Here is a 549,349-nt window from a genome sequence, read left to right on the forward strand (position 1 = left end):
ACCCACAAAAATTTTCCATCAGCTTTTTCAAGTCACCAAAATGTTTTGGAATTCAATTTCAGTTCAACCCAAACCAAACAAAAAATAATCAGAACTGGCAGCAAACTGGAAAAAATAAAGTTATTCACCCAGCTCTAAGTATAGCACAAATCTCAATGTTACTGCAGGTTTCCTTGTTTGATTTAGTCTTTTTAAGCTACATGATTCTCAGTGACCCCTTTATATATCCCTCCTTTCCTGAAGACGGATATCTTTGTTATTGGTAAAATAATCTGGTAAAACTGTTACCAATAACCTAAACATGTTGCCATTAAAAATAAAAAACAAAACCTTGTGCAGTATTTAGGTATTTGTTTGCAGGCTTTGTCAACAGAATTCTTCAGTCTCTACAATATTTGTATGTTTAAATCAATCATAATTATTTTTAGATTCTTTAAGTATTAACACATAGTTGAACTAGCTATTAGAGAGACTTCAACCTTTTTGTTGACAGCAGGTTTGGACTTGCACTTGTTGGCAGAAGCCCATTGATTACCTCAGAACATCAATCAATGATGCAGTTTAATGACTTTGGGGCTCTTTTCAGGGGAGAATTTCACTAATGGTTAGTACATAAAAACTCCTAAACATGTACCACCACAAAATTAAGTACAGGAACAATGAGTGGGCGCAGCATTAACACATTTGAGAGCCATAATTATACAGGCAATCTTTCCACTGTCAGCAATTACAGTGAAAGTAGAACAAAGTAAAAAGCTTTTCCAAGCAACTACAAATCTGTCAAAATAAACTTTCCAGCAACTGGCAGAGAGCTGTAAACAAAGCTTGGTTAAATGCAACACTGAAAGAAAAAAAAATAAAGTTTACACAGTTAACATGTGTGAACTAGGAAACGACAGATTTACAAGTTAATGACTAATTTATTCATCAGTAAACTTCAGGTGAGTGATTTGGAATCTTGATTTACACAATGTATGAACAGTTAGCTTTTATATGAAAACGTGAAGTGTAACACTTGCTTACACACAGCTGAGAAAATAGCAGTGATTTAGAGAGCTCTCCATATCAACTGTAACCTTAAACTGTATTCAGGAAAATATTTGTATATCCATAATACAGTAAGGGACATGTGCAAAATGGGGACCACCAAAAGTTACCAGCAACTTAGACACAAGTGTAAGATTACTTTTTCATGCTGTGATAGTACATGTGTTTAACTTCTCACTGGAAACAACTCTAATAATAAATGTGACACCCTTATATTTAAAATGTATCTAGAAAAAAAACAAGGAAACAAAATGATGAACAATTAAGATTTCTTGTGGGCAAACTAGTAGTATAGTAATAGAGTTTTCAAATTTGCACCCCACAGATTTTCTTGGATGTGTGAATATTTTAGAACCACAATTTTAAAAGTATGTCATTGATACAGTACACAGTTCCAAGAAAGGGGTACTTTATTCAATCAGACATGCTAGTATAAAGTAGCATTTACATTAACAAATGAATTGGCAGTTTGACTTTTAAAACTTTGGTTTATACTGGAGCTGGAAGGGGTTTTTTTTTTAAATGAAAGTGGCTTGATTTGGAAACAAATGTTGTTTTGGTTCTTTTAAAAATAAAAACTGAGGAATGTTTCTCCCAGGATGACCTTTAAGGGGGAGACAGCTCCAGCCTCCCTAGTGATCCACTTAGCTTTCCACTTCAAGGGAGAAAAGTCACATGACAGGCAGGTCATGTGGCTAAATCAGGCAGAGATAAAATAGAAGCCTGGAGAGCCACAGTAGAGATTCCAGGTAGGATGCCCTGGAAGTCACTGTTCAGTAGAGAGCTGGGGGGAGAACACACACCAAGTAGCCCAGAAGAGGCTGAAAGTAGAAACTAGACAGAGCCCAGATGACAGGTTGAGGAGTGTCAGAAGCATGAAGAGAAAGAAGACAGATGCTCAGGAAGAAGAAGCTGTGCCCAGCTTGAGTTTGAGGGTGGAAGACTTGGATACTCCAGAAAAAGAAAAAAAAGTCTCCCTAAGGACTAAGGTAGAGGGCCAACTCCTGAAAATGCCCAAACCAGGCTGACGGTCAGGAGATCCAACGTGAGAGAGGGGAAACAGACAGTAGCTAGCCCAAAGTCAGAGCAGATAAGTGTTGCTACTACAACATTAGACCAAGATATTTGTTTGTCAAAGAAAGAAGGGGGGGGGGGAGAGAAAGAAAGAAAAACTTCCAAGAAACAGAGTTTCTTGGAAAAATTTTCACAGATAATACCACTGTGACCAGCTCTAGTTTTACATACAGATAAATATGAGCATGGGATGTAATTTCCTTTCATAAATGTGTCAATCTATGCTTTATGTACAAAACCAAAACAGAATGTTTCATGCAACACATTGGCCTGTAAGTCTGATCTCCATATTGGGAAGGAAAAAAAAAAAAAAACCACCCACCACACACATACCTGGAATCATTGGTAGGAGATAACATAGAACAGTTAGTCCTGTTGACACAATGAGTTCTATTAGTGCTCACTGAAAAATTGGGCTCAGAGACCTTTACAGATCATCAAGAGACTGAATGCATGGAACAAAGATGACACCCTAGATAATGCAGGGAAAATTGGCCATTGGATCAATTTTGGCCTCTAGATCAAGGCCCCCAATAAGTTTTATTAAAATACAATCATTCAAACTGCAACATTTCTCCCAGTCTATAACTCCCATGATATAAAGTAATCATATGCCCTGAGGCACCCACAATGGGCTAGATTTACAAAGTGATGTAGGGGTCTAACTGCCACTTCAGTACTTAAGCCCAAAATGTAGGCTTCACTAGCATTTACAAAACTCCCACACACCTGCCCTATAACCAGGGAGGTGCTTAAGTTTCCATCATTGAAGCCCCTGAGGCACCTAACTTTCAGCAGCTGTGCATGCCCACAGCCACTTTCGTCTCACCACCACCCAGTAGCTAAGCCTCAGCAGGATTTACGAACTAGCCATTTCCCTGCCTATCTTGCCTTTGGGAACCAATCCTGATCCCCACTCAAAATGGCACAAGGGTTGAGAAGAGATGGCTCAACACTGCAGCACCTAACTCCCTTTTGAATCGTGACAGGGAGAAGCAGCTGCAAAGTCATACCATTGAGGGAAATATTTTGGGGTCGGGAGTGGGACACTGCGCACAACAGTAGGTTCCTCTCCTGATTGTCCTTAGCACACCTGTTCCCAGAGCTCTGAAAAAGTTATCGAAAGGAGGCCAGAATGATAACTACAGGGAACCACCAAAGATGCATCAGCAAATTGCTTAATCATTCCCAGCCAAACCTTCTAGTGTGGACACCCATGGCTGGCCCATGCCAGCCAACTCATGCTCACAGGGCTCTGGCAGAACTGTTTCATTGCTGTGTAGATTTCCAGGCTCGGGGTATGTCTACACTACGGGATTATTCCGATTTTACAGAAACCGGTTTTTTAAAAACAGATTGTATAAAGTCGAGTGCACGCGGCCACACTAAGCACATTAATTCAGTGGTGTGCGTCCATGTACCGAGGCTAGTGTCGATTTCCAGAGCGTTGCACTGTGGGTAGCTATCCCATAGTTCCTGCAGTCTCCCCTGCCCATTGGAATTATGGGTTGAGATCCCAGTGCCTGATGAGGCAAAAAACATTGTCGCGGGTGGTTCTGGGTACAGCCTCACCCCTTCGTCCATGCAAGTAGCAGACAACTGTTTCGCGCCTTTTTTCCTGGATGAACTGTGCAGGCACCATAGCACGGCAATCATGGACCCTGCTCAGCTCAAGACAGCAGTCATGGACGTTGTAAACACCTCACGCATTCTCGTGCAGTCTATGCTGAACCAGGACTTGCAAAACCAGGCGAGGAGGCGGCGGCTACGGCAGCGAGGCAACGAGAGTGATGAGGACATGGACACAGAATTCTCTCAAACCACGGGCCCCTGCACTTTGTAGATCATGCTGGTAATGGGGCAGGTTCTAGCCATAGAACGCAGATTTTGGGCCCGGGAAACAAGCACAGACTGGTGGGACCGCATAGTGTTGCAGGTGTGGGACGATTCCCAGTGGCTGCGAAACTTTCACATGCATAAGGGCACTTTCATGGAACTTTGTGACTTGCTTTCCCCTGCCCTGAAACGCCATAATACCAAGATGAGAGCAGCCCTCACAGTTGAGAAGCGAGTGGCGATAGCCCTGTGGAAGCTTGCAACGCCAGACAGCTACCGGTCAGTCGGGAATCAATTTGGAGTGGGCAAATCTACTTTGGGGGCTGCTGTGATGCAAGTAGCCAAAGCAATCACTGAGCTGCTGCTACGAAAAGTTGTGACTCTGGGAAATGTGCAGGGCATAGTGGATGGCTTTGCTGCACTGGGATTCCCTAACTGTGGTGGGGCAATAGATGGAACCCATATCCCTATCTTGGCACCGGAGCACGAGGGCAGCCAATACATAAACCGCAAGCAGTACTTTTCCATGGTGCTGCAAACACTGGTGGATCACAAGGCACGTTTCACCAACATCCACGTGGGATGGCTGGGAAGGGTTCATGACACTCGCATCTTCAGGAACACTACTGTTTAAACGGCTGCAGCAAGGAAATTACTTTCCAGACCAAAAATTAACAGTTGGGGATGTTGAAATGCCTGTAGTTATCCTGGGGGACCCAGCCTACCCCTTGATGCCATGGCTCATGAAGCCATACACAGGCAGCCTGGACAGTAGTCAGGAGTTGTTCAACCACAGGCTGAGCAAGTGCAGAATGGTGGTAGAATGTGCATTCGGCCATTTAAAGGCGCACTGGCACACATTACTGACTCACTCAGACCTCAGCCAAACCAATGTCCCCTTTGTTATTGCTGCTTGCTGTGCGCTCCACAATCTCAGAGTAAGGGGAAGACTTTTATGGCGGGGTGGGAGGCTGAGGCAAATCACCTGGCCGCTGATTACGTGCAGCCAGACACCAGGGCGATTAGAAGAGCACACCAGGAAGCGCTGCGCATCAGAGAGGCTTTGAAAACCAGTTTCATCACGGGCCAGGGTACGGTGTGACTGTTGTGTTTGTTTCTCCTTGATGAACCCCCAACCTCGATTGACTCATTCCCTGTAAGCCACCCACCCTCCCCCTTCGATTACTGCTTGCTTCCTAAGGAAATAAAGTCACTCTCGTTTAAAAACCATGTATTCTTTATTAATTAATTATAAAAAGAGGGGGAGAACTGACAAGGTAGCCCAGGTGTGGTTTGGGAGGAGGATAGGAGGGAAAGAAAAGGCCACTAAAAAAAATTTCAAAATAATGACAGCCTTTTGATTGTTTCCACTGGGGTGGAATGGGTGGGTGCACGGAGCCTCCCCCCACACGTTCTTAGTCGTCTGGTGGGTGAGGAGGCTAAGGAACATGGTGAGGGGGGGAGGATGGTTATACAGGGGCTGCAGCGGCACTCTGTGATCCTGCTGCCGTTCCTGAAGCTCCACCAGATGCCGGAGCATGTCAGTTTGATCACGCAGCAGCCCCAGCGTTGCATCATGCCTCCTCTGATCTTCCTGCCACCACCTCTCATCTCGAGCGTCTCTCCTCTCCTCACGTTCACTGGCATCTTTCCTGTACTTTGATACCACGTCTTTCCACTCATTCAGATGAGCTCTTTCATTGCGGGTCACTTCCATGATTTCCGAGAACATTTCGTCTCCTGTCTTTTTTTCCGCCGCCTTATCTGAGATAGCCTTCGGGACGGAGGAGGGAGACCTGAAAAATTTGCAGCTGCAGGAGGGAGGGAAAAAAGGGAGAGAAGTATTCAAAAAGATACATTTTACAGAACAATGGTTATACTCTTTCATGGTGAACAACACTATTCACCTTACATAGCACATGTGATCTCACTACAAGGTCGCATTTTGCATCTTAATATTGAGTGCCTGCGGCTTTGGTGTTAGAGATCACAGACGCAGAGCCGGGCATCAGAATTCGGCTTGCACGTGGCCATGGTAAGCCATTGTCTTTCGTCTCCTGCAGCCTTCATCTATCCAGCGCCCTCCTTTCCCAAATAGCAAGCAAAGCCCGTTGCGTGCTTCTTCTTTCCTGTTAACATGCAGCACCAGAACCGGCCCATCCAATTCTCTGGGATGATCGCTTTACCCCTCCCCCCACCGCGTGGCTGGTAGCAGGGAAGATACCAGCTAGCCAAACGCGAAAAAGCTCAGCACCAATCACCCTCCACCCACTGCCCTGCTTGGCTAAATGCAGGGAAGGATTTCTTTTAAGCCACAGGCAAACAGATCAACCATCTCTGTCCCCTTAATTAAATTCCTGTATTTCAACCAGGTTACCATGAACGATATCACTCTCCTGAGGATAACACGGAGAGATAAAGAACAGATGTTGCTTGAATGCCAGCAAACACCAGGACCATACGCAGCTAGGCTTTGTCCTGGTGTTTGCCCAGCCCAGAAACCTTCTGCAAAGGCTTTTGGAGTACCTCCAGGAGAGCTTCATGGAGATGTCCCTGGAGGATTTCTGCTCCATCCCCAAACATGTTAACAGACTTTTCCAGTAACTGTACTGGCTGCGAATGCATCCCAAGTCCTCAAGGCAAATTAATCATTTAAAAACGCTTGCTTTTAAACCATGTTTTATACTTACAAAGGTACACTCACCCCCATGGCTTCATTGTCTGGGATAGTGGCTTGGGAAGGCTGGGAGAGTACTTCTGTCAGGCTGAGAAAAAGCTCCTGGCTGTTGGGGAGAACGGAGTGCTGTGTGCTCTCTGCAAGCTCGTTCTCCTCTTCCTCATCTTCCCCGTCCGCAGAATCCTCAGGCAAGGCTAAGATTACCCCCACCTCAGAATCCACGGAAAGGGGTGGGGTAGTGGTGGCGGACCCCCCTAGAATTGCATGCAGCTCAGCATAGAAGCGGCATGTTTTCGGCCCTGCCCCAGACCTTCCATTTGCTTCTTTGGTTTTCTGGTAGGCTTGTCTGAGCTCCTTAACTTTCACACGGCACTGTACTGAGTCCCTGGTGTGGCCTCTCTCCATCATGGCCTTGGAAAATTTTTCAAATGTTTTTTCATTTCGTCTTTTGGAACGGAGTTCTGTTAGCATGGAATCCTCTCCCGATATAGCGATCAGATCCAGTACTTCCCATGCGGTCCATGCTGGAGCTCTTTTTCGATTCTCAGACTGCATAGTTACCTGTGCTGATGAGCTCTGTGTGGTCACCTGTGCTGATCAGCTCTCCACGCTGGGCAAACAGGAAATGAAATTCAAAAGTTCACGGGGCTTTTCCTGTCTACCTGGCCAGTGCATCCGACTCCAGATTGCTGTCCAGAGCGGTCCCAATGGTGCACTGTGGGATAGCTCCCAGAGCCAATACCGTCGAATTGCAGCCACAGTAACCCTATTCCAAAATGGCAATACCGATTTGGGCACTACTCCCCTCATCGGGGAAGAGTAAAGATATCAGTATTAAGAGCCCTTTATATCGATATAAAGGGCTTCGTTGTGTGGACGGGTGCAGGGTTAATTCGGTTTAATGCTGCTAAATTCGGTATAAACCCGTAGTGTAGGCCTCAGGCTGGAGCCGGAGCTCTGGGATGCTCTGAGGTGGGAGGGTTTGAGAGCCCTGACTCCAGCCCACACCCAGAAGTATAAACAGCAACAAAACAGCCCCATAACCCAAGCCAGCCGGCATGGGCCAGCTGTGGGTTTTTCTTTGCTGCATACACATTCCCATGGAGAACCATTCCACTTAACCATGATAAGACATCCTTAAGAGACATAAAAATCCAGTTTTCCAATTAGTGAGCATTATCCTCCCTACATAAACATGGGTAATGGCACACAATCAGGTGGTGATTCAATAGCTAGCCCTGAAAGAAGACAATTTTGCTACTTTTTTATTAACTGCCCTTTGGAATTTGTTTGCCCTACCAGTTTTACCTTAATACTTTACATCCGAGTGGGACTAAGGTGAAAAACAGCAAGACCACACCTATGCCTCATCAACCACAAGCCTTCTGTATTTGAATCAGTAAGTTAGCCCATTGCTCCCACCCAAACCCTTCCCAGTTGAATAATCAAACGTGTGGAAAATTCAGCCTTTCATCCCTGGCAAATACTGTTAACTGGAACTCATTGGATATAAAATTGTCTTGGTAGAAGAGGAGAGCAAGCAGTGCTTAATTTGTACCAGGGCTGAGTCCCAGCACCTCTAGGCTTGGCAGTTCATAACCCCAGCACCTCTGGGCTTGCGACGTCAGTTATGGACATAAACAGATTGCTTGAGCACAGGCACCTCTTTCATTACAAATTAAGCACTGCCAGCAAGTATCTGTGATTACATTTAATGTCTTATCCCTACAGAACTTTTCTGCGAGGAACTCCACGTACTGTGCAAACACTAAAGTTTGCAACTTCCTTTTGGATTAAATAGGCATCATTATACTATTATACAGATAAGTAAAGTGAGAACCAGATTAATTTAAAATCACACTATAGGTGGCAGGAGAGCCAAGACTAGAAACCCAAAGTCCCAACTCCTTATCTCATCTTCTAAATAATAGTGCTGGGCCCAAGTGATGTTCCTCTCACTATAGGCCCAGTCCCACAGCCCTAACTTGTTTATCTTCCATTCTTTTTGCATGATATGAGCAATGACTTGGAAGACATAATGTGAAGCAAGGTATGCATCTTCTCAAGTAATATGAAATTGAAATAATTGGCCAATATCAAAAAGGAAAGAGCTGGCTCCATGGTGATGGGGGTGAGGAAAGGAAAACAAATGGCAAAAGCAGGTTGAAATTTTATAGAACAAATTATGAGGGGAGAAAAGGTGAAATGAGGTTTGATTTGGAGATTTTTCCCCCCCTTTTGGGAGGGGGGGGTTCTAAAAAGACAGATTTATGTGTTTTCACTGGATTGCAGTTGCAGATATGGCACATTTTATAAATAAAAATGTTATGCTGAAAGATGCTAATGGCTGCCATTACGGGAATCTCTGATCCAAGGACCATCACAGACCTCATTAAAAACAAGGGTTTGCCAAGCACACACAGGCTCATCACAAGGATCAATCAAATCCCATTAAGAGTAAAAACAAGAGTGTGTATTTTGGAGAGGGGGTAGCCCCAGTCACTAGACTAAAACACCTGGTAGGTCAGAGCTAAGCTGTGTGAACTCAGGAGTTTCTCTTGGCTGCAGAAGCAGGGGCTAGGATATTGATAACTGCCTACGTGTGTTGGAAGAGAAAGCAAAGAGAAGAGTTGTGAACACATGAAAGCAAGCAAAGAAACAGTTCTTTGAGCTCACTGAAGTGTCAGACATGGGGATTTCTGAGCAATGAAACTGCATGCTGTTCATTTCCACCATAGTCAAGGAAACAGAATTTTGTGCATGTATTTTTGTAATTAAAACAAGAGTACACCAAAAATATAGCTGACTTACATCACCAGTTTCTCATGTTAACCAAAACAATCCTGCAAGGCTCTGAATTTTAAGCTAACCACTCAGGCCAAAGGGCAACACTATTATGCCTTAATAATCACAAGCTATAAGCCACTAACCAGGGAGAGGATTTGAGGTAATAGGGAATAAATATAGTTCAAACCACCAGCACAATATCTGGAACCAAATTAAGTTAGCAAACAAAATGCTGATTTGTAAATAAAACCCCAAGTCAGAACATTACCGAGTAAGGCACTGCATAAAGAACTAATGCAAAACTCTGGGTATTATGAAAGGAAAGATATTGAAGAACGGATGGACCAGAATCTGGTCCCAATCTTTATACCTCCACTGAAGTCAATGGAGCTATGATAAATTACACCACCTGAGAATTCCCAGTCAAAATATCTACTGAAAAAGGGCAAAAATGTGATTCAGTTTGAAGTAATCTGGAGAAAATCCCACAGAAATCTGTGTTAATCACTGGTGTGAGTTCATCAGACATTAGGTGAAAGTAGCAGAGTGGTGTAACTTGCCTCAGTATCAGTAAAGACATTCCCTGAGGTCAGTTGAATTACTGTAGATTTACACTAGTTATAATAGAGCAGAACTTAGTACCAGAAGCATGGAAGGAGGAGAAGGGGATGGAGTGGGAAAGTTAACAAAAAAGAGAGAAAAACCCTTTCCCAAAACTAGCTGATGTTCCACCCTCACCAATTCCAGGGCCAGATGGATTTCAATAAAAGTTATAGTCTTACCCCAGGGCTTGAATGTGGTCCTCAAAGTAATTTACACTGATTTGTTAAACTACTTACACTAATTAGCTAACCAGCTGATACACAACATAAAATTTACACCATTTTCATCATCATTAAATTTGGCCTTGGGTTTCTAGGGTGATATCAGATGTTATGAAAATTAGATTTATATTCACTAGGAGAGAGGAAAATAAGTGGTGTATATAATTTTGAAGGACATAGTGAAGGGAAATAAGCTCATTAACAAGATATTTAGTTTCAATGTACGGGTCAAGTACTAAGGGAAATTGTAGAAAAATGTCTTTATGTAGAGCAATTAATGTGTGAAGTAAATTATCAAAGACATGGAGGAATCTGTTCACAGCTGCCACTTCTAAGTGCCTGCTTTATCAAACAGTAGATGAGTACCAATGCTACAAAGATACCACGCAGATATTGAGTGGGATTTTCAAAAGAGCTCAGTGGTGGCCTATATTCCCTTGAGAGGAAGGGCAGTCCAGTGGTTAGGGCCCTAACCCAGAACCCATGAAACCCTGATTTAACCCTGCTCTGCCACAGACTTCTTGTGTGACCTTGGGTGAGTCACAGTCTCTCTGTGTGGCCTTCAGATTCTACAGTAATGGGGGCCATATAGATAGAAGTCTGGTAAAACTCCTGTGACTTCAATGGGAGTGGAGGTAGGACAATACCAGATGTTTTAGAAAAATCCCACCCATTATATTTAGATACATCTATTATTCTTACAGCACATTATGCATACACAGCACTTTATAAAAAACAGAGTTTAAACACATGCCTACCTCAATAATTACTGCTTAAATTGGACAGATGCAACACAAACCATTTAAGGATAAGACAGGAGGATGGGAGCAAACAGAGCTGTAGTCAATCAACAATGGAAGGCTAGACAAAAGAAATAGACCTTAAAAAAAATTGAATGTTGAGGTCCCAACTTCTTTTACAGGAACTTGTGTCATATAGTTGTCTTCTTTTCTGAGGTTTTATTATTCCGCTATAGTTAAATGAATGTATTCTCAGATTTTCCTTGTACATTATTTTGCATTTTGTCTCTCATCTACCTCCCTTCACAGTTTCAAAGACAGTAATTGCTACATAACACACACATGACACACAGATAGAGAAATGCATTATTTTATGATTACAGATTGCAGCACACTCAGTATGAGCTCTCAGATATACAGGTTCCCATCTCCAGCAAACATGTTTTATTTATGTAAGTGGATTCCATTAAGTAACAGATGTAGAAACTTACCAGCATTTCTTACAATTTTCTGTGGAGTATTTTAAGAATAAACATTTCATTGACATTTAATTCACAGACTAAATTGCAGGTTATACGTCCTGAAGGCTTATTTAGTCAGGGTATCCTTGTAAGAAAATTCTTATCTGACTAGTCATCCATCAAAAGTTATTTTTCTATTTTACCAACCTGTGTGTGTGTCATACACCCATTGAAAAATCATGTGTGGGAGGGAGGTGTCTGCTTGTCTTTGGTCTGGTCAACCAGTAACCAGCTCATATGATGTTTGTGCAGATTTCTTTCAGAAAGGCAAGTACTTCCCCATCTTGCCTAAGTGAAAGTTTCCTTATAGCCAGAGAGGACATTAAAGTCATTCAGCATTGACAAAATTAAGTTGATAGTGAATTTTATTGACTCTCACCATCTCTCCTTTTAGCAGAAGGAATTATTGGATTTTCTCACAACATCATGAGAAGGGGACAACAATTTTTAAGCCAGCCCTGAAAAGGTAAAAGAGTACAATCATCAAAACACGTGCTATCCAGCTGCATAGATGTGAAAACGTAGCAATGTGTCAGGCAAAATTCACATGAGAACACCCTATGTATGTAGGAAGGACCCTCCGCTGGTTTAATGCAGTTTTGAGCCTCAATACAATTACAAAATAGACAAAATAAACACCCTGACCTAGGGCATGGCTACACTTGCAGATGTTGAAAGCTTTGAGTTAAACCAGCCTTCGTAGAGCGCAGTAGGGAAAGTGCTGTAGTCTGTCCACACCGACAGCTTCAAGCGCACTGGCATGGCCACATTAGCAGCTCTTGCAATGGCCACAGAGCACAGAGCATTGAGTAGCTATCCCAGCATGCAAGTGGCTGCAACGTGCTTTTCAAATGGGGAGGGGGGGGTGCGGTGGAGTGTGACAGGGAATGTGTTGTGTGTATGTGGGGGCAGAGAGTGGGTTTTTGGGGGGCTGAGAGCATGTCAGCATGCTGTCTTGTAAGTTTAGACAGCAGCAGACCTCCACCTCCCCCCACCACCACCCACACACAGCATTCCACAGTAACGGTTGTTTTGTCTCAGAGCAGATAAGCAGACGGCTGTCAAACGGAGCTTTCAAAGGGCATATCCAAAACAATGACAAGAGTGGCCACTTGACTTAAGGGGATTCTGGGACATTTCCAGAGGCTGATCAGAGCACAGTAATGCAACACCTCATTCACACTGACACTGGGGTGCTCCAGCAGGGGCGCATCAAACGTTATTCTACTCGCCGAGGTGGAGTACCAGCAGCGCTGTAGCCGTGGAGTCAGAGCGCTCTACGTGCCTTGCCAGTGTGGACAGGGAGTGAGCTAGTGCGCCAGGAGCTGCTTTATTGCGCTGTAACTCGCAAGTGTAGCCAAGCCCCTAGTTTATCTACTCCCTACTCCTTTCCATTTTCTGTGCTACTCCAGCATTTCTCACTTTTGGTTTTATTCTCTAAAGTAGAGTTAAAGTCTAGAAATACATCATCACTACAAATGTCAAAGCTGAACTCTGATGATAGCTCCCTAGGCTAATTTATTTTATAGGTTCTTGGAGGGACCTCCTTAGAGCAGTCATATAGAGTGATAAGGAATTATGCCATTCCATAAAGGCAAAGCAATGACCTAAGTTAATTGGTTCATATTGTAAAAGAACTAGACCCTTATCAGACAAATTGGAATGAAGCCTTTGACAGAATGTCATCTGGTCATCCTCAGAAGGACTTAATTACCTGAACTGGTAAATTCTCATTCTGCTCATTAAGTGAACTCAATACAATTCAATTTCAATGTTATTAGATCACATATGACGTGTTTTGGAATTTAAAAACATGCCAAACCATACACAATCTAAATCAGCAACATCCATACCTCCTGGTAAACTCACATCTCTGTTTATTATAAATAAATAAAGAAGACTTAATTAGGCCCAGAAAGGTTAGGTTGCCAATAGCTAAAGGGAAGTTGTGGGCAGTAGAGGTTGCCAAGAATCACAGATCAAGCAATGCAAGTTTGTACCTCCCCAAATTAAATCCTTGTCCTTCATTTGTTAGAGTATTTTCCCCACTTATTACTTACATGTGGGCACTGATAAAGTTGAGAGTCAGTTACATCTGTCTAAATGAAACATCTGGAAGTTTGGGGGTTGTTTTGAAAAACTAGTATAGTCTTAGTGGGGACAAAAATATTTTACATCTTTACCACTTGCTGCTAAATGTATGTATCAAACTAACTTCTGTATGCCTTACCGTCGTTTTTCTATCACACACGTTGAATGAGAAGACAATGTAAATTTCATTCCCAGTATAGATTATGAAGGCCTCATCCAAAACCTGTTGAAGTCAATAGCAATATTTTGCCTTAATTTAGAAAGGCTTGGCTGTTAATAACCACATTTAGGAATTAAGCTATGTAAGAGACATCATCTTGAAAAGTTTTCCATTATTGTATGTAGATTCTCTCATTCTTCTTTTCAAATTACTCTGGAAGGAATTGCTGGAGATGGTGTAGGGCAGCAGTTCTCAAACTTTAGCAATCCAAGAACCCCCATTTTGATTTTAAAAATTTTGTGGCCCCCCAAGCCAGCTTCTAATTTTCCCCAGGGGTGCTCAACCCCTGCTCAGCCCCAGACCCTGCCCCCACTCCACCCCTTCCCCTCCTCTTCCCACCCCCTCCCACCCAATGCCTCCTGCATGCCGTGGAACAGCAGTTCTTCGGCATGCAGGAGGCACTAGGAGGGAGGGAGGAAGAGTAGATCAGTGGGGCCAGCAGCCCCAAACATGACTCGCGGACCCCCTCGAGTACCCTCACTGACCCCAGTTTGAGAACTGCTGATGTAGGGAACTATTGGCTTTATATGTATAAGGAATTTTCTTCTAGTAAAACACAAAGAATTTGACATATATGTCTCTAAGATTGTATCAATTAAGTTGAATACATGGTTAAAGGAAGAGCTCAGGAAATCACCTCTCTTTCCCCGTAACCTTGCTATGAATTGTATGAATAGAATACAAAGGCTTATGGGGTAGGGACGTATTCAAGAGAAGCAGAGGCTTGTGAATCATTCAGAACACTCATTTTTAACCAATTCCACAAGTGTCATTTACAGGTGCCTTTTCTATTTTTTGTATCTATACAAAATGTCCTGTCCTCCAAAGGCAGTTAATACAAGATGTTATGCAATTTAACAAAGAAAAAAATATCAGATAAGGGGCCAAATTCTGACATGGTGAAAGCTGATTCCAATGAAAGTCATACTTTCTTATTCTAGGGCAGAAACCAACTGCATTTCCAGTTCCTAAGATCTCAAAATCTAAGCACAGTCAAAAATAAAACAAGGAACAAGGTTTACAGCTAGGAAGTTGAGAGGACAAGGTGGGCAGAGATGATCCCAGGAATCAAAATTCAGCTCTGGTGTACAAACGCCTCGAAGTTCAGGAAGTTTTGAATCTAGAGTTTAGGTTTGGCCCAGTCTGAAGAAAGTTGTTTATGTTCCAGCCCATTTCTAAATGCAAGGCAATAGGGTAAAGAAGGTTTAACAGAAGAAGTGGGATTTAAGGGGGTATTTGAAGGAAGGTTTGTCCCAAGTACAGGGGCTGCATGGTAAAAGGTGCAAAGCTGAGAGTGGTAGGATAAGACAAAGAGCCAAACTGTTACATTTAGCCACTGACCAGAGAAGGTGCCAGTGTAAAGTCTCAACACACCAAAAAGAGTTCAGAGGAATCCCTTCCCAAGCAGCCTAGCTGGTTTGCACAGGCTGCACCATCCTTTAATAATCTATCATGTTAATGCAGTCAGACTGGCAGAACTGTTTGTTCTGGAGTCTGAAAGGGTTTGGAAATTATAGGTAATTGGCCAGGGGTTAATGTTGCAAATATCCTCTTACTAGACCACAGTGAAACCTGAAAAACACCCATCAGTGGTGAATCTGAACTGTTGATTAGCAGAGTTCTTTGTTAGAATCTGAACATGAAAGTTCTGCGATTCTGCTAATTCTATTATCTAGCCTTTGAAGAGAGAGTCTGCAATTATTTGCTGGATGAAAAAAAAAAGCAGCAACACTATAATATTTCCATAAAATTATGTGAGCAATTGCCATAATATTGTTGACGTGTCAGACTCTGAAATTACATATTCACTAAAATATGACTAAAAACAAAGTGTGTATTTTACTTCAAAAATCAAATAGCTAATTTATCTAATTTCATATGATGAAAACCATGTCCCTGTCAAGTTAATGGGAACTTTTACATTGACTTCAGTGGGGCCAGGATTTTACCTGTAGTGTCTAAAACACTTCACAGAACTATTAAAGATGACCTGCAGAGGAGGACAGCCTGAAGAGTTTCTGTTGCTCTTTACCCAAGAAAGTGTTTATAATAAAAAATGAAAGCTTGTTTTCATGGTTTCCTGGCAAGTCTGTGGGGAACCGGTAGGAAGACAACAGAAAAGCCATGCAAATGAGTCCTGATTGAAGGGGGAAAGTGGTTTATAAACAACAGTGTACGTTTAACACCAATTTAACTCAAATGTCAGATGTCTTTCTCAAATATTGAACACATTCCGCCCTTCAGTGAAGAGCTGAGAAAGCTACCATTCCACATCTGAGGGCTAGAGAGTCTTCCAGCAACACTGGACTTTACATGCTAGGTTTCATGTTTTCAGAGTATTTTTAGTATTATTTTCTTCCCCCTCAAAACACTCTGACTTCTCCTTGCATTATTTCTCTGTGCTTAGTGGCATTTGTTGCTTCTATCAGTTTAGTGACATCTGTGAATTTCATTAACATTCTGCGTACTCCCTTTTTCAGATCATTAATTATATATGTGTTAAGACTGATCTTATCACTGGTCAGCTGGCACCTTCCCTGATAAAACTGCATTGCCATTCATCATTACCCATACTTTTATAGGTCCGTCATCCAGTTTGGACTCCTACTGAAGCTTAGCCCCACTATAATCCAAATATATTACATGATATATGATCCCTCCATCCACAAATGGTTTTAGGTTTACAATAATTAAAGGATTGGTCCCTAATGTTATCATTCTAAAAAGAGCAAACAAAACTATCTTGTGAGATTTGCTTTTCATAAACACTTTCCATCTATTGCTCATGGTTCTGTTAGCCTCTAGATGTTGAGAAATCTGTCAATATTTGTTCCTTTTTATAAAACAAATACTAAAGATTATATACTAAAATAAGATACTGTAGCATTTCTGCTAAAGGTTTTTCCTGCACATATAGCCATTTGTTTGATTAGATTTAATGTGTTGTCTTTTTGATCATGAATAAAGATGTACACACCCAAAGTCCAGAGGAACACAAGTGGACCAATATAACCCCTGGTATAACAGCTAGTGGCTCCGGTAGAATTACATCAGGGATACATTTGGTCTATTTGTTGCTTTGAAATTTGATATTGCATAAAATGACAATTTAATAGGTTTTGTATCTTATGAAAAACAGAAAAATATCAAAGTATGTGTGTCTTGTTATTCCTCAAGTGGACACAATTGCACAACAGTGTGTACCTTTGGTCATACACACTGCTTTAAAGGTCATCCAAAATTCAACACAATTAAAAAAATTAGTTAAATTAATTTAATGTCAGCGATAGGTGCTAGATCCCGAAAACTGAAGTCCTCTATTATCCACAGAGCAGGAGTAGCAGTGTGGAGAAGCTGGCAGCAGCTGCACCACCAGTATGCCTCTACCAGACCTGCAGCACAAAAACGTAGCTAAGCCTCCATCTTCATTCAATCACTGTCCAACAAGGGTGGCAATTCTTTGGTGTTGTATGGACAGCAGGTCAACATGAACTAGAAATGCACAGCATCAAAAAACTCATTACCAACATGGAAAGGATCCATCTCTCTTTCTCAAGTACTTCTATGACCTCTATTGCTATAGCACAGTGGTCCCCAACTTTTTTGTGGCTAGTAGCACATTCATGTTTTCAGAAGAGTGTGGCGGGCGCCAACAATTATTCACATACAGGGCCGGCTCCAGGCACCAGTGGAGCAAGCACGTGCCTGGGGCAGCACATGCTACGGGGCGGCATTCTGTCCATTCTGCAGTCAGAGCAGGTTTTTTTTGTTTTTGTTTTTTGGCGCCAGTTCTGGGCAGTGCAGAGAGAAGCTGGAGAGAAGCTGGGAGGACAGAGAACACTGGCACCCCGCAGCCTGCAGCCCCAGAGTACTCCGTCCCCAGCAGGCGCGGGGCTGCGGCTTCTCTCCAGCTTAAGCCGCGGCCCCGCGCCTGCCAGGGACCGAGAACACCGGTGCCTGCAGTCTGCGGCCCAGGAGTTCTCTGTCCCCGGCAGGCGCAGGGCTGCGGCTTCTCTCCAGCTTAAGCTGCGGCCCCGCGCCTGCTAGGGACAGAGAACACCGGCGCCCGCAGTCTGCAGCCCCGGAGAAGCCAGAGAGAAGCCACAGCCCCGTGCCTGCCAGGGACCGAGAACACTGGCGCCCACAGCCTGTAGCCCTGGAGCTCTCTGTCCCCAGCAGGTGTGGAGCTGTGGCTTCTCTCCCCTGCTGGGCACTAGGCAGGCACATATAAATGCCCCGGCGGGCACCACATTGGGGACCACTGCTATAGCATCTGACCAAGTGTGACATACCAACATACAGTCCAGACCAGTGTGGGGCTGTCACCTCTTCCCTGCAACTCTTGCCCTTACAATATCCTGCTGATAGTAGCTTCCATCTGGGCTGCTCACGAACAACCTTCCAGCACACAAGCCAAACCTGGGTTATATAGTCTGCTCTCACCAAATGATCCCAACACACCCCCAGGCTCAGATTTCCCCCAGAAGTACATGTCCTGTATTGCCCAACCCTCTCCTAGATAAAATATTTGTACTAAGTCTGCTATTCATTTAAGAGAATAATATGCCCTCTTAACTCAAATAGTTAACACCATACAGGGGTATCTTATAACTTCACAGTCAACGTTGTCACACACATTTTACCAGGACAATAATGACCAGCAAATTAGGAGTTTTCAAATGATACCTTTCAAGGCATAATTTGCACAAACATTCTTACAGGAGTATGCAGGGTATGAACACTGGGATATATTCAGTCACACCAAATGACGTAGAAGTAAAAGACTTTGTAGCACACATTTTTTTTTTTTTGGTTACCTGAACATTACAGTCACTCGAAGCAGGCACAGTTTGAAATATCTTGGTTTTCCCATTTCTGCCACAAGATCTTGGTCTTAGCTTCTCACCCTAAAGTTCTCCCTTCTTAGCTGAATTCAAACTCAATTTTGCTTACAGCTGCCTTGGTCCTTTCTGGCCTAGTGATACCCCCTGGGTTTTCACCAAGACCCACAGCATAGTAGCCTAGCTGTGAAAGTTTTTGCAAGAGGCATTCCTCCTGAGGGCTGCCAGACCCTAACTACTCAGCATTTCTATGCTCATTCTGTGGATAAGATCTTGTCTACATGGGACAATTGCACTGGTACATCAGATTTTTTAACTTAAATTAGTGCACACCACTATATGGACATGCTTTTTGTTTAGCTTAATCCTGTTCTCAAATTAATTATTTTTAGCCCCCATGCTCAAAAAAGAGCTAAACCAAAATAAAAGTACCCACACAGGAGTTTACTAATTGGTTAAAATCATACAAAAGGTTGAAACCAGTTCAATTTTCTCATGTAGACAAGCCCTTATATTGGGGGTGGAGGGGAGGAAGAGTTGAAAGGGGGAAGACACTGAAAAAAAGTACATGTGCTCCCAGACTCCTGGCATATTTTTTTTTAAAAGTCTCATCAAAAAGAAATTGCTCCTATCAAGGCTCCCTTATCTCTCTCTCTCACTTCAAAGCCCCTTTCTATCTCAGAACTTTCCTCCCCACTTTCATCCTCCATGAATCCCACCACCATCTCCCCCTTCCTGAACCTTCAGTGTTACTATCTCTTATTTCCTTTCCCCAGTGCTCTGTCCCCAATATTACCTTGAAGAGAGCAGGGGTTCTTTGTTACTCCTCTTGCTTTTAGTTGGAGTATGATTATCCATAGAATTTACTGATAATAAGATCAATCCTGCATAATTTAAACAAAGCTTTTATGGATTTCAGAGGCTATTTTGCCTGAGCAAGGCATTCAAATTCAGGATTAAAGCTGAGCTATTGAGCATATAATGCAAACTTGTAATTTCAGAGGTTCTCTTGACTCCTAATGAATAGTTCATTTTTTCAGCAATGGATCTGTTTGATTTCTGAGGACTGTTTCTTGTCAAAGACCCTGCAATCATGGGGGTTGGATTAATGACAGTACTATGCTGGTTTAGGCTCTGATTCAGCAAAGCAATTAAGCATACTCTTAACATTAAGCACATGTGCAGCACCTGACTGAATAGTCTTTTTGAACTCAATGACAATGCACACATTAGACAAGAAGGATTTAGTCCTAAACATACTGGCAACTCACAGAGAAGGCAAATAGTTTAATTGGGACAGAACTGCTTAAAATATATTTTCAGGAGAGAGCAACTAGAAAGTTCTTTTGCCACCAGATGTGACTGCAAAAGACAAAAACAGACAGACTTTCATGCACATCTGTATTTGTAAAAGCACAAATTAAATTACAGAGGAAGCTGACATACATGGCTTAATTGCACCTTCTATTATTGCTGCTATTCAGAGGCTGTGATTTTTTTTCCTCTCCCCCTGTAGTAGCATTGCCAAGAACTGTGCCCACTCACATTGGGTGTACTTATTAACTGAAAAGCCATATGCCAAGCTTTGGTATATATTTCTCTGAGAATAGTCAAGCTGGGGCTGGTTCTTGGCTAATTGCCTTACTGGCTGTGAAGCTCATTCAGCCAAATCATTTAGTATGCTCAGCTTCCTTACAACCTGATCTTATTGAGCCACTTTGTCCCTGCTGATGTGCTTACCCTTTTAGTATTAACTAATTTTTTTCATTGCAACACTCCTGAGAATAAATTCCTACAGGAAGTCCTCATTACCTACCTCACCCCATGTTCAGAGCAAAAATCATACCAACTTGGAGAGGGAAAGGGGAAGAGAAGAGAATCATGTTCTAATTACCTGTGAGCAGTCCCTGAAGCAATTTGCCCAAATCTCTCCCACTTTGATAAGCTACACCACCTGGGTCCTGAGCAGAATCTATTTATCAAAAATATACTCAAACAGAAAGGGTGAAGCATATCACCTCTTCCCATCTATAAATTGGATATTGGAAGGGACAATAAGATGACAGATCTCACAGAGGAACTAAGGTTCATGCATGGTTTGGATAAGATCAAGCATTTCAAAAACAATGTTTGTTGGTTTCTTTGTTACAGTTTTCCATACACATTTCTTTTTTAGTGCCCAGTCTCCTACTCCCATCCATACCTAAGACACACAATCTTTAGCACAGTATTTGGAGGAGTTTTCATCTCTATTCAGAGGGTCAAACCCAAGTTTGTATAGAGAGGGTTGGAAAGTAGATTCAAATATACAGGCAGGAGTTTAAAAGATGTAAGATGTTTTTCCACCAGCAGGAAAATAAATCTTCATAAGATTTTCCAATTGCTTTGTTCCTTTAGAATTTGAAGTACTTACATTTCTCCCCCCCCCTCTCTCTCTCTCTATATATATATAGACACACACACACACACACACACAGAGATGTTACCAAAAATAAAATCATTTACAGACACATGAGTAAACCCACAGAGTTCATTCATAAACCTTTGAAGGGTCAGAGCTATAATTTGCACAAGAGGGAGCTTGTGCTGTGCAAAAAAGAGAGTAAAGAATGAAGACAGCATAAAGCACCCAGTGTGACAAGTGGTCTGTATCAGCTCATTTCCTCTGTATGTTTCAATATGAAAATTAACACTGAAATGCACTCTGAGCTGGGAAACAGAAGAATAGAAGTAAAAGGGCTCCTCTCTATGTCAGTTCAACTATCCAGCTAAATGTAGGGAATGTATATTTTATAAAAGGTTCTCCTGTATATGTTAGCTACTTTGTCTATTTAAATATTCACAGTATTTACAAGTTGCAACTGGTATAGGTAATAGTTCACCAATAATTTCATTTCTCCCCCATCCACCCTGGTTTTAATTGTTATTCTAAGGCATCATTTTTCTATTTCCAGTGTTAAGCAATATGTTTGAAGTAATGAATTATTGCAATTTTATTACTTAAATTAGAAGCAGTAATTGCTAAATCATGTTTCAGAATACTGGAATTGTCAGCAACATATTTTAAGTTGAGTAACAAAACATTACATGCCATTACTTACAAAATCTTCACTCTAATACTACATTATGTCTTCATAACATTACTTTTGCTTATCTCTTACCCCATGAGAATGTTACAGTCTTGAAGATGGGATAATCTCTCTTCACAATTAATGAGTTTTTGGAATGGATGAAACTTGAGGGGGAGCGGAAGGAAGTTTGTAGGTTTTACAATAACTAATTCAGATTGTGAGGAAAAATGAGTTTAAATTATAGGCAAAGGCAATTCAGTTTTAAAAATATTTATCAAGCTTAAAAGGGACATCTGTTCAGAGATAGCATTTGTTATACAGCACCAGATAACACCTATACCCAGCCCCTGATTGGGGTGCTTCCTCTACCACAACATAAGTACTAGTAATAAGAGATCGGACACCCCCTCCACCCTCAACAAGAGCTAGTACAAGTGAGCCATCTGTTCACAGTTTATCATTAGCATTTCTCTCTTCCTCCTCTGACTTTTTCTTCAGTGTCTCTCTCTATTCATTTCTTACCGTGTCTCTGCCCATTTTTCATCTTATTCCTTCACTGGAGATTTTTCTTCTGTCAGCTTGTTTTCCCGAAGAGCCTTTCAGTACCAACTGGCAGAGGATCCATTGTTCTGTAACTCCTGTCAGGCCTGATAAGCTCACTACATCTAACACATTGCAGTTGTAGTGTTTATCTGTGAAGTCTGTTGTGTGAAGTATCAGATGAAATCTGGTGACACACTAGTCATTAATATAATTTTGTGAGGTATGTTCAGCTGGTGTGTAAAGAGTTTTCCCTGTGTGTGCTGGAAATATGTTCCTAAAAAGATGTTTTGGAGGCAGAGATGATAAACAAGTTTGTCTAGACAAAGGAATGTGGTTTTGCCTTTTTGCCTGTCTCTCTAAGTTAAATTGATTGATGCCAGAGACAATGGGCAGTTCATTTGCGGTAAAGAGTTCTCAGGAGGCTGAGGAAACACCGTGGCATCAGCACACTGGAGGATCCCTGCCGTCTGAACCCTCTGTGGTCATCCTGACTCTTAAGACAGAGACAGTACACTTTGGGGAATATAAGGAGAAACAAAAGCGGGCATCACATTAGCCATCATTTAAGGGACAAAGAGGCCAGTGCTCTCTATCTTTGAATGGTGAATCCCCTCCTATGTAGGTAGGTGACACTGAAAAGTTACCTTAGGTAAGAAACTTCTTAAACAAGCATTGTAATGTGTTGAATTAAATTTTAGTCACTACAAAGTAGGATTATACTTTTTTGTGCCTAACCATTTTTGTGTTTCTGTTATCTATGCTTAGCATCACTTAAATCCCGATTCTTTATTAATAAATGTAGTCATCTTTTATTATAAATTCACCTCAGTGATATTATATTAGAGTGAGGTGAGCATCCTCAGCTGAGCCAGCAGGCTGATGTGTATTCTGTCTCTTTGGAGACAGCAGACCTGTATTTCTGTGGGCATCCAGTGTCAGCTGGTTGCTGCAGGGAGACACTTCTAGAGAACTGAAGTGTACCCAGGGTCAAACTGCAGGGCAACATTAGGAGGACTGGTGGAATCCTAAAGAGTTTGTTTGGCTGGCTAACACACTGGGTGGCAGGGAGCTGCCATACATTATAGCACTAATAAATCCCTCTTTTGCAAAGGCAGAAAGATAACAGGTTGACTTACAGTTCTGGATGCCCCAAGAAAGCATCACAAGGTGGAATTCACAAGAGCAATTGCAGTGCGCAACACTACAGTGTTTTAGATGACCTGCTGCCTAGTGGAATTCACAACCCTGAGTCAGGCACTCAAGCTGCCTATACAATGCCTGGAGAGAGTTAAGCACCTACTAACAGGATTCACAGAAGTCAGCATGCTCAGTGGGGAGCTGTCTAAACTAGGCAGTAGGAAATGCTGAAGAGACAGGGTATGGCCTAAGCTCCATCTCTCAAAGGAGTTAGGCACCTAAATCCAAATCAAAGGAAGGTGCCTCTGTTCATGAGCCATAAACCCTCTCCTGCAGTTAGGCACCTAAGCTAGGTCAGCCCTTTCTCAAGGAAAAAAATGAGGAGAAGCCACCAGCCTATAATTTTTAGCCTAGCCATTAGAACAGCTGTGGGAGACCTGGATTCAAACCCCCTTTGCCTGATGTGGCACTAGCATTTGAACTTGGTTCTCCCAAATGAATGCTGTAACCACTGGGCTATGGGGTATTCTCAGGTAGGCCTCTCCTGTTGGAGCTGTTCAACTTCATATAAATAATTAAAGAGTCATTGGAGGAAGGGGACTTGAACATCAATCTCCTGCCCACTCAGGGGAGTGCCTGCCACCACTAGGTTATGTTTTTGTCATGCTCTCTGACCAGCACCATGACCATGCATCTTTCATGTGGATGTAGACATGGTCTGAGCACATCTTTTGGATCAGACCCTGAAGGGACGATAGGTGGGGAAATGCCTTGTTCATGAATCCCACTGGGGCTTAGGCCTGAGTTAGGTGCTAAGCTGCTGAGCAGTGTCAGAACTTAGGCTGTGTGCGCATGCCTATTGCCTAGCTGCTGAAGTTTAAGTGGCTTGAGGACTTTTAACAGTAAAAACTTACGCAGCTAAGAAATTTAGGGGCCGACAAGTGATTTTGTGAGTATCAGTGGTAAGAGCTGGACTTACATGCCTAACTGCAACTTTAGGTACCTAAGTGCCCCTTGTGAATCCCACACTAAGTGGGCTGTGAAGCCATGAGGTTTGTGACATGCTGGCAGTCCTCAGGTGGGTTTTGAATTATGCAAAACAAGTTTGTCCTCCTCTAGTTTGGAACATGCTTGGCTCTAAAATCTGGTCAGTTGAAAACACATATGGCCCACCTCCTCACACATCATGGTACGAATAGGTGAGAATGTCAACTTCAATTAAAAAAAAAAAAGTATAGCCATTGTGCCTGCAGAGAAAGCTTTGGGGGTGGGGAGGAGTGCCTGTAATAGTTCAGAACCAAGGCAGCAGGTAAGAAGAATACAGCACTTATTTTTAAAAGTCTCATTATTTTAAGCCAATCTCATAATTTTTGAATATCTGGGTTTGACCATACCATTTGCATATAAAATGGCAGAGACTATGTCACGATATACCTGAAAAGATACTCTACTGTGATAAGTGAATACATGCTCCCTTTGTCACGGGCAGGCAAGAGGGCCAAAGAAGTGGTTGTGGGCAGGACCTTCTGATGCATGGCAGCCAAAGTTCCACAACAATAAGGCTATTTCCTGCAGATATCAGACCCTTCTCAATCCTCTCAGTGCCTCTGCTACCAGTAGCTAGCACCCTGCCTGGTACACGCCCATGCCTCCTATACAGTAATAGAAATGTAGGGTTGAAAGGGAGCTTGAGAGGCCATCTGGTCCATCCTCCTGCACTGAGGCAGGGCAAGTATACCCATGAGGCTTTAAAAACCACAAAGGGGGATTTTCTGCTGCCCATTGCAGGATAACTGCTACTCTAGCATCAGTTAGCCCTTGGAGAGGGGAGAAGCTGTTCTCCACCCCATGCTATATATTCCTATGTGGCATGTAGTGGCTCCATTATTTAAATGACACTAAGAAGTCTGTGGCAGCGACAGATTACTTTCCGAGCAGTCATCTTTCCCCTTCATGCGCCTCCAGCCACAGACACCCATTTGTAGGAAAGGGGACCTAGTACCCTTGAACATTAGCAGGATCAATGTATACACAACGAATTATAACTATTTGCTTTTAGGGACTGACCACAGACTTCTTACAAAGGCAAAATTGTCATTGACATCAGTGTAAAATTTGCCTAAAAGAGGAATATAGGAGGAGCAAGGCTTTCAGTGAGAAAATTAATAATTTCTTTATTTAGAAGATGGAGCAAATAAGTACCATGTGAATTTAGCTGAGTGCCAATATATGCCAAGGCAAGATTTCATAGAAGGTCCCATTAGACTTTCAGCAGGTGCACCTGTGCTATTTCGTTGACTTCAGTGGGACAGTATGGATAAATGATTAATTTGGCCCCAGGACTAATCATTAATTTTATCATATATAAGACAGTGTAAGTTAAAAGTTGGATTACACCAAAAGTATACCACATAGGATACCACTAAGTACTTACTGAAAACCTATAAAATACAGACAGTCTCAACCACAGGGCCTGTGGATGCTTTTTTAAATAGTTCTGAAACCTGCAATATACTGATTGCTAACTCTGTTGTGAGGACAGAAGAAATCAGTACTCTTCAGGGAAGTTTGTCCTATTAACTGGGTGTCACAACACTTTTATTAAAGTTGTTGATTTATGGAAAATGTTAATGTACAAGAGAGCCCTTGAAAATAGGTGAATTATTACAAGAGGTGAAGATTGATTGGTAGAGCAGGTTGAATTCCCAAGTCCTCCATCACCTTTTCCTTGCTACCCTATAAATAGTCGCTGGCTCCTTTGTCGTTAAATGTCGTGCTTGTTGCTGCCCTTTGGAACTCATGCTCAGTTACAGTTGCTGTTTCTGAACTTATTTTTCAAAGTGTATGAAATCAGACTTGGGTAAAATCAAAGTAATATCAAAGGACACTAAAGAAGAGGAAAAATGGGAATACAATGGGCTATTGAAATTGGCATGGGGGAGGAAGAAGGGGGGATTTGAGACACAAAAGAGGAAAGTGAAGGGGAGAAAATGGCCTCAGGAGAGGAAGCAAATTATACATCAGGAAGAAAAGTTCCATGTAAGAAAAAATGACCTCTTAGAGCAGAAAATAGGCATTGACAGGTTGCTGTGTGAGGAAGAGTAAAATCACAGTGTAGTGGTTATTTTGTTTTGCCCCTTCTGGTGGCAGAAACAAAAAAAGTCAGCAAAATTATCAACTTCTGATATTTGCAACTTTCTCCGGAGAGTAACACAGACGATGTGCCCAAGGCTATTTCCTGGATACGTCCTGTCACAGAAACTGCTCATCCACTACTCAATCACCATCTCCAAACCAAACATTCCTTGTAACACAGCTGATTGAGAGTCCAAGTAACTCTGCCTGTCCAAGTCATCCAAGCAAGCCAAACTATAAAAAAAAGTCAAAAGAACAAAAAGCAAAGTTCCACCATAATCATCCAGTCTCCACCATATATTGCAGCTTCGCCTTGTAAGTGTACAACATGGGCTAAATGATATATGACTAGAATCGGGTCCTGGTTTCATTTTTACCAGGCTATCCTAAATATGTTATGGTGGGGTTGGGTGAAAACTTGTTGAAGCTGGCGAGTGTAATAGCCATCCTTTATTCAGAATAAATGTAAAATGCAGTTAAGTTGTTTGTGGAGTAAGATAGTTAAAACAATAGAAGCCATCACCCGAATCACACACAACAGAGACTGAATGCACATGCAAAAGGCTGGGTGGTGTTTTGGTGTGGCAGTGTGTGTTGAGGGGCGTATGTACATATGTGTACGCACAGAGAGATTCAGTAAAAAGCCAAGGCCAGACAGAAAAGCACTTGTAGCATGACCCTGAGAGAAAACTAAGAGGCAGTTTTGGGGTAAACTACTGGATGGAAAAGGGAGCTGAAATATTGAAAGAGAAAACTGTCTTCTGTTTGATTCCTACTCCATTCAGGCAAACAGGACTTTGAACATTCTTTGGAAATGAACAGAATTGCATCAAAGAAATACTTGACTCTATCATCAATTTCTTGGTCTAACAGAAACAACCTGCAAGGCCCCTATTACAGGGTGACTGGCCTTTTTCAATGAAGCAGGCCCAGCTTCCCCATGCTAGAACATTTGTTCCCAGTTTCACCAGTTAAGGGGTGGGAGGGAGGCTGTACCTGGGGCTACAAAGAGCTAGGGTGTCAGTAAGGAAGGGGAGCAGGAGTGTTCACTAGGAGAGGCTACTGGAGTAATCTAAATGGGGTGTTGGTGGTAGCAACATGTTGGAAGCAAAAGGGCCTCCAGGAGAAAGCTCTGGGAAGCAGTTCTCAATTAAAAGAGCACAGAGGAATCTTGCCATAGGCCTTGAAACAAGAGGGACTGCAAGGCAAAGAGAAAGGTCCCCAGTGAGCTGTAGCCTAGGGTGGACTGAGAAACTGTTTTGTTGTTTTTCCTTATGTTTGGGAAATAAAACTGTCTGAGATGAAATGCTGGATGTGACAGTGGGTCCTTCATGGGCTGGGAACAAGCCAGCACTTTACAGCCCTGAATACTGACTAACTGCTTGGGACAAAAGGGTTGTCAATATTTTGCAGCCATATAATGCTTCATTTCTACAATACCTTATACAACTTAATACAAGAAGCAGTAGGTTGGTATGTGAATTATTACTCCAAAATGAATAGCTGTATTTTACAAATAAAGCGTTCAGCATTCTCTCTCTCAGACAAAGCGTCCTGTGGAATCTCAAATACTTGAGTAAGGACTGCAGCCGGGGGTCTAGCTCTGTAACATACTACTGCAGGAGGAATCTCAAGTACATGGGACAGGGCAGGCCAGGAGAATGAAGAAGTGTGGCCAGGGCAGACCAACACCCCTGCTCTGCAGTGGCCATGTAACAGACCTAGTAGTTCAGCTCCCCTAGCCAGGGCCGGCACACAACATTTTGGCACCTGAGGCAGGGAGCTCAAATGATGCCCCCAGGCTCCTTCACATGGGCCAAAACTTTGAAAGGTCTCAATTCTGCCTTCTTCCTGTTCTTCTACTCCTCATGATACTGCTCTGCTACCTACCCCAATAAAGGAGAACTAACAACTTAAAACGCCTTGTTCAAAAATTGTAAGTAACACTTAACTTTCAAACGCCTGAACAGCAAATGTAACTTTTCTTGCCTGCATAGTAAACACTGGCATTTTTATCTGTTTGAATAATCAAAGTGGTACTTTCCATGCCTTCTTGGTTGCAAAGATTTGAACTGCTTCCTGCTGAAGGTCCACAGTCTGGGCCAGCTCATGCTCTATTGAGATGGTTGCAAGGCTGACCGGCCTTTCCTGTGTCATTGTGGAGCATAGATGTGTTTTTATTAACTTCAGCTTGGAGAAGCTGCGTTCTCCACTGGCAACTGTTACAGGAAGTGTTAGAAATATGCGCAGAGCAGCAAAAGCATTTGGAAAGAGGGTGGTCACCTTATTGGTGCACATATATTCCAGAACAGCCTTTGGAGTTGATCCTGCTGAAATGTATCTTGAAAAGGCTTTCAGTTCATCACCTAAATCACTCGCATCAATATCGTGCATGTGATTCTGTGGCAACACTGTATTTAGTGCCCTGAATTGCTGGTGTAGGTCTTCTTCAGGTATAGTGAGGAGTTTTGGAATATCATACAACATCCCAAATATATGGCTGTGTTCCTTAGCTGCATGAAACGTTCTTCAACTGACTGTATTGCACAATCTAGCACCTGACTAAAGAATTCAACTTTGAATTGTTGTTTGGGGTCTCTTAAGGGATTATCCCATGCCTCGTAATCAAAATGTCGTCTTCTTCGGTGACTCTTGTATTCTTGAATGTGTGGGGAAATAGCTTCAGTGTTAAGTTCCTCTGCCAACTTCTGTGCACTCTTCAGAATGTTTTGAAATCCCTCATCTGACCGGTAAGACTGTAGGTGTGACTTTGCTTTGTCCAGTTGTTCCATTGCTCCAGATATATCAAGGTCAACACCTTGGAGTCTCTCTTGCTTACAATATTTATTTCAAACAGTATGTCATGCCACAACACTAAGCCACACAGAAATTTGAAGTTCTGTATGTTTCTGGTGATTCCATTTCCCTCTGCCACTGTTCTCCCACAAACAGTTTCTGTCATAGCATTATCCTCCATAATGGCAACTATGGCATCATCTACCTTCCCAATTTGGTGTTTGATTGGCTTCATCGCCTCCACTTGACTTTCCCATCGTGTGGCGCTCAGTGGTTTCAGTGTGAGAGAGGATGTTCCCAAATAGTGCTTCAAAATTTGCCATCGACGAGTTGATGCAGAGAAAAATACATAGATGCCTTGAATTACATTAAAAAATTCAGCAGCCTCACTAGAAGCTGATGCTGCATCACTGACCACCAAGTTCAGTGAATTAGAACTGCATGGGACAAAAAAACTCGAGGGTTTAACTCGCGGATCTGTGTCTGCACTCCTGTCATACCAGCTCCTGTAGTATCATAAATGTCAATAAATTCTAGAAAATGCTCTCTGATAGTCACCATTGCAGGGACATTTTCACTAGGTTCTGTTGTTGTTACAAAACGCACCATTAAAGTCATTTGTTCTGTATGGCTGATGTCAGGTGTGCAGTCCAGAATCACAGAGTAATATCTTGCTGACTTCAGATCTGCCACAATCTTCTGTTTTACTTTTGTTGCCAGTAACTGTATGATCTCATTTTGAATTGTTTGTTTTTCCAAGGTAGTCACCACCACATTTCTTGGGTGGTGACTCTTCTTAGATGCTCCTGAAGTACAGCATCAAACTCAGCCATCAGCTCCCCAATTTTAAGGACATTTCCACTGTTTGGCACATCTAGCTGATCTGAAGTGCCACACAGTGCTAGATTTTGGGTAGCAAGCATTCTCACAATGGCAATGAGCCTTTTCAGAACATTTTGCGAGTAAAGAGACTCTGATGCAATCTTCTCTTGATGCTGATCATCTATGGTGGTCTTTAACCTTAGTCTCATCTCGAGCTCTTTCCACCTATGGAATGCTCTCTGGTGATTTGTTGCCTTCTCATGGCATGCCTGATTTCTAGTCAGATTTTTTCAGTCCTTTGTTCCTGTAGAATCCAATGTGGCTGGAACATTAGACTGGAAGAGTTTGCAACAAAAACAGTATGCAGCATTCTGGGTTTTTGAGTACATAAGCCATGGCCTCTCCACTTTGTCACCATTGGGGATTTCACTCCAGTAATATGTTGGATGGAAACTTCTATTTTCATTGTCTTTGGGGAACATGAAGCTTTTCACTTGCTGTGGCCCATGCAGTACAATGAAGTCCCTCAGGCTGCTGCTCAAGTGGGTCCACAGCCCTGGATCATCTAGACTTAAGGAACTAAACTCAGCAGCAGCTATTTCTTGCGCCTCCACCACACTCTTCTCTGATCTACACTTTTCTTCAGGAATGGGCATATTTACATCTATTTGAGATGGAGATATGGATGCTGGCAGTAGCTGCCAGGTCACCTGCACTCTGACTAACTGGAAGATCAGGCATCTCCTCACCACTCACATCCTCACTGGGGCCAGAAGGCTCACCGTGAACATTTATGTCTGTGTATCTGAGGAGAGCTCCTTCCTGCTTAGATAGAAAAGCTTCCTTTGCTTTCTTTCTTTTTCTGAATGCTGCCCCAGAGGGGCATTTTCTTCTTTCACTCATGACTGCTGCTCTGGGCCAGCTATAGTGGCTCTCAACACTCAATTGAAGGTGACAAATAAGCTGGCTGGTAGCAGGGCTTGAGTGAGGGAAGATATCAGCGTTTTAAAGGCCTAACTGGCTCCTACTACTTCAACTGACGGCCTGTTCTCCTCAAGTGGATTCAGGGAAGCAGCAGGAAACAGGAAGCTCCCTGAGAAGCTGGTGTTAATCAGTCCAGGCTCCTGGGAGTGCTAGAAAGGTACATAAGAGGCTCCTCCTCCTCTCTCTCCCTGCAGTTCCTGCTGCTTTCTGTTATTCCCTCTCACCTTTTCTCCTGCCTGCCTGTTATGTCTCTTGTGCCCTCCTTCCTCCAGCACAGCATTCCACCATCTCTGCATCTAGAGCAGAGAAAATACGTATGCACCAGCAGCAGACACAATTTTCTACACTCTGAGTCCTAGTGGTGCCCCCCGCCCCCAGTGTCTGGCACCTGAGGTGGTGCCTCAGTTCGCCTCATGGTAAGACGAGCCCTGCCCCTAGCCTGTACCTGAGGAGATTCCAGCCCTTCACCCTTGTGCCATAGCAGGAATGAAGCAGGCACCTTCTCACAAGCTGAGGATTGGGTGGGAGGAGGGGGATGTGCAGAAGAGGTGAAAAAGGTTAAAAAACAAAGTACATTCCTGCAAGCCAATAAAATGAGAGGACATTAATAATTTCCACTTCAAACTTCAACAGTTTTAACTAACTTTTGTTGAAATGTAGGGGTTTTATTTTCTCCATTTGTATATCCTATAGTTAGTACATTCCTCATATGGTGAACATTACCATGGTGCTACACTGGTGAGAATAGTGTGTTTCATGGGCACTGTAGCGCTGCCTTTGATTTAAAGCACTAGTAAGCTTTACTGTTACCCTATATTCACCAATAGGAGGGAGGCTCTGTTCCTGTTACCAGCACAGTGCTAATGATTTAGCATTGATGATCCTGGCAGCATGGCCTCAGTGTCTAATAATTCCCAGCAGGAAAAGTTAATTGAACAATCTCCTGGCCGAGGCAAGGTTTGGTTTTCCTTTCTTCAAAGTCTTCACTTGCTTGAGGTATTTTGGGCACATTCTGGGAATAACTAAAGGCAAAATTGCTCCCATTTCAAATAGACATTTCGTTTCTGTTTAAGAAGAACTTTAAATTAGGCTGCAAGATTATCAAGCTTAAGTAAAAGCAGGAGTTAGAAAGGGCATTTTTCCTAAAGCTTGATTAGGAAAGTCTTGGGTGCTCTGCAGAGTATTCAACCAGACTAAAATGATTACTCAAAGACAACCTCACTTCACTAAGAAGTAGAAAAGAACTGACAGTGAAAAAAATTATACATTAAAACTCACACAGATCTCATTAATATTGGCGTAACTTATTTATTACTGTTTTTGTTGTATCCTTTATTTCTCATTGGTTCACAGCAGATATTATCAATAATTCTACACAGCAACAGATTGGCACCCATATAAATGCTATTTAAGCAATGATCCAAAACTAGCACTATGCATATATATGTCTATAATGTTTGCCAACTGAGGTAATGATAATTTAGTGGTGTATTGTTCTTGTATATTATACTGTAGTAGATGGTTTCCATTAATAGTAACATTTGTTCTATGGGGGTTCACAGGCAATAATTCATTGGTTTTTCTTATGAATTTTCCAGCAGCAACTTTGATGACTATACTGAGGAAATGTATGTGTGAGAACTCATTGGACACATATTACAACCTTTTTAATACACAACCAGGGCAAATATGTTTACAAAATACAATCTGGGATGCCTAACAGCCTTGTCTTCTAGCCAAAGCATAATATGGGGACTCAAGAGTTGTGCAAGTACTTTCCCACCTCTGCAAGTGACTTACTTTGTGGTGTTAGGAAGTCAGTTAGGCCCCAATTTAAAAAAAATGCCCTCTACTTTGGGGTGCCAATGGTAGAGAGTCAGGAGCAGTGGAAGCTGGACATTGCTCAGCATTGCCAAAAATTAGGTCCCAATTACCTACATTTGGTCTCAAAATTTGATGTAAACAAAATTTGGCTTAGCACTACTCTATGCCTCAATTTTCCCCAGTACATAAATTGGAGATAATCCCTCTAAGTGATGTTGCAAGGCTTAATTAAATATAAATAAGGTTGGCAGAATTTGATTTCTATTAATTTTGATGGATATCAACGTTTATTTTTAAGCCTTCTTTTCTATTTTTATCCATTTAAATTTTCAGTTGTAGGAAATTATTAGGCGGGTCAGACAATTGTGATTACACTTGATGTTGTAATTCAAATATTTAAAGCTTTATAACTGTTAAAACACAAATTGTCAACATATACTAAGTAAATATATTTAAATCAGACTAATAAGTTCTCAAGTATTATCTTTCTTATGTTGCTTATCTGTAAATTTTAATTATCATTGATAGTAATATTTTTTCCTTGGCTTGTAGTGAATTCAACATTTTACCAATATTTAGTGATAGTCTAATTCTTACAAGCCTAAATATGACGTACATACGGTGCCCATCTATAAAAAGAAGAATAAGGACAACCCAGGGAATTACAGACCAGTCATCTTAACTTCAGTACTGGAAAGATAATGGAGCAAATAATGAAGCAATCTGTTTGCAAACACCTAGAAGATAATAAGGTGATAAGTAACAACATGGATTTGTCAAGAACAAATTGTGTCAAACCAACCTAATAGCTTTTTTTGACAGGATGGGGCAGGGGGAAGAGAAGCTGTAGATGTGGTATCTTGACTTTAGTAAGGCTTTTGATACTTTCTCTCATGAACTTCTCATAAACAAACTAGGGAAATACAACCTAGATGGGTGCATAACTGGTTGGAAAATCATTCCCAGAGAGTAGTTATCAATGGTTCACAGTCAAGCTGGAAGGGCGTATCAAGTGGGGTCCCGCAGGGATCAGTTCTGGGTCCGGTTCTGTTCAATATCTTCATCAATGATTTAGATAATGAGATAGAGAGTACACTTATAAATTTTGTGGACGATACCAAGCTGGGAGGGGTTGCAAGTTCTTTGGAGGATAGGATTAAAATTCAAAATGATCTGGACAAACTGGAAAAATGGTCTGAAGAAAATAGGATGAAATTCAATACGGACAAATGCAAAGTACTCCACTTAGGAAGGAACAATCAATCAGTTATGCACATACAAAATGGGAAATCACTGCCTAGGAAGGAGTACTTCAGAAAATCAGGATCATAAACTAAATATGAGCCAACAGTGTAACACTGTTTGAAAAAAAAAATCATTCTGGGATGTATTAACAGAAGTGTTGTAAGCAAGCCACAAGAAGTAATTCTTCTGGTCTACTCCATGCTGCTTAGGCCTCAACAGGGGTATTCTGTCCAGTTCTGGACACCACATTTCAGGAAAGATGTGAACAAATTGGAGAAATTCCAGAGAAGAGCAACAAAAGTGATTAAAGGTCTAGAAAACATGACCAATGAGGAAAGATTGAAAAAATTGGGTTAATTTAGTCTGGAGAAGAGAAGACTTGGAGGGGACATGATAACAGTTTTCAATAGGGAACCAGATGTCCTGATTTTATAGGAACTGTTTCGATATTTGGGGATTTGTCTTATATAGGTGCCAATTACCCTCCACCCCCTGCCCCAATTTTTCACACTTCCTTTCTGGTCACCCTAGTTTTCAAATACATAAAAGGAGGAAGGAGAGGGAGAAGAATTATTCTCCTTAACCTCTGAGGATAGAACACGAAGCAATGGGCTTAAATTGTAGAAAGGGCAGTTTAGGTTGGACATTAGGAAAAACTTCCTAACTGTCAGGGTGGTTAAGCACTGGAATAAATTGCCTAGAGAGGTTGTGGAATCTCCATCGCTGGAGATTTTTAAGAGCAGGTTAGACAAACCAGTCAGGGATGGTCTTGATAATACTTAGTTCTGCATTGTGTGCTGGGGACTGAACTAGATGATCTCTCGAGATCCCTTCCAGTCCTACAATTTTATGATTCTACTATAAGACCTTTGAGGCATAAGAGCCCCTAACCAAACAGCTAATTATCACAGGTTTGTGGTTTGTGTTTATTTTAGACATTGAGTCTGAATAAAAACAGAAAATCATGTGACAAGAATATGTAGGTATATTTATGTAAATAGCTCTGATTTATTCCTTGTCTGCTAGCAGACTTTTTGTTTTATCATGAAGTAAGTTACATCTTAGGTTAAAGCAATGTTTCAGATCTCTGTATCTGTAAGATTTCTGGATTTAGAAGAAGCAAATTGTTCACTTTTTTCCCAGAAAGAACAAACAATAGTGTAAAAATACAGCTCATAATTAACCTGTGAAACTTACATCCACTAAAATAATTGAAGGCAACAGTTTAGTAGGATTCAAAACATCATTAGACATTTGTATGGATAATGAAAATATCCAGTTACGTTACAGAGGATGAAAACATATTTTTAAATTTTAAGATGGGATAAAAGCCTCATGCTTTGAGTCATAAGCCAATCACTGATTGATAGGGAGTTGGCAGAAAATTTCTCCCATGGGCAGTTTAGTCCATGACTGTCCAGTGTTGGCTTTCATGCAATTTCTGATGAAGGTATAATGCACGCTCACACACACCAACACCCACACACCCTATTCTAACTCAATAGGTGGGTTAAGCCCTCTATTCTCCTTTTGCATGGATAATTGAATGCACTAAGTCTCTAAACACCCAACTCATTTTTAAAATCCTCCTCCTCCTGAGCAAAATAATATGTACATAGGCAGCTATTTTCTGTTTGCATTTACATCATTTCTGCATTTTCCCCTGCTGTGGTATATTTCATGCTCTGGTTCAAGTTAGGATATTTCAAGGCAAAGAAATAGTTTCGCATATATTTGATCACAAGTCCGGAGAAAACATTTGAAGTAGCTGTAGAGATATCATGTATGTAAAACAATATGTGCACTACAATGAAGCCCACTATGAAATTTAAGACAAAATAGCACCATAGTCTAGCACTGGGCTCTCAGTCCTTGTGGCGACTGTGACTACCTTTACTGACCACTTTCTCCCCCCTTCATTTCGGTGCAGAGAACTTTGAAAAAATGAGCCTTTTAGGCCAATGCAGAGATATCTGCCTGAATCAATAGCTTTAAGAGGTCTCATCTGCCCTGTTCATCTCAAATCAAAGCTCTGTCAACTCTGCAGTTAGAGTTTGGCATTCTCCACACCCACTCGAAACCATGCAATAGAAAACTTTTGCCAGGGAGTATGCTATTTTGTTGTAGCCAGTTGCCCAACCTTTTGTTTTCCATATCTGGTTCCTGCCAGCGTGTGTCCATAGGTCTCTTACTCTCCAGCTTTCCCCACAACACTTAGTTGACTTGTAGAGCATGTTCCTCACAGCTAAGTAATAGGGTAGTGATGACCATCCTGTCTTACCTTGTGTTTTCTCTTCCATCTGTCACTCATGGCCTGATTTTCCTCTCTCTGGACTCAGACAGAAACATGTACCAGAGTGCTTGTCAAAAGAGTTGTCACAGTAGCCAAAAGATTCTGGGGAATGCATATAGCCATTAAAAGGAAGGAGTACTGTGCCACGTGAAGACCAACTATCCATCTTCACAAAAGAAGCCTATTAATTTTTTCGAGCAAAAGCTTATAGATTTACAAAAAAGTCAGGAGACTGTTTCATTAAATGGCAATATTATAAACAAGATAGTTCTCCAAGAGTTATACTCTGAGTCTGTTGCATTCTGGGGGGCAATTCAGACCAGTGAGGGATTGTGCCACCACTTGCCTTGTAATCCTGAGCGCTTTAAATGCTCTAGTGCTGCAGCTCCCTGCCTGGGATGCTCAGAGTTAGCCAGAAGGATGTACTCTGTGGCCGTATGTTGTGCAACCCTGATTCAGTACTCGGACATCAGCAGTTTGCTTTCTGCAGCAATGCGGTCACTCCCTGGTTTCCACCATGTTTGATTACACACATCTGGCAAAATGACCCCAACACCCCCAAGTACAAATTTCCCCAAAACAATGTGCTCTGCAATGTCCAGCCCTTTCCTGGATCATTCAGAGGAATGATAAGGTTGGTTTGTGCCTCTAAAGAGACAAAATGCCCAGCTTATCACTGTAACTGGAGTTAACAATCACGTCAATTCAAAACACAGCAGATGGCTGATTTAGATTAAAAGAAAAACAAATTTATTAACACAAGTTGATGGGATTTTAAGTGACACCAAGTAGCAGGAATAAAGTTAGAAAGGGTTACAAACAAACGTAAAAGAAATACAATTATGTTGACTAAGACCTAACAAAACTACAGTCCTGGTTCAAGGTAAGAGTATTACCACACTTCCTTCAAGGAAGATGGCTGATCACCCTCTTAACAGCATCTCCCACAAAATCCTGTTCCTTTCTCAGGTGAAAGATAGAGGCAAAGAACTCCACATGTATTAATGGTCCAGGGAACATCTGAAATGGATTCTTCTGAAGGTTAAGCCCCAAAGTAAAGTTCATTCAAGCTGTGAGGAAGGAGACATGGAGTCTGCTGGTCAAGGAAATTCCTGCTGGTTTCTCCCCCCACTGGTGTTTGCTAGAATGCAAGCGGATCTGTTCCTGCCCTCTCCGATGCAGTGAATCAACTCTGATGACACCTGGCTGGAGGTGTCAGCTTGTCCTTTGTCTCGGAGAAACTGGTTTACTCACTCCCAACACTTGTCTGGTAGACACATTTTCACATTCCCTTGGATGTTTACCATACATACACCACTGAAGAATATTAATTATCAATAACTGGGGAAACAGATTGCACCCTATGCCTTGGCTGTGGTTAATATTATGTTGGGATCTGCAGGTCCTAGTCCAGTTAAAACAAAAAACAAAAAAAAAACAAGTTCCCTTCTCTGGTGATGTAGTCAGCCAGCAAATTCACATTATTGCTGCAGATGTTAAGCTATGGGCACTCACTCAATGGTGGCAGTTCGTCTTGCACACCGAAGTTCATTGGTTTTCATATGGCAACATTTGAGAATCAGTTGTTTTTAGCTCACAAAAGGGGTAAAGATTTTCCTACTGAACGTGGTTCTGTTCTTACTTCATTTATCAATATTGGCTTGTTCTGAATGCTTCTTTCCAGAAAACGTTATGAATATCCTCACTCTGACTTATAGGATTGACCAATTGCTGAATTTACACTACTGCAATTGTCTCACCACTTCACCAATGGTTGCTGTGGGTGGCAGCAGTGTACAGCGTAGTGACAGCTGAAGCTAGATGAATAATGCAAATGATATTTGATGAGCAGTCATTTAAGCGTTCAGACATTAGCCAAGATGGCTTTGGGGGAATCCTTGGGGAGCAGAGTTTTACCAACATGAGCTATGTACAGAAGGTTCCAAGAAAGTTTCTAGAGGCTCCTTATAATTATTGCCTAGATATCACAGTGATGGGTGCTCTAAGAACACCTGCATGGATGTATTTCCATGGGGGCATTCCCTATCCCATTGGCTTTCTGGCTAGTTTCTGATTAAATAGGGAGGGAATTTCTGGGGCAGTCTTGGTATGGAAGAAGTAGAAATTGAGAATGACTGATATAGGTGAGAAATTCTGCTTCCTTGCAGAATCCTTCCTAAAAAGAATTTAGCTAGCAGTATACGGACTACTAATGCTTGAAATCAGAAACTGAAAAGTGGGACATTCCCATTAGTCAGAGATCTAAGTGATGTGGAGTAGACAGTATAAGAAGGGTGGGTAGTCTACACAGAGCTGGGTGCATAATGTTTTTGTTTTACAGTGCAATAAAAAAATAATTCTGTGATTTAGCATTTCTTTAAACTATATTGATGGAGATGAAGTGTGTTTCACTGCTCTTCATGTTTCTTCTACTTCTTGTTACCATGCAACAAGCCCTGTTATACTATTACCAAAATACTGTTGCTCAGCTTACTTGTGTCCATAATGAGTATTTTATATTTGGTATAAATTGGTTATGATGGTCTTTAAACACATTGTGGTCTGAAGTTAAAGAAAAGAATGTAGAAATCTCTCTCACTTGCTTTTGTTAGGGCTGCTGTGGACATTTGAAGGTCACCGATATCGAGCGCCTTCATTTAATGTTACAACTATTCTCCAGTTTTCCCCACCCCTTTGTGCCATGCCTTGCCCTTTCTTCTAGCATACATAGCTTCCTTTGTGTCCTTTGTTAGTGCTGTTCTGTGTTGCCGACTCTTTAGAAGGCAGTGCAATCAATATCCTTCCTCAGGAGTTCAAACACTTAGGCCATGTCTACTCTACCACTTTTATCGGTATAACTTATGTTGCTCAGGGGTGTGTGAAAAAAACAAAACCCACACACACCTGAGCAATATAAGTTACTCCGATAGATGCGCAGGCGTGGGTAGTGCTATGTCAGCAAGAGAGCTTCTCCCCCTGACATAGCTACTGCCGCTCCTGGAGGTGGTTTTATTATGTCGATGGTAGAGCTCTCTCCCAGCAGCATAGAGCAGCTATGTGTTGCTGTAAACTCACTACTGTAGACATGGCCTTGCTTTACTTTTATGATATACTTAATCTTCAACGGGTCTGGAGTCACAGGCACTGACTTTCCAAAGCGCCGGGTGTTTCTTGACCCCTGGATCTGCTCCAGGTCCCTCCCCCACTCTACCCCTTCCTCCAAGGCCCGACCCCCACCCACCTCTTCCCACCCCCTTGCCTCTTCTCACCCACTTCCACCTCCTCCCTGAAGTTCCTCCCCACTTCTCTCCCAGCCTCCTGCACACCGCAAAACAACTAATCGCAGCGGGCGGGAGGTGCAGAGGTGGGGGGAGGTAGGCACTGATCCATGGGGCCCGCCGGTGGGAGAAGCTGATAGGGGGCTGCTGGTGGGTGCTCAGCACCCACCATTTTTTCCCTGTGGGTGCTCCAGCCCCAGACCCCCCATGGAGTCAGTGCCTAGGTCTGGAGTGGAGTACTGAAGTTTTTCCAGAGCATGTCTCACTGTGTCATCTAACTACAAAAAGATCAATAGGTCTGAGACCTACATACAGTTGCAAAATAGCTACTTGGGATACTCTGTCCAGAAATTACTTAAATGCCTGTGGGAAATGTGAATTTAGGAATAGGCAGAAAACTGTCACTCCTGAAAGTTTTTACCATGCTAACGTTTAAAGAAATTCAAATAGTTTTTGTAGCTCTTTGCACTCATTCTGGTCCCACTGGGCTGTCTTCAAGATCTAGACATGCAAAATATACCACGGCAATCACCAAGTCCACTGGTCTTGTTCAAACTGTTACCTTGTATTCCTCCACCCTCACCTAGGTTCCTGTGCAACCTTTTAGAGAATGGTTCATCTCAAAAATCTCATTTTTTATATCATCAGATAGAGGGAAAGGGGCAAAGAAGAGCAGAGATTAATCCATTTATTATCAAAGGGATCTAGCAAACTTCAAATCTTTTGGACCCTCTAACACTTCCCCTAATGAAATTACCTGAAAGAAAGCATTGGACTAGTGGTGGTCAGAACATTTTTGATAACATGTTCTTTTAAATCAAAATATGCATTTTTGTCAAAGTCAGAACATTTACTAGAAACACACTGATTTCAATGAAGTTTTCAATAGGAATGTTACTGAGGTTCAGAGTGGGCTCACTGAGATCCCCAAATCAAATATCCGACCTTTGCAATCAAAAAATGGCTAATTCAACACAAATCCATTTCCTGGAAATACTCAAAAGGTTTTGTTTTCATTCCAACATGGAACCAAAATTTAAGGTTTCAGAATTTAAGTTGCTGCAAAGCAGGATGAGCACTCACAAGCAAAAGTAAAAATGTAGTTCTGGCATGAGGATGTAGGCTGCTATGACAGAACCTTTGAGATGACACATAACCTGTAGCAGCTTGACACTATTTTCAACACTAATTTCTTTTTCCACTTCTTATCTTTGATATATTACTGCTTATTACATGTGCACTGAACAGTACTGTTCGTTTCTGTGGCAGCTTATGAATAGCCAAGTTGAAGAAGGATATAGATTCAAGAATGAAAGACTCTTTAAAGTATATAGGATGGAAGGAAATGTAGTCCAATGGTTATAGTATGGGACTGGGGAATCAGGATTCTACCACTGACTTGTTATGAGACACAGAGCAACTCACTTAACCTCTTTGCCTAAACTTCCCCAGTATTAAAATGGGAATAATACCTACCTCATAAAGGTAACTTGAAGATTAACTGACATTTTCAAAGCACATTGAGATGCTAGAATAAAAGGCACTGTACACAGTTAGTGCATGGTACAGTAATATTTGATGTTGCTCAGGTGACAGGAATGATTTATTTACTTTCCATACAAGGAAAAACAAACAGTAAGATTCATAACCTTAAGGAGTGGAATCTGCTCCCCCTCCTCTTTTTTTCCCCCTTCCCCATCCAAATGGAATATATTCTTTTCCCTAATCTTGGGGTATTACAAAGATCATCTGTGCAGTTCTGCACTATCATGTAACCTTTTCATAAATTCCATTCACTGCCATACCATACCACCATGTTAGTTCTGGGACATTCATCTTGAAAGACTGTTTGAAAGATGCATGACACATTGTCTGTAAGACTCATGTGTGATCTGCAGAGAGCAGAAGGGTGACAGGTTCGTATCATTGCTAGCCATCAAGCAGTAGATTTTATGACAATAGTAGATCAGGCACAATTTATATGCCCATTAGTTCATCCACAGTATTGAAATCAGATATTTTTGGGGGCGGGGGAGGGAATAAAAGTGTGTGTGTGTGTGCGCACACATCTCTCTCTCTCGCTCGCTCTCTCTCTCTTCAGAATTGGAACAGCTGCAGGAATTTAACTGATTTCCTCAGAGACACTGACACGCTCTCTCTCGCTTTTATTTTTAAATGGCTCTCTCTAAAAGCCAACTTTTTTCCTGCTGTGTCCCCAGAAATCAAGGCTCTGGTACCTGCTAAGATCACCACAAACTGAACTTGCTAAAACTATTTTTTTAAAAAATGGGAGCAACTGTAATTATACATCTCTCATTATAATGGCTCCTCAGTCCATCTCCACTGTTATGCTCCTCCTTTTTTGCTTTCCCATTCTATAAGAACAAAGGGGAAACTCAATGACATTTAAAGCCTGTACATTTAAAACAAATAAAAGGAAATACTTCTCTCATAACATGAATGGTGTGTGGAATTTATTGCCACAAGCGGTTGTGGATTTTTAGAGAGGGCTAGGTAATTATGGCCAATAATAAAACATGTAGTTGTGCAAGCTAAAATAGAATTAATCATATCTCATGCTTCAGGATAACAGTTTATTGCCCCAAGGGTCAAAAATTATTTTTTTTCCTGTCCGCAGCATTGCATAACTGCCCTGTTTCCCCTTTCTATGAAGCATCAATTAATGGCTACTGCTAGAGGCAGGATATCTGCATTTAAAGGACCAATGCTCTGATGTAGTATGGCACATGTACTGATCCTTCCTTGACCCAAAAGGAGAAGTTATGGAAGGAATATTCAGTGACTGGATAAGGATGGTAAACAGACATATGTGAAACTTTATAACAAACTTTAATCTTTTTCTCTCTGAATTCATGTACAAAAACCTTAAGGCTTCAAAGGGTTTCTATATTAATTTTATATTAAAAAGTATAAAAAAAATAAAATGAATACAAACTATAAAACCCTAAAAGTAGTTTTAATTCCCTAAAAGTAAATTTGAAAGGAACTCCTTTTAGGGCTAGATTATGTCTCCTAAATCCTGAGATATTGTGGGTGGGGTGAGAAGAGTGTGTGTGGCCAGCCTCAGTAGCTGTGGCAATCCCAGGTATTTTGGCTGGGGATGCCAGGGTGTGACCACACTGAGAATGCCACACTCAGGGCAGACTTCAAGAAATAGGGCAGACCATCCCCAAATATGGTGTTTATTCTATAATTAGATTCACCAAGACAGCTTCTGCAGTACTACTCTGGTTAACCAGAAGCCAAACAGTCCCCTGGAGGCATTCCAGCCCTTGGCTCCCATCCAGACAACCAAAATCTAATATAGTGAGCGGTTACTGAAAACCCATTTCACCATATGTGAGATTCTTACTGATCCCGAAGGATCAGACACTTACCCCCAGATCAATATGAATCTCAGATCTTACCCAAATATCACGCTATCAGCCATTACTAAACTAACTGAAGTTTTATTCAATTAAAAAAAAAAAGGAGGCATAAATGGTTAATAGACTGTATACATACAAATGATCGCAAAGTCCTTATATCAGGGTTGTAGAAGTGATGGAATAGACTACTGGCTTGTAAAGTCTCTCTGGTAATTTCCAAAAGATCGGAAGGTCCTCAGTCCATAGTTCAAGATGCTCCTTTTTGCAGGAGCAGCGCCAGGGTTTCTGGCACCCTAGGCAGAATTCGGGGGGCGGCATTTTGTGTGCTCCCCACGGAGGGCGCGGGAGCTTCCGGTTCCACTCCCATCGTGACGCCGAAGAAGGACCCTCCACCGAAATGCCACAGGCGACAGCGGCAGTCATTGAGCTGCTCAGTTGCCTGCCACTGTTTTCCGTGGCACGTCGGCAGAAGGTCCTTCTTCGGCAGCACAACAGGAGCGGAACCGGAAGCTCCCGTGCGCCTCGTGGGGAGCGCACAAAATGCCGCCCCCCGAATCCTGGCGCCCTAGGCGACCGCCTAGGGTCACCTAATGGAAGCGCCGGCCCTGCCTTTTTGTTGTAAATCCACCATCCCCAGAATTAGAGCAAGAAAGATGCAAAATTGAGTTCTCTCAGAGGTCTTTTATATCCTTTGCCATGTGCCTGAAAATTTACTGTCCCATACAAAGCCTACAGCCTCGGTGTATGGAAAATTACTAGCCCAAGATGGCGTCTAGGGTCACATGAGCATATCACATGTCCTTACATGGTTTGCTGAACAACTGGGGGTGGCCATTGGCTCCTTGCTCTCTGAGGCATCCTCAAGAAGAGCTATCTGGGTGGGATGAGTTTCTTCAATGGCCCACTGTGACAGTGGAGTATCCTTGATGGGCCATGAATACATAGATCACAACTATCTGGAAGGTGTCACCCAGGAATACGAACACAGGTTTAAGATACAAGTACATAGCCAATATTCATAACTTCAGATACAAAGATGATACATGCATATAAACAGGATAATAATACTCATCAAATCCTAACGTTTCCAGTGACACCTTCCGTGATACACAATATCCATAAATCTTATACAAAGTGGAACAGTGGTAACAACAGTGATATAAATGGTCACCTGTTTTATACACAGCATCACACAACGGCAGCAGAATGTGATACTAGGCAGGTTGGAGAGGGAACATGTTTAGGAATGGCCGTTACACTTTTTCTTTAGAGGTACAGCATGTTCCCCACCACACACACACACACACACACCCTTGCTGGCCTTTCTGTTTCAAAGATGAGCGGTACGGGATTACAATGTGGTTAAAGTTAGAGAAGTGTGCACCTTCTTACTCAAGAGTTTCACCCCTGCATTTACCCCCCACCCCCACACACACCCTTAGTATTTCCATTTGTTCTAGTTACAAATAATAGGCCAGTTCCTCACCTGGTATAAATTGCCATAGCTACATTCACTCCAGTGATGCTATGCTAATTGGCACCCTTAGAGCTAGCCCAGTGTTTTCACTTAAAAAAAAATCTAAGCCAATACATCTATGGGACACTGTACATTCAGGGGGTCTGGAACAATTTTTATAGTGGGGGTGCTGAGAACTATTGAACCAAACTGTAAACCCTGTATATAATGGAAACCACTTCAAGACGGGGTGTGGCAGCACACCCAGCACCCATGTGTATATTGCACAGAAACATTTGGTAGTTAGTCTATCAACATCATTGTGCTCGTCTTCCCTCTGCTACCCCTTCCATCTCTTGTTATGACTATTTTTGTTGAATTTTGACTCAATTTATATTGTAAACTTTTCACAATGCTTATTCTCTGTTCGTCCAGCACCTAGTACCATAGGCATTGACTCCAGGGCTGGAGCACCCACAGAAAAAAAGTGAGTAGATGCTTAGCACCCACCGGCAGCCCAGCTCCCCTCCCACCCACCTCTCCCCGGTTGCCCCACGGATCAACTCCCCCCCTCTCCCCTCCCAGGGCCTCCTGCTGCAATCAGCTGTTTCGTGGCATGCAGAAAGCACTGGGGGAGGGAGAAGGGGAGGAACAAGGATGGGCATGCTCAGGGGAGGGGTGGAATTGGGCAGGAAGATGTGGGGCAGGGATAGGGCTTTTGGGGAATGGGTCAGGTGGGGGCAGGGCAGGGGGCAGAGTGGGAGGTTGAGCACCCCCGGGACCCAGAGGAAGCTGGCGGCCTGTGCCTAGTACAGAGGGGGCCCATATCTCATTCCCATAGTACCCAGTAGCTCCAAATAATTGTTACTGATACACCAAGCTAGAGTTAACTATTGTCATCATCATTGCAAAAATCTCTAATAAAAACTTCGACCTAAAATTTCAAATCCTGGGATGAGATTGAATGGCTAATAGGAAGGAAACAGTCTTTACTTGCATGCATACCAAATCCACTGGAAGTCAATGGAAAGACTCCAGATGAGTTAAATGGGCTTCAGATCAGGCCCAAAACAAACTTGATCAGAAACCCACTGCTACACAAAACATAGAACCTTCAGCTAAATGCCCCCCCCACACACACACACACACATATATACTGAAAAGTAGAACAGCATGAGCTTTCTTGTGTGTTAGGAAGCCAGGCATTCATTAAAAGATCTTCCTTCTGGACTTGTTAAACTTGGCTGATTGGGAGCTCTTGGGATTTATTTTCATCCATGCTGTGCTCTGATTGTAAGCACAGTTCTTCCTCCTTTGTTTTTATTTCATGCAGGTTTAAAAGGAGTTAATTGATATGGCCATCTTCTTCCCAGGTAGAAGATCTGTAAACTAAGACACAATCATACAAAAGTGGAGGTTTAAGAGGCTACACAGTCCAAACAGACCGACCACTCATGTGGGCTTGAAGTCTTGGATTCTAGTTCCATCTCTACCCAGCCTTCTTTAGACCCTAGGCATATCTTTTAGATTAGAAAGATATCAGGGCATGTCTGACACAAATAGGGCTATTTCCTGCAATGTCCTTAAAAACCCTTAATGGATTAGGTTTAGGTATCTTTGGAGTCTGTTGTATGGAATGAAAGGTTATATATTATTCTGGGATTGGACATAATCTCTTTAAGGGGGAACATGTGGCCAATCCTTGGGAAATGTTGTGAGCATCAAATGACTTTTAAGCAATGTGCCAGACGAGAAGGAACTTTTGGGATAGACAAAATTAAAACGGTTTCTGAGGAAATACCTGGTGGGAGGTGAATGCAACTTCTTACTTCCAGGCCCAGCCTTTTGAAGCTACACTCTGCGGAATGTACCCGTTGTCTGCTGATTACCTGTTCCCAGAATCTGAAGATTAAAGGCCCAAGATGTATAAAGGAGACACTGACTCTTTCATGATGTTCTTGTTCTGAACTGAGGCCATTATGAGCTTGTAATCACAGAAAATCCCCTTTGTGGGGTTTGAAGGACTCACCACTGACCAAGCCCTTGTTGGAGTCGGGGTCATTTCTGGTAAGCTTATGACCATCTGTGTAGGTTCTTTTATTGTTTTCTCTAATACTTTTTACTTTAAGGATAAATGTGCTTGTTTAGAAAGCTGTGTAGTAACTTATAACTGCTGGCAATTAAGCTGTTCACAGCCTTCAAAAAGAAAGAACAAAGCACATGCTCTGACTGGTTCAGGAACTCTGGTTGCTGGGGTCTGACAGTGTAGGCAGGGAACTGTGCAGTCTGGAAAACCCCGGTCAGGAAGGAAAGAAATGCAGGTCTTTGCTCAAGAAGGGTGATGGCTGAGGAGCCAAAAGCCTAAAAGTGGGCATCCTTGGTGGACCACAGAGTGGGAAAATAGGGGTGCAGCTGCCCAGAACTGTGACAGTCTAGATTACAGTTGCTGCAGTGTCATCATAGTCAATGGAGTTTCTGTTGATGTAGCTAATCCATTTCTCTTAGAGGCAGTATTGAGGTCAACTGAAGAGTTCTTCCATTGATGTAGCCGCATCTACACTGGGGGTTAGGTCAATCTAACTATGGCACTCAGGGCACAAAATTTATCACATCCCTGAGCGACGTAGCTAGGTCAATCTAATTTTTAAGTGCAGACTAGACCTCAGTCTGTTCTAATGGTATACCAGTGTGTTCTCAACCAGCAATCCGGGGCCCACTGGGGGGCCACAAACAGGTTTCAGGGGGTCCACCAAAATAAACCAGAGTGGGGCCAGCATTAGACTTACTGGGACCCAGGGCAGAAAGCCGAAGACCGAGCCCCACCGCCTGGGGCTGAAGCCGAAGCCTGAGCAACATAGCTTTGTGAGGCCCCGGGCAATTGTCCTGCTTGCTATCTGTTAATGCTGGTCCTAGCTTTTAATCTACTGGATATGCAGAAAAAAGTTGTTGTGGCAGAGGTGGGCTGTGGATTTTTTATAGCATGATGGGGAGGCCTCAGAAAGAAAAAGGTTGATAGCAGATAGTGAAATAAATCAGCAACAGAAAAGGTCCAAAGTAGTAGTTCGCTGCAAATTAAACAGCACAGATAACAGAAAATTTGAATTCAAAGTTTGTCCCTCCCCGATTGTGGTTACTTTGTAAACAGAAGTCCATGTCAAATCTTGTCCTATTTTAATCTATATTTAATTATCAGGCTTTAAATTACTGCTAATGAGAAAAATTCACACAGCACTTGGTAACTAAGGAGCTCATGATATGTTCCAATGGGTCTTTCCCATTACCTCTGTGGTTTAAAAAAAAAAAAAATTAACATGCACATGTGACCTCCCAAAATAGACCAAATCCTCATGTGCTGAAATCATCCCATCCATAGAGAATAATGCCACTCACAATACATGAAAGCTGCTGTTAATTGTTAACAATTGCCGGCTGTATGGACGCTTTTATCCCTTTTGTGTACCTGACTGTCTCAACCAAAAAGCTGTCTGGGACTGCTGAGATTCCACTGAGAATGTCCATAAAAACAATCCTATCACCTGCAAATACATTAATGCCTTAGCCCTTCCATCTAAGCTATCAAAGATCTACATCTCACTGTGGACAATCAAGACAGATTGGTCAGGATGTAACTTTCAATAGGGGGATTAGCAGTTTGCTCACTCCAATCATTTCATTGTAAAGGAGAAAGTCTGACTTTTACAGACTGCAAGAGGCTAAAGGGCTGTATTGTCAGTGTGTTTTCCAATTTAACTCTTGACTTGTTTTCAAGAATGTCCCTTTCCTTCGCCTGCTGCAATGCGATACTGAATTGTGACCTCCTTAAAGAACAATGAAGAAAAATATGGGCCCCACATTCTGAATGTGGAGCTCAGGAGTCACAACCCTGGCAGGCGATAGAAGAGGGAAGACTGGGCAGAGAGAGTTTTAAGCCTTCTTTGTTTATCCCAGATTCTGAGCCTGCCTCATCATCCTCCATTAGTGAAAGTAATGCTTGGGACTGCTCTTGCTCTGGTTTTGAACAGCCTCCCATCAGCAGCCACCCTACCGGAATAGTCAGAGCAGAGAGCTCCACCTCTTTTCCCAGGACTGCTCTCTCCAGGCCATATCTGACACACCCAACAGAGGTGGTGAGATGATGGCTGCATAGGATATTACCCACTATCTGGAGAAGAATTCCTTCCTGGGATGGATCTAGTCACTTTCCAGCCTCATTACATAACAGGAGCATCATAAAAGGGTCCAGAACACAGCCTAGAATCAGGTCTGTAACTTATCTAGAGAAAATAGATAAGGGCCAGATTCTGATACAGTACATTACACCAGTGCAAATCTCATAACTCCACTAAAATCAATGGCGTTGCACTGGATCTGCACAGGTATTAGTGATCAGAATTTAATCTAGGAAGAATTAATTAAAAATAATACTATATTACATAAGAGCAGTAGTAACTGAACTAGAAACACCTCCTCAATTACAACTGATAAAAGACAATTGGTGCCTTTTTATGGAGAAGCATTTCTAGAATTAGAAGTTTTTTCATGTCCAAGACCTGAATATGAATAATTTCCCTTTAACTATTGGTGATGCCATTTGGAAAACTGGTTAATGAATTTGTACTGCAGTCTTTATTCTGGCTTGGGTGAGATCATTTAATATCAGTCAAAACCAGCAGGTACTATGAAGGAGACAGGTTTGAAATGCAAATTCAAGAGGCATATAAAATTATCTCCTTTCAAATTGATACACAGAATATACTATGATGTACTACAATCATTAGCCTGACTAGTGCACAGATGTATACTTAGGGCCATATCTTCTCCACTACTTTTAGACCCTGAAGAATGAAAGGCATGGAAATACTGGTAAAAAAAAAGCACAGTAAGCCTATAAGAAAAGAAAAGAATCCTAAGTAGCACCATACCTTCAAGTTATGGAAGCACTGTATAGCTGAGGCTAAGACAAGCAGCTTGGGGCTGGGAACAGAGTATGTAGGGACACAACCAGAGGAAAGCCATTCTCTGGGACATCATTCTCTGGCAAATTCTTCAGGTAACATCCACATTAATTAATGCTGTCAATTGCCTTGCGTATTCCCACTCTGTGCTTTCAAGCCCTCTACCCCAGAGAAGAAAGGAGCTGTACTACTATTGCCACTGTGACAGTTTTCACTAGATCTTGGGTATTTATGAGTATAGGTCAACTATAGATAGGGACAAAGATTCACCCTCTGTTAGTATCTGCCTACTCATGAAAGTCGTGATCAGATATTTAGAATAATTATATACATGTAGTCAAGTACATCCATTTCTAACAGAAACGGTCATATCCCTATTACCTCAATTTAACTATCATTGTTTAAATAGGATCTTGAGGCCTGCCACAGAATCATAGAAATGTAGGACTAGAAATGTAGAAGGGATCTTGATAGGTCATCTAGTCCAGTCTCCTGCTCTGAGGCAGGACTAAATATTATGAAGACCATAACAGACAGCTGTTTGTCTCATCTGCTCTTAAAAACCTCCAATGACAGAGATTCCACAACCTCCCTAGGAAATTTGCTCCAATGCTTAAATACTCTTACAGTTAAGAAGTTTGCCCCAATGTCTAACCTAAATCTCCATTGCTGCAACTTAAGCCCATTGCTTCTTGTCCTGTCCTCAATGGATAATGAGAATAATTTACTACCCTCATCTTTATAACATTATTTTACATACTTGAAGACTGTTACGGTGTCCCCATTCTGTCTTCTCTTCTCCAGACTAAACAAACCCAATTTTTTCAATCTTTTCTCATAGGCCATTTAGTCATTTTTGTTGCTCCCCTATGGACTTTCTCCAATTTGTCCACATATTTCCAGAAATGTGATGCCCAGAACTGGACACAATACTCCAGTTGAGGCCCTAGCTGAGTGGAAGAATTACTTTTTGTGTCTTGCTTACAACTATCCTGCTAATACATTCCAGAATGATGTTTGCTTTTTGCACATTACATTGTTGACTCATATTTAGTCTGTGATCTGTTATAACCCACAGATCCTTTTCTGCAGTACTATCTCTTAGGCAGTCATTTCCCATTTTGTATTCGTGCAATTGATTATTCCTTCCTAAGTGCACTACTTTGCATTTGTCCTTACTGAATTTCATTCTATTTAATTCAGACCATTTCTCCAATTTGCCAAGATCGGTTTGAATTCAAATTCCGTCCTCCAAAGCACTTACGACCCCCCTCAGCTTGGTATCATCTGCAAACTCTATAAGTGTACTCTTTCAGCCATTATCCAAATCATTTATGAAGATATTGAATAGAACCGAATCCCTGAGAGATTCTTGTGGGAGCCCACTTGATATGCCCTTTCAGCTTGTCTGTGAATCATTGATACTGATTCTGAGTACGGTTTTCCAACCATTTGTGCACCCATTTTATAGAAGAATTGTCTAGGCCGGGGTTGGCAACCTACGGCACGCAAGCTGATTTTTAGTGACACTTTATTTCCAGCTTTCCAGTATCCAGAAGGCTATTACCCTGTCAAAGAAGGATATTAGATTAGTTTGACATGGTTTGTTCTTGACAAATCCATACTGGCTGTTACTTATCACGTTATTACCTTCTAGGAGCTTACAAATTGATTCTTTAATGTTTGCTCCAAAACATTTTCCATTTTGTTCACTGATGCTAACAGTTTTCATGCTGGAAAAAATTGACTTCTGGTGTTCTGCAGTATCAACCTGAGTAACAAAATCAGTTTTGTACAATTAATATTTGTATTGTAAGAGATGCTAGAAGTTCCTTGCTTGAAAAGTTTAACAGATAAATTTAATATCAAGATGGAGCACATGGACATGAACAATGGGAGGGAAATGGAGCATGATTGCAACAAAACTGTAGTTACATAGGCCCAGATCCACAAAGGTATTTAGGCTCCTAATTTCAATTGAAATCAATGGAAGTTAGGAGCCTAAATACCTTTATGGATAGGAGTGATATGCTAGCTATGTACACAGATTGATGGTTAAGAATCATATGTTAAATTAAGAATAGATTATTATTTGTATTTACTGGTTATTTTATTATGATGTATTGGAGACAGCACATCTAAAGTTCCATAGCAGCTGCCATTTTCTTAATGAAAATGTGTATGTGTTGCTACATTACAAAGATTTATATTCACTTTAATTGGATTTAAGTCTTCATTTAAATAATGCTCTTAGTTTACCTAGTAGGATGAGATCCCTACCGTAGACATCTGAATGACTATGGATTACATAATTGACATGCTGACTAGTCACAGCATTTTATCTCCAGCCAAAAGGACATGATATACTGCTTACTTCTTGACTACCAACATTGACATACAGGGACTGGGAATACATAAAACCACTATTCCTCATGATGAGCAATTTGACTTCTGTCAAACCAAGAATAACCTCATTGTTTCTGGAACAGGAAAACGGCATCTATTCTGCTGCCATACGTAACTTCTTGGATGGTGGTGGGTATGTGTGTGTATATATTATATATATAAAATCAGTACACAAGAAATAAATGAGTACAGGTGCTTCTAAACTTTGAGAAAATCCATTTTGCCTAGTTTCAAACTCATTCAGAATGGACTTACAAAGCCTGACAAAGCTGTTATTGGATTCATATTCTGTTTAGGAAACAAGGAAGCAGACTGCTGTCAGAGAAAATAACCCCAATGGAAGAGTGAAGAATAGAGGAGGAACTGAGCCGTACAAAAGATGCAATATTGGTGTCAAGAGAAGAGAAAAAAAGCTAATAAAAGCCAAAGACAGTATATGTTTCAATACTATAAGTACTGTTGGGCACCCCTAAAATCATCTTAGCTTTTTGGGAGGCCCTCCCATTATACCTAAATCATGGCACAGATTCTCCTTGAACTAGAGGAAAAGGGTAACACGTTGACCTTAAGTTAGATTACACTTGGATGAGGCAGGGGAAAACTGAGTTACAATTACAGGATTGGGGAGGAGGGAATCTAAGATATTAATTTTACATATTCAAAAAATAATCATAGTTTGTTCTTGTATGGCACTTCTATCTGTAGATCTCAAATCACTTTAAAAAGGAAGCATGTATCATTATCTCTGTTTTACAATAGGAAAACTGAGGCACAGGCAGGTGAAATGACTTGCCCAGTGTCACACAACAAGCCAGTGGCAGAGTTGGGAATAGAGACAAAGTTTCCTGGCTTCTAGTCCAATGTGCTATTTACTGGGCTACATTACCTTTCAAATATATTTAAATATCTGAATAGTTCAAGTGGTTGCAAGCCTCAAATTCAATGAGGATCAGCCATCCCCATTCACATATAACATAAGCAAAAGTCCAAGGGAAATACCTTAATGGCATAATGCGAAGATATATATTCTGCATTGCAGAGGTTAAAAACATTCATAATCCACAAATCTATATATACACACACACTGCACAGAGGATCTAAATAAGAAGCCACTAATGCATCCATTTTACAAATAGCTTGTCCTGTATAAATACAATTATAATCATTTTACCTTCCCGCCCCTCCCCTCCTTTCACTGCAATGAGTTTCAAGTATCACTTTGGCAGACAATGCTATCACCACTCTAGTCCATAATACAAATGAGAACAGTAAAAATATTTCATTCCCTTAGATACAATCAGAATAGAGGGGCAGATTCACTTTGCCCAGTAAAAATTGCTATCAGGACAATGAATTAACAGAGATTGATTCTCCCGCACCACCCCCCACACACTAACTGTGCATCATCTTTGTAGTCCAGATGCACTTTATACTTGCAACAATTTAAAGCAAGAGGATAAATTCCTGATGTACAGTTAGTGTTTAACAAAGCAGCCTATAGTGAAAATAAAACAGATTTTCCACCCATGTTACAATCTAGAGTAGGAAATAAAATTATATGCATCCTCCAATCAATTTAAAATAGCTGAAATATAGTGATTACATGTGCCAGCACCACATCACCTGATTTATTTGTGTTAACTGCTGGCATACCACAGAGGGTTTGATCTAAACCCCACTGAAGTTGATAGGACACTTTTTGCCAACTTCAATGGGGTTTGGATCAAGCCTTAAGAGTTTGGGCTCTGAGTTTGGGCTCTGAGTTTGGGCAAGGTAGTCATGAAAAATGGCTACCTTGACCTGCAAAAATAAGAAAAATAAAAAATAATCTTACAGTGTAAGGAACAAAAGACAGTGAAAGCTGCTGCTGTCTCTTAAGACAGCCTGCAAATAAACTCCTGAGAACTCATATGCTAGTCTCAGCTCCTATGCCACTATTGTGCAAATGTTAAATGCCAAGGTTTTGTCTCTGAAAAGCTGGGCTACTAGTCAATAAGACAATTGCACTGCAGAATAATCAATTCCTTCCAGGAGATTCAGATACTTTGATTTCTATTGAAGTCAGTTTTTAAGCTGTCTCATGCCCTTAAAAGTTTCCTGATGATGTTTTTAAAATATTACTCATTTTACAAAATGTCCCTTAAATCCTATTTCCTCACTGAAATAAATTGGCAATGCATTGCCAAAGCCACAGGGATGTAGTAGTAGTAGTAATAGTCTAGACAGCAGAATAGACAGAAATCGTTCCAAGTCCACCTCATCACTCAAGAGCTCATCTGTAAAATTTATGAGGCAGTGATAAAGTGAATTTTAACAGACTATGGTAGATAATATTGCAATTATTGAGATATATCCCTTTAAAAAATTATGAGTTGCTGTAAATTCTATATAGATCCAGATACTTTCATAGCAAATCAGCTCTAACAGTTTCCACTTTCGACATTATCACTTTCAAGGCTTTTGTATCTATAAATTAACCTTAACATATTGTATTCGTAACACCTAAACTGGTGAATTAAACCTCAATGGCAGCACTATAATAAAGACCCACAGTCCCAGGTCTTTATTTTTCTTATCAGCAGACAGGAAATTATATAAATTAATATGAAACATTGCAGATCGCACTGTGGGAGGACTGACACTTTAAGGGTACTTAGTGATCTCTGGTTTGGCCAAAATGTCTTTGCCTATGCACAAAAAATAATATTGATATAACTTCAGGCAACCCTTTTATATAGGAGCTGTTAGGGCTTCTGTGCATGTACAGTGCTGCAGCGACGCAAATGCACCAGTCAGGGGCAACAGATTCTTCCTAAAATTGGGGGGGCCCATAGGGCCCCATAAGCAGCCATGCCCCTGCCCCTCCTCTTCCCCTTGAGGACCCACCCCCTGACCAGAAGCCAGAGCTGGGCCGGGGAGCCCAGGCCCCTCTACCTGCCCAGGGTGTCCTCCCCTCCCCCAAGAGCAGCCCCCGGCTTGTGTTCCCACCCCCCAGACCTCCCACCCAGGGCAGGTGGAGAGTGACTCCCCACAGCTGCCTACACAGCTCTTACCCCAATCCAGCTCTGGCTTCTGACCGTGGCTGGGGGTGGGGCTTTGGGGGCCAAAGAACCACAGCCGGGTAGTGGTAAGAGCTGCCGGGCAGCTGTGGGGAGTCACAGAGCCTCCATCTGCCCTGGGCGGAGGGTCCAGGGGGAAGGGACACAGGCCAGGGGCTGCTCTCGGGCCCCCTAACCCCAGGCAGGTGGAGGGTCCGTGGCTCCCCACAGCTTCCCGGGTCGCTCTTCCCCAGCCCAGGCTCCAGCTCCAGCCTGGCCAGGGGGTGGGAAGAGGAGGGGCAGGGGGACAGGCACATTCACTTTCAAAAGTGGGAGGGCCATGGCCGCTTGGCCCCGCTATTCCAGCACCCCTAGCACCAGAGCAGCTGCACTACCATAACCCTTAGTGAAGGCACAACCTATATTAACAAGGGAGCTCCTCCGATTGGCATAGGTACTCCATGTCCCTGAGAGGCAGTAGCAAGGTCAACAGGAAAAGCCCTCCCATCAACATAGTGCTGTCTACACTGGGAGTTAGTTCGTTATAACCGCACCACTCAGGGGTGTGGATTTGTTTTTCACACCCCTGAGCTATTGTTGTTATACTGACATAAGTTGCTAGTTTAGACCAGATCTAAGTGTAAGGAATTGTTCATTCGAAGGGGAGTAAAGTACCTTTTACTTTTTTGCTTAGGCTTGGACAGTCTTCCTCCTTATAGGAACAATAGCAGTATTGTCAACCTCAAGAGATCAAAAATCATGAGTTGGACAAGAGGCAATGCATGGGGGCGTTATGTGGGGTCATGTCCCCCCCAGGGCCAGATTTAGGGGCAGGCAACCGCCTGGGATTTCGGTCTTGGGGGGCACTGGGCTTGGGGTGCTGTTTTTGTTGTTAGTGACAAAAGGGAAAATAGAATGTTTGAAGTAAAACGTTGCAGGTATTCTGTATGTGGATTCATTTTTCACTAACCTCCTAGAATATTCTGAACCTCTGCAGACTCTCATGGAACCTTCCAGACTTTGAGAACTACATTTTCCTCAAACCTCCTAGAATGTCAGCTATGCTCTGAGAATATAAAGGATGGGAAGTCGCCAATCAGTCCTGTATGACAGGGATAAATCATGCAAAGTCATGAAATGGGTTACAAATGCAATAAAAAATAAGTTATCCAAAAGTTTAACAAATGGAGGGATGACAAAGACACTCCTCACCTGGGGCACCATTTGGTCTAGGGCCCTGCGCCCCATCCCTGCCTCCAGTCTGTGGCTCACATAGACTGAGCATGCTCAGTAACATCTGCTGAACCCGCTACCCTCCCTCTGCCCCTCGACTATCGACAGATATAGGTCATCTCTGAGGTGAGGCGTGGGGAGGCATGCGGGGTCAAGTGCCCCACCCCCCGATCGGCTTTCCAAAGGCAGGGAGGGAGAGGGGCTCAGTCCTTCTCTCCCTACACCTGCCCCGCAGCACATTTGGCTGCTTTCCCTGACAGCCCAGGTAGGAAGCAAGACAGAGCCACTTCTGCCTGACAGAGCGGCCGAACGTGCCAGGGAGGGGAGACAGGGAGAAAATGATAGAGCCCTCCCCCCGGTAATGTGGGGCAAGGAGAGCGCAGCAGCCCAGGCAGGGTGCAGGACAGAGGCAGTCACTAGGCAGAGGAGACACATGGGGCCATCACATGTCCTCCCCTTTAGATTGTACCCCCCCCCATACACACACACTATAGGGAGGCACAAGTCATCTTAGAAAATAGTTTAAGAACTAGTGATCTAATTAATACATCATTATCCCCACTTGCACATAGAACTTATAATTCTTTTTCTGATTGATAAGTTACAGATTTACATATTAGAGAATTTACATTAACTCCTGCTTTTTTAATTTAGTTGAACAGGGTTCAGAGGAATATGTCATGAAAGAGTGCCAGACAAAAATGAGCTGTATATTGTATGCAAAGGCAGAAAAAAATATGCTCTGTCGTTACTTATGAATAAACTCATATGTTATGTAGCACTGCAATAAAGGGATAGATGACAATCGTAAGTATAAAACGTTAGCTAATGGGCAACGAGCCAGTAACCAGCTTCCTTAAGGAGCACAATGTTATGTAATTTCCCATCATTCAATAATTCAAACAAATGTTAAGCATTTGTAATATTCTAAAAATGACCCTATATAATAAATGTTTCCATCATTCATAAGCAAAAATATCACCTTGAAAAAAAAGGTACAGCAGCAGAGACACTGGGAAAGGTGGATGGGGAGGAGGATGTGGCACATTCAGAGGTTCAGAGGGATGCGGGGGAAGGAGGACGGGGGAAAGTGTCAGGGAATTGTTTTAGCCTTTTGGAAGACACTTCCCTGAAACTCTCCCCCGTCCTCCTTCCCCGCCATTCCTCTGAATCTCTGAATGTGCCACGTCCTCCTCCCCATCCACCTTTCCCAGTGTCTCTGCTGCTCCTAACAATCCCACTCCATGTCCTGTCCAGCCCCTGAACCACAGACAGCCAAGTTGCCTGTGGGCCTGGCTTCAGTCTCATTGACAACAGTAAGGTATGGCAGCCAACTTTATTAAATGCAGCTTCACTTTCACATGCAGACAGGCTGTAGAGAAATGGTGGCCATCTTGCTGGCTTCAGCCCCATTGACAGTAATAGGAGAGGGTAAATTGGTGAGCTGGCAGCCTTTCATCATGCTTTCACTAGACTGGTTTTAAAAAAGCCACCCCAAAAATTGCAAAAGTTGGCAATACTGGACTAGGCAAGTTTCATACTTCACCTGATCAGTCAAGTGCTTGCAGAAATCTATCCTATCCCCACTCCAGCTGGAAACTTACTATGAGGCTATAAGTGCTTCAGAGCTATTGTACACCTTCTTGAGAGCAGCACATTTTGCCTTCCTGATACTGCTAATGTCATGACAAGGTTGCTGAAGGGCTTTTATAATCTACCCTGGTCTGCATAGATAACTTATTCCCTCCCTTCCCACCAGCCTGACTCAGGCTTAGAAAATAAGTAAATAACATCACAGCTGCTTAATTTTACTGTGTACTTATTATTACTGGTGAACACTCCAGTCCAGTGCAATTCCCCAAAGCTCCTCTCTGCTAAAGAGCTATGAGGTCATTACCTCAGAAGAGCTTTGTAACATTCCCCATTTTGGTTTGTGCTGCTTACAATCTGAACCTAACTAGCAACTAATGGTCACTGTTGCTCTACAGTAATGCAGCCAGAACAGGCCATTTAGACAGAACAGTTTTAAAGGAGATTCAGTCAAATGTCAAACAAAACAAAAGCCAAAAACACTGTGTCCAGAAATCAACATCCTTACTTCACAGACTAAGCTAAACAGAAAGAATAGGGCAGAACTAGCACCATGATCCTCTAGTGCAATAAACCATATTCTTGTGTGGTGTTTTAAGCTGCAAGTGTGGCAGAGACAAGTATCTCTCTATATTCAATAGCTAAGAGGCTTGCAATATTTATATTTTGGCATGCTATCTATATTCTTCCTAAAAGAATTAACTGAATGAGCGCTGAAAAGTTTCCATGCTTATACTCATTTTTCTCCAAAACTTTTGAGGCCTTCTCTTTGTTTCTCTCTCTCCTCCTAGCTCAAATAGGCCCTTCAACAAGATAACCTTTTGCCTTTCCAGACCCCACAGTTACTTTCTTTCTTTCACACCCACCAACCAATATCTTCACAAAATAAAATAATGCCCTACCTTTTCAGAAGTGCTGTATAAGCAAGACTCCCTCTTAAAGCTATTTAATTCATTCTACCCAGGTGTAAAGGAGGTTCTGGTTAATTTACATTGTCTAATTTACGTGCAGCTGAGCTGGCAATAGATAATCACCTGGTTATCAAACTGTGATAAATGCTACCTGCGAATCTGCTTCTGGTGAAATCTACATTCAAAACATCATAGTAACTACCAGTGCAGAGGTGGATCAGAGTAGCCTGACCTCTGTTTTACAGTATCGAGGTACTTGAAATTCACCATATGGATTAAGTCCAGCTTTCGATTAATAATGTTTGAGAACCATCTGACACTCCCATGCACTCTTGAGAAACTCCATTTGACATCCCAGAGGATTTTTATCATCATTTTCTTATGTTTGATTTTATTTTATGAAGAAATCAGGAATATCCAGGTTGCCTGTAACTTTAAGATTGACAAATCCTCACTTCATTTGCACAAATGATTAATCATTAGCAAACAAACTTGTTAATTAAGACTGCTAATTAAAAGATGTTAACATCAAAGCTACACCTGCTTTCTAAACTAATTTCTGTTAAAGTATAAATATTTTATCTATAGTGGATGAGAAAATAGAATGTCACCAATGTTTAATCTGTACTGTTCATTACAGCCTAATATTAACCTTTAGAAAACCAGGAATACACCCTGGCATTCAGAATGAATCACTGCTCAGAGCAACACCTAAGCCAATTAAAAATGGAGTGAATGTACTTCAGTGAAGAACAAATCACTATCCATAAAGATGATGATGATGATTATTTATGATGATTATTATAGCATTGTGGGAGCAATACTAAAGCTAATGCTAAGATGACACTTTTGTTGTAAGAGCTTGTTAGTAAGTGCTTTTAACTTTTTTTTTTAATTGCCCTTTAGATTGAAATTTGTGTCATGTTTGTTTTCAGCCTAAAGGCGAAGTTTTGTAAAAGTACTTGGTACAAAATGTGGCCATTTTTGAGCTATCCAAGAAATATGTTCCTGCTGTTCATGTGGTTAAATAATTCAAACATATCTAATTTTTAAAACTTCAGGAGAGTAGATGTTAAAAATGAAGAAGTTCCTCTGATATGTTTAAAGGTATAGATTTTTATTGTAAACAAATTCTTTATGATGGTTTTATAAACAGATAACAAATATACAGGTTTTTGCTCTGGACAAGTAGGATAAACCAGTCAAAAGGAATACCTTGTAAATGACACGTTTATGTTTTATGCAGTGTTGTTGTAGGCATGATGGTCCTTCTTCAGGTCTGGGAAATGTACTAAGAGTGTCACCATGCATACTGTTTTATGCATATCCACATATACACACTCCCTCTATATAAAAATATGTCAACATTTAAATAAACAAGTATTCAAACATATTATTATGAGCTGACAAATCTAACCAAAACTTCCTCCAAAATAATCAGTGAAATTGAAAAAGCAAATACTACAAAACAATAGATATTTTACTTAATAGAAAATAGAGTTACTAATGGAAACTTACGAGTGACTTAGAGACTAACACATTTATTTGGGCATAAGCTTTCGTGGGCTACAACCCACTTCATCAGATGCATGGAGTGGAACATACAGGAGCAGCACATGAAATACACAGCACATGAAAAGATGGGCGTTACCTTACCAAGTAGTCAAACTGTCTGTAGGTAACACAATTAAATCACCTTTTTGCTTTCCTTGTGCCCTGGCTAGGGTATCACCCTGATCAGACAGAGTTGCTACAACCTTTTCCAACCACACATTAGCAACTGGCAAACTACAAGCACTTACCAAGTAGGATACCAAGGGAGGAAAAATCCCTACTTTTGTAGTGATAATGAGAGTGGCCCATTTCAAGCAGTCGACAAGAAGGTGTGAGTAACAGTAGGGGGAAATTGGTATGGGGGAAATTAGGTTTTGTAATGAACACCACTCCCAGTCTTTATTCAGGCCTAATTTGATGGTGTCCAGTTTGCAAATTAATTCCAGTTTTGCAGTTGAACGAGTCCCTGATGGTGTGGCAGTTTTTTGAGTTGGTTGAGGGGTGTACACACCAATAATGTACCTGAGATGCTCTTCTCTTCTCTCTCTCTCACTCCCCCCCCCCCCCCAGCTGCTTTTCTTCCCTAGAACTGGAGAGGTGTTAACAGGTCACTTCACCTTGGATGGTCCCTTGAAATATGTGTTAACTACCTAGTCTAAACCAGGGTTTCTCAACCTGTGAATTGGGACCCAAAATTGGGTCACCAGAATATTTCAAAGGGTCACGTAGTGGCTCCTGTCCCGCAGGGCACATCTCCTTGCTCCAGGCACTGTAACTTCTGGGTTCCCTGTGCCACTCAGGTTTGGCCCAGCTGTCATAATGACAGGAGTCCAGGTAGGCCAAATTTGAGTGAGTGGCACTGCAACCCCATGAGCCAGCTCACAACTCTACTTGGACAAATTTGGTCCAGTCAGGGAGGCGGGACCAAACCTATGGGGTGCTGCAACCCCAGAGATTGCAATGCCCAGAGCAAAGAGCCAAACCCAGCCAGTCCCACAGCACAGGAACCACTGCTGGAGTGAGTCCCGGGCAGGATGGAGCCGATCAAAACCATTCCAGGGCCTCCACCCCCGGACTATTTTCTGGGTTGCGAAAGACCATAAACATTTACAAATGGGTCCTGAGCCCCAAAAGATTGAGAACCACTGTTTTAAACTATCTGTTCCAATTTGTATTTTGCTGTGATGCTCTGAGCCCATTTCCCAGACCTTAGGAAGAGCTCTGTGTAAGCTCAAAAGCTTGTCTCCCTCACCACCAGAAATTGGTCCAGTAAAAGGTATTACCTGACCCACCTTGTCTCTGTGAAAACCTTACAATAATAGAGAAAAACATAGCAAAAGACACTTGCTGTCATTAAATACAAATGAGGCAGGCCTCTCAGAACTTTTCATTGTCTTCTCTTACTAAGATAGGACAGTGAAAAAGGCCTTAGGGTAGTTTTCTGAAGTAAAAAATGGACATATTTTGATTTCCCAGATCTGTAGAAGTGATAATAATATGAAATTTGGAGGGGAAATTCTATCCTACACAGAGCTAGTGTAGACATTTTCATACATAGTGATTTAGTTTTGTAGGAATTGTGTGAGAGAAAGAAAAGAAATTGGGCTTGGTGCCGTTGGGGTGAGGGTTTTGGCTGGGGGTGTGGGGATGGGCGGGCTTGGGGGTGAGCCAAGGGGTTTGGAGCATGGGAGGGGGCTCTGGGCTGGGGCAGGGGGTTAGGGTGCGGGTGAGGGCGCTGGCTGGGGGTGCAGGCTCTGGGGTGGGGCTGGGGATGAGGCTTTGGGGTGTAAGAGGGTGCTCTGGGCTGGCACCGAGGGGTTTGGAGGGCAGGAGAGGGATCAGGGCAGGGGTTGGGGCACGGGAGGGGGCCAGGGGTGCAGGTCCCATCCACAGGTGCCACCTCCGCAGCTCCCATTGGCCACAGTTTCCAGCCAATGGGAGCTGTGGAACTGGCGCTTAGGGCAGGGGCAGCGTGAGGAACCCCCTGGCTACCCCTATGCCTAGGAGCTGGAAAGGAGACATGCTGCTGCTTCTGGGAACTGCGCAAAGCCGCTGCAGGCAGGGAACCTGCCTTAGCCCTGCTGTGCTGCCGACCAGACTCTTAATGGCCTGGTCAGCAGTGCTGACCGGAGCCACCAAGCTCCCTTTTCGACCAGGTGTTCCAGTTGAAATCCGGACAACTGGCAACCCTAGCTTCAGCACTCATCTTTAACTTCAGCAGTTTCCTGATTCAGAGTACTTGATTTCTCATCATTCATATTACATTAGTGCTAGATTTTATCTATATGTATGAAGACGGACACATATGTAAATGAGAACTGTAGTAGACAACTATTACATCAGACTGAAAAAGACTAGACTAGATTAAAATGCCAGAGATTACATTCTTAAAAAGACATTACTGCCCACTATATATCATCTTTTAAACACAAAAGGACAATAGCTTTTATTATAGTTTTTATTAAACCCATTAAAAATGATCAATCTTCTCTTCATCCCTTCCTTTCTACTAGCCTCCATTGTTGCCTCCCTGCCTGTTCATTTAAATGGTGGTCTACTAAGCACTTGCTGATGGCCTGCAGAAAGTTGACTGGTCAGCTGGTGCTTTTCCTCTGTTTGCAGCTGCTAAGTCACATTCAAAGACAGCTTAACATACTCTGACCTTTTCTACTTTTGATCTCCCATGTAACAATCACTATAGTTGTTAGAGGGATCTTATTGGGGTGGCAGTGGGGGGGAGATGGTCTGCATGATCAGAAATAGGAGGGAATGTATCCATAAGACAATTGCTCTAAGATGTGATCCATGTTATGAAAAAAGATTAGGGGTCTTGCCTTCCTTCTATTTAATCTTTGTCTAGATGTTTTATTAATACCAGTCATAGTGACCCACGGCAGAGTTTACTACACATGTTAAAAGTTTTTTCCATATTTTAATGTTCCCAAATTATTCAGTTAGGCTGTCTCTATTTGTGACACTGCTTTCCATTTCTTCTTGCCTCGGGCATATTCCTTCTGTCAGACTCACATGGGTATATAACTCTAGCACATTAAGCACTAGAAGCTGTAAATGCCACAGCACAAACGCATTCAACATAGGGTAATCCTACTGTTCCCATTGTAATTAGTAATTAATGTAAGTACAAAGACAAGGTGTAAATATGATAGATACATCAAAAGCAAAGTCAGAGTGCTATATCGGTTTTATTACCCACTGAAGAAATCAGACATTAAGGTTAAAGAAACTAGAATATTGCTCAAGATGTCAAGACCCTGGTGGGCCTTCAGATAATACCATATATCAGAGTTACCATAAAACCAGTTCTACAGCCAGTGAAAAGCAATGGCAGGATTCAGACACTGATAATTTTGCCAGATACAAGGCCAGGTGCTGTCCTAGCACAAAGTGCTGCAAGCCAGGATTCAAACGAATAGACAGAAGCTTTTGCAGCATCTGCTCACACTATGCATGACTATAGCAAGCAATATCAGTATTTGCTTTGATAAGCACTAATATTTAGTAGAAAGGTTTTAAAGATAGAGCACCCACAGTCACATCAGGCTCCTTCTTAGCTCTGTGTTTACCAAGTAAAATTTGTTTCTTCCCATCAACCATAAAATAATTGCATCCATTAAAAACTGAAGGTGTGCATTTTACTTTAATACTTTCAAATACTATGGAAGAATTATTAATTGTAGCTGCTTTACTATTTTCAGCCATTGTGTATAAACAGAGGACCAAATTTATCAGTATGTAAGCTGGCATGATTACTCTCAAGTGGAGTTACACCTGCTTATACCAGGACTGAATTTGGATAAAAAAATTGAGCAAATATGCAAATACACTTGATGTCTGTAAATATTTGCTTTCAAGTGTTATCCTTAGACAGAGACTAGGTCAGAGTTTTCTCTTTTAGGGTTAAATCATGGAAGTACGCACACAGTTATTCAAGGGAATAGTCACGTTCACTTCAATTAGACTTCTCATTTGAGTAACGTTAATGTGTGTAAGCATTCACACTGTTAGACCGACTACAACAGCTGAGATTAGGGATGTCTTGTTTGTAGTGACATACATATTGTAAAGTGACAATTTATTAAATGATGCACAGAAGTCCTATACAGTGCTCTGTGCATCATTTTAATCATAAAACAATATCTGATTTTTTATTCATATAAATCTCCTTATTTCTTTTACCCTGATCTTAGATCAGTAAGTATTTTTTAATGTCTTAAAGACAGAAACAATTAATTCAGTGGCCACTTCTATTTCAGTTTCATAATCACAGAAGAGAACTGATAATGCAAGGAGATGACTGTCTGTCATGGTGTCTGGAAATCTTTTTTCTACTTTCTCTGTGAGCTGTCAGTTACTAATAATGACACTGACACTGCTGTTGAGCAGGGGCACAATTTGAGATATAGGGTGAAATTGCCTACTTTGTGATTTATAAATTCATAGCAACCATAGGTACAACAAATTCCATCAAGCACAGAGCAGTGAAATTCCTCCTCCATCCCTCAAGTGTTATGTGAAATGGTTTCCAGTCTCTGAGGGATTAAATCTCTAAATGATCACCAAGTTCATGTGCCGCAATAAGGGGAAGTGGCACATGAAAGTATGAGTTTTGAGAAAAAGGCAATATGGCAGAGGATATGGTAAGGATACTATATTGTATCAATATACATACACCAATATGGTATCCTCCCCCACACTCCCCTCCACCCCACCAGGGGCGGCTCTAGCAATTTCGCTGCCCCAAGCAGGGCGGCACGCCGCGGGGGGCGCTCTGGCGCTCTGGCGGTCGCTGGTCCCGCGGCTCCAGTGGACCTCCTGCAGACGTGCCTGTGGAGGGTCCGCTGGTCCCGAGGCTCCGGTGGAGCATCCGCAGGCATGCCTGCTGGAGGTCCACCGGAGCCGCGGGACCAGCGGACCCTCCGCAGGCACGTCTGCAGGAGGTCCAGCGGAACCACCTGCCGCCCTCCCGGCAACCGGTGGAGCGCCCCCCGTGGCATGCCGCCCCAAGCACGCACTTGGCGTGCTGGGCCTGGAGCAGGCCCTGCACCCCCCACACATCCCTGGATACAATATGGTATCCTCCAACAGAGACTGGCTGTAGGATAGTGCTGTTAGGCACACAATTAAAAATATTGATGGTGTCTGCAAATAAAGCAAATCCTTGCAATAGCAAACCTGTCAGGAAAAGAAACTGTTTCCCCCATTGGCAAGAAACGTAGAAGGATATAAAAACCATTGTGACAACCTGGTTCATGGGAAATGCCATGTACCACTTCTCATTCCAAGGAATCCTTATGCACTTCACAAACTCTATACATAAATACCCCTGCAAGAGTGCACTCACCTCTAAGGTAGAAGTTAGCAGCTACTTAACTTTATCATGCAGGATAACAATAAGGGACCGGGAAAATTTTGGCCAAGAACATGAGACAAAAATCCATACTTGAAGTGCCATGGGATTTTTGAAGTGTCCTTCAAGGCTAAGAGAGAGATTGTTGTTGTTGGTAGAAGAGAAAGTTATAAACAGGTGAAGAGTTCAAAAATTATTTCTAAATATCTAAGAAATAGCAGTTGAATAGGGAAATTGTCACATTTTCCCTCTACTCTTTAGATTATAGCACTGGGAGATTTTTACCTTAGGTTGGGGTCGAACTAGATTAAATTTACAGTTAATAATCTCACTCTTTTTTGGGTCATGTGTCACCACAAATCTTGTTTGAAGACTAATTGACTTGCAATAAGGAACTTCCTAAGGAATGAATAGGTCACTCATTCCTGGTGTAATTCCACTGAAGCCATTTCAGGTTTGAATCTGAGATCACAGCTCAAAATTATCTTGAATGATTTAGAATCAAACACTAAATATAAACAGCCCAAAATTTGAGTTCAGATTCAAATGCAGATTTCAAAAGTTCAACTTCAGGATAGTTCAAATCCAGAGTTTTGTGTCCTACCATCATAGGGGCTGAAGGTAAGGGCAAACCTTTTCACTGAGTTTTGGTTTATATCACTTTGCCGGTACTCATTTGAACCAAAGCCAGGAGATTCTGTTGTGATAATGGGACCTACAAAGTGCCCTAATTGTGAACTCAGCTGTAAGAAGTGTAAGTTTGTAAGATGTCAAAATAATTTATTGATTTCGATGGCACTATTACAATTTCCACCAGCTGTGAATCTGTCCTGCAAAGTTCAGAGCCAGATATATAGTTAAGATCCAGGGCTTTAGTTCCACCACATTTTATGTCCAAAGTCACTTACTTTGTTTGTTCTTATATAATATAAATAAACCTATGTGTGAAAACATTTATAGTGGTATATGTGATTAAAATGTTATCTGTAATAGTAGACTATCGCCAAGAGATTGTAAAGTCACAAGTCAGAAGTACAGGTCTGAAGATCAAATGAATATTAACACACAACTGACATGTAATATAGGAAAATGGGAAAATAGAGCAAGGATGACTTCTGCATGAGTGTAAAATATAAACTCTAAGATGAAGCTTTGTTACTAACACAGGTCTTGAAGAATCAGGTCTTAACTTTTTACAAGTGCACAGTACACTCTTGGCTGAGTTTTACATGCAACATGGCAGCAAGATCAGGCTCTCTAACTGCTTTGTATTGTGTAGTGTGAAAAGCAATTCTCCCCAAATCATCTAAAGGGCAAAGTAATAACCAAAAATGCTTGGACACTCTCTTCATAAAATAATTCAGTCCTTAGAAAACAGTCTGCCATAGAATTTTTTTAAAACCAATAGCTCCATGTCTTGAAAGGTTAATAGTGATACTTAGTAGCTAGATAGCACACTTTCATTGGTAGGTCTCAAACTTTACAAAGATAAGTGGCATTATTTCCTTGTTTTATAGATGGCAAAACCAAAAGATAGGTCACAGTGACTTAATGGCAAAGTCAGCAATAGAATTCCTGATGCAGTCAGAATAGAGAGAATAGTTATTGAGCCCTGCAATATTAAGCTACTGGTAATATAATAAAAAGAGTTCCAAAACAACTGGAGAATAAGAAATTTGCTATTAATGGCACCAGTCGGAAAGTCACATAAGCATTCCTCAGGCAGTTTCTTGAACTTGTGGCACTCTGCCAGACAATAAGGCATACATCCCGATTTTACTTTTTCAACTCCAAGAAAAACCAGCAATTCAAAAATATACTGCCACCTTAGTGCCCATCCCTGCTCTCCTGGGGCCTGCTAGAAACCAAGACAGTCCCCACTATGAGCCTCAGGACTCAGCAACCTCAGGACTGCTCTAAATGATGGTTGGCTACCCAAAGCACTAAAGAGCTTGGCAGCTGGGAGATCACAGAGGAATTGATACACTCTGGTCATACTCCCTTTCACCCATATATGACCTCTATGCTAGGGACCAGGATGGGAGTGGCAGAGGAGCTATATACTACTCAGGGAATCTTTGCCTCTGAGTTAATCTTTCACTAGCTAGTTCAGCTGTGGCTACCTTGCACTGCCTAAATGGCACACAGCAGCTGTAGGAGAGCCAAACATCTGACCCAAGGCATAAAGAAAAGAGATACATGTGTGAATTGGATCCCTGGAGACACAGAGAATAGTCTGTTTACTGTCCCCAATTCTTTTGATTGCAAGTATCTCCAAGCAAGAAGAGGGCACTTGGCATGCTGGGGCCTGGAGCCACCCTTGCACATAAAACCAACTGGGCAAATACACTGAGGCATGAGCAAAAGATTGCCCTGCTCTTAACAGTGGCAGGCACAGAAGCCCTAACTGTATACAATGCATTCCATACAGAAGGTGGTGGGAAATGAGAGGAAAGCTTTGCAGAAATAATTAAAATGTTTGAGGATCTTTGAGTCCCTAGGGAAAAAATATTACTTATGAGAGGTGTATAGATACAGGATGAGAACGTAGAATTAAGAAGATACAAGAGTTTGACGAGACTTCAAACTAAAGTCAGTCCTGTGAATAAGGAATATCAAAAGACTCTTATTAAAGACCAAAATTGCCCTCGGTGTAACAATAAAAAAGTCCATAAGAGGTTAATCAGGGAGAGATCTGACACTAGAAAGGGCAATATGTATATGCCAAGCAGCAAAACAAACAAATAAAAAGCCTAGTAAAAGGCACAGCACACGTGACTGTGCATAGTATAGCTACATCAGCAAGGGGAAAGTTCACAGAAATTAAATTGGCCAAGGAAAGAAACATAATACTTAGTCCTGCCATGAGTGCAGGGGACTGGACTAGATGACCTCTCGAGGTCCCTTCCAGTTCTGTGATTCTATGGAGCGCAGGAAATCGTGCCAGCAATGTGGCAACCAGCATGGGTATAAGAACTGTCCAGCATTCAAGCAAATATATAGAAACTGTAATAAACCCAATCATTATGCTCAGAAGTGCAGAGAAAGCCAGAAAGTGCATGTTTTAAGCACAGAAAGAATTCCTCAAATGCAGAGGAAGAGCTGTGCTTAAACACTAGAATGAAGGAGGCTGAAAACTCAGAAGATTTGCCTAAAATGTGCACGAATGGCACCTATATGACATACAAGATAGATATTGGTGCACAAGTAAATGTAATAGCAGAAATTGAAAGAGCTGTAAGGAGGATATAAAAGTGGAAGAGTCAAAAGTGTGTATGAAAGACTATGATGGAGGAACAATTCCAGTGTTGGAACAGTACACACTGACACTTTGGTACAATGGGAAAACAATAAAACAGTTTGTCATGGTGCACAGAAGCAAGCAACCTGTCTTGAGCCTACACACAGGTGAGGCTCTTGGTCTTAAGAGACTGTATACTGTGGGAGACAACATAGAAATATTAATACCATCAGAAAATGAGTCCCTCCCAGTAACATACAAGATACAGTTAGGAGAATATGCAGAATCTATAGTACATGCTACACAAAAAGATCCACACCCCCTAGAAGCTGGAAGAAGAGCGGCTAAAGATGACCACGAATGGTATCATTCAGAGACTAGAAGAACGAATAGATTAGGTTCACTTCTTAGTAATTGCAGAGAAAAAAGGAAGGAGAATATAGCTCCTGTCATCTCTATAGCATCCTGTCATATAGACCCTAAGGAGCTGAACAAAAACATAAAAACAGAACTCTTGCGCTTGCCCACAAGAAGTGAACTGTTGCCTGAGATGACAGGAGCCAAATTCTTCAGTGGCTTGATTTTTGGCAGATCCCACTGGACACGGAGAGCTGTTGGGCAGATACTGCTTCCTAAGACTGCTTTTAGGAATATGTTTGGCTCCAGAAGTATTTCACCATACAATGATCCAGATTCTAGAGGGTCCAGCAGGCATGAAACTGTACATTGATGACATAATTTTAGGTAGCACTAGCACTGAACATCAGGAATGATTAAGGAGAGTATTGTTTGCACTGTTGTTGTAGCCGTGTTGCTGCCAGGATATTAGAGAGGCAAGGTGGGTGAGGTAATATCTTTTATTGAACCAACTTCTGTTGGTGAAAGAGAAGAGCTTTCAAGCTATACAGAGCTCTTCTTCAGGTCTCGGAAAGGTATTTAGTGGTGACACTCTGAGTACAAGGTGGAACTGCTCTGACCACACGCCCTTAATTGTCACCTACCACTCCACACTGGAACCCATATGGGGAATCATTAAACAATTACAATCCATACCTGATGGGGACCATATCCCAAAATAAATCTTTTCCAAACGACTATTAGTTTAGGCCCTCAAACAACCCCCAACTTCTCCAACCTCATCATCAGATGCAAACTTCCCACAGACTACGACACCATAGACACCAATTCAAAGTGGTATCAGACCTTCCCAGAAGAGATGCAAAACTTGCAGACATATCTTCACTGCTACGATGATCAATGCCCCCCACAACACATCTTTCAGGATTCCTGGGTCCTACACATGCCTATCACAACAACATATGGTGACATCCTCTAGTTCATTAATGCCCCAACAACAAAATAAGTGGGTGAAACCAGACAATCACTATGCTCTCAAATGAACTCACACAGCAAACTGATAGAAGACAAAAACATTGTATTGCCTCTGGGTGAACATTTTTTGCAAAACAATCACAGTCCTCATCCTCAAAGGAAACCTGGACAACACCTTCTAAAGACAAACCTGGGAGCTTAAATTCATAACTTTGCAAGACACTAAAAATCATGATCTCAATAAAGACACTGGATTTATAGCTTTTTTTTTTTTTTTACAATAATCTGTAATCCAACTAACCACCCTTTTTTGTCCTACGGATGGAGAGGTGTTAATGGGCCACTTCACCTTGAATGATCTCTTAGCATATGTTTGCAGTGTTGTTGTAGCTGTGTGGGTCCCTGGATATTAGTGACACAAGCTGGGAAGAAGACCAAGACCTGAAGAAGAGCTCCGTCTAAGTTCAAAAGCTTGTCTCTCTCACCAACAGAAGTTGGTCTAATAGAAGATATTACCTCCTGAGAGAGGCAAGGTGGGGGAGAGTTCCAGAAATTGCAGGAGCTAATATAACCTTAGACTGAATACAGTCAAATGTCAATTTCAAACAACAGAAATAATATAGTTGGGAAAGAGACCAATCTTGAAGGGAATCTTGCTCGAGGAGTCAAGCAGTATTGATCATGCTAAGACTTGAAGATAAAAAGGAAATTCAAAGGCTGCTAGGCATGTTGACTTATGTCTGCAAAATCATATCTAACTATACAGCTCACGCAACCCACCTAAGATATCTCCTCCACTGTCACTGAACAGGCATGGATGCCAGAGCATGAAAGAGTTCAATGACTTAAAGCTTATTCTGACATCTCCACAGATGCATCAAAAGGAGGGCTGGGAGCAGTACCATTATAGTGTCCTGGAACTGATTGGTTGCCAGTTTCATATGCATCTAGGGCTATGACAGCTGCAGAGATGATATATGCACAAATTGAAAAAGGCACTAGATCTGGCAAATGGATGTACAAGACTTCACAACTTTCTCTATGGTCATAGGTTTAATGCAGAAACTGATTGATTGCAAAACCCAAAAAGGGACTTGGAGAAGCACCTCAAAGGATACAGTGACTACTTTTGAAAATACAGAAGAATGTTGTGACCCTGGAGTTCCAACCTGACTATCACTAAGTAATGACACACTCTCAAGAGCATATGAGCATATGCTCAGCCTGACAATACACAGCCTGAATGAGCAGCAAATGTACATGTGAATATGATAAAAATGTCATGTGTTATATTACTAGGCATATGGGAGGAATTGGAGACAGCTAAAAAGGGAATGCTGCAAGCAGTGATACATGTGATAAATAAAGGAAGGGGAAAAAAACTAACACTTCCCACCTGCATATTCCCACTTTTTTTAAAAAGAAGTTTCGATAACCTCAAGAATACTGTTGAAAGGAACATAGATCAGTGTTCTTACAGTGATGAGAGGGAAAACAGTGGAATGAATACATGAAGGGCACTTGGGAATGACAAAAACAAACAGGAGAGCTAGAGAAGTTGTCTTCTGGCCACAGATGAAGAATGACATTGAAGAAATGGTGAGCAGGTATGAAACATGTCAGAAGTACAGAGATTCCCAGCTCTGACTCTGTGACTGACCATGAGACTGAATAGTCTCTCTTACATACAAGGATTTATGTAAAGATGGTTTGCAGTACAGTAGATTGGGAAGATAGCTGGAACTTCAGCCCTGATCAAGATATGTTAATGTTGAGTTAGAGAGACCTGCAGAGTTGTTAAATCTGTTATTGTATTTGTAATAGTTTGTTAGATTCACTTAATAGTGTTTTAGTTTAGTAAATAAATTTAGAAAGGGATCTAAAAAGGCAAGATGTGCTATAGAGCAAGTCCTCCAGAAAATGTAGAGATGCCACATTTCTTGTACACTCTAGATGCAGTCTCTGGTTTCCTATGACACATCCTCCTGAAGACAGAAATAAAGAAGCCCAGAACAGGGCAGTCCTAGACCACAGCTACACAGAACAGTAGGAAGTTGTTACCTCATTTCTGTACATAATTCCTGTTCACAATAAATGGTTTATACTGACACTGTTATGCTTATCAGTAAGACACTACATGAGGTAACACTCAGGTTATAACTCAAGTTAACTTTGCAGTGAACGTAAGGTCTGAGTATTTGCTGCTTGAGGTGCTCTGTATCTGAGGTGTTCTATAGCTGATAGCTTTTGGTTATTTCCCAAACGCCTATGAAGGATACCTCCATAACCAGTTTATATACTTTATGTTGTTGTCAGACATCACCAGTGTGGTGCTCTGCTCTGTCCAACGTTGATAATAGTCGACGTTGTGCGTGTGTGTTCTCCCTGTGTATTGTCCCAGCCCTGCACAGATAGCTGGCACTGCAGATCTTGAGCGAACCTCCCAATGACCACAGACTCCGATAAGGTACAAAGGCACCCAGCCGGGTTTATTGCCAAACGAAACACAGTCTCTAGCTCCCCAGATCAGATGTCAACCGTTCTGCTAGTACATATGTGCTCCCTGACAATGGACCGGCTCAGTCAGTGGCAGGATTTACCACTGTCCCCTAGGCCAGACAAAGCCAACTCTTCAGGGATGCATTCTTATACACAGGTACGAACAAGTTACACATCACTCCTGACGTATTGAGGTACAACCCCTCTATGTAGTAAGGTGCCGCCTCTCACCTTGCACATGTTGGTTCGAACAAAACAACTCTATCCATCATATTACCCTTTTGCCCCTGTCTTTAGGATGGGTCCACCTGTTCTTTGTTATCTGTGTGTCATGTGCAAGTATAGGAGTGTTCTGGTATCATCCTGGCATATGTTTATATCTCTAGTGTAGGTATGTGTATTTTTGCAACATCAGCCCTTTCTTTGCAAACTTCTGTGAGCAGGGCCTGCCTCTGGCTCACAGTTTAACTTTGCTTTATGTTAACAAAGTCTTGACCATTACTTTAGTTCAGGCCTTAGGCCTCATACCGGGCCTCTGATAGAAGGGTTTATGTTTCAGGGCCTCATTTTACTACCATCTTACTACATATGTTGCTGTTGAAATGGCCTGTGAAGTACCGGTTACAACCTTATCCCACTTTGTCCTTCTAATCATGTAAAAATATCATGAATAGCAAGAGTGAGAGCAACATGGAGTATCTGAATTGAAGATATGAAACTAGACAAAAAGAAATATAGTTAAGTATAACAATATTCTTGTAAATGACATGTAACTGTCTCAAGAGTTCAATAATTCATTAAGAACTGACTGAGTCTTTGATCAGAACTAATGCAAACCCTAGTGAGACATTCTACAAGAGTTATAGGCATTTTGAACTACAGGCCTGTTTTAAATGAGTTAACTTATTGCTAGCATTTGAAACAACTGTCATTTTCTGGTGACACATATATTCAGAGTATTCTATTCAGGTGTAAAATAAGTGAAACATAAGTCACAGAGGTAACTGCTTTAAACAGTTCATTAAAAAGAAAAGACTAAAAGACTAAAAATTGAAAACTAAATAATAATTAGACAGAACAAAAGTGCTATACCTTTCTAAAACATGGATCGTTCTTATATAGTTTTTACAGAGCATGTTCAGCAAAATCATTTTGCTCACTGCTTTGTTTAACTTACTATTGAAATCAAACCAAAATAATTGTTTTCTTCACACTTAGCTCACAATAATTGGCGATATCTCAGTTAACTCTATATCTTCCATTAAAGGAACAGGAGGTCATGTGGTCAAAGAACATGACTACAAGTCAGGATACTTAGGTTAGCATAGCAGCTGCATTAGGAGTATCTGAAAGGTTGAAGTGATACCACACATCTGAAGGCAGAACGTGACCAGAATGATTTGTTATAGACCAACTCTAGTAACAGTTGAGTCAATTTTTAAAAAACATATAAAAATATATAGGCCCGTATACCTAAAATTAACTGAAGAACATGGTTTTTCAATTAAATTATCCAGTAATGTAAGCAATATAGGCACATCAGAACAGATTAGTTTCAGAAACTGTAATCAGACTGATAATACTGACCTGCAGTATTTTTATACATCTTTGCAAGGGAAGTGATTGTATAAACCCAGTGAAAAATTAGATTATTCAATGTAAAATAAACAGTCCCTGTCTACAATAAGAAATCATTTTACAGTCAAATACTAATCAAACCAAACAATCAAGGAGAAATGGCCTGAAGTATCTATCTCTTCTGTAACATTATTAAAGTTGCTAATTTGAGAACCTAGAAGAACAGAATACCAAATACACCAGATTATTAGGCATATACAAACAAACTCTACTCTGAGATAAGTGGTGAAAAGAGCAAAGCTATCATCATAGAAGTAGTACATTTAAAAAACTAACAACTGCTTGATTGAACCAAAACCACCTGGAAAGCTTATGTAACTAAGGAGGCAGCTTATTAATTTTCAGCAACAATTAGTTTGTTCTCTTTTCCTCTTGTTTTTAATTTTTCTCACTTTCTCTTTCTTTTTGAAGGTGCAAACAAGACACTGTTTGCTATACAACACCAGAGGTTTACACTCTCTGTGGCAATCCTGTGCCTGAGCACCAAATCACGCAAAGTTCCTGGGGGATGGTGAAAACTCTCATTAAACCCTACAGGAACTGATTAAAGATATGGCATTATCAAACAATTTGCATTTAGAGGCAAGTTAATCACAGCCCTAGGAGCTGTTTCTTTTTCTAGTTATGGGGCTTGCATTTTGGTTCTTTTGGGAGGGGAACTGGTTATTTATTGTTTTTATTATGCTCGAGTGCTGACAAATGCCAAGCCCTAGACTTCTCCATGTCCCAGTGCTACAGTGCAGGAGACTGCCCCCCGCAATGGGGAATTACAGAACAGCACTTCAGTGTGCACTGTTTTTCACATCGCTGTAGTCCAAACTGTGGGGCAGACACAAGCCTTAAGGTGTTTTTCAGCACAAGGAAAGTAGAGAACAGAGAGAATGTCACTTGTTGGAGCTATGAGAGAGAAAATAAAATGGAACCTTGTACAGTAGCTTTGGTTCTATCTAGGGCTGTCAAGCGATTAAAAAAAGTAATCATTATTAATTGCATGATTAAAAAAATTAATCGCACAATCACGCTGTTAACAGAATACCATTTATTTAAATATTTGTGGATGTTTTCTACATTTTCAAATATATTGATTTCAATTACAACACAGAATACAAAGTATACAGTGCTCACTTTATATTTATTTTTATTACAAATATTAGCACTGTAAAAAACAAAAGAAATAGCATTTTTCAATTCACCTAATACACGTATTGTAGTGCAATCTCTTTATCATGAAAGTTGAACTTGCAAATGTAGAATTGTGTACAAAAAACCTGCATTCAAAAATAAAACAATGTAAAACTTTAGAGCTTACAAGTCCACTCAGGCCTACTTCTTGTTCAGCCAATTGCTAAGAGAAACAAGTTTGTTTACATTTACGGGAGATAATGCTGCCCACTTCTTAATTACAATGTGACCTGAAAGTGAGACCAGGCATTCACATGGCACTGTTGTAGCTGGCATTGCAAAATATTTACATGCCACATGCGCTAAAGATTCATATGTCCCTTCATGTTTCAACCACCATTCCAGAGGACATGTGTCCATGCTGATGACAACGGGTTCTGCTCAATAACGATCCAAAGCAGTGCGGACTGATGCATGTTCGTTTTTATCATCTGAGTCAGCTGCCACCAGCAGAAGGTTGATTTTCTTTTTTGGTGGTTTGGGTTCTGTAGTTTCCACATCAGAGTGTTGCTCTTTTAAGACTTCTGAAAGCATGCTCCACACTTCAACCCTCTCAGATTTTGGAAGACACTTCAGATTCTAAAATCTTGGGTCAAGTGCTGTAGCTATCTTTAGAAATTTCACTTGGCATCTTCTTTGCATTTTGTCAAATTTGCAGTGGAAGTGTTGAACTGGGTCATCATCTGAGACTGCTATAATGTGAAATATATGGCAGAATGCAGGTAAAACAGAGCAAGAGACATTTTTAAGACCTTCTTGTGAAGTGTGGGTAACAAGCGTTGATTATTCTTTGAAAGAAGTGCAGTTTCCAATTAAATCAGGAGACTTTTGCCTGTCCAACCTCAGGCTTTACTATATAATCCTCAATCTTGAGGCAAGCAACATAATGGCTGACCCCCTGATACTCCAGCTCTCCAGCCTGGCTGTATATGTACATCGCACCAGAATCAGTGCTAACCTCAGATTTCTACTTTTTCCCTAAGGAGAAATCTGTTACAATTTTGGCTACCAGGAAAGCCTGATGTGTGGTTGCTTCTGAGTTTAATTGTCATCCCTTATTGCATCTGCAGACTTTAATTTGGGATAATGCCAAAATTCCAATTCACACAGACCAGCTTTATTGCCTGATTGAATTAAAAAAGGGATTTTGAGCATACACCACATAATTGTATGCCTTAGGGAGAAAGTCTCACTAGATCCAAAGAAGAGATGGCAATATCTTCAGCTTAAACATGCTCTGCAACACCAATTTGGTCTCGATGCCTTAGCAGCACTGGACCCCCTGGGGCTTTCTGAAAGAGTTACACTGTCTACTAGGCCATTTTCTGGTCTGTATTCAAACCTAATCAGGCACATTGGCATTCATCAGTGACAGTGTCAGAAAGAATTGGGAACATGAGCTGTCAGTTCCCCTTATCAACATTCAGTGGAGTCAGATTTGTTCCAACATACAACATTGCTAGATAGATTTAGGATTAAGATGGATCCAAAAGAAGAGTTTTTGGAGGATGCATTAGACTCCAGGGAGAGACTTTTCAGGTCTGGAGCAGCCAGGTCTGGCAAATTCTGGTGCTGCAATACAGCAAGTGCTAACTCATACCATATGCTTTGAGATTGTCCTGTGATCAGTCCTTTCTGGACAGAGGTAAACATTCAGGCCAATGTCTTTCTCTGTGCCAAGGTGGAACTGCAGGCTCTCCATGCCAGTCTAGGCTTAACTAGTCTGTCTTGGAAATTGAAATCCTTTGAAAAACTATGGTTGGGTAGAGTGCCAGTCATAACCAAACATCTAATTCTATAATGGTGGAAATAAGTGTGTCCACCTATCAAGGAATGGTGCTCTGACTTGAGGAGCCTGGAGGCAATGGAAAAAATAATGTTTTGCAACAGAAACAACCAAGATTAGTTTATAGATATATGTCCCCACTTGGGGAATTATTGGAATAGTCAGTTATATTCCCCATTGGATAATCTTTTTGGTTGTACCCACCCAGGAAATTAGACTCCCTCCCATCCCCTCAACCCATCACCCTTGTTCTCTCCCTCCCTCCATCATGCCCCTCCTATCCTCTTTTACTTACCTTTCACACTTTTCTTTGGTTCTCTTTTTATTCCTAACATGCCTTTTTCTCTTTTACGTCTTTCTTTTTTTGAAAAGGAATAATTCTGGAGCTTATTTTATGATCTTACGTTACAAAGAACCCAAAACTTGGGCTGAAAAACAAAATGACCATTATGATATAATTGTGCTGGCAAATCTCTTTAACCAGTCAAAAATTATCTTTGTTTTACTATTCTTTCCCCTTCATATTGAAGAAGGTTTGTCTGACCTATTGTGTTGTGAAATCTAATATTGGCTCTCTGCTCCAGGTTAGATAACTTTCTTCTCTGTTATTTATGTCAGTTGTGTTAAAACTGACAAGAATATATATATACATATACACACACATATATTTTAAATCCTTATTATCTTATTTACCAATGTGTGTTTTAGTAAAGGAAAATGCAGCTAATGGGCCTCCATGAAGCTAGCCAGCAACATTATCAGAGCATGTTCATGGGGAAATTGTATTAGCTACAAAATAATTAGCATTTTAGCCTCTCTAAGAAACAGAATGCTGTTTTACTTTTAGAGTCTCAAATCTTAAAGTATGATTACAGCACCTCCGTGTGTACTCAAGCATGAACACTTCACTAGCAATTAACTCACATTAATGAGAGAGTGAATGTTGCCCAGACATTACAGATATTTTGCCTTTATTTTGGGACTTATACCATCTTCTCTCCTCCCCTAAACCTCTCCCAACAAAAAAATCCCTACTATCCTCTCAAAAACTGGCAGATGGAACTCAATTTCAGATCTCATTTAAATGAAGGCAGTTGCCAGCACCACACTGGTTTCCCAGTAATGTGCAGTGGCATCAGCATCTGGTATAACCTTCAATTTCAGTCTGGGCAATGTGACTCCTCAGTCACTGGACGTGACTAAGATCTTGAGAATAATTTATTATGTCATCTCAGGACACACAATACAGTGAGCACAGGAAATGGAGAACAAGATAAAGTGAGAATCTGTCATAGAAAGTGAGAGGGACAGAGGACATAAAGTGACTTAATGGTGTAGCAAACAAAACTATCATCTGGCAAACTCCACCTAAAGGACTAACCAATGGGTGACAGTGTAGAGGGACTATGTGGGGCTAGATTCACAAACACTGAGTGTTGCACCTCCTAACTTCTTGTCACCCTGCTGCCTAGTGGAATTCACAGCTTTAAGCTAGGTGCCCAGGCTCCCCCTACAAATCATGGGGAGAGTTAGGTGCCTAAGAAATGGATTCCCAGGAGCCAGAAAGCTGAGCAAGGAGCCATCTAGTTATATCCAGGAGTAACATGCAGAGGAAAGGGGTGAGGATGAGGACCATATCCACAAAGATACTTAGGCTCCTAACTCCTACTGATCTGCGCCTTTGACACCTGACCAACAAGCCAAAGGCAGATGCCTATTTCAACTCAGGATTCTCAACCAGAAACCCTCTCCTGGAGTTAGGCACCTAAACCCAGTCAGCCCTTTCTCACCAAGAACCAGAGAGATGTTCCCCATTGTAGCCAATAGTCCAGCAGTTAAGACACTTATGTGGGTTAGAAGAAGTACTTCATTATTGCTCACATATTCAGGGTCTAATTGTTCAGCATGTGTGGTGTTGGGAAGAAATCCCCCCCTCTCCTCCCAATCAAATGGGCAGTAACCCACAGGGATTACTGATGCACACCCTGTTGTGCCTTATTGCTTTATTGGTCAAAGGGTCTGAGGCTCCATTCACTTACTTCCTATATTACAGCAGTGTAACCCTCTAGAAGTCAGTGACATTACAGCAGTGTAAGTGAGAAGAGGATCAACACCAACATCTTGGCTTCCTTTTGAAGATGTAACGTGCAATGTAAATGTTAAATATTGTTATAGGTCTCAATTAAAACTATAACTAAAAAATTATCATTTATGTGTAATAATGCTGACTAACAACTGAATCACTTTTCAGCCAGCTCAGGTACTCTACTCCACATATGAATCCGTAAATACAGACAAAAAAGAATTTATTTTATTCTTCATATAAATTGTCCAGTAAAGAATGAATTTGACAGAGGAAGCATTCTCACTTTCCAGTATCTGTGTCTAATTTGTAGTTAAGTCTCTGTGAGGAATGTATTTCAATAAAAGGTTTCTCTCTGAATTTGTTCAAACCATTTTTCTGTTCCAAGTGATTCCTCAATAGGTTTAAGAATAGCATGAACAAAACAAAGACTGAACAAAAGAGTTTGAATCCATCCATTCTAATAACACCGATGACAGGATGCTATTTATTTGACTTCTTTCTTGACTATCCTGTGCATGATCAGGGAACATTCTGACAATTTGGAAGAAGAAGAAGAAGAGGAAAGGTTTGCCAAGCGGAAGAGAAAAATGCCGGGAAGAGTCCAGAGGCAAAATGGTGGAGTGAGTTATTTAGGATTAGGTCCTAGTTACAAATCCTTACTCACAGATTTAAAATGGACTACTCATATAGGGAAGGGTTTAAGAGATCAGGTTCCAGAAGCCCTTTGCTTGTACAAACTAAGCTGTGCATCCTTCAGATCTCACTGCACACACTTTCTTGCCAGTATCTATTTTTTGGGGGGTGATGTGTTATGAAGCTCTTCTGAGACTACTCCAAAAGCAAGCTATCCTAGGAGCATACTGCAAGCTGGCCCTAGTCTCTGTTAGGGCACTTGTGAACATCAGGGGTGTTGAGAAGATTTAGAATATTGTGGTTTAGGACAAGATATCTGAGAGTATCACTTCCTCCCACTCAGCATACCAGGTGCAGATAAAGAGTGTGAAGCTCCAATACAATAAGGTCCAGGATGCCAATAGCCACTCTGGTGCCAGGAAGAAACTTTGCTCCTATTATGATTAACTTGCCCACATTGTCAGCATTCTGATCTCTCCAGAGATACTGTCCCAAACTGACTTTTGAGGCTCCCAAAAATTCTTCTAAAATCAGGACTACAGCAAAGTGTTTGAAAGACATAAGCATGAGCAGGGACAGAGGGTAAATTTTTTAAGAGGGACATGGGTACTTTTCAAAATTTTACCCTCAGCCTTTCCCAAGTGAAGTGATGAATATAAATTTGATGTTATAACAGAGATCTCTGGAGAACAATACAATCCATACTCTTTTAAATAATAATTCACCACAACCCCAAATTCTATTTAAAGATATGAAGCGCTCTGTGTAGGCTCTAAAGCTTGTCTCTTTCACCTTACCCACCTTGTCTCTCTCTTTAAAAATATAATGCAAGTGTCACCAAAACCCAGGGCTGGCTCCAGCTTTTTTGCTGCCCCAAGCGGCGAAGAAAAAAAAAAAAAAGCCACGATCGGCGGCATTTCAGCCGCTGCTCTACCGCGGGCAATTCAGCGGCCAGTCCTTCCCTCCAAAAGGGACTGAGGGACCCGCCACCGAATTGCTGCTGAAGACCCGGATGTGCCACCCTCTTCCATGGGTCACCCCAAGCACCAGTTTGCTGCGCTGGTGCCTGGAGCCGGCCCTGCCAGAACCAGTCAGACAGCTTTTCCACCTGAAGAACAATGACTAAGTTCACAAGCCAACAGCATTTGCCCCAACATTTCATATCAACCAGTCTGGTGATGTCTGACTAAACAGAGGATCATTTTTCCCAAACCTTTTGAACAGAATTTTAAGATCGGTAAAGGCATTAGCCAGTATGAGATATGCAAGAGACACACAGACTAGCAAAAGCACCACTGCCTGTTTTGAATTAGTCACTTTGACATGGGCTCATTCCTCCTTCAGGTTGGGTAAGAGTGCTAAAATTCAGGCATACTCAAACCAGATCAACTCTCCATTGACATTGTTACTGTTAACCATTTCCCATAGTGGAAATAGTGCATTTGAGGACTTCAATGTGGATGCCACATCAGTCTTCACCATGATTCATTGACTTTTCGTATATCCCCCCCTGCTCTTTAGTAGTGGTGTTTTTTCAGTGTTTGTTACAACTATATTGTGTCTAAACTACATATTCAGTAATATACATCTGGTGTTTTGTTTGAGGCTTTTTATGATTTCCCAGTGCTGTGATTTTGTATTTGAAATCTCACCAAAATTAACAGTGGCCTTAAAAAAAAAAAAACCAGAGCCTTTCTGAGACTCCATCTGCCCGTTTTAATCTTCTTTCTGCCAAGGATTACACCCAAGCCTGACTATATCTCAACAATGAAGCTTCATTGTACTGTGCATGCATATTCTAGCAGCTACTAAGTCCCTTAGGGCTAACCCAAACTAAACAGCTAGGGACTCCTTGCTTATGCTTAGGCCATATCTACACTACAAAATTGTGTTGACCTAATTTACATCAGCATGCAGCCACTGCAGTTATTACATTGCTTGTGTGTACGCACACTTGGCTCCTAGTGTCAGTGGTGCACATCCTCACCAGGAGCACTTGCATTGCAATGTAAGTAACACTGTGTCGACCTAATTACATGGACCATGACTCTATGCTCTCGGGGAGGTGGTCTTCCTAAAACAGCATGGAGGGGCACTTACATCAGCTGGAGAGCACTGGGAGTGTGGTTCCCAGTGCTGGTGCACTATCTACATTGGTGCTTTACAGCGCTGAAACTTGCTGTGCTCAGGATGGTGTTTTTTCACACCTGAGTGAGAAAGTTGCAGTGCTGTAACTTGCCAGTATAGACAAGCCCTGAGATCCCATTTGTGCACCCGTGGGAGACACTGTATGGGTGTGATATGAAAACAAAGGCCTAGCTAGTCAGAATGTGACTTTAAAAATGAAGTGTCCACAGACATACTTTACTATTTATAATGTGTTATGAGGTCCTTGGGATGAAGGCACAAGTATACACTCTTATTTTCTCTGTTGCTATGCCACACTATGAATGTATATATGGTATTTCTAATGTATCTGACACTGTATGATGGGGCATACCCTGCTTCCATTGACATCAATGGCAAAATTTCTCTCAATTTCAATGGGAATAGTATTTATAATGCTCTTCCTCTTCTGAGTAATGTTCAAATTCCTCATATTTTGAAAATGTAAGCAATGAAAATATAAAAATACACCCATAAGCCCCACTTACAGTTATAAAACATCCTACAAAGGTGTACTATCGCTGTTAAATAGTCTATGGCTCACCAAACCAAAGAGTGCTGCTATAGCATTGAGTGATTCATCTTATAGTGTCTTATCTAACAGAGCTAGAGACATTTCTGGATGCTTCATTCTCATCAGAATCTAACCCTGCAGCTAATCAAGACGTCCTAACTCAAACTTGATTGTTCTCTGTAGGGTATCACAACCCTACAAACGTTCATTTTCCTCATTTTGAGGGCATTCAGTCTTAATCAAGCATCACAGTTTGCAGGAATTGGGATATCAATTGTCCATTGTAAATAGTAGATTGCTGAACTGCACTTAGCATCTGCAATGTTTAAACCAAGGAGATTCAGCGAACTAACATAGCTCTCCTAAATTAAAGAAAATATTAATATTGTTTCCTTGTTTTAACTAGTACAAATCTAGACATAATTAACCCATCAAGTTCAGAAGAAATGTAATCTTGGGTTTCTGGGCTCTTAGAAATTCCCACACAGAATTTAGGATTTGTATTGTTGAGTTGTTCTATTGTTAATTGCATTTGTTTAAATACAAAAAGGTACATGAAGATAGCTGAAGTAGTAAGACATATTACAATTGGGAAAAAGTACTTTCATGACCCTGCAGCTCTTGAACCTGGGTCTACAGAGCTCTGAAGTAACTTCCCTGCTCCTACTCAACACCTAGCTACAAACTAACTGAGCTGGAGAGACCAGAACTCCTGAAGTTACATCTGGGTGGGCTTCCCTGAGCCTGACAGGATGAACACCATGAACTCTAGTGTTTAAACCCAAAGAGAGCCACAGGAAGTTGTCTGAACAGCCGGACTTTGCCTGAGACCTTGCCTTCTTGCTTGACTCCTGAACCCTGCTTTCCTTACTGGTTCCTGATCCTTGCCCCTAGTCTCTGACTGACTCCAGCTCTGACTCCCAACTCTGACTCCTGCTCCAACCACTAGACCTAGCTTATGTCTTGGCCCTAAGAAGTACAGAGAAGTGCAACAAAAATGACTACGGGCATAGAACAGCTTCCATATGAGGCATGGGCAGTAGGTACCACAGGCCAGGGGAGGCTAAGCCTCCCCAAATAGCCCAATATGGCCCTGTCCATGCTCCATTCCCAGGTACCCTTCTGCTTCCCACTCTTCCCCCTACCTGGGGCCAGGGTGGCTTATGGGTGGGACTTGGGGTGGCTGAGGCCAGTGCTCATGCCACCTGGTGCTCCAAGGCTCTGGCCATGCTGCCTGCCCGGTGCTCTGGGGCTGGGGCCACGCCACCCGCCCAGCACACCAGTACTGGTGGCACACGGGCGGCAGGACGGTGGCTGTAGGGGGGCCCTCTGGGCTCCAGTGGGGGAGGGGCCTCAGGCAGAAGGGTTGGGACCCGGGGCTACCGTCTCCCAATGGGGGGTTCACATGCCACCCATGATAGGAGGAGAAATTGAAAACAGTGGAACTTCTCAGCTTAGAAAAGAGATGACTAAGAAGGGATATGAATGACATGTAGAAAGTGAATAAGGAAATGTTATTTACCTCTTCACGTAACACAAGAACAAGGGTCACCCACTGAAATTAATAGGCAGCAGGTTTAAAATAAACATAAGGAAGTACTTCTTCACCAAACGCAAAGTCAACCTGTGGAATCTGCTGCCAGAAGTTGTTGTGAATGCCAAAAGTATAACTGGGTTCAAAACAGAATTAGATGAGTTCATTGAAGATTGGTCCTTCAATGTCCATTAGCCAAGATGGTCAGGGATGTAATCTCATGCTCTGGGTTTCCTTAAACCTCTGACTGCTAGAAGCTGGCACTGGAAAACAGGAATGGATCACTTGATAATTGCCCTGTTATGTTTATTCCCTTTGAAACATATGGCACTGGCCACTATTGGAAGACAGGATACTGGGTTAGATGGACAATTGGTCTGACGCAGTATGGCAGTTCTTATGAAACAATGTCACAAAAGCAATGGTTGGTATTGTAAATCAGTCCTATTGTCCTTAGACTTCCCAGCACATATGGTCCTTGATCCAAAGGAATCCAAATTCATATTGGAAGAACAGAGGATGAGAGCTCAGTTCTAGTTAAAGGTATGTGTGTACACAGGATCACGTGTGCCATGTTACTATCCGTTATGCATGTTTATGTAAGTTTGTGTGTGCAAACATTGGATTTTTCAAAAGCATCTCCGTAAATTTGCAATACCAATGCTTTAATTTGCTTCATGTAAACATTGTGGTCTTATATTCACATTTATCTGCATATACGTTAGTTTTGTTCATCTGTAATCTGGTTAACATTGGGCCAATCCTGCTCCCAGTGACACCCTTGTAATACTATTGAAGTCAATGCATCAAAGAGACTTCCAGCAAGACCCTGATTTAGTGAGATGCTAATAAGAGCTCAGTTCAACTCCTTGCAGAAGGCATGTAACACTTTGAAACACTGGGTCCCTAAGTAGTAGAAAATTGAACTATCATGTAGAAATTAGAGATCTCAACCAGAGCAAAAGCCACCCTGGATCTACTACTTACTGATAGAGAGTAACTGAGCAAGAATAATAGGGACACAGTACATGTAGCCAGAAGTATTGCTAGCCTGTTGGGGATCCTAAGCAGGAATATTTTTCCCCCACCATACACACACATATAACACATGCTAAAAAAGCCCTAAGAAATTACTTAGTCTCCTTATGCCTAACCCCGGCTCTGCATGTGGTTGGCCATAAACTACTTGTGTTTAGCATGTAAGAAATGGCTTCACAGATTGTAGCCACAAAACAAAACAACATCACTTTTGAGTTGTGACATGGGAGATTTTAACCAAACATGATTTTTTTCCTCAGAAAATTCAAGGAACTGGGATTATACTGGAAGCAGTCTAAGTACCTAAGTGTTAGCAAGTGAGTGCTATAATATATAGAAATGCAATGGGAATATATAACCTGATTGATTTTCTGGTTATGTAACTTTTCTTTAAAATTGGCAATTATTTTTAGGAGGAAATGTTTTAGTCTTCAGTTTTCCCCTCAACAAGAACATCATGCAACTTTCTTTTACAAAGCACACATCCCCTTTTTTTAGCACTTCCTACATTTCTAAATTTTCCACTAGTGAATACACACTGAATGTCTTTCATGCTGATTAAAAAATTTCCTTCCAAAGCAATTCTATGGAAATCAGAAGAAAATTCAAGGATTTTGGAAATTAAGGTTAGAAATCAAAATGGAATTCAAGTCCCAAAACCATGGCTGGAAATCTAAAAATCTTTTCTGAGAAATCTCTAACCACTTACCTGTGCAGTGTTCATAAATCTATTTCTCTAGGTATTTATGACTCCCATCACTATAGTTGCTTCAGGCCACACAAGTATTTAAAAATCAGAAATAACATCAGCAAATGTATTCTTCCTTCCTAGCCTGCAGGTGAAATAGTTATTCGTTTATAGGGGTGTTTGTTTGCTTATTTGGGTGCAGTGGTGTGGGCGCATGAAGGACTTATTGAGGGGAAGCTAAGTCAAAGAAATGAATATTGCATTTATTTCTGGAGTGGAGAGGTTTGTGGTCCTTTTGATCTCTTGTTGTGGCAGTAAATTCTATCATCCCTAGGTCAAGCTCCTTGCAACCTTCCCTGTTGCTCAGAGGTTTCATTGCTGTAACAGAACGTAGTTGTGGGAAATCAGAGTTGTGAAAATAGAGTTCAGTTTCTCAGGAACATAGGGCCAACTCCATAGACAGCTTTGAATATCAAGAGACTTGACTTTATTATGTATTTACTGGGGATCCAATGCATGGAGTGAAGAATAGAGGTGAAGAGTTCTCTGTACTTGCATGTTTTCAACCACTTGCAATGGGAAAACAGTTGCCATAGATGCTACTAAATGTATATAGATGGCTGGTTTCTATTTTCTTTTAACCTTTCAATAGTTTTGTGTATTATGTCTGGAGATAAAAATGCATCTCAGATTAAAATGAATGGTCTAGATCAGGGGTTCTCAGACTTTTGTACTGGTGACCCCTTTCATACAGCAAGCCTCTGAGTGTGACCCCCCTTATACATTAAACTATTTTATATATTTAACACCATTATAAATGCTGGAGACAAAGCAGGGTTTGGGGTGGAAGCTGACAGCTCACAACCCCCATGTAATAACCTCGCAACCCCCTAAGGGGTCCCGAGCCCCAGTTTGAGAACCCTTGGTCTAGATGACAGATGAGATTCAGCCATTTGCAACTGTATATTTACTCTCAATAGCAGACTTTCGGGTAATATTTTAATTGTTCAATAGCATAGGTGATGACTTCCCCTCTGCCCAGTGAGTGCTTGACCCCCCTGGCCTCACCCCTGCACCACCTCTTCCTGCCCCTGCACCGCCCTCACCCCACCCCCATTTTACCCCTTCCCAAAAGTCCCCGCCCCACCCTGCCTTTTCCCACCTCAGCCCTGCCCCTTTCCTGTCCCCACTCCCTGCCCCTGCCTCTTCTCTGCCTCCTCCCCTGAGTGCGCCACATCCCCGCTCCTCCCCCTCCCTCCCAGAACATCCTAAGTGCTGCCAAACAGCTGTTAGGTGGAGGGGGGTGGGAAGCGCTGGGAGGGAGGGGGAGGCGCAGGGACGTGGCATGCTCGGGGGAGGGAGAGAAGGAGGCGAGGAGGGGGGAGCTTGGCTGCCGGTGGGTGCAGAGCACCAGCTAATTTTTCCCCATGGGTGCTCCAGCCCCAGAGCACCCACAGAGTCGGTGCCTATGCTCAATAGTAAATCATGGCATCAGCAAAGAAATGCATATTTTGACTTGCTACTGAGTTAGACATATGCTGTGTACACTGTGTAACATCTCTTACTAAGCAAATTACTTGGTATTTGTAACTGCATCATGCCACACATTCTCTAGTCTTGCAAGCAGACCTTCTAATCAAGTCAATGAACTTCAGAAATATTCTCAGATCACAAAAAGGCTTGTCTACCTGGTACCACAGTCCACGCTAGCTGGGCTGTAAATTCTAATATGCACCTGCGTGTCATGCCCTAACTGGCCTGTCTGAACCTGCTGGTGCACACCAAAAGGTCCCTAGTGCACATGTATGTAGTCCCATTTCAAACAGCACTACGTTAGCACACACTAGGAAGCGGTTAGTGAGTGCCAGCAGGATCCATGTGCCGTAGTTAGCGCATGACATGCTGTTCACATTAGAATTCACCTCCCTCGTAGTCTGTGGATTTAAGGCACCATGTAGACAAGCTGAAAGTGGTCTTGCAGGACGAGACAGATCTCGGAAAATGGCTTGCAGGGTGGCGAAGTAGGGATTGTTTTCAGTCATGTGGAGAAACTATATGCAAATAGAGCATATTTCCATCCAACTGGAACAGAAATTACAGTGTCCTTTGGACCGTGGTTGGCTGGTTAGTGACGTCTGCCCATACTCAGTGTGCGCAGGTCGGACACAGCCACCGCCAAAAGAAACAAGAAAATCCCTCTTCCCATTAAGTTAAATTAGTTTGTTTTTTTTTTAAATGGGGTCACTGTACCTGAGAATTACAGGTAGGGCCCTACCAAATTCTCGGCCATGAAAAAAGCATCACAGACCCTGAAACCTGCTCTTTGGCGTGCTTTTACCCTGTACTATACAGATTTCACAGGGGAGACCAGCATTGCTCAAATTGGGGGTCCTGACTCAAAAGGGAGTTGCTGGGAGGTCACAAGGTTTTTTAGGGGGATTATGTTATTGCCACCCTTACTTCTGTGTTTGACTTCTGGGTGGCCGGAGAGTGGCAGCTGCTGGTTGGGCGCCCAGCTCTGAAGGCAATGCCCCGCCAGCAGCAGTGCAGAAGTCAGGATGGCAATACCATACCATGCCACCCTTACTTCTGCGCTGCTGCCTTCAGAGCTGGGTGGCCGGAGAGTGGCGACTGCTGACTGAGGGCCCAGCTCTGCAGACAGCAGCACAGAAGTAAAGGTGGCAATATCACACCCTGCTATCCTTCCTTCTGAGCTGCTGCTGGCAGTGGCTCTGCCTTCAGAGCTGGGCTCCCGGTCAGCAGTAGCCATTCTCCAGCTGTCCAGCTCTGAAGGCAGTACTACTGTCAGCAGCAGCACAGAAGTAAGGGTAGCAGTATAGCAACCCCCCCTACAATAATCTTGCAATGCCCCACCCACCCACCCAACTCCTTTTTGGGTCAGGACCCCTACAATTACAACACTGTGAAATTTCAGATTTAAATAGCTGAAATCGTTAAATTTATGATTTAAAAAATCCTATGACCGTGAAATTGACCAAAATGGACCGTGAATTTGGTAGGGCCCTAATCCTAGGGCTTCTCTCCAGCTAATCGTCTCCATCTCCCATAACAAAGTGTAAAAGGGGAAGGGAGAAGAAGGGATAGGGATGGAAAGAACAGAAGTTGGGGCAAGTAGCAATTTAACCTGCTCTCTTCCTCTATGACTCCAGCTGCACTTTGGCCAATCAGACTCACTGTCTAATGTAACTTGACCCCTAACTTAGAATTGAAAATGACTGTTAAATGACAAATTTATTGCTTAAGTAGTGTGTAGGGGAAAAGGAGGTGAGCAGGAGATGGAGTCCAAATAGTACAGGTAATCAAAAAGAGAGTTTTTGAAAGTTTATATAACTATTCTGGATAGCAAAGAAAAAGGTGTCTATAATCTCCCTCCACTCCCTTATCCCTCCACTATCAACCATATTTTTAGTGGGACACCATGTTGCATAGCCCTCCAAACTGAAGTTTAAAAGGTTTAAGAAAAATAAATGTAAAATTAACAAACCATACTGTAGTAGTAATAAGCCATTCCAGCATACCCATTAGTAGGCGATAGGTGCACTTCTCAGTTAGCTGAAGGCAGTTAACTCTCTTCCTTTTGCCTCACAATACACCTGAGCTGTGCACTAACTAATGCATACCCTGTTGTGGCTTATTGCTATAATAGAGCTGTCCCCAAAATAACTATTCTGAGCTAATCAAAACCACTATTAGAGAAGAAGCACACTGATTTAAGACCTCCAGTAATGGCAGAAATGGCAGCTATCCCGAGGCACTGACAGGACAATGTCACCAGCTGAGACACACTGATTAACATGCCTGCTCCAGCTGGCTTCCTATGAAGGTCACATTCCCGCTGAGGAATAGAAGGGATGTTTTAGAGGACGCTTGCAAGCCTTGTACGGATTACATTTACAAGGCAGGTGCTGCTGCTCCATTCCATTTTCTGCATATATACTTATCGGAACAGAGATGAAATTGCATCACATTATAAAATAGCGGTGACTTTCTTTTGGCAGCATTTATTTACTTACTTTTTGGGGAGGGGATAAAAGGGTTTAATTTAAAGAGTGGAAGTTGTGGTTTGGAACATCAGGGGATCACTTGGGTCAGGAGCAGTGGAAACTGATGCCCTAAATAAGTGGTAAGTCTCTAATTGCCAGGAATCCCTTTACACAGTACTTTCTCGCTCTTCTCCCAACTTTTCCCATCTTCCTCCCATTCAGATTTCTGCAGCAAGAAACCTGCCTACATGAGAGCTTTCATGGGGGTGACTGAGGTGCACTAAAGATAGTTTTGTGAAGTATGTAAGATCTTGTCTTCATTATCAAAAACATCTGTGTTCTTAACACAAGTTTCTTAACTGGCCAGCAACAACAATTTTTGGTTGTGACGACAAGGCCAATGGGAAAGAAAAGATTTCTGCTCATCCATTTCCTACCTCAGCCAGCCACTGATGGTCATCCAGGGTAACATTTTCAGATGCACCTAAATGACTTAGGATCCCATTTCCAATTTTCAAGAGACTTTGGGGCAGATTTTCAAAGGTATTTGGGTTCCTAAAGCTGCAGATAAGCACCTACTGGGGTTTTCAAGGGATGTCTTCTTCCACTCATCCCAAAGTGTCATAGACAGGACTGCCATGGAAGTAGGGGAAAGAGAGCTAGAGGTGCGCCAGATGCATAGCCAGTGGGACTGTGCTCTGCAAGATCACACAGGCCAGGTCCCATTTCAAGATGTGTCTGCTTATTGTGGTTTGGGAGTGGAAGAGAGAAGTCAGTGGGCCACACCCACTACTCCTCATGGCCATCCATAGCTACTGTTAATGTCCATGTGCTTGATTACATAAAAGGGTTGTCCTGCTGGGACTGAAGGCTCCATCTGTCATCCCTACAACCTTTTTCCACATAGAGCTAAGTCTTTAGATGCAAGCTTTGCTTTGTTCCCAAGGAGTGGCCCTAAGACATTATTAGAATAATTTAAATTCTCAACTACCACATTGTATGGGGATTTATTTGCACTGTATTCTCTTTGCTTAGAATATAAAACTGACTGGTTGCCTCAAAATAGAATCACTTGATCTTATAATACTGACAGCGTAGGACAAGGAAGACCTATTTTGAATGGATGAAAACAGAAAATTCTCATCCAATTTCCAATAAACATACACAAAAATACTAAAAAATGAATTGGTATAACATCGTTTCTTTTCTTTGCAGCTTTTGAAGACAACTGGATGCTCACATTGTACAGTTAATTACCAAAATGCAAATCAAAACATGTAAAAATGTTTGCTTGAAGCAGAAAAATATTTGAAAGGCACATTACAGTGCCTTGAGAGAAACAAAATAAACAATCACAGATTAGTTCATTTATTTACCATTTTTTCAGTGTAGTATCACCTTCATTGTTTTCAGGATTCAATTCTTTATGCTGACTATTTTAGCATATTTACTGCTAAAGTACCAGACAGTCTCTATGCAAAAGAATAAATGGACACAAATTGACATCAGGAATCATAACATTCAAAAACCAGCAGGAGAACACTTCAGTCTCCCTGGTCACTCAATAACAGACCTAAAGGTGGCAATTCTTCAACAAAAAAACTTCAGAAACAGACTCCAATGTGAAACTGCAGAACTGGAATTAATTTGCAAACTGGACACCATCAGATTAGGCCTGAATAAAGACTGGGAGTGGTTGGGTCATTACAAAACCTAAACCTAATTTCCCCCATAGTAATTTTCCCCTACTGTTACTCACATCTTCTTGTCAACTGTTTGAAATGGGCCACTCATTACCACTACAAAAGTGATTTTTCCTCCCTTGGTATCCTACTGTTAATTGAATTGTCTTGTTAGACTGAGCTCACACTTGGTAAGGCAACTCCAATCTTTTCATGTATTTATATCTGCTCCTGTATTTTCCACTCCATGCATCTGATGAAGTGGGTTCTAGCCCATGAAAGCTTAAGCCCAAATAAATTTGTTAGTCTCTAAGGTGCCACAAAGACTCCTCATTGTTTTTCCATTATAAAGTTTACTCTAATCAGGTTGAGCCACATAGTCCTTTGTGGTTCATCCATGCCACTAGCATTGCTAGTTCGGCCAGTGGGTAGATATAGACTCCAGCATGCCCTCTCTCCCTACATACTGCACCCTCACCTTTCCTCAGATCATCTATGTCCTGAAGGCCCTACAGCTCACTCTTCTGTTTCCTCCTGCCATGCTGAGGTTGGGGCATCTGACTTTGGTGCAATAAGGCCAACAACCAGTCCTTGGAAGACTCCACTAGAAACACACCCCTTCAATGAGGATTCCTCATTTACAATTACATTTTGAGGCCTATCAGTTAGCCAGTTTTTAATCCATTAATATGTACTATGTTAATTTAATATCATTCTAGTTTTTTAATCCAAATGTCATGCAGTACCAAGTCAAATGCCTTACAGAAGTCCAAGTTTACTACATGAGCACTTTATCAACCAAACTTATAATCTCATCAAAAAAAGATATCAGGTTAGTTTGACAGGATCTGTTTTCCATAAACCTGTGTTGATTGGCATAATATTATCCTTTTTTAATTATTTATTAATCAAGTCCCATATCAGTCGCTACATTATCTTGCCTGGGAGGCTCAATGTCAGACTGACAGGCCCGTGTAACAGGGCCTCCTCAGTCCTACTTCTGTTGCAGTTGACACACCATGCAGAGACCCTTGTGCCAGTTGAACATCCTGTGCAGTTTATTTTTAATTGAATCCCCCCACCTTCACAGCATACCTAGTATCTTTGCTCGCTCTCACTGCCTGCTTTCCCCTTTTCACTTCCTTCCTGTGCCTATTTGTGGGCTCTGGCTAATGGCTTAATTAGCCTTTCTGCCCTGCCCCACCCACAAATTAGACAGGTCTGCCTCCTCAGCTCCAATCAAGCATAGCAGATTGGAGCTGCTGTAAACAGAGCGCTGACTCAGGCTTTCCTACCTAGCACTCTGTCACAGCCCATAATTGCCCAAGTTATCCCATTACACTTTTTGAATATTGGCACATTAGGTTTCTTCCAGTATTCCAAGCCTTATTGAAAATCAACATTAACAGTCCAGTGATTTCCTCAAATAGCTCTTTTTAACATAGTCTTGGATGCAAGTTATCAGGACCTCCTCTTTTAAAAATGTCTAACTTTAGTAACTACTGTTTTACATTCTCCCAAGATACTATCGGACTGGAAAGAGTCATCATCATATGATCCGATTGCATAATCCGCCCCTCCCCTCAGAACAGAAATATTTATTGAAATTCTCCCTTTACTGCATTATTACTGATAATTCTACCATTTCCATCCAGTAGTGGACCAATACCATTGCTAGGACTCTTTGTGTTCTAATATACTTATTCCTAATATACAAAAAGCCTCCTCCTTATTGTCCTTAATTTTGATGGCCATAGATTTCAAATTGGGTTCCTTTGCTTCCCTTATCAATTTCTACAATTCCTAGCTTCTGATTTATATTTGTTACTATTGACTTCCCCTTTCTTTCATTTGTTCTATTTTATTTGTAGCTGGTTTTACTTCCCCTCTAAACCAGGTTGGCTTTTTAACCAGCATGGCCTTCTTCCTCAATCTTGTGGGATTGCAGCTTTCTGCATCTAGTAAAATGTTCTTAAACGATTTCCAATTCTCATTCACATTTTTTCTGATTAAATTCTTCCTCATGGCTGATTTGGTTTATAGATGTTTTCAGCTTTGTCAAATTGGCCTTTTAAAGCACCATATATTATATATTACATTATTAGATTTTATTCTGTTTGCATATAATAAATGTGATCAAGTTCCTAAGCTACAACTAATTTTTAGTTCTGTGATCAGTTCTTCTTTAACTATCAAAATGAGGTCGAATATAGAATTCCACCATGTTTGAAGCAACACTTTTTGAGTTAGGAAATTGTCATTTATATATTTAGAGATTGTAAGGATGTTTTAATATTTGCAGCATGAGATCTCCAGCATATGTAACTCAAATTGAAGTCCCCCGGGCTTTTTTCCCCTACACCTTATAGATGCTTAAGGAACTGGTCATCCTGTTCCCTAGTGTGATTTGGTGGTCTATAACAGACACCAGCTCACATGAGCTGACTTTCTAATGTGCCAGGGGGTGTTTGATGCCCAGCTCTGCCCCAGCCTCACTTCACCCCTTCCTCCAAGGCCATGCCCCCCGCTCCACCTCTGCCCCGCAGCATGTCAGGGCCTCGCTCCTCCCGCTCCCTCCCAAAGCCTCGAAATAGCTGACTGCAGTGGGCAGGAGGTGTGGGGAGACAGGGGGAGGCGCTGATCAGCAGGGCCTGCCACTGGGCTGCAAACACTGAGGGAGAGGGAGTGAGTTGATGGGGGCTGCTGGTGGGTGGTCAGCACCTACTATTTTTTCTCTGTGGGTACTCCAGCCCTGGAGCACCCATGGAGTCAGTGCCTATGCACCAGCTAATTCCTCATCTTGTGCTTCATCTATTAGAACACTGATCCATAAATATTCAAGATGTTCTTCCAAATTGTCAGTGACTCAGAAACAGATAATTCCACTTTTGACAGAGTACCACTCCCCCCTCCTCTTTTGTCACTCAGTCCTCACAAAATAAGTTATAACCATTGATTTTAACATTCTAATCATGAAAATCATCCTAGCAGGTTTCAGTAATACCAACTAGATTAAATTTATACTAATAAATGAGCAATTTCCAATTCCTCCTCTTTGTTATCCAGGCTCCTAGCATTGGTGTACAGGCAATTAAAATTTTTCTTCACTTCATGTCCTGGGGTTCCTTGATTAGATTTTGTTCTCAAAATTTCAATTTTGTGCTAAATGAGTGCTCATATCTTCCCTCTTTTTACCTTCCCTTTTAGTTATTATTTTAATGCCCTCTAGCCCACCTCTCCTGAAGGAAATTGCTCCCCTTCTACTGAGATAGAGGCTATCCAAACTATAGTCAAACCCTCTCCCCCTCATACAAGGCAGATCAATGTTCCACAAAACCCAAACCCTACATCATTTACCTAGCCAGAGGTTCACTTCCAGAATCTTCTGCCTTCCTTCACTCACAGGACAGGAAGGATCTCCAAGATGACACAATACTGAGTTTACAATGGTGCCAATGGCACCGGGCTCACACTCAGAAAGGGCTCCGCCCCAAGGCCCTGCCCCTGCACCTCAGCTTATTCTCCCCAAGGCCTTGTCAGCCACTCCTCTCCGCCGCCTCCTCTGTTTCTCCCACTTACTCCTCTCCGCCCCCTGCCACCCACGTGAGTGGCAGGCAGGGTCTCAGGGGGTGGGGGAAGGGAGGGAAGAGGCTGAGTGTGGGGTGGAGCCTTAGGGCAAGCACAGGTGGAATGGAAGGCAGGGCCATGGTCCAGAAAGTGGGTCCACAAAAGATTCTGCTTCAGCATGCTTCTGAGATCCCTGAAGTCATCCATGCATACAAGACAATTTTTTAACAGTGGGAATAATTAACCGTTGGAACAACCTACCAAGGGCTGTGGTAGATTCTCCATCACTGACAATTTTAAAATCAAGATTGTAGAGTAGATCTTTAAAAAAAACATCCAAATTATTTTGGGGGAAATTCCATGGCCTGGGTTACACAGCAGGTCAGACTAGATGATCCCAATGGTCCTTTCTGGCCTTGGAATCTGTGAATATATAAATACAGTGCTTCGGGGAGCAATGTGGAGCCCTGGTAGGCAGGGAGCCTGCATTAGCCCCACTGCACCACCAACTGGGAGCCACCGAGGTAAGCACTGCCTGGCTGAAGCCCACACCCCAAACCTCCTACCCCAGGTCGGAACCCACTCCTGCACCCGACCTCCCTCCCAGACCCCAAACCCCCATGTGCACCCCAATGCCCTGCCCCAGGTCAGAACTCCCTCCCCACATTCCAACCCCAGCCCTGAACCCCCTCTCACACCCACTCTCTCCCAGAGACTGTACCCCAAAGCTCCTCCCACACCCCAACCCCTTGCCCCAGCCTTGAGCCTGCTCCAGCACTCCAAACCCCTTGGCCTTAGCCTGGAGCCCTCTCCTGAATCCCAAACCCCTCATCCCCAGCCCCACCCCAGAGCCTGCACCCCTAGGTGGAGCCCTCACCCCTCCTGCACCCCAACCACTTGCCCCAGGCCAGAGCCCCCTCCTGCACCCTGAACCCCTAATTTCTGGACCCACCCCAGAGCCAAGGGCAGGGGTGACCAACCTGTGGCTCTGGAGCCAGATGCAGCTCTTCAGAAGTTAGTATGTGGCTCCTTGTACAGGCACCAACTCTGGATCTGGAGCTACAGTTGCCAACTTTACAATGTGCAAGGGGATGCTCACTGCTCAACCCTGGCTCTGCCATGGGCCCTGCCCCTCCACCCCTTCCCACCCCATCCCCATAGCCTGCCACGCCCTCGCTCCTCCACCTCCCTCCCCCAGAACCTTCTGCACGCCACGAAACAGCTGATCAGGAAGTGCAGGGAGGGACAGGGAAGCGCTGATCAGCGGGGCTGCTAGTGGGCGGGAGGCACTGGGAGCAGGGGGGCTGCTGATGTATTACTGTGGCTCTTTGGCAATGTACAGTGGTAAATTCTGGCTCCTTCTCAGTCTCAGGTTGGCCACCCCTGGCCTAGAGGAAACCTTGAGCCTCTATGCCCCCCCACAGGCATGTGTGTGGCTCGTGACTGATTATTTCTGTGGATCAGTGGCCCCTGCTAGAAAAAGGGTTCCTCACCCCTGTTGCAAAGCTTACTAAAAATCAAGTGTACTTGCAAAATGCAAAAGAACAGAGAAAATAATTGCCTTTTAAAAAAATAGAGAGAGAGGATCTTTGAACTATAAAAGAAAATAGTTTGAATAGAGGTCACTTAATGAACATAACCAATGTTAACTATGGTGGAAGTAAAGAAAGTTTAAGACAGATGGGTAACAGCAAAAATACTGGGGTCCTGACTTTGATTTAAACCATTCTTAGCAAAAGTAATAATTAATAGGTTTTCTATAGCTTTAACATTTTCAGGCTAACATCCTCTTTGTTCAACTTTCCTTGAACAATTAAAATGTGTCACACTATTATTAATGAACACAGGTGGTTTTCAGTAAGAAATATTCTCCTGAAAGGATACAGTCCTTGCAGACAATGCTACTGAAAGAATTGCAGCTATGCAACATAATGTTTGTTTTAAGTGGAGGAGAACTGGTATCATACCTTAAAAAAAAAAAATCTTTCAGAAGAAGAAAAGAAACCTTTATTCCAAGATGATGCGTCATCTGATTAATAAAGAAATTAAAAGCATTTTCAACAATAGCACCAATTTCTATATTACTGCATGTGATATATTAAATAAATAAGTGCATGAATCTGTGGGAGACAAGTTACTTTTTGTAACATATGTAAATCACTGTATAAAAGCACATTCTTTTTGCTTTCAGCTTTCCCTGGCAATAACATATTTTGCAGTATCTTATCTCCCATGTAGTCAATACTGAAAAACAAAAGAAATTACCTAGCACTTACCTTAGAAAGCATTGACTCTAAAACTAGATTGCATGTTATAGTCAAAAGCAGGGGTAGGCAACCTATGGCACGGGTGCCGAAGGCAGCACGCAAGCTGATTTTCAGTGGCACTCACACTGCCCAGGTCCTGGACACCGGTCCAAGGGGCTCTGCATTATAGTTTAATTTTAAATGAAACTTCTTAAACATTTTAAAAGCCTTATTTACTTTACATACAACAATAGTTTAGTTATATATTATAGACTTATAGAAAGAGACCTTCTAAAAATGTTAAAATGTATTACTGGCACGCGAAACCTTAAATTAGAGTGAATAAATGAAGACTCGGCACACCACTTCTGAAAGGTTGCCGATCCCTGGTCTAAAGCAACTAAAACATGTAAACAGAATAAATATAAATGTCTTGCAGAAAAGAGAAGTAGAAAGTAACCTAAGCAGGATTTGGTGTATTGACACAGGATAGGAACATGGTATGTCCAAAGGGAGAGAAAGTATAGACATTTATGTCTTACAAAGGAATTATAACTAAGGCTCCGTGTTGGTCATGGATTCTGTGACTTTCCATGACTTCTGCAGCTGCTGGTGTGCCTGGTCCGTAATCTCTGACAGTGAGATGAACTCAGCACTGACTATTCTGATGCCATAGGGGAAGTATGATGGATCCCATGAGCTCAGGCTCCCCAAAGACGGCAAGGAAGCACGGGTTTGGGATGAATTCTGTTGAGTAGCTTTGATACGGAGGCACTTGGCTCCAAAGGATTTTTTCCTGGTGGAGGTCATCTTGGTAGCAAGAGAAGTAAAAGTGCATAATGCTTCAGCACCAACTGTCTCAGCATTGTTTGGTTATTTGCTCTGAGTGCTCTTTTGTCAGGTGTCCCAGAGTTCCACCTTGTTTGCTGTCTCGTTCAGTTTCTACAGTGGACTGTTAAGAGGTAAAGATTAATGAACCCCCGGCTTTCCATCAGATGAGTAAGTCAACAAGGCTGTTTTGTTCACCACAGCTCTTGAAGCCATCTAGCTTTCAGCAGTCTCTAGAAAAGCAAACTACTCAAATATAAAAGGTGTTGATAAGCTGGACCATGGATGATTATAGTGCCACTGACAAGTTACATGAGCAGACGCACACAGACAGAATAGTGTAGTGGAACAAAATGCACTCTAAATCCATCACCTACTGCACATATAGCAATAGAGAGAAATGTTTACAGCCTGGCCTGCAGCTGCAAAATCACACCTGGCAGAGTTATTCTACATAATGAACCAGCTTTTCAACCTTTTCTAGACTCACTTAATTTGTACATTTAAGAGATTAGAATAAAACATTAAACTTTCAGTGAGTATATCCTACTGCTTTGAGACCATTTACCAAAAAATGACTTTAAACTAACTCTAAGATTTGACTGTGACTGCTTTAAACTAACCTGTTTGAATCTTCCTGAAGCTTTCTTTCATTAATCATGTGGAAATAGGATTTAAAAGAACACTGTTATATGTAAAAAAAGCATATAAATGTGTACCCTCATAACCAAAATATTCACAGCTCCGAACCTGTCCACATTACAAGCATTGTGTCAAAAGAAAAGGGCTTCAGATTTCCTCATAACAAACAAGTCCATTAAGCAGATACTATACGTAAGCTGGCAAAAATCATTGCAGTGCTTCTTCACCATAGTATTAAAGTTTTTACTATAATGTTCATTTATCCTCTAAATAGGTCAAACTTAACTAGGTCATCAGGTGTTAATATGTAAGATTAACATTTCTTGGACACTAAAAGAGATTGTATATGCATGAAGCAACCTACTGAGGAGCAATCATGCTGCCCAGCAAAGTAATAAAACATTGGCAATTTCAAATTATATCTTAAAATTTTTGCTACTGCTTACTGTAGACTTCTGAGATTAATTCAAATGAAAAATGAGAATTGCAGTGCATATTTCAAATAGTATCAGGCAGACACTATTATGCTGCTAATGACATAACGAAGAAAAGCATTTTTAATAACCCAGGAAGTGGCAATAGTTATGCTACTCTTGAGAGATCTGCTAGAGAGTTTTTCTTTTTCATGAAAACTCATAGTATGAGCAGCTAAAACCTTAGCTTGGCTACCTCCACCCCCATTATTTTAATCCTGTAATGTATATTACATGTATTACTGCGAAGACATGCATTTATAAAATGTCTTAATTCTAAACACTGAAAAATTTACTAGACAAATCAATTCTGCACCTATTTTCTGTCACCTAAAAATCTGCAACTAAGATTTGGATCACAAAGGTTTGCATGTCCTCTCTAAAAGGAAGATTATTTTTGGTCTCTGATTCCTTATGTGCATCTCTGACCCTGAAAAGGATTGATCATGTCACAATGCTATAGAGACTAGGGGTTGTCACACTGTCTCGAGAGGCTCACGAGCAAGAATACCAACCTTAGGGCAGACTTAAGAAGCAGGCCACAAATCCAAAAATGGTTGAGACTTCTACACTTAGATTTCACCAACCAAGTAAAAAATATGAACCTCTCAGGCACCATACAGCGTTAATATGGAGTCACAGACAGTCCCCTAGGGAATTGCACTCTATCTTGCCACTCAGGCAAGCTTGACTATGATAGATGGCCACTTTATACCAAAGATCACAAAATATTCACGTTACTCCCAGTCCCAAAGGACAAGTCACAAGTCAATTTGCACCTTACATCTCACAGCAAAGACAATGCTTGTAGCCAATCCTATAGTATAAAGATTAACTAGGAAAAAAGAAAAAAGTTTTTTACAAGGTTAAAGCAGATAAGCATATACATACAAATGAAGTACAGTCAGGTTTCAGAAGGTAATAGCAGCTTCTATAATAAGCAGACTCTGTATATCCTCTAGGGCTAACTCGGACAAAAACAGGAAACTTCTTGCATATACTTGATGTCCATATTATGGCTGGACAACTCTTGGTATTAGCTGAGCTGCTGCTGCTTTCTTTTAAAAGCCTAAATTAACCTTGCTGCTATGACTGGGCATCTGAGATATCCAAGGTAACAGGGAGTCTCTCTTTTGCTTCTTGCATTCCATTTTACCCAGGGAAATCTTGAAGGCCAGTATGATTGCTAATTCCTAAGCAGAAGCACTCATCTGTCTCCTATCTCCAACTGAATGGCTGATGGATTCTTGGATACAAATCACTTGGATGGAGATGGAAGACAGTGGGCTAGCCAATTAACCTAATGCACAGCAGGCTAGCAGTACACTGCAGAAGCCAGAGCTGGTACTGATTTCTTTCCCCAGTCCCTTTAGCCAAAGCTCCCTGAAACTTCATTGCAGTTGTTTAACTTCTTTCTCTATAGTACAAGGGTTCACTTGAGTTTCTGCAGTAATCAGCCTTCTTTACTTCTCCTAAAGGTATATTGAGGTCAGTGTGTTGTGCTGTGCTGCAGGGGTAGCTGCAGACTAGTATGCATGCTGGAAATTGTCTAGGCCTCAGATTTACTCTGATCTTTTAAATCCAGGATATTTAGACAGAGTAGCGATGCTGCTCCACCAAATAAGACAGAACTGCAGTCTGTGATCCAACCAGGCTCGTGTTTACAATTTCAGAGACTATCAAACAGATTCAGCGGTGTTGTTTCCATTTGCTCTGTACAAGAAACTATGTGATCATCTGCCCTGGTGCAGAAAATCAAGAATCTTAACTCACTTGTAACATTACTATAATGAGGAAAGTTCCCAAATGATTTGCAGAAGTATCCATTTCATAGATGGAAGACTAAGACATAGGGACAAATTCAGCACTAGACTCCAGTTACATCAGTAGAGTTGCACCAACTCCCACATAGACTTAATTTGTCTAATTATGTCAATTCTGCTATTACACCAATGAAATCAACTCCAGGCTTAACTGAGGGTTGCACAGATGTGATGGAGAAAAGCTCATCCAATGAGGGAGGTGACGGGAATCCTTAATAGTTCAATTAATGAATACATCTGAAGGCACATTTGCAAACCAACTGAGTATTATACAAATAGGAATTTTAGTTAAAAATGTAAAATATTTATTAACAAGTTCTTGGATCTTAAACTATTTTCTGTTTAATGTAAAAAAAGTAAACATTGCATTTGACTAAAGCTATTTGTACATATGTAGGGTTTACAGCATGAAAAGATCTGAATTCAGTATCAATATCTGTTTAATATACTAGAAAAAGGAATTGGTTCATCTTTAATATACTAAACATGCATACCCTTATATGTAAACAATACATACATTTTAAAAAGTGTAGTCAACTTTAAGTGATCATTGTGATTTGTTTACATTTGGTTAAGTCCAAATTGAACTGCTGATTTGCACATTTTACAGCATGTTAATTTTTTAAATTACACAAATTAACTTGTAATCTGGAAATGAATTTTTTTTTATACTTTTACAAGAGTTTTACTCTAATCAACTTTACAAGCATTTTAATTACAGAATACAACCAATATACATCTTAAAATATCCATACACTTCAAATATGCATGTGAAGCAAAATAAGTAAAAAATGAAATTCCAACACTTATGCCATTGTAGTTTAACTGTTTGGTAGACTCCTGATCCTTTTAAGAGATTAAGAAAAATATTGTAAGAAGCTGAGCAGTTACATACATTACAAAGATGCAAAAAGCTATAAAAATAACTCCTGCAGTTCTTCAGTGAGGTACCCTACTGCAAATACTGGAAACGGATGTTATGTATTAATTTACCATGTAAAAAGAGTAGGTAATATTTTCTATACTTTAATGGCACAAAGTGGAGAAGTTTCCACACATTCTTAGTGAAACTTTTTTTTTGTATATACAGTAGTTGTAGCATATAGTTGCATTACTCCAAAGTAAAAACACTATCAGGTGATTTAGGCACAAGTTTTAGGTTGTTTACAAAACGAGGAGGGGATAGTTTATAAAAACTAGTATGAAATGAAATATTTTGATTTAAAAAAAAATCTAATGAAATATTTAAATAAATTGTCCTCTGCAGTGTTATAAACAAGTATTGCGCAAATGCTGGCAAACCAGAGTATAAAACTGACTAGACTAACAAAAGTTAATCTAGTTCTCACTGCCTAGGCCAAGTACAAGTTAAATAGCATGTACAGTGAAAAAAAAGTTAGTGGCCTTTATTATTAGCAACACTGTACATTTTAAATAAATGGTTAAATTCATAAGTGTCATGTTTATCTGTACTCTGTAGTATAGCTGGAAGTGCAGATAAGACTCCTTTATACAGTAATAGCAATCAAAATGTCATCCCCTGGGTTTAAAACATTTTCAATTCGTAAATACTTCTTGTTTTAAGACAAATTCACATTTGCCTATAAACATATGGCATTTTCCCCTCCCCTGACTCTTAATGCAACTCAAGCAAATACCCTATAAATATAAACCCAAAGATTCATCTATAAATCTGAAACATACAGTGAATGGCAGACATTTCTATTTGAGATGTGAAATGTCATTCCACAGTGTTGTAAAAAAAGCAGACTGGACAATTTATAGTAGTTTCTATGTGCATCTTGACCTGTTGAAGATCACCGAGCCAGCATAGGATTCAAATGAGGCACCACACTATGGTGAGAGCTGCCACAATGCCATTCAGTATTGCCATACTATAGCCCATGTGGAAGGAATGCCCCGTCAGTCTCCTGGAGAGAAAAAACAGAACACTAATTAATACAAACAAAACCAGTAAGAAACAAAAAACAGTAAGAATAAGAACTCACAAGTAAGTTACCCAAGGTATATAGAGACCTTTATGGTTCTAAAAGCAGTAACTATTTAAGAGGATTGGAAAGTGACATTTAGGTCTTCAATTCAAGACAGGCTTAGGATAACTGATGATCACACACCATCTGATGGCTTTTCAAGGGGTTAGGACTATCAGAAGCAAGTTAGATTGTGTTGGACTCCTAGTGAATTTCTGCCCATATTCACAAAAACCTTATCACTAGCATCTTTGCTTACCTCTCTGCTCAGACTACAGAGAACTGACTGGGCATGAAGACTGAAATAACGCTAATTTTAAGACGCGAATATCCTGGTGCGTGCGTGTGTGTGTGTGGGGAGGATCGGGGGGGGACATTGTTAACTAAAGTGTCCCTAGGCAATAACAGAAGACAAAACTGGGATAAGCAAAATTTTATCTAAATTGATAGACATTCTAGGATTTCCAAGAGGCATCAGCAGAATAAGAATTCACCAAAACCATCTTTGCCAAAGAACAGCTTACACATCGCTGGCAGTATTGTTCAGCCTATCATACAAGTCCCATCTAAAGCTCAACCAAAGGAGGGGAAGAAAATGTGCATTAAACCACGTCACAAAATATTGACTAAAACAGAAGTCTATAAAACCCTCCCCCCCACACTTTTCTGGCCAGCAGTAGTATGCTTATTACTACAAACAGGTAGCTCTGAAAGCACTGGATCTTTCTAATTTACAAAATAAAGTTAAGCAAGCTTTGTATAATATAACCAGAACTATATTCTCCACAATGTTGTGGCTGCAGATTCTGCCACAAAAATCTAAGCTTTTATTTATAATATGCTGTTATCTTTTATGGTTCTGAAGCTAGCCTTCCATATGTAAAACCGTGCAGTGCTAACTGAGTCTACAGATTGAAACAGTAGCTTCGAAGTATGAACGGCCCTGCGTCTCAATGTAACACACACACAGAAACTTGATGATAATGTAATGTGACAATGATTTAACAGATGATCATTTTACCAGTTACATCCAGCTATTCCTCACTGTGGGACTGGGTGAAAGGCAGGGCCGCCCAGAGGATTCCGGGGGCCCGGGGTCTTCGGCGGCGGGGGGCCCTTCCGTTCCGGGACCCGCCGCCGAAGTACCCCGAAGACCCGCGGCGGGGGCCCCCCGCTGCCGAATTACCGCTGAAGCGGGACCTGCCGCCGAAGCGCTGCCCGGTCTTCGGCGGTAATTTGGCGGAGGGGGGCCCCGCCGCGGGTCTCGGGCACTTCGCGGCGGGTCCCGAACGGAAGGGCCGCCGCCGAATTACCGCCGAAGACCGAGCTGAACTTCGGCGGCGGGTCCCGCTCAGTCTTCGGCGGTAATTCGCCAGCAGGGGGTCCTTCCGCCCCGGAGCGGAAGGACCCCCCCGCCGGTGAAGACCGGGAGCAGAAGAAGCTCCTGCGCCTGGCCCCGCAAGAGTTTTCCGGGCCCCCCGGAGCGAGTGAAGGACCCGCTCCAGGGGCCCCGAAAAACTCTGGTGGGGGCCCCTGTGGGGCTCGGGGCCTGGGGCAAATTGCCCCTCTTGCCCCCCCCTCTGGGCGGCCCTGGTGAAAGGTAACAGTCAGTAGTTGTTTGTAGTTAAAGGCTGCTAGGATGGAAATTAATGGTTTACCATCAACCATGGTCACTCTGGCTGGTGCAGCAGCTCTCAACAGACTGATAGTGTTTGATGACAACCACACCCCTCCCCAAAACCCCACTCATTACAGTCACTTCTTATCCCTTATCGGGTGCCAACAAATGCAAAAGCTCCCTACCAGGGTGCACAAGCCTTTAGCTTTTCCTCTGGCAGACAATATGCAGTATAAGTTATCAAGACAATTCTATGGCACAATAAAAATTTGAGCAGAGAATAAATTGAAACATTCCAAAACAGATCAGCAACACAAGGAATATAGCCCACATTGTATTATTCTTTCCCACAGATAGTCAAGAACTCTGAATTTTGAAGCTGTTGCAGAAATCTCAACATGCCTCAGAAAACAAGCAGCCTTGGTGCAGAATTTAGGTCCAGCATGCTAGAGAGTAGCATGGAATAATTAAAATATAAAACAATTTATTTTAGAACTTGTAAATGCTAAAGTATGTTTTAAGTGTCGTACTAAAGTCTTTGCAAAGTACTAATATAACACAAGTGACAGTTCTACCTTAACTGCAGAAAATGTGTATCTGTGTCAGGGTCAAATCTAGGTGAAGTATCCAGAATTAGAATACACATCTCAAACTATATTACTTTCCTTTTCTAATTGAACTAAGTCACAGATCTACCTGCAACTGATCATATTTTCTGAAGGTTTTATTTCAGGAAAACTTGATTTTGTCTCCTTAATAGTTTAACCTTGCCAAGTGCACTGTAAAAAGGAAGCTATCAAATACTTTGCAAAGTTCCTCTACAGTGCAATACAAAACAAAAGATGCAAGGATGATAAATTATGACTATGTTAAGAATTCTGAAGTTGCACAGTAACTGAAAGGCATGAATTAAGGTTGCATGCACAGGTTTAACACTGTCCACCCCTGCACTTGCATTTACAATACAGTCTACTTACACAATGTATTTTGTGTGGCGCACATGGAGCAAAGCTCAGCAGCTCATCTCGGTCACTGCAATTTATTTATAAATGTACTCATGATTAGGAGGCTGGTTGCACCTCTGTCCCCTTTCTGTTCTTTCAGAACACCTGTCTCAGGTCTCAAGCCTCTTGCCCTTATCTGCCTCAGGATGGAATCTTACAGTTCTACTCAGACTGGGATTTGGGTGCACTGTTCTTGTACAACCACCCCCCATTACCAGGCAGGTCCACCTCTGTTTGAGCACCTACTTGATTTTTTGGCAATCTGTGACCAGCAATACTGACCACCAACATCCTTAAAATAAAGTGTTTTTACTTAGCAGTTGAAAGAAATCATTAGAGAAAACAAGAATAAATACAGGCCAAAGAGACTGACTAGTCCAGTGGTTAGGGCACTCACCTGGGAGGCTCAGGTTCCAGTCCCTGCTCCAGTTACCAGTTTGTTTGTTTTTTAAATTAACAGTGGAATAGTGCCAATGGGACCCAACCCAAACTTACAACCTAGAATTACCCAATGGCCCAGTGATTAAGGTACTTACCTAGGAAGACCTGGATTTAAGTCCCTGCTCCAAATCAAGCAGAACTGGGATTTGAACGCAGGTCTCCCACATACCGGGCCAGTGCCCTAACCACTGGGCTACTGGCTATAAGGGAACTGGAACAACCACCATCACCTCCTGTTTTTCTTGAGAAAGAGCTTTTCTAGCTTAGGCATCTACCTCCAGAAGAGGATTCACAGCATGAATTCCAAGCTGATAAGTGCCTAGGGAACCCCAGAGTTAGGTGCTTAACTTCCTTTGAGGCAGGGGACTTAGGCCCCATCCCTCTCTTTGGCACTTCCTACTGCCTAGCTTAGGCAGCTCCACACTCAGCATGGTGGTTTTTGTCAATCTTTCTTAGATGCCTATCTCCCCATATGTTGTATGAAGCCTGGGCACCCAACTCAAGGCTGTGAGTTCCACAAGCTGGCAGGACAACCAAGCAGCCTAGGAATTTGGCTTTAAGTTTTCATCAGAAAGTTCCTAGCTCTCATAGTTCCAGAGATGAACTGAATGCAAGCCCATACTATATAGGGGTGTCGTCTTAAATCTACAAACAATGCCCCTGCTACTGCTCACCGCTTGCCCATTCTTCAGTGAAAACTGACCACAGAGACTTTCCTAATGCTTATGAAGTTCCACTTATTACAGTTAAAAAAAAAAATTCAACCCTGACAACCATCAGAACAATTTTCACTCTACACCCCAAATGAAGACATAGATAGAAGAAAGGTAGCAGTGACCGCTCCCCCGCTCATGCAGCTGCTGGGAAGTCTCAAATGTAGACACCTACTAGTAAATGAATATTGGAAACTAAGCCCTATGTGGGGACCACGAACTGCATCCTAATACAAGTCCCAGCATGCTCTATTTGCAAGCAACCTGGAATGGTGAGGGGTAAGCATGGACAGAGGAGGTTGTAGTCAATTAGTTCGCTGTATCACTCACATATTATGTCATATGTACTCAATGTGTGATGAACAGATACAAGTAGGATAGGACTATAGGAGTAGAAGATAGACAAGTATTTAGGAGTGATGAGTGTGTATTGGGTATATACCGTATATACTCATTCATAAGCCGGACGCTTGAGGTAAACAAACCATCTTGGCCCATCAGCGGCTTATCCTGATGGCCCGGGAGCCAAAGTTTGCTGAACCCTGAATTATAGGGTCAGTTTACGAATGGGTTATAAAAATTTTCCATTTTTACTTATCCATCTTGGGGAGGTCGGCTTATAAACAAACCAGCTTATGATCGAGTATATACAGTAAGTAAAGCAAGACTGTAATGCAAAGCCAACAGGCTAAAGTCTGTAAGATTTTAGCTTAGCCACACTAGGCCTCAAGCTTAAGGAAACTTGACATGAGTGGGTTACCTAAGACTAACCCTATGCCAATAAAACCACATGATCACTGTAAAGGATGGGCCAATAGGTGATGTTATGGAAAATAAGTCACAATGTACCTGTCCACACTGCAAGGCACCTGATTGTGACATCAGGGAAAGTTCTGTTCTGACCACAGGTTACTCTGGAAACTGGTTGACATAAGCAGGGCACCTCAGAATTTATGGCGTGTAGAAGTACAGATGAGGAAAAGGAAGGTGGAACCCTCATGCATATGCATAAGGTATTAGGCATGGTCAGAACAAGATAAGAGATTCCCTGGTTGAGCTAAAGTAGGAAGACCCCAGCAGGAACCACCCCTTGATTGATGACAACCTGTTGAGAGACCCACTAGACTAATATCTTTGGGTATGTGAGTATGCTTACAGCACTGGCTATTGCTTGGGCTCTCTCTGGTTATGTGGGGTGTGCGTAAGTAAAACTTAATACAAACAAGATTTTCTTTTACTTGTAACAGTGTTTGTCGTCACTATTTGTTCTTTGTGTCCTCCACAGTATCTCCCAATCTAAGAGAACAGTAAAGGTTAACTTTCACCGTATTTATCTGAAATCTGTAGCACCATAGGAGTTGTGCTGACTCCTTAGGGACATTATAGTTTAACCCAGGACTACCCAGTCAATTTTAAATAGAGGCTACAGGCCCTCAACCCTGTTTAGTCCTCTGATATTTAGGCATCTGGCAAAAAAAAAATTGCCCCATGTATGAGGGTGTGTGCAGACAGAGGCAAGGGAGTGGACAAATAAGCGTGTCTATGTAAGACAGTGACATTGATAGACAAGTTGGAGAAGTGGGTGAAGAGAAAGATTTATTTTCGTGGGAAGAGATGCAGCATACATGCTGCATGGCATCATTGAAGTTAATCCGAGGATACTGTTCTGTACTAATGACTTCAAAACATCTACATCCAAATAATTGGCAGAGCCCTCACCTTTGCTGGTGTTGGCGCAGAGAAACTTCAGTGGTGGAGCCTTATTCACTGCGGTGAAGCGAGTGCCGTTATCACACACCCAGGCTGAGGTCAGATGAAATAAAAGAGTGCATGTTTAGATGCCCCAGACCCCGTTGCTGCTACTTTCACATGCTTCCCTCTATTCCCATTAAGTCTCCTCCTGTGCCCTGGAGATAAACTGGAGGGATTAAAGCATAAAACCCACTGGATGCAAGAACAGTGATTTTGGAAAGGTTGTACTCTTCTCCCCTTCAAGTTTTTGGAAGGTCAGGGTCACTTCTTAGGCTGTCCCTTTTCTTCTCTCCCCACAAGGGTAGCAGTGGGCCCCCATAGACACATATCCTGGAAATATGTTCAACATGCAGGTGCTCAATTCCCTTCTCTGTCTGAGACAAGGCAGCACAGAGGAAAAAATGCTGAATGTATGACTGGTGCTCTGGTCCCCATATTGTCCATATGGTGACTGAAACACAACAAGAAGCAGAGTGCTGAACTTCTAGCAGGACTTCCATGAATGTGTAACTGCATTTTTGAGCCATGCTAATACAACAGTAGCTCATCACAGGCAAGGAATGATTATTTAAAAGTGGATGGACTAGAGTACATACTGCTCCTTACAATGCAAAAGGAGGTGCATTACAAAAAGCTTTTCTTCACATTTAAGTATTTAAATCAAAAGTTGAGAACAAGTGTGCAAACATAGCTTCAATTTTTAAGTTTTGACATATTTTTGCATCAGACCAAACTTTCTAAAACATCTTCCATTGTGTAATAAGCAATGCTGCATTATTGTTGAACAGTGCCAAATTCAAGCAGGTGTACCAATAACACTTGTCCAACTGATTTAATTTCCCATGTGACACCATATGGATTGGCAATCTGGTCTGCACACTTGAATACGAGGGAAAAATACCAGACAAAAAAGCTCCGAGGTAATACAAAAGTAAGTTTTTCCTCTATTCAATAACTAGTGGTAGAAATAGTAGATATTTAAATCAAAAGATTAAAGCAGATATTAAGCCAAACATATTCATATTGAACAGAAATACTTGAGAAAGTGAACATATGGAAGAGTGCTTACTTGTCTTAAATTGATTACAGAAAATAACATTTTCCATTTAGCTATTATTTCACTCGGCAGGCAATTCCCCAGTGCAATTAAACATCATTTTGAGGACATCACATTTTACTGATGGCATCTTCAGCAACTTCAACACAATGCTCTTTTCAGATATAGAACAACAACATTTTTCCGTATGTGGAAACATTTTCCCAAGCTTCTAATTCTGTGCTATGTTTGCAGTGATTTAGGAGTCTAATCCCAGTGACTTTCAGTTAGGTTTAGGAATGTAGGTCACTTATGAAAATGGGATGTAGTTAGTTTGAAAAATTTACCTTAAAAACTTTTTTCAAGGTGAAGTCTTTCCTTGCAGCATCTATCCTTATCCCATTACAATCTGTAAGACAATATTTTGCCACTGTCATCTAAATGTACCCATGACATTCCTGTAACAGTCTTTCAATCAGATCTTCAAAAGTCATCTTAATTCAGGAGCAGTCTTTGTCACAGACACCCAGGAAATGGCAAAGATCAAACATCCCATTAGCTTTTCTCACTGCAATAGGTAAAGTTTCATGTAATGTGGCACATTTGATCTTGAAAAAGTGAGAATATTTGCAACAATCTTGAAATGAGTACAAATCTTTTCCATTTTACTACTTAATTCTTCTACAGTATAATTAAACATTGTCATGACACCTGTTTTCTACCACTTTAACTTTAGGCACGTGTATCAGACAGATTTGTACATCTGAGGCTGACAAATCACTAGACACCTACTACTCATTCGTAGGATAGCAGCTATTCGTCTAAATTTACTACAGTTAGGGTATGGCTACACTTGAGAGTTACAGCGCAGGTCGTACAGCTGTGTAGGGAAAGCACTGGTGTGTGGCCAAACTCACAGCTACCAGCGCTTCAGTGTGGCCACATTTGCAGCATTTGCAGCGCTGTTGGGAGTGATGCATTATGGGCAGCTATCCCAGCGTTCAAGTGGCAGCAACATGCTTTTCAAAAGAGGGGGGTGGGGTGCAGTGTGATAGGGACCGGGGGAGAGAGAGAGAGAGAGAGAGAGAGAGAGGATTTTTGGAGCTGACACTGTGTATCAGCTCCCTGCCTTGCAAAATCAGAAAATTTTCCTGACCCCTTACTCTTAATTGCAAACAGCCTGCAGACCAGATAAGCAGCTGCTCCAACGGACTCCCTTTCTCTCCCTCCCCCCCGCTGTTTCTCTCGTCAAGCAAACACTCTTCCCCATGCCTGCCTCATTCACAGCAAGGTAGTGGGTTTATCTCATTTGATTGTTCAGTCAGTTACAGATTGATCACGGCAAACAGGAGCTGTGTTTGTTTTTTAGATAAACAGCTCCCGGAACCCCACAACAAAACAAAGAGAGGCAGCATAACAAAACAAAGGGAGTAATTTAGTTAAAAGCATTCTGGGATATATCCTTATACCCTGGAGGCCAACAGCAGCACTGGTGTGTGGCCACACTTTACGACCAGCGCTGCAGCACCAGCGCTGCAATGCTTATACCCCAAGCAGACCCAGGTGTACGGCCAGCGCTGCAGCCAGGGAGTTGCAGCACTGGATGTGCCCTGCAGATGTGGACAGTTACTAATTGCAGCGCTGGAAAGCCTCCACCAGCGCTGCAAATCTCAAGTGTAGCCATACACTGAGAATGAGAACCAAACCTCTGCAAATTCAACAAGAAAGTCTGAAAGGATGGAACGGCTTTTTATCTAACCATATTATCAAATGCCCAGCCTACCTTCCAGAAGTTACTAGATTCTAGCAAACCAAGCTGTCTAACACTTCATAACTTCACCAACTCACTTTTAGCCACTCCCCTTATCTTCTAGGCAGCTGTGTAACTTTAACATAGTAAAACGTTTGATTGTCTCAGCTTCCTTTTAATCTCTTAGAATACTTAGTTTTCATGCACACAGATTAAAACTAGAGCCCAGTGATTCTAATATCAAAGAGCTTTCAAACAGGATATGTTCACATACATACTTTAGTATCAAAAATTCAAAAAGCAGAAACATTACCAGGCTGTCTTTTCAGTGAAAAGGGAAAAGTTTTCCCAGTCTGGTGTATGAACCTGACCAAAGCTATCTCAACTCCAAAAAGAACAGACACTGAGAGTAGCAGAATTCTTCATATTTAAAAATGATTGGTACCCTTCCTTTGTTAAATAAGGTATTAATAAGATCTCTTAAGTGTCAGGCACACCTCATGTTTTAAAGAACTAAGATGGGCAACAGCATGGTGTCCCTGCCAGCAGGTATATGGGATCTTGGGGAACAATTACCACACGGGTGGGGTGCAAAATAAACTTTATTAAGAAAATACAAAAACAGGGAAAATTCAATAGTGAGGGGTATGGGGTGTTAAGGTAGACAATTGGGCAGGGGTTTCTTTTTTGGTAAACAGTAAGGGGGTTTCAATAGTGGGGTACAACACAGTAGGATACAATACAGTGGGTAATCAGTTAACACTGAGGTATGAATGTAACAGGTAGCTAGCGATTTCTATGTAAAAAGGTGTGTCACAGCAGCATATAACCAACTAACAGTTATGGATAAAATGTGTTAAATAACAAACAATTCCAGGTAAAAATGTGTCACAGTGGTGTAAATGTAGAATGTGAGGGGTACCAGAAAGGAAGAAAGTAACCAATGGGGTTTTATGCTAGAGATTTAAACTTAGTGAGACAGAGCAAACAGGTTGCAAGCTTAAGCAGCAGAGAGAGTGTAACAAGGTAGAAAGACACACAGAAGCTGGGGTGGGGTGTCTGTTTGCAGTGTGAAGACAGACAATTACAATTATACGGAACACAGCAAAATCTTATCTATGAGCTAACTTAACCAAGACTACACAAATTAAAACACAATGCAACAATTCTCTAAGCCTAACTTACAAAGTATAATGCTAAACTTAACTTAATGGGTACACCTTATGCTAAGGATAGTTCCAGAGGGCTGAGTGGTGTGTGTCCAGGACACAGCTCCAAAGCAGGGGGGGGGGGGGGGTAACTGCAGCAGTGGATAGAGCTGAAAACAGTCCAAGGCAAAGCCCACAGGAGCAGAACTTAGCAGCAGCAGCAAACTTATTTTCAGTGGCAGAGTGCCACGGGGTTTAAGAGAGAGGTTTTAAAACGCAGACCAAGGTTTAGCTTGAGTCTGTGTGCTGAGGAGACAGAGCCAGCAGCCAGGATAGGGGGGTGGGTAAGAGAGGTTTTAGGACACAGACCAAGGTTTAGCTTGAGTCTGTGTGCTGGGGAGACAGAGCCAGCAGCCAGGATAATAAAATAAAAGTATAGAAACTTTCACAGAGGGATTCTTACCATCCCACAAGGCAGCAGCAGCAGGGGCAGAAGCAGGCACAGCAGCAGCAGCAGCAGCAGAGGATGCAGAGAGGGCTCAATTCGTTCACAATAATCAGGAGATCTCCAGGCAAAATTCGTTGTTGGGGGGGGGGTGTTCAAAAACAGGGGTACGCTCAAAAATAAAACGAGAGCGGAGAAAGGAACCCCAGAACCCCTGGTTGATCAGACCAGGCAGCAATGCAAGAACCTTTCTGAAGTCTGTTAAAAAATGTCTGTTTTTAAAGGCAAACCCTGGCAACTTCCCGCCAGTAACTCTGATTGGTTCCCCTTCTCACAGGGAGGAGAGCAAGCAGGGAAAAACTGCAGGTAGCCACAGAGACATGTTTGGACTAGTCCTGAGCCCAGAGGTATGACTCATGCCCAGGATCTTAAAAACACAATAGTCTTGCAGCTCTGGATAGAGCCTACCCTACACCAAGCCCAGGTTTTAACAAGGTGATAACAGGACTAACCCTTTGAACAGGGCAGTGGTCCCACTTAGCATAAGTGGCCATCCCTTTGAGAAGGGCAATGGCTTTTGTTAAACAACTTAGGGGGCCCTCCCTTTGAGAAGGGCAGAGGCCCTGGTAAACGACTTAACAGCCAGGGAGGGGCGGCCACAGGAGGAAAACAAGAACAAAATGGAGTAAGGGGACAGCTTTAAGAAACAAAATGGAGCTGTAACAGACACATGGAAACCAAAAACATCCTTATAAAAAAAACCAGCTGAGAGATTGAAAGCCCAGGACTAGCACATTACAAAGATCCAGAAGACTAGTCTAGAGCTGATCTAACTTAGATGTCAAAGCTCACAAAAGCAATTACCTGAAGGAACTAATACAACAAAGTATTTTTTAATGTTAAAGTAGTTCCTCGTCACATCTATTTGGGAGTATAACTTTTGGCCTTGATCACAGCTTTTGTTTACACACAGAAAACCCATGCAAGATAAGAATCTAAGCAGCTTCTCATCTCTTCAATGTGAACTCTAGTTGCTTCAAACTGTGCATATGACCCTCAAAGCGCATGGCCTCCCAGCACAAGGTAACAAGAAAACTAATTTCAACTGAACATGCAAGTGTTAGGTTTCAGAGAAAACCCAGTTAGTGGATTCATATCATGATGCACTGAGAAATCAAGAGAATGTACTCCAAAGGGAAATCAGAATCCATACCAATGCTGTATTAGTCTTGTAGAAATAGCATACAACCTATCCAGCAATTAATTTCTCCTCCTGAAAGAGACATTCTATGTTTAGACAGTAATCAAGCTGAATTGCAGAAGTTATTGCAGAATTTATCCTTTAGGTTTTTTTAAACGTTTCCCTCATACTAGATATGTTAATCAGACCAGCGGTTCTCAAACTGTGAGTCACGACCCCATTTTAACAGGGTCGCGAGGGCTGGCTTAGACTTGCTGGGGCCCAGGGCCAAAGCCAAATCTAAAGCCTGAGAAGGCTTCCGCCCTGGGCAGTGGGGCTCAGGTTACAGGCCTTCTGCCTGGGGCTGAAGCCCTTGGGCTTCAGCTTTGGCCTGGGGTGGTGGGGGTAGGGGTAGGGCTTTGCCCCACCCCCCAGGGTGGTGAGGCTTTGGCCCCCCTGCTGGGGGCAGCAGGGCTCAGGCTTTGGTGCCCCAACCTGGAGTCATGTAGTAATTTTTGTTGTCAAAAGGGGGTCATGCTGCAATGAACTTTGAGAACCCCCGAACTAGACTAGTTTAAAAGGACTTTTCTAAAAAAGCGGGGGGGGGGGGGGGTGCAGCAGAAACCTTGTAGTGTTGGTTCCTTTCATTCCACAATGAGTTTTTCCTTTGACATAAGTAAAATGTCCACAAATCATCTTTAATTTCTTTTCCTACTACTATTCTTGATTAAGAGTGTGGCTCTAGTGCAGGGGTCGGCAACCTTTACTATCAAAAGAGCCATTTTGCCCCCTCTTCCACTAAAGAAAAATAGTCTGGAGCCGCAAAACATAACACTGCTTATAAACTTTTAAAAGTTTTAATCTTTTTTTTAATTTTACTTGTTTCAACAACAGAATACAACAAACAGAAGTGCAGTGTGCATGTGTAGGCCTACTTTGAAATAAATTAAACACTGAACTATGCAGGCCTTTTTGAGTCCTTCCCGTATTTGTGTAAAATTAAAATAAAATGTAGCCCACTTTAATATAAAAAAAACATAGTTGCAGCTTAGCAGTTTTAAAAAAGTAAACATAAAATTAGGAACGTTTTTTGACAAGTCCATTTCAGTGTGCTCTCATCCTCTTCGGGTTTCATTCCATTTGTGCTCTTTAGCGAGAGTGGCCTTCTGACGGGCGACTTCTTCGAGATCCGCTGTCAGGCTTTTGAACTTGGACACCAATAAGTCTTTATCCGCTATGTCGGCCAGTTCAATTTCAAGATCGGGCTGACTTATCCCTGTGAATGCGGATATGTTCAGCAGGGATGGGTCGATGTCCAGCGGTGTGACAGGGAAGGACAGAGTGTTTTTTTCCTTTCTGAACTTGCTGAATCTTTCTCCAAATGCAGCTTGCATTGCCATAATTGCACGGTGTAAATAATCACAATTTATGTGCTTGTTCTCTTCTTTGAACTCTCTCAGGGAGGGGAAGTGAGAGAGCGTACCTCTCTGTACATCTCCGGCAAACACTGTCATCTTGCGCTCAGACGCCAGAACATCCTCCAGCAACTGCAGGGCCGTGCTTCCCTTTCCCTGGAGATTTTTATTCAGCGTGTTTAAGTGACTTGTCATATCCACAATGAAATAAAACTTTTCCAGCCAATTGAGGTCTTCCAGTTCAGGATAGCTGAGGCCTTTGCTTTCCAAGAAGGTTTTCACATGTTTCAGACAAGCAGCGAAGCGTTTCAGCACGTCTCCCCTTGACAGCCACCGAACTCTGTTGTGCAGCAGGAGATCCAAATATGCGCTCTCGACTTCATCTAACCATGAACAAAACTGTCGGCGGTTTAACCCATTTGCAATTATTTTGTTCACTATCTTAATAATGAGGTTCATCACTTCCACACATTCAGGGGGGAATGTTTGAGCGCACAGTGCTTCTTGGTGCAAGATGCAGTGAAACATCATCAGCTCTCGATCCAGCGACTTTTGAAGTAAATTCACAAAGCCCTTCTGTGCTCCTCTCATACTGGGTGCACCATCAGTAGACACTGACACCAGGTGAGTGGTGTTTATTCCTTTGGCTTTTAGACAACTCAAAACAGCCTCACAAATGTCCTGTCCCCGCGTTTGGCCCTTTAGCAGTATGAGTTCAATCAGTTCTTCCCATCAGAGTTCACATATCTGCATAACAGTGCTGTCTGCTCAATATCGTTTACATCACTTGACTCATCACAGGCAATTGAATATGCTTGAGCTGAATTGATGTAATCAATTTGCTTACTGGTGATGTTTGTTGCCATTTTAATGGTCCTGTCCTTGACGGTCTTTGCAGAGAGAGGCATTTCTTTAATTTTCTGAATAATTTCCTGTTTGTTTTTGAATTCGGAGAATAGATGCTCTGATATTTTTATGAACGATTCTTTCATGTATTCTCCATCTGTGAACGGCTTCCCCCTCCTTACGATCTCATGAGCTGCCACAAAACTAGCAGCTGTAGTTGAGTTTGGAGAGTTGATCCACTTCTTGAAAGTATGTTTGCTCTGCTCAACTTTCCGTAGTAGTTCCGAAATCGCTCTCTTTTGCCCATCTTCAGTTGGGTACTTTGAGAAAATGCTGAGTGCTTGTTTTGAAAATGTCTTTCAACGTTACATTTTTTGTTGTTTGCTAATTTCTCGCCACATATCAAGCACACAGGTAAGCCAGCGTCGTTGGCAGTGAAGGCAAAGGAATCTGTCCATGCAGAATTAAACTCTATTTTCTTCTGAGATTTTTCTTTTTTGGGATGTATTCATGGTTAGCTTACCGCGGGGGTTGCACACTCAAGAAGCTTCCTGCAGGTAAAGGCGAGGGCTATAGATGTGGATGTGAGGCATATTTTAATGGACAAATTATAAAACTTTTTAAAAATTCAATGTTAAAGTATCACCTCGAACTCCAAGATAACTGTGCAACAAAATAAACAAAAATAAAATAATATATAAATAAAAATTAAATTAATAAATAACCGTTATTCTTTTTTTTTTTTTTTTCTTTTGTCAAGGCCGAAGGGAGCCACAACAAGGAGGCTGAAGAGCCGCATGTGGCTCCGGAGCCGCGGGTTGCAGACCCCTGCTCTAGTGTCTTGTCAATTGCTCTGGCCTTTTTATTCTTGCTCTTTCATCCTAAGCGTCATTATTTGTACTTTCAATCATATTTCAGCCAAGCCAAGCTTAAAAATTCTCACATACAGAAGATGTAAAATAAAATACCACTATTGTTTTTTTTTTTTTAAAACAAAACCCATCATTTCTGTCACCTCCTGCGTCTAAAGGCTTCAAAGCTTTATAAAACATTTTTTCATGGTATTAAACTAGATACAATTTGCTTCTTTGATTTAGCATGGTTCTCTTGAGGTTAATCCACCATGACTATTTCCCTTTTGTTTTCAACAATCCCCTGTGCATCCAGATCTCCCACTGAGCCGCTCGCACCCAGACTGCCCCACACAGAAACCTCTCACCCCACACCTGGATCCACCCACACTAAGCCCCTCCCACCTGACCGCCTGCCCAGCCGCACCCAGTGCAGAACCCCCGGGAGGTTTCTGGGGCAGATCCTTCCCTTGCACTGTGTCAGGATCAAGTGCAGCCTCACTGCCAAGTCCCTGTACTGGGGAAGGTGGGGGCTTCAGGATCATCTCCTACTTCAATGCAGTCAGTGGCCTGTGCTCCCCACTGCCATGCTGGAGTCACATTTGACAAAATAAATTTGCAGAATTTTAAAATATTGTGTGCATAATTTTGGGTGTATAGTTTTTAATTTTTTTGGCACAGACTTTCTTCAGGAGTAACTCCTGTGTGCAAGCAGCCAAAATTTCTCCCAGCATTAATGGTAACAGCTTCAGAACTGCTGGCTCCAAGGAGCAAAATTCTAAATTTTTCCAAAAGCATCTATTAATTTCAGATGCTTCCATTTTTCATTACCCCACCTAAGACACCAAGGGCCTGATTTTCCAGATGTGATGAGCACCAATGGTTTCAATAGATTTTGCTGGAAGTTATGGATGTTTAGCAACACTGCAAACAGGGCCCTGTGTGTCTCAAGTCGAACATTCAGAGGTATCTGTAGCAGGGTAGTTACCCTGCTCCTGCCCTGAAGGGCTTAAAACAGCCCAGGAGAGGGCTGTGGCAGGGGCAAGAAGCCTGGGCTGATTGGGGAAAGTAGGCTCAGCTGGGGCCAAGCCCTAATCAGGCCCAGCTGGCCCCTATAAGAGGCAGTGAGCCAGACCCCCAGGCAGTCTCCCTCTGCCTGTAGAGGGAGAAGGGCCTGGCTGCAGGGAGCAAAACACAGGATACCTGCGTGGGTCAGGGCTGGGGAAAGGCAGAGGAGCTGGGGAGCTCCTGCCTAGAAAGCCCCAAGCTGTGGCCTAACATAAAGCCAAGAGGTACTGGGGTTGCAGGGGGCAGCCCAGGGGTAGGCAAAGGCAGCAGGTCCAAACCCCTTTGCCTATGATGAGTGGCTGATACTGCAGTCTGCCCCAGTGAACAGGGGCTAGATGGAGACTCAGCAGTAGCCAAAACTGAGGCAAAGTGGGGCTAGTGGGTTGGGGGTCCCCCATGGAGCAGAGACCCAGATTGGTGGGGTACTGCTAGGGGGCAGCACCCCAGTTAAAAGGGCACTGGGGTCCAGGGAGGGACACGGGGGCCAAGAGGACAGGCGGATCACCAGTCTGCAGAGGGCGCTCCTGGCTGGAAAAAGAGCTAATTCCCTGAGAGACCAGCAGTAGGCGCCGCAGAGGTGAGTCCGCACGTCTACACATCCAAGTGTATTAATTAAAAATTTAGGCTTAACTCAGCATGTAAAAGTTTCTGGTGCTCAAAAACAAACATGTTTTTGTTATAACAACCCCCCTCTTTAGTTCTATTATAACCAGCCATATGGCATCTGTTCATTAATTCATACCTTGAAGAACCCTATTCCATGCAGAGGTGGCTCTCTAGAACTATAAAAGGAACATTTAATATTGTATTCATTCTCAATTTCACAGTGCTTTAGAAAAAAACTGTTTTATTCGTTTATATGGAAGACATGGGCCCAAAGAGTCAATGGTGTTAATATAACTCAGTTACTGTCCAACATTAAACAGTTTTAAACAAGGTTCAGTATAGAGAGAGACCTCAACCTGCTTAGCACCATGGCAAACATACCATTAAACATCCTTTTAACCTTCAATAACTGTTCTCTCTGTCTTAAAGCATTTGAAATGTAAAGTATAATAATAAGGCTTTCATTTTAACAACACCCCTTGTTCTCTCCTTTCCTTATAGCTAGTGAGTTTTTTAAAAGGAAAAAAACCCTTGGTTTACAGTCTCAGACAGTAATAACTGTCATTTTTGGGGATGAGAAGTTAGTTGTGACAGGCTGAAGCTGTCCTCACTGCTGCTGTTTCCTAAGAAGACCAACACACCACAGGAAAGAGAAAAGAACAGCAAAGACAGAAAAAGCTTCTGTCTCTGGTGCTGATTCTCACTTGCAACCTCACTGCCAGAAAAAACACAGGCCAAGCACACATCTATCAGCCACTCCGAGAGATGACAAATCCATAAGGATTTGACTGTTTAGGGCACTGCTTTTAGCAGTTTTTTCTGGTCACAGGCACACAACAGTGTTGTAAAATATACCATCTTGGCTGGCTAAGCCAGACTCTTATTAGAAAGAAGGGAAAGGAGAGGGATAGGAAAGAATAAGGTAGGGAAGGAAAAGGACATGTGTGGGAAGGAAGGAGACAGTCTCACATCCCAGATGGTGGCTGGGATTCAGCTTGAGCAAGCAGAAGTGGTGATGTCATCTGGGGGACTTTCTGGCCCAGTCTTATCAGGACATCTCTTAGGATCAGAATGACAAAGGCCTGGGGTCCCAGAAGATGGTGGGGGTGGCAGCCATCATAATAAAGCTTTTCGCCAAAAAATCTCTTTAAGGACCCTGTAATGGGGTGCCACTCACCTCCTGCAAGCACCCTCTGGTTTGACTGCATGTGCCTGCATTTCCTCTCTGCCTTGTGGTGAGTCTTCAGCAACCCAGCCCTCCAGCCAAGTCACACACAGTCTGTATGTGAGCTAAAAATCAAACCCCTTCTGGGATACAAATCCAACCAGGCCTATCTCAAAGCCCTAAGTAATGTCTCTACCTGTAGCCCTATCCGTAGGCTCACTCCTCAATCAATCCAGCAGGGCCTTTCGCAGTATCCTGGTCCAAACTGTCTGTCAGCCCCTTTCAGGCTCCCTCAAATTGTCCCTGCTCTTCAAGTAGTCCTGGCCCTGGTGTGGGGACATGTCCCCCAAGGCTCCCTCCATGGAGATTCTTCACTTCTCTGGGCCTTTCTGGCCCCAGCTCTTCAGCTGGGCCACTAAAAGAGTTCAGTTCCGCTTCTGGGCTGTATCAAAGTCCAGGTCGCTTTCCCCCAGCCTACGGACCCTATAGATAGAAGCCGTCCGCCGTGTCCCTTTAACTATGCCGCGTTGCTGCTACAGTTCCCTGGGCCACTTCCCCAGCTCACTTTTCACCCTTACCTCAGGGCCTTGTCCTGGCTGAGTCCCAGGAGCCAGCCTGAAACTCCTTCCTGTCCCATCCTCCCACTCCTGGTCTCTGCCAGGACTGCTCTGTCTGAGGTCCTGTGGCTCCCTCAGCCAACCAGGCACACCATCCACACTCCTTCAGCTCCAGCAAGGAACTGATCTCTGCTCTGCACTGCAGTTCCTTTTATATGGGCCTGCTGGGCCACTCCCTACAGACCATCTCTGATTTGGCTGCATCCCATGCCACAACTCTAGGCCACTTGGAGGAGGCTGCCCTCTTCTGGGGCATGGTGTGGCGGGGCCTCAGGGCCTAGTCCACTCCATCACAGACCCCAAAAGGGAGTGATGGGTGGTGGAATAGCTTGTCCTCTCACTGGTTGTCCACCAATTATGCCTAGTTTCTGACATACCAATTTCAGTTCACTGATTTCTGGTCTCATCATGTTCTTGTTTATAAGGCAAAATCTTAACAATCCTTGAATTATATCAGTAGACCTTTTTGTTTGGGCTAATTTAGTCTCTTTTGCACATTATCCCATCAACGTTGGTTATAGGTTATTTTAAGTTCATAAAATATTACTCTCTTGTTTTTACACAGTTGAGCTCACAGTCTGGGTACATCTGTAGGCCCAATTATTGCAACAAACAAAGTACTTTGGACCCTAAACAGCTTTTTTCAGTGTAGATAAAAATATTTAAAACCATCATAATTAAGGAGTGATATTTAATAGTATTTTGCTAGGATTAAAACGTATTAAAAACAGAACTCTAAAATACACCATTAAAGAGGTTTTTCCAACCAGGTGCTCTTGGTTTAGACTGAATTTCAAGGTGAATACACCCTGAAGCTCCATAGAGGAGATGCTTAATATCCTTCTGGTATGGAAGCTATTTTGTGTGCAAGCACCCACCCTGCTGGCCAGATTACAAAATGCATTGCTTTATCTGCCATTTTTTGAAATTGTGAAATTTATGTGACTATAAGGTTGTAAAGTTCAGTCCAATTTAAAAAAAAAAAAAAAAGAGTAACTTGCCATCAAGATTTTTATTTTTACTTATATAAATAAAAATAAAAAAATTTGGATGGCAAGTTACTCTTTTTTACAGATTACCGTGGAAACATTTAAAATGTTTATCTATAAAATGAATTTTAAATATATTGCCAAACTGTAAAAAAGTTTTAAACCAAACACGCAAATGAAGTTAACTCTAATCTAACTAGCTTAATGTTCCATAGTAATAAGAAAACCAGTTTTACCATTCCTTCCCGCCCCTACCCCCTGGTTCTGTGTTTAAAAGCATAGATCAGGGGGTCCCTAATGCGGTGCCGCGAGGGCATCTAAATGCACCTGTGTCCTGGCCGGCGGCGACGCCTCTGGATGATGCTGCTTGCTGCCAACAAGTGATGTCATCCAGAGGCATCGCCGCTGAATTTCGGTGGCATTTCGGCGGATGCTCAACCGCCACCACTGTCCTTCATCTGGCGCCTGCCAGACGAAAAAGGTTGGGGACCACTGGCATAGATGTGCATGTTTTGGTGCTTTCATTATGGAAAGTAAGCTACTAGTATATTTACCCTTTCAAAACAAATAAGTCAATTAATATACAAAAAGGTGAAAAGCTATACTGAGAATTAAATAGAATTTCAAAACTGGAAACTTTATGACCCAACATGAATATACAAAATACTGTCCAGGTATTCTATTATAGGGGCAGTTCATTTTATAAAGCATAAAAGACATGCTATATTAACAAGGCAGTCTTAGTCTGATATTTTAACATTAAAAATGAGCGAACATTTGCCTAGCATCCCTTCTTGATACACAGAATTTTTTTGTGTGAGTGATGTTTAGAGTAGCAGTTAAACAAGTATCTTTGTATTCTTATGAAAATGCATCTTAACATTTTTTCCCCATTATTGGCAAAAGATTAAACAGCGAAGGAATTTTTATCTGACAACTTATTTCACTGAAAATTTTTGTAAGTCAATTCACACACAAATATATATATATATATATATAAATAAAATGCTGACACACACCAGTTCCAATACTTGTCAATTTCAAAAGATAAGTTATAATTGGATACAGGTACTACACTTGCCACGAAGCTCCTCTACTAATTTTTGTGGGGTTAGTCATATTTTCCTATTTTAAAATGAATCTTACATATTGCTGCATAAAAGACCCAACTAATAAAAACCAGAGAAATTATTTTCTATAATTTCATTCGGATAAAACTCAGATTTCAGTTGTAACCATAGTCAAAAGTTTTCAGAAATAAGTGTGAATTTAAGTTCATTATCTCCATTTAAACAAAGTCAAAACTTAAACATTAAATATTCTCACTTGAAATACTGTATTTCCATATTTAAAATATAAACCAGTTTACTTGGTTGTTCGCTATTCTATTTCTGCATATTAGAGTTTATTTCAAGAAAACTTTCTAATTAAACAATTTAAAGGAATTTTGAAGCTCTTGATTTGCAGCTGTGGCCTCAGCTTCTTGGTTTTAGACAGGATTTATGCACCAATATCATTAATGGAAGTCATTTTGTTGTCAGAGGATCAACAACAAAAACCAAGGGAGTACTCCTGCCTCAAACCAGGAAACTTGAGGCAAGGTTGGGCATCAATTTACAGGCTAGTTTTAAAACCTCAGTTTACTAGACATTATTTAAACAGTCAAACTGTTTTGGAAAGGTCCAGAATCATTCTAATCTTAATACACTAATTCTAGATGAGAATTGCTTATTTTATTGCTGCTTAAATTGCTACTAACAAAAATTAGAAATACTAGATTAAGAAACTGGACTAGGAAGTAACTGAAGCAACTGTAAAACCTCTTTTTAAACTAAGTTCATCACAAGAGAAGCCACAATCAGAAATGTCTATTTACTTTGCTATATTGTCACAGAAGAGCTCAAAGTTGAGATTCAACTATCTTAAAGTACGTATGTGAAAGGTCACAGTTCCAGTTTTAGAAACCTTTATTTGTAGTAACCAAGTTTATTTCCAAATGCTTATAAAGTTATGAAAGTACAACCCAACTTCAAGTTTATTTTTGACTTAAAAAAACAAACTTAATCACATGAGACTCATATTCTAGTCATAAAGTCACCTCTCACATTTTATGTTACACTTGAGGACTAGCTGTATGCTACAGTAATACCTCAAATTTTGTCCCAAGTGTAAAAACAAAAAATAAATAAAAAGAGCCACATTCATAGATTATTAGGGTTGGGAGGGACCTCAGGAGATCATCTAGTCCAACCCCCTGCTCAAAGCAGGACCAATCCCCAGAAAGATTTTTGCCCCTGATCCCTAAATGGCCCCCTCGAGGATTGAACTCACAATCCTGGGTTTAGCAGGCCAATGCTCAAACCACTGAGCTATCCCTCCCCCTGGATATGCAAGTCTCTTAAAATACTAAAAATTGTCTAATGTGTGGTTAGTTTGGTGTAGTCTGTTTAATAACCCTGCTTCATTACAGAAATCTTTAATTCTCCTCTACCAGAGTACTATATCAACTTGCTTTATCATATCAATGGAGACTGCTTCACTTGATGTAAAGAGGTGTATTAAAAACAAAACAGATTTCAGCAGACTACTCCCCATATAGGTAGTCAAAACAGCTACAACTGGAGGTAACAGTACCCTCCTTTGACAGGCAAGACCAGCCTGTCCAATTTTAATTAAACTGGATGTATATTTTTTAAAATCTCTATTATTGGTACCCTAAGGACTGTAATGCTTAATCTATCATCTAGTATTCACTAAGGGCAAGTCTACACTACAAAATTAAGCCAACCGACATTATGCTGACATGAATCAATTTAACATGTCCACACTATGTTCCTTGTGTCATTGGTGCATGTCCTCACCAGAAGCGCTTGCACCGATTTAACTGCCAGTTCCTGTGTCTTCCAGATCAGTTAAGGCACAATAAGAGAGCAACATGAAACATGAGTACAGCCACTGCTCATATTGTATCTATTGTGTCTTGTGACTAGTTAGGCTGCCAGTCCAGTCCTTGCAATTATTAAAAAAAAAAAAAAAGTAAGTACTTACTTGAATCGTGCAGGTGAAAGTGGAGTCGGAGGAAACATTCCTGGTTCAAAGGAATCAAAATAAGTCACCGTCCAAGAAAAGCTGCAGCATGAGAGCCCTGTCATCAAGGCTAGAACAAACAGACCCCAAAATCCTTCACAGGGGATAAAGAAAAGTTGCTATAAGTACAACACTAAATTTCAGAAGTTTTTCTACAGAACACAGCTTCGCATTATAGCACAAATGTTCTACATCCTTGAAACAAAATAGTACATTTATAGTTCTTTTTATCTTAACCAGATACCCTTTAGAGAGACAAGGTGGGTGAGGTAACATCTTTTATAGGACCAACTTCTGTTGCTGTGAGAGAGACAAGCTTTTGAGCTTACACACAGCTCTTCACCTGAAGAAGAGTCATAGACTTTAAGGCCAGAAGGGACCATTATGCTAGTCTATCTAGTCTGACTTCCTGCACAGCACAGGCCACAGAATCTCACCCACCCACTCCTGCAACAAACCCCTAACTTATGAGCTGCTGAAGTCCTCAAATCATGTTTTAAAGACTTCAAGGTGCAGAGAATCCTCCAGCAAGTGACCCATGCCCCATGCTGCAGAAGAAGGCAAAAAAAACCCAGGGCCTCTGCCAATCTGCCCTGGAGGAAAATTCCTTCCTGACCCCAAATATGGCAATCGGATAAACCCTGAGCATGTGGGCAAGACTCACCAGCTGGATACCCAGAAAAGAATTCTCTGTAGTAACTCGGATCCCACCCCATCTAAAAGCCCATCACAGACCATTGGGCATATTTACTGCTAATAGTCAAAGATCAATTCATTGCCAAAATTAAGCTATTCCATCATACCATCCCCTCCATAAACTTATCAAGCTTAATCTTGAAGTCAGATATGTCTTTTGCCTCCACTGCTCCCCTTGGAAGTCTGTTCCAGAACTTCACTCCTCTGATGGTTAGAAACCTTCATCTAATTTCAAGTCTAAACTTCCTGATGGCCAGTTTATATCCATTTGTTCTTGTGTCCACATTGCTACTGAGCTTAAATAATTCCTCTCCCTCCCTAGTATTTATCTCTCTGATATATTTATTTAGAGAGAGCAAGTATCTCTCTCTCTCCCTGCCTTCTTTTGGTTAGGCTAAACAAGCTGAGCTCTTTGAGCCTCCTTTCATAACTTGGATCATCCTAGTAGCCTTTCTCTGTACCTGTTCAGTTTGAATTCATCCTTCTTAAACATGGGAGACCAGAAATGCACAAAGTATTCCAGATGAGGTCTCACCAGTGCCTTCTATAACGGTACTAACACCTCCTTATCTCTACTGGAAATACCTCGCCTGATGCATCCCAAGACCGCATTAGCTTTTTTCATGGCCATATCACATTGGCAGCTCATAGTCATCCTGTGATCAACCAATACTCTGAGGTCCTTCTCCTCCTCTGTTACTCTCAACTGATGGGTCCCCAGCTTATAACAAAAATTCTTGTTATTAATCCCTAAATGCATGACCTTGCACTTTTCACTATTAAATTTCAGTTACTCCAGTTTACAAGGTCATCCAGATCTTCCTGTAGGATATCCCGGTCCTTCTCTGTATTGGCAATACCTCCCAGCTTTGTGTCATCCGCAAACTTTATTAGCACACTCCCACTTTTTGTGCCAAGGTCAGTAATAAAAAGATTAAATAAGATAGGGATCGGTTTTGGGACCAGAGGGACTCCACTAGTAACCTCCCTCCAGCCTGACAGTTCACCTTTCAGTATGACCCGCTGTAGTCTCCCCTTTAACCAGTTCCTTATCCACCTTTCAATTTTCATACTGATCCCCATCTTTTCCAATTTAACTAATAATTCCCCATCTGGAACCATATCAAATGCCTTACTGAAATCGAGGTAAATTAGATCCACTGTCTTCTTTATCTAAAAAAATCTGTTACCTTCTGAAAGAAGATCAGGTTGGTTTGGCACCATCTACCTTTTCTGTGTAAGCTCAAAAGCATCTCTCTCACACCAAACGAAGTTGGCCCAATAAAAGATATTACCTCACCCACTTGTCTCTCTAATATCTTGGGACCAACATGGCTATAACACCTCTCCATATACCATTTGATTGTTATCTATATTTCTGTGTACCAATAAAAAAAAAACTGAGCAGAAACCGTTGCAAAAGTGAAAGTTAAGCAATTTAAACTCAGTCTAAAAACATAGAGCAATTTTAGATTATCTCCAGGCTTTAGACCCAGGGAGAGCACCGAGACTCTTGCTACAAAAGGGTTTCAGCCCCTGTGCTCCCCCTCTAGTTAAAGCCCTGAGCCCCGGCGCCCTCCCCAAGCTGAAACCCTGAGCGGAGCTGTGGGTGGCTGCAGCCCCAAGCCCCAGCACTCCTCCTATGTCTAAAGCCCTGCCACACAGGAGCATCAGGGCTCAGAAGCCCCAAACCCCACTCCCTGCCCAGCGCCCTGACTGCTTCCACACCTTGCAGCTGCAACCCCCACCCTTCCCCCAGTTGAAGCGTGTAACATCTTGTTCAGAGTTACGAATAACCTCCATTCCCAAGGTATCCGTAACTCTGAGGTTCTACCGTATGGCCATTCTTATGTTATGTTTAGGGCCCTACCAAATTCACGGACCATGAAATCTGGTCTTTTGTGTGCTTTTACCGTATACTACAGATTTCACAGGGGAGACCAGCATTTCTCAAATTGGGGATCCCTGACCCTAAAGGAAGTTGCTGGGGGGGAGGGGTTTGTCACAAAGTTATTTTAGGGCATGGCCACCCCTTACTTCTGTGCTGTCTTCAGAGCCCGGTGGCCGGAGAGTAGTGGCAGCTAACTGAGGGCCTAGCTCTGCAGGCAACAGCGCATAAATAAGGGTAACAGTACCACAACACCCACCCCCAATAACCCTGCAACTCCCCCCGCAATGCTTTTTGGGTCAGGACCCCAACAATTACAACACAGTGAAATTTCAGGTTTAAACTGCTGAAGTCATGAAATTCAAAAATTTTTGAAATCCTGTGGCCATGAAATTGACCAAAATGGACCTTGAATTTGGTAGGGCCCTAGTTATGTTCTTAAGAATAAAGGACACAGTACATGCATAAACTGTATATTGTTTTTGGCTAGTTATGACATTAAATTCTCAAATTCCTCTCTCTTTTTTACCACCAACATTTTTAAAGTAAGACAACATAACTTCCTCTGAGGAAAATAGCTACCAAATGTGAAAGAGCCAGTTGTGTGTTTGCAAAGAACAAAATAAAACAGACGGCTTTTTCATGGTTAGATTTCAGCCTTGGGGAATTAAAAACAAACAAAACAAAAAAAAAACCCAACTCCCCCTCCATCTATGAGATAATGAATGTAAAATAATTTCTTCCATATTCCAATTTTTACAAATAATAAATGCAGAGAAGTATGTGCTTAACATAAAAGTTCCTTGTGAGCTCTACATGGATTGGGTTCTGGCTATAGGAGGCACTCTCCATCACCTGCTACTGGGGCAGTTATCGTCAGAAGAAGTAATCAAGTAGACATGCCCTAGCAATAAACGAAACGAGTCACAAGCTCCCCCTTGTTGTCTAAAGAACCCGCGTGTTTACTCAATAAGGCTGTTATTTAAGACAAGGTGTTTTTTAGCCTCCTTTGAACTCCAGAAGCACTGAACCATATGAATGCATACCTAGTAAGCCAGTTTCTATACCATCTTCATTCTTCTCTTTCTCAGAGCGCAAATCTACAGAGAGAGGAATCAGTTATGAAGCGTTTTCCAACAGCAATTTCAGAAAACACCAGCAGGTGCTCACTGTGCCGCATCTACCCAGCAAGGAGATGGACATCACCGCTGGTTCTCCCAGTAGTTGTCCTTAAAGAGGGCTGCAGAGAGACAGCAGTTACTAGTATGCAAAGCTACACTCCTGCCTCTCTGCCAGGCCCGCGCCCTGCACCCCGGCAGCCGCAGGGCTGGGCTCGGACTGGCGGGACCGGGGTTTAATCCCCACCTCACCGAAACGGCCCCCTCCGTGGCCGGGGGAGAGAGACATCATCACCTTTGAGCACGAGGCACGCGATGGCCAGGAGGAAGGCGAGGGCGGAGACGGCCAGGAGGCAGCACAGCATCGAGCAGGCCCGGGCCGGCCAACGTTTCCCCCCCGGCGGAGCCGTCAACACGCCATTCCGCTTGTGGGGCAGCGGCGGCACCGGGGCCACGCCCTGGGACCCAGAGATACCGCTCGCTGCCGCCTCCTCCTCCTCCTCCTGCAGCAGCTCGGCCTGCAGACTCCGAGCCACCACTCCGCCCCCCAACCAGGGCGTCCCGGGGGTCGCCCCCCGCCTGCCGAACCGGCCCAGCCGCCCGCTGTCGCCCACAGCCAGGGACATGGCGGAGCCTGGAACCCGCCCGCCGGCCGGCGCGAAACACGGGCCACAGGCTCAGTCAGCCCGAGGCGGGGTTGCCAAAGTTGACTCCTACACCTCTTGCGTCACCAGGCACCTACCAACCAGACTGCCCGGAGGGGCGGCTAGGAGAGACGAGCAGGAACCGCTGACCCGGAACAGACTAGAAAAGACTGAACGCGGCACGTACCAACTCATGTCGACGAAGGGGAAGACAAGATAAGGTCTGTAACGAGGCACCTACCAACTCGCCCCCGAGGGGTGGTGGAGGCCCGCGCACGAGTATCATTGAGAGGAGACTAAGGGAAGCGCGCTTCTCGCCCCCCTCCTTAGGCGTCAGTAGTTCCTTCTAGCTTCCTTAGCCCCGCCTGCGTCGCCCACGTGACCCCTTTCCCAGCATTCCCTCCACTCGTGCCCCCCGCCGCAGTTTCTTCCCCCTCGCGAGCTCCGGAGGCCAGCGCGAGCAACCCTCGCGCGTCCTCTCCCCCGGTGAGCGACGGCCCCCAGCGCGCTCGACGGCCCTTTCTTCCCCCTTCCTCCAGCCGTGCGCGTTCCCTCGTCTGGCGCGACCCCCCTCGCGCGCCCGATTCCGGCGCGACTCCTTTCTCCCCCGCTCCCCGCGGCGCTGGGCCTCTTTAGGCGCCCGATCCCGGCCAGGGTCCCCTGGTTCCTGCCTGCCGGGCGCCGCTAACGGTTTCGTGTACGGCTTCCGGGGGAGACTCCGCGCGTCCATCCGTGTGCCGGGCTGGGCCGGGGGTCGCGATGTCGGGCGGGGACTCGGCGGCTGCTGCGGCCTCCCCTCAGCCGCTCCCCTTCTCCTTGCCGAAGCCCCCTCCCCTCATGCAGCTGACGCCGGGGGACGCCGTCCGCCCCGTTGCCTCCGCTGCGGACCAATCGCCGAAGAGTTCCCGGTTGGGAGGCCGCCCGGATTGGCCGGGAGGGAAGCCTGTCAGCCTCCTGGCCCCGCTGCTCCCGCCCCGCGGTGAGCCCGAGCCTCTGATGCCCTTTGGCCCCTCGTCGCGGCAGCAGCTTAGAGGGAGGCTTCTTGGCAGGTGTGGCGGGGGGAGCCTCCTGAACCCCTCGATGAGGCCGGGCGGAGTGGATAGAGGATCCCTCATGGTAAGTGAAGGGTTAAACGCTGCAGAGGGGAGGGGGCGGGGACCTGCCTGGCAGCGTGGGGGGTGGGGAAATGGCTCCCGGCTGCATCCTGGCGGGGGCACCTCTGTGGGCGTGTAACACCATGGGAACAGCCCTGCTCCCTTTCCTGGGAGCCTGGGCTAAAGCCTGAAGGGAACCTAGAGCAATAAGAGCCTGGTGGCATCCTCTCAGGCCTTTCTTAGAAGCCCCTTCAAGGGAGTTATAGGGTCAGACACAATAGGACTAGTGCAGCCTGAGCCATGCACATGGGGACACTAATGCTTCTCTAATGGCTCCTATTGGAGTTGGAGAGAGAGGGGTCCTCTGTCCCTTTGTGGGGCTGACTTGTTCTCCCACTAAGCTCCTCTTAGACTGTACGCTCTTTGGGGCAGGGACTCTAGCCCTTTCTTTTGTGAAAAATGCCACATGCCCTTCTGGGGCGGTCTGAGGCAGAGTTCTGAATGTAGTTTGCTTGCCTGCATTTCTGCCTTGAGGGCCCAGGATTAAGAGTCCATGGAGAATGTTTGTTTCTATAGTCAGCACTGCAAAGAGAGCTGGTCTATGTGAGATCCCTAGGAGAGCGTGGCAAATGCAGTGTTATTGCTGGGATGACATGTTCTCATCACAATGAAACTGAGAGAAGGGCATGTAGGTCCGGGGGCAACTGGTTGGTAGTTACACCTGGGAGAAAAAAGGGAGGAAAATGGCCTGAGATCAGAAAGGATAACTGTTCTTGCCTATCTAGGGGTGTGAGGGAACTGGGCAGACTTTGTCTCTCCACCCATTGATTATTTGTATAACATCTGGAGTTAAAGAAATGAGTAAGTTGCTGTTTCTACTACGAGATCTAAATTTGCTCAGGAGTTTAAAAAGTACTTTGTGTTACTTCCTAAATGTGCAGTTTATCAATATGTGCTTTACTACTAACCTAAAATTTTCAAGTTAATCTCTCTCAATTTTATTATCCTGGTGGGATAATAATATTACATATATTCCAGCACAATAAGTATGATAAGCAGAGAAAAGTACAATTATATTTTACAATACCAGTTGATGTTATATTGTTAGCTAAGCTAATGTTGGTATATTGAAATAGGAAGACTTTTGCAGGATAGTCACAGTGGTGTGATTTTTAACTTATCTAAATCATTTTTCAGTATTTTAAAACCTTTCATATTTCCATAAACCATAGCTTTCCACATTCAAGAGGCTCTGCAAGGATCCATTGAAATTCAAGTACAAAAATAATGGCAAAGCCGTCTGGTTATTCTTTCAATTTAACCAGGGTCTTCGATATTATTGAAGGAAGGAATCACAATGGAGATATGTCTCTCTTTATTTGTTTTATATAACTAAAAAGTGATTTAAAAAGTTACCTTCCACTGACAAAATACTGAAAATTACTGTTTTAATTATTAGGTGTCACTTCTGCTTTAAAGCCAAAATAACTATGGTGGATCAGTACAAGATCAATCTTTTAAAATGTATTTCTGTGATAAGATGGAGAAAATTTAATCACTGACCATATTCTGATCTGTACAGATATGCCATTTCTGTGTCTATTCTACTTTCTTTTAAGATTTTGAGTTGATCAGTTGTTTACTTGTTACTTTGACATCTTTTGATGAACATGCTAATAATTTGATGAATAAATCACTATGGAGGAAAGTGGCCTGTACAAAGTGAACTTCCATACTGTTTCACATTCTTGTAGATCACAATTCTCTCATCACCTGTGTCTCCTAGTGCCAGTAGTATTACCTTGCTAAGTACAGATTCAGCAGTAGGTTACTTTTTCACTAATTTTTAGTGGTGATAATCTTCCTTTAGAACTATTGTTTATTCTAAAAAGAGAAGTGTTTTTGGCCATAAAAAGTTTAATGTATGATATAGATTTTTGTAGAAAAGATATAGAGAGAATTTACTGGAGCTAATCTACAAGCAGCAGCATTGACATGACAGTAAATGTCAATGTAGAAAGGAAAAGATCTGTTTCTTTTTTCCCTGCCTGTATATACTTCCATTAAGCGTAGTCAGATGGAATGGCATATGAAAATGTTTGCATCTGTAGGTGTATTGGGCCTTTGTGTTGTATCTATGCATTGAGGGACTTTTCCAGGTTTTTTTTCTCTGTATTCTATTGGAATTTTTAAGTAAATTCACTAACTTATATATATGAACAATTTCTGTCAATCTTTAGTTGTCCACTCTTCTAGACTGTGGTCTGTTTTAGAGCTATGTCATGAATGTTTAAGCATTTTGATGTAGTTAATTTTCTCTGTATTTTCCTTCATCAGAAGATAAGACAGATAAATGACCAAATTCCTTCTGTAATGGCATGTTTATCATGCACCTATTCTTTGTTATTACATTTCTACAGTTTGTGCTTTGATGTTAATATCTTCGTTTATTAACATTGTTTTTCAGATGGGGCACCCAGGCATGCCGCATTATCCACCTATGGGAATGCACCCGATGGGCCAGAGACCACCGAATATGCCACCAGTTCCACATGGAATGATGCCTCAGATGATGCCTCCAATGGGAGGACCACCAATGGGGCAGGTAAGGCAGCTTATCTGTGTTGTCCACCCACTACCCCCACCCCTCCAACAATGATTTGAGAATTCTAAAGACAGGTAAGTCTCCCAGAGTTGCTTGGAAATAATGTTAATAGTCATTAAAATGTAGTGTTTCTATAGCATCATCCATTGGTAATGCAGAAACTACATTTGTAACAAAAATAATGAAATTATCTTGTGATTTTAAAATGAAAAGATCTGGTACTTGAATTCATAACTTTTGTTATTGTTAGGTTAGACAGTATTCTGTAAGTCTTTCAGGACAAATATGTTGCATCTAGCAGTGTGCAGTTCTAAAAACCAAAAATCCTGAAAACAAATAAAAACCTCCCCTTTAATTCTAGAAAGAGACTGTAGTGTGATAATGTTGAAGCTGGAAGATTTCTGTTTCTTTGACTCTGTACTAAGAAAGTCTTATAACCTGTAATTTTCTTCTATCCCTGGAGATGGAAGGAAGAAATGTAAAATTCTTTGGTGCTATTTTACACTTCTGTAACATACTGTTATTTTTGCCCTGTTGTCAACATGTCTTGAAAAATAAACTTAGCCGCTCACTGGCAAGTATAAAATGTTGTTGGCAAGTAAAGGTGCCTGAACTAAACATTTGTATAATTGTAAGCTTTCTATTTTTAACAATGAAAGGTCCTGTCCCTTATTAAGTAAGTTCTGAATTTGAAATGAGGCAGTTCCTTTTCTGAATATGCAGAAATCTCTAGTGTTGCTTCTGGTGATCCTAAACAAAAGCAGAGTCAAAATGACAAGACCAAGGGGTGGGAAGGTGGGGGGACGCCCTTCCTGCGACCATTGTGAGGAAGCCAAAGCACGTTCAAAATTACAAGACGCCTACTAGAAGGAAGCCAGTAAGAAAGATGGAGCCTCCTGCGAAAGGTCCAGGGACAGCGCCATGGTAGGAATTTCATCACCTCCCTTCCGAGAGTATTGGGGCAACCCCTGAATCTTAATGCCTGGAGGGTGGCTCACCTACCCTATTAGTAGATGTAGGCCTGAAGGGTGTCTGGTACATTTTTCATGCTGCAATACACAGTATGACAGTCTGTTATATTGGATACATACCTGCTGCAAAGGGTAATGCAGTTTAAAAAGACAAAGGCAGATGGAGATGGGGTGATACAATGTGAAAACAAAGTGATTAGGTTGCTCATAGGCACGTCTTACCAATTATGAGCATTTTTTAAAATAATAAACACACTAGTCAATCTCCTTGTCGTCTCTTACCCAGACGTTTTCAGACAGAGTCCCATTGCCCTTGTGTCCCCTTCATCCATCATCTTTCCCCTTCTGTCCATGTAATGAGCAGTTCCCACATAGTGTAATAAATGAAAAAAGTAAGTAGATAACTTAGTCAGCAAGTTTCTCGCAGACACTTTGGAAGAAAAGGCTCTTGAGGGGATGGGGAAGGGAAAGTAAATGAGGAGAGGTTAGAGGTTTAATGACTATATGGCCAATGAGAATGGACCAGTAGGCAGGTATTCTGACTCTAAATCTACTAGACTGCAAAATGTCAGTCTATTGGCCCATCTCCTTGGATGCTAGGACCATTCCCCTAGCAAATACAGGTGGTTCTACTTATCTCTGAAGCATTCTGGGAGGGGACAGTCTGGAGGTTTGTAATCTTGATTCTCAGGTGCCTTGTTGGGACAAGGCTGTTGCTATTCTTCGCGTCTTTGAGTGCCACTCTAGGACTGCTGCCCTACTTAATCACAAGAAAATCTCCTGGGGCTGAAAATAATTGGTCTTTTTTGCAACCTTAAATCTGCAAAGGCTATGGGCCTGAGAATAACTGCAGTATTATCTAAAAAAAACTACGGTTTTTCTAGCTACAGAGAGAGTCTTCAGAGCAATAAGGAATGCTTGAGATTCCTGTAAGTACTTGTGCAAGGGCTTCTAGGAAACTTCACATGTTCGGATCCCACTTAGTTGGAAGTAGCAGTGGGGCAAGAGTGCTTTCTTCTCCTGCTTCTACAGGATGACGAGGAATAGGAGGGCCGCCTTCCAACTTTTCCTTTCTTCCTCACCCTCCCAAGAAAACCTTGTGGATTGAGGGTGGAGCAGTAGCCCTACCAAATATCTCTCTCTCCACACAAGATGCAAGATGAGGGGAGTGGTAATCTGATGCTCCCTGAAGATACAGGGGGATGGGGTCACTTGGCCAGCCTGCCAAAGTCTATAAAGGTAATGGGGGATGACTGAAACGTAAAGGGGTTGACTTCCCAAGGCCTCTTTGGGGACCGAGTGACCACAATTTCATCAGCTGAATATGATCAGATTAGCATAGCACTACTATTTGTGCTTTTTGCCACATTTATTTATGGCTTATCAGTTCTTAATAGTGAGAACTAGTGGAAAACTGGGAAAAGTGCAAAATATGAAGGAAATCTTTTAAGAAAATGTTTAAACCACTTTATAGTGCATCAGTTGGTCACTAACAAGTAACTTATCTATATAAATTTGCTGTGGTTACTGCCTCTTCAAAATAGTCTAAGCATATACTCCCAGACAAAAAATATCTTATCAAAGTAAAAGGTATGGGTCTTTGTTTCATCAGACAGTACATAGATCTGGACTCAAATTTTAACAAATTGTAATAGCCAGTCCACATTACCATGTTCAAATTGTTTTAAGGGAAGTAGTGTGGTTTAAAAGTAGCTTACACGGTTTGCATTCATGTTACATGTTTTTTTAGATGTTTATAACCGTTCAAGAACTGGCTGAGAACTCTTCGCTCTTGCTGCTTAACTCTTTAATATCACTATTCATCTTGAAAGATCTTGGCAAACATTAATTCTTATAACAGTATTGTGAGGCAGTTACCTCAAGTATTACTCCTGCTAGCCGACAAAGGAAAGAAGGCGGCATCAAAGTTAAGAGAGTTGTGGAAGATCACAGAGGGGACCAATCTTAGAGTCTGAATTAACATTTGTGATACTTAACTGATTTTGTTGTTTGATGGCTCCCAGATTTTCTGAGAAATCTTTCCTTCTGTGTTCCCTGTTCTAGCCTAGGATTCTTATTACAACAGGGCACAGCATTATCAATAGATTACTCATCTCGTCATTTGTTGTTGATTCTCATGTAATCCAAATAATGCTGTCTACAATAAATGTCTTAGCTTTCTTCTAATATTTCAAGCTAAGTTGAAATGTATGCTCATCTTCCCTTTAAATTGGGGGGGGTCTGTTGGAGTGGATTTGTGGAAAATCTAGCTATTTCCTAACTTAATATTGTTGCTAGTTTTATGTAGACTTGTACAAACTTCTGTTACACTTTCTTGTGTCCTGGGGGATTATTAAACTTGTTTATCAAACAGAATAAGTAGCTAGAGACTGGTACACTATCATAAAAAGTTCATACTTGGTGCTATATATTTTCTCAAGTACACTCTACAATAACATTTTAATTGTAGATGCCTGGAATGATGCAGTCAATGATGCCTGGAATGATGATGTCTCATATGTCCCAAGCTCATATGCAGCCTACTGTACCGGTAATCTTTAAAACCTGTCTTTTTCACTTTTTAAACTACCTTACACTATGTGAACATTATTACCAGCATTTCATAAAGTCTAGTCAAGCTTTTGAACTTGTATAAAATGATGATAAAAATGTCCTCCTTTGTGTATAAAATTCTGTGAGGAAGAGATGAGTATTTGAATAAAGCTTCAGAAGACTCACACAAAAGCAGCCACTTGCACCTTAATGGAGGAGTGATCTGTATTTAATCTAATTACTTCCTTAACATGCAAAATATTCTCTCTACCCAGATTTCAATACTGCATGTAACTATTGATTTTTTTATAAGCCAAGCACGTTCTCTTTGTACATCTATTGTAACTTTAAAAAAAAAAAAAAGGTGTTTAGCTCTCATCATGATTTCCACATTAATAGTACACAGCAAAATAGTGAAACAATTTTAATTCATTAAATCTCGTAAAAGATTTCTTTCATATTAAGTTGATTACGGATTTCTAAGATGGATTGCTCATTATAAACTTTGGAGGAATTTAAGAGAGATCTGGTATGCTAAAATTCAATCCAATTTTAAATATATGAAAATATGATTTCAGTAGGTTTTTGGAGCTCTGACAAATACTTTCATACTAAAAATGATCAGGAATAATAAAATATCAGTTAAGTACAACTTTCAAATGGTATGGTGTTTAAGGATATTTTTAAGTATATGTTTTTTCAGAATCTAAACACTACAATATTCTCTCTTTTAATTAAGATAACTATTTCATTTTCATGCTATATGGTGGTAATGAAAGATTGACAGCTGGGTCTTGCTTACATGCTTTGCCATATTTGGGACAGGAGGGAATTTTTCCCTAGGTCATTTTGGCAGGCCCATGGGTGTTTTGCTTTTCTCTCAAGCAAGGGGTCACTTACTAGGGTTATCTGGGTATGTTGTACTAAATCAGTTTGCTGCAGTAGCAGGGGCTTAGGGGGGCATTGATTCACTCTGGTCTCTCCTGTTGTCTGCCTATTGCCCACAATAGTTTAGTCTCCTGAGAGCAGTAATATTTTATCCTAATTCTGGTTGTTGGGCTTAGCAATGGGGTGGATGGGTGGTGTTTAGTGGCCTGTGATACACAGACAGTCAGACTAGATGATCTGGTGGTCCTGCCTGGCCTTAAACGGACTCTCCAATATGATCTGCTTTGTAGTTGTCATGCTTTCCATAAGCTTCATAACTCTTTATGAAATCCGTTCTCTGTAGTGTGCCTTATCTAAATACAAAGCCTGATTCAAAGTTTACTGAAGCCTATGTGGTTCTTTTGTTGACTTCAGTGCACTTGGAGTCTATGCTGTATGCAGGTATTTTTGCAAAACACCTATATACATGTCTTTGTACAGGGTCTTACAACAACAGTCATTATTATGAGGTGCAATACAGCAAGAGCTTTTTTTTCTATATAACTAATTGGTACCGATTGAGGCCATCACTTTTTGGGATTCTTTCAGGCACCCATATTCACTATTCAGAAGAAATGAGGTAGTGAAAGAAGTTTTACTCAGAAAAATAAAAAACAGCATCAAAGCAACATAGCATCACTTTAGATCAGCTGGTGTTGGCAGTTTGATTGGATAAAAAAAATTACAGCTGGAAGTCTTTTTCCTAGTACAGATAAATTGAGCTTGAATGTAGTCCTTCTGAAATTTGGAGTCTGGAAATCAGTTGAGTACTCACTGTCTGTGTTGGGATATCCTTAGAGTGCTTACTTACCTGGGCAGCAAATTAAATAGAGCTTTAGATAGTGCCTTTTAATATATATAGTTAGTACAATTTTCAAAGGTGCCTAAGTTGCATAGGGACCTTAGTCACATTGATAGTAAAAGGGACTTTCACTTTATGTCACTTAGGTACTTTTGACATTTTCCCCCAGTGCATTAAGCAAGATCATTTACCCTCAGAGTAAGCATTTGGGTAACCTTGAACTTGATTGCACCAGTATGGGTGTTTCTATTGGATCTACCTTGCTAATCTGTATTATTTAGATGTTCAATTATCTCTTGTGCAGTCTGCCTGAAAAAAATCAAGTAACTGAAGGATTGGGTCCAATAAAATGATAAACTTGTGTATCTGTTAAAGCTTTACATTAAAAGATAGAAGTCAAGAAATTCTTAAATCCTTTTAATCCTCTCCTTCCCCCCTTTGTATTTGAGATTTGTACTAACTGTGTAAAAGAGTGCCAATCAAGGCTCTGGATATCCAGGACAATCTATTAAAAGTATAGCAGACTCTGCTGTTGGAGTATAATAATTAATAGAAATAATAATCAGTGGTAGATTTAGTGAATCAATTGTTAAATCCATTTTTCTCTTAGTACTAAGTTGACAAAAAAATTGTGAGATAAATTAAGTGATTGCACTAAGCATAGTGGTGATGTTGCAGTATGTCCTTATTGACCTAAATCTGAAAAAGTTTATTCAGACATGTACCCAAGGCCCATCTCTTTTCAGTGGGTGAAAGCTGATCTATTGCTATTTGAATCAATGAAGGTTTAAAGTATTACACAGGTGGTGGTATCAGTCACAAACACACTCTCGTGTGTTATTTCAGCATTGGAATTAGTTGATCATCTTCACTGTATATTCTGGATGAGTAGTCTATTTGCATGCTGAAGGACTGTTGTTTGTGAGGTTGGCAAGAGATTCATTAAAATGAATTGGTGAATGTATGGCTCTTTCAGAAAAGTAGCTTGTTATCCTAAATTACTTTCGTATAGAGCTGGAATTCCCATGATTATTGTTGTATGGGGGAGACGGGGGACTGGGAGATGGAGACCCGCATTTAAGCTGAGGAAGCATTTTGCTGCTGGAAAAACTTGAACAAGTTGCTTCTTTGAATTGATCATTACGATATTTAGTAACGTATTTAATATATTGTTAGTGTTTTAAAATAACATGTTGGTTGTTTCTACAGCCAGGAGTAAACAGTATGGACACACAAGTAGGTATGTATACACAATCATTAAATTTTTAAAATCTTTTAATAGACTTGGTTAAATCTCAAAAAAATGAAGCTTAAGTTTACAACAATGTAAATGAACCTTTATCCAGTTTCCCTTTTATGTATATAAACTCTTTATTAAGTTTAGTTTATAGTGATGCTTTACCTTTCCTAATGACTTTTTCAGAAATGAAAAAAATTTCATGGAAAGAAAACAAAAGGATAATTTTTATATGCCTTAAAACCTTATTTTGTGTCTTGTTAGTTTTCTTTAACATTTTTATATTTTTAATTATTTTACACACTTCAGAAATACAAACTTGAGACTCGTATCCTGTTCTAGATTTATTTTATTTTTTCTCCTTCAAGTATTCTGTCATTATGGATCTCTACTCTTGAGATGCCCAGCCCATCTGTATTCTCCTGCAATACCAAACATTCAGACCAAGAGGGTATTTCAGGAACTCATACCTCCTTCCCATATTCTTCAGGTTGTCCCATATCTAATTTGGTGTACATTCTCCAGTAAAAAGGTTCTTTCCAACCATGCATGAATAGCACTTTCTTGGGAGCTGAATTGAACTTACTGCTCATGAAACTAATGGAATCGCCAATCGATTATCTAGAGCAAATATTTGTATAAGCTATTCCTTGAAGATTGGATTGCCAGTGCCTAGAATGTCATTATAAAGAGTCTAAGAGCCATAAGGATAACCTGTCTCTTCACTAAAATGGTGTTTAGTTCTGGTGGAACTAATGCTATTAAATTACCTGTGTTTTCCCCAGATCTGCACTCAGTAAATGGCATAACTTAGGTGTTAAGAGGCCCTTATTTAATACTAGGATATAATTATGGTCTCTCTGAATCTTCTGGACTATTTGTAATTTCTGATAAATCAAGAGAGATTATTTCTGTTTAATGGATTGAAGAACGCATGCAGGTCTGTGATCTTGCAGAAGTTTCAGTGCTTGAAGGTATAGAGGTTCATTACACCAGGTCTAAAATAGTGTATGGGTCAGTGTAGACGTGCGGACTCACCCCTGCAGCGCCGCCTACTGGTTGTCGTAGGGAATTAGCTCTTTTTCCAACCAGGAGCGCCCTCTGCAGGCCGGTGATCCGCCTGTCCTCTTGGCCCGTGTCCTTCCCTGGATCCTGGTGCCCTTTTAAGTGGGGTGCTGCCCCCTGGCAGTATCCCACCAGTCTGGGTCTCCCCTTCCTGGGCAACCCCAACCCACTTTGCCTCAGTTTTGGCTACTGCCCAGTCTCCATCTAGCCGTCGTTCACTGGAGCAGACTGCAGTATCAGCCACTCATCATAGGCAAAGGGGTTTGGACCTGCTGCCTTTGCCTACCCCTGGGCTGCCCCCTGCAACCCCGGTACCTCTTGGCCTTATGCTAGGCCGCAGCCTGGGGCTTTCTAGGCAGGAGCTCCCCAGCCCCTCTGCCTTTCCCCAGCCCTGCTCCACTCAGGTACCCTGTGTCTAGCTCCCTGCAGCCAGGCCCTTCTCCCTCTACAGCCAGAGGGAGACTCCCTGGGCTTCTGGCTCACTGCCTCTTATAGGGGACAGCTAGGCCTGATTGGGACCTGGCCCCAGCTGAGCCTGCTTTCCCCCAAGCAGCCCAGGCTACTTGCCCCATCCACAGCCCTCTCCTGGGCTGTTTTAAGCCTTGAAGGGCAGGAGCGGGTAACCACCCCGCTACAGTCAGCCATTCCCAAACATTATTAGATCATGTACAAAAATTAGTTCTTAAAAAAGGATGTTGGAAGTGCCAGATGCAAATTTCTTCTTCGGGCATATTTATTTTAGGTCTGAATAGACTTAATTTAAATATTTATGGACTCACAGTAAAATAAAATTTGAGTCTGGTGGAGATCTGCCTGGGGGAAATTGGAAAATAAGGGTGTTTGGCTGGAGGAGTCCCACTGGAACCTTAGAGAATGTGAGGTTTAGAATTAGTTGAGAATTCGTCAATAAATCTATTTAATCAGAAAGTGCTACTTTGTCAAAAGTTCTTTCACTTTTCTGCAAGAACTTATAAGTTTCAATAAAACTTTCACTGGGAAGGTTACTCAGGTCCAGGATGGAATATCGGGGGGACGGACCCACGATAGCTTTGGTTCTCAAACTGTGAGAAAGTGGGTTGCTACCCTGTTTTAATGGGGTCTCCAGGACTGGCTCAGACTTGTTAGGGCTGAGGCCCAGGCCAGTGCCCGAGCCCCATCACCCAGGACCCGAGCCCAAGGGCTCCAGCCCTGGGTGGCAGGACTCAGGTTACGGGCCCCCTGCCTGGGGCTGAAGCCCTTGGGCTTTGGCCCTCCTCCCCACCTAGGATGGTGGGGCTTGGGCTTTGGCCCTGCCACCCAGGGCAGCTGGGCTCAGGCTTCGGTCCCCTCTCCTGGGATCATGTAATAATTTTTGTCTTCAGAAGAGGGGCACGGTGCAATGAAGTTTGAGAACCCCTGCCCTGGCCAGCACCCAGGGTAATAGCTGGTAAGGGAGCTGAGGCCTACCCCGTCTCTGCCCCATCTGGAGGAGGAGGGAATGTATGGGGAGCTGGATGGGGTGTCTGTCTGTCTGTCTGTCATTAACTATAAAGAACATAGTAAAATGACAGATATCAGTGAGGATAGATGTAGCATTAAACAATTTTGCCAAAAATACTGATGGTATTGCCACTATGAGAGGAAATCAACAATTGCATACTACCTGAACAAATCACAGAAGTATTTCAAAAGAGAGGCTTATCTCATAAAATGTAGTGCTTTATTTCAACCTGTGTCAACATAACCACAGTTGCTTGATAAGAGCAATTGGATGTTGTCCGTAGAATTTTAGAAATGTAGGAGCGGAAAGGACTTTGATAAGTCATCTAGTCCAGTCGCCTGCACTGAGGCAGGACTAAGTATTGTTGGAACCTGTCTAACAGGTGTTTGTCTAACCTGGTCTTAGAAACCTCCAATGATGGAGATTCCACATCCTCCCTAGGTAATTTGTTCCAGTGCTTAACTGCCCTTACAGATAGGAATTTTTTCCTAATGTCTAATCTAAATCTTCCTTGCTGCAATTTACTTGTCCTATCAGTAGTGTATTTAAAAATACATGACAACCTTTTTTCTTCATTTCTACTTTCTGTGATTCAGTTACTTTAGTTATTTTGCTTGTGATTTCATATTTCGAATGAAAGATACTGTATCTGCACACGCAGCAAAGAATCCTGTGGCACCTTATAGACTAACAGACGTTTTGCAGCATGAGCTTTTGTGGGTGAATACCCACTTCTTCGGATGTATCTGCACAGTTTATCTTGCATATTCGTGTAACAGAGCAAAGATTCACAATATTCTGTTTATTTTTCTTTTTTTATTTCAATCTTGGGGTTTGAAAGATGTGATCATCAGCTTCATTGTAGAAAAAAATGTTTTTGGTACCAATTCACTATAAAAATTAGTCTTAAGTAGCCACTATTTAACAGCTATTTTTCAGTTTCACAAACCACGCATGTGGTCACTTTAGTGTCACACTTTTTGTTAACTGATGATAAGATATGACCTTTGTGGTTAAAATGTGCTTTTATAAAAACAAAATTCATGAAAACTGGCTTCCATATCTGTCTAAAGAGGCTGCATTCATATAGTGTTGTTCTGTATTAAAACTGTAAAAAATAAAAATAAAAGAAGTGCTATTTTTGGTAACAATTTTGCATCATTTCTTTGGGGCACATAATTCCTTGGGGAGTCCCCATCCAGGTTCCAGCCCCACTCCATGATCTTGATCTGAAGACTCTTACCTTTCTTCCCCTTGTTTCGGGCCCTCTTCCTCCCCCCTTTCTGGGGCTATGTTATGATTCAGGCAGGCTTCCACAGTCTACCAGCTGTTCTGGTTCCCATCCCAAGGAGCCTCTTTCCTAACTTGATGCTCCCCTGTAGTTCTCCTTTCAAGGCTGCCTCCCCTCTCTCCTCCTGGGAGTCACCTACCAGCTAGGTTTTATCATGTTAAGGAGGTAGCTACCTGATTAACATCTGGCCCCATTTCCCAGCTGATCGGCTGCTCCCTTGAATAACTATTTCCTTAAAGGTACTATGTCAAGGAACAGGGTTTGGCTGGCCCTGGGTACCACTACGCCTTAAAAGGGGAAGGCAACTGTGTGACCATATACAACTTCCAACAAACTCACGTAGCATTCTGGTACATGTACTACAGTATTGGAATTTTGGGGATCAATAGTGCTTATGCTTGAAGGAGAAAGAGAGGCTATTTGACCATAATTGTTTTTTATGTAGATTCACACTCCTGACTCTCCCTGTCCTCTTTGGAGTCTTTAATTCAAATTCTGAGGGCATGGCTCAAGAAAACATTTAAGCACACGCTTGTATCCGAGTGACTTAAATGGAAATTAAGCACATGCTTAAATGCTGCCATGAATAGAGTTGTTTTGCTGAACTGGGACCTGCAAAATGAAAAATAGATTGTGTTTGTGAGTCATGGCTCGTTATAAGCCCAAACAACGGGTGCTGCAAGAATGTGTGTAGCCCCAACAGACATCTTGGCAAAAGAGTTCTAGTTGGATGCCTCTGGGTGCCCATTGCAAGGATTAATCTATCCTGATAATCTTCTTGAACTGGAGTTATGGGTAGGTCATCTTTCTTTTAGCTTTTATCAAATCTTTTATTTACAGTAAGTCATTTCTTAAGTTATAAAAGGCCAGAGAGGAAAAAATAAAATTTGGAAGTGTTTCTAGAACACTAGTGTTTCTCATTCTGTTTTTTGTTTTTTTGTGTTTTTAAATAGGCACTACGCCTCCTGGAACACAGGTGAGTAAAAACCAAGGCTTCAGAAACTTAATAGAAGTACAATGACTATAAGTCCAAGTATGGACATTTAAAGGAAATCTTTATTTGATTTCCCTCCCTCCCCCAATGTTATTTTTATTCTCTAACTTGCATGTTACTTATGCACTCATTATAAATCAGTTTACATGCTTAAGGGTCAATATTTTTTTCTATTAGACTACCAGTCTTTGACTAGTGTTTGAAAACTTGAATTGCCCCCAAAGTATTTGTACTAGTTTGTCAACCAAACGCTCTTGCCATTCAATATTTAGACCTGAATGCCAGGTGTGTTGAGCTGTCTTTGCTCCCATGGAGTTTTCTGATTAGAACAGAAGAACGGTCATACTGGATCAGACCAAAGGTCCATCTAGCCCAGTATCCTGTCTTCTGACAGTGGCCAATGCCAGGTGCCCCAGAGGGAATGAACAGGTAATCATCCAGTGATCCATCCCCTGTCGCCCATTCCTAGCTTCTGGCAAACAGAGGCCAAGGACACCATCCCTGCCCATCCTGGCTAATAGCCATCGATTGACCTATCCTCCATTAACTTATCTAGTTCTTTTTTGAACCTGGTTATAGTCTTGGCCTTCACAACATCCTCTGGCAAAGAGTTCCACAGGTTGACTGTGTGTTGCGTGAAAAATACTTCCTTTTGTTCTTTTTAAACCTGCTGCATGTTAATTTCATTTGGTGACCCCTAGTTCTTGTGTTATGAGGAGTAAATAACACTTCCTTATTTACTTTCTCCACACCAGTCATGATTTTATAGACCTCAATCATATCCCCCCTTAGTCATCTCTTTTCTAAGCTGAAAAGTCCCAGTTTTACTAATTTCTCTTGGACTTTTAGGAGAGTGTTTTTCTAGTTCTTCTAGTTCTCAAGACAGCAATCATTAAAATATATAAAAAACAAAGGAAAATAAGATTGCGATAAAAATAATATAATATTTTTAGGTCTTGGAAAATTGTAATGATTTTTAAACTCTGGTATCTTGTGAATTTTGAGGACTGAAATACAGACTCAACCGTAGCCAGTTATGCTTTTGCAAAGCTGGGTAGCATTTTGAGATATGGAACCTTAAAACAGGCACACAGTTCCTTAGCGTAGTGTAGTATTTTTGTGCTCGTGAAGACTGGAAATTACTCCTTATTTTTAAATCCCCAAATATCCTGTTGATTTAGTTAAATTTAAAAAGGAGAAATTTTCACGTCTGTTTAGTGTTCATGAAACTTTTGTATTGTTAGCTCTGAAGTGTGTGGTCTGTATCAACAGAACAGTATAGCACAGTGTAGTCTTCACAGTGCCCTGACACAAACATGTTCAGAATGAGAGAGCACTTCAGGTTTCATCACTATATTCAGTCCTGGTAACTCAGCTGAGATTAGCAACAAGGATCTTCATTAGTGCCAATTATTATAATGGTTTGGCATTAGAAAACGTTTTTCTAATGAGTGGTCAGAGTCTACTAATCCGGAAGGCCCGTGTACCAGTCCATCAGTGTTTCTAGTCCTAACTGGCTCTTTGATCTTAAAGTGTGTGGGTCAGCTAACTCATAACAATCTATTTTGCAATATTGAATTAAACTGTTTTTTTTTCCATGCGCTAATAAAAATAAAAATGTTAATATTTGTATCTCTGATACTATTTCTTCTCCATGCAAAATCTTCAGAAGGTATTTGGACCCTACATTTTTCTTGACATTTTGAGTAATTCCTGTTCCCATGTTCAGGAGAAGTTACCACACAGTACAATAACTTAATACGAGCAAATATTGGTGTGGAGGGTGGGAAATCTGATACCTCATGGATAGAGCCCTTCCAAATTCACGGCAATGGAAAAATGCATCACGGTCCGTGAAATCTGGTCTCCCCCGTGAAATCTGCTATTTTGTGTGCTTTTACCCTATACTATACAGATTTCACAGGGGAGACCAGCGTTTCTCAAATTGGAGTCCTTACCCAAAAGGGATTTGTGGGGTGGGAGGGGGGTGTCACAAGGTTATTTTAGGGAGATTGTGGTATTGCCACCCTTACTTCTGCACTGCCTTCAAAACTGGACAGCTGGAGAGCGGTGGATGTTGGTCGGGCACCCAGCTGTGAAGGCAGTACCCCGCTGCCAGCAGCAGCACAGAAGTAAGGGTATCAGTACCGCAACCCCCCCCCCCCCCAAAAAAAAACCCTCCTTTTTGCGTCAGGACCCCTACAATTACAACCCTGTGAGATTTCAGATTTAAATAGCTAAAATCATGAAATTTATTATTTTAAAAATCCTATGACTGTGGAATTGACCAACATGGACTGTGAATTTGGTAGGACCACCACTGCTATAAACAAATATCTGTACACCAGTGGATTCAGCCTTTTCAGCAGGATTAGTGTGGCACCAGTTCATAACTTAATATAACAATTCCCAGTCTTGGATCATTGTAACTTTCAGTCCTTAGTGATGTACATAGGTGTCACCTAGGAAGTAATTTGAAACTTTGAACTTATTTCATGTAGCACGCTAAACTGCCACTGTATGGAAATGATTTTCAGTCATTATCAACTTAAGTTGCATTTTAAGTTGCATTTAAAAGTGACCTAGACATCCTGTGTGTGTGCGCATGTATGTCAATCAGTCATTGCCTTCTTGGAGTAGTATTGTGTTGTAAGTTTTCCTTGTTGATTCTTCATTCTACTTTAAAATCATTTACTGTAAACAGGAAATTTGTAAATCTGAATCAGTTTTAGGTTGTTGTTTTTAGGTTTTTTATTATTATTATTATTGGCTACTGTTCTATGTTTAAAAATTCGTATTGGATATATTTAAAATATGTTGATTTTTTTTTAATTTAAACAAAAGAACTCAATACACTTCGTTTTTTTCCCCCTTCAGATCACACATCAAATAGTTTGCGCAGCCCAGCAAACCACCACAACCAACAGTTCTATAAATGAAGATCCTTCTAAACAGGTTTCATGAGTTTCTACTTGTATTTAACTTTACTAGAGTTTTTTTTTATAGCATTCCATAATCACATTTTATTGCTTCTCATTGATGGTTTGTTTTATTTTTCCTAGAAGTCTATGTGGACTGAACATAAATCACCAGATGGAAGAACTTATTATTATAATACTGAAACAAAACAGTCTACATGGGAGAAGCCAGATGATCTCAAAACACCTGCTGAGGTAAACCAAGTTAATTGAAAGATATGGAACAAGTGACTTAAAATGAGTTCAGTGTACTGTCCAAGAGACATGCATTAGAATTTTCATTTCAATGTAATTTACAACTGTAAACACTCCCACTCCAAAAAAAAACAAATTTTATTAATTCTAGATAACTGTCTATAACTGAGTTGGATGGATTCTTCAATATACTCATTGATGTGCTTTTGAGCTCACAATGTGACATCAGGTTTACATTTTGCTGCTTTTCTTCAGGAAATATTTTCATTGTATGCATTGCAATATGTTTTAAGTTGATTTTAGGCTTATTTTAGGGTTGTTCTTAGGATATTTTAGTAGTTTTGAAACATTATAATAAGATTTTTAACAAACGTTTTTGCTCTCCGTTAGCAATTGTTATCTAAATGCCCTTGGAAAGAGTACAAATCTGACTCTGGAAAGCCTTATTACTACAATTCCCAAACTAAAGAATCACGCTGGGCAAAACCCAAAGAGCTTGAAGATCTTGAAGGTAACAGTAATGGAAACTAAGCATTTTGTGTATAATGTAAATGTTATTTCTACATGAATTATGGCACTGTTAGTTTAGTGTAGGAATAGTTCTTCCTATTAAAAATTAAATACTGAAATAAAAAAGAGATTTTGGAGCTTTGCACCAATAATATAAAATTATAACTGAACAGAACTGGTCTGTCTTATTTTGACATTGATCAGAGTCTCAAAGATTAAACTTAATTCAATGTCATCCCATTCAGTGGATTTGAAATAAAAATGGTGTTAGCTATCTTAGTTGAAAATCAAAATTATGCATGAAGCTGTGTTTGTAAATGGTGTTGATGATCTGTTTTCCCAACTGCCCCCGCCAACCATTGCTTCAATATATTATTGTTGGGAAAAGCTAATTTATCAAAGTCAAAACCAACATACCTCCCAAAGTGCATGTGTGTAAAGCTTTATTTTGAGATTATCTGGGAGATGTTGGGGGGAGAAAACCACCAACATCTTTTATTTGCATAAGATCATATTATGATACACACACAAATATAAATCTAGGTCTCATTTGGATTTCTTCTTGCTGTTCCACAAAGGTAACATCATAGTTTGTTCTGGTGGAGTGTAATGCTACATTAAGTGTTTACTTTGGATGGGGTATGGTCAGTATTCTTGGTAAAATAATTTTAAGGAAGCTAAGGTAATAGAATAGTACAAATGGGGAGAGTTGGGGGTGAGGGTGGGAGGAATTCCAAAACTTAGAGAAGCAGCACTAGTAATTAAAAACTAGATAGAAAAAGATTACTGAAACGGAAAGATGCAGTTGAGTAAATCCTATTTGTCTGTATTGAAAGTAGCATTGTTGCCTGATGAAACTGAAAATATTTACTTCAATTTGAACAAAAAAGAAAAAGTAGTAGTTGCAGAAGGCTGTTCAGTAAGATTTTCTGTGTTTTGGTGGTTCTAGAATTTCATTTTAATCAATCTATCTTTTAAATTATTGAAACAAGAATACTAACATCATAAATATCAACAATAAAAGAATAGCTTGATCTATTTTTGTATACCAGACCAATTTCTTTAAAAATTATATATATATATATTTATATAAAATAAATATAATATCAGTAAGTTTTCTTTTCCAAACATAAGTGTCTTGTGAACAGTTGCATTTTGAATAAACATTTTCTTCTTTTGCCCCTATAGCGATGATTAAAGCTGAAGAAAACAGGTATGTTTCTAAAAATACTTTTTTTATTAAATTGATAGTATCAGTGACTATTTTTTTCTTAAATTGAAATAACTCTGACCTCTTGAAATAAACTTCTATCTTGCTTTCAATCTCTAAAGTGTTTTAATACTTGATTACCAAAGTATATTTTCATTATTTAATTTTAGAAGTGCTTTTAATTTAAAAATATTTGAACTTCAGTCCCTGTATTTCTGTTAAGCTGTACAGTTCTTAAAAAAACAAAAAACAACTCCCCACTTTTGAAATTGTTTTAGATCTTCTTTTTTGTGAGATATAATACTTTTTGTAAGGTAGGCCTAAAACTCTCAGTGATGTCCTTAGAACTGTATTTAAAGTGTAATATTTTCCTTTAAGGTTAATTGAACTTACATGACTATAAAACTCTTATTTTGATTTTCTTATTTCATGTATTCAGCAGTAAACCAGAAGAATCAACTCCAACGTCTTCTGCTCCAGCTGTTGCAACAGAAATTACAGATACCGTTACTGCCACAGCTGCCGCTGCCGCCACCACCACCGCCGCCACCACTACCACCAGCGATGTTGAAACTGCCGTGGCTGCTACTGCAGCCACTGCCATTCCTGCTGTAGCAGCAGCTCCTGAAGCTGAAGCTTCTACAGTAGCTGCTGTTGTAGAAAATGAAAGTACAGTAACTACAACAGCTGAGGAACAAGTGCAGCAAACTACTACTACTACCACCACCACCACTGCCGCTACCACAACCATTGTCACCCCTGTTGTACAAGAGCAGAATGCAGAAGTTGTCACTACCACTGTAGAGGAAACTTCTAAACAGGAGGCTTCAGTGGAGTAAGTAAAATCCAATAATTTGGCTTGGACTTCAGCTCCTTAATCCGAGGCCTTTTAGTGTTGAGAGTTGTGGGATTGTAGTTATATTGGAGGTGGCTAAACTTCTTGTTCAGATTTTTTTCAAAAGAAAAAAGAGAATGGAGCAAAGCTAGCGGAGAGAAACAGTTAAGAAAAAAACACCAGGGAAGAAGGCATTTTAAATTATTTTTTAAAAGCCTCCTCATATCTTTCTCATGTCCTCCATTTATTTGCCAAATTTAATTGGGTATTGTTGGGACCCATGACTTTTTGAATTTTATTTTAGAAAGATAAAGAAATGTTAGATTGCCACTCTGAAAAGTGAATTAGACTCTTTCTTTTAAGTATTTGAGAATTTTAGCAGGCAGCATCACCCTGAAACATCTAGTTGCTTGTCTGTAATTTAGAATCTACATTTTTTAAAATACAAAACGAAGAAAAAACATGTAACCCACTCTGAGTAGGCTGTTGTCCCCAACTAAAAAATCCAAATCAAATAAACCCACCAAAGTTGGTATCATACCTTCCCAACTTACTGCAACTACTCTACACCTTCCATCCCTCACCAAAAGCCTGTAAAAACAGACAAGTTTTGTAGTGTACTTTGAAGGTCAGTAGTTTTAGGCAAGGTTAGGAGTAATTGCAAAGTCAAGACTCTTTCACAATTAATGCCCTATTTTCCTCTCTCTCTCCCTCTCCCTCTCACTTAAATCAAGGGGGAGATAATTTGAGCAGGCATTTGATTGCAATAGTGGCACCACTATTGCAAAGAGAGAGGTATTTTTAAAATGACTTGTTCAGATAGTCTGTTTCTCAGTTTTTCCCCCATAACGTGTATCATTTTATTTTAGACTAGCAAATTATTATTTTTATATGAAGTATCAATTTCCATCTTATTAAATTATATATTTGAAAAATATTTCTCAAGAAATGTCTGTTAATTGGACATCTCTTAAATTGATAATGACTCTTTTTTAGATTTAACTGAAAAATGGTGTATTTACCTAAAGTATGTAATATTTTGTCTTTAATCCTTAGTGTTGCTCCCAAAAAAGAGGAAGAGGACACCCAGCCAGTTAAAAAAACGTATACATGGAATACGAAAGAAGAAGCAAAGCAAGCATTTAAAGAATTGTTGAAAGAAAAGGTTTTTTAAATTGAGTCAACTACTCTTTAAACTCTTCTGAATTATTTGCCTGAGAAATTACTGATTTATTTTTTAAAAAGGTTGACTTTTTCATACTGGAGTAAACAAGGAAAAAAAATGTTATAGAGGAAGTGTACTTGTTTAGGCAATTGTCTTATATGTTGCCTATGCTTTTTAAAAATATATTTGTGTGTAGTCAGGGGGCTCACAGCTCTTCTCCTTCCTATGTTTTTCCCTAGTATAATGCAATTTTAAACTCATGATTTTGTCCAAAATCTAGAAATTTTAACTGCCATATGAAGATATGGCAGAAAATTATAAAGATGCCAACTGACAAAGGCAAAACCTGTCACTATGTTTAACAGCAAATGTTTGAACAAGAGTGACTTTCACATTAAAATACATTTATCGTCAACAAAAATCCATTTCCTTTTTCCTTCATCTTACTACAATTACTAAAGCCACGTGTGTTTAGACAGGTTCTCTTTTACGATCCATCCTTTGTGAAGTCATAATTCTGTTATATTCCACATTGTTATTGAAATTACAGTAAATGTTATAAACGCATTATTACTTCACTGCAGGATCAAAAATATGGAGCCTTTGACATGCTTTCTGAATTTCCTACCATTGTTCAAAAGGTGGAGGATGTGGTGAGAGAAGAATGATGCTAATGCTCAATTTCCCTCTGTCTATTTATTGATGGATGCTTTCTGTAGTGTGCCCGACACTCTAGTGTCCAAATGGAGTAGAAGAGTGCCTGAAAGAGAATCAAACCGTAGAAATAGTGATGATGATCCTACAAGTGCCCTGTATCTCTCTCTCACTGACTAACTTATGAAAACATCACCTTTATTTTTACTAACATACTGTACATAGTTATTATGAAATGGGAATAGTGTATCTTTGTACAGCTCTCCTGTTAACATCAGTGAGAAGTCTGCTGTGCCTCACCAAACATATGAAATACGTCAATCTAGTCTAACAGTATTTCCAAAGAAGCCATATCACCATAGTATGTTGGTACCTAATCTAGTGGTTACATTATTGATTTAATGTCTTCACAGCGTGTACCATCCAATGCCTCATGGGAGCAAGCTATGAAAATGATCATTAATGATCCTAGATACAGGTACTGCTTCCTCTCTTCTCTTTAATCTACTTTGTCACAGACATAATGTGTATATATTTTGCCCTCATCAGTGTCATATTTGAGCACTGAAATAGGATTTGATCAAATACCGACAGTTCCTACACCAAGCCAATTTTTTTTTTTTTTGAGTCTGATCTCTTATTAAAGTAGCAAAATACCTTGGGAGCTGAATATGTTCACCAATGAACAATGGAATGGTACATGGTCTTAAAGCAAAGATGTATTAGCAGTCGTAACTAGAGTTAAACTAATAGATGGTCTTTACATTTTTAAAAATCTTCCCTGAAATAGGGGTTTATGTTTGTTATAATGGAGATGCTGAGAACTTTTTGGGCCATATTTTCAAAAGAGCTCATTGCTCTAATTGGGAGCTGTTGGGTGCTGAACAGACTTGAAAATTTGGATCTATATTTAATGTCCAAAATGCAGCCTGAAAGTAAGATCTCTTATGAGGCTATTTGGTAGCATGTTATAAGAAAAGTTACTTTGACTTAATAGACTTTATTTAAAAACATGAAAGCAGATACAATAGCCTGAGTATTAATTTAGTTCTGTAATGTAGGCTTCACTTTGTTTCACCACACTTCTATTAACATTAGTGTGTTTGTATTTTATTCTGTGTGTAAATAAATTTGCATTATTACTTCTATTTTCTAATTCCCATTTTGTGTACTTAAAGTCTTGTTTTTCTTGCTGTTCAGTGCATTGGCAAAGTTGAGTGAAAAAAAGCAAGCCTTTAATGCTTACAAGGTCCAGACGGAGAAAGAAGAAAAAGAAGAAGCAAGATCAAAATACAAAGAAGCTAAAGAATCCTTTCAACGTTTCCTTGAAAACCATGACAAGATGACATCTACAACAAGATACAAGTAAGATCAACTTAATGTACCACAATGACCCATCACCGTTTCAAGTTCAATCTTAAATTTACTTGGCTTGGTCTCTGGTGAACATGAACCTTTTGTATAACGTTTCATCTTTGAAAGATCTAAAGGCTTGTCTACACTTAAAGCACTACAGTGAAGACGCTACCTACGCTTCTCCTGTCAGCACAGGTAATCCACCTCCCCATGAGGTGGTAGCTAGGTCAATAGGAGAATTTTCCTGTTGACCTAGCACTGTCTACACCGGTGGTTAGGTTTGTTTAACTGTGTCATTCAGGAGTGGATTTTTTGCATCCCGAGTGACATAGTTATACCGACCTAATTATCTGTTGTAGGACCAGGTCTTTAGACTACAGTATGATGGGGCATAAGTGGAGCTGATAGCATTTGAGTTCAAGTATCTAGAAATGAAGGTAGTACGTTATACCATATTTTTATTTAAAAATAAACACAATCTTTCCTATAAAATAAATTTTAATCTTCCTGTTTCCCAGTATGGTGCTGTTGTGTTAAAATTCATTTTTTGTTCAAGAAAACCGTAGAATACTTAGAGCACGTCTGCACAACCACTTGTGCAACACTCCAGCAGGCCACACAGTAACTGTCCATGCGGACCTTGCTACTGCATTCTAAAAGTTCCCTAGTGCACACTGACATGCAGTGCTCACTTTTAGTGCACAGCAGTAGGGTCCATACGGACACTTAGAGCACGGCATGCGTTAGCACTGTAGATTTATACCCCATTTTGCCACTCAGTAAGCTTTGGTGCAGAAATGCCCTTAATGACCTTACCCATATCACCTGGCTGATAACTGGAATGAGCCAGACAAGTTACAGTTCTTTTCTCACAATAATGAAAGAAATATATAATAGGAATAAAACTGAGGTTAGTTGCATTGTTTTTTAACTACTTGGCAGTGCCATGTAAGAATTAATGTCATTACTATCAGTATAAAAAGATAGCATTACAGAAATTAAAGAAAAGGAGTACTTGTGGCACCTTAGAGACTAACAAATTTTTTCAGCATACATTTTCATGGGCAACAGCTCACTTCTTTGGATACATAGAAATTAAAGGGTTATGTCAAAGGAGAACCGTTATTTTTCTGACCTACAACCGTAAGAGTTCAGAGTGGGAAAAATTCTTTGTCATATATAAATTGTAAAACTAATCTGAAAATAGTTCCTGATCCCAGTTACCATTGCTGGTATTCCTGATGCTACAAATGATGATGTTTCATGAGCAGTAAGTTCAGTGCAGAAGGTTGCAAACAACTTTCTTTATGCTGGTTTGTTGCAGAATATTTTAGTATTTCATTTTTAAAATAATATGTAGATCACTGACAAACTGCTGTCTTATAAACAGATCCTTTGTAAGGGTTGTTCCCCATTAAATGAATTGATTCTATAATCCCAGTTAGTTTGTTTTTGTAGACCACTTTGAAGTTATCAGCAAAAGATTTAGAGCAGATTAATGGATTTTTTTTTCAGATGGAGCTAATTTTTGTGTCGTTAGCCTTTACAGTGTTCCTTTTAACAATGAAAGCAATAAACTTTAGCTTTGATTCAAAATTTAAATTGTAGTCTTACCTCATGCATTCTGAGATGCAGAGGGTTGTCAGTATAGGAGGCCCTGGTTGTGAACTTACTTCTTCTGGTATACTGTCAGATCGAGAGATTTAGCCATTTTGACATGATACAAGGCTAAATACTGTTTGTTTTTTTTAAGCCAACCCTTTGCCTAATCCAAAGCATTGTCTTTATTTTTTCTTAAGATCAACTTTGTTTATAAAGCTTCTTTTCCTACACGATGCTCCTTAGATGTCACAACTACCTATTATTAAAATATATAAATTTGCATTTTAGAAAAAGGACCTGCATGCTATCCTGTGATTCTCCACCAATACAATGTTGTATTGGTGGAGAATCACAGGATAGCATGAAACCTGTTGTCACCCTTAATGTTTTTAATCTTTGATTTATTCTTTTTTAGTGTTCTAATTCACCCTGTCCGTAAAGCTGCTGTTTGAACTCTATTAATTTGTATGTTGTCTGAGATTAACGATTTTTGCATGAAGATAGAGTGCACAGTTGTATTTTTGCAACAGTAAGAGTGCTTACTTGCATTTTTTTTCTTAAAGTAAATATCCATGTAGGCAAAGCAAAAAACTGGTGCTGGTCCTTTTTCTAAAATGCAAAAGCGGAAACCAGCAGACAGAGTTTAAGGAGGTGGGGGTGGAAAACTATTTCTACTCACCTCTTCTGAGTGGGTAGCCTTACTTGGTAAACTTCCGCATTATTTTCTGAGGCATTTTCAGCTAAGCATTATTATCTGATAGTACTCACATCCTAATCATTGCTGGTAACCTTTTTCTAGCCTATGAATTAGTCTTATTTTTTGTGACAGTAGTTATGAACATGAATTTATTCTTATCTCTTCAGCAAAGAAAGCTGTGTGTTGGTATTCCTTTTCCAGTTGATTTTATGGGTTGATATGTGAATCTTGGTTTAGTATTCACATAAAACAGTTGGCACCAGGATCAATGTGTGGAGTACGGTTTTTATAAAGCATTTTAGAGTGCAAAGCAAAATCATTGCTGAATCCTATGGCACTATTAACTTGTTCTAATTAAACACTTACTTCAATCCCAAAGGCTTTCTTTACTTCTGACTTTTTACTTAGGTGAACATATTTGCTTGAGCAGTAAATAAAAGTTAGTAGACCACTAAAAAACTTGAAAGTCTTCCAGTGGTGTGGGTGTTACACTGGCTTGTTTCACTAGGAATTGTAAGAATAAAAATACAAAATCTAACTCCACCACCCCTCACTCTGTTGCGCCATGTTGTTAATAGGAACAATTAAAATCTGAGAAATAGATGTCTCAAATTTTGGAGCCTTTTCAGGACTTTGTGTTCTGAAGATTCTAAGTGTGTGTATGTTAAAAGTAGTTTCTAGCTCTGCTAGTTGTGAAGATAGTGGGATTTGGTTAAGTGTAAAAATGTGTACTTTACACAGGAGCATAGTACCAAAAGAGATCAGTACTCATCCTGTTTATTCCCATGTACTGATAACTTTGAAGCCAAAATACGTATTTTAAGGCTAGAAGGCACCCTTGGAGTCTCTAATCTGACCTCCTGTTTATTATGAATTAAAATTGAATTGAAATGGTGTGTGTGTGTGTGTGTGTGTGAGAGAGAGAGAGAGACTAGTAAGATTCTAAATGTAATTGGGATTTGTATATTGTGCCTGTCAGTCTTTTAGGCTTCTAATCAATATTACCATATAACCCCCTGCCGCGCCCCCCCCCCCCCCATCCCAAAAAAAACCAAACCCCTCAACTAACTAGTCATCCACATTTTAGCTTCTTTCAGTGCTGCCACACACTGCTACTGGTAAAACAGGTGACTCTTGTATTCAGTTCTGAGGGTCACCAAATCCAGGCTGTAGCAGACCAAGGCCTGGTGTGCATATAAAGTTGCAGTAGTTTAACTAAAGGTGCAGTGTTGTATCAATTGAGTTAAAACAGTGCAACTTTTCTGTATGGCTAGTCTCTTATATCGTTTTAAATATGGCTTACATCTGTTTAACAGGGGCACTCTTAATCAATGTAAGTGTCAACCACAAAGTTGCACCAGTTTAACTTTATCTGGAAGTCAATAATTGGGAGCCATTGCAAGTGATGTAGCATGTTACATGTACATGTAGCATGTAGGTGTTAAGGGCTGCACCTGGGTGCCCAAACAGAGTCATACAGGGTCAAGCCATTACCACTAGCTCCAGATCATTTTACAGCAAGCCCCCCGCCCCCGTATTTAAAAAGGGTTCTAGAGGTGATCCTGGCAATTACAGACTGGTAAGTCTAACGTCAGTACCGGGCAAATTAGTTGAAACAATAGTAAGGAATAAAATTGTCAGACACAGAAAAGAACATAAATTTGGGGGCAAAAGTCAACATGGTTCTGTTAAGGGAAATCATGTCTTATTAATCTATTGGAGTTCTTTGAATGGATCAACAAACGTGGACAGCGGGATCCAGTGGACAGTGTACTTAGATTTCCAGAAAGCCTTTGACAAGGTCCCTCACTGAAGGCTGTAACATAAATTAAGTTGTCATGGGATAAGAGGAAAGGTCCTTTAATGAACTGAAAACTGGTTAAAAGACAGGGAACAAAGGGTAGGAATAAATGGTAAATTCTCAGAATGGAGAGGGGTGACTAGTGGTGTTCCCCAAGGGTCAGTCCTAGGACCAATCCTAATCAACTTACTCATAAATGATCTGGAGAAAGGGGTAAACAGTGAGGTGGCAAAGTTTGCAGATAATACTAAACTGCTCAAGATAGTTAAGACCAAAGCAGACTGTGAAGAACTTCAAAAAGATCTCACAAAACTAAGTGATTGGGCAACAAAATGGAAATGAAATTTAATGTGGATAAATGTAAAGTAATGCACATTGGAAAAAATAACCGCAACTATACATACAATATGATAGGGACTAATTTAGCTACAACTAATCAGGAAAAAGATCTTGGAGTCATCGTAGGAAGTAAATAAACCTGTTTGGAGTAATATGTACCACTTGACCCAAAGAGAGACTTTCACCTAAATGTTTCCAGCCAAAATGTGAAGCTTTGTGTAGAGACTACCACCGCTACATTTAAATCAGTATGTGCCAATAAGTGAGTTTATGTATCTCATTTTGGTGGATTTTTTTTATATACAGAAAAGCTGAACAAATGTTTGGTGAGATGGAGGTCTGGAATGCAATATCAGAACGTGATCGTCTTGAAATTTATGAAGATGTCTTGTTCTTTCTGTCTAAAAAAGAAAAGGTAATTATTTTTCTTCTAGTTTTCAAGATTTATCTCAGAGAAAACAATTTAACCTGAACTTATTGAAGAAAGTAAAGAATTTGGTAGATTGTTTTGAGTCTAACTTTTCTCTTGCCAGTGACTTAAGAAACCCCATCTAGAACTGTTTTTCATTGTACAGTATGTAATTATCACTTCCCTGAAATAGGCTTGCTGACTGAAAGTCTAACAACTTCATTTTCCCACAAAGAACAATCTGTTCAATGTGGATATTGCATAAATTTATATAATGGCTTTTGTTCAAAAGTGCTTTATCATACTCTATACTACATATTGAAAGAAATTATGGGCCAGAGCCTCATCTGGTATAAATCTGCATGTTTCCATTTACATAGCTGAAAATCTGATTTTATATATATATAGTATGTAGCACCTGTTCAACTGTGCATACTAACCCTGCACAACATTTTAAGGCACAAACTGAAGAACAACGTATGTAGTATAAAAGTGTAAGGAGAATTTAGATAGAAATTTCCCTAAAATAGCATTGGTCTGTAACTCCAGGGTTAAGGTCCGTATTCTTGCAAAAAAATTATCAGGCTTTTTGCTGATTATATGTGATGAGAAGCTAAGTTTTAGGTTTCCTCTGCAAAGCAGCTCCTCCCCCAACACAGTAAGCCCCATGGTTCTGCACTGATTCTTTACACTCTTACAGTATGTCTACACAGCAGCTGCAAGATACCCATTTCCTAACCCTGCTCAAGGTAGCGTGCTAAGTATAGCAACATAGCCACCGTGGCTCAGGCTAGCCACCCAAGTATGTACCGCAGTGATCAGGTGGGATTGTATTCAGGCAGCTAGACCGAGCTGCTGCTTGTGCTGTCATGTCCACACTGCTGTTTTTAGCATGTTAGCTCGAGTAGAGCTAACGAATTTATTTCAACCTGAGCTGGGAATTCACTGCCCAGCTGCTGTGTAAATATACACTTAGGACAGTGGTCCCCAAACTTTTGAGGGTTGTGCCCCCTCTTATCCCATCCCTCCGCCCCTGGCCCCCCCCCCCCCGAGTTGGGGCTGTGGATCGGGGGCTGGGGCAGGGGTGGCGTGGACAGGGGTAAGGGGTCCAAGGCTGGGGGTGGGCCCAGGAGTGGGGCTGGAGATGGAGCTGCAGCCAGTGGCCAAGGCTGGGGGCAGGAGAGAGCAGAGACGCAGCTTGGCCCTGGTGGGGGTCAGCAGCTGGGCCCATGGCCAGGTGTGGCTCTGCTTCTGGGCTGGGAATGGAGTCGAAGCCAGGGGCTGAGAGAACGGGCAGGGCTTGGAGTGGAGCTGTAGCTGGGCTTTGGTGGGGGGGCTGGCAGCCAGGCGGCAGCCAGATGTGGAACCAGAATGTGGGAGGGGGCGGGGCCAGAACAGATCTGGGGCCACAGCAGGGCTGGGTGGTGCTCCCTTCCCACCTCCTGGATGTTCCTCAACGCTCCCCCAGAGGGATGTGCCCCACAGTTTGGGGACCTCTGCCTTAGGGTCTGTCTACATAGCTCAAGTAAGCTAGGCCACATGAGCTAACTTGGGTTAAAATAGTAATGAAAACACAGCGATTTGGCTTTTAACTCATCAAATTCAATCTCAAATTCCCCATAGGCTTTAATTTGAGCTGCTAATCTGAATTTTAAAAGCAGCGTTGCTATGTTTTCGCTGCTATTTTAACCTGAGTTAGCTGTTGCGGGTTAGCTAACCTGAGATAAGAACATTTTGTGTGTGTGCATCCATCCCTACCTTAAAGAAGCGTGCCTCCACTGTATCATCAGTAGTCTTGAAGGTCTGGTGTCTCTAGCCCAGAGGCAGTCTGCATGGTAGAGCTGCCATGGACCCTAGAAGCCCAGGCAGCTGCTGATTGAAATTGATGTGAATCTTGCCAATTTCACTGCTGCCATTCATTGAATCAGAAAAAAGGGCAAATTTTGAAATACTGAAATTTCCTGTGAAACTGAGTTTTGGCCAGCTCTAAATGTGATAAAATTATGGACAAGGTGGTATGGCCATGGATTCAAGTGACTTTAAAATCTATATAGATTATTTACTGTTTGTGTGTCCAAAATCTGTCATTTTCTTTGTATATAATCAGAGGGTGATACTTGATCTTATCTTATGTGGTACTTTAGGAAAATTAATGCATGGCTGATTGATTGATTTTGCTCTGACTACTCACTTTAGGAGCAAGCCAAGCAGTTACGAAAGAGGAATTGGGAGGCTTTGAAAAACATATTGGACAACATGGCTAATGTAACATACTCTACCACATGGTCGGAGGCCCAACAGTATCTGATGGACAATCCTACATTTGCGGAGGATGAAGAACTTCAGAGTAAGAGGCTGAGGGGAAGTGGGAATCTTTTGAAGAGGACATGGAACTGGTTTAGTGATGATTATAAATAGTTCGTGTTTTTTTTTGGCGGGTTGGCCAATTCAGCGACTGCTAAATAATGCCAGCTGCCAGCAACTTATGTGAAATCCTAGAATCATAGGACTGGAAGGGACCTCAGGAGGTCATCTAGTCCATTCCCCTGTACTCGTGGCAGGACTAAGTATTATCTAGACCATTCCTGACAGGTGTTTGTCTAACTTGCTCTTAAAAATCTCCAATGATGGAGATTCCACAACCTCCCTAGGCACTTTATTCCAGTTCTTAACCACCCTGACAGGAAGTTTTTCCTAATGTCCAAACTAAACCTCCCTTGCTGCAATTTAAGCCCATTGCTTCTTGTCCTATCCTCAGAGGTTAAGAAGAACAACTTTTCTCCCTCCGCCTTGTAACAACCTTTTATGTACTTGAAAACTGTTATCATGTCCCCTCTGTCTTCTCTTTTCTAGACTAAGCAAACCCATTTTTCCATCTTCCCTCATAGGTCATGTTTTCTAGACCTTTAATCATTTTTGTTGCTCTTCTCTGGACTTTCCCCAATTTGTCCGCATTTTTCCTGAAAGGTGGCATCCAGAACTGGACACACTACTCCAGTTGAGGCCTAATCAGCACGGAGTAGAGCAGAAGAATTACGTCTCATGTCTTGCTTACAATACTCCTGCTAATACATCCAAGAATGATGTTTGCTTTTTTTGCAACAATGTTACACTGTTGACTCATTTGGTTTATGGTCCACTATGACCCCCAGATCCCTTTCCGCAGTACTCCTTCCTAGGCCGTCATTTCACATTTTGTAGATGTGCAACTGATTGTTCCTTCCTAACTGGAGTACTTTGCATTTGTCCTTACTGAATTTCATCCTATTTACTTCAGACCATTTCTCCAGTTTGTCCAGATCATTTTGAATTTTAATCCTATCCTCCAAAGCGCTTGCACCCCCTCCCAGCTTGGTATTGTCCACAAACTTTATAAGTGTACTTGCTATACTATTCTCTAAATCACTGATGAAGATATTGAATCAAACCAGACTCAGAACTGATCCCTGTGGGACCCCACTCATTATGCCCTTCCAGCATGACTGTGAACCACTGATAACTACTCTCTTGGAACGGTCTTCCAACCAGTTTTGCACCTACCTGATAGTAGCTCCATCTAGGTTGTATTTTCCTGGTTTGTTTATGAGAAGGTCATGTGAGACAATATCGAAAGCTTTACTAAAGTCAAGATACAGTACGTCTACCGCTTCCCCCTATCCACAAGTCTTGTTACCTTGTACGAAAGCTATCAGGTTGGTTTGACACGATTTGTTCTTAACAAATCCATGCTGACTATTACTTATTATCTTCTAGATCAGGGGTCCCCACTGTGGTGCCTGCGGGCGTCATGGCTCCTGCTGGGTCATCTAAGTGCACCCGCGTACTGTCCAGTGGACGAGCATCCGCCGAAATGCCGCCGGCAAGCTGCGTCATCCAGAGGCATCGCTGCTGAAATGCTGCTGATTTTCAGCGGTATTTCAGTGGTGACCCCTCTGGATGATACTGCTTGTCGGCGGAATTTCGGCGGATGCTCGTCCACCGCCACAGTCCTCCGTGGCTTGTCTTCTGGTGTCCGCCAAACGAAAAAGGTTGGGGACCACTGTTCTAGATGTTTGCAAATTGATTGCTTAATTATTTGCTCCATTATCTTTCTGGGTACAGAAGTTAAGATGACTGGTCTGTAATTCCCTGGGTTGTCTTTATTTCCCTTTTTATAGATTGGCACTATATGTGCCCTTTTCCAGTCTTCTGGAATCTCACCTGTCTTCCATGCCTTTTCAAATAAAATTGCTAATGGCTTAGATATCTCCTCAGTCAGCTCCTTGAGTATTCTAGGATGCATTTCATCAGGCCCTGGTGATTTCTGTTCAGTTCAGATAGTGGTTTGGGAAGTGGACACCTAATGTTATGAATAATCTTTTTTGTAATCTCAGTAGAAAGGCACTGGAGACCAAATCATCCTCTTCCCTGCTAGGTTGTTCTCCGTTCTGGGATTTGGAGCTGTAGTTGACAATGAATACCAAGTATAGCAGCCACGTGCTATACCTTGCCTTCAAGTAGACCAGGGTGAGATCATGTCTTATGTCTTTCTAGAAAGTGTGGTCTGTGCCTCATTCTCCAACTCCTAGTGCAGACACAATATAAAGTGTAGGAAGGTAATTTACTGTCCACGACAAAGCAAATTCTGGCCTCCTTATGAAGACTGAGTTGGTCCCATATTAGAGAGACAACGTGGGTGAGGTAATATCTTTTATTGGACCAACTTCTGTTGGTGAGAGAGACAAGCTTTTGAGCCACCCGGATCTCTTCTTTAGGTCTTCTTTGTGGCTTGGAAGCTTGTCTCTCTCACAAACGGAAGTTGGTCCAATAAAAGACATTACCTCACCCACTTTGTGTCTCTCATATCCTGTGACCGACATGGCTACAACTACAGTTGTCCAGTATTCACAGATCATGGTTCTGTGAATTTATAGACTTATTTGACAAATATCCCTTATGCAGCCTTTCCTGTTTCATGGCTGTCTTTGGACATGTGGGCAATAGCACAAGTGCTATTCTCCTCCGCCCAGTGTTCTTTATGGAAGTCCTGTATTTGTTAATGACTAGGATCCTTCAATATGAGACCAATTCTTCTGTGAGCTTCTATCTTTCGTCACTACTGGATAATGCCCTCCCATTATTACACTTTAGTGATGAATGAGGAGAGAAGCTGCTAACAGAAAATTATCAGGTAAGAAATTTCCCAGTCGGAAACCTTTTCTTTTCTCCTTTCTAGATATGGATAAAGAAGATGCACTGATTTGTTTTGAAGAACACATCAGGGCTTTGGAAAAAGAAGAGGAAGAAGAAAAACAAAAGAGTTTGCTTAGGGAAAGGCGACGACAACGTAAAAATAGAGAATCTTTTCAGGTTGGTGAAACTTTTTAAACTTTAAAATCTAACAGCCTTCAAATATTCCAGACACTTTCATACTGTTGGTTTTTTTTTGTTTTTTTTTTAAAGTAAGGGCACTAGGTTTTTTTGGCCTGTCTAAAATATACTGATAATTACGTATTCCCCTGTGTAGTAAGTCAGTTTCCCCATATAGCAATGAAAGGAGTGACACATTTTAATAAGTAGGAAAATGTAATTGGAATGTCAGAAGAGGGGATAAGGGACCGCCGGGGCAGGTGTTGTGCCTGAAATTATTTTTTAAATTGTGTTTTAACAAATGATTAGGTTTCAATTTAATAGTGTTTCTTTCAGTCGTTATAACCTGAAGTATGCAAAAGCACGTTTTCAAATATGTGAAAGTGGACACTTTTATTCCATCTATTTTGCAGTTATTTTTGGATGAATTACATGAACATGGACAGTTACATTCAATGTCCTCCTGGATGGAGTTGTATCCAACCATAAGTTCTGACATCAGATTTACTAACATGCTTGGTCAGCCTGGTAAGACTACTTCCTCTTCCAACAATGTAGAAAGTGATACAGGTACAGAGACTATAGATTTGGGGCAAAATAGAAGTGTGATGTTTATTTTCTAATTGATTTTTTAAAAAGTGCAGCTCTTTGGTTAGAGCTAGCTTTTGACTTCTCTAGTTTTTTCATTAGGATCAACTGCACTTGATCTTTTCAAGTTTTATGTTGAAGATTTGAAAGCACGTTACCATGATGAAAAGAAGATAATAAAAGACATCTTAAAGGTGAGGAAAAATGTGCTTTCCTTAATAAGAGGAACCAATATATCATTCAAATTTATTAAACTAATAATGTAACTCTTTGACTCTGGGAGTTGGGATTTCACGTTGCGCTAATGCAGTGTGCATTAGCGCTAACGTGAGAGTTCCTGACCTACCTGGTGCCAAGGAGGTAACTCTCTTGCAGGATAAAGGATTTCTGGTTGAAGTGAATACTACCTTTGAAGACTTTGTTACGGTCATCAGTTCAACTAAAAGAGCTACCACTTTAGATGCTGGAAATATCAAACTGGCTTTCAATAGTGTAAGTTTTAACATTCTCATATGTTCATATTAAGAAAATTGATTTAAAAAATTTGTTTTATCAGGGCTTGCCTACACTACCTTTTAAGTCGATGTATCTTACATCACTCAGGGGTCTGAAAAAGCCAGCCCCCTGCGTGATATAAGTTAAAGCAACCACAACCCATGCTATGTCGGTGGAAGACACTCTCCCACTGACATAGCTTCTGCCTCTAGTTGAGATGGAGTAATTGTGCAGACGGGAGAGCACTCTCCCATCAGCATAGCGTGTCTTCACCAGACATGCTACAACAGTGCATATAGTGCAGTAAAGTAGACTTACCCTCAGAAACTGAAATATTATTTTCTTTACATCATTTTTAGGTGTATTTTATGAGTACTTCAATAAATATAGTGTGTAAAATATGCTGCTGATTAAGGGTGTGTTTCTTGATATTGCCAGATTTGAGAATTCAGATTGGAGAGGCAGAGTTCTTGTTCAAAATCTAAAGAACCCATCCTAAAGTACAACTGTAGAGTAGGGATTCAACAATGTCTTGCAGTTGTAAGCTGATGCTTCCTAATGAATTTACATTCAATATTGGCAAGTTGTAATAATCATTCTCTATTATGTCGGATATGGACTTCATTTGAGACGTTGAGAAAAGAACAAATATAAATTTTAAGGTTGACCAATGGAGCAGATAATGTAAATAGGCACAAACAAAATGGTAAAAAATACCAAAGTTGAAATATCTTGAGGCAAAAGTTTAGACAAAACTACATGCTACCTAATTATCAGTCTTCATTACTTATGTGGATGTTACTGTCACTTGAATGATTTCACGACTTACTTTCTGTAGTTGCTGGAAAAGGCAGAAGCCCGTGAACGTGAGCGGGAGAAAGAAGAGGCTCGCAAAATGAAGCGGAAAGAGTCTGCATTCAAGAGCATGTTAAAACAAGCTACGCCCCCAATTGAATTGGATGCTGTCTGGGAAGATGTACGTATTGTCACTTTTCACCTTCTCAAAAATATTGTTTGTTAGTGGTGTAGTTTGCATGCAGGTATTTTATGAATAAACTGTCATATCTCGTAGGCTCCAGCTCAGTGTTATTCCTATCAGTATAACTTACACACATGAAAATAGTTTTTTCCCATCTTTTAAAAGAACTTCCACTGAATTGAGGTAATTAATTTATTTTTCAGTACTATTTTTAACAGGAAATGATTATTCTAAAAATATAGTTCCCAGGTGTGAAAGGCAAGCAGTTCACCATAAGTACTTAAAAATCCTATAGTGTTGGTGCTACTTATACAAAAAAGTTGCAGATCATTATGTAGCTCTTTTTCATTTTCATAAGATATTTCTGGCAGGAAAGTTCTTTTGTGTAGATCTGTTTTTAATAGCAGGTGTTCACTTTACTCTTTATTTAACTGATTATTCTGCATCATAGGTTACATTCTGGTAAAGTCCAACATCTATTTTAACCATAATTACATGGATAGTATTCATGCTCTTTTATAAAAATTTGTAAATATTGTCATGAAAAACATTAAAATATTTGAGAGATTTATACAGTGCCCAAAGTTTTGAAGTTAAAATTTAGGAGAAGTGTAAGTACAGTTGGGTGAAACACTTTGGATCAAATGGTGACATCTTGTATTATTTCCTCCAATATCTTAATACTTTAGGTTCATAGATACTCATTCAACTCAGACATCACATACTTTTAATATACACTTCTTTTATTATTAAATGGTTAGTAAAATTCCTCAAATATATACAAGTAGCAGCTAGGCTGTAAATGTAATTTGTAATAAATGCCATGGAAAGTGTCTTCAAAGAATATACTCTGGGTCATATTTAAAGTTTCATTGCTCTTCAATTTTAGAATATGTTTTGAATCAAAACACCAAAGTAATTGATCTTAGATGTTGGCTAAAGGAACAACTCCCTTGAAACCAATGTGAACTGCACGCACATGATCAATGATAGAACTTGGCCTGATACGTTGATAGGAGCACAAAAATTGTCTAAAAATTTCCAACAATTTTGCCCTCTTGCATCTCAAGCAGCAGAGTAGATTTTGACAAGTCTTTAACTGAGAATTAGTTGTACAAATTCACTCCAAGCTGTACTTAGCATTCAGTTACTTTATTTAATCAACTTCTAATAATTTTTAGTGCATACATGGATGCAACATCTGGGTAAATCATAAGAAAACAAGCATCAGTTGTGTAGCTAAGTGTGAAGAACCATTGCAATAATATATTGCTTTTTCCCTGCATTTCCTTTGCCATTGCTGCTCTATCATCAATATATCTGTCTCTTTATATGAAGTTTGTTTTCCTTCACATCTTGTTCATGAAATGATATCACAATCTGCTGTATGATAAGTGTTTCATGCTAATAGTGGTGTGTCAAATGATTGCTCGTCAATTTGTTGACTACAATGACAAGGCTAAAAGAAGAGAGCTGCTGTTTCACACACTTAGGCCTGGTCTATACTACACGTTTAAACCGAATTTAGCAGCGTTAAACCGATTTAACCCTGCAGCCGTCCACACAACGAGGCCCTTTATATCGATATAAAGGGCTCTTTAAACGGATTTCTGTACTCCTCCCCAGCGAGAGGAGTAGCGCTGAAATTGGTATTGCCATGTCGGATTAGGGTTAGTGTGGCCGCAAATCGACGGTATTGGCCTCCGGGTGGTATCCCACAGTGCACCATTGTGACTGCTCTGGAAAGCAATCTGAACTCAGATGCACTGGCCAGGTAGACAGGAAAAGCCCTGCGAACCTTTGAATTTAATTTCCTGTTTGCCCAGCGTGGAGCTCTGATCAGCACGGATGGCGATGCAGTCCCAAATCCAAAAAGAGCTCCAGCGTGGACCATACGGGAGATACTGGATCTGATCGCTGTATGGGGAGACAAATCTGTTCTATCAGAGCTCCATTACAGAAGATGAAATGACAAAGCATTTGAAAAAATCTCCAGGCTATGATAGACAGAGGCCACAGCACAGTGCTGTGTGACAAGCGTAACGGAAAGCCAAGGAATCAAATGGACGCTCATGGAGGGAGGGAGGGGGGTACTGAGGACTCCAGCTATCCCACAGTCCCTGCAGTCTCCAAAAAGTATTTGCATTCTTGGCTGAGCTCCCAAGCCATGGAAAAAGGGCGCGAAATGATTGTCTGCCGTTGCTTTCACGGAAGAAGGATTGAGTGACGACATTTACCCAGAATCACCCGCGACACTGTTTTTTGCATTGGGATCTCAACCCAGAATGCCAATGGGCGGGGGAGACCGCGGGAACTATGGGATAGCTACCCACAGTGCAACGCTCCGGGAATCGACGCTAGCCTCGGTACATGGGTGCACACCGCCGAATTAATGTGCTTAGTGTGGCCACGTGCACTTGACTTTATACAATCTGTTTTACAAAACCGTTTTTTGTAAAATCGGAATAATCCCGTAGTGTAGACATACCCTTAGAATGATTGGAAAGAAAATGTAGGAAAAATGCATTGATTGTTTGATGGAGGTGTTTAGCTGAATTTTTCTGTTTATTTGAGTGTGTGAGCGAGCTTAAGTTTAAGTGGGGTAAAAGCACTACTTATTTTAAGCATAACAGAAGTGAACTGTTAAAGATTTTCACTGATAGTCATTAAAAAAATGAGTGACTCTAAACCTTATGGAAGAAATATAGGTACATCTGAATATGACAATCTCAATCTTTGGACATTTGGAAGTGTGGGACACATTGTATACATGAACTTGTTGGGGTGAGGGGTTAATTCACCTTGTAGCAGTAAAATGTGTTTTTCCATTTATGAAATCATTTTTGTTTTACTTTTGTTAAACTTATATGTGTGTCTGTCTTTCTGTAGTAGTATTTCACTCTGTTATTCCTTTTCATATAGATCAGAGATAGATTTGTGAAGGAACCAGCATTTGAAGACATCACTCTAGAATCTGAAAGAAAAAGAATCTTTAAAGACTTTATACATGTACTAGAGGTAATTTTTTCAATTTGTTTTTTTCATAGCAATTTTGTAGCAGTTTTTTTTTAAGAAAAAAACTTTCCAAAACTGTACTGAACTGTCTTATTTTGTGACACAAGTATTAAAGCCTCAGTCTGAAAGTAGTGAAGTGTATTATGGTTAATTTATTTTCATGTGTTTTATTTTTTTTATTTGTGATTGAGCTGTATTCATCTAACTTCCCTTTTCATATACCTCATTCTACAATAGTTACCTTTTGGGCTAAAATTTTCTTAACTGTGTAGAGATGAATGTTTTTTAGCAAGTTTGATTTTTTGAAGGGATTATAACTCAATCTGTCTCAAGCTACAGATGGTTTATCAGGCTGATGTAGTTTAAGGAGTAAACTGCATCTTGTTTTATTAAAATTTGATTTGGTGTTTTGTTTTTGTGTGTTAGAGATTTTAAAAACGAATTTTGAAACTTCAAATTTGACATAAAATAGGTCTTAATGAGCAGTACATACTTTGTCAAATTTGGGGGGAGGGCATTAAAATTAGTAATGTTTAATAAATGCAAGACTAAACATACATAATGGAAAACTGAAGCTGTTAGCATCACACTTTGAAGATGGATGCAAAGTGATTTCTGACTCTTTTTTTAATGCTTGATTTTTACAGCTTAGTGCATTAATGGCAGTTTCTTTAAATTTAATTTGTAAAAAATGTAATCTTGCATATTAAGAAAGGTTACAAACAGTAAGATTTTAGATGTTACATTCTTTTAACAAATTGATGTCAGTGAACATGAGTCTCTCTTTTGGACTGGTGCTAAGAAATTGGTCAACTTTTATCGGATTCTTTAAAACAATTATAATGTTTGGATTATCTTATACCACAGCACGAGTGTCAACATCATCATTCAAAGAATAAGAAACATTCTAAAAAGTCTAAAAAGCATCACAGAAAACGGTCTCGCTCCCGTTCGGTAAGACCCTTCTTAGAATAATACGTGAAAGCTACATTTACAACACATTGTCTTGCAAGGTTAATATTGAACTCAAAATGTTCTGTTTAAAGGGCTCAGAGTCTGATGATGATGATAGCCATTCAAAGAAGAAGAGGCAACGCTCAGAATCTAGATCAGTTTCTGATCGTTCTTCTAGTGCAGAATCTGGTAAGATATTTTCCCCTCTCCTCTGTTAAAACAAGCCTCGTCATGATGATGTTGGGTCTTAATGTTTTATTGATACTTACTTTTCCATGTATTTTAGAGAGAAGTTACAAGAAGTCAAAAAAACACAAGAAGAAAAATAAAAAGAGGAGACACAAGTCTGTAAGTACAGCTTTTTATTACGGCAGTCAAGCGATTAAAAAATTAATTGCACGATTAATTGTGCTGTTAAGCAATAATAGAATACCATGTATTTAAATATTTTTGGATGTTTTCTCCATTTTCAAATTGATTTCAGTTACAACACAGAATATACAATGCTCACTTTGTTTATTTTTTATTACAAATATTTGCATTGTAAAAAACAAAAGAAATAGTATTTTTCAATTCACTTAATACAAGTACTGTAGTGCAATCAATGTAAAACTTTAGAGTCTACACGTGCACTCAGTCCTACTTCAGTCAATCGCTCAGACAAACAAGGTTGGTTACAATTTGCAAGAGAGAATGCTGCCTGCTTCTTGTTTACAGTGTCACCTAAAAGTGAGAACAGGCACTGTTTGTGTGACACTGTTGTAGCCAGGGTTGCAAGATATTTATGCATCTAAAGATTCATATGTCCCTTCATGCTTCAACCAACATTCCAGAGGACATGCATCCATGGTGATGATGGGTTCTGCTTGATAACGATCCAAAACAGAGCAGACTGATGCATGTTCATTTTCATCATCGGAGTAAGATACCACCACCAGAATGTTGATTTTCTCTTCTGGTTGTTAGGGTTTTGTAGTTTCCATATCTTAAGACTTCTGAAAGCATGCTCCACATCTTGTCCTTCTCAGATTTTGGACGGCACTTCAGATTCTTAAACCTTGGATTAAGTGCTGTAGCTATTTTTAGAAATCTTACATTAGTACCTTCTTTGCATTTTGTCAAATCTGCTGTGAAATTTTTCTTAAAACAAACAGCATGAGTTGGGTCATCATCCAAGACTGCTATAACATGAAATATATGGAAGAATGCAGGTAAAACAACCGGAGACATAAAATTCTCCACCAAGGAGTTCAGTCACAAATTTAATTAACTCATTATTTTTTTAACGAGCGTCATCAGCATGGAAGCATGTCCCCTGGAATGGTGGCTGAAGCATGAAGGGGCATACGAATGTTTAGCATATTTGGCATGTAAATACCTTGCAACCCCGGCTACAAAAGTGCCATGTAAATGCCTGTTCTCACTTTTGGGTGATGTAAATAAAAAGTTGGCAGCAGTATCTTCCTTAAATATAAACAAATTTGTTTATCTTAGCGATTGGCTGAACAAGAAGTAGGACTGAGTGAACTTGTATGCTCTAAAGTTTTACATTATTTTTGTGTGCAGTTATGTTAAAAAAAATCTACATTTGTAAGTTACACTTTCACAATTAAGCAATTGCACTGCAGCACCTGTATGAGGTGAAGTGAAAAATACTGTTTCTTTTGTTTTATCATTTTTACAGTGCAAATATTTGTAATAAAAAATAATATAAAGTCAGGACTGTACACTTTGTATTCTGTGTTGTAATAGAAATCAATATATTTGAAAATGTAGAAGAACATCCAAAATATTTAGTAATTTCAATTGGTATTCTATTGTTTAACAGTGCGATTAATCGTGATTAATTTTTTTTGAGTTAATCGTGTGAGTTAACTGCAGTTAATCGACAGCCCTACTTTTTATTCTAGAGCTAGCCAATGAATACACTTAATGCTCTTCCTTTTCACTTAATCTTTGAGGGTACTTGTAATCAGCCCTATTGCCTTATTAGATCATTACATGAAACCAGAGAGATGAGGAGTACTGGTAGCTTAACAATAACTTCCTGTTCTCCACACATACGCTTTCAAGAACCATTTCTGAGGGCTCAGTTCTGAGTATTATAAGGCCTTGCTTATGAGGTCTAAAGTTGCTTATAAGGGTAAATCTTGCTAGAGTGATTGCCCCCATGGCCACCCTCAGGACTGTCGTCATGGCAGCCATAGGAGCACTCAGAGATGGGAGTCCTTTTTTGCTCTTGCCTCATGCCAGGGATCATTCCCTCCTGTCTGTCCGTGTTCCAGATCTATTTTGGGAGCTCAGATACAATGCTGATTGGAGCAGTATAAGAACTCAAATAGAATAAATGACAACATAGGCAGGGGCGGCTCTAGAAATTCCGCTGCCCCAAGCAGGGCGGCGCGCCGCACCGCTCGCACTGCCCTTCCCCGGTCCCGCGGCCGGGGCAAAAGTGCCTGTGGACGGTCCCGTGGTCCCGCGGCTCCGGTGGAGCATCCGTAGGCATGCCTGCGGGAGCTGCTTCCGAGCTGCGGGACCAGCGCACCTGCTGCAGTCATGCCTGGGGGAGCTCAAGCGGCGCCGCGGGAAGAGGGGACCCTCCGCAGTCATGCCTGCAGCAGGTCCGCTCCTCCCGGGGCTCTGGTGGACCTCCCGCAGGCATGAGTGCGGAAGGTCCGCCGGAGCCAAATACCGCCCTGCCAGAACAATGCCGCCGCACGCGCCTGCTTGGCGCGCTGGGGTCTGGAGCCGGCCCTGAACATAGGTTATGTTATCTTTTTCTTTGTAAGATTCAGGACTGGTGAGTGTCTGTTGGCATGGGGAAGGGAAGTGGTTTGGGTTTACTGATAAATTATGGTGGTCACATTGCCACATAAACACCAGGGTACTTTTATGTTTGTTTTTGTATTTTCTGAAGTTGTAAAATTTAGCTGTACTCTTTTGAGAGTGGTAGCCCTCTCACAAGAAGCCCTCATATGGGGTAGACACTGTTGAGTGTGGCATACAATTCTGGTGATTCAACAACAGTCAGACTGTTATGTGTTAGCTGCCAAAGGAGGACCAGTGGTCAGTGTGAAAGCAATGTTGCTTTAACATTTTAGTTGTATTTATTTATTTAGATTTAAATAATAAATGTTCCTATCCAAGACTGTAGGCACCCTAGTGTAATTACTCTTGGTGTTTTGTGGTAGTAATATTCAGGTAGGACCTCTGCCAGCAGCTAGCTATAGAGATGTGGCTTTCCAGCCATTCTCCATTCCAGGAAATACACCATCAATCCTTTGCAAAAGCCATATTGAATAGATGACTTCTGCATAAATACCTAATTGTTCAGGAAGCATCTAGTAGAGTGTTGTGTGGGTCCTGCAGGACCCGCAGGATCCCAGTCCCACTGCAGGGCTCTAGCGTTTAGTGTGACCTAATCCCTCATATGTATGATTAAAAAGCAGAAGAGTAGAGTAAGTTCTCCTCCGCCCATTTTAGTTGTCGCTATGTTTCAAGTTGAAGTCAGCCTACCTGTCTTTCTTTTTAAATCATTTGTGTATGCATTTGTCTGTGTATTGGCTTTCTTCTGCCATGTTCGTGGTATTTGGTTAGTTAGTTCTAAACAAGAACTTGTTAAATAAGCCAGTTTGCTTATATGTAACCCAATAATGGAGCTTTGCAGAGTTTAATTGTACTGAGATGTGGATACACTCACTGTGCACATTATACAACGTTAATAAAATAAATATTTGGAAGCTTTAAGAATTTTTCCCATTTGTTCATTTTATTTACACAGGATTCACCAGAATCTGATACTGAACGAGAAAAGGATAAAAAAGAAAAAGAGAGAGAGAGAGAGAATGAAAAGGATAGACCTAGACAAAGATCGGAATCAAAGCATAAATCTCCTCCTAAAAAACGTCCTGGAAAAGATTCTGTAAGTTTTCTTGGTTCCATTTTGTTTAATGTCTGTGAGGTTTTTTATTTTATTTTGGCTAAATACAATATAGTAGCTTTACAGATCCACATAAAAATATACAACTAATTAAAGAGTAGCTTGCTAATTTATAAGCTAAGGATTTATTGTGACGGGTTGGATCAGAAACCCCCTTGAGACTACCTCTTTCCCGGGAATGAAAACAGGCTCAGATCAGATGTGGATTGGTGTCTCCAAGTTCATTGTTAGCTTAAGTGTTTTTTGATTGGGCACTTACTGAGAATAGTCTTTTCTCAGGAAGCTGACCAACTGCATCACAGAGGCTACTTAAAATTAAACAAGTACATAGCCAATACTCATAACTTGGAATACAAAAATGATACATGCATACAAATAGTATGAATATATTCAGTAGATCATAACCTTAGCAGAGATATGTTACATGGCATATCTGGCATAAAACATATTCCAGTTATGTCATATTTACTTTCATAAGCATATTTCCATAAAGCATTAGGGGTGCAACATCACATTTATTTACAGTGATTTTTATCTGTAGATGGACCCAATGTTCCAAGAAGATTTAAAATTGTTATTAGTGTATGTTTTGGGATCTGTGTAGCTTAGTAATTCTGCATGTGGTTTTGTGTAGATGTCATATTTTCATTTTAAAGCTGTATTTTAATGATTATTTATGGTGCAAAAAAAAAAAAAAACCCCACCCAAAACTGAAAGTGAAGTACACTGTTTAAGGAAAGTAGTGGAACATTTTAGGTTTTGGGCCATAGTCCACATGGCGCTCATGCTACGATTGTATTCATATTTAAACAATATGGGATTTTTAGTCTAGAATGGGGTAGAACACTTATTTTTGTCAAGGTCCAAATTTCTAGGTCAAGGTATAGTCAAGGTCGAGGCTCCAGAGAAAATAATTAAAAACAAAAAAAACTACGATAAATAAATAAATAAAGATTTTGAGGTCCCTTCAAAAGGATTTGGTGGTCCAGACTTGGCCCGCCATCCACCTATTGACTACCCTGGTCTAGAACACAACAAAGACTAGATTTGATGGAGCAATCTTTCATCTCTGGGTGTAGCTGCCCTTTTCCCCACTGGTGGAGCTGCACTGGAGCTAGACCAGTGGTGGAAGAAAGTGCTAATGGAGCTAAGTGGTTCTTGGGCTTTTTGAAGGCAAATAATATTGTTGAGAGCACTTGCAGGGTCCACATTTTATTATAGCATCCATTCAGAGTAACTTGTATTTTGGAGAATATATAGACTGGATTTTCTAAAGAGACTAAGGGAATTAGGTAACTGAATGAGAAATTCTCTCAGGCTCAGCACTGTTGGCTCCCATAAGAGAGCATCTTGTAATGCTGTCAATGAGGTGTGTAGGTTGCAACTGTACCCTGTTGTTCAGTCCTTTCACAGACAGAAGTCTCTCAGAACTCCTTCTCTATGGGGAGAAGGGTGAGTACATAGTAATTCATTAGGATATAAGTCCTCCCAGAACAATCCATTTTGGCACCTAACTCTCTTAGGCTCCTCAGAAAATCCCAACCATACATCCTATGGGGTGGGAGACGTATTATGTTGGGAGCACTGACCCAAGAGTAGCTAATCTGTCAGGCTCTGTCTACATTAGGCTTTTTTGCTCAAAATTGCCCACTCTTGTTACTACTGGTAGACCAATGGTGGATGCATTAGTGTAGATAGGGCTCCAGACAGGTGCTGGTGTTCGCAGTAGAGCTGTGTGAATAACTGATTGTGGTGGTGTGTGGTTTGTTTGTTTGTTTGAGGGGGAGATTTCTGGGAAATAACTTTTTTTCCTTCAATTTTTGACAAATCAAAAAATTGGGGGGGGAATCATTTTGGGTGAAATAAAACATTTTATCTTAAAATTGAAATTTTTTATTTTGATTTTGACAATTTTAAAGGGTCATTTATTTAATAAAATTAAAGGCAATTTTTAAATGAAAAATTGCTTTGAACTAAAAAATCAGAACGTGTTTCAAACATGTCGAAATAAAAATGTTTCTATTTGTTTTGGAAACTGTTTGTTTCAGTAAAAAAAAAATTGAAACAGACATCAATTTGGAAGATGTTTTAGTGTTGCTGAATCTGCATTTTTTTTGGAGAAAACTATGGCCCACGTCTAGTACTCAACACTATGTTGTGTAGACCTGGTCAGAGCAGGCGTAGACAACATGGTGCTTAAAACACAAGCTGTCACCTAGAACATTGTCTACTCCAATGCTTTCACTGTTGCTACCAGTATTGGTAGCAGTGATGGAAAAATTTGTGACAAGAAATCTAGTGTTAGACCCTCCTTGGGATGCTTATCTTCTGAGAACAGTTGCACACAAGTATATTGCATATTGCACTGAGGGATGTAAGATTAGAATTTAACAAATGTTTTCATGTTATATTGCTTCACTTGTCAGTTCCTTTAAATATGGAATGTATTCCCTTGAGTTTTTGGCTATACAGTAACTCCTCACGTAATGTTGTAGTTATGTTCCTGAAAAATGCAACTTTAAGTGAAACAATGTTAAACTAATCCAGTTTTCCCAGAAGATTTAATGTAAATGTGGGGGGTTAGATTCCAAGGAAATTTTGGGGGGGCAGACAAAAGACATTATATACTGCACAGTACTGTGGTGGGGAGGTGCCCCTGGGGCTAAGGGCTGGGGGTGCAGGGTCTGGGAGGGAGTTAGGGTGTGGGAGGCCGCTCAGGGTGGGGGTATGGTAGGAGGCTCAAGGCTGGGGCAGGCAGGAGGTGCAAAGCACTTACCTGGGGCAGTTCCTGTTTGGTGCAGGTGGCTCTGCGCAGCGCGGCACCACCCCCATGGCTGCAATTCTGGGAACTTGCCCCCCCGGCAGGCAGGGCCACCCGGAACACAGGGCCCTGGGCTAAGGGGGCTCTAGAGTGCTGCCCCTGCTCCTCCTGAGTCCTCCAGCCCGGGCTCGCAGGGCCGTGTTCCGAAAGGGGCTTTAGCGCTGCAGGCCAGGAGCCCCTTAGCCCAGGGCCCTGCAGCCCCTAAAGCCCCTGCGTTCCAGGTGGCCCTGCCTGCCAGGGGAAGGGGCAGCTTCCCCGCTTGCTCCCTCCCTCCCAGAAAGTCCTAAGCGCCGCCAAACAACTGTTTGGCAGCAGGGGAAGTGCTGGGAGGAAGGGAGTGGGAGAGGGAGAGGGAGGAGGCGGAGAAGAGGAACTTGTGCAATGCTCCCTTGTAATCAGCCAAATGACGTTATAAGAACATACATAAGAACGGCCAGACTGGGTCAGACCAAAGGTCCATCCAGCCCAGTATCCTGTCTACCGCCAGTGGCCAATGCCAGGTGCCCCAGAGGGAGTGAACCTAACAGGCAATGATCAAGTGATCTCTCTCCTGCCGTCCATCTCCATCCTCTGACAAACAGAGTCTAGGGACACCATTCCTTACCCATCCTGGCTAATAGCCATTAATGGACTTAACCTCCATGAAGTTATCCAGTTCTCTTTTAAATGCTGTTATAGTCCTAGCCTTCACAACTTCCTTTTATTTGTTTTAAACCTGCTGCCCAACAATTTATGTTCTTCTATGTTTTGTCTAACAATTTTATTCTTTACTATTGTTTCAACTCATTTGCCTGGTACTGACGTTAGACTTACCGGTCTGTAATTGCCGGGATCACCTCTAGAGCCCTTTTTAAATATTGGCGTTACATTAGCTATCTTCCAGTCATTGAGTACAGAAGCTGATTCAAAGGACAGGTTACAAACCCTAGTTAATAGTTCCACAACGTCACATGTGAGTTCTTTCAGAACTCTTGGGTGAATGCCATCTGGTCCTGGTGACATGTTAATGTTGAGTTTATCAATTAATTCCAAAACCTCCTCTAGTGACACTTCAGTCTGTGACAGTTCCTCAGATTTGTCACCTATAAAAGCCAGCTCAGGTTTGGGAATCTCCCTAACATCCTCAGCAATGAAGACTGAAGCAAAGAATTCATTTAGTTTCTCCACAATTACTTTATCACTTTAAGCACTCCTTTTGTATCGATCATCCAGGGCCTCACTGGTTGTTTAGCAGGCTTCCTGCTTCTGATGTACTTAAACATTTTGTTGTTACCTTTGGAGTTTTTGACTAGCTGTTCTTCAAACTCCTCTTTGGCTTTTCTTATTACATTTTGACACTTAATTTGGCAGTATTTATGCTCCTTCTTTATTTACCTCACTAGGATTTGACTTCCACTTTTTAAAAGATGCCTTTTTATCTCTCACTGCTTCTTTTACATGGTTGTTAAGCCACGGTGGCTCTTTTTTAGTTCTTTTACTGTGTTTCTTAATTTGGGTTATACATTTAAGTTGGGCCTCTATTATGGTTATAAGGGAGCACTGCACAACTTTAAACGAGTATGTTCCCTAATGGAGCAGCGATGTAACTTCAAAACAACGTTAAGCGGGAAGATGTTAAGTGAGGAGTTACTGTATTTCCTAATGAAGGCCAGAAAGCGGTATTGGAACACATGCAGTAGCTGCTGTGGGTGAATTACAGTGTGTGCTTGTCATAATCATTACATTTCTTTGCAGGGTAATTGGGATACATCTGGGAGTGAACTGAGTGAAGGGGAATTAGAAAAACAGAGAAGAACCCTCTTGGAACAACTGGATGAAGATCAATAAGAACTTTATTTATACCAAATACATTTACAGTAGGATTAAATAAAAGAAACTGATGTCTAATTCAGGACACGAGTTCTGATATTCTGAGTTCCATTGCTGAAATAACAGTGGGTTTTAATGATACTGCATAAAAAAATGCATTCAAGTAATATCATTATGGGGCCTGGCATCAAATCTAGAAAAAACAGGGGAAATTCAAGTTAAAGTTGAAGTTCTGTTCTTGACTGGCTAGGAAGCATATATATTCTGTACACCCTAGAGCCCTTTGATGAATGGAAGTTGTTTCACTTCTGACTCTGGGTCCTGCCTAGTCTGGCCAGGGAAAGTATTAGCACCTTTCTAGCAATCCATGTCTTAAACAGTTCTTTCTGGAAAGGTGCTAAACCTGCTTTTACAGGCCAGTGGAGACCAGCTAAATTTCCTTTTTGGAAAGATTCAAAATGTAGTTTCTTGTGGTTTAATTGTCTGTGTGTTTGTTTTTTATTTTTCTGGCAGGAGGAGGGAAATGGAGAGGGAATAATGAATCCATTTCTTGATTTATTGTAGTACAGAGAAGCACCAGAAACAGAAATTGCTTTTTTTGTGCACTACATTACTGGCCAAACTTATGGTTTTGATAATTTGTATTAAACAAAAAATGTGACTTCCTGGCTGAGACTTTCTATGTCAAGTTTCATCTTGGAGTGAATTTTTATGGTAAAGTTTTAAACCCTTACAAATAGGTGTTTATGATGGAAATCTGCTAGGCCTTTCATTACAGTGGCACTAAAGGGCGCTGCTGTAAAATAGCCACCATTTTTATTAAAGTAAAACCTGACATATATATTAAAATGGCTGAGGGCATTATTTCAGCATTTATCTTGATAAGAAAATTTAACATAAAATCAAATGGTAAATTAATTTCAATATCTTGCCTTAAGGACCTGCTGAAGAATGTACCACCAAATTTTAAATAGCAGTTGCAATATTAATGTAGAAAATCAATGTTATTCTAAACCTTTTCTTTAAAAAACAAAAAAAATAGTATTATTTTTAAAAATTCAGCTTTTTTTCCCCCCCTACCCCTTTTGGTAGCCTCTGACCAGTTTTGCTTTGAGGAAAAGTTCTACTTTCCCTATTCAGTGACAAGTATTGACTACTGTGGTACACATTCTGAAACCTTTCTGATTTGAATATTTTTGTACATTTTTATCAATTATTAAATTTTGTCCTCTAGCGTGTACTGGTATTTATTTCTAGTTTTAAATACTCTGTACAGCTCTGATAGAAATAACCGCTATCTATGATTGATGGAATAAGCAACGTGTTCACTCAATTTTTATTTTGAAGACTGTGCACAGAGTTTAGTTTCCTTTTCAGTGTATTACTCCCTTTTTCTAATACATATGACAAATGTTACCAGTACATTAATGCCTAAAGCCCATTTAAGATCAAAGCCTAGAACTGCAGCATTCACACAGAATATTTTCAGTAGGATGGGTAAATGAGTCACACTTCTTAAGGCTGCTCTTTGAGACTGAAACTTTTCAATTGAAAGAAAATATTTGTTAGAGACATATTTGGTCTGTTATATTCAGAAGGAAATGACAGGTTTTTGTATTTAAGAATATTCAGCATACACATCTAACATAACAAATGCTAGTCATCCATCACTACGTAACATACCTGTGAATCACTCCTTACTGAAGAAATACCTTATACGACTTTTGCCAAGGTAGGGTTTGAGGTAAAGAATTCTAATAAATTGTATTTTATATATCATAAAATGTTTCATGCTAAATATCCAAAAAACTGCAAATGAACTAAAATGTTGGCAGTGGGACTGTTCCATATTTCTGCACCATGCCCAGCAACTATCCCAAGTGTGGAAAGTTGCAGGTTAGTCTGTGTGTCAGGAATTGAGCGCTGATCATGGGTATATGGCTATATAAAATCAGTTAGATTTTAAATATATATATTTTGCTTACCTTGTAAAATTCACTTTCCCATGTTTCTATTTTAAAAAAGCAAATACATTGGTATTGTAACAATTAGGTTAACTATATTGAAAAACAAAACCAAACACACAATTTGGGGGTGATAGTACGCTGTACACAATTCATCATGTCTAATATTTGATTTTACATTGAGAGAGATTTGAGGAAATGTTTAAAGGTAGCAGATTAGTTTAGAATTTTTGACAGGTAATATTGGTTTTAAAACACATTAGAATTTATGTAAAATACTTTTATTGCCTAGCATAATTTACATGAAGAAACGTGTTTCTAAGTAAATATTACTTTTAAAAGGTTTGTCTTTATTTTTCCATTAAAAATAAAAAATGTAACTATAAATTATTGTAATGGAATGTATCTCTTTTGTATTTCTCAATCAGATCTTGGAAAAACCATCCCAATAGGAAATACAATCTCATTTAAATCTGTTTTAGCAAGACATAGCTTGTTTTCTAATCCTGAGGGGAAAAGTATTTTTCTCCTCCCATCTCCCTCCCTCCCTCAGAAAAAGTTTTGCAGCCTCATGTTTTTCAATGGATGAGACTGCTCCTTCCTTGTGTGATAGGAAGTGTTCTGCCCGTGGGTATTTCTTTGTGCTCATAAACAGCAACAACAAAATTCAGTCTTAGCCTTTTTCCTTCTCAAAAGGCATCACAATCCCTTGATTTCAGATTCTGTAGTTGTCTTGAAATTAAAGGGATTACTGGCAAAATAAATTTAGTTTTCCTTTTATTAATAATGCTATTGATTACTAAAAGAATGTTTAAAAATCTAATCAGTGTTTTGCTATTTGTCTCTTTTGCACAATGCTCAGGTTGGACTGAAAGTTAGCTTTTCTGTTTGTCGTCAGTTTCACTTGAATCCCAAGCACTAGCTTTAATGCTTTGGTGCTTGGGTTGCATATTCTGCAGGGCATCTTGAATCCACCCTTCTCCCCATTGTTTTGTTTTGTTTTGTATTTGTTAAACCTTTTTCAAAAATTTAAATCTAAGGTTTGGTTACAAGATTTGTTCTCTTAAATTTGAGCTTCGCCATATTTTATTAAATTGTGTTATCACTTACGCTGCTTACTACATTTATGGCATAATTTATTCACCACCAGGGTAAGACTTATGAAAATTAGTGACTGATAAGTAAAAATTTAAGGTAGTTTTTTTGTTTATGGTACACCTATATTGAAAAGTAGAAGTGCTCATAAACTAACCATATTGTGATTATATTTCCCAGAATAGTGATGTGTCCTTAATATAATCTCATTTCCTTGCTTTAGAGTACAGTTTTTGTACTTGTTGGCTTAAAAACTGGAGGGATAGCTCAATGGTTTGAGCATTGGCCTGCTAAACCCAGGGTTGTGAGTTCAATCCTTGAGGGGGCCACTTAGGGGTCTGGGGATTGGTCCTGCTTTGATCAGGGTTTTGAACTAGATATTCTATGATTCTATAAAGCAGTACAACCCCGTACCATGAGGCAGTTAGATTGGAAATAAGTTATGTAGCTAGAAGGACTTTATACTAGTTTATCTACAAGCATACTAGAGAATTGTACTGCTTTACTATATAGTAGATTCTATACCGGCAACCATTCAGAAGGGATGTGCCGAGTCTTCATTTATTCACTCTAATTTAAGGTTTCACATGTCAGTAATATATTTTAATGTTTTTAGAAGGTCTCTTTCTATAAGTCTAATATATAACTAAACTATTGTATGTAAAGTAGATAAGGTTTTTTAAATGTTTAAGAAGCTTCATTTAAAATTAAATTAAAATGCAGAGGCCCCTGGACCGGTGGCCAGGACCTGGGCAGTGAGAGTGTCACTGAAAATCAGCCTTTGGCATGTGTGCCATAGGTTGTCTACCCCTGTTCTATACCTATAGAGTAGGGTACAAAATCTGTGTAGATCAGACTAAAGACAAATACTGCCTTAGTCACGCTCTTTTTACTTTAAATATATATATTTTTTTAAACTGTTACATTTAAAATCTACAGCATTTGGGATCTCTTTGTTGCAAGCCAAAGACTGTATATTTTTTGTAAATTAAAAATGGAGGACATGGGCTAAGAGTTTGTACAGGTCTGTCTCATCTTACGCTGGGGTTACATTCTGCAGTCAGCACGTAAAGCAAAAAATCACATAGTCAAAATTACATTCAGTGTAATGGTGGGCGGAATCACCCGCACTACAGAAACAGTATTTCAATTATTTTTCTCCTTTTTTTTTTGCCAACTGCATAAAGCTGAAAACGCGCATGGTAAATGTGCCTAAGATGCGACAGACCTGTAAATGTTAAATGATATGGAGGGATTTTGTACACTATTACCCTTACTCAGAGATTCTGTGTTTTCAGAGGAAAATGTTGTATGAAAAGTACTCTAGGAACTTCCTCCTTTGTTCATTGATCTTGGGACTGTTAGAGTAGAAACTTTTCTGTGATTATTGTAATGCCAGAACCAGGAAAAGCGGCTAGATTTAGCAGATTTAACTGAATAGTTTACTGGTGGATTTTACTTCTGCATAAAGCATGAGTTTTTTTGAACAGGATATTGAAGAAGTAGTTACTGAGAGTCTCCGGTGGCAAAATGCAGGTCTTGTGACTTCATATTACCTCCACTCCCTGTTTAAAAAAAAAAGTGGTCTCTGCTCATCATATTTGCAGTTGCTACAACAGAGGAGATAAGGGTTTTTTAAAGCCTTGAAAGGACCCAAGAACTTTGTTTTCTTCCAAGGTCCTAAGAAACTGTTGCGTGGTAGAAGAAATTGGCAAAACATGCTCTCTTGTGAAAAGGAGTTCTAAGGTGAAGAGCACAAAGAAAATGGTCTTAATTCCTTCCTGGTGTAAGTACGCTGACTTGAATGGAGAAAATTCACCATGTTTGAGGTTTCTAATGAGTGCCTGGCCTCCACCTGAGTTAACTTTATATTTCCTATGTTTAATAACATTAGTATGGAATTGGTACCAATCATGGCTTCACAGAGTGGGGTGCTGTGTGGGAGAGTCCTTTCCATTTTTTGCCATCACTATTGTTTGGGAAGCTAGGTTAAGCAGGCTTTGTTGTGCAGTGTTTCTTGTCAAAACAAAAATACAGAATCATAGGATGAGAAACCTTAGGTTTTGCAGAAAGTCGTGGCACAGGGCAGAAGCTGGTGAGAACTTGGAATTTGTGTCCCCTCTCCCCCAGTCTCTGTTGATAAACTGCAGATATGTGACAGTTATTTCTGTAAGAATAAGTTGTTCCTTCATCGTACTTATGATCCATTTGCTAGCAAGCTCTGCATAAAAGAGTAGTATAAACACACCAAAGAAAAAGAACCATGGATTACTGTATAGTAGTGTAAATAGTTTATTTGATCATATGCCATGAACAGACCAGAAAAGTAACATGAACTGCTTTTATAAAACACTTCTAATATTGCTAAGAAGCAGGTCTATTACTAGAAAAACATCAAAGAGAACATGCCAATATTACAGTCCACTTGCATGGTAATATTATTTGCTGTCTAGAGTTAAGTTATAAAATGCTTTTGAGCTTACGAGTTTGACCCATTTGACTAATACATGTACTTAAATTACGTTGCCAAATGATTTTTTCTTAGATTAAAACTCTTTTGTCACTGTCAGTGAAGAAAGAGGCAATCTTGGCATGTTCTCTTTTGCATGTCAAGTACAGGTTGCTGTAAATGAGACAATAGGTGGCAGTTTTAATGTAAACTTTCTGTAAATAGGGAAGCGGAAGTCAATGTGGTAACTTTGAGCCCCAAACTGTCCATTTTTAGTTAAATATAAAAAACAAAACTATAAGTTAAAATAACATTCAGATTGTATAGCACAGGCTGATGCATTTTTTTAAACAATATTTACAATATTACCCAGAGACTAAAGTGGGAATTAAAGAGAAGTGTAAAAACCATAAAAAACTGCACCAATTTTGTAGCAAAATATCTGTACATTTAAAAACAGATTCATGTAACTACACATTATTCAAGGAAAAATGGGACCTTCACCAGTGGTTCACATAAAGCACAACATAAAAGAAAAGAAATTCAGTGGTTAAATACTATACAATAAATTTTACAATTAACATACTGATGCAATGCTACCAGGAACGGTAAGCCACAAGCAAAATGTATCTTCTCGAAAGTACAAATTTAGCATCAGTCCAGTTCTTGACTTTGGAATAGATCAAGTGCCCTGCCATTGTAGGATAAAATAAAATTCCATTATAACAATAAATTGATCTGCACCAGTAGCACTGTGTTTATATTTAAAATATTGCCAAGCCTAATAAAATAAGCTCAATTTTAAAGTGTAAAATGCAGTATATAAAATAAGAATTTAGAAGTTGGGATGCATTTGAACAACAAATGTTCCTTTGTATTAAGTGATCAGAACTCGATTGTCAAAGGAAAAACATAGTTACTGGGTTACCATTCTTGCTCAATGCAGGTGCAAGTTTAAAGCTTATAGATGGGGTATTAAAATCCTCTCTCAGCAGGGCACAAGATTATTTCACTGAGTTAATAACTGAACCATAATGGTCCTCAGAAATCCTAATACTGATTAATGAGATGTTAATATCTTAGTCCTAATTAATAAATACACTTTGTTATTCAAAAGCTGCCTCTATCTGAAGAACATAGTAAATGAGTCTTATACAACGTTCTTGTTTCAAAGATCTTTGCAATGCATTCATACCCTCACTGCTTATCCCACATTGCACACTGGCATATAAAAAGCAGAATCAGAACATGAAGAATAGTTCATGTTCATTTGATATAAACTGTGTGTTCACTGAATTATGTCTAACACATCTTATTTGTATTAGTCTGGGGTTTGTGTATGGCTGAAAGGTACAGGTCATTTTGTAATTACTTCCCCCTTGCACATGGTAAGCCCTTAAATATATATATATATTAAAAAAGCTAATAAGTGCAGTTGAAGCTCAAGGTTAATTCCTTAGCAGATAGGACAGGAATGCATTGAAAAGCTTAAGTCCACAGCAGATTGCATCCAAGTATTACTTATTTACAACCTGTCAGGAAATCAAGAAGGGCCACTGAAGACCAATCACTAAATTTCATGTAACAAAAAAAATCACGTATTTTACATTTTGGTTAAAAATACTGAATAATGTGTTGGCGTAAAAAGATACCCAATCAAATCAAGTCCTATTGCTTTGATTAATTTGAGCAGGTACTTCAATTTTAGGCACTTGTTAGCTATGGTTGAGTAGAGAGCCCATTACTTTTACGTTCCTATGCATTTTCTATGTCTTTTTGAGCCCTTTAGAAGGTAATTTTACTGTATTCAAGGCTATAATTAAATGGTAGCACATATAGTTCACATGGACAAGGTATCATTCAAGCACACGCTCTACTTTTCACATGCAAATCTCCAGCTCACATGGTTATTTCAGCACCATTTACAGAGCGCAAGTTCTGATCATCAAAGCGTCGCCTAACGCTTCTCCTTACCGCATCGGCTCGTCTGTATGGCTGGTTTCTAAGATCTGCAAAAAGGAAATAAGATATCAGAAACAGGTAAATTAACAGGTCATTGGTTTAGAAAAGAAAAAGTCCTTCTGGCAGCCAATCAAAGCAGCTTGTGTAGAAAGAGTAAAGGGCCTTTAAACCCATTGAGAATTAAACAAATATGATTTGTCCTTATTAATAAACACCAAAAAAGGTAATACTGGTGGTATTCTTGTCTAAATAGATTCATGCTGTCAAGTTTGAAGTTTTTCTTCTGATTGGCTGGAGATTATAACTTTATATTTAATAAAGTCATTGTGAAAGGCAACATCAATTGGAATCAATAGAGCTGAAGTAGATTTTTTTTTAGATGTAATCACTGGAATCATTGCAATTGGATCAGTAATTTTTTTTTCCTGAAAGGGGCTGGAAGCTGAATAAAAACTCAAAGTAGGATAATGTTTAAAATTGTTCTTTCCAAAGCAAGAATGATTTTATGCCTTCTATATAGCTATCTTTGGGGGGGGGGCATGGAAAAAGTGGATACTAGACAATTACTATATGGTAAAAATTTAAAGGTTCTATTGTGTTCCATTGCTACTAGTCTGATGAGGATCCAAAAATACTTTCCCCCTTGGCTGCAGCCACACAATGATGACTTCATGCTTGCATGACCAGCTAAATCTCCACCCATTCCCCGTGAAGTCAGAAATTACAACAGGGATAAATTTGGGTCATAATCTATCTAATGGGGCATAGGACACTGCTAACTATTTTGGGCAAATTTGGAGGGGCCAAATTTTTGGGCCAAAATGGAAAAAAGGGCCAGGGAATGAGGGCACCAGTCACAGTAAGCACTCCTGGTTCTAATACGTCAATTTCTGGGGCCTGGACTGGATGACCTCTCCAGGTCCCTTCCAGCCCTATGAGTCAATCATCTTTTATAGTTTGATAAAGGCCACTTCATTTTATATGAAAACGTCTGGCATTTTTTCCATCTGTCCCCTATTGCTCAATCAGAATGCTGGAGGTATAGCCCTCTCTTTTGCTAACAGTTCAGCCAGGGCGAGGAAACAGGGCTTTCACCCTCCCCTAATGGCAATAAGGGGAGAGGTGTGGGAGCCCACTATACCTAGCAAGAAAGCTGGAGTGTCCCAACTCCAGGGAACGTCTAACACCAAAAAGCCTTGAAAGCCGTCCCCTATTTTAATTCCTCTGCATTTGGTGAAGCCATTACTGTATCTAGAGCTTTAGTTACCCCCAAAGCTTGCAGATCCTCAGTAGGGAGGAGAGAAAGAAACCCAGAATCAGGAGTCAAGCTGCACATGGAAGTCAGTTACTGAACATGATGCTCCCCTAGGAGCAGCAATCGAGTGCATCCTAGCCCATGTTCTACCGTGCCATATAACACAAGTGTGAAAATAAATGGCTCAGGGACACCGCCATTCTTAAATCTTGTGTGTCTTTAGACTCTCACCAGTATTACATTTAGTCATATTTATCAGCAATTGGTCTGGCATATAGAGAGAGGAGGAAGCTAAGTAAAAAGTGATGCTTGCCAGCTCTGTGTATCCTCCACCACCGGTGTGCTAGAAGAAATCCTTACCCTCGAGTGAACATTTGGAAATTTAGTGATATTATTCTTCTTTAGGGCTAAACAGAAAAAAACAAACACAAAATGATGGTTAAATAAAAAATGGGATGGAAAAAGAAGAGCAACTCAATGCAGTGTTCAAAAATCCCAGGCATGTTAGCCAATAGAGCAAGAAGAAGAAACGAGGCCAAGGCTACAAGAGGAGGTTAGAAACAGGAAGGAAAGGACAAGATGGCCATCCTCGTCTCTCGCTAATAAAATTCCAAGCTGCTTTGAAGATTGGCTCCAGGAAGACAATACAGCAATTAACTTGAAAGAGAAAATAACTATTGAGCTGATTATAGTTTGCAATCTTAAGAAGCTCTCATAAAAATACATTGCAAAAGTAAGAAATGAAACGCTGTTGTCTTTGATTAAGAACCAATAACAAAGACAACAGTGTTAATAGATACATGCTGTGTTAAACACACCCTTTGTACAGTTTACACCACAAGATGTAAATATATCCAGTTACATGCCAATATTTCTCAGTAATAGTTGTGATTGCTGTAGAATTTTGAGAACAAAATTAAGTTTCTCCAATTCCTTCCCCTGTACCCATACTTAGATAGTCTCTTCATCCAATCCTCTGAAGTTGGCACTGACCAAACAGGAATCCAGCATAAAATGCTCCAATGAATTCTAAGACTTCATTTAATACAGCTTTGCCATGACTAGACCCAGAAGTCCAAGTCTGCAACCAGTGTTCACAATGGCCACGACACTACAAAGTGTGTCCCCAGTTTCCCCCTCACAGGCGGAATCGTGGATTTTTTTTTCCAGCTTTACTGATAGCCAATCCATGTAGCCACCCTCTGTGATCTGTTTCTGTTTGTTCAATAGGCATTTCCAATCATGTTTAAGTTGGCATGGAACTGAAAAATAAATTAAATGTGGATGTGATAGAATGAGAGAGGATTTTGTACATTTTATTCCTTACACATGCAGACAAACATGCAAGTGCTGGTTAAAATGGCTGAAAAAAATTAGTGAGCGCTCCCCAGATCATGTATATAATCACAAGTAACTACTGCAAGCCAGGAAGCAAAGCCCATGAAAGTCAACCTCAGCTCATGCACACTGCAATTCTGCTTCCCAACAGAGCAGTCTACTTTAGTGCATGCATACTACATAAGCCACTTCACATAGAAGGGGATTTCTAGAACCCAGAAGAGATGCCATAGAAAAAGCAGGTGAACTGTCACATTGATGATTGCATTTGACCCACTAACCCTCCTGTAAACTCTAGAATCTGATTTGCAACAAAGCTGCTTTTCTATACGTAGCATTCTGTGACTTCCATCACTTGCTGTTCTATGACATTTGTCATGTAGCTCAGTGGTGGCTTTGAAATGTGAGGATAGCCAAAAGTGTCATGCACAAGGTTGATGGGATATAATAAAAGACAACCGAAATACAAGAACGTGCAATGACGTGATGACATAAAATACAACTGCAAGTAGACACCAGACATTCCTATCCATTTAACATTCATGTGGCCCTGCCTGAGATCCATACAAATGGAGAAATGTCAAAAACCTACAGCAACCTTTTAAGAGCATCAGGTGTGAAAGAGTAATAGTTTAGTAATGGAATTCCTCAGTGAGAACAGGTTCGCAGAAAAACCGAGAGCCACGCTTGGCAGTTCGAGCGGTAAAGGGCACTGTCTTCAACACTGCATGGAAAATAACAGCCAAACATGACAAACACAGTGAGAAGCAAAGATCTGTTGCATTAGTACATTGTTAGTGCTTTGTTAAGACATCCTGGGATGGTTTTACATGTTCTAATCAGTTATTTAATCACAATAGGATGCACTAAGCTGGGTTTCTTTGGGGACAAAAATTCCAAATAGGCTCCAAATAACCACTTTAAATTTCACAGTTTTCACTGGTGATAAAAATCTAATCCAGAGAGGAGTGTGCCATCATTGGTGGTGGCTACAGATCATTAAGGTTCATAGATTTTGGTCAAGTAAAGCTTTTCTCTGGGTCTAAAGTGACACCATCAATTTAAAAATAACATGTCTGATAATTGTTTATCCACTTTTGCTATAAACACTTTGATATCCCTTTGCATATGGTTATCTTCACAGTCTCTCACATGGTCAATTTCTCCCTTTGAGTAGGTTTAAAACTCTATTTTTGAATGGGAAAATGTGATTTGTAAAATTACAAACACTGGCAGTGGGACCTTGGGGAGGTGTAGAATGTGTGACAGCTTCAACTCATTGCAAATGACTAGCTATTACACTGACTGTGTCCTTTCAATAAAGGCCTAAAACGTAATGTTGATGTACACTGTCTTGAAAGCTGTAGTGAAGAAGTTCCAACCCAGCACTCAACCAGGACAGAAATGCCTTCAGCTTCCTTTTATGCCCTAAGTGGCAAAATTGCTTCTTTCTCCCTCGGGAAAACCTTGTGAAAAAGACAGTAATGCAAAATATGGTCAAGGAAATCTAGCCCAAAGATTTTTTTTCTTAAGCGTTGGTACAAGTGAAATGGATGACCACTAAAATCATCAACCTGTTAAGATTTTGCCCCTTCCGCTACAGGGATGCGGCATATGCATCAAAATAAAAATAAATTACCAGATCATCTATGTAAATTGAAAGGACACTAAACAAAAACCAACTTTGCTATAACAGGAATCTTTTGCTCAGTGTCCTGATCACCTCTGGCTATTATTACAAATTACACCCAGCCACTATTGTATTCAATTCTAATTTGTGGCAAGTGCAAAGTATTAGTCTACCTTAATTGGAAAGCAGTAAAACCATGACAAGCCAGGGGTATAAATCATTCAGGTATGACCAAATGATTTGTTCTGAGCTGTGTATTAACATGGGGTAATTACTGTTAGTACTTTTTAATGAAACTGCAAGCTCTTAAATAATGTTAAACATCAGTCATTCTGTTTGTGGAAACATTTGCAAGGAAAGGTTTGCATGGCATGCAGAGACTGCAGTACTGTCTGCCAGGGTATTGAACTCTCTATTGCTTAGCAAAAGGACTAAGTTTGTCATGACAACATGCTGAAAGAAAAACTTGTGAAATAAGCAAAGGGTATCTGATACCTATGGATATGGAAAATGCGCAGAAAGTGGGCACATTAAAGTTGGTTATGGGGTCTGGTTTGTTACACACCAGTGGCAAGGATTTGTATACTTCAGTCACAGCACTGGAAACAGCTTTCTAAACTATATTTGAACCATACCTGTTAAGACGTTTGTAAAGCTCAACAATAGTTCAGGTGACATTTATATACAGCCACAATTTGATGATGTCTGTGAACCAGCCACTGAGGCTTGTGAACAAAGCTCCTTTACCTGTTATAATGTCTTCAATTGCTCCATCTTTCCCCTCATACACATGTCTGTTATCCTTGACTTGTCGTCGGCGTAGCTCTGCAATTAGCTCTTGCTGCTGTCTCTTTGTTTTATGTGAAGGAGACTGAAAGGAAATGGGAGTAAAGATCAGTAAGGAGTAGCCCCCAATAGGGCATTGTTGCATTCCTCTTTTCCTCTTCTCAAATGTGCAAGACACCAAATACCATCTTATTCAATTTCAAATATTAATAGTTGGGTCTCATTCCAATTTTATAGATAGGGAAACCAAGGCAGAGAGGTTAGGTGATTTGTCTAAACCCACAAAGGAAGTCAAAACTGGTGAATGTTTTTTCTAGCAGCTAAATCTGTCCATTCCCCTTGCTTAATTTCACTCTCCACCTCTTCTACCATTTATTTAATCCTGTAAAGTATTAGAGGATTGAGAACTGTGCTATTTCCTCCAGCATCAGAAAGGGAAAACATGACTGGAGATAAGGGTACTGGAGACCTGGAAGAGAAAGAAATGCAAGCAGAAGCAACCCGTTACAAAATGGCTACTTTAGGGCTGTAGCTGTTTCCATTTCCTAAATTTAAAGGGCCAGTCCCAGAAAGGCATGCTGGGAAAAAGGTTCCTATAAAATGGCATCCTTAGGCTGGGCCTGCAAGTATATTATAGGGATAGTTTCTCTGACAGGGCATGCGTTGGGTGGGCCTACCACCAGGATATTATAGGCATAGTTTCTCTGTAGGCATATTACATGTTAGTTTGTAAATATAAGAGTTAACAGAAATGCTGTGTACAGAATATAGACAAAGCCCTAGGAAAATGCATTATAAAGCTAAGGCACAAAGCTGCTGTTGGTAGGGGCATGGAGTAGATGCTTTATTCCAACCTAATTTCTCAGAGCCTGTTACTGAAATGAAGGGCTGATGAGAAGACAGGAAAGGGGGAACAATTGTATCAGGGCAATGAGCTTGGAGGGGTGTTCCTAATATGTCCATAACATCTGTGTAAATAAAGTGTGATGGGTGAGGGTGGGACCCAGTGAACATGGTGTGCCAGAACCCCAAATTTCTCTCGTCGGGCCTGCCGAGATGTGCACACTAGGTAAATTCAGAATTATACTCTTCTACTGGAATTTTTCCTATTATAGGATTGGCTGGTAAAGATAAAAAACGCTGCCTATTTTTAAACCCTTTTTGTAAAAACAAAATTCACAACATATGCTGAGTGTTAGAATTATGAAATTCTTATCCTGAGCTGAGAATTATGAATGGCACCAAAAGCCCTGCTCTAACCCTCAGGGGGGTTTATCTGTATATCCTCTCAAACATCACTAGAGGGCAGAAAGGATTGTTCCTTACCTTAGATACAAAATATTCAAGTAATATTGTCCCAAAGTCCTCTGTTTCATACCTTTTGGTCCTGTTGCTCCATCAATGCTTCTTGCTCCAGAAGTTTTTCCATGAGTGCCTGTTCCTGCTTCTTTCTCAACTCATTCTCCTCTTCTGCTTGCTGTTTAGCATAAAGACCAAGAAACCACATTAGAGCTGCAAACAACGACAAATGAAGGGACTCTGAGATTTTTTGTTGTTTTTTTTAACACGAGAATCATCTCTTACTGCAAAAATGAGTTAGCGACTATAATTGTCTCCATTGAAGACCAGAGGGGGCACTTTCAGGGCACTGCATAGATATTCAGCTGCCTGATTCACATTAATGTTAAGGCGGTGGAGCTAGATTCCCACACGAAGACTGACCAGCGAGCCTGGGGCTGTTCAATCTTATTGCTATGGTGCTCTGTCCTGGTTTCTGTAAAATCCTGAGACAATTACTTGCCCTGCCCTTTGCTGGCTTACTTTACGTTCCATAGCACTGCTGTGCAGTGCTCTTTCACAGGTCATTCTGGGGTCTGTAGTCTCAGGAGGTTACACCTTTGAATTGAAGGGAGCTGTGAGCTGTATTGTAGAAAGCTACAGGCCACATTTAGCAGCCTTGCCATATTCAGAAGCGGAATAAGCAGCGAAATGTACATCTGCTTACCTTGTAGGCTTTCACAAATCGGACAAAGACTGGGAAAAAGACGGATGGGGGCGTTGTCTTGGGATTCTCCCCAAAATATTTCACAGCATCATCAAAGGCATCCTGTAAGAAGCACATTTTTCACTCAACTTTGCATCTTAAAAATGAGCTATTGCCCATTTACAGAATGTTGTAAAGGGATGTAGTCTCAGCCTCCCTTTGCGTGTGTGAAATCTGTACCTGCAAGATTTGCATCTGCATTTGTGTATCCACAAAATGAACTGTGGGTGTAAAGGTGAGAGATCTTTGCACCTCGCACTATGTACTGTGTGCGCACACACATTAAGTTGGGCAAAAGTGCTCAGCTTTGCAACTGTAATTCATTTGTAGGCAGAAAATTTCAGAGTCAAATGTGCCTGCAAAAAGGCTGGAAAGGTTTGTCAGAGGAAAAATAGCAAAACGTTACCAAAGTGTTTAGAGAACAGTGACAAGATTGATTAGGAGGCTAGGAGGATGGACTTCAAGGAAATATAAGCAAATATGCATCGCTTGGCTAGATGACTACAGAGAGGAAAGTAGGTGATAACCTCAATATTATGTCATCACTTCAGTGAGCACTGGTAAAGATGGGAGAGGAACTCAAGTAACCCTGAATCTCCTCAGCCATGCCACAGTTTGCTGAAGGTTCTATTCTCTTGAACAGTCAGGAATTCCTGCATTTCCAGATTCTTCTTGCTTGGTCTCTACATCACCTTGTCAGGGACTGGGATTAAAAAGAATACCTGGGCTATTTTTGCATCATCCTGCAGTTTCTTTAGTTTTCCTTCATTGTTATGAATAAATTCCTTCAGCATTGTATTGTGATCGTGCATGGTGTATTCTCGCTTTGTCAGGTCCAGGCCTCGCTGGAGCTCCTTGACATCCAACAGGACATTTTCAAGGGACACTAAGAAATAAACAAATGCTGAAGTGTTTTTGTAGAGAGAGTGACACAAACACTCTACTATAGGCTTAAATCCAAACAGTCTTAACTCCTTAATGAGAAGTGTTTCATAAATCCAGGCCATAACACAGGATCTCAGAGTTGGTAACTTGGTAAATATTAAGCCACAGATTACCCTGTATAATTAGAAATTGCTCATCAGTATTTTGACTTGTCTTAGCTTGGGATAAAAATTCATAAATGCTTTGGTGCATTTCCATGGTAGCACCGAAAATAACTGACTGTTAAGTTAAGTCATTCTTGTACAGGGTCAGTTTCATCCATACAAGCACGCAGCATATACAGAGCACCCATTAATGCACAGAACACAGCACTTAGTTTTCTCCTCCCTGTGTTTAAAATGGATTCCTAAAATCTACTAAAGGCTAACGAGTTGTTGTTTAAATATCAGAATCCTGCCGCAAGCACAAGACATTGAGAAAATCAGTTTACTTACTTAAGAATGTGTTTACCCCTAAAATGATAATAATCTCCAAAATTCACATTGCACCTGTGTGCTTATTAATAGTGTTTAACTAAGACAACCTCATGTTGACCAGTAATACAGGTGTATGTTCTTTTAAAAAAACAAAACCCAACACTTGGACATTATTGAAAAGGGGACGGTAATTTAAACTGTTCATTTGGGATTACAGTTGTGTAACTGATGCTGAATAGCTTCTTCAACAAACATAGACTCTTTTCCTACTTAAGTGATATCCACAAGCAGATCACAATCGGTGTCCTGAAATGTATTTGTTATTCACATTTTCTTAAACTCTATACTGATCTTGAAAAATTCTCTGCAAGTATTCAGTATTCACACTGGTAGGTTACATTGCATCTGTTTGCTGGCTGGATGTCACACCAGCACTTCTGGGAAGAGTGCAAAGTTTGGCGTCTGTGAATACTCACTCTCACAGCTCTGAAACTCACTTTCTGTGACCATGTGGACCAGTAAAACTTGGTCATTTGCATGTTCATAGAAAGAGAACAGAAAAGGTTTACAAGCATGGGGAAAACATGAATATTTGTAGAATATATGACACTAGTTGCCCACTCTATTTGTGATGCAGTGCGGGGATGCCACTTCCATTATCCCTATTCAAATGAAAGAAGAGGATGCACGTGAACTATTGCCCGCAACAAAATACATTAAAAGTATTTAACAATTAAGTGTGGCATCTATATCAAAAGTAGCTTGAATGCACAAGTAGTCTTAGAGCCACAAACTGGGAAAGTCTAATTTGCACAGTGGCTGCTTTAAAAGTTATCATACAAAGAGCCTTGTGTACAGATCTGGTGCTGGTCCCATGCTTTTCCTTTGCTTTCATACATCTGCAAGTATATTCAGATCAAATCCTTTACAACTGACATCCAGTGGCATTATTGAGTCCTTGATAGCTAGCTCCATTGACTGATTCCTTGGTATCCTCCTATGAGGGCAGACCTCAAGGTCTCAGACATCAGATGCCATTGCGGAACGCTAATACTAATACTAATGTTGATCTGTAGTCTTTTAACTCTGTATTGTTTTAACAGTGCAAATTCTAATCCAAACAACTGGTGCTTTGCTAAGTGAATAGCTGCTGCTGTTTCTTAGATGACTTGTTTTAAAGTATTAAGATTGTAAGCTCTGTGGGGTAAGGCCTATTTTTTTGTTCATACGGTACCTAGCACAATGGCGTCTTGGTCCATGACTGGGGCACCTCTAGGTGTTATCACAAGTATAAAAACATCAAATATAATAGTTCTGTGACATGAACGTATCCTCCACATTCATATTTATCCAACCTTTATCTGGAACCCTAAATTTGATGTCATCTCCCAAAAAGTGGCTTCATTACAGGCCAAACTGCCCTACAAATTAAACTTCCGAACTTTCTCTTGAACAGCTCATGGGGATAGGAGGATTAAAATACATCAGAACCTGGTTCACATACTAACAAGGGCAACACTGATCACAGTACCTGCAGCAGCTTTCTCCACATAATGAAGTTCATTGTAAAAGAGGGACACTTGGTGATACTTCTCTTTCACAACATTGGATATATAGTGCAACAGCGTTTGTTTTCTGTCCGTTGACTTTGTGTCTAACAGCTGCAAGCAAAAGGCAAGGAAACTGTTGGATGAAGGTGTGGTAAAGGCCAGGCTAGAAATTATCTGTTGACTGAACTGATACTTTATTAGTTGGGGAAGCACAAAGAAAAATCATTAAGGAATGCTGAGAAAGTAGGTCTACAAATTAGAGGCATATCTTTTGAGACTAACATGGGAGAAAGCCCTCAGCTAAGTAGGTTCCCAAACCAAATTGTTCTTACTATACAATATAATCATATTTTAAAAGAGAGTTGGCATCCACTATGCATCTACTGATTGGCTATTGCCCACGTGTTCACTCTGAGCTGTCTTCCTCCCGTTGTTTTAAAAGCTGGGTGGGACTTGCCAAACATTAGTTCTCTTGAAAGATGAGAGAGGGGTAGTACTAGCTAAAGCCAGGCAGAATGCAGGCTGATGCTGTTAGAACTTTCCCCATACAGCTCTGCTAATGCACATCCAACCTGACCTGCTATATTGTCTGTTGTCTTGGGCAGTGACTGATACTTGTCCCAGTATCTGAGCTGGAGTTGTGATGGGTTAGCAGCCAATCTCATGGCACATATGACTGAAGACATTTAAACCTCTATCTCCATTATGCCATGACAGCACCTGAACCCCTTCTATTTTTATTTCACCCATCTATCCCATCCCATCACCACCCTTCTTCCACCGGGCCAGAAACCATCTAAGCACAGGTCCTCCAATTAATTAATTAATTACTTGTCTCTCTCACCAACAGAAGTTGGTCCAATAAAAGATATTACTTCCCCCATCTTGTCTCTCAACTGAATGGCATGCATGGTCCATTGCAAGGCTGTCATTAACATTGTTTTATGAACTGGCTGGAGGTGAAGAACGGAGTAGCAGGCACCCTCCCCACCAAAGCTAGCTTCCAGCCAAGATGTCGTTCTTCTACTCACCAGATCTAAACTCTGTAGTTTAAACCCATAAACTGCTCCTCTCTTACTGCTGTTCATATAGTTACCAAGAGCCAAGATTATCTGCCAAAGTGAGAGGAAAGAGGTAACAGTCAATACATATATCTTTGAAGGGTGAGTTTTTAACGTAAGCAGGTAGGCATATTCCAGTATGCATGGAGGAATAGCATTGATTATCTCATTAAAGTACACGTGTATAAATAAAATTGTACTTACCTCCAGTATTTTCTTGAGCTTTTGGGATGACTTTATTGAGACAGATGCTGCTATTACTGCATGGAGTTGCTAAAAGCAAATAATGAGAAGAGGTGTAGTTAACACATGTAAAACCTTAAATGTAAGGTAAAAGTCAGCACTCAAATTCTACTATTGGATCTGCACGATGGGGATCTTGACATGAATATTCTCCTTCCCCTTTGTGTATGGATTTCAAGTTGTTCACATACTCTGCAGGCTTAATGTAGAGTAAAATAAAATGCAAGCATGGTTCTACAGTGCCATGCTCTTCAAGACAATGAAAGATGTATTAAATTATGTGGAACAAGCCTCACGGAGTCACCAGTATCGATAGCATGAACATCATTAATTCGTCTTCAGTTTCAGCTAATGATTCAAACAATAGATTTCTATATTCAAACCACTTTTAAATACTTAAAAGCGTAAAATAAAAAGAAGCATTATGAACATTTTGGGACACAGACTGTCAACTAAGCTGTGTCTGTAAAATCTGAGCATGTATTTGCATACAGAGATGTGGAGTTTGCAGACACCAATGCACAAAATTTGCAGGCATATCTTAGATGACAATCTTTAAAAATTAGAACTATAACCTATTAAATGCAATAGTCACTCTCTTCTGTGCTATGAATGGAAATGCTATAAATCATTTCTAGTGGGTTACTTAAAAAGCTTTGATGTCATCAATTTGGGGCGGGGGGGCAGTGGTCCTATCCGAGGACACTGGGCACCACTGCAATAACAAATTATAGTCATAGCTAGAAAATTGTTTGGTTAGATTTGGTTTTATTTCTTTCTCCTTTCCTCTCAAGAGCTGCAATGATTCATCATGATATTCAAAAATTCCATCTATCTTTAACATATCTCTGCTGAATCTGCATAGGGTTTATGATACCCACACAACTCCATGATACTTGGCTCCACAGAGCTAGACTCCTGAAAATCATTGTAGATGTCCTGTTTAGAGCCCATGAGCAAGGCCCAAGCCAGGAGTTCTCAAACGGGGGATTGGGACCCCTCAGGGGGTCACGAGGTTACTAACATGGGGAGTCGTGAGCTGTCAGCCCCCACCCCAGATGTCGCTTTGCATCCAGCATTTATAATGATGTTAAATACGTTAAAAAGTGTTTTTAATTTATAAGGGGGGTCGCACTCAGAGGTTTGCTATGTGAAAGGGGTCACTAGTACAAAAGTTTGAGAATCACTGGCCTAAACTCAACTGTGGTTACTATAGTCGAATTCCTAAACCTATGATAGATATAGAGCTAATTGAAAAACATGAAACATTTTTTTTGGTGAACATTTTGATTGAGATTTTTTTCCTCTTTTCTCTTTGAAAGTATTTTCCAAGGAAAATTTTCTGATCAGCTATACCTAGATGGCGAAGTAAAACAGAAAGAAGGTTTGTTCTGTCTAAGTATCTTAAAAAGTGGTGCAGAGTGTTGGAATGAGTTCCACTTGTGAAGCCCTAATGTCTGCACATCTTAGAATTAATTCAACGCTAATTTATTTTTTAACATTGCTCTATCGCTTGTGGCTCACTCACCGGTGTCAGCATTTGGATGCTTTCTGCGAAGTTGCCGATGAAGGCCATGATGGTCATCTTCTGCATCAGTCTCTCAATCTTACTGAACTGCATCATGAACCGATCTTCATCAGTCAGGTTCTCGAGAGGTTTCCTCTCCCGCTCATAGAGCCGTAACACTTTCACTTCGTTCTCAGTGGGCAAGAATCGCATCAAACATTCAACAAAATCTACTGGCAATGTCTTCAGGTCAAATCTATATCGTAACAACACAGAAAGCTTGGTGTTATAAGAAGGACCCACCAAATATGACAGGCCTGTCTGCTTTGGCAAAGCAAACCAAACAGCAGCAACCTGCCTTCCCCAAGATCCCTATTCAAATATGCTAACGCTTTCGAGTCTAACTTGGGAAAAGTGCAGTAATAAATGAGTACTCTAGCCTAACAAAATGTTGGCTTTGACAGGCAAGTAATCATCTCCAATATGTTCCAAAGACTAAAGAAAGTGAACTGGAATGTATCTTAGGGTACATCTACACTGGAATAAAAGACGCGGGGCACAGCTGTGCCTGGTCCGGGTCAGCTGACGCAAGCTTGTGGGGCTCTGGCTGTGGGGCTAGATGTCTGGGCTTGGGCTGGAGCCCAGACTCTGGGACTCTTCGCCCCACATTGCAGGGTCCCAGAGTTCAGGCTCCAGCCCGAGCCTGAATAGCTATACAGCAGTTTTACAGTCCTGTAGCCCAAGACCTGGATCAGCTGCAAGTGTTTAATTCCTGTGTAGACATACCCATGAAGTGCATGAGGAATCTTAAGAAGCAGACATGAAATTACATTCCTTCATTAAGATTGGTAGTACTCATTTTTGCATTTGGCATGGTATCTAATCATTACATAAACAACACCATCTAAATTGTATTCAGTGCATGTGAATTAAATTCAGACATTATGGCAAAAACTAAACTTTTCACCTATTTTTAATATTTACCATACTTGTCTCAGGATTGCTTTTAATTTACAGTAATTATAGGAAATGCAGCATAATAGGAGTCAAATGTGAATTACGCTGATGGCATTCTTTTAAGAACTATTAATTAGGTTTTTAAAAAAAAATTCCAAGATAATTTGCACTGACTTGCAGAGTGATATCATCATGACACAAAATTGCAAGTTAACACATCTAGGGGGAATGCAATCACTCATAATGGTTCATCCTTATTCTTGGATCTTTTGCAGCTGCAAAAAACTTTTGTATTATCTGCCAGTTCAAAACCAGATTTCTATGTATGCCGATTACCAAAAAGCAGAGTAAATCTTAGCTATGATTGCTCCATCCACAAGTTTTGCACTTACACCTGAATAGCTTTGCATATCTCATCTGCAGTCTTTCCAGCTTTTCTTAAAGTGATGGCAAGATTTTTGGCCCTGTTTGCTTCCAATAATGTGACTTTGTTTGACCCTTTTTGAGTTATCTTTTGTTTGCTTGAAGTAAGATCAATGGCTGGACCTTGAGCTTTTGTCTTGAATATTTCTTCAAATTCATCCACATTTAAATCCTAAAAAGAGAGAAATCCGCCCACAAAATTTTTTTTTTAAATTGCACTTGTCCAAAGTTTTCTCAGAATTCCATAGAAAGACTTTGACTGATATGTAGGTATATGCCACACTGTGTTGATATATGCACATCCACCCTGGCAGACAATAGTCTGCAGTAATGGTCCAAAATATAACATTATGATAGTGTTATAGCATGTGATTTTGTGAAATTAAGGTCAAAAGATTTTTCAGCTTTTTACTCATCCTTCCACCAGCTGTAGCCTCGTGTATACTATTCAAAAGCTTAGTGCTCAACCCTACTACATTGATGCTCCAACTCTCCCTCAACTGCACTCAGCAATCTGCGGGAGCCTGCATCCCATAAATGGCATCAGCATGTTTATACTGGGAAAATGCCATCAACCATCTTGATTAATTTGTTTCAAACAAAGACGTGAACTTTTATAGTCAGTCTGGCCCAGATTCTCAGCTGGGGTAAACTGAAAGTCATTTTATGCCTTTTTAGTGAGGATCTCAAGCAGCTGAAATTATTCTTATTTAACAACCCAAACAATAACTTTCAGAAATAATTCCTACGATGATCTGCCTTTGCAAAGCTGTACATTCACTTACACTGCACATAGTACTGGGAAGCGAAACACAATATGCAGTATTCATACCTCCAGGATCCTTTCATCATCAATTTCATTGAAGACTGTCCCATTAATTTGATTGGGTTTGAGCGCTACCCAGTTAAAGACAGGCATGCGGAACTTTGTCTTGATTGGCTTCTTGATTTTCACAGCTAAAGACATCAAAGAGAATGAAATTACAAATGCCAGAAGAATTGGGAAACATCTGGAGCAACCCAGACACAGTTTTTTGCAGATGGCATTTCAGCACTGGAGGAAGAACTGGTAAGGGCTAAGTAAACACTTTTAAAAGCCTGAAAAGATTATGCTGCCATGATAGACAAACAGCAGAGAGCGCTTTTATCCAGCTATTCAGCTGTTTTATACCCGGCGTTCACAGACCTTTAGTGAAAGCTTGAGATTAAGAATATTTCACAAAAGCAAATGTGTTACTCTAATATAATGTGTTCTTAATATTGTTCTGGCCTGGTTTAGAAACCAAAATAATTTTTAACCAGTATAGAAAATGGATAAAATGGTATGTGACTTTAGTTCTGTTCTGCCATCCCATTTCTGGATGTAACATCCGAACAGGTCATGTGAGGTGCTGAACACCCTCAAGTCCCACTGATGTTAATGCAGATTGTGCACTCGCAGCACCTTGCAGTCCTGGGCTGCTGACGTGTGATGTTACTCCGTCCTTACTACCTAACTTTTAATAATCAGTGCTGTAGATAAAGTTGTTCAAGCTGACATCAAGGCAGCGGCACTATGACTAACGCTAGAGGTGCTAGCTGAAGACCTACATCCTTTTGATTAAACAGAGAGGGGATTGTAGATGAGGATTCAGCTAGAAGTGAGTCCTCTGTCTAGCAGAGGATTCAATCAGTGGTGTGTGACAAGGGAAAGAGAAGCCCTTTTACAAAGATATTGTTACAAGGGAACATTGCCTGTTGGGAAGGGATTCTACTGTTTCACACAAGCCTGAGTTTGTCTGTATTTTAAAGCACATAAAAGCCAGTCTCCAATTTTAGCACAATTACATCTGGGGGTAACAAATGCTTTTGCCTTCAGATTGTGCAGCACCAGTAAATCTTTTAAAGTAACTTTGAAGGGATGCTATAGAAGATGGGACCAATTAATCCTCCTTAGTCAATGAGCACAGAACAAGAAGTGATAGGCTAAAGTTGGAGCTGGGAAAATGTAGGTTAATTGCTAGGAAAAACTTTATAACCCTAAGAATAATTAGGCAGTGGAACAAGCTACCAAGGGAGCTTCTATCACTGGAGATATCTAAGGTTAGACAGGCATCTACGGATAGCAACTCTAAACATTAATAAGAGACAATATAGAGGTATGGACTAGGTGACTCACTGCAGGTCCTTCTAATCCCAAACATCCCATGGTACAGATAATTGGGTTAATTAAGCCATATAAGAGAAGTGTCAAATTGCCAATAAAAAACAACAGTGAAACCCCAGTATTTCTACATGATCTAAAGTAGATGGCTACTTTGGTAAGTTGCTTTTCATTGTTTCTGAGATTTAGAGGCCCAGCCAATTACTAGGAGTTTGTGATGGTCATTAAGGTTTGTTCATTAATGTGGTTAAGTTATTTTCAAATGTGGAGTGAATGATTAAATTCTTTCCAGGCTACAGTCAGAAAGAGAGGAACCCTGCTTCTTATTCCCCCAGTGCTGGAAAAAGCCATTTAACCTGTAGAACTGTCATCTGGTCTATTGAAACAAATTGAGATAATATAGCAACAGAAGTCCAGACCATCTCCAGCAGTGTCCTATATGTAATATTTCAAGTACAGGTAGTCTCAAAGTGTAAAATTCTGATCCAGATGCAAACTTTCCCAAAGTTCAGGGTTGTTCAAATATGGAGCTTTGTTCTGAATACATCTCTTCTTCCAAGACAGATGTACTAGTTTCCCTCTACATCCCCTGACGCACACCATAGCACATCTAGACAATTGTGCAATGCTATATGAGCAGCAGATTTCTTCCCAGTCCCACCCACATGGTCAGGTTACACCCTGAACGATAACATTTGAGCATGGGAGATAAAAAGGAATCAGTTTGCCCTTCTTCAATACTTTTCCATGTATTGTTTTCCAGGACAGAGACCATCTTTTTCAGGGTTCACTCTCCTCTTGTGCTTTAGAGCTGGGCAAATGCTGAAAACATTTTTCTCTTATTCATTTCTCTCATTTTCCCTGATTCAAATTTTTAGAAGAATTCATTTCTTCTGTGTCTGTGTCCCTTTTGCGTTCATTTTCCATGGACATTCTAAGGAACGAGCTTACTGGCAGGAATAGTTGTAGCAACACTGAATTTTAAGTGGACACCAAAGAGCATTCACAAAATAAAATGTGAATTTGTAAATTTGAGTATTTAAGCAAGCCTGAAATTAAAATAACAAATAGAAGGAGGTCACAGCACAAAAGGGACAGAAAGGAAATGAGTGCAAATACTTAGCAAGAACCTACAGAAAAGCTTGATTGGCCCATCTTACCCGGAAGCAGAAAAAACAAAGAGAAAAAAAATTAGTGATGGTTAGAATAGTATAATTTATCAATTCACAAATTCCCAATACATCATGCTAATGTGATCACAGGACATTGTCTGAATAAGCAGTAGGAGAAATGTTCCCTTCTATGTAGGCATTTTATCAAGATTTGACACTTTCATCTTCCTTGGCTCAGTGGAGTTCCTTAAGAACAAATACTAGAGAATAGTCCTCTATACTACAATGGCCCCAAAATACTTCAGGAACATTATGCACCTCTACCTCGATATAACGCTGTCCTCAGGAGCCAAAAAATCTTACCCCGTTATAGGTGAAGCCACGTTATATTGAACTTGATTTGATCCGCCAGAACGCGTAGCCCCACCCCCAACCCCACTGCTTTAGCACGTTATATCCGAATTCCTGTTATATCGGGTGTTATATTAGGATAGAGGTGTAGTAAACTGCAGTATAGGAGAACTGTGCTGCCGGCTCCTACAATTCTCTTTTTAAATAAGAGGTACAAATCAACCTCATGGCCCACTCATATACAATGCACAGAGACATTGACTTGGAAACACAGACTAAGCTAACTGTAAATTCCAGCTGGCTGTGAATTAATCAGTATGTGAGGATGGCATCAGTATCCATTTCAAGCAGCTTTCAAAATCTAGTTCAGGTTATTTTCCTTCCTAGAACCGACTGGTTCACAGACTTAGGGAGTCCACCTACATCACACTGGTGTGCAATATACTTACTCACATGTAAATACCAGATGTAAATCCTATCTCAGTCATTTTCTACCCACCAACTAGCTCTGTAATTTTCTGTAGTTCAACACCCTCAGCACTCGCTACAGGATTTAAATCTGGCACCAGAAATCAGAAAAGCATTTCAAGTAAACCCTGTGATGAGATTCCTGAGAATTGCAGAGGACCCTAGGTATAGCCTTTTCTTCTCATTAATGAGCTTTGCTCAGGGAACTGAGTGGATTTTAATGGGCCACACTGCAGCATGAGGCATATAATATTCCTCCAAATCACACTTGACTCAAAGGAAACGATATTAATTGTAGTAAGACAATACACAGAAATGGAGCAGGCTAACTGAGCACCAGATTTACAGGGAGGTCTATGACTAATGACAAAATCAAGCCAACAGTTGTAGATTGAAAAAGGAAAAGGACAGAGAGGAGGTCAGCCAGGCAGGCAAGATGACATTATAATGCCATTCCAAAACCCCAAATCAGAATCCCTCTTCTGCTTAGCTCACTCTTTCTATCAGCACAGGACCGAGTTTGAATACTGGACGAGTTTCAGGAAGAGAAGGGTGAAAGGAAACCACATACTGTAGCCCCTTACACATTATTAGCCCAAGAAGATGTGGTGCCAAAGGAATATTACAATAGCGCACATGCTTTGAAATCAGAATACTATTTTTATAAGCCTGCCAGGAGAAGCCTAATCAGTAATCTCAGCTATATGCGTGTTACTTTTTTAAACATACCACTAGTTCCATGGTGACTCTGCTTCTCAGAGTTTTCCTCCTTCAGAGGAAAAAAAAGATCAAAGCGTGGAAATACTTAATCAGTTTTAAAAATATATTAATCAGAACTCCTCGGCTTCTCTCTTTCTACAATTATAGTGTGCTCTCATGATCTCTTGGGGGGGCTGATACCAAGTAGTACTCACTTGCTGGGTGAGGTACTCGGTATAAGTCAAATAGGGCATCAAAATAATATAATTAGATCTGGTCAAGGACTTTCTTTTCCCAGAAAAAATTGCGACAAAACCAAAAAAGTTTTCATTTTTGTTCAAACTTTCTTCAAAAATGTTCAGGTTTTCATTGGAAAAACAAACCTGAAACATTTTGGGGTTTTGGCAACCATTATTATATATTTTATTTAGTTTTTTAATTTTAACAAAAAATATGATTGAATTCTGAAGAAAATCTTCAAGATTTTGACAAAAACAATTTTTTTGAAAAATTTGTGTTATTGAAAAAAGCCATTTTCTGTAAAAGAAAACAATGTTTTGACCTGCTCTAATTATAATATGAGAAAGGACCAGCAGCAGGGAATCCTTCATAAAATACTCTAGCAATTTTATACACTCTAACTATTCCAAGTGGTGGATAGAATGTCAGAGATCAGTATGGGGGTGTCTCTGTGTTTTATCATCATCAGGGAATGCTCTTAATTTGATTTTTTTTTTAATTTACTAATTAAAAAACAGTTACTTTCTGACGGAGCTCCTTCTAAACAGCACGGCTGGATTTTTTTGTAACTAGTTTGAAGAATGCACTGGTGGGGCATGCACATCAGTTTCACTGTTTTACCTGCTAATCCTGAGTTGAAAATCACGGTGGGGGAGGCTGTTCCTGGCAGAGGGGGTGCTGATGGTGGTGGGGGGGGAGGCAGCGGAGGAGCTGGGGCTGTCTCTGCAGCTGGACCAGGAAGAGGGGGAGGTGGTGGTGGAGGCGGAGGTGGAGGTGGCATAGGTGCTGCCACCGGACCGTTTTGCACTACAAAGGAAGGGAAAAGACCTGGTTGCATCTGAAAGCATTAATCAGAACAAAACAAACACCCACCTAAGAATTACCTATGAGAGAATTAAAAGCCACAAAAGATTGTGTCTCTGGGCTAGATTTCTCAGCGGATGCAAACTGAAGCTGGTAGCTTCACTGACTTCAACAGACCTATGCTGATGTAAAGCAGCTGATGATCTGGCCCCTGGTTACTATACATACCAGTGTATGCATCTCATTAAAAAGAATGAAACAAAACCATCTGCTCTCATCAGAGCAGACTTTGTTTTCTGCATCTGGGTTCAAACACTTTGGGTTTGTCGAGTTGGATCCATGAATATTCACTGTCGTGACTATGTTTGTTGTGTGACAATGACCCTAAGTTACACCCTCAATGGAGCTTAAAGCAGCGTGAAACCAGTGAGAGTGAGAGCAGGCACAGTGAGCTGCACCATCAACTTCCAACCTCACACCTGCCGCTGGAGTCGTACTATTTCTCACCTGTCTCGGATGTTGGTGGTAATGGTGGCAATGGGGGTGGAGGTGGTGGCAATGGTACTGAAGGCGTAGCGCCAGTCACTGGTCCCACACATGTGCCAGCTGTAGCTTCTGACCCTGATGGCAGTGTCCCAGAGGCCACAGCAACAGGAAGAATAGAGATGTCACCATCACCTTTCTTCTGAATTTTAATGGTCCCTTGCTTTTCCAGTTCATGGATTTTTTTCTCCAGGGTTGACTGCCGCTGGATGGCTTCCTCTTTTTCTTTGACCATTTTTCTCAACGTGTGAACCTGGGTATTTGCATCTTTGTAAATTTCCTGCAGAATTGTCCAAAAGTAAAGAATTTACTTGCATTCAAACGACAGCATAGAGCCGAGCTAGAAATAGAATGACAGCATGGCACTGGATTGCTCCCTGTGCTCAGTGATAAAGCATTCTGATGAGAGCGATACTGCTTCATTTGCCCGAAAGAGGGTTCATTTTGCGTTTCCCCCCCATGTTAGCACTAAGAATGTGTACATGAATGAGCTGTATAAGGAATCTCAACTCTGAGTACTAGGATAGAATTTGTGGGCATCAGTGCTAAAATATCTCCCAGGTAGACTACTAGGATTATGTTCATCCTAAATAAGTAGTGCGGTATGATGATCATGTGTCAGCCGAACTGTGGCCTTCCCTTCCTTGCTCCATGTCCAGTTGCTAGCTGCCTGGCCTGCCTATGAGCACATGTTGGACACTCGGTAGAAGCAGGAACAGAGCTGTGCCTTCTCCTGGTCTCTCCCCTTTGCCTTGCCTCGGAGTAGTGGCTGTGTTCTCAGAAGGCTAGTGGGGACCTATGCTTGAGGCTCATATTCCGGGGACAGGGATTGTATTCCCTAGTGTCCAGGGCATATGGGACCAATGGCCCATAGCAGTATGTAGGTAGCTGCACACAATACCATGGCCGAAAACCTCTAAGGGCCTCTGAAGCCCTGATTCTGTCCTTCTAGCTGCCTGCCTGATACGGGTGTAGTTCTCTACACCAGCGGTTCTTGAACTGTGGGTTGGGACCCCAGAGTGGGTCGTGACTCGTTTTAATGGGGTTGCCAGAGGTGGCGTTAGACTTGCTGGGGGCTCAGGACTGAAGTCAAAATCTGAGCCCCACTACTCAGGGCTGAAGCCCTCAAGCTTTGGCACCCCCCAGGATGGCAGGGCTTGGGCTGTGGCCCCTCAGCGGGGTGGGGGGGATTGGGCTTCGGTCCCCCTTCCCAGGATCATGTAGTAATTGTTCTTGTCAGAAGGGGGTCATGGTATAATGAAGTTTGAGAAACCTGCTCTACACCAATGATATAACTGTTTCCATATGACCTAATGTACTTCAGACAGAAAAAAAACAGAGACTAAAGACTTCATAAAAATCAACAAAATGAGACAAAGATATAACAGAGAAAAATATTTAATAGTGATGTAACTTGCCTATTGCCATTTCTTTAGCAAGACCCGAACAACCCTCTGTGGAAATTATATGTCACATCTGCAGCTAGTGTAAATTGGTGTAGCTCCATTCTCTATATAAATATAATTCTCTCTATGAGATCTATGGATGTAAAGTCCTGCAAAGCACCTAAGATAATGTAGCTTTGGCTAGATACATACTATGGAGAAAGAAAGTCTTGTCCCCTGAAGATGCTGACAGTGTTTGCCTGAAACACACCAGCTTGTTAGCTAGTCTTGATCTTGCTGTGCAAAGGCTAATGAGCTCTGCTGAGTCGCTGAAATAGATAGCTTGTTATCCTGCCTAGATAAAAGAGAGATGCTAATTTCGTGCTAGAGAGAGAATCTAGTGTGTGAGCTGAGCAGTCAGGAGTTAAGTAAGCCTAGAAGCAGCCAGCCTGTGGAGAAGTTTTGGGCTGAAGTTTCTATTTTATTAAATTATCTTTTATATGATTAATGTCTGTGCTAATGAAGCCATACCCCAGGAAGGGAGTGAGTTTGGACTCTACACAGTGCGTGTACTGTATTTGACAGCACACGAGCAAGGCACCTGCTCAAACGCCACTGCTGCCATGCATCTAAATTTTTTGAAGGCTTTAATTCAGCCTCTAATTTTCACCCACAATCAACTGTCTGCAAAACTATAGGTAGAATTAAATGCAGACATGAATGATAATGTTCAGACATCTACATGTCTGATTTGGCCAGGCAATCAGAGAGTTAAATGTCCAACCTCAGTTCTTTGCACCCACAAGTAAATCCGCAGGCCATCGATTATGGGTGCAATGTTAGAGGCCATTAAAAAAAGTTCAATCCATAAAGTCTGAACCATGTGGAAGCATCACGATTCACTGTCACACTCCCATTTCAAACAATGAATTCCACACTAAATACAAAATGAAATGGAGATCTTTCTCCTGAATGTGACATCTGTCTGTAATGTCATCATCACACTTACTCGAACAACATCCAGTTCTTTGTTTCTCTGCATAAGCTGCTTTTCCAGTTCCACAATCTTCGCCATAGCTTCATTCTCTGTGTCTTGCAGTTTTTCCGATAACTGTAATAGAAAAAAAGATCTTGATGGTAACAGATTTCTCAAACAACAATATCAGTATCACTAACTGGAAAAATGGTACCTGGTAAGCGATTGACATTGGGCCAAAGCCTGAAGTTCTTATTCAGTAAAGCTCCTATTGAAATCAATGGAAATTTTGACTGAGTAAGGACTTCATTATTTTGTCAATGGGGCATGAACTGCATTGTTGATGGTCCTGTTAAATCTGAACATCATTTGCTAAATCTGATCAGCAGCCAACCCAATGGGACTGCAGTTACTGAGTCTGTTCAAGAAGAGAATATCCTACAAAGAAAGCAAGACTTCCGGGCCACTTTGAAAAAACAGTTAGGAAGTCATCACTTTACTTATAAGCTGAGTAAGTCTGATCTGGAAATCACTGAGACAAAAAATCATGGAATCACACAATGCCATTTTTGCAAAGTCACTTTGCAAAGTAGAATCTGCATCGCTAGGGCCCATGTTTATGTCTTTCAATGACTGTCAGGTCAGATTTGCTCATTTCACAAATAAAAATGTTTTGTTGTTGTTTTTTGTAAATTGCCAATCCTACAAACTTAATTTGGATCTGAAAGCCAAACTGTAATTCTGACTGAACTGGGGTGTGTTGTAAATGGTAATGTGCAATTTTCTTCTGCATCTCTGCAAACTTTGAGGTAAAGATTCTGCAATTGGAACAAACATAATTAACAATTCTGTTAAAGCATGAACTTGGGAATTTCAAGTCTTCACTTGCATAGCCAAATAGATTTTGTAGTGCAAACAGAAATAAAAGGCAGAAAAAAACTTGTTTTAGTAACTAAAGTAGCCAATTATGTCTCTAAACACTCATAGTTAGCAGATCTATTAAATAAGAACACACCGTTTTTACCAAGGCATTTTTCTGAGCAAAATACCTCTTTAAGGGAGAGGATATTATAGTCAGTTCTAACTGCTCTTGAGAAAGAACGTACTTGTTCTACGTCAAGCCAATGTTCAAAATTTGGAGTAAAGTTATGACAGGAATGAAAAAAATGACTTGGGGGTTATTTTTTAAGTCAGGAAAACACTTATTTTTAAAACAGGGAAGTCATATTTTCAAGACTAGAATAATTGATACCAAAAATGTCTGGCATGGAAAAACTAAAAGCAAACAGTGCATCTCAGAGTGATGCTACACTTCAGTCCTCATTACTGAGCCATGTGGAACACACCTGAGCCTTTACCTCTTGAGGCCCTAGCAGTTTGTTTTATGAAGTCCAAGTGCATATCTGTTCTCTATCCATCTACTTTCGGCATCAGACACAGTCCTACTGCTCAGAGATTTAAAATCATCCCAAATGCATGCTTCCTCAGTCTGTTTCTGCTTTACACATACTTAGTGTATGTGTTGGAAGTCGCACAGAACTCCAACTGTACTTTTATGGTATGGAATATTTATCTGCTCTATTTATTTGTACCGTATTGCTAAGGAATCTGCAATTTATATGTAAATTAGTTTTTTCTGTCCATAACTCTATACAGACTCAGGCTGCCAAGTGATTCCATCTGGAACTGTAATTCAACTGAAACTAAGAACTCTGGAACTGTTGGAATCCATAAGCTCCAGCCCACAAAGCTAGGACCATATATGCTTGATCAGTGATGAGGTTCCCAGCAAGGACAACAGGAACTATATGCATGTGAAGCAGAACCAGTATGGGTCCCCCAAATAGGAACCAAGTAAGTCTGATCAGTCAGATTCTCTGGTTATGGCTACATCTGGAGCTGGGGGTGTGATTCTCAGCCTGATTCTCATACTTGAGCTAGCTTTCTATGAGCTAGCATGCTAAAAAATAGTACTGTAGCATGGGCAGCAGCAAGTGGCAGCATGAGCTATCCTGCCTGAGGACATACCCATGGGGTGGCTAGCCTGTGCTGCTGCTCGCCTCTGAATATACTGCTGCAGCTACCTACTGGTTTTGGCATACTAGCTTGATGAGAGCTAGCCTGAAATGTCCATTCAGTCTGTGAATCATAGAAATGTAGAACTGAAAGGGAACTTGAAAAGTCATCTAGTCTAGTCCCCTGCACTGAGGTAAGACTAAGAATTACCTAGACCATCCCTGACAGATGTTTGTCTAACCAGTTCTTAAAAACCTCCAATGACAGTGATTCCGCTGTCTCCCTAGGTAATTTGTTCCAGTGCTTAACTACCCTGACAGTTAGAAAGTTTTTCCGAATGTCTAACCTAAAACTTCCTTGCTGCAATCAGTGACTTCCAGATCAAAGTACTAAGTAAGAACTTTATCAATCAACATGTACCAGTTGTGTACATATGATCAGTGCTTAAGCAGTGGATTTTTCAAGATGCACAGTGACCTGTGTGCACATACTGGGAAGGAAAGATGATTTTATGGTTAACTCTGACGATCTGGGTTCAGTTTCTAGCTCTAATCCAGACTCACTGTGTGACACTGGGCAAATCACGTAATCTCCCTTTGTCTCAGTTTGCCACATATAAAATGGGGATAATACTTTCCTAGCTCACAGGCAGGAGGGTAAATTCACAATATTTGTGAGGTGTTCAGATGCTACAGAGATGGGGCCATATAAATACTTAGAGAGAGACAAACAGACATAACACATATTGGACCCAAATTACTAATCAGTGCAATTCTATTCTATTTAGACTCTTGTACCACAACAATCACTGTGGTATCTGAGAACCTGGTGCTTTTCCCCATCCCTGGCTATGGTCAAGTAAAACAAGAGAATCAATTACTCAAAAGTATAGGAGGAACCCTTTTCTCACTGAATCTGTAAATGGCCTAGGAGCAAAGCCACCAATTAGCTAATGAGTGGAGACTATGAGGCTAAAATACATTCTTGTGTGTCTTGTTTTTCATTACAAGTTCCTTGTGCAACAATAAAAACACATGGTTGTTGTTGAGGAGTAGCCACCACTACTTGATGTCATTTCATTGTTAACATGAATGATTCTAAATTGAATCCAGAGTCAGTTCTAAGTACGAAGAGAAGCAGCAGCCTCCGCCAAGTCCACACTGACTCAAGGTTGGAGGCCTCCCCACAAGAATGGCAGTAGGGGAGACTTATCTCTCAAAAATGAAGGAAACATAAAGTGTAGTTTTCCCTATTGAGGACCTACCACACTTAGCAGCACCTGGATTTCCATAATCGGCTGCACAAGAACCCATTCCTGAGATGTTCTTTCCTGACATTTTTCAAGATTTGTTCAGATCTAGATGCCAAAAACCTGCTTAATCAATCATCAGGAAAACAGCCAAAATGTTACACAGAGTCTCCTGACACCCAGAGGCTCTACCTCTGGCTAAGCCTGTGCTTGCAGCAAGCCCACCAATATAAAGCATTAACAGCTTAGACTTAACCAGGTCAAAGGTAATTTCAACTTTGCACTAACATGAGAAATATTTTCTTCCAGTTCTTCAACTCTTTCCAAGGCTGCGTTCTTGGTTTCGGCATCTTCAAGCAAAGCTCCCACATCAAACACATTGTCCAAGTAAGCTTGAATCTGCACCTGCAGTTTGTCACTTTCTGTGTGTTTCAGCTTCTGAAAGTCCAAAGTAAAAGAAGCGTAATGAAATGCATTCAGCAGCATGCAATGACAAGGCCACAAATACTGAATGGATGCAAATACGTTGCAATCAAGTTAGGCCCCATTTTCATATTTCAGAGAAGTGCTTAACTTTTTAAACATCACTGAGAGTTATAAATAATACATGGTGTCAAAGTTAAAATCAAGACTCACAATTTGTCAGACCACTCTGTTTTTATTAGCAAAGCGCTCCGCCAATAACATTCAGATAATGTGAGTGGCCATGCAAGACACACAAACTTATTTATTATACAGATAAAGAGCGGAAATAAACAAACAAACAAGGGGAAAAAAAAAAAAATTCACCTGGGGCATAGCATGCATATCCTACTTCCTTACCACTCTGTTTTTATTAGCAAAGCGCTCCGCCAATAACATTCAGATAATGTGAGTCTTGATTTTAACTTTGACAATGGCAAAATATAAGGAGGCCCGCAAAAGTTCAGAACTTTAAAATTAAGCAGTAGTTTTTTCTGTAGTAATATTAGCATTTTCTTTAATGGTAGGAGTTTGAGATCTTAACATCTGAATGACTATTGACAGCACATAAGCAAGAGCAAGACACAGACAAGAGTACCAAGCAGAATGTGAAGACTCACTGATGTGCCATGTAAATCTGTGACAAACATCTACGTATATACTGTGGCCCACACTGTGCTATTCAGGAACAGGCTCACCCTGGGGTCGGTGTGGAGCCATGCCTCACCACTGCAGTGGAGAGTTCTGGGGGAGAGGTGCTGTGCTCAGGGAGACAAAAAATACCTCCTGGAACTCCCCAGCATACAGGCAGGTGCAGCCAGTTCTGCCAACTGGCACAAAAGGAGAGGAGGAGCTCTGCCTCCTTCCCACCCACTCTGGGCTGGCTAGTGCCCCACGAGGCAGTAAGACAGTAATCATTGCACTCAGGTAAATAAAGGGAATTCAACTGTGCCTGACCCCTGAATAAGATGAGGGAAAGGCTCCATGTGCCTTCTGCCTTGTGTACCTGTGCAGAGGCTCTGTATCTGTTCTCTATTGTTCTGCCTGTGTTTGAGATGAGTCCACATGATTTGAAATGTTAACCTTTGAGCTGAATAGGCATAGGTCAGGAAGAGATTGTGATGAAATATCTTTTTAGATGAACTACAGTTTTTGTGCTGGCAGAAGATCATCATCAGTATAGAAAGGAGTGCTCAGTGTCAATGTGTACATATTCCTAACAGAGAACAAAAAGTAGCTCTGTCTCTGTTATCACTGAGCAGAGCCAAAAACCAGCAGGAACAGACGAACTCCTAAGCAACAAAAATACTGTTTTCCATGTAAATGTTCCTAATAATAAAACACTGTGGGGAGAGAGAAATACATGGGGATAGGGGAGAAATGTGATATAAAAGCAGCATTCTCTTTAAATAGAACATTTCCAGAAGGTGCCAGTAAATCTCTAAAGTCAGTGGCTGGGGAACTTCTAGTCACCATTCAGTAGGAAAATGTGTTATTTTTTAATCTTAGGACCACAGCATTCAATCATTTGTAGATATACTATCCTATGCTGTGTTTGCTCAACAAATTCTCCCCACCTTACCTAGTAACCAATGCCCTGATTCAGCAGGGTGCCTAACTCACATGCTTAAATGTCGGATATGTGCTTAAGTACCTTGCTCAATTGGGCCCCAAAGAACAGAACCAGACCAATTCATTGATGTTACGAGGGATGTATTTGGTCCATTATGGCCAGCTGTGAGGCTCAACTTTGGAACAAACTTAGGTTTGGGGAAATGAATATTACAAGATGAGGGTCAAATTTTCATCCATGCTCCATGAGCAGGTTTACATCAATGGTTCCAGTTTAGCAGAGACAATTGCTACAGTTTTAGTAAAATATGTATAATCTCCTTACTCTGTCCCCTCCAAAGCTCTCCTGGTTCAATGGACTTCAGTGGAGTTAAAAGGCTTGTCCCTATTTTTTTCCCCAATATCCCTTTTATAGATTTCCATTTCAGATATGTCTCCCACTGCACATAACAGGAGTTCTGTACCTGGAAGCAGGGGAGAAGATACCCCTTACTTGCTAGGTAAGAAGTATCACTGAACCCTCAGAGCCACTAACATTATTAGCTCCTAGAGAAGATAAATGACTAGGGGAGTTAGGCAGACTTACTGACTCTTTCAGTGTAAGGGCGATGCTGTTGTGGATAAAGAAATATAAAGAGAAGAGGGGAATGAAATAATCAAGGTAGCTTGAACAATGTAAGGTAGTTCTGCGGACAACAGACATCATGCTTCCAAGTGCGTGTCTGAGGTTACTACTTCTTTTTGCTTCAATTTGTCATTTTTACCAAGTGATCATTTACTCATTGCTTTGCCCTACTCATGGTTTTCATGCCTGCTGCCCAGAGGATGGTGTTTCTGGAGCCAAGAAGGTAGTCATGTACCATGAGTCCCATTGCTGAGCATGGGGGCAGGACAGAGCAAAGCTCTCAGAAGCTGTCATTGGCTTTACTTTGCTGCTTTGAGGCTACTAGCAGAAAACAGTTTAGCTGCCAAAATGTCTTAAATGAGCCCAGCCCTCTCAGCAGAGAGGTCATTATATTAGATTCAGGTTCCGGCTCCCTTGGAACAAAGATCACTATGCTGGACGTGTGTGCTGTGTACGGTTTCATTCACCTTACTTGGAACAGCAACTGATTGCACATTTTGATCAAAAAAATACAGAGCAAGGACCAAATTCACTCGAGGATATGTGCTCAGCTTGGAGCAGGGCCCCCAGTATCAGAACGTCTACCTGGGAGGCTGCAGCAGCACAAAATGCTTTCAACATCCCCCAAGACACCGGCGAGCAGCCCTCACAACTCCGGAAGTGAGCTGTGCTGGCCAATTAAGGCAGTGGGGGATGGCGTGAGGCAATGAATCCACGCTATTGCTTTTGCAGTTAGGGCTTCTCTGGAGCCTATAACATTGTCAAGCTGCCCTCCTAAAATGGAGTCCAGAAGGGAGGTTAGAGGTCTACCATCTGGGATGGAGTGGCCCTTGCTGGCAAGGAGAGGCACAATCTGCAATCCTCTGCACTAGCAGAGAGCCCAATTGTTATTCAAGCCATGCAGAGGCTGGCACTGTACAAATATGTTAATCCATTTGGGATATAATGACCAATTCTGGTCAGAGTAAAACCAGGCCATACTCACATCCAAATATTCGTCCAGGCCTAATTTCGTAAATTCATACTGGAGATGAACTCTGAAATTCATGTCCTCTACTGAATGGACTACAATGTTGATGAACTGCATACATGCCACCTGTAGGGAACAATCATCACAGACTGAAAATTTAACAAGAAATAGCGGTGCATCCTTTGTTTTGTACAGAATGCGAGGATTTGCCACACTGCATAAGAGTATTTAAAGACGATTCTCCTCCCTCCTACCCAGGGATAATAGCTCATGGTTCAGATAGAGAAGGAAAAAATCTGCTACAAACCTGGCCAATTGAACAGCAGATGGTGTGTGCAAAGGCAGCATGCCTTTGTGACATCACAAAAAGCACAAGATTTGGGGCCTGATCCTAAATCCAGCAAAGTCAAAGGAAGGACTCCCACTGACTTCAGCGGGGATTGGTTCAGGCCCTCTGTTTTGACAAACCTTACTACAGATGTTATGATTGTTTAATGTCATATTTACCATATATGGAAACTCTCTGATTTTCTTCTAAGAGTTTAAAGTAGTGGATCCTGGCTTAAAAGGTGTTTGTTTATCCTGATGAGTGGAAATGTGGGATTCCAAAAGTTCAGGAATGTCTGTAGAGCCCAGCTTTGTTTATTGTGCCCTTTACCTTGTCCACGGAAATAAAATGTTTTCCAGGCAATCGTTAGATTTCCATCTGACTACAGAAGTAATTTAATTAGCTCTTGAGAAGAAAACAACACCATTTTTCAAATGAAGGCCACAATTCTTTCCTTTAATAATGATACGTGCATTTTGTTTTGCAACTTGCTGGCACTGTTAAATTAGACAACAGGACCGGGCATTTTAAATGGAAGGTGCCTTGTTGTCCTTGGAGATTTCAAAATCCAAAATTTAGTAACTAATGTTAAGATTCATATTACTTAGCATACAAATTAACACAGACACAATGAAAGAAACAAACTCTCCAAAGCAAAGTCATCTGAAGCCATCACTACAACCACTCCATAACAGATGAGACAGGGTGGTGCTGAGGCTGATGGCGGAAGGATAGCTGCAAAATGCAGGGTGTCAAGTTATATCACCCAACTGAGCTTGCCCGTTCATTTTATATAGATCTAGCTTTCAGTAGCGATAGTTGCTGGGCCATATTCTGCCCTGAGGTACATGTTCCCAGCTCCCATTTAATTCAGTGGGAGTTGCACCTGCTTATCTGACCACAGAATTTGCCAGATTCGTCTCAGTTATTTTTATAAATGTCTTTGTATAGTTGTTACCTTTAAGCAGTAAAATCGAGTACTGATATACATGTTTGATAGATTTTTCAGTTAATAGGCTACACTATCTATTTTTTTCAGTTACACAGATATTATAGTATAAATAAAACAATACTGTATATGTGTTTAAAAACAGTCAGTCAATCTGTTTAGGACTAACCTGAAAGAAGATAAATCCCATGAAGCATGACTTACATACAGCCAAGAGTTCAAGAACAATCTTGGGGTCAATCAACATTTTGCAGGAAGAAGTAAGCAAACAGGAGGACTATGCTTTGAATTACCACCTACCAGAACACAATAAAAAGAATGCCAGCTAATTCCACTTACTGGCTGTTTTTGTAGAGACCGCCTCCAGGTGGTCAAAGAGTTGCTAATACAACATCTTGGGCACATAGCAAACTGATTAACCAACAGTTAAACAAAACTTGTGTCAAATGATTTTGTGTGTGTGTGTGTGTGTGTGTGTGTGTGTGTGTGTGTGTGTGTGTGTGTGTGTGTGTGTGTGTGTGTGTGTGTGCGTAATATCCATACTGCATGTTTCATTTAAATATTCTGTTTCCAGAAAATATTGTTTAGGTCCCCAACAATGCAAATACAGTTGTGGTTAAGTGTAGGGATATGCCTGAATGACAACCACCTCCTCCCCCGAGTTCAAAGACCCTTTGCTTTTGGCAGGTATGTGCAAGGGGCGGTGTGGGGGGGAGGCGTGTGTGTACAGGAGAGGGGGACAGTGGACATCCAAATCCAAATATTTCAGCTTGGACCCATTTCTAATTGGAAAGCGCTCCCTTAACATGGCTAGAAAAATAACTTCATGATGTGAATCTTTATAGTACAATATATTCTTCTCAAGTGTCCATAATCAAATACTCTTTTTTTCCTGGTACCACTACTGGCCCTAAACTGCTGAGCAATGGCACACTGGAGGGTAATTTCACAGAGGGCCAAACCCTCTCATTTTAACATGATCTGTTACACTCTCTTCTTTTGTTTAATAAATTCTTGCAACAATAGAGGCAAATCCTGAGTTCCTTTCTCAGGCCCTAATCCTGCAAACACTTATACACATGAGTAAAGAGTTTACTAGATCAAAGTAACTGAATGTAAGAATTATTTTTAAAATTAAACAGTAATGAGTTACTGACAACAGTAACAAACCTCTCTGAAACATCTCTTTTATGTTACTCTTTCCTCTTTTCACATTAACACCCTCTTATTTCCCTCCATCCCCATGTCAGGATATAGTTAACAGAAAATCCTTTTTGTTATCTTCTCCGGTTGACATCAAGCTGAAGTCAAGTAGCTGCAGAAATATCTTTGTTTATGTTCAGCTATAATTTGAATTATTACTCAAATTTTAACGATGCCTCCTGGAGTCCTGATTTTTTGGCATAATTTTTTATCATCCTGCCATAACTGACTTTGGCACATGTTACAAACCCAAATGCTCACACAATATAGGTGGTTCAGCAATCCAACATCCAAGAACTGTCCACATTGGCTCTATCTTTATGGTCTAGCTTTCCCCCACAACCCTGAAGCATATTTGTCATAGGTTGTTTTTAACAGCATGTGGATATAGTCAGAACCAGATGGTGACAGAAGCATCCAATCTGTCAAACCATTTGTCATTAATTTTCTGTCTTTCTGCTGCAGGCCTGTCAAGTATTTAATCACTTAGAAAAAGTAGGTGGAAGCAACCCAAGGACACAGATTTTATTAGTAATGGGCCAGCTCTTGACAATCCTTACTCAGAGCCATGTTGTTCCATTTCAATCAGATTTCAGCATTGACTTCAATGATGAGCTCTAAAAATGCAATGGTTCAATCAGGCCCTTTACTCTGGGGGGCATGGATCAGCATTCACATAACATGCCCTGTCAGTACCCAGAGACAACTGGCCCCACTTTCAGAGAGCACAGAGGGATGGTGCGAGGAGGGATAGGTAGGCATCAACAGGACCTAAATAAGAGCTTCATGATTTGGTCCATAATGCACAGTCAGTTACATAGGGGCATAACTATATACAGCATCTAACATAATACAGAAAAGACACACTCTACCCTTAGAGCAGGCTATCTAATAAGTGTAAGCTTGGAAGGATTTGATTATTATTGGCAAATCCCAATAAACGTCAATTTCACTATATAGGCTCAAACAAATAAAACAAATTCCATTGATAATCATTGAAATTTATAGATAGGCAAAGTAAGGAAAATGCTGCTTGAGAAATTATTAGCAATTGATTTAAGGGTATTTACTTTGTATATTTTGACATGTGACATTGACAATTTGTGTTTTAATAGTTATAAAGCTTTAACTTTTTGAATCTCAAAATCTACTGTCATTAAATAATTATCATCTGACCCCTCCATTGTCTCACCACCCCGTATCTTCCTGCAACTGTGAAAATTTTAAATCAATAAAAACTGAAAAAATCCTTAAAGCCCATAAATTTGCACAACTGTGAAAATTTCAAGTTACAAAAATCTTTAAAAAAGCTTAAAAATAAACATTGATATTATCTGTTGAAATTATGAAAAAATAAAAATTGAATTCTGCCAAGCCTGGAGATATGTAAATAGAGGTTAGTTTTTCGATATAGTTGGATACTTCCTGGTGGCCTGTGGAGAGCTGGCTGACCACATGGTTCTCTCTTCTTGTTTCCAGCTGCTAAATTGCAGTAAAAGAGGCTAAAAATACACTGAATACTACCCACATATTACTTTTCCACGTAAGCAATTGCTGGAGTCGTTACAGGGATATTATACAATCACGGACAGGTAGGGATATTGCCTTTGTGATTGTCCATAAGACAAATCTTTCTATTAAGTTGAAGCCAAAAATGCAACAAAGTTTGAAAATACTTAATCTATATGGTGCCTACCACAATGGAGCTCTGGTCCCACCCTGGAGCTCCAGGTGCCACCGCAATGCTACTAACAAAGAGCAAGAACAAGATTGTATGGAGTTCAATAAGCCTAGTATAGTTATTTTAGATTTTGTAAAGCTTTTGTTTCAACATGAGAAAGTAGCCACAGAATTTTGTTTACTGCACAAGCCCAAAGACCGCAGTTTAAACATTCTTTACTGGGTGTCATGTTCTGTTGTTTTTTAAGAGCTCACGTATCAAAAGAAGCAGATGGTTTATTGGATTGGTAATTAGACATTTTGTTTTTACTTCTCCATCATGGGTTTGAGTTTGGCCCAAGTTTGCAGGGGCTGAAAATCATTGCCATGGGACTGCAGTTGAAAACCTACATGAAACGCCATGGTGGTCTTAATCTAATTCCTAATGGACAGAAGTTCACATTACAAAACCCATCAACACAACTGGCAGAAAGTGCCATCCTTGTTGGAAGTCTTAGCAGAAAGGCCAAATCTTGAATGGGCACAGATGGAACTATCCTCTCACCCCAAGAGGTGGTCAAAATTGAGGCCCATCGGCATGGGCAGCATTCTGAAGCTTGCAGTGGTGATGCCTGTGTTGTGCCTGTTCTGTGAATAAATAGAGGGCGTTGATTCCAGGGCTCTCAAGTTGACACCTTTAGGAAACACTAAAATTGACTTATGGTACATTTTTCAGACCTAAGTTAAGGCTCAGTTCATAACAAATTCATTATGTTCACCATTTAAACTCATTCATCATGTCATGATTAACCAGAGCTTGCAATGCAAGATCTGGAGTTTGGTGTGTATGGGTGCCAATGTACTCTTCTGCTATGTTTCTATTTCCTTCCCTATTTCAGGGGAAGTGGAGTCTGTGAAAATGCACAAGCAAATTGAGGAACCAATAGTGGTAAAAACTAGTGTTATATTTATCTACAGATAAGGAAGGACAACAGCTGCAATGAGTCTTGGCCATACTTCCCTGTCATATGATGTGATGTGAAGGGTGTTTGAGGATGTTGGCATATGTATACTATGCACATCTTGAGATTTCAGATATTTACTATTCTCCCACTCAGAGTGCACAGTACTACAAACAAGTCCTCCAATTGTGCCGGCCAATGATCACATACTATGATATTATAGTATCAGACACTTTCACAAAAGCCTTTCCACTACATCAAAAGTGCCCACATTTTCTATTACCAAGGACCATATTGGCAACTGACAATTGGCCCAAAGGTAGACATTAAACTGGATAAAAGGGAGCACAATGTAGCAAACTTCATTTTTGATGTGTAGATGGCCCTTCTTACTGATTGCCAGCTTTATTCTTAAATATATGGCGTTAAAGTAGCATCTAAAGGCCCCATCTGTGATCAGGGCCGCACCATGATAAACACTATACACATGGTAAACAACTGTCCCTCCTGTAAGAGTTTACAATCTGAACAGACAAGACAGATAAAGGACAGAAGGGGAGACACAGGCACAGGGAGCCTCACAGCACATCACTGGTGTAGCTGGGTCTAGAATACCAGTTTCCAAGTTCCAGACTGATGCTCTATTGAGTGGTCCACACATATAGCCCATAAGTACAGTAGCTAATAACAACACATCCTGAGAGTATCAGTAGCAAAATTTGAGCAAAATAAAGAATGGAAGCTATGTAAGTTTGAAGATACTCAATACGTAACTAACAGAAAAAATGTACGTAAGCCTCAAAGGAGTATTGGGGAACAGGAAGGGACATAAAGAGGAAAGTTTAAGTTTACTAATGACAATAAGACTTACCATGAAGTCTATATTGTTGTCTTCATTTCGGAAGTGTTCCATCAGCTTCTCAAAGCGCTGTTTCTCTCCACAAACCTGCAAAGGAATCACAGTGTACAGTAACTCCTCACTTAAAGTCGTCCCGGTTAACGTTGTTTCGTTGTTACATTGGTGATCAATTAGGGAACATGCTCGTTTAAAGTTGTGTAATGCGCCTGCTTTGTCTACTGCTTGCAGGAAGAGCTGGTGGGGCAGCTAGCTGGTGGGGGCTAGGAACCAGGGTGGACCAGCAGCCCCCCTATTAGCTCCACCTATCAGCTTCCCACTCCCCTAAGTTCCCTGTGCAGCAGCTGCCCAGCAGGCTAGCGATTGCAGCTGTCCCTCCCCACACTGCCATGTGCTGCTCCTGCCCTCTGCCTTGGAGTTGCTCCCCAGACTCCTGGCCACAAGAAACTAATTTCCAGGAGTCTCTTCTCCTCAAAAAGCAGTTCAAATGAGACAGACAAGATGATAACTCACCTAGAGAGAGACTTAAGCGCCTTTCACTACCAGATGGGGGAGCACTGATTCATAGCCCCATAGAATCATAGAAAATTAGGGTTGGAAGAGACCTCAGGAGGTCTTCTAGTCCAACCTACTGCTCAAAGCAGGACCAACACCAACTAAATCATCCCAGCCAGGGCTTTGTCAAGCCGGGCCTTAAAAACTTCTAAGGATGGAGATTCCAGCACCTCCCCATAACGCATTCCAGTGCTTCACCACCCTCCTAGTGAAACAGTGTTTCCTAATATCCAACCTAGACCTCTACCACTGCAACTTGAGACCATTGCTCCTTGTTCTGTCATCTGCCACCACTGAGAGCAGCAGAACTCCATCCTCTTTGGAACCCTCCTTCAGGCACTTGAAGGCTGCTATCGAATCCTCCCTCACTCTGCAGACTAAACAAGCCCAGTTCCCTCAGCCTCTCCTTGTAAGTCATGTGCTCCAGCCCCCCAACTCTCCTTCTAATAAAGTGCTTGAAGCTCAATTTCACTGGATCTGACTACAATAGGGCCAATCCTGCCTCCTCCCCTGTGAGGTCAGGGGGCCCTTGGCAGAAGAACTAGTGCATTTCTGCTGCACATGGGGAAATCGTGGGGAAGAATTGGGCAAGGCCACACAGGGCTCCCCTGCATGGCACAGAAATGTGCCTCTGTGGAAAGAGTCAGAAAGGTGTAAGAGGCAGATAGGTCTTGTACGGGCACTGGCACTAGGGTAAATTTAAATTAAATCAAATAGGTGAGCTGCAACAACAGCTCACAGGCAGCGAGCACAGAAGCTCCCTTACTCCCCACAAATACCCTTTGAGGCCAATGAGATTGCTTGCTGGAGTAAGGGTTTGTGCTTGTGTCTTTCTTTGCAGGATCAGGACCTAAAGTTGGAGGGGGATCACGGTGCAGCAGTCACAAAAGTTCCAATGTTAGTATGAATACCAGAGATTAGGAACCACTGCCGTTAAGCACTGCACTAAATACCACAGTGGGTCAAATTCATTCCCAGTGTAACAGCACAGATTCAGATCAAGAACAGAAAAGAACAAAATAACAATGGTTTAAAAGAATTTGAGATTCTCAGGGGAAACCAGTAAAATTAATGTGGTTAAATACCCTAACAAATCAATACATAACAGTACACATGAATACATAATCTAGCTAGCTGTTGCCATTTATTCCAGAAAAAGAAAAAAATCCATAGATCTATTTGCTTGCACATGGAAAACAACTTGAAGAATTATTTATTATCAAAGGTAATTGTTTCCAGTCAACAGCCATATGTCTTATGCTCTCCAGCACATTTCTATTTTTCAGATATGTTTGCTTACATATGTCAATGCTTTTAAGAGGCTAAACTGTGATATATAATCACTGTATTCACTAAAACTTGATTTTACACTAATACTGCAGCTCATAGCCTCTGGGCCACATTTTTAAAGGGGACTTGGCTTGGTTGCTCATTTCTGCACCTGTAAATCATTTATGCCTCCCACAAAATATAATGTATGTGCACAAATGGCATCTAGCTAGCTCATTTGCAAGTGAAAATATCATTTGCACACACAGATTCTGTGCTATTTATATAGGCACCATCTATTCTGTGCATATAAAATAGCAGTTCCAGGCACAGATTTAGAGGCCGTAGTTGGACATATGTCCCTACAGTACATCTACTGGCACCCATCACTATGAAACTTCTTGTACTGGAGAATTATAAATGTTTTTAGGCCAAATTCTGCTGTCAGATATGGGTGTAGGCTCCTTCTAATGAAGTCAATGTCAGCCCAGCATACACCTGAAGCCAGGGAGAGAAATTTCCTGCTTAGACCTTGAGCTCATTTCTGCTGCCCTTCAATTCAATGGCAAACTCCCAGTGATGTCAGCAAGAACAAGAATTGGCCCATTATGTTTTCATACAAAGAATGTGTCTTTATCAGGGCAGTGTATATCTGAGTGAATTGATACTCACACCTTTATTAGTACTGCATCAAATTATGCTCTCGATTGTGCCTGCCTCAGAAAGAGGTTCCTAGGACAGGTATGGAATATGTGGCCAGTGGGATTATAACTGGAAAAGCTATGCTGATGGGGAAGGACCCGAGAGAGCAGCATAGAGGGGCTAGCCCTCAGCAGGACTGGAACTTCCCTTTTTTTTGTGGATTCTCAGGATCTGTGAGGATTAAAGGCCACACCCTTTGTCTTCCCAAATCCTAGTCCTAAAGGGAGACCTAGCTGGAAACTCTGGGAGGCACTGTTGGCAACTCTCCTGGTTTTATCAATAGTCTCAGGATATTTGGTGTTTTTCTTAAAGTCCCAGCTCCTGGATTCCTGTGAGTCTCAGATTTCATTAAAAAGGGAGGGGAAAAAAAGAAGTTTCTAGGCCCAGGTTGTGAAGAAAAGCTCAAAAATGGGACCCGAGTGCAAGCTAAGGCTGAAAAACCAGACGGCAAAAAAAACAAACATAAAAAAACCCAACCAAATTGTGTTTTTGAAAATCTCACGATTTCTTGGGGCCTGACCCATGATTTTTGAATGTTCATGTGTGGGGTTGTTAGTACTGGCAAGGTTAACTTCTCTGAAGCTAAATTCTCAGCCTTTCCTGGGCTCTCTGTCACCACCGTCTCCCAGATTTCTCACCAGGAGGGATGATATGACCATATGCCAGTTTTAAGTTACCTATTCTACCCTTCCTGGGTCATTTTTCTTGTTAAAAAGTAAACTCTGAATCAAGGACCATTTTTTTGGATGCACAGTGCCTAGCACAATGAGACCCTGGTCTTGATTTGGACTTCAGGGTGCTAGTGTAATATCAATATTAAATAGTAATAGCAAGTTATAAACCTCTGAAAAGGAAGTTTATAATGAAAATGCTAGATGGTCCTTAGTGTAACAGCTCCAACAGTGCTGTTATCACCATGGTTAATTAACAGATTACTTTTTATCCCCTTTGGCTTAACATATGTTATTCAGTTTGGCAGGCAAAAATATTATTATAAGAGCCTTCATACAATAAAGAGACATGCAGTGTAAGTTCTGAAGAAGAGTTCCGTGTAAGCTTAAAAGTTTGTCTCTCTTGCCAAGAGAAGTTGGTCCTATAAAGATATTACCTCACCCACCCTGTCTCTATATTAAAGAGACATGTAATCGAGCTTGATGGCTGAGACATAAGCACCTACATTTACAAGTCTTGGTCTCCCCATTTAAGGAGGGCATGGCTTCCCATGGATCACACTCGCAGATAATAGCAAAGTTGGTCTTTGGTTACTTTCAAGTTTGCTGTGGGTAGTTCAGGGACTCCTTGCTGTGCGCAGTTGCAAAAAGAAGTGATCAACTTCACAGCACCATCTGAAGCAGAAATTAAATCCTCCTGACATCGGAGTGCTAATCTCAGACAGGAGCTAAGAGCACCAACAGCTGCCTGTGGAGTCCGCTGTTAATCTTCACAAAATGAACCATTTCCTTCCAGCTTCTCAGGACTTCTCATTATTAGTGAGGAACAAAACTCATCCACGTATGGTCTCCTTCCTTCAATGCTCACAATAGTTTCCAGAAGCAGAAAGATGGTATCAACCTGTGGTATACTCAAGCCTTGAAAGAGACACCGTTGACTAGTGGAAGCAAGCGTAACTCTTGCTTGCTCAGAGTGGCACTCTGTCCCCCTGTAGTAGTGGCTACCCCCCCTCCTAAAGATTATTGAGCCTGCTATAGCCTTGCCTAAGAAATGTATCTTTTTAGCTCATGCAGTAGAGGCTTATGCATTAAGCTCCAAAGGTCCCAGGTTTGATCCCCACAGCCGAAGCCCCTATGTGGGTCAGCATTAAACAAGAAACTGCTGCTTCCAAAACCTGTGACTAGTTTAATATGTGGCATGCAATCTTTCTATGCCTCAGTTTCCCTACCTCTAAAATGTCAATAACAACACATTAATTCACCTTACAAGGATATTGTGAGAATTAAAGGGCTTTAGAGTTGAATAGTTATATATAAGTGTTAGTGGAGTCATATATATGTCACCAGTCCATATAAGAGAACTAGTAGTGTTTATACACTTTCTTCTTAGTCAAATCTGGACTAATGCCCCTGCATTGTTAGTGGGCAAAATGCTACTGGAGGTTGTTTTTCTGTTGACACGTAAATCCCAGGCCCTATCATTAAAAATCTGGCATTTTTCAGAGAAAAATTATCACTGACTTAGTGGCAGCTAAAATCAAATGGTTAATTACATTCTGCCCATCTACACTGTCCTATAGTTTTGATGGAATAAAGATTTCTCCATTCCCCATCCTAAATTGTAGTGTCGTGTTACTCTAGTATTTAAAAAATGGCAGCTTTCATTCTAGATATGGCTGCATTTGGTTAGTAGCTGAAATGATCCTAGCGTGTCAGTGTCTGTAATGAGTTTCACACACTCTGTTTAAGATTTGGAGACCATTGAATAACAGGCTGTGACAGGGTGTTGGGAAAAGGGTTGCAGATTCAGCCCTCTGTCATGCCCACTCCTCATTAGAGAAACAAATTAGAGCGGGCTGGAGGTAACCTGGCCCTAACTGGGGAGGCGGAGACAGCTGCTGCCTAATTAGCCTGGGGTTGCATAAAAGCCTCAGGGGAAGGAAGCCAGGGGAGAGCAGGGGAAAGGAAAAAGGCAGGGAATGGAAGCAGGGTGATAGCGCTGTCTTCCTGCAGATGGTGAAGGGTTACTTGTACTTGATGAAATAGTAGTGGGAACAAACCTGAGAATAAAGTGCACCACTGGTTACTAAACCCAGGGTCTCTGAGTGACTTTGTGAACCTAGCAGAGGCAGAAGCCTAGGGGGCCCTGCCACGCTCTGCTTCATGGGCGCAGTATAAATCTGAGCTGGTATTTGTTATGTCCGATCTTCCCTCCAGACCCACCACTGCTGCACTGGTTATAAGAAATCACCCAAGAAGTAAGTTAGGGGCAGGTGGCAATAGTTGGTATTCAGTACATTTATAATTATTTTTGTCTTAGATTATAAGCTCCTTGGGGTAGGGACTGTGTCTTTGTGTGTCTTTGTACAGTGTCTAGCACAATGGGGCCATTTCCCTAATATATATATATATATATATATATATATATATATATATATATATATATATATATATATATATATATATATATATATATATTTGTTTTGGTGATGCCAAATATATATATATTTATTTGTTGGCATCACCAAAACAAAAATAATATATAAAGGTAGGAGGCTGAAAGCGGAAGGGAGCCATAGGGGACGGAGGCTGGGATGAGGAAGGTTCTTAGGGACACAGAGGAAGTCCAGGGAGAGAGTAAGCCCTGAGATCCTGTCCTGGAGTAAGGATTCTAGCACGAGACTAGGAGGGGGTGAAGTAGCAATGGGAAGCAGAATGGTCTCCAGCGGTAAACACAGAAACAGACAAATGGTAAGAGAGAGGCTGTGTAGGAAGGAGCCCAGGGAAACAACAACAGGGATGCGGACGGAGGAGACCTGGACTGCCAGTTATACAGTCCCTAGGCCAGAACCCAGTGTTGCGGACCTGCCCAGGATCCCCTGCCAGCCACTGCTATCGTGGCACAGAGGCCCAAGTTGGGGCTGAACACTGTCCAGAGAAGGCATTTGGACAGTGGTCCTGTTGGACTTTGTATCCCCGGAAGGGGAGAACTAAATGGTGACCTGGCCAGTGGGCCAACTTGCCAAAAGAGAGACTATTGCAGAGTGAGCAGAAAGGGGCACCTCAGGCTGCTTTCCCAGACCTAGTCATGAGGAGGCGTTCTAGTGGTCAGTGGGAAATCTCTTACCATGCCTCCCCACATACGTTTCTTGCCTTCTGTTCTGATTGTATATGATATACACAATATGATACATGTCTTGTTACCATTGTGTACAATTAATGCACTGGATTATTATTTGGACATTTGTGGTCAGATCCTGATGTCAATGAGGTCTTTGACACTGGATCTGCCTGTACGAGTATAGAGCTGGGACACTGATTAAGATGGACTAATTAGCTGGATAACGCCATTTAGAGAGAGAGAGAGACCTTATCCTGTAACATGTAACCACTAGGCCTCTATGTGGGCTCAACTGACCCCTGGCACACCAAACATTGTAGGATTGGTGCCTAAGTTCCATCTCGTACATGTTATATTTATTTCTTTTTAAATGCATCCAGCTAAACTCTAAGCACATGTACAATAAAATAAACAAACACATTACAAAGCAAATTACACTAATTAAAAAAATAGACTTCACTCTTCAGTCAATCAAGTCAACCCAACCATCAACACCACACATACCAAACAGACTGCATTATACAATATATACCATGGAAGTAATGATAGAGCATTTAAAGCATAACATATTTTGAACATTGATACATCGATGGAAGGAATATGTTATGCCTGAAGAAGAACAGGACTAATAATTAAAGCCAAAGACCCAATGAGACATAGTTGAGATGGACTGAATAGAAACAAGCACTAATGGATAGAACTAGTCTATTTGATGATTCTTTCATATTTGAATCAAGCCAGTCCACAGCTGTCATAAGTAGTGGGAGAAACACACATAAGGCTGACGTAGATGGGCTTTATAGTGGAGAGGAAACCTCTCAAGATGGGATTGAAAGAATTGACATGTTTAGAAAGTGATTGGTGTAGCTGTTATGCTTTACTTTCTGACGTCAAAAAGCTGAGAGGAGATTTTTCTACAGAAACAATTTTCAAAAAGTCTTTCTGCAAAACAATGAAGTGTCTTGCTGGGAGATGAAAGCACAAGTGTTCATTGTGACACCCCACAATAGTGTGCTGACTGCTAGAACATCAATTGCTCCAGGGTGTTTCTCATTGAAATCAAGGGAGAATGTGCAAGTTCCTGCTTCCACCCAGAAATGCTTTGCTTTGCAGTGGGTGACACAGGAGATGGGGAGAGAGCATTGGTCACATCGATAAAGAAACTATTAGCATAAGTGCTACAAAGCCAAAATCCAGACTCAAATATGAAATGCTCAGAAGTGCACTCAGAAAAGGAAGGCAACTTAAAGAATAAATGACATGTAATGCCCATCATGACAAGACTCTCCCGGATGCTTCACAATCATATATCAAATATTTTAAAACAATGGACCAAATCCTTGCACTGCAACAAACTGGATCCAAAGTACCTCCACAGAGACACAAAGGAAGTGCTAATATGTGCCAATATCCTATCTAGCTCTGGGCTACCCCACTTCCTCCACGCAGATTATTCCTGCCAGAATCAGGAATAATTTGTGTTTATGGCACACACAGAGCTCATTGTCTGGTCTGGTCTACTTACAGCCCTGTCCTGGAGTGCCCTACCATGGATCTAGCAGAATAGATTCTTAGTAAATTTGGAGGAATGCTAGATTGAGGGCATAAAAATTCTGCCTCGTGTTCTGCTTTGGCCCACGTCTCTTCTGGAACATGCACCTAGACAACAGCAAAATACAAAAGACGACAAAAGATGTAACATTCTAAAGATGCTGACATCTAGAATTAGCTCTCCCAGGAAGAGCCAAACAGAATACCCAAATCTGTCTGTCAGAATTAATTAAACCTGCTCAGATATGAGCGGATGTAAGTCAGTGGGAGTTTCTCTATTGACTTGAACGGGAGTTGGATCAGATCTACTGTTGTATATTAAGATTCCAAGCCTTTTTACTACTGTAGTAAATGGGATAAATGGTTCATTTATTTTCTGACATAAATCTTGCTGTGCTCTGGAGACAACTCTGAAACGGTCATCATTCAGAGAAGTAATAGAAGAAAATTCAGGCTCACCCAAACTGTAGATTCTAAGCAAACAAGTATCTCTGATGCCATTTCAGAAAAACTGGAACTGATTTAAATATAAAAATTTTATATTATCAGCATTTATATGGAAATAAACATAGTAGTGCACAAGATCCTCCAGTGATAAAATAATCCCAGAACAATCAAGGATTGAGTTCTGGGAGACTTCACATGAACGATTCCACACTGATGATGGACAAATGCTGACATAAACAAATGGTAACTATTTACGATTAGTTAATTAAATCAGGAAACAGCCTATTGTCTACCAGCCTAACAGTCAACTGATGAAGATAGTAAACAAATGCCACTGGCCCAGTGGAGCAGTGCAGCAGACGTGAAAACGGTTGGGGGAGAAACAAAAAAAACACAACTGTGGCTGCCAGTGGTTACTTACAGATATCTCACCCTGTCATCAGGTGAGAAAGTGCTGGGAATATGCATGTTACAAGAGGCAGTGAACTGACTTTAATCTTTGATGATAAAATGTATCATCTCAGAGCAAAATTGTAGCTAAAGTCTAGAGCCTAAAGACGCAGATGTACAAGATATGATGAAACCAAACCCAAATGCATAAAATCATATGTAGCCATTTATATCTAAATACATTTCCAGCATCTGTCATCCACACTGGAAGTATGACTAAGACCAAGAAAACTGATCTTACTTTTATCATCATTATTCAACACAAGAAGAAAGACTAAAGAGGTTACCACAGTTATAAAAAAACCCTTTGTCTACATTAAGATGGTGAAAAAGACATTTTAGGCTGTATCAGCCTGTCATTCCAGAAGAACAATGTGTTTTGTTTTGTTTTTGGAAAGCCACCCACTATGGATTCTTTCTTTAAAGAGGACTAGAAATATGCTAATGAGGTATTCATTTCATAGATATATCACAAGTGTATAATAAAATCCTACATAAAACCAGTAAGATCTCTTATGGGAAGTTTGATGAAGATGATGTCCACATCACAGGTCATATAGTTCAGTGTTTCTCAGTCTTTTTGATACCTTCCTATACTGTGTCGGGGAGATCTCAGGGACTGGCGCCAGTCCACAGACCGGTCATTGGGAAACACTGATATAGTTCACATCCAGACCACCCAAAAGGAAAGTTCAAATAACGCAATATGACTGATATGTTGTTCCTGTTCTTGTTACATTTGTATTTAGGCAAGCTCTGGAAAGAGTACCTGAGCAGAGAGTTAGAGACAAAGAGATACTGTCATGTGATACTTTCAGCAAATTAGTGTTGCCAGATGTTTTTATGGACAGCATGTGAGAGATGAAATGAAAATCTGTTCTTCTAGAAGCAGGGTCTCCTCCTACTCAGACAATATCCAATTACGCAGAGAAACATCTAACTTTATTGAAGAATGTGCTCATCTCTCAACTTAGCAGCAAGAAGATACAGTGTGATACATGTGAATAGTGTGATACGGGTACTCATTATTTCAATGTTTGGAGACAGTTTGTTGGCCAGTGGTATAAAGTGCATATTATGAAAGACAGCTACTGGACCACTATCTTCAACATCTGGGGTATTTTTGTTTGTAAGGCTGAAAAAGTTTGCCCTGCCCAGATACAAAGACTGACTCCCAGCAATATATTTATTTATTTATGGAGCTGTATGCCATGAAAAGTACATGATTATAAGTATTTCTGGGGGACTGAGCTCTGTGTCTGGGCACGACAATAACAGATATAGATATTACAAATATATAAATTTAAAGGAAAGATAATAACTGATATAGATATTATAAGCAAGAAATGCCACTGCTACCAGGAAGTGACCTTTGATGTTCTCAAAAATCCATGGAGAATATGTCTGAAATCTCTCAAAGTATTTTGAGCTTGAAGCTATAAATGCTGATACCAGTTGACTAAAGCCAGAAGATGAATTTTTCTGAAGGCTAACCTTGGAAAATATAAACCTTAGCAAAGGTTTTGCAATTACAGAATTTTTCTAGCAGTACAGATGTTGAAATGACTAGCATATCATGTGCTTCTCCAAGGTTATTTTAAACGGCTTCCTCTTCCCCTTTCCTTAAGACATCGATAAGCTTTCAAGTTCTATAACAGTCACTGACTTTATACAAGCAGAAGCAGCAGCACAACGAATATGTATATTTCACAGCATATACTGTATGAACTGGTGCTACCGATTATGGATATGATAATGATAAATATGCTGATGTACAAGCAACACAAAAATTTAAAGAGACACTTTTCTAAATGTTTATTTCTTTCCGTGCTTCTCTGTCCTGACTCCACAATGCTTTCTTTTTCTTCTTCTTACAATAGTCTACTGTGGTCAGGAGGTCCTGCTGTAACACCCTCTTAAAGAAATACTCTGTTTTGACTCATTGGGCTGACATTCTTGCAGTTTGTTGGAGAACAAAAGATCAATTCTCTTTCAAGTTATTGGTTAAGTAAATAGTTACTAAAAACTTACTAGGTTAAAATACCTTTTACCTTTTTATGGAGAGGACTAAGCTGTACTTCAAAAAGAACAAATCTATTTCTAAACACGTACAGACATTATTTATAATACTATATTATTGTAACAACCAAGAGGAATAATTCAGACACACTGTTTGCTATAAATGTAGCTCATGATTTAAGTATAGACATTTGAATCTAAATAAAGCCTTGCAAGAGTTTGAGGCTAAACAATATTCTCTCACTCCACTGAAGTGAAAACTAGTGAAAGCTAACCAATGAGGGTTCAAGTGCCTTTCCACTGCTTTTTGAGTTCACTACATAAAACATTCAAATTACTCTTGGCATGATTAGCACAACTAATGATCAGACTATAATCAGTGGGGTTTCAAGTCTTTTTACTTGTGAAACATTTAAATCTGAGTGATAGGTATATAAACCAATTAAATTGATGATAAAATGACCAAGAATTACATGTGTCACCTGATGACTCTATCATTTCACTCTTTTACTAGTTTTACTAGCACACAGAGAGGGCCTGCTTCTTCCCTCAGGGACTCAATTCCTCTTTGATTCTTCAGTGGAGTTATTCCTGATTTACACGTGTGTACATGACAGAAAAGTCAGTCCCGCTGTTGAAATAACCAGAAAACCATGTGCTTCCCAAAATTTATTTTCTGTTTCTTTCTTCAAACATATCTGACCTTCCCCCATCCCCTTTCAATTTATCTTAATCCCAGTTTCTTCTTTCACATTATTTCCTCTTTCCTCACCTTTTCCAGAAACAAACCTGGTCGGCTGCTTGAAGGGGCTAGTTAAACAAAGCACATAAATATATGTTTACTTTTAAGCACTTGTTTAAGTCCATCCCATCCAGAAAAGCACTTAAGCATATGCTGAGCTACAAGCCACTGGATTCAATGTGATTTAAGCACATGCTATATGCTTAATATGTTTAAACATATGTTAATAATATACTTAAGGGCTTTGCTGAATCAGAACCCAAATAAGGAAAAAGTGTTGTTTACTGGTCAGAGCAGAAGACTGGGAGCTAGAACTACTGGATTCTATTTCCATTTTTGTATGAGAGTGGTCAAATCAGTTAACCTTTCTTTTCCTCAATCTATATCTATGGCAATACTGTCATAAGTCATCAAATAGTTTTGTGAGGCTTATTTAAATATGGCAGAGACTTGTGGTCCATATTCAATTTTATTTAGTTTTTACTCAGGAAAATTCTCATATCCTATAAGGGGTGTTTAACTGACTAAAATCTGAGTAAGGATTCCTGGATTTTACATTATACCATTATAAAGCTTACAAAGTGCTTTGAAATCGTTGGGTGAAAGACTCTCTAAGTATCACATATTATTTTAGATCTCCATTAGAGTCAGGAAAATAATGTTTGCAAAAAATGCTGAAGTTGTTTTCTTTTTGTAGGATTGAAAATTGTTTTATTATTTTTGTGAAACTTTTAATAATATTTTAATCTTTTTTTAAAATAAAAACTGTTATTGAAATTATTTATTTACTGGACACCAGGTTTTTGGTTAATGAAAAATTTCTCTAACCATTTCCAGTGTTGATTAAAAACCTACAAAAAATACTTCATTTCAAAAAGAGTCAATGTTTTGACAAAAAAATGTTTAATTCAAAAAATTTCAGCAAGTTTCATCGTGGCCAGAATTTTTTGTGGATTCTTTTTTGGAATCTGCTCTATGGCAGCCAAATCACTGAACCTCTGTCTTCCCACTTCGCCTATCTATATAGGTTTTACTAATTTACCTCACAAGGATATTCGGAAGCTTCATTCATGGGTGCACAGTGTTGAGACTGAGGCCTTGTTGAAAAGTACTATTTGTTGCACAGTAAAGAATTTGTTTTCTGTAACAGGTACTTACATCAATCATCAGCGGTCGTCCTGCTTGCCTGATATCAAAGTAGAACTACCGACCTACGCTACCAGAGCAGCAAATAAAATGTGCTGTCACTTAACAAGCCACCAACATCACATGATTTAGACTTAGCCTTCCTATGTATTCCTCTTCTCAAAACAGTGAACAGACACCAGGATTCTACCTAGATTGTACTAAAGCCACACTAATAGAAAAGAAGCTTAACTCCCATTTTTACCGTGTGTCCATACTGGTTTAATAATGGAAGTGGAAGACACATAAGATGAGGAATGTGATTCTTAGTTTGGTTCATTAGTTTTATAAGATGAGGGCAGGACATAGTTACACCCTCAGCTAGGCTTTAACGCCCTGCATAGATCCTACTAACGACGCCAAAATTGTTTAAAATATTCCTCACCATTATTTTTGTGAGAGACCTTCATCTTTGCTACCTCAAACACATTTTTATGGCATCCTGCCTACATCAAAGGAAAGCCCTGAAGATTATTAGACGAGGATGAATTCAGCAGCTGCGCTGATGCAACAAATGACTACTGGTAAAGGAATGGCATAGGAATGAGAGGCATTAATGTAGAAAACTCTATACAAATATACAATGCTTTCCAGGCCTTAATCTGTCAAGTGCTTCTTAAATAGCAAGCCCATTTGCAAATTTACTTTATATATCAGAGAAAGATATGAAGCCTGAACCTTTAAGAAGTTATGACAACATATTTTCTGATAGCATTAGGGATGCTTCAACTTGACAGAAAAGGGCTGCAGAGGCTCAGGCACTGATTTTTACTCAGGGGAGGATTAACATGCCATTTATAGCACAGGAAATCTCCAAGTAAAACTTTCTTGTTTTACAGCCAACCAGACAAAGGAAAGCCCAGACTTATACACTGTGCACTACTGTCAGAAACAGACAGGTATGTTAGCAAGTTTGTACAAGGATCATGTGCACAACCATCATGTGAAACAGGTGACTATTAACACTTAGCACCAGAGAGAGAAATTCTAATGATCTCCTTAGATCCTCCTTGCTAGGACTCAGGAACTTGTGTGTTATAATCCCACTTTGTTCCCCACTTCCTTGGTGGAAAAGTTATTTAATCACTCTGCTCAGCTGCCCCAGCTGTAAAATGGGTGTGCATAAGGATGCTGTGAGAATTAATCAGTTGAGGCTAGATCCTGGTCCTATTGATGCCAAAGGGCTTTAGATCAGGGCCTTGCATGTAAGTAAAACAGTGTAACACACACTTTAGGAGTTGTTGTTGTTATTAATTATTATTATTATTATTAATAATAATAATAATTAAACAAAGAAATTTAGCTCCACTCACAGCTCAGACCAGTGAACAAACCTAATTCAAAGCCTCAAGAGTTGAAATGAAGTGTCAAGATTTTGAGGACTCAGTTTGAGCTACTCTGACCTTTAGAACCTTGGTACTTTCCAGTCTGCTAGGCAAATGGTTGTTTCCAACAGAGAAATGATCTGAGAAGTTCTCATAAGTTCTAGAAAAGTTCTCATACAGGACTGGCTTAAAACTCTGTATTATGGGTCCATCTCTAATCTATATCCATATCTGTATATGCAATATGTCTGTAGTTTACAAAGACTTAAAAATGTTACAATCTGATGGGAGAGTTCTGCTTTATAATAATTTTAATTCTTTGGCAACTTTAGACACATGCAAACTTTATAATCATATCATATCTGTGTACAAACAATGCATGCTACAGGTATGTAAAAATATATACATATAGATACACACAGAATACCTTAGCAAAGTAATTAATCTTTGCTATATTACTATAAATGCAAATCTCAACACAATCTTAAGTATGGCTCCTAAAAAAATGACAAATTTATAATCTTGGGGGGAATCCTTCAGACTCCATGTATTCAGGGCCAAATTCTCTGGCTCACTCTACTCCCGCGGTACGTACAAAGGGAGCAGAAAGCAGCTGGGTCTTGCCTGCTGAGAATTCCCCTCACCCTAGGAAGTTCCCAGTGGGTGTAAAGCAGAGAATCTGTGCTCCTAGTGTTTTGTTTTTTCTATAATTGTCTGATTTTTACTCAAATATTGGTATTTTCAAAAATGTTATAAGACATAAAAACGGCCACATTGTCCTGTGCACACTCTGGTAATGTTGCAGAGAATGAACAAACCCTAATTTGAGAGCTAGGCTGATGCCATCACTGAGGCCAGTGCATGAAGGTGATTCACCGTGAGCAGGTGCCCACCCATGTTCATGTCCAACTCATTAGGAACAGATTCATGGAAAATTGCTGTATGCAGTAAAAAGGTACAACTGTCTGAAACATTACATGAGAGAGAAACGGTGGGTGAGATCATATCTTTTATTGGACCAACGTCTGTCCAGGCTTGCTTCTTTCACCATCCAATAAAAGGTATTACCTCACCCACCATGTCTTTCAAATATAACATTACACATGCTAATAGGGGTAGAAAAAGTTCTGGTCATGTGCTGCCTTTCTGAGAGAAAAGTTGAGCAAAGCAGAGAGGTTCTGGCACCCACCCTGCAAACGAGAGGACATACACTAGAAAAGAATAGAACTTGGGTTTATAGAGCACCTTTCATACCCAAGGGATTCACTTTGCAAAGGTATGAGTTAGATACTGATACTGCAGTGATTGTGCAGCCAAACACAGAAGTCATTATAACTTCAGAAACAGCTTATGCCCGACCTTGGAATTGGTTTCTTTTGAAAGATGGAATTCTGGCTAAGACAACTATGTTATCCCATACTCCCTCTGGGGGAAAAAATAGTATCTTGGTGTCTTTAATTTCCACTAGGACAGCCCCTAGGGACTTGCGTTTAATAGCCCATACAAAGGACAGCACTGCCAACAACGCACAAAACCCAGTTTTGTAGCGTCAACACTGGGTACAAGCTTAAAAATCTTCCTAGAAGTGAGAATGCTCCCACATGAGCCATACCCTCAGCAGAACTTCACTAACATCTGCTTAAGAAAAAATCAGTTCAACAAGTTTTTTTTGCTGGGCTTGTATTCTTTCTGTGTCTACTTTGCTGATTTAAGAACACCCTGTGATAATGGAATGCTCCACTGTGGGCAAGTTAGCCTCTGCACCATCCAGTCAAATGTCTCCAATATTCTTGGATCCTTACAACACAAAACTGGTATGTCTACACTACATGATTACTCCAATTTTACAGAATTTGATTTTTGACAACAGATTGTATAAAGTTGAGTGCATGCGGCCACACTAAGCACATTAATTCGGCGGTGTGCGTCCATAGTACCGAGGCTAGTGTCGACTTCCGGAGTGTTGCACTATGGGTAGCTATCCCATAGTTCCCGCAGTCTCCCCCGCCCATTGGAATTCTGGGTTGAGATCCCAATGCCTGATGGGGCAAAAAATATTGTTGCAGGTGGTTCTGGGTACATGTCGTCAGCCCCCAGCCATGAAAGCAATGGCAGACAACCGTTTCATGCCTTTTTTCCTGGGTTACCTGTGCAGATGCCATACCACGGCAAGCATGGAGCCCGCACAGCTGACCATCACCATAAGTCTCCTGGGTGCTGGTAGATGTGGGACTGCATTGCTACACAGCAGCAGCTCATTGCCTTTTGGCAGCAGATGGTGCATTAGGACTGACAGCCATCATCATCATACAGAGATGGGGGTGACTCAGCCAGGTCATTTCCCATCTTCTGCCGAGCACCCAGGAGATAATGAGGGCTAGCAGTCATAATACAGCATCTTCTGGCGAGCAGCCAGGAGATGACAATGGCTTGCAGTCTTAATGCAGCATCTTCTGCTAAGCACCCAGGAGATGACGATGACTAGCAGTCATACTGCACCGTCTGCTGCCAGCCTAAGATGTAAAAGATAGATGGAGTGGATCAAAACAAGAAATAGACCAGATTTGTTTTGTATTAATTTGCTCCCCCCTCCCTCCGTGAAATCAACAGCCTGCTAAACCCAGGCTTTTGAGTTCAATCCTTTAGGGGGCATTCTGTGTGACAGTTGTTTGTGTTTCTCCTTGATGTAAAGCCTCCACCTTTGTGGATTTTAATTCCCTGTAAGCCATGTTGTCAGTCGCCCCTCCCTCCGTCAGAGCAACGTCAGACAATCGTTTCGCGCCTTTTTTCGGTGCAAACGCTATACCACGGCAAGCATGGAGCTCACTCAGCTCAACGCAGCAGTCATGAACATTGCAAACATCACATGCATTATGATGCAGTTTATGCAGAACCAGACTCTGGAAAACCAGGCGAGGAGGAGGCAACAGCAGCGCGGCAACAAGAGTGATGGGGACATGGACACAGAATTCTCTCAAAGTGCGGGCCCTGGCGCTTTGGAGATCATGCTGGTAACGGGGCAGGTTCATGCCGTGAAATGCCGATTCTGGGCCCGGGAAACAAGCACAGACTGGTGGGACCGCATAGTGTTGCAGGTCTAGGATGATTCCCAGTGGCTGCGAAACTTTCACATGCGTAAGGGCACTTTCATGGAACTTTGTGACTTGCTTTCCCCTGCCCTGAAGCGCCAGAATACCAAAATGAGAGCAGCCCTCACAGCGGGTGGCGATAGCCCTGTGGAAGCTTGCAACGCCAGACAGCTACCGGTCAGTCGGGAATCAATTTGGAGTGGGCAAATCTACTGTGGGGGCTGCTGTGATGCAAGTAGCCAAAGCAATCACTGAGCTGCTGCTACCAAAGGTAGTGACTCTGGAAACTGTGCAGGTCATAGTAGATGGCTTTGCTGCAATGGGATTCCCTAAATGTGGTGCGACGATAGATGGAACCCATATCCCTATCTTGGCACTGGAGCACCAGGGCACCCAGTACATAAACCACAAGGGGTACTTTTCAATGGTGCTGCAAGCACTGGTGGATTACAAGGGACGTTTCACCAACATCAACGTGGGATGGCCAGGAAGGGTTCATGACGCTCGCCTCTTCAGGAACACTAGTCTGTTTAAACGGCTGCAGAAAGGGATTTACTTCCCAGACCAGAAAATAACAGTTGGGGATGTTGACATGCCTATAGTTATCCTTGGGGACCCAGCCTACCCCTTAATGCCATGGCTCATGAAGCCATATACAGGCAGTCTGGACAGTAGTCAGGAGCTGTTCAACTATAGGCTGAGCAAGTGCAGAATGGTGGTAGAATGTGCATTTGGACGTTTAAAGGGTCGCTGGCGCACATTACTGACTCGCTCAGACCTCAGCCAAACCAATGTCCCCATTGTTATTGCTGCTTGCTATGTGTTCCACAATCCCTGTGAGAGTAAGGGGCAGACGTTTATGGCAGGGTGGGAGGTTGAGGCAAATCGCCTGGCCACTGATTATGCACAGCCAGACACCAGGGTGATTAGAAGAGCACACGAGGAAGCACTGCGCGTCAGAGAAACTTTGAAAACCAGTTTCATGACTGGCCAGGCTATGGTGTGACAGTTCTGTTTGTTTCTCCTTGATGAAAACCCGCCCCCTTGGTTGACTCATTCCCTGTAAGACACCCGCTCTCCCCCTTTGATCACAGCTTGCTTGTAAAGGAAATAAAGTCACTATCATTTAAAAACCATGTATTCTTTATTAATTGATTATAAAAATAGGGAGAGAACTGACAAGGTAGCCCGGGTTGGGTGTGGGAGGAGAGAAGGAAAAGGCCACTTCAAAACTTGTTGAATGACAACCTTCTGTTGCATGGGCTGTCCACTGGGGTGGAGTGGCAGGGAGCATGGAGCCTCCCCCACCGCGTTCTTGGGCGTCTGGGTGAGGAGGCTACGGAACTTGGGGAGGGGGGAGGGCGGTTATACAGGGGCTGCAGCGGCACTCTGTGATCCTGCTGCCGTTCCTGAAGCTCCACCAGATGCCGGAGCATGTCCGTTTGATCCCGTAGTAGCCCCAGCATTGCATCCTGCCTCCTCTGATCTTCCTGCCGCCACCTCTCATCATGATCGTCCCTCTTGTCCTCATGTTCGTCCCTCCTGTCCTCACATTCATTGGCCGCTTTCCTATACTGTGATACAGTGTCCTTCCACTCATTCAGATGAGCTCTTTCATTGCGGGTCGACTGCATGATCTCAGAGAACATTTCATCGTGTGTGCGTTTTTTTTCACCGCCTTATCTGAGATAGCCTTCAGGACGGAAGAGGGAGGCTTGAAAAATTTGCAGCTGTGGGAGGGAAAAAAGGGAGAGAAGTATTTAAAAGGTATGTTTTACAGAACAATGGGTATACTCTTTCATGGTGAACAACACTATTCACATTACATAGCACGTGATTTCGGTACAAAGTCGCATTTTGCATCTTAATATTGAGTGCCTGCGGCTTTGGTGTTAGAGATCACAGACACAGGGCCGGGCCTCAGAATTCGGCTTGCATGTGGCCATGGTAAGCCATTGTCTTTCGGCTTCTGCAGCCTTCATATATCCAGCGCCCTCCTTTCCCAAATAGCAAGGAAAGCCCGTTGAGTGCTGATTCTTTCCTGTTAATGTGCAGCACCAGAACTGCCCCCATCCAATTCTCTGGGATGATCGCTTTACCCCTCCCCCCACCATGTGGCTGGTATCATGGAAGATCGCTGCTAGCCACCCTCCCCCCCACCGCGTGGCTGGTAGCAGGGAAGATCCCAGCTAGCCAAACGCGAAAAAGCTCAGCGCCAATCACCCCCCCCCCCGCTTGGCTAAATGCAGGGAAGGATTTTTTTAAGCCACAGGCAAACAGCCCAGCCAGCTCTGTCCCCTTAATTAAATTCCTGTATTTCAACCAGGTTACCATGAACGATATCACTCTCCTGAGGATAACACAGTGAGATAAAGAACAGATGTTGCTTGAATGCCAGCAAACACCAGGACCATACGCAGCTAGGCTTTTTGTCATGCAATGATACCAGATTACTTGCTACATGCATGGCGTGGTCAAGCGTCCTACCATGGAGGACGGAATAAGGCTGCCTTGCCCAGAAACCTTCTGCAAAGGCTTTTAGAGTACCTCCAGGAGAGCTTCATGGAGATGTCCCTGGAGGATTTCCGCTCCATCCCCAGACATGTTAACAGACTTTTCCAGTAACTTTACTGGCCGCGAATGCATCCCAAGTCCTCAGGGCAAATTAATCATTAAAAAACGCTTGCTTTTAAACCATGTTTTATATTTACAAAGGTACACTCACCAGAGGTCCCTTCCATGGCTTCATTGTCTGGGATAGTGGCTTGGGAAGGCTGGGAGGGTAATTCCGTCAGGGTGAGAAAAAGCTCCTGGCTGTTGGGGAGAACGGAGTGCTGTGTGCTCTCTGCAAGCTCGTGCTCCTCTTCCTCCTCCTCATCTTCCCTGTCTGCAGAATCCTCAGGCATGGCTGAGATTACCACTCCCACCTCGGAATCCACGGACGGGGTGGGGTAGTGGTGGCAGCCTCCCCTAGAATTGCATGCAGCTCAGCGTAGAAGCGGCATGTCTGTGGCTCTGCCCCGGAGCGTCCATTTGGTTCTTTGGTTTTCTGGTACACTTGTCTGAGCTCCTTAACTTTCACGCAACACTGTACTGAGTCCCTATTGTGGCCTCTCTCCATCGTGCCCTTGGAGATTTTTTCAAATGTTTTGGTATTTCGTCTTTTGGAACGTAGTTCTGCTAGCACAGAATCCTCTCCCCATCAGATCCAGTACCTCCCGTACGGTCCACGCTGGAGCTCTTTTTTGATTCTCGGACTGCATGGTTACTTCTGCTGATGAGCTCTGCATGGTCACCTGTGTTGATCAGCTCTCCACACTGGGCAAACAGGAAATGAAATTCAAAAGTTCACGGGGCTTTTCCTGTCTACCTGGACAGTGCATCTGAGTTCAGCTTGCTGTCCAGAGCGGTCCCAATGGTGCACTGTGGGATAGCTCCCAGAGGCCAATACCATCGAATTGTGTCCACATTAATCCTAATTCGAACCGGCAATGTCAATTTCAGCACTACTTCCCTCGTCGGGGAGGAGTACAGAAATCAATTTTAAGAGCCCTTTATGTCAAAGTAAATGGCTTCCTTGTGTGGACAGGTGCAGGGTTAATTCGATTTAACGCTGCTAAATTCGACCTAAACTTGTAGTGTAGACCAGGCCTTAGTAAAAAAATAAATGCATGATAATATAGTTATAATGCACTGTAGAAACATGAACTAACTGATGCAGGTAACAATGAGTTGGTAAATATCTGACTTCTCTATCCCCAAGCAACATGGGACCTACTCGTGCTCACGCTGAAGTCAATGAGAATTTTGCCTTGAGCATAAATGGGTCCAGGAAGAGGCTCCTTGTGATGACAAGGTTCTATTACCCATACTTGACATGAAAATTCTTCTAAAATACACCAATAGCAATGGATTCACTGATAACAACAGGCCAAATCCCAACAAGTGCTGCACACTTAGGAATTAGTCCTGTCCCCACTTAGTTCAATGGGAGTAGGATCAGACACCTGCTGAGCATGGGAAGCTCCCATTGAAGTGAATGGGGGTTACCAGTGCTCAGCACTTATCAGGTTGGACTCAATGGTAGGCTTGAGAAAGAACATACAGAAAGATGAAATCCGTGCACTGAAATCCATGCACCTGGACCCTATCCTACTGACACAATTCAACCATATACACTTCTATAATATTCAGATTTCAATTGACTGCTCCTTTAAGTCACAATTATGCAAAGAGCTGAGAACCCCCAAATCCCACTGACCTCTGATGCTTTGGCTGACTTTTACTGTGATAGAGTAGCAGCAGTGCTTTTGTGAGCAGAAATGGTGAACCTCAAACTTTTTGGCAGCAATGTTCAATGTGGCTAATGGCAAAGTTTGGATGCTTTTTTGAAACATTCAATCTTCTTGAGTCTTCCAAACTGGGCAAAGAATCTCATGAGAACAGGATTTCATCAGAGATTTCAAGTGCCTCCAACTGGACTAAAGTACTGCAAGAACACCCTCTCTTTCCAGTATTCTGATACTTCCACTTCCAGGAAGAACCAGGAAGGTCAGAGGTGTACAAAAAAACCCGTATCTAAACTGTTTCAAAACTCAAAGTTCCATTTAGGCTTCGTTTCAATTCGGGGTGACGGCATAGATTGGCCCTTATTTCCCATCTTTCATTCCTCTCTGTGAAGGGGAAACTTGCTCAGAGTCAATTCCTGGTGTATCAGCGAGATTTCAGTGTTAGAGAGAACCATAAACAATCAAAAAGAAAACATCTAGAGTCCTTTGCTATGCAGAAAGGGAGTACAAATATTTTTATGTGGTATGTAATAAAGAGACTTGACAGAAGCTGAAAGAAAAAACTGAAAATACTCAGTGGGATTATCCATTAAATATTATAAAACACATTTCCTAACAACAAAAACCACCTACAATGTCAGATTCAAAAGGAAGTCCAAAACACAGCTATCCATCAAGGCACATAAACAGCTTCTTGGCTAGGCCAATTTTTAGTTTAAACTGATATAATGGAAAATGTGAGAAAAATGAGACTGCATGCCTTTGGAGACCTTTTTGAATACTGGAATTACTCTGCACAATAGAGCTTGGCTGTAATGAATTCCCTATAAAAAGCCACTCCACTTACAAATCTATAGGTACCTGAGGTCACAGGCTATTCTACATAACCACCAAGGATCAAAGTTATTCTTTGGAAACCCACCAGATAAAGGAAAGCCAGTGTGCATACACCTAACAGAGAAGTAAAATTTCCCAAGACAGATTTTACTGCATTGAAAAATAAAAGATTTTCAAAAAATTCATGGCTCTAATCTGGATTGGAGTGTTTACCTTTTTCACCAGCATCCCACTCCACACTTCCTGGTTGAAAACCCAGTTGTCTTAATACCAATTGTTCTGCCAATAGGCAAAGTGGTTTGTTTGTTTTTCAGCCTGTGAAAAACACCCTTACCTCAGTGAAGAAATTTGACTCAAGATTTTTTTACATTCAGCAAGAAAATATACAAGTTTTTATACATTCTTTTGCACAGATCAAGCAAAACATCATGGGCTTCTGACAAGGATTAAGTGCAGCAAAACACTTACAATTTGATCCATCCTCTATCTGGGGACTATATCCAACTCTGGCATGCGGATGGGCTTGATGAGCTAAAAGGTCTTCTCCAGTTCCATCTTCTATCATCCCATTAATTTGAAGATGGCATTGCCAGTGAAGGCAGGCTAGGCAGCAATGAATGAAGAGGGAGTTTGGAGGATGGTAACAAATCTAACAGATAGCAAGAACAGCTTTGCGAAAGAAATCACCCTGTGTCTGCCACTGGATTGGGTAATGGAAGGATAAGTTCCAAGATAGGCAACACCTTGTACTCTAAGGCTCTGAAGACTTTGAAGTTTTTGTGGAGACAGAGAGAAAGTAAATAAAAGTAAGTGTATGGGGATCTAACTACACATTTTACCACCTTGGTCATGATGTTTAAGGACCTGAGTGTCTTAGATCTTCAAAAAGTATTAGAAGGAGCCAAGCCATGAAATCAACACTATAAGACCCTCAAAGGTCTTCAGTTCTAGCCATCATCATTGCTTATCACTCCAAACCACAACCCAGACTTCTTGTTATCACTTCAGTTCTAGTGCATCCTGCCATTAGCATTCACTGGAACAGAATCTAATATTCAAGTTTAGAAAGACTTCATTCATACGCTACATTGTGCAACTAAGTCATAAGAAATGTTACTGTGAAATGCAGCTCTGAATTTTTCCTCTGTGTCACAGCAATTATTTACTGTTACTAAAACCAATTCTCAATACTGGAAAATGAGGAGGACTATCTGCAAGTGGATGAATACAGGTGTCATGGTAAGGATGAGAATTCCTAACCTAGCCAACACTTGAGTACATCATTCAAACAGCATTTTCCTCCCATACGCTGCAAACAAAACAAGCAGCAGGCTGGAAACGGCAAAAGGAAAAGTAAATAGCTAACAAAATGCCCCTGGCTGTTCTGTTACATGTGGGACAGTAGCTCTAATTTATTTGACATAAATATAGTAAAATACAGTCAAGCAACAGATGCAGATAGAAAGTCTTCCTTAGAGAGAGAAAGAGAGGGCCCTGAAATACATGCTGGAGCTGCTTTCATTAAGAAAAGGGTAAGTAACCTCTGCTCACTCCAGGATGTAAACCAAAACCAAGGAGCAATTTCCACTGTTACCCAATGTACTTGTAATCCTTCTATCCCAGGATGTTTTAGAGGCTGGATTAGAGTAGATTACACTCCAAGAGCTGCTGGAATCAAACCCAAGTCCCTCGTAAATAAAACTAGACAGACTTTCAAATGCGAAGTTAATAAAGTGCAGCACAATTTTCTTCTGACATACAATGGCCAAACAATATTGGGACAGTTATGAAACTGATTTTATAGTGCAGAGAAGAGGCAGAGAATGGTGCAAAAGGCCACCTTGTCCAGAAAGAGACAGGAGATGGACTCTTCAAACCATATTCAGGTTCTCTTTCATCTATATCTTAGTTTTACTCCTCCTGAAAATGGATTAGATGAATTTAAGAACCCTGACACAGGAATTAATTCTCCTCACCTCTATAATGGAATGAAGGAAACGTTCAAGACCCAGAATTGGACAAGCTCTTTAAGAAAACCTCTATCCCAGAGGACTGCAATAAAAATGGCTACTACCAAATAGCTTCTAGGCTGTGGAATGCAACTCATCAAATGGGCACATGAACTGCAACAGAATAACTGCTAATTGGTTACACTCAACTACCAGCTTTTGGTCAAAAATACTGAGAATGACAATTGTACAAAAAGCAGACTATTAAAAGTGGAGACTGATGAGAAGGGTGGAGATACTGATGGTTCCTCACTATACAGAGATTTCTGTGTGGCCTCAGCCTTGCCTATCTTTTCTTTTTCTTTTTTCTTTATTTTTCACAAGACTTTTGGCAAAATGAAACTCAGACAAAGAAATTTAACAGATGCAACATTCACCTGCTTGAATGTACAACCCGCCCCCACAACTTGGAATACCTATGATTAGAGCAATTGATTGAAGCATACTCTTCTGCTCTCCAACAAACATATCCAGGACAGAGCTCCCTATTTCTCCATCAATTCTAAATTATATTTTCCTGCTTGGTTTCCATTCCCATTTGGGTGCCTGAGATTCATAGATATTTTTTCCTTCAGGGATATCCTACATTCAGGTTTGGTACCCCCTCACTATTCTAGTTTGCAACAGATTGGCTTTAGTATACCCACATGGCTCCATTTCAGAAATGATCAGTTATGACATTGCTTTAATTATTCTGCAGAAAACAAATAAGCCCTTGAGCTGAGTCTGAAACTCTAAGCATATCAAGTCCCCTGTCTACACTGGGAAACTGCCTGGGTACAAGAACCAATATTGCAAAGGATTTCAGGTGCGATCATTGGACAAAAATAATTTTTCTCAGCCAGGTTTTTAAAAAAAGAAATAGAAAAGAAAAAAAAAGTTATGCCTCAGTCACACTGCCTGGCCCTAGCCAGAAAAGCCATATTATTTAAAACATTTTCAAAATGGAGTCTTGAAAACTGTTTCAGATTACCAGCACTGTCCCTGCACAGTCAAAGCCTAAAGGCCAAATTCTGCATGTCAGCATAAACTTGAAAACAAGTTTATTGAAAGCACTGATGTGCCTCCTGACTAGCACAGGTGTGAATGAGAGGAGAATTTAGTCTGAAATGTATTGTTCTCTCTACTGACTTACTTATAGAGTGAGTTTCAGACTGAAGTTAGGTTTCTTTTGAAGCTAGTTTATGGCATGCAAGTAAAATGGCAGAGATCTAGCTTGACAAGGTCTAATCTGTCTTCCTTTTTTATACTGTGTCTGATGAAAGAACCATAATGAAACTGTGGCAGAATTACAACATATAGTTAAAGACGCCATGCAAATATTATTATGCTCACAGTATTTTAAATTAGAGCTATACTGCTATAAATCTGCCATTAAGTATTTTACATGTCAGTGACTCAGAGATCTGTAATATGACTGGCTAAAAAAATTAAGAGCATAAAGCCCTGAAATCATTACTGGAAACTAATTCTTGAACCAGAACAAACTGGAAAACAGAACACGAAATAAATATGAGAATCAAACAAATAGAAAAATAATTAGAAACAGAATTTATGGACATAAAATCACTCTTTGCACTATAACTCCAATGATAACATCCAGACAGCTCCCTTACTACAGAACAACTTGATCAAACAGAATATGATACAAGTAAATAAACAACAAAATACAAACTGATTGGACTATAAAAGTCTTTCAAAACTAGCTGCAAGAGAAACATAAAACAGCAACAAAAAGTTCTATTAAAAGAATTATAATAGACAGTAAAAGTAACTTTTGACTTATTTGTGACACATAATGACTATAATAAGCTATAGAGAGGTGATTACAAAGGTTCACAGGCTTGTTTGATAAGTGATATGCATTATGTAGTGACTTGCCAAACTAGTCTGTAATTCCTAACAATTACCTCCCTCCTACAATACTTCTGTATATAGTATTTTAAACTGGAATAATGATGCTGTATTTAGCACTCAGTCAGCGCTTTTTGTATTTAAAGCCCTTCACAAACATTATCCAGTTATTCCTCACAACATTCTCATTATGTTCATTTGTATTATTCATTTCCTTTTACAAAGGGGAAAACTATGTCAGAGATGTTAAGTGACTTGCCCAAAGCCACAAATGAACGAGTGAAACAGCTGGATTAAAACTCCAATACTCAGTTCTGTGCATACACAACAGGAGCACGATTCTTTTTCAATCTGTGGATAGAGTGCCTGATTTCAATGTACCAATTTTCCATTGTTTCACTGCAATTGACAGGCACAGGGGTATACCCACAGTTATCTATAGGCACAAATAATGTCATTTATATCTATAATTACCTGACATACAAGTGCAATCATGGATGCAGACATGTACATGACATCAAATACATTCATATGTAGTTCTAGGTACAAAACCATGCCCACAATTATTTGTTCTTGCAAGACTGAGGGTGCAGTAGAGGCAAGGTGGAGATCACTTTCAAAATTATGCTCAGATCTGTAATTACAGCTGTCCAGCAACTATAGGTATGCTAAAGTTGCATAATAATAGGTGTAATTTTACATCAGAATTCTAGCTGGGCAAATTCCCAAAGTGCAAAGAAATTTTTTTTTAATTTTATTTTTATTTGAGGGGCGGGGGGACAACTTCCATCAGTGTGGTTGAAAGCAGAATTTTGCTATCAGACTATGTGCTAAAGGTAGTAAAGATAAAACTACTAGTGACTACAGCGGGAGCAAAGTTAGCCTAACAGAGCACTTTTGAAAATCCCACCTTAAGTACTATAGCTAAGAGAGCCATGTATTAATTGAGATGAAATTGCAAGTAAGATTGTTGTGAATCAGACATTTATTTTTGCTGACGTTTGTAAAGGGTCACAGTTAACTGGCCCAACATATACATTTTACCTAGCTAAAGAAACAAAGCACCAGAAATAAAAATGCTTCCCACTGTTTATATGGTTAGAGAGGAGTAAGGCATTATGAGGTGGAAATGGATGGCAAGCTACTAGGAAGCCAGCTAGTGGCTTATGGCATCCTTTCAGAAATAGCGGAGTTCCCTGCATTAGAATTTAGTTCAATGTGTGTTTGCTTATCACAGCAGAACAACCAAATGACTGAGCTTACACCTGCTTTCTGGGTTGGACAATTGAAAAAAAATTTTTTTTTAATCTCAGCAGCAGTGGTGGGTTTAATAAAAAACAAAGCAAACCCCCCCCCCCACACACACACACATTTGTTTACAATCTTGTTGGTATTCATCGAATTCTAACAATTTTAGGACAGATCAAACTTGGTGAATCAACTATTTTCTCTTTATTGATGAACCCAAACTTATATATCTCCCAAAACCCAGGAAGAAAACCTTGCTTTGCTTTAGTCAATGGGAGTTTTGCCATTGCCTTCAAGAGGGTCAGGATTCCACCCCAAGGTTTGATTTTGCAATCCCTCCATATGTGAAATTCCATTGATGGCAAAAGTAGTTTTGCACTCAGAGAACTTTGGAAATGGCCCTATAAAGTGGAAGAGCAATTTAGAAACAAAAACTGTGTTTGGTTCATATGAGAATCTATAAAAGTGATCCTAAGCTGCATATCACCTCCCACCTCTTGCACCACTGTGGCTACACTTCTATTTTTAGCATGGTTGCTAGATGAGAGCTAACACAGGTATGTCTCCTCAAGCTGGAAATCACACCTCCAGCTCCAATGTAGACAAACCGTTAGTCAAGAGTGCACAGAACTACTGCATGCCAGCTATTTCAGTTCTGCAAATCAACCTGAACATTTGTGTTTTATATCCCAGCTCATATCATTTTCATTTGAATTTTTATGCCATTTCAAAATTTGAATTTAGTAATACTGAATTCAATACTATACTTTGTCACATCTAATTAAAATGAATGAAATAGTCTCATATCTTGCTATGTCATACTTGATAGCCAATATGAATGTGGGTAAGGACAGCCTGAGGAAAACTGAGTGTAAACAGACTGAACATACAGGAGGTAACATTATGTTAAGAGTTTTTGAGAATTTTTAGCTTTCATTCTGAAGAGTCAGATTCTTCTGAAATGACTACAATCCTGATATTGATTAACACTCCTATTGACTTCAAGGGAGTTCCACAAGCAGAAGAATGGAAAGTCTGGTTATGTTTAGAGATGTGCTCAAAATTTGAATCTGAATCCAATTCCTTCCTGAAACTCTGGAGACATTCAAATCTGCACCCAAAATCTGCCACATGGGTTTATCTCTGCTTGTATATTAAGAGTCATATAATAAAAACAAACACTTTAAATTTAGGTGTGAAATGTGGAAAACAGAAGCACTTCATCAAAGCAACACCTGATTCTGGTCTCACTAATTGCAGCCTGAACGAGGATTAACTCCACTGGAGCTGAATGGAGTAGAACTGGTGTCAGATCAGAATCAGGCCCTAACCCTCTGTTTATGTCACTGCATCTCAAAGTAGTTTGTGGAACATCAGCCACTCTCCATACCTCAGGACATTAAGATAAACCATGAAGATCCAATAGACCATATCAAAGCTATATGTATGCGCACCAATCTCTGATGAAGCAGAATAACCTACCTCCTTAAAGTTATCGAATGCAGATAAAATAATTTCGTGCCCTCCTCTGACAAGACAAACGGCTGCTAACAGTTCTAAAACAAGGGCTTTTGTTCTGTTAAAAAAGAAAGAAAACACAAGAATTAATGATAATAAAGTGATGATTCAGCTACTACCTCATTTGCAAGATGGATGTGATGACTGAATACAATTATTTGCCCTCAGTATCTTCTTACTCTTTAAGTGCTTTGAGAGCCTGATTCTGCAAGGTGCCGAGAACCTGCTGCAATATTCTGAGCATCTTCAGATCCAGAGTACTTGGCACTCCATAATGCACATGAGTGGTTTTATATATATATTTAAAGGGGAATCGCTTTACAAAATTTATGCACATCATGAACAGCAATTATTGGTCAGCTATTTTCACCATAATGCAGCATATTTCCCCTAAAAGTTCAACATTAAAGGAATGTGCCTTTGATTCCAATGTATGACTCTCCTAGATACAACTGTGAAAAATCCTCCGTTACAATTATTTTATTTATACTACAGTATAACAAGAGGTGCCAATCGTCACTGAATTATGCGACATTTTAGCATGTTTTCCCCTCTTTAGTGTGAAATTCTGAGCAAGTTGGATAGCGGCCAAGCTCACACAAAGACAATTCCCTTTAATCCATAAGAAGAAAAAGAACTCATCTAAAATGTTGCTGATAGAAAAGCATGCAACAAACTCCAAGTGCCTGTAACGTAATGGAACTCATCATACTCCTTGCATTGCACAGTTAAGGCAAGGGCACTAGTATGGCCTTGTCCGGAAGAACGACTGTCAGGCACTAAAATCACAAAGACATATAAGGAATTAAGCACAGGCTTAGGTGCTTTCTTGAATCAGGGCCTTAGACGGAGATGCTATTTTGCTTTTAAACTGTTACAGTAAGAGCTGGACGCAGATAAAATGACAATCCTGAATGGATTTTTATATTTTTAAATCAGATTCTAATTGCCAGTTTTTTCCCTGCCACACAAAAAACCACAGGAGGATCAAAGCTCTGCTAGTAGGTTCAAAGAGTTTTTGTAATAGAATATCATTCATGTCCTCCCCTTCAAGTAGAGAGATTCATACTGATTATGGATAGGAAGGGGCAAGGCCCACAAACTCGCAGATCCCCATGACCCATCTGGTGTGCAGAGGGATCATAAGGATCCTGAATTTCTCCAAGCTGGTTGCAGCAGCCATCTCTCCCCTGGCTGCAAAGTCTGCCACTGGTATCAAGTATCAGAGGGGGAGCCGTGTTAGTGTGGATTTGTAAAAAGCAACGAAGAGTCCTGTGGCACCTTACAGACTAACAGACGTATTGGAGCATGAGCTTTCGTGCGTCTGATGAAGTGGGTATTCACCCACGAAAGCTTATGCTCCAATACATCTGTTAGTCCAGAAGGTGCCACAGGACTCTTTGTTGCCGTTGGTATGTGCATCCTACACCACTTCCATCAGGGCTGGCAGGCAGGAGGGACAATTAATGTTGCTTTGCTCGCATCCATTTGGGCACAAGAGGAACATGCTGAAATTATGTCTGTTTCCTGACTCCACCCTTCAATTAGCCCACTAATTTCTGTGGCGCTCCAGCGGCACAGTGTGTATGGTTATGGTTCTTGGTGATATGGAGGATATAGCATAGAGCCGCTGCTTCCCTCTTTCCACAGAACAGCCGCCCTCACTCATTCAGCTCACAAGCCAGGCCCCCAAAATCATGAGAGTGGCTTAAATATCATGAGATTTTAAACCATAATACATTTTGGTTTCTTCACATTTGCCTTCTGGTTTATGAACCTTTGGGGTTCTTAGCTTTATTAAAAAATGAAAGCTGAGATTCTTAAATAATCTCCTAACTACTGGAGATGGAGCTTTAAAAAACCCCACTAAATATCCCATGACTTATAATATTGTGAGACTTGGCAACACCGTATTCACACTCTCCCACAAGTCTGACTAAAGGAAGTCATGCCCCAACTTCCACCAGAACAACATGATTTCAGATGTTTGCATTCTAAAGAGGAGCACTGCAGAAAGCCTGTGGTGATATGGTCACAGTCTTCCTCACTTTCTGTAGTTTTATCTTTCACTGTATGCGCAAGACTGTTTCTCATGTTTGGGTTCAACCAACATTCAATTATTTCTCAGGGTCCTGAGATCGGGAAATTCTGGGGATTCAACCTTTAGCTTGGCAACTCCCAGCAGAGCAAAAGTGTGTGGAGAGTGAGAGAGAAGTAAGCATGCAACGAGGAACATTATTGTTATTGTTTATTATAGTAGTGCCTAGGGCCCAAGAACAAATGAAGCCACTTTGTACAGGCACGGTACAAACACAGAATAAGAGACAGTCCCTGCTCTGAAGAGCTTACAAGCTAAGGAACTTCCACTGTAATAAGCAATAACATTGCTCTCGCTAGCTCTCTTAAAGAACCTGTGCTGGGTTCTAAAACAGTTGGGTGTCTAAGGGTTTGTCTGTATTATAAACCTTGGGTGAAATCCTGGATCCATTGAATTCAATGGCTAATCTTCCATTGAGTTTAACAGAGCCAGGATTTCACCCCTTTTCCTATAATATCTAAATCAATTTAAAATCAATTTAGTCACACCAGTCCAAACCCCTAATACAGACCCATGCGATAAATTACAGTAACTATAGGCTTAAGTGAACCCGGTTTCAGTGTAATTTTAAATAGTTTAAGTGTATCTACATTACAGGTCGCATCATTGCATCTAAATTGATTTAGTTATTCTGGTGCAAAAATCTTGTGCATAGGCAAGTTTGAAAAGTGTCTCTAAAAGCCATCAAGTGCAGTATATTCTGTATTTACCTAGGTCCTAAACTCCTGACATCTTACCTGGGATTCTTGTTGTTCAGGCTTAGTGCAATTTCATTAACAGCATGTGGATGTGACATGACCATATTGAATCCATACTGAAATGGGAAGGGGAAATACCGTTTCAGTTTTGAGACTGCAATTATTATTTCAAAAATTCCAGTAAATTACATATCTATGACCAATTCTGGCAACCCTTCATGGCTTTGTACGCCAAACAAAAATTTGTCAAGTTTACAGTATCAGTCAGCACATTTACATTTAATATTGTACATACCAACTGTTCTTCTACCAGCAGTGTGGAAAGTACTTTTGGTTTGGCTGTGAGTCATCTGACAAACACAGACTTTAATAACCTTCTGGAATGCCACTGCCAGCCCCTCATCCTTTTCTTTTTTCTATTCCCCCCCCCTCTCATTTTGGACCTTTTGGTCAGTCAAGGGTGTCATTTACCCTCAAAGAAGAGTTTCTAGTCCAATACAGAATAGTATGTGTTCTAATACACACATATTTATAATTCTATATAACAACTGTTTATAATATTTGTAAGACTATCACTGTTTGTGTTTTAAATATGCAGAAAACCATAACTGAATTAAGAAAAACATTCAAATATTATAACAATAGATCATTTTATCCATGCTTTTTTCATTAGAGATGTGTGGTGCTATGCTGATTTACACCAGCTGAGGATCTGGTGAATAGGCTTAAATTCTGCTCTCAATTTCATGGATCTAAACCTGGGGTAAAGCCACTGATTTCCAATACTTTCAGCAAATTCCTTTGACTATGGTATAACCAGGAGCAGAATTTACCCTATACACTGGTGCCAGAAACACTTCTCAGACATGTCCAGTCATTACAGAGTTCTGGGACACAATCCGTAACCAGATACCACAAACTGTTGGATATTTATTACCAAAGGATCCTTTGGTAATTCTCCTGGAGCTCCTGGTGGAAGTGGTCACACACAAGGAAATGCAGAATTTATGTCTCTCCTACTAGTAACTGCTAGACCAGGGGTAGGAAACCTATGGCACATGTGCCAAAGGCGGCACACGAGCTGATTTTCAGTGGCACTCACACTGCCTGGGTCCTGGCCACCAGTCCGGGGGGCTCTGCATTTTAATTTAATTTTAAATGAAGCTTCTTAAACATTTTAAAAACCTTATTTACTTTACATACAACAATAGTTTAGTTATATATTATGGACTTATAGAAAGAGACCTTTTAAAAATGTTAAAATGTATTACTGGCACGCAAAACCTTAAATCAGAGTGAATAAATGAAGACTCGGCACACCACTTCTGAAAAGTTGCTGACCCCTGTGCTAGACTACTGATAGTCTCTCACTGAAAAAAGAAAAACAGTCCAACTGTAGAGGGTTGGTTAAAAAACATAGGAGTTTGTGGTGATGGAAAAATTTATGCACCAATTATGTACAGAGCAACATAAAAGACAAATAGATACTTAGATATTTAGCTATCATTTATTCAATACTCAAAGTACATTCACCTGCAAAAAAAAACCCAGCCCCTCTATCCATTTTTTTTTAATATTAACTTTTGATAGACATGCCTGGTCTGTTAAATATGTGTAAACAGAAATGACATGTCATAGGTATTGTAATGATACTCGCACTGTAGGTAGTGGAAACATGGAAATACCCTGTTAAATAGAGATCTGATTACTATATTTCTGTATGTCTCTTGTAAACAACAGCTCACTATTGTAACAACTGTGTTGTTTCTGATATTTCCATGGCAAAGGTTTGCAAACTTGTTAATACTTCCTAAATAAATAAATGGTTAAAAATAATACTTCACGAGTGGTACAAGGCAAAACAAACAATGTTTTTGAGAAGCTTTTTTTGGAAGTATGTAACAGTTAACAGTAATTGTTACAGAGAAAATTCAGAGTGTCTGAAACCACAAGAATGTGCTGTGTGACCACAACTTCACAGTGACAATACAGAGAAATTCTGAAATGTAGTTTCATTTTGCTCTAGTTTACTCTTTCCCATGCAGCTTTATTATTATTGCTTTGCAGTAAGCACATAGAGTGAAATCTGATATCTGCCATTTGCATAACATTCTAACTGTTCTGTACAATTCCCATTAAACTTCACACATATCAAGTCTACAGATTGAGCTGAATTCTGATCTCAGTTGCAGGAGTGCAGCTCCCACTGAGTTAATGAAAATTGCCTCCATGTAAGTGAGAACAGAATTTGACCTATAATAGACTGAATATAAATATAGCAAATATACTGTATAATGACAGGTAAGAAATTAAGCTTTCACATCTGCTTTACTTTTAAAAATGATTATGCCTAGCTTCTTCTTCCACCTCCTGAAAGTAAAAGAGTTATTTTGTCAAAAATCATTGAAATGCAAGTACCTGGTAATTCATTATGGCACGTAAACACATGATGCAGACATGAACATCGTCTTTTTTACTCACTAATCTTGAATTTTTTAGTGTTCTTCTGCTCGGCAAGGTATTATATCTGCAAATAAAAGAGCAACTTATATTAGTCACAGGACAACTTCTGTAGGTAGTAAAAGTATGGAAGCAGCTGTATGTCTCCACCATTTATGAAAATATGAAAATTCCCTAGTTCTACTGCGTATGCAAGCATCCGATATCCAACTAGACAGTAAACACAAGACACAAGAACAAAAAAGAAGCATCTTCTTTACACTTCAAGCCTCACGTCATATTCTGCTTATGCCACATTGTGCTAGGTTTGCACAAACATAATCCCAATCCCATGGGCCTCAGTGGGACTCCTCAGGAAGGGAAGCACACTTTAGAAGAGGAAAGATCAGGCTTCTCGCTGAGAACTCTTTCTGCTCCAGTATTCCTGGTTTCATTAAGTGTCCGTTCTGCATTTGTTGAGGTGACTACAGGCAGTAAGAAAGCAGCCCTATCTGAAGCAGTAAGTGAAACAATGAAGCCATTAGTTCAGCAGCTATTCTTTGTTCTTGGATATTTTGGCTCTCTCTGGATCTTGGCATTCTGGCATTAGTCACTGTCAGAATGATCTGTTAATCACCACTGTGCTAACTTCAGGCCTGGCGAAACCAGTCAGTCAAAACAAAGCCTGTAAACTGCCAGTCCCTTCTTTTCCAAACAACGCAACCACTGCCATTGCCAATCATGTCACTCACCTAAAGACAGGTAGCTGCATCTTTGATGGAAATATAACAAGAGAGAAATAGTTGTCCATAAAGGGAAAGGTTTCAGATTTGTTCCACGCATTCTACACTGGTCTAAAATCTTCTCTTTATAACATGTGAGCAATCAGATGGATGTCTATGAGTCCAAACATACGTAACAAACAGAATTTGACCTTATAGCTATAATTTTCACTGCTGTGTTACCTAGCGATCAGATTCTATTTAAAAATTATGTCTGGCTCTCATGCTGAACAAGATGAAGTTTCTGAAAGTCCTCTAAAAGTATTTGGGGGGAAAACCAGCTTTCTAGAGCCTTCCCCAAAACAGAAGCATGTGTTATTTTTATTAGAACCTGATCCTTGTAAACCAACTTAAATCCTATTAGGTGAGTCAATGGAACAAATAAAAAGGGAACACTTTAAATCTGCCATTTCCATGGACCATTACTGAAACACAAATTTCATTTCTTCATGAGACATCACGTTGTAGACAAAAGCAAAACTGAAGAGCCATGCATAAGAAAATAAGAGATCAATGTACAAGAACAATACAGTTACATTCTTACACTCTTAGTGAATTTAGAAATTGAATAAATAATGAGAAAATTGTAATTATCACCATGCTAATCTTTTGAAATGAACTACCAACAGCATAATGATCTAGATATGCACTGTAGATTAATGTCTAGTATAAGCCAAGTTTCGTCCCTCAAATTCAGAGGGTCTGATTGCCCCATGGATTGCCAGGAAACCTGTGCAAAAGGAATGGAAGAGGTTTTGCAACATTGTGTGCTCTCTCATGCAGCCATGCACCTGGACTCTGCATGCAAGGTGCTATGGGATGTGGGTGCTGTCTGGTAGAAAGGAGGCACGGTGTTGGAAAAATCCTATAGCACATGCTGAACCAATGTTAAAATAGATCCATAAAGAAGGCCTTAGACACTACTGTAATCCTACAGACCTGAATGGTACTACTGATTTACACCAGTGTAAGTGAGAGCAAAAGCAAGCCCAAAGAGTGAAAATTCAAGCAATTTCCAGAAGCTAAATTAGGGGTTTCAGCTATCTAGAGGGACAAACAGGAGACATGACAGGACTACTCAGTTTCAGTGAGGCAAGTAGCAGCCTATGTTACCATACACAAATACATCCTAAAGACATGGAGGAGAAGCATAGTACTGCAAGATACAGATTGTGTCAGATGTGCATTGACAGCCTCTTGGAGTTGGAATTGTATGTCAGCTGGCAGACTGTGAGGGTGGGAATAGCTGTTGACCTCAGGTACTGGCAGCTAGTTATATAATGGTGTATATTTGCACATCAGCTGTGGATGCCACATCAATATCTAAGTCCATATGACATTTAGACTTACTGAGTTTGGTGCACTCACTCTTGTGTCTTAATCTGGCAGCTGGACTGTGACAGTAATCTGGAGGAGCAGTGTTTTCTGTGCACACCATGTATTCCACCTCCTGTGGAATCTGGATTTTTTGCTCCATCCATGTTGTAGCAACACTCCTCCATGCTAAATGGCCATGTTGCTCTCAGCTGCTCATGGTCATATGATGACATGGTCATATGATGACACGGTCATGTGATTATATTCTGTATTCCTATATCCAGTGCTGCTGAGAGAGTTGCTTCCTGTAGATGTACAACAACAAATTTTGTGGCAGTAAGATCATCCTCTTATCTTAGCATTTGGTCAGGGTGCGCACAGCAGACCACACCCACTGCTGGCTATTAACATGGTTGACTTCGTATATCTGGACCGGTTAGTGTAATCTGAGAGTGAAAGGATGCTACAACACACATAAGCATGTTTCTACATGGTCTGGTTCTACATTCCCTGCACACGCATGAGTTTAATAGGCATGTAGGGTGTTCAAGAAGTTCAGAGTTGAGCTCCCAGATTTTCACCCATTTTCATGCATCTCTTTTTCTCCATTCCTGTCTTCGCAGTAAACTGGCTGTTTGAGCCCAATATTTATTACATTTGTTGTCTTCAAACTATCAAACTCAGATCCCCAAATGTAGGAACAGAGTCTAAAAATCAATGAAGAGATAGCGGCAGTGATTTAAATAACATTAATGCCACTAAAATACACAATGAGCAGTTCCATTTGAGAAAAAAGACATTCATAGATAAAACATGGCCAGTTCACTAGTTGCTATCATTTGTAAAAAGAAGCCTTCCTCAAACACATGCAGGCATCTTCACATTTGGCACTGCAGTTTTCACAATTTAGCCCACAGACAGTTTTTGGTTTTTATGCTTAAATAAAAAGGGAGAAAGGGAAAAACAGCGATCCAGATTTTGGTATCAGTCAATCTAGTTTCAATATATAATCATAACTTTTAAAATTAAGAGCCATCTCTCTCTAACCACAGCCTGAATGGAATTACAAACACACTTCTGTGATGTCTAATGATGACTGGTACTTTTTAAAACAATAACCATGTGGCCAGCCCAAGGAAAGTCATATGTAATATGTTTAGCCTATAACTTAAATTCTCTCTGTCTCTCGGGATTGTGGCAGTTTCTGAGAGTGAGGCTGTGCATGGCATGTGCTGTGTACACTAGCTGGGTTTCTGTTAGTCTGTGCTTTTTTTGTTACTTGCTGTTTATTTTAGGAGTGTGGTTGGTTCCCCCTCCTTTTCCTTGGGAAGTGGGTTTTTTTTTCCCATGGGGTCCACTTCAGATAGATTTAGCAGTTTGACACCTAAGCATGGGGTTTTGTATGTGCCTGCTGTCTCTTGCACTGTGTTGTTTACTTGTTTACTCCTGCTTTTTCCAATGTTCCCCCATTTCCTTCACAATGAGACACTAGTGTATGATCTATCCTGTTATGGGAAGTAGTTTCTGCTACTAGGATGGAAGAAGCCAGAGGTGAGGCATGTTATGTCATTCTGGCACCAGGTTTATGTGGTTCCAAATAACCCTGAACACTCCTTGAACCTGATTTAAAAGCACCACACAGATGGGGCAGATTATACAGTGTTTGCTACCTCTGAAAGTATGAAATATTTCCTTGGTGGTGAAATATTTCATTTGAAGGGTTCCTGCCGAGGCACTGCTGGCTCAGGGGTCCATGGTAAGAAAGTGGGACCCCAGGATAATGGGAAGGGGACTAGGGGATCAAAGGACCAGCAGAAAACAGAGCCTGCATCTGCACTGCCAGATTCTATCACCTCCTCCTCACCATAGGTGGTCTGCCATTGTCTAGGGAGCAACCCTCACAGTGGAACCTCTGCTGTGACCCCATCACTTGCGCCTGGACAGAAACGAGTCCTGGAGGTTGAGGAGCACCTCCCAGCATAGGGAGAAGAGAGAGATTGTAGAGATGTGGGTGAAGAACAGACCAACGAGATGGATTTAGGCGTGACTCCTTCTAACAGGGCCTAAGACTTTGGAAGCCCCTGAGCTGCTGACAGTGCCTGAGGATGGAACTGTGTCCTCTCAGAAGGATAGCATTGCACTAGGTGGTAGCTCCATGCCTGGAACTCCCTGTGGGGTACTTTTTCCCTGGCATGGTGAGTCCTCAAGCCCCTGATCCTGCATGCTGCAATGATGATGCTGGGTCCCCACCTGAAGCTGTACTGCCTACCCTTCTTGGGAAAACAGACATGCCAGCTGCTCCCACTGAATCTCCCTCCTTCATGAATGATGAGACTGTTATAGTAGAGGTTCAACATTCATCTGAACAGGTGGAGTCTGAGGGAGATGAAGAGGATGATGATGATCTCTCTGACTTCTTACTGGTTCCTGATGTCTCAGCCAGGGCGGGTACAGCGTGAAGGAGATTAGTGACTTTTTGGACAGCACTAAAGGGAAGCCAGGAGTTGAGGTCCAGGGCTATTTCTATGTCTTACAGTGCTTTGCTCATTCAGCTGCCCTTGTCTTGAGAGAGACCTCAGTTGATCGTAGGAAAAATTTCCAAATCAAAATGTTGCTGAGCAAAGTGCAGAAGCTTGTGGATTGTTCAAGATATATAGGCCTCCCCATGGCTCATCTTGTTCAATGTACTTCCAGTTTCTATTGTTTCTTTCTGCTGCTTGACTTTCTGCTTTTAGTCTTCATGGTGCTGCTCAACTTTGGCTCTCTAAATACACTGGTCTACAATTTTTGAGAAGTCGTCTGCTTCAGAGATAAAATGTGCTATTTATTATGTATTTTGATGTGCTGAATTCAAATATGACAATTAAAACAACTGATTGGCTACTGTTTCTAAGTTATGTAAGTTTTTACATTTTATGTCTATGTATATTGTGTAGATAGTAGAGTTTTAATCATAAATTGTAAACCTAGGTCTTTTCATGTGTTTATGGTTGTTTTACATGATAATATTTCACCTGTCCTGTTTATGTAACACTTTAAAAAATCAGCAAAAGGGTTATATAAATAAAATTTATTATGAAACAAAAGGCAAAAAACTATTATGTACATAGTTTAGTCCTATTCATGTCTACTCGGCGCTTCTTGGCTTGTCTCTTGTATTCATTAAATGGAGCATCTCTTGTCACTGTCCAGCAATAGTCTGCAAGCATTGATGGGCTCCATTTGCCCTGATAGCGTTTCTCCATTGTTGCAATGTCCTGGTGAAATCGCTCGCCGTGCTCGTCGCTCACTGCTCCGCAGTTTGGTGGAAAAAAATCTAGATGAGAGTGCAAAAAATGTATCTTTAGTGACATGTTGCAACCAAGGCTTTTGTATGCCTTGAGGAGGTTTTCCACCAACAACCTGTAGTTGTCTGCCTTGTTGTTTCCAAGAAAATTTATTGCCACTAACTGGAAGGCTTTCCATGCCGTCTTTTCCTTGCCACGCAGTGCATGGTCAAATGCATCATCTCGAAGAAGTTCACGAATCTGAGGACCAACAAAGACACCTTCCTTTATCTTAGCTTCACTTAACCTTGGAAATTTTCCATGGAGGTACTTGAAAGCTGCTTGTGTTTTGTCAATGGCCTTGACAAAGTTCTTCATCAGACCCAGCTTGATGTGTAAGGGTGGTAACAAAATCTTCCTTGATTCAACAAGTGGTGGATGCTGACCACTTTTCCTCCCAGGCTCCAATGACTGTCGGAGTGGCCAATCTTTCTTGATGTAGTGGGAATCTCTTGCACGACTATCCCATTCGCAGAGAAAACAGCAGTACTTTGTGTATCCAGTCTGCAGACCAAGCAAGAGAGCAACAACCTTCAAATCGCCACAAAGCTGCCACTGATATTGGTCATAGTTTATGCACCTCAAAAGTTGTTTCATGTTGTCATAGGTTTCCTTCATATGGACTGCATGACCAACTGGAATTGATGGCAAAACATTGCCATTATGCAGTAAAACAGCTTTAAGACTCGTCTTCGATGAATCAATGAACAGTCTCCACTCATCTGGATCGTGAACGATGTTGAGGGCTGCCATCACACCATCGATTTTGTTGCAGGCTACAAGATCACCTTCCATAAAGAAGAATAGGACAAGATCCTTTTGACGGTCATGGAACATGGAAACCCTAACATCCTTGCCACGCAGTGCATGGTCAAATGCATCATCTCCTGGAATCTCACCTGCCAGGAGATTCCACTGCTGTAGTCTGGAGCCCAACAGCTCTGCCTTACTCTTGGGTAGTTCCAAATCCCTGACAAGGTCATTCAGTTCACCTTGTGTTGAGGTGTGGTTCAGAGGAGGAGGATGGGAGAAAATGTGACATTGATGGTTCGGGACCAGAAGTTTCATCCTCTTCCTCTTCCTTGTCTGACTCAAGTGAGAATGATTCTGGTGCATCAGGAACCGGCAGTCCTTCTCCGTGGGGTACTGGGCATATAGCTGATGGAATGTTTGGATAATGCACAGTCCACTTTTTCTTCTTTGACACACCTTTCCCAACTGGAGGCACCATGAAGAAGTAACAATTGCTGGTATGATCTGTTGGCGCTCTCCAAATCATTGGCACTGCAAAAGGCATAGATTTCCTTTTCCTGTTCAACCACTGGCGAAGATTTGTTGCACAAGTGTTGCAGCATATGTGTGGGGCCCACCTCTTGTCCTGATCTCCAATTTTGCAGCCAAAATAAAGGTGATAGGCTTTCTTAACCATAGTGGTTATACTGCGCTTTTGTGATGCAAAAGTCACTTCACCACAAACATAGCAGAAGTTATCTGCACTGTTCACACAAGTACGAGGCATCTCTGCTCACTTTGGCTAAACAGAAATGTGTCCCTTTGCAAAATCAAACACTGACAAATAAGAGAGCATGACACTGTATGATTTCTAGAGCTGATATAGGGCAATTTGTTCAGCAGAGTGATGTAAGCTTCGTTATGATTGCATCATCCATGACTTCTAGGAATAACATGATGCAATTCATAACATGTATGGCGCAATACCAGCTTCAGATTGCATCATGCATTGTTTTGCCTAAAAAGCAAGTACTGTCCAAACCTAGTAATAGATTTATCCATAGATCCAGTCAAAGATGTATTTTAGTCATTTCTGGTTTAAATTGAGATCCCTTCCCTTTATAACTCACTTTTCCTCCGCTATTCCCAAGTCAAGGGTCGTATATACTGACCCAATAGCATAACTTGAAAACTAGAGCCAATCAACAATTTTAAGCATCATTTTCGTTCTCAGTGACCCAGAATTAGTAAAGTTTGACTACATTTATTTCAGAAGCCTTTTGGCTGTAGAGCAGTGATATTAACAGATGCCAGGATGGTCATAAAAGAACACAACTCTTTGAATTTCTCAGACAAAAACAGGCTGATGATGTCCTTTTGCAAGAAGTGCCCTGAGACCCTGACAATCAAGGGAACTGGTTGAAGGAATGGGAAGTGAAAGCTTTCTCAAACTACAGCTCCAATGTCACTGCTGGGGTAGCTGTTCTTTTTTTCCAGGGTGCAGGGGCACTGAACCTTTCTGTGAAGGAGATTGTGCACAGCTGGTTCCTCCAGGTGGAGACATGTATTGTCACTATTTTTAAAAATCTTTTTACTCTGAGGTGAGATTGTGTCCTTTCTGCAAACACTTGCCCATGCTGCTTGGCTGTGACCCTGATACTATTATTGTCCTGGGAGGGAATTTCAGTTTCACTGTAGATTATGTTTTAGACATGAACCATGAGGAGCCACACCCTCAGTCAGCCAGGGAACTGTATTGTCTCCAGCAGACCTTTGGGCTAGTAGACGTTTGGAAGTTCTCTCACCCCATTGTTAGGCAGTATTCTTAGCTGAAGGCTACTCCAAGTCAAGTCTCAGGGGCTAGATTGGATCACTTCTATAACATGAAGGCCAGTGTGAATATATTTGTTTGGTCTTCCATGTCTCCCACTCACTTGTCTGATCACAGTATGTCTCGGTCAGTGTGTCTCTCCCTCTTCCTGCCTGTGATTACCACTACCGCTTTAATACCAAATTATTACAGGACTTGAATTTCAACAATTGCAGTGACACCTCTGGGGTTAAGGTGCTGGGGGTCTTTTTGGGATCTGAACAATATATGCTAAGGAAGCGGGTGGGGATTAAGGAGACGGTGCAAGGGCATTTGCAGAAATGGTGCTGGCTCCTTCCTGGACTCTCTATTTTGGAGGTGGCTTTTGACTGCCAATAATCTTGTGGTCTCAATCTTGAGGAACCGGCTAGTGTGTCTGGACCCCCTCCACCTGAGACTTCTGGGCCAGATTCAGAGGCTTATTAACCATTTTTTAATAGTTACCCCTGGTTGCACCCTGATTTGCTGTTCCTGCCAAGACGAAGGGGGCTAGAGGCTCACTGATTTAGTCAGCAGGGAGGCAGTCCTTCACCTGCAGTCTGTTCAGCAGTTGCTATATTCTGACTCCCCGCAAGCCTGGAAATCCCTTGTCATCTCTCTTCTCTGTTTGGCTGTGGGGATGGGCTTTGACACTCACTACTTTTGTTGGCACCTGGTCAATCACAGAGGCTATATTTGCCTCCATTCTACAATGATCTTTTAATAAGCTGGCTACTTCTGCAAAGCATGCAATCAGAAAAGGCATTTTCCAATTTATGGCTCTTGGAAGAGCCACTGTTTTTAACCCATATTTTCCCGCTGAAGTTCTCTCCAGGAGCCTATTTATGGCTTTTACCCAGGATGGGTTGACCAAGCTGTCCCATGCGGTTGTTCCTAATTGGACAATCTGGAAGTCACCGACAGCTCTTGCTGTTCAGACAACAATCTGGTCTGTACATTTTTTTGATAAGGTCCTGGTTGAATTCCAGGTGTGTGCTCCCTCAGCAGGCTGCTCGGTATTTGCAGAAAGTTTTTGCAGGGACTGTTCTTCCAACGGGAATCCTGTGTTCCCCTCACTAGTTGTCTCCCTTCTGTGGATGAGATCCTAGTGCAACCAGGTAGATTGTTTTCCTGGAAGGGTTTGGTAAATGTTCCTTTTGTAACCATGACCAAGAGGCAGCTCTATGGCATGTGTGTCAAGGTGTGGCAGCATTGTGCCACCCTCTCTAATGTCCCTGATGCAGCTTGGGGGATGTCTCTGTCCCCAGCTTAGAGGATGCTGCATGAACCTCCTCTTCCTAAGCACTCCAGTGACTTGCAGTGGAGCATCCTGCATAGCATCATAGCAACCAGTTGTTTTGTGCACCATATTACCCCTGAGGTGTCTGCGCAGTGCCCCATCTGTTCGGCTTCAGACACAGTATTTCATTTTCTCCTACACTGCCCCTGTTCGATTTCTCTTTTTGTTTTTTTGCAACAGCTTTCTAGCAGTTTGGGACGGGGTTTCTCCAAGGTCCTGTTTGTTCTCAGAGTGAGATACAGGGCTCTCATTCAGCCAATTTCCTGCCTGACTAACTTCTTGCTGGGTCAAGCAAAACTAGCCTTTGAAATATCACCAAGACAGAATGGCCAGTGTAGAGCAGTGTGATGTGCTAGAGCTGTTCCATGCACTGATTGTGGCCTGGCTGCAGATTGACTTGTAATCTGGACACTTTGGGGTTGACTTGGTGTATTAACAATATTTGAGTGAACCAGGTGATGATGATGCTTTACTGATTCTTGTTTAATGTTTGCTTAAGATGTGTTTTGCTTTATTTTATTAATATCTTTGTGTATGTGGTGTAATTTAACATTCTTGAAGTTTTTAATGTGACTTTATGTGACTCAAGGTGTTTTTCATGTAATGTCAGTCTTTCTCTCTTCCTTCTTGTATTCTGCTTCTTCACTGCAATAACTCAAGTAAATTATTAATTTTTGATAGATAGAAGTCTGCATTGCTACTGTCCACTGAAAATTCAAAGACCAAAAAATCACAAAGTTCCTAAGCTCTGAGTATTCTTCATTTACTAATATTTTTCATCCTCAGTATCATTTCAGTAAATGGAGTTGAAATGTCACCCATTCATTTCTTTAATAAGAACTAGTCTCTCTAAATCTGAAATAAAACCTAGTTATTCTGGAAACTGGTTTAGTTACTAACTTTTACAGGTACTCCCAATAGTCAAATGATCCAGAATATCCACACCAGGCATTTTCTCACCTTTCTTTATTGTGGTCGTGCAAAATCAGTAGAAGGTCACAGGCAACTTTTTATGAAGCCTAGATATATTTATGTAGCTAGAAATGGTTTGCAAGCCAACAACTTTGTTTCGATTTAAATGGTAACCCTCAACATTTATAAGTTTAAATGAAGATAAAGGCAAAACTAATGACCAAAAGGTTTCCATTTGTCACAGACCACTAGGCCTGATCTTACTTTTGTGCACAATACCATACTTATACAGTAAAGAGTCCGAGCTCCTTGATGAGGGGCAGTCAAATTCTTACAGTCACTCTGAGCTAATCACTAACTTTTAGCCAATGTGGTGAGTGGGAGGGCTAACTTCTCATTTTTCCCTAGGATAGCAGTTTCTTTTTGGCTGCTCTGGGAAACAGACATATATTCCGTTGCTCCAGCTCTGCATTTTCTCCTTGATGCGCTAGGCTGTTTGAACACACTCAGCTATGACCTTTTCTCTTAACCCACCTCAGACCATCTACTTGTTCTTGGCTACTCAAGACCTCTTGCTTCCTCCTACTAGGTCAAAGTCAATCAATCTTTCTCAGCCACTTCAGGCTACCAGCTTCTCCTTCTGCACTTGTCAGAGTCACTCCATTTCACTGATTGGGACACCAAGTTTTAACCTAATTAAAGAAATTCATACCACTGCAAGTAACAGCATGGAAAGGTGCTCCAGTATTGCCAACCCCAAACGTTCAAAACTCATACAGCAGGTCCCCCAAAATCATGAGATTGGCTTAAAATGTTGAGTTTTTTTAAAAGAACATTTTGAGCTGTTTTTAATGGCCCTCTGGTTTTTGAGCCTTTAGTGAGGGGTCATATTTTCAAATTTTTCTGCTCAACCATGAGGACCAAAACTTTTTTTTAAGTGAAAGATGAGGTTCTCACAAAATCACATGACTCCAAGAGCCAGAACTTTCAGAAAAACACCAAATAATACCAAATTTGTGATAAAATTGCAAAAGTTGGCATCACTGGTGCTCTCATCCCAACTAATGCTAAATTTTCCATTCATAAATATAAAATATTGTACAGAACACCTAATTCAGAAAAGTATTACAATTCTCTGAGTTAGTTTTTAAATATTACACATTTGGTTCCACTTGTCTGTACAGCTGTTGCATACAGAGACAAAATAGTACACTAATTTTGTGTAGCCAGTTCTTTGCATTATCCTCTGTATAGTGTGCTCAGAGCAGAGGGTTTGGGCTTATAACTGCCTTAATTCTGCCCTGCCCATCTTCTTCCTTCAGTTACAGTAGGGATCAGGGAAATTAAAGGGAAATGGGTGCCAGGGATAGACGCTCTCCAAAGTACACAGAGTCTGAATGAAGTCTGCAGTTAATTTTGTTTGAAAATTCCATGAGCTTCCCAGTGTCATATGCAGCCTTTTAGGAAGGAAAAAAGCTTTTGGAAGGAAAAAATCATGCTTTTGTTGTAGAACTGCCACATGCGTTCCAATGGAAAGCCATACAAGCAAAGTCTTTCTTCAATTAATACGGATGAAATAAAATCACTAAGCCAGCTTTGTGTCATGGCAAATTGTATCAGGAATTGCCTTTTAGAATTCACTGTGCTAGGGGGTTACCACATCCTACCTTGTTGTCTCAGAAATTTCCATGGCTGCATCCGTTGTGCTATTAGAAGAGTAAGAAATGGCAGCTTTAGTGAGCAATGAGTGTCAAGTGATAAGCTATGGAGAGCTAAGCAAAGTTCTATTGCTTGGTCAGAGCTGTGCACTTTTGGTTCTCAGGGGCTTGTGTAAACTTTTTAATTGCTTTCAATTCACATGAGTTTACAGGCCCTGAGTTTTGAGCTAAAAGGAACCCAAAAACATAAATAGCTCCAGTTCTCTCAAAACTGGATGCAGGTTTGATAGAAACAAGCCCCAAGTTCACTTGAAAAGTTGTAAGCATTTAACTAACCCAGGGGTGGGCAAACTATGGCCCACGGAACCCTCCTGCCCAGCCCCCTGAGCTCCTGCCCTGGGAGGCTCTCCTCCGGTTCCTCCCCTACTGTTCCCTCTCCTCCACAGCCTCAGCGCACCCCACCACCGGCGCAATCTCTGTGCGGCGGGGCTGCAAGCTCCTGGGGCAGCGCAGCTGCAGAGCCCGGCCTGGCCCGGTGATCTGTGCTGTGCAGCGTAGCTGTAGCACCGCCAGCCACCGGTGCTCCAGGCAGTGCGGTAAGGGGGCAGGGAGCAGGGGGGATTGGATAAGGGCAGGGGAGTTCGGAGGGCTGTGGGGGGTGGATAGGGGTTGGGGCAGTCACGGGGCGGAGAACTGGGGGGTTGAATGGGGCCAGGGGTCCCGGAGGGCCAGTCAGGAAGGAGGGAGGGGTTGGATGGGGCAGCAGGGGGCAGTAAGAGTCAGGGGTTCCGGGGTCAGTCAGGGGACAGGGAGAAGGGGTGGCTGGATGGGGCAGGAGTCCCGGGGGGGCCATCAGGAATGGGAGGAGGGGTTTGATGGGGCGGCAGAGGGCAGTCAGGGGTGGGGGTTCTGGGGGTGGTCAGAGAACAGTGTGGGTTGGATGGGACAGGAGTACGGGGGGGGCTGTCAGGGGGCGAGAAGCGGGGGGGAGGGAAATGGGGGGGGGCAGCCACGCCCCCTCCCCTAACCGGCCCGCCATACAATTTCCGAAACCTGATGCAGCCCTCAGGCCAAAAAGTTTGCCCACCCCTGAGCTAACCTATACTGAGTTTCAAGGCCTGAATTCAGACGGGTGACTTTTAGCAGGAGTTGGGGGCACTCAGCACTTTACAGGATGAGACCTAAAGTTTATCATGTAATATGAAATCAGGCAACTTTTGTGTGGTTTCAGTTGTCATAATGAAAGTTTCATACATTAAAACTGGAGCTATCTTGCTTACTCCTTTCTGTCTGCAACCCCAGAGCAATGAGAGCTTTGATGTGTCAACACCATAACGGTCTCTACTCTTGGTCTGCTTTGCATTGCTGGTTGTTTTAATAAGCAGACACCATCTGTAAAGGGCACCTGGCCCTATACACTAACATATTAAGGGGTTAATTCACTACATCTACCCACCATTTAGCACTGATTGCATGGTTTTCTATAGACTATTTGAGTAAACAATTGTGACTATGTTCAGAAACTGCCAGTGCTGAACACTTAGGCAGTTTTTCCTTCCATTCTCAAAGTGGGAAATTCACTGTTTGCCCAAATAAGGAACTCAAGCTATCTAAAGTGTAATATAAATTGATTATATGCTAGTTAGGGGTCAGAACTATGCTGAACAGGAATTGAAAGCAATGCACAGCTCTGTGTGGCACAAAGGTCATCAGTGTGACTAGATACTTCCCTTTTGGAGCCCCCATTTGAACATGAATTGGGAAATTAAAAACAGCTGTCTTTATTCATTAAAGTACATATATTTGTTAAAAATGGAGAAAAAGCTGCAACATAATGTTCCAAATTACTTGTAGTTATGTAGAGATCTTTTCTGTAATTCTCTCACATCTGTTTCAAGGCGCTAAAGAAAGTGATTTACGTTTTGGATGTTAATAATCAAACCTACTGTTATCTATATTATACCATTTTTAGGAAAAAGTCTTCAAAATCCAGTGCATCTTTTCCTTCATTTCCAAAATTCCTGTAAATATCTATAGATTTTTTTGTCAGATGTAACAGATGGACACAACACTCCTTACACTAATAAAAGATGACCTGGAGAACAAAGGCAGGATCCAGAATTTCAGGCTGCCTGGAGTGCCAGAAGAAATGGAGTCTGGGGAGTGAGAATATTTTGAAGTTCAGTAGCTCCTGGGATTACTCTGGGCCCCCACTGCCTACAGATTATATAAATATGATATTCACCCAGAGATTACCTGAAAAGAAATCTGCTCAGTCTGAGAAATCTCCTGACCCACGCTCCTAACTACTTATGTGCCTTTCCAGATGCCTACTCAACTCCTTACATTAGTGAGCACATTTAAGAAGCTGGATCTTAAAGCATCTACATTCAATTTGTAATCTTATATATTAATCTCTTCTGAAGAAGCAGAAGCAACAACTGTAGGCAATGGGTATGAACATATCTTTACTGCATCTGGCAAACCTGCAGCTAAACAGAACCAGCAGATGTTTGTTCTAAGATTCCCCTCTAGAAGAAAATCCTTTTTCAGCTAGTCAAAAAGGTGACAGAAAATTTATCTAGTCCACCTCTCTGCCAAAAGATAGTGAGCTATCCAATTCCATGGACTCTGATATAGACTAGGGGGTTTACTCCAGCATCACTCTTCGTGTTTTTGCTCTGTGCTTTGGGTTTCCACTTGGGGCAATATCCCTGCCTCTCCCCTCCTCTCCCATCACCTTCCACACCATGAATCACTGTTAAACATTCTATATTCATTACACTCACAGAACTTTCATTGAATTTAGTGGCTACTCGGGGTGAGGAACAAGTACAGAATATGCAATAGAAAGCTGCAGTGCAGAGAAGGTATTCATACTGCAGACTGGAGAATGGAATTTTGCCCTTGATTCCCATATGCTCCCTATATCAAATGCTACTTGTCTCAAAGAGAGTTAAGTGACAGACTGGTGACGGCTTTAGCATGTGGACATCTTTACTTTGATTCTATGCACTGGAATCAGTATTTTTTTTTTAATTTAGTGACAACCGTAATACTGCCCTATGGTATTTGTTTCCTTCCTAGCGTTAGAATATATTGGCAGTAGCTCAGACCCCTCACTTAGAACTGAGCCAAACTTGGGTGGATGAGGTTATGCCCTAAGCTCCTATTGCTTTATTTTCATTCCTTGTTTCCAAATGTTAGGCTGATGTGAACATTCAGATGATTGTTGGTTTTGATTTCCTCTCTGCTGCACGTCAAAAATTATGTCATTGATAGTATATTTACTCTAGTAATTAAACTCATATGGTTCCTCTTTTATTACCTTTGCCCCTCTTTTAAAGAAAACCTATAAAAAGTTGTTTCTGAAGAAGAAAAAAAGGGACCCTCGCCATGTGTATGCTCCTGTAGTTTATAATAGTTTCGACAGTTAGACATTCAAAGGGGGGGGTGTCATCTGTGGCTGGGCTACTTTGTTTTTATACTTGTGCTGATGTCTGCTGTGTGAATGTATGACCCAATATTTCCAAATTTGTTACACTGCATCCATATGGAAAAAGCCAGTTTGAGGGAAAGGAAAATCGTTGCTGATTATACATTACAGACAAGGTTCCCCAGTCTCATCTAGTCCTCATCTAGATTTAATAACAGACCACTTCAGAACTAGTGCAACCATTTCTTTACTTTTATTGAATTTACTAAGAATGTGTTAATGAGTTTAGTTCCTGTGAAAGGTGCTGAGCTGACACCTTCAGAGACTGGAGAGCTCTATTTTGCCATAGATGTGGTACAGCACAGATCCCCACATCTGTCATCTAGCCAGCCTGGAGACCTTAGCGGTTGAGAGACTAGTTCAGTCTCCATGCCCATGCTTCTCCAGTAACACTGCTAAGAAGAGCTGCCAAGGGAGCTCATTGCTCAGCACTTTGCAGGATTGAACCCTAAGCAGTCAAACTGACAAGCAAGTCTAACATTTACAAGCCATTCATGCAGCTTCTACAGAGTCTTAATGGACATCTATAAAACACCTGTGCAACAAACTAATGTATATAAAGTGAATGATGGCCCCAGTACAGCAAAGTATTTAAAGACATGCCTAACACACTGACTTCAGTGGGACTACTTATGTGCTTAAAATTAGGCATGTGCTTAAGTGCCTTGGTGAATGAGGCCTATTGCACTGTATTGTTATTCAGCTTTCCCAGTCCCACCTATCTAGATTAAGGTTGTATACTGTCACCCATGACCATGAGGGTCTTCATGTAAAATCAATAATAATAAAGCAAGTCCCTAGTGGACTTCATGGAGTCACTGCACTTCTCTATTTCTGGGGTCAAAACTCTGCTTGGGGTAGAATTTTGTTTTGTTGTTTTGGGGGGGTAGCGATTTAGGGATAGAAGCGGGTGTCAATGTTGTGTCATTCTGATGTTGGCAAGACTCTGGATTCACCTGATTCCCTCTGGTTCCATAACTAGATCCCCTTGACTGATAGATAATGAACTTGCACTCTACAAAAGGCAGGGAAGGACGCGCCCAAAAAGGAGAGGCTTAGAAAATATTTTAAAATGGTAGCACCCACAAGCATTGAAATAACTGAGGCCTATCAGCATCTCCACTCTAGCTAGGCCATAAACATTTGCTCCTGTTGAAATAGAATGTATGTTATTCTTGATCCAAGAACAACTCCCTCCCCCCCCCATATACCATTTTTAAACAAGGAAAAGAACTCTTCCAGTTGTTTCAAAGTTGCAGATGTACAGGCCCATGAATAGGGATTGTGTTAAATTTGGAGACTAAATTAAATCATCAGAACATGAGATACAGGGATTTTAGTCCTGTTCTAAATGCAAATTTGAATAAATACTGATTCTGAGGGAACCTTATCACCTCCAAAATATATACATATGCATACATACAAAAATAAAATATATTCAGGATATAGTCAACTCCTGACGTTCTTACTTCTTTTTAACTCAGGAAAGTTTCCATAGATTCCTATGATAGAAATGAAGTTTGAGTACAACCCAAGTAAAGACCTCAGTATTTGACCTATTCAGAATACACAGAATACATAATGGAGAAGGGTGCTCAAGAATTTGTATTGGCTTAAATTTGAAATGAGAGCATGACTCTCAAGTGGGAGTAATGCTGTCATCCCAGTTAAGTGACAATAAAATCCCTAAAGCACCACTCTCTATCATATATTTCAGTTAAGCCACATACATTTCTTATTCTGCCCCCATTTTTGTGTTTGCTGTCCCCAGTCTTGCTACGCTCTTTCCTCTTTAAAATATACTAGTTGCTATGGAAACAGTTATGAGACTGGAATTAGGCAGAATTTGACTAAGAGCTGCAGAAAGTCAATTAAAGTCACAACTTGAAAAGTGATGGATAATCTTGACCATGCATAAGACAGGACAAACAAATGGACAGAAAGACAAGGGCAACATTATCAACTATTAGCGATTTACAGTAGGGATAAATTTAGCCTATACCAGTGGAGGGCAGAATTTGATCCTACACTTACTTCACAACGTTGTTTGGTTTTTATTTCAGATTCATTATATTTTAACTAAACATAACTACAACCCAGCCATTAGGACAATCCAGGACCCCATGGGAATGTCTATACTGCAATAAAAGACCTGCGGCATGGCTGCAGCTGGCCCACGTCAGCTGACTTGGACTCACAGGGCTCGGGCTGCAGTTCAGACTCTGAGACCCTGCAAGCGGGAAGGGTCTCACAGCCAGGGGCTCCAGCCCAAGTCCAAATGCCTACACTGAAATTTTATAGCCTCGCAGCCTAAGTTCTGAGAGCCTGAGTCAGCTGACCCAGGCCCTGAGACTCAGTGCCGCAGGTTTTTTACCACAGTGTAGACATACCCTAACAGCTTCAGCTAAGCTTTGAAGACCTATACAAGTTAAACATGGTTAAGAATAATTCAAGCCCTTGGAACAGGTGTAATCCAAGATGTCTGCCATCTTACAGAAATAATAATAAAAATGATTGTAAAGAAATTGACATAAGTCAGGTGCTGCTGATTTGCACAGCAAAAGGTCCGTTTCAGAAAAAAAAAATTCTAATTAAAAAGGCTTTGAAAGTTAATTTCCCTAAAATGCAGCTTTCCTGTAAAAAAGATGCATCTTTTAGGATGAAGCGCCCGGAATACAGCAACTGGAGAGGGGCTTTGGGATCCTACTTGGTTACAGTCCTACAGTGTTTTCAGATGCACCTGAAATAAGTTTTTATTACTTATCATTACGTGGCCAAATCCTGAAGTCCTCAATCAGATAAAACTCTCCTTAGGTCCAAGTACAAATAAGTCAGAATTTGAGGAGTTGTTCTTACTATTACTATTAATAACACTAAATTATGCAATACTATAAACATCAACTATGGCTTTGCGGTGTATATATAAATCTTATCAAACTATTCACATGAAAACAACTGTTTGTTTCAAAATACAATTTTCAACTTTATTTTTTCTTTTTACAACCCACTCTGCAGAACCAAACTACACTTTGAAATACATGTTATGAATTATAATGTGATAACTGCACATTTCGGAAGCTGGGAACCCCCACTTTTGGCATAGTGCCTCACCTAAGACATGTGGTTATCATATTATAAAACATGAGCAGCAGTTAAATACCCTGCTACCATGTACTACGCAGCTCTCCTGGGTGTAACCTTACACCTGTGACTTACGAGATTTTCCGGCTTGAAGCCTCACCAGCAGAGTGTAAACTGAAGCCGCTCCAGAGACAGTTGGGTGAAAAGCAGCTCTGGCGGCGTTTGAACTGAAGTTGTTCAGGCAGAGAAACCGATCTGATGGCATTTTGAAAGATGGATGAGAGTGGATGAGGAAAAGGTAAGGAATGAAGGATAGGAGGAGGAGGTTTGGAAAAGGGAGAAGAGGAGAAAGGAAAGATGCAAAGGAGGAGGAGGTGATATGAAAAAGAAGAGGAGGAGGAGGAAAGAGGAGATACATGAAAGAGGAAAGAAGGATGGAAGGAAACGAGAGGAAAGGAAGAGAAAAAATGTAAGCAGCATGTAATGCACACCTGAATTATGCATTCCTGGTATACTAGTCACACACACCTCCCAGTGACAAAGAACAGGACTAGAATCCACCTAAAATAACATTCTTGAATGATAAATACCGGACTCTGAATTAAATGCCTATACTAAAATCCTTTTGCAGTCCACAAGTAGCATAAGGGGGTGTGTCATATTGGCCTTCTCAGGGGTACCAGGTACAGTGACAGAACTTTTTAGAGGAGATTAAAATGACCCACTCTAATAATTCAGTGCATCAATGGGAATAAAAAAGATTTCTCCTGTGCTACATTTTCAGGAAAACCCTGTCCCCTGGGCCAACTTGATTTCACTTCATTTTACAATTCTATGTATTCTCAGCAAGGGTGTGTCCAGCACCAAGTCTCCACTTTTTTCCTTTTAGCCTTTTGAAATCCTTGAATTAAATCTTCTAGACTTCAGATCCATTCCAACTGCTGCTGTAGCTTGAAGTGCATCCATGTATCCCCTGATCTGTGACTAAGAAAGCCCAACCTAGCAGTACTTGGCAAATCAAATGTGAACTTCAAGTGGAAGATCTAGAATAAAATACTAAATACTTGGTGGTCCCAAGTTTCTTTATCCTCTCAATAGCTGATATTAACCAGAAATATCCTAAAGAGGCCAAACAACTGAAAACCACAGACCATTAAATTCCATCTGCCATATTGAATTGCTGACACAACTGACTATATATTGGTACCCTAAAGTTGCTGTTTATTATGTTGAGTAACATTAAAAAGTAGTCACGTAGCACGAACATATATAAAATAGTCCCCATCTATGCTTTCTTCAGCAGTTATCCCGTCAGATATCACAAACTAAATAGGGTGAATATGTGTTCAATTCCTGAATAGGAGACCTCAAAGTAAAATTCAGAGTACTGCCAGAGGTGATGGTGGAATTGCTACAGGGCAATGGTCTTCCCTTCGATACAGTGCTCCTGCATGATGTTCAGGGGGCAATGTGCTGTTGGAGATACTGCATTTTGGATGAGATGTTAGATATGAAGGCCTGGCCACTTGCGGTCATTAAAGACCCCTTGGCACTGTCTGCAAGAGAAGAGATTGCAGCCAGTGTGCTAGCTACATTCTAATTTGAATAATTACATTATTCAATTGCTTCAATTACTCTGCCACTGAAAATGGACAATATATTCCTCTCTTAATCCTCTCAACTGTTGCATAGAGTTGCTGTGTGCTGTTAAGTTACTGCTTCATTCCACCTGAAAGTTGGTTGCATTTCAGTGCAAACTGTTTTGTTCCCTACGTATGTTGAATCTGTACAGGGCTTAGGGATGAAAGGTGTTATACAAATGCAAATTATTATTATTATAACTTTAAAACCAACATGATCCTCCTCAATCATGCGCCCACATTTCTAATGGCCTTACCGTAGAGTAGAATGCCTGCCAGAGCGGGAAATGCTATTGCCAACTGGCGAGGGTAAGTTACTTCCTCTATGCAGGTCTTCAATGGAACGGCTCCAAGGTTTGGATTTATCCATTGAGTTTTCCACGTTGTTCTCCAAGCTTTCAAAGTCAAAACTGAAAGGAAATAGAAATTCTAATGTAGGCTTACACAAAAAAAGATCTACATAGCTTTTTTCCTTCCTGTTAAACATCTGCAGATTTACCAAGTCCCAACAGATTACAAGAAAAAAGAAAAAAAGCAATGCAAAACAATTTCCCTTCAGCTGGAACACAGTGCTAGATTCAAGTACATTTTGCAGCAAATTTGGAACTTGACAAAAGGAGAAATGAGCAACACAGGGATATAATTTAAGAAGAATCAAAAAGCCATGAATGAATCTTATTTCAGTGTAAAAAAATAAAACATTGACTGATTTGCTGATGAATAACAGCCTTGGAGAGTGGAGGGGGAAGCTCAAAGCTGTCTTAATTTTATTTTAATAAATCAATACATAGTGTGGCTATTAATTTAATTTCATCCATCAATAGTGACTGAGCATTTATACTGGTTTGTTAGCCAAGGCTAATCTTGAACCATATGTAATACATTACTGAAATCATTATAGATTTTCTTGATTTTTGACTCCTTACCCACTTTGTTGCATTTAAAGCAAGAGTTGGTTGTTCTTCTTACTTTTTTTGAGATTATTGCTTACGTTTACCACGTTAGAGAGAAAAAAAAAACTCTGGCAAGTTAACTTGCTTCCACTTATACAATTTTAGGAACGAAATCTTTAAAACAAGCTGTGTGCAGTTTTTCCAGTGTTAGTAATATTTTAAAATATATAATTTTCCTTCATTAATTTTATTATAATTCCACCAAAGTCTCATTTCTTTTCAATGGTAATACACCCCCACCTCGATATAATGCGACCCGATACAACACAAATTTGGATATAATGCGGTAAAGCAGTGCTCCGGGGGAGAGGGGCTGCACACTCCGGCGCATCAAAGCAAGTCCAATATAACGCGGTTTCACCTATAACGCGGTAAGATTTTTTGGCTCCCGAGGACAGCCTTATATTAAGGTAGAGGTGTATATATCTGCATGTATTCAATCTAAAAATAAAACTTTGGCTCCACTTAGCTAGAGTTTGCATGTACAACACAGTGTAAAGCGCTATCTTTTCTTAACACATTCATTTCATATAAGAAGTTATATGTACAATGGAATTAGGGTTGGCATATTTTTTACCATTTTGACAGAGATCAATTCTAAGGATTTTTTTCTATTTTTATTTATTTAAATTTTCCTATTTGCACAAAATTATGAGTTTTAAGCATTTTAAAGCAATATTTTATCTATTTAAATTTTCACAGTTGCAGGAAAATAGAAGGGGAGGTCAGAAAATTATTATTTTATGACATTGGACATTGATATTCAAAAACTTAAAGCTTTATAACTGTAAATGCACAAATTCACTACATCCCATGACAAAATACACAAAGTAAATATCCTTAAATCAAACTCTAATAAGTTCTCAAGCAGCAATTTTATCACTTTGCCTATTTGTAAATGCAGATTCTTACTTATGGATTTTTTTGTTGGTTTATGTGCATACAACAAAATCGAGACTTACCAACACTTACCGTCAAAAATCGAATCCTTCCAAGCCTAAATATAGTGAAGTTAAACCCTGTGAGTATGTGAGAACATATCCTCAGTTGTTTAAATTACCTCCATTTCAGTCAATGATTTGCACTGGCCCATAATAATTTTTTTCAACTTTGCATTGTTTTAATACAGAATAAATAACAATATATTTGGAAGTGTTGTCTAGTGGTAAGGTCAGACAACTGGGAACCAGGGCTCCTTTTTTATTCCTAGTTTTGCCATTGACTTCCTATGTGGTCTTTTAATAGATATTCTCTTTCTTGAAATCTACCTATCCATAAAAGTGATCTGATTATACCTATCCAGCTTTACCAGAGTATTGTGAGAATTAGTTAATGTGAGTACCCTATATACTCGATTATAAGCCGACCCCCCACCAAGATGGACAAGTAAAAATGGAAAATTTTTATAATCCATTCATGAGCCAACCCTATAATTCAGGGGTCAGCAAACTTTGGCTCCAGGGACATCAGGATAAGCCGCTGGGGGGCCAAGATGGTTTGTTTACCTCGAGCGTCCGCAGGCATGGAGGTAAATCTAAGTAAACAAAGTGTCCCGGCACCAGCTGCTTACCGTGATGGACCAGGACAGCAACTGGTGGGGACATTTCTGGGGGGGAGAAGCTGGGAGTCAGGGGAGTAACCCCTGTGACCACCCCCCACATGACCCCACCCCTAGCCTGGGACCCCCACACTCTCCTCATCCCATCCCTTCCCACCTTATCTGTGGAGGGCCAGGGGCAGGCTGGGCAGCGCATCCACAGAGTGCTCCAGCGGGCCAGACTGGGCGGCGCGGCCACAGCATGTTCCAGCGGACTGGGCGGCGTGGCCACAGCCTGCTCTGGGGGGCGGGGCCAAGTGGCACGGCTGCAGCCTGCCAGCCCCGGAGCTCCAGCTGCTTCAGAGGCTGGGGGGAGAGCAGCATGGCAAGAAGCGGAGAGACTCTGGCCCTGCCTCTTCCTTTCTGGCTCTGCTGGCCGTGCTGCCTCTCCTTGCTTCCCCTCTCGGGGGGAGGGCCTGTGTCCCATCTCTTCCTCTCTATACCCGTTCATAAGCCGACCCCCTTCTCTGGTGCTTCCCTTTTTTACTAAAAAAAAATTGGCTTATGAACGAGTATATACGGTATTTTGCTTTGAACTTCGTAGGAATTATTTTATCATAATACAACATGGCTGAAAAAATAGTCTGGGTGTACTTAGTTCAACTTTGCCTATATAAAGTTATTGATTAATATTTAAGAATATAATGTCCATTACATGATCTTATGATATTTGAGGGAAGGAACACAAACCGTGGAATCTAAAAGAAGCTTTTGGAAAGGAAGGCAAAAAATTGGCCATTTTTCTTAGGCCATTATCTGGATGTAATGCTAAATTTATTCATTCTTTACTGTACTTTGTTCCACTTAGAGGAGATCAAGCTAAAACAGATATAACTAATCTTTAAAAAAAACTGCTCTGACCAGTGGTGGATTAGCCACTGGGCCTGTGCCTGGGGCCCCCACTAATTGGGGGCCCCCCAGAAAAATGAGCACCCTGGGTGGGGTTGGGACATGGTGGGATTGCCCTGCTCTGCCCGCCCAGCACTCCTGCCAGGAAGCAGGGGAAGACCCCTCACCCCGGGAACGTGGTGGGGGGTGTGGCGAAGGCCGGAGGGACTGCAGGCGGAAGGGGTGGGGAGGGACCCCTACTTGCTCTGGCCCATGGCCACACAAACCCCTAATCCACCTTTGGCTTGGACAGCATAAATATATAAGCAAAGTTTTTTGTTTTCCTTCTCTCTGCAATATACTCTGATCTACCATTTGGGATGTAATTTTGCCATTTGCTCTGGTTCTAAGGAACCTACATAATTTTGTGCCAAGCTACTGCAATGGAAACAACTTTACAGGAATAGCACAGCATCCGACTAGATATTACTCTCTGCCAGTCTATCTATATTGCACTATGTTGTTTTGTTTTGCGAACCCTGGTGAACAAAAGCCATGTTTTACTTACGTGACTGCATACTGTGCAAATGACAAATATTCCACCAGAACATCCAGGCCTTTGTTTTCTTCATTCAAAAACTCCCTGACCCATCTGTTAGAAAAATCATTAGAGATCAGTGCATTTGATTGTTCAGTGCAGGGGCATGTCTGACGAAATTCTTGTTTCAGTCAATCTACAAAAACATCCATTGTGTGAAAAGAAATATATTGAGCAAAAGCTTTTCATTTCTCACTCAAGAACCAAGGGTTCACAAATATACTTTTATGTGTGGAAACAAACACCTCCGCAGCACCACAAATAAGAAAACATTCTCTACCATTAATATCTATACCACGCACACTTTGCACTACTCAGAAAAACCTACACAGATATATTGCTGTTCTTTTTCTTTTTAATAAAGAAACCTGGTTCTGGTAAGTGCTGCCCATTTCCCCATAATAATTAAGTTCCTGTTGAAAGGTCCAGTATAATTTGGAGTAGTTAGTAGACATGTACCATGACGACACTACCAATGTAGCTGAAGCTTCCTTCCAAACCCACATTCATCTCCTTTCTGGCACAGCAAGCTGCACAAACCACAGAACCAGCCAATACTAGAGCAACTTTTATGGGCTTCTTGAAATGCAACAGTCATATGAATTGGCTTCATTTTTTCCATGTACAGGCATTTAGTGATCTTTCAAGAAGTTATAGGCAACAAAAAAGCTAAGGAATAATAACATCAAAGATGTACTTCATACCTCTTTAAAAATAAGTTTTCCTTCTCATACTACTATGATCAATTTTTTTAAAAAAAAGCTTTAACCTGTTAAAGTAAATTCAAGCCCCTAAAGCAGAGCCGTGCAAAATATTTACAATAAAATCTGAAATCCTGCAAAGCCTAACTGGTTATTATTGGAAAAGTGAAAAATTCAGGGCTAGTTTGCCAAGGTTTGAGAATCTGGACCCAGTTTTGAGCAAACCCAAGGAGTAGACAATGGGTGGAGATTTGGCTTCATCCACCATACCTCCTCAATCCACCAACCAGCATAACAAAGTATGTATCAGTAGCAGATTATTTACCCCTGGAATAAATTGAGAGCCAGAGAGTGAATTATGACAGAGTTACAATTCCCTCCCTGGTTTGCTCTTGGGGCAGTGCATTTGTGTGATGCCCTTCACTCAGGGGAGACTGTAAATTTACAATCTAGCCTTGAGTTATTCTTTAGGCCTTATGTTTTAGAGCACACTGTTTACATTGTAGAATAAACATCTTGATATGTATATTACTCCTGGGGGCATTCTGCACCAAAAGATTTAAAATTCAGCACACAATATTTTAAAATTCGGCAAAATTCTGCACATTTTATTTGTCAAAATAACACTATATAATCACGCCAGTTTCAAGTATTTTGGTAATTTATTTCAAAATACCTGTCAGCAAGTATGTCTATAACAATACAGACACACAAAAATTCCCTCGGGAGTAGAGAGTTAAAGAAACCCCTCTGACAACCCAGTTCCTGTTTCTCTGCCCTTTCTCTCCTCCTCCCCGCCCCCCACCCAGAGCCCAGCTGGGGGGCCAAACACCCACAACCTCCTCCAGAGCCCAGCCCCAGGGCCCCCCCCCAGCCCAGCTGTGGGGCCCCCTGGCCCAGATACTCGCACCCCTCCACCCAGAGCCCAGAAACAGGGCCCCCCACGTCCCGATACCCACAGCCCCCCCTCCCCCAGCCAAGCCATGGGTGCCTCCCCTAGCCCAGACACCTATCCACTCCCCCCAGAGCCCAGGGATCCAGAGGGAGAAACTCAGGCTTGCATGGAGATTCCTGTGCGCCACCCCCTCCTTCCCTCAGGGCATGCTGGGAACTGCAGCGGCCAGCGGCCCCTAGTGGTGGCTAGCAGCACTGCAGCCCATATCTGTGGGGGAAAGGAAATTCTACGTGCATGTTCTGAATTGCGCAGTGGCGCAGAATTCCCCCAGGAGTAGTATATGATATAGATTTTGCCACACATATCTTTCATCCAGTTGACTGAAGGAAAAACATGCATTTTGGAAATTGTACTGATTTTTTAAGACTATTATTTACAAAATATGCCATAATGGTTCCTTTTGGAAATCTGTGATATGTCATAAATTTGTATTTGAGATGACACAGCCTGGATGCTTTTGGACTCTAGTGGGAAATTATTTATTCTGGGAAAGGGGAGAAATAAAGCAGGAAGCAGCAAGGACTCAGGAGATGGAGTGCGCTTAGATGTTTGCCACATATCAAGAGTGTTCAGGTGTTTCAAAATGGTGCTATATATGGATCTAAGATGGAAAACTATTATAAAACACGCAGTTCACACTGTATTGGCATCTATATATTCATTCAAGTACTAAGATGTTGTTACTAAGATTCTTAGTTACACCCGTTTAAATATGGAGCAGCTCCACTGAGGACACTTAATTTTCTGCAGTACTTTACTTCTATTAGCATAAAGAGTTCTCTCTTTCACCTCTCCATGGAACCCAGAGTGATTTCATTTTCTCTGCAGCTACTTGGCAGCTCCCAATCCCAAAGTTGTCAGCGGATATGGCTGCATTTCCCACAGATTTATGTTACCTTTTAAAGCAACTCTCAGCCCTTGGGACCCCTCCCAGCACCCATGTTCTATACTTAAGGAGCTCTTAGCATAGCTATAGTCAGAAACGATTATCTTCCAAAAGAAGTGTCATCATTCAGCCAATAGTGAGGCCATGGCCAGCCAACACTAGCATTAAGAGTCAAACAATCAAAAGCGGCTTTTATAATTCTTCTCTTCCCCTGGGCTGATCGGCGTTTACCTCAGGAAAAATGGAAGTGTCATTCTGTAAAACAGACTTTCCTTAATGATGACACTTATTGAACTTTGTCATCCAAGATAAAGTTGTCTTGTAGTGATGATGTGATATGTGTGTAATATCCCAAGAGACTTTGGGATAGTATCAGTGTTCTGTAGGCCCTGCTTAAGGGATTCAGAACAGCCCAGATGAAAACTGAGCACTCCATTAAACTGAGAGAGGTGCCATGCCAACCCCCCACTGCTATTAATTACAACAGAAAGGACACTTCTCTTAACTCCCATCCCAAATTGTTTACAATTAACCATAAAAAACTATGCAAAAACAAACAAACTATTTTATCCAGGCAGAAAATAAGACTTACTACACTTCTCCCACCACAGAGCTACCTCATACTTCTACCAAAACACCAAAAGGCTGTCGCTCTCGGCAGTGCTGATGTCTGGATTCAATTCTATGAACAACCACATGGAAACAACTCCTTCACATTTTCAAATCTTGTAAGAAGGAACATGTCAAGAATTTCCACACAAAAACATAGGCTATGCATTATGATACTCCTTGTCTCTTACAGTATGCCAGAGAAGCACAGAGGATTATTATATATTAATTTCCAATAGCATCTATAATATGCTCAAAACCTAGTGACCCCAAAAAGACCCCAAAGAAGCTTACAATCTTGTACAGGAGGGAAAGGGGAAACTGTCACCTTTAGAAGGATTTTCTTCTAAAGAACCCCTTTATCTCGTAAAGTCAGCCTTGGGTGGGTTACTTATTTTAAACTGTGTGGCAACAGCCACACATCACCACTCTGATGTTATAAAAAAACGGCACACATTTTAGCCGTAGTCAGACATGGACTTTAATGGGAGTTGAAAGGCTAACTCTGGTGCAAGTCTCCAAAAATTCAAGAGTGAGCTGATGTGCTGAAAACCTCCACTGAAAATTCCATGGAAAAAAAATTGTCCACAGCATTTTGTAGCTTGTACTTTAGCTGCTGACAAACTACTACGATTGCTTACAGATTGCATTGGCTTACTCTGGCAGATTCATCCTGAAATTTTGAAACCCTGCCAACATGGTATTAGAAATGATGGTCTCACTTCAGTATTTGATGGTCAATTTCACTTCATTTCTGCAATGTTTCAGAAAGTCTTTTGACATTTTGTGGAAATCCCGGACATGCACTATCCTACTGTATTTCATCACAGCTGGTTGCCAACTGCAGTTTTGGCTCTTAAGGAGTGGAATCTTGATTTTAATCCACCATAATCTGAGGCTGTTACTTGCTCCCATATTTAGTCTCTGGGATTTAGCAGCACACCACAACATACCATGGAACAGACATACAGCTCTCATGTAGCTAAGCCAACAACTATTCCAGGCCCATGTAAGGAAAGAGGCCCATTGGAAAGACATCACAAAGACTGTGCTCACAATGTTTGCTGAAACTACTGCCATCACCCCGGGACAGAGGTTCCTCAAACAGATTAGTACCAGCTCTTTGTCGCATCAGCCTAAGTAATCTTTAGTGAACAAACACCTCAAAATTTATTTTTAAAATATTGAGTGATTTCCCACTGTCCAAGACTTAGCTGGCAGTCCAAGGACTCCCTGACAGTGCTGTAGGTGCAGAAATTCTGTCCATGCAGACAGTTCAATGTCTATTTTACTCTGCCTGATCTCTCTGGTAATGTACATTGTTTATAAGTATGAAGCAGCTGTGACATTGTTATGAGGCAAAGGGACTTACAGAAATAATTTGTGGAGTGCAACCAGCTTTTAGGGCCACTAGCTTTATCAAATCCAGAGTCAAAATCAGTTACTTTCTAGGACCTCTGTGCCAAAGAAGCTAGCAGACAGAGTTTTCTGTTGAAGTAAACCCGCTGTGATTAAGAAAACAGCTGTTCTTTTGCATCAGTCAATCTGATAACAACTATTCCTTTCCTTGTTTCATCAAGATATAATCGCCAAGTGCAGAAATCTTCCTAAGGAGCCTATTTTAGGTGCATACGTACTGGAACCATTTAACAAACTTTAAAGAAATTGTATTTTGGTCTGACATGCTAATACTGAATAATGCTTCTACTCCATCAGTTTCAGAGTCTGGTTCTGAGTATAGGTTGGCAAAGTTGATATGAATAAGCATTTGAAATGACATGTGGAATTAAAAAAGTGTATTCTCCAAAATTCATTTTCATATTAATATTTGAAGAAAGATTTGTGCTTGTGAAAGTAAAACACTGATAGCATTAGCAAGCAGTAAGGCATTATGCAAACATGGCATGCGGAAGTTTCAAAAACATCTCATTGCTCCTCTGCAAAACTACTACTATTCCAGACCTGAGGTTTCTTGAGCAGAAGCTATAAATCAGGGGGTGGGATGGGGTGGGGGAAATGGCTGACTAAACTGCAGACCCTGTCAGTCTCATTTCTCTTCTGATTTACCCCAGGGCCTGATACAGCTCTTAAAGAAATCAATGGCAGTCTTCCCACTGACTTCAAAGGCAATTGGATTGGGCCCACAGTGAGCAGATTAAAAGTGAGCCTTCAAGGATGACCAGCTAACATGTTAATGTACTGCACAGCCCAAATCCCAGCCTTCTAATCTTTAGTGACTGATACATTAGGACATCTCATTCCTTAAAGAGCACGGAGATATTTGCCCAAAGCTAGCAGTCAGTAGACATAAAGACCCAAATCCTGGGATTATTAATAGCTCTTACCCAATATGATTTGTTCTTAAAGAAATTTCCAGTTCTCGTAGTACTTGCGTAGATTCTTGGACTCGTCTTCTGAATTTCTGTAATTCAGTTGGAGGAAAAAATACTTAAGAAACATATTTGGACTCATATCATGCTATTAAAAAATGCCAAAATTCCATAGGAGACAGAATGTGTTAAATATTAAAATATAGTGAGAACATTTCCAAATCCTAAGAAATGAAAGTCTGTTAATCAGACTAGCAACTAAAAGACACTTGGAAAGATAACTCCTGCTTTCAATTAGTAGTTTCAGCATTTGAAAGTGTGGAAGGGAAAAGGAGAATTAAAATTCTGTAAAGGTGTATATATATTTCTTTACAATACAATTTCTATTTTAGCACCAAATATTTCACAGACAGTTCCAGCATAGGGACCTGATTTTCTGCAATGGCCAATAATTTTGCACTTGCAATCTTGTCTCCACAACACAAGAGTTGTTGGCATTTAAATCACTTGTTTGTAAGTGCAAACAAATAACCAGATATCTCAGTACTACCATCTGTGTGCTGTGATTATTTGTAGGTGCAAAATTAGAAGCTGGAATGAGGCTCAGATCAAATGCAAATATCAGTGAACTACTGGGTTGCAATACAGTACAGAACACTCTAATAATCTTGCTTTATCAGTGCAGTTCCACCAGTAGCAACAAGAGCGGGAATGCATGAACCCAAGAAATTCAGAGTTCAAGCCGACTCTATCCTTATCCTCAAGGTGAATGAAGAGCAGTTTGAATTGTATAACACTGGTCTGTGTTACACTGAATGTGGTTTTTGGCCTTTAATCTCTTTGGGGATTTTTCTTGTGAGAGAGGAAATGTTCCTGTATGTTTCTTACTATATCACCGAATGCTGATTGCTGATCAGATTGAGGCCATGTCTACACTACGGGCACTACCGTGGCACAGCAACGGTGCCATAGCTATGCTGCCAAAGCACCATAGTGTAGATTCTTCTTACAAAATCAAAAGGGGGTTTCCTGTCACTGCAGGGACTCCACTTCCCTCGATATAGCTGTGTCGTGATGTAAAAACACATCTCTTTTCTGTTTGCAATGAAGACAAAGCCTTAGTCTAGTGTTGCAGTGGTGATGGGAAAGCTGGGACGGGGGAGAGACAGAGGTGGGACGAATGTTCCACAACTGCCTCTTGCATGGTCATTCTCCTCCAACAGTGTTGCTGTTTGCAACCTGGAGCAGGGAAAATTAAGTGTTCTGTAATTTATAAGATTATAAGAAGCCACCAGACTGTGATTTGTTTAGCAATATATAATTTAAACATGACTAACCTAAGTGTCTGAAAATGCAGCTCACATGGAAAAATAGCTATTTTTCCAGGAGGAGACTTTGCATACCCAGCTACAACCCCAAATGAATATTATACAGCAGTGTTTGGAACTACCTCCTCCTGACCATACAAGCATTTAAGATCGAAAATGCTGACACAACCTTAATTACAGCAATAATTATGGTAATATGAATAGTCCCCCAACCATCAGTCCAGGGAGCCCAATTGTAAATCTTTCCCCTTTGCAGTCTGGACTGACTAGTTATATAAAATAAAACAAAAGAGAGAAACTTGATTAAGTTATTTTTAGGTAACACTGATTTTGTCATAATGGGGGAGTCTGACATCGCACTAGGACAAAAAAGGTTTTAATGTGCCCATGGACTGGCCAGAGAGCAAACCAAACACTACATGAATCTGAAAAATCCTCCAGGAAAAAACAAAGCCCCTGTTTATCATTTGGTTTATTTTTTTTCCTTTCTCTTTTTACTATAATCAGCTGCAGACAAATTTAAAGTCAAGAATGGCATTTCCTTCTCGTCACTTCCCACAACAAGGGAGGCATTGTGTCAGAATATACTTTTATTGCAGCCTTGAAGACATGAGCTAATGAAGGCCAACAGGAAAAAATGATACCTAGTGTATGCCCCATTGTATTTCTTCAATAACATAGGCCCACATCAACTGCAGTATGTGGTTGGTCCTGGGCTTGGAGCATTGTGGCAGGATATGTATTTTACCACAAGGCACCAATTAAGCTAATTGTGTTGCAACACAAAGCAGTGATTGTTTAAGCTGGAAGAAGGAGAACCAGTCATTGATAGGAGCTATGCTCTGGTTACCTTTTTTAAAGAAAGAAAAAAGCTGTTAAAAACATCAACACAGAATATGAGCAAACAGCTGAGGTAAATAAATACCAGTGATTTGAAATGTATTTGAAAGCAAATGGGATGAGGCCCCTTGTGAATGTACTACCATCTTCAAAACCTCAGAGACTAAACTCTTTTTATCCACAGGATAGCCAGCAAACTTCCCCAACTGAGTTGCCAATGTGCCTCCATCTGACCCCAGAAAGATCAGGATAGGACTAAGTAACAGTGTTCACCTAAAACACTCCTTCTGTTAGCAGGAATACGGGACCTCGGCTGACATAATGAGGCAGGTGGTTCATTACCCTACCCAGCTGTAAAGGAGGTGGGAACAGTTCTCTAAAGAAAAGCGGATCAAGGGCTGATAGTTGGTGGGCTGTTTTAGGCAAACACTGGTAGTCCATCTCAAACACAGGGCTGGTCTACACATAAAACTTCACATCCCTGAGAGATGCAGTTAAGTCGACCTATGTCCAGGTGTAGATACCACTAGATTGATGGAAGAATTCTTCTGACAACCTAGCTATTCGAGGAGGTGGATTAAGTAAAATGACAGAAAAACCCCTTCTGTCACTGTAGCAAGCGTCCACATGACTGCAGCTCTACTGCTATGCCACTGTAGTGTTAATAGCGTAGACATATCCATCTAGGTCTCGAGTTCATTTCAAGTCTGCTGTTTACTCTCCATTCCCATTCACCCCTTGACCTCTTTGATGAGATTGTCAAGAAAGGGTCAACTAGTGCCAAAGGTAGTAGTTTTTGTTATGCGGACGAACAGCCACTAGGAACTGCACTGAGAACACAACATTCCTTTCATATAGCTGAGAAAAGAGCTATCAGATGGTAACAGTTTTCATTTTCCACCAGCAATGGCTGGAATTGAAGTAGGAACCATGAGGTACAAGGTTCTGTAATCCATTAATAACCTGGGCTATTTGCTGCATCCACAAGTCATTAAATCTATCTTTCCTTATGCCAAATGTTTCTTTTATTTGTAACACCTATTTAGCTCTTTGCCTACTGAACTGTGAAAACTACAATGCTCTAACAATTTCTCTTTGATTCTGTCTGTTTTGTTAGGACTGGAATCTGGGAGACTTTTGTAAGTTTGGTCTACACCTAAAACTTAGGCCGACATGGCTACGTCACTCACGGCCATGAAAAATATCATGCCCTGTACAACACAGTTAGGTTGACCTAACCCACACTGTAGACACAGCCAGGTCAATTTTTCCGTGGCCCTAACTACCACCTGTTAGTGAGGTGGATTGCCTACATCAGTGGAAAAACCCGTTCCAACAATGTAAGAAGTGTCTGCACTACAGCAGCACAGCTACAATGGCATAGCTGTGCCGCTGTAGTAGAGACATGGACTTCAAGATTTTTACAAGGCCTTTCACACACAGGGAGGAACTCATATCAAGGATAATTCTGCCTATTAGTGCAGAAGTGAAAGCATACTAAAGGACACAGAATACTTCTTACCTTCCTGGTTACTGCTGGATCGAGATAGCCCTTTAATTTCTGGATATATGTATGTGGAGGATTCTTCACTTGAAATCTTTCCTGCAGAGAGCACATAATCATCAGACATTCAAGCAGTGACTCACTGTATATTATATATTATGAATTTCAGCTGCATATATCTGAAACTGTAAGATAAACCTCACTTGCCTGAAAGCTCTGGAAGAATTAAGTATACAAGAGATGGTTGTATAGGTTTGTTTAAAAGATGTCACCACACGGGCTGGCACACATTTTACAATTTGGAACAACATTAAAAACATAACGGACAGGCCAAGACGGTTTCCTTTATGGAAGAACCCACATTTTTACAGTTATTCGTATTTCAAGAAACGGGAAATGGGGGTTGTTAACTTTATAGGTGATTTTTTAAAATTATAAATTAGTTTGCAAGTTCTTCCAGGCAGGGACCACATCTTTGTGTGTGTTTACACAAGGCCTATCAAAAGGGGGAGGAGGGAGGAGCGCTAACTGTAACAGTGACACTTCTCATACCACAATCTGTTCAGATGTCCTAAACTGACTGAAACTTATACCGTACAAAATACCACCCATAGGCAAACATTCTCCTGTCATAGGGTATAGATCATTCACAAAACTATAGGGGGAAGAGGCTGAAGTAGCGAGTACCTGGAAAAAAAATTAGACACAGCATTTGCCTAATATTGACTCCTTTTAAAAAGGCTTTTGAGAGGATGTCAAGCTAAAGTTAACAGCCCTCATTAAAGTTGTCAAGAGTATTCTGGATAATCACTACTCACACTCACATACTTTCAGTCTGATGTTGGCATCTTTGCACAGGATCATTGGTGTTTACACTAACTGTAAAGTACATGTAAGGGTGACGAGCACAAATCAAAGAGCTACCAGGGTACAGCACTGGTGGGCTCTGTTACCTGGGATTTTTTATACTTCTTACACTTCCCCTACTCCTACCCTGGACCTCTCTTGCATTTTCTGCACCGTCTTGGACATTTGGAAGAACCTTTCTATCTGCACCCATGAGAAATTTCACTTTCACTCCTTAGGATGCCAATGCTCTTATTCTCCTTGAGAAATCAGTTTTTTCAGTAGAATTTACCTTACAGTGTGTATGTGAATGAGTGTGTGCATCTTCACTGAGCAAAGAGCTGGGTAATAACACGAAATTATGACCCGCGGAGGAAGGAAGCAGATTAGTTGTGATTATGTCCTATCAGTTCTTTTCCTTAATTTCCAGTTGAATAAAGGACAGCTTTACATTCCAGCTTTAGTATTTCATATGGACAAGAACCATGACTATATCTTGTAACACTGTTGGCTTTCTTACCTCCTGTGGACTGAAAAATGATTTTTAAAAGTTTCCCTTTCATTTTCAGACTGATTACATAATTACACAGTGTTGTAATGTCTACAGGACTTTACAATGCTTACACATAACACTGAAGTGTTTGTTTATCCTACATCAATATGCATTAAATCCACAATGTCCATAATACCACATGCTACTTTCTATGTCAACACAAATCCTGCACACTAATATGTTTACCACACACAGGAACTAACTTTTTCTACTACTATCTGCCAACACTGTTTGAATGTTGAATGTATTGATAACTGAGGAGAGTTCTGCTTGAAGAGAGCTGAAAGCTCTGTCGTTTTCCTTAAAACAATGATTCACAATCACATCAGACTTTTAATTTCTATTTATTCCCTTCTGGTCTATAGTCCAATCCACCTGCCTATCCTCTTGATATCAATTCCTAAATTATCTAGGCTTTTACATAGGTACAACATTTCCATCCCCATTATCAGGTCAGCTCTGTGAATTTCTATTCTATATTGATATTATTCCACTTAAAAGATCAGCTATGATTGCAGCTGTCATAGGTTTGGTAGCTAAAGTCCACCTAAGAGCTGAACGAACTGCGCAGGGCCTGGATCAGCTATGCAATAATTACATGCCCTCTAACACCTGACTCAGCTTCTGTCCCACCACGACTAAGAGATGGAGAGCCAACAGATATGACTCTCCATTGAAAATTCCATTTCTCCATTACAATTGTATAAACTCTCATTAAGGGCCTGATTGAACCTCCCAGCACAGGACCACAGAGAGGGAAGCTACAGAATGTTTTATGGCTCAGGAAGACACAATGCCTTCTAGTTGTTCACTGAAGTGCAGGTGGAGCATGCTCCCTGAACCATCTCTTGGGAGAATAGCCAACTGGTTAAATGTGCCCTACAGTGTGGAAGGGGACTCAGGCTTTCCTCTGCCTGTACATGACTCGTGAGCCAGAGTGACTTGTGCCCCAGGGTGTGCTAGCAGGGAGCAGTGTCTTAACCAGGAATTGCAACGGCACCAGGCCTCTCTCCAGGGGACTACAAAGGGTATGTCTACACTGCAATTAAAAACCCATGAGGACTCGGGCTCATGGGTCTCGGGCTAAGGGGCTGTTTAACTGTGGTGTAGACATTCAAGGCTTGGGCTGGAGCCCGGGCTCTGGGACCCTGCAATGATGGAGGGCCCCAGAGCTTGGGCTCCAGCCCAAACCCCAATGTCTACACATCAGTTTTTAGCTCTGCAGCCTAAGCTCTGCGAGCCTGAGTAAGCTAACCCGGACCAGCCACGGACGTACCACAGGGCTTTCATCCCCATGCAGATGTACCTAAAGATGGTTCTCTGAGACATTCCTGGCGAGATCACTTGTGCAAGAGGGAGGCACAACAGGGGAACTCCAATAGTGGATCAGACCAGTGGTCCCTCCAGTCCAGTTGCATATCTCTGGCTAGCCAGGTCCAAATGTTAGGTGCAAAAAGGAAGATATAAAAAATCTTGCAGTGGACATTTGTTCCCTTCCTCTCCTCTGTAGCTGATTCTAATGAGAGAGTACATATTTTTGTTAGCAGAAGTTGTAAGTCACTTCATTCTTAAGCTCCTGCAGAAGTTTTGAGTATATACCACTCACTCCTAATAACTTGTTGCTCTCTAATATAATAAGGTCTCATCAGCACTTTCTCTTTTAACATCTCAATCACAGACAGTCCTCATCTTTATTACTCAAAAAAGAGTAGGAGCCCAAAGCCTGGTCTACACTAGAAAAGGTTTGCCTATGTAGCTATTGTTGTCAAACCTATTAGTGTAGATGCAGTAGTAGCAAAAAGTGCTCTTGCTGGTATAGTGTATGCCAGTTCTCTGAGCACAATGGGCTATATGGCAAAGGACTTTTATGCTAGTATAACTGCATCTACAATAGAGCTTTTGTTTGGTATAGAAATGCCATGAACAAAATCACACACTTACCCAACATAACTATACTGGCACTAGGCCTGGCCTAATTCTCTGCTGGTGTAACTCCATTAATTTCAATTCCATTGACTTCAATGGGGTTATGTCAGCAGAGAATTTAACCATAGGTCTGAAAGAAAGTCTCTCCTGAAGATATTGAACTGAATTAGAGCCAAATTCCTATCACTTAAAGACTGAATTATAATCTTTTCTTGAATCAACTCCTGTGTATTACACTTGAGTAAGATGAAAATAGCCTCTCTTCATGTGTGATTTAGAACCAGCTGTCCAAGAAGCAATCCGAACCTTGTCCCACTGTTACATTTGACCATTTTGTTTGTGGGTAGATGAAGTCACTCATTATCACTGGTTTATTAGACTTAATTGCTTCTTTGATCTCCCTCAATACTATTGTTTTCCTGTTCTGGAAGCTAGTAGTCAAATGCTGCTTTATAGTTTCATTTTTATGCACTGGATTTTGTATCAGTATAAATCTACTATATGGGCTTTCCCGCACAGATTGTTTATTTTCTGTTAGATTCTGCAGAATCTGTTAAGTGTTATGCATGTTTTAATCTAGCCTTCCAGTATAGTTACTATAGCCAGGTAGCAGAGTATTGATTTATCATTCCACCATGCTTCAGAAATGTCTATTATGTCATTCCTCTATTCCTATTATGTAGAATGTTTCCCTATAGGTCACCAATTATTGCTTTGGTGGTTCTCATGTTGGTTTATTAACTTTTATTACAGTTGGGTCGTAGCCCTGTTTTCATTTATTTAACTTCCTAATCTAACACACTTTCACTTGCATGGAATTTACTTCTGTGATCTCAACCTATCCATCCTCAAGTTCAGCTCTAATACAGAGTAATACCTATGTATGGCAAAAATTCCTAGCAGATGGCTGTTCAACTTGAGGGCTCCTCAGCACCTGTCAGCTTTCTCCCAGCTCTTTGTTTAAATACTTCCTCCAAAGGAAGGCTATTCCTTAAAATATCTAGCTCAGATTTTTATATCTGAGCTAGAAACTGGCTTTTGCTTCACTTAAACTACAGTTCAACTCTTCTGTACAGACTCTCTCTTCTCCCAAAAGTTCCCCAGGCCAGTACACTGAAACAATCTGGCCCTAAGTCTCTGTGCTCATTTTCAAGGATAGTTTTGGGTTATAACTGCATTTAGTCTAGTGGGTTTTTACTGTTTTATAGGTTATGGGCTGGACAGTGACTTCCCCTCTATGGTACACAAGGAGGAAACGGGGCTCTCCTTAGTGGGCACCTGCACAAGGGGCTGTCAAATTCTTTGATCCTTGTGCTCTGACACACAAAGCTAGGGTTGTCTAGCTGGTTTGATAAGGTGAAGATACAGGAAGGCTGCTCAGAGCAGGAGAAGCTGCAGAAGGGAAGGCTCTTGTACCCATGGGGAAAGATTGTGCGAAAGAGCAGAAAGGCGGCCAGTATTAAATGAGCAGAAGGAGCTGAGAGAGACAAGAGAAACATGGAAGAATTTAAAAGAAAAGAACAATTTTCATTTGATTCCAGTATGATTATTTATTATTATTATTTCTCAAAGACTTTAGGGTTAGAAGAAACCATCATGATCATCTAGTCTGACCTCCCTTCACATTGGCCACAGAACTTCACCCACCCACTCCTATAATAGGTCCATAACTCTGACTGCGTTACTGAAGTCCTCACATTTTTATTTAAAGACTTCAAATTACAGAGACTCCACCATTTACTCCAGTTCAAACCAGCAAGCAATCCATGCCCCACACTGCAGAGGAAGGCGAAAAACCCCCAGGGACTCTGCCAATCTGACCTGGGGGAAAATTCTTTCCCAACCACAAATACGATGATCAGTTAACCCAGTGGTTCAGACTTTTGTACTGGTGACCCCTTTCACGTACCAAGCCTCTGAGTGAGACCTCACTTATAAATGAAAAAACATTTTTAAATATATTTAACACTATTATAAATGCTGGCGGCAAAGTGGGGTTTGGGGTGGAGGCTGATAGCTCGCAACGCCCCCGGTAAAAACCTCATGACCCGCTCAGGAGTCCTGACCCCCAGTTTGAGAACCCGAGTTAGACCATGTTAGCAAGGCAAGACCCACCAGCCAGACACCTGGGAAAGAATTAGCTGTAGTAGCAACTCGGAGCCCTTTCCATCTAGTGATTCATCTCCAGCCATTGGAGATAACTTCTAATAGCAGTCGCAGATGGGCCATATTCCACTGTAGGCAACCTCATCATATCATCCCCTCAGTAAATGTATCAAGTTCAGTCTCTAAAACAATTAGGTTTTTTGTCCCCGCTACTTCCCTGGGAAGGCTGTTTCAGAACTTCACTCCTCCGATGGTTAAAAACCTCCATCTAATTTCAAACCTAAACTTGTTGATGGCCAGTTTATATTCATTTGTTCTTGTAGCAACACTGCCCCTTAACTTAAATAGCTCCTCTCCCTTCCTGGTGCTTGTCCTGCTGATGTATTTATAGAGAGCAATCATATCTCCCCATAGCCTTTGTTTTGTTAGGCTAAACAAGCCAAGCTACTTAAGTCTCTTTTCAAGGAAGTTCTCCATTTCTCTGATCATCCTAGTAACCCTTCTCTGCACCTGTTCCAGTCTGAATTCATCTTCCTTAAACATGGGAGACCAGAATTGCACACAGTATTCCAGAGGAGGTCTCACCATTGCCTTGTATAATGGCACTAGCATTCCCCAGTCTCTACTGGAAATACCTCACCTGATGCATCCTAGGATTACATTAGACTTTTTCACGGCCACACCACATTGGCAGTTCATAGTCATCCTGTGATCGATCAATTCATCTAGGTCTTTCTCCTCCTCTGTCACTTCCAAGTGAACAGATAAGCTAGAATTCAATTAGCAAATTCCATTTTTGTGCCTTTGACTAATTTTGATTGATCTGATTTTGCCTGATTATTTCCCCACTTCACTGACATGCTGATATATTCTAATGGTGAAAAATGCTCATCTCAATGTGAAATATATTTCTGATGGAAAAGCTGCAATGGGAGGGGAATGCAAAGCTTTACAGCATTTTCCCAATGCATAGGATAATTTGGTTAATCTTCTAGGGAACCACTGGATGAATCATAAATCTGGCAGCCAGAATCCATGACATGCTATATCTAATTACACACTGATATAACAAAAATATTGTTTGTTATGCCTGTTCCATAGTCAGACAGACATCTTATTCTATAAAACTGCTGGGAAATTTACATTCTTCTGTGGGGAATATGCTGTATTCAGACCTGTTAAGAGCAGTACCGAACATTCTGATACTTGAATCTTGGAGGAATTTTAAACTACTTTCTCTTAGTTTGAGAAAATGTTTTTAACTTGGTGAAAGGAGAGGAATCAGGAACTGGATCAGGATGAAAATGGACAGTAGAGAGGGAGTTAGGACTCAATAGAAGGGGATCTGAAGTTTGGGGCTATATTTTGGGGGCATTCCTGTTTTGTCTGAATGGGACTGCCCATTCTAAAGCTAATGCAACAAGATGGTACTGAAAGGTGCAATGGAGGGTATGTTTCTTTCATAACAAAGTCCTTCTCAGCACCCAAATCAAGGGCAGCAATGGTTTTAACAACACAGCTGTCAGGTCAGGTGACCTAAATAGGCCGTACCTTGAATTTGGGGTTTTCTGTATGAACAATGAAGGCTTGCAGGTGGAACACCTGTGTGCACTTCCTTATCCCCACCTCCTTGTAAACTAACACAAGCTGCACATTCCATATCTAGGTGCTTGGTCACAAGCAAGCCTACAGTGTTAGCACACAAAACCCAGAGCATTCTGACTTCATCATCTATTTGCTCTGATTTGGGCCTTGTTCAGTGGCTGAGGGTCTCTTCCACATCAGCAGGATATCCGGAAAGTAAATGTGTTAGCTTCTGACCCTTGACCATGCTCTTTTAATTAAAGAACAAAGACATACCAAGACAAAGGGCTTTATTCAGAGCTGGTATAAGACGGTACAGTTCCACTGACTTCAACAGAGTTGCACCTGTTTACACTAGCTCTGAAACTGGCCAGTAGAGTGTCATGGAATTAAGTATTTGAAACTTCAACGTTTCTTCGTTAGAATTGTCTGTCTCTGTGTGTAGTATACAATTACCTAGGGAATTGCTTAATTGTAGTTAAATTGCTGCTAATTGGAGCTGCTACCAGTATGTTGCGAAAGGCATTAAAGTAGACAGATGCAAGGAGTTAAGAGTATGTTTCCACATGATGTGCAGAGGCTTAGTCATGCAGCCTCCTCTAGTGTTAATGGAAGTCATCTGTAAAGCTATGAACCATGCAGAATACATATCCCCAACAACTGACTGTAAAGAAACAGAGATCTCACAGATATAGCTGAACTAGAGGAAGCCCTCATGGAAGTAGGAACACATTGTGTCCTAAGATGTTATGAAGAGCACATTTTTATAAAATGAAAAATAAAATAAAATAAATGTATAAAATAAACTACTTTGAACAGCAAGATGTTAACTAATAATTGGGATATATTCACTGTATCATTATTTTTGTGTGCTCTTTACAGAGTGTGACTGGGTGGGATCACATTTACAGTAGGCCCCTTTTATGTAACTCTGACAATAGGGACTTAAAGTAAGAGTAAAAGTAATTAAAAATTTAAAATAATGTACACCCACATCAACTCATGCTAACGCCCCCTTACCTTAACGGAGCAATGTAAAGGGGCCTTAATATAAATAAGAATCTGTCCCACCGTGCACTGCTGAACAGTTGCCCTTGCCACTTCTCAAGTCATAGGTGCAGTTCAGAGGCAGTTGAAGTAGTGGTCAGCTATAAATCTAGAGATACTGTAGAGACTGAGTTTTAAAACTGGCCTCCAATGTTGTGCCTACATTTATGTCTACAATTAATTACAAGAAAAAATGTTAACAATGTACAATCAGATAGCATTTGCAACTACATCTCTACTTCAATATAACGCTGTCCTCGGGAGCCAAAAAATCTTACCACGTTATAGGTGAAACCACGTCATCTCAAACTTGCTTTGATCCACCAAAGTGCGCAGCCCCGCCCCACCGAAGCACTGCTTTACCACATTATATCCGAATTCGTGTTATATGGGGTCACGTTATAGCGGGGTAGAAGTGTACAACTGAAGGAGCAAAATAGCAGGCACAAAACTGGAGGCCAGTTTTACAAATAAAGCAGGTAATTCACAAGTCAGAATGACAATTGGTACAAATTAGATTGTATCCAATTCAATTCTTCCTGAAAATGAACAGTTTGAATCTTGAAAAGGGTCAGAATAATAACATCACAAGGCTTTTTTCCACATTAGTTTGAACAGTTTATTCCCTCTCTTCTTGGGAGTTCTTCAATGGAGATATAGCTTGGCTATGTTTAGTCTAACTCTCAAGAGCAGAGCTTTTATTCTTTGGCTGCCTTGCACTTATTTAATAATCCGGCATTATATGTTAATACAAGCTTTTCCTAGCTGCCAATTTTAATATTTTTAGTCTTCTGAGACTAAACCAAGACATAGAGGACTTTAATTAGCAAATTTATTATAGTTTACGGTGCTGATCTTTTGTCTGTTTCTATTTGTTTTCTCAAAGTCTATCGATAATTATTGTCTGACATAATCATCTTTAAAACAGCAATTAAATTTTTTTTTAAACAGCTCCTTATTGTGCAAAATAAGTCATTATCAGTAACAACAGGCATCAAACATGTTTCTTTCTAATCAATGATCAGTGGTTGGAAATGTTTACTAACCCTGAAGACATTTTTACTAGTCCATCAAAGTGCTTCCAGCCCTAGAAGGTCACAAGGGGTCAGACTTTAAAATCACACCATCCTGGCTATGACTATCACCTTGTTTTTCTCCTGATTCAGCTGTTTTATATTAGAAGCTAATGTCACAAATTGATATAGTCAGAGATTAATGATTTATATGATTTGCTATCTGAGACTCCAAGAAGCATTCAAAATGCATAAAGCATTGATTTGTACCTCTCACATTTATAAAAGGAAAGCAGCCACTAAAATTATTCCAGAATTCAAGTGAGAGGAAAAAGGCAAGACACTAATCAGAACAACAGGATTTTATTAACTGATATTTTGCCTCTCATTCGACCTGCAAATGAATGTTTTACATTATTGGAAATCTGGGAATTACCTGCTTTCTGGACAGTGGTACATAACACACAGCTAACCATTCTGGCTACAGTGTAATAGAACTGATCCAAAATTGAATATAGCAAGTTCTAGAAGCCAAGCCAGTGTTATTTTCAATCTGTGAAATAATATTTTTGTGTGCAACAGCACTTTATCATATTTTGGTTTAGTTCCTTACTTACCACTCCCATTTCACTTCAAAGGGACCTTTCAAATTTCATATGAATAAGAAGCATTGTTCATTTGAAGGATCCAGGAAAGGCAGCCACATATAATTGAACAACAACCTCCTAGCTTTTGGGCAGTTTGCCAACTTCATCATCTTCAAATCTTAGTGTACATCTTCAAAGCACTGCGCAGCCAGCTATTTATTTATTCATTTAATTTCAGCCTCCCTGCAAGACTATTATTCCCATTTTACAGATGGAGACACTGAAAGGTTAAGTGACTTTCCCAAGGCCACAAAATTAGTCACTGCCAAGATTAGAACTCAGGAGCTTCTGGCTCTTGCTTTTGTACCCAGGTCACTAAACCACACTCCTCTAATTCAACAACTCTGCTCCATTCTAAGTGAAGGGTTTACTGGAGACAATTGTACTGCAGGTTTACAGCTTAGAAATATGCTAACTGTATGCAAGTCTAATGAACATGTTTTCCAAGTGTTAACCCCAACAGACTGAAAATATCTCTGCATAGCATCTAAAAGTGATTAATTTCTATTCAGATGAGAAAAGGTGTCTCCGTTTATCAGATCCCTACTGACTAGAACACCTGACATCTTCCTTTTTAATAGATAATATTAATTTAAATTCTCTGATCTCAGACATATTCTTGGCTTTGTGCCATGCCTGAGAAGACACGGTACTTAATTAAACAGCAGAGCAAAAGTTATGCCAATATATTATTTTCCTCTTTTCTTATGACCTTCTGAACCTTAGATCTTGAGCTTTTCTATTCCAATGAGTTCTCCATTAAATATAATTTACCCAGTGGCTTTATTTCAGGCTTTGTCTTCATTTTAAATATCTTTATCATAGTCTTTAGTCCACCCAAGAAAATATTTTTTCTTAACTTTGTTAGCTGATGATTGTAAAGGGTTTGGTTATACTCTGAGAAGCTGTTGCCTAAAAATAATATCCTGCAGCCCTGTACAGTAGAAATTCACTAATCTGCACTAAGGGTGTGAAGTCAGTGAAAAGATAGCCATTATTAACTTCAGTGGGCTTTGGATCGGACTCTCAAAGATGAGGTCTGCCATGGACTGCTCAGGTTTATGGAGTAGCAAAGTACCAGCCCACTGTAAGTGCTCTACTCATATTTCAAGGCATTATTGGCTATCAGGGAAAAGTCAGGAGGTTCAGTGGTGTTAACCTGTAGGGGATACAATCACTCACACTGGCCCAACAGGAAAATCTCATTGACCTGTGTTTCAGTGAGTGGTACCCCCAGAACTTCATATTCAGAGAGGATTTGATCTTTGCGGACATTCTACTGAAAATTCAACCTGTGATCTGAAAATCAGGCTGGGTTCTTTTCTGGCTTTCACAGCATCATCAGTAATAAAGATTCTGCAACAAGAATTTCACTGCAATTTGATTGCTGCTGAACAAGGTGGAATGGAATCAAGCTCACTTTTCTGTAGCTATGCTGACTCTGCAGAGATCAGAAGAGTAAAAAGCTGGTTTGTCAATAAAGTAAGTAGATGTGAATCACAGAGTGACAAAGAGACCAGAAAATTAGATAGGAGCTTGCAATGAATTACAGTGATAAAAACATAGATGCTACACTAGGTATCTATGCAGATGCATCATAACATGGAGTACCATGGCACATCAGTTTCTGCAGAATTTGATATTTTATTAAAGAAATACTAAGGCATATATTTACCTTTCAAATAAGAGCCTACATTGAGAGCAGTTGCAGATACCCCTAGAGACCTGGTTTACTCAGCCAGAAATTCTCTGTGGAACCTAGTAGAGCACATGTTGGAGTAGGAGCTACAGCAACTACTTACAGCGTGCAGTATGTGTTCCTCTTGTGCTGATTCGATTCCATTAGCTGATTCAAAAGGGGGAAGGATGATCGTTGCTTGAATCCCACCCCCTTTGGAAAGATTTAGCATCAGTAGATGCACTGATTGTGTCAGTTCCCTATGCAGGGATGGACATGTACCATCTCCTTCTTGCACTCGTACATAGCACTATGCAACAGTTTCTAGTGCTTATGACCACAAACACAAAACTACTGGTTGAACTCTGGGATTCTGCGCTGTCTGACTGACATTGAGACATTGCTTTTCACGGGACATTCACATTCTTCAGCTACCACAAATGATAGGTTAAAAAACATTGTACCCTTTCGCTCCCTCTTTATATTTCCTCCCCCGCCATCCCATTTTTGGCTGTTAATAGTTGCTGACAAGATAAATCTGTTTCCAAAATATAAATTTATATGGCCAGGGGTTAAAACTATTTGAACTTATTTTTTTTTACCACACATACTTAGAATTTAAAATTCATATTCAGCTCTCCAAAACTTAAGAGCAGAAATGTAAGCCAGTTTGTAACTTCATGCCATATAGTCATCATCAGTTCCTCTTACTGCAATCCCAGAGATTTAGAATTAGATGAAACAAAGCTAATAGATCACAATGGGATCTATCCTACCTTCAATATATATCAGCAAAAAGAACAGGAGTACTTGTGGCACCTTAGAGACTAACAAATTTATTTGAGCATAAGCTTTCGTGGGCTACAGCCCACTTTATTGGATGCAATATATATGTAACTCATATTAACAGCAACAGCACTTATTAACCTGCAATGAGGAAAGCAAAATCTAACAATTCTAGTCAACCCTTATTTATCCGCTACATAGGCAGTAAATTAGCTTATCCTTATTTTTCAGTAAAATGGTAGGGTTATACTAATTCTTAAAGACTGTGGAGTGGGGGTGATATATACAATTTATTAATTATTATTATATATTTATTTTATAGTGCCAAAAATGGTGCTAGGCACTTCACAGAAGACAAAGTGGGACATTCCTTGCCCCAAAGATCATACCATCTAAATTTCAGGTATGACCTGTTGAGTGCCCAAGACAAATTGTAGGGAAGTAATGGAATGAGGAAGAACTCAAACTACCCCAGCACAGCCATGTGGATAATCTGCTTGTGTGTTTGAGCTTCTTGGGGGATGTAAAGTTGTTTGTTTTGTTTGTTTGTTTTTGTTTGAATACGTAATAAAATAAAGACACAACATAGTGAATATTATTGACTCGGTTCTTGTGGCCATAACTCATAGAACAGGTAAAGAAAAATTGGTGACTGTGTTGTCCAAACTCTTGAGATTACACACATGATCATAGGAATCTAAGCCTGTCATTGATTAACTCGCCACCCACACACAAGCCTCCCATTGACTTTATTGGGATACCTGCTCATGAAACAATGGCACAAATGTGCCCTAAGGGAGTAAGGGCCTGACTGTCTGTGTGTGTGTGTGTGTGTGTGTGTGTGTGTGTGTGTGTGTGTGTGTGTGTGTGTGTGTGTGTGTGTGTGTGTGTGTGTGTGTGTGTGTGTGTGTGTGTGTGTGTGTGTGTGTGTGAGACAGAGGATTTCAGTGCCTCCACTCATTGCTGGTACAGCCAGCGTTCAATAAACATTCACTCAGCGCTGACTGCCTTGCCAACACTAGTGTCTCTCTAAAATCCCTTTCCTCAACAATATTACCAAGGAAATATTGGCCAGCCTACTTCAACAGCAACTATTAGATTTACCAGCAGATCATGACACCATCCTATCTCTTGGGCTGTTGACCCAGCTCAGGACCTTGCCTGGGTAGATGGAATTAGCTGCACTCATTCTTCTCAAATAGATCCCAGATCGCATGATGGGCAGCTGCACCTTGTCCCCCATAGAGTCTTACAGGCCTAAATCCTATCACTTCTATTTTTTCATATACTATATGTCAAACCATTGGAGCGGGCCCTCCAAATGCTATGGGCTACAGTGCTATCAATGTGCTGATGTCACCCAGATCTACAACTTCTCGTCAGGTGTGGACAGTGCTGGTTCCCCATTATCATAGTGTCTGAAGAAACTCCTTGAAAAGTACTCGGTTCAATCCAGTTAAGACAGGCTGGTAGGAAGAGGGAGAGGGAACTAGTGCCTGGTCCCTTGGTGACAAGATTGCTCTCCTTTATATACAGCAACAAAGGCAACAGAAATACAGACAGGCAAAATCTGGAAAATAATGGCAGTGATTTTTAAAAAAAACGATGGGTAAATCTGCTGTCAGTGAAGAACTGTTGGGTAATTTTTAATTGGGGATTTGAATGTTGCCTGAACAAAACATTACAGTGAATTGATTTCATTTACCTGGGAGTGATCACAGTATGACACATACCAGCTGGACAAAGTTCCTCTGAAACTGACTCAATCTAGTGTTTTTCAAGCTACTATGCTGGTACAATATCCTGGCATGGTTGCTGCAGGGAATCCTAGTATGGCAGATGAACCATTCAGCACTAACTGACTCACAGCCCTGTGAGAATCTGAACTTAACAATTCCCATAAGCATAAAACCATTCCCAGAGTTTCCTTAACTATGGTTTTGGGTGCTCTCATAATACTTGGAAACAGTTATTTACGCCTCATAGTTAAAAATGTAAGACCTATATTGGTAGCAAAAGGAAATGTCAGAATTCTATATTTTCCCTATCAGTGGGGTCCTAAGTAGAACTTGATGCTTTTCTTATTCACCTGACTCTGGAAAACAGACTTAATCTAAAATCAGGAAGCCATGTCACTTCCAATATCCTTTTGCCTCCTAAAATATTCAGTACATCTTCTGCCTACGTCCTCCCTTGTTCACTTGTATCACCCTTAGTATTAATGTAAGTTAAATAAGTACACAGAGTACAAAGAGAACAGAACTCAGAAACATTGACAGTTTCAGAGCCCTGCACCTTGTAAAACAGTCATTTGGGGTCTGATATGATTTGACAAACCATGGTTGCTTACCTGGTTGGTTTCAGTGACTGAAAAAATTGCTCAGTGAAATTTTAAACCAAAGTCTTGCCAGCCACAGAGTTTCTCTTTCATTTTGAACATGGATTTAGTGCCAATGATAGGTGTTCGCCTGGCTACCCTAGCTACTGATGTCCTCTGTACTAGATGACATGTGCAGTAAGAACACTGCACAGTTTCACCACCAATGTACCTCATTCTAATCTGAATGAGGGGTCAGCTCTGTTCAGTCGTTGGTCTCTCTATTAAGATGAGCAGCCAGGCTGATAGTATTTTCTTCTGTGTGTCCACTGGGAAATGAAATGACAGCATCAACCCGTGTCAGATGGTAACAACTTTTGATCACTAACGATCTAGGCCAGATTTCAGCAGGTGATATGAGTGGAAGGATGTGTTTCCATCTTTACCAATCTGCTGAGCCATCAAGCCACCAGCACCTCTGTTAGGGACCTAGCCAATCTATGTGAATTCTTCAGATGCTCTGTAACAAGTTAACAATGCTAACTTCCTCCTATCATGTCAGTGGAATAGGAAGCATCTGACTTCTTCACCAATGTTTCACTTAACCTCATTACTCAATATCTGGTGTTTATAGAATGACCTTTAATCCATTTCATTTTGTCAAAATGACTCGGATAAATGAAATCTTACACCTTTATAATGTAATACTGCTTATTGGGTCAATGTTATACAACCGTGTCTTAAGAATAACCCATCTTTTAATCACAACAGGTTTCTTTGAAAAGCTTTATGATTCCATTGTACAAAAAGAAAATAGTAATAATCTGGTTTTAATGTAAATGTGAAGTCTCCAATAAAAGGAGCTTCTCTGTCTAAAAATGGGCATCTGCAAGAAAAGCGACATTGACTATACTAGTGCTTGGTGTGAAGAAATCATGACAACCGCTGCCGAAGAGTTAATGGCCCTCTATGGTAATACACAGCAAAAGAAGTCATTTTTCAACTACCCTTCCTTGATCAAACAGCTAAACAGCAGTTTGGGGCTTATCAGCTACTTATTTTAAATAATCAGTAATGTATCGTCAAAGAGAAATCACAATCCATTCTCAACCCCCTCAGCCTCCACCACAATCAAACTGCCTCTCAGTTTTTCTTTATCAGTAAAATAGACTTGAACTCAATAATCCATCTGAGTGCTGAACTCAACATGCAGAAAATACCCTTTAAACTAATCCGTTGTCTGAACAATTCTGCCACTTGTGATGACTGATTTCTCCTTTAAAACAATGCCCAGGCTGTGGCCAAAGGATAACTGGGTACTTGTACTCTAGTCTCTAATGTTTAGGGCTTTAAATGTGCGCCATTGATCTGTGTTGATGTTGCAGTTAAGCTCTCTATCTATTCCATAATGCACCATCTCCAAAACCTGCCGTGATTCATGGAAAGAATAGTTTCACATCATTTCCCTTTAAAAGATTCATAAAAAAGTGATTGTACAGAGGTCAGAAGCCAAGATGCAGGAGGTGTGAAAAGGAAGGCTGGGTTCCAGAAAGTAGTGTCAAGGTGAAAATAATTGAGTGTGAACTGTAGATCTTTTATCAGTAACCTCAGCTCGGGACAGAAGGCTTAATAATTAATTTTGGTTTTAGAAATGAAGTAGATTATTTATTTTCAAGAGTACAAGTAAGGCTTGTTCAATGCAAGTATAAAGGGGAATAAATTCTTCCAGGGTTCTTCTGTGATTATAGATCTTAACACCTAGAGCATTTTAATGGTTCTGATTTGTTTACTTTTGTGCAGCAGACTGTGAAGACATCAGCTTCTGAGTGTGGACTCTCTTTGAGGCATGAACTTCAGTCAAGGAACATGCCAAAATGGTTCTCATTTCCCTGTGGTAATAACCAGGGATGAAATCCTGGCCCCACTGAAGTTAAAGGGTATTTTACCATTGTCTTCAACAGAGTCAAGGCATCACCTTAGATCTGAGAGAAATGGGATTTGGTTTTTCAGGCTTTGTAAAAACTATTTTCTGATTTTACTCCCCAAGGATTTGAATCTCCTGAGTTTCACTTTGAGTTTCAAGTTACAATCAACCCCAAATTTTAAAGTGAAGCTTAGCCGAAGCACCAAATTTGGCCTGATTTCAGGTGAAGCTACCATGCTCTGCACCCACAACTACATACTGAGCCAAGCTCACTGGAAATGAGGCACCAGCTCACTCCAATCAAGGCCCCATCTTGCTCCAAAAAGTTGATGAACCTCAGAGAATCTCCCTTGGACCTGCAACATGTTGATAACAAATACTTAAAACAGGAGCCTTTTGGTTAAATACTTTCCTGATATTGGGTTTCATTACAAAAACAACACACAGTTCTAGTAATGACTCAGCAAAATAGCCAATCTTGGTGGCAGTCCTGTGATTTTCAACCAACCATTGCAGTCCTTGTAGGCCTCCTACTTATCCTTTTTCTCTGTTACTCCACATACCACCAACAGCTTCAAATACAGAATACACCCTGGCTGGGAAGTGAGCCTTCTCTGAGACTGCAATGTCATGCAACACCTAGCCATCAGGGGGCATGAAAATGCTCTGTAACACATTCCCCACCATCCTCACATTTGTGTCCCTTCACAATATTCTCTGCCCAGAAACCTGAAAAGGCCTATAGCCCTGACTCTCCCATAGGATTGCAAAACTCTTCCTAAGCCTTAGGGCAGCCTACCAAATGCAAATAACTTCATCACCTTCCCTGTTATTTAACTCAGACCATTCCTGATACCCAGCTTCCTTCTGTTTACCGTCCACAATAAGGAATCTTCAAGGTTAGAGCATTTGCAGCTAGGAACCGTGGCTTTTTATTTCTCGTGTCAATCTTTTCTCACCAATCTCCTGCCTTAGACAGTGCTGTTCTGGTCCAGAAACAGGAACATCCTCCTATCTTTTCTCTAGGCTTGTAATCATCAATTAGAACCAGATCTCCCAAGGATGATGTCACCTCACTCAGGTGGCCACTTTCACATTCCTGCAATACTGGACATTCAGGTACTTTCCAGGAATGGCATAGGCATTCCCCTGTCAGTGTGACCATGCCCCTTCCAGCATGACCTTGCATTCTAGATAATGCCAGCCGGGGCACCGGATTTTGAAGAGCATGCCACCCCACTTTCCCATCGCATGAACAGTGTATGTGAGGTCACACTGGCAGGGGCAGAGAAGTGTGCTATCCATTATAACGTGTGATACCAGACAAAATCGTGTCTGGTTTTGTCTCAGTACTGGCTGGAAGACAAACATTACAAAAGCAAGATTGTCTGGTTTAAAACCAGATTGAGTGGCCTACTGACATCTCACTTCTCCAAAACAATTAGCCAGAGCAAATGATGCAGCAGCAGGAAACCTTCTTACCCCACCACCTCTTCAGGAATCACAAGCATCTTGTCAGCAATTCTCCCGTGCCCTATGAGCCCAGGAATTCTGATACCAATGTTAGTAACTCTTAATTTTACTCCTTGTTCAGTGAACTAGCAGCAGGGGAGACTCTTTTAGCATGGCAGCAGAGGGCCTACATGGCTCAGAAGATTTATAATAATATAGGAACAGAGAAATTGCTATCAGAACCAAGGTCCATCTGGTCCGATATCCTGTCTCTGGCAGTGACCAGTACCAGATGCCTAAAAGGAAGATATAAGAAACCGAGCGTAGGCAGATGTGAGATAATCCGCCTCTTCAAATAAGAATGAAACTAGTAGTTCTCCAATGTTATTCATAAATCAGAGACACTCTGTAAGAAGAAAAAAGAACAAGGAGTACTTGTGACCCCTTAGAGACTAACAAAGTTAGCTAAAACCCACTTCATTGGACGAAAGCGTATGCCCAAATAAATGTGTTAGTCTCTAAGCTGCCACAAGTACTCCTCGTTGTTTTTGCTGATACAGACTAACACGGCTATCACTCTGAAATCTGTAAGAAGAAGTTCATTTTATAACGTCACTTCTCTCCATCCTGTTCCCCACTGTGTGTTTCTCAAAATATTTCATAGGCAGATGACCAGGAAATGCGCCATAACCACTTATAAACCACATAGTCTGAGAACACTGCTCTAATCTAGGGACTTCCCCTTTCAGGGCATTACTTCAAATCCAGCACAGGATGGGTATGGAATGAAAGTTGTTAATTTCCCAGGCATTTATGTTAATTCATTTACTTTTTTCTTTTTAACTAAAAAGATGAAAAATGGCACAGTGTAATGAATGATGTCAATACAAAACAGCAATTCATGTTCTGCTTCAATTAAAATTGAAAACATAGATTACATACAAAGCCTATTCATGGGAGAATGTATTTTAGCCTGGTGCCATAATTATGTGGACAGATACAAATATTTCATGCACCATATGCTATGCTACATTCTCTTTATAGACGTCTGCCTCATGGCTGTTCTAATTTACACTGACTGGTAATCACTCCCAAGGTGATATTAGGGCAGCTAGGGAGCTGTGGCAAATAGCATTTCAGTTACATGCCTCTAGTACCTCAATGCAGGCCCCGTATGAGGGATGCACCCAGGAAGGGGTTGCATAAAGCCAGTTATTCTGACTCTATTCCAATTTCCCCACGTTAAGAGAATCAGCAGCAGCTCATTAGGACTTCTCTGTGTCATCACTATCAGATCAATGGAAAGAGGATCTATCTTGGCTGAGAATCTGACTCAGTGTGTTTTAAACAGAGTGATGAAAATGTGCCGTTAATTACTGGGATATTCCCTCATGTTTCCTGTGTTGTATGTCACCACCTGTCTGTCTCAGCTCTGTTATCTTTTTATCTGAAGACTTCAAAACTTATGTGAAGTGGCAGCAGCTGTGTACTGTAAATGCATGACAAGCTCTAAGCCATGTGATATGGCTACTTCCTTCTTCCTCAGTCTTCTACAGGTTCAAAATGACCACATAAAATCACGGAAAAAATCTCACAATTCATTATTTAAACTTTGACGGTACATGCTCTAAGCAATAATCCTTGAGAATAGTAGTTACTTACAGTAGATTAAGCAATTTACTGCAGTGTTTCAGTAAGCAGTAATTTTAAGTAGTACAACACTTTAAATGTTTTGTATAGAATATTCAAGTAACACAAGGAGGTGGCTCTGTATTGCAATTTACTTCAAGATAATCTGACTTCATAACAGATTCTACCCCTCTGGAGGATGTATGAGAGATGTCCCACAGAGCTTTTTACTATCGTGTCCATGATCCATCAACATGATCAGAGAGTCTCCTGAATTCTCATTCTGGGTGCCTACATCCTAACTTTTTCTCTGTGGTTACATCTTTACAGTACATCTTACTCTTTCACCCCAGGCTGAACAGAATCAGGATTTGTGTTATCAGCAATGACTGTAAATTACAATCTGATGTAGGTGTTAGCTCTGAAATCTATGGCCTGCCATTTTTCTCTTCTTTGTTCTTTAAATATTTTGTTTTCTGTTCCTTTGTTGTTGCAGAGCCAACATGTTAACGATCATGCACTATTCTCAGGGCTGTGCTGACAAAACAGTGAAGCTAGTGCACAAACACTTCTTGGCATATGGTGCTGTTTAAGATGAAGTCGTTCAACTGGAAATAAAGGAATAGTTCAGCTCCATGAGCATTCACGCTTTGCTGAGGTGTGATAGTGGTTTTGTGAAGCTCTACAAGAAGAAACGAACCCCCCTCATTTTACATAGACCAAGAGACAGTAATAATTTGGGGCATCACTAATCTAGGTCAAATTCAAACCAGCGGCCTAAGGGTGAAGAAAGGTCACCCTCCTTAAATCTATGCCACATTAATGTTAATGTCATACAACACAGAGGGAAATATCAAATAGAACAGAGTAAAATCAGATGGGAAAGAAATATTATTTAATAGATGGGAAAGAAGTATTTTTGGATAGCTTCTAAGGGATGCTACGAACAATGGAGTATAAAGCCAAAGAAATGAAAAGCCACAGAAAAAGTTGTCCTTGACAGTGTCCCCCTTACTAAGCCCTTAATGACTGCAATGCTAAAAACCCTCATGGCTCCCCTTTACCTGATCACAGATCAACTCCCATTTCTTCTCATTGTCATACTGCCGAAGTAACCTGGCTTTGTCGGGTGGCAAGTTCATTGCATTCTGTGGAGAAAGAGAAAACAAATGTGAGAGACTGCAACAGGCTTAGCACTGAGAAAGGGCAGACATGAGCAAACCAAGCCAACATGATTGTGGTGGTTTAACAGTATTATTTGAATTCCTTATGGCACAGTTAATCACATTCCACAAGGCCCTTTAAACCTCAGCCATGGAGCTTTGACTGAAGAGACAGGAGGAGATGGTACACTGCTGGAGCACTGCTTCTTAAAGGCATTGTGTCTTTCAAAGGCATAATACTTCCTGGTGTTGGCAGAAGCATCGCACAGATGGGATCTTGTTCTCCCAGCCCAGCTATCCTGGAGTGCAGGATTGCACAGGGCCATGTTACCAGTACAGAAAGCACTAGCCTTCCCAGTGAAAACAGATTATTCCTGCCCCACACCCAGCACACATGCACCTTGCACCATCTCCCCAACCCAGCAGGCTGGCAAAGGGGAAGGCACAGTTTATCCCCATATTGGGAGATTTCAAAAGGCTTGTTTTTAAAAAAGATCTTGAAATGCAATTGAAATGATAATGAAACCGTATTTTATTTGAACAGCAGGACAATATTTGGGTTTTAAAATGTCTCTGCATTCAACCTTAACTAGATAATTTGCATCCTGGAGATATGAGCACTGTCCATAGTAATATGGCACCATTCACATACCATGGCTGACAACCTTCAATAAAGATTAAGAATGTATGGAAAAGGGGAAGGGTAGACCAATCTATCATCATCACCTCCTTCGATGGTAAAAAAAAAAAAAAAGTCCTTTGATATCTATTTGTTAGGTATTGGTTGAGGTTGATTCAGAGAGGTACAGTTACTAAGTACATTTACTCAGTATTCTCCATCAGCACAGGGACTGCAATAGATGCCAGCACCAAAGGGCTTTAAATAATCCAGCAGTGAAGCAGTAAGACAATATGCTGGCAAACAGGTAACAAAACATTCAGCCCGTGAGCTGTACAATTTCACAATTTATGACTATATCAAACCTCCCATTATACTGAAACAAACCTATCCTTCAGATTCCTCAAAACACCCTCCAGAGTCCACATTCTGCCCTTAGTTACGCCTGTGAAGCCCCACTGATGTCATTGTAGATGGAGAGCATAACTCAGGGCAGAGTTCAGAAGCCAGGATTGTGTAAGTTGCTGTACCTCTGCACACAAGGAAAAGTATCTGCCAAAGCAGCTGAGACTGCCAGGTGCAATTTCCTGAATCCTATATGGCAAGCTATATGCTGAAAATTTAAATGAGCCCTAGCAATGGCAGGCTACGGACTAATGGCACAGTGTGTCTTTAATAGCCACATATGAATACAAGCTGGAGTGCAACTTCAGCAATCTCTTAAATTGGAGTTGAAATGTAATATGTTGGGAAGCAATATTTCTAAAGGATGTAACTTTGAGCATAATCTAACAGTTGTACTTACATCTAAATGGGCTCAATGATCCACAGCTAAACTGCTTAAGAAAAGCAGGCATTTAGCTTTCATTTCCATGTACCAAGCCTAACCCAAGGAATTCAGACTGCGATCCCCTTAGAACAAGCATTGTGTAGTCTGTATGATTGGACAGCACCCAGCGCACACAGCTGGCACTCAATTAACAACTGTAAGGGTTACATTCAAAATATTAATACCTCATGCTGATGTATTTAGAGAGGACCGCTAGACAAGAGAGCTTAACTTGCGATGGTCTGTGGATCAATATATCTGACACAGATTTCTTAGGTCCTTTCTGCCTGTCTCATCATTACAAGCCTGTCAAAGGAAAGCTGCTTTCACAACTTATATAGATCAGTGCTGATTCCTTCTTGCCTACCACATCACAGTAACATAACATTACCTTCTGCATCATTATAAAGACTTTTTCACTTATGTTTTCATAGCCAATTGCATGACTTGCCCTTTTTACAGTAATTACAGTATCTGATTCACTGTACTGAAATAGTGTAACTTTGCTAGCATTACTGTTCTGTAACTACCTCTTCCAGTCTACCAAACAGCACAATCTACAGTTACCCTGCTTACTAGGTTTCCAGTTTAGCAATCTGTTATACTTGAGGTGTAAGGCTCCTACTTCTTGTCTTCCCCAGTACCAGTAAGACTTTATCAAACTCCTCTGCAACCCTGGATTCTGAGAGTCAACCAGCACCTTTGCTAAAAGCAGTGAAGCACATGCAGAAAGAGTGACTAATTCCCTTAACTTTTCCATTCAAGTTAAATGCGATTGGAAGTTTCTCTGATTACTGGAAATGTCCTGTCTACCTGACAGACACCCCTGTTTCTGTTTTACCCTTCATGTGATCTAGATAGAACCAATGCTAAGAGTGAAAGAAAAGTCTGCTTGGTTCATCCAACCAGACATTCTGTATTTTGTAGATTTACTTACTATCAGTCTCACAAATGACTTACCTAGTCCCATATTGGCTGAGAGAGCCTCCCTCCCTCTCTTGAGAGTCCATTACACTGTTCTGCTGTAGCAAACCCTTTTCTTCCCTTAACCTGTGGCCATTGCTCCTTATCAGATGGTAGGACACTTATCTTCCTTCATACTGTTACCTTGATGATCATATCTCCCCATGATTCTACTCTTTTCTCATATATCTTATCCTCCCATCCACATATTTTATTGTCCTTCTTGATATTTTCTCTAAGTTATTTTTAAATAACCTTTCTAAATCCAAATTACATTTCAAGGATACATACAGCTGCAGAGTTAGGCAAAGCATCACTACTACGTGCAACCATACCACGTCAGGCTGTGATCTGATTAGTTCTAATGAGCTCTTCAGGCCAGACTGATACTTGGATAGGAAACCTGCCTGGAAAACCCAGGCACTACAGGAAGCTGCGCTGGCAATTCGACACTTTTGCCGCTGAGTGGGAACTCAATCATGGTAATGTCATGGCATGGGGAGCGGAGTTGAGATGCTGTCTTTTAGTGAGTTGCCATTAAAGATCCCCTCTCCCTTTTGGTATTTATAGGAATGTCAACCCTGATATCTTGGCCAAATTCCTATGTGGTACTGACATTCTGCCCAGTTCCAATCCCCTTGTAATTTCAGTTGGACATGGCATTCTTCACTCTGTGTCATAAACTGCTGGGTGTTGTTACTGTGTGTTTTCAAACACTTACTACTTTTCACTCTAGACATTACTACACCACACTAGAAGGTAAAGTGATTCCTCGAGTCCTTCTCTACAATCAGGACCAAATCTTCCCCACCTTCTTCAGATGAAAGTGAGGTGAGGCTGACAGCAAATTGCTTAAGCAGCAGTATATGATTAGTACATCTCATTTGGTAAAAAGGTTTTAAGCAGTTTTGAGATCTGTTTGCATGAAAGTCGCTGTCGGCTGGTGGTCAGAACCACGAGTGAGGGAAGCTGAATAACACGCACACCAGCAGCAGTTTCAATTCCTTTCCATCGGCTTTCTCTTATTGATTCATAAACAAAGGATTCCAAACAAAAACAAGCTGCTCACAACCATGGGCAGGGCCGGCTCTACAGTTTCCGCCGCCCCAGGCAGCGCACCGAATTGCCGCCCCGGGGGGCGGATACAGTCCGTGTGCCCTTAGGGCGGCAGGCGCGTTTCCGCGGTGGCGGCAATTCGGCGGCAGCTTCTATGTTTAGCTGAAGCCGCCCTGGACAGCTAAACATAGAAGCTGCCGTGGAATTGCCGCCACCGCGGAAACGCACCTGCCACCCTAAGGGCACACGGACTGACCCCGCTGACCGGGGCGGCAATTCGGTGCGCTGCTTGGAGGCAAAACAAGGGGGACTGCCGCCCCTTGCAGAATGCTGCCCCAAGCACCAGCTTGGAATGCTGGTGCCTGGAGCCGCCCCTGACCATGGGTCCCAACTGTCAGAGACAGTTCCAGCTTCTTAGCCAACTGGAAAAGGAAAGACAACTTTCCCCTTAATTAGCCTGCACCACAGCCGTAGCTACCGTTATGACAGGCAGGGCAAGGCATGCTTTGGAGCTAGTGCAACACCTTTCTACCTTGACACGGACACTATTTAAAGGCAAGTTCTTTACCATTATCTCTTCTGCTTTATATGTGAATCACCATGAAAATAGCATTGTCTTTCTTCACAAATGCCTCAAATTGCACTGCTTTAATGGAGACTGTTACCAACTCTTATTCCAGATAATCTCAGACTCACTGCTTTTCAGATAACCCTTTCCCAGGTTTCTATCTTACTCTTTACCCCTATGTTTGGGGACTCCATTTGTTATGACAGGTCTACACTACAGACCTAGTCTGGTATAACTATGTTGCTCAGGGGACTGAAAAATCCACCCCCTTGAGTGACCTCACTATCCCGACTTAACCTCATGTGGAGACCAGGGGCGGCTCCAGGCACCAGCGCACCAAGTGCATGCCTGGGGTGGCAAGCCGCAGGGGGCACCTGCCGTGAGGGCAGTAGACAAGGAGCCTTCAGCAGCATGCCTGTGGGAGGTCCGTCGGTCCCGCAGCTTTGGCGGCAATTCAGCGGCAGGTACACCGAAGAAGCAGGATCGGTGGACCTCCCGCAGGCAAGCCGCTGAATCCACATTACCAGCTGACCTCCCGCAGGCGCGCCAACGAAAGCCACCTGACTGCCATGCTTCGGGAGGCAAAATACATAGAGCCGCCCTTGGCGGAGACAGCGCTATGTCAGCGGGAGAACTTCTCCCATCGACACAGCCACCGCCTCTCAGGGAGCTAGATTAACTACACCGACGGGAAAAGCTCTCCTCCCAGCGTATGAGCATCTTCACTGAAGTGCTACACCGATAAAGCGCTGTATGTGAAGACAAGCCTTTAAATCAAATCTTACTACAGAGAACTAAACTCATTTTTCCTGCTCCCTCTGAAGTTTGGTTCTGCTCTCCTGCTCTTTCTTTGAGTTAAGTGTCATCAGCAAATTTTGACCTTGATTGATTTATCCCTCTCTCTAGATTGTTAATGAATGTATTAAGTAATAGTCATCCAAATGCTGCCCTCTGCTGCACCCTGTTCGTTCTGCACTTGGAAGTCTTTCCATAAATAACTGATCCCAATTTCCTGTTATACAACCAATTTCTAATACATGTTATAGCACTTTTATCTAATTGGCAGCAATTCAATTGATATAGTGCCACCCAATACACTTATAAAGGAAATCTCTTCCTGAAATCCAAATGCCCTATATCCATTGTGTATTTTTTATGTACTAAATCAGTAATTACAGCAAAGAAGGGTAGTAAGTTGGATTGGTACGGCCCTATAACTTGCAGTAATTGTGACTTTATTAATAATTAACTTGAATGAAGAGTCGGTATTTCGGGCCCTTTTTCTGTTCCTTATGGTTAAGTGGAATGAGTCACAAGTCTCCTGGTCATTTCCTCTTTCTCTAATGACCATGAATTTCACAAACATCAACATTACTTTTCAGTTCAGTCTTATTTCACTTTCCATCTTTATCCCCAAATTAAAATCTATGATCTCATCATTATTGCATCAATAACTATCCTATTCATGGTAAAATCTAAACTACACCTGACTCTTAATACTAGTGTGCTTGCCTTCTCTGTTACAGTCACCTCCTCTCATACAATCATTTCACAAGATGGCGATACAGTCTCTGGGTCTGATTTTCCCCCATCCTACACTGTGTGTAACCATTAACACCAGCCCAAAGTGGGTATGCAATACTACTAAATCAGACTGGTGGTGTTTTACACTTACTTTACACTCCTTTTGCGCAGCTGTAAGTTACTACACAGGCAGCAGTGCAATGGAGAATCAGGTCCTGATAGTATCCAACAGCAGCTGCTTTTTACTTTCATCTATCAACATGATTATATCTTGCCTTTACAGAGTGTCATGAAATAAAACGCTTCCTGGAAATCACCTGCTGCTATGCAGAAGAGAGCACAGACCTGCTTTATAGTCAAAGTACTTGGATTGCCTTTGGAATGATATATCATCAGCTCATCTGACTGTACTTGATCATTGCGCTTTACCATGCATTTTCTTATTCATCAAGGGAGATTAGAGGTACTCGCTCACTGACTGAAACTGTAAAACTGAATACCATTAATTGAGCGTCTGCTCCTGTGAAGGATCAGTGCGTGCTTTCTCCATTCTTTTTCTCCAAAAGGTTCATGGCAGTATAAAGTTCATCCTTTCTCTAAGATCATATTTTCAAGTCATATATATTCAAAAGTGTTTTTAGAATCAATAAAAAGGCAAACCACAATATTTTTTTATGCACATCTGAAAAAGCAATGTGAAATCTGTATACCCTATACCTTGAGATGGTGGATGAGATTTCTGATTCCCCAAATACACCTACAAACAGAACTCTGGAACATCACACTTACAAATATCTGCAACTGGATCCCATACTGCAAAGAGCTGACTTCAAGGTCTTGCTTGCCAATCATATTTTGGCTCCCAAAACACATAACTTCTCTTTTTCCCCATAAATTCCAAAATTATTCATGTCTACTGCTAAGTGCCAAATAATGTAGGTAAGGTTTCTATTTCGTTTACTCTGGATTCACAGTATAAAAACCAGAACTTAACTTAATTAAATCAGCAGATGGAAAACTGAGGGCAAATGTTAGGAAATCTACTGAGTATGGAACTGCTGAAGAGTTAAAAATAGAACCAATAGCACATCATAGAAATATGCATTATTTAGCCTATGAAACTAACCTCAATTATATCCAAATTGTCACTGCAACGTGAGTCCAGATGATTTGGTAACAGCACTGCATACCAAGAGTTGTCATGATTTAGTCTCATTCCAGTCAAGTATATTTCATACAGTACAGCTTTCACTTGACTATTCCACAATGGTTTCATGTTTCAACATGACAGTGGTAAAACGAGCAACATTCAAAAGGATCCAGTGCCTGACTAGCTTTGTTTCAGCTTTGTATCCGTGTGGCTCTATTCCAGCTTTCACACCAGAACCCAGGGCACTGTATGCTGAACAGCAGGCTCCAGAGGCATTTTGCCTGCCCAGGTCACAATGTCCCTACCAGCCATGATCAGAGTCAATGTCGCCCCTTGAAAGGACATTACATGTGCTCCGCTTGCACTTGATCTCCTCTGCTGGCTGGTATCCATGGTCCCACCCCAACTTGCCACTTTTGTCATGCTAGACTGTTGTTCCTAGGGCTGCTGGAGCTACATCACCTCTGTCCCTGCAAGCTTGCAGTGCCAGGACCAAGACTGAGCTCAGATGTTCAGATGCTACAATGATGAGTTCAACATAACTGCTGAGATAGATGGACTGACTGTCCCTTGTGCATCTGTGCAAGACAGAGGGAGTATTTCTTGTTCTCTCTTTGCTTCTGATCCTCCTGCACAGGCGCAGAGCTATCCACAATATATCCCTGAACCGAGAACACAATAACAATAAACACACTTCCTGAATACCTTTCATTGTTCCACAATCTTGTGGCTGTATTCAAAGGGATTACTTTATTGCATTGCATAAAAGACCAGATGGCAGCCTGGGCTAGTAAAGCCTTGTGGTCCTTGTTTTCAGAATCGTGGTTCAAGGCCAGGCTGAGATGTTCATTCTTTGTTCTTTACCAAGGCATTGTTAGCAGCTGTGGCAAGTGACAAAGGCTAATTTTGTGATGTGCTCAAGGATATAAAAGTGACCTTCCTTCAGTCATGTTGTGATCCACATTAGTGTCCAGTTCCTTTCCTGACCTACAAAAAAAGCTGCTGCAAAACAGGAATTGCTTTTTCCTCACTCCTTCAAGAGCAAAACAGTATGTTAAAATTAATACAACATGAGCCACTGAGAGGCAACAGGAAATAACTACAGTTAAGAACAAAAAACAAGCTATTTTCCAGCAACAGAGCACACCTAAATGTTGTCTGCAGATTTCTAGGAAACAGGCTCTAGGGGTGTATCCTTCAACTGTGTGCACTGGACTCTGCTGTGCTTTCTCTTCACATCTATTCCCTGCACTCCTAAACTAGCTAAGCCTGGATGGCAGGCCAGGGGGACATGACCCCAGCTGGCTGAACTTACTACACCCACTCAATGTGTTCTGGATGTCAACACTTTCTGTTTTCTACAAAGCTGTGTTATCCTTCTCCGGGAAGGCTATAAGCATCTGGAAGAAGGCCAAAATACTAGAGTAGCCATCTAATCTCAGCATTTTAAAGTCCACCCACTCAGAAAGAGTAAAGCTCACCAAAACTAATGTAAACAGAGCTTCATTGCTAAGGACCAAACTCTTCTGTAACATGAGGTCACACAAGGGGATTCATTTAGTTCTCCAGTTTAAAACAAAATAAAGTTTATCTGTAGATTGACTGAACTGATTCAGCTTTTTACATCCTTTTGTCCTCCAAGAGTTTTCATAGAAATTCAGTTACAAGTGTAAATCACCCACAGTTCACGCTAGAAGACGGTCACAACCCCAAAGCCCTTTTAGAGGAGAGGGGTATCTAAGCCCAACCCTACCATTTTAGTTCAGGGTTGGATCCCTAAAGAGCCTATTTTCCATTTCCACTTATGGGACTGAAATCTCTCAAGAACAGCTCCAAAGATTTCAGCACAACTCCATCTGAATTCTAGTGCTGATTCAGCCTTGAACCTGAATTTTCTGCATCCCAAAGGCAGCCTCCTCAGCCCAACTGCATTCAGTGCTAACATGAAGGTCCCTGCCAAGGTATTTTTCAACATTCCAAACATCTGATTTTACAAACTGTTGTTTAGAAAAATTCTTTGGAAACCTGAAATTGAAATCTGTTTCCTCACCATTATTTCCTCTTCTTCTCACATGCATGCTGAGTGTGATATCTTTCCATTAATGGGAAGTTCTACTGAAAAAAATTAAGACACAATATGCCTCTGATTTAGTCTGGGAGGATAATTCTCATTGCTAGATACCTGCCATTCTTTAGCAAAAGCATGTGTGTATGAACAGCGTGGAATTATACAGGTAAAAAACGATGGGTCAGTTTTGGGCTTTGACAGTGTCTCTTTAAACTTGGTAAAAATAAATCCCTATTCAAGTTATGATATATGCAAACTACATCATCACCTAGAGCCTCATTGACTGGCTAATCAGACATCTAATTTTCACTCCCATTTTCCATTATAAACAATATAGCCAACATGACATCAATATTAAATAGTAATAAATTCACCAGTTAAAAGGGATCGAGTTGATATAAGTAGTTAAGGAGTTCTATTGTGTATCATATAACATCATAATATATTGTGCTATCAGTTGCTCAGATTGCAGTTTAAAAATATCTTTCTCTTTTTGAGGAAAAAATGGATTTTCAATTATTCTCTGCAGCTTGAAAACTGACAGCAAACTTTTTACCAAGAGACTTTGGATGTTAAGTTTCCAAGCCATAGGTGGGCTAAATTCTACCATATCTTCAACCTATGCAATTTTAGATAGGGCAGGATTTAGCACTTCTGTATCTGGGAATACAAGGAAGGATCACATTGTACCAACTATTTTTAGGGAGAGTTTCTCATTGATTTCTATGGGGAATTCTGCTTTAAAAAGTTATGGGATAATATGGCCCAATGTTTTAGTGCACATTAGTTTCATTATTTAGCCATCTCTTCATCTAGGAAATCTGTTGGCAGCAGTACATCAGAGGAACACAACATTAACAAACATGTGGGGTTTACATCATGAGCAAAATCCTCATCTCAGATCCACACAGATTTCAATTCTGATAATTTTGTTCTTCCTACATGTATGACATTCCCAAAGGGAGAGCAGACTGTTGTAGTGGGGCTCTTCCAGGGGAATCTAAGAGCAGATTTTTGCCTAGCATATCTCACTATTTAGATTATATTAAGTCTATTTGTTTAGCAAAATAGATAGTCAAACATATGTATGACTATACTAAATATATAGTATACACTATATACATAGTTGACAGTCTAATCAGTTCCAGTGTCCATTAATAATGGCCTCACAATAAGAAGTCTTTTACTTTTTGACAGATTTGGTGGTTTGCTTGTGTGTCCCCTGGACAAAGAAAATCGTTGTTTTAAAAGTGTATTAGACTGAAGCCTCTTAAACATAAAACTGCACAAACATATTAGTGTGATATATAAGCACAGGTTCAGTATTATGCAGAGAAAATGTGCAAAAAGGATAATTTTCTGAATCTCACTTCCTTCCTAAACAAATTGGTGTTGCTGTAGACCTGCCAGCTTTCACACCTAAGATGTCAGACTGTCTCCCTGCATGGAGGAGAATTTCACAGAAAGGTTCCCTCTTGCTATCAGCACGTAAGGAGTCACTTTTATGTTTCAATGAAAGAAAAAGGAGCCAGGACTGGTAAAGCTCTAAACTCTCCTGAATGCTGGGTCTGTAAAAATTCAGATAATCACTGACTTACTGACATTGAGGTGAAGTATCACAGTGGGTTAAAGCACCAAGGAGACATGGTAACAAATTAAAAGCAGTTGGATGGATTCATTCTAGTTAATATCATAGAACTTCCACACCGTTCAGTAGCATTTTTTAGTCTTGCTTAAGGGAGGCTCCAGGACTTGAGCAGCATATGTGAAGTTCAAAATTGAGCTGTATCAGCAGCAAAGCTGTACAAAGGAAGCTTGCAAAAACATGCCTGCACTAGGGTTATCTCAGCTATTAGTCCCTGTTTTTCATAAAAATGAAAAGTCTCAACAAAAATTTAAAACCAAATAAACACAGTAATGAAAAAATATCTAACTAAAAATATAAGTATCTCTTCTGAAGTGCAATAAACTACTGCTCTCATTAGTCATTAAGTTTTATCATTTTGAAAGAAACCTTCTTTAATAAATCACATAATCCCATATCTTTTCCAGGAATTATATTAATATCTAACCAGCAAATACGACAGAGAGGTATTAATCAATTACTTCTCCTGAAAGGTCCTAATGCATTGCTAGGCCATCTTTAATAGTTACCCCTAAAATATTAGAGATGGTATTGTAAATCCCCAGGATTAATCCATTTCCCATAGCAGGTACAAGGGTACAGGAGAAACTGCCATGCTCCAGATACACATGCATCAGGAAAACAAAGATTATCCATTATGATTTATCACAGGGGTCGGCAACCTTTCAGAAGTGTTGTGCCAAGTCTTCATTTATTCACTTTAATTTAAGGTTTTGCGTGCAAGTAATACATTTTACCATTTTTAGAAGGTCTCTTTCTATAAGTCTATAATATATAACTAAACTATTGTTGTATGTAAAGTAAATAAGGCTTTTAAAATGTTTAAGAAGCTTCATTTAAAATTAAATTAAAATGCAGAGCCCCCCGGACTGGTGGCCAGGACCTGGACAGTGTGAGTGCCACTGAAAATCAGCTCGCGTGCCGCCTTCAGCACCCATGCCATAGGTTGCCTACCCCTGATTTATCATCACCCTCGGGCAACATTTGGCTGAGATTCTTCCTAGCGCTCATGATCCCAAATTTATCCTGGATCAAATTACCTAAATCCAGGACCTTGGTCCAGTAGTCCTTATTCAGGCAAACTCCAATTGCATTCAGTGATAGTTGTGCTAAGGACTGGAAGACTGAACTCCAGAATGGCTGTCACTCTGTCTTATGATAGCACCATACACTGCAAGAGTGTTATGATGGCACAACATACAAATCCATACCCAGTCACTTTTGAAGTACACACAGTCATCACTCTTTTCTTCCACAGAAATATGAACAATGTCCCAATTCAAATGAACTTGAACCCTGGAGTACATTCAAAACAGATTTCAGAGTGGTAGCCATGTTAGTCTGTATCAGCAAAAACAACGAAGAGTCCTTGTGGCACCTTAGAGACTAACAAATTTATTTAAGCATAAGCTTTCATGGGCTAAAACCCACTTCATCAGATGCATGTAGTGGAAAATACAGTAGGGAGGTATAAATACACAGCATATGAAAAGATGGGAGTTGCCTTACCAAGTAGGGGGTCAGTGCTAACGAACCAATTCAATTAAGGCGGAAGTGGGCTATTCTCAACAGTTGACAAGAAGGACGGAAAAATCACTTTTGTAGTGCTAATGAGTTCAATATAATCAGGGTGGCCCATTTCAAACAGTTGACAAGAAGGTGAGAGTATCAGCAGGGGGAAATTAGTTTTTGTAGTGACCCATCTACTCCCAGTTCAGGCCTAATTTGATGGTGTCCAGTTTGCAAATTAATTCCAGTTCTGCAGTTTCTTCTTGGAATCTGTTTTTGAAGTTTTTTTGTTGAAGAATTACCACTTTTAATTCTGTATTTATTGAGATTGAAGTGTTCTCCTACTGGTTTTTTAAAGTTATAATTCTTGATGTCGGATTTGTGTCCATTTATTCTTTTGCGTAGAGACCGTCCGGTTTGGCCAAGGTACATGTCAGAGGGGCATTGCTTGCACGCAATGACAGAATGGCTCTGGGAACACACCGTACTTAACCCACACTGGGATGGATATAATTCTCTAACACAGAATATACATTACTTGCAAACAGCAACTAGAACAGGTATTCTAAAACTGGGGGTCAAGACCCCTCCGGGGGTCGCAAGTTATTACTTGGAGGGGGGTCGCGAGCTGTCAGCCTCCACCCCAAACCCCGCTTTGCCTCCAGAATTTATAATTGTGTTTAATATATAAAAAAGTGTTTTAATGTATCGTGGGGGGGAGGGGTCGCACTCAGAGGCTTGCTACGTGAAAGGGGTCACCAGCAGAAAAGTTTGAGAACCACTGAGCTAGAAGAATCGGTTTCATAGCTTTTCTTCCTAACAAGGACAACAGTAGCATAACTTTAGACCAAGAAATACCTGAGGTAAATTCTTGTTCTGCACAACTATGTGATTAGGTAAAATCAGGCAGGAAATCTGCATCCTAGAGTCTCAGGCTATACCATTTGCTTTGAGCCTATATTAGACAGCTGTGAACATAATCCACTAGAACAACTATCTATAGTAATCTTCATTTTCCACTAGACTAAAAACAATACCAACATTTAGACAACTTTTCAGTACTGGCGGAGTTTATCAGAGAGGATTACAACACCGAGTGAACTACCTCTAGCATACAAAAATCAGTGGCAGTTACTTTCAGGAAGCAGCAAGGGGGAAAAACAAATTAAAATTTGCATTAGGAAAGAGAAACTCTGATGCCTAGATATTATGATGATAAAGGTAGATGTACTATGAATTAAAAGCACACACAGATAAACCCTAGGGTATCTGAGTCCTCTAAGCATTCTTCTCCACTGTTGGGACAGCATAAATCCCTTCACTTTCAAAAACACCAGCGCATCCATGGGTAGGGGCATACACGTGTCTGATCTTCATTCCTTGGTATGGTGACAATTCTGCTATCAAGGAACCTTGGTAAATGCCTCACTCCTAAAATCAATAACATTAAAAATTAAATTAAAATGAAGTAGATGTAGTCTCATCCCAAGAACTTGATATGTGCAATTCACCGCTGTAAACCTAATAGCACTGTTCTATCTTCCAGAGGAAAGATCCAGGGCAGCTGCACCAGGGCCACAAATATTGGAGTGTCCTTCAGGGAGTGTGTTCAAGTGAAAGGATTTACACACATACACACACACACACACACACACTACCTATAACAGACAAAATCAAGGTTAAATGTCAGGGCTGAAAGACACTGTCAGAACTGCACATCATTAAGGAATGCAGGAGCAGTAAGAAGATTTTCCCACCTAAAACTGTGATTGAGAGCAACCACTGCTAATACCTCACCATGACAGGACAGAATAATCTATATTCCAAGGGCCTAATTCTCAACCCACTTCACACCACTGTGACTCCATTGACTTCAATGGAATTATTCCTCATCTGCACCAGTGTTAGCAAAAGAAGAATCAGGCCCTTGGGATTTTCACTATCATTTTAACAGTCAATTTTGAAAAAGAATTGCATTCTTGGACCTTGTAAATTTGATTCAGATTTTTAATGTCAAAGTTTTGTCCCTTATTCCAGAAATTGCATTACCTGCAAGGACTCCCTATCACTACCTGGTATTTCTTAATATGAGGTTATTTCTCCAGATCGTCAGTGTAACTTCTCAGTGCCTTACAGTTGCACACTGAGTGTGCGAATGGTATTGTCTGTTGAATTTTATCTCCATTTGGTTTTTATCCTCAGTGTTTCTGCAATGATGTACTAAACTAGACTCTTTTCATCTTCATATGCATTGCAGTCATTGTAGCCTGAATCATTTTAAGCTTTTATTAATATCTGGTGAGTTCTTACAAAGTAAATCCAACATTACTTCATAAGTCAAATCCGTACTTCCCAACTATGTGAAACTGAACAAGGCAAGCCTCCTTCCTGGCTAGTGAAAACCTGAGAGCAACTTACAGGCTCTTTAGTGGATCCAGGTTTATTTTTTGGCATTAAATCAGTCTTCTCAGAAATTAAAATCAGAAGAAACTAATCAAAGGCAGCAAATTGCAAAAATAACAAATGCAGTATGGAAAGCAGTATGTGTGAGCAGTTGTGTGTACACACTATGTGTATACTGACTTCAACCTTGTTCAAGTATATGGATTTTTATTTGTAAATGTTCCTTTAAACTTTCACTTTCCTTTTATCAGTGAATTTAGTGTGTATGAAAAGGGGCAGATTTACAACACTAGAGACTGATATCCTCTATTCACAGAACAGGTGAGGCCCGGCCAGCTGCAGTTAATGCTTCCATTCACTGCTCCAATCCTAATCCAGAGGGACCTCCTTTAAGGTCTGAGCAACCAGTTCAGCCTCCCATCTATTCAGTCTTCATTTATGAGAGTGCCTTGATGATGCCAGTTGAGGCAGTGGCTTTGTGATGTAACACCAGTTCTCTAGGAACTATAGTGAGACCTCCTAGCTCTATACATGTAGGCTACTTGTAGCTTGTATCAACTTTCAGTCACTCCTGATCTGGTCTGCACTTGAACTGGTGACCTAGTGGGAAAGGCTCTTGTATCCCTTTACCAGCTCCCTGAACCAGTCAATCCCCTATTAAATGTTTTATCTGCAACTGTGACATCTGCCACTCCCAGCCAATTATATAACTGCTTTTTAAGGGTACTGCAGTGCAGATTCCCAAGAGACTTTTCTCCCTCCTGTCATGCACCTGCATAGCTCCCACTGATGTTTAATATAAACTGTGAGAGAACAACTGACCCCCAGTTTTTTACAAGATTTAACATTTGTAGAGCATTCTTCATTCTAAATGACCACAAAGCACTGTGCAAAATAAATAAATATATCAACCATTTCAAAATGCAGCCAACATGACAGCTATTCAAGATTGAATACTGCTTTGACTGAAATTAATGGCAAACATCCATTTGACTTCAATGGGTGTGAGACTGGGCCCTGAATTGCAGACCGACATTTCAGTCAGGTGTTTTCTAACATGGAAGTTTGATAAACCTATTGTTTTTTGTTGGTGGTTGGTTGTGTGATTTTTAACTCCCAAGAAACTAAGACTCCAAATATTTATAAAGAGCCTGTGCACAGGAAAGCATCCTGATCATATTCTTTCCAGCACATCAGCCACATGCCAGAACTGTGCAAACAATGGGGGTCACTCCAAGACCAGTGAGCATCCTTTTCACGTGTGACATGGACTGATGTAACTGAATGCTGGAAAATGAAGAGTCAATAAGCTTGAATATTGTGAACTGAGAAAGAAGCCAAAATTCCCTTCTCCACAGTGTGAACTCTTTGTTGTGATACACATTCACAGCTGATATGAAGAGGCAGCTCAGGTCACTCTTGCAGTAATTACTGCATTGTCAATATTCCCTCTCTGATTTCCCCCCAACAGTAGCAGGTCTCTCTCTCTCTGACAGCAAGGTACCTGCCTACATGTGATATAATTTTGTAACATGATCACTTTTTAATATTGTTTTTACCCTCCTCCTTGAGGCTGATAGCCCCAGAGACTGCAGTCCTCTGTCAACAAAAGAGGTAATGGCAGTGAAACTCTGTCACAATCCCACCACATGTGCCTCAGCCTACTCTGGGGGAACCACACGTGAAGAGGAGAGAGTAATCTTTTCTGAGATTTCTATCAAACACGTCAGTCAGTGCCAAATATAGTTGGCTTTTTCGGGTGTGGAACACTCTCTCTCTCTCTCTCTCTCTCTCTCTCTTTCTGTGCTGAGAATTACATTGAGAATCCCAAACTCACTTCATACAAGCCACCAGATGGCAATAGCATTTGGTCACCTCTGGAGTGCACTGAGTTGAGCCGGTGACCTAGATGTGAAAGCCTCTTTATTCCATTCCCATTACTGTCCCCTACTGTGATAATTTCTGTGTAAAACAGCTCTCATTTACTGGGGTAAGGAGACAAGGAAAAAGCCTGTACAACAATAGTTAGCATCAACATCTGTCTACTAAAGTAACCCCAGATATTCTTGCAAGGAATTAAGTTAAATTTAACTTTCTGTACTACTTGACTTTTCAATCCCTGACCCAGTGTGTTTATTTAGAAAACCTAGAGGCAACTGTAGGAATTCTAAGTTTGTTAACTTTATGTAGCATTCATAATAGCCTGAAATTAATGTACATATTGTCCTAATCCTTTTTGTTTTTAAACTGGTCTAAAACTAATGCTATCAGTGTATGAGTTCTCTTCCCTCTTACCCATGCTCTGATTTTCTGTAAGGAAAGGATTACAAACAGCATAATCAAACCCTCTTTTACATTCAATGACTTGTTGACAACTGAGTCTTTAGTTTTCAGAAGATACTTTATACACTAGGTCAAAGCCTGAGGCTGAAATATGAAATATACTCATACAAAGGTCGAAGGCCTTTTAGCTTGAGTTTAGCAGAACACCCGTGATACAAAGGAAAGTTTGATGATATGAAGTAAAGAGTGACAAGTTGCTACTGTATGAAAAGCTGCTGCACTGTGGTCCACCACCAGCTCCTCATTCCAATTGCATGTGGATAAGCTCATTAGTATAGCTTGCAGTTTCCACATAAATTAAATGACTGCTTCATTGTCCAGCAAGCTAGAAGGCAGCTTTGTATTTCTCCTTTATTTAATTTTCTCATGATGCTTCAAGATAATTTACACAACTGTCTCTGAAAAGAAGTGACAATGAGGATGCAGTTAGAGATCTGGGTTCTCACAAACACAACAGGACCAAGTGATTGAGAGACAAATTAACAACTGTTTTCATTGCTGAGAAACAAATATTACCACAGATGTTCCTTGGAGACTCTAACAGAAATCAGTAGCATCACAGCTGTATGCCTCCTATCCCTCCATGTTTGTTTTTTCAAAGAGGTAAAAGTACAAGCACCTGTGATTTAGAAAACACCTTAGGTTTAAAACACCTGACCTATGAGGAAAGACCTATGAAAACACTGGGTGTGCTTAATTTTGAGAAAAGAAGACTGGGGGGGGGGAAACCTAATAAACAGTCTTCAGATATGTTAAGGGCTGTTATAAAGAGGACAGGGATGAATTGTTCTCCATGTCCACTGAAGGGTAAGAAGTAACAGGGCTTAATCTGCAGTAAGGGACATTTAAGTTAGATATTAAGAAAAACTTTCTAACTATAAGGATAGTTAAGCTCTAGAATATGCTCCAAGGGAGGTTGTGGAATTCCCACCACTGGAGGATTTTAAGAACAGGTTGAAAAAATACTTGCCAGGGATGGTCTAAGTTTATTTGGTTCTGCTTCGGCGCATGGGGCTGGACATGGTGATTTCTTGAGTTCCCTTCCAGCCCTACATTTCTATGGTTCTAAGTGTACACAATGGTGCCAGCAAGAATGACTACAGCTCTGTGAATAAAATATAATATTTCTTCTCAGCTTTCAAAACCACTTGAATTTTAAATCCCTGCATTGAAGGGGGCAGAGCTAAAGGTGCATTGAGTTGGGCTAGTGCCTGAAATGCCTCAGCAGCAGGACACTGGCATTGGGGAGTGGAACCCAAAATATATTTATAAAAATACTCAGCACTTAACTTCAAAGCTCTTTACAAACATTAATCCTCACAACACCCACAGGGAGGGTAAGTTTTATTTTCAGCATTTTACAGGTGAAGACTCTGAAGCAGAGATTAAGAAATATGGCCAAAACCACAGGAGTGAGTGGGAGAGGTAGGATACAGAATCCAGGTGTTTCTAGTTCCCAGTCCTGTGTTCAGATCAATAGACCACCACTCACTCAGGAGAGGCATTTCCCAACGGAAGAATAATATTTTAAAGTGAGTTCTTTTGAAAAGCTAGGTACTAATTGTGGTGTCTAAATTGGCAACTGAGCTATTTTGAAAAACTGACCTTACGCTTCTAAATACTCATGTCTAAAATCTCTTAGATGCTGTATGATGCACACAAAAAAACTGTTACCAATTCAACAGAAAAATAAATACATCACGGGAGATGTGAAAAAGATAATTCATAATAGATTTCCACATTTTTGTATTTCAGCTGGGATTTTACCTTGATTGCGTAGCACTAGCTAAACAGAAGGCGCATTATTGGTTACAAAGTGTTTGTCTAAAACTGCCTTCTATTTAGTAAATGCAAAAATTGTAACTATAAACCACATCTGTAGTGGTGCTGCACACTGGAAACTCCTTTTAACTTCAATGGCTGCCTCACTTCACAGGATTTGTCTGTAGGGTTGCTATCTATTATGCGGTGATAACAGTCTAGAGCAGGGGTAGGCAACCTATGGCACACGTGCCGAAGGTGGCACGCGAGCTGATTTTCAGTGGCACTCACACTGCTCGGGTCCTGGCCATCGGTCTGGGGGGTTGCTGCATTTTATTTTAATCTTAAAAGAAGCTTCTTAAACATTTTAAATACCTTATTTACTTTACATACAACAATAGTTTAGTTATATATTATAGACTTATAGAAAGAGACCTTCTAAAAACGTTAACATGTATTACTGGCACATGAAACCTTAAATTAGAGTGAATAAATGAAGACTTGGCACAGCACTTCTGAAAGGTTGCCGACCCCTGGTGTAGAGACTATAACTTCAGTTTTTTCAGGTTGGATATAGTCAGAGAGAAATATCCTCTGCAAATTTGCATTGCTATTTCAGAACAGAAATCTCTCTCTTCAACTTTGTTTTCCGAAGAGAAGTTACTGCTTATTGGCCCCAATCCTGCAAATGGATCTATACAGGTAGATTTATCTTTGCATAAGGTTCAATCGCCACAGATGATCATGTAACTGAAGCCAACTAGAGTTTTGCCATTATTGTCAATGGGGAGCAGGGCCACTACTTGAACACGGTGCCCAAACTGCATAGCTCTGGCCCTGGCAACGGCAGTTTATACCACTGACTAGTAACACTGCTCTTAGGTTCTCCCTCTTATTACATGAAGAGCAGTAAGCAAAAGTATATTAAGTTTGCTGCTGCTGGGAAGTGAAGATCCCTCTGACATTTGTTTTCCAAAGTTTCATCTGTGGAATGTCTTGAACATTTTGGTGGTGGATGATTATTCCTACCACATAGCTGTTTGTTCCATTCAAAAGTTAAGACTCAGCCTAATACATTTCAGATTTTAGAAATGCTGAAGCTTCACTAATTCACTGCTTAAAAAAAAGCTTCAAAGCCCAATTTCATTTTCAATTCAGTAGCTGAATCACCCATTCTAAATAATCACTCCAAGCAAACCTCACAGCTTTATGAAGTCATTCAAATGAACTCTCTCCCAATAAGGCAAACCACATAATCCAAAATTAAAGGCATTTTAGGGAACATCTGAGAAAGAGAAGCAAAGTATCCCAAGAAATCAAAGATGTAGACCAAAGTGTCTGTGGCTCAATCAGCACAGAGAGTTTTGATTAGTCCTCATGATCTCAACACCTTTTAGCCAATGGTTTACACCCACTGTTCTTTCACAAAATTGCATTAGCACTGAAAGCAGCAGCAGTCCCAGCTCTCTGCAAGTGTAAGATGTTGCCTTGGCCTGTGGCGCAGACCAGCCCTTATGCACCATGATCCCAAAACACTGTAATGCAAAACATCCCTCTAGTTAGTCTCCAGTTTACACTTTAGCAGCAGGAAAGATCATAAATTCAGTGTACTTCCTCCTACTGAAGGATAGTCTCTTCACCAGATGTTCATTGAGGATGGTTTTCCTCATTAGAAACCAGGATCAGGGATGAAAACCCAACAGTGTCAGCTTTGTAATTCATTCAAGAAGGTCCAAGAATTAAAACTGGAACTTCTGATGGCCTCATCCCAAACCCCCAAACTGAATTGCAGCCACTGACCCCTCTCCCCTGTCCATGATCATAAAGATAGGACGATTTCTTAAGGCAGGCAGAATCAAAACATTAAGGATGCAAATAGAGATTGCTATGTGAAATGGTTTAGAACACAAACTGGGGGCAGTTTGCAAAGAAGACAGTATTGTTCTGAGTACGTTGTATGAGAGTGAGAAATGGCAACAGAGTAGCATTAGAGATTTTTTTTTATTTTTGACACAGTCCTGCATTGTTTGACACACTGTTTATTGTAGAATTTCCCTGCTCATTCCAGACATTTATACATCTTTTAGGATAATTTGCTGACACACATTGGTACAAAACAGATGCATCTGAAATTTGATCATTATTACAAATGCTTAAGGGTTTGGTAGATACATTAACCATTGCTGGAAAGAAACTTCACTAATAACTACAAGATGAGACGATTACCCACCACGCTCCATTTCTGTACCATTGCTCACTACTACTTGATGAAAACAGGAGTCAATTCACTGTCTGTGGAATAATATTGTGTGAATAGATTTTTTTGTTTATCAGTCTTAAAAAAAAGTAAGCATGGCAGAGGCTGCAGAGAAACATCTGCAGTCTGTGCATGCACACAGGATTGTTAAAATCTTGGTTCATGAGAAACTAAGAACTATCAATTCACAGGCGAAGAAGGTGTAAGTCTAATCTATATAATAAACTGCAGCAGTAACTACAAGTCAATTGATTCAGTGGGAGCAGGAGCAGGCCCAATATATGTCTGCAATCAATTTGTACTCTATCTTAAAAGCCAAATCCTGTAGTAAAATACGCAGAACTATTCCCTAGGGACATGCTATTTCATAAGCACTTACTGCAGGCAAGTCAAATGTCCTCCTTCATGTGCTCGCTACATTGCACCCCTCTCAATCATTGCCAGGAGCAATTAAGCCCCCCTTACCTGCTGCAGCTCTGGTAGCTAGACAAGGATTCTGGGAGAGTCTGATGGCTGATCTACACTACACCCCTCTGAGCCATGTAAGTTACATCGATCTAAGTGCTGTCCACACCGGCACGACATCGCTTCCACCTGGGAGAGCACTCTCCTCTCAGCATAGCGTGTCTTCACCAAAAATTAAAAAAAACAAAAAACAAAAAAAACAAAAAAACAGTTCAAGCAAATCTGCTAGTTGGAAATCTAAGAGAAGTCAGGATCACCAATTATCCCAAGAGTGCATCTTCAATAGAAAAGAAGGTGTTTTCTTATCATGTTAAATAACATGTGGTAACTAACACAAATCCTAGTGAGAACAAGGCACTTTGCAACTTTCATACGTTAGTAGGTCAAGGTATACCCGAGGCACCCCATACTCTTTATCTTGACCTGCTAAAACATGTTAAAACGTGTCTTGTTTTCATTAGGATTTTCTCTGGTGTTAGTTACCATATGTTAACTACCATATAGTAAGATCACATGTTTTTTCATAGTGAAGACATGGCCCAAGACAGTGGACCTCATTGAGAAGAGCGAGGCACACTTCACCAATCATATTCCACATCAGTAATATGGACTGCTTAATCAGGGCTTGGAAAAAATCCACTCACTCGCTTAACTCATAAAACATATTGAACACGAAAGGGTGAGCCCTAAGGTCCTTGGGGCAGATGACCAACTACCCATCAACATCCTCTGAAACTTCTCAGAAAGAAATACAGAGCCACAGAAAGTCAACCTCACATGCTCCGGTCAGATCCCACAAATTAACATTGTATGGTTATTTTGTAGTTCTCAGTTGCTTGCAGTGAGCTCAGTGTTATATAAGAGAGAGACAACAAAATCAACAAGGATACTCAAATTTTGTCCATTGCAGAAGGAGGTCATTGTAATGCTGGTTCGATACTATGCACAGGACTGAAACTATACTGATAGGGATCCAAGAAGTGATTCAGGATACGGATTAACACAAAATGTACTGACAAGAATGCAGATGACATTTCTCCCCTGCCGTGATCTTCCCAGCCATGACTCCACTTGTCCAGCCATGACCTTCCCAATAAACATAATTTGTTAAAGACAGCAATATACCCATACTCCCTGGCAATAAATCTGTGATATCCCAGGACACAATGTCATGTGCTACCTACTGAAAGCAAAGGTTTATTATCATATATTTGTAAAGGACTGTGAAGCCAAAAAGCCCTCGTATAGGAATGTGACTTTTTAAACCTATTTGGAGGCTGATTTTGAGGCAGTTTCCTTCTGTCGACATGGAATTCATTTTATCATTGCTAAATACATACCCTTTTAAAATAACTGTGACCTTGTTGCCACACCAGACTCATATAACCATAAGCCCAGAGCAGAGAAGTCCACTCAATTCCAAGGCACACAGTGAGATCATATAACCTCACAATTACAGAGAGATTTAATTGCTAAACTGAACCATTTCTTATCGATGAATTTTCTCTGTAATAAGCACATGGTTCAAGGGTTAGCAATATGCAGTCTGGATAGAGACAGAGTAATTACCTTATCAAGAAACAATGGAAAACAGAGAGAAATAAGCAGTAATCTTCATGCTCTATTAAAGTAAGAGTGAAGAGCTCCCATATTTTATATTCTTTAAGTACAGCAAATTCACTAAGCCCGAGGCTGGAAAAAGCAATGTCACTGGGAGTTTTTTTAACAGATAGATAAAAAGAAGGAGGGTCAAATTCTGGCCTTGAATATGTATGTGGGGCTTCTACAGACATGAATGGGAACACTAAGTCTGTGTCCAAGGCCAAAATGCAGGCCAGAAAATATTTAATCTAACAATTTTACTAATTTTTTGCAAAAGATTCTACTTAAAGAAACAATCTCTTCTTCATTTGGACCCAATTTATAATTTTCATAAAGGAAGCTAAATTCCTGGTAGCATCTCTGGATGACATTTTACTTGTGGAGAGTTTATTTTTAAATACTCTAATACTCTAGCTTTCAGTGAGCCACATATTCAACTGGGTCTCAGCCTGCTCTCTATTTGTGCATACACATATAAAAACCGCTGTAATCTGAAATCACTACACCAGCACTTGCTCATGCAGGTGACAGAATTTACACATGCAAAAATCCAGTTCTCCAAATGAATTCTGGGGATGTAAATTCTTTTACCTGCTTATGGAGGTGTTAATGCTAAATCTGGTTGTGCCTAAGGTAGGGATTTTGGTAAAAAGATTTCAACATTGCTACCATCAGTGAAGCTCCTTCAACATAAAAACTAGTGGAAGAATAAGTGTGACAAGGCTCTTTCAGAGAGCAGTGTTTTTAATACTGTCTGTTATGTGACACATGCATGAACACTCTATTGAAGTTTTACTAGCTGGAAGAGAAAAATGTATACACCTTTCATAAAAGATTCTATAACAATGATTCTATAACTACAAAAATAAATAATGTTTGATTCTTGACAATTCACCAAAAAGCACTCTCTCTCATGTGTATGAATTATATATTATATAAAATAATTGTTCTTAATTATTTGTATATAAATTACATAGGTATATTAAACATAATTAAATAATATACAATAGTAAGGACTGCTTTGTGTGGTAACAATATAAAATTAACCTGGATTAATTTTAATGGTTTTACACACACACACACACACTTTATTTATTTAGTTATTTTATTTAGTTATTTATTTAGTGAGCCTTTTGCATTAAATTAAATCTATGTTCTTAATCCACCAAACATATGCTCTCTCTCGCTCTCTCACACACACAGACACACAAACCTGTGTGTTCTGATAATTATAAAAAGTCTTTCTTGGCAGTTATATCAGGCTTGCAAGCCAATCACATGCAGTCTTAGTGCTCAAATCACATAAGCATAATAAATAGGCTGCTGTCTAGAAGATTCCATTACATATCTACTTTCTAAGTTTATTGCTAAGTACATATTTGAAATGGACACTGGTTAAAAAAGACATTTCCTGGGGCTCTTTCATTTTAGTATATTAAAGGGTATGCAGAAAATAGCTTATATTGGCTGCTTTCTGATTATTGCGGGTATTAAAACACAACAAAAATCTTCACTTAAATAATGTAAAGGTCTGAATAAACCAAGAAAAGTAAATGAACTCAGAGATTTTCGTTTTTATGCCTCCCATTGATTTCAGTGGGAGTTTTAATCACAGAACAATGTCAAGGTTCAGTTTTCTAGGCAAAATTCTGCCCTTCAGTTTACATCTATGCAAATGTATGGAAGTCAGTGGGTCAGCATAGGTGCAAAGCAGAATTTGGCCCCATCTTTAACCCTTCCCTTAATGGACTACACTCCCGTCTTAACTATACAGTAATCTCATAGTGAGTGAGAATCTCCATTGCATGTCTCATCCTGGACAGCAGAGAGAGTTGGGAGGATTATAAAAGCAAAGAAGTGCTCTCTTGGGAAGCTGAACAGAGTGTTTTACAACAAGGCTGAAAATGTCACTAACTTCTTCTGGTGACTCCTTAACTTCCCTGGTCAGAGCTCTTGATTTCCAGACTACCCTTCCCTGAGTATCCAACATCTTACCCAATAAATGGGGAAGTTCCACCACCCATGCTGAAGGGTCCCGTCATCTTCCCACATCAGCACTAGCTCCTTTCTCCCACTCCATTTTACTTCTCAGGTAAATTTTTTCTGCCCTCATCCACTCTCTCTCTTACCAGAGTGGCCCAGCTGCTCTCCCAGGTGGGAGCCACATGAACAGTCATCCAGATCTTTTAACTATACCTCCCCTTTGAACCTTCCCTTTGAACAAGACATTCAGTTTAACATGGCTTTAACATGCTTCTAGGATATGAATGTCACTGTGTGCCAGACAAACAAACACCAAAACCAAAAATAACAGCATCGTTCTTCCAAGGCTCTTCACATGTTCTCCCCAATGGGAGTTTTGCATGTGGAACAAATGCAGAATAAGTAATGTAGACTATGTATCTGCAGATCCATGCTACAGATAGTAATAGAGATTTGTAGTGAAGATCTGAGAGGAAAATTTTGCCTACACAACCAAATTCAATGGATGCATGCAACTCCCACTAAATGTTATATGTGTGTAAATCTACACATTATAAATAGGGGGCTGCACACATATAATTGAGAGCATAATTTGGCTCCTCTACAATACCCAAGCACAACAAGGGGTTTGTAGACAGTGTAGCAGCCCATCTCTGAATTTTCACTTGGAGGCTGATAAAATTAGACCAGCCAGCTTTGTATTACTTTCAAAGGGGCAGTAATCCTGTGACATGTATCTTTCTGTTCTTGTGAGGTGGTAGGCAGAATGAAACATACAAAAATCCTACTTTCTAAAGTAGCCTAACAGTAAGTTTCATTTCCTGTTGGGTCACAAGAAGAGAGCCAGCAGGAAGAACGGAGGGCCAGCACCCTGTGCATGAATGTAATTATACCAACATGCATGTCCCAGCTGCCATGAAATGGGCTACATACACACACAACATTTTGAGACTATTCATGTACTTAACCCCTGATGAGAATTTTCAGTTGCAGAATTTTGGCAGGTCAAAATATAATCAAATCTTGCAAAATCTGGTTAAATCTTTTTCAAAGAATTAAAAAAGGGCACCAGGCGACTCCAACTCTGACGATATGATGAGAGGAAGAGTGAATAAGCCATATCACTTACTTTGCTGATAGATCTTAATAACCTTCCTAAACTTTTACTGAACTGGGAACAATGTTCAAATCTGAGATCTTAAGCTACCAGACCAAATCTAACCACAGCTAACTTAACCGATTCTAAGGTAACATTTACTTTTAAGTGTTCCTGTACTTTAAAAGAATAAATATATTTTCTATATTTTAACCATAGCTATCTCCAACACAGTGAATATTAACAATGGCAGCACATTTTGACTGGAACTCTCAGACAACAGTATGATTAAGTAATTCCCCGGGGATTCTCATAATTACTAATTTTTGTATGGGAAGAAGAACACTACAAACAACTTAATTCTATTTTGACTCCACATTACATAAATCCTTCTTTAGGGACAACCTCCTGTGTCTAAAATCAAACTTTGTGTATTTGGAATAGGTGCAACTTCATTAAATGGCGTTGTAAATAGATGGGATGGGATACGTCTGACTTTGAGTCTATGAAGTAAAATTACGTAATTCTGCAAGATTTTAAATAAGTACTGCAAAATGCACATCATGGTCATGATTCTCATTTACACTAAATTCAATGATGAATCCTGGTCACGTGCCACTTGAGGCACGTTGCACATACGCCAAGAAGAAAACTAAAGCCCTGGTCTTGCAGTGTAAAGAGGCCCTAGTGTAAATGAGAATAAGTCCTTATGCGCTGAAGTGCCCATACTGTTCTACATGTGTGGCTATAAGGAAACAACATTTTGCAAACTAATAATTTATGCACTGAAAAGTCAGCCTACCAATAAAATTGGAGTGGCCTTGCCAGAGACCCTGCCTTAAAAAGGGTTTATTAAATAGGTTCTTGACATAGTTTGAATCTTCTTTGGTACTACTCCCATATTGATAAACTAGCTAAGGAAACTTGGTATTTTCTGTGAATGAGTTACATGTTATATATATAAATAAAACATTGTATTATGTATCAATAACTCCCTATGACTAGGAAAGATATTTAGAAATTCTAATTGTAACCACTTTTAAAGATGTGAAAAGTGATTAATCAATCCAATTCTGCTCTCAGATACAGCACTTTAAACCCAGAGTAACTGTTGAATTCAATGGTATTTGTCCAGCTATTCAGCGCAATTAATGAGAGCAGGATTTTCTTTTTTTATCTTCAAACCACTTTGTAAGCAATCCTCAAACTGACCCTCTGAGATTAGTAAATTAGTAGTAGTATTCTTCATTATAACCCCCAATTTTACAATGGGGAGTCAGTGGCAGAATCAAGATTAGCACTCAGGAAAATTTGGATCTTAGTCCTGTGCTCAGTCCACTCCTCTTTTCTTCTCTCTAGATCAAATAGGCCCAAAATGATTATTTAGAAAAATTAATCTATTTTGAGTGACAAAGGTCCAAAAGCATTCAGAACTGTTATACTCTTTTTATTTGCACTCATGTAAACTGAAAAATAACAAAAGCAACTGATCTGAAATATTATGTGTAAAAAAAATTCAAACAAGAAAAGCTCTTGAATGCCAAGCTTCAAGCACAAGTGAATATTTACGGGCAGTTATAAAATGAAGGTTTATAATGGAAACATTGACAAGTCCTTAACTATAGCAGGGTTAGCAGGCATCACAGTAATCCAACTGAAGAGGTGTGGGTGAGGAAGCCAAAATAAACCACAAATGTGTGGCTTTCTGGCCGTAATGAGAAACTCTCTGTAAAGCAAGCTTGCTGTCTGTGTTTTCTTTTTGTATAGCTGACCCTGAAGACTCTTCCTGCCTTACACTGTGTCTGGCTACAAAAGAGTCAGCAAAAAGGTCTGACATATACATATATTAATTTTGTCTGCACCTGCAGCAGATTCATAAACGCACTACTGATCACGTGTTTATAAACTGCCCAGTGACCATGAAATAAATGCATGCAGTTTGCTCTTTCACTTCACTGATAGCGAATTGTGTGCATCCCTTTCTTTTTTAAAATCAAATCCATCTTCCTTTTGTGCCTCGGGTATTTGGCCACTCCTAGAAGTAGGATTTCAGATTTGATAGGCTAATCATCTGACACAGTTTGGCAAATCCTGAGCTTTTAAGAACATATAGAGTAGTAAATCCTAAGGATTGGTCTTTTGAGAGGACACAGAAGTATCCAATGATGACCAGACAGTACATAGTAAAAGGTACAATATATTAGACATATTACAAACATAGGGCTTAATCCTGCACTCAGAGAAGTCAATGGGAGTGTTGTTACTGACTTCAGTGGATACATGATCAGCTCCATTATGTTCTGTACATAGCAGAATGGAGCCTCATTTCATATTATTTCACCAGATTTTGTGGTTCAGAAAAAAACAATATTTTCCATTAAAAATTAAATAATACATAGAATTAGCAAGTAAAATAAATATTGAGAGGAAATAAAAATGTTAACTCTATTTGTATAACTGGCTCTGTATAATGCTACGCTTCTCATTATGCCCATTAAAGCCTAATATTCATTTAGAGTGTTTGAAACATTCATAGCAACCTGTTACTGACTAATTCTGCAGATGTCTGGCAAGGTAACACTATGGTCTAGTCTACACGGGGGAGTGTGTGGGGGGGGAATCGATCTAAGTTACACAACTTCAGCTAGATCGTCTTACCGTGGTGTCTTCACTGTGGTGAGTCAACTGCTGCCGCTCCCCCGTCAACTCTGCCTGCGCCTCTCGTGGCGGTCGAGTACAGGAGTCGACAGGAGAGCGCTCAGGGATTGATTTATCATGTCTAGATTAGACACGATAAATCAACCCCCACTGGATTGATCACTACCCACCGATCTGACAGGTAGTGTAGACATACCCTATGTCACTCCAAGACTCCTTAACAAGGCTCTACTGTACTTGATGTTATTGAGGTCAGTGGTACAAACCCACAGGGATACACTGTTTGGTGGTGGAAAGTTCACAGTAATTTAACTTCAAGTTTGTATGAAGTTGAATGACCAATATAATTTAAGAGAGGACTCTGAGCATCCACTGACTGATGGAGTCCTGAATTCAAGAAGATGGCAGTTCTAAGCTAGCATTGTTTATGGATCTGATCCTTTTTTAAAAATGGCTATGAAGCATGATACAAACTGTATAGGAGACTACCGAAAATAGGAAGTGTAAGCCAGGTATCAAAATTAGAACTAGCTGTAGGAAAAATGGTGAGTGTGTGTGTGTTTGTTACCCTTTAATACAACTGGCTTACATATACAACATACACAAATTCTCAGTTGTTGCATATATGTACATGTGCACATACTGTATATATGTGTTTGCATCGGATATGTATACACAATATCTCTAGGTGTGTATACATATATACACATACATACACAGAGATGTATGGGCCAAACCCTGTCCTGATTTACTTAGTTAGACCCCATACAGTCCTACTGATTTCCATGAAGTTGCATATAATGCAAATTAAGACAACATTTAGCCCTATGTATGTCAGTGTAATGTGTTTTGAAAAAAATATTCTTTTCATATAAAGACTCAAGTCTCCTTCCCACTGTAGTTGAAGAATGAGTCATTGGGAACAGAGCTAAAATCTCAACACAAGCCCTCTATTCACAGTCTCTATGGTGGTCTCACTAGAAAATGCACAGTGCGTGCTAGCCAGGCGATAAGTTTTTAACTGCACACATCTGGTTTCTGTGGAGGGAATGCACATGAAAATGCCTACTGTATAGAAATGCTATGTGATTGCTTGGTCCATTTAGCCTTTGGCTGATCTATGTTATTCCCAAAGCTCTTCTTAAAGCAGAAACGTCTCCGTGATCTGCCTTTTTGGTGCTACTGTTCTGCTTATTTCAGCAGATGAGGAATAAAGTAATGTGCCGGCAATTACTGTTTTGAGTTACTGTAGTCAGGCAGCACTTGATGTGCCAACAAATTATAAATGCCTTGATCTGTGTATAGAATTTGGATACCCCAAGACTTCAGCAATTCAATTGTGTTCAGGATTCCATGCAGTCACCCTGCCCTTTCTCTAATGCTACAACTTGATTTCCTTTTCCACCCCTTGTTTGACTAATGATCTTTTCTAAAACACATTCTTCCCACTGTGTCTCATTCTCTCAAGTGCTTATATCAATGATCTCTGCTTTACTATCAAGCCTGTGGTAGCTGGCCTCCCATTAGAACAGCTCTGGAAGACACAGATATGTGGCCTAAACAGAGACTGGGAATGGTTGGGTCATTACACTAATTGAATCTATTTCCCTATGTTAAGTTCTCCTCACACCTTCTATGGGCCATCTTAATTATCATTTCAAAAAGTCTTTTTTTCCTCCTGCTGATGATAGCTCATCTCAATTGATTAGACTCTTCCTGTTGGTATGCATACTTCCACCTTTTCATGTTCTCTGTATGTATAAATATCTCCTGTCTGTGTGTTCCATTCTATGCATCCAAAGAAGTGAGCTGCAGCTCACGAAAGCTCATGCTAAAATAAATTTGTTAGTCTTTAAGGTGCTACAAGTACTCCTGTTCTTTTTGCAGATATGATGTGGCTCATTTGAGCTCACATCATTTCGCTTTACTTGAAAAATACAGTAGATTGTGATTTTAAAGAATTGTTTGCTCCCAAATAAATATGGTGCATTCCCTTCTGATAACGTCTGTCCCTGCTGAAACTTCCTTGTCCTTGCCATGTCCTTCTCCTTAACATGCTATGTCTAGCCTGTTTAATCCTCACTTGCAAGCTTCCTTTTAACCTTCTGCTCAGCCTCCCTATTCATTCACCAGCAAGAGAAGGAAATTTTACAGCACTACAGATGTCAAGCTGAACAATACATTAGCCTTTACCTAGCACACATTGCCAGACAACTCAGCATTAAATATAAATGAAGAGTTACTTCAAGCAGAGAAACGGCCTCAAGTGCAGCTAACAGATTTGCTAACATGCTGACTTGTTACATATAGTTCCCTTCAATGCATGCACACAAAGTGCTGCCTTAACCATAATCTAATGGTAAAACACAAATTGCAAAAGGACCCCTATTCATTTGGCACAATCAGTATCTGTTATTACTACCTAATTATAATTCACATTATTGTGTATTAAATCAATCCATACTGCACATGCATTTTAAATATGTACATAAAGTAAGTCTCCATCACTGCTATCAACATGGAAATTTTATTGCTAGAGGGAAAGCTATTAGCTCTCATATTATAATACATCATGCAGGGTTGAGACTGAGACAGAATGTGCTAAAATACTAGTAGCTCTGTGATTAAATAACTTACCAACTAACACATTAATAAATAACTCAGAAATGTGTGAACTCCCCCATTCATCCCACTGGGATATTAACTATAAAGCCTAATGATCCCATTTTAAATGTCAACAATACTATTAACTATTTCACTGCTGCCCATTATTGTAGTTGCAGCCAACTCTTCAGGTCTGGTGGATATCACAGTGGTCTTTTTTCACCCTGAGCCCTTGAAGTAAAGATCTTTAAAGCACTACCCTACCAGTCAACTTATCATACAGTACTGAGAACTGGCATACTCATATGGAAACTTTCCCCAGCATTGAGATAAGCCACATTATTTTGTTCTCAGGAGCTCCACTTGGTAAAATGCAAGTAAACTTCACCACCATATATGAAACAGCTCTAAACTCCTTTTACTGTTGATATGTCAAAACCAAGAATGATAATCCTAAAGGAAGACATTGGACTAGTAAGTATTTGAACTTTCCCATAAAAATCTAGGCTAAATTTTCTAAATATGGCATAGCCCTTTCCTGGATCTGTGCTTATGGTTAACATGCGAAATGTCTGCTTTGTACCTAAAGAACTACTGCTTAATAGATTTAATCTTCCCAACAATTTAGAAATATGCAGTGTTTTTAAAGAAGTTCTGGTGAACTTTCACAATAATTCAGTTAGTCATTTATGACATTATGTTCCATTCAGATGTGAATTGAATCAAATCTGAATTTTTGCTCCTGCAGAATCTTACACATGAAAAATTACATGCTGAAAATGTGCATGGAAAACTGTCAAATGTGGGTGCAATTTTAGAGAATACTTTTGAATCATTTACTATTAAGTATATATTTATACTATGTGTGGGTGAGTGTGAGAATATACAACTATTGGAAACTTTCCAGATACAACATACCGCAGAACCTCAGAGTTACAAATACCTCGGGAATGGTGGTTGTTCATAACTCTGAACAAAACATTATGGTTGTTCTTTCAAAAGTTTACAACTGAACACTGACTTAATACAGCTTTGAAACTTTACTATGCAGAAGAAAAATGCTGCTTTCCCCCCTTTTTTTTTTTTAGTGGTTTACATTTAACACAGTACTGTACTGTATTTGCTTTTTTCTTCTTTGTCTCTGCTGTTGCCTGATTGTGTACTTTAGGTTCTGAATGAGGGGTGTGGTTCACTGGTCAGTTCCTAACTCTGGTATTTGTAACTCTGAGGTTCTATTGCAGGGATAGGCAACCTATGGCACGCGTGCCAAAGGCGGCACGCAAGCTGATTTTCAGTGGCACTCACATTACCCGGGTCCTGGCCACCGGTCTGGGGGGCTCTGCATTTTAATTTAATTTTAAATGAAGCTTCTTAAACATTTTAAAAACCTTATTTACTTTACATACAACAATAGTTTAGTTATATATTATAGATTATAGAAAGACCTTCTAAAAATGTTAAGATGTATTACTGGCACGCGAAACCTTAAATTAGAGTGAATAAATGAAGACTCAGCACAACACTTCTGAAAGGCTGCCAACCCCTGTTCTATTGTGTATATATACAATCTATGTGTGTACATGTATCTATACATACATACCATATATAGGTTACACGCACATATATATAGGGTTTTATGAGGACTATAAGGTAGTTCAAACTGTTGGAACTTTTTCATAGGCACCATCTTATATAATGTATTACATACAGTAGATGTTTTTGGGTGGATTCACTACCTAAGTGTGTATGTTTTTCATTTTGTAAAACGTGTGCAATTATATATGTATCTATACATGTAATATACATATATACACACACGCACATGTAAATTGTACATAATGCAAATATATATTGTTTAGGATGGTGCATATAAAATTTTGAATAGTTGCGCATTTTCATACACACTTAATGTAAACATAAATATACACTGCACTGAACATTTTTCAAAAACAGTCTCCAAAATTGCATACAAGTTTTGCAGTGTTGTATATAGATTTTGTGCATATAAATATTCATATGTAAAATTCTGAATGAGCAACAATTCAAATTTGTATACGCAAACTGCATTTTCACATGCACATTCTGTAGCTACAGATCTTATTACCAAATCTACATATCTGAATTAATCTTGGATGCACAATTTTTTTTGTTCCTCAAAACCTAACATGATGCATACAAAGAATTAAGTCCACATTAAAGTCCCTTCAAAATTTTGGCTCAATGCAACAGACACATTTCTTACTTTTTTTTATCCTAAAACAGGAAGAATGTGATTTTCTTTATGTAAGAGCAGTGTTATTGTCTGGCTTCTCGTTAATGGACTATGGTATGTGCTGTTCACACAGACAAAAGTGATTCTTCAAAGTGCTTAATTTAATGTGCCAACTTGTAGGTATCTCATCAGCTCAGACCATGCTGTTCTACAATAGTACTGAATGATCTCCTCTCTGCCGTACTCTATAAAAGAAACACTCTTGGACTTATTAGGAGGTGACTCCTGCTTTTTTGTTATATAATGGTAATAAATTTATTGCAGTGGACTTCAGTGTACACAAAATGATATTTTATATGTTTAGTTTTAGACATATTTTACTAGTTAACCCAAGACAGTGTCTGACTTTTAGAATGATGTAAATTAAGAGAATAAACACAGCAAATGTCTTACTTTATCAGACGTCCCTTTGATGAATGTTTTTATGGTTCAATTAGAACAAGAGCCTCAAATAACACCAGAATATAGTGCTGCGTGTTTATCTCCTCTGACTGGACCACATCATGTACATTAATTATTAAAAAACAAAGACAGAAACACAGAAGGTTCTGTGTGTCTTAATGAAGTTCATGCCATATTCAGAGGATGTTAACAATATGTTACTGAATGTGTCTTAATTACACACTGAAAGTTGCTTGCCACTTGACCAAAAATCTTTTCCTCTTTAATTAATTAAAACACTTTACATTCACACTGCAGAACAAGTCTTAAGTCTGCACTTTGACCAAAGGTAATTAGAGCAAACAGATTTAATGATATTTTCTTCTGTTGGAGTGGAGTAGCACTGAGATTAGATCAATGGATAAGAACATCATGCTCAATGCTAGGCTTGTAGCTCATTCAAAGGAAAATAGTTAGCTTCCTCGGCTTTGTTTAACTAAACGTTGGTCATAGATTAAGTTTTAGGAATTAATAAGTCAGAATGTCTCATCTGATGCCAACGCACCAGGTTTCTCTCACACTAAGGGTTTACCCACATGAGTACTGTCAATGCTCAGTACAGACTCCATTCAGTAATGACACTAACTATAAATATCAGGTGGAGAAGCGGTGCTTTCCGGCAAGAGCTCACAGAAGGAATCGCAACTCCACACTGTACTGGGAATCGCACTCTAATCTATACAAAGAAAACAAGGATGGGCCTGTCAGTTTGTACCAGGGGCCCAGTTCTTCTTACAGATAAACAAGGGCAACAACGACTTCAATAGAAGTTCAGTGCATGTATCTCAGATCATAGTTAAGTCCACTGGGCTGGATCTTCAGCTAATGTAAACTGCCATAACTGCACTGACTACAAGGGAGCTTCGCCAGTTTACATCAGCTGAGGATCTGGCCCATTGTGTTCAACAGCTTACCATGCTCCCTCATTACAGTGGAAAATTAAATCTCATAGTAGTGAGTCTTTAAACTGCTTCATAACCTTGCAAACAAGCACAGGAAGGGAAGGAGGAGCATATTTCTTGGAAAATATTATCACCAATGAATGGCAAATGCCTATTTCCCAGGAAAGAAAAGCACCAAGAAGACACCCATCCCTCCCATGCATCTCCTGTAATTCTCTTTTAATGACCCTGACACACTAAATACCCACAAAAGATGGAGACAAAGAAACAACAAGCTACCTAGTTCCTGGCATTATTTCCAGAAGGCTCACTGCTGTTTAACAGCCCCAAATTACCGAGTAATGCTCTTCCGATTAACCTCCACTAACAAGAGAATCCCATTTGCAGAGGTTTTTAAGAGTTGCTAAATCTGACCACAACAAAACAAGAATTAGCTGTAGCCTTAAGATATGTGTGGCTGCCAGGAGGCTAGTCACCCTTCCCTAGCTCCCCCCACCTCCTTGTGCCAAGTGTCACTACTGGTTGTCTTCCTTCATGTATTTGTCATCCCGATAGATTCACTGAGGAAATTGATGGAAAACTGAAAAGAACTCCCATTTCCTTTGTAAACGGCTCCAATTTATTTGCACAAGAGACTAAACATTCTCTCATGCTTTCATCTTAGGGTACTGACCACATTATGGCTTGATCCATGCTACAACAATGTTCAAAAACCATTTTCAACCATGGTTATGCTAGAACAATGTCAGTCTTCTTATACTTCAGTTGTCCAGTCCAGAGCAGGAGTTATTTTTCATCACTCATTCCAGTCTGACCATACTGTGGTTTCTCCCTTATCATAGAATCATAGATTAGGGTTGGAGGAGACCTCAGGAGGTCATCTAGTCCAACCCCCTGCTCAAAGCGGGACCAACGCCAACTAAATCATCTCACCCAGGGCTTTGTCAAGCCTGGCCTTAAAAACTTCTAAAGATGCAGTTTTCACCACCTCCCTAGGTAACCCATTCCAGTGCTTCACCACCCTCCTAGTGAAATAACCCCTGCTCTGGACTTGACTGGACAACTGAAGTATAAGAACCAGTGTAGACAGTGCTGTGCTCCCAGCGCTGGGAGCTATGCCCCTCAAGGAGGTAGGATTTTTAGAGCGCTGGGAAAGCTCTCTCCCAGCGCTGCACCGCGACCACACAATCCACGCTAAAGCACTGCCATGGCAGCGCTTTGGCATTGCCAGTGTAGACTAGCCCTAATACAGGACCTATGATATACTGTCAGTGAAGTCACTCTTCCCTATCTCATCATTCTAGGAAAACCAGCAGGATGAATGAAGAATTCTGGTTTCCTATCTTGCTCTCATCCCCCAGCAGCAGCACTGCTAACATTATACTGCAATAGCACACTTCATCCAATTGCCAAGACTTAATGAAGGTTCGATGCTTCCTCTTGTCTTCACCTCTACAATATTCCTAGCATCTACTGGTCTTAAATCACTCCTGAAATCAGGTCTCACAAACAGCAATATAATGAAGAGACACCAACTGAGCCATCAGGCCAGCCAGGTTGTCAGCATTTATCAGAGCCCCAACTTTTCCATATCGGTTTAATAACCTGCTGTTTGTGGCAAGTGATCAAAAGCTTATTCCCTCACATGAATAAACTGCATATTTTTATACACACCAATCCTTCAGTTTTGGATGATAGTGTCCAATTTTCATATTGGTCTCAACAACTTTGTCTCATTCATCTCAAAACAATTTGAAAATAGCTCAATTTTTTGTGTTTCCTGCACATTTTATAATATATTACTGTCACATCATCATATATCACCATGTGCCATTATAAGGAGCAACACAATCAGGAGACCATGGAAAATCTCCCAGTATTATGGATAATAAATACTGGCCAGATATGCTTTCTGCATCATTTTCCACTTTCATTAAGAAGACTTGTGGTCAGAAGTGACACATAAAAATGGCACCTTCTTAATCAACAGATCTGCTCTTTGTGTGTCAGAGTCAGATCTGCTTCTTTATTGACAAAAGTACATTTATTGCTATTAGAAATACAGAGTCAATACAGCCATGGACAAGGAGGCTGGATTCTGTTATGCTTCAAAAATCATCTGCTAAATTGTCCCCTGCATTCTGATCCTAGAACCTTTATCCCCAGGAAATATCCAGTTTGACTTTCAGATCCCAGGCTGAATGGCAGGTCTGGCAGTTACAAAAGATAATCTAGGTCTTGTAAACTGAGCAAATTTGATCTGGAAGATATCAAGAGAAATAAATAGGAAACTACAGAAAGCCATTTTTAAGGAGTCACTTCTCTGACCATAAGTTTACTTTAACCCCTGTCTATAGCACAATCCATAACGCAGTTCATCTGGAGGTAAATTTATCTGTTATGCATCCAGTCAGCCAAGTGGCAGATACACCTCTACCCCAATATAACGCTGTCCTCGGGAGCCAAAAAATCTTACCACGTTATAGGTGAAACTATACTGAACTTGCTTTGATCCACCGGAGCACGCAGCCCCGCCCCATGGAGCGCTGCTTTACTGCGTTATATCCGAATTTGTGTTATATCAGGTCGCATTATATCGGGGTAGAGGTGTACATGCAAAACTCTCATCAAATATGAGAGAAAATTTGTTTTTTTTTTAGTATATAAAGTACCTTAGGAAAGCATTGAAATCCGAACTCTTCAGAATTGTTGAAATGAAGATATCTCTGTTAAATCAAGCTATGGCTTTTCATGGCTTCCATAGTTGGGAGTTAAGTAAATCCCTGAGATGGTAATTAGGTTAAACAGTTCATCAGGCTCACTCAGAAACAAAGTATGGCACAGAATGAAAATGAGCGTGCACGCTAGCAAAAGCTCTCAGCCAGCCTATTACCCAGATGACAAGCAGAATTAATCCTCCACCAGTACCACTAATGCCAGCACTCCACCCCCACTCTTCCTGCATTGGGCACAAATAAAACATTGGTAGACAGCTCAATAAACAGATCGTGCTGCCTGAAAGGTTTGCTAAGGATTATAAAGATACAGCATTAACACCCATGCATGAGCAATTAGAAAAGTTAGCACAGCTCACAATAAAATCCTATTATGGAGACTATTTATAGGAGAAAAAAAAGTGCCAAACAGGATAGACTAAATTCTTAGGGTAAGCACATATGGTATTTATTATCCAGATTCAAGGTGTCTGGTTACATCTATTTTAAGGTTTTTCTTTCTTAAAGGAGGGACAATCCATCAGGAAATATTAACATGCACATTCATCGTGTGTCCATTTGTACGCAAATCGATGTTTGCTATAGAAACAAAAGGGGGGAAAACAATGTTTGATCTCTTATGGGACGCAGAAACAATAAAGCCACAGTGGGCAGCAACCAGAGCCTTCCCAGTGACTTTGACTATCAAGGGGTTAAGAATGTTATACGCGCCCTCTATTAAATAAAGCCAGGCAAGCACAAGGCTACCTGTGTTTGCTTCCATACAGTTCGCTGCAGGCTCCTGGTCTCCCCCCCCACACACACACTATACCTATAGCTAATGCATGTCTTATTAGGTTACTCCTGAAAAGGCGAAAGAAGAATGAATAATAATTCGCATTGTAAAGGCTTAGGGAGAACAGCCTATGTTGTAATGCTGTTTTGAGGGGCTATCAGCCTCAGTGGCACCAACTGAGATATATTAACAGGTCTATTACATTATTAAGGCACACACGTTTCCAGCAGCCATAACTTCCTTTTTTTAAAAAGGAAAGAGACAGGCTACCATCTAAATGAGAGCACTCCTGGAAATGCAAGGATCAGGACGAGAGATGCCAGGAGAGAGAACTGTGCTCAGAACTTGCCATCATTGTTGGTTGTTGCATAGGTTTCACCAGCCCTGCTATCACTACACAGATATAACTGCATGAACGGAGCTCTCTAAAACAATGCAAGAAAGACAGTATGTTGTACAAAACATACTTGGCAACAAATAAAAGGCTTTAACAATATCTCCACCCATGTTTCTGAGCAAGACTCCTCCTGTGATGATTTCCAGGTTTGCTGTTAATACTGTACAGAGGAAGGGGCCTGTTCTTTATAGCAGTTGGGATAATGGTTTATTCAGCAACGCTGAAATCTATCTATTCTAACCATAGGATAACTATTAGGACTGCGGTCTCTGCTGGGGAAAGGGAGAAGGGGATTAGAGAGGAAGGCTGAACTGGTGCCACTGTATACCAATAACAGCAGATATTACTGAGGGCACTGGTGCAGAAGAGATTATATAAGGCTCATTCTGGGCTGCCAAACCAAGCACCATTTTAGGCTGCCTTCACAGATTCTCCCTCCCACTCTCCTTTATCACATAGCAACCTTCTGCTGGAAAATTTATATCCCACCAGGAGACCAAAAAAGACAGCCTTGACTGAGGCTGCTGCCAACCGTGGTTAAGTACAATGGCCCAGATTCTGCAATCCTCACCAATGTTGAGCAGCACTTTATCATGTGAGCAGTCCCAATGCCTAAGTGTGAGTATCCGAGACTTCATTTAAAGAAAGTAATAGGGTTTCAATAGTGAACTTCACTACTAATGGACAAGCTCACCCAACCAGCTTCTATTTCTTCTGAATTAATTTATTTCCCGTTCAATAAACAACAGTATCGTGTTTGTAGGAAAACACAGTGAAATGTATGAAACATGTTTTCCTTGACAGAAAGATCCCAGACAAATTTCTGTGTGCCAAGTCACAATCTAATCCCTTTTCTTCAGCTGGGAGATTGGTACAAAACTGTGCTTCTCAGCAAACCTTATATCTTTATGATATTCAAGCTTCATTATACTGCTCTGCAAAATCCAAGAAAGATATAACCCACTACCTATACATTTTAGTGGTCAAAAGCTCTGAACTTAGGGGAACTGTTTGGCAACAAAGTCATGGGGGGGGCATGCTTTTTAAATTAAGCAAAAAAAATGTTTTATACAATTTTCTTTTAAAACCTCAGAACAAGACTTTCACTATTAAGAGAAACAAACACTTCACAATTGCCTGAGGCTGATCATGCCAGCTGCCTTAGGTGCAGTAATCCATAAAGACGCTTTCGTTTCCCTTTTAGAATGCAATTGTTTGGGCTTGACGTATTTATTATTTCATGTAGTGGGATGCTGCTTCAGATATCTGAGCAAGCAATTAGTCCAATTTTCAAAAGCAAATAGTGGGTTTTGGGTGATCAGTCTGAAACATCTTAAAGGAGGCTGATTTTTCAGAAAATACAGATTAGCCACACTCTGACAATCAGACCTATTTAAGATTACAAGTTGGGTAGCCAATGACTGAGGCAACTTCTGAAAATCTGAACACCTCTGGGACTTTTAAGGTGATGTGGTAGTTAAACATCACTAACCTCATTTTTGCAACCAGGGCGAAAGAAAACAAGTCAGTGTAAAGACAAATTTTGAACACTAGGCTGCCTGACTCCTAGTCCAGTGGGCAGTCCACTAGTCCATGTGACATTATTATTTCAAACACACTGACATACTGTACAACTTGAGTTTTTCAATTATCATCAATAGTTATAGTAAGAAATTGTCACCATAGATGTGAATTTCCTTTCGTTTCATAGCATTTTGGCACAACAGCACATAATAAAATTAGGGCTGCCAATTAATCGCAGTTAACTCACATGATTAACTAAAAAAAATTAACTACGATTAAAAAATTAATTGTGATTAATCGCACTGTTTAACAATAGAATACCAATTGAAATGTATTAAATATTTTGGATGTTTTTCTACATTTTCAAATATGTTGATTTCTATTATAACACAGAATACAAAGTGTACAGTACTCACTTTATATTAGCTTTTATTACAAATATCTGCAGTGTAAAAATCATAAATAAAAGAAATAGTATTTTTCAATTCACCTCATACAACTACTGTAGTACAATCTCTGTTGCGAAAGTGTAACTTGCAAATGTAGATTTTTTTGTTACATAACTGCACTCAAAAACAAAACAGTGTAAAACTTTAGAGCCTACACATCCACTCAGTCCTACTTCTTGTTCAGCCAATCGCTAAGACAAACTGCCTGCTTCTTATTTACAATGTAACCTGAAAGTGAGAACAGGCATTCGCATGGCACTTTTGTAGCCGGCATTGCAAGGTATTTATGTGCCAGATACGCTAAACATTCATATGCCCCTTCTCGTATGCCATGTTCTTGGATGATGACCCAGCATATGTTGTTTGATTTACAAACACCATCACGAGGTGTGGAGCATTCTTTTAGAAGTCTTAAAAGAGCAACATTTTGATGCGGAAACAACAAAACCCGAACCACCAAAAAAGAAAATCAACCTTCTGCTGGTGGCATCTGACTCAGATGATGAAAATGAACATGTGTCGGTTCATACTGCTTTGGATTGTTATCGAGCAGAACTCATCATCAACATGGATGCATGTCCTCTAGACTGGTGGTTGAAGCATGAAGGGACACGAATCTTTAGCGCATCTGACATGTAAATATCTTGCAACACTGGTTACAACAGTGCCATGCGAACACCTGTTCTCACTTTCAGGTGACATTGTAAACAAGAAGCAGGCAGCATTATCTCCTGCAAAAGTAATCAAACTTGTTTGTTTGAGTGATTGGCTGAAGTAGGACCGAGTGGGCTTGTAGGCTCTAAAGTTTTACATTGATTGCACTACAGTACTTGTGTTGGGTGAATTGAAAAATACTATTTCTTTTGTTTTTTACAGTGCAAATATTTGTAATAAAAAATAAACAAAAATAAATACCTCATCCCTCTCAGATTTTGGACGGCACTTCAGATTCTTAAACCTTGGGTCAAGTGCTGTAGCTATTTTTAGAAATCTCACATTGGTACCGTCTTTGCATTTTGTCAAATCTCCTGTGAAATTGTTCTTAAAACAAACAGTGTGTGTTGGGTCATCATCCGAGACTGCTATAACATGAAATATATGGCAGAATGTGGGTAAAACAGAACAGGAGACATACAATTCTCCCCCAAGGAGTTCAGTCACAAATTTAATTAATGCACTATTTTTTTTAACAAACGTCACCAGAATGGAAGCACGTCCTCCGGAATGGTGGCTGAAGCATGAAGGGGCATACAAATGTTTAGCGTATCTGGCACATAAATACCTTGCAATGCCGGCTACAAAAGTGCCATGCAAATGCCTGTTCTCATTTTGAGGTTATATTGTAAATAAGAAGCAGAGAGCATTATCTCCCATAAATGTAAACCAACTTGTTTGTCTGAGCAATTAGCTGAACATGAAGTAAGACTGAGTGGACTTGTAAGCTCTAAAGTTTCATATTGTTTTATTTTTGAATGCAGTTATTTTTTTTGGTACATAATTTTACATTTGTACATTCAGCTTTCATGATAAAGAGACTGCACTACAGTACTTATATTAGGTTAATTGAAATATACTATTTCTTTTGTTTTTATAGTGCAAATATTTGAAATAAAAAATAAATATAAAGTGAGCACTGTACAATTTGTATTCTGTGTTGTAATTGAAATCAATATATTTGAAAATGTAAAAAAATCCAAAAATATTTAAATAAATGGTATTCTATTATTTAACAGTGTGATCATCACAATTAATTTTTTTAATCGCATGATTAATAACCATTTTTTAAAATCACTTGACAGCCCTAAATAAAATACAAAAACTATTTCAGACACATGGAACAAAATTATGGAAAATCTCCTAAAAATCACTAGCATTCATGCCTGCTAGCATGCTTTGTGAATACTAGTATTATCGATGTTATAACCCATTGCTCAGAATAATTCCCCTCCAGAGCATATATTCAACTTTCTACCAGGAAATAGAAAGGACATTGTGAAAGAAGTTAAAACAGAATAATATAGACAATAATAATATATCATAAATAATATTTCACACTTATAAGGTGCTTTCTATCCAAGAAGCTCAAAGCGCTTTACAAATAGTTTCACAACAACCTTGGGAGGTGAGTATTTTAATCCTTGTTCTATAGGTGGGAAAAGTCAGGCACAGTGAGACTGAGGCCAAAATTTTCAAACTTATCTATTAAAAATCAGGCACCTAAATAAGTGGCCTGATTTGCAAAGGTGTGCTGACATCACAAATATATCAGAGCTAATCCTAAAGCAAATAAGGAACACCACGGGACATGCAGGCACTCAGAAGCTCTAAAAATTAGTTCATTTATGTGCCTAAATACAGACTCAGGTAGCTGATTTTAGACACTTGAGCTTGAAAATACTGGCCTCTGCCACATGCGCAAAGGCACACGTCAAAGGTGCAGCAGAGCCAGGAACAGAATCCAGATCTAGAATAAATTGCCTAGGGAGGTTGTGGAATCTCCATCATTTGGGATTTTTAAGAGCAGGTTGGACAAACACCTGTCTGGGATGGTCTAGATAATACTTAGTCCTGCCATTAGTGCAGGGGACTGGACTAGATGACCTCTCGAGGTCCCTTCCAGTTCTATGATTCTATGATCACCATGGGCCTGCTCCAGCTCCACCGGAGTCATTAAGAGTCTTGACATTGATTTCAACAAAGGTTAGACTTCACTTTTTCACAGGACCTACCCATAAACCCATAATCCTTCCCCTATAAACCACTTTATTCCATGAGCAATTTTTTTAAAAACATTTTTATTTTCATAACATCAAAAACAGTTCAGGCCAGATTCCCAGCTGGTGTAAATCAGCGAAGCTTTATTGATGTCAATTTACACCAGCTGAGAATCCGGCCCTTCTATTTGATAGATTTTCAATGTCTAACCCCTCAGGCATTAATAAATAAAAGGGATGGAAAGTGAAGGTAAGAGGGACAGGGGGAGGGGAACAACAACTACAAAAACAAACCCTAAATTCACTGCCCACATTGCCTTCTGCCGATCCATCATATATATTTTATGTACACCAAATATGTGATGTATATTTTTAATATTAAGTTTGAGCTGCACTATGAATGGCTAATTTAGATTGTAATCTCCTTGGGGCAGGGATTACATTCTCTTCTTCGTTTCGTATAGGGAACAGTTTTTGGCACTATAAAAAGTAAAGGATAATAATAACAATCAACTTGACTTGCAGAATGAATTTGGGTATCCATGGAACCAAGGTCTAATGGATTATTAGATATTTTTAATACTTTGGTCACCATTGTAGGCAAATTCTAAAACTGTTTAACAGGCATAATGAAAGTGAAAACGCATCTCATTTCCTTGAAGGTCTGTGTATACTTCTGAAAAAGTATAGCTGGTTGGGTTCTCTTTGAGAGACTCAGAAATGCAAAGGAAACTTTGGTGCTTTCCAACCCATGTTTATCATTGCTATAACTGATGACCTATTTATAGCAACACTGCCAACTTTTTCTGATGGTCCCAATTATTTACTAACAGAGAAAGCACCTGTGATATGAGATCAGGAGTAAATAGCTAAAAAGCCCTCATCTGACCTGACCATAACAACTTAAGTACACAGTGAAAGTTGTGCAATCACAGGATCAATCAATAAAGGCTATTTTTATTCCTTGATCCTTTACTTTAAAACACTCTCATTTTCACAACATTAAGTGAAAGTGAGACTAAAATATAAAATAAAGCATCTTATTGTCCTGAAGAAGCACCATACACGATGGTTAAAGAAACAGTAACAGGATGTGCTTTTTCGGTTATTATTTTCTGTCATTCTGGTGTATTTGATTATTCCTTATGAGATCAGAAACCTGCTTCTGAAACTGTGGGAAAGGGGCTAACGTTTGTCTGTTCCTTGAAAGGGCTGGATTGAGTAAAGAGTTGGGATAAGCCTCTTGACCCTTAGAACCCAAAGGACGTGTATACTTGTCCTCAGAACACTGAAGTGAGGGATGGGAGCCAAGTAAACTCCTCTCTTTTCATTTTCTGAAAACCAAATGTACTGAAAAGCAATTAAATTTGCTGCACACAAACTAAGGAAGGGACACAACAGGAATAAAAAGGCCTTTAAGCTAATTAAGTGACATCATTCTCTCTGCTCTGGAACCAAAGGGGTGGATTGGATGCCAAAGTGAGGTACTTTTCACACAACCAATCTGGTCAACCAGCTTAAGTGGAGCTCCTCCCAGCCAAAAGGGTGTAAGGGGATCTGGTCATATCAGCAGGGAACCCAATAAGCTCTTCTGCTCTCTTTCACTCCCATATACAGTGAGCTTCATTCTACCTCAGACAGAAAGGGTTGTACATTTTATAAAACACATCTACATATTTCCTTTATTCAGTAAGATTTCCACTAGCATTACTAGGCTACCAGGTAGTTCAGCTGTAATGTGCTTTCTCCATAATCCATTTTATTTCCATGTTTCCTCAGACATGTTATGGCCTTCTAAATAGTATAAAATACAGCTAGGTTTTTAATCTCTTTTGAGCATACTGTGTTTCGTGGGAGTTCATTCTTGCCCTGTCTGTTACCAGCATACATCCAATGTAGGTGGATATATTAGTCTTCATTAGTCAGGACAAACAGGAAACTGTTGAACTGCACTCCACAAATCAATGGGGTCCTTTTGTTTTAAGTTTAGACCACAAAAGAGGTGAGATCAGTGAAAGCCCCACAGTGGAGAGAAGAGAGATGGGGCAATGGAAAGAAATGGTAAACTCTTTGGTTTCTTAGGCCATTATTGAATTTCCTCCTAAAATTATGCAAGGCCAACACTGGTTTTGCCTGAGTAAAGACTGCAGGATCAGATTGTAACTGGCTAGTGGCCTTTTCCTGTACATGCTATACAGAAACTATTTCAGATTTGAGCCAAGATGCAGGATTAAAAAACAGTTGATTCTTTTACTGTTAGATAAGGTGTTGGCTTGATGCATGAGGATTTAGGTCCTGAACTCCTGACACTTTGAGATGACAATAAATCCCTAAAATTGGTTATCAGTGCAAAACAGCAAAAAAACAGAGTAACATGAAATACTCCCATAAAAATACACTGACAATCAGGGTTTGGCTCTGGGGAATATTTTCCTTTTAAGCAAGAGTTCAGTTTTGCCAGCTCTAATACTATTTAGGAATAAGACATGTAGACTCCAAATCATTCCTCTGCAGTCTACAATGCCCTGGATATTACACTGCAAGCCAGATGAAATATTTCACCCACCAAAATTCTCATTTTCTCATGCTAATGAGCTTTGCAATATGTCTTGTCTTTGAAGATATAGGAGAAAAACTGCAATTAAGACATGGCGCTATGCCTGAAAGTGTTTTTAAAAAGCAAACAAACCAACAAAACCCCATTATTTTATGGCTCTTGGAGAGTCTCCATTATCATCTATCCAATATGAGACGCATAAGAATAGTTCCAGGCTTCCTGAAAGGATATAGGTGCATCAGCAAATGGAAAAAGTATCAGGTAGCAAAAAAACATTTAAGGACCAGGGGGTCCCCAGTGCTTACCGTGGCAGTACTCTCTAGCAAGAGACTGTTATAATTATTAGTAAAAAAGAGATTGGCCCACACCAAAAACCTCAAATCCAAATGTTCTCAAACCCTGGGAATTCAAATCTGAATCCAAACTTAGTGCCTATTTTCTACCTCTTCAATGATCCAGGCTAAACCCTTGAATCCAAACACAACCATACTTAGGGAATATTTGGATTTGGGTACAAAATTTGTGCCATGGGACCATTTCTCCAAAATGTTGCACAGACAAAGATTGCCGGTTTACTCTATGGACTATTTCCTATTATCTGCTGGCTATTCAGGTATTTTAACATATGCCAAAGAAATATATCCTATTGAACCCAGAAAAGCTAGGGGACTTCATGGTAGCTACATCAAATTATTTAAAAGCTACATAATAACTTGTCATGTGCATTTGCATATAGGCCAAAAATGTAATATAAAACAGAAGGCCACGTCTAAACTACCCGCAGGATCAGTGGGTAGTAATCAATCTATTGGGGACTGATTTATCGCGTCTCGTCTAGACGCAATAAATCAATCCCCGAATCGACACCCGTACTCCACCTCAGCAGGAGGAGTAAGTGGAGTAGACGGGGGAGCCGTGGCGGTTGACTTGCCGCCGTGAGAATGGCCAGGTAAGTTGAACTAAGATACTTCGACTTCAGCTACGCAAATAGCGTAGCTGAAGTTGCGTATCTTAGATCGATCCCGCCCCCCTAGTTTAGACCACTCCAAAGATACACTTGTCCAGAGTGGATTCACTTTCTATTGGAGCAAGAGATACATCACAACCACTGCTCCAGATCAGGGAGCAGTTCCCCAAATTCTGATTTAGCTCAGGTTTAACGAAAAGGTGGCAGAGCATTGGAGCCCTCCGGTGGGAGAACAACAAGCAAAGCAGCTAGGTCTGGGGAGCAGCTCCTTGTTCTGCTAGTAAGTCAAGAGGGGAAGATCAGAGTTCAAACTCTCTTTCAGAGACACTGATTAAACCCCACCAATGAGTGGAGAATTTGGCTCCTGTGTTGCTAAAAAAGCAGCAAGGCCCCACCTGGGTGTATCCTATCTCAGAGAGCACAAGCACATGTTAAGTAACATCTTAGGAACACGGATCCAACTAGTGGTGCACCTAGTCCAGCATCTTGTCTCAACAATGGCCAGTACCAAATGCGCCAGAACCCTGAAGAAGGCATTTATAACCTGCCTGCTGGAAAAGTTTCTGCCTAACCCTCATTAGTCAGAGGTTGGGTTATGACCTGAAACAGGAAGGTTTGTATCCTCTGGGTGAAATCCTGGCACACAGAAATGAAAGCATTGACTTCCGTGAGGCCAGGATTTTACCCTCTATCTTATAAGATTCTTAGCGACGTATAACATCCCCTCTACTACCATTTTCCTCCCACAAAAGAGATATTAATAATGCAAAGAATAGAAATCTCTACTGGCACAGCAGAGTAGCCCCCAAAATTATTTTCATTTAAAACTTTAAATTCTTCTTTTTAAATGCTACATGGAAGGAGATTTTAGTAATTTATGGGGTGCTTGGCAGATCCTGTTCTCCTCACCCTTCTGTATTATGCCCCAGCATTCTTTGAAGTTATGGGGCACATTGTTGTCTAACTCTCATGCTGGTATTGAAACAGCATGTTGGAGAATTTGGATTGTTGTAAATCTAGGCAGAAGTTACTCATGTGTCACGTTTCAGATGTGTACCATCCACTGTGATCAGAAAACAGATAACTAAGAGCAAAGTCTTTTTCTTTCTGCTGGAGAAATGTTACGATGCAGCAAGGGTTGAACTGTTAACTAGTGGGATAACAATGCACTTATACAATAGCTTGGCAGGGTTACAAAGCTGGTTGTTCATTTTTGCTCCTCACATAAGCTTTTATGCATGCTCATCAAGGGTAAAAACTGAAGAGATAATAAAACTAAACACCTAATGGGTGTATGGTAAAAGAAGGCATGCTTTCTTATCCCTAACAAAAGTCCTTGTTTGCAAGCGCCTGCTTCTTTTTGCCTTCAAATTCTTACATCCCACTTTTTATCTGTTGTGGCTTAAGGCTTCCTACTCTTTCCTCCCACGACATAGTGGCCACGAGCTCACCAGGCTAATGTTGACAGCATTACCCACCGTCCGTGAGTGACTCACAGCACTGAACATGAGGAAAACACAAGCAACCTTTTGTTACACTGAAATGATGGAAACAAACACACACACAAAAAGGCAAACAACCTTTTGCCTAGCTGTTGAGGGAGCCTTTGTGACCCATATACACCTCAGTGCTGATGCTCTGCAGAGCTTCATCACATTACTGCTTTTCTTCTTAATGTTCTGTGACACCTCTCAACTATGTGTCTCTGGAAAGGAAAACAAACCAAAAAGTTCTCCCATGGTAGAAATCAAGGGAAAGCTGTTCCACTTTTGGCTAGCATGCTTGGAGTATGTTCATTTTTGGGAAAATGTCACACACAGATAAGGCCCTGAATGTAATTTTTTTTAAAGATTTTGCAAAACCTACTGTTAACAGGAATATTTTTACATTATTTAAAAAAATTCAAACCATTTTTTGTTTGGATTTAAACATTTTACTGCAGGTTTTGAAACCCAAACAACTGACGCATTGTGTTATCATACATGCGAGCTAGAAAATGAAACTGAGTAGAAACAGATAAAAAACTATACTGAAACTGGTGAGTTCATGGTAAATGAGTTCATGGTCCAAAGTGAATGAAGTCCAAACTGTAAACATCATGAAGGGTGAAAAATAAATTAGATTTTAAATGACTGTGTGATTGAGCTGTAATAAGCTCCAGTGTTAGCAGGAACTGGTGACATCTTAACACTGGTGATATGGTGGCTGAATAGTGTTCCCATTGAAGTCAGTTGGGGTTTTGCCCATGATTTTAACCTGACAACAGGCCCTTAAACGTCTGACAGGATTTTAAAATACCACCATGTATTACAGTCTGATCATACCTTCCTGCAAGATGGGAGAAACTCTGCAACATTAACTCCAGCTTCTCATTATGCCTTCAGGGGGCTAGGGTTTCTGACCTGTACTGAGAGGAGGTGGGGGGCCTTAGCAGCATTAACTTCCTATAGGAAAGCCACTAGAGAGGGAAACATGTTAAGAAATGACAATGAGGAGCACAGCATTGATAGACAGATATTCTTCATCCACTCCCCTCCCTAAGAATTCCCACTGGGCAGTGTTTACAGAGGGGCTATGCAGACTAAGGAGAAGCTTGGTGTAATGATTGTAGAATTATCTGGATGTTATTTTTGCACCTTATGGCTGGTATTATGTCTTTGGGTTCTTTTTAATGGTCATAGGCTCAAACCACCTTATTAAACTATGTGCTACAAGAAAAATATAGCCAGCCAACTTAGCTTTGTCTCTTACACATCTCTTAGGATAATTAAATATTAATGAGATGATGATGGCTATATTGAAGAGGTAGTATCCAAAGTGTTCTCGGCTTACTTACAAAGCTGTGATTTTATTGAATCAATTTCCCAATCCAAGCGCAGACAGACAAAGTACAGATAAATGAGAAGACACAGGGTACCTTGAGAAGACAAGAGAAAAGGAAAACAGCATTGCTCTATTATGTTAAGACATGGGTGATTGACTGCAGAGTTGTTATACAGCTGTAGATAACACTCTCTCTTGCCCAGGCAGGGACACCCTTACCCACACACGGATGTTCAGCTCAGGCTGAAGAGTAGCAAGCGGGAGACTAAAGGGCTTGGCTACACTTACAAATTTGCAGCGCTGCAGCAGGGTGTGAAAACACACCCTCTGCAGCGCTGCAAATTGCGGCGCTACAAAGCGCCAGTGTAGTCAAAGCCCCAGCGCTGTCCGTTATTCCCCACAGGGAGGTGAAGTACGGACAACACTGGGAGAGTTTTCTCCCAGCGCTGGCGCTTTGACTACACTTAGCGCTTCAAAGTTTGACAAGCAGAGTTCCCTTCTCTCTCCCAGCAGCAGGTTCAGCAAAGGCAGCATCAAGTACGCAGGCAAGACTACCGCTAGATCAGCTAGACATTGTTAAAACCCAGGAGACACCATGGCCTAAGGTCTGATAGGGTTAACACCCATTAGAGCCACAACTGACTGCGGAGAATAAGAAAAGCAAAAGCAAAGGGACAGACCTGAACAAACAGGTCAACACCTGAGTTTCACTCCACTCCTGCCGCTCTTACCCTCTTCTCCCCTGTCCTGTCCCCCTCACTCCCTTTACCATCCCCTCTCCCTTTGCTTTTTCCATATGGCTTATCCCTTCTTAACTAAACCCACCACCACTACCCAAAAAAACCATGGAACTCACATAACGTTTGCCACCATCACATGTTCATTTGGCTTCTGCATTACACCCCTTCGCCCACATTGTGTCGGCCTGGTCTATTTAGTTTGTAAACTGTTTTGAATTAGGAGATCCGCTGCTCTGTGTTCGTACAGTGTCTAGCACAGTGGGGCCACATTCAAGGTTGCTCCTTAGGCACGACCATAACAAAGATGCTGACTATTGTTACGGTTAATAATAAACATCATCCATTGTCTTCTTTGGAGCCCTTTGGGTTTTACATCCCTTCCTTGTTCATGCTTTGGCACCAGTTGTCCTGGTAACCATGGAATGTTCCAAGAGTCCATTCACCCAAGACCTTGACTGTCTCAAAAATATTTTGATTCTCAGTGTCCTGTTACACTTTATCTGCAAACCGTCTGTGCACCTATCAGCAGGAGTGCCAGTTCCCAAAACAAATCCACATAGAGCTTTCAAAAGCACCAGGTTCTTCTTACTATACCTGACAAAGGGTGTAAGGCCTTTCCATAATTCCAGGCAACTTGTCCACAGTTCATACGCCTTTAGCCATTACTGTCTCTCTCCTGGGTAAAAAACTATGTTCCATCATCACAGCAAGTGACATGCAACAAATCCATTGCTTCTTTTCCTTTGCACACCTAGCCCTGTCTCTACCAGCTATTACTCCTCTCTACCAGCAATTAGATTTGTAGCATGACAATAGGACAAACGTCCTTTCCCATAAAAACTAAAAACAAATGTTCAGATTTTGACAGAACATGCATGTTTAAGGAACAATAAGACTCCAACAAATGACAAAACTGAGAAGGCATTCAAATTCCATTCCATCCTGACCACGTCTAGTTGGGCATATCATACTATGTGACATTTAATGTTACCCTGGGAGTACTGTGGCTCAACAGAACCATAGATGCAGTGTCAGCTTTATTTTCCAGTATCTGTTAGGTTTACTTGGAGCACGATTAAACTGTGGGTTTATTTCTTTTTTTAATCACATTCAAAATATTTACATTGCATAAATCCTTAGCAGGCACCTGAGAGCAGTCACAATAACAATTAGCTGTAATGGCTCCTCAGAGACATTAGTGCAGGGCCAGTTCTAGGGGCAGACAGGCAAGTAGGGCAATTGCCCAGGGCGCCAACTTCTAGTGGGCGCCACACTGCTTGTTTGTTTGTTTTTCCCCACTCTGATTGGCCAGCCAATTTTGCTCTGCTGATTGACTGGCTGTGGGTTTGGTGTTATTTTTTGCTCCACTCCACTCGGGGACAGGGGGCATCAAAAAGATTTCCCACCCTGGCTGACAAAAGAGCGAGGCCAGCTCCTCTATTAAAAGCCACTATGTAAACAGTTCAGGCCATTTTCAAATTCAGGTTATCTATCCTAAAGGGCATATTCAGCACCGCTGAGCCAAGCCCAAGTAGCTAGGAGAGATGGACTCCTCCTCCAAGGCCATGCAGCAGCAACAGGAGATCTGCTCTGTGACCTAGTAGCCCCTAGTGTTGCTTGCACACATGCTCCGTAGGGGTTGAAGGCTGGTGGATCCATCCATTGGCCCTACTGCCTTTCCCACCTTGACCTCAAACCGTACTGCACTTAAATGCAGAGGGGAATTCCCATGGAGCTGATACTTGCATGGACTTCCCAAATTCAACTCTCCTGCCCCAGTAAAGGAAACACACAGGTTCTGTTGCATGTGGGGCCCTCTGTAGCTGTGGATGTGAAGGCAGGATTTTTGCCCTTTGGATTCTTGTCAAAGGTGAATTATTCAGCCAGCAAGTCACCGCAGGGGTAAAAGATGAAGTCATTTTATGACTTTATGGTGATTAAGTTCTCTCTCCATGCTAAAAACCTTTCTAAATTAAATGACTCAGCTTTGAAATGAAGAAAAGGACTACATTTTGCGCACCAAATGTGGCTACTCCTCACTCTGAACTAAGGCCTCAATCCTCAGGGCTGCACATGGGCACTGGGGTTTGCAAGTGTAGATCCGATTGTAGGGTCAGGACTGAAACACCTTCAAAATTGCAGCTAAAGAAAAGAAAAAGCCTCTGTGAAAAGCAGCCACAGGAAAAATGTGCTGGAAACACATAAGGTTTTAATTTTGTAAAACAAAAACTCCCTTCCCAGTTCATACCTTGTCTGTCAGCTTTCAGCCAGGAGCATACAGTATCCTCAGGCTGAGTTTCAAACCTTTGAGAACAGGAGTTTGCCATGGAAACATAGACACAACCTCTGAGTACAGAGGCGTGAACTTCACTGTAAGAGCTGTAAAACAGAAGACTGTTTCAGGGGGGAAATAGTCACTGAACAGAATGTTATGAAATCCTAGATTGTTAATTTCTTCTGCAGAAAAAAGGTCAGATTGTTCTGAAACTGGATATATGGGTTGGGTCCTTTCTCTAAGTCACTCAGCAGAGAAAAGAGTGAGCAGGGAACGACATAATTATGGATTAAATCTATTCTATACTCTCATGTCACGTCTCTAAATGTGGCATTAGTTCAAGTAAGAGCTACACCCAAAGGCCACAGACAGACAGAGGCCAGGGTCAATCCTAACTTGCACTTGTTCAACTGCATTGATTTGGTTTGCAAAGGTGTAACAGACGGCAGAATTTGTCCCTCTGATGTGGAGTGGAAACCCTCCAATTCACAAATCCTTCCTAGAAGCAAAGAGGCAGAGGCCCCACTTGCTTCAGTAGTTTTTCCAGTATGATAAATGTTATCATTGCCTCATTACCCTTGCTCCATGGAACATGACAGCACTATGAAAAATAAAATAAAATAAATCAGCCCTTACAAACAGATCGTCTCAAAATTAAATTTTTTTGATTAAAGGAGAACTACAACCCTATTTTTAAAAATGAAATAAATTGACAAAATTGCTAACAAATCAGCAATAAAAGATCAGTAAAGGCATAATAATTACAGAAAGGACCAGACACTGCACTCAAGGCAGGGAAACCATCAGTAATCTCGCTGTGTACATTGAAATAATAATTGACATTTGCAGTGTAGCCTTTCTTCCACAAGAATCCAAAGGGTGGCATTTAGCGAATGGTCTACACTGGACCAAGGTGTGAAGCCATTCTGACCATGCATAATGCAGCCTGGCTCATTCTGTATGCTGATGTGGATGAAAGACCTGGTCCCACCTTCTTCCTTCTGGTATTTACTGAAAGGTATATACTGCAATTGTGACTAGCCCTAAAGTAGGGTACGCAAAGCAAGAAAAAATAGCTGGTCGGGGTGTTCCCCCTTCTGCACCTGATCTACACAGAATTTGGTCTGTTACCGATCTCAGTTTGAGAGCTGAGCCTTTTTAGTTCTTATGTGACTGGCCACTATCTAGGCTAACACCTCATCCGTTGAAACAGTGACCTCCAAAGCTATAACGCCGATTTCTACAGCTTGAGATTAAGAAACAGCTCTCCTAACTAGCTCACCATATGCAACCCACTAGTCAGTGTGTGTTACGTGTCCCTCTCTGTATCCATTAACAGAGGATGTTAGTCTGCTTGCCTAACACAGAGCGTGGCTCTTTACCACAAGCTACAGACAGAGATTATTTTGTGCTGGGGCATGCCTCTTTTCATGCTGGTGTGCAGCCTCAGCAACTTTTCTGTCAGTGGCACAATGCATGACCTCATACATACGGTCAGGGGCAGCTCTACAAATTTGGCCGCCCCAAGCAATCATGCCCGGGAGGCGCCGCGGGAGCAGCGGACCTGCCGCGGGCATGACTGCAGAGGGTCCGCTGGTCGCGCGGCTCAGCTGGACCTCCCGCAGCTGCGGACGGTTCGCTGGTCCGGCGGCTCCGGTTGAGCTGCCGCAGTCATGCCTGCGGGAGGTCCAGCCGAGCCGCGGGACCAGCGAACCATCCGCAGTCATGCCTGCGGCAGGTCCGGTCGTCCCGGGGCTCCGGTGGACCTCCCGCAGGCATGACTGCGGCAGGTCCACCGGCCCAGCCTGCCGCCCCCCTGGGAAAGGGCCGCCCCAGGCAGGTGCTTGCCCCGCTGGGCTCTGGAGCCGCCCCTGCATACGGTCATGCTGTGTGCAGGACGTCATTTTGAGCCCCAGCACCTCCCCATTTACAAATTAAGCACTAGCTATAGAGATCTGTGCTCTTAGCTCTGGCGGTCCCTAGTTCAGTCGTTGGTGTATCCGCCAAGATGGTGGCTGTCAGACTTGTATCAGAGAGGTAGCCGTGTTAGTCTGGTTCTGTAGAAGCAGCAAAGAATCCTGTGGCACCTTATAGACTAACAGACGTTTTGCAGCATGAGCTTTCGTGGGTGAATACCCACTTCAGACTTGTGTTCTCCTTCCTATCCATGCAAGGTTTCAACTTTAAACCTAGTCTGATTAAATAAGAATTAAAAGCTGTTTCTGGTTCTATGCCTGCTCCTGAATCCTGCCTACCACATTGTGGGTTTAACAAGCACGCTGTCTTTTCTCTCTCTCTCTCTCTCTCTTAAATGATTTTCTCTCCCCTGTCACTGTGTGAAAAATACACACAAACAACAGAAACTGACAATCTACTGAGGGCCAGATTCATACTGGGAGAAGAGCCGGACGCAGATAAAGGTGGTGTGCTGAGGTTACAATCCTTAGTTCATTGGTAGAAGACCTACAGCCTACGATTTCTTGGTTTTATTTTATTTTTCCATGAAACTAGTGGTCTGGGGTGTAGTCTCACCTCACCACATGATGCAGAATTTCCCATGCATGAATCATGTCTTTCCTACAAGCACGTGCCCACACTGTATCCTAGGACGTGAAATAAGAATATAGCCCCTTGGCAGTAAACAAATGGTACCTTTACTATCTACTAGCTAGACTAAACTGGCATTGATTTCAAACCATTTGCTACTTTGCTTGCTCCACATCCCACTGAGCGTCCTTGAGCATGACAACAGAGAACCCACAGTTATTGCCTCTGCCCAAAACAGTCACTGGATACAACAGAAGGAAGAGGGAAAGTAACCTTTGGAGATCAAGCTCTTATTATTTTACAGCCAGTGTTTTTCATTAAACTGCAATTCTGACCATTTAAATGGGTCATTTTACTGCTCAGTTACACAATTAATACCAACTAAAATTATGGGATGTTGGTTTAAAATGAGGCAGAAAGAGACTATTATAGTACCAGTGGGAAACCCTCAGAGCACTGCAGCTCTGTTAATCTCACTCTGCAGGAGTTAATGTAGAAGCTGGCTGAATAATACCTGCCCTAACATTTTGCCAAGAAAAAGAAAGCAATCCTATATTTTATAAGGCTCTGGGATTAGAAGAGATTATCAGTCCCCAAAATCACAGAATTTAAAATATCCTAATTAAAGCTTATTCCAGTCAGACAATTTCAACATTTTGCAGCAAAGGACTTCCGTTCATGAGCAATCTCAGATATGATGATCTCCAGAGCAATGAAACCAAGGTTTATTGGTGGCATTCCTGCCATCAAGGGAATTGTTATGTTGATTTGCACATGTACAAGTTCCTCCTTTCAGTGCTGTTGTAGTATCAAACTTGGGAGAGTACTAATTTCTCAGTCTCCACCTCACTAAAGTCAGATGACTCAGAAGTTCAGCTACAGACTGTAGATTCAGGGATTCTCAAACTTCAAACTTCATTGCTCCACGACCCCCTTCTAACAACAAAAATCACTACACACCCCAGGAGGGGTGGCCAAAGCCCAAGCCCCACCACCCTGGGGGCGAGGGGGGGTGGAGTGCCAAAGAGGTGGGGAGAGAAGGGACCAAAGCCAAAGGGCTTAAGCCCCAGGCAGCGTGCCTGTAACCTGAGCCCCGGCACCCAAAGCCCAGGACAGTGTGACTTGGGCTTCGGCCCCGTGCCCCAGCAAGTCTAAGCCAGCCCCGACGACCCCAGTAAAACGAGGTTGTGACCATTTTGGGGTCCCAACCCACAGTTTGAGAAATGCTTCTGCTGCTCTGAAGGATAACAAACTATTTAATATATATGTAAATAAATTATTAGTTATTGGTTGATGCACTAAACAATATGAATCTCTTTACGTGTGTGAATGTATATATATCCCATATGCTCCATATATCCAGTACAGAGGGATATACAGTGAATTTCTGCAAAGTGTGAATTATAATCTGTGCTGAAAACTTCAGGAACTTCCCAATATATTCCTCTTAATATCAGCTCATTCTACTTAAAAATATAAATCCAAAGAAATCAAAGACCTCGTAGATTTAGAAGTAACCCATTTTAATATGCTATGGAGAAAGAGTTCACCTAGAGTTTTCAGATGAAAGATGCAAAGTATTATTATTATTGCAAAGCAAACACCATCTTTATATATGACATGAAAATCAGTCATTGCTGTAACATGATCATATAAAATTGCTAGCCACAGTCCTAGAAATTAAAATTTAGAGCACAAGTACTACTTGACCAAGTAATTTCTATGCACAAAACATCATATAGGGCTCAGATTTAGCTCTTAATGTCACTTCTGCACAGGCTGATTAATCAGCTTATGCAATCAAGTTCTTGAGTAATTCTTGGAAACAGACGTGTCCTATTCCAAACAATATTTGTCAAAAGAAAAACAGAATAACCCCAAATTGAACATTACTGAGCCACTAAAAAAAGAAAGTAAATAATCTCTTCTAAACCCCAGGGATGGGAGAGCTCGTCGAGGCATAAAGCAGCAGATACATCCAATTGCATCAGAGAGACAGCACTTCAAACTAGAGCACTGATGGGTAAATTACAGTTCATGCCTCAATAATTTTCCACATCTGTATGCACCACACTAGAGGGTCCTCTCTTAAAACAGTTACTTTCTTGGAGTCCAGAGGAAGGAACTAGAACAATTTTCATGGCTAAGCCCCTAAACCTCAAATGATGGCCCTCGGAAATCTGCAGAAGCACTGTCACCTCTTCTGAATGGTGCAATTCTCCTTAAGAGCACAAGAAGTAGGGAAAACTGTACATAGAAAAATAGAACCAAACTCTAGTCTTAGCTATACTGGTATAGCTATACAGAGTAAGTCCATTACACGCTAGTGTAAATCCAGAGTAACTCCATTATACACAGATGGTAGTCCACAATAAATCAATGGTTACTCTATATTTACACCACAATGGAGGAGAGCTGGATTTAGACACCTGGGGAATAATATTAATATTGTTTCACTTTATCCATCCCATCAAAACACATGTTGTCATTGTTGTATTACAGTACTAGTAATGCAAGAAAAGTGGTGAAGCATCTCAAAGGCATAATGCTCAATACCTGTGGGGCCATCCTTTGCTGCCCCCTGCTCACCGCATATCACACATCTTTCATGTAATTGAAATAGGCGAGGTGCATAATGAACAATTGTGTGTGATATACAACATGACCCCTGAAGACCTTTCTCGTTATATATAGGGAACATGTGAAACATACAAAAATACAGAAGAGCAGGATACTGCCCTGAAGACGCGACGTTTTAAAAAAACAAACTGAAAACTGAAAACATTATGGCATCTAAAAACAGCAGTAGATTTTTTAACTGAGTTACTGACTCCCTTCAAAATAGGGGTGACACTGAAAACACCAATACTTTTAAACTAAAGCAGCCTACTGCCAGCGACTCCAATAAAAGCTCTAAAATGATGTACAAAGCTCCTGGGTAGAACCCTTATGCTCAGTCTACACTAGGAAAATGACCTGTTGCTGACAATGGTTGTCGGCACTACGCCCCTTGCTGGCTCCCCTCAGCAAGTGTTGAAAACCGTTTTATTGCTAGTGTATTCAGGACAAAAGCGTTCTCAGCACCACTGCAGAAAGTATGACTGAGTCCCATTTCCACCAGGTTGCAACCATGCTTTCTGTAACATGGAATATGCTTTTGTCTCATTTGCATTATAGTAAACCATTTTCTACATCAGCTGATCAGATGCCAAGGGAGACCAACTGTTGACAACCACTGTCAGCAACATTTTTCTACTACAGACAGACCCTAAGTGGGAAGATTATTAATTATATAATGATATTTTTCCTTGTCAGACTAAGCAGCATCCATTGTTGCATACTGTTAGGAACACGGTGGGGTGAGAGGGGTTTAAAAGGGAATCATGAATGATGCAATTATCACATTGAGAGATTCTGCCTTTCATACACATGAAGACACTCCACAATTTTAACAAAACACTCGTTTTTATATCTCTCTTCCTTCAGCAAGGCTGGCAGTTTCTCTGATTGAGACAGCCGCTGCACCAGTGGCACATTTATGAGCTTCAAGAAAGCCCAACATAGGATCAAGGTGGCTGTTTGAGACTTGACGGACCACCTGAAGAGATGACACCTCTTGATCTGTGACTGGGAAATCTTCTAAGGTGCATCTTCAGCCATTCATGTGAAGACAATTTTCACAAGTATGTTGTTTTCTGATAGTTTAAGGCCTACCAAAGAGGGGAAAAAATCAGAAGAAATGGAGTGAAATCTCCCTCCAAATGGAGTGAAATCTTGGGAAATGTTTTACTGTTCTGCAAAGAAAATAAGAGAGGGAAACATGGTAATGACTAATGTTGTATATATATTATCATGAGCTTGAGATGATTAAAAAGTTCATGAATGGCAAAGCCATGACTGGTTTATGTGCAGTGTTTTATATAGTCTGGCATCAAGTGTCTTCTGAAAACTACAGGAAAAAATGATTGTTAGTTACTCATTTTAGCCCCTGGCTTTCTTTCCACAGACAAACTGTGGAAAAAACACATTTCTACTAGAAAACTAAGACAGCACATTTAGAGTTGATAAAAGGAATACTCTTTTAAACAACACATAATTAACCTGTGGAGCTCACTGTCACAAGATATATCAGAGGCCATGATTAGCAGGATTCAGAAAAAGATTGGACATTTAAAGGAAAAATGAGAAAGAACACTCACCGTTACATTAGATAAGATTTAAAAAAAAAAAAAAAGAAGGAATATAAACAGTTGAGAAGTATCAGAGTCTCTAACAAGAGTGGTGTTGTTTCTCTTCATAAACCTAAGAGACAACCAAATCAAAAGCAGGATTGCCTATTCACCTAAAATGTGATCCTTAAAGGGCAGGTGGTTGAATGTGGGTATCTATTCAGAAAGTACAGGTACACCGATAATTGTATGAGCTTTTAATGAAGAGATGAACATTGTCACAGTCAGTGCAGTAATATCACATACCTGCAAAGATGGCACCTTTTGTCAGTCAAACAGAAGCCTATTTCCACAAGGTCTATTTTATTATATGTTTAATGGATACAGCAAAATTCTACTGGTCTCCTCACCCCAAAAAAGATATTCTAGCACTAGAAAAGGTTCAGAAAAGGGCAACTAAAATGATTAGGGGTTTGGAGAGGGTCCCATATGAGGAAAGATTAAAGAGACTAGGACTCTTCAGCTTGGAAAAGAGGATACTAAGGGGGGATATGATAGAGGTATATAAAATCATGAGTGATGTTGAGAAAGTGGATAAGGAAAAGTTATTTACTTATTCCCATAATACAAGAACTAGGGGTCACCAAATGAAATTAATAGGCAGCAGGTTTAAAACAAATAAAAGGAAGTTCTTCTTCACGCAGCGCACAGTCAACTTGTGGAACTCCTTACCTGAGGAGGTTGTGAAGGCTAGGACTATAACAGTGTTTAAAAGAAAACTGGATAAATTATGGAGGTTAAGTCCATTAATGGCTATTAGCCAGGATGGGTAAGGAATGGTGTCCCTAGCCTCTGTTCGTCAGAGGATGGCGATGGATGGCAGGAGAGTGATCACTTGATCATTGCCTGTTAGGTTCACTCCCTCTGGGGCACCTGGCATTGGCCACTGTCGGTAGACAGGATACTGGACTAGACGGACCTTGGTCTGACCCGGTATGGCCGTTCTTATGTTCTTATGGTAGCTCACAGTATAGCTACATGCTACATTTTTAAAGAGTGAAAAAAAACCAATGGAGCTTTTAAGAGACTATTATCCAGTAAGACTGTGGTATGCAAATGAACTAAAGTAAACTGTGTAACAATTGACTGGAATTTCACCACCAAACATGAGCTTGAAGTACAGCTGCATGTTTAAAACCACTGGGCCAAATTCTTCTCTTGGTTTCCACCCACGCAAACCCCATTTACGTGAAATCTGAATGTAGGTGAGAACAGATTTTCATGTTTCTGCTTTTTCTGTGTTTCTCCATGACACAGAATCTTCTGAAGAAAACCAGGCATGAGGACAGAGGAATGTTTTAATAAAACATGTTTTTCCAATTAAAATTGTGTGATATCCATCAAAAATATTTGACACGACAACAGGAAGTATCTGATACAATATCTGACATAACAGGAAAGCCATTAATAAAACTTCACACACATTTTAGGATTTTGCAGACATCACAAGTTGTTGGTACTTTGTTCTTATGGTCACAACATTGTCATCAGAACCCTTAATGTCTCTGTGTATGGGTTTCATTAATTATAGCTCCCTGTTACCTGTGTCATGCTACTTCTCTATTTAGGTTTAGCTATAATTTTATTGTCTATTTCATTCTCACATTTTCCTTCACTTAAGCTTTAAAAATTTTAACATTGTTATGACCACTCTCTTTTCCAAAGGTATATCAAAAATTCTGTCTATTCAAATGAAACTACAGAAAGATTTATTATTGGTTTCTAGGGAAAAGACATAAACACTATATACACCCTATTAGGCCAGGAACACTGGGAAATTATGAATAATTCAGAGCTATTACCACTGATCAAGGGCTGTCATGATTTAATTTAGCAGAAGACAGGAGCCATTGTGTCCTATACTAAAATGAAACTAATGATTCTATGCTATTCAATCAAATATAAATAATCCATAAAATTTTAACCCTTTCCTTTCTGGCAGCCATTGCTGCTTCCGAGCTGTGGAGGAAACCAGTGGAATTCTGTTAACAGCCAGCAATCCACAGGGACACTGGCTGCTTCAGACAGGATGTTTGGAAGTTTGTGTTGCAGCACTGGACACATTTTACTCTCAAACCCCATATGTATATTAGGCAGCACTCCTGAGTCTTTGATGGAGTCTCAGTAAAAGCTACACAGCATGTTAATGGGGAGTTGCTCAGTGAGTAAACAAAGTCAGGATAGGACCCTACATGTTCTTTATAAATCTAAAGGAAACACGGTGAGAAAGGATATTGTCAAGTAGATTTGAATATTAGTTCCTATTGTTTTAACTTTCAACTGATTGCAAAACAGTATTGAAGAAAAACATTTCTCCTACCCATTTTTGGCTTAATCCTGTTCCCATCGAAGTCAGTGGAAGTTTTGTTTCTACAGTGCAGAATGAGGCCCCTTGTCATGTATCTACTGTGGCAAAAAAGAGGAAGCTCAAAGGCACAGCTGAGTTTTAATCTAATAAAGGGGTAGGCAATCTATGACACGTGTGCCGAAGGCGGCACGCAAGCTGATTTTCAGTGGCACTCACACTGCCCGGGTCCTGGCCACAGGTCTGGGGGGCTCTGTGTTTTAATTTAATTTTAAATGAAGCTTCTTAAACATTTTTAAAAACTTATTTACTTTACATGCAACAATAGTTTAGTTATATATTATAGACGTAGAGAAACAGACCTTCTAAAAACGTTAAAATGTATTACTGGCACGCAAAACCTTAAATTAGAGTAAATAAATGAAGACTCGGCACACCACTGCTGAAAGGTTGCCAACCCCATATCTAATATATTCCAATCTGTTTATATGTTGTTCTTAATGGGTGAAATTCTGGACCCATTGAAGGCAGTGGTAACTCTTCCTTTGTGGGACTAGGATTCCACTCTATATTTTTACTTATTTGCATGCAGCCCTCCTTTTGTAGGAATGCAATAACATTTGAAAATGAGAAGCCCAGAATTCCAAACCTTTGTGGATAAAGAGGGGGGAGGCTATTTGAGAGTGAAAGAGGGAGATCAAGGCCTCCTTTTAAAATTTAGAGTTACATATGGAAATGTTGCTCAGATCCAGAGGTGCAGAATTGCTCAATAATCTCCATGCACACCCAATTCCTCTTAAGCAAAACAAACAGGAAGAATTAAACTTGCCTAACAGTTAGCCCACTTTATTTACTATAATTAAATTGCTTCTCCCATCTGAATTCCAAAATGATTTAAAAATTGGGTAGTGTTATAATGTACCCCATTCCCAAATATAAAAAGTCCAGTTCCTTAATCCAAGCTGTAAAACAGTTAACATATTAAAAGCGTCCATTTCTCTGTGTGAGTGACTGATTGATGCTCAACTGAATACAACGTTAAAAAAAACCCACCCTTTCATGAGAGGCCCAATCCTCAGAAGCTGTGAACAGCTGCTGAGCACCTGCAGCTGAAACTCACTTCAGTGGCAGTTGCAGAGAATCAGCATCACTCAGAATGTGACTCTGGGTAAAAAAATGAGACAGAGAAATAAGAAAAGAACTTTAGACATGCATAGACTTTGAGATGGCCCTTAGCAGAAAAATGAATTCACCCTAAGATAACCACACAATAAAACTCTACACAACGAGAGGGAACTAGGATTCACTCAACTTCTTCAGTCTTTCCAGCATCTTAAAAAAGGCATCACTTCACTGGATTCAATGAAGGATTTTGTTTTTCCAGTTGTCTAAATGCTACGTTTATTTATCGCAACACACATTGGGCAATCTCAATGATCAAAAGTAGAACTATCATTCATAATGTGATTCCATAATGGGGAATTCTGAGCCCAAACTCTGGAGGAACCTTGAGCAGCCCAGAAAGTCTTTCTTTTGTTGCCTCATGTCCCAGAAAAGCAGCACTATGAAAATTAAGCATTTACAGTGTTGCTGGTTTCTGTTTGCTGTACTGAATCTACATTCAAACATCTTTATCACCTTCTGTTTGCATTTCAAAGCTTTTGTGTTTTGTCTTCCCTAAGTTCTCTAGTGTATCTCTTCTCACACAAGTGATTGGTACAGAAAACATTTCACTCTGGTGCACAATGAATTGCTATTTCCCAGGGCTTGTGCCAAATGTAACATAGGGCAATGGTACAAAAGTTGTACATGTCAGGGACCTTTCCTTTGAAGCCCTGTACCTGTGGAACTAGATAATCTCTTTTCACATATAAATGCTTGAGGATAAAAGGCCTATAGTCCTCTAAAGCCCTGAAATCAATGGGTCTATTCTTGCGTATGAAATTAGGTAGGGGCTTACCTGCCTTGCTGACTAGGGGTCTAATGCAGAGAATGCAAGGAACACCACAGCATCCTCTCACACTGCTGACAGAAGCTCAAGCAAGAATCAGGGAAGGCAATTTAAACCCTCTTCCATAAATTATAATTCCAATGGCTCTTTGCATTAACTATAAAAGCATCTTATGGCCAAATGATTTCAGTATTACTCATTACTAAGGCTGCGATTTAGTCATGCGGGACACAGAAGTCACGGAATCCATGACTTCCAAAGCCCTCTGTGACTTCAGCCAGTGGGTGGCACAGGGGATCTGCACTACTCCTGGCCATCCTAGTTGATAGGGGGCACCCCCGGAGCTCCTGGCCGCCACAGGTGGCAGGGGGGAAACCTCTGGAGCTCCCAGCCACCATGGGCAGCAGGAAGGGAAACAACAGAGCTACCGGCCACTGCAGGCGGCAGGGGGAACTCACACTGTTTCCGGTTGCTCCGGGTGGCAGGGGGGATCCTGGAGCTCCAAGCACCCATGGGTGGGTGGGGGGGCCTGGAGCTCCCAGCCCACCAGCAGATGCTCAAGCTCCCTATTTTGTTATGGATATTTTTAGGAAAAGTCAGGGACAGGTCACGGGCTTTCGTGAATTTTTCATTATTGCCTGTGACCTGTCCCTGACTTTTCCTAAAAATATCCGTGATAAAATCTTAGCGATACTCATTACCACTGCAGATAATCAAGGGTTTAATATTCAGGGATGTCTAATCTAGAAGTTAAAATTGATGAAGCAAAGCCCATTCAGTATAACAGGTTTTATGTTTATGCTTTCTGGAGATGAGAGAAGCAAATATGCTAGCGTTCCTGACAAGTTAGACCACATGCAGTCATTGTTAAGTCATCAGTTTGTGCTTCATGTAAGTGATATGTAAAATGGCAGTGCAGCTCCAGTTTGGCAGACCTGATTCTGAGCTCATATTAGTATAAATCTGGAGTAATTTCAATCAGGTCAATGAGTTATACCAGTGTAGAAACAGTATGTGATCCAAATTGGGGACTGGTATGTCTATCAGACTATGCTAAACAAAAACGAATTGCTGCCTAATGAAAATAAAGATAACCCCACTTCTTCCCCCAAATAAATCTACTTCCAGTATGTGACTTAATATAAGGACACTTCCATTAAAATGTGCACCATTGTATTACACATATTCTGTCACTACCAGCAGTATACACTGGAGGAGAGTGTCGTTATCTAGTCACATTAAATGTTAATATAAGGTATCTATGATAATCGTGGAATAAGAATGGGATAAGCAACTGCTCACTCACTCTTTAGGTTATTTTTTGGTACTCTTTCAAGCATATATTAGGGGAGCTCAAAGCAGAATTTAGCCCGGTATCCAAGCGATTAAGAATTCCACATTCAAAACTAATGATATAGGCTTTGGGGGCGGAGGGGAGGGGTACATGCTGGTTGAATAAATCTAAGATCAATCAGTTTTCCAAGACCTCATCCAATCACAAGCTCATCTAACACTCTCAGTGCACCCGTCCACACGATATGCTCCACCACTGTGCAATTAATTAGTTAATGTTTTTAAAGTGCTTTGAAGATAAAAAGCACCATACACATGATAAATAGTAGCATTATTCTTCAAAACTTATGCAGAGCTGCTCTTATTTGGAAATGCATCATATTGAGTTCCTAGCATTCAACGTTTGCTGAAACGGACGTTGCTATGAGATTTCTGTCTAAGCTGCTTTAGGTCAAAGTACAAGGCTTGACATTTCTGCTGATGTTTACTTTGCTAATATCCAAGTGCCACTATCTGGAAGACTTTTTATTTAATCAATGAAATAATTTTACTATATGGCCTATTGCTCAGAGGCCCCATCCTGCAAGCACTCTGTGCCAATAACTTCCATTTAACTCAGTGAGAATTCTGCACCAGCCGCCGGAGTTTTCCATACCAAATCCCACTATATGAACATCCAGCTGTTTAGATCAAAAACATACCTTTTCACAACACAATTCAATCCAATCCATCTTTATTCTATACAGCCCTATGGGGAGGGAGGTAAGGTCTAAAGTGGCTTTAAACAACTTCTGAACTAAGGTCTTAATCACTTGCAAATTTTTCATCTCCTGAGGAAGCTCCAAAGTTTAAACACCAAGTACTGTGGTGATGCAAGTTGCTAACTAAAACATTAGAAATAACTCCATTCTAAAGATTCATCTGTAATTAGATTTGCTTACACTGAATAGCAATAGGACCTCTAGAGATATTCTGGCAAGCCTCCTGCCACAAGTAATTTACCTTCCTCAATTGCCAAGGTCATTCAAGATACAGATTCAGCACTTCCATAGACATCTGCTGATGTATCCGGAAAACAAAGGAGGAGACAGGAAAGGCTGGAGTCAGCCCTCAAAATATTTTATTGTGCAAACAATTTTTTTTTTGCATCCCAAGAACAATACAGTAAACTTGCCTGGGTGTGTTTTAATGTTTATAAAAATTGGCAGCTTTCTCTCTTGATGCACCATTCTGGTTTATATTATTGCAAAATCAGAATGTGATTGAATCAGGATGTCAAGCTTTAACATGCTTAGAGCGCTGAGGCAATCAGACAGTGTGGGTGTAGAAGAGGGCTGCAATAAGCAGACAGTCATTTTAGACTTGCATACAGAATTCAACAGTGAGCTAGCAAAAAAATGGTCTGTGTGAACAGTCCCAACAAATTAAACATACTAAACTGAAGAAAAAGTACAGGCAAATCAGGGATAATACTTATTATTATTAATATTTTGCATTTGTGTAATCCCTTATATTCAAGGATGGTGAAGTACTTTATAAATATGAATTAGTTAAGATTCACAAAAACTACATTAACCTGGACCCATGTTATTTGTATTTCTCCACTAGTTTTACATGAATGTTGCAGTCCCATTCCATTTGATTTAATACAGACTGACATCCTTTCTATAATTTTAGCCAGCCTATGAAATGCTATTGGATGTTTCAAAAAAGCCTATAGAAAAGCTATTACTTTCTATAAAATTCTATTGAACTTTTCAATAAGGTTGAGCCCTTTTGTGGACTAGTCTGTGTGCACTCTAAGCCCCATGCCTCATACTCTAAAACCATCAAAGAAAGGCATTTCTCCTTCTTTACTGTCCAATATATTTTCTTTGCCATAATTAGACCCCTTCACATATGCTGTTTGGGGAGCGAATCATCACAAAAGATTTGTAGCCTTCAAATTCTAGCAATCCTTAGAGTGCTGGAAGCCACTTAAAATTAATAAAGTTGGCCTCACTACACCCCAAAGTAGTGCTGAGTCTTCTATATCACTTCTGGTTCGTTACTATAAAGCCTATATAAATACCTGGGTTACAACCACATGTGCTATTTACTCCTGCCTGAACCACAACACAATATTTAGTGGGTCAAAATCTCCTTTCAGTAACACTAATGTAGTCACAACAGTGTCACTGGGAGCAGAATTTGGGATACTTTCTCTATTTACTAGAAGTCTTATAACGGTACTCACTGTACACAGAGTCAAATTTTCTGCCCAGCTTAACCAGGCCTACATTTTTGTACCTGCAAATTGTAGGGTCTAATAATTACACGTATAGTCCAATTAATTTGGACATCTAAGTACCAACAAGTCAACTACTTAGATGGTCACGGTCATTAACGCCACACATAAACAGTTGTGGGTCTTGTTCTGTACCTGAAATTTGAGGGAGAAAAAAGTGTAAAAAAGTTTTACATTTTTAACCATAGAGTCATGCACCTCCACAAAACTCAGTATATATGGGGTCTTAATAAAAACATTTAAGAATATATTCTACTTATTCCTCTGAGAAACATAGGCCTGATCCACTGAAGTCACTGGGACTAGTTTTTCTTAGTTAGTTGAGACATTTGATTGTACATATGTACATGATTTATCTAGTACTACTGAATCACTGTTTATCCAAGTAGTCTTGAAATATAGTCAGCTTCTAACTTTAAAGCTCCGTACGAGCGTAAAATATACAAAGGAAAGAAACATTGCCGAGCATAAAAATGGTATTTCAAATCCAGTACAATTCATATAATGTATTTGCTCATTCACTGTAAGGACTATAGCAGAGCAATATGTTTCCATCCTATTAACAGGATGGAAAAGAAACAGATCACGTATTATACCCAGCTGTTGTTTCCCTTATTCTGTATCTTGTGACCATACTTATAGAGTTGCCACTCGTCTGGGTTTTACCAAGACAGTCCGTTTTTTGGTTTCTGAGCCCGGGTGCCATTTAAAACTTTCTGCTTTTCTTGACAGCCTGATGAGTGAGCCCTGTTTTTGCTCTCTAAGCACTAGTTCTTCCATCATAATTAAGTCAAAAATGTTTTTAAACATCTGCCTCAGAAAGAAGAGAGATACGCACATTTCTGCCTGATCATGCAGGAGCTACAGGGCTCTTATCTTGTCCAATCTTCTCAGCTGAATACTGGAAAAATGCGGACAGGCCTATATTAAAGTATGAATCCAAAATATTAAGTTAACAGCTTGCCATATACTAGTCTTAAATTGTAATATATATACATCTTGGGCTCAGATTCTCCTCCCAGAGAGACCAGTGTGAATCCAGAGTAATTCCATAACAGGAAACAATGGAATTATATTGGATTTACACTGGTGTCAGCAAAAGCAGAATCTGGCCCAAACTGGTTTTAGCTGAACACAGGAGCCATGTGTACACATTTTCATTCTAATGATAGATTATTTAATTACTTCTTCAGACAGAGAGACTAATAATTTTCAATCAGCTTCTTTATAAGATGATCTCCAATAAGATTTCTCAGGGTATTTTTTGGTGCAAAAGATGAATGTGTAATAAAGAATCTCTATGGAAATCTGTAAATAGAAGGAACAAGTAATGCTTTCGCCTTCAGCTAAATAATTTTTAATTGCATTTTCCTAATAGTAAAAAATCAACATATCAATACTACATACTAGTTACTGCAAATATGTAAATACAACACAATGTCATACCAGAAGTGATATAGAAGACTCAGCACTACTCTGGGCTGTAGTGAGGCCAACTTCATTGTGTTAGTTATAAAATGTATCTATATTTCTCATATTAACTAAAGGCAGACAGCAAGGGTGCATTTCAGTTACATCCACCATGAATGTAACCCTAAAATCCTATTGTCCTATTACTGTTATTTTAGGAAACAGATTAACCTTACAGCGATTATCATGTCATTACCTTCTGCCATGTTGAAACTGAGAACAATGGATTGCAATGCCAGATTGCTGATTCCTGTATCTCGCAGCATGAAGCAGGGTAAAGCTTCTATAGTCAAAGACATGCTAAACAAAATGTTTATTTTATTTTATATAAACCTTTGCTCCAGCAGCTCATGCTTAAGTTTTGTCGCTGAATAGGCAGTTATAACAGTACTTAGTGCTTAAAAAGCACTTTTCATCTGAGGAGTTCAAAACACTTTACACATTCAATAATGAAATGCCATAGCATTTCAATATTCAGTATTATGAATAAAGGGAAGCCAAGGAACATCAAGTAGTTTGCCAAAAGTCACACATCACATCAGTGGCAGAGCCAGGAATAGAATCTGACAGTCCTGACTCCCACTTCTCAATGCTGATCACTAGACCACACTCACTCCATATAGCGCTCTATGTTCATGTCATGCTGCCATGTGATTATACATCAGCAGACGGTAACAAATAAACAATTAGGTGTGATAGCTTAATTCACAAGCAGTTTATTGACTGCATAAATCAGAACAAAGCTTGTAAGGGATAGGCCCTGCTCACAGGTGTCGCTTGCATGCTAAGAGAATTAGAATGCAACCATCCAGAAATGATTCAAGTTAATTTAAAAACTGCTACTGATGGATGATTTTATTCTTTTGCGAAAACAAAGGCAGGGAGAGAAATTCATTCCTGATGTAACTCCATTGAGCTCAGCACAGCTACGCCAACAATTAATTTGATATGGTGTCACCTGTACCGGTGCCCCAGTGTTCAGAGAAATGAGAAATAACAGCTTATTCAAAAAAGTAAGGGTATTTGTTCCATTCCATGGACCGCCTTAATTCTCGTCTGGATCCTGGAGAAATGGACTACACTTGTTTTCTGACCCTTGATAAATGTATGCACTATGTCAAATCTGTTTACATTTTATATGTGGTGTACCAAATTCATCCCTGGTACAACTCCACTGAATTCAGTGGAGTTATGCCAGCAACAAATTTGGCCTATTATTATTATTAATTATAAGAATACAAGAAAGGCCATATTGGTCACACCAATAGTCCATCTAGTCCAGTATCCTGTCTTCTGATAGTGCACCAGTGCCAGATGCTTCAGAGGGAAGGAACAGAACAGGGCAACTTAATGAGTGATCCATCCCATCATCCAGCCTCAGCTTCTAGCAGCCAGAGGCTAGGGATACCCAGAACATGGGGTTGCATCCCTCATCGTCTTGGCTAATAGTTACTGATGGACCTATACTCCATTAATTTATCTAATTCTTTTTTGAACCCAGTTATACTTTTGGCCTTCACAACATCCCCTGGCAGTAAGTTTCACAGGATGGCAGTGCATTTTGTGAAGGGTACTTCCTTTTGTTCACTGTAAACATGCAACCTATAAATTTCATTGAGTGATCCTTAGTTCTTGTGTTATGTAAAGAGTAAATAACACTTCCTATTCATATTCTCCACACCATTCATGATTTTATAGACTTCTATCATATCCCCCCTTTATCATCTCTTTTCTAAGAGAAGGATGAGAGGGTCAATTATGTGCCTGGTATGAGCCTGCATCTTGCAGGAGGTCAGACTAGATGATCATAATGGTCCCTTCTGATCTTGAATTCTATGATTCTATGATTCTAAGCTGAACAGTTCCAGTCTTTTAAATCTCTCCTCATCCGGAAGCTGTTCCATAGCCCTAATCATTTTGTTGCCCTTCTCTGTACCTTTTCCAATTCTAATATATCTTCTTTGAGATGGGGCTACCAGAACTGGACACAATATTCGAAGTGTGAGTGTACCATGGATTTATATACTGGCATTATGATATTTTCTGCTTAATTATCTATCACTTTCCTAATGGTTCCTAACATTCCGTTAGATTTTTGACTGCCACTGCACTCTGAACAGATGTTTTCAAAGAACTATCCATGATGACTTTTCCAATGTGAATTACACTGCACTTATCAACATTGAACTTCAATTGCAAGTGTCTTGCCCAGTCACCCAATTTAGTGAGATCTCTTTGTAACTCTTCAAAGTTTGCTTTGGACTTACCTATCTTGAATAATTTTGTGTCAGCTGCAAATTTTGCCACCTCACTGTTCACCACCTTTTCCAGATCATTTATGAATATGTTGAACAACACTGGTCGCAGTACAGATCCTTGGGCAACCTTGCTATTTATCTCTCTCCATTGTGAAAACTGGCCATTTTATACCTATCATTTGTTTGCTATCTTTTAACCAGTTACTGAGAAGACCTTCCCTCTTAGCTTATGACTGCTTATTCTGCTAAGAGCCTTTGGTGAGATCACCCTTGTTCACATGCTTTTTGACAGCCTCAAAGAATTCTAAAAGATTGGTGAGGTATGATTTCTCTTTACAGAAGCTGTGTGGACTCTTCTCCTGACAATTCATGTTCATCTATGTCTCTGATAATTCTGTTCTTTATTATAATTTCAACCAATCAGTTTGGTATTGAAGTTAGGCTTACCAGCTTATAACTGCCCGGATTGCTTCTGGAGCCTTTTTAAAAAATCAGTGTTATATTAGTTACCCTCCAGTCAACTCGTACAGAGGTTGATTTAAGCAACAGATTACTGTGATGGGGTGTTTACCCTGCACTAGCCTAGAAGAGGCTGAGAACAGGACAATTAACCAGATAGGCCATGGCTTAGGGGAAATATTCCCTGAATGATGATGGAGCCCAACTGAGAAGGAACAAGCAGGGCTAGTATAAAGCCAGGAAGATGGCAACAGAAAGGGGCTGCTGTGAGGGAGCCTGCAGCCACTCTCAGGACCTTACAAAGGGAAGGGGGGAAACCTATGGGACAGGATGTAGGAAAAGGCTCAAGGAAATGCAGTGAGGTTTAAGATGGTGCAGAGCTCAGATGCTGATTAGAGAGTCCCTGAGCTGGAACCCACAGTACAAGGTGGGCCTGGTTTCCCCTACCAGCCAATGGGGAAGTGGTACCATCTGGACAGTGAATGAGAAGACTTCCAGAGACAGTTTGTACAGAAAGACTTTGATATCTCAGAAGGTAGGAAATACATAGTGACCTGGCCGGAGGGCCAAGCTATGAAGGGAGAGCACCGGGAGTCACACAAAGTGAGAGGGAGAAGCGGCAGGGTGTGCAACCTGGACAGAGCTAATCCTCAGAGCAGCAGGAGGAGGCACCCTAGTGGTGAGTGGACCTCATGGCCATTATATACCACAGTTAGTAGTTCTGCAATCTTTGAGTTCCTTCAAAACACATGTTGAATACCATCTGGTCATGGTGACTTATTACTGTTTATCAATTGGTTCCAAAGCCACTTCTAGTGACACCTCAGTCTGGGATAGTTCCTCAGCTCTGTCACCCAAAAAGAATGGCTTGGGTGTGAGGATCTCCCCCTCATCGTCTGCAGTGAAGGCAGATGCAAATAATCCATTTTGTTTCTCTGCAATGGCCTTGTCTTCCTTCAGTGCTCCTTTAACACTTTGATCATCCAGTGGACCCACTGACTGTTTGGCAGGCTTCCTGCTTCTGATGTACTTTAAAAAAATGCTTTTAGTTTCTGTGTCTTTAGCTAGATGCTCTTCAAAATCTTTCTTGGCCTGCCTGCCTTACACTTGCACACTTGACTTGCCAGAGTTTATGCCCCTTTCTATTTTCTTCAATAGGATTTGACTTTCAATTTTTAAAGGATGCTTTTTTGTCTCTAACCGCTCCTTTTACTCTTACTGGTTTTTTATTTGGGGTATACGTTTAGATGGAGTCTCTCTTATGGTGTTTTTAAATAGTCTCCAAGCAGTTCGCAGGCATTTCACCCTTATGGCTGTTCCTTTAGATTTCCATTTAAGTAGTGTCCTCATTTTTGTATAGTTCCCCTTTTTCAAATTAAATGATACTGTGGTGGATTTCTTTGGTATTTTCCCTCCTATAAGGATATTAAATTTAATTACATTATGGTCACTATTACTAAGCAATTCAGCTATATGCACCTCTTGGACCAGATCCTGTGCACCACTTAGGATTAAATCAAGAATTCTCTCTCCCCTTGTGGGTTCCAGGATAAGCTACTCCAATAAGCAGACTATTATGGTGTCTAGAAATTTTCTCTCTGCATCCCTTCTGGAGGTAACATATAACCACTCAATACAGAAATAGCTGAAATCCCACATTACTACTATATTTTCTACCTTTGTATGTGAGCATTTCACAGTCACTGTCACCGTCACCATCATGGTCTGGTGGTCGGTAGAATATTCCTACTGCTATATTCTTATTGTTCAAGCATGGAATTTCTACCCATAGAGATTATCTGGCACAGTTCAATTCATTTAATATTTTTACTTTATTTGACTCCATGCTTTTTTTCACACATAGTGCCACTCCCCCACCAGCATGACCCACTCTGTTGTTGCTATATATTTTGTACCCTGGTATTACCATGTCCCATTGACTATCCTCATTCCATCAAGTTTCTGTGATGCCTATTATACCAATATCCTCATTTAATGCCTGGCACTCTTATTCACCCATCTTCGTATTTAGAATTCTAGCATTGGTATACAAGCACATCTACATTTTGTCAGTATTCAGTTGCTTGCTATTATTGTAGCACCTACAGTGTGGTAGGTGCTTTCCAAACACAGAGGAATATACAGGCCCCGCGCCAAGACGACAAGAACAGACAAAGGTGAGGGGAGAAGGATGTAACATATAAGCAAAACAATCGAGATGATGATAGGCTTATTAGTTTTACAGGTTAATTTGCTACACATGCCTCTTCCAAATAGATGAGCCATATACTCATGAGATAAATAAATAAAATATGCAAATAGATGACTTAGCCAGCAAGTTTCTTGGAGGTGTTGCAACGGGTCTTCCGAAAAGATTTATATAAGGAGAGGTTAGTCTGTTGGGTTTGAGCCTACATTCTCTCTACAAAACATATCCCTCTGTCACAGGGAATGTTGTCTGCATGGGGACTGCAGGATCAAGTGTTGTTAGATTAGATATCTTTCTGAAAGAGATGCTTTAGCCCAACTGGAAGTTATGGGCTTGATGCAGGAATCACTTCATGAAATTGTATGGCTTATATTATGCAGGAAGTCAATTAGATGATCATAATGGTCCCCTTCAATCTTAAAATCAGTAACTGAAGTCCTGGCCCTAATGAAGTCAATGGCAAAACTCCAATTGGCTTTAATCTGGCCAAATTTCACCCTATGAATTGAATATTCTCTGTTCTGAATTGCCAAATATAAATGTCTACAATGAGAAGTTAAGATTTGTTCTCTGATTGAAGATTTGTAACAGCAGCAATACTTGTAATAGTTTTTGATGCCTGTAAGAAACATTTTAGCACTGAATAGAATACGTTATAGGTATCAATTAACTCTTGCAAAAGTTAATTTTGGCTTCAAAAGAGAATCCTTAAAACATGCTCCTCCTAGTTAAAATCTCAGCCAAGGTTTTCAGCCAGTAATTGTTATAAAGAAAAGAAAAATAACTCATTGAGGGCAGGATGCTGGAAGCTATCATTGTGGCATGCTCCAATTCACACAACTGTGTTCTACACCCACAATAGCCAAGGGTCATGAGTTCAGGCCCAAGAATACTCCTTGCTTTTACTAATGCTGTTGTACCAGGCAAGAAATGCTTGCAACATCTAGCCCTGGAGTATAAGAAAATCCTCAATGTCTCATGCTAAGTGCAGCAAAAAGAAACAAGCACTTGGGGCCACATACCATTCACCCATCTGTGAAGAGACAATGCAATGGAATATCAGAATGGCCATACTGGGTCAGACCAATGGACCATCTAGCCCAGTATCCTGTCTCTGATAGTGACCGATGCCAGATGCTTCAGAAGGAATAAATAGAACAGGTCAATTTCGAGTGATCCATCCTCTGTCATCCAGTCCCAGCTTCTGGCAGTTCAAGGTTTAGGGACAACACCCAAAGCATGGGGTTGCATCCCTGACCATCTTGACTAATCGCTATTGATGGACCCATTCGCCATGATACACAGTGATTCTCTAGTACAGAGATGGGAGGCATGATCAGGCACGCAAAGGGTAGTGAACAGGTGGGGGCTTTGGGTTGTTCAAGGAAGGGGCCAGGCTGTGGCTAGTAGATCAGTGATTAACAAGGGTTCAATGGTCATATACCCCTGTATGGGGTGTTGCAGAGACTATGGCTACTATTACAGCCCAGGGTCCAGAGTCCTGGCTATGGAAGCTCTGGTTGAACACCAGCCTAAGTATAAAGGAATCAGAGCAGAAGAGAGATTCTTGTCCTATGATTTATATCTAGTCACACTGTTCTTAGCCAGAAGCATTAGAACAGGTTCTGCAAAAGGTACAAGAACAGTGAACACTTACTGTACTTACAGCATGGACTGAAATATCTATGCACAGTGGGGTGAGTTAAAGGTAGAATGAACTTTCACCAGCATGAAAAAAACTCACCCTTCAGCAACATACGTTTCGCCAGCATAAGTGGTAGTGTGCACAGCGCTGTGTCGGCGGGAGAGCTTCTCCTGCTGCCATAGCTACCGCCACTCACCGGGGGTGGTTTAATTATGTTGACGGGAGAGCTCTCTTCCGTCAGCATAGAGCGGCTACGTGAGAGATCTTACAGCAGTGCAGCTGCATCGGTACAGCTGTGCTGCTGTGAGGTCTCCAGTGTAGACATAGCCTTTGATGCAGACCAGTTATCATTTCAGTCTGCAGAAAAAGACAACTATAAGACATCCTAAAATAAAGAATTTGTATTAACCTTTCCACAAAGTACTAGGTGCATCTTTAAAATCTAGCATTTCAGTTTTTACAATTTTTAAAGTAGAAATAAATTGGCCCAATTTTACAAATATGATGCTTAAAATTTATCAGATCCCACATCTTTGGGTGCCAGTTACTCCTAAGGGTTGTCAGTAATTGTGAGCCCAATCCTGCTTTATTTGAAGTCCATGGCAAAACTCCTGTTGACTTTATCTGGTGTAGAATTCAGCCCTCTATCCCTAGCACCCTGCTTATTTATTTATTTTATATATTAATTTTTAAAAAGCTTATTGCCATGGAATCTAAATTCTATAATATACAAAGTGAAAAACATATTAATTATGCAATGCCCTCCTTAATGATAGGCATATTATTAGTGCCTATGACTGTGAGCCAAAAAATATTTCATGGTAAAACTGTCCAGAACAAGGGTGTGGGAGGGGGAGACCTGACCACAATATTTTTACCCTACGAACCTTTTCACCTCTCCTGGCTTTCTAAGCATCTCTGAACCATTTAGAATTATTATCCATGGATTCAATCTAAGCATGGAGATTTTATTAACTCAATCTCTTATTCTATATAACTATGTGTTGCAGGTTTGAACAAGATCCTTTACATCAGTATAACTCCATGGACTTCAGTTGAGTTACTTCTGATTCACACTGATGTAAGCAAGAGAAGAATCAGGTCCTAAGTGAGAGAAGAATCAAGACTTCCATCTCTGGAGGATACTGGGCTAGATGGATCTTTGATCTGACTCAGTATGGCCATTCTTATGTTCTTAAGATCTCTGGGTGTGTCTACACTGCAAAAAAGACCCCACAGCAGCAAGCCTCGGAACCCGGGTCAACTGACTCAGGCTCGCACTATGGGGCTACAAATAGCAGTAGTGTAGACAACCCCTCTCAGGCTGGAGCCCAGCCTCTGAAACCCAGCGAAGGGGACTCATGTAGCCTAAATCTTCTCCCTGAACCAGATCTTCAGCTGATATAAATTATATCACTCTATTGATTTTAATGGAGCTACAATAATTTACACAACCAGAGAACCTGCCCCCAAATGGGACATGTAGATTACAAAGTTACATATGGATAAAAATATTTTCATGCTGGTGTTTTAATGCATTTCTGGCTAACAGTGGCTCCTAATACCATGGACTCCTTCTGTTATGAGCTCCAGTAGACTATACACCTTTTAAAAATAACATGTCAGCTTCCACAAGTCAGAGGAAGGAAAACTATGGAAAAAGATTTATTTCCTGCTCTTTTTTCTGAATATGTAATAACCTTCTACTAATTTCTGTATTGTTTGAGGGTTTCCTTCTTTTTCCCCCCTCTTTTTTTTTAATTAGGTCCTCTTTCACCTCCTAAACTCAAATTTTAAAACTTAACACTACATAAAAACAAATCCGTTTAATTATGTACTTATCTCGGGGAAGCAGTCAATTCACTAGGAGATTTAAGAACACAGATCTAAGCTCACATGCTCCTTGACACAATGGTATGCTATGTTGTATTATGTTACCTAGCATTATCTGGGTAAGTATATCTGGTTTAGACAGTGAAACAGAAATACAAGTAAAATACATCTTCAATTTTCAATAAGCACTGGAGCTGGTTTGTGTATTCGAGCGAAGGAAAAATACCCTCTCCCCGCCATGGCTTCATTTGAACTATTATGCGTACCCGTAGATACGCTGCAGTCTTTTTATGTTAATAGCTGCAACAACTTAAACAGTATCAACCTCTAACAAATATGGCCTTGTAGGCACAGTATTTACTGGTCAGCAAGTATGGTGAGTATTCTTGCTGATACAGCAGGTAATTGTTTTCAAATGCTGTTACACTGTTGACATAGGGCATGTGCATAAGTCAAATGTGTGGTGTTGATTCTGTCTCACATCATATTTCATCCTGTAATATACCTATGTGCTTAACTGATGAGTGGAAAAGAAGCAAACAGTAGAAGGCCACATCTGTTCACAGCACACTAACGTCCTTGTGAATTCTCATATAACTGCCTTGTTACAGTGCACCCTATTCTTTTTGCTTGGTAACAGACTGACCTGTGTATTCTGTTAGCCATTTTGGGCACAGGAGCAGTGTCTGGAAGAAACATTTAATGGGCTTCCACTCTTTTTCCTTGCAGATGTTGCTGCTGGCTACAGCTTTAGCAGCAACCCTCCCTTTATTCCCCTGGCCTCAAAGAGTGCAGTCCAGCTCCTGCAATGAACTGAACTTCCATTAAAGCTGAGAGGGGAAAAACTACCCAATCACTATAATGCCTAAATATTTCAGCATGAATTCAATTAAGCAGATGAAAAATGTTTTAGAGTAGCAGACACAATGCACCCAGACCCTAAAAATGCCACAGCGCATTACTGAGAGCTGACAGACTTGCACTTGTCCTCTATGTCTATGAAGTCAGAAAAGCCTCCCCCCACATTTTCCCTGACTTCAGTCTACCAGGAGATGAACCAATTCAGTCTGAGTAATTCAGTCAAGGTTAATACAGTTTGTTTCTTGCAGCCCTCACACCAGCAGTGAAATCAGACAGGCTAAGTCTTGGAGGCGGCCAAGAAATATTGATTGGAAACACATGGCAAACAATGCAATTGGTTACCTCGTCTTATTTGGCCTTAAGTTGGTTGGTTTTTCCCTCCAGTGCTGTGGACAGTCTAAAACTAAAGCTCTCATTCAGAAGTTGATTATGGAAACATTTTCCACAATAAGAGCCAAACTCTGCTCTCAGATACGAATGTTCAGCTCCCAGTGAAGTCAATGGGAGTTGCACACATGTACCAGAGATTAGAATTGGACCCTAAATGTCTAGCATTACATAGCCCATTGGATTCTAATTAGTGCAGGATGTGAGAACACAGCTGGATTTTAACCTTTTTTTGTTGTTGTTAAACCTATAAAAGGTTACATTGTTAACACAGTTATAATTAAGGCTTCTGAAAATGCAATTATATCTGGTGCTTCTGGGTTGGGCTGGAAATCAAAATTTATAAACTCCATGATTTTAAAAAAAACAGAGTTACCTGTAAAAACTGGAATAAAGTAAAATAAAAAAATAAAAGAATAAAGAATAAAGAATAATAAAGTCATATTTTTTTCTCACAGCTCCTCATCTCACTGGGGTCAGGTTCATATTACTGCCAGTCAAGTTCACACTAGGCGGTGACTCAAGAAAGTCTTCATTGAAAATGCAAATACCAGAGAGTGGATGCTTTCCAGTGAGTTACCTTCTGTTCATTTTATTCAACAGAAATTAAAATCTGTTTTTTGTTGGTGATGGGGTTGTTTGTCTCTTTCAAATTAAGAGCCAGATCCTCATTCAGTTAGCATAAACTGGCGTAGCTCCATCATCAAATTATATATATTACAATCAACTATGAGAGCTATGCGGATTTATGCCAGCTGAGGATCCGACCTTAAATACTGAAAACCTATTCATTAAAACCTTCGGAAGTGGTTAGGGCACAACTCAATGCAAGACACCCCCACCAAGGACTGTTCCAGTCAGCTAGAAATAAAGATAGACCCATCATTTTCCACATTAAGGAGTAGTTTTCCATTGAAAAGAGAGGGATGAATTTGAGATAGTGATGAATATTATACCCTTCAGCAACAGGTATGTGCACTTCTCCACTACAAAAAGTAAAGTGAAAATATAGCAGATGTCCCTTATAATAGAAATTACAGCTCTTCCAATAGGAATAGTAAGATAGATTCCCTCCTTAGTGCATTCACTCCTCAGTTAATTTCCTGCTACTAGCAACAGGTACATACAGGCCCATGAAACAGCTTGAGTCACTTCCTGTGTGCTTTTCTACTGAGACAAATAAAAGGATCCAACAAATCCTGTACCTGAATATTAACCCTTACCACATATTCCATACATTAGAGAGGGGACCTGATTCTCCTTTTAGATCGGCATAAATCAGTTAAATCAATGGAGTTACACTAGTGTAATTCTGGTGTAAGTCAAAACAGAATTGGTCCCGTTTTCCTTTCAGATGTGGTAGCAAAATCCATTTAATTAGTATGTGTTTCTTTTTCTCCCGGAACCATTCTGGCTTTCAATAAAGTGAGACACTCCCAGGCTTGCTTGGTTGGATCAAACTGTAAAGATGCTATGGGGGAAAGCACATATTTGAATACAGGCCAACTTGGAAATATTGAGTACAGGTATTAAATAGAAGTTGTTCAGTAAAATGACTTTTGGATATACGTAATACTATGGAAGCCAGGATTTTACCTTAAGTTTTTAAGGAGTGGGGTTTCAATGTTTCCAGTTTCAATGGGCAGCCCTAAAGTGCTTTTCAATAATAAAAGCTAAATTATACATTATTTTGGGATAACTTAAACTGATAGACAAACTATATGCAGAGAATACTTCTGAATTTGGCCACATCTAGGGTGAAATATTGCACTTATTTAATAGCTCACAACAAAACTCCATAACAGGTAAAGAGGAGTATTTTATCCAATATCAAGAAGAATTTAGTAAGACAGAACGGAGTTACCCGAATTGGAACTTGGCTAGGACAGCAGGACTAACATCCTTACTCTTACAAAAAGTGCTAGATGATCTTCAATGATCACAAGCACTCAGGAGTTCGGATTTACAGTATTTCAGTGATGAAATGAATGAAAGCAGAGGGACACAAACTATCAAAGTCCACACCTCCAAACAAAATTGCAGGGTGGTAATGAAAGTGTGGATGGAGGAGGAATGTGGCAAAATCCTTCAAATTTATAATCCTTCTAAAGCACTGAGTTTCCTCGAACAGACCTTCACACATACATATAAATACATGCAACAATCCCCTGAGTGACTGTAAGTGTCTCAACATGAAATGTCTTTTCCTTAATTTACTAACAGATTTATTTGGGCATAAGCTTTCATGGGTAAAAAACCTCTCTTCTTCAGAGGTTTTTTTCCCATGAAAGCTTATGCCCAAATAAATCTGTTAGTCTTTAAGGTGCCACCGGACTCCTTGTTGTTTTTGTGGATACAGACTAACACGGCTACAACCTAATACTTAATTTACTAATTACTCTCTCCAGAATGTAAAGGGACAACACATCACATTCATCCTTCCTTCCTTCCAAGATTTAACTGCTGCATTCAACTTCCCTCCTATGCTTAAGACAACTGAATTTATACAGACTTGCATAAATCCCCCACTTACTATTAAACTCTGCAGTACCAATTACGACAGATATTGAGCTTCCAGAAAGTCACGGATCATTTTATATTCTGCAGACTCAGTGTCACTAACAGAAATAACCCAGCATGGGTTTTATGCACAGTTTCATACTCTGTTAGTTCCATGAGAAATCAATGGCTTTTAATAAAAACCTGAGAAAATATTTTCAGTATGAATTCTACTTATTCTCAGTAAAGGCTCTCAGTGAGATAGTTATGAAAAACACTGCAATCTCCTAGTGGCTTCAGCAGACTTCATTTGCTGATCATAAAATGGTTGAAACTTTCACTACAGTTGCCAGGTTTAGCTTTACATTTTCAAAGTTGCACTGTAGGGGTGAGTTTCTTATTCATCACTGGAGTAACAAGGAAGAGATTGTCCTGAGATTCTCAAACACAACGAAAACCTTCCCGAGATATCAACAAAAAAAAGATTTTCACATCACTAGAGAGAGACAATGAATATTGCTACTAGCCTGTCCCATTGGCCAGAAGTACAGTTAAATGAATATCTGTGGCCTTTTATAATGGTAGTGAACTGTGATCAGTTTCCTTACTACTGTTCACATAGGAGGTAGGATAGAATTTTGGCTATGGTCAGGGGCAGCTCTAGACATTTCACTGCCCCAAGCACGGCGGCATGCCGCGGAGGGTGCTCTGCCGGTCGCCAGTCCCGTGGCTCCGGTGGACCTCCCGCAGGCATGCCTGTGGAGGGTCCGCTGGTCCCGTGGCTCCACCGAAGCTGTGGGACCAGCGGACCCTCCGCAGGCGTGCCCGCGGGAGGTCCACCGGATCCGCGGGGCCAGCGGACCCTCCGCAGGCATGCCACCGAAGGCTGCTGCCTGCCACCCTCCCGGCGACCGGCAGAGCGCCCCCCGCGGCATGCCGCCCCAAGCACGCGCTGGGGCCTGGAGCTGCCCCTGGTTATAGTACAGGATTTGGAGACTACCATATCATAAACATATAATAAATATTGTGTGATCTTGATCTTGCACAAGTTACTGAGAGTCAGATTTTTCAGGACCCAGTGGCTCTCATTATGACGCTTCTGGCCAACATGCTGAGCTCTTTTGAAAATCTGGCCATTTATTTTGGTGCCTAAATCAGAGCTGAGCCTTTCTGAAAATCTAGCCGCGTCTGTGGGTGCTGAGCTCCTTTAAAAATCTGTTCCTCAATCTCTCTACACCTCCGTTTTCTCATTTTATTTTAAATGGGGATAATATATTTATCTGCCTCATTGAATTTCTGCGAGGTTAACTTCATGCTGAGATCCTTGACTGGAAAGTGTTATATAAATGCAAAGTATTACTCAATGGTGTCACTCTCAAAATTTCTGATTCCAAAGAAGGAACCCATACACTTGAAAGCATATAATTATATCTACAGGATACCACTATCTCATGACTATTGCGCAACAATTCCACTGGCAAAAATGATAATAGACTCTCCCCATCCCCACCCCTATTGCTTTATTTCACTTGTTTTCATTGTGTTTTTGGGCATAAACCAGGAGATTTTACTTTAGGTCTATCAAAGCTGCTCAGAGGTAACACCACTAGTTCTCCAGCAATCTGTTACAACAGAGCTAAGAAAGAAGTAAAAATGGCTAAATCCATAATGCAACGGTTAATGCATTAGCCTTTCTTGTCTAGAAACATGGATTCAAATATGCATTAAGTCCTAAGTAAAATGAGTCTTCATTTAGCCCTGTGTGGGACATCCATCCCAGTCACAAAATCCCTACTGATTCTGGCATAATTCTCTCAACACAACAGGAACCCATGCCTGGAAAAGCAGGGATGAGGGAAAATTGCAGGTTAAACCTTGAATTAATGTGGGGACACCTGTGCCATGCAGGTTTGCCTCAAACTAATGCCATCATTGTTTCACTTTTTCCAGCACCTACATTTGCTACATTTTTTTAATAAAAAGTAGAAATTGTAAACAAACAAACAAAACACAACCAGTCCACCAGTGTTTGAAAAGGCTCTTGGGACTTAAGGTTCCGTGCTTGTCTAGGAAAAGACTGCTGCCATTGTTGCCACTGGTGACCACATCCACTTGGCAGAAGAAGCAGTATTGAAATCACTTTCTTTTGAGATGGGCTACACATCGAGCTCTCAGTGGAGTTTGCTGTTGCAAGACTCCTACATCTGGATGTTCTTGTAAAATGTAGATATTTCCTGTCACCCTTTTCTTATATGAAGTACTGTGCTCTTTTCTGTGCATTAACCAATTACTTGAAATGCTGCATTTCCATGTAGCAGGAAGCAAAGTAGCCTCTGTTCACGTGTCCTCTTAATTATTTTAGATAATAGTCCTGGCACAGAAAAATCGGAACTCTGAAGAAATAACATTAATGGACCAAATTCAGCAATCCAGGGTGATGTAAGCAGCTCGTGAAACAAGTGTACGTGGTACAGCGATGTAATCCCATCAATGAGGGATTCAGTAGGTGGGCAGAATAGGCTAGATCCCCAGCTAGTGTAAATGGGTGGCACTCCAATGAAATCAATCGAGTTCCATATTTACACCAGATGAGGATCTAGCCCAAGGTGTGTAACTTAGATCCTTCTGCTCCCTTGGCAAATATAACAAAGTGAAGAACTTCTTTACTTTACACCCTCCTGATAGTAGCTTTTCCCACACCACCCCTTTCCACTCCATCTCCTAAAGCTACACTCAACTTATAGCACCAGTGAATTTGGATTACCATAAGAGCTGCACCTGCTTATAATAGGTCTGCATTTGGCTCAGTGTCCCAAAGAGCTTTACAGACTACAATATATAAAGGAATCATTTTGCCCACCCTGGGGGCCTATTGAGGGCAGCTGTTTAACTGCACAGAAGTTGACAGCAGTGCTGCGCAGCAGTACACAGCAATACCATACAGCAGTTGAGGATTAACAATGTACAAGGAGAATGTGATTACACAAACTGGTATTTGGTCAGAGTTAATGCCCAATCTAGAGGGCTACAGGCTCAGTAGCAACATGGTCAGGACCTTGTTTAAGTCCGGCTGACAGACTGAGCCTCCAGTCAGAGTGTCTCCGAGCACCATGCGAGGTCAATGATTCAGTACTGACTAAGGAGCAAGAATGTCACCTACTGAATCACTCCCACCACTTCCTGCAAGCAGCGCTCTCCGTTTGACTTGGATAGCTCTTGTCTAAGTATTAACCAGCCCCAACTCTGCTGAACAGAAACAATCTGTTGGGATCACAGCCTGAGCCCCGGAATGTCTGGAAAATAAGAATTGGGTGTTGGGGGCAGGCATGGAGGAGTACCAGAAACAGGAGACAATCGTGATAAAATATATGCTTACATGAAGCCCATTAAAGGCTGTTTTATAAAACAGTAAAGCATTAAACAAAACATTAATTTACATTACAAAAATATGAAGAAAAAAAATCTTGGCTGGTCTGCTGCCTCGCACGAGTCTGCCAAGTATGTCACATGCCTGGGACAGCCTGAGTCCATATCCTTCACAACTGATTTGTTCCCTCTCCATGTGAGTTAGAAAAGCAAATAACTTTATTTGAGATTGCTATAGAAAAGCCTGAACACTTGCTGATTCCTCTCTGAGACAGTGCTTGTTCCTCATTGCTATGACTAATTAATTTAGTGCATCCTTACATATGCACATTACCCCAGCCTCATCTCCTTAATCATATCTTTTTTAAATCACAGCAAAGCCAGATCACTGCTGGGAAAGGCATCTACCTCCAGGATTCATTCTGGAAACTGACCAATCTGCCCCAAGTGCCAGGCTCCATCAGCAGAGAAATAAAACCACTGTTTAGTTAGCTGCAGTGGGCTCTAAAAGTATCAATGGAGTGTTTCATAGAAAATAACTATTGTCCAGCATAGGCCACTTGCATGGCATCAATCAACTACAGCGGATTGTAACAGCTTTCAGAAAGAATGCCAGGAATGCACTGAAAAACCATGAGCAGGATCCCTCAAAGACTGCTCTGCACAGATCACAAGGCCAATCAAAACGCAAAAACATATATTTATTTTAGTGCAGACTGCTCCTGCTACCTCCCTACCCTGAAATCTAACTGTAATTATTTTCACACACAACAGCAAACCCAACCCAAAAAATCTGAATCGTTGATTTGCTGAGCAGGGTTTTCATTAAAGGGATCTTTATATTGGCTATGACTGGTGTGGGAGGCGGGGGACCAAAAGGGTGGGCACGTTTCTGGGTTTGTATTTTCAACTGCTGAGAAGCAGGGGGATGGGGCTCAGAACAATGTGAGACCACCAAATGTGCAAATAGTGACATTTAAAATAAAAATAACACCCAGAAATAAAATCACCACCAAAAACCAGCTCATGGATTACTCTGTAAACACAGAAGGGTTTAATAAATGCCAGCAGCTAACCATTTGGTTTGCAGTTCCCATCCTGCACCTACTGATGTCAATGACAAAGCTCCCTCACAACACTGTACCCAGGCCACACACCTAACCAATTCCAATAGGTCTGCTCTTCACTCCAGTGTTTTCCCCAGGAATTGAAATTAGGGTGGGGTGTTCGAATTTACGGGGGGCGGGGAGGGTTAGGCTGATGGGGGTGAGACCGGGCGAGTGAAGGTGGGCTGTATGGCACCATAGTAAAAACTGAAAATGTTTCATGACCATTTTATTAGATTTAACTCATGTTTTAAAATCATCGCATAAATTAAAGTTGGCTACTCAAGCCTTCTGTGAAACACTACATCTACATCCTTCTTGGTTTATTGTTATAATTTTGCACAACTCTGTTAATGAACTTCTTGAATGCAGTTCGTTCATCTTTGGTGGCTTCTCGTGTGTCCGGTACTTCCATTCCTTCAGTTGATATGCTCATTAGTTCATTCACATGATCAGGCAGAAGGCAACTTCTTTCAGAACACAAAATTCTATTCAATGAGGCAAAAGAACACTCAACTGTAGCTGTTGTGACTGGGAGTAGCAAGAGATGAATTCTTCCTTCTTTCATCCCAGGAAACATAGCACAAAGATTGGGTTGAGCCACTAGTGATGATAAAAAAAAAAGTTGAAGTCAAATCTTCATTCATTCATTGTATGATATTCCACTGTGTTCAAATTCTTTATTCTGTCCTGAGCACATGGCAGCCCCATTGCTGGTAGTGCCTCACTCCACTCAACTGTCAGTGTTTCATAGGACAGGGATCTGTAAAAGCAATGTAGAGGTTGAGTAGAATCTATAAGTCGCTGTTGTAGATTTTTAAGAATCAAGTCTGCGTACTTTTTCAGTTGTCTTAACAAACACTTCTTGTCCTCTTCACTTAAGGATTCAATATAAATGCCTTCATTAGTCAACTTCTGGACTGAAGTATTTGCTTCTTCCAGTACTTTTTCAATGGATAGCTCTCTGACTGACCCAATGTAGCTTCTATTGCTGGACAAAGATCTGCTACTGTTGTAGCAGTTGCCTGGATGGCATTGTTTAATGACCCAAGTGGTTTCAACAGTAGACTTACGAGAGAGAAAATGGCAATAATCTTCTCTGAACACAGTAGCAAAAGAAATCCACCAGCCTCACTACTTAGATCCATCCCATCTTGGTAGATACTTTCCAAAGCCAGTAATAACAGCTGGAGTAATTTTAAGACAACAGCCAAAGATCGCTCATGAGAAAGCCAGAGGGGTTTCCCGGTTGGACTAATTTGAACTTCAGTTCCAGTGTATCTTCTATATTTTCCAAGACATTCAGTCTTTTTGGACTCTTACTGAAAAAAGAATATAATGAAGACATTAAATCTATAGCTTTTTTAATGTCTTTTGCAGGGTCTGCAGCTCGTACTAGCACTAGTTGGAGTAGATGGCCTCTGCAGTGCGTATAGGAGAGAGTACGGTTACACTTAGCAAAGCTTGTACTCCACCATGTCTTCCAGAGAAGTTTGTAGCTCCATCAAATGCACAAGCAGCCATCCCTGTTTGGGGTCTAATTGACAAACATTTAACTCTTCTAAGATGTGGGTTTTCACAGATGCAGCCGATGTGTCTTCTATAACTTGAACATCTAGAAATGCATCTACTGGCCTACCACTGACATCAAGATAACATACACAATGACTTAATACTTGATGCCCATTTGCATCGGCGCATTCATCAGCCATGTATGCATATTTTTTGAATGTGGTGAGAGATTTCTTCACTTTTTCAACCGTTGAGTCTTTCACTGTTGCACCGCATGCTTCTAGCCAGTCAGCTGAGTTTCTTCCAGAAAGATAGTGAGCATTTGCTGGTCTTGTTCAGAACCAGTGTTAAACTTCAGGATGAACAAGTGACAATGCACTTAACATTGGCCTCCAGTTTGTAGTGTGTGGTATCTCTTGCTTAAATAGAAAGTAGGATGCCACAGCCATGTTTGTTCGCATGAACTGTGTTGCGTCTCTAGCATTCTTAACAGCCTCACTAACACTCACCGGTGTTGTCCTTGGTCAGTGGAGACTCAGAGTTCAGAGGTGCTTTCACATGAGCTCACCTCCCAGGTTGGGGGCAAGAAGGCACCTTGCTCGTTCCCCAAGCTACTCACTGTTCACTCTGGCCACTGTTGTTCATTGTACCACCGTTCACTCCATCACTCTGTTGCCAATGGCCCTGCGCCGTCACCTTCTGCTGCCACCTGCCACTGTGACCTCTACTAGTTGGTCTCTTGAGGTTCCACCCAGCTCTAAGTGATTTCAGCTGAGGTCTCAGTGGGGGAACTTCGCTGCTAGTGCAGACTGGGCCATCTCTTCCACAGAAACACTGTTCCACAGCAGGTCTAAGCACTTAGACCTGATTTCAGCTGCAGTGGTCACTTAACAAAACAAAAGACTATCTATGGAGCCTAATCAGCTCTGTCTTTAAACAGTGGAGAGGGGCAGGTCAAACAGTACTTGTGACTCAGGCAGACCATCAAGCAAAACACCTGTCCCCACTCTCTCTCTTGATGCCCTCGATCACCACAGGCTAAGTACAACACAGCTCTGTTTGCTGGATACCTAGGTAGATTAGGTGTGAATGTAAATACAATCTGGTCCTAAAGCCTTTCCCCCCAGCTCCCAGCTCATCACTAGCTGTCAGGGAGAGCTCATTTAGACTTTGCTTACAAATCATCATTTGAAATGGTTAGGTTGGCCAACATCACCAAAATGAATGCACTGACACTGCTTTGCAAGCCTGCTCTTTGTCATGTGCATCTTGCTAAATGATCTTACTCCACCAATTCCTTCCATAAACTCCCTGCATTTCTGATCACATTTGGAAAGAACTGAGTATTTCCATTGCTTCAAGGGAAAAACTGTTCCTACTTAAGATGAAGAAAAATCAGAGTTTTTCTCTATTACTGTAGGTGGCTGCAGTTTTAGCATCATTACTAAGTCAAGTCATAGCCTGTCTTATTTTAGGCACAGTGACAGAAAATAACATGAATCTACAGCTACGAGTAGTAGAATTTAAGACAGGAGAGAAAGAGAGAGTTTATTCAAACCGTTATCGAATACAAGAGGGATATTTTTGTTGTTTTTTCAATAACTTTTTCAACCAAAATCCTAATGTTGCAAATACAAATGCCTCCTTGACAATGTTAAACGTTCGTATTCTCGCTGTGAACAGCCCAAAGACAGCTCTTTTAATGCAATCTCTCTGGTGGGGTGGAGTGCAAGTCACAGAGTTATGGCCTGGCTGGGATATCTATACACAAGTATGTGCATAAAAAATGACCCTTTGGCCACCTCAGATTACTTGTCTCTTGAATAATCCACAGATAGTTTATCTTTCTAAAACACTGGCTGTACAAGCAAGAGGCCACTCAGCACCCACTATTCAGTTGTCTGCACTCTAGTCTGCAGTGGACCTTAGGCTGCTACAAATCTCAGTCTCATTATCACAAGGCCCGGTTTGGGGCTGTCCAATCACCACTGAGGTTAGAGAGTGCACAATCAAATTATGAAATGGGATTGAGCAGCTCACTGGGGCCCAGCAGAGTAGGCCTGAGAATCTGTCAAATAAGACAGAAGTAACACTACTGCCCAGTGTACTTGAGGTTAAGAACAACTGATTGCATACAAATATCTGTAACCCACTGGGTTTAATTCTTTAGTCTATTTCTAGTCCCTAGTAGACATTTATCTCTACAACAAAGACCTAACAAGCAGCCTCTGCTTAGAAATAGTTCAGGATGGGAGGTAAAGGGATACTGTATTCTGGATTGAGGTACAGGATGTAATTGGCATTTGATTCCTCCAATTGAAATATGTGGTGGTTCCACAATATCAATACTTTCTTTGTAATCTATACAACTGACTTTTCAGACCGGACATATATCTAAGTGGGAGGAATGAATATGCAGCGTGAATTGAAATGATGACTACATGACACATCTGTGACATAAAATATCTGACAGATGCTCAAAAGAAATATATTCATCAAAATGATACTGCTAAGAGCATCTCTTATTTTATAAAAATTGCCAGCCTGTTTTATTCATTGAAAAATTATAAAGGTGTAAGTCTCCTCTCACTTATAGCCATTTTACACCAGAATATCTGTTGACTTCAATGAAATTATTCCTGATTTACACTGGTGCTGGTGTAGAATTGGGCCTGATTCTGATCTCATATATATAAGTGTAAGTCATGAGTAACACCACTGAGGTTGATAGTTATAATTATATGAGAGGAGAATCAGACCCAGTATTTTTAATCTGTCCTAATCTCTCTCTCTCTCTCTTTTTTCCTTCACTCACTTGAGTCCCATATTCTATTCTACAGGGCTCCTGAAAAAGAATTACACAACACGGGATAACATTACCTCTGGCCAATAGGGAAAAGTAGATGTTTTTCATAGCCACTGTGGGTGGATTTGATAAAGTGCACAGGGATCTTCAGAATCATACCTATGCAGCATACGTCAGCTGCGTGAACCAAACCTGCAGCTGTGTGCTCTGCCACCTGCTACACACCTACAGTGAGTGTTCCTCAGTATTTGGAAGAACAGCATTCACACCCTGCATGCTAAACACTTGTTGCATGGCCAAAGCAATGTTATGCTCTATGCAGGAAAAATCCATGCAAGGATAGGAGATTGTTCAGTCAGACACCATATGGGTGACGTACTACCGCACAGATTCCCCCTTGTTCAGGTGTTGTGCTCCCTGCTGATGGCCATCCTCACAGTTCTTCCAAATGGGCTGGTTCACCGTGCAGTAAGACAGTGGTGACAAGGTCAAGATTTGAGAAGGATGATGCCACAGAGAGCATCCTCCTTGGCCTTTCCCCTCTTCATCAAGCTGTGTTCACTAGAGTTTCAACCAGGAGGAGGAGGAAGAGGAGGAGGAGGAGTCCTCCTGTCCCATGGAGGAGTTTCTCTGAGCTCCCAGGAAAGGGGAAAGCATGCCAAGTCTCTTTTGCTCCATTTCTTTACACCCCATTGTTTTCATTTTTTCTCCCCTCTGCGTCTCACAGCAGAACATAAGGACCACGGGAAAGAGATCAAAGGAGGAAAAAAAGTTATTGTTACTGGAATCTTCCTCTCATGTGTAGGTCACAGTACAAGATCCAAGTTGACAGATGGATGCTAATCCTAAAATAGGAAGCCTTAAACTGCCTACTGTATCTCAGAATCCTTACAGAACCACTTATGTAATTTGAAAGGCAGAAACACCAAAGTAGAACTAAACTATTTCATCAACAGGGGAGGTCTTCAGGTCATATTTTTAGAAAGCAAGTAAAAAAACCTTACTGTGCAAACACTGTACACGTCTACCTTAAGTCTGTTCACCAGATGTGAAATTCAAAAAGCCTGAAAGTATAATTTAGCTGTAGAAAATAGCTCTTACAATCCTGTGCAGTGTGCATCTGACTTGTATCTCAGATTCACTCTTTATTTCTTCAGCAAATTATTTCTTTTTTCACTTGACCTGTGATTGTTTCCAATTTTATCCCAAAGGCTTAAACGCTATAAGAAAGTGCACAGTCAGTAATTTACAAGCAAAGAAGAGAGGCTTATATAAAAATTAGAGGTTTTCATTTGAGCTGCTATACCCTAGGGGGCTTAACATTTCATAGGCAGATATCTATAAACATTTTATAAACAAATCTGAAAAAGTTGCTTAGGCATAGCAGGTAAAGAACAGAACAAAAATATGATTAACTTAATGAATGTGACTGATTTAAAATGTTTCCGCAGGTCTTTTAATTTTTTTTTAAGTTAATGAAGCAATAATTAGTATTTGACTCTCCTTTAGCATCTAGAGAAAGGCTTGCTGAGGAGCTGGCCCTCACTCTGTGGCTTGGCACACACAGAGTCTTATATCTGTGTCTTATTATTCCATCATTCAAATCTGAGCTACCGCTAATACACACACTGCTAAAGCACCTCCAAAGACTTCCTCCCTTCCCCCCACCAACCCCCACATACCACAGCCACATGTGCGTCACATGTCACAAACACTGCTGTAAAGAATTAGGGCTTGTCTACACTGGCAATTTACAGCACTGCAACTTTCTCACTCAAGGGTGTGGGGAAAAAACAACCCTTGAGCGCAGCAAGTTTCAGAACTGTAAAGCGCCAGCATAGACAGTGCACCAGCACTGGGAGCCGCACTCCTCGTGGAGGTGGTATTTTTAGAGAGCTCTCTCCTAGCGCTCTGCTGCAACCACACAAGCCACGTTAAAGTGCTGCCGCGGCAGCGCTTTCGCATTGCCAGTGTACACTAGCCCTTATAGACAGGATGATAAACCATGGATGAAATTGGAAGGGTCCCTGCCCAAGTGCACCAACAATATGGATTTCCCTGAACGTGCTCATGGAAATTACTCAGGGCTGCCCCGGGGGGGGGAGGGGGAGGAGCAACTGGTGCAATTTACCCCAGCCCCCGGGCCCCACAAGGGCCCCCATGAGAATATGGTATTCTATAGTATTGCAACTTTTTTTATGGAAGGATCCCCCAAAATTGCTTTGCCCCAGGCCCCCTGAATCCTCTGGGCAGCCCTGAAATTACTCACATCCACTTGGGAGGAATGGCTTTCCAAGGCTGAAAGACAACAAGCCTGGCAACAGCTTGGCACAGTTCCTTAAAGCAGCATAAGACAAAATGTAATCTTAAAACACTGCAATACAATTCGCAGTACCAGCCCATTACGTGCTACCAAACCCCAACATACTGATACATTTACTGGAGACAACCAGGTGTGCAGTCACAGAGCTACAGACAAACAAGAACCAACCAACGATACTGGATGATTTAAAAGAATTGGCAGAATGCTCTTAAAGGAAAAACTGAAAGAAAACTCGAGAGAAGGAATCAGAATTAGCTACTTTTCCTAAAATTCAGGAAAAAAATTGTTCAAATGTAACCAGGAGATGGAGAAAGAATTAATTGTTTCTATTTATTACAAGCAAATTACGTTTTTAATATATACTGGAGCTAAAGGATGTCTTTAAGCACGTTGGGTTTGGTGCTTTGTTTGTGATTACACTCTGCACAGCCAATTGAACGTGATGATTTTGGGGTCCTGGAAAGTATAAAATAACATTTTACAATAAATTTTGAAAAGCAGTCATCACCAAAGGTACCCCAAGAGCTGTGCAGCTTCGGCCCAGGATTGGGCCAAAGAAAAAGTGTTTCTGCAGATTGACCTCCCCATTTCCATCCTCTTTCCAGCCTCAGCAAAAGGGGAAGGCAGTGGAGAAAGATTCATTAAGGGACAGACTCTGCCACCATTACTCATGTTAAGTAATACCGTTTTCTGTGAACAATTCCATTAATTTCAGTGAAACTACTTGCACTCTATCAATGGATCTTGGGCACAGAGTCCACTTGCATGGTGTCACTTGCAGGACTGTAGCCCAAGGTACTATTCAGTGTGAATAAGGATGGCAGAACTCAGTCCTGATTGTGTAGCTCCCATCCTGAGCATGCTCAGGGGAATCCCACATTCTCCACTGAACTTGGCTGCTGAGCATTTCTGTTTGCACTGAATGAGAGAAGGAGGAAGAGCTGAATACCAAAGTCATTAATTAACACATTTAACATGCGTGATATTTTCCTCTAATGCTGAGAGAATTCCCTAAAGGTAGGAGACATATGTTCTGAAATAAAAATAAACCCAAAGAAATGAAGTGACAAAATTGTATCCAGAAGAAATATCAACCTTAACTCTCCCCCTCCAATTTCCATCCTCATCCCTCAACACACACATGCCACCTATCACCTCCTCCATGACTATCAATTTACTCCTTTTCTTTTTCTTTACATTTTAAGGGAAATACAAAGAACAGCTCTTATAACAAGATTTCTTAAAGTAAGCATCACTGCAGCCCCTAGTTCTGTACAGCAAAGCCTCTAAAATAATTGGAATTTCTCTTAATGTCTTTGAGGCAAAGAGAGGCAGCTAGAGAAATAAATCCCAGGAGGGAATAGATTAGCATGGTGTAAGGAAGAAATAAAGCTAACAGAATGGGTGAATCTCTGGCTGAGAGGGGAAAAAAATCAGTAGCAAGGATGTTCAGCCCATGACTGTTCAGGACTACAATGTAGCACACTCACCAGTCAAGTGAAAAGGATGTTATCACGGCTAGGAGGACTGGAGGTTTTCTCTGTCTGCAGCTTTAGCACTGCTTCAGTACGAGGACTTGCGCAGACCCACTGACAGCATTTTTACCATTGCATCTTCTAAACTTGTTCTGAGCAAGTTTTAGAAAACACAGCTTTAAAAATACAGGCAGACAGTCTATACCAGTGGACTACCCTGTTCTTGATGGGGACTCCTATCCAGCCTGCTCTATTGAAATCAAGTCACATTTTTCTTATTTGCCAAAATGCTACTGCATGGAGAGAGACTGGAGTATATGCCAAGATAATCACCTATGAAGAAATTGCTTGGGTAATGGTTGGAAGTGTGGTAAAACAGATTAGGCTGGGAGCAGTCTAATGAAAGACAGAGAAATTGTTCGGTGATCTGAGCATAGAAATGAGAATCAGGGACACCCGCAGTCTAATCCTGGCTCCAACAATGATTTGCTGTGTGGCTTTACGCACTCAACCTCTTTGTCACTTCCCCAGCCACAAAATGAGGGATACCCCTTAATCTACAGCATCTCACAGGGCTGCTGAGTTTGTGTTTGCAAAGTGAACTGGAGAAGTGACCTACAGAGTTGGTTTGTGCAGGACTCACCTAGGGAGGAGGAGACAGGAAGAGGAGGGTCTAGGCAAGAGAGCCGACAGTCTCCCAGTATAACGGGCTAACAAAAGAAAGGATTATCTTTGAGTCTGGAGTGGAGTCAACCAAGTCACATTAAACGACTACAAACTTAGGACCAATCTGGGGCTGAATTACAGCCTGAGCAACACCACTGACGTCAATGGGATTGCGTGGGTCTAAATCAAGACAGAATTTGACCCTCGCTGTTTCCACGATGTCTGTGTGGGAAGCACACTCCATAAAACCACTTGTTAAAAATGAAACTCACCAAAGCAGCTTCATGTGAACAAATAAAACACACTTCAGCCAATTTATTTTAAAGCAGCCCTCAGTTTGTTGACCATTTGGGACTCTGCACAAACACCAGTGGGGGCCTCTGAACACCCTGGTCAGTGTTTGCACTGTCATTCTGCAATTCAACTTTTACAAATAACATGAAAATGTCAGGGTCAGACTTTGTGTTATTTTTTTAAACTAATTTGTAAAATGTTGCATTTGACTGTATTTTATACCCTGCACCTGCTCCAGTAAGGAGGTGACATCACTCCACTGTCCCCCTTCCTCACACCACTGGAATCAGTTAAGTAAACAGGTTCATGTGGAAAATATGCTGTCTTTTGCGGAAACAACAGAGAGAGTTTCCCATTAGGCTCAGGAAGGCTGTTTGTGAACCAGTCCAGCAATGCCTGTTAGAAGTGCTAAGTAGCACTTTTGAATCTCTTATTGTAATTGGGAGCACAGGGGTCACTATATTTTTCATCTAATTTAAAGTTAAAAAGGGTAAAGAAATTATATTAGCAATAATCCATGCAAAAACCTGACAGCAACTCTTAAAGGCATGTCAAGTGAAAATCTTTATGTCATCATGTTTTCTTTACAGTCCTGCATATGTTTTAACTAAAGCCTTTGTCCTACAGCCTATCTCCTTCTCTCTTCAAGATCAAAATGTTAGAATTCATAACCTGTTGCCATAGAAACCACTGTAATGTCACTAGTACAAAATGTTGACTATTGCATGGAGACAGATTACAGCATATGGATTCAGGGGTCCCTTCAGCTTTTAGTGGAAACACACACATGGTCCATCATCAGGGAGAAGAACCACAACAAAATGTTTCTGATTATAGAGGGGTTTTAAAAAATCTGAAAGGAGCCCTTTAGTTTAACCTTAAAAGGGATGATATAGGATTAAATATGTATGTGGATAAGTGTGAGAAAACAAACACTTCATTTAAGCAACTCTACAACATAGTCTCTGCAATAACCAAGAACTCCAGGGTTTCTGTTGCCATTCCATACTTAATTCAGCTCACTGATTCTGTGTTTCCCAGCACAACACTGCGTATGCATCCTACTGGTTTCGAGTCTCTTACATTAGATTACCTAGGCACAAAGAGGTAATCTATCATAGGTTCACAATCTACCCTCTGTTACATCTGTGAAACTCCTCTGAAATTAGTGGAGTTGCAGAGGTATAACGGGGAATCAAATTTGACCTTAAAGACTCACTGAAGCCTTATGGAAAATTTTGAAAACAAAATCTGTTTAGAGACAATTCAGTTCACTATTTCTCTTCCTTTTGTTTCATATTATGGACACATTTGCAGGGAAGTATTATCATTGGGGCAGATTCTGAGTTCAGTTACAGTGGTGTAAGTCTGGAGTATCTCTATTGAATACAAATACAGCATTGTAACAGAACTTTCTGTTTCTTGAGCATTTCTAAAGGTTATCCCCTCATGTGCAGTCACAGTGCCAACTTCTGCCCTTAGTAATACCCATGCAATCCTAATTACTTCCTCCAACTTCAGTGAGGTTGCACGGTTGTAACTGAGAGAAAAATATGGCCCATAATGTTCTGTTTGTGACATAACAATCAGTTGTTGTGGAAATACACAAACACACACACACACACAGAGGAAATGTTGTATATTCAATGAGACCTTCCACTTTGCTTTGTCTTTCTGCAAAGCCCCTGGGTGAGGTGGAATTAGGATAATGAGTTACATCATTCAGGTAATTCATCATTCATTCATGCCCGTCACCCCAAAGCAGCTATAAATTAAAAGTGGAAACAACTGTAAAGGCATCAAATTGCAGCCACATTAACATGACTGTGTAAATTGTAAGTTCAAGGATAATGATGTTTCCCAAGCCATATAGTTAACTTAAGAATAATAAATAAATTGGTTCTTTGAATGTGTGGTTATTGTATGATGTGCCAGATAAATTCTATATGCATTAGATTATCTTCATTTGGGAGCCTCAGCATTGAGAGTTGTAAAAAGATACGGACAATGATGGCAGAGTTTAATGAATCCTGCAATCAAGGTACTACAGTCACTGAATAATTGTTATTCCAAGCAGCAAGTAGGATTTTTCACACTGGGGCAAGCTTCAAACAGAACATTTACACAAAAAGCAAATTGCTTTGCCAGTAATGTTTGGCTTCCCACTGGCATGGCTAGCAGGTGTGCCTGTGAGGCACTGTTCTTACTAACAGTCCAACTCCTTTTTCCTTTTTAAGCTGTCGGTGTGGTCATACAGTAACACTATGACATCACATCATGTTACCATAAAAATGACTCATAAATTGAGATGGTTGGAAGACTGTTGCAACATTTCATTGAAAAATGGTGATGGAAATCAATTAACATTTTCATGGTTTCCCATTAGCTCCCTCTATTTTTGACCAGCTCTGCTCATGTCACACACTGAGGCTTACAGACTACTAAACCCATCAGGTACACTGGAAAGAAGAAGGAGCAGGGATACTCTTCTTTCCCCTATCACACATAAGCAGAACACACTGACAATGGACCCTCAACTAGGGAGTGATCCACAAACCCAACAGAATATAGCGAGACTGACGGGGGTGTGGCCAGGCAGAAGGCTGTGTTAAGGGAGAACATGCTACTACACCTCTACCCCGATATAACATGAATTCGGATACAATGCGGTAAAGCAGTGCTCCAGGTGGGGCGGGGCTGCACACTCCAGCGGATCAAAGCAAGTTCGATATAATGCGGTTTCTCACCTATAACGCGGTAAGATTTTTTGGCTCCCGAGGACAGTGTTATATCGGGGTAGAGGTGTACTTACTGAATGATTAGTCCACGCTGCTATTGAGCAAGCTATTTGCCTGTTATTGTCCTATACACCTCCAGTCCTCCCATAGGAAAATCCAGAATTTAGTCACCAAGATTTCACAAAGGGTCAAGGTGAGAGAGAGGCTGAGTGAACAACAAAAGCCCTTCCTTAAAAACAAATACAAGGAAAACTCTGGAAAAAGTGTGACAGGCAAATGGCTCTCTTGTTTCCGAGTCTGATACATGGGAACATCGACTCCACTATGAAGGTCCTTCTTGAAAATGTGGATAAGATATATAAGAACAGGGCCCCCCTGTGCGCCTTTGTCAGCAGTTCCAATGCCACAATGGTCTTTTCTTCTTTGATGATTAGAATAGTGTTAGGGTTTGTCTGTAGAGAAAAAAGACTGTAGAGACCAAGACTGTCACTGCAAATCTTGCCACTTGTTTTGGATCAAGTGATTATGAATCAATTGTCTCAGGCTGGCAGCCAGAGTGCTTTCTTCCTGGTTTCTCCTGCCAAGTCAGTCCAATGCCAGGTATTCTGTATGCTTCTCCTGACACAAAGAAAACCTAATGCAAAACCAGTAATGTATCTGAAAATGCTTTTCCAGATTTCCAGTGTGGAATCACAAAAAGTCTGTTTGATGGTTTCATCTAATCACAATCCGCTGAGGAAAGACATATTCATTTTCTACAGAACCAAACATCAGAATTAAATAGAAGGGTGAATGTTTACATAACCATATTAAAGCACTTCAGAACTTCATAGCCAAATTGTTAGAAGGTCCCAGCAACACAAATCCACAGAGAACCTGAAAATCAAGCAGCAGTTTAGAATTTTTAATACAAACAAAGGAGCCCACAGGAGAGTTTTCCTTTCAAGTCACTTAGCTTTCTTCTGCTGCCCTCACAACTTTGCTTGTCCTATGAAGAGTACACTTCCCAGTGGTGTCTTCTGTTGCAACATATTTTAAAAAGGAGTCTGCACTTCAGCCAACTACCCAAAGAAAAACATATTGTCTTTTTTCCCCCCAAGAGTGAGGAAGAAAAAAATAACAGCTTGGAAGAGATTCAAAACACATTGACTTTGGTTTTATTTAAGCAATGGGGATCAGTATGGGCCTGATTCAGCAAAGCACTAAAGCATATGCTTAAATCCATCCCTATTCAACAAAAACTTACGTTCATGCTTAAGTGTCACAATAGTCAAGTTAAAGTTAGGACTTGCATAAGTGCTTGGCTGAATTTGGGTCTATATTATTTTTACTCTTCTGTTTTTACATGTTGGGAGGGGAGACCAGTAACAAGGACCATGCATTGTTATAACTAATATCAATGGTAATTTAGTTAAATGGAACAAATATTTCATAGCTCAATTCCAAAGATTACACCAAATATATTTTTTATTTTCTCTAAGGACTAGAGATATCTTTGGCAATAATAATAGTTTGCACTTTCTATCCTCAGATCTCAAAATGCTTTAAGGTGCTAATATCCCCCAACTAACTCCTTAAAAAAGAAAAGAAAGAAAAAAAACAGCTATGGAATTACTGAGGCCTGGCACAGCACTTAAAGCCCAGATTTTCAGAGGCCTCATCTCCCACTCAGACACCCAAATAAGAGGCCAAATTTTTGAAACAGCTTAGCATGTTGAGAGCTCGGAGTCTTTGAAATTCCAGACATAAGTATCACAATGGGAATTGCTGGGTACAGAGCACTTTTGAAAATCTGGCTCCTCTTGATGGGCCTAAGTGAGAGCTGAGCTCTTTTGAAAACATGGCTCCAGCTGTGGGAGCTGAGCTCCTGAAAACCTGGCCTTGAGCTCTTTTGAAAATGACTTACCTTAACCACACAGCAAGAGCCCAGGTAATCCTGACTTCTGGCCCCACAGACTACAAGTGACCCTGGTTGCCAAACTAAAAAGTTGATAGCTAGTTTTGAAGGTGTGAAATCCAGCATTGGTCTGCCTCTCATTCTGCCTGTTACTATAAGTGTACTGAGGAATATCTATCAGTGGATCAATTCACCACTGAACTAGACATAGGAATATTCGCTTTTAAATTGAGACATACATCACAGCCTTCCCCACTGTAGCTTTTGGCAAAACTGGCCCTGGTAATCAGTACCCTGAGTGCTAGCTGCCTCTTTGATTCTCTTCTTTGGTTTTCACCAAGTCATGTCATAGTGCCATGGCAACCTAGCTCGAACATACAGACATGCTGCATCTGAAAGAGCACGTTAACTACAAACCCAGGCTGACCATTTCCAGGATTTTACATCAGGACTTTCCATCTAGCAGAAGAATTAGACAGTAATTTCAACTGATTAAAAAAAAAAAAGTATCTTTGGGGGCAAGAATATGTTTAGGCAAGTCCAGCACTGAAGTTACAATTCCATGAAAGATGGAAACGTCTGCAAAAAAGCCTATTGGTGAAAGGAGGAGGGGGAGATATGTAGTTATCTGAAATTTAAAATGGTGACAATTATAGACTTGGACATGTGACTTGGGAATACAGACATGTTGAAAATGAGATTTTGGAATAAAGGAAAAAATGCTATTTTCCTACTAAACTGAATATCATCTTTTTTCAACACAATCTCTTTTTCCCGATCCTTACACTGTAATCTGTAAGCATAGCTAATAAATGGCTCTGAATCTCAGACAATTCAAAATGAAGCATTTTAATCCGTTTCTTATTCCATTTCAAGTCTACTAACTTGTTAGGTTTTTTATTTCATTTCAGAACACTGCAAACTCATTTTGTTAAACTCAGCAAAGCATCAACAGGGTTGCTTTTGTACCAGTGTCTATAAATTATTCACACTATCAAAGAGAGGAAGAGACAGAGCCAAATTCTGCCCTTCTTTGCTTCTGCAGCCATATTCTTGGGAATCCCCTTGCAATCACCCATACAGATTACCCATGCCAGAAGCAAGAGTAGCCAGAACAGAGCAAGTGAGGGTATAAAGTGGCCACAGGCTACTCAGGTGTGTGTGCCGAATGAAATCATATGTTTCCTAAGTCCCACCTGAAAGGCTTCTCCATAGCTCAACACATACAGAACTCAGAGAAGAACCTGCAGCATTTCAATACTGCGGATTTACAGGGGAACTCAGAATGATTCTGACCACAGTTCCTCCCTGGGCTGAAACTATTCAGACAAGGGAGTACCTCACAGCTAGAAATGTCCTTTCTCAGCAGAAAACAGCACAAGCCATTTTTGGAATGAACTGTCTCAAGCGGGTAGCTGGAGCTCAGAGCTCCATCCCAAACACATTCTCAAGGTAGCATCATGGGCCTACCCTCCCTACGAAGACCCACAATAAGGCATGGAGTCATTACAGGCTCACGCTGCCCCCGACCCGGCTCCTGCAGATGGGCAGGAGAAACACCACCAAATCCCCAAACCTGCTCCCCAGTGTACTGCAATCACATGCCAGACATTGGGAAGGATATGCTACTGCCTGAAGGGGCTTCCCAATCCTAGCCTGTAGCTGTCCCTGCCCATCTGCAGGCAACAACTGAAAAGATGTTATCCTTGCATAAGATAGTGACTTAATAAGATAGACAAGTCAATGGCATGTACTGCATACCAGCAGCACCCGGGCACTGTCCTGCAGAGGACTGCATTAGCAACTGGCCTGAGGCCTGCATATAATCTGCTTCAGAAGAGCAGACTGCAAGTATTTATTTTAAAATTTACCACAACAGATGGCACTAACTGGCACTTTTGTTGGCAGTCTCAGCAGAGAAGCCCAGGATAGAAAGAACCATCTGATCCTTTAGAGGTGGTCCCCGTAGGTCAGAGTTGAGGCGCACACTACTAGAGAACGTGGGGAAGCTTGAACTGGCACAGCCCATGCTGCCCCTGCTCTGTGCACAAAGCCAGGACTTCAATCACAAACGCTGTCAATCCAGCACTCTTCAGGAATCACTAAAACTTCACACACACAATATTATTTAAAAACAAAACAAAAAAATCCTTTTGGATGCCAGACACGGTACAGCTAAATCTGGATTCCAAAAGTGTGATCCTCATTCCATATTTAGGAGCTGCTCCTTTTGTGCATCCCATTCACCGTTCAGAAGAAGACCAAAGACCCATTTTTACTTGGTGCAGACACACAGAGTGTCAGCAAGTTAAGAGGGTACACGTTTGCAAGTATAATTCAACCAGGAGCAGAAGGATTCCATTCCTCCTGACCGTGCAAGGTTTGCATGGAATTCCTCAAGGGCACAATTTAACCCCAAGCAGTAACATCCCTTGTAGACAAGCCCACAGTATAACTTGACCTACAATCTCAATGCTAGTTTACTTTAAATGCACAATGTTATGTATGTGTAATCCATGGTCCCAGGCACCAAGGCACAGGGAACCCAAGGCACAGTAATCAAACATGAGAACCTATTCCTCTCAACCTATTCCTTTTAGTCTCAAGTGAAGTGAAGAATGTGAAAAGAGCAGAGCAAGAAACTTTAAATAATGTGAGATTCACATTTGGTTGGCTGGCTGATTGGTTTTGAACACATACCATTGTTGGTAATTTCAATTTAATGACATAGCACTTCAGATTTATTTGTATAATGTACAGTACTAATAGTGCAAGAACTCCAACCAGATCTGTGCGTGATGGGAAAAAAATTGGGGTCTGAAAAGAAGGGCATCTGTCCTTAGGTAATGACAGACACCAGAGAAATATGCATGAGCCAAAATAAAAGCAATAAATGTGCCTCCCTTACATCCATGCAAACCCACCAATGTCAATAAATGTGCCTGGGTTTAACGAAGGGGAGAGTTTGACCACTGACATATAGAGCACTGAATGTAAATTGAAGCCTATGGCATACACACTGCCAAAGGAGACATTAAAATACAATAAAAATGCAAGATAAGATGGATTACTGAAAAGGAGCTACCACAGGGAACAGGATTTACATCCTTCTTGAAAATAAATCATACACCACGCACACAGAGAATAGATATAATTATTTCATGCAACAGATAGAGAAAACCCTTCAATATACAGCCCTAAGAACTGCACTACATGACCCAATGGAATAATACGGATAAAAATGTGCATACTATGCCACCAGCTAGAGCTTCCTAATGACTTGGGCTAGCAAATGACAAGAGCCTAAAAATAATGGAGCCCTTGCTACCATTCATAAAACATTAACTTGCAAGAGCCACATAAAGGCACTATTATCTTATCTGCAGACTCTATCACTGCAGTTGCAAAGAAAACATGGTCAAGTTGACCAAAATTTTACTCACCTATGGCAATCCTATGTCAGCTGAGACAACTTTATTTCACTGTTTGTGGAAATGTCCCATTATATGTTTTCCAAAGCCCGGTTAAAATTTATTTTATAGAAATAAGTGTCTCTCTAACTTTTCACTGCAGCTTGTTGAGCATCAGCAAAGACAATAACATCAGCTGGTGTGAAATCAATGTTATCAACACAACTGCATGAATAGCAAAAATGTTTGTCCTAAATTTGTGGATATACAATGCTAACCCCATGTTTGGCACTGGAAAACTGAACTAATTTATTTTCTTACGCTTGTTAAGAAATATTACCTACTAACAGTGAGGACAATACAACAGCATTGACTTCCAAACTTTCTCAACCTTGAAATCCAGGCTGGGTCATACATAGCTCATTCCCCAGAACCAGGAATGACCAGCAGCTGACTATAGAGATGGGTGATAGTTACAAAACTGACTCCTGATGGACCAAAGATTCAGAGGGGTGCAAACAACTAGAAAACCAGCTTGATCAGCTCCCTCGAGGTTCTCCTTGCCTAAAAGGAGTCCTAAGTATCACAGAGTTGGCACAGTAACTCTATGCTGTCCTGCCTCGTGGTATAGGGAGGAAGAAGACACAGCCAGAGTGACCCTGCACTCTGGCGATTCCCAGCTGCTCTAACAGTCTCTCGAGGCTGTGGGCATCAGGGTGTAACTCAGAACAGCCCATTGTGAGGTAGAAGAATGGCATAAAGAGAGAGAAGGGGCAGTCACATGGCAGCGTTCAGAGATGGTGCAGTGACATAACAGGTTGGTATGTGCCTCCTGAAGTCTTTAGCAATACTTCTGTGAAAAATGAATTAACAGTCAGGATATGTCTGAAACGGTACAGTGGACTGTATTGGGTGTGAACAGAGTGAGAAGAGAACTTGTTCAGAGCTTTCTGGTCATCAGGGGCGGCTCTAGGAATTTGGCCGCCCCAAGCACGGCGGCATGCCGCAGGGGGCGCGCTGCTGGTCCCGCGGCTCCGGGGGACCTCTTGCAGAAGTGCCTGCGGAGGGTGCGCTGGGAGGGCGGCAGGCGGCTCCGGCGGACCTTCCGCAGTCATGCCTGCGGGAGGTCCACCAGAGCCGCGGGACCAGCGAACCCTCCGCAGTCATGCCTGCTGGTCCCGCAGCTCCGGTGGACCTCCCGCAGGCATGACTGCGGAAGGTCCGCCGGAGCCGCCTGCCGCCCTGCCGGCAAAATGCCGCCCCAAGCATGTGCTTGGCGCGCTGGGGTCTGGAGCCGGCCCTGCTGGTCATGGAACTGTTCCTTTTCATTGCGTGTACTGTATATCTCAACTTCACAAATATTATATAGAATAGTATTGCTGTTATGTAGAAATGTGTTTCCTGACCAAGACTAGTTCAAAATGCAGCATTTTTAGAGACTAATATGTCAGATCTATTTTTTCCCTTTCTTTGTGCTGTCTTTTGAGAGAAGGGAATACTGGCTGTCACCATTTCCATACCGGGTGTTTTAAAATCATTTTGGGACACATTTAGTCATTTGTTCTTCTTTTTCAATTTTAATTTATAGCAAGGTATCTTTTGCTACCAACATGAAATAAACAAAAAAGTTAAGAAAAAACAACTGCCCAGCTGTTTTTGTTTTGCTGGGATTTTTAAGGGAGTTGGGGATTACAGAAGGCTAGCTCCTGTGTGATCTAATGATTTGACCTCAGAACCAGCAGTTAGGAATTCCTGAGTTCTAACCATAATACTGACACTGACTCCCTCTGCGACCTTGGGGTGAATCGTTTAGGGTGAAATTCGCCAACCAGGAGGAGTGCTGCATTTTAATGACATCTAAACGTGGTGCTGACTCTCTGTCCAGAGGTGAATTCCACCCTTAGGAAATTCCTAGATGGACGTTTGCAATCTGTATAGTAAAGATAATACTCACCGGCTTCACTGGGCTAGTGTGAGGGTTAATTTGTTAATATTTGTAAAGCACTCTGAAGATGAATGGTGCTGTACAAGTATAAAATATTATTACTAAATATAGTGTGGGATCACTGATTATACTGGTACTCTGTACTATACTAATACTCAGATCAAATGTACTAGCTTGCCTTGGTGATTCCTGCATCCCGGTAACATAAGAAGAAAACAGAAGCTATATATTTTCTATACATCCATATAGTATCCTAAACAGGGATTAAGGGAGAAACCTTCCTGACTTTCTAGTTTCACTTTATTAAGCAATAGTGCAAAGGATTTCCCACAGCACTTAGGAAAAGCTGATAAACTAAACTAATCTCTAGTATATGTACCAGCATGCTAAAAAATAGTGCATCTGAAGTGACTTCCTAAAAACACTAGAGTCTGGTGTGAGTTAAATGAAGTTTTTTGAGAAAACGAGAGTTTAAAAGGGGGGGGGGGGAAACCAATCTGGCGTTTGACAAAAAGAAATGGGAGCCTGAGAGACATTCAGTCTGAGGCTGAGAAAAGGTCACTGTCTTAAATAGCTGTTTGTTAACTCTCTGTCAGCTATGTCTTTTGGGTGTTTTCTTGTCCAGATAGACTAATTTATTAAATCCATGTGAAGCACTTCTGCATTACAGTCCATTTGCAGGTTGGCAGTACTGAGACTTGTTACCAACTTGTTCCCCCTCAGGGATTCACTTTACAAAAGAAGATCTGTCAAATGGCACCTTAGGTTACTATATTTTAAGGGGAGTAAGGGAGGAGGATTTAGACAATGCTGAAGGAACAGATGGTCAATTAAGGAAAAAGGCACAATAAGGGTGTGGTTTTCATCCCCAATGTGTGTGTGTGCCAGGCACAGCAAAGTAAGCACCAAGCTACCATTAACCCCCTGGAACAGGGTGATCTCATGATAACGATCACCTCTGGACTGGCCTTAGTGCCACTGAGAAATGTCTTTTCATGTCATAACCCAGTTGAATGAAATTATTTTGATCACTGCCTCTTGATTCTAGAAATGTGAAGTGAAATTAGATTAATACCCTCCATGACAACGCTGAATGTTCAATATTAAGAGAACAAGAGTCTTTCAGTGAAATCTCTTTTTTTGCAATGCTCCTGCCCATAAGCCCTGCTCAGTGGTTTTATTTGGTGGGTCATGTTAAATAAGTTCATATTGATGAAAGCTTGAATGTTACTTTTTCTTTTGATTGTCTAGTTATTTTCCTACATCCCATAATCTCTGACGAGTGGCCCCTGACCATCTGGGCCTCATTTTTAATAATAGCTCCTTCCAGAAATAGGAGTGAGGTGTTACTCTTTTCCACACAACTGAGTCCAGCCAATGGCAGCCACAATGTACAGAATAAGTGAGAATTAAAATAGTGAAGAGATGATACACAGCTCTTACTAAGGGAAACTTTACACTGATGAGGTTAGAGTTGGGTTTGCCATGGAAAACATTATGCTGAGAATGTTTTTATTTAAAATTGTCATGAAAAACATAAATAATTTGATTAATATATTATTCACAAATGAGTCAAACAGTTCTATAAAGAAAATCAAATAAATTATTTGATACATAATATTCGACCAACTTTAGTTGAGATGGGTGTGGTGTGAGTTTGTTAATACAATGTGTTTTTCATATTTGGAAAGGTCACTGTACTTCTTGGTTAAACCGCTATAGAGATAATTGTAAGAATGGGAAAGGCGAATATGATTTTTAAAAGATATGTTAGTAATACTTGCTCTTTTGAGTTTAATAAGAACAGCCATTCAACTGTATTAACCATTCAAATCAGTCTGTCCTAATACACTAACTATAGGTGACAGTAATTTTGGTGAGAGGTCTTGCTTATACAACATAAGATCCAGATCCTGTAAGTGGACCTTCATAGTTGATTTTCATACCCACATAGAACCTAGTGAAATGAATGGGATTCTGCACAGACAGAAAGGGTCTGCCCACACAAACTCACACAAAGGATCAGGGTTTAAAAAAAGAACCCCTATTAATATCCTTTACTAATGGTGTAATAAAAATACAGACATTGATCAATTTTTAATTATGCGTGTATGAATTTTTGCACGCATTTCCGCTTTTTTTCAGGAATTGAAAAATACACTGTTTTGAGGTCCAGGAATAATTATACTAAGTCCAGGGAAAGCATCAAAAAAGCACTGCCAGGCCAAAACACCAATGACTATTTAGAGTACAAAAGCTTACTGGAAACATTATTGCAAACCAGTACAAATGCTTTTAGAATCACTAAACTTTTCCAAGCAATGGTCCTGGACTAATGACCAGAAGGATAAAGAAAGGCCCATTACTGTTGCTTTTAATATTCTGTCAGTTATACTACTATCTTCTTGGATGTTTATGGAGATTTCATCACAATAAAATCTAACAAGTGAAGAGTACTAGCACGTCTGTTCTGCTGCTAAGCTTTTACATTTATTGTTCACTTGCTATGTTTTGGTAATGACTGTTTTGGGGGGAAGTATTATGTCTAGTATCCCATGGTTTTTGCTTAGAACAAACATGAGGAAAACACTGAACTCTGTATCAATTTGTGATTTAATCACTTCATTTCCCTGTACGGGTAAACTGCATATTGGCTCACAATTGTATCGCTCTCCAAAGGCAGCTGTTTGATGCTATAGTATTCAGCACCAAGCATCCATGGCATTAACCCAACAATGTAGTCTCCAAAGCAATAAAAAAGGCCATTTCCATTTTCCATAGTCCGGGGCTTAACCCCAGCCAAGAAATAAAGACAAGCAACACAATTCAATTGAAACATCTGTGGGCCTCAGTTGTGGTTCTTTATGTTATGCTATGTTTAAGTCAGTTTCAAATCAGGTCTCTTGGTAAAGACAGAATGATGGCCAACCATAGTGCTTCAGCTGTGGAATGCCACAGCTGAGATTAGTTTGTCTTCCTTTATTGTTCTTTAATAAACAGGATGAACACATTGTGAAACTCACTGCTGCCCATGAATTTAGCCGGCTTTAGTAAACTTCCACTAGATAAAAAAATTTCTATAACAGAGCAAATATGTTACACTTTCCACCCAATTTAAAAAAAAAAAAAAACACAGACGTCTCAAGAGTCTGTTCTTCTATAGTAACTTCCTGCTGAGTGGGTTAGGTCACTTCCTTCTGAATCAACACAGGGTTACAACTAACTGAATGTGGATGTTGCAGTCTAGTAAGAGAGATCATGCTGATTGTACTGGAAAGGAGACTGATACTCAAATACTGGAGAAACTAAACTCTGTTGGGCAACTCAGAAAGTGATTGAGGATTTATCCTCATTTAAATATAAGTGACCTGGGAGAAGAATGTGCAAATAAGATTACAAAATGTTCCAAAGATACAAAACTAGGAGCCACTAGAATAAAGTGGAGCAAACAAAAATCAGAATGATTTAGATAAATGAGGACTACGTAAAGATGAGCAGTTCTTCCTCCTCAATGCAGAGCAAAGCAATGCGACACATTAAAAAAAACAAGCAGAGGGAATATTATAGTGATTCTTATTGACTGGAACATCCTGAGTATGAGGTAGACCTCGGGGTACTAGAGAACATGATTTGGACAAAAGAGAAGCATGGAAAGATAAGTGGCTTTGTGATGCGGCATACTCCTCACACTAACCCTGAGAGGGCTGAATTAGGCCAAGTGAGCCCAACCACCCAATTAGGCTGCAAAAGGGGATGGGAAGGGGGCAATTGAAGCTGGAGGAAACGAATTAAAAGAAGGTGGCTCACCTGTGAGGGAACAAGCAGAGCTCCTACAACACTAGGAGGCTGGTAACAGCATGGGAGGAAGCCTGCAGTCCCCCTTCTTGAGGTAAGGGAGAAGAAGCTAGGTAGGGAGGCATTCAGGGGTGAGACCAGTAAGTAAGGATGCACCTTACCTGTTCAGTACAGGGCCCTATAGTAGAACCCCCATTGTTACCAGCTTACTCAGTATAGACCAGAGGTGGGCAAACTACGGCCCCTGAGCGCCTGTTCTGGGAGTCTGGCTCCCGGCCCCTCTCCTCCTGGTCCCCCTCCCCGCAGCCTCAGCTCACCGTGCCAATGGTGCAACGCTCTGGGCGGTGGGGTTCTTGCAGAGACGTGGCCTGTCCCGGTGCTCTGGGCGGTGCGGTAAGGGGGCTGGGAGCAGGGGGGATTGGACAGAGGGCAGGGGAGTTCGGGGTGGTGGTCAGGGGGTGGGGCGGTCAGAGGGTGGAGAACAGGGGGGTTGAATGGGGGCAGGAGTCCTGGGGGAGCAGTCAGGAAGGAGGGGGTTAGATGGAGTGGCAAGGGGCAGTCAGGGGCAGGAGTTCCGGGGACAGTCAGGGGTGGATGGGGCAGGGATCCTGGGGGAGGTGTCGGGGGTGAGAAGTGGAGGGGGGGTCGGATAGGGGATGGGGCCTGGACCACACCTGGCAGTTTGGGGAGGCACAGCCTCCCCTAACCGGCCCTCCATACAATTTCAGAAACACGGTGCGGCCCTCAGGCCAAAAAGTTTGCCTGCCCCTGGTATAGCCATTGATAATCAGATAAGGGCCAAAAACAAAGGGACTATTCTCACACAATAGTGCACCTCAATGATTGCAACACTGAGCATGGGATGGATCTGTCGCTATTGATAGATTAAGCTCTCAAATCTTCAGACTAGCACATCAGGGAAGGAAAAAAGAAGGAAAAAAGCCTATAAAATGTTGGGCTGCACCATATAAGGGACTAAGGAAGCCATACACAGAAAATCATTAGAAAGGATTTTACAAAACTAGAGATAGCAGATGGCAGCCACAATCACTAAGGTTCAAAGATCCTGGTTATTTTAAAAGGTTTACGAAGTCTGGGCCTGCATTCTCATGAAAGAGAAGAGATTAAGTGGGGACCTGCAGAGATGTACACTGCTGTAAAAGGGAAAAGGAGCACTGAAGCTACACTGGGTTACTTTTTCACATACAATGTCATGACTAGCCACTAGACAGAAAATGAGTGGGATTTCTTGACACAAATAGTGATAGGAGATATTTTCCTTTTAAAAAGAAAAAGAAGAGAGCCTAAGAAATATCAATCTAATACCAGTGATTAAGTCAAGACATTAAACTGATGGAATGTCCAACCACAGATCATTTCCTAGTTTACTCACATTTTGAAATTATCCTCTTTTCCTATAAATATCAACAAAAAGAAGAGGTTGCTGCAACGGAGAGACCAATATCAAAAAAATAAGGCGTACATTCTACTATTTATAAGAGTTCTATAGCTTGCATGGCATTTACTGCATGCAAATGCAAAGAGGTAGGGCTATTTTAGCTACATGACCATATCAAAATTTTGTTCTTAAAAAGGACTAAAAATGTCTAACCGACATTTTTCCCCTGACCTTTTCAAAATGTTTCCAAAACTTCCCGAGCATCCTGGAGTGCCAACAGCTTGACAGGTGGGACCAGGGGAGCCTGGAAACCCTGACTCCGTGGAAGTCAACCTGGCAGGCTGCACCAGACCTGGGGAGCCTGCAAGCCCAGGCTGCCAAGGAGACAGCCAGGTGAGCTGGCTGGAAACCAAGCAGGTTCCCATCAGAATGTTGTCAAAAATTGATAGTCCGTGGAACATGTCAATTTCCATGAAGTGGCTTTTTCAAGCCATCTCTATTACAGATGTCTCTAATACCTTTCCTTTCTAAATCTAATTATTTTACTGAATATTTAAAATGACAAAGAAAAACAGTAATCCAAAGCAAAATGTATATTATTTATCTTAAATTGGTATAAGTATAAGCCCCATTATCACAGTATCTGACTGACTCACGATCTTTAATGCCACCATACTCTGTGAGACAGGGAAGTACTATTATCCCTGTTTTACAAATGGGGAATTGAGGCACAGTGAGACATGTGGAGTTACCCAACTGCTCACACTGGAAATCTGAGGTAGAGCAGGGAATTGAACTTGAGTCTTCCAAAACCTAAGCTAGCACCCTGACCTCTGGACCATCTTTCTTCTCTCCCATATATACACAAAATAAACACTATTATCCTCCCTACTAAATCAAAAGAAAAACACACATTGATTTCTCCAATATTATAGAAACAAAGCAAAATGCAGTCAGTGTCAAATGGAAAAGGATGAACTCAAGAGGGGAAAGAGAAAAGTTTTCTTCAAGCTTTTAAGATATAATTACAAATAATAAAGAGTAGAAAGAAATCCTATGAAGAAACACTTGACAGTACTTCTTAATTTTACACTGATGTTGCTGAAGCACTTTAGACCAGGATCTCCAATATTAAGAAGCTAATTTAAGGTAAAGTCTTGACATAAGAACAGCCCTTTTAAAAAATTTGTGCATCAGTATTGACAGACCTTGTAAAAGTCTTGTAAGAAGATAAAGATAAATGTAACCACAAAATATATGAATAAAAGAAACAGCTAACAAGTGGTAAAACACAACAATTATTGACTTCCTAAAAGAATGAAGCTCTTAATTGAATAAATTTGTCAGGTACCAATTTCTAGCCATGAAATGTATTATAATATAAGCCCCAATCAAATATTATGGGTAAATAACTCAAAAGGGAGATTTTTTTCTTAAGTACAGAATGGGGGTTGCCCTTTTTAAAGTTTGCATATCTTTTTAGTTATATCAGAATATACATATGTAGTGTACATGTGACCAATTAAAAAAGGGTCATCTAGCACATACAAATAAAATACACTAAACTAAACTATTAATATTGAAGTTCCAGCTTATGCTATTACATTAGACTGTAGGCCTGGGACCTAACTCACCCCCATATTAAACTAGGTTTGGCCAGCTTATATACATACATATAGATAGATAGATATAAATCAACAGAGTAATATTCTAATTGACAGTATATATTTCAAATAGGAAAGAATTCACTGCCTCTCAAACAGTTTCATAAATTCATAGGGTATATCTGCACTGCAATATAACACCCGCAGCTGGCCAGTGTCAGCTGACTCCGACTCATGGGACTCCAGCTGCAGGGCTATAAAATTGCAGCATAGATGTTTGGCCTTGCACTGGGGCTGGGACTCTGGAACCAGGGCCGGCTCCAGGCACCAGCACCGCAAGCAGGGGCTTGGGGCGGCCAACAGAGAGGGGCAGCACATCCAGCTCTTCGGCGGCGGGTCCCTCAGTCCTTCTCGGAGGGAAGGACCTGGTGCTAAAGTGCTGCCGATTGTGGCTTTTTTTCTTTTTGGGGGGCGGGCGGCACTTGAGGCAGCAAAAACGCTGAAGCCGGCCCTGTCTGGAACCTGCAGGTTCCAGTCAAAGCCTGAACATTGGCACTGCAATTTTAGAGTCTCATGGCCCGAGTCAGCTGACAAGGGCCAACTGCAGGTGTTTTATTGCAGTATAGATAAACCCATAGAGTCTAACGCTAGAAGTAACCATTGTGATCACCTAGTCTGGTCTTCTCTATAGCAGTGGTTCTCAAACCAGGGCCGCCGCTTGTTCAGGGAAAGCCCCTGGCGGGCCGGGGCAGTTTCTTTACCTGCCACGTCCGCGGGTTCAGCCAATCACGGCTCCCACTGGCCACGGTTCGCCGCTCCAGGCCAATGGGAGCTGCAGGAAGTGGTGCGGGCCGAGGGATGTGCTGGCTGCCCTTCGTGCAGCCCCCATTGGCTTGGAGCGGCGAACCACAGCCAGTGGGAGCCATAATCGGCCAAACCTGTGGATGCGGCAGGTAAACAAACCGGCCCGGCCCACCGGGGCTTTCCCTGAACAAGCAGCGGCCCTAGTTTGAGAACCACTGCTCTATAGCACAGGCCACAGAACTTCCCCAAAATAATTCCTGGAGCAGATCTTTTAGAAAAACATACAATCTTGATTTAAAAATCATCAGTGATGGAGAAACCACTGCAACCCTTGGTACATTGTTCTAATGGTTACTTATTCTCACTGTTAAAATATTGTCTTATTTCCAGTCTGAATTTGTCTAACTTCAATTTCCAGGAAGTGCATCGTGTTACACCTTTCTCTGTTAGACTGAAGAACCCATTACTGAATATTTGTTCCCCATATAGGAATTTATAGACTATAATCAAGTTGCCCCATAACTTTCACTTTGTTAAGCTAAATATATTGAGCTCCTTGAGTCTGTCACTATAAGTTATGCTTCCTAATCCTTTAATCATTCTTGTAGTTCTTCTCTGAACTGTCTTCAATTTATCAACATTCTTCTTTGAATTGCGGGCACCAAACCTTGACACAATATTCCAACAGTGGTCACACCAGTGCCATATATAGAGGTGAAATAACCTCTCTACTCCTACTTGAGATTCCCCTGTTTCTACATCCAAGGATTGCATTAGCTCCTTTGGTCACAGCATCACACTGGGAGCTCATGTTCAGCTGACTATCAACCAGGACCCCCAAATCTTTTTTCAGTCAGTGCCTTCCAGGATAGAGTCCCCATTTCAAAAGTATGGCCTACATTCTTTGTTCCAAGATGTATACATTTACATTTAGTGGTCTTAAAAGATGTATTGGTCACTCTCACCCAGTTTACCAAGCAATCTAGATTACTCTGAATCAATGACCTGTCCTCTTCATTATTTACCACTTCCCCAATTTTGGTGTCAAATGCAAATTTTGTCAGTGATGATTTTATGTTTTCTTCCACAATCATTGATCAAAATGTTAAATAGTGTAGGATCAAAAGACTCAATCCCTGCAGGAAATAAACCCACTCAATGACGATTCCCCATTTACAGAGACATTTTGAGACCTGTCAGTTCGCCAGGTTTTAATCCATTTAATGTGTGCCAAGTTAATTTTATATATCTGTAGTTTTTTTAAACAAAATGTCATGCAGTAGTAAGTCAAACGCCATAAAGCATATTAAGTATATTACATCAATACTATTATTTTTATCAACCAAACTCAATCTCATTTTTTAAAAAAGGTATTAAATTAGTTTGACAGGATCTATTTTCCATAAACCCATATTCTATACACAGTCATATAGAGAATCTCTGTGCTATTAAAGAGCTGATACATCCCACCCTACTGGTGGCTGCATTTGAGGCAGGTGAATGATTCTTGTATATTTAGGCCCCAGTCCTACAAATTGTTAATCATGTGCTTAACTATGCTCGCATGAGTAGTCCCATGGAAGTCAAGGGGACTACTCACATGCTTAAAGTTAAGCATGTGCTTAAGTGTCTGCAGGATCAGGGATAAGGAGAGCCAATCATGTTGTTCTAAGGCAAAACTCAAGCTGATTTCAAATCTAGTTTTGCCTGAATAAGAATTCCTGTAAACCACTGGATCTGTGGTTTTAAAAGGCTATAAAATATCTTGGGAAGCATTTTACAAGAAACAAATTGAAGCCATTTGTTTTCCTCCTCCTACCACCATTTCCTCCTCAAGGCCCACTTCTGGCCTGATTCACAGAAAATCGTTAATGGGCAGAGGGCCAATGAGAATTGCTGATGCTTATATATATTAAAAATATAAAAAACTATATTATTCAGAACCATTACATTATGCATAGATCTGGCCTATGTAAATGCATGTTTCTATAACTGTTACCCCAGACATTCCTTTCCTTCCCTCCTATTGTTTATCACACTCTCTTGTTTCACTTTGTCTTCAATTTAGTAGTAAATCTTTCCATGCAGGGATTATATATTTATACAGCACTTTAGATAATTCTGATCAGGGCCTTTGGGAGATATTGCAGTACTATCATTACTAATCATTACTGGGTAACATCAAGATACAAGTTGCCATATAACTATAAAATGTTATAATTTATCATTCAGCAGGTATTCTTTCAGGGAATTCAGCCATTCCTACTTCAGCATCTGTGAAGGTCCCCTCAAGCTCTGGAATCAATGCATTTCCAATGTGCAAGGACTTGAGATGAGCCCCACAGAAAGCAATCTGGGGCAGGGCATCATGGGCCACTGAGTGGATCCTCCCATTCCTCTCTCCACCTATTCAGTTCAGTTACTCAAGACTAAGCACCGGACTTCTGTTATTTCTAATTTTACACTGATGCTTCAGAAAAAGTATCTTACTTTAATGGGTAAGGTCAAAGATCTGAACCAGCCTAGGAGCCCCTTGGAGAATCCTGAAATTTTCAACATTTCTTTTGTCTGAGACAGGCCGCTGACTTTTTTTTTTATCAGCTGAATATGACATGTCCTGAAGCTAAAGCTTGCTAAATGAAAGACCTACTGGCTCAGCCTAATGTCTATACTCATGCTGGCAGATTCTAACACATTGACACGTTATAATACACTTTGTCAGTGTAAATATGGCTCAGCTGATGGCACTTTTGCCTCACGGCCAGGAGGTCATAGGTTGAAGGCCCACACTGGGATTTTGGCTTACATACTCACAGTTAACACTGTAGTCCAATAGTTGGGTGAAGGTTATACTGTTAGCTGACTTCATTGTGCCTCCGAGTGGCTGGTTAACTCTGATGTGAAAATTATTAACATAACTTTTAAAAAATATTAGGAGATGTTTGGGCCAACATTCCTTCACTCTGTAAAATGTATTCTGAACAAAATAGCTCATATTAAGCCTTGTTGTTAGAACATATGTCCACACTGTAGCTTATGCCTCTCATTTATAAAGATTCATAGAGTCGAACGCCGAAAGGGACCAGTGTGACCATCTTGGGTGACCTCCTGTATAGCACAAGCCATAGAACCCAAAGTAATTCCTAGAGCATATCTTTTAGAAAAAAAAATCCAATCTTGAGTTAAAAATTGTCAGTGATGGAGAATCCACCATGACCCCTAGTAAATTGTTCCAATGGTCAACTACTCTCACCATTAAAACTGAATTTGTCTAACATCAATTTCCAGGTGTTGGATTGTGTTATATATTTCTCTGCTAGATTGAAGATCCCATTATTAAATATTTTCTCCCCATGTAGATACTTAGGCTGTTTTGCATGAATTACTTGTCTTTCATGAGTATGTGGGTTTCCGTATTAAATTTTTTGTTCCACAGTTTCATTAGGCTTGTGTTGATTCCCAGATTTATAAAAATTAGTTGATGTTTATGGAAACAGTTTCTGAAGGCACCTTATATGAAAGGCAAGAAAAAAACATATTTTAGTACATCGTAGTCCTGAAAAAACGATATAAAATTCAAATGCAAAATGTTAAAGTAATTGTATGCCTCATGGACAATATATAAATAGATTAAAAACAAAATGCTTTCCTTAAAGTTGAGTACATTCCAGTCTTTGGAGTCCTCTAAAAAGCTGTCAGAGCAGTAGTTTAAATTACCTAATACAACTACTAAAAAGTACATTTTAAATGTGCCTCTCTCTCACTATCAACTATTTCTTCCTATTAAATGTCCCTGGACTGTGAAACTACATCATTCTTTAATAAGATTCCACCATATATTTTTCAGCTATGAAATGATACCTAGCAGTAACCCACCCAATATTTCAAAGTATACAAAACAGGAGCACACATTTGTATCCAGCAATTTCCTTCCAGAAATGAAAACCATCTTGTCAGGACCCAGGGCTTCAGGGTCTTTCGGTGTTTTGGTTTGGTTTGGTTTTTTGCTTGATTTTACTTTAAGAACTGCAGCAGCATATTGTACTTAGAAGCTGAAATGATAGCCTTTGAGTACAGATGATAGAGTTATTATTTTCATTCAGTGGGTAAACAATGTCAGTTCCATCCTTTCTTGCTTTTCTTTACCTTTACTATTATGAAAGTGTCTGTAGAAGCTACATAGTTAAGCTTCCAGTATAATACACCATCGCACACAATATGTAGCTGTCATAAAATTCCATACCAAATGTAGAACAATCACTAACAACAGAGGTAATCTGTTCACATAACTCTTCCTAAATACTACAGAATAACATATCTCGCAGCCACCAATTGCAATCTGATACTATAATTCACTTATGTAAATATTCCAATACAGAACCAGGCACAATGTAATTTATGAAAGCCACACCAAACCTAAATTAACAATGAAAACATATTACCATACGCAATAAACACAGTCAAAGGTAAGGCTAGACATTGGTTGATAGAGATGTGCATGGCAAGTGGAAAGAGGTAGTTAAGGTTAACAAAGGGAACACGAATGGAGTCTAGATGGGGGTTGAGTGACTTAAATGCATATTTCTTTGCTTTTTATGGTTTGAGTTGGTAGGACATACAGTCCAGCAATCTTAACTCAAAGTTTACAGAGATTTTTTTGTCTGGGAACTGAACTGAAAGTCTTGATAGCATTGAAATGGATAAGTGAGAAATTTCCCATACTGTATTCACTGAATCCTTACAGCCTGCTAGAAGTTTACACTGACACTATTCAGGCTAATTTTTATGGCTGTCTTTCATGACAACAAAAGTGAGCAAGGATGAAAACTGACATGATTTTATCAATGCCATCCCCGCTTTATCCTTTCATATTTGATTAGTTAAGTCAGCTGCTAAGATAACTACTATAGCTGAGTGCCACAAGAAATGTCAAACCAAAACAGCATAGTTGTAGCTTAATGTGACATTACTGTTCCCTCTTCATATGTGCTATAAACTTGGAGCTTTTTCATTTCAATGGCACTGATATAATTTCTGCTTCTATCAAATTCCCAAGAAATGTATTAAGATGTCTGGTTAGAGAAAATAAATAGAAAGTTTCCCTGTGCCAAGCATTTATTCTGCTGAGTGTTATTATCCTGTGATTTCTTTAACAGGAACTGCTGTCACAATGTTCTGCAGAGCAGATTGAAAGGTCACAGGTTAAAGAAGCATTTCTCACCATCTAAAAACTTTGTGAAAGAGTTTTTAAAAATAAATAAGTTGGCATTTCTGAGCCTAATGATGATCACCGTCACTCTGCTGGAAAAAGACATTATTTGTGATGCTGATAATACAGGTTAGTAGTTAGTCTAGTCTGTTAAAAAAAAAAGAAGTAGATGTGGATAAGAAAAGACTAACAATTTTTTTTAGCATGAGAGTGAAGAGAAGCTCACTTCTTGAGCTTTAGAGCTTTAGCAGCTCATGCTAAAATAAAAAAAATTGTTTTTTAAGGTTTAAAAGCCCACCTGTTTTTTGATAATACAGGAGCGCCATACAGAGACTGGAAATCAATTTCTATATTCTTTTAATCTTGTCTAATATTAAAAGAAATGTATTGTGTAAAATTGCATTCACATATTAAGCTCTTTTGATAGTTTAACCAGTAAGGGAGCAGTAAGGAACCTCTGTATATCCTAATTCAATTTGACTAAGATCAGCACTAAAATAGTCCATATGTCTCATCTATACACTAAAAACACCACACAGTATGGTTCCATCAGCAGTCAGTGCTCAGGAGAGACCTTGCACTGAAATGGCATTGGTGTTACAAGCCAAAATTAAAATGGGTTGCTAGTCCCATGTGAGTTGAAGGATCAGGTACTAATTTAAAGACAGAACTAAAGAATCAAGTAGATAATAAACTGCCATACAAAGAATGCTTTTTAAAAAAATTGTTGTAATAACATCTCCTGTTCTACACAACCACCTGTAGAATATACAATCCCATATTTTATATATATATATATAAACAGGGAATTATTTTTGTTTCTTAAATCACAGGGAGAGTAGAATCCATGAATGTGTACTGTTCATTATGGGTGTAGCTGGTAGCACCACCTATTATTAAGGTTGCCTGGTACTTCCCATTGTAAGACCTTTTTGAACTTTGCCAAGTTTTAACTATTTGAGCTGAAATTTTCCATTTGCAACCTTAATAAAGTTCTTTTAACATAATTGTTGTGTCTGTACAATAGATTTCAATATATGACAAAATGCAGAATGGTATCTATTTATGGATCCAAACTGCCCTCTAATTTAAGAAATGAAAATTTTTCTGCTATCTACAATGTTGCAGATTAAAACTAAGAATGTTGGGGCCAAATTCTGCCCTCAGTTATACCAGTACACTGAAGTCAATGGTTTTTTTCTGGTGTAACTGTGGGAGTAAATTTGATCTTACACATCTGTGACAGGCCATGAGTGACTATAAATGGTTTCTCCACCCTTGAAGCTCTGAGAAGTCTCGTAATTGTAGTGAAGACTATGCTTTTGACCAAGGATGGTTTTCTGATATTCCCTCTGGAGTCCATCAGCATCTCATAAACTTGTCAGGTTAGGCCGCTGAAGAACAAAGCAATGTGCCACTGCTCCCTCCCAGAGCCTCTGTAGTGCTGCCAGTCCCTGTCAATCCAGACACAAAGGTCCAAGCTCAGGACTCCTTGAGACATCTACACGGTAGCTCATTCTGCTGCTGCTGGACTCCCAGACTGACCTGTTTAATTTTAAATAAACCCCATGCTGGCAATGAAATGGTCTTCAATGTAAATGAAATAGGCCCCATGTAGTTATTGAAATGTACCTTTCAAACATGTGCTGGAGACCTCAGGGTCCCAGAAAGGAGCAGTAGGGAAGTCCTCCAAGTCACCTGGAGTGACTGCAGGGAAACAGCCAGTCAGGGCCCAGGATGCCATATAGAATCATAGATTATTAGGGTTGGAAGGGACCTCAGGAGATCATCTAGTCCAACCCCCTGCTCAAAGCAGGACCAATCCCCAAATGGCCCCCTCAAGGATTGAACTCACAACCCTGGGTTTAGCAGGCCGATGGTCAAACCACTGAGCTACCCATATAAAAGGAGCTGCAGAGCTAGAAACAGTGAGTTGCTGCCTGGAGCTGGAGAAGTGAGGACTACGTGCCTGGCTGGCTGAAGCAGCAGCAGGACCATGGACAGAGCAGTTGCCAGCAGGGACTGGAGGAGCAAGAGGGAGCTCCTGGCTGACTGCTGGGACTGCAATAGAATAGCTGGGGCCAGAAAGGCCCAGAGAGGAAGCCCCAGGGGCACAGCCCCATAGCAGGACTGAGGGACTACTTGAAGGCTAACCAAGAAGGGGCAGAGGACTGAATTGGAACTGAGCCCAGGGAAGAAGCCCCGGGGGGACAGTCCCATACCATGGCTGGGACTACTTAAAGGCTGAGCCAAGAGAGGGCTACAGAGATACCAACAGAGGGGTACTAGGATAGGCCCCAGCTGGACTGTATGCCCTAGAAGGGGTCTGTTTGTTTCACATACAGACTGTGTGTGAGACTCAGCCAGAGGCCTGAGTCGTTGACAACCCACCTGAGAAATCCCCAACAGAGGTCATCACACATTAAGAGTGCAGGGACATGCACTTGGCCAGGAGGTGCTCGCAAAAGGTGGGTGTCACCCCATTACACGTCAGTAAAAATAAAATCATAACTAATAATCAGCAGAAGTTACAAACAAACTGGATGGCAAATATCCAGCAAATTAACAGAATTTATTAATAATCCCTGGAATGCTTATAGATGCACGTGGTCTCCTATCTATCTACTTATTAAGGTACTTCTAATGTACTAATGACTAGTATCTGGGCACTAGTATAATACAGGTTCTTCAGTGAAGTGGCACTCATGATCTCTGGATATATGCAGCAACTTCTGTCACATCACAGAAGATGGAGGTGCACTACCAAGGAGGGGGTAAAAGGAATACCAAGAGCCAGAAAGGATGGGGGGAGCAGGCCCTCCTTAAAAATGTTGCCAACTACCACCAACTTTTTCACAGAGCAAGCACAGTAAAATAAGGGTGTCCTTTAAACCCTCTTGTCTTTAGCCAAGGCCATGCCTTTTACACTTGCAATAATTTCCCCAGCTTTCCGCTCACTAGTCAGGCATGCAACACTTTATGATAATTAACCGGTGAGTCCTGTGTGCCGCTGTCAGTGTTAAAATCTATTCCTCATCGGAGGAAATGGTGTTCAGGAGACAGAAATCCTGTTTCTAAGACAGATTCACACAGATATTAACCTGTGTCTATTTGTCTGGTTCCTTAGCGAGACTTGGAGGAGTATTTTAACATACTGATAAGCCTGTGGGATACAGATCTGTATAGGTCTCCTACACTAGGGATGGCCTTGTATTCCCTCGGGAGAGGGAATGGAAGGATAAGTGATTAATAGGCATTCAAAAAATGTCTTTGATTCCTTACCTAAGTGAATGTTTTGCTGAAATTTTCCACAATGAATGAGGTATGATATGAAAAAAAGAAAGAAGATACAACATATATAGGAGACTTGTAAAAATGAATATTAAAATACACACCCACAAACAGTAGGTAAAAGAATGCTAACCATTCCCTATGATGAAGACAGACACACTAAAGACTCTAAGGAGTGTGCCTAAGATTTTTGTAAACTGAGGGATAGTATGATTAAAAATTTAGGGAGCTCTGAGTGCAAAAATAATCCTAACAGATTGAAAATATGGGATAATGAGTCTCAGGCACCTCGATCATGTGATAGTGTATATGGGTTCAAATGGCAGAGAAGAGTAATAATGAGAGTGAAGGTACTTATGGGTTGATTTCTCTTGACGTATGGGTCACTGGGCATGCCTTGAAGGAGGATATTGCATTTGCCTGAAATGCCAGATTTGTATATGTTTTTAATTTAATTTTGTACACTTTAATGAGGACAGCTGTTCAAGCTATGGGGGCCAAGTTTAACTCCACTGGCATAGGGTGGTGCATAATGCACCTCCCTAGCCTTTTGAGCCCCAAATGGAAGACAGTGATTCTGCTGCCATGGAGGTTAACTTTGAATTCCAAGGTGGCTTCACAGAGCTCCACCAGCAAAGATGGCTATTCTGAATCAGCACAGCACCACCCCTTCCCTCTCCCTGCAACTTGCCTGCCCAGTGACCCACTCAGACTTTCTGAAAACAAGACCCTATGTCAGGATCTGAGTAAATTTAGCTCATACTATATGTCTAAACTTAGGTACCTGATGTACTTGTGTCCTAATCACAAAGCTGTTATAGCTGCCTCTCATATCATGCTACTGTACCCTAAATGCCAAACTCCATTTCCCCATAACCTATTACAATCATTATAGATTTTTTACTGAGTGCAATGCTATTATACAAATAAATAGTACACAAGTTCCCTACCCCAATTCACTCACCATATACACACACAAGCAAGAGGGAGAAACAACAAAGTTCAGATACACGAGAGGCAGTCGAGTCTAGTCTCACAGTTGTGCTTAATTTTTTAATGTATATATTTATCTGGTCCCCACTACAAACTAGAATTACCCATGATCTGCTAATATTTCTTTAATCAGGCCTCATCCCACAAATGCTGAATCAAACCAACTTCAATGGGAGCTAAGGACACTCTGCTCCCTTTAGGAAGCTCTCAGCATTCTGGAGGATCAGGCCAAACACTAGCTCTTCAGCAGGATGTTAAGTAGCAATGAAAATGGAGAATGTCACTCAATATAAGGGGCCAAATGTAGCTGTTGTGGAGTCATTGTGTATGGCATCTAAAGAGAAATGGCAGATCTGTGCACTGACGTGATAGCACAAAGTACAAGGTCAGCTGAGCTGAATAGCATGCAGGATAATAGTAATCAAGTTCAAGGCCTTAATCAGCACTTTGGCTAGGAGGACTTTACAGTTCAGTATTAAAACCCCTATTTTTCATCTATTCCTTTGTGAGAAAAGATCTGCAGCAATAAACTGCAAGTCCTGCCAATTCATCAAAGACTTAAAACAGAATCTCCTGAGAGATCTCAACCTTCACCATACACAACAGGTAACAATGCATCCAGACACTGCTCTAAGTATCACCATGGGAGGGAGGAGTATGTTCTCAAACTATTTTCAGAAATGAATTGGGCACAAGGTTTTTCTTTAGCATTGCAGAAGGAAGTCTTCTTCTTATGCATCTTTTTTGCTAAATAAAGCTATGTATAGTAGTAGTGGAGAGGTGAACCCACTCACACACGCTTAAAGGTGACCGGAAAATGCTTTTTTAAAATTGGGTTTTGTGCCGTTTTTTGCTTATGATGTATTTTAAATACAAGCCTAAACATTGGGAGTTTTATTAAAGAAGGGTTTATTTTTGCCTTAGAAATATAAGGAATGCTGAGTCTAGTTTTAGTGAAAGATCTGTTTGCATCCCAGAGATGTTTATTATTAGCTTTCACTCCTGAACTAAAAAGATGGAGGTCATGAATCTTTAACAAAAAGACATCGTAACTCCCAAGAGGTCATCAGCTGTAGGAGTAACAAAAGAGTTAGCAAAAAACTAATAAGACTCAAAGAGTTTTGAACTGACTAAAAATTCCTTCCCCTTTCAGTTGCTCAGTGTTCACTCTTGTGTTTCTTTCTCTAATGGTCTCATCATTTTATCAGTTCTCCAGTCACCAGAAAGTTTCCAAGGGTAGATAAGACCTGAATATATTATACATATATAACAGGCAGATAAAAATCAACTTTGATAAAACAATATTCAGACCTTCATAAAGAAGAAAAAAAAGGACAAAAGCCCATTTTTTACTTGTAATTTTCCTTTTTACTCCCTCTTACAATACATGGTTTGTATGTCCTCAATCCCCCACACAATTCCCATCATTGTCAGTGGGAATTACATGTGTCGGTATGGACAGTACATAGACCACAATATCCCACTTGTGTTATTATTGTAGGTTTTTTATCGGGACTCCACTGCTAGAGAGAAACTTCGTTTAATCCACTTCTGCCTCAATAATGTGGGTGGAAATCAGTGTTCCTCATCTGATCCCGTGAAGATCCAGAGTGTGCCCTTTGACACATTGACTGGAGTGTGTATGACAGCCATATCGGAGGATATGGGTGCAGTGTCAGCACGAGGAGACTGTGTGCCAGTTTTCTTGTTCTTTTCTATGAAACCAACCCGTTCTGTGCAACATACTTGCTGGTGAAGTCTCCCTGTGTTGCTGAGCTCAGCAGAACCCGCCCAAGTAACACTTGCATGGTTTCGCTTACATTTAAAAAAAAATGCTTAATACTCTGCTCATGGCTGGAATCCATGCTCAAGTACACACAAGGCCCACCCAGATTGTGGTCTGTGTATACATAGTTTTGAAACTTCTTTTTTCTAGGTAATGTGCAATCAACAGAGCTACCTGTCGTCTAGTGTAGAGAGCAGTGGTTCCCAAACTGTGGGGCACACCTACCTAGGGGAGCACAGAAGAATATTTGGGGGGGAGGGCACAGTGGGGGCAGGGAGGGAGCACACTCAGCTGCAGCGTCCCTCCAACCTCAACAGCTCCAGTCCCAGCTCCCCTCCACCTCCTGCTCCACTCTCAGTCCAGCTCTGCCCTCATCCCCCCTCCATCCCCAGGCCAGCTCTGCTGCTAGCCCAGCTCCTCCCCCATCCCCTGTTCTGCCCATAGCTCCTCTGCTGAGCCAACTGTGCAGTAATGGGGGGGGGCGCGCGCGCACAGATAGATTCCGTTATTGGTAAATGGGAGCAAGACAGGAGAAGTTGGGCACTACTGGTAGAGAGCAAGAGGCCACAAGTCAGCTCGGACCTGAGCCACAGGAGGATTTGGGCTCTGGCCCACCCACCTAGTAGGGTCCAAGGACTTGGGTCCTGTGTGCTCACTAACCCAAGTCAGACTGATTTGTGTGTGGCTGGAAGAAGGGCTTGGGCTCAAACCTGAATCAGAGCCTGGGTGCAGTGTGCAGCCTAGACATACCTTTAGTGTGCTGATTCAGATGAGAGCTAGCACGAGTGTGTGTATGTGAGCTGGAAATCACACCTCCAGCTCCAAGTGTAGATGCAGCCTTAGAGGTAAAGTTTGTCAGTCTCGCATCTAATTATATAGACTAGTACATGTGCCAATAAATACAGTCATTTTTATTAATTAGCACAAAGCTAAGATCATCACAAGGGCATGGTTCCCTTGACTTCTCTTCTTCCATTTGATTGCCAAACTTGTATATCGTAGTGTCAAAAGGGGGATTATGTAGGGATATTAAAGAAGGTTTATATTAAACATGGTTTATATAAAAAATTATTTATTGATTTATTGTTAATTGATACTTTATAACTTAAGGTTTATGTTAGAAGTAAATTTGTGATTCCCAACATTTAGCCTCTAACCTGCAAGCCACCAGCTGTGTCTGTGTAAAGCCTGCTCAAAGAGATACTTGGTATAAAACTTGCTAAACATTAATTAACTCTAAGTAAGCCAAAACAGTAGCTGTTATAGTGTATAGATAGAGACCCCCACCCTCTGTAAGTTTTCATCTCACTTTATCTTTGCTTGTTAAAAGACAGGGAGTCTCACATAAATTGGTAACACCCCAAAAAGTAAAGAGACAGTAAAATAGATGTAATTAAGATAAAGAATGTATGTGAATAAATGGTTAGAAAGTCACCAGCCTGAAGAATTCAGTGTCGGCTGAAGAAGGTGTCAAGTGGGATCAACCAGATGACCCCCGGAGGGCAAACTGGAATCCACCCACCACACCTCAAAGGAAGGAAAAACAAAACATCTAATAACATGGAGCCAGCCACCTGCTGATTGATTTAGCAACAGCAAAATGAAGCAACTCTCATGAACTGACATAGGAATAAATTCCTATAAAACTGGACTCTAAAAACTGAGAACTTTGAGTCTATGGTTCTGCTGCCAGCCTCCAGGAGCATCAGATGCATCTGACACAGACTCGGCTCCATCCTCATGACCAAGATACCTGGCCAGTAACTTGGCATGAGCAACATCTAGGCTGGTAACTATAACATCTATACAGAACCTGAATAAATAATTGTGTAAATGAATGTGTGTGTGTGTGTGTGTGTGTAAGGAATAAGTAGTAATAGAAACAAGTAAAAAAACATTGTTTTTTGTTTTGTTATGGTATTTACAATAAATGTGGCATCTTTGCCTTATCCCTCTTAATAAGATCCTGCTAGTTTTTATTGGTATAACACAAATGCAATGATGCCCACGGTCTTTAAAAAGTGTAACGTATGAACATGTATGGATATGTCAACACTGCAACTCAAAGCCTCACAGCCTGGGTACACCAAATCAAGCTAGCAAGCTAAACATAGTGTGGACGTTGTGGCACAGACGACAGCTCACTCAAGCACAGCAAGCTGGGTGGGCTTGACAGCCAGAGCTCCAATGTGCACTCCGCTATTTTTAGCATGCTAGCGCCAGCCCCGCTAGCATGAGTCTGTCTATCTGGGCTGGGAGACTCACTCCTAGCTGCTGTGCAGATATTCCAACAAAGGGTACTCATAGGGTTACATGCCATGCATCCCCACAATGCTCGAAGGTTTAAACATGCTGGTCAAGGTCTTTTGTAGGTCCAATCTGACTCAGAAAGATTATTTTGGTCATATTGTTTCATATATCATTATCATTGGCTTACCAATAAGATTCTGGATTCTGTAACTTCATTTTGTCTCTTTGTTAGGCTGCTTGCATAAGAAGAGAGATGGGAAACTGATTCTCTTTAACTGGGTAGGATTTGCAGCACTGGGCTTATTTTGTGTGAGAAGAGAAGCAAACATGATGCTGAGAGAATGTGTGTGTGTGTCTGTGTGTCTAGAGATATATGTATGCAACATCAAAGTTTCACTTCAGCCACTCTTTAAGTTAAATATTTGTAATAGTTAATTTATTTGCTCTTCTGTATTTGCAAAAGTTCCCAGAGCTGACTGGAAAACTCTTTGAAGCATTCCCAAACACACTAAATTATTGGAAATGGTTGTCAGAGAACTGCTCAAGAACTTAAGCCAAACTTCGTCTCCATTGTTTTACAGAACCATTCAATAACTGTGCCACCTACTTCTTCCCTCAAGTTTTGGTTCCAAACCAACAGAGGTATAAGTGTTATTCATTTACTCACCATACTGGATTGAAAGGAGGAAAAAATGAAGTCAGAACATAGACATGCCAGAATATTAGATAGATGAACAACTAAAATTTCTGGACTAAACAATTTGTTTCTTCATTTTAATTACTGGCTTCTGACAAACTTTAGAAAGTTTGCCAATTTGTACAACTCTCTCTATTCTTTGCTTTTGGCTTGAAATAAACAGTCATTTCATAGACAGACAAATAACAGATGTAAGATCTCTATTCTCTCCCAAGTCCCTTTATAGTAAAGTGACTTATGGCCAAAAAATAACATTTTTTTAAAATAAGTCCTATTTCTTATATTTTAAATTATCCCTGATTCCAGCTGCCAGACACGCAGCTGGAAAACTAAGAGGTTGATCCTGCTCCCATTTAAGGCCCAGGGAGCCCCACGAGTGAAACGAGGAACCTCCCTGCTCTCCCAACACGTCGATGCTGGGGAGCAGCTGGAACAGCCAGAAAGTACTGGGAAAGGGCAAGAGAAGCCATACTGGACCTTGCTCCCAACCAAGGGAGACTTTAGAGTGACGGTAGAAGCCTTCCTTGCCACAGGGGTTAAAGCAGCAATGTCCCAACTTTTCAGTCTGAGGGAAAAACGTATTTCAGAAAGGCCAAGGGACCATAGTCAGTACTGCTCTACTCCCTTTGCCCTACTCAGGCTGTATAAAGGGAGCAGTAACCCCTCCCATATGCAGAGTCTAGAGTGCTCTGCTGTGGTTACTTGTAACAACAGAGAGTAGACATTGTTCTAATAGAAATGTAAGTATGAGGCGGGCAGTGTTCCTCTAAATACACACATGCCTGTGTCTGAGGGGATTAAGTATGATGGTCTGAAGCGTATTGACAGTGGCTAGGGTACACTGTAGGGAACCCTGGCCAACTGGCACAAGTGAGAGTAGTACCCATGTTGTCCATTTTTCCTCCCTCCTGAGATGCTGCCCTGGGCTGCTGAGTGGAAGAGGTGAACAATCTTTGCTCGGTGCTCATCAAGCTCAGGCAGAGCTAGTGTATGGAGATGGGTGGGTGGGTGGGTGGATGGCAGAGCTAGTTGAGCTCTTATCCTGCTCTCCCAGAGCTCCCACAGCCTGAAAAGAAGTAGACTAGAGAGCAACCAGAGCTTCTCTGTCCTCCCTCCAATGAAATGCAGCAGGCGGTAAGCAGGGAAACAGCTGAGCAGCTCCAGGACAGCAGATGCTCTGAATAATCCCAGCAGTGCAGTTTCTGGGGGTGAAAGGCAAGTAATGGAGGGCAGTTGGTGAGGAGATGCCCCCTACTGCATCCCCATAGTGACTCAAACACTTAAATTAAAAATCAGTGGCACGTTTCCATTTCATAATCAAATACACGTTTTCATCTTAACACAGTTGCTCTCAAGGGCCACAGTTTAGAACCATGAAGGCCACATGGTGGGAACTGCTGCTCTAAAGACCATTCATGTTTAAAACAACATGGCTGTTATGGTGCTTTATGAAAATTTCCCTGAAACATACATTGAAGTACACACATTTACAGAAGACAAACACTTATTTTATTAGCGAGCTGAAGGAAAATTCTAAAACAATATCCAACTTCTGTACCAATTTTAGATTAAATAGTCTGTAGTCAGATTATTTTGTTATGAGAAATCCTTTATGCTGCAAAACATTTTAGAAAGGCAGAGGCACTGTTTTACAAGTAGCTGAGTTGGGTAACGTTTGGGGACAATTAAATGCATACATATTCAAATATACATATTTATGTACATAATATTCTGCATCCTGGCTTGTTATAAAAAAAGCACTTTACAATCAACTGATTAAATGATCAAGGGCAAAATAACTAGCGCAATTAAAATGATATTCTGTCAGAACAGATTAGCACATCATGTAGTTTCTACCATCTACAGATCTGAGGGCTAAGAGTCCTGGAAGAAATTTATTTTCTCTTTTTAAGAATGCAGCATTTTTCAATTACATTGCTGTGTGTATTAAAAGCTCAGTCCTGTAGTCCCTGCTGAGACATAACTCACACTGGGTCAACAAGCCAAATCTTGCCCATTTTACTGTATTGTCCCATTGAAATCATTGGTATTACTTGTCTGATTAAGGTAAACAGGATTTGACCCAGAGGGATTATTATTTTTTATCATTTGTTTTGCAGTAGTGTCCAAAAGCATCAATCAGGATTGGGCCATCCTTGGGCTAGGCACTGAAGTTTTACCTAAGTATAAGGATCAGGCCCTCAGATATCAAATTTTGTGTAGTTTTCAATGTATTACATTCATCAATTAATTTTATTTCCTACTATATTCTGTAGCTCATTAGATGCTTAGAACTTAAGACAGATAGACAAATACACACACATACATATATAATTAAAAATCAAAATAAATAAATGTCATTTATTTCCCATACTAAATTCCGAAATGATCCACCACCATGCAAACTAACAAAGGAGAAAGCTAGCAATAATTCAAGTTACTCTCTAAAATAAGGCCATACAGTTTTTATGGCAGAAGTCCTGTCGTGATAGCTCTAAAATCAGATGACAGGATGTGTGTTTTAAAAGTTTCCCTGTTATAAAAGACAGTGTGCAGCTACTCAGCTAATTTTAAGCTTTATTTTTCCATATATCAATAAAAAAATGAAAATATATTTTTCCCATCTGAAAACATTTCAGACTATTGTCTTAAACCCATTATCTATCATGTTGTGTATGTACACTTACCTTCTATTGTTGCATATAACCCTTCAGGGGTACTATATCTGAAAGAGTATGGGGAGAAAAAAGATTCTCTTTTTTTTGCAATGTGTTTCCTTTGCATTTGACATCACTTTGGTCCTGATTCAGCAAAGCCTCTAAGAATGTTCTTAACTTGACTTCAATGTAATTATTCAGATGCTTAGAGTTAAGTTCCAGAGTAGCAGCCGTGTTAGTCTGTATCCGCAAAAAGAACAGGAGTATTTGTGGCACCTTAGAGACTAACAAATTTACTTGAGCATAAGCTTTTGTGAGCTACAGCCCACTTCATCAGATGCATAGAATGGAACATATAGTAAGAAGATATATATACACATACAGAGAACATGAAAAGGTGGGGGCTGCAACTGATTGGTAGGGCAACTCCCACCTTTTCATGTTCTCTGTATGTGTATATTTAGCTCCTTACTATATGTTCCAGTCTATGCATCCGATGAAGTGGGCTGTAGCCCATGAAAGCTTATGCTCAAATAAATTTGTTAGTCTCTTAAGGTGCCACAAGTACTCCTGTTCTTTTTAGAGTTAAGTATACACTTAAGTGCTTTGCTGGATCAGGATGTTGTCATTTGTCAATTTCTCTATTTTGCTGAGAGTTAGTTTCAGTTTCTGGCTCATGCAAGAAAGAGCATGATGATATCAGGACTTATGAGCATGCCAAGCTCTTCAAGAGGGTGTTCGGCAGTAACCACTGTGCAAAGCGGATTTGAAACTGAAGAGGTAGCAGGCAGATGTGCACAGAGTGGAAGGGGAAGGGAAAAAAGGGTTAAGACTGAGCATGGTTGATGTTACTTTCAGGCTCACCCACATTCCTCTGCTGGAAACGGAGCCTTATAAATATAAGCAGAGGAGCTGCTTTTTTTAAAGGAATTACTTAAAAATTCCAGCCCATGTTATTTAAAAGGTGTTCTATTGGAAACTTGATTTTTTAAACACTGATTGTTTTAAACTCAAATTTACAATGTCTCTTTAATCTCTGAAGCTCCCTGTTTAGCTGCTTAGGGATGAGTTCATTTACTCTCATCTACTACAGACTTCCCTGGACAATTAACACTCAGTGCCACCAGGCACTATTGACACCAGCATCCTGTAAATACTTCTGAGTGGTCTTACTAACTGCTAACAGCACCTTGTGCTGTCTCTGCAGCCTAAATGGAGAGATTTATTTCCCTGCCACATGTCCCAAGTCTGTGTTAAAAGCCAGTTTGAGGATGCAACCTTCTCATCCAGCATAAAGAATTAAGAATAGTCATTGTAACAAAAAGCTACCATAATATTGGTCTGTTTCTAAATTCTCAGTGCAGCCCTGCTTGTCCTTCATGCTCAGGAGGCTAAAGCTGTGAAGCAATCATTAAACAATGCAGGCAGATTAGGAGTAGGGTTGGATGAGCAAACATATTTTATTGTTAAAGTCAATAGTAGGAATTCCTAGTAACAATAATAAGAAAAGGATATCAGATTCACTCTCATGTTTCTGTTGTTGAATTATAATTAATTGCAGTCACTGACAATGTTGGAAATGTGCCAAAATTCTGAAAAGCGAAATCTCAACCTAGCGAGTTGTTTTTTTTTTTAAATCAGCTAGGATTGGCACTAAAGACAGTTTGTCAAATTTGTCTTTCAGTTATGTCCCTAACACCCCAATTGAAGACAACATGGGTGTTGTTCAGAGCACAGATTTCCCTGAGATATTTTTAAGAGCATAAAGGATAAGAAAGAAGCTGACAATTCCTGTTGGAACACACATTCCTTTCGAGTAAAACTGAAATATTGAAATTATGGGCCTGAAACAGCTCCCTTTGAACTCAAGGGCAAAACTAATACTGGTTTCAGTAGGTGCAGTTTCAGCCCCCAGGATTAGATTAGAGATGAGGGAGGAAGACGTGTGGAACAGTTTTCCTTACTAAGAATGGTTAGGACTTGGTTCAAACCAGCTCCACTGTTGGTTTGAAACAATGCAAATGATGCCGCCAGTGTGACTGTGGGGAACATATGGAGTCCAAACACTGACCAAAAAAAAACCCAAAAACCCCACTGCACAACAGCCAAATAGCATTTTTAACAACTTTTCACATAAGTCAAAACACAGGGTAACAATTAGTGTGTGTAACCGTAGCCAGATACTTTATTTAAAAATGATTTGAGCTCACTGCACAGCTTCTCAGATAATCTACATCCATCACAGAACAGAGCAAAATTGTACCAGAACCTAAGGAGAAGCAAATAGAAAGCAGAGTTCAAATCGAGGGAGGGAAGTTGTTTGATCGCTTACTTTTTTCTATTCTCTGAACAAAATGCGTCTTCCAGCCCATGCATTTAAGTACATTTTTCCAGGGCATAAAAAGTAATATGAGTGCATTTGCTAATTAACAAAATTAATTGGCCACTGCTTTAATTAATACTATTTTTAACTTCATTTGGTAAGAGCCTTCCAAATTCTTTCCCAAGTGCTACAGATTGTATAACGTTTTGGAACAGACCATCTTTTAACACTTTGGGACCCAGTCCTGCAAAACCTTACTCATATCAGTATCCTTTCACATGGGGAAATGTAAAGGGTAAAGACAGAGAAATTCACACATGCAGGGCCCAATTCTGCAAGGTGCTGAGCCTGAAGGCAGTGGAGTTGTGGGTTCTCAGCACCTTGCAGGAGGAATGCAGCACCTCATAGGATTAAAGCCAATAATTCACATAAGCAATAATGGGAGCAAACATTCAATGAAATAATAGATCCTCACCACTTTTACCTCTCCAGTAATTACCTGCAGTAATTAAAAATGCCCATTACCACCTACAAGGATAGGGTAGCCCAATTCCACACTGAGGAAGCTCAATTCTGACATCTTTCAAGAGGTGCTAGCTCAGTAATATTCAGAATTTTGATATGCTGTCCAATCTTGTTCACTTTGAAGTTAATGGCAAAACTTCTCTTGACTTCAGTGGGAACTAGTTCAAGTCCCCAGTGCATGGCACTAAGGAGTCAGTCTCTCTCTCTCACACACACACACCCCGCCTCTCTCTCTCACCCTCTCTAATGGAATGAATGTCATAAAAAGAGGTCCTGCACAGTTCTCCATTTGGCTGTTAAACATTAACAAATCAAATACACCAGTAACAACACCAGCTGCATGTATAATGATTGCTCAAGTTAAACACCACCTCATTATTTTTATCTACTTTATTATTCAGAGATAATATTTTGAGAGAGGCATGCTCCTGATGATTTTTCCAACCCTCTCTATGCTTCTAACTTAAGCCCCCAAGTGGGACCACAGGACTACTACAGCTGCCCTTTCTACTCCCCTTCATCAAAAGTATAATTCCTTATCTCTTGGGGTACGTCCACAGGATCGGCAGGTAGCGATCGATCTATCAGTGATCGATTTATTGCATCTCATCTAGACGTGACAAATTGATCCCCAAACACGCTCCCTGTCGACTCCAGAACTCCACCAGGGCGAGAGGTGGAAGCAGAGTCGACAGGGGAGCCGCAGCCGTCGATCCCGTGCAGTGAGGATGGGAGGTAAGTCGAAATAAGATATGTTGACTTCAGCTACGCTATTCTCATAGCTGAAGTTGCGTATCTTACATCGACCCCCACCCCTCCCCCAGTGTAGACCAGGCCTTAATGTAGTTTCTCCTTCCCCAGCCCAGACATGGAGGTATAAGTCATCCTAGCCCAGCACAACTTGGATTACTGTAAACAGAAATACATCATCATAATTAGCATCATCATAATGCGACTATGGGTTTGCAGGATCAGCCTCTTAGTTTTCTTCACCCATTAGAAATTCCCATGTGTAACCACTAACACCCAAGCTTGTTGTTTTATTCTAGAATACTGTCAAAATGGATATTTGCAGGGGAATGACTTGTGATGTATGGATTCAGCCCTGCTAATGTGGGCACCATACCATAATCCTTTCCATCTAGGTCTTTTAGAACAAGCCTATTACTTTCTTTCAGGCTATTCTGAGCTTACTAAAGGCAAGAGTAAGTGACACATGCAGTGTGACAGAATGGGTTCATACCTTCATCAGTAAAGCCCAATAAATTAAGGCGATTATTTGATATGGAAATACACTACCAAGAGAAAAATACATGCATACACATCAGCCTGCATATTTTAAAAATCTTTCAGGTTTTCAGACACTGCAATTCATTTAAGGGCTGTGAATCTCAAACATGCTAGTTAGCCAAATATTCTTTGGAGTATTCCTTTATTTCAGATACTCAAAAAATGCATTAATGTCTTTTTAAGTGACATATATAGAGGAAAACTTACACACACACTGTCGAATGATATACAAGCCACTTTGACAGATGTGTTATGCAGTTTTATTTCAACATATTAATTTACACTGATTATCAGAAAGAAATTTTCTAATGGTGAGATCTATTAGACAATTTCCTCAAAGAAAGAGATGGAAGTGTCATTGCTTGAATCATTTAAAAATAGTCTGGAAGAAACTGTCTCACATTAGCATTGGCAGGGGTCTGACCAACAAAAGCTAATGGTTTTCCATGTGTAATTTTTATAATTCTATTATACTATGGGGCTGAACTGATACTGGTTTCAACCTAGCAGATCTCTAATAACTTCAGCAGAGTTACACTGGCTATATATGAGTGCAATCAGACTCAGTCCCTGTATCACAATCATACTAGTAAGGGCTGGAGTCACAATAAGACTTTGACATCTAACTGCCACTTTAGATGACTAAATTCCAGAATCAGGCCTCACTGGGATTCACAACCCCACCCTCAATCCTGTAGGTGCCTAAAATCACTGAATTTTTGCAGTAAAAGCTACTTAGACACATATGTTTCTGCCTGTAAGCATTTGCGCTGCATCCCCATGCCAGGCGTGCAGACACCTAAGCCCCAGAGCGATTCACTAATGGGAGAAGATAGGCATTCCTCTATCTAACTCACTCCTATAGATGAGCTTACACAAAACAGCCAAGAGTCGTCTCTGGCTCATAACTTTTAGACCAATCGTTAGGATACTCACCTGGGATGTGGAAGAGCCCTGGTTGAAGTCCCCTTCTGCCAAAGGGGGAGAAGAGATTTGAATGGGGATCTACCACCTCTCAGGGAGTACCCTAGCCCTGAGCTATAGAGTCCCCTGCTGGGGAGGGGGGAGGAAAGGGGTGTCCCTCAGTCACTCCTGCTGAAGCTGACTGCGGCGGGTGCGCTGGTCCCGTGGCTCGGACGGAGCTCCCGCAGGCATGCTCCACCGGAGCCGCGGAACCAGCGCACCCGCCACCGGAGCCGCGGAACCAGCGCACCCGCCGCAGACACTTCTGCCCCGGCCGCGGGACCGGGGAAGGGTGGCGAGCGCGCTGCCCTGCTTGGGGCGGCGTAATTTCTAGAGCCACCCCTGACTGGAGCAGGGGGACTGGATCCTGACTTTCCCACATTAGTTCTCTAACCTCAAGCCTACAGAGTCATTCTCATACTTGCTTGTCGTCTATGGCCCAATAATTCTTTCATTATTTAAACCACAGTGCAACAGCTTCAATAAGGAGAGACTGAGGGAGACCCACATCAGAATATCCTATAGCCCAGTGGCTAGGGCACTCACCTGAGACCTGGCAGAGTCCTGTCCAAACCGCTCAGCATCATAAGAACGTAAGAACTGCCATACTGGGTCAGACCAATGGTCCATCTAACCTAATATCCTGTCTTTCCACAGTGGCCAGTGTCAGATGAGTTTGCAGAGAATTAACATAACAGGACAATTATCAAGTGATAATCCCCTGTTGTCCAGTCCCAGCATTTGGCAGCTGGAGGTTTAAGGACACCCAGAGCATGGGGTTGCATCCCTGACCATCTTGGCTAATTGCAATTGATGGACCTATCCTCCATGAATTTAGCTAATTCTTTTTTGAACCCAGTTATACTTTTGGCCTTCACAATATCCCCTGGCAATGAGTTCAACAAGTTGACTGTGAGTTGTCTGAAATACTTCCTTATGTTTGTTTTAAACCTGACACCTATTAATTCCATTGGGTGATCACTGGTTCTTCTGAAATGTGAAGGGGCAAATAACACTTCCTTATTCACTTTTTCCACATCATTCATGATTTTATAGACCTCTATCATATCCTCCCTTAGTCATCTCTTTTCCAAGCTGGACAGTCCCAGTCTTTTTAATCTCACTTCACATGGAAACTGTCATACCCCTAATCATTTTTGTTACCCTTCTCGGCACCTTTTCCAATGCAAACGTATCTTTTTTGAGCTGGGGATGACCAGAATTCCACACAATATTCAAGTCCTAAATTTCTTTGTGAATGAAGCCCTAAAACTGGCGGGCAAACTTTTTGGCCTGAAGGCCGCATCGAGTTTTGTAAATTGTATGGAGGGCCAGTTAGGGGAGGGGGTCATGGACAGCCCCCACCTCCTATCTGACCCCCCCCCCCGGACTCCTGCCCCATCCAACCCCCCCCGTTCCCTGATGCCCCCCCGTGACCCCTGCCCCATCCAACCACCCCTTCTCCCTGTCCCCTGACTGCCCCTGGAACCCCTGCCCCCGACTGCTCCCTGCCATCCCATCCAACCCCCCATCCTTCCTGATTGCCCCCCGGGATCCCTGCCCCCATTCAGCCCCCTGTTCCCCCCCTACTGCCCTGACCCCTGACCACCACCCCAAACTCCCCTGCCCTCTATCGACCCCCCCGCTCCCTGCCCCCTTACCACGCTGCCTGAAACACCGGTGGCTGGAGGTGCTACAGCTGCACTGCCCGGCAGGAGCCGGGCCATGCTGCTGCCACCACCACACGGCACAAAGCACCAGGTCAGGCCGGCTCTGCAGCTGCGCTGCCCCAGGAGCTCACTGCCCCACCGCCCAGAGCATTGCATCGGCGGTGGAGCGAGTGAGCTAGCTGAGCCTGCGGGGGTAGGAGGACAGCAGAGGAGGGGCCAGGCTAGCCTCCCAGGCCAGGAGCTCAGGGGCCAGGCAGGACGGTACCACAGGCCGTAGTTTGCCCACCCCGCCTTAAAAGGCCAACTTCAAAATTCATCCTATGCCAGGAATTTATTTGGCCCCAACTCTTGGTGAAATGACAAGAATTAAACACCTTGCAGAAGTTACTTGTGTCTTTACCAAGTTTAGTGACCTGCAGACCCCTACATCTGTATATTTTGTAAAGTGAAGGGTAGAAGAGCTGATAAAAGCTTAGAGACTGAGACCGAAAGTGATCCTAAGCACTATTAAATAAACAATAAATAAGGACATTGGACTTTTATAGCGCTTGTATCCAAGGCTCTCAAAACACTTTACAAACACGCCTGCAAGGAAGGTGTTTCATTACACAGTTTACAGATAGAGAAACTGAGGCACGGACTACAGATTACATGCAAAAGTTCAGTGTGAAGAAGGAAATACTGATGGAGAGAGCCTGCTTTCATAGAAGTTAATGTCAAACCTCTCACTGCCTTCAATGGGAACAGTTTTGAGCCCCAATCACCCACCTGCACATGCTCAGAATTAGAACATTGCTGAGCTGCTATGCAGACTGATGGTGTCACTGGATGCAGTTTCTAGAAAAGCTTTAATGACAGTGGCTTTAGGTCCACCTTCCCTCTCCTCCCTCCCAGTTCCTTCTCATAGTTCTTCAAAACAGGGTTTTCCCTGGCTCTATGGAACCAGGCACACAACACTCATTTGTAATATGAAGAGAGCCTGGGGATGTTTCATGTTAACATCCCAACTGATATGTGAGCCAACAGTCAAATGATGTCAATCACAGCCCATTAGACAACAATACACTCTGCCAACTCTGCCCTGGCCACCTCCTCCACACCATGTGTCATCTATAAACACACACCACTGTTAAAGGTTTAGAGAAGGACCACCCTGTTGTAAGCTCCATCTGGAAGTACAGCCTTTATCCCCAGGTCTCCAAACCCTGAATTCACTGTATCAGATAATAGTACTGGAAGGACGGTGGCTATAAACACATACAGCACAGTTTCTCTACATAGGGTGACCAGATAGCAAGTATGAAAAATCGGGACAGGGGGTGGGGGGTAATAGGAGCCCGTATAAAAAAGCCCCAAATATCAGGACTGTCCCTATAGAATCAGGACATCTGGTCACCCTATCTCCACATACTGCTTAAACATGCGAGTCAACAGCTTCCTATTCAAAATAAATGAGTGGTGGCTCCTTAGATTTGTGACTTGTGGACACTTGGCTCATGATATCAAAGGAAAAAAAATTGTTGAAGAATCTGCTCAAGCAGGAGGTTCCCACATGCTTGAGAGGCTGTGCCTGTCATGGCAAGCACATGATCAGCTGGAATCTGGTTGTCACTTTAATTGGCATCTTCCACTGGCCACTTAGGAAGTCAGTGATGATAATGTAGGCAATAGCATTGTGCTGCCACTTTCCTGGCATACGTACTTCTTGCTTAAAAGTGAGTTTGAAACCAAAGGAGCCATTATTGAAACCAAAGTTCTCCATAGCCACTGAAGGTAGGACAAGCAGTAATGGGCTTAATCTGCAGCAAGGTTAGCTATTAGGAAAAACTTTCTAAATATAAGGGTAGTTAAGCTCTGGAATAGACTTCCAAGGGAGGCTGTGGAATCCCCATCATTGGAGGTTTTAAGAACAGTTTAGACAAACACCTGTCAGTGATCGTCTAAGTTTACTTGGTCCTGCCTCAGCTGGACTTGAAGACTTCTCAAGTCCCTTCCAGCCCTACATTTCTATGATTATTTCAGGCATCCCACTGAAAGGGCAAAATACATATAAATGTCAACTACATCACTTGAAAAAGGGTAGAATAAACACCACTCTGCTTGCAGATACAGACATGAAAATAAACACTTGCTCTCTCTCAAGAAGGAGGCTAAACCCATATATCCCACTTTCTTTTCTTCAGTTTGCATGTTACATATATCCCATCATATGAAATGTCTTTCTGTAACATCAGGGCAGCTAACTATTGGCCCCAGCTAGTGAAAGCGATCTACGCTAGAAGGCACACTGCACAATAGTAGTAAAACCAGTGGAAGCCCATTCACATCGGCAACCTCAAAAATTGCAGCACGTAAAGTTGTTAGACAATGCTTTGCAAAACTGCTAGAAGTTCTAGGTGTTTGCAATGGGGTGTCTATCCCACACAAGGCTTGAAAGGGTTAAGGTGGCCAGGTGGGCCAATTAACTCCCCAGCCTGCACCTGGAGGGAGGAGCCAGGGAGCAGGGATTGATTAAATGAGGCTTAGTTGGACAGGAACAGAAGGGGCCCGTATAAAGCTCAGGAGCTGAAAGAGGTTGCAGGGGAAATAGTCTGCAGTTCTTCCCTAGGAGAAGGAAGTGTGTTTGGAGCAAGAGGGGCAGCAGATTGAGATGGGATGAGTGAAGAGACTGAGAGGAGGGCACAGCACCTGGAAAGATCTAATCCCCTCAGCAACCCAGAGGAGGCATCTCTAGCAGAGAGTGAAGCTCGTGACAGTGCTGAAGAATTTATGAATAGTTGGGACCATTTTTCACTACCAAAGTCTGAGCTCAGATACTATGGTCATAGGTGACACAGAAAAACCTAAAACAGATTTGATTATATTGAGTGTGTGTGCACACGCAGATTAACAGGGTGTCAAAAGCTCACTCTAGGTACATCTACACTGTCACCCCCCCCCCCCCAAAAAAAAAGCTTCCCCGTGAGTCTCAGAGGTCTGGGCCTACAGACTAGGGCTCATCAGATGCATGTACAGAGCTAAAAATATCAGGGTAGATGTTCCCACGTGGGCTGAAGCCTGGGCTCTGAAACCCAGATGGGGGGTGTCTCAGGGTATTTCTAGCAGGACTCAGGCTAAGGGGCTGTTTAATTCTAGTGTAGATATTCAGGCTAGAGCCCATGCTCTAGGAGCCTGTGAGGCGAGAGGGTCTCAGGGCTCGAGCTGTAGCCTGAGCCCAAATGTCTACACTGCAGTTAAATAGCCCCCGAGCCCTGCAAGCCCAAGTAAGCTGGCACAGGCCAGCCATGAGTTTCTAATTGCAATGCAAACACACCCTCAGAGCCCAGGCTGGACTGCAATATTTAGCACTGTAGCACAAGCCCCATTAGCCTGAGTCTGTAGAGCTGGGCTCTGAGACAAGCTGCTGCAGGATTTGGGGGTTTTTTTTGTTTTTTTTTTTTGCAGTGTAGTCATGCCCTCGGTGCCTTGTTTCAATAGAATAATACAGAGAGAAGTCTGTACTAGAGAGCGAGGAAGACTCTCCAGGTTTCACTGTAGTAGGAACAGAAAAGTGTGATGCAGTTGATCCTGGAGAAAATATTAATTTCTATCTGAACTGGGCCCCGTCCAGCCTATACTCACAATACATCTTCAGTAGTGCTGGCAGCACTGTTACACACCAAAGAAACCTACCTAGTGCAGGCAGTGTTTAACTTTTTTTTTTTTTTAATTAAAGTAAAGAGAGAGAGAGAGAGCCTGGAACATTTCCCAGGTTATTCATCACCTCTTTTAAATTATACTCCTCAAACCACAGAGAATGAGGCTAACCAAAGAGGCAGTACGACAAACTATTCTGTGGGTGACCCCTCCTCAAGTGTATAGTTATTAGCAGGTTAGCAAATGCCAGCTGGTACACCTGTTTGCCACATATGCACAACTCTATGCATGCCGCTGTTCATCCATATGCTGAACAGACCACATTATTGTTTGGTAGGTTATTTGAGAGAAAACATTTCAAAGAGAGAGAATGAAGAGAACAGTTAATGTCAAGGCACTCACATGAAAAATGTGGTCTTACGCTTTCGATCATGAACACACATGTTCTCCAAGTTTTTCCATCTCTGTGGCTCTCTGCTCAGATTTTGCTTGAGGACAGAAAAGTATAACTTAAGATCCCCTTTTTGGATCTGAATGGAAGAATTCTTATACATATGACATCACTGCTTGCATACAAGAACAGAGAAGAATTGTTCAGGATGTTGTTGTATCCACACAAATAGCAGTGATTGCAATGAACGCTGTTCTGTGCAATGTCAAAAGCAGCTTTGCTAATTTCACTTACATTAAAAATGATATTGACATGATCAGCCAGCCCTTTTAGGAGTACAGTGGGAGTGTAGTGGTGCAAGGAATGCTAGACTGATCCCTTCATATAACGTGTAAAGAAGGTCGGATTTAGGCCTTACAGTGTCCATTTTGTCTTATTTCTCAGAATAAATCTCTTATCCTTATATTATCCCTCCACCCCCCCCCCTTTTTTTTTTTTTACAGATACTATTCCTTTCACACTCATTCTATCACCATGACTCTCAGGTTATGGTGTTTGGATGGGTGAATCACAGAGTGAAACACTCTGAAAACAAGCCATGAAGGACTGAGGGACAGGGAGAAGAGATTAATTACATGATGGATTTCCTTTTATAAAGTTGTCACACTGTTCCTTAGCAGTTGTGATGAATACTGATCATCATGACACCATATGAAAATACCAAGTCATTGGGGCAATTTTTTTGTTCCTGTTCCAGCAGTGGCCTATGAGCCTCTTAAAATTTGGGCCCAGCTTTGCAGCCCTTTCTCAGAGGAGCAGGCTTGTCATCACCAGACCACCCCCATGAATCAGAGCACATACTATCTGCCACCCCCAGGAGTAAAGGCTGCAGGATTGGGCCTCTGACACTTCAAGTGTATCTACAGTCCAGCTAATAACATATATCCCCTGCTCCTACTCAAGTGACTGGCAAGACTGACTTTTCCTTTCCTAGGAGTTCTGGATCAAGCCTATATGGTTGCATTAAAAGCATGTAACACATGGCATTCTCACACACTGTCTACTCCTTTCACAAACTAATTCTGCCATTGATTATAATTCAAAAGCAGTTTTTCTTCTACAGATTTAGTCTTCTGGCTAGGTTTAGGCATAATAGGCTTCATTCTGATCTCTCACACATGGTACATCAGTGTTACTTCCATGAGGTCAATAAAGTTACTCCTGATTTGCACGGGTAAAAGTGAGAGCTGAATCAGGCTCCCTTAATATGTCTAATAATCATAACACCTTGCCATTTGGTATATCCGGGGGAGTTCCTACTTGAATAGGCTTATTCTTTTCTTAGACATGATAATCTGACTTGGTCTAACCAGAAATAGTCTAAACACCTATCAGTTTGAATCTGAGAACTGTTCCTCCAACACCAGGAAGTATTTCACAACACAGAGGAGAAGGTTAGTCTAGAGTGTAACTATAAATTAATATTTAACATGAATTCAAGTTATGGTATACATATTTTCTTGTATAAATTCCCCCCCTTCCTCTTTGTGTGCCAGGGACTTCATTGGATACAAGGAAATCATTTTCACAAGTAAAAAGAATGCAATATTTTTGTTGATCTATATAATCTACTCAAAATATTTAAATGTGAAACAAAATATGCACTTTTCCTAGAGCATACTATATAACATCAACAGAAGTTATGTCCATTCCTTGAAGGTTGTCCTGGGAACTTGATTTCAAATACTGAATCATGTATACTATGCAGATAAAGACATACTGATATTACAAGAGATAGGCTTATCTGTTCTGTTTAATAGCCAAAAGTAATTTAAAACCAGCACCGGAAATAATAGCAAGCAATGTATACACTTATGTATGTGTTCCATGGAAAGGGTGAGTGTTTGATTTTTGCATTTTACTTCAATATATCTGGATGAAGTCCAGATAGAAACCACATAATAGGAATGTATTTCTAGTGAGAAAGAACTTCACATTGTGAAGGAAAGTCACATAGGTGGCATACAGTATATACTCTCATACTGTGTGCCCTTATAGAAGTAATGCCAATTCGTACATATTGTATTTCCTAGGGCACCACCTAGCAGGACAGAGAATTAACATTCACAAAATTAGAGGGAGGCAAGTAAAGGCAAATGCAAAGTAGTCTGTTCCCTCAATACCACATTAGTGCTTTCAGCTGGACTTGAACCTAGGTAGAAGAAAACTATTACTATAAATGCTGATTTCCATAACAAATTATACAGTTCAGAGACAGGAAAACGGAACTGATGGTTGTACGGCAAACTACACAACACACACAACCTTCGCAAATAAATGGCAATGCACTCTCAGTTACCCTTTTATTTCCCATAAAAGATTTCACAAAATATTTAAACTGTGAACACCTTAGTATAGCTTTCCCGGCAAAGAGCAAATTGGTAACACGTGGTAGGTGATTTAATCCGGTTCTTTTTATCTGTTTACACTGGGTTTGTACTGAAACGTTAGTGACATCACTGAAGTCTACATAGCGTGAATCTGGTCACCCTTTTGCACACTCTTGAAACACTTTTCGGATCACATACACAGGGCAAGATTCCTAATTATTATACACCAGCTTTATAATAGCCAGGGGCAGCAGTAGTCATGGTTCACTGGTGTGAACGGGATCAGAATCTGGCCTGCCTAGTCCTGGGGCTAAAGCTAATCCAAACCCTTCACGGAGGCAGCCAGAGACACCACGCCCCCTGCATCTCAGCAACTGACTGAATGGCCAAGGTTTAGAAATGTCTATGAAAACTGTGCGCGGAACAGAAGTAAAAGGCGGCTGCTTTACAAAGGAAAGAGACGCGGATCAGGAGCGGGTCTGAAGTGGGAAAGAGAAGCTGCCTTGTTTATTGAGTGGAAGCACCGCAGGCAGCCACCTCTTTTCGGCTCTCCGAGGCAGGCTCCAGAGCGCCCAGTTCCGAACTCTTCCACGCCTCGATTCCGCCTCCCAACAACCCACCCCCCGCTATTGTTTCCCATTTGCAAACGAGATGCAGATCGCTCCGGCTCGGCCTTTACACCAGGGGGCTGGTAACTGAACGGCCGCGTTTCCCGCAGTAACTTGGCCAGAGCCTGCCTCGCCCCCCATCGCCGCCGCCGCCGCTTCCGAGCCACATGGGCCGCCCCTCTCCGGTACAAAGCGGAGCCCCCGGCAGCAGCTCGGAGCAAACAGCCCAGCCGATGCCCCGCTCCCTGCAGACAATGGGCGAGCGGCTCCTACGGCAGTTTGGCTCCTTCCCACACATCGGAGACGTGGGGAGACCCTACACCCCGCCCCCCCCAGCGAGTCCCGGCCGGGGGAAGGGGCTGGAGCCTCAGGCAGAGCCCCGCACCCCACCCCACCCCACCCGCCGGGGGGCTCCGGAGCGGATCGCGCTGGGGAAGACGTGCACTCACCAGGACGACGGCAAATCTCTCCTCCAGTTCACCTGGCTCGGGCATGGGCAGCTTGAGAGGCATGTGGTGAGCCCTGAAGTCCGTCTGCTGAGAATCCATGCTCCCGGCATTGCCCATGGCGATGGCCCTTCCGCGGAGAGGGGCGATTCTTCCGGCTCTGTCCCTCGCTCAGTCTGTGTGCACCGCACCGCCTCTCTCTCCGTTATTCCTTCGCCGCCCCCCTTCCCCCACACACCTTCCCCTCCTCCCTGGCTGAGCCCGATCCGGTGTCCCCCCCGCCCCAAACAAAACAGCCACGGGGAAGCGACTTGCACAGATCTAGGTCTCCCTCTAGCACTGGCCGTGGAAATGATCCCCTTCAACCTTCATGCTGGCTGTCTCCTCTCCCTCCTGCCCAGGGCAAGCTCGCTCTCTTTCTTCTGGAGAGGGCGTTAGGAAACTGGGATCTTATCTGCATGTTGCACAATTTCCACACCACTCCCTGCGCGCAATCCTGATGGTGGGATACATGATTCCGGCTTAGCGGTCCCTCTTTCGCCCCGGCTCCCCCTGATGTGGCTGCTGCTGCTGCCTCTGACACATACACGCTGGCCCCCCACACAACACAAGCCACCACAAAACTCAGGCGCGCCGCAGCAGATTCCGATTCCAGACAAACGCACACCCCTGCAGCAGCAGCACAAAGCCCCCTTTCGCTAGCCACCTCCCACTGAGCCGCCCCCCGCCCGGGGATAGCTGGGATTCGTAGTCCCTGGCCCGGTTCGCAGGAATCAACACGCACACTCAAAAGGAGCCATACACAAACCCACACCAGCAGCTAGCCCTAAACCACTTCACACGTGGAAAGAAACTTGTCAGATCGTAAGGAGGATTTCTATGTTTTTCCTACCCACGGTTCCCTAAACACAAAATTGTTTGCAGGCCACAAAAATTCAGTCCGAGTTTAGTATAGCCAACCTCCAGATTTTAAATATTTTAGAAGGGAGTAAATCATAGAAAGGAATCATAATGGCTATGAGATCATTTAATTATTAAATGATTTGTTTCAACCTTTATCACAGTATATTGTGAAAGTAAACCAAGCTAGACAATTGCAAAATTTTCCTACATGAGTGAAATCCCCAACCTCTGCCAACCCCAGGGTCATATTTTAGGGAGTTATAATACAGAGAACAAATCACAGTCCTGTGCCTGAGATTTGAAGCATTCTGTGATAGCTATACTGAAGGTTGCTAAATGGTTTCTGTTATGAATCCCCTTTTCAAGATGTTTTTTTCTTTGTAGAACATCCAGCTTTTGGGACACTATTTTCCATGGTTGGTCTCTGCATAGGTGGGTTTACCATTAGTTTGGTGGGAATGATAACCAATAAGAGTTCAGCTATATCTGAATGAGGTGAGAGAGAGAAAGTATACTTCTCCCATTATATAAAAAAAAAATCTTTTGACCTTTCTCTGAAAAAGTACTCGGTGATCTGAAAACTAATTAATGTATCACAATATCATAATACATGAAGGGGGGCAGAGTTAAGGGTCCACATTGAGTCTTCACTTTGTCATTTCCTGATTTTTGAATGGGTAATTATGCAGCCTTAATATTCTCTTAATATAGTTATTGTATTTAATTTTAAATATTAATTTGCAACACTTCCCTGAATATCACCAGACAGCAAAGATAAGTAATTATGCCTTTACCTGAGCCACATAATGAAACAGTGTATACAAACTTGATGAAGAAAGTCAAACCTGGAGTTTTAGTGTTGCCAGATAGCTCAGCATCTCACGTATTGTCCATTTACACTGCATTTTTTAAGAAAACTAGCATGCTGAGTGTTGATGGTCTCCATAAAGATGGAGATACATTCAAAATCTTTGTTTGCATACAAATCATCAGAGTAAAAAACAATATCCCAATAAATAGTTAAATAAACTATTAAGCTAGGGGAAATGTGTGCAACAATTTTTTCAGTGGAAAGAGGACTATAACAGGAGCAGGATCACACCTTACATCCATATTTCTGGGATGCAAGTTGAGTGATGTACTCTTTATCCTCATATGTTAACTTGAGAAAAATACCTTTTCACTCCAACAATACATAAGTGTTTGCTTCAGCATCTAGCTCAGCAATCCCATCTGTGGTGCGGCACTAGGAGAATGTGAAAGGGAAAGGTTAAAGTAATAACGTGTGCAACATAAACCTGTGATCCGTCAATATCCTGCCATACATAAAATTACTCTGCAGAGATTAACTCAGATATAAAGAGCATGGTTTTACTTGCTTTGACCACTTGCTTTGCACTGAATTAATCTAGGGTCCTGTGTTAAAAATATTATAGGAATATATAATTAAAATCCTTATCATAATGCATACACACAAGAGGGGGCAAATTCAGGTTGGATAGGCAATGTTCATTCTGGCATTTCTTAATTTGAGACTGGTTGACTTTGCAACCTTTTAATCCTTTTTAATCCTTAACTTTGTATTTCCTCATTCTTTTACGGTTTAGTTTATTGATGAGTGCAACCATAACTAATGGTAAATGAATGGGGATTTTTGTTTGTGAATTTCCTTAATTTTTTTAATAGAAAGAAAATATTTTATATATGTGCTATTTAAATAATAAAGCATTTACACATTTGTTGTCTTCACAGTGTAATTTATTTCCATTGATTAAAAAGTGCCATATTTCACCATACAGAACCATGTTGGACTAATATATCGAAAGAAATTACATTAAATTGTATTAAAAGAAAACATTTTAAATGCAACTTCAGTTTTGCTGCAACTTCTGCATGACATTTATTTTTTTAAATTGTGTAACAGAAAACTGAGTAGAGATTCAGAATGATAATTTCTGGTGGGGGGGGTTGTTAAAGTAAATATTCAGAAAGCCGTAGCCCCCAATTTGTAAGAAATAGATATGGGGTAGTCAATAGGTGGCCTATGGGCAAATCCAGATTGCCACATGCTTTGTATTCTATTATTAATTAATTATTAATTATTATTATTATTTATTTTCTCTGGAGTCTGGACCTTGACTATACTTTGACCAAGAACTTTGTACCCTGACAAAAAACATTGATACTCCTGAAATAGATACACAATATACATGAAAAGGAGCTAGAACTTTGTGTCTCATTTTTGTGTAACTCTTTTTGAGGAAAGTAACAAACAAGTTAATCTTTGAAAAGAAACAATGTAACTTGCCCCAGTACAAACCTAAAGGAGCACGGCCAAAGCTGATCCAAACCCAGTCTGCTTTCAGTGCAGCTCCTCCTGGGCCCCTCCTTTGTAAGAATGTCCTGACTGTCTGAGGTAAATCAGTTTGCAAAGGCAGCTGTTGCCATGACAGCCAGGGAACTAGTGAATCTCCTATGGTGACCAGGCAGCAAATGTAAAAAATTGGGATGGGGGTGGGGGATAATAGGAGCCTATATAAGAAAAAGACCCAAAAATCGGGACTGTCCCTATAAAATCGGGACATCGTCACCATCACTCTCCCTATCTATGCAAATAAACAGGAGGGAGGGAGTGCTGAGTGGCTAGCTATGATGTCACAATGCTACTGCTCAGGCAGCAGCAGGGGGCAGCAAATATGCATTGTAAGGTGTATAACAGGCTTTTCCAGTGTCCTGGTTTTCCCAAATTTCCTAATAAGCCAATAATATACAAACACAAAATACACACTAAAGATCATTCCGCACACATATTAATTAGTGGATGAAATTTGGTTCAAATTCCCCATGGCATGCCTACAAAAAACAGTTCTGAAAAAAAGTGAAACATTGAGGCGCACACCCTGTGAAACAGAAAAGTCTGACGCAACCTTAACTATGGTCTTGCTACTGTGGGACCATAATAGTAGTTAAGAAAAATGTTGGAAATACATAGATATAAAATATTTTTCTACTCACAAACACACAGCAGTCAAGAAAAATACTGGAAATAATGACTGCAGGACTGGGACAAATATATATTAGAGAAATATATCATTATTTTGAAATGGGATGTTGTCAGTTTGCAGCTCAATCCTGTCATCCATACTTAAGCAAAACTCTCATTAACTTCAGCCTGAGTAAAGAACTTCAAAATTGGGCTTTTATGGGCAAAGCATCAGCTTGTATAAATTGTCAGAGCCTTACTGAAGTCACTGGAGCTTTGACAGTTGACATCAGCTGAAGAACTGCCCCTTAGTATGTTACTCTTCAGAGAAAAGAACTTTTTGTTTTTTGTTTGTGTTTTTTTGACCATAAAATGCCTTGGGCATCTATAGTGCTGCATAAATAGCAAATGGTATTCAGAATAGAAGCTCACTGTGACAGGGACTTTGCCTTCCTTTAGCTCCTATGAAAGGTCTACCTCTCTTTCTTTCTACCTTTACACTTTGTTTATCACTGTGGTATCTAAGTGCCTCTCTGTTGGTGCTTAATAAATAAATAAAATAACAACATTGGTCAACATTGTCCCAAAATTTAGGTTTTGTAAAAATAAGCTTTCCCAAAACCTAAAACCAGTAGAAATATTCTTGTGATATTAAAACCATTGCCATTATAATTATCTTTATTTTAAACCTCCTGCAGTGCTTCAATCTAAACATTACAATATTGTGTTAATGCATGAGAACCTGAAAGTTAATTGAGTAGAAACAAATGTGAAACTGACTAGTCTGTTTTCATTGTTCAAGATGAGAGAAGTGTGCACAGCAGACAAGCAACATAAATAGTGAAAAGTAAACTGGGTGTTCTAAAATTCTCTTTGCTTACTAGATTAAATGGAGGGTTTGCTTTTTCTGCTTTCTATTTTTATGGATTGTGCTAATCCCTAGGATACAACGAATGCAAATCCCTATACAAGATCAATTTTAGTGTGTTACTGTATATTCTCCACTTCTGGCCCTTTACACGTAAGGAAGTTTCCTAATTGTATATAGGGGAAACTTTCCCATATTTGCATCCATTTTAGCTTCCATTTTTTATTCACTAAAAAAGGAACATATATGCACACAAGAAGCACAATACATGCCAGGAAACAGTGGCAATTATGCACAATTATTCAAGATATACAAGCACAATACATGCCAGGAAACAGTAACAATTATGCACAATTATTCAAGATATACAATATTGTAATGTGTTTGCTTCTGTGACAGTCAACATAAATTGACTATTACAGTTCTGTTGGGAACTTTCTATTAGGTTCTTTAAACAATGACAAATGCTCTCTCTGTGTGCAGTTACTTTCCTTCTACATTTATATACATCCTGGATGACCTCCTATTTTAACCCCAAAAGTATATACAGTAAGCTAATGGAAGTTATGTGTATGTGTCTATGGGGAAATAGGCCCCTGAATGTTTATCTTTACAGTTTGGACTGTATAGCAATGCGGCAATAGGGAAAAGCCTTTGAAATGTAGTTTATAATGTCTGAAGTGATTTCAATCATTTTGTTTAAATCATGTTGTCTTTTATGTCTTTAAAAAAATCAAATTAATGCTTTTAGCCACCCTAAATGCTTTCTAAAGGTAAAATTGGTGTTACTTAAACAAATCAATCAACAAGTTAAAGCAATGTAATGTCTATGGGACCATTACAAATTATCCTGTCTCCAGATTCAACATACCAAATCCTTTTAATCTTTCCTCAGAAGTTTTATTTTCCAACCCTTTATTATTTTGGTTGCTCTTCTTTGTACGTCATTCAGGGCTAGATTCACAGAGCAATTTAGGTGGGGTGACATTGCCATGCCTAACTTTTAGGTGTTTAGAAAATCAGTGGGATTCACAAAGCCTGAGCCTGGTGGTTAGGCTTTCCATGCAATGAATGAGGAGAGAGGTACCTTAGATTGGGATTCACCAAAGGCAGGATACTAGGCTGTTTCTTATGTAAGCTAGACTGTGGGAGTTGGCAAGAGGAGGGGTGTGTGCTAAGCCCTGCCCTTCTCTTGGAGATAGGTAACTTCCTCTAGCTTGGGATTCTCAACTGCAAACCCAGGTGTGCAGTTAGGTACCTAAGTTGTTTTAGCAAGAAGCTGGGGAGGAGAAGCCTCAGAACTTTTAGCCCAGTGGTTAGGGTATTGACCTTAGGATGTGAGTAACCCCTAGTTCACATCCTCACTCTACCAGAGGGGAAGACGGGATTTGAACTGGGCTCTACTACTGCTCGTGTTAGTGCCCTAACCTCTAGGCTACGCTGATGTGAGGCACCCATTGTCTTTCCTGTCTAAGCTATTCTAGTGTGGCTAAATAATTTAAAGAAAAAAACAAAACCCACTGGAGCTGGGAGACTGGATGCTGGGTCTCCTAGGTAAGTGCACTAGCCACCAGGCTATAGAGTCATTCTCCCTCTCTTGTGGGAGTTTCTGGGAATGAAGCTGTGTTATGTGCTGTGTGAGCTGACTGGGTGTCTGTTAGTTTGTGCTTGTTGTTGTTTTGTTACTTGCTCATTCTTTGTTTTAGTGGTGGTGTTGGTTCCCTCTCTTTTTTTTTTTCCTTGGGTGGGGGGTTTCTCCATGGGGTCTGCTTCCGATGGGTTTAGCAGCTTGACCTGCAAACATGGCATTTGGTGTAGCCTGTTCTCTCCTGCACTGTGGATGTTGTGTTGCTGAGGGTAGGTAAGGTTATTAGCTGTGCTAATATAAAATCTGTCTCTCAAAAGAATACATCAACAATGAGTTTCCTGGCCCAGGAGCAGTTTGTGAATTGTTTGGTACAGGAGGAACTCTGGGTCAAGGAGTCATTTGTTCAAGTTTTTTCTGTTGTTTACTTTTGCTGCTAAAGTAGTTTTTTCCAATATCCCTCCCCACTTCTTCACAATGAGACACAGTGTCTGCTTTCTCGCATTATGGGAAGGTAGTTTCTGTTCTTAGGATGATTCTGTTAGGCTGCAAGAAGCCAGAGGTGAGGAATGTTATGTTGTTCTGGTACCAGCTGTATGTGGTCCTAAATAACCCTGAATATGCCTTGAACCTGATTCTGAAGAACCATGTAGATGGAGTGGATTATATAGTGTTTGCTACCTCTGAAAACATGAAATGTGTCCTGTGAAGTACTCTAGCTCCCCATTAGCCTGGAAGTCCCTGATCATCTCTCTCCTCTGTCGTGCTGGGGGGGATGGGCTTTGACTATCATCTATTTTTGTTGGCACCTGGTCGATCATGGAGTCTAGATTTGCCTCCATTCTACACTAGTAGTTTAACACCTGGTGACTTCTGCAAAGGGAGTGGCCAGGCCAGGTGTCTTCCAGTTTATGGCCCTTTGAAGAGCAGGTGCTTTTCAACTCACCTTTTCTTCTATTTTCTGCCTCTGCCCATCTGATTATTTCTAGTTGGTAACAATGGAAGTCAGTGATGGATTCTGGTCTGAACAGCAAGATCCGATCTGTACATTTTTTTTTTTAAATAAGGTTCTCTCTGAATTCCAGGTGCGCTCCCTTAGCAGGCTGCTTAGTATTTGCAGAAAGTTTTCACAGGGATTGCTTTTCTAGGGGGAATCCTGTGTTCCCCTCACTAGTTGTCTTCCCTTTTATGGATAAGATCCTGGTGCAGCCAGGTAGATTGTTGTCCTGGAAGGGTTTGATGAATGTTCCTTTTGTAACCATGACCAAGAGGCAGCTCCATGGCATGTGTGTCAAGGTGCGGCAGCATTGTGCCACCCTCTCTGATGTCCCTGATGAAGCTTGGTGGATGTCTCTGTCCCTGGGTGTCTCTATGTCCCTGGTTTGGAGGATGTTATACAATCCTTCTCTTCCTAAGTGCTCCGGTGACTTGCAGTGAAGGGTCCTGCATAGCATAGTAGCAGTTGTTTTGTGCACCATATTACCCCTGAGGTGTCTGCTCAGTGTCCCGTCTGTTCAGCTTCAGACACAGTGTTTCATTTTCTCCTACACTTTCCCTGTTTGATTTCTCTTTCTGTTTTTTTGCAGTAGCTTTTCAGCAGTTAGGGACTGGTTTTCTCCAAGCCCCTGTTTGTTCTTGGAGTGAGATACAGGGCTCCTGCCTGGCTACCTTGCTGGGTCAAGCAAAACGAGCCTTTGAAATCTCACCAGAACATAATGGCTGGGATAGAGCAGTGTGATGTGCTTGGGCTATTCCACGTACTGCCTGTGGCCCAGCTGTGGATTGATTTGTAACCTGGACACTTTTGGCTTGATGTGTGAACAATATTATGAATGAATTTTGATGATGATGATGATACTTTAGTGAATTAGCCTCTTACAGTTGGTATGGCTACTTCCACTTTTTCATGTTCTCTGTATGTGTATATATCTTCTTACTATATGTTCCATTCTATGCATCTGATGAAGTGGGCTGTAGCCCATGAAAGCTTATGTTCAAATAAATTTGTTAGTCTCTAAGGTGCCAAAAGTACTCTTAATGTTTGCTCTGTGTATAATGTTTGCTTATGTTGTTTTGTTTTATCTCTGTGTGTATATATTGTAATTTTATAACATTCCTGAATAGTTTTTAAATGTAATTTTATGTGAACCAAAGGTGTAGTTTTTTTTCCCTTTCTCTCTCTGGCTCACTGATTCTTTTCATTATTTATCCACACGCCAAAGTGGAAGCTGTTGCACTGTGGATAAATAATGAAAGAATCATTGGGCCAGAGAGATAGGAAAAAGAGAACAAGCATGAGAATAACTTTGTAGTCTGGTGGTTAGAGCACTCACCTGGGAGACCCAGGATCCTGTCCTTCTGCTCCAATTTTTTTAATTATCCATCCATAGTGGAACAGTTCCAACAAGAGAGACTGGGGGAGCCCCACATCAGCATATCCCAAAGCCCGGTGGCTAGTGCATACATGTGAGAGATGGCAGAGACCATTTCAAGTCCCTTCTTCATTTCAGGTGGGGTGGGGCTTGGAGCGGGGGGGAGGTCACCTACATCCCATGTGAGAACTCGGTCCCCTGGGCTAAAAGTTCTGAGGGAGCTCCTCTCCCACCCTAGGCCATTGAGTTCCTATAGACAAGTTCACACAAAATCTGGGTGAGCATGCTCAGACCTCACCTACCAGTTCAGGCCTTGGAGGTGAGTTATGCATTCCTCTACCTAGCTTCTCCTGGTTCATTCATTGCTCTGGGGTTTAAGCATCTGCATGCTTGGCATGGAGCTGCAGTGCACAGGCAGAAGCATAGGTGCCTAGGGAACTTTCTGCAAACATTTAGGCTCTTGAGTAATTTTAGGCACCTACAGCATTTAGAGGGAACTGACTGGGGGTTTCTAAAATCCACTGGGGCCTGATTCTGGGTTTTAGGCACCTAAATCCTTTTCTGAATACAGCCCCTAGTTCCTTTTCTTTGACTCAACTGTCAACCAGTATTCCCCTGTTCTATATTTCTACATTTGATTATTCTTTCCTCCATGAACCACCTTCCATTTGTCTTTAATGTGACTTAGCTTTAGCTTTGTGTTGAGAACAGCACAGCAGCACAATTGCTGCTGCTGCTATTATAATACTTATTGCATTTTCTGTTGCTATTAATGTATGTTGCTTCAGAACACTTGACACTGTATCTGTGATCCTCTTTTGGATATATATGCAAGCACAGATGGTGTTGTAACATCTCAGAATTATAAATAAAAGTACACATAAGTAATTAAAAGATCTCAGTGATTAACTAAGAAGATCCATAGTTTCCTGGCAGCTAGGGCAGAAGATTCAGTAAATACTATGAATCATGTTGTACAATTTTTTTTTTTACTCTCATTAATGCCCTGACCTGGCAGTCTGTAATAAACAAGTATAATGTCATACTCATTTCTTCAGCATAAATACCTGCTAGGATGATAGAGCATTCTTGGCTTTGCCTGATAGAAGAGTGTAACTATTCACATGGAGATTAACTTGTAAAATGCAATAAGGTATGTGTTATTGTTTAAGTAATTAATGCTTTGTTATTTATCTGATCTAGGATAATTATTGTTGCTAGAGGCAGAACCTGAGAGGCTGTCATAAAACAATATAATAAAAGATGCATGTGACGGTTACATTAAAAGTAAGGTAAGATTACAGTGTATATGCTCTAATACCATTATTTATTAAATGTGTACATAATTATTAGAGGAGAGGAAAGGGTATCTTCACTAATAGGACAGAAAAGGCTGCATTCGGTCCTGGTTTACATTTTATGCAGTTCCATTGACTCTAAGGGAGTTGCACACAGTGTAAACTAGTGCAGAATTTGGCCCAAAGTAATGAATTGATGTTGCATATTTCCATAGTTTCTGAACACTAAAGGGTGCAGCACAGTTAGAGGCATTGTTCTTTAGGGGCCCGATCCAAAGACTATTGAAATCAAGAGACAGATTACAATTCCAGGCATCTTTTTGTAAAGAGTATGTCATACTTTTTGGGTCCTTAATGTAACAGGTTCTAAAGGCCAAAGACTGGGTGTAGGAACTAATAACAATGTTGTTAATAATTAAGCAAAATGTAATAATGCTTTGCATTTATATGGTGTATTTTATCCAACACTCTCAAAGATTTTACAAACAATTAATTACGCTTCCCAACATCCCTGTGGAAAGCATTAATATCCCCAGTTCACAGATGGTGCTCTAGTTTCGAGTTCCTCAGTATTTTTGATGCCCTGCTTTAGATTTATGGTGCCTGATTTTCAGAGGCACTGAGCTTCCATTGACCTCAACCGTAATTGTAGATGCTCTGCACCTATGATAATGCCATCCTATGTGTCTGAAATTGGGCACCCAAAACTAGAAGCCACCCACAATCACACAGTAACTGTGCTTCCATGCAGGGGTGTGCACAGGAATAAAAAATTGGCTGCTTTTGGAGGGGCACTTCCTGCCCCTTCCCCGCAGCTGGAGGAGCTTGATCTCCCTGTCTTGGCCCTGAAGGCGTTCTATGCCCTCATTGATGGCGGGGCCGGGGGTGGCAATGCCACTGCTTGCCACTCGTTGTGCATGCCCCTGCTTCAGAGCCAGAAATAGATCCCAGAAGTCATGCCTCTCAAAACTTTGTTTTAGCCAGTCAATATTAGGCTGATCAGAGAGAGGGTTATTATTCTGACATGGAACTGAATCATGGAATTATCTCCAACTCTACTTCCATTCTTTCTGTGAGTCAAACATCAAGTGTTGCTCTCAGAGCTGCTCAGGTCTTCCTATGGAGATCAGACCATGCTGCCACCCAGGGGAGAATTTTCTCTAGGTGTGTGTGTGTTTGTTTGTTTGTTTTTCAGTCTCTCTCTGTGTGTGTCTCTCAAGAATTTATATCCTCTCCCCCATAACTTAGTATCTGAGGATCTCACAATCCTTAATGTATTTATCCTCAGAACATCCCTGTGAGGTAGGGAGATACTATTATCCCCATTTTACAGATGGAGAACTGAGGCACACAGAGGCTAAGTGACATGTGCTTGGTTTGTGGTGTTTTTTTAATTAAAAGAAGATAAGCTATTATACAAGACTGGGACAAGCTAACTTCTATATCAGGGATGCCTGAAATGTACCCAGCTGAAAGACTCAGTGGAACCTTAAAGGCTGCAACTAATTTTCAAAAGCTAAGCAAATTGCCACAGCCTTTCAGTTCCCCTTGGATCAAGATGGAGCATGACATGCAGAGACCTGTGGGCTCTGCCAGCCACACCTCCATATGAAAGATTAGGGTAATCGTAGGCCATATTACTGAACTCTATGGCTTGCATTTAGCCTACAAGCCAGAGGCTGTACCTTTGCCACTTCTACTTCTAGAGTCATAGACTTTAAGATCAGAAGGGACCATTATGATCGTCTAGTCTGACCTCCTGCACAACGCAGGCCACAGAATCTCACCCACCCACTCCTGTAATAAAGCCCTAACCTATGTCTGAGCTATTGAAGTTCTCAAATCGTGGTTTAAAGACTTCAAGGTGCAGCGAATCCTCCAGCAAGTGACCCATCCCCCACTATGCAGAAGAAAGCGAAAAACCTCCAGGGCCTCTGGCAATCTGCCCTGGAGGAATATTCCTTCCAGACCCCAAATATGACGATCAGCTAAACCCTGAGCATGTGGGCAAGACTCACCAGCCAGACACCCAGGAAAGAATTCTCTGTAGTAACTCAGATCCCACCCCATTTAACATCCCATCACAGGCCATTGGGCATATTTACTGCTAATAGTCAAAGATCAATTCATTGCCAAAATTAGGCTATCCCATCATGCCATCCCCTCCATAGACTTATCAAGCTTAGTCTTGAAGCCAGATATGTTGTTTGCCCCCACTTCTCCCTTTGGAAGGCTGTTCCAGAACTTCACTCCTCTAATGGTTAGAAACCTTCATCTAATTTCAAGTCTAAACTTCCTGATGGCCAGTTTATATCCATTTGTTCTTGTGTCCACATTGGTACTGAGCTTAAATAATTCCTCTCCCTCCCTGGTATTTATCCCTCTGATATATTTATAGAGAGCAATCATATCTCCCCTCAGCCTTCTTTTGGTTAGGCTAAACAAGCCAAGCTCTTTCAGTCTCCTTTCATAAGACAGGTTTTCCATTCATTGGATCATCTTAGTATCCCTTCTCTGCACCTGTTCCAGTTTGAATTCATCCTTAAACATGGGAGACCAGATCTGCACACAGTATTCTAGATAAGGTCTCACCAGTGCCTTGTATAACGATACTAACACCTCCTTATTGCTACTGGAAATACCTCGCCTGATGCATCCCAAGACCACATTAGCTTTTTTCATGGCCATATCACATTGGTGGCTCATAGTCTTCCTGTGATCAACCAATACTCCAAGGTCTTTCTCCTCGTCTGTTACTTCCAACTGATGAGTCCCCAGCTTATAACAAAAATTCTTGTTATTAATCCCTAAATGCATGACCTTGCACTTTTCACTATTAAATTTCATCCTGTTACTATTACTCCAGTTTACAAGGTCATCCAGATCTTCCTGTAGGATATCCCAGTCCTTCTCTGTATTGGTAATACCTCCCAGCTTTGTGTCATCCGCAAATTTTATTAGCACATTAGGTCAGTAATAATAAGATTGGTCCCAAAACCGATTCCTGAGGAATTCCACTAGTAACCTCCCTCCAGCCTGACAGTTCACCTTTCAGTATGACCCGTTGTAGCTCCCCTTTAACCAGTTCCTTATCCACCTTTCAATTTTCATATTGATCCCCATCTTTTCCACTTTAACTAATAATTCCCCATGTGGAACCGTATCAAATGCCTTACTGAAATTGAGGTAAATTAGATCCACTGTTTCCTTTGTCTAAAAAAATCTGTTATCTTCTCAAAGAAGATCAGGTTGGTTTGGCACCATCTACCTTTTGTAAAACCATGTTGTATTTTGTCCCAATTACCATTGACCTCAATGTCCTTAACTACTTTCTCCTTCAAATTTTTTTCCAAGACCTTGCATACTACAGATGTCAAACTAACAGGCCTGTAGTTACCTGATCGCTTTTTTTTCATTTCTTAAAAATGGGAACTATGTTAGCAATTTTCCAGTCATATTGTACAACCCCTGAGTTTACAGATTCTTTAAAAATTCTTGCTAATTGGCTGTAATTTCATGTGCCAGTTCCTTTGATATTCTTGGATGAAGATTATCTGGGCCCCCTGATTTAGTCCCAGTAAGCTGTTTGAGTTTGGCTTCTACCTCGGATGTGGTAATATCTACCTCCATATCCTCATTCCCATCTGTCATCCTGTCATTATTCCTAAGCTCCACATTAAAGACTGAGGCAAAGTATTTGTTTAGATATTAACCTCCATTCCATCCTCAGTGTTTAGTGGTCCCACTTCTTCTTTCTTAGTTTTCTTCTTATTGATATGGCTATAGAACCTTTTACTATTGGCTTTAATTCCCTTTGCAAGGTCCAACTCTACATGGCTTTTGATCTTTCTCACTTTATCCCTACGTCTTCTGACCTCAATAAGGTAGCTTTCCTTGCTGATCCCTCACATCTTCCACTCCTTGTAGGCTTTCTGCTTTTTCTTAATCACCTCTCTGGGATGCTTGCTCATCCATCTTGGTCTACAACTCCTGCCTATGATTTTTTTCCCCTTTCTTGGGACGCAGGTTTCTGATAGTTTCTGCAACTTTGACTTGAAGTAATTCCAGGCCTCCTCCGCCTTTAGATCCACAAGTTCTTCAGTCCAATCCACTTCCCTAACTAATTTCCTTACATTTTTAAAGTCAGCCCTTTTTGAAATAAAAAATCCTAGTCACAGATCTATTTTTGTTTATCCTTCCATCTAGTTTGAACTGAATTAGCTCACGATCGCTTGAACCAAGGTTGTCCCCTACAACCATTTCTTCTATGAGCTCTTCACTACTCACCAAAATTAAATCTAAAATGGCATCCCCTCTTGTTGGTTCAGCAACTACTTGGTGAAGGAATCCATCACCTATTGCATCCAGGAAAATCTGAGCCCTATTATTATTACTAACATTTGTCCTCCAGTCTAGAACTGGGAAGTTAAAGACTCCCCATGATCACACAATTCCCATTAGTATTTACTTCATTAACGAGGTCTCTATCCATATCCAAATCAGATCCCGGTGGTCTATAGAACACCCCAAGCACTATCCCAGGGGAGGCTCTAGTAGCTTTCTTCCCCAGTGTGATTATTGCCCAGACAGACTCTGTCTTATCTATTCCATCCCTTCTTATTTCTTCACAGTTTACCTCATCATTGATATACAATGTTACTCCACCACCCTTTGCCTTTATTTCTGTCCTTCCTAAACAGCACATACCCTTCAATACCTGTACTCCAGTCATGACTACTATTCCACCATGTTTCTGTTATTCCTGTAATATCTGGTTGCACTTCCTGCACCAATAACTCTAGTTCCTTCATTTTATTGCCTAGGCTCCTCGTATTGGTGTACAAACATCTTAATTTTTGCTATTTGGCTTCACTCACATTCTTTACCCAATTAGGCCCAGACATTCTACCGCCAGTATCACCTATTAGACTGGTATCTACACTACCCTTCCTCCTTATATCCATTCTCCTACCCATGGCTGTATCCTTTCTTACTTCATTTTCTTCCCCCTCAACGTTAAAATCCAGTGTGAAGATTACCTGGACATCTCCCAACCATCTCCCCCCAATTCCTAGTTTAAGAGAGCTTTAATCAGTTGTGCCAGCCTCCATTCTAGAAGTCTATTTCCCTCCCTACTCAGGTGAAGTCCATCCCGAAAGAACAGTCCTCTCTCCATGAATGCCTCCTAGTGGCCATACATCCCAAAGCCCTCCTTATAGCACCACTGCCTGAGCCATTTGTTGATCGTCATAATCTTGTCACACCTTTGTTGCCCTTCTCTAGGAACAGGCAGAATCCCACTGAAGATCACCAGAGCCTCGATTTTCTTAAGCGTCTTCCCCAGCCTGGCATAGTCTCCCTTGATATGTTCCAGCAAGAATCTAGCTGTATTATTTGTTCCCACATGAAGAACAATCAGTGGATTCTTTCCTGCTCCCGTTAGGATCCTCTTCAGCCTCAGTTCCACATCCTGTATCTTAGCACCTGAGTAATGCAATAAGACAATTATCTTCAAAATAGGAGAACAGAGGAAGGGCTTGCAAAATTACTGATGAAATCAACTGTCTGTCCTATGAGCTGCTTAACACAAATGTAGCATGCACAAATTAATTTTTATGAGTAAATTAAGAAAAATCCCTGTCTGAATATTGGTGACCTCATAGCAGAATTTTCTAAAGCCTTCTTGATCCATCACTAGCTTAGAGCACAAAGCAGCTGACTTCCAAGTGATCTGCCACACATATCTATCCAGTTCCTTGCTGGTTGTCGCGTACTACAATGACCCATCACCATCCTTCCGTGATAACGTTCTCAGGGTTATTTCCATCTCTGTATCTGATGTGACAAAGAAGATCTCCCCTATGAAGTGAATATCTACATTTATGTATTTAAATAAAACAGTCATTAGTACCATGTGCACTTTTTATAAAGTTTGTCTCAGGCATCAAGACTACACAGATTTTATTAAGTCCACCATGGGGACATACAGATTTTATTAAGTCTGAACTGGGATCAGGAGTCATGATGACTTTATGAAAACTCCAGGTTCTTAATGGATGTGAAATCACAATTAAGAATCAGATAATTCCCCTCCGCCCCATCAAAGCTTTTTGATAGCACCACTCTTCCCCAAGACCAACAAATTAAAATAAATGTTGGAGGCCAAACCATTTTTAATGATTGAGCCACTATCTATCCATTTATCTGCCTATAGAAATATGTTCAAGAAATGAGACTTCCTTATGAACCCTCAAAACTCTCAAATGCTTTGTCTGATTTGCTTGCTGTTTCCAGAAGGATTCTGCTGCTAAGATTATACTTACGAAGTTCCAGGTGAATTGGTTTAGAGTTAGCCAAGTAGTGGGTCAAGTGCAGGCTTCTAATAAATGGTGAGTTTCAACCTTAGCTAGCCGTTCATCATATTAAAGATACAATTGAACTATAAATTCCACTGTGATAGCTAATATCAGGTAAGATGTAAGTGCTTAAGAAGGGATTATTGATTGCTAAGGGTTAAATATCCCTGTGAGGTAGCCCATACAGAACCTTTTCTGTAATAGGAGAAAAAAAAATAGACTGAATCCTGGGAACGTTTTCACTGAGATTTGTCTTCTGGAGTGGTCTTCCGCTGATGGGAAAAATAAATGACTCAACATGCGCAGGTAACCTTTCATTTCATCTGCATAAGACTTTAAAGAGGTAAAAAGGAGACTTTACTTCTGTGTCTCATATTATATAGGGTATAACATAGCAGCAAATCTACTTACATTGTTGTTAGTATTCTGTTTAAATTGATTTCTCAAAGGGACTCAGGAAAACTACATGATCTGGCCTCAGCAGACGGGAGGAAGAAGACAGAAGTTATTGTTAGCCCTGGTGTTTCTGTAGATTACTATAGAAATGACACAGTTTGGCTTGAGGATTAATTAAATATCACATAAAACCCACCAGAACCTGAAAGGTTTAAAATCATAGTGAAGGACACATTACATATTGTTGTACTATAAGCCAGTACAACACATCAGCAAATATAGCATACTTAGGCTTTGATCTTATCTCTGATACATAGGTTAGCATAGCTGCATATCATGTAGTATCAGCTTCTGTGCCTGCACCCACATGATCATTTCACAATAGCTGATACTACATGATATGCTGTGATACTGGGCTATGTATTGACAAACAGATACAACAGGTACAAATGTCTAGTGCTAATAGGTATTGTATTCGTCATACTAGCCTACTCTTTGCAAATTACAAATAAAGTAATTGGACTTGAATCAGATTTCATTTCTTGAAGTTGTACAATGGTATCTGATATCAATGGAGTTAATTTTGATTTAACTCCAAATTTTGAAGCAAGATCAGAATTGCTATGATGGTTTTTTTTCCTCTCTCCTTACACTTAAATCAGAAGGAACTCCTCTGAAGTAAAGTGAGTTCCACCACTGTAAATCTGGTATGAGTGAGAGAATTGACCTCATACACTCAAATGAAAATGAAATTACAAGATCAATGCTTTATAAATACTAAGGGCCAAATTCAGAGTTGTTGTAAGTGGGTGCAATGGAGTTGCACGCATTTACAACAGCAGTGAATTCGTCCCTAAAGCCTGTGTGCATAACAGCCTATCATACAGAATTATGCACTGTGCAATGAGCATGTGGGCAAAAGCACAGTAAACCAGTGGTTCTCCCCCCGGGGTCCCAGGCCCCCTAGGGGATTGCAATCAGGTTTCAGGGGGGCTGCCAAGCGGGGCCAGTGTTAGACTTGCTGGGGCCCAGGGCAGAAAGCTGGAGCCTCGCAGGGTGGGGCTGTAGCCTGGGGCTTCCAGCCCTGCCACCTGGGGCCGAAGCCAAAGCGTGAGCAACTTAACTTTGTAGGGACCCCTGCGGCATGGGGCCCTCAGCTGCTTGCTACACCCTAATGCTGGCCCTGGCTTTTATATGCAGAAAACCAGTTGTTGTGACACTGGTGGGCCATGGAGTTTTTATAGCAAGTTTGGGGGGGTTCAGAAAGAAAAAGGCTGAGAACCCTGCAGTAGACCATATTCTATGATACTCTGCAATGTACACCCACATATCAGGGGGTCTGAGCCAAGCCCAAACATACTGGACTTGATGATGCTTTATACTGGCTTGTTGAGAAGCTGTCAACACAGCAATGTGTAACACATTTGCCACTGTGATTTTTAACACTTTCTGGTGCCAAGTGATTTTTAATTTTTTTTTAACTTCTTAGTCTTAATTACCAAACTGAGACTGATACCAGGGCAATCTAACACAAGGGCAGCCAAGTCTGACCCAGTAGCTCTCACCTTCTCTCTAAATAACAGAGGGTTTGGTCTTCCAGATAATTTGGAGCAAATGCATTCATTAAAAGGCTGTGATAACACCAAACAATTCTATTTTTGCCTCCATTGGTTTATTGACCTGAATTTCAGCCAATGAGTGATAAGCTCACTTGCGATTTTTCTGTGAGGCTCATGCCTGATGTACCTTTCACCTGTGCACTAACTACACAAAATTCAGATGTGCTGTAAATTGATTCAGATCCTGCTTACATCAGGTCTGAATTTGGCCTGCTGGATTATCTGGACACAGAAAGTGTGGTTCTGATATTATTGTTAAATACACTGACCTGGTCCCTGCTGCTGCCATCTGTTAGAATTAGCAGGAAAGAAAGATGGCAGGTTGGAAGACGAGCGGCTTTTCTTTCCTTTCCTTTCTTTTGGGAAAGAAGGAGGGGCTGTCTTTGTACTACAGGGCTCTCCCTATCCCACTAAGCCTGGTGAGGGAAGCCTCTTGGGGAGAATAACCATAGGATTTCTTTGGAAGGTCTAAGTAGGGGGTCTTAAGAGTTTTGCTGCAGCTCTTCATTGTGTGATGCTGTTTTTAATTGTATCCTGAGTCCCTGTCACATAGCAGCTTCAATCTGTACAAGTGCCCTGTGGCTGGGGAAGTAGTGAGAGCTCACATCTAAAAACAGACGTTCACTGCGCTGCACTGCAGGGAACAAATCCTCTTGTCTGTGGAAGCCTAGCATAGTTTTTTGGATATAAAAAATCCATTTTCAAATTTTTCAACATATTTCTGCAAAATAGGACCAAAAAAACAAAGGAATCATTAGGGAATATGCAGCTACTCAATGATAATTTTGACAGCTAGGATAAAAAGATATTCAAGGAAACCTCTATTTCAAAGGTGGCCTGCTGGCCAAATGTGGCTCACTGGTGAGGCCCGGAGGTGCTTGCCCTCCTCTTTTATACCAGGTGTAGTCTATGAAGACTACCAGTCTTTATGCATGGCTCCAGTCTGGTTCAAGTGAAAGGCCATCCAAATCAAGGTAAAGCAATACAGGTTGGGACACACCTTTGTACGGCAGATGAGGGGGATTGAAATCTGCACCATTTTACAAAGATTTAACCCTGACCCTTAGGGTCCGGGCACACAGATAAAGTTTGGCCCCCTTGCTTTATTTTTTAAAAGTTCGGAAACTCTGCCTTAGCAATTTGAGACTCAGATTCGCAGCTGGTGCAAAGCAGCCTAGTGCCATTGACTTCCCCGGAGCTGCACTGATTTATACCAGCTGAGGATCTGGCTGTACATTTTTAGTAAAGCTCAGCTTCAACTGCTTTTTCAGGAAGTCGAAGCCCATTCTCAGCTTCTGGCAAACAGAGGCTAAGGACACCATTCCTGCCCATCCTGGCTAATAGCCATTGATGGACCTATTTCCATGAATCTATCTAGCTCCCTTTTGAACCCCATTATAGTATTGGTCTTCACAACACCCTCTCCAAGGAGTTCCAGAGATTGACAGTGCATTGCATGAAAAAATATTTTCTTTTGTTTGTTTTAAACCCACTGCCTATTAATTTCATTTGGTATGCCCTTGTTCTTATACTATGAGAAGGAGTAAATAACACTACCTTATTTACTTTCTCCACACTAGTCATGATTTTATAGACCTCTATCATACCTCCACTCCCAGTCATCTCTTTTCCAAGCTGAAAAGTCCCAGTTTTATTAATCTCTCCTCATACGGAAGCCGTTCTCTACCCCTAATAATTTTTGTTGCCCTTTTCAGAACCTTTTTGAATTCCAATATATCTTTTTTGAGATGGGGCAACCACATGTGCATGCAGTATTCAAGGTGTGGGCATACCATGGATTTGTATAGAGGCAATCTGATATTTTCTGTCTTATTAACTATCTAGTCCTTTCTTGATGATTCACAACATTCTGTTCGCTTTTTTGACTGCGGCTGCACATTGAGTGGATGATTTCAGAGAACTATCGACAATGACTCCAAGATCTCTTTCTTGAGTGGTAACAGCTAATTTAGACCCCATCATTGTGTGTATATATATAGTTAGGATTATGTTTTCCAATGTGCATTACTTTGCATTTATCAACATTAAATTTCATCTGCCCTTTTGTTGCCCAGTCACCCAGTTTTATGAGATCCTTTTGTAGCTCTTTGCAGTCTGCCTGGAACTTAACTATCTTGAATAGTTTGTCTGCAAATTTGCCACCTCACTGTTTACCCCTTTATCCAGATCATTTATGAATATGTTAAATAGGACTAGGCCCATTACAGCTCCTTGAGGGACACCACTATTTCCCTCTCTCCATTCTGAAAACTGACCATTTATTCTTACCCTTTGTTTCCTATCTTTTAACCAGTTACCAATCCATGGGATCATCCATAACTGCCCAAGAAAGCAAAGCCCTCAAGCAAGACATCAGATCTGAACATTTGCTTTGGTGCCATTACACTTACAAATCAATGTAACATGAATATTGTTTTCTGGTATGATGCTCACTGGATACAATCTGAGAGTTCATATGTTTTATTGTAATGAATACAGAGAGACTAAACATGACTTCTGAATTCCCAGAATGACAAATAGCTGTAAATGCTAATGAAAAGGGAAATAATGGAGCAAAAAATAATAGTAGGGAAAGAGTCAATATTTAATAAAGCAAATATTTGAATACAAAATCACGTTTTTTAAAATTTAGAGTTAGAGAGAATAGATAAGAATTGGCATACTGTACTGAGTCAGAGCAATGGTCCATCTAGCCCAGTATCCTGTGTCTGATGGGCCAGTATCAGAGCTTCAGTAGGAGTGTACAGAATAGGACAGTTGGAGTGATCCACTCTGTCTTTGCCTTCTGGCTATTGGCAGTCAGAAGTTAAGGTTGCCCCGAGCATGGGGTTACATCCCTGACCAACTTGCCTAATAGCCATTGATGGACCTATCCTCCATGAAGTTCTTTTCTGAACCCAGTTACACTTTTGGCCATCACAACATCCCATGGTAATGAGTTCCACAAGCTAACTTGTGTGAACAAGTATTTCCTCTTGTTTGTATTAAACCTGCTGCCTATTAATTTTATTGGATGACGTATTGTAGGAAAGGGTAAATAACACTTCTCAATACACTTTTTCTACATCATTCATGATTTTATAGACCACAATCATAACCCTGCCTTAGTCATCTCTTTTCTAAGAGGAACAGCCCTAATCCTTTTTAGTCTCTCCTCATATGGGACCCATTCCATAGACTTAATCATCTTTGTTGTCCTTCTCAGAACCTTTTCCAGTTCCACTATATTCTTTTTGAAATTGAGTGACCAGAACTGGATACAGTATTCAAGGTGTGGGCACACCATGAATTTATATAGAATGTAACTATTGAATTTCAATTGATTTTTGAAATATTTATGTGAATAAGTGTGGAAATCATATTTAAAAATGGAAAAAATGTATTTTTTAACTTCTGTAGAATTTAAAATGTCAAATGATTTTGTGCTCACTTTGAAAAATTAAAAGGGGCTATATCAGTCTGTGAAATTGAGTTTATAATCTAATCTGTTAATCATCCTTTAACTAGATTCCCACTCCTAAGTGACCACTATTATGAAATGTGGTGTAATGCAGCCTATTGTATCTGAAGTACAGTAAATACTACACATGTTTCCAGCATACAGTCTGAATGCTGATGGTGCAGAATTGTCAGTGTTTTCCCATAGTGAGCACATACTTAATAGCATAAAGAACTCCTGAGAATTGCTAGAAAAGGAAACAAGGTGAAGTGATTAACTCTTTCAACGACACTCTAGATCTGATGGAAGCTGTTCATCCTGCATTAAATGAGGTTACGCCTGAGAAATAGCATGGGATTGAGGTAATAGGACTGGGTAATGAAGCCTACCTTAAAGGAAGGCAGAAAAAGGTTTGCTGTTTTGGGGGCTATTCAGTTTGTCATTGCTGAAAACACCTTGTCTAGCTGTCTCATGTTAAATTCATATTTCAAAGTGTTTTCAACACCATCCTTTATAACAGTGGTTTTCAAACTGTGGGTCGCGGCCCAGTACTGGGTTGCGGCACGGAAGGCAATGGGTTGCAGCGGCTCTGGTCAGCACTGCCGACCGGGCCGTTAAAAGTCCCGTTGGCGTGCTGCCTGGCTAAGGCAGGCTAGTCTCTCCGTGTTCTGACACCATGCTGCACCATGGCAGTGGCCAGTAGCAGGTCTGGCTCCTAGGTGGGGGGCCATGGGGCTTTGCGTGCTGCCCCCACCCAGAGCACTGGCTCCGCACTCCCATTACCTAGGAACCGGCCAATAGGAGCTTGGGGGATGGTGCCTGCGGGTGAGAGAGGCACGTGGAGTCTCCTCTCCCCTCTCCCCCCTGCCTAGGACCTGGACCTACTGGCTGTTTCCACAGTGCGGTGCTAGGACAGGCAGGCAGCCTGTCTTAGCCCTCTGCTGACCGGGAGCCGCCTGAGGTAAGTCCACGCCCCAACCCTCTGCCCCAGCCTTGAGCCTCTCCCACATCCCAACCCCTTCATCCCCAGCTCCGTTGGGTTGCGGGCATCAATAATTTTCTTCAACAGAAAAAAAGTTTGAAAACCACTGCTTTATAAACACATTGTCAATTGGTGTCTTAGGTTAGCTGAGCAGTGACCGAGTTTCTCACAGAGGGCTGTGCTGAGGATGGTGCATAGCCACACTGCCCCAGAGTTACACCTTCCTATGCAGCCCAGTGCACAGGGGAGTGGGCAGGCTGTGCTATTCTTTAGGATGGTGCGGCCTGTTCTCTCTGGAGCATGTGACTATCTCAGAGAGCTATTGCAGAGGTGGGGGCAGGGCCATGCTCCAACCTTCTCTCTGCCCCTCCTCACTCCCTCTAGTTTTAATGAGGAAGCACACCCAACATGTCCCCAAGTGCAGGGGCAGTGTTGGTCAATGACCTTCCATGGGATATGCATACTCTCCACAGGTATGCCCACGCAAGAGCCCATTGTCTTCCTCAACAACTCTCCATATAGACGAGAAGTAATATACTTGCAGTTTTCTATAGGCCCAGTCCCAAAGTCAATGGGAGCTTTGCTTGTAAAGGGTCACCCTTTTGGCATATTTTTCCCCTTTAGTGTTTGTCTGTGTGACTTTGTCCTGTTTGTGTCTTGTCCACTCTGTTACTTTTGTATGGATGTATGTGTGGGGTTTTCTTGTTTGTTTGCTCTCCATTTTGAGATGCTTCAGCTCAATCAGATGCTGCCAGGTCACAAAAAGAGTCATGCAGTCCCTGTGGAACGGGACAGATGCCTGAGTGGTAGCAGAGTGGGAAAAAAACCTGCATCCTCGACAGTTTGTGAAATGTCACGTGTGAGCTCTGTGTTTGTAATATTTTAAATCGAATAATGAACAATTAATTATTTTAAAGATGATAAACTAGTTCTGCCTGTATAACCCTAGCCGAGGTCAAGGGCAATGCCGTGAGTAGCATTGATCTGTTTTAGCCCCTTTTGCCAGTGTAGCGATGTCCACACAAGGAGCACTTTGCCAATATAGTTTGCACCAGTTTAGCTTTACAGGCAAGTTGCTACTAATACAGACATGGCCTTTTAAGAATCTGATTTTTCTCTAACTGGTGTAACTCCAATGACCTCAAAGGGGCTACTTGCAATATACGCTGGAGTGTCTCTATTCATCTGTCTTGGCTGGTATGGTTTCATAGGAACATAGCAATTGCTACAGTGGATGAGACCCAAGATCCATCTAGTTCAGTATCCTGTTACCAACAGTGGCCAGCACCAGATACTTCTGAGGAAGGTGCAAGAAATCCCTCAGTAGGCAGATGTGGGGTTTTATGCCCCGCATGAAGGTCTAGTCAGTTTGCCAAGCAGCAAGGGAGCCAGTGGTAAACATCTGGAGGACTAGAATGTGGGTCTGCAGGAAGCTGGGTTACTACTGCTTCCACACCGCTACCCAGCAGCTATGGCAGAGCTGCAATCCGTGCACTGTAAACCCTGGGAGACTAAGCACCACTGGAATTGCCACCCACAGGAGACCCTCTTGACAGCATACCCTGTGACCTCTGATTCAGGTGTACTATTTAAGCATGGAGGGAGGTCCAGGGACCTGTCTGTGCAACTTAGCAGTATCCAACCTGTTGTTACAACAGATCCCCACTCTCATTCCTGCTTTGCACCCACGCTCTGCTCTTCAGCTCTGACTCTTGGCTTGACTCCTGATCTTTGACTAGACTCCTGATTCCTGACTCTGCTCTGACCCCTGGATTGATTCCTGCAGTGAACACTCCTGGCCTGATTCCTAGTCCTACCCGGTAGGCCAGACCACCAACATCCTGGCTGTGACACTGGCCAGTAGGCAAGGTAGACAGCTCTCCAGCTGCAACCTTCATGGCAGCCTGGCTGGTGAATGCGTAGGCTGCCAAGCTCCCTTTCCAAAAGGCAAAAGCAGGGCACATGCGGGAGCCCAGTCTGCTCTGCAGCCCTGTCCCAGTTCCTCCTCTTCCCCCTGAGGCCAAGGGGAGGGCCAGGTAGGAAGCCAGAGCCAGGCCATAAGAGCTGCCCAGGGAGCCTGGGCGGCTGTGGGGAGCCCTGGACTCGCCATCTGTCCTGGTCTGGAGGCTGGGGTACCCAAGAACAGCCCCTGGCCCGTGTCCCTGCTCCTAGGGCACACTGCCCAGGGCAGGTTGAGTGTTCGGGGCTCCCCACAGTGTCCTGGGCTCCCTGGGCGGCTTTTACCATGGTCCAGCTCCAGCTTCCAGCCTGGCCAGGGGGCAGGGCCTCGTGGGGAAGAGGAGGAGAATGGGCGGGGCCTTGTGGTGAGGTGGGGCTAAGGCCCACCTCCCCACTGGGATGAGGCTGGTGCCGCCCCTGAGCCTCGGGCAGGCGAGGAGTGGTGCTGCAGGGAATACAGAACAAATGCTGTCCTGGAGTTATTCAGCCCTGGACTGGGACTTGAAGTCTGCATTTCAGGACTGTCCTGCCCAATTGAGATGGCTGGTCATCCTACTGGAGGATGAGTACAAGTGAAATTCCACAGTGTTGATAGTTCATTCCAATGTGGAATGGAATGGAATGAAACTTCAAGACCCTGGAATGTACTTAAAAATGGAAATTCCCTTTTCCAACCAGCTCTAAATGTTTTTTGTGTCAGGAGACAGGGAGAACAGAATATCTGATTGGCTTACCTAGTCCCTGAACTGGGTATTGAATATAGTCTAGCTTGCTTAGCCTCCACTCAGCCAAGACTGAAATAATGCTTATAAGTTGAGGGACACATCAAGAAGGATTTGTGTGTCCTTATTGACTTTTCTGAGAGGCAAAAATGAGAGATGCTGAATTTGGGGGTACTGGTGCTAAAATATCACATCATGTCTTCACATCATTCTTGGGGCCTTTTAATTATGATATTTTCTACAGTGGCATTGGGTAGTGAAGTTTCTGTATATGAATAATTGTTTTTTATTGTAAATGTTAAAGTTTTGTATAAGAAGAACAGTAGGATTTAGAAAGGCAATTCTAAGATCCTAAGTAAATATATAAATAAGCCCTCTAATTTCATTTAGATTTTGGCCTTGATTTTTAGCAGGGTCTCAGCCCATCCACAATATTACTGCCACAATTATTTGTGCACGCAGCGGCACCTAGAAGCCTAAAATGCGAATTTGCTGGTGCAGTCAGGCAATTAGTCTTCTAAAGAGAGGCAAATACTTCCCCCCCCTCCCCTAAATTTAGTTGCAGGAGAAAAACTCCATCTACTATGTCAGAATCCATTTTTGGTCCTGATTCTTAGTTATGCAGCTGTAACTATTCCACCTTTTCCCTTTACTATATGGACCATTTATCTGCTGAGACACAGAAAGGAGCTCATCTTTACCTGGATGAAGGCATAGGAATGAAAGCATAGCTTTTCTAGCTGTTTGTAACCTGATTAAAGCACATTTCCTATACATCAGTGTAGGACTATGAATTTTGTAGTCTTTTTCTTTGCCTACTGGACAGCTGAATTAAACTAAGGTGTGTTCATATATATACATGTTACAACAACTATCTTGTTAATGCTTCAAGGGATATGAAGCTGTTGTTGGAAAAAAGCATTTACGGCCAGATAGCTCTTGCTACGTCCTTTTGGCAGGTTTTTGAATGATAGCATTGCAAATTCTATCATTCAGCCACAAAACGGGGCCATGCCAGTAATTATTTCTTGTGAGATGAAATGGGAATTGAGTGTGACCAGTGGCCATGCAAAGCACTAAGATGTGCATGAGAGAACTGCTTATTCAGAAAGATTTTAAATAATGTCCTTGAACTGGACTGCAGCGATGTTATCTAAAAGCCATTTAATAGAGCACTTTTCCATACGTGATTGCTATCCAATTCCTGCCAACTCAGCTTCTCTTTGTTTTGCTTCTCCTCAGTAGCTAGAACAGAGATGCTGTCATGTATGATTGGGTGGGTGACCTCAGTCTCAGTGCCAAATGGATGACTAAAATTAATACAGAAAATTCAATCCATTGTCTTGTGACTGAAATGCCAGCTTTGTTCATCATGCAACTGCTAGCTTATCTCCGTAACCTCTTCGATACTGCACCTAGATTTAATCCCTATGGTCTTAATAATAATTATAATTATTCCAGCACTTTTTAAAAAAAGCCATGCCATCTTCTGTATGTCCAGAGGGTCATATACATACACACTTTGCTGTCTTGGAAGCTATAGATAGATGTGATCCTAGGGAAGTGTGATATAGATGTGCAAAATATTCACAATGCAATGCACACCTACTCAGAATTCAAGTGGTTTTGTATTTGGTAATGGAGTAAAAAACTGGCCTGTTTTTGAGGAAAATTGTGTGAAGTTTGTGGGAAATGGAGCATGAAATCCAGTGAAAGCTGGCCTGTTACTTGAGCAAATGTTTTTTCACATCTACATGTGTGCACTTGCATTTCTGCACTGTTTGCTGCAAAAAAAACCCAAAAGTTAAGAATAGAACAAAACTGGGGATGGGCAAAATCCATGAAAACAAAATGGTGATTTTCACATTAAATTCCATGAAACTGAAATTACTGAGTTTTAACCATCTTGAGATCCACACAGGTTTTATCAGGGAGAGGGTTAAAACCTTCAGTTAAACAGCCAACTCCCCCTTGCCTTCTACTAGCAGGAATATATGGATCTGGAGGTGTTTCCTGTAGAAATCCTGAGGAGGCAATTTTACAAGGGGCAAACCTGTAGAGGGTTTGGGATGCATGCTAGGGAAAGACTAAGACATTTTAGGGTATTCTGGCTGCCTGGTTGAAGCAAGTCTTTTTTTTCCTGTTCTTTGGTGGATTATGGGTCAAGCAAGCCCTTCGTACTGTGCCCATTACTCAGGTATCTGAGGACACTGTCACAGGCAGATAAGATGGATGGACAGTGTTAGTATATGTGTTTTTGAAACCCGGATCAGAATTTTGAGGCTTGGACCTTTCTGTAGTACACTTCTACCTCGATATAACGCTGTCCTTGGGAGCCAAAAAATTTTACCGCGTTATAGGTGAAACTGTTATATTGAACTTGCTTTGATCCACCAGAGTGCGCAGCCCCACCTCCCCGAGCACTGCTTTACCGTGTAATATCGGGTGGCGTTATATCGAGGTAGTGGTGTATTGAGGTTGATTGCAATGTCATAAACAACTCATCATGCCCTGGTGCTGGAGTGAAGCAGCTTTGTGATGCATTACTGTATACTGTAGATTTCTTTCAGACATGTCAGCTTCCTCACTGATTGATGTCCTTATTCTAGGAAGTCATTTTTATTGAATGATCTTAATCTTGTTAAATAGAAATGGAGCTTTTGGACCACTCATTTGTTGTTTTCAGAAATTAAACCATTTCTGTCCTTCTCTAATAGCAAAGATGAGTCCAAATGACACTGCAGTAACGCCTCACTTAAAGTCGTCCCGGTTAACATTGTTTCATTGCTGATCAATTAGGGAACATGCTCATTTAAAGTTGTGCAATGCTCCACTCTTGTGTTGTTTGGCTGCCTGCTTTCTCCACAGCTGGCAGCCTCCCTACACCCACCCCGCCCCACAGCACCGCCTGCCCACTGGCAGACCCCATGTATCAGTGCCTTTCCCCTCCCCCCACCCACCTCCTGCCCACGGCAATCAGCTGGCTTGCAGCATTTAGGAGGGAGAGGGGAAGAGCGAGGACTCGGCGCACAGGCTCCCCCTCCCTCCCCTGCCTCCTGAACACCGCTAACCAGATGATTGCCCTGGACAGGAGGTGGGGAGAGGGGAAGGGGAGCCTGGTGCCAAGTCCTTGCTCCCCCGCCCGCCTCCTAAATGCTGCAAGCCAGCTGATTGTCTCGGGCAGGAGGGAAGGGGGGAGGAACGAGGACGCAGCGTGCGAAGTAAAAGGGGAGGAGGTGGGGGGAGAAGAGGTGGGTCAAGAATGGAGGCTTGGGGGAAGGGGTGGAGTGGATGGGCTGAGGGTTGAGCTCCCTGCCCCGGGCAAAGTCAGTGCCTGTGCTTGCAAGAACAACAAGAGGAGCAGCCGGACAATCCATCGTCTTCCACCCTCTGATTCCACTACCTTAACCAAAGCTTCATACTCAGTAGTGATGATTGTAGTATTAAATTGTTTATTTAAAATTGTTTAAAACTTATACCTTTATTAAATTGCTTGTTTTGAAATTGTTTAAAATGTATATAATGCCTTTTATCTGGCAAAAAAAAATTCCCTGGAACCTAACCCCTGCCCCCATTTACATTAATTCTTATGGGGAAATTGGATTTGCTTAACATCGTTTCACTTAAAGTTGCATTTTTCAGGAACATAACTACAACGTTAAGTGAGGAGTTACTGTACTGATTTTTGAAGCAGCCTTTCCTTTGAGAGATGATTCTTCTATTAGGCTTTCATAGTGAATATTAACTTCCAAGACCACCATTTGCCAACCTGACAGAGAGACAGTCAAAATCAGTGCACATCAAGCAATGTTGTGCCACGCACACTGTATTCTCATGAGTTTCAGATGAAGCACTGTTAGAAACCTGGTTTGGGGGACTGAGAAATGGGAGAACTGACTTTTTGGAGACAATCACTAAGATCCTAATCCTCAAAAGTGGGGACTGTGGAACATGCTGTGAAATTCAGACTGTGTTCAGATTTGTCATTTGACTCGCTCCTTTTCAGAAGTGGGGTTCCATCTTGCCCCTTTATAGAAATAAGAAAGTCTCAAGCCATGGCTTTTCTCACTTATCAGTACACAGGCTCCAAGTTATTGATAAATGTATAGACAGCTGGCTGGAACTGAAATTTTTGAAAAAAAGAAAGTGCACCCCTCACCCATGTTTATTAACCAGATACAGAGCTGGTAAAACTTCTCAAAAATATTTTTTAGAGAGAAAATAAAGAAAAGTACACACCCGAATCTTTATGGTTGTACATGATTCTTTACAGACAGTACATAAATAACAGGGCTGAAATCCTGGCCCTATCATACCCAGTAGAAATTCTGCCACTGACTTCAGTGGGGTCAGGTTTCCACCCCAGCCCCTGCCCAAAGAGCTTAAAGATGAATTACTTTAAAAAGTTTTATAGTATTTAGCATAGGTAGATGTCTGGCTAGTGTTGCAATGTGTAATTTATAGCATCAGTTTCTTCTTAATAGAATCCAATGCCTATTTGTCAAACTCTGTAGGTTGCAGACATCTTTATATGTCCTGCTAAGTATTTGTTTGGTTTTCAATTAGAAAATGCCTTTTTATATGTAGTTATTAAGGCTCTGGTTTTACTGACAACATAACAGGACACATTTATATAATACTTGGAGTCTTGTGATTTCCTTGCTTGTTGAAAGCTTTCTCAATTCCGTCATTTTGACAAGCAAAGACCATCTACTGCACTCAGATGCAGTTTATAAAAGTGGAAATATGCTTATCACTTAATGTTATAGGCAAACACTTCCTTATTTACACATAGTCTTTGGAATGTTAATGTCAGTTTTTCAGATGTTTCCAAATGCTCTGACATGTATCTAGTGAGATTGCCAAAGGTTCCCATAACATGTATTTTTCTAAAAGCCCTTTGAAACTAGTAAAATGCTATCAAGGGTAGGAGGGTCCTATCAACATACCAACAGTGTAATGGAAGAACCTTTTTGATGGCCAAATTTCGTGAAGTACATAGTCTAAAATTCCTTGATTTAAAGTTTCTTAACTTTAATTGACTTTAATGCTTGTGACAAGAAGTATTTGGATTGAAAACTACAGCGATGTAAACCTTCTAATCAACCACACAACAGGAACAGCACCAGTGTGAGCTTTTTACACACTTCCCTTCTGACATTCCTCACCCTTATTAAGGAGTACCCAACTCTGAGATAGAAACAGAGCTACCATTCTATGCTCTCTTAGTCTTGCCCTCTGCTGAGGCTGCCAAAAGATGAGCTGACTGTAGCCATAGTTTTTGTGATACAGGTCCCTAACTACTCAGAATTGGCCTTAGGCTAACATTCATTTCATACAGACTCCTGAACAGATGGTAACAACTCCGTCATTAGTTAATTACCAACCTGGGCCTGATTTAAAATCAGGTACATAAAGGTGAAAGGGTCCATGTGCCATTATCAAGCTGCTTAAACCAGCCTCAATTGGAAAAGAAAATATACCCTGTTAATCTCCTGCCATGTAGTTCCCGCTTTGTATGTAGTAAGAAATGGGTTCAGAAAGGTAACACCTTGTTTTTTCATTATGTGGGTTTGTATGAACTTAATCACAGGCTGCTTTGATCAATGCCTTTGCTTTTAAAAGATGTTTTTTTAAAAAGGGCAAATGCTACCTGTGATGGGGTAGACTATGCCCTGAGGCCCCCCTGCTGGAGGCTTTGTGGCCTGGCCACATCCTGCCCCAGAAAAGGGCAGTGGACAGGTCCTCCAAGCTGCCTAGAGCGGCTGTGCGGGAAGCAACCAATCAGGGCCCAGCAGGCTAGTATAAGAAGAAGAGCTGCAGGACTAGGCCACAATGAGTTCCTTGCTAGACCTAGAGGAGAGTGGAGGATGCACCTGGCTGGGTAAGGGAGCTACAGAACTTTGGACATAGCAGTGCTGGCAGAGGCTGAGGGGAATGCGAAGAAGCTGTGGGCTGGCTGATGGGACTCCACCAGGACAAGGTCTTGAGGTAAGGGTGAAGAATGTGCTGGAGCCAAAGGGGAAGTGACCTGAGGAATGGTAGCAGCAATGCAGTTTATTTAAAGGTACATGGTGGATGGCTGCTATCTATAGGGTCCCTGGGCTGGGACCTAGAGTAGAGTGTGCGCTTGGGTTCTCCCCACCAGCCACTGGGAAAGTGGCCTGGACTTTGAGGTACCCCAGAAGGGGAACTGAACTACAGTGGCCCAGCTGGAGAGCTGTGGCCAGAAAGGCCCTGAGAGGGCCCTGGAGCACCGCTCTATACCGGAGCAGAGACAGCTTGAGGGAGATGTTAGAGTGCACTGAGAGAGGCCCATGTTGGACTTGTACCCTGGAAGGGGTTTGCTGCTGCTTTGTTTTACATACAGTGTGTGACTCAACCAGAGGGCTGAGTCACTGAAGACTCACCACAAACAGAGAGTGAGAGAGTGCAGGCAGACGAGAGTTGAGTTTACAACTCCATTACATTACCCTTTAAGTAAAAGTACATACTCATACCAGTGAGATCTTCTTATAGCCAGCACGTAAATGGTTTATAAAGCTTATGCATATATATCAGCAACACTTGTATTTAAATTCCTAACCACAGAATTACATACTATATGGCAGAATGCTCTACGGAAATAAATGAAGATCCAAATGTCTGTTATCTATGATTCTGTAGGAATTTAATTAAACTTTAATAGTGGTAATATTCACACACATCCTCTTAAGCTACACAGTGTCTCATTAAGGTCAGTCCTCTGGCCACTTGTGATAAGAGTTGATGACACTTTCTCACATGATACATTCAATGACAAATGCTTCAGCTAGAAACTCATCCTCCACCTTGGGTATGACCCTTCCTCTCGGCTTGCATCCGAAGAAGTGGGTATTCACCCACGAAAGCTCATGCTGCAAAACGTCTGTTAGTCTATAAGGTGTCACAGGATTCTTTGCTGCTTCTACAGAACCAGACTAACACGGCTACCCCTCTGATACCTTCCTCTCTCTGTGCCTCTGTTTCCTCTCTCATTTTTGTGTGTGTGTATTGTCAAGTTAGGCTGTAAATTCCTGCCCTAAAGAGTTATCTCTTAGTATATGTTTGTGCAGGGCCTATCACCATGTGGCTCTATTCTTGGTACCATTATACAAATGTATTGACAAATAAAATCTGTGGCAAGAACATCTCCCCTTTGCCATAAGGATTTTTTGGAAAACTCAGGAATCTGCATTCCTCCCTGCCCCCCATTAATTCTATACAGTATGGAAAATACATTTTCAGACACTTGTACCTGCTAACATTAATTTGACAATGTGCTATAACTTTAGGAACAATTTTACTTTTCTCTCCACCTATTTGCCTGAAGGAAGTTTCTGCATCAGACTAGGATACTTTTTTTTTGTGATCAGGCTCTGTCAAACACCTGTCTTGAATGTAGCATGTAATACAACTACAGTTGCATCTAATTTTGGTGCAAGACACACAGGTCCAAATTCTGCCCTTGGATGAGGCTGATGAAAGTTCAGTGCATCTCTCTAAGGACAAAAATTTTATTGTACTTCTCATACAGAACTAGGCAGGCAAAGTCAGGCCAAATAAAAAGTGATGCATAAGATTCTATGGTTATTAATTATTTAGATGGCAAATGTAGGCCCTCTAAACACAGAGAGAGAGACACTGTCCGCTTCTCAGGTAAGGGCACTGTGTAAAAAGACACAGACTGACAAAGGGGCAGCGGTGATCTGATGTAAAAGCAAAGCAATGACTGCAATGTATATAGGCACATGGAACTAACAGACTATGTTTTGTTTAAATATAAATACTGACCTACTACTAATTCCTGACCCAAACATCATCTAGGAACTTTAAAAAAATATTTTTTTCCAAACCCACTAAAATTCTAGATAATTCCTCCATTTCCCATGAACCCGCTAGCTTTCCTCAACACAACAAACTCAGACTCTTGCCTGAATCCTCTCTATACCTCCTACTATGAGCCTTTCCTTCTGTGGTGAAATTAGAAATTCAGGAAAGTCACTGATGAGATCAGAGGGGCTTCTGGGGTTAACACCAAGGGAAGAGGACAAATTGCTAATGTAATGAAACTTAAATTAGGGAACAATTAGGCTGAATACAAGGAAAAATACTTTTTAATGATATTACTGTAAAATAATCCACCAAGGAGAGTGGTGGAATCCCCACTGCTTGAGTGATTTAAAACTAGACGGTATTAAGCTCTAGAAAATATTCTATAGGAAACAATCTTTCTCTAATAATGAACTGGAACTAATAGGAATTCTCCATCTCTTTAAAATATATATATATATATATTCCAGGGTCTTTTCTTCCAAAATTTAACAGATGGGGAATCCAGTCTGTTTGATTTCCCCAATTTCTTAAACTGAATTCTCCTTTATTATAAAGTAGAAGAGTCTTTCTGCTCTGACTTAATTTTTAGACCAGTATACACCAGTCACTTCAATGGAGTTATTCCTGATTTACAGCAGCATAAGGCAGAGGGGAATCAGGCCCTGGGAATCTTAATGGATATAAAATTGTATAAAACCACTCCAGCCCACTAATATCAGTATTCATTATATTATTCAAAACATTTGTCCATCTGACTTTCACACCACAAGGTAGGAACCTGAGGCAAAGGACTACTACCCAATATACTGTGGGGTGTGTGTTTGCTGATTTGTATCCTTTTGAATCATTGCAGTGTTTTCCCAAATTAATGCCTTTCTCCCTTTTTACCAAGTTTTATTTTGTTATACACAGACTCAGCACTTGAGTCAATGCAGTGGTGAAAAATGCCTGTCCCTATCTACATTAGTTCTTTGAAATTAGTTGAACTGAGCTGTACTAGCAGACCAATGATAGATTTGCTGATGTATCTAATGAGAGTATTGGATGCACAAGGTATTCAGAATTTGGCCCTATCCAAATATCAGAAGCATTTTATGTTATAGGGTCTCCTTCATTAAACAAATTTGTATATTTATTTGTGACTTAATTCTGTGCAACCTTCTGAAAAGTAACACACCTGCTGTATTTACAAAAGAATAAACTATATAAATTTTTTTTCATGTTTTAAAGGCTACCAAGTCACATGCAATAATGGACTAAACTGTATTCTCGTCTCTCTCTATTAATGGAAACATGGCCATGTCTGTAACTTTGGATTAGGGCCAACCCACTTTTATCTGAGCCATGGAGATCATGAGCAAGAATCTCCTTTCAGAACTCCAGAGATGTCCACCTGGTTGATATGCAGAGGCATTTTCATTTCATACACATACAGACACCTTCTGCCATTGGTATTCTTCTGGTGCAGTAAGTTTTGGGTAGCTGTGGTAATGTACTCTGGCATACTTCTAACACATACTGGCAATTCTTTAGTAGCTCCTCCCTTGCACAAAATACATTGTATATAAGTAAAAGCAGCAAAGAGTCCTGTGGCACCTTATAGACTAACAGACATTTTGGAGCATGAGCTTTCATGGGTGAATACCCACTTCGTTGGATGCGTGTAGTGGAAATTTCCGGGGGTGGGGGGTGCACGCAAGAAGCAGGCTAGAGATAACAAGGGGTTAGTTCAATCAAGGAGGATGAGGCCCTCTTCTAGCAGTTGAGGTGTGAAAACCAAGGGAGGAGAAACTGTTTTTGTAGCTGGCAAGCCATTCATAGTCTTTGTTTAATCCTGAGCTGATGGTGTCAAATTTGCAGATAAACTGAAGCTCAGCAGTTTCTCTTTGAAGTCTGGTCCTGAATTTTTTTTTTTTTTTTGCTGCAGGATGGCTACCTTAAGATCTGCTATTGTGTGGCCAGGGAGATTGAAGTTGTTCTCCTACAGGTTTTTGTATATTGCCATTCCTAATATCTGATTTGTGTCCATTTATCCTTTTCCATAGAGATTGTCCAGTTTGGCCGATGTACATAGCAGAGGGGCATTGCTGGCACATGATGGCGTATATTACATTGGTGGACGTGCAGGTGAATGAACCAGTGATGGTGTGGCTAATCTGGTTAGGCCCTGTGATGGTGTCACTGGTGTAGATATGTGGGCAGAGTTGGCATTGAGGTTTGTTGCATGGATTGGTTCCTGAGTTAGTTAGTATGGTGCGGTGTGCAGTTACTGGTGAGAATAGGCTTCAGGTTGTTTGTGGCCGAGGACTGGCCTGCCACCCAAGGCCTGTGAAAGTGTGGGATCATTGTCCAGGATGGGTTGTAGATCCCTGATGATGCGTTGCACCGGAACTAACAGACTGTTAGTTCCAACGCATGCATCCGACGAAGTGGGTATTCACCCACGAAAACTCATGCTCCAAAACGTCTGTAAGTCTATAAGGTGCCACAGGACTCTTTGCTGCTTTTACAGATCCAGACTAACACAGCTACCCCTCTGATACTTGATTGTATATATGCCAAGTAAAAATTGTATAACTGTTCACTTGTATATTTAACTAACAAACCTTATATCCACAGAGGCATTTCACATTTTGATTAAACTAGTGATGGGCAAGCCATGAGCAATGCAGCCACTTACCAAATGAGAGCCCTACCCCCTGTTCCTTTATTTCTAAGGAAAATGCAACAAACATCAGTTGACATCACTCTGAAACTTTTCACACCAAAAAAACCCATTCTAAAATAAAAAAAGATAATCTGTGTATTTAAAAAATATTTAAGACAAAATTATTTCTTTAATATGATGCACCCATGAGTAGTTTCTTCTGAATTTGATGAATATTAAAAAAAAAAAAAAAACTACTGAATTAGATTTTAACCTTTAGTTGACTACCACAGTTCAGTGTTCTTACAATTATAGTGCCACCTATCTAATGAAAATAAGAAACTAATTACCCTAAGAGGATATGCTGGAAAAGGAACTGAAACATTAATAACCTTTAGAGGAGGGAATGGTTTTTTGTTAAGGCTGGAATTTTTTTCTGAAGAAGATCCTGTGTAAATTGCTAATTCAGTGTAAATGTGCTGGCTAGGTAACATGGCTACTGGACATGCATTAATTTTCCACATGTATTTTAGTTAGTTTTTACTTAGGATTAAAGATGAAACACAACAGGAATTGTTGTGGTAGTTGACTATTTAGAAAATATAATTGGAAGAAACTGAGGTAGTTTTGCAAACATAGAACACTGTGTCCTTATAGGAAAAAAGTATCACAATAATAACCTTTAAAACGTGCTTTAACTTTTGACCTTTTACTGAGGCAAGGATACCAAAAGATGGATTCAGATGGGGTGTCATGCCCCCAGAAAATGTGGATAAGCCACATTTTACCCTTTTATAATAGCTAATTTTCTGCATGAAGGATTTCAGGATTGAGCCCTCTGAGTCCAAAAAGCCATAACATATGTCATGTTTCAAAAACAAAACTAAAGGACATAGTGGCCCACATTCTCTCCTACACTGACTTCTGCTCCGCACAGGATCACCATCAAGGGCCCAGCTGTGTCTCCACGATTAGTTGGACCATTCTGTGCTGTCTTAGGCCTAATAGTTGCTCTGACCCACACTAGATGGAAATGTAGGCCCAGGACCATACACCAGCTGGGGATGGCTAGAGCTTAGTGTGCTCAGGCCATGTTTCCTCCATATGTCTTCCCACTCCTAATATGTTACCTGCATTAGAGGCAGTGATGCAGGAGCAAGCTATGCTGGGTCTGAGCCAACTGACAGCCCCACCATATCAGTTAGGAATTCCCCTAATTAGATCTGGCTGCTTTCCAGCCCCTTTGCACTGCTAGAATGACACAAAAGGACAAAAGCCCAGGGGAGAATCTAACCTGGTATGTATGTTTTTTGTATTTCAAGTGTGTTTATTTTTAATCACATGCTAGAATGTATCAGATACTAAAGTAGTCAAACAGAAATCCTAAAGAGGACCAATTTAAATGAGATTATCAGGAAAATAAGGTGATGGTAGTCTGGGGGCTGAGGAGGCCTGTGTGGACTAGTGTTATTCATAACACATTCTTCCTGTGTTTCTGTAATATCCAGACTATACCCTTATAGCTTTATTCCCTTCATTCAGAGGGATGTTAATGATAGCTATTTGTGGAACTGTCTGTTAGTATTTAAGTGCAGAGTGTTATCTTTCCATCTAAAAATCTCAGCACTATACAAAAGCCTCAGAATATACTTGTAGAGCCTTTTGGACAAATCAGCAAAGATCAGAGATTTTTCTCAAATCTGTATCACAAGTCAGTGACTGAAACAGAACCCAGATGTCCTGATTTCCAATCCTTTATTTTAACTGGGCAATGAGATTTTGTAACACCTACAAAATCCCATGCTTCCCTAACTAACTAGATTAATAATTTTGCACTGTGTTTAGAATTTATGGGACAAATTAATCATTAGATCAGACTCCTTACTGGATTTCTTGTGACTCTATATGGCATAGCAACTAGAACTTGCCCCCCCAAAAGGGGGCGAGGGCAAATATTTTATGGATTTTAATGAAATTTCCTCTACATTTTTGTCCATCAAATTTTTTTTTTTAATCAACCAATTCTATTAGCAACAGTTCTGGCTCAGAAAGAGGACAGTGATAGGTCAAAATACTCGCTATTCCACAAAGTTGAGCAAAAATAGCAGAAAAGAGGATCAACCTTGCGGTGCAACTCTTAGCAATGTAATACTATCGTATCAGTGCTGTGCCTAAATGTGAATCGCTACAAGGCTACATATTTTTATGACAGAAAAAGGAGGCGGCAACAGGAGCCCTTAGGGCCAAATCTTTTAAGGAATTTGCTAAACTCTGTCTCTTCTGCAAACACCAGCAGCTTTTTCAGCAGAAAAATGAAAATCAGTCGTGGCTAAACCACCAGCCTTGGGCTTTTGGTCTTTGTCTCGGTGGAGTGTTAGTCTTGGCTGCTGTGTCACAAATGACAGATGGCAGTCTGTGCTGTTTGTTCTGCATTACTGTTCGTTTGGCCCCATTTACTAGAAGGCCCTAATATGCAGCATTCCTTTGCAGTGGGGACTACCTTTAACATTTGGACTAATTGCTCTATTACTTGGTACAGAGCAAGCAACATTCAGCCTATTGAAGTTATTGAATGAAAAAGTCATTGATTCTTATGATTCACTTACTGGATTGTGTTGTAATTGTGTTCTATTAAAATATCAAATTGCACATAGCCCTCCATCATACAGAGAATAGACTATTGTGTTTGGATGAAGAAGGCTAACTGGTAGAGCTATAGCTCTTTCTCAGCTATTGCATTTAGGCCCTGATTCATTCAGCCAAGCACTTAAATACATGCTTAATTTTAAGCTGCAGCCTCATTAACTCAATGGGACTTCAGCACCCAGAAAACTAAACTAAAGCACCCAGAAAAAATGTATCACCATGACTAGATGAACATACATGCTTGAAGGTATGTTCCTCTACCCTAGCAGGGGGTGTGCTCAGAAACTGAGACGTGCATGGTTAGGACAGGGATCAGGGCCAGGGGCCAGAGCAGGAATCAATAAAGGGGTTGGAACAGGGCAGGAACGGCTGGGGCTGGAACAATCCCCCCCAAGCAGTGGGAGATCCTCCCAGTGAGGCGGTGACACTGAGCAGACTGGATTGGCTGCTCTCAGTGGGAATTATATCCCTGGTCTTGGGGACACCTGATTAGAATTTTGCCTGTGGATGGGCTGAACCCTGGTTTGAATGACATGGAGCTGTCAAGTAATCAGGCTGAGGGATGACTGATTACAGGTATAGACACAGCCAACCAGGACAACATAAATGAGCTTAGATGAGCTCCTCTCTCCTCATGTGCTGCAGACAGTTGAGGTCAGTTGAAAAGCTCCAGCTAACAGGCCCTAGACTGGAACGTCAAGGGACTGGGGCGGGGGTAGGGCTTTCTTACTTGCTGCTTTGCTTCAGTCTCTCACACCACAATTATGGCACAGTGCAAAAGGTCACTCACCTCCCCCATGACATGTGTGACCAAAAGAGAGCTGGGGATGTGGACAAAGGATCATTTGCTTTTTGGGGAGTTGCCCTTTTTTGCTCTCAGAATGTGTCTAAACTTACTGCAGTGCCACATGAGTATTACAACATGTTGTACAAGTTCCCTGAGCAATGATTAACTGAGTTTTCATAAATCTGAACACACACAAATGAAATGACACAGACATTTGTCAGGCGATTAAGATTCGGTACAATAAATGTCAATGAAAGAAGAACACTGTGCAGAGTATAAAACAAAGCAGCATCCTTTTGAACCACGCTGCCTGTGTCACTTCCTCTCTCAGGATCTGCCAAGCACAAAATACAGCTTTTCTCCCTCACTAATAGGAAGAAAGAGGATCAAATTCTCCATTGCTCACTATCCCCCTACATTGCTCCAGCACCATGCAGAGAGTGGGAAGCTAGTGGAAACAGTTCCCTGGAAGTTCTTGCCCATGAAGGGGTCCTCTTGGCTGACATGGAGCCAGTTAGGGCAGGTCGGCCAGGAAAAGAGGAAATGTTCTGGGTATAAGGGGAATGTTTTTGCTAATCTCTGCTTCCTACAGCTCATAGAGGGCCAGGAGAAGCAGAGTATAAATGAGAGCAATTTCAATGCTACTTTAACTTGCATGGGGCCAGGGAGGCCTCTAACTGCTGCAGAAAAGGCATGGAAAGATGTCTTAAAACCACCTTTGCCCATTGCTGTACTGAGTTCAAAAATAGAGCAGCACAGAATCATGCCAAATGGCTTAAGATACTGGAGTAATGAACTCTCCACTATGGATGTACTTTTTCTTGTGCTTGGAGCCAGGGGCGGCTCTGTTTTTTTGCTGGCCCAAGCATGGCAGTCAGGGAGCCTTCGGCAGCGTTTCTGCAGGAGGTCCGCCGGTCACGCAGATTCGGCGGTGGTTATGCGGGTGATCAGCTGGTCCTGCACCTTCAGCATACCCGCCACCGAATCTGTGGGACCGGAAGACCTTCCGCAGAAATGCCACCGAAGGCTCCCTGACTGCCACCCTAATGACGACCAGCTTGCCGCGCCGCCCCCCCACCCCCTGCTGCGGCTTGCTGCCTCAGGCACGTGCTTGCTGTGCTGGTGCCTGAAGCCGCCCCTGCTTGGAGCTAGCATTCTTATCTCTCTGCTGTTTAATGCTGTAAAAGATCTCTACAAAAATCAATGCCAAACCCATGCATTCCAAATAAAGGACCCACTTCAGCAGTCTCCACTCATGCTAAACTCCAATTTACTTTAACAGGAGGTTTACCTAAGAACCACAGAGTAGTAAAAGGGTTTCTTTAGGTTGTCTGTAGTTTTTGATTAGTTTGATATAACACATTTCCTGGGTTCACTCTTGAAGGAGTTACCAGGCAGACATGTCAACGAGCTAATAAAAAGTCCTCTTATTTCATCTCAACTTCTGTTTGAAGTCTCCAGCTGAGTCATCTGTTGTGAATCAAACTATTAGATTAATTCTTGGTCTGTGGCTCATATGTAAGCAGTTGCTAGCCAGTGTTCAATATCTGTCATTGCTGTGGTGTTGCCTGGAGGACATACAGGTTACAGGGCATGTTTCTGTTTCATGACTGGAAGAACATAATTTGGAGTCAGATGTGAATACATGGGATTACAAATTTTAAACTCACTCAGTCAGTATTGTGCAATAGTTTGAATTCTGTTTCAGTGCCTAGTCTTGAAGGTAAACTTGTTTGCTAGAATATTCATAGGAATATAGAATGTGAATAGGAACAAAGTCAAATTCAAACAGTAAATTAATTCAAAATTTCAATGCAGGGAGAAGAGCAAAATACTCCAGGAACTCCACTAGGGACCTCACTATGTAGAACTAATTCCTCTGGGAAGTTCCTAGAGACTAATGGTGAGAAGGACCTTAGAAAACCTTTGCACAGATATTAGCAGTGACAGGATGTGCAATACCCTAGATATGATCTCAGGAGCAGAAACAATGTCAGACACAGAGCAAGTTTTTTCAATGTTAGGGAATGGGCTGTGTGAATTTAACACAGAGAATCCTTTCCATCTTATACACCTCTTCTCACAATTTACTTCCCTGTCACATAGATCTCACAATGGCTAGAGGTATTATGGCTCCACCCAACAAAGGACACAAGGAGAACAGATTGGAAACATGAGATGTTACTGCAAGATTGGGTGGGTTTATGAAGTCATCTTGCAAATCTCCACAGTCTGAGACACCCTGGGGAACAAATGACACGGCATCACATAGAACTGCACAGATTATAGAACACTTCCTCTTCTTCAGTTTGCTTCCAAGATCCCGGAAGTCAAAGTGATCTTTTCAGAGATCATTCTGGTCCCACGCATGTGGGGGGAAAAAAGAAGGCAGAAAATATTGGCGGTGACCTATTGATGTCACTGGAGTGGAGCTTAAGTTTTTGGTTTTGTAGAACATCAGACCATGTTCCAGTTGGAGAGGGGCCCAAACAGGATGGCCTTCATTTTACAAGTGTGTCTGTGGGGATAATTACTCTGTTGGAGACCAGCTGGGGCATCCAGGAGGACATTTAAGGTAGCTATGAAAGGGAAGGGTGCTAATAAGGTAAATGCAGTTCAAACTCAAATTTAGCATGTTGCAAAGAAATTGAACTGATGTGGCAAAGAATGAGAAGAAAAGAAATCTTTCAGCTGCTTCTATACCATTGCTAGAGTCTGAATAACAAGCAAGAAGAATTGGCAGTTCTCACTGAGGAGAAGAATTGATCTGACTGACATTAATGAAACCTGGTGGGACAATTTGCATGATTGGAATGTTAAAATCACTAGTCATAACCTGCTTAGAAAGTATAGAGTGAGGAAAAGAGGCAGGGTGGAGGTGGATGTAGTGGTACACTAAACAAAGATTTTGTTTGGTTTGAGAGTTATTGATCACTTGGAACCACAGAATAATTAGATAATTTTCTAACACAAAAGGTAATGTACCCAACAGGAGGTAACCTTAATTTGCACCCTATTAGGCTAGATAAAGATGAATTAATCCCTAGACTGGATGTTGGTTGCTGTCTAGGGACCAGTGATCATGACCCAATTACATTTAATGTGGGAAAACAGAAGATGGTTCCTGCCAGTAACATATACTTGGTGCTTCAAAAGTGCTAATTTTCCAAAGCTGAGGAAAATTCTGAATGAAATCGAGTAGGAGAGAAAATTTAGACAGAAAATAGGCATTTTAAAGTATATGAAGTGTTCAATAAATGGAAAGAAGTAGGATGATGTGTCCCTATTCAGAGGCTTCAGTAATTTCCAGAACAAACTTACTCAGTGTGCAAGTAAAAAATGATTGAGCTAAATTCCTTACCTATGCAAGCTCATGCTTGGTGTAGGTAGGTGGGCAAGGATGAGGGAAGGCAAACGTTGGTCTAAGCGACTCTTATTCCACCACTGACCCTGGGGGCAACAAGGCCCAAACTAAGCCTAGGCCCCAAGTAAAGAGGCTAACCTAACACCTCCAGAACAGTCCTTAGGAAGGGATATGGTGGAGGGAGGGGAGAGGGAAAAATAGTGCAAAGCGGCCGTTCAAAGACCCCCTGCACTGGGGGAATCCTCAGCTCCCTTATTACAGAAGTTTTAAGTTACCTGTGCACCACTGGAACAGTACGAAAGGTACTCAAGGAAGGATCCGGTCTAATGTTTCTAAGTGCTAGCCCTGCAAATTCAACTCATGTACTGAAAATCAAGCTTGGTTCTTACTTTCTCATACATCTCTGCCAATAGTACAGATTCTACAGACCAGGGGTTGGCAACCTTTCAGAGGTGGTGGGTCGAGTCTTCGTTTATTCACTCTAATTTAAGGTTTCGTGTGCCAGTAATACATTTTAATGTTTTTAGAAGATCTTTCTATAATATATAACTAAACTATTGTTGTATGTAAAGTAAATAAGGTTTTTTTAAATGAAATTAAAATGCAGAGCTCCCCTGGACCAATGGCCAGGACTCAGGCAGTGTGAGTGCCACTGAAAATCAGCTTGCGTGCCACCTTCAGCACACATGCCATAGGTTGCCTACACCTGCTACAGACCAAATTCAGCACTCACGATTAAGGTTAAAATTTTGTCAGTTATATTTAGTAAAAGTCACGGACAGGTCTCAGGCAATAAATAAGAATTCCTGGAAGCCCAATCCTCCCAGCAAGGGGCAGGAGCCACAGCCCCTCAGTGTGGGGCTGAAGCCCAGTCCACACTGCCAGGGGCTGATAGCCCAAACTCCACTGCCTGCCCTGGGATGGGGGGAGACTGACAGCTGCAGTGCTGCAGCACAGGAGGGCTGAAAGCCTAAGCCTTGCCACCAGGGTGGAGGGGACTGATATCCCAAGCCCCGCCGCCTGCGACTCACCAAACGGCAGCCTGAGCCCCATCACCTGGGGTTGACAGCCAAAACTCTGAAGTCACAGAGATTACAAAAAATCATGGAATCCATGACCTCTGTAGCAGACTTGTAGCCTTACTCATGAATGCCTCTAAATCCCTAACATCTTTTAAATGGAATGTTATGTCAATCAGGTTTGGTGAGGACAGTCGCACATTAAGTATGTCTGTGTTGCATTCAATTCAGCGGCCTAGGTGCCCCATACATCAGAATGTGGAAAGAATATGCAATGTGAAGGATGGAGGGAATGGGGAAGGAGAAATGTCATTATGAAATGCCTGCATTTCAGCCTTGTTTGAACAGAAGCATCTGGAAAAGGCATGTGTTGAGGTAGAAATGCCCTTTTAGCTAAAACACTTTTCCCCCACCCCCACCCTTCCACACACCTCAAGGCATATGGGATGGGCAGCTACCACAAATCTCTGTCATGCATGCAATTATCCAAAGAAAGACAATGTCTTCACTGAAACTGAGAAACTACCCCTTCTGCTATAATACTCACATCTGCCATTTGGCACTCATGAGAAGAGAGATTTTTAGATCATGCAAAATGTACATGAATGTTCTATTTTGCCACAGTTTTTAAAACTTTATGAAACATTTGATTCAAAAATCTAATTAGCCATATTTTCCTTTTATGATCATAATAATCAGAGAAGGGTTAAGGCAATCAGTTTTGCATAAAATTTGGATTACATTAGAAGTACCACAACACTCCCCTTTAGAGCCACAGAAAGGCTTGTTATATTTTCACAAAAGAATATTTAATATTTTAAATACATCTTAGAATCAAATAAAAGCTTGTAAAGGAAATTTGTTTGGGAAACTGATGGTGCAGAGAAAAGAGAGATTGTATCTGCATCCATCACTCTCAAACATATTTTCTTTACAAGCTTTTATTTGATTCTAAGACATATATATAAAATGTTGATTGGGATTTTTATAGGTAATGAACAAGGAACTAAAGAAAATGGTTAGGTTATTTCTTTGTTAAAGATCTATTGTGAAAAGGGGAAGGGATAAACTAAATTTATATACAGTATTGTTTGCTTTGCATAGTTAACCCAGTAACTAAAGGGCTAATTATCTCAATAGATTCGACTAGTAATTTACTTTGCCTTCTGCCTAAAGATCTCAAAGCATTACAAACATTAATGATGCACATGAGTTAAACTGCTGTCTCTGTGAGATACTGTATTACTATTTGTTGAAAGAGCTTGGGAACAGAAAGTTATGTCACACAGTTATAAGCATAGTTATAGGTCACACTTATGTTTAGTCTGCACAGTCACTATAAAAAACAACAACCCAACCAAACTCAGCTGACTCCTTAAATGGTTAGATTGTTGTAGTGATTTCTATCACTTTTTGTGCTACCTTCTAGTTTGTTAAAGAAATACTCATGTGCTTTGTAATTCTCCAATACACAACAGGTCTTTCCTCAACAAAGAGGATTGCTAACTGATGATCCAAAATGATCCTTCAAAAAGCTCATCTAGCTAGGAAGAAGCAGAGAAAATTGACCTAACTAGGCCATAGTATGGTTTCAATTAATCTTGTATAGGGAATTCACAAGATACTATAATGGTACGTACAGAAAAAAATCCATAGCTGGATAAATAGATCTATATCCCATTCTACACTGAAGCGTCTCAAGTAAATTACAACAGCTATAAATGCAAAAATGTCAAAGTTGCTTTTATGGGGCCACTTCCTAAGTGTTTTAACTGAAGAACAAGAGTAAATGAAAACACAATAGTAATAAATCTAGTTTTGTAAGGAGTAAAGACTTCTCTGTATACCTGCTTTAAATCAATGTCAAACTACAGATAAATACACAATACATAAAGACCACAAAATAGTCTAATTTATGTACTTGCTCCATGTGATGGCTTTCTTCATGCAATAGCATGAACTATTGGTACAGGTTTGTTAAAATGTTCATCAGAGTACAGTAAAAGCATTAAAGAGGTATCTTAAATATCACATAGTAAAGACATTTTTTCTATTGTTACAAATGAAGCAGTAATAAAACAGATTAGAGAAAATTGTTTACATTCTACATTTCAAAACACTTTGTGTGGAATAATTTTCACTGTTTCTCCTATTTAATCAGTTTTCCCTTTTGTATGCATCATACACAGTGGAGGGAAAAAAAACATGATTGCACAGCAACAAAATGGCAAAAAAAAATGGAAGGACAGGTGCAGTAGTACCTGAAATCCAGCCAAATTTAAAATTGAGTTAGAAATCATTTTGAGTTGCTAGTGTCCCTTTAGGTATTATGAAAACTCCTTAGAGAAGTTACTGAACTGGTCTAAAACCAAACATACAGCAAAATCAGTTTTCCCTCATTATGTTTGCTATAGGAAGATCTAAATGACTTGAAATAAAATATTATGATAATATAAACTGCTACAAAGATAATGGAGAGGAAGGATGGTCCAACTAGTTAAGATGCTGACTGGGCCACAGGAGACCCATTTCTCGATTCCCTGCTCCACCACTATTTCAACAGCTTCCATCCCACCATCAACCTCAGCCTGGACCAATCTACACGGGAGGTTCACTTCCTAGACACCACGGTACAAATAAGTGATGGTCACGTTAACACCACCCTATACCGAAAACCCACCAACCGCTATGCCTACCTTCATGCCTCCATCTTCCATCCCGGACACACCACACGATCCATCATCTATAGCCAAGCACTGAGGTATAACCGCATTTGCTTCAGCCCCTCAGACAGAGACCAATACCTACAAGATCTTCACCAAGCATTCTCAAAACTACAATACCCGCAAGAGGAAATAAGGAAACAAATCAACAGAGCCAGATGTGTACCCAGAAGCCTCCTGCTGCAAGACAAGCTGAAGAAAGAAACCAACAGAACTCCACTGGCCATCACCTACAGTCCTCAGCTAAAACCTCTCCAACGCATCATCAGTGATCTACAACCCATCCTAGACAATGATCCCTCGCTTTCACAAGCCTTGAGGGGCAAGCCAGTCCTCACCCATAGACAACTCGCCAACCTTAAGCATATTCTCACCAGCAACCACACACCACACCATAGTAACTCTAACTCAGGAACCAATCCATGCAACAAACCTCGATGCCAACTCTGCCCACATATTTACACCAGCGACACCATCACAGAACCTAACCAGATCAGCCACATCATCAGCCACCGGTTCATTCACTTGCACGTCCACCAATGTAATATACGCCATCATGTGCCAGCAATGCCCCTCTATGTACATCGGCCAAACTGGACAATCCCTACATAAAGGGATAAATGAACATAAGTCAGATATTAGGAATGGTAATATACAAAAACCTGTAGGAGAACACTTCAACCTCCCTGGACACACAATAGCAGATTTAAAGATAGCCATCCTGCAGCAAAAAAACTTCAGGACAAGACTCCAAAGAGAAACTGCTGAATTTCAGTTCATTTGCAAATTTGACACCATCAGCTCAGGATTAAACAAAGACTGTGAATGGCTAGCCAACTACAAAAGCAGTTTCTCCTCCCTAGGTGTTCACACCTCAACTGCTAGAAGAGGGCCTCGTCCTCCCTGATTGATCTAACCTTGTTATCTCTAGACTGATTCTTGCCTGCATATTTATACTTGCCTCTGGAAATTTCCACCACATGCGTCTGACGAAGTGGGTATTCACCCACAAAAGCTTATGCTCCAATACTTCTGTTAGCCTATAAGGTGCCACAGGACTCTGTCAGTTTTTACAGATCCAGACTAACCCGGCTACCCCTCTGATACTGGCTCCACCACGGACATCCTGTGATTTTGACAAGTCACTCAGGGCCAGATTATTAACTCCTATTGGGAATTAGGTGCCTAGGCACTTTGAAAATCTGACTAGGTACGCCTCTCTATCTTTAGATGTCTAAATGTCTGTAAAAATCTGCCCCCACTCTCTCTGGCCCAGATCCTCAATGGTATTTAGGTATCTAACTCCCATTGATTTTCCATGAGAATGAGATGCCTAAACACCTTCTGAGGCTCTGGGCTCAGTTCCCCATCTGTAAAATGAGGATAACCATATTTCCCTTCTTCACAGGAGTATTATGAGGATAAATATATTATGAGTTGGTAAAGTAAGTGGGGGGGGGGCACACACATCTAAACCAGCAGTTTAACATTATTATAGAAGTTAGAATTGAAACCTCTCCCTCCACAAGAACAGAATTTAGCTTCACACTGGGTATCCAGATTCTTCCCAACTAAAGGTTGCAACAGACCAGAAACCCAAGAACTAAATTTATTTTGCACAAAATCGAGCAGATTATAGCCACCCTTATCTTTAATGATGCATATTCAATTGCTATGACAAATCTCAAATGTACTACCCCAGCTTGATCAGATCGAACTGGAACACTGTACACTAGGATCTGTGATGGATGCATGACATCGTCTTAACGAGGATGGTGTCCATGAGACACATTATAAAACTCCAAGAGCTGGACAACAAACTATTTGTATGTGCAACTGCTGTAATTTAATGCAAAGAGGTGATATTGGGGTGGTGGGACTGAGGTAAATAATAGGACATTGTGTCGCTCAGGTCATTAAATTATATTCTTTTATCTAAGCTACATAATTACTAACTTGAAGAAATGCAAAAAAAAAAAAAGTGACAACGGTTTCCCATAATTTTTATCTTTAAAACAGTGAAGCCTATTAGTGCCATTTTTATGCAAGCTGATTCATTTTGATAGTGATATATTTTCAACCTCTTTAGTAAATCCAGGGCTAACAGAAAGGAGCTCCATTTTGCCTTAAAAGTTAGTCTGAGTTACATTTCCAGAAGTCAGCATAATGCTCTTTACTAATATCTTAATAGTGAAGCAATATTGCCATCTGCAGGTTACTTCTAACTATTAAAACATTTTTAACAAAATGGTTTACTTTTTGAACAACTTAGTGAATAAATACAACTACTGAAGATGGCTGGCTACAAGTCACTGTTCTCTTTTTACTGAAACTTTATAATCAATAATGATATATATGCTGTACACTTTGACACATATGATATCATTTTATACCCTTCAAATTGATGTTTCTGTCATATGAAATATTCACTTCCTTCTCTTTTGAGGCAATATTAAATGTACATTGAATATTTTGGTTTTACCTGTGAAATTCCTTACAAAAATGTTAACAATTTACTCTTCATAAAAGATCCTGTAATTCTTCCATACATACAGAAATTCTTAGGAAAAAAAAGTTCATGAAAATGTCATATTAGTGGGATGAACAATAATTCAGTCACCCTGAAAATGTTTTTAAGAATCTTGTTCTGAAACTATTCAAAGTATTTCTAGGTCTGGTTTATGAATATTGCCACCCTAAAATCACACTGTTGTCTCATCTTACTTTTTTTTTCTATGAGAGTAATGTGCTGTTATTAATGAGGGAATGTCAGAATGATTAATATGGTAACATTCTAGCCTGCTACTCTGAAATGTGATTGTAAAATAGACCTTCTTGCTTAATGGATCTGCTCCCTGTATATATTCAATCATATCTACTGATTTTAGTGACAATAATTAGTTCTTGCTGTTTTGTAGTGATCTTACCACTACAGAATTATAGGAGAATGAGCTAGATTTTAAACAGGCTCTTGCATCAACAGAATTGCTAATGAAGTACCATTTTCTGTTGGTGAGATATATATAGCAAAAATAATCCTAAATGGCTCCAGATACCGGCCTGAGTTTGGAGATCTGGCAGTCAGAAAGTTTTGACTTGTAAATTGAACAAATCTGAGTGGGAAGTCAATGGGACATAATAAATAAAAACCACTTTTACAAATTCACCTTTCTAAGCAGAAGCACTTTTTAACAGAATATAAAGTCACACTTTAAATAATAAATATGACTTTAATACATGGTGAATCACTGGATATAGATTGCTTGAGTCCAACAGGTCAATGCCTTGCTTATACCTATACTGCTCATGTGGGTAACAACTAATAATCATTTATTAACTATTTATAAATGTATCCTTCACATGGTGTGCCCTAAACAAATAGATGTTCTGACTTATTATGCAAAGAAAACAAACGATTATAAATGCTTGAAAATGCACCAAGTAAACAAGCTGAAAATTCTGTGTTGTAAGTTCTCTCAGGTCATTATCTCAAATGTTACACGTAACCCGTGTAGCGACCTGAGACAGAAGGGTGGTGGCAGAGCGGCCTCGGGTGGCACGGCAGGCTCGCAGTGCAACGGGTAGCGGGTATTTTTAGGCAACTTGAAAAGTGCATTTAACGCCAGACCTTGGTTTACTGTGGCCCGAGGACGCCAGGGACACTCACTGGTGTAACTCGACAGGGGTCACGCTACCTCCCTCTGCCCTAGAGAAATTCGGCCTCCCGGTGCCACGTGCTGGCAGGCCCGTCACCAGGCGCTGCCCCATCCCTTGGGAGCCCCCAGCAGGTACCTTCCCCCCTTACTCCCCTGGTCTCTGGGCCCGAGACCCCATCTAGCCGCTCCCCTTCAGCCCCCCACGCCGTCCCCTCCGGCTCGACGCCTGCCCCTCTCTCGCCCCGCCCCTTCATGCCTGTCCTGGGTCCCGCTCCCCCGCCTACACCTAGCTCGCGCCCTGCCCTGCAGCCTCTTTCCCGCACCATGGCCTGCACGCCCCCCACTCGGAGCGCGTCCCCCACCCCACGCTCGTTGTGAGGCGGTGACGCTCTCGCCCCGCCGCCCTGTGAGGCCCCCGCCCGCCAGTCTGAGCGTGAGGTGGCTGTCCCAGTGCCTGACCCCGCAGTCCCATTCCCAGAGGCGCCCGGTCCCCAGACCGGGCAGAAGCAGCTACGCGGTGGCGATAGCGCCCTCTGCGGCCGAGGCCTTTGTCCCTCTCCGAGGCTCGCTGTTCTGGTTCAGGCGCGGCGCGGGCGCCAGCGGCGGGTCCTGCGTGGCGGTGGGCGGAGCAGGAAGCGGTCGCGGGGAGGGGGCACGTCGGGAGCTGCTGCGACTCAGCGGAAAGGGGAGCAGGGCCCGGCTCGTTGGGGGGAGGCCGCTGAGATGCCGCTATTCGCCCCCAACCCCTTCGAGCAGGATGTGGGTGAGTGAGCGAGCCAGCCAGTGTCCGGAGTGCGAGTGGCCGGGGGGGCTCTGTCTCTGAGCGGCGGGCTGGGGGGGGCGGTCCGGGGGCTCTGTCCCTGAGCGGCGAGCTGGGGTCCCGGGGGCGCTCTGTCTCTGAGCGGCGGGCTGGGGGGGGGCCCGGGGGTGGGGACACTCTGTCCCTGAGCGGAGCGGGCCGGGCCCTTTTGTTTTCCTGCTCGGCGTTGGGAATGGGGTGGGTGTGTCGGGGGGTGACTGTGACTGGGCGCTGCTGCACAGCTGAGCCCTGTGGCGTAGTCCGGTGCAGAGGCCGACGGTGTTTAACACACAGCACAGACCACGAGGCATAGTCCCCAAGAACTGCCCTGCGCAACGCCCCCCGCACCCCACCCCCCATGTACCGGGCACCTATAGGTACCAGAGGCGATAGCAAACGTGTATTGCTTCCCTCGATTCGTGTGTGCGCGCGCGCGACCCTTGGCCTGCCTTCCTGTGGGTCCAGAGTTATTGGATCTTAGAAGTTTAGCATCGTTAAACCAAGTTGCAGAATTTAAGAAAAAATATTATGTATTTTTCTGACTAAGCTCAATGAATAACTGGAGAGTGTGTTAGCCTATAAGGCTGCAATAATAATTGCTTGAAAATTCGTAGCTAATATGCTACCTTCTTTTTGACAACAAGACTCAAAATGGCATGTTATGTTCATGTACAGCCAATTTATATATTCAAGCTGTAGGAAGATGTCTAATGTACAGCCAACAGTTTAGGAAAAGGTTCCATGGCAAGACTGTAATTGGGACACTTTTTTCTTCAGAAAACTTAATGCCTTTGGAGACTTTTACAAATAAGATGTGCAGACTATATTGCAACTGCATGCAATGTTTTAGCATGCATCTAGGAACTCTTACTGGTTTTATGTGTTTTTTTTTTCTGTAGCACTTTTACACTAAGAATAAGGTGCCACAAGTTCTCCTGTTCTTTTTGGGGATACAGACTAACACGGCTGCTACTCTGAAACCTGTATTTGACTTTGTGATGGCTGGTTGGTAACTGGTATGTTGTAGCCCCTGAAGAGAGGTTAACCGTAGGTGCTGGGCCCCAGTCAGACTTGATGGGAAAATCATGGTGAGGTGCAGAGGTGCTACAAACCTAAACTCCTAGTCTGGAGGAAGAATGATGCTCCTCCACCAGTTACAGCTGGAAGTCTGAAGCCTTGAGTGAGAGCCCTTGAGGAGGATGAGGAGGGGGCTCAAAGATGCAGTTAACTCTGAAAGTGTGACACAGATCACTAGCAGTCTGATATGAAAGCCAGAGGAGCAGCTACATATGCAAGTTTGAATGGAGTTAAGTGGTACATTTGTTTGGCATTTCCATCTCCAAAGAGCTGGGATGAAATCTTGACTTGACTGAAGTGTATTGGGCCAGATTTTCACCCTGGTTTTAATATCTGCCAGTAAAATGTCTGGTGGAAATGAATTTGGTGGCATCAAGTTAATCGTTAGCAGACATCTGTCCATGTTACAAAATCATCAAGTAGTCCTGTTTAGATGGAGCCACTGAGGGTATGTCTACGCAGGGATAAAAAGCCTGCAGCTGGCCTGGGTCAGCTGACTCTGGCTCACAGGGCTCATGTTTCACAGCTGAAAAATTGCTGTGCAGATGTTTGGGCTTGGGCTGGAAGCAGAGCTCTGGGACTCTGCACGGGGAGGAGGGTGTCCCAGAGCTCAGGCTCCAGTCTGATCCCAAACGTCTACACAGCAATTTTTAGTCTTGTGATCCCAGGCCAGACAGTATGATCCATCCCTCACTTTACTGAGCATTAAACTTTTACTGTAAACTAATCAGAGATATATGTAATAGAAAAAAACAATGAAAAAGTTTACCAATTCAGTATAAAATCCCATTAAAATTTAAATTTGTTTTATGTTGGCATTTTAAATAGAGTTCAACATTCTTGTTTTTCAGTCAATTGTGGAATATTCTACACTATATGATATTTTAATGAAAACTGTGCTGCTTATGCTCTTATTCTACTATTTAAGCTAGTAGAGTGGAAGAAATGCTAACCAATTTTAAACACTTGTTTTATTAACTACAAAGTGTGCATGCTAACAGCATTCCCTTCATTCTCCTTTCCTACAAAACCTATTATGAGTTGATGATGTTGACATATGATTGAGGTGAAGGTATAAACCTGCCAAACCAGCTATGCATGAGTTCAGTTCATTCTGTTTGAAAGGCCTCATGAAATCTGTTTGCCTGCACCAATGAGGACACTTTTAAATGTCTCTGTGGTGTATTTGCATGAGTCAAGGTTTGCAGGACTGGGGACCTCAACTTAACTTTTCCCCAGTATTCTAGACAAAAGTTAAGAGCTTGGAATTGTGAAATGCATTAATATTTAAATGTGCCATTCTTTAAACATGATCCAGCTACTATGTACATGTTTTGTATGGTTATGTAGTTAAACCAGGACACACAAGAGGTGGCTTTACAAATAATAGGGCTGAATCCTGCAGTTCCTTTTCGTGCAAAACACTGGTTGATGGAAATGTGAATCTTGCCAAAATAAGGATTTGTCCCTTAAGGGCCCTTTTTAATAATAGCTTAGGATGTCAAAAATACTAAAATACCTGCATGCGTATTTTACAATAGCATATTGCTGCTTTTGTGTTGTTTTTATGGCTGTAACCCATATCTATGACTAACTGCCTTTTTGTCTGTAAAAAGCAAAAAAGAGTCCTGTGGCACCTTATAGACTAACAGATGTATTGGAGCATAAGCTTTCATGGGTGAATACCCACTTTGTCAGATGCATGTCTGATACTTGCCTTTTTATCTGTTTTTTTTTTTTTCTGGGTGTCCTTTATACTTGTGAAATTTGGATTTGTTGCTGTTTTCTTGAAATACTTTTGAAAAACATATTAAACAAGATTTTACTTTGCCGTCGGTATTCTATTTTTCTTTCCGTAGTTCTTAATTCTAGATATGTTTTTGTGAAAGCAGGATCTCTTTCTTAAAGCAACAGGAGCAGATAGATAAATTCTTATCTATGGAAAGCTTACATTTAATATCAAAATTGGTGTGGAAATGATTGGTGTCAGAGGATTAAGGCAATGAATAACAAACTTCAGGAACATGTAAATTTTTTAAAGATCCTGTTTTCATGTATATGTTGAAAGTAAAAGACATATGCAGTTTGAAGAATTGTTCTTAAATATACTATGTGAAGTGTCAATTGCTCTTTTTAAGAATAAAGTATTCAAAGCTTTGGAGACATTAGCTGAAAGTACTGTGTGGTGAAATAGCTAGTGTAGTAGAAGGAAGTTCTGTTTTGATTAAATGGGTTTTTTAATCCATGATTAAATATTCAGTAGGGATGGGGTGCGTGTGTATAACATAAAGTAACTACGATCAGTAAATCCCACTTCAACATTGGATAAATTTGTCATTCATTCATTTTCTTGAAAAAGTACAACTGACTCTAATTAATTAAATCTGACGAAGAATAGATTGCCAGTGAGCACCAGAAAAAAAAGAGCTCACCTGATCAAATGTATTTGAGAGCCTTTTTAAATGTATAGCAGAATAAAATTACATCTCATGAAGTGAGGAAAAATTGTAAATTTTCTTGCAAGAATTCATTTTGATGTAACAAAAATTTGCTTGTTAGTTCTCAGCTGTACTTCAAGTTTTTAATAAAAAAATGCAATGTGATATGTAGAAGACATTTCCTCCTCCAATTGTATTTCAATCTCTTTTGAGAAATAGCAGCAAAATAAAGTTGTAAAATTAGCTATTAGCAAAACTTTAATATATTTTCAGTAAGCACAATCAGAAAGTTTAATCGTACAATGGTAATATTTATTTACCATTTGTGAAAAAGATTCAGCAGTTAGGTCAAAGCTAATACAGTGAAGAGCATCCTGTTTAAATGTTATCAGTGCTGCACTAACTTTAAATAGACAAAATAGTTGCAGGAGATATTCTTCTAGTTACTCTTACTAAGTGTCTGTATTTCATGATTCAAAAGAGTCAGGCACCAATCTGGAATATAGACTTTTTTATTAGTCCTAACTTTTAAAATAAAAAAGTTTTGAAATCTTTCACTTATTTAGATAATGCCATCATTTAAAATTTCATTGCGTTGGGGAGCAAATTCTCCCTCTGGCATTCACTGTTTTGTACAAACATTTTCTCATTGTATACAAAAACTCTGCCTAGTTTTATGTACTAGATAAATGCGCAAGTGCTTAATCTTTAGAGACCTAGAATATAACCCTTCAATCACAAGTAAAGATGAATTTGTTGATATTAGGCTCTAATCTGCGTTACAAAACCACCACATAGTTTGTCATGACTGGTAGTCACAGCTCAAGGGAAGCCAGGACTGGAATAACAAATGTCTTGAAAGTCTAAAATGGGGTTATTTGGCAGTGCCATAGGCACAGTTATTGCCTAGCCCCATTGCATTAAATTTGGCTCTCTGTGAATGTTGTTTAGTTCTTTACTTTCATGAGTATTCAGTGCTCTCAAATCATACTGCCAAAATAGCCAAGGAATGAATGTAAAAATTCACAGGCTCAATTATGTAAATTTTTGAATACTCATTGATTTCCTTCAGAGTTCAAGCAACTGCAGTTTCCAGCTTTATGTAAAGACCTCTCCAGGTGTTCTCTTAGGAGTTGGATATTTCTTAGACTCCAGCCCTGCTTTCCCAGAATAGCAAGTCTAGGTTGTAGTGGCGGTACTGTGGCCAACACCTTAGATTCATATGCCTCCTCCTAGGTTCACCTGTGTGTCAGTATAAGATTTCCAGGGTCACTGTTGGTTGCTGCTGCTCTGGCTGCTTTCTGAAGTCCACTCCCTAATTTGTAATCAATCTAACCCAGAAAGTGGTTGCAACTGTGTCTCAAACTATTGAGCAGTGAAGCTTGCTATCAGAGAAATAACATAATTACAGGTATGAAATAATGCCGTAATGGTATTGCAGTCAGGAACTCATGCGGTTTCAGAATAGTTGCCATTACAGAGCACCAGTACAGTACAGTATTAGAGATTTAAAGGGTTTTGGTGGTTTATCTTACTGCAACTAGGTACCACAAAGGTTATGATACTGCCAGGCCTGCTTGTGAAGCATTTTTGATGGAACCCAAAGCATAAATCTGTTTGCTTTAGCTTTTCCACATTGAATGGAGTTAGAATGTTTGTTTTAAAACTGTAACAGTCTAAAAATAAATCTTAAGACAATACACATACTCTTTAACTTGTTACTTGAAAATTATTTATTAAATTATTATATATTGTTTGTGTGATTAAAATGACATGATCCCACTGTGAGATCTTACAGTTCAACTTGTGAGTAGGTTACTAAATGACATTAGGCCTCAAAGGGAGGTGGAGTGGGTGAAACACAATAAAAGGTCGAAACACTTTGGGTGGATCATGGGTTTTGTACAAAGAGCAGTTTGTGTTTATCACTGTCTTTTCCTCTTACCAATTCCTGACATTGGTGAACTGTCACTGAAAGTCTCATGGAAGAATGTGTTTTAAGAAGTCATTTGAATAAGGGAGAGGCTAGTTTATGAAAACAGTTAAGAATCACCTTTTCATTTTTTTTAACGACCTTTATGAAATGTGTAACAATGTACAAACTTAACAACCTTGGGGAAAATCTAAATATGGAGGACTATGACTTCAACATGCAATAACTAAACAAATTATGTAGCATAGTATATAGTTCAATGTTTAATGCTGTAAATTATTAGGTACTATTTTTCATCTTTTGATTTTAATGAATGCTAATCGTACTTTGTCTTGCTTCATAATATAAAGTGTCTTGTGTATATAATAAAATACTACCTATAAATGCAAACAGGGATTTAAAGCTGTTTTAGAAATTAGTAAATGTTAGCATTGGTTTAGAAAAGACATTGCTCTTCTTTTAATTATTTATATATAAAATGGTGGTTCTGTCATATTCTGAAAGGAGCTAATTCACCAAATTATAAATCTAAAGTCTATCTTTTTCTTTGTAGAAAAAGCCACAAATGAATACAATACCAGTGAGGACTGGGGTCTTATTATGGATATATGTGACAAAGTTGGAAGTACTCCTAATGGGTAAGATGCATTTCAGCTTCACAATGTCTTACACCACAGTCACTTAAAAAAAAACCCAGCACAATGTGCACCACTGTTAGAGTGGTGGAGCTTCCTAAAATGTGTATCTGAGTCAGCTATGCAGAATGTAATATGATCAATAAACACTTTCGTAAACAGTACTAACAGTGACCATGGTTGGCTTTAAAGGCTCCGAGAAGAAGTTTTGAACCTGACTGAAGTTTCTTCCAACAGGATTTCCTGCAGAGTAATTGGTGTATGTTGGACTCATTCCAATTTTTATGCAGTATTGCACAGTAAATCAAGTTATTCATGATAAATGAGAGAGCATGAAATTACTGAAGCATCCAGGCCAGGAGGAGAAAGTACAACTGGATTCATTGCAGAAACTTGTCTAAATTGGAAAGTTACCTATGATGAAAAATTAGGGCTAGTCTACACTGGCAACGCTAAAGCGCTGCCGCGGCAGTGCCTTGTGTGATCGCGGCGCAGCTCTCTCCTAGTGCTCTAAAAAAAACACCTCAACGAGGGGCGCAGCTACCAGTGCTGGGGGCGCTGTCTACACTGGCACTTTACAGTGCTGCAACTTGCTGCGCTCAGGGTTTGTTTTTTTTTTCACACCCCTGAGCGAGAAAGTTGCAGCGCTGTTAATTGCCAGTGTAGACAGGCCCTTATGTTTTACAGGGATGTGTAAAATGGATGGAAGTCAACATGGAAAAGAGTGGGGTCATGATCAAAATGGAGTTTAATACATTTAAACACAAGCAGAAGTTCAACCGTCCTATAATAGTCAAATGTAACTGCTGATCTTTGCCTCTAGATTGGCTGACTTTTATCAGTCAAAAGTAGCTCATTTTTATAATATCTTTGCATTTGTCTTAACTATCAACATAGAAATCTTATCTGTCTGAAATCTTTTAATGCTTAAGTTTAAGATTACTGAACTAAAATGATTTAAAAAAAACCATTATTTTTCTCTGTATATGTGACATCACATGCTGGTCAGTCTCTTGTTTGTGTGGGCTGTGAAAAAAAATGAAATTTTAGTTAAACAAAAATTGAGAGGGTTGGACTAGATGTAACCACTGACAGCACTTAAACTGCCTTTTTTGGGGGGCGGAGGGGTGATTTTTGCCATTACCTCCTCTAGGGTACAGAGGTGCAACCTCTAACTTGATAAAGCTCTTCTGTCTTCATGATCTCCCACAATTAGACACATGTTTTGGGCTCCTTAGCCTTTGAGAAAAACAAGTCTAACTTTTTTCCTTAACACTTTTTTAATATCCATCCTTGTACATTCCAAATGATTTTTGTACAGCTGTTGGGTTAGAATGATTTAAATCTCTTGTTGAAAAAAACCCACTGTTTTTAATCAGGTTGAAGCTGTTTAAAAACTGACTTTAGAATTAGTGCTATTGTAATTGTAGATTAAAATCTACAAGCTAAAGTATGTTTTTTAATGCCACTACTGATGACATATCTTATTTGAAGTTTACAAAACTGCTATAGGCAAAAAACAAAATACTGAAAATCAAGGCCCTGATACAGGAAACACGTAAACAGGTTTGCACTTCATCGAATTACTCTTAAAAGTAACTTTAACAGATGACATATGCTTAAAGTCAACAATGTGCCTAAGTGTATGCAACCTTGGGGCTATAGTTGTATTTTAACTCTTCTCTCTGTGGTATAAAATATTTGTTGTTTTAAAACAAAACTGCTTCAGTGTTGATAATGAAAAGTTGTTTAGACTTTCCGTACACTAACAAAGCTCTTGTGGTCTCTATCTACCACAGGCCCAGTTTTTCAAAAATAGATTAAAGTGAGGAATATAGCCTGATAGGTTCAGAAAGTTGAAATGTTTCTGTTGAAATTCAGTATATCAAAGGTGGTGTTCGTTTGCAAATGTATCATGGGCTACTTGCTTATAAATTTTGTATTTGTGGTGTTTTCACTGTAAAAACGTTAATGAAGTTCTGGACTTACTTTTTCAGGAGAGATGAGCATTTTAACTGTGAAACTTCTTAGTTGGGAAAAAAATCTATAAAACCTGAAAACTTTCCAACATTGAAGAAATTAAAAAAAAAAAAAGTACAAAACAGCTGCTTCAGCAAGTTGACTCTAAAATAGGTATAAAGAGCTAACAACATGTAAATAAGATTTAAATTTTAAAAAAATCATTGTTTTTATCCACCTTGATATGTGATTTTCCCCCCCCGATATCTAGACAAAATGCACTTTTTAAAACATGGCAATTGCTTCTTAGTGTAGAGGATCTTCTTCCTTGTTGTCTACTTCAGGTCCATCTCCTTCAAGTGGTTCTCTCCAGCCATTGGTAGTAATTCCCAACCTTGCACTGTTATGGAAAACTTGAGTTTTGGGTTGGCTAAATTGCTAGCCTTTAAAACTTGTATCGTACATTTCATTGGCTGACTTAACTTCCCTGGATGATAACTATATGGTGACATTTTAATTTGCAATTCACAGTGACTGAACTATACTATACTATCACTGATATTTTCTTAATTCTCTTCTAGAGCAAAAGATTGCCTTAAAGCCATAATGAAAAGAGTAAATCATAAGGTTCCACATGTTGCTTTGCAAGCACTAACGGTAAGTAGACTATACATTATTTTGCGGAACTTTACATCTGTATCTTTATGTACTCAAGCAACCATTCTAGCCAAACTCTGTCCATGAATACATGTATTTAATTCCAGATCAAGCTGATGGGAGTTGGCATACTTATTTAAAGGTGGAATTTAGCCCTTATTACTCACTTTTTTTTTAAAACAACAAACACTTGTGTTTTGGACAAATCACTGCCATTGCTGTCTTCAACATTTTTTGCAATTTTATTTCTGTTTTCAGCTGCTAGGAGCCTGTGTGTCAAACTGTGGAAAGATTTTTCACTTAGAAATATGTTCCCGTGATTTTGCAGGTGAAGTACGTGGTATAATAAATAAGGTAATGTGTTATAATTTACTAAATATACCTAATATAATAAGAATGGATGAAATTCTTGATATGGTTTTGCTTTGCGCTCTCAGTACATTTGTGATAAAGCCTAGTTTATATGCTATAAATAACATTGTCCAATTCTGATGCATTTGAAAATACAACTGACATACATCTTACTTATCACTGAAATCTGTGAATGCTTTCATTTGTGTGGGGGAAATGCTAAGGAAGTGACTCTTGCAGATATCAAAGGTTATGACTTAAATCATTTGCAGCTAGTTACTGTGGGAATCTTAACAAAAATTTATGGAATCTTCCTAAACTTGGTTCACTTGGTAATGTTGAAGTCTCCCCTACTTGAAGAAACTATCTTTTGCTTGAGTGGGAATAAATTCATAAGGAAAAATACTAACCTAAAAATGTTTAGGTCGACAATAGTGAATGTTTAAGCTTACTTTGAGAAGTAGCCTGATTTTTCTCCATCTCAAAAGGCACACACAATGCTAACAAAAAAAAAAACAAAAAACAGGAAAGGAAGATGTAAGCCATTATGGCAAGGTTCAAGAGACTATTCAAGTCAAAAGATTTCCATATTGTGAAGGATACAACTCCTGTGATGCCATTCAGCACACGCTCAAATTATAGAAGGCAGTAGGTAAGAGAGAAGCTGTAAGGGCTAAAAATGGATTTCAAAGAACAAATAGGTAAATATTTAAAAACAAGAAATCAGGGAGGATTTGATTTAAATCAAATAGCTTTCAATCATGATTTAAATCACTAGTCAGGAAGATTTGATTGAATCATGGCTTTCTACATAAAAGTGCATTCTTGTTGGTTGTTATAACGTTAATACGTATTATTCACAACTCAAAGATAGATGTAGGTTTCATTTTTAGAAGGTACATACTAAACATTTTTAAAGTGATTTATTTTGAAAACTTTTCAGGTTAATTTTACAACTCTGTCAGAAAATGAATGATTGTTTAGTTATTTCATTTACCAAAGGTAATTGGAGCAGATAATTCACCTCCCACTGTCTTTATAAATATCTCCAATTCAACAGGTTAATCATTAATATTTGGAGGATTTTCTTGCCACGCTGTATTAGGAGGAGAACATCACCAGACAGACATTTAAATTGTTTTATTTAAATAAAACAACAATGTTATGTGTTCTGGATTTTTTTCTTCAACAGCAAACATACAATATTTTAATAAAACAAGCATATGAATTTTTGAATTCAGTTAAACATTCAAGTTTTTTAAAATCAGGTTTGTTTTTGTTAAAACTGTTTTTAACTAAAATAGTTAAATGACATTTAAAAATAAAAAAATAAATTTAAATTGACTATGTCAGCCAGGTCAACATGAGAAACTTAAAATATTGGCATTTGCAGCTAATTCAGTCGTCTTCACCTTCATTTTCCTGTTTGTTCATAATCTGGGAAAGAAAAACAAGCTTTCCTGCTTTTTTAGGTCCCAAACGATTTCTCAATTTGGAATGAATTAGTCCAAAGGAAGAAAATATTCTTTCTACACTGGCAGAAGAAGCTAATGCTGTTAAAAGTGAGACTATCACTTTAACAGTCTCTGAATCCAAGTGCTTAAGTGACTTCCACCAGTTCACTGGTGTGACTTTCTTTAAACCATCAGCAAACATATATTTTTTGAATGGTTCACCCTTAGGTCTGAAGTTTATTATAGTTGGCATTATGGAGGGATGATTGCTGGATGTCCATATCATAGCCAACTCTTCAGCCATTAAGGTTTGACCCTGGTACCGAGTATTGAGAATATATGCAAGAAAATGAGCTGCAGATGGTGCTTGTCCCATTCGTTTTTTTTAATGCTTGTAATTTAACTTGTCATTGCATATTTCTCTTTTTAAGATCTCACTCAGTTCCTTCCAAATTTCAACAGCGTCAGCAATAAAACAGCTATTTCCCTGATTTGTTCAAGGCTACAGAAATAGGCTTCCGTTGATCCCGGAGCTGCTTATCTACAAACACAGCTCCTGTTTGCTGTGATCAATCTGTGAACAATCAAATGAGATAATGAGGCAGGCAGGGAGTGAGTGTTTGCTTGACAGAAACGGGGCAGAGGGGAGAGAGGGAGTCCGTTGGCTGCAGGCTGTTTGCAGTTAAGAGTTAAGGGTAAGGGATCGGGAACATGTTCTGATTTTTCAAGGCAGGAAGGTAACACAGTGTTGGCTCCAAAAATCCACTCTCTCTCTCTTGCCTGCTCCCTGTCACACTACGCCCCATCCCACCCCCCTCTTTTGAAAAGCACGTTGCTGCCACTTGAATGCTGGGATAGCTGCCCATAATGCATCACTCCCAACAGCACTGCAAATGTGGCCACACACCAGTGCTGGTAGCTGTGAGTGTGGCCACACACCAGCGCTGGCCCTGCACAGCTGGACGACCAGCGCTGCAGATTTGTAAGTGTAGCCATACCCTAACAGACATATTGGAGCATAAGCTCATGCGTCTGACGAAGTGGGTGTTCACCCACAAAAGCTTATGCTCCAATACGTCTGTTAGTCTATAAGGTGCCACAGGACTCTTTGTCGCTTTGAGCTATAATGTATTTTAATTAAAATTCTTTTTTGCTTTTTTCCTCAAAAAGCATTTTATCAAAAAAATCCGATTTAAACCGTTTTTAATAAAAAAAAATCAGATTTTTATCCACCCTGCAGGAAATTCTAATATGTCAGAATCACGAATCCTGGTGAAATAACTGATGGGTCAAGTGGATCACCAGGTGTTAAAAGGAGTAATTAAGAAAGCTAAGGATTTTGTTGAGAAACTAAATGCCTCAGTCTTCACCACACAGGCTGTTGGAAAGTTTCCTAACCCCAGATCTGTTTAGTATTTTTTTAAATGTGAGGGATGATCAGAAATTGAGGCATTAGAAGAGATACTGGAACAAATTGATAATTTAAAAAGCAATAAGTAACAGGGCCCAGATGGTATCTCCATGAGTTCTGAAGAATTCCAAGAATGAAGTGACTGAGCTGCTAACAAAAGTATGCAATCTTATTTTTAAAAAAAGTGACTGAAACAGAGGATTGGAGAACAGCAAATGTTTTACCTCCTTTTAAAAAAGGCTTTGTGGATGATCTGAGATATTAAATACCAGAGTGCCATATATCTGTACCTGATAAACTGGTTGACATGACAATTAAAAATAGAATAATAAAACATCTGGAGGATCATGATATCATACGACCTAATCAGCATGGTTCCTGCAAAGGGAAATAATGTCTCATTAATTTGATAGAAGTCTTTAATAGTTCATAATTTGGAGAGGACATTGTTGAAAATGACTAGAGACATGGGAAAACTCTACTCTGAGAAGAGATTGGGAATGTTCTTTTTAGAAAGGAGAAAAATAAGGACATAGGTATATTAAATTATGAATGGCATAAAGAAGGGAGGTTGGGAATTCTGTTCATGCTGTCTCTCAACATGAGAACAAAGGGACAGTCAATGAAATTACTTTGACACAAAACATGATTATCCTGAAACTATGCCACAGGTTATTGCAGTGAGGCGAAAAATTTAGCAAGACCGAAAAAGAGTTTGAAAATTTATGAGTAACAAGAATATCCAGAGTATTTAGTACTAACAATTTGTTGAAAGGGATCTTAAACTTTGTTTTGGAATTTAAGCCGATCTCAGTTGGGGATTAGAGGAGCAGGAGGGCAGATTATCTCACATCTGCTCACCCCTACCCCCACCCGTTAATCTGAAACATGTTGTACTGGGCACTGCTGGAGACAGAATATTGGATTAGATGGATCCAGTTTGGCAATTCCTATGTTTGTTGCCCTTATTCAGGAAGAGGTATTGGTTAGGAGGCATAAAAGAGAAGAGTATTATGGTGAATTATGGAATGGGAGGTCTTCAGCCCATGACCACCAACTCTTTGATCTTTTTCATTTATTTTCAGTTCTTGCTCCTCAGGATGCTTTGGAGAGATGGAATCTGATAGAGTAACTTCAAACCATCATCATCATCCATCATCTGGATGTTTAGTTCAAACTGGTCTTCCATATTAGAATGACCTCTGCTGTTTCTTCCTTCTAACAGAATTTCCTATGGTTTACACTTTAGGAAGGAACAGCAGGCGGAATAAGTATCGAAGTCTGCAGTGTCCTCTTCCTCAACCCATCCCCTTGTTGCCAAGATGATCTGTCCTTCATATTCTTGTAAGACAGCACTTGTAGCTGAGAAATGATCCCTCTAATTCTCTTGAAGAACTGGGTCTAACTAGGGGTGGTGTTCACCAGGTGATTGGGAAAGTCCCCATTCTCCCCTACTGTCTCTTCATCCCTTCATAAGAAAAGATCGTAAGAATGAAAAAGAGCATCAGAAGACTACTTCCTTTCTTCCTTAAGAAAACTATCCCAGGGCTGCATTTCATTGGAAATATCCTTGTGCTGATTATTGAACATCTTAAAGAGGTTTCCTTGGAGTAACAAGTGACTTCATTATAGCAGATAAATGTTTGAGGATTAAGACTAAGTTTCTGTTAATCTTGTGGTAACATTGTTATTAAGCTATATTTATAGTCTATTCTGGAGCATTATCTTTAGTAGTAGTATAGGAGAGAAATATTATCTGGTGATGACTTGCTTTTTGCATGTGGCTTGCAAACTCAGGTCCAGGTTCTTGGCTGGTGTAAATTGGAATCGCTTCATTAAGGTCAATGGAACTATGCTGACTTACAGCATCTGAGGATCTTGGCTGTCTTGTGAGAGAGGCTGAAGGGCTTTAGAACTGGTTCCCTTATTATATGAAGATCCTTTAAGAATAGAGCTATTGGAACACTGTTTGATAAAGTGAATAATTTTTTCAAGGTTAAAGCAAATTCCACTAATTAATCTGAGGTCTTTGAAGGTATGTCTACATGGCAGTTACACCTGCGTCTGGTCTATGCCAGCTGACTGGGGCTAAGGGTCTGTTTAAGTGAAGTGTAGATAGTTGGGCTCGGGCTGTCTGAGCTCTGGGACCCTCTCACTTCACAGGGTTTTAGAGTCCGAATGTCTGCACTGCAATTAAAGAGCCCGTTAGGGTATGTCTACACAGCAATATAAGCCTACGGTAGTGGAACTCGAGTCAGCGGACCTGTGTTGGGAACCCTGGGCTTGAGCCTCACACTGCATTTTTAACCGTAGGTCAAGGATTTTCTGATCCGTGCTTGAACCTAGGGTTTCTGGTGTCCACGCTGCAGTGCACAAACCTGAGTCAAAGTAACCCCATCTCGGAGTGTCTAGCACCTCTTCCTCTCCCCCGGTACCGACACTCTAGCCCCATAAATGTGTTGCACTGTGGGAAAACTACAGCATACTCTGTTTCCTAACTATAATGGTGCTATTGGTGGGACTTGGGTGCCCATAAGGACCACATGAGTACATTAGCTCTTTTGGTGGGTGTCTCAGTAGAATGACTGCAGTTTGAGAAGGCTTTATACTGAACTACCATCTGATCTGAGAGTTGAGCCCTCCACCTCTAGGCTGAGTCACACTGGCAGGAAAATGCCCATGTGCACCTGATCTTAGGATAATTAGGACGTCAGTCTCCAGGGCTGTCTCACTATTAAAATGAAACTTTGCAGTTCTTTTCAAAATGGGACATTCAATGAAGGTGTTTTTGTTTGGTGGTTGGTTTTTTTTGTCTTTTTGTTTGTTTGACATAAAATGTAGGTTTTGGAGGAAAAACACGTCGCCTCTTCTTCCCCCCTCTCCCCCAAGCTGGCTGTGGACCAGTGAAGTTTATCCCTGGGGCTTTTGTGCAGTGTGCTCCAGCACCCCCCAGGGATCCCTGCTCCTGCTTTACCCTGGGAGGCAGGGACAAGGGATCCACAGGAGGTTGCAGGAAAATTTTGGGGCTGCCCTCACAGTGTACTCTGCCTGGGCACCTCTGCACATGCAGCCCCAGGGACAGCCTGGGAGCAAGGGACAGTGCACAGAGTGGGACCAAGCAACTGGCCTGCAGGGAGGGGAAACAGCAGAGCTCCTGGCTCAGCACAGCCAGGGGAGGAATGACCCTCCCAACATCCTGGGAGCTGCCTTCTGCCTGTCAGTTTTGCTCTCTACTTCGGGCAAACATGTGCAGCAGTGTAGAGGAGGCAGAGCCATCACCACAGGAGGCTGTAGGGAGGTTTTGGGACTGGCTCCCACTCATTGCCCTGATAGCATGTACTGCCCAGAGGCTCCTGGACAAGCAGCCTCAGGGAGCGTAGGGGGCCAAATTGCAGAGCAGGGACCAAGTGGCTGCCCTGAAGGTAGGGGGAATGTCTGCGGTGTTGGAGGTATTCCCTCCCACACCATGCTGAGCCAGGAGCTCTACCACTCCCCTTCTCTACAGGGCAGCCACTTAGTTCCTGCTCCGCTCTCTGGCCCTTGTCCCCAGGGCCGCCCAGAGGGGAGGGCAAGTGGGGCAATTTGCCCCGGGCCCAGCAGGGGCTCCCACAAGAGTTTTACGGGGCCCCTGGAGCAGGGTCCTTCACTCGCTCCGGGGGGCCCCAGAAAGCTCTCACGGGGCCTGGGGCCCCGGAGCTTCTTCGCTCCCTGTCTTCGCTGGTGGGGGGGTCCTTCCTCTTCGGGACAGAAGGACCCCCGCCACCGAATTACCGCCGAAGCGGGACCTGCCGCCGGAGTGCAGCCGGGTCTTCGGCGGTAATTCGGTGGCGGGGGGGGGGAGTCCTTCCGTTCTGGGACCCGCCGCCGAAGTGCCCCAAAGACCTGCGGCGGGGGCTGCGCTTCGGCAGGTCCCGCTTCGGCGGTAATTCGGCCGTGGGGGGTCCCCGCCGTGGGTCTTTGGGGCACTTTGGCGGTGGGTCCCGGAACGGAAGGATCCTCTGGGTGGCCCTGCTTGTCCCCTGCCCTCCGCGAGGCTGTGTGTGCAGGGGTGCCTAGGAATCGTGCACCAAAATCTGTCTTTGCAAAAAGCTTCTTCTGATCTGTCTCCACTGAAAACCCTGTAGGATCTTTGATAGCTTGCTTGCAAACTGGTGTTCAGGAGACAATGGGTTAGCACTAATCTGAGCTGCTGCCCTTTGGAAAGGGAAGTGTGGCTTCATTTGCAACAGAGTGCAGTAGACCGCACCAGAGATCGTTGGCATAGAGAGGACTAAGCAAGTTGCCCCAAGAAACTCTGGAGGATTTTCTGGACCTGAGTCAAGCTGGGGCCACGTGCACACAGGAAAGCAATAGGGCTTGAACCCTGAGTCCCAGCTTAACACTGGCTTGGTCCGTCCAGACCTGCCGGGTCCTGGGACCCTAGGTTTGAGCCCTACGTTAACACAATTGGTGTATGGATGCAAGTGGGGGGCGTTAGGCTTGAGTCCAGGCTCAAGTCTGGGCTTACATTGCTGTATAGACATACCCTTAGTCTGAGCCCCATGATCCTGATCCAGCTGGCATTGGACAGCTGGGAATTTTTAAGTGCTGTGTAGACATACCCTGATTTAGAAAGTTGCTTTGCTCTTTCTTTAAGTACTACAGGTTTCATATTGTAGACTTACATTTATACATGCTGGTTTTGGGGGTTGCAGTTCGTGTTGATCTATTTTTCCCTTGTCCTGAGGATTACTTATCTGTTCTATTTTAGTGGTTCTAAAAGTGTAAAGGTGAATTTTTGCCACCTTAAATTTTGCATTTGTCTCTGAACAACACCGGTTCTAAAGATCTCACCTCCTTATGTTTTCCTCAGATTATGTATAGGAGTTTAGTTCAGGTGTTCTCTTACCTTATGTCTTACTCCTGGTGTATGTTTAATGTTTTATAAAAAGCCGCAGGCCTATAGCACATTATATAGTGAGTACTGCTGGCCAGAGAACATGGTTTTGTGAAAAATTGAGAGCTTTTGAGATTTGTTGTAGAACGTGAGACAAAGACAATAGCCACATTTCAGTAGACTGTTAGGGGACACGGCGATGCCCCCTACCTTGCGTTAGAGGGAATATGGTGTAGGAAGTGGCGCTCAAACTTTTTTACTGGTGATCCCTTTCACATAGCAAGCCTCTGAGTGTGACGACCCCCCCCTTTTATAAATTAAAAACACTATTAAATATATTTAACGCCATTATGAATGCTGGAGGCAAAGCGGGATTTAGAGTGGAGGTTGACAGCTCGCGACCCCCATGTAAAATCCTTGCGACCCCTCTGAGGGGTTCTGACCCCCAGTTTGAGAACCCCTGGTGTAGGAGCTGATGTGCTGTCTCTGTGCTACTGGAGGTACCATCCTATATTGATCCTCCAGGAGCTAGATATGCTGGTTGTGATACCAGAATCCATTAATGGTAGAAAAAGTCCATGCTGCACTTCCAGGCTCTAGACCTATATGTATAATGCTCTTTTGTACGATATAATGCACTATTTAAGACATGGTAACATCATATAAAATCATAATTTTATGTGAGTGTTTATTGTTGAATCTCCTTTTATGTTACAGGGTTTTGAATTATTGGCATACAGTGATTTCTGCTCTTTCTATGTCTATAAACATCCTTCCCTACACAGTTATTATTTAACTTTGTCTTATAGGCTCATCCTAAAGTATGTGAAAAGCTAAAAGCTTTAATGATGGAGTGGTCAGAAGAATTTCAAAAGGACCCTCAATTTAGCTTAATATCTGCAACTATTAAATCTCTTAAAGAAGAGGGAGTAACTTTTCCTACAGCTGGATCTCAGGTAATGACAGATATAATTCTGATCTGACACATGCCAAAAGACTTTTTTCATATTAGATTTCTAATGATGTGCTTGTGTTATGAATATGGAGGTAAGACCAATAATCTATTGAAATGACATCTTTCTGTTGCTTTTTAAAAGAGCAGGCTATAAAACCAGAGGTGCCTTTGGGTCCCAGTTTAGGAGTGACCTTCTCCCTTCCACAACCAGGCACACATCTGTTCATTTTGCTCTTTTACTTCTTTCCTGCCTTCAGAATGTATGAGTGGATGACTAAATTGTGCTGTATGCTGCCACTGTGCAAACTGGAGCGGCACCTGATGCCTGACTATCCCAGACTAAGTCAAAACTTTTCTGAGGTGTTCAGTAGCTTGAATTTAAATGCCTTGCCTGTTGTCCTCCCTACAGTGCACTTTCTAGGTGTTTCTGTAGCACCAAAGGTGACTATTTGAACACCTCACACATTAACTTATTTATCCTCACGATGCCCCATGAGATGAGTATTGTTGTCCCGATGGGGAGCTGAGGCATGGAGAGGTCAAGTGATCTACCAGATGCGTTTAATCTGTTGCAGAGCTGGAAACAGATCTCCTAAATCCCTGTCCTGTTTCTTAACCACACAACCATCCATCCATTTCAGGAATTGCCCTTCCTCTGTGTGATGGGGCTACCCCTCTATCCTGGTATCTCTTATAGCTAGTATGGCTAGTTCTCTGGATAGTAGGTGTATGGTACATTCCAGAATTTGACTAGAATAATCCTAAACAAACAAAAAGACAAAGTATTGTGTGTTGCATAAAATTTCATGAACTTTTAATCTTGCCCTACTTAACATTGAGAGAGGTGCTTTTTGTCTGCTAGCCAGCTGGGACTTGTCAAAACAAAACTGAGAGTCTGGATTTGGAGGTAAAAGCGTATGCTGTAAATCACAGATATGGCAAAGATTTGAATTAATAGATGGAGAGTTCTTCAACTAGGCTTGCACTGCTGAACTACTGACAACGAGTTTCACTTCATTGTCTCTTGTGGATAAAATTTTATGTTTGGGTCTCGACAGGCTGAATGTTTTCAGTTATATTACCTCACGCATTGTCCTACAAACAAGTGAGATTGAAGAATTCATTGTTCATTAACATTTGTTGTTGCAAAAAAATGTTTGTTAGGACTCATGAGAAACAGTATCATCACTAGGGCCTTACACTGAGTGTACTGTTGCTGGGCCTCAAGGCCCCTTCTCTGCTAGGGTTTATGAAAGCTTCAAGGAGAATCGCACGCCGTTGTATATGCTCCTTGCTTTTTTTCCTGTTAATCTCTTTAATGTAGCAGATGACCAGTTTTACTTCCTTTCTCCCTCACACCCCATACTCATAGCGGTGGAGGGTGGCTCTTCGCGCTCACAACAAAAAGGTCTTTCTCCTTTCTGTAAGTCCTAACCTAGATGCTGTTTAGTTGACTTCCTCTGCTGTTGCTGTGCTTAGAGGGAATTGCATTGCAACAGTGGGGAGTATGACAGGCCGAGGGCATATTTTCCTGCAGAGTGGGGTGGAAATAATAAATGGTTTCCTTGTGTCTACAACAAACAAAAGGCGGGGGAGGAGGGGGAATCTCCACTTGATGGCATGAAATGATGGGGGGTGAGGTAGGTATGTAATACTGTTACATATACATTCCTTTAAAAAAAAAAAAAGGACTGTAGAGCTTTCTTTTTTGCTTGAAACATAGCTGTATTCATGTTGCCAATTCATTTGCAGACTCTCACAAGTGCCACCAAGAATGGTGCATCATCAAGCAAAAACAAAGAAGATGAAGATATAGCTAAAGGTAAATTATTAGTCACAGCCTTTGGTTAGAAATGTAACACTTATAAGTGTTCTATACTTGTGCTCTGAAACGCATTTTGTTAACATGCATAAATTTTCCACTAAAAAAGAAAACTGTACCCAGAGAAAACTGTTCCGCAGAATGGAAAGTGATAACGGTGTGGGAGGCCAGGAGAGAATAATATGCTGCTTTTAAAAAAGCTTTGGAGGAGGTGGTGGATAAGAGGTATTACATCCATATGCAGTACACTGGCATGGGCCTTGGAGGGACTGCTTGTACTGCATCTGTTTTGTTCCTCTTTATAGAGCTCTTGATCTCCTCTTCCCTTCTGCCCCATCCCCTCTCTTCCTCCCCTCCCCATCTGTCTGCTCTGAAAGATGGAGGCTTTAAAATGTTTTTATTCTTTATGCTCTCATGTTGTGCAGATATCCTTACTCACATGACACAGCGAAGAATTTGTATACAGATTTCTGGTACTATCAATAACATCTGTGTCTTATAGTGAACTTGAAATTCCTATTGTAATTAACATGTTTGCTTTTATAATATATTTCAGAACTTGTTTGTGGCTAGTTTCTTTTGAACTTTCAAATTGCAGAGCTAAGTAAACTTATTGGAGTTTAGACAGGTTAAAAGTTTAAGAATAAGGAATTTGAATTCAAAATACCTTTAATCTGAAAAACAGATCTATATCGTGTACTTCATTTTAAAAATATATTATATGAAGTTGGTCTTTCACTTTTCTTGTTTCAGAAACTAAAATTTATACATAAATAATAAAATATTCAGACTTAATTTTTTTATTTTCCAAACCGTAGCTATTGAATTATCTCTGCAAGAGCAGAAACAGCAGCAAACGGAAACTAAATCCTTATACCCATCTGCAGAAATTCAACAGAACAATCAGAAGGTCTTAAGGAAGGTGCGAGCCCTGTATGACTTTGAAGCTGTTGAGGACAATGAGCTCACGTTTAAAAGTGGAGAAATTATCATCGTTTTGGATGACAGGTACAGTGTGTTTAGATGAAGGTGTATTTTACTATTGAAACATTATGTTGGCTGTGAACATTCTAAATTGGTTCTTTATGAGCTGTGTCCTGACTGTTTTTCTTTTTCTTTTTCTTTCTACAACTCCTGATATTGCCTTCTTTTACACCATCCGTTACACTTGGGACAGCTTTCCAATTAATAATTTCAAAGCATCTCTCATTTTTCTTTCAATTACTTTTAGCTATCCTGTGCATGGATCTTCTGTTGAAGCCAACAGAGCCCTTTATTAACATCCACATTTCATTTGTCTTCAGTTTAGATCTATACTGTTTGTGTCTTTAGTCTATAAGTACTTTGAGGCAAGGATTTTTACTTTTGACCTGACATAAAACACTCTGTACATCCAGTAATGGCATATAATAAATTCAAGCTCCATCTAGAAATGAACGCCCTGGCTGCTGACTGTGTCCATATTTATTCAGGTACAAAATGATTAGGACAATGTTTAACAATTATATTGTCCTTTAAATCATCCAAGTGCTTTACAGACTAATTATGGATGTAGTCTTAACAGAACAGTCAGACTTCTTTAATTTTTAATTTTACTCTTCAGTGTTGCTGCTGCACCATCGCTGCCCTGACTTTAGCTGGAAAATAAAATTTAATTCTCTGTCAGCGTTGTCCTTATTTAGCAAACAGTGACTTACTGTTCCTCCTTTTTCTGCTAGTAGGCATTAGAGCAGAAACTGTAGCTCTGCCTTTGTTTTTCCCAATTTGTGTAATATTTGTACAATTTTTAGGTTAAATTAGTGGGTCACAGTCAACTCAAAATTTAGTTAATTTGTGACAAGTTAAAAAGCTTAAGATGCACTACATCTCCCCCTGAATGATCCTACTGATTTTTGGTGTGATACTACTACAGTTCTCCTGTCCGTAAAAATGCTTTTCCTCTCCTTTGTTGCTGGGTGAAAGTCCCATATAAATCAGAGAAACAGACTGTATTGAGACAAAGTGCTGTCAAATGCACAAAATTGAAGAAAATAAACATTAATTTTTGAGTTGCAGTGTGTGGGTGAATTTCAGGCAGAGTGTAATTCCTAAGTTGACAGTATCTTTTGACTTGAATTTCCCCACTACTGTACTCTACAGTAGAATAGCACAGAACATTGTCGGTCCTATAGGCCTGATCCTGCAAGTTGTTCTGAGCCCTTGACTGCTGTGTACTCAGCAATTTGCTCCAATGGGCGCACAGCCTTTATTTGGGCAGTGTTATCACTGATATTGATGAAGTTTTGCCTGAGTTAGAGGCTTGAGGATTAAAGTTATATTAATAAGGTTATATTATTAATAGCACTTATGGTTTCTAATACCTCCTTAATAACTGAAAGAGAGAATGATGGAATAAGAACCTCCAGCTATTTAGAATCTGTTTGTAAATTTAGCTTTTAATGGTATGAATGTTTAAAGTTTTCTAATGAAACATTTTAATTCCTCAGTGATGCCAATTGGTGGAAAGGTGAAAATCAGAGAGGAGTAGGACTATTCCCATCTAACTTTGTATCCTCTAACTTAAATGAAGAACCTGAGACAGGTAAGTTACATATTAAAAGCTACCAAGTGGTGCTTTAAAAAGGTGGGCAAGTGAAAAATTCGACTTGGCTTCTCTTTAATCCCTCAGTACAGTGACTTGCCCGAGGTCACACAGTATACCAGGAAGAGAATCCAGGGATGGAATCCTGACCCAATTTAAGTCAGTGGGAATTTTGCCTCTGGCTTCAGTGGAACCAGAATTTTCACCCCTGATTATTGTCTCCTTTTTGTTAAACCACTGTACTTTCCTGTTACAGAAAGCTGGTTCTGTTGTTTCTTGTACTCTAGTCTCTCATAAAGAACAAATTATATTTGAATCCAATAACCTACCACCTAAAATGTTGCTGGAATATAGCTTGGACTCTGTGTGCCATTAGACATGAGTTTAACTCTGAATTATATTCATGCTCATTCATGTCTAAGGCCTGGTCTTCACTGCAGGGGGGTGAGGATTGATCTAAGTTATGCAACTTCAGCTACGTGAATAATGTAGTTGAAGTTGACGATACTTAGACCTACTCACCGGTGTCTTCACTGCGGTGAGTCGACTGCTGCCGCTCCTCCGTGGACTCTGCCTGCATCTCTTGTACAGGCAGTCGACAGGAGAGCGCTCGGGAGTTGATTTATTATGTCTAGACTAGACACGATAAATCGACTCCTGTTGGATCGATCGCTGCCCGCCGATCCGGCAGGTAGTATAGACATACCCTAACTCAGTTTAAGGTAAAAATTGATAGTTTGATTCACACCAGTACCTTCAGAAGTAACTCTCTGTATACAGCGTTATTGTAGCCATGTTGGTCCCAAGATATTAGAGAGACAAGTCTCTCTCACCAACAGAGGTTGGTCCAATAAAGGATATTACCTCACCCACCTTGTCTCTGTGAGTAATTCTAAGCATTTACACAGGCATCTTAAAATTCCATGATATAAAATGTGTGAGAGTGATGCGGTTGTTTTAGAAACTGGTGGAGGTCAAATAGACACGTAGCCTTGCTGGAGTCTGATTCACAGTTTTGAATGTTTGTCCAAGGAACAGTGGACTGAATTCCAAGTAGAACCTATCACATTCAGAAACTGATCAACTTGGAATTTATTTTGCTGTAATGCAATGTTTTCTCCCTGCTTCGAAGACCTAAGAGCATGACTTTCTGGGAGTCATTTGCTTTTTTTAAGTTCTCTTTTACTTTAAAGATTTGACATCAAAGAGTGTATTTGTACTTAGGCCTAAGGAAACAGTTTAAACTATGCAGTGTTGAATATTTGTTTTTTGAGAATAGGAGGGTATATTTTTAGGATAGTATAGTAACAAAGATGAAGAAAAGAAACTGACATTCATGTTCTCTTAGCTACTGTGGATAAAGCCCCTGTTACTGAAGATACTACAGAAGAAGTTAAGAAAGCAGAACCTGAACCTGTTTATATAGATGAGGTATGCAGTCATTTTTAAAACTTTTTTGATTGTTTTTATATTACATATAATTAAACAAAATATATAGAAATACAGACACAAAGTGAAACTAGCATATAAATAATAAAGTACAGTGTTCACAACAAAACCATGGGGGGTGCGGGAGGATGGACACCTGTACCTATAGAGGTCATGTAGGGCATTAATAATTGAAGCGACTAAATAGATAAATAAGTGAGAATGTAGTTAACAAGTATCAGAAACTAATATATACTAAACTGCAAAGATTTGCAATAGTTTCATGTGTGACTAGACTTCCTTGTATTTTTTCCACATGCTTCTATTAGAGTCACTTTTTCCATTAATGCAGTAGTAGAGAGCTCACTCAGCCAGTCTGTGTATGAGGGAGGAATTGCAGATTTCCTTTTTCTTCAAATAACTCTCTTGGGAGAGCACTGAATATAGCATTCCAGAACACATGCATTTTTTGAGGGGTATAGAGGAGGTGTGAAAGGTTGGCATGTGGCTGCTTGGCTCTCCAATACTCTTTGAGTGTTGCCAGTCTAGCCTTAAACACCCTTGAGTCCACTAGTACCTTCTAATATCTTGTTCTGGAAGCAGACACTTTCAATGGATACAAAATGTGGTGTTAAGTGTTTTATACAAGTTTTATGAAAATATTAGTCCTTACATCTGTGGTGGGGTAGTCTGCCACTTAAGGGCAGTAGTGTCCCTTTAAGGTTTGAGCAATAGATATAAGGACCTAAGGGGGATATGGGTAGAGAGAAAGCAGTCCCAGGATTCAGTGGTGGGGAGGAAATCCTGTCATTGTACCTTAAAGAGTCCAGGACCAGGAGCCTTGCACAGAGGGCAGGGCAAGGCTCCCCTTCCCCACCAACCAGTTGGGAATGAGCTGAGAGAAGGGGGAAAGCTCATTAAGGAAGGACTGAAAAGGAGTAATCTATAGACGGAACTGGAAGGGGTTCCAAAAAGAGACTGTTTCCAGGCACAGGAAAGAAGCATCTCCTGAAGGCAAAAGTAGTTGGACTGAGCCCAAGATGATGAATGTTCCCAGGTGCATCTGAGTACGGTCTGCCTTACGCTTCTTACTGTCATTAATAGATGAGACTCTTGGAAAGGGATGTTCTTCAGTAAAAAGGTCTGTCTGGACTTGCTTATAACCCAGGTGAAGAGAAGCTCAAGTAGAGCCAGGCTGCAGCACCACACCTGACTGAAAGAGGTGTGCTAGGGTGACTTCTCTGCTATCACAACATCTTTCTGTGCTGACTGGTGAAAATAGACAGTGGAGAAAAATCTTGTGTAGATCTCCTTATGAAAAAGGCATTTTTCCATTTTGAAACGAAAACTAGAGAACTCTGTGCTATGTTTTAGAAATAACTACATTTTAAAAATCTTTTATCTGTCATTCAGGATAAAATGGATAGAGCGCTGCAGGTACTTCAGAGTATAGATCCTACAGATGCAAAGCCTGATTCACCAGATCTTCTAGACTTAGAAGGTATTCTTATGAGTATTACTAAACATGCTAACTTCAGTATCTCATTCTACAGCTAATAACAAAAGCATAGTTTGTTTTTGTTTGTTTCTCACATTTTACTTGATAGGTCTCTGGGCTTTAAATGTAAAAGTGCTCTTGGTCTGTACTGATAGAAGGCTCCAATAGATATTTGGGTCTTGGGGGTGTTAGGCTAGTATATGGTGGGACCAAAATCTGCAATTGTTACTTAAACAGAATTATTGTTATATATTGCATAAGTGACTTGCTCAGCCTCTGAAAGTTAGGGCACTGACAACATCACTTTGAAGGATCCATGCTGTCAGAGTGCTGTCAGAACTCTGCTTGAGGTGGAGCTGTTTGTCCCGGAGGAACAAGTGACTCTGGGTAAAGAAACTGGTAATAGTGTTTGATATTCTCAAATCCTGTTATGCTATATGAAAATGTGTTTGCTATCTGTCAAGAGCTTCCCCTGGAGTGTCTCGTATGAACATGTTCATGCACACATTTACAAACAAAAACTCCCTAAACTAATCAATATCTTTTTGTGTGTGCAAGGAAGGAAAAAATTGATGCCATTTCTGTTCTTAGAAATTATGCTAAGAGGGTGGAGGAGCATATAACCCAACTAAATCTCTTTCTTCAGACTGGGTGAACTATAGTTGGATAGATGTTTTAAAATACTATATCACTGTTTTAAAAAAATAAATAAAAACAATGAGAATGGTGTAACCCAGTATTGCCAATGGTCTGTCTAGCCCAGTATCTTGTTTTCTGACAATGGCCAGTACCAGATGCTTCAGAGGGAATTAACATAACTGGAATTTATAAAGTGATTTATCCCCTGTTGTCCATTCCCAGTGTCTGGCAGTCAGAGGTTTAGGGACACCCAGAGCATGGAGTTGTATCACTGCCCATCTTGGCTAATAGCCCCTAATGGACCTATCTTCTATGAACTTACCTAATTCTTTTTGAACACAGTTATACTTTTGGCCTTTATAGCATCCCCCTGGCAGCGAGTTCCACAAGTTGACTGTGCATTGTGTGAAGAAGTACTTCCTTGTTTTTGTTTTAAATCTGCTGCCTATTCATTTCATTGCGTGACCCCTGGTTCATGTGTTGTTTACCCCTTAAAAAAAAACACTTCCTTATTCACTTTCTCCACACTATTCATGATTTTATAGATTTCTATCCTATCCTCCTTTTGTTTTCTCTTCTTATCTGAATAGTCCCCGCCTTTTTAATTTATCCTCATATGGAAGCTGTTCCATCGCCCTAATCATTTTTATTGGCCTTCTCTGTACCTTTTCCAATTCTAATATATCTCTTTTGAGATGGAGCAACCAAAACCGCATGCAGTATTTAAGGTGTGGGCACACCATAGGTTTATATGGTGGCATTATATTTTCTGTCTTATTAAATATCTCTTCCTTAATGGACAGTGTACACTTAGAAATTAGATGAAAGGTGTATTTTACATTGTAATCCTTTTCTTGACAATATATTTAGTGACTTTTAAATCTCTGGTGTCACAGCATTAATTCCTAAAAGTCATGCAATATGTAGTCTCATTGGTGGTATTATGTTATACTGTAACTCTAAAGTAATTGATTTTCATTAGATGTAGATGAAGCAGTTTTGAGAGGATTATTTGAGAAATTTGGAGAAATTTCAATGCTGTTTGTAGGCAGTAGTTTTAGTTTATATAGCAAACTAATTCTTGATTCCCTGCCTCTTTTGGAATAACTGGAAAATTATTGGCTGTCTTCAATTACAATATTTAAAATTAAGAGCAAATTTAAAAAAAAGACTAGGTAGTAGACAAATACTATAATATTTCTATTAATATGGCTGTACTCAGCTAAAATATATTCTTACCCAGGACTAGGCTTAAAGTTTTAATTGTATAATATATTAACACTTTTGTCTTCACAGACATCTGTCAACAGATGGGTCCTATGATAGATGAAAAACTAGAAGAGATTGATACGTGAGTCATAATCTTTCTCTTGTTTTCAAACAAGGAGTACAACACTGTTACGTAGGCTTCATCTTTATTTGTGAGGGTTTTTGATTGGGCATGGGATTACCACATTTTACTATACCTGTGCTCTTTTTCACCTACCTAAGATAGAAAATCTTATAGAATAGAAAATTGACAAGCTCACTCTTTATTTGTTTTAACTTTTTAATATTTAGTTTGATTTTCAGGCCCCAAACAAGATCCGGACCCTGTTGTGTTTTGGGTACCGTATAAGTAAATAATAAGGTACAGTTCCTGCCCTAAAGAGCTTCCAATCTAAATAGGGAGAAATGTACAGTTGCAATTTTTCATTGACACCAGTAGCAGTGTATCTAAAATTATATGAGCCTAATTTTCAATTTGCTGATTACTGTTATCGATAAAGGAATGTACTCAAATGCAGTGATTTCTCCTAGACCTTTGAGGAGACTTGATGATAAATGGGTAAAAGGAGAAGATAGCAAAGAGAGACTGACAGAGTTGCTTTTTCAATTTGACTGTAAGAAGGATCCCCAACCTCTTCTCTTGCCTGTCTTCCCAAGTTCCATCAGTGTGATAACTGGGAATGGAGCTGGACATCTTAAAAATACAAATAAATGTCTTTTTTTTTCTTTTCTTATTTAGTTAAGACTGTGCTTAAAGAACTTCTTAGTTTGCAAAATATCCAGAGGTATAAGTAACTCTGAAGGAGTTTTGAGTAAATTGTTTGTTTTTTAATCAGGAAACATTCAGAATTATCTGAATTGAATGTCAAAGTTCTAGAGGCCTTGGAACTCTATAATAAACTGATGAATGAAGCGCCTATGTATTCAGCCTATTCAAAGGTCCATCCTCCAACACATTATCCACCCACATCAGCTGGTGTTCCAGTGCAGGTCAGTACCCTTTTCAGAAAACAGAGGCTTTCCTAATATGCATCTTCTTTTTAATGGGTGATAACAAAGCATAAAGGAGAACAGGCTTTATTGCTAGCTTCTAAATGATTTGATGTTTCCTCATAATCATTAAATCTTGTAGAATAAAATGTACTAGAACAAAATAGGTATCTTCTAGCACTAAAATGCAATTGTTAATCTTTGCTGTACAGTTAGTAGGACGTTGTATTCTGACGGTTGAAGTTTAACAACGCAGTTAACCAGTTTTCTCAGTGACAGTCACTCAACAAATTTTTTTTTTTAAACTCGTGTGTTTCACAGATGGATAGATTTACTGAGTCATATGTCCTTCCCTAATCCCAAAAGAAAATGTTACTCTTCTGTCTATTTTCAGGGACATGATTGAACTTTCTAATATGGTATGCATCATGAGGGCAGTGCACTTCTTCCAGATATAGTAATTCTGCTTTGGATGTATCACTTTGGATTTATCATTATCTGTTTGGTTTTTTCCCCTCTTAAGTAACAAGCACTTTGTGCATTAGTGGGTTAAATAACTCCAATATTGGATTCAGAATGAACTCTTAAGTGCCCAACGTATGTTCATTTGTGAACGCAAAAAATGGAGAAAAGGCAAGGCGTATTTAAAGGACACACTTAGAAAGAAAAAGTAGAATGTGCCTGCATATTTTAGGTGGGTTTTAAATGAACGTTAATTGTTCAGTGTGAAAAGAATAGTTACCATAGCAACCTCCACATCAAAGAAGATGCAGTTAACTATTATGCCATGCCTTAAACTCTTGAAAATGATGAAAAATTCATTATATTTCGGGGGAGAAAGGAAATTCTGGACCTGAGACAGCTGGAGTTTTTAATATTGCTGATCTCTTCTGAGATACTGCTTCCTGCTGTGGAAAAAACAGCAAAATGGTGCTAAGCACAGTTGTATTGCACAAAGTTATATATTTCCATCTATGTATGTATGTATGTATACTTCATTCCAAATACAAAACCAATGTGAGCAATATTCATATTTGATTTGTGTGTATACTGCATTGGCTTACCCTGCCTGTGGCTTGAATTGTAAAGACTTTATGAAAAATCAGTTATTTACATAAGATACATGCCATTTAATACACAGTGGAAATGTTCTTTTAATTTAAGTATGTCTTTAAGAAGCAACATTTCACCAGTATGAATAACCCGATAAACAGTCTCTCAACTTCAGTTTCTCCTTTGTCAAATGTGAATTGTGCCTCCTTAGTGTTAATTTCTGCATTTCTTGACTTAACCTTGCTATAAGAACCTTATATTAACTTTTTTCCTGCTGTATACCTTGTTTATTTATCTCCTAGCTTATGAAATGTACTAACTTACAAAGTCTCTTAGAGTGTATGTACAACGGAGGTACAGGTTAAAAATCACCACCACATCCTCCTCCTGAAAACATTTGCCTACAGTGTGATTTGAAATAGCAACAGTGCAAATTAAGGGTGGAATAGTTAGAAAAATGAGGCAGTGTGAATGTAGGCAGTGCATTTATCACCTGAGGGAGCTGCATACCTTATTGCAGCTAGAAATGTCTTCAAATGAACATCATCTGATCTTCCTCTAACAAAGTTTCTGATACATAGATACTGTGTATCTTGTTAAATTCCCTTCCATCCCCTGCTTGGGAGATGGGGGAAGGGAGGAGGAGAGTTTCATTCTTTGAGATAGTTGATGCATGGTGTGTTCTGTTTCATTTACAGCCATATTCTGTACAACCACATGGTGGAAACTACATGGTTCAGGGTATGCACCAAGTCACTCTTCCCCAAGGCTACAGTCTAGGACCTGATCAGATGGGCCAGCTCAGGTCCCTGCCTCAAACTATAAATTCTTCAGGAGCAACTCAGCCTGCGCAAGCTTCATATTTAAGGTAACACTTAGCAAGACTTTAATATAAAACTTGATTTCCCCCAGACAGATTAAAAGTCTAGAGGTGGTTAAATTCTTAATGAATATTAAATGTCACTAACATTTTTTGTTCTATTTTTTGTTACTTCAGAAATGTGAAAAATCAAATCACTTTTGAAATGGCTTATAGTATGATAGCATGATTAGTCTCTTTCCTTAGTGTCAAACAGATGGGTGTTAGCAAAGCATGATTTTGGCAGCAGCAGTTTTCTCTCTGCTGCAAGGCTGTAGCAGCTTGGAATAGGAAGCAGTGGAGCAGCTGTGAGGCAGCTGTGGATCGGAGTTTCCTGTTACAGCAGGCAGGTGTCAGAAAGAGGCTGAAATCCAGTGGGGTTTCTTATCCTTTCCCATAGTGTCTGAGATCGGTTTTAATTTGTCTAGTCCTAAACTGGTTCATTCCTAATGTGCTAATTACATTGTGTTTAGAATTGGCTTGCAGTTCAGGGTGATGGCAATAATTGGAGTCTGAGCTTTTTGTCCTGTATATGGTTGTGGCTCTGTGGTTTGCTTGGTTTTTGTGTTGTTGGGGTTCTGATGTTAGCCTACAGGAGGTTGGGATTGCAGTGTATGGGTGAGTATATGTGCCATTGGTGAGAGTTTTTGTTGAGACTTGAGGTTTGTGCTGGCCAAGTATGCCTTTGTAAGAGTGTTGTTGTTTAGTGTTGGTGAATGTTGTGATGAGTGGGGGTGAATGGGTGTGAGCTGGTGTGATGGTGGTGGATGTGTGTGCTTGTGGGTTGTGTTGGCATGTTGGGAGTTGGCATGGTAGGAGGCCTGGAGTATGTTGCTGGCTCTGGTGATCTGTTTGGTTTTCTTGTGGGGGGTGTGTAGTTTGGTGGTTTGCTGAGTTGTTGGGTTGTTGGTTTGTCTGCTGTGGAGAGAGCAGTGTTGTTTGTATTTTTTGTGTAGTGGTGACTGTGTTGTGTGGAGGTTGCAGTGGAGTGAGTGGCGAAGGGAGGAGGATGGTTGGAGGAGCTTGTAGTATGGGCGGGCATAGGGTGGCTGTGGGTAGGGTTTTGGTGTTGTGTTCTGGGGACCTAGGTTTCACCTTGTGTAGTTAGCTCCAGGGTGAGGTGGATGGAGGTTGTGAGGTCTTGGCGGAGGCGAGTGGTCTTGTTGGTTCTTTTCAGATTCTAGATGTGGATAGAGATGTAGATGATGTGTGATGATGAGATAGAGTCTGGAGATGATGGATGACATCTGTCATCTGGATGAATGAGAGGATGATGACCAGAAAATTCCACCATACACCCATTCTTGTCACACCCCCCCCCTGGGTCCACCACCCCTGGTCAGTCCACTGTGAGGTCCAGTTCCCAGTGGTGGTAACACCAGGGTGGGTACACACACACCACACCCCATGGTGAACCCAGTCTGATGGCCATGCTCCATCTTCATCCTCCAGCCCCATGGGGCCAGATGATCAAGCCCCAAGACACCAGATGATGCTGATCTCTTCATCATATCTGAGTTAACCCCCAGAGACAGAGACCAACACTTAGAAAATCTCCACCCTCAACCACTCTCTACATTCAAGCACCAGATGAAAGAAACAGAAAAACAGAGCCAGTCACCAGCCAGTTCCTCCTGCCTGAAAAGCAGCCAAAAGAAACCAAGAAAGAATGCCCAACTGGACTCCACTGCCTGTCCATCTCAGCTCAAACCCAATCATCATCCATCTACATCCCACATCCAACCCATCCTGACACATGACACACACACTCTGCAGCAGGCACCAGGCCCAGCAGACATGCGACAAAGACAGACAACCAACCTGAAGCCAGCTCTCAGCAGCAACTGCACACAGTAACCTAGCTCAGGAACCAACCCATGCAACAACACAACAAACAAGATGCCATGCCATCTCACACACCAAACACCAGCAACAGGACACACACCAGAATCTGGCCCCCCACCACCTCACTCATTCACACACACACCACACCACCAAATATAATATATGCATCATATGCCCCCTGATGCTGCTCTGCACCCTCTGCCTGCACAGTCTCCTCTCTAAGGAAAAGGACAAAAACTCACAACCGTGACATTAGGAATGTGAATATGCAAAACCAAGAACACAAACTTCCCCTGCATACACACACATAAGCAGATTTTAAGCCATCATCCCAAAAAAAACCAAAAAGACTAGACCCCAGAGAGAAGAGAGAGAAACTGTTTTCATTCACAAATTTAACACCACCAACTCTCCACTAACTAACAAACAACTGTGATGGCTGCTACAGAGCCACCACACTCCTCCTCCTTTCCTCTTTGGCACAGCTCTCAGCAACAGGCCCCCCCTCCTCCTCCTTGATGACCTCTCTATCTCTATCTCTCCTTCTCTGCTTGCTTATTATATATGCTGCCCTGAATTGAAATACTGCTTGCTTGTATAGAAGAGGGTATATTCACACCAAAAGCTCATGCTGCTGCAAACATCTGTTAGTCTATCTATAAGCCATACATTCTTTGCTGCTTCTACAGAACCAGACTAACACGGCTACCCCTCTGATACTATAGTATGATAGGCAAACGAACTTGGTAATCATAACTGTCGCTGTTTTAAAATGATTTTTTTCTGTTGCAGCCCTGGACCAGATTCTGTGGCAAACTCCGGATACATGAACCAGAACTCTGGCCTTCAGTCAGCTACTAATACAGCTGCTTACACCCAGCATATGGGAATGTCTGTGGATATGTCAGCTTATCAGAACTCTTCATCTAATTTGCCGCAAGGAGCAGGCTATCCTGTGGCACTTCCACCTCATTCAGTTGCACAGCAACAAACAAATTACCATCCACAGCCTCTCCTTTGAAAATAAACCAAGCTCATATTCCTAAAAGCATTCATAAATGTTGGTGATCCTCATGATTTAAATAGCCTGTCATTGGTATACAAGTACACTTTCCCTTGATTAAAATAAACAACCCAATTTGCTGCATTATAAAGCTAAGCGATTATTTCAGAGTTAAATGTATTTCAAGTTTGACAGTTCAGAATCGTTCTAAAGACAAGTTTGAGCTAATGATATCAAAAAAGTCATATGATTTCAATCCCCACTTAAGTAGCCTCCATCAGCTAAAACTTTCAATCTCATGGAGTATCATTCTCAAATCTAAACTCAAAAGAGAATCCTTTCTTTTTTTTTTTCTGGAAACCTGAAAGGGTGATATAAAATCTAGTTAAGTTGCTTTATCTGTTCTTTTTGTAGTCCTTTCCATTCCATTGTTTTAGAGAATCTTTTCACTTCAGTAGTATTTCTTCCAACAAACCCCAATGGTTTAGACAAATTATAGTTCTGTTCGTTGCATCATAAGCAGTTCTGCTTTATGAGATGCATTGCATAATAGAACAATTGCATGATAAAACAAGTGTGAAAGGAGAGGGAGACTATTCCTTGATATTATGGCAATGAGGACCATGTAAATACAACAATATGAAAATTCTAGGGTTTTTTCCCCCCCAATGTTGCCAGACTTGATTTGGTGTTCCAAGGGGGTTTTCTGTTTCCCTTACAAGGAATTGCGGGGCAGGGGGGGGGGTGTGTTACTAGGGAGCTTCTCTTGCTCCTTCTCCAGAAGGGGTTGCACTCCCAGCATCTTGTGGGTAGAGGATGCTGCAGAGTAACAGGTGCTCTGAGGTTGCAGGTTACTTAGCTGGCAATTTTGTGAAATCTGCCTTTATGTTTGTTGTTTAAATGTGGGAGACCTGTCTCATTCCCTTTGGTTAGAGAGAGGCTCAGTAGTGCTGTTTATCAAGGGCCTGTGGGAGTCTGCCTTGTTTGCTCCGAAAATGGTGGAGGTGAGCTTCAGGAGCATAAGTTACCTTACTGGACCAGAAAGCTCTCGTCTTTAGGCTTTCTTCTCACTGTCACCATTCGCTTGTCTAAATCAATACATCTGAGAATGTATACTTATACCACTGTGGATCCAAAGCAAAGGTCCTTTGTTAGTTGGACTGTTTTACTCTTTGGATATAAGGAATGGATACACTCTGAAAATAACAAGCATGCCTTTAAAAAAGGAGTCTCCTCATACATGAGGACCTGTAGCATTCAGTGGAAAAGAAACAAGATCTGGAGACTTTTCCTGACACTTTAATATTTATGGGTGGTTTTTTTAGAGAAGAGTAAATGAACTACAAGAGTTGGATAATCTTCCAAGAATATGGGATTTCTTTCCTTTTATTATTTTAACTTCTGGAAATTTGCACATCACTCTCCTCCAGGTTACTTACTTGGCTTCTTAATATGATTATATTTATTCATATTTTTAATTTTGTTATGAATGGCTGACATTTAAACTGGGAAGAATAATGGGTTTAAATAAGTTTTTTGATAAAATACCTTGGTTAAATGCATGGAAATCTGAAAGCATGTCCATAAATGAGTGTTTTGATGTACATTGTTTTCTACCAGATGAGACCTTGTTACATGGTAGATCCTCCTTGTGTTCTCCCAAAATAAAACTCACCATCTGTTCGGTGCCACCTCCATTTGTCTTACTTTTACTAAATACATTATTTAGTATGATCTTGTTCAGATGTAGCTTCATGTTGGAACAATAAGGTATTCAGTACCTGGTCATTTGATACTCAAGTTTGTGTAACTGGAGCTGTAGTTTTTCCTCCCCAGTGTTTTAATTCGGCATTATCCTTCCAGGTGAAGTGTTCAGTATAAATGTAAAGTGCTTCAATATGACACCTTTTAAAAGCATTTTGATGATGTATTCCTTGTGTTCTTTTGGTGGTGGGAATAACCAAGAAAATTCATTTCAAAAGCTGCTGTGTAAAATTCTTGCTATTTGAAAATTTGTATGCAAGGATTTATTTTGATCCAAATAATTTGATCAAATTAAACCCCCTTAACATTTATGTAGGTTTTTCTTGTTTGTCATTGAAATATAAGGAAAGTTTTTTATTGGATTCAGAGTCTTTGAGACAGTATAAATATTGCCCAATATCTTAATTTGGGATTAATAGAGTGGGCTCTAAGTTAGATTAAAGTATTTGATTAAATTTTGTTCTTTATAATAGATGAAGTATAAATAGTGTATATACCCATTTGTGTCTGAGATTTTATACACATGCATATATATACACTTACTCCTAAAAACAAAACAGAAACCCCTGACACTTGATAGTGCGGGATTTGGCATCCTATAATCTCTTGTAATCCAAATCATAGGCATTTCTGAAAGTTGTAGATAATGTAAAATATTTGATTATTAAAATTGTGTATTTAGAGGATTTTGGTGTTAATGGGATCAGTTTTCTCTCTCCATTCTTCCGTACCGTATCATATTTATTTTTAAGGCCTGATTGTAACTAAATATGCTGCCAAAGGAACTGTTTAACTTCAGATTTCCACATTAGGTTTATACCTGTTGTCTTATATCGGAAGTAAATAGTAGATAACTTTTGCTTTTTCATATAAAATAGAAGTTTCTGCAACTTTAAAATGAGAATTTTTATTATTGTATTTAACTTTGTTTCATGGGTGTCAAAAACAGATTGCGTAAACTTTATTCTACTTTGAGTTGTTTGCTACCTGCTAAAAAACTTGTGTAAAAATGTCACTTTTTCACTTGAACAATATGTGAAGACCTCATTTATCTGTAGTATCACCACGCAGAGAATGTTTTAAAGGATTTTAAAATTTCAGATATCTTTGAATTGACAAGCACCTTGTCTATTTAATAAATCTTTGTTTTTAGAAATTCCAGTATTCCAAAATAAAATTAGTAATTAATGTAATTGTTAAAGCTTAAAACATGTTCTGTGTTCATTTTGTTTTGATGAGTGGACTTCCATGTTTGTAGCTGCTGTCTTTTGGAGTAGTACAACTCAATGAACAGTAGTCATTTTGAGAAGAAAGTTGGTGGTGGCTATAAATGCAGCTCTATTCTCTTATTGTAACTCTTTTCCTATAAGAGAGCCTTTTCCCATACTTATGTCTATGCATCTTTTCTAAGAACTACACCACAATATTAAATATGAGCAGGATTGGTACCTATAAATTTAATGAATCTCTTTTTAGGATATTTTCTACCCTTGCAGTAGATAAATTATACATGAAACTGATTGCTAAAAAGATCAAAATAATTTCAAAGATTGAATAGATGAAGGGAAGAAGAAATAAAAAGAGCAGGTCCTCAGCTAGTGTAAATTTTCATAGCACCATTGAAGTCAGTGGAGCTGTGACAACTTTCACCCTGCCTGGTGAGCTGCTCCCATAGCGCAGTGTGATTGAATGCATTCTGTGAACTCATTTTGCAGGTTAGGCTCCAACTGCTTCTGTTTGTCTAGATTTAAACTGAGGAGTTTAAATGCTTATCTAAAGTAAAAGACTTTTGGGTGGAAGGAGAAGGGGATTGCAGTTTATAGAAAATACTGTCTTCAAGGAATTTGGAGTGTTAATAGTAGACTTGTTCCATTGGAGTAACCAACTGGCCTTTTGCCTACAGTATGTTTGCATTGCCTTTTGTGAATAAAATAAATTTGTTTAACAAACAGTGGAAAGTTTTTTCTGTCTGTTTCAAAGTTAGAGAAATATGTAGCTCTTCCAAGTCACACAATTGGTTTTTTGCATACATATATATATATAACCTTAGCTATAGTACGTTTGACACATAATACCGCTACATAATGGTGGTTGATCCATGCTTGGGTGAGGAATAACTATAGTCCTAACTATATATTATATTCAGTTTTATTGCATATTGCTAGGCCAGAGGTTCTAAAACTGGGGGTCATGACCTCTCAAGGGGTCATGAGCTGGCAGTCTCCACCTCAAACTCGCTTCACCTCCAGCATTTGTAATAGGTTTAAATATAAAAAATGTGTTTTTAATTTATAAGGGGCGCGGAGGGAGAATGGGTGTTGCACTCAGAGACTTGCTATGTGAAAGGGATCATCAGTACAAAACTTTGAGAATCACTGTACTAGGTTTTATATATAATAAAAATATCACTTTTCTAAAATTCAGTTATTAATCTTAAAAATAAAAGCTAAGAGTAGTACTGTATAAGTAATAGGAACTCTCTTTAGACCACCATTGATACCCATCTAACCAAAATGAGGTTGCCAGCCCACACAATAAGGAAATAACCTCATGGTCCAAAGATTCCCTGTAGCATATCTAAGGCAGGGAACAAAAGGACTACGTAATTCACCAGCCTGATATGCCTGAAAACAAAATGTTCCTATGAGTCATTCTTTAGCTGTAAGTCTCTGGAACATATATTGTCAATCACTTACTTGTATTATCATCTTGAGTCACTCGTAACTTTCATGGGATAGTGTCAGGTCAGTTTAGGCCCCAAATATAAGCCTTGGAACAAAAAGCACTTAAAAACCTAACAGCACAAGAAGTGTTTAAAGGATCTTGGTAAAATGTCTGTCAATGGTTTTTCAATCCACACTGCTAAGGTGAGAGAGAATGTGAAACTGATAAACTACAGTGAATCTGGAAAATTCCCTAGTGTCTTGATTTCCTGGACAGTATATTAATGTGGGAAGTCAGCCAAGCCATGAGAGAGGTTAAGATTGATAATTAAAGAAACATTTCCTTAATATTGTCAATTTAGATGATTCAACTGAATTTTAAAAATCTAATTTAGATTTCACCATTCATGCTATTCACTTTTTGCACCACATTCATCTTGGACAAAGAAGCCAGGCCAACTAATTTAATGTAAGGAATTCTAAAATCTGCAATTTGTGTGCATAGAGGACATTAATCAATCTGATTATAGTAGGTCTCTGCTTGCTTTCTACCAGATGTCTGTAGGGTCTTACGTTGCCTGGCATACGTTGGGAAAAAATGAAAAAGAGCATATTTCCTCTGTCAGTGAATGTGCTACTAGATATTGTTCAAAATATAAACAGTGAATTAACAAAACTAATCTAGATAATCCATTGCATAACCATATTAAATGTAGGGGTAATCTCTACTGAATAAAAGCCTACTCTCTAGGTTCCAAAGATGGCATATCTTAAAACTGTTACCTGTTGCAAAATGTTCCTTGGCTTCTATCCTTTAAAATAATAAAAATAATAATTGGAGATACACCAATCTCCTAGAACTGGAAGGGACCTTGAAAGGTCATCGAGTCCAGCCCCTGCCTTCACTAGCAGGACCAATTTTTGCCCCAGATCTCTGTGGCCCCCTTTTCCCACAAGTATCAGATGTTAAAAATAGTGTTTTCCTAAGGAGAACTGAAATTTTAAATTGTCCATAGGAGGTGAAAGGTGGCAGGAATATATTTGTAAACGTGAGTAAAAGGGTTACCACTGTCCTCTGAGAAGTGTACCTGTCATAATACTGCCATATCTTCTGTGAACTTTGCTTCCTTTCCCTTCTCCCCCACAGTCCTGGTCAGAATACACATTCAATACTGGTTTTCCTGGGAAAACCCAATCCTATTCCACAAGAGGGCGGGAGGAGGTGTCAGTTATGGGTTGTCTTTTTTTTGTCTAGTGGCAAACATCTTGTAGGTACACACCTCCCCTCCTCACTTCAGTCAGAGGTATGATGTGCTTCAGATAAAGCCACAGGAATGGGGAACAGGAAACCTGGGTTCTGTTTTCAACTCCTCAGATTTCCTGTGCAACTTTGAACAAATCACTTAATCTCTTTGCCTTATTTTCATGCTCTGTAAATTGGAATTAATAGTGTTCTAATTTACCTCATGCCTGTGAAGTCGTATTCTGTGGTGGAGGATGCTATAGAAGCACTAAATAGCATTGCAGTTGAAGGCCAAACAACCATAGATTTTAAGTGGCCAGATTTTCTTTCCAGATAAACAATTTTAGAGTCAGTGGGCTAAATTATGCTCCCAGACGAATTCCTACCTCGGGCATCTGCATTCATACCTCAACCTACCAAGCCCTGAATGTGACACAGTGCAGCGAAGATCCAGTATGCAAGAAGGTATCATTCATGTAGGAAATGTAATGCTGTATGATTTGCTATGGTAAATAACATCGGTTTATTTCTGTTTTAAATAATTTTCAGCATGACATATCAACTTTGTATGAGAGCAGAGTATTATGTTAAAAAACATCCCTCAAAATTAGGTACATTTGAGATGTGTATCTGCATTTGGTTTAATAGTTTTAATCTGGATATAAATGCACCCAGCTGATGTCTCTTCCGTTAAAAGAAGTGCAGTGCAAAAGCCGGACAAAATATATAGTGGATAAAACATTAACTTATTTTTTTTCTGAAGGCTGATAAAATAAAAAATGTATGAGACATTGAATTACTTGATGGTTTCAACACAATTTTTCTGTTCTTTATGTTGGAGTTACATCCATGTTTAAAAATCTTTTTATAATCTACCACCACATACTATCTCCATACCAACCTTTGGCTACATCAGCCTGAAGTGTTAATGCCTGAGCTTTGCTGAAGCACTATGGTGTCTCAGACATTCTGTGCTCTTTTTAGAGTCTGGAAGAACAGAAGGTTCATATCAGCTGCACCTCTTCCTCCTGCTGAACATCATAGGAATTGCATCTGAGCAGTCTGCTCTGCAATATAATGAGGAAAGCACGCACGCACGTGCACACATACACACAAAATGCCTCAATTAAATAAATCATAACTGAAGCTAGAGGTCAGCAGAAAGTGAGAGTTTGCATGCAATCACTTTACTGGCTAGGGCTTGCAAATCAGATCAATGGATTGGTTCTTCCTGAAAAGCTCTTCTTCAGTACCTCTGTGTAAGCTCAAACACTTGTCTCTCACCAACAGAAGTTGGTCCAATTAAAGATATTACCTCACTCACTTTGTCTCTCTAATATCCTGGGCCTAACACAGCTATAACAACACTGCACACAACAATATAAATTGAAACTACTCACACTCAATATGAAAAAGCACATATGAAATATATTCGTTCCATCAAGGCATTCTGGGATTAATGCAGGGCCGTCCAGAGGATTCCGGGGGCCCGGGGTCTTCGGCGGCGGGGGACCCTTCCGTTCCGGGACCCGCCGCCGAAGTGCCCCGAAGACCCGCGGCGGGGGCCCCCCCGCTGCCGAATTACCGCCGAAGCGGGACCCGCCGCCGAAGTGCAGCCCGGTCTTCGGCGGTAATTCGGTGGCGGGGGGCCCCCGCCACAGGGTTTCGGGACACTTCGGCGGCGGGTACCGGAACGGAAGGGCCCCCCGCCGCCGAATTACCGCCAAAGACCAAGCTGAACTTCGGCGGTGGGTCCCGCTCCGTCTTCGGCGGTAATTCGCCAGCGGGGGGTCCTTCTGCCCCGGAGCGGAAGGACCCCCCGCCGGCGAAGACTGGGAGCGGAAGAAGCTCCTGCGCCCGGCCCCGCAAGAGTTTTCCAGGCCCCCCGGAGCGAGTGAAGGACCCCGCTCCAGGGGCCCCGAAAAACTCTGGTGGGTGCCCCTGTGGGGCCCGGGGCCTGGGGCAAATTGCCCCTCTTGCCCCTCCCCCCCCTCTGGGCGGCCCTGGATTAATGTGAATGGGGCATTAAAGATGGAATGATTAAGTAACATCAAGCAGAAATGTGATGTGCAATGTCAGCCCTACTATGTCAGCACATTATGCTCTTTATTGAGTATACATAACTGATGGAGTTTGTGTGGCTATATAATATAGCACATGTACTGTCTCTGTGGTCATATCAGCTGTCACTCCCTCCTATTAACATCAGCAAGTGCTTGCCCTTGTCCTGCAAAAATGCTTTGTCCTACTAAGTCCTACTCTGCCTGAAAGTCTTATATGTAGTTTTGTTGCTGGTGAGCCTGTTCCCAAGATAGATTTGTTTTTTAAAGTTCAAATTTGTAACTAGATATTTCACCATCTGCAATAAAAATACAAGATATGGAGCATATGGCTGTACATTGCCTTTGCCTTGAAAAGCCAGCCTTCCAAGGTCACTTGTGGTTCTATGAAGGGGCTGCCAATCAGGCCTGGGCCAACATTTTTTGGGATGTTTTAATTTGTGTGTGAGGTACTGTAAAATTAAAGGCAGAATTTAAGAATAAGCATTACTAGTACAATACAAATCTTTACAGGAGGGTGCTGTGTGTAATTTCAGAATTCACTGTTATCACATGCATCTGGTATTCTCACTGTGTATATATATTGTTGCTCCTTTGTTGAGCAGTAGCAGGTTTTCAGGGCCTTGCTGGTCATTTTGTTGTTTGGCATAAAAATTGATGTGGGGTCAGGTAATTTCTTAATGTACACGTTCTGTTTCCCTGAGCAGGGGTAGCAACAACCTCTTGCAAGAACCTTAGGTCAGGTACCTCTGCCCTGTTTAGGGTAACCAGACAGCAAATGTGAAAAATTGGGACAGGGGATGGGGGGTAATAGGAGCCTGTATGAAAAAGATCCAAAAATCAGAACAGTCCCTATAAAAACAGTTCCCAGAGCCAGCTGCCTGGGCCTTCTCTCTCTCTCTCACTATCACTTGGGGTATGTCTACACTACGGGATTATTCCGATTTTACAGAAACTGATTTTTAGAAACAGATTGTATAAAGTTGAGTGCACGCGGCCACACTAAGCACATTAATTCGGCGGTGTGCGTCCATGTACTGAGGCTAGCGTCGACTTCCGGAGTGCTGCACTATGGGTAGCTATCCCATAGTTCCCACAGTCTCCCCCACCCATTGGAATTCTGGGTTGAGATCCCAATGCCTGATGGGCCCAAAAATTTGTCGCGGGTGGTTATGGGTAAATGTTGTCAGTCAATCCTCCCTCTGTGAAAGCAACAGCAAACAATCATTTTGCGCCCTTTTCCCTGGATTGCCTGGGCAGACGCCATAGCATGGCAACCGTGGAGCCCGTTCAGCCTTTTTTCACTGTCACCATATATCTACTGGATGCTGCTAACAGATGCGGTACTGCAGTGCTACACAGCAGCATCCCCTTGCCGTTGCAAGTTAGCAAAGACGGTTACCAGCCATACTGTACCGTCTGCTGCTTTGCAAGTTGACAAAGACAGTTATCAGTCATACTGTACTGTCTGCTGCTGTCATGGGTGCTCCTGGCCAGCCTCGGTGAGGTCGGTCGGGGCACCTGGGCAAAAATGGGAATGACTCCCCAGGTCATTCTCTTCTTTAAGTTTTGTCTAATGGAGAGTCAGTCCTGCCTAGAATATCAGGCAAGCCTACTAAAGAACCAGAGAGGCAAACGGCCACTCCGGGTCAGAGCCCCAGACATCCTGCAGAAATGATGAGCTGCATGCCATTCTAGGGGGTGCCCCTACAACAACCCCACCCATTGCTTCCCTCCTCTCCCACCCCTCCTGGGCTTCTGTGGCAGTTATCCCCCCATTTGTGTGATGAAGTAATAAAGAATGCATGAATTTGAAACAACACTGACTTTATTGCCTATGCAAGCAGAGATCAAAGGTGGGAGGGGAGGGCGGTTGGCTTACAGCGAGGTAGAGTGAATCACCATTCTGCACTTGCTCAGCCTATAGCTGAAAATGGGACTCTGTGATAAGCACTAGGATAGAAGCACAGGCAGGACTGAATCTCCATTTCTGTGTGGGCCTTTGGTTGACACTGGTAAAATTCAAAATGTCCCAGGATATGTATGTTGGGGGACAGTTCTAAACGGCAGCTTCATTTTTTTATTTGCAGCAAAATGTAGCGGTCTAATTATCTGATTGTGAGCCCTGATAGTAAGGGGTAGGCTGGGATAGGTGCGACCACTGGTGCTGACTGGGAGAGCAGCCTAAGGCAGAAGCCTCCAGCTGGCATGATATCCCAGGCAGGACTGAATCTCCATTAGACAAAACTTAAAGAAGAGAACGACCTGGAGTCATTCCCATTTTTGCCCAGGTGCCCCTGACTGACCTCACCGAGGCCAGCCAGGAGCACCCACGGGACTGCACCATCTGCCGTCCGCAAGACAAGGCAAGGGGCTGCTGCTGTGTAGCGCTGCAGCACCACGTCTGCCAGCAGCAGCCAGTAGACATACAGTGACACTGAAAAAAGGCGAGAAATGATTTTTTCCCCTTGCTTTCACGGGGGAGGGGGGGGCTTATGACACATACCCTGAACCACCCGTGACAATGTTTTTGACCCTTCAGGCATTGGGAGCTCAGCCCAGAATTCAAATGGTTTTCGGAGAGTGCGGGAACTGTGGGATAGCTACAGTCATCAGTTGCCCCTCCCTTCATGAGCGTCCATTTGATTCTTTGGCTTTCTGGTACGCTTGTCTCAGCTCCTTAAGTTTCATGCAGCACTGTCTTGAGTCCCTGTTGTGGCCTCATGGCCTTGGAGATTTTTTCAAATGTTTTGGCATTTCGTCTTTTGGAACAGAGTTCTGATAGAACAGATTCATCTCCCCATACAGAAATCAGATTCAGTATCTCCCGTACGGTCCATGCTGGAGCTCTTTTTTTATTCTGGGATTGCATGGTCACCTGTGCTGATCAGCACTCCACGCTGGTCAAACAGGAAATAAAATTCAAAAGTTTGCGGGGCTTTTCCTGTTTACCTGGCCGTGCAGCTGAGTTCAGATTGCTGTCCAGAGTGGTCACAGTGGTGCACTGTGGGATAGCTCCCAGAGGCCAATAGCGTCGAATTGCGGCCACACTAACCCTAATTCGAAATGGCAATGTCGATTTCAGCGCTACTCCCCTTGTCGGGGTGGAGTACAGAAATCGATTTTAAGAGCCTTTTATGTCCACAAAAATGGCTTCATTGTGTGGACGGGTGCAGGGTTAATTCCATTTAATGCTGCTAAATGTGACAAACTCGTAGTGTAGACCAGGCCTTGCACACAACTCCAGCAGATCCACCTGCTTAAACATAGATTCATAGACTCTAGGACTGGAAGGGACTTCAAGAGGTCATCGAGTCCAGTCCCCTGCCCTCATGGCAGGACCAAATACTGTCTAGACCATCCCTGATAGACATTTATCTAACCTACTCTTACTCTTAAGATGCCTTCTGCCCTTTTTCCTTCCTCAGCCTGTGTGCTTTTCATTTAGGAAACTTCTAGTTCGGGGCTTCTCTCCGACCACATGGTCTGGAAAAGGTGGACTAGCCATTAACTCTCCTGTGTTGTGCAACATAAAGGAAACTCAGAGAGGTCCAGCAGCTCCCACTGTGCATACCCAGTCCCTTAATGAGTCTCTGATGGAAGTTACTGCATGGCATCTTCAACTCTTTCTATTCAGAATTTCATCTTGCGTGTCTACCCTCGGTGACTAAAACTGGTTGGAAATTTTCTGACAATGTTCTTCCACTGTGAAAATACAAATTTGTTGAAAGCAAAGCATTTAGTGGAAATGTGTTGGTTTTGACAAATCCTCCAGTGGAACATAGGTTTCAAAACTTGTGTGCCAGCTAGGTTTCTTGCCAGCTTGCCCACCCCGCTCTTTGGCATCCTGCCTGAAGAACTGCTTTGGAGTTGGGATCCTGATTCCCAGGACTTCCAAGGTCTGTGGTTCCAGGATAGCCAGCAACCCCTGAAAGACCTTCTGAGAACCAGGGACCCCAGGGCTTCAAGCCTCCAGAGCCCTGGGTTGATCAACTTTCTGGGCAGCTAGCTCCCCAGGCTTTGAGACTCAGACAGGCCAGGGAAAAGGCAGGTCCAGGAGCTTGGAAGCCCTCTGAATTACCATCTCTGAGGAAGCCTGCACGTGGGAGCTGCTATTGAGCCAGAAACCCCAGAAGACCTGGAAGCTCCTGACTGAAATTGATATGATTCTTCTCAGTTTCAGGAATATCCACCATTTAATAGCAGTGGAGAGCCCATAGCATATTTTGTTTCAGAACATATTTCAGTGCTTCCAAAACAAATTATTGCAGGATTTCAGTTCTGTGAAAATTTCTGATTTTTTTGTCTTTTCATCCCAATTCAGGATGAAAAAAAATTCTGAAAATTCAAAATGTATTGTACAATGCAAATTTGGTTTCCTGACCAGGTCTGTCAATGACCCCCAAATGTGCAAGCCAATAGCATCTTTTGTTGTAGCATTATGTGTGTGTATGTATGCACTGTAAAAATATACATTTATTCCCCTCTTTTGTGGTGCATTAAAATGACCACAATTCAGAACAACTATTTAGCCCCTGCTGTACAACCCACCTGTCTAACAACAAATCATATCAAATCTTTGACTTCTTTTAAAGCAGTAGTGCTCAATCTTGATTTTTCTTTTAAACTGTGGGGTGTGTGCATGCCTTTTCCAATCTGCCCAGTGTGTCAAAAACCCTTAGACGCAGTGATAGCTTCATGCAATAATTTATCCCCATCCCTGGACTGAGAACCATTTGAGTGGACCCTTTGCCCATCAATTGACTTCAGTGGCGCTTCACAGGGGTGCATATGTGAGTGCAATAGCACTGGCTTACTTATGAGATTTCTAGACATGGGGCTGGTTAAAAGCCACATAAAAAGCTTGAGTCTGTGGCTCTAGGGCAGGGGTTCTCAAACTGGGGGTCAGGATGCCTCAGGGGGTCATGAGGTTATTACATGGGGAGGGGGGGGTTGTAAGCTGTCAGCCTCCACCCCAAACCCTGCTTTGTCGCCAGCATTTACAATGGTGTTAAATATATTAAAAAGTGTTTCTAATTTATCGGGGAGGGTGTCACACTCAGAGGCTTGCTATGTGAAAGGGGTCACCAGCACAAAAGTTTGAGAACCACTGCTCTAGGGAAATGCTGTCACATGGCAATTATTATAACAAATTATAACATTAACCTGGTGCCTTTTGTTACTTTTGGCTGGTGATTTTACCTATTGTCTCATCTTATTCATACATTGACAGCTCTTTAGGGCAAGGACTGTCTTTATTGTTATACGTTTGTAGGATGTTTAGCATAATGGGGCCATGGCCTTTATTGCAACATAAGCAATAAATACATAATAATAAACCATGGAAAATGCAGGGGGGGGGCATACATTCCATTGGGCTGGAGGGTTATTGAGCACTGAGAGAGAGAGGTTACCAGGAGATGCATAAACATTT

At 41.0% G+C, this 549,349-nt stretch overlaps 4 protein-coding genes and 2 long non-coding RNA genes across 31 annotated transcripts; 3 read left to right on the forward strand and 3 right to left on the reverse strand.

The window, feature by feature from the left end:
• Nucleotides 1-11,853: 11,853 nt before the first annotated feature.
• Nucleotides 11,854-13,780, reverse strand: LOC120375213. Its single transcript, XR_005586516.1, has 2 exons — nt 13,737-13,780; nt 11,854-11,964 (listed from the first exon to the last, which is right to left on the reverse strand). It is a non-coding gene; the product is annotated as an uncharacterized LOC120375213 (long non-coding RNA).
• Nucleotides 11,911-52,392, forward strand: LOC120375212. Its single transcript, XR_005586515.1, has 3 exons — nt 11,911-11,972; nt 45,067-45,118; nt 52,289-52,392. It is a non-coding gene; the product is annotated as an uncharacterized LOC120375212 (long non-coding RNA).
• Nucleotides 52,393-101,580: 49,188 nt separating this feature from the next.
• On the reverse strand, nt 101,581-129,587 carry ARL6IP6 (ADP ribosylation factor like GTPase 6 interacting protein 6). 3 transcript variants are annotated; one of them, XR_005586148.1, is made up of 5 exons: nt 129,008-129,442; nt 128,641-128,694; nt 124,972-125,104; nt 110,191-110,252; nt 109,209-109,258 (listed from the first exon to the last, which is right to left on the reverse strand). XR_005586148.1 is itself a non-coding variant. In XM_039494399.1 (4 exons), the coding sequence occupies exons 1-4, from the start codon at nt 129,336-129,338 to the stop codon at nt 103,126-103,128; spliced, it is 612 nt and encodes a 203-aa protein (XP_039350333.1). In that variant the 5' UTR covers nt 129,339-129,442; the 3' UTR covers nt 101,581-103,125. The 3 variants fall into 3 exon arrangements, 2 of the variants coding, with proteins under 2 accessions (XP_039350333.1, XP_039350334.1); XM_039494399.1 differs by lacking the exons at nt 109,209-109,258; nt 110,191-110,252 and adding an exon at nt 101,581-103,219; XM_039494400.1 differs by lacking the exons at nt 109,209-109,258; nt 110,191-110,252; nt 129,008-129,442 and adding exons at nt 101,582-103,219; nt 129,455-129,587.
• PRPF40A (pre-mRNA processing factor 40 homolog A) lies at nt 108,062-179,309 on the forward strand. Of its 10 annotated transcripts, none has more exons than XM_039494396.1 (27): nt 108,062-108,193; nt 114,160-114,269; nt 132,918-133,055; nt 136,497-136,577; nt 139,518-139,548; nt 144,335-144,357; nt 147,253-147,330; nt 147,438-147,548; nt 147,939-148,059; nt 149,247-149,271; nt 149,708-150,103; nt 151,160-151,268; nt 152,336-152,400; nt 153,123-153,287; nt 158,024-158,132; nt 160,323-160,473; nt 163,342-163,475; nt 163,889-164,045; nt 164,154-164,257; nt 164,439-164,555; nt 165,397-165,534; nt 168,460-168,555; nt 169,420-169,506; nt 169,599-169,695; nt 169,793-169,854; nt 173,288-173,428; nt 178,002-179,309. In XM_039494396.1, exons 2-27 carry the CDS (start codon nt 114,252-114,254, stop codon nt 178,092-178,094), a joined length of 2,847 nt encoding a protein of 948 aa, XP_039350330.1. In that variant the 5' UTR covers nt 108,062-108,193; nt 114,160-114,251; the 3' UTR covers nt 178,095-179,309. The 10 variants fall into 10 exon arrangements, with proteins under 10 accessions (XP_039350330.1, XP_039350326.1, XP_039350329.1 ...); XM_039494392.1 differs by lacking the exons at nt 108,062-108,193; nt 114,160-114,269 and adding exons at nt 129,447-129,577; nt 130,182-130,472; XM_039494395.1 differs by lacking the exons at nt 108,062-108,193; nt 114,160-114,269 and adding exons at nt 129,447-129,577; nt 130,200-130,472.
• Nucleotides 179,310-183,411: 4,102 nt separating this feature from the next.
• FMNL2 (formin like 2) lies at nt 183,412-453,137 on the reverse strand. 12 transcript variants are annotated; one of them, XM_039494533.1, is made up of 28 exons: nt 359,798-360,078; nt 358,955-359,035; nt 318,042-318,106; nt 309,184-309,267; nt 288,630-288,710; nt 284,955-285,031; nt 279,429-279,512; nt 275,740-275,892; nt 255,369-255,477; nt 252,990-253,066; nt 250,119-250,212; nt 221,289-221,363; nt 215,332-215,442; nt 211,976-212,125; nt 208,456-208,557; nt 206,026-206,341; nt 205,336-205,521; nt 200,534-200,658; nt 199,671-199,873; nt 198,343-198,577; nt 196,776-196,844; nt 196,542-196,622; nt 195,492-195,621; nt 193,322-193,485; nt 192,561-192,662; nt 191,934-192,032; nt 190,517-190,640; nt 185,484-185,593 (listed from the first exon to the last, which is right to left on the reverse strand). In XM_039494533.1, exons 3-28 carry the CDS (start codon nt 318,042-318,044, stop codon nt 185,484-185,486), a joined length of 3,144 nt encoding a protein of 1,047 aa, XP_039350467.1. In that variant the 5' UTR covers nt 318,045-318,106; nt 358,955-359,035; nt 359,798-360,078. The 12 variants fall into 12 exon arrangements, with proteins under 12 accessions (XP_039350464.1, XP_039350461.1, XP_039350462.1 ...); XM_039494534.1 differs by lacking the exon at nt 318,042-318,106 and adding an exon at nt 330,443-330,604; XM_039494530.1 differs by lacking the exons at nt 318,042-318,106; nt 358,955-359,035; nt 359,798-360,078 and adding exons at nt 187,115-187,208; nt 452,458-452,574 and having other exon boundaries at nt 183,412-185,593.
• A 50,121-nt stretch (nt 453,138-503,258) lies between these two features.
• STAM2 (signal transducing adaptor molecule 2) lies at nt 503,259-538,635 on the forward strand. 4 transcript variants are annotated; one of them, XM_039495108.1, is made up of 14 exons: nt 503,259-503,416; nt 509,454-509,538; nt 512,076-512,151; nt 512,410-512,505; nt 521,053-521,199; nt 522,951-523,020; nt 523,839-524,028; nt 525,507-525,601; nt 526,950-527,032; nt 528,443-528,530; nt 530,463-530,517; nt 531,272-531,425; nt 533,177-533,346; nt 535,975-538,635. In XM_039495108.1, the coding sequence occupies exons 1-14, from the start codon at nt 503,377-503,379 to the stop codon at nt 536,201-536,203; spliced, it is 1,578 nt and encodes a 525-aa protein (XP_039351042.1). In that variant the 5' UTR covers nt 503,259-503,376; the 3' UTR covers nt 536,204-538,635. The 4 variants fall into 4 exon arrangements, with proteins under 4 accessions (XP_039351042.1, XP_039351044.1, XP_039351046.1 ...); XM_039495110.1 differs by having other exon boundaries at nt 523,908-524,028; XM_039495112.1 differs by lacking the exon at nt 509,454-509,538 and having other exon boundaries at nt 503,397-503,416.
• Nucleotides 538,636-549,349: the final 10,714 nt, after the last annotated feature.

Source organism: Mauremys reevesii, linkage group 11 (assembly GCF_016161935.1).
Source record: "Mauremys reevesii isolate NIE-2019 linkage group 11, ASM1616193v1, whole genome shotgun sequence".
Lineage (NCBI taxonomy): Eukaryota > Metazoa > Chordata > Testudines > Geoemydidae > Mauremys > Mauremys reevesii.

Excerpts from the sequence above, each read along its gene's own strand:
- FMNL2 (XM_039494526.1), bottom strand. The coding sequence starts at position 316,117 with ATGAAACCATTGTGGAATAGTCAAGTGAAAGCTGTACTGTATGAAATA. Across the intron at positions 288,711-309,183 it reads GGGAGTTGATCTGTGATCAG|GAAAGATTTCAAGTGAAGAA; the intron begins GTAAAGGGGAGC and ends TGCTCTCTGCAG. Across the intron at positions 212,126-215,331 it reads GCCTGGACGAATATTTGGAT|AAGCTGAAACACACAGAAAG; the intron begins GTGAGTATGGCC and ends TTGGACTTTCAG.
- PRPF40A (XM_039494394.1), top strand. The coding sequence starts at position 130,116 with ATGTCGGGCGGGGACTCGGCGGCTGCTGCGGCCTCCCCTCAGCCGCTC. Across the intron at positions 133,056-136,496 it reads GAGGACCACCAATGGGGCAG|ATGCCTGGAATGATGCAGTC; the intron begins GTAAGGCAGCTT and ends TTTTAATTGTAG. Across the intron at positions 164,046-164,153 it reads CAATGTAGAAAGTGATACAG|TTTTTTCATTAGGATCAACT; the intron begins GTACAGAGACTA and ends TGACTTCTCTAG.
- ARL6IP6 (XM_039494399.1), bottom strand. The coding sequence starts at position 129,338 with ATGTCCCTGGCTGTGGGCGACAGCGGGCGGCTGGGCCGGTTCGGCAGG. Across the intron at positions 125,105-128,640 it reads TATAGAAACTGGCTTACTAG|GATTTTGGGGTCTGTTTGTT; the intron begins GTATGCATTCAT and ends TCCCCTGTGAAG. Across the intron at positions 103,220-124,971 it reads CTTTCACCTGCACGATTCAA|GAGACTGACGGGGCATTCCT; the intron begins GTAAGTACTTAC and ends TTTTCTCTCCAG.
- STAM2 (XM_039495108.1), top strand. The coding sequence starts at position 503,377 with ATGCCGCTATTCGCCCCCAACCCCTTCGAGCAGGATGTGG. Across the intron at positions 512,506-521,052 it reads TACGTGGTATAATAAATAAG|GCTCATCCTAAAGTATGTGA; the intron begins GTAATGTGTTAT and ends TTTGTCTTATAG. Across the intron at positions 533,347-535,974 it reads GCGCAAGCTTCATATTTAAG|CCCTGGACCAGATTCTGTGG; the intron begins GTAACACTTAGC and ends TTTCTGTTGCAG.